This window comes from Grampus griseus (assembly GCF_964374135.1).
Source record: "Grampus griseus genome assembly, chromosome: 7".
Classification (NCBI taxonomy): domain Eukaryota; kingdom Metazoa; phylum Chordata; class Mammalia; order Artiodactyla; family Delphinidae; genus Grampus; species Grampus griseus.
This window is the reverse complement of record NC_139001.1, coordinates 69,296,127-69,872,842: the sequence shown is the minus strand read 5'-3', so window position 1 is coordinate 69,872,842 and position 576,716 is coordinate 69,296,127. Positions and strand designations below refer to the sequence as shown.

The window sequence follows — 576,716 nt, the reverse complement described above, 5'->3', positions numbered from 1 at the left end:
CCATAATGTTTTTGATTGCTGTTGCTTTGTATTTGTATAGTATAGTTTAAAATCAGGAAGCATGATACCTTCAGCTTTATTGTTCTTTCTCAAGATTGCTTTGACAATTCGGGGTCTTTTGTGTTCCCATACAAATTTTAGAATTATTTGTTTTAGTTCTCTGAAAAAATGCCTTTGGTATTTTGATAGGGATTGCATTGAATCTGTAGATTACTTTGTGTTGTATGATCATTTCTTCTAATCCATGAGCATGGTATATCTTTCCACTTATTTCTGTTGTCTTCAGTTGCTTTCATCAATGTCTTATTATTTTCAGAGTACAATTCTTTTACCTCTTTGGTTAGATTTATTCCTAGGTATTTTATTCTTTTTGATGTAATTGTAAATGAGATAGTTTCTTAATTTCTCTTTCTCAGAGTTTGTTATTAGTGTATAAAAATGCAACAGATTTCTAAATATTAATTTTGTATCCTGCAACTTCACTGAATTCATTTGTTAGAACTAATAGTTTTTTGGTGGAGACTTTAGGGTTTCTGTATATAGTACCATGTCATCTGCGTATGGTGACAGTTTTATTTCTTCCTTTCCAGCTTGGGTTCATATCTTTTTTTTCTTCCTTTGATTGCTGTGGCTAGGACTTCCAATACTGTATTGACTAAAAGTGGTGAAACTGGGCATCCTTATCTTGCTCCGGATCTTAGAGGAAGTTCTTTCAGCTTTTCACCATTGAGTATGATGTTGGTTGTGGGTTTGTCATATATAGCCTTTATTATATTAAGGTATACTCCCTCTGTATCCACTTTGTTGAGGGTTTTTATCATAAATAGATGTTGAATTTTGTAATTTTGTCAAAAGCTTTTCTGCATCTATTGAGATGATCATATGATTTTTATTCTTTGGTTTATTAATGTGGTGTATCACATTGATTGATTTGTGGATATTGAACCATCTTTGCATTCATGGGTAAATCCCTCTTGATCATGGTGTATGATCCTTTTAATGTATTGTTGAATTTGGTTTGCTAATGTTTTGTTGAGTATGTTTACATCTATGTCTATCAGTGATATCAGCCTGTGATTTTTCTTTTTTGGTGGTGTCTTCATCTGGTTCTGGAATCAGGGTGATGTTGGCCTAGTAAAATGAGTTTGGAAGTTTCCTTCTTCTTCAGTTTTTTGGACTAGTTCGAGAAGGTTAGGTATTAACTCTTCTAGAATTGTTTTGTAGAATTCTCCTGTGATGTGCTCTGGTCTTGGGCTTTTGTTTTCTGGGAGTGTTTTTTTATTACTTATTCAGTTTCATCACTGGTAATAGGTCCTTCAGATTGTCTGTTTCTTACTGATACAGTTTGGGATGTTATATGTTGCAGGGGATTTATCCACTTCTTGTAGGTTGTTCATTTTATTGGCATATAATTGTTTGTAGTAATCTCTTACGACCCTTTGTATTTCTGTGGGCTATGTGCACCCTTCTGTTGTGGTGGGGCTCACTACTGTGGGCATGCTGGTAGGCAAGGCTGGCCCTTGGCCCAGTTGGCAGTGGGGTCCTGCCTCATGTGGTGACTATAGGCCCTCTGGAGGGTGGGATAAGTTTCCTGTGTGGTGGGCTGCATGACCCAGGTTGACACAGGGCTGCTGCTGGCCCGCTGGTAGATGGGGCAGGGTCCCTGAATTCTCTCTGCATGGCCCAGGCAGGTCAGGAGAGCTTGGGGCTGGTGCCAGTCCACTGGTGGGTGGGTAAGCCCCCCATACTAACATGGGACTTGTCAGCACCCATGTTAGTGTCATTGCAGTAGAACAAGCTCCCCAAAATAGCTGCCACCAGCATCTCCATCCTTAGGGGATGTCCCAGTTGGCTCCTGCCTCCTCTAGGAGGCTCTCCAAGATCAGCAAGTAGGTCTGATCCAGGCACATTTCAAATTATTGCCTCTGCACTGGGACTCGGGAACTTGGAGCATGTGAAATTTTGTGCACACCTTTTAACTCTTGAATCTCTGTTTCCTGTAGCCCCCTGGCTCTCCTGAGTGTAAGCTCCTCTGGTTTTTGAAGCCAGACATTCTGGAGCGTCATCTTCTCGGTGAAGGACTTCTGGGCAGGGGAGCCTGATGTTGGGCTTGGACCTCTTGCTCCTTGGGGTGGACCTCTACTATTGTGATATTCCTCCTGCTTGTGGGTCACCAACCTGGGGCTGTGGGTCCTGACTATACTGTCCCCTCCTACCTATCTCATTGTCGTTCCTTCTTTATGGCTTTAGTTGTAGAAAATCTTTTCTGCTAGTCTTCAGGTTGTTCTCATAGATAGTTAGTTGCTCGGTAGGTAGTTTTAATTTTGGTGTGTCTGTGGGAAGAGGTGAGTTCATGGTCTTCCTACTCTGCCATCTTAATTAGATCCATTATTGATCAATTTTAAATTTATGCTGGCAAACAGTGTGATGTATGGATACATTTTTTCCAGGTGATCAGCTTCTCCCAAGACTGTTGAATAGTCCATCTTGTCCCTTCTAGCTTTAGATGCCACATTTGAAATATACTAAGTTATTACATTAACTAATATTATACTAAAAATTAGTATATTTAGTAAAATATACTAAATTATTCTATTTTTATGGATTTATGTCTGGAATTTTCATTCTATTTCATTGATTTTTTGTCTTTTTATACACTGTCTTTTAAAAATTATTGAGGTATTTTATTTGGGTAATGCTAATAGCTATATTGAATAAAACTCAATTAAAGTGGTTTAACACAGTAGAAGTCTGTATCTCACTTTTGTAACAGTTCAGTAAAGTTAGCTCTGGTCAGTGTTTGGTTTCCTCTATTCAGAGCTTATATTTCCCAAGTATTCAATTTCCAAGTGCATATATATACGTTTTTTTCGAAGTATTCAGTTTAAATCATTTGCATTTTTATATGATTGCATTGGCTAGCACATTCAGTCCATGTTAAAGAACAGTGGTGATAGTAGCTTACTTCTTCATGTCTATAATGTCAATACTTTTAATGTTTCCTATAAAACATGATTAGGGATTTGGGGCCACAATAGAAATATTTTATCATATTCAGGAAATATCTATCTATTTATATCTTGTCCAGTTTTTTTCTTTAATCAAAAAATAGAGTTTTTAAATCCTCTTCAGCACCTTGGAGATAAATTTTTTTTGTTAGGAGAACTACTAATAAAATTTATATATTAATAGTTTTGAACTATTATTGCATTTATGAAATGAATCCCACTTGGTCATTTCCAATCATCCCTGCACTTCTGGAGCAAATCTTACTAAGTTTTTTTTTTTTTTTGCGGTACGCGGGCCTTTCACCACTGTGGCCTCTCCCGCTGCGGAGCACAGGCCCCGGACGCGCAGGCCCAGCGGCCACGGCCCACGGGCCCAGCCGCTCCGCGGCATGTGGGATCCTCCCGGACTGGGGCACAAACCCGCGCCCCCTGCATCTGCAGGTGGACTCTCAACCACTGCGCCACCAGGGAAGCCCAAATCTTACTAAGTTTTATGTATTCATCTTTCAGTGTGCTGTTAGATTATGTTTAGCAACATTTTACTTAAGATTTTTGCATAAATTTTTAAAAATGATATTGTTTTGTGGTTTTCTTTCTTTGTGAAATCTTTGTCAGGCTTGATATTACTGTTATTGTTTCCTACAAATATATGGAAATGCAGCTGGGCAGTTTAAGTAGCATTGGGAACATCTTTCTTTAAAATTTTTATAAACTTCTTGGAAACTATTGTTCTTTTGTGGGAGTTTGGATGGGTGGCTTGCTCTTTAGTAGTTTCCCCAATTGCTTCTATGGAAGTTGGTCTGCTAAGATTTTCTATATTTTTAGGTTCAGTTTCGGTACATTATATTTGAATACATAGTGTTACCATTATAGTTCTCTAAAAATTTTCCTATTTTAGTTTTTTTCCTTTGACCTAACAGTTATTGTGCAGAGAGTTAAAAAATTTCCAGGTGGAAGAGTCTCTTTATTTTCTGATTTTGTTAATTTCCAATGGTATTACATAGTGATCAGACTGTTGCCTGTTTTATTTCTGTTTTCTGGAATTTATAGATAGAATGTAAAAGCATTTATGACAATCCAGATATCATATATAAAGCCAGATATTAGCTATATTTTCTCTCTAAACTACAGCAGCTTGAGATCTTTTTTTTGCTCCTTATCGAAACTCCTGAAGTGAATAGTATATGCTTCCTTAACTGTCATTCACTCACGAACCACTACAGTCTGGCTTCCAGCTTTAATCACACTCTTGTTATGATTACTAGTAATTCTTACTTATTATTTTCAGTTAATGTCTTACATGGCCTCTTTGTAGCTTTTGACAATGCTGACTACTGTGTCTTGTCTTGGTTTTCTTGATAGTTTAGTATCCTGATTTTCTTCTCACCACTCTACTTCTGAATTTTCTTTGTGATTTCTCTTCTGTTTTTTCTGCTCCTCAGGAATAAAAATTATATATATTTAATTATCTTCTTTTTGTAATCTTCTTGGGAGAGCTTACCTATCCCTATGGCTTTAATTTCCATCTTAAAATAGCTCAAGGCCTTTGATCTTCACAAATTTATAAAAAATCTACAGCTTTAGCATAGCATACAAAATTTTAAATATCTGGCCTTTTCATTGCTTTTGGAAAAATTATATATGCTCACTGTAAATAATTTTAAAACTATGTAAAGTATAAAAATTAAAGTAAAAAGTAGCCTAAATTCCACTATTCAGAAATTATCATCACTAACATTAGGCAAATATTATTCCAGATAGCTTTCTTTGTGTAGAACTTTGTGCGGATATCTTTCTTTCTAAATGCAAAACTGTATATATACACACACACACACACACACACACACACACACACACACATATATACACATATGTGTATATATAGGCAGAATTGTGGATATAAAGAAATAATGTAGGTTGGTAGATATAAAAAATTGTTTAATAAAAGTGGATCATTTTGTAGATTCTATTTTAAAAAAACTATTAGATTGGGCTTCCCTGGTGGCACAATGGTTGAGAGTCCGCCTGCAGATGCAGGGGACACAGGTTTGTGCCCCGGTCCGGGAAGATCCCACATGCCGTGGAGCGGCTGGGCCCGTGAGCCATGGCCGCTGAGCCTGCGCGTCCAGGGCCTGTGCTCCGCAACGGGAGAGGCCACAACAGTGAGAGGCCCACGTACCGCAAAAAAAAAAAAAAAAAAAGTATTGTGAAAATCTAAGAAGTTGGAGAATTTTGTTTCATTAAATGAATGTTTTAATTTTAGAAAGAGTTGATTGACACTCTGCTATGAAAAGTGAGAATAATAGGTTTCTTTTACATCCTTGTGGCTTACCACCCTCCAACTTTTATATTATTATTGCTACATTGTCTATGTTTATAATATGCACAATCTATTAACTATAACTCCTGCAGTTATTCTGTTTTTCTTTATTAGTTCTATATATAAATGAATTCACTGTTTACCACCAGCCTTGTTTATTTTTTAATTTTTTATTTGGTTAATCTCTTAGGTCGCTGATTAGCAAGATAGAGTTACGGCTTTTGTAATCTCTGTTCTTTAACATTTGAAGATGTCTGACTGTTATCTTTGTATTTGAATGACATCTTGACTCTTGTATTGGTCAAAGTTCATAATTGCTGGCAATGGAATCCACTTTAGTGAGTTTAAGTAGGAAAGAATTATTAAGCTCACAAAATTAGTGGGAGAGCAGAAATAGTAGATTCTAGGCTGAGTTTTGTTGCAGGTTGAGTTCTCTGGAAATAGGCAGAATTTGGAGAATAAAATGCTTATTAGGGGTTAACACCCATGAAGGTAAAGGGGAGGAAGTGGGATTGTGCACAGTAAGAAGTCCAACTGCTTATGGAGATCAAATAAAGCCTAATCTCATTGGAGATCTGTATCTACCACAATTCACCCTTAACACTATTCAGATTCACTTTCCCATATATGTTTGGGAAGTAGCTCCATTAGGATTCTGATGGTCCTTTCTTCCCGAGGAGAAACTTAGAAGAGGGAGGTTAGGAGGACAAGCTACAGTATCTGTCCCTGCAGTTGGTCTCTGTGCTGCGAATGATACTCATTGTTTCCTTCCTCCATTATCCAGCTTAGATTTCTCTAACCCTCACTAGCTACTCTGTTGGCCTCGAGGGCGCATTTAGTGTCATGAGCCAGGCCTTGATGGGTCTGAGACCCTGATCACCATGCCCTTCTTAGGTCAAGGTTGCTGTTACCTGTCTATTTATAGTGACAGTCTGGCAAGGGAGTACTAAGAGATTCCCAAGAGCATTGTCTGTGCTCCACTGGTGTTCCTCGCTGCCACAGTATGTAACAGTAGTCCTACCTCCTTCTGATGACCAGGATCATTACCCCTTCCAAGATGGATGAATTTTCTTCTTGCCTACTGGAATAAGGATTCCCAAAGATGCCCAGGTTGCAACCACAGCTTATAATACAGTAGGATTCTTGCTATATCTCATGGTGAAAGTGTGCCTACTTTGAGGATAAGGACCTCTAGTTCTTCATATTCCAAAGCTGAAGTGATGGGAAACACAAAGTCCTCCAGTGGGCCATTAGTAGTCATGGTAAATAGAGCCGTGCTTGCTTCTGCCTTTTAGTTTCCAGGCCATATACTTTTTCTTTTTGGGACAGTGTTCTGTATAATGGTCTTTGATCTAGTAAGTGTTGTGCCTGAAGCGTGACACTCCGTTCTTGAAAAGTACTGTGTCTGATGTTCTAGCTGTGGCTTCACCAGGCCATTTCAGTGCTCTATCAGGCTGGTCACTCTTGGATAGTATGCCACGTGATATGACTATGGGGTCCCATGATCATAGGCACATTCCCTGCACCGCTTTGCTGAAAATTGGGTCCCATGGTATGCTATCATATTACCTGGGATCCTGTGCCAGTGGATCAAACATGCCATAGGCCCTTAGTTAGTATGCTGGACAAGGCCCTGCATGCAGGAAAGGCAAAGCTATACCTGGAATATGTATCTATTTCAGTGAATATGAGCTACTGGCCCCCTTCAAGGTTGGAAAGGGCCCAATGTAGTTCACTTGCTTTGAAGAGGCTGGTTGCTCTCCTAGAGGAATGTTGTTGCAACAGGGACTTGGCATTGTTCTTTGTTGTTGGCAGGTTGGATATTTAGTGGTTGCACTAGCTATGTGGCATTAATGTGACCTTTGTGCCAGATCTGGGGTGGTTGGTAACCAAGACTTGATGACATCAACTGACAAAGTCATTTTGTATACTTGGTTGTTTTGTGCCTCTTCTGTGGTAGATGCTATCTGATGATTATTAACATGTGATACAAAGATCTTCATATTTTGTACCCACTCCCATATATCCATCCATATCTCTGTTCCTCAGACCTCCTTATTGTTGAAATTCCAATCTTTTTACTTTTAGGCACCTGACCAGCCAGCTAGTCCATTCACCCATGCTCATAAATTTGAATATATTTCAACTTTGGGCTTCTTTTTCCACACAAAGTAGATAAACAGTTGCACTGCCTAAATCTCTGCTGATGGTGAGGATTTTTCCACACTGCTTTCTTTGTAGGCAGCCCTTGAGTGGTGCTGTAGCACAGCTGCCATCTATATTTGCATATTGAGCTGTTCCATCCATAAACTAAGAGGCTTTTCCCTCTTCCTTTAACTGTTTTTACGGGATCTCCCTTATGGGCACAAACTCATACCTGTGAGCTGAGGGAGGGGCGCTGATACAAGAGTAGTAAATGCCACGGGGGTCTGGACTACTTGTTCATGCATCCTCCTTGTGCCCTCTGGTTCCGCTCGTGCTTTATTCTAAAAGTATCACCTCCATCTTATGATGGATTGTTGCTGGACTCACCTGCAACAGTCTTAGGTCTGATTGGACTCAGCGCAGGATGGCACATTTAGCCACGTAATCATTTGGTGTTCCCTAAACGGGCGTTTCATCCCTACCTGGGCCAAGTAGTACACAGGTGTTGATTTTCAAAGACATATAATTCTTTAAGGCAGTTGGTAAGGACTTCCTCCAGTATTCCAAGGGACTTCAAATTTCTCCCACTTGAGACTACCACAAATGCCATATGGCATCTTTTCCTACCACTGATACTTACAACACCATGGGATGTGTTGGATTGTATGCACCAAACAGCAGAGCTGCTTGAACTGCAGCCCTTTCTTGCTCTGGGCCCCACTCAAAACTGTCATGAAGCATATGGGTAGAAGCAGTACTCCTAAAGTGTGGAATATGTTAGCTCCAGAACCTGAAGAGACCCACCAACTGTTGTGATTTCTTCTTCCTGGTGGAAGGTGTAAAATACACCAATTTGTCTTTTACTTTGGCCCTCCCCCTAACTGCTGGACTCCTAAAAATATACTGATGTTGCAGACTCCTAAATCTTCCTTAGGTTAACCTCCTGCTTTGGAGCGTATGTATTTTAGCAAGGCTTCCAGCATCCTAGCCACCTCTTGCTCATTTGTCCCAGTCAGTATAATGTCATGGATGTAATGGAACAATGTGATAGTCTTTGGGATATTAAAATGGTCCAGATCTCTTTGTACTATATTATGATAGACAGCATGAGTTAACATAGCCTTAGTACAAAACTATAAACGTATGGTGTCATTTAGTTCATGTGAATGCGAACTATTTCTCATTGGGTTAGAAAAGAACACATTCAACTTATCAGTGGCTTATACCATGTGTCTCAGGCTGAATAATCTCTAGCAAAGACACCACATCTGGCACAGAGGCTGTAATTGGGGCAGTTCATTGGTTGAGTCTGTAATAGTTTACAGTCATCATCTAGGATCCATTCATTTCCCCCAGGGGCTAGACTGGCGAATTAAATGAGATATGATGGGCCCGACATTCTTTTACATCCCTAAAGTATTATACCTTTGGGGTGTGATATGGTTTTTCAGTTTTACTATCTTCGCTATGAGGGTGAGGAGCAGTTTCAGAGACTTCCACTTGGTTTTCCTCTCTATACTAGTTGCAACACCAAGAACCACTGCAGGGCTTTGGTCAGCTGCTAAATATGTTAATTCTGTTTCTTTTTTTCTTTTCTTTTTTTTTTTTTTGCGGTACGCGGGCCTCTCACTGCTGTGGCCTCTCCTGTTGCGGAGCACAGACTCCAGACGCCCAGGCTCAGCGGCCATGGCTCACGGGCGCAGCCTCTCCGCGGCATGCGGCATGTGGGATCTTCCCGGACCGGGGCACGAACCCGTGTCCCCTGCATCGGCAGGCGGACTCTCAACCACTGCGCCACCGGGGAAGCACTGTATTTTTAAATTTATTTATTTTTGGCTGCATTGGGTCTTCGTTGCTGCCCATGCTCTTTCTCTAGTTATGGCGAGCGGGGGCTACTTTTCGTTGCGGTGCGTGGGCTTCTCATCGCGGTGGCTTCTTTTGTGGCAGAGCACGGGCTCTAGGTGCACTGACTTCAGTAGTTGTGGCGCGTGGGCTTAGTTGCTCCGTGGCATGTGGGATCCTCCTGGACTGGGGATCGAACCCATGTCCCCTGAATTGGCAGGCGGATTCTCAACCACTGCGCCACCAGGGAAGTCCCATTAATTCTAATTATACATTTAGACACCAGGAGAAGGACCAGTGCATGGGGTTATGCCTATCCACCTAGTGGATCCACTGGGAGTTGGACCTTGTCCAGGACTGATTTTATCGCCATATGCTCCTACTCTAATAGAGGAGACGTGATGATGTTTTAGACCTTCGAGTATTAGTGTCAGTTCAGACTCTGTACCCAACAGTCCTCAAAATCTCTGAGTATGCCCCCTTTCTCAATGTAAAGTTTCCAGAGTAAGTACCCATAGGACCCTTTGCAGAAGGATAGGGGACATCATTACCATGAATAAATTGCCATGGTGTTATAGGTTCTTTCATTCTGTGGATTTGGCCACCTCTTCAGTTATTGAAAACCTGGCTTAGATCCTGAAACTGGGTTAGGGCTTGTTAATTCTTTTGTGCATAACCACTCTCCTTAATTGATTCTCTTGTATTTTTTGGGGGGCTGTGCTGTGTGGCATGCGAGATCTTAGCTCCCTGACCAGGAATTGAACCCGGGCCCTTGCAGTGGAAGCACAGAGTCTTAACCACTGGACCACCAGGGAATTCCCTAATTTAGTCTCTTGGTACAAGCTGAATAGTACCCCTGTAGGATGCCCATCTAATCTTCCCCTAGTGACTCCATGTTCTGTTAACCATCTCTTTAACTCTGCACATCAAGACCCCCTTGGCTGCCATTCCTGCCTTGCTGGTCGTAACGATAATTATGACGCCCTGGCTTTTGGCAGTAAAATGCTCACCTGGCTTCTATATTTTGGGTCCTGTTATCCCCATTGTTATTTGTGAACCAGCTTCTCCTACTGTCATCCCAGGCCTATAGAGAAGAACCATCACTAAATTATGTTAGTGATGCTGTTCCCCTCACCCGAATATTCCCTGTGGCCTTGGTAAATTAAATAGTCTTCCAGTGGAACCTAATAAATTGGTGGGTCTTCCAGTTGCACATCTTTCAGTCTTCCTATTTCCCAGAGCTTTTGAATCCGATCCTTCTCTGTCTGTCACAGCCATTCTGGCATTTCAACCTCAGTGTGAGTCATTACTTTTTCCATGTTTCTAGGAGCCACCCTAGTGACAATTTGACGTTATCTCCTAGGGTTCTTACCAGGATGTTAAATTCTTCATCTCAAATAAGGGTGCGGGAAGTGGGGAGATATTGGTCAAAGTGTACAAACTTCTAACTATAAGATGAATAAGTTCTGGGGATCTATTGATAATAAACAACATGATGACTATAATTAAGAGTACTCTACTATGTACTTGAAAAACGTTAAGAGAGTAGACCTTAAATGTTATCACCACAAAAAAGAAATGGTAATTATGTGAGGGGATAGTGGTTTTAACTAACCTTAGTGTGGTAATCATTTTGCAATATATATGCAAATATATATGTATCAAATTATCACGTTGTACACCTTTAACTTACATATGTTATATGTCAATAATATGTTAATAAAACTGAAAAAACTTCTTAATCTTGGGAGAGTGCTTCTCTGAGTAAACTCTTCTTGTCCAACTTTATGTTCTGGTGCTCTAAATTAACCACCTTTACAACCTAGTCCCACATGTACTTGCCAGGTTTTTGTTGTTATATACTGGTTAGACTTTGCAGCTTCCTTTAAGTTTAGCTCTTTTCTCTCTTATAAGGACCAGCACCTCCTTGGCTGGGTTCTGATGCCATTTAATCCTAATTACAGGTCTAGTAGATAAAAGGGGGCCTGGGGCTAGGTCCTGAGGAAAGCACATGTTTTGCAGGGCAGAGGCCTCTGAATTATTTTCTAGCACCTGGAGCTGGGACGGGTGGGATGGATGGAGATGATGGGTGGGATGTGGGTGGAGGTTAGAGGTTGGGGATATTAACTCTTAGTGGGGAGGAGGTCATTTGTAAATACTCAGTAGGTTAAGAGGAGTCTAGGGGCTTCCCTGGTGGCGCAGTGGTTGGGAGTCCGCCTGCCGGTGCAGGGTGCGCGGGTTCGTGCCCCGGTCCGGGGGGATCCCGCGTGCCGCGGAGCGGCTGGGCCCGTGAGCCGTGGCCGCTGGGCCTGCGCGTCCGGAGCCTGTGCTCCGCAGCGGGGGAGGCCACGGCAGTGAGAGGCCCGCGTACTGCAAAAAAAAAAAAAAAAAAAAAAAAAAGAGGAGTCTAGGGATCTTTGGGAATATCCACCAAGATGCCCACATTCCATCTGTCCCAGTCGTAGGTTTTCCCAGCCAGGTTTCTGACCTTTACACACATCTGCTTTGGTTGCACGTATAATTATGAAATTACTCTGACAACTAAATCCTGGGTTTGGTGCTTGCTTTCTCTGCTCTCCCCTTGTGGGAGATGAGAATTTTCTGTATACAGTTGAAGAGGTTATCTGGCTTTCACACTTGGCTTTCAGTGGACCGTTACCTTTTTTGCCTATTATCTATTGTAGAGCATCAGTAGGGTTTAGAACTACTAATCTAACTCCATTACCCTAATATTGCTATTTCCTACATGCTACTGCATTCCCTTCTACCAGTACTTCCTCCTAATTTGCCACCAGGAAAGTTTTAACAACTGGATTGCCACTTGGTGCTATCTGCATTCCACCTACCCATCGTCAATGATGGGTCCTCATTGCCAGGCAGTGAAGTGCTCTTGCTCCAAAGTCCATCTTATTGCCCCCCTTTTTTTTTTTTTTTTTTGCGGTACGCGGGCCTCTCATTGTTGTGGCCTCTCCTGCTGCAGAGCACAGGCTCCAGACGCGCAGGCTCAGCGGCCATGGCTCACGGGCCCAGCCGCTCTGCGGGATCTTCCCGGACCGGGGCACGAACCCGTGTCCTCTGCATCGGCAGGCGGACCCCCAACCACTGCGCCAGCAGGGAAGCCCTTATTGCCCATTTTTTGAGACTACTCCTAGCACCAACTTTTGCAGGTTGGGCTTTCTGCAAGTTGGCATTGAGATTGAATTTGGGGTGCAAGATGTTTGTTAGCTATCAGTTCCTATTAAGGGCAAGGAGAGCAGGCAGTATTGAGCAGAGCAAGAAGTTGAACTGTGAAGTAGGCCTGACAAAACCTTGGCCAACGCAGTGGGGAAGTCTAGAGTTGTCCTAGGTCAAAATTGCTGGGCCTTTAAATACCTGCCTGGCTCAGTCACTGCATGTGGGCCACTCTAGAAAACATGATTTCTTAAGAGGTAGTTCTCTGCAGCTAAGGCAGAGCTTGCTGGAGCTGATAGCCGGAGGTGGTCTGCTGGCCATTCTCCTTGTTGCTGGGTCCTTCCTACCAGGGGGATCTGGGTGATGCATTTTGTGTTTTTCGTAAGCTTCTAGGAATAGGATTGCCAGATTTAGCAAAGAAAAATATAGGATGCCCAGTTAAACTGAATTTCAGATTAACAACTAATACTTTTTTATTCTTTTATTTATTTATTTAAAAAAATTGTTTTAAGTTTATTTTTTGGCTGCATTGGGTCTTCGTTTCTGCACATGGGCTTCTCATTGTGATGGCTTCTCTTGTTGCCGAGCCCGGGCTCTAGGCGTGCGGGCTTCAGTAGTTGCGGCACACAGGCTCAGTAGTTGTGGCTCTCAGGCTCTAGAGCGCAGGCTCAGTAGTTGTAGCACACAGGCTTAGTTGCTCCAGGGCATGTGGGATCTTCCCGGACCAGGGCTCGAACCCATGTCCCCTACTTTGGCAGGCGGATTCTTAACCACTGCGCCACCAGGGAAGTTCCTACTTTTGTTAGTTTTGAATATTTCTAATACTTTTTAAAAGTATAAGTCTGTCCCATATATTGCTTTGTAGGCACTGAATAAATAGTAGCCATTATCATTGTAACCCGACTTTTTCCAAGGGTAAAGTTAGGACTAATGTTTAAAATTTCATTGGCTTTTGTCCCCACCTTCTTATGAAGGATCTGGGTACCCTCAAACTTTCCAGATAATCTTTCATATGTATTCTTAAAATAGAAACCTATTTCTTGCCAGATCCCTCTGTCTCATGTAAGACATTGCTGCTGTCCATTCAGGTCTCCTCTCCTGGTATACCACAGAGCTGCATGGTAGTTTGTGGTGAAATGGTGGATAATCCCTCCATTCCCTTAGTGATATATTCTATTAGAAGACTATCAAAGACTGCCACCTGTGTTCCAGTGTCTTATAGTGAAGTGAAACAGTTTTTTTTCAAATTTTGCTTAGAGGCCACTGCTCACTGCTCATACTTTTGAAGGGTAAGTTTGGAAACCTGTATTGAGACTTACCCTTTTCCTTTGAACACTAAGTTTTTCTTAGTTCTTTGTGCCTCTCTATTTCTTCCTCCAGGCTGTGTTTTTCCCCCCCAGCGTGGTCCTCATGGCTTCATAATAGGCTTCTGGGTAGTGGGGACTAGAATGAGGTGATTTATGCCAGCTAGAACTTTAGCCAGGATTCAGATATGTTCCAGCATGCCCTATGACCTGGATTGGAGGGGCACCAGAAGTCATTTTGTGCTAAAAATCTTTTCCTGAAGAAAGGAGGGTTTTGAATTTGTGCAAAGCAAGCATGTGAATGGAATAGTGCATTGTCTGTCTCAGGTATTGGTTCCATGTCCTGGCTCAGTGGACTCATAGCAAGTTCTGGGGAGAGAAAGGCCGCATATGGTAACTGAAGAAGCTTTCATGAGACTCTCTAAGTTTATGGGTACAAGTAGCATTATTTGGGCTCAAGTGCCAAAATATGGCACAGAGTGGGAGCAAGGCTATTCTCTGACAGCTTAAAAATTGGTATAGAATCATTGGATAATAGCACCTTTGACAGACACAGCAGTCATTTCATGGTGGGTACCAGCAATATAGCAAAACCTGGAAACCCTTAAAGTAGATTTAAGGCAGTGAATATGTTGAGTGGAATGGGAGAGAAAGAATGACATGCACTCTAAGGTAAATGTATTTGAAAAACTGATTCATATTCACATTTGAAGCACTCTTTGTTGGAGAGTGCATTACAGATTTAATGTTGTCGTATTAGGTGATTATTAGGAGCTAATGTATTTGTGATGAGAATAACAAACGTGGACAGCAAAATTACCTTGTAGTATTATTGGAAGGAAAGCATTTAGATCATAGGTAAAATGCTGATAATAATTTAAAAGAACATGGAAATGGAGGTTTAAAAAATTTTTTAAAGTCATAGAAAATACATGTTCAGACTCCCTGGGGCCTTAGACCCATTTTGAGAGACAGTATTATGCTCATTTCCGTAGCCTTGGTCTAGCATAATATCCGAATCATAGTAAATGCTCTGTAGATATGAAGGAACAAATCCCTTTATGGTTCTCTTGATTAACATTGACTGTTAACTTTCTTGGCAGACTACTTATTTTTTGTCAGCTTCATTTGGACTGTGAGGGCTTTCCAATGTTTCTTTTCTCCACTATTTAGAAGTAGTAGGTTTTTATCCCCCTAAACTGAAGTACTTTAGAGAATTGTTCCCCTTTTCTGCCTTTTCCACCTTCTTTTACAATCTGGTTTAAATTGTTACCACTTGGGACTAAAAGAAGAGTCAAGAACCAGGTTATGTCTCATAACTCCTAGCCCAGTGGTCTTTGCACTCGGCTGTGCTACAAATCAGTTCTGTGGAATTAGATCTGTCCCATCACCTCAAATATAAGTATCTGTGGATAGGAATATTATGCAAATTAATTATGCTTATATAATTAATATTATATAATAATTATATACATGTAACATATTGTCCTGAGCATGTGGAGTTGGTACTTGCCCACTTTGTGTCAATAGGACATATCTATGAATGAATTGCTTTGCAAATACTGTGTCTTACTATTTGGTAATCTATATACCTTGGTCACCTTTTCTGATGTTGATGAAATGGTGGGCCTTTTATCCAACACTGAGATATAGTCTGTGACCCTAAAGCAGAATTTGTTTTTTTTTTTTTTTCAGCTAATTGGTTATTATAGCAGTTGAACCCACATCCTTGTCTTAATTAGCATAATGTTTCTCAGTTATGTTTTAAGTGGCTTAGATATTTGATCCTAAAATATCATTGCAGGAGAAGATAAAAATGTGGAGATACGAAAAAGTCTGTGAACATGAGGCTATTAAAATGTTATATATGTGTTCAATATGTCTAAGACTTAAAGCAAAACACAGCAATCGTTTATTTGGAGGAGTAGAGGTGCAGAGTTTATCAATGTCATCCCACTGATGGCATGAGAAGAAAGGTCTTAGGCAGTCAGCTGGCTGGAATTAAGGGCCACATCGGCACGATGAGAAAATTTGCTGAAAACAATGACGTGTGAGATGAAATGATCATTTCCTTTCTGACAATTATGAAGTTAGGATAGATAGTGTGGGAAGTGTAAGGGTTACAAAGAGGATTAGGTGTAAGAATAATAAGGCAGAGTGGGAGGACAGCTTTTAGTGCAGATGGTAATATAATATATTGTGGCTATATTGTAGGGCACATTAAAACTGGCTAAAGAGATGATTATAAAGCTGGTAGAAATGAACATTTTTCAAATAATCTTTATAAAGAATGGGTATTACCCTTTTATCAAAATTAGGAATTGTTGACTCATTTATGAAATAAAACACACTTGACCATATTAAAAAAATGAGTGGATGTAATAGAGATTTATAGGTGCCTAAGTGAAGTGTTTGTACCTGTTTTGAGTAGATCTGTATAAGTAGTAGAGGACTAAGCATTGTACTCTCTTTTATTTATTTATTTATTTTATTGGAGTATAGTTGCTTTACACTGCTGTGTCAGTTTCTGCTGTACAGCAAAGTGAATCATCCACATGTATACATATATCCCCTCTTTTTAGATTCCCTTCCCATTTAGGTCAATACAGAGCACGAAGTAGAGTTCCCTGTGCTATATAGTAGGTTCCCCTTAGTTATCTATTTTATACATAGTAGTGTATATATGTAAATCCCAGTCCCCCAATTCATCCCATCCCCCTTTCCCCCTTGGTATCCGTATGTTTGTTCTCTACGTCTGTGTCTCTATTTCTGCTTTGCAAATAAGATAATCTATACCATTTTTCTAGGTTCCACATACATGTGTTAATATATGATATTTGTTTTTCTCTTTCTGACTTACTTCACTTTGTATGACAGTCTCTAGGTCCATCTTTGTCTCTGCAAATGACACAATTTCATTCCTTTTTATGGCTGAGTAATATTCCATGGTATATATATACCATTCCATTGTATATATATATATATATATATATATATATATATATATATATATATACACATTCCATATATACATTCCATATATATATATTCCATTTTATATATATATATATTTCTTTTGTTTTACATCTTTATTGGAGTATAATTGCTTTACAATGTTGTTAGTTTCTGCTGTACTACAAAGTGAATCAGCTATATGTATGCATATACCCCCATATCCCCTCCCTCTTGAGCCTCCCTCCCACCCTCCCTATCCCACCCTTCTAGGTCATCAAAAAGCATTGAGTTGATCTCCCTGTGCTATTCAGCAGCTTCCCACTAGCCATCTGTTTTACATTTGGTAATGTATATATGTCACTGCTACCCTCTCACTTCATCCCAGCTTCCCCTTCCCCCTCTGTGTCCTCAAGTCTGTTCTCTATGTCTGCGTCTTTATTCCTGCCCTGCCACTAGGTTCATCAGTACCAGTTTTTTAGATTCCATATATATGCATTAGCATATGGTATTTATTTTTGTCTTTCTGACTTACTTCACTCTGTATGACAGACTCTAGGTCCATCCACCTCACTACAAATAACTCAATTTCATTCCTTTTACTGACTGAGTAATATTCCATCGTATGTATGTGCCACATCCTCTTTATCCATTCATCTGTCAGTGGACATTTAGGTTGCTTCCATGTCCTGGCTATTGTAAATAGAGCTGCAGTGAACATTGAAGTACATGACTCTCTTTGAATTATAGTTTTCTCAAGGTGTATGCCCAGTAGTGGGATTGCTGGGTCATATGGTAATTCTATTTTTAGTTTTTTAAGGAACCTCCATAGTGTTCTCCATAGTGGCTGTATCAATTTACATTCCCACCAGTAATGCAAGAGGGTTCCCTTTTCTCCACACCCTCTCCAGCATTTATTGTTTGTAGATTTTTTTGTACTCCTCTCTTTTGGTAAGCATTTCTTGGGATAGCTTGGCCTAAAAAAAAGTAAACAGATTGTTGAGCAAGTTGGATAGAGTGCAGAAGAAAATGCAATTTTCTTGATTAAATTGGCAGTGACACCATAGCACAGGGATTTATATATTTGAAAATTTCTCCCGTAAATTTAATAATTTCGTAATATACCTGTACTGCCTACAAACAAGTACTCCACATTAAGAAGTCTGAGTGATCCACACTAATTGCTGCTGTTACAACATGCTTCAGCAATGTATTTATTCCCAGAAACATCTAATAATAAAATGTTAGGAGGGATAGCTTTCTGCTGAAATTAAAGACCACTCTCCTATGGAGAGCATATTTGTACCCGAGAGGACTGCCTGGTTCCTTAACAAAATAGGCACTCAGTCATGCTTATTGAACAAATGTGTGAATGAATGAGAATTGCACACAATGGGTAATCCTGTAAAAAGGCTGGCAAGAGTCATGCAAGTGAAGTCATTTAAGGGATTTTAGGAAGGCCATTCTGCTCCAGTTCATTATCCCCATGATTATTATCATATTATCTAAAACTGCATATTTGAGGTTCTTGCTGTTGGGTTAAGGCACTGCTTTATATAGGATTCCTTATTTAAATGAAAAAAAGTCAGAAAAAGATAATAAATTATCTATAACACATCACAGCACACAGATTTATACGTTAGAAAATTTACACCATAAAAACTGAAGGGAAGTAATGAGGGTGAGGTTAGGGGTTTGGTCAGAGGGAGGGAGAGATAGCTTAAGTTTTTTTTGGTGGGGAGAAGAAAGGAATTTCCTAGGAGGTCTGGCCCTGTTTGTTACCTTAGGTAGGTGGCATGAAAATTTGTTGCCCTTAATGGGAAGAGAAGGAGTGAAAGAAACTAATTAAAGAGAAAGATCTAATTTGTTATTCTTATATTAGAGAGGAATCCATGTTTTTATACAAACTGAAGGGAATGGCCACAGGAGATTTCTTGAATAAGGCTTCATGTTTTATACCATGTAACTTGATACTCTGGCCATAAGAGACTGGTACCAGGGAATGATGCTATTGCCAAGACACCCACCTGGCTGTCTATTGGGTGACCTGACTGGAATAGACACTCACTGTTGAGTGGTAATTAGACCAGGTGAGGAGCATCTCCCTCAGGAGTTTTGAATTCTTGACAAACAGAAACAGAGTCAGTAGAGGGAAAGGTGGACAGACATTGAATCATAAGAAGTAGTTAGTTCATTAAACAAATATTGAATATTCACTATGTACCAGACACCGCTCTAAAGTGCAGAAGATGCAATAGTGAACAAAAGTTTACCTTCATGGGCTTACCTTCTAGTTGGGAAGACTGGCAATGAATAAAGAATAATTATAGAATAATTTTTGGGGTAGTGATAAGTCCAGAAAGAAAAATGAATCAGAGAAGGGAACAGAGTCCTTTTTTTAGGGTGGTCGAGGAAGGCCTCTCTTAGGAGGCACAGTTGGCCCTCCATATGCATGGACTCCCTAGCCTTGGAGTCAACCAACCGCTGCTGGAACATATTCAGAAAAAAATCCCAGAAAGTTCCAAAAGTAAAACCTGAATTTGCTGCATGCTCAGCAACTACTTACATGGCATTTACATTGTATTAGGTATTATAAGTAATCTAGAGATGATTTAATGTATAAGGGAGGATGTGTATAGATTATATGCAAATACTACACTATTTTATTTAAGGGATTTTAGCACCTGGGTTTTTTGGTATCTGAGGGGGTTCTGGAACCAATCTCTTGAGGATACCAAGGTATGACTGTAGTTGAATAGAGAGAAATATAGATGACATGAAGGTGAGTGCCATGAGAGCATCTGGGGTAAGAGCATTTATAGGCAGACAAAATAGCATGCGGAAAAGCTTTGAGGCAGGAGTATGTTTGTAATGTTTGAGGAACAGCTAGAAGGCCAATGTTATTGGAGCAGTGGGAGATAGATAATGAGTTTGGTAGCTAATGAGATTGGGACATATCCAGGAATCAAATTATATAAAGCCTTACAAACCAAGGCGAAGCACTTTTGTTTTATATTAAATGTGATGGGAAGCCGTAAGGCAGTTTTGAACAGGAAAATGACATGATACGATACCCACTTTAAGAAGAACCTGGGCTGTTGTAGGGGAGAACTGACTGGGGGAGAAAGTGGAAATAGGCTGATGGGTTAGGAGGGGATTGCAGTAGGCTAGGAGAGAGATTATGGTGGCTTGAAATAGAGTATTAACTGTGGAGGTCACGAGAAGTTGTTGTATTAAGGCTGTGTTTTGAATCTAGAGCAGTCAGGATTTGCTAATGGTTTTGTCATAGTGTGTGAGAAAGAGGAGACTGAAGGATGGCTTCAAAGATGGCAGAGTAACTGTAAGACAGGCAATACATACTTGAGATGGAGATCATTAGATGAGTACGTTATCAGGGCCGCTAGTTGGTTACTAGAGCTGCTTTGGGGGCTTTAAAACTGCTGTTGTATCCTGAACAACAAGGAGCTATTTTTGCACTTCTCCATATTGTCTCGTTGTATAGCAGCTGAATCAGTTTCCTGAGTTTTCTTTCTTCCCCCATGATTTTTGCAGTAAATCTGTATCATCTTGGTACATCTATATTCCATGCAACATGAAAGACCCTAATATAGTTTTGCTGAGCACTCCCCAGGTTCACATAAATATTGTTGATGTTTAATAATGCTTAATACAATATCTTGACAGCATTATCAAGCATTATTTTATTATTATTATTATTTTTGTGGTACGCGGGCCTCTCACCGTCGTAGCCTCTCCCGTTGCGGAGCACAGGCTCCGGACGCGCAGGCTCAGCGGCCATGGCTCACGGGCCCAGCCACTCTGTGGCATGTGGGATCTTCCCGGACTGGGGCACGAACCCGTGTCCCCTGCATCGGCAGGTGGACTCTCAACCACTGCGCCACCAGGGAAGCCCTATTATTATTTTTTAATATTTATTTGTTTATTTGACTGCACCAGGTCTTAGTTGCGGCACACAGGATCTTCAATGTCGTGTGCAGGACCTTCGTTGCGGCATGCGGGATCTTTAGTTGCGGCATGTGGGATCTAGTTCCTTGACCAGGGATCGAATCTGGGCCCCCTGCATTGGGAGCACGGAGTCTTAGCCACTGGATCACCAGGGAAGTCCCTCAAGCATTAAGCTTTAATTGTAGAAAACTTTGGTTTATTCCTAATGTTTCTTAATAATGGTTTTACAAAGCAAAATTTAAACTGTTTGAAATTTTAAAAAATAACCTGAAGAAAGGGATGCCGTGACCTTTTCCAAAATTATTTAGTTATTTGAATAGTAGTATATTCAATATCCTCACAACAGAGTAACCTCCTTGAGAACTGGAACTATATTTGTTCTCTACTATATTATTTAATGCTTTGCCTAGTGCCTGACAAATAGAAGTACAACAAGTCTTATCTTGAGGAATGAATGAATTGGTGTATGCCTATATTTCATCTGTACTGTTTAATTTATATAGGGAGCCTATCATTTTTTTCCTGGGGTATTCTGACAAGTTTAGTGGTTTGGCACAAAACTTCTTTACGCTCAATGTAGTAACTGATTTAAAAAGGCTGTATAACTACAGAGGGTAGATTTCAACTTGTAGGAGTTGAGCCAGAAACTTACTTATTTGGGTTTAAAATGTAGATGTCATTTGTTTACTTGAACTCCCCCCACCCCAGTTTTGTGTGTTACATAAAAATAAGCATAACTAGAACAAGGAGAGGTTATTTTTGTTAACATCTGTGTACAAATTATTAGCACTGCTAATTCAAGAGCTTAATCATTGGCATGATACCTGTATCACCACCAGATGCAAGCTTTCTGAATCTAACAGTAAATAAATGACTTTGAATAATTTTAAAAGGAAACAAAAATGTAAACATTTTTTTCCCAAAGCTAGCTCATTGGTTCAAAGCTAGCCCATTTATAAATGAATATTTTTAAAATGTGCCATTTTTTTTCTAAATTACAGTTTTCCTTTCATATAAAACAAAAATAGATATCCATGAACAGTAGTTGTTATGAAAACAGAATTTTAGTGGATGTACCAACATAATTAGAAAAAAATACAGAAAGATTTTCAAACAAATTCAATCCTCAAGACAAGAAACTAACTTTTGTGAAAAATGGAAACCTACCACCAGCCACATCTGTCAATGAAATGTTTTGTAGACAGGCTTGGGATAAAGTAGGCTGTGAAGATTCAAATTGAACTTGTAAAGGTATAGTGAGTTAAGAATATAAAAAGTGCTATGTGGAGTTGGCCCACAATTTTTCTTGCTCACTATTTATTAGTAGAACCAAGGGGTAGGTTATAGGAAGGAAGGCTTTCTTTTCCTTATATCAGTCTCAAAAGGTTAGATTTAAAACATTGCAAATTTTCTTAAGTCATTATGACTCAATCATATTGCACTTTAAATAATTTTGAAGTTATTTACATGGTCTGTACTTCCTTGGGAGTAATAAATTTCATGTTGCTGCCTCTTACTGTTGTAATATTCTTTTTTTTAAAAAAAACCAGTTATTCATTGTTGCCATGAAAGAAAATGTCTACCCCATCTTATACTTTGCCTCCTCTGTCTTGGCAGTAAGGTTATACTTTGTATTGACCTTGAAATCTTTTTTTTAAAAAAAGATTTATTTATTTATTTATTTTTATTTATTTTTGGCTGTGCCGGGTCTTAGTTGCGGCACACGGCCTCTTCGCTGAGGCATATGGGATATTTCTTTGCAGCGTGCGGGCTTCTCTCTAGTTGTGGCATGCAGGTTTTCTCTTCTCTGGTTGTGGCGTGTGGGCTCCAGGGCGCATGGGCTCTGTAGTTGTGGCGCTCGGGCTCCAGAGCGTGTGGGCTGTGTAGTTTGCGGCAGGTGGGCTCTAGTTGAGATGTGCAAGCTCAGTAGTTGTGGCGCGCAGGCTTAGTTGCCCCACGGCATGTGGGATCTTAGTTCCCTGACCAGGGATTGAACCTGCATTTCCTGCATTGTAAGGCGGATTCTTTACCACTGGACCGCCAGGGAAGTCCCCTTGAAATCTTATATAAATGGATTACCAATTTTCTTATTTCTAGAAATATTACCATAAGCAAAGTTGGTGTTACTGACTTATTATCACTTGAACGTGGTCATGTGAACATTTTTTCTCTACATATATTTTATTATGACAAAATAGATATGAAATTCAGCATTTTAATCAATTTAGTATCCAATTAAGTTATATTTAGTGCATTTACAATGATGTACACATATCATAACTCTCTAGCTTCAGAATATTTTCATCACCCCGAAAGCAAACCACATACCCATTAAACAGTCACTCCCCATTGCTCTCTTCTCACAGACTCTGGCAACCACTAATCTGCTGTCTGCCCCTATGGATTTGCCTGTTCTGGATATTTCATAGAAATGGAACCATGCAATATGTGGCCTTTTGTGTTTGGCTTCTTTCAATACTTCTTACATTTAGCTATTTGTTTTCTATGTGTCATATATTTTGTTTCTCAGTTCCTCCATTACTAGCTTCTTTTGTGTTTAATTGATTTTTTCTGGTATACCATTTTGATTCCTTTCTCACTTTTTTTTTCTATATTTTTTAGTCATTTTCTTAGTGGTTGCCATGGGGATTCAAATTTATAACAATCTAGTTTGAATTATTACCAATTTATTTTTGATAGTACACAAAAACTATACTATTATACAGCTCCATCCCCCTTCATGTTTGCATTGTCCTGTGCCTATACATTATGTCTGTTAACATAGATTTATAATTATTGTTTTATGCATTTCTGTTTTAAATTATATTGGAAACAAAAGCAATTATATGCATAAAAATTATATTTTATGCATTTCTCTTTTAAATTATATTACAAACCAAAAATACAATACCACTAGTTTTTATGTTTACCTATGTAGGTACTTTTGCCAGTGTTCTTATTTCTTCATATGAAGAAATAAAAGTAACTGTTTAGTGTTCTTTCATTTGTGCCTGAGAGAACTCCCTTTTAACATTTCTGGGGCTGATCTAGTAGCAGTGGACTCCCTCAGTTCTTCTTTATCTGGAAATGCTTTAATTTCTCCTTTATTTTTGAAGGAGAGTTTTGCCAGATATAGAATTGTGGTTAACAGTATTTTTTTTTCCTTTCACCACTTTAAATAGCTCATCCCACTGCCTCCTGGCCTCCATGGTTTTTGATGAAGAAATTGGCTGTTATTCTTACTGAGCCTTCCTTACTTATGGCAAGTTGCTTCAGTCTTGATGCTTTCAAGATATTTTCTCTGATTTGTCATTTGACAGTTTGATGATAATGTGTCTTAGTATGATCTCTTTGAGTTTATGTTACTTGGAGTTTATTGAACTTCTTGGAAGTGTACATTCATGTCTTTCATCAAATTTGTGAAGTTTTCAGCCAATATTTCTTAAAATATTCTTTCTTTCTCTATTCTCCTTCTGACATTCCCATTTTGTGTATGTTGGTATGCTTGATGGTATCCCATTAGTCTTTTAGGCTCTGTTCTTTTTCTTCATTCCTTTTACTTTCTTCTTTTCAGGGTGTAATTTCAATTGTTCCATCTTCAAGCTCACTGATTCTTCCTTCTGCCTGCTCAAATCTGCTGTCGAACTTCTCTTGAGTTCAACCAGAGGAGCTATTGTACTTTTCAGTACAATACTGTATGTATTGTTTAACTATTGTACTTTTACAGCTCTAGAATTTCTATTTGATTCCTTTTTATACTTTTTATCCCTTTTTTGATATTCACTGCAGAATCATAAATTATTCTCCTGATTTCTTTTAGTTTCTTTGTCCTGTTTCCTTTAGCTGTTCAATATATGTAAAACACTAACTCAGAGTTATTGTCTAGTAAGTCTGGTATCTATGTTGCCTCAGGGATGGTTTCTTTCAATTTCATTTTTTCCTGTGAGTGGGCCATACTTTCCTGTTTATTTGTATGCTTTTAATCCTGAACATTTGAATGTTGTGATATGGTGACTCTGGAAATAAAAGTCTCCTTCCTCCCTTGGGATTGCTGTTGTTGCTTTTTGAAGGCTACAGCCAACTCTTTAACGACTTTTCCAAACCATTTTTGCAAAACAAAGTATCATGCAAGCTCTTGTCATGCACAATCTTGAAGTCTCTGTTTCATTATCTCCATGGTCAGCCAATGATCTGGCAAAGACTTCCTTCAAAGCTTGGATCCAATAAGAAAAGAAATAAAAATATGTTCTGACCTTAGATTCTTTTGACAGACGCTTCTTGGGAAGCTGAGTTAGGTCAATGGGGTTGAAATAATAGCCAGCTTCTGTGCTAGTCCCCTGGGAGGATACTACCAGGCAGATAAAAACACTTACCACAATTTTTGGAGGACAGGATCCCTATTGCCCCCCTTGGCAACATCCAGCTGCATCAAGAATATGGGCTATATGGGTTATATGGTGGAGGGATAGGTGGTAGGAGCTGCTATGCAAAACACTGAAATTCACAAAAATTTATCAGCCTCTTTCTTCATCAAGCACTCCCCTGAACACTACAAGTGTACCTAGACTCTGGAGTTTCCCAATAATTGATTTTGACAGCTTTTACCAGCTCAGTAGTTGACTCCATGGAGGGATTGATTCTTGGAGCTTACTACTTTGCCATCTTCTGTTACATCACCCTGGGCCATGTTTTAAAATTCATCATGCTAATTTTCTCTTACTTGGTGCATTTGGATCATTTACACTTAATGTAATTATTGATATGATCTGTTATTTTATTGATTGTTCTTTCTGTTTTTCATGATTTTGTTTCACTTTTCTTGCTTTTATGTTTGTTACTTGAATTATTTAGAATTTCATTTTAACTTATCTTTAGAATTTTAAAATGTGTTTCTCTGTATATATTTTTAAATGGTCATTCTAAGCACTATGTATACATGACTTACTGCAGTCTTACTAGTGTCAACATTTACTTCCATTTAGGTCCCTTTATACTCTCCCTTTATAACATAATTGTTTTAAATATTTTCCTTCATATACATTGAGAACTACATCAAACAATATTATAATTTTTGCTTTAACTGTCTAACATAATTTAGAAAACCCAAGAGGAGAAGGATAGTCTATTATGTCTACCCATATTTTTGCTCTTTCTGCCATTCTTTCTTAATTTCCTATGTTCAAAGTTTCCTTCTTTTATCATTTCCTTTCTGTTTGAAGAGTTTCTGTTAGCCATTCCTTTTGAGTAGGTCTTCTGGTGACAAATTCTCTTTCTTTCATCTGAGAATGTCTTGATTTTCCCTTCATTTCTGAAGGATATTATAACTGAGTATAGGATCTTGGGTTGACAGATTTTCTATAAAACTAAAACTGCTCTAAAAAGCCTATTTAAAAAAGGACACAGGAGATTGTTATTAAACCAAAGAACTACTTCGAAAATTGTTAACTGGAGAGCAATGCTTAAGTATTTATTCTGTCTTTCCTGTAGGAACTATATTTCTGGGTAACCAAATTAAAAGGGAAAGCTCTATTTTAAAAAATAATATCACAGTTAAAAGAGAAAGTTCTATTTTTTCAAAATAATGACATAAGTTTAGAAAAAAAGCTAGAATTAGAAAATTACCATTTCACAATCCCTAATGAAATTATTGTTTCAGACAATGAGTATTGGTGTTAAAACTGTTAGATGAATGGTTGAAAATGAGCTGGACACTTGAATGGTGCTAAAGTAATATCAAAGAGATTCCCTTTTGAAAACAAGGACAATATACAATGGAGGAGTAGCATTGTCACCACCCTAATGAAGTGCTAATCTGGGAAATCAGTTATATATCTCCAGTTGTGATGCAATATGAACCACAGAGTCTCACTTGTAATGTATTTTAGCCACAAATGTTTAATTTGAATCCAGACAAATCTTTAGATCTAATTTCCAGTTGTTTTTTTTTTTGCGGTATGCAGGCCTCTCACTGCTGTGGCCTCTCCCGTTGTGGAGCACAGGCTCCGCACACGCAGGCTCAGTGGCCATGGCTCACGGGCCCAGCCGCTCCGCGGCATGTGGGATCCTCCCGGACCAGGGCATGAACCCGTGTCCCCTGCGTCGGCAGGCGGACTCTCAACCACTGCACCACCAGGGAAGCCCCCAGTTGATTTTTTTTCAGGAAATTCAGAGGATAGATAATAAACTAAATAATATCACAAGGAAGCAATCAGATAAATCTAGAAGATGAGACATTATGTGGGATAGATGTCCCAATTACTTCAACCAGTTGCTGTCATGAAAAGTGAAATGTTTAAAGTTTCAAGTTAGTGGCTGATGCAGTATGAGGTCCTGGGTTGGATCCTGTTTTGGATAAAGCAGCTGTAAGACATTTTGAGAGCAAGTTGAGCGGGTGGTTCATGAACTGAATATTAGATGATACTAAGGGATTTCTATTATGTTTGTGAAAAATGTTATCTTGGATATATAGAAAAGTCTAATTATATTAAGATAGTGTGGCACAGAGATAAATTGACTGATAGAATAGATTAGAGAATACAGAAACTGACTGAGGCATATGTGGAAGCTTGATATAATACCAGTAAGATATTTCGTATCATTAGGAAAAAGTGGTCTATTCAATTACTGGTCCTGAAACAACTGATTAATCAAACCAAAAAAAAAAAAAAAAAAGAAATTGGATCTCTGCCTCATATCATATTTAAAAATCAGTTGACATAAAAGACAAATGTGAAAGGCAAATGTGCATAAAAGACAAATATTAAAGGCATATTAAATTTCTAAAATAAAATATAAGACAATGTCCTTATGGCTTTGGTACAGGGAATAATGTTTTTAAATGTAACTGAAAAATGGTAACCATATATACAATAAAATATTAATAAGTTTGATTGTAATAAAATTAAGGACATTAAAAAAAGTGAAAAGACAAACTGTATCCTGGGAAAAGATATATAGAAGACATAAAATTGGCATAGCGTTAGTATCAAGAGCATGCAAATAATTTTTATAATTCAATAAGAAAAGATAAAATATTTGAAAAAATAGATGGTGAACATTTTAGAGGATATATGAATGGCAAGTAAACCTACGGAAAAGCTGCTGAATCTCATTAGATTATGTCATTGTAATATATATCACAACAATATATCACTGATTACAATGAGATTGTATTTTATACCAGTTAGTTTGGTAAGATTAAGCTTGGCAATTCAAAATGTTGGCAGTATGTGGAGTAATAAGAACTTTTATATACAGCTGGTGAGGGTGTGAATCATTTCACTCCTTTTGGAAAAAGCTTTTAAATTCAAAATTGAACGCATGCATATCCTACAACCCACCTATTCCATCTAGGTATAGGTTTTACATAAACTGTTGCACCAGTATACCAGCATACATGAACAGAAATATTTATGTAACATTGTAATAGCACAAAAATGAAAATGAGCCAATTGTTATTTGACATACGAATGGATTAAGAAACTGTCATAGTTACACAGCACAAATGAATGTAGTACAACTTCACATAATAATATGGACGGATCTTAGAAACCTGATGTTGAATGAAGAAATCAAGCCATAGAAGACTATATGCAGTCTGATGCCATTAAAAAATAATTCTTTAAAAAGGCAAAACTAAATAATACATGGTTTAGGGATCCATGTACACGTGGGTACAACTTGTCCCCGATGCAGGGGACACGGGTTCGTGCCCCGGTCCGGGAAGATCCCACATGCCGCGGAGCGGCTGGGCCCGTGAGCCATGGCCACTGAGCCTGCGCGTCCGGAGCCTGTGCTCCGCAACGGGAGAGGCCACAACAGTGAGAGGCCCGCGTACCGCAAAAAAAAAAAAAAAAAAAGATACTTTAGACATTATGGTGGCTGTCAATTTCTAATTGTGTCAGGGTACTGAAGAATATTAGATTAGCAAACAAAACAAAACAAGGGATGAAGAGATCGTGTGTGTGTGTGTGTGTGTGTGTGTGTGTGTGTGTGTATGCACATCTGCTTGTGTGCTGGTTCTAAGCAAAACTGTAAAGTAGGCACAATTAGTGTTACATGATTCTCCCCCATTCCTCCATCAGTTTTTAGAATTTGTTTACAATTTGTATTAGATTCTAGTTTATTCTTCCCGGGTTTCTTTGGCAAGTTAGGCAAATGCATGCACACACACACACACATTCTTGTGTCTCCTCCTTTCTTATGAAAAGGGTAGCATGTTTTGTGTCTTGCTTTTTTCACATAACATATCCTGGACCTTACACCATGGTAGTACAGCAAGCTCTTCTTCCTTCCTTTTTTGTGGCTGGATGCTATCAATCCATTTTATGGATGTACTATAGTTTAGTTAACCTGTCACTTCTAAAGGGTATTTGAATTGTTTTCAATTGTTTGGTATGACAAATAATACTGATTGGATAACCTTCTGCTGTGTTGTTTTGTATTTCTTGAACTTTATCTTCAGGGAAGATTGCCAGAAGTGGAACTGCTGGGTTAAAGGGTAAACAAATCTGTAATATTTTTTATATTACCAACTTCTCAATAGAGATCACATCATTTTGTATTCCAGCCATAAAATGTTTGAGAGTGCCTGTTTCTCTATAGCCTTGGCAACAGGGTGTATTGTCAGAGTTTTGGATTTTTGCCAATATGATAGGTTAAAAAATGGACCTTGGTGTGGTTTTTTATATTTTTCTTATGGGGTGGTAGAGTATATTTTAATTTGCTTAAGGGTTATTAGCAATTTTTCCTGTTTTTCTGTTAGATTTTGGTCATTTTCTTTGTTCTGGGCTGTCTTTGTAGATATCTATATGCACACATACATATGTATATATTTTTGCCATGCAAATTTATTTTGTATTTATAAAGTCAAACTTGTCAATCTTTTATTTTATTTTATGGTTTCTGAATTTTAAATCATAGTTAGAAAGGCTTTCCCATTCCCAGGTTATAAAGGTATCCAACCATAATTTCTTCTAGTACTTATATGCTTTCAATTTTTATATTTAGACTTCTGAGCCATTTGGAGTTTATTCTGTACTGATCCAATTTTATCTTCTTCCAAATGGTTATCCAATTGTCCCAGCATCATTTATTAAAAAGTCCCTTTCCCCAATCATTTGAGATGTCACTTTAATGATATACTATAATTTGCTATGTACATGGTTCTATTTCTAGACTTTGTAGTAATCTGTTCTATTGGTCTATTTATGTGTCAGTAAATTATAGAGGCTTTGTGGTGTTTTTAAGATCTGATGAGGCTAGCTATTCCCACCCGTATTACTTTTCTCTACGTGTAAACTTTAGAATCAACATATCTAGATCCAAGAATTTCGTGGGGTTTTTTTTGAGATTGTGTTAAATTAAACTTTAGGAGAATTGATAATCCCAAGAACATGATATATCTTTCTGTTGCTCACATTTATTTTTATATATTTAATGAGAGTTTCATAGCCTTCTACATGTAGGTTTGCACATTTGTTTTTCAGTGTAGGGGTTTTCTATTATCTTCTAATTGGTTTTAATTTGTATATGAAAGCTTTTGATTTATGGGTTAATTTTCTACCCTGGTATCTTACAGAATTAACTTGTAGTTTTCCCATTGATTTTCTTGAGTTTTCCAGTTATATCACCATGTTATCTGAAAATAATTTTCTTCTTTCTTTCTAATTCTTGTTTCTTTATTTTTTATTTGATTGAGTTGGATAAAATTTCCAATACAGTTTATATAGTAGCAGAGAAGTTTTTCAACTTCTTCAAGGCTCCTTCTGTGCCCCACCAGACCTGGACAGCCTCTTTGCACCAGGTCTTTCTCATCCATCTTCATGTCCATCCCAATCAAAATATGCTTTCTTTTGGCACACTTACTTGAGTGCCCTGCTTTCCCTTCTGATTTGCAACTTTGTAAATGAGGAAAATTCCCTTGTATTCAGTTTTAGTACTTCATCAGGCACCTTAAACCCAATTCCTATTTTTTTTTTTTAGTAGAAGTGGACAAATAAATAGTCCTTTTCAGTATGAAAAAATTTCCTATGTTTTAATACCGCTGTTAAAATATCACTGTTCCTACCATACCGTAAGATAATATATGTTTTCTATGGGCAGTTAAGATACAATTAATAAAGTATGATTACTATCTCTTATGGTTCTTGGCTAAACTTTAATCTCTCTCTTCTGTTTTGTTCCAAGCATTATGCCAGCTGGCTAAGTGGCTTTAATCTCTAAAGTAGCCACACTGTATCATTGGTGTGAACTTCTTTAGTCTATAGAAGGTTGAATAGGATGCAGAACTATGGGACAAATCTTAGGAAGGTTGAACAAAAATGAGATGAGTCTTACTATTGGGAATAGTAAGATAATTTAAGATCAAATATAATTTTCTCTTTTAAATGTTTAAACTCAAATGTGAGTAGCATAACATGTTTTTACTCTTCATTAATTTTTCTGAAAAAAGCATATTTTACTCTGAAATTTTATCACAATACACTATATACCAAATACATGTTTGACTCAATATGACACTTTCGATATATGAAAAGAATATGAAATATCAATCCCAAACAACCTGAAGTCTATACCAGAGATGGCAAATAAGTCTCATTTCATGTCAATTTTAATTGACTGGCTTAGAAGATTATGTTAAGAATGGTTCTGAAGTTACATTTGGGTTCTGTGGAAAGAGTGTTGTGATGTCTGCCAAGGGCAAGGATGGAGAAATAGTGGCATATATGCATATTTCAAATATGCATATTTGAAATATCTCATCTATGCTTCAAAACTCCGAGCATACACGTGGGCACTTATGAACTATATTTTAGAAAATAGCTTTTAAATCTATGTTTAAAAATAAATTTATTGTCTGTAAAGAAATCTCATGTGTATTTTAATGTGTCCAAGTCTGAATTTCTAAAGGCCATCTTTTTCTATGGTTTAGACATGAAAATCACTGAACAGTTATGAAATACCTTGTAGATGTTCCAGTAGATCATTCATATGGATGGTAGTGTAGTTGATCTCTGCCATGTGGGAACGATGGCAAACTATTAATCAAACCCTTCACAAGTTGTCATTCATTACCTTGGGATCGAGCCCTCAGCTCAGCAGACATAGAACCTTAATTTTGTCATTAAATCCAATCCATATGTCATCCATGACTCATAGTAACCAAACTCATAGAGTATATTTGTTAATTTGTCCTGAGAACTTTACTGGAACATGTACTAAAAAACCCTAGTCAGGCTGATTAGCTCAAGATGCTTGTAGTCAAGTTACTTGGGAAGCCAAATCTTAACCCAAATATCATATTATTGATTTATAATAAGATATATAACTGCCATTAGAACTAGAATGAATACTCAAATCTACATACCTACATGGGAATTAAAGTCATAATGTTCTTTTCTGAGCACTAATTAGAACAAAGGGAGTTTGACATATTTTATTGGTCTTTTCAGTGAGTTTTGTTTGGCCCAAACAGATTCTCCCATGTACAAGTGCTTGCAAGAGCATTGCCGAAGTGTAGCTTTCTGAGACTTCCTTATCTGTGTACTTGATTGGCCAATTCCCCTTTTGACTGACATATTTAATAAAGCATGGTAATATAATTGCTCACATAGCAGCCAAGTCTTTTAGGCCTGGCTTCCATTTGCTTTTTAAGGTAACTTTGCATCTCTACTCTTGCCTATTAGGCATTCAGAGTTTTACACCCACAGGACAATCTTATTTCTCTAATTTCCATGTTCTTGTGGGAAGCCTCACTATCTCATAAGTACTTAGAATACATCTTACTAAAGAATTGTATTTAGGCTTATTTTTAGTGAGTAATCTGAGAATTATTTCATTATCTCAGTTGTTTAAAATAGATACTATAGAGTGAGGAAGAGGAAAGATGGCTAAAGGTTATGAGTTGTATGCCACACAAAGAAAGTTTTTAGTGAATGTTAGTATTCAGTAAAATATTTCAGAAGTGCACTGCTTTTCGCACATTTTTTGCTGCATGCTCTAGCTTTAGCCCTCAGACCTCCCATGCAGATAGCGCATACGTTCGATGGGGCTGGGCTGTTAAAGTTAGTATCTAATAATGTGTGCTATTAGTCTGTGGTAATGGCCTTACAGAAGCTGAGGTGGGCTCAGGTTGTTATTCAGACAGTACTGTAATGCTTACTTAAAAATGTATTTCTGTTTCTTTCCCTCATTTTATTTGAGATTGTGTTTCTAAAGATTTTTATTCCTATAAACCTCCACACTTCTCAAATTCTATTCTACTCAACCCTGGAAAACAAAAGCTGACCCCATTACCACAGTTTCATAGTAAATGTATACTATTAAGCTTTACAGCAATAATTAGTCTTCTGTAGCAATTTCTAGTTGAGGAGCTCTAAACACTTCATAAACATAGCTTTCTCATCTTTCATTTAGTTGGAATTGGGGTTGAAAGAGAGAGAGGATGGCAAGTTATAACTTTATAATAATTCTGTGGTCCCTATGTGGAATTATAATTGGTTATGGTGACAACTTTTCCAAAAGGAAAACAATTCTTTTGTTTGAAATTATTACCATTGGGGTGAATTCATAGCTATGGCTTGGGGACTTACTGCTTCTTCTCTAGAGAACGGGGCAAATTTACAAATAATTTTTATTTTGACTAGGAAAGATTTTATGGTATGTAGTAAGATAAAACATTACAAAACAAAATAAAGAAATGTTATTTTAAAATTAATTATTTCTTAGTTTTGGGGTGGAAGGTGACTAAAGGAAGACTTTAAGAAGATTGTATTGCACTTGAATCAGGTTTGCTATGCACCTGAACATCCTTGGCAATGTTTCAAGGGGGAGATGAGAAAAAGAGACCCCAGCATTATTCTTTGTGATTTGAAGTTAGGGAAATCTTTTGGGGATGGGTAAGGAGTGTCTGACTAGGGCAGGTTAGAGAAGGAAATGGGACTGGTGGACAGAGTGAGACAGAAATGGGAGTGTGAGTAGATAGTGGAGGTGATGGTAGTAGTTCTGAATCTTTGAGGCAGTGGATTCTGCAACTGATTGCAACTCTTTGGGGACTAGTTTTAATAATGAAAAGAGATTGCGTATGTGTGAATCCAGAGCTGGGCCCTAAAAATGGAAGTATTTGGCATTTGAGCTTATTAAGAAATGACTCTCCCTTGGTCGAGCATACTTAGGGGGGCACCATTCTAATATCCAGAAAGAAGACTCAGGCTCCAATTCTGTGTTTCAACTCCTTTCCTTCAGGGATAGATCTTCAACTTCAGGAAACATTTTCTGAGTTTGGACAGCATTTTGCTTCCTTGAAATCTGTGTTTCTCAGTTCAGAGACTTCTTACAGCCATTTTCTTACAAAAAGATATTGAGTTGTCCTTTTCCTCTTGACTAGTACTCAAAATTGAGCACAAGGAGGCATCACATACCTAAAATAGCATGAAACAATTAGGGGCTAGACCCTTAACTTGCTCAGGGCTTATTAAGAGGTAAACAGGTTCTACTACTTCTAATCATCATCTCAGCACCAACCTTATCACTCTCCTCCCTCCCCTTCCTAGCTATGTAAGCAGAAGGCCAGAAGACTAGGGTGAGAGAAGGGACAAATGCTGCAGCTGAGTTATTAGCCTAGAGAGAGAGGGCTGTGGTTTTTCTTTTCTTTTTTTTTTTTTTCACTGAGGGGAAGAAGAGGGGGTATTCAACCCACCTAAGCCAAGTGAGGGGGGTTTCCTTGTAAAGACTTTTAAGTGCTGATTTGATGTCTGCTTATGCTGTAGACTTGCTGATCTGTCCAGTGGCTATTAGAACAGGAGTGTAGAAATTGAAGAGAGTGCAGGGTGGAGTGAGGGGCAGTGTGGGGCAGCCTGTACTCCGATATTAGGCCAATAATGGATGTGTGAGTTTGTGAAGAGTCAAATGGGAAGGTAGCTGGGCTTCAGCCATCTTGACAGAAGCCTACTCAAGAGAGACTGCCACCAGACAAGTATATCCTGGCAGAAGGAAGTTGTGAAATACAGCAGTCTCCAGGGGTGCAAACTGAAGGGGCACTGGAAGAGGACAAGCTGGAGAGAGATTTTCTACCTCATGGAACCATGTTTGCCTAATGAAAGAGCGAGCATTTGGATGCCTACCACACAGAGCTCGTCAATACCCAACTCTGGCCAAGAAAAGGTAACAATGGGGATCAGATAAGAAAGAGCCACTTATCTCCAGCTCTTTCCTTCTTGCCACAAAAGGCCATGAGAAAGGGCCCCAGAAATGGGGCTGGTAACAGATCAGACCATTTTCTTTCTCTAAGTCTTTAAAGCCTGGATAGCACTCCAGGGGAGAGGATGAAGTAAGCTCCAAGTTGGAATTTTCATACCACATTGGGCTATTTTATACCTGAAAAATGATCCAGAAATTTCTGTAATTGTTCTGAGATGTCAGTAAGGGGTAAGAAAGGGAGAATTATATTAGTATATCTGAAGATAGTGATTGGAGAAATAGAAAACCCTTCAATATCTATATCGTATCTGGGTCAGACTGCTCTGCATTCTGGAGCTGCTTAGTCCTACGTATTCCATACAAGCCACTGTTTCATAAAAAACAAAACCCCTCTTGATTCGCACCTGTGAGTCGTCACCAGAACCTGTCCCATCTTCACCTGTAGCACTATGTGAAAGTGGTTGAGGGAGGGGATGAAAGGAACTGTAATCTAGTAGGTCCTGTTCAACTTAACTGGGAGCCCGCTTCCTTGACTAGAACAATGGAGCTGAGATTCTAGAAGAATTTGGTGTTGCCCTAGCACCGTAGTTGTCAATAGGAGCAAGAGCGCTTGCTTTAGGGTCTGGCTTCAGTCCCTACCTGCCAAGGCCAATTTTTACCTAGAAGTAATATTCTTCTGTCACAGCCAGTGTGCCCAGATGGGATGGGCTCCCTAGACTCTTTTCCTAAAGGAACTGGGAACCTCTTGGTATCCAAAGAGGAAGAGTTTCTACAGCAGTGGGGGGTTGACTGCTTTCTCAGCTTTCTTGTTATTAGTGGCTTAGGCAAAGAAGCATTGCCCTCTGAGGATGTTTATTGCACTCCAAATTGTTATGTGATATTCTTTGTTTGTATCATAAGTTTTTCATTTTTTCCATGTCATTTACATAGTCTCCACAGTTATTAAACTACTACATAATACACTCATTCCTCGGTATCTGCGGGGGATTGGTTCTAGGCCCTCTCCCCACCCCATACCAAAATCTACAGATGCTCAAGTCCCTTATATAAAATAGTGTACTATTTACCTATAACCTGTGCACATCCTTCCGTATACTTTAAATCATCTCTAGATTACTTATAATATTTAATACAATGTAATTGCTATGTGAATAGTTGTAAATACAATATAAATGCCATGTAAATAGTTTCCTGCACACCAGCAAATTCAAGTTTTACTTTCTGTCACGTTCTGGATTTGTTTCCCCTAATATTGTATTTGTGAACCCTTGTTGGTTGAATCTGAGGATGTGGAACCCGCAAATACAGGGGGCTGACCGTATTCTGTGAAGAATATTTGTCACACTTTCCGCAATTTTGGACATTGAGCTATTTTTTTTTCCTAATAGAAATGTTGCTTTGTGTGTGAACCTATTATTTTCCTTTTGTGGATTTTTTGTTTCTTTATTTTAATTTAAATTTTTTTGTGAATTGTTTCTTCAACAGAAGAATTTATTGGGTATAGATGTTTAGACAGTTTTAAGAATCTTGAAGTATATCTGGATACATATTCTTGAAAAATATTTCAAAATTGTCATTTGCCACCTCCAAACTTTCCACATCCCTGTCTGATTAATCTTCCGAATACATGTTTTTTTTCATATCATTCTTGTGTTCAAAACTTTTAATGGTTCCCATTGTCTCTTAGTTTGTATGAGTTAAAACTTTTGACTCCACGATTTTCATTCCAGTCTGTCTGGTTCCAAAAGTTCTTTTAATCCTTGTCACCTACTACATTTATATGCGAAATCCTTACGCTCTCCTAACTGCTCTGCTCACCGTTGCCAAAATACACTTCTTCAACATCTTTGCTCACATCATTCCATCTACATGAATATGCCCTCTCTCCGCTTTTAGTTCTAAGGATAGTCTATCCATATATTAATGTGCACTTTTAAAGAACATACTATTTTTATAAAGTTGTACTTGCCCATTCCTACCCTGTACAAAGTTACTTTTCTCAGTTCTGAACTTTTTTTCCCCTCTCTTCCACCCCCGAACTTTTAAAGTATTTTTGTGTTAATTTTTTACCATCATTTATTTTTCTGCCTTGTATTGTAAGTATAAAAGATTGCCTAGCATGAAATGCTCAAGACTGAACAAACAAAACAAAAACCAAACCAAACGCATAAGCCCCCCCCCCTCAACATACGCATCTAGATGGGACTAGTAGAAACTAGAAAAACTGTTATTTCAAAATGGAAGCAGTCTGCCCTGCAAGAACAGATATTTGGGTAACTCTGAGCATAGACATTTGAAGGATTCTTTAAGTGCAGTGAAACCCAGCAACAACATATGTTTCTATCCTATCATGGCGCAATGGCATACCAGAAAAATATCCAATAACATTGCTATTTTGAGGTAACAGGACTTTTGCATACGATGAGTGTATAGCTGAACGTCTAGTTCTTTTAAACTTTGTGTATGTATCTGTTGAATTATGTAGAAAATACCTGCAAGAGGTAGAGCATTATGCTGCCATCTACAATTTATGCATGTCTAGGAAATGAGGTCTACAACTTGTGAGCATTGGGGAAATTCTAACGTTAACTTAAATCTTTGTTTGCAGGGTAGGGGGAAGTGTGCCTTACCTCTTCCCTCAAATGCCCAAGTCTGAATGGAACCTCTTTGGCATTGGCTTTTCATACAGTATCAGCTCAGCTTGAAACAATGAAAGTAGCGTATCTGATCACAAGCAGTTGATCCCCAGACATGTTTATTGATGGCACTATCAAGGAAAACAGCATACTGACATATAATACAAAGAAACTTGGCAGACTTTATAGTGGCAATTCAGTTTTGGCATTTATATTGGTAAAAACAGATTACAAGGCTTAGTGAAGCTCAAACCTTATTTAAGCTTGCAAAATGTCTGATTTGATCAGTTGGCATTCCACTGAGAGCAACACCTCTATCTCTAGGAATTCCTCTTCTGCAGTTTATACTGGTGTAGTGCCTGTACTTTGCTTTGAGTGTGTTATATAATCTAATCTTTTTTCTTTTCCCCTGATTGACCCCATTCAAAAAAGGAGTCACCATGCCCCTGTCAGTGCAGTTCTAAAATTTTTAACTGAACAGTGACACTTAGTGGCTAGAAATATTCATTACAGTGCTCTTCTGTAGGAATCTCCATTAACACGTCCCATGGTAATAAAATAAATGTTACCAAAATTTAGTCTTCTTGGCAAAGTAATATATAGTATTTGAAGTGTTGTTGGTTTTGCAGCAGCTGTCATTCCATACCAATCCATTTAGTTAAAAAGCAAACAGGTGGCTCACACATATTGTTTGTACTACATAAATTTTAAAATTTTCCTTAGTCCTACAGAAATAAATGGGGGCATTTTTGCTGTTGATTTCAATTTACCAGGAGAATAAATAATGCGGTGAAGATATTATTAATTAAGAGCACTGTTGAAATTGATTTCTTTCTTCTAAGCAGATATCTGTTGACCTGAAATATGAACAAGTGTCTTAAGCTAGACAAGTAATTTACACTTTACCCGTGAGACTGAAAAAAAAAAAAGCAGACAAAAAATTACTCTGTCCTTAATTAACCCCTCTGTTTTGGTACCACGGCATGTAACAAGTTAAATTATAGTGAGGTTTTTAAATGTTCACTCCAAGATCAAGAGGAGTTTATTCCTTTAAGGTCTAGGTTAAGTTTTCTCTCAATTTTTATTGTATTTATGGATTTATTTTCGACCTTTAAGGAAGGTTTTGGGACAATAATTAGTGTTTTATTTTCCTGTAAAATGAAAGAATGCTTTCTTGCCTGAGGTTAATGTGTTTTTAAGTCTCTTGAGATGCTGTGATTGGAAAGCAATTTAGAATATTGTCTTCTGCCAGTTTCACATACAACAGAGAGATGAGTGGAAAATATTTGATTAGTAGGTGTGACAATATATGGCAAGACAGTCATGGAAGTAAATGTAAACCATGTTGTTTGACTTATGTATTGGATTTAAAATAAATAAATAAATTTATTTATTTATTTTTGGTTGCGTTGGGTCTTTGTTGCTGCGCATGGGCTTTCTCTAGTAGAGGTGAGCGGGGGCAACTCTTCGTTGTGCTGTGCGGGCTTCTCACTGCGGTGGCTTCTCTCGTTGCGGAGCACGGGTTCTAGGCACGCGGGCTCAGTAGTTGTGGCGCATGGGCTTAGTTGCTCCGCGGCATGTGGAATCTTCCTGGACCAGGGCTCAAACCTGTGTCTACTGCATTGGCAGGCGGATTCTTCACCACTGAGCCACCAGGGAAGCCCTATGTGTTGGATTTTTTTTTTTTTTTTTTTTTGGCGGTACGCGGGCCACTGACTGTTGTGGCCTCTCCCATTGCGGAGCACAGGCTCCGGATGCGCAGGCTCAGCGGCCATGGCTCACGGGCCTAGACGCTCCGCAGCATGTGGGATCTTCTGGGACCGGGGCATGAACCCGTGTCCCCTGCATCGGCAAGCGGACTCTCAACCACTGCGCCACCAGGGAAGCCCTGTATTGGATTTTTAAGTACCAAAATAAATACCATGAAAATAAATTTTTTGAGAGAACTGATTTAGGGAGTGAGAGGAGAGAGGTGATACAGTAGTCTTTTACAAGAGTAGTGAAAAGTCTTTTTAAAGTAAACTTACTTTACAAAGCAGGTAAATTAGAATGTGATTATGAGGTTTATAGAAGCATTTACCAAAGCCTTAAAGTAAGCCATGTGTCATCCAAAACAATTATTTTATTTAGATACTTTCTCAATTGAGTAAGTTGAGTAAACAATTAACTTAACTCTCTACTCTCTGGCTCTTTTGAACTCTTATTCCTCCTCGTTGTACCCTCTCTCCCTACCCACCAAGAGGTGGTGCTCCTCTTAGGGCTCTCAGGGCATTATGGATGTGCTCTTAACCCTTAACATACTGTATTGCAATTGCCTGTAATCGTCTGTTTTTCATAGTTGGCAAACTCTTTGAGACTTGGGATTGTGTGTCTTATTCACTGTCTCTAGCATCTTGCATAGTGCCTGGCATGTAATAAGTACTGATTATTTAATGTTTGCAGGTGCCAGAATGTTGGAATACAGTTAGAGGGCAGAGGCAAAGTGAAATTTCTTCCTGGTTTCTAAGGGGGTAGGGGAACCCGTTGCTTGTGGGGTTCTCTTTTGTGCTTTTCCAGAAGGGATGATGAGTTTCTAGGCTGTTGATGTTTCTTTTTGCTGTTGACAGTTTAGAGGTAATGGTTTGGGGTTCTATATAAAAGTGGCCATTCTGTTTCAGAGAGTGAGCAGTAGGAGTTCAGTTTCAGGTGGTGTACAGCAGATTCTTTATATAACTCTCCAAACAGACCTACTATCAAAGAGACTGTCTTCACTCTTGGGAAGTGTAAATCAAAGTACTGTGATGGAAAGAATATTGTATCGCTGAATGGGATCTTAGACCTAGTTCCACTATTAACTCTGTATTTAACCTTGAACGTATCATTTAATCTCTTTGATCCTCAATTTCTTCTTTTACAAAATGAAAGAGTTGGATTAGATGACCTCTAAGGATCCTTCTTATCTTTAATACTAAGCTTGCATTGCTCATGAGGATGTAAAACAAAGATGTTGAGTTTGATTTTAATTACCTAGAAGGTCAAGATAGGGCTGTCCACTAGATGAAGTATAGGCCGATAGGAATTGCCCAGTCTTTCATTCATTCTTTGATTTAATACAGATATTCAATATGTATTTTGTCGACTGAGATAATTCTATTTCTTCTGGTTTTTTAAGCAAAAATAATGTGTTTTATTTAAAAAAAACTTTAAATTTTGGTGTAATTGCAGATTTACATACCGTTGTAAGAAGGAATATAGAGAACTCCTGTGTACCCTTTACCCAGTGTTAACATTTTGCAAAACTATAGTTCAAGTACAGTATCACAATCAGGACACTGACATTAATATAGTTAAGATACAGAACATTTCCATCACAACAAGGGTCCCTCACATTGCCCTTTTATACCCACACCCAATTCCCTTCTGACCTCATTGCTAAACCCTGATAACCCTAATATTTTTTCCATTTCTATAGTTTTGCCTTTTCAAGAATGTTATGTAAATGGAATCATACAGCATGCAACTTCTTGAGATTGACTTTTTTCTTGTATTACAGTTCTCTGGAGATTCATCTAGGTTGTTGCATATGTCAATAATTCATTCCTTTTTATTGCTCAGTAGCATTTCTGGCATGGATGTACACAGTTTGCTTAACAATTCACCCATGGAAAGACATCTGGATTGTTCCCAGTTTTTGGCTATTATGAGTAAAGCTGCTATAAGCATTTGTATTCAGACTTTTGTGTGACCATAACTTTGAGATAAATGCCCAGGAGCGCAATTTCTGTGTCATTTGGTAGTTGCATGTTTAGTTTTTAAAAGAAACTACCAAATTGTTTTTGAATAGCTGTACCATTTACTTTTCTGCCAGCGATATATGAGTGATTCAGTTTCTCTATGTCCTCACCAGTGTATGGTTTTGTCACTATTTTTATTTTAGCCAGTGTGATAGGTGTGATATCTCATTGTGGTTTTAATTTGCATTTCACTAATGACTAATGGTGTTAAACATCTTTTCATGTGCTGATTTGCCATTGGTGTATCCTCTTTGATGAAATGTCTCTTCATGCTTTTTGCCCATTTTCTAATTGATTTTTTTTTTTTTTTTTTTTTTTTTTTTTTTTTTTTTGCGGTACGCGGGCCTCTTATTGTTGTGGCCTCTCCCGTTGCGGAGCACAGGCTCCGGACGTGCAGGCTCAGCGGCCATGGCTCATGGGCCCAGCCGCTCCCCAGCATGTGGGATCTTCCCGGACCAGGGCACGAACCCATGTCCCCTGCATCGGCAGGCGGACTCTCAACCATTGCGCCACCAGGGAAGCCCTCTAATTGATTTTTTTTAACTGTTCAGTTTTAAGGGGTTCTTTATATATTCTAGATACTAGTCTTTTGTTGGATATGTCATTTGCAAATATTTTCTCCCAGTCTATAACTTGTCTTTTTATCCTCTTAGCAAAATCTTTCACAGAGCAAAGTTAAAAATTCTGAAGAAGTCCAGCTTATCAATTTTTCCTTTTATGGATTGTGCTGTATGTGTAAAATCATAGAACTCTGCCTAGTCCTAGATCCTGAAGATTTTCTCCTATTTTTAAAAACTTACTGTTTTAAGTTTTATATTTAAGTCTATGATCCATTTTGAGCTACTTTTTGTATAAAGGGTGAGACTTAGATTGAAGTTTATCTTATTGCCTATGGATGTCCAATTGCTCCATTGCACCATTTGTTGAAAAGTTTATCTTTCCTTCACTGAATTGCTTTTGTACCTTTATTAAAAATCAGTTAGGCATAATTTGTATGGGTCTATTTCTGTGTTCTCTGTTTTTATTCCATTGATCTATGTGTCTGTCCCTCCACCAATATCACACAGTCTTGATTACTATAGCTATATAAGTCCTGAAATCAAGTAGAGTGATTCTTCCCATTCTGTTCTTCTTTTTCAAGATTGTTTTACTATTCTAGTTTTTTGGGCTTCGCATATAAATTTTAGAATAAACTGTATGTATCTAAAAGATCTTGCTGAGATTTTGATAGGAATCACATTAAACCTATATATCAATTTGGAGATAATTTACACCTTTAATATTATTGAGTCTACCAATCCGTGATCATGGTCTATCTGTCTGTCTTATCTATCTATGTATCTATCTATCTACCTATTTTTTCTTTGGTTTCTTTTATCATCTGTATAATTTTCAGCATGTAAATTATGGACATATCTTGTTAGAATTATATTTAAGTTTTTCATTTTGAGCAATAATAAATGGTTCTGTGTTTTAAGTATCAGTGTTTATATGTTTTTTGCTCCCATATAGAAGTACAACTGATTTTGGTATGTTAATCTTGTATCCTGTGACCTTGCTAAAATCATTTATTAGTTCTAGGAGGTTGTGTGTATGTGTATAGATTCCTTGGCATTTTCTATGTAGATAATTATGCCATCTGCCAAAAGGAACAATTTTATTTCTTCTTTTTCAATCTTTTTGTCTTCTGTTTTTCTTTCTTGTCTTATTGCGATGGCTAGAGCTTCTAGCTCTATGCTGAATCAAGAGTGGTCAAAGCAGACATTTTTGTTCTGTTCTCAATTTTAAGGGGAAAGTCACCATTAAGTATAATGCTACTAAGGTGTAGGTTTTTTGTAGATGCCTTTTTACCAAGTTGAGGGAGTGGGAGTTCCCTCTATTCTTGTTTTTCAGATAGTTTTTTTTTTTTTAAATCATGAATGGATGTTGAACTTTGTCAAATGTTTCTGCATAGATTGATATGATCATGTGATTTTTCTTCTTTAGTTTTTAATATGGTGGATTACAGTGATTGGTTCAAATATTGAACTAGCCTTGAATCCCTGGAAGAAACTTCAGTTTGTCATGGTGCATAATTCTTTGTAACATATTGCTGAATTCTATTTTCTAATATTTTGATAAGGATTTTTACATCTAATTCATGGGGAATATTTATCTGTAGTTTATCTTTTCTTTCTGTATGGAAGGTATCAGTGTAATACTAACTTCATAAAACAAATTGGGAAATACTTCCTTTTTTATTTCTAGAAGAGATTGTATAGAATTGTTGTTAATTTTTCCTCAAATATTTGTTAGAATTATCTAGTGAAACCATCTGGGCCTGGAGATTTCTTTTTTTAAATTAAGAATTCAATTTCTTTTATAGTTATAGGGATATTTAAATTATAGGGATATTCAAATTATATTCAAATATTATTAAAATATTGTTAATATTGGATGATTGTGGTAGTTTGTGGTTTTTTGGGAATTGGTTCACTTCATCTAGGTTGTCAAATTTATGTATATAGAGTTATTCATAGTATTCCTTTATCTGTTTGGTGTCTGCAGGGTCTGTAGTGATATTTCCTCTTTCATTCTTGGTATTGGTAATTTATTTTTTCCTTGTTAGTCTTGCCTGAGGTTTGTAATTACACTGATCTTTTTAAAGAACCAGCTCTTTTTTTTCATTGATTTTCTGTTTTGTTTTTCTGTTTAATCATTGATTTCTGCTCTTATCTTTATTATTCCTTCTTTCTGCTTGCTTTGGGTTTATTTTGCTCTTGCCCTGTTTTCTAATATTTACATTTAGTGCTATAAGTTTCTATTTTAGCACTGCTTTAACTTTGTCCAACAAATATTGATATGTTGTATTTTTATTTTCATTCATTTCCATGTATTTTTAAAATTTCCCTTGAGGCTTACTCTTTGACTCATGGATTATTTAGAAGTGTGTGTCTAGTTTCCCATTTTTTGGCGATTTTCTTGTTATCTTTCTGTTTTTGATTTCCAGTTTGATTCCGTCGTGGTCAAAGAACACATTCCCCATGATTTCAGTTCTTTTAGATTTGTTGAGGTTTGTTTTACAGCTTAGGACATGGCCTTTCTTTGTATATGTTCCTTGGACATTTGAAAAGAATGTGCATTCTGCTCTAATTGTGTGGAGTGTTCTATAAATGTTGATTCAATTCTATTGATTGATAGTGGTATTGAGTTCTTCTTTCTTCTATACCCTTGCTGATATTCTGTCTATTTCTTTTATAAAATGTTCAGTGGGAGTGTTAAAGTCTCTAACTATAATAGTGTATTTGTCTATTTCTCCTTTCAGCTCTATTGTTTGGTGCATACACATTTAGGATTACTATGTCTTCTTGGGGGATTGAATCTTTTATTATGTCTTTCTATCTTTTATAATGTGTCTCTCTGTTTTTGGTCATTTTCTTTGCTCTGAAGTCTATTACTTTACCTGATATTAATATAGCCACTGCTGCTTAACTATGATTAACACTTGAATATTATATCTTTTCCCATCTTTTTACTTTAAATAGGCCTATATTGTTCTATTTGGAGTGAATTTCTTGAAGACAGATTACAGTTGGGTCATGTTTTTAAATGCACTGTGCAATTTTCTGTCTTTTAATTGGTGTATTTAGGCCATTTACATTTGATATGATTAGTGATTGGTTAGTACTTGAATCTGTCCTTTATTTTTTGTTTTATGTCTGTTTGCTCTGTTTTTTATTTCTCTGTTTTCTTTGTCCTGCTTTCCAGTGGATTACTTGAACGTTTTTCAGAATTCTGTTTTGGTTTATTTATAGTGTTTTAAGTATATCTCTCTTTATAGTTTTTTTTTTTTTGAATGGTTGCTCTAGGTATTGCTATATATATATATATATATATATATATATATATATCCCATCACAATTTATTAGTGTCATCATTCTACATATGCGTGAAGTACAGAAGCCTTACCTCCATTTATGTCCCTTCACAATCCTCTCTTTATAATGTAATTGTCATAAATACTTTCTCTACATACATTTAGAACCACATCAGACAGCACTGTAATTTTTGCTTCAACTGTTTAACATAATTTAGAAATCTCAGAATGAGAAGGAAAGCCTATTGTATGTACCAGGTTTTTTTGCTTATTGTGTTTTTCATTTCTGATGTTCCAAGTTTCTTTCTCTTATCATTTGTTTTCTCTTTATGGAACTTCCTTTAGCTACTCTTTTGGGATAGGTTTACTAGTGAAAAATTCTCTTAGTTTCTCTTCATCTAAGAATGTCTTCATTTCCTCTTAATTCCTGAAGGGTAATTCCACTGGATATAGGGTCCCTTGTTGACAGTGCTTTTCCTTCAACACTTGAAAAGTATTGTGCCACTTCCTTCTGGTCTCCAAGGATTCTGATGAGAAATTCACTGTCATTCAAATAGTTTCCTCACTATAGGTAAGGTTTCATGGCTGCTTCCAAGACTTTTCTTTGTCTTTGGTTTGCAGAATTTTAGTTATCGTATGTGTTGGTAGATTTCTTTGGGTTTGTTTTGTTTGGTAATCACTCAGCTTTGTGAATCTGTAGGTTTATATCTCTTGCTAAACTTAGGAAGTTTTCAGCAATTATTTATTCAAGTACTTTTTCATCCCTGTCCTCTTTATCCTCTCCTTCCAGGATTCCAATAACACAAATGTTAGATCTTTTATCATAATCCCACAGGTCCCTGAAGCACTGTTTTTTTTTTTAGTCTATTTTCTCTATGTTGTTCAAATTGAGTAATTTCTATTGTTTTCTCTTCCAGTTCACAGTTTCTTTCCTCTGTCTCCTCCATTCTGCTGTTGAGCCCATCCACTGAACATTTTTTCTTTTCTTTTCTTTTCTTTTTTAACATCTTTATTGGAGTATAATTGCTTTACAATGGTGTGTTAGTTTCTGCTTTACAACAAAGTGAATCAGTTATACATATACATATATCCCCATATCTCTTCCCTCTTGCATCGCCCTCCCTCCCACCCTCCCTATCCCACACCTCTAGGTGGCGACAAAGCATCGAGCTGATCTCCTTGTGCTATGTGGCTGCTTCCCACTAGCTATCTATTTTTCATTCGGTAGTGTATATTTGTCCATGCCACTCTCGCACTTTGTCCCAGCTTACCCTTGCCCCTCCCCGTGTCCTCGAGTCCATTCTCTAGTAGGTCTGCATCTTTATTCCCCTCTTGCCCCAAGGTTCTTCATGACTTTTTTTTTTTTTTAGATTCCATATATATGTGTTAGCATATGGTATTTGTTTTTCTCCTTCTGACTTACTTCACTCTGTATGACAGACTCTAGGTCCATCCACCTCACTCCAAATAACTCAATTTCGTTTCTTTTTATGGCTGAGTAATATTCCATTGTATATATGTGCCACATCTTTTTATCCATTCGTCTGTGATGGAGACTTAGGTTGCTTCTCTGTCCTGGCTATTGTAAATGGACCTACAATGAACACTGTGGTACGTGAATCTTTTTGAATTATGGTTTTCTCAGGGTATATGCCCAGTAGTGGGATTTCTGGGTCGTATGGTAGTTCTATTTTTAGGTTTTTAAGGAACCCCCATACTACTCTCCATAGTGGCTGTATCAATTTACATACCTACTAACAGTGCAAGAGTGTTCCCTTTTCTCCACACCCTCTCCAGCATTTATTGTTTGTAGATTTTTTGATGATGGCCATTCTGACTGGTGTGAGATGCTATCTCATTGTAGTTTTGATTTGCATTTCTCTAATGATTAGTGATATTGAGTATTCTTTAATGTGTGTGTTGGCAATCTGTATATCTTCTTTGGAGAAATGTCTATTTAGGTCTTCTGCCCATTTTTGGACTGGATTGTTTGTATTTTTGATATTTAGCTGCAAGAGCTGCTTGTAAATTTTGGAGATTAATCCTTTGTCAGTTGCTTCATTTGCAAATATTTTCTCTCATTCAGAGGGTTGTCTTTTTGTCTTGTTTATGGTTTCCTTTGCTGTGCAAAAGCTTTTAAGTTTCATTAGGTTCCATTTGTTTATTTTTGTTTTTATTTCCATTTCTCTAGGAGGGGGGTCTAAAAGGATCTTGCTGTGATTTGTGTCATGGAGTGTTCTGCCTACGTTTTCCTCTGAGAGTTTTATAGTGTCTGGCCTTACCTTTACGTCTTTAATCCATTTTGAGTTTATTTTTGTGTACGGTGTTAGGGAGTGTTCTAATTTCATTCTTTTACATGTAGCTGTCCAGTTTCCCCAGCACCACTTATTGAAGAGGCTGTCTTTTCTCCATTGTATATTCTTGCCTCCTTTATCAAAGATAAGGTGACCATATGTGTGTGGGTTTGTCTCTGGGCTTTCTATCCTGTTCCATTGATCTATATTTCTGTTTTGTGCCAGTACCATACTGTCCTGATTACTGTAGCTTGGTAGTATAGTCTGAAGTCAGGGAGCCTGGTTCTTCCAGCTCTGTTTTTTGTTCTCAAGATTGCTTTGGCTATTGGGGTCTTTTGTTTCCATACAAACTGTGAAATTGTTTGTTCTAGTTCTGTGAAAAATGCCATTGGTAGTTTGAGAGGGATTGCATCGAATCTGTAGGTTGCTTTGGGTAGTACAGTCATTTTCACAATGTTGATTCTTCCAATCCAAGGACATGGCATATCTCTCCATCTGTTTGTATCATCTTTAATTTCTTTCATCAGTGTCTTATAATTTTCTGCATACAGGTCTTTTGTCTCCTTAGGTAGGTTTATTCCTAGATATTTTATTCTTTTTGTGGCAGTGGTAAATGGGAGTGTTTTCTTAATTTCACTTTCAGATTTTTCATCATTAGTGTAGAGAAATGCAAGAGATTTCTGTGCGTTAATCTTGTATCCTGCTACTTTACCAAATTCATTGATTAGCTCTAGTAGTTTTCTGGGAGCATCTTTAGGTTTCTCTATGTATAGTATAATGTCATCTGCAAACAGTGACAGCTTTACTTCTTTTTCAATTTGGATTACTTTTATTTCTTTTTCTTCTCTGATTGCTGTGGCTAAAACTTCCCAAACTATGTTGAATAATAGTGGTGAGAGTGGGCAACCTTGTTCCTGATCTTAGAGGAAATGGTTTCAGTTTTTCACCATTGAGGACGATGTTGGCTGTGGGTTTGTCATATATGGCCTTTATTATGTTGAGGTAAGTTCCCTCTATTTCTATTTTCTGGAGGGTTTTTATCATAAATGGGTGTTAAATTTTGCCGAAAGCTTTCTCTGAATATATTGAGATGATCATGTGGTTTTTCTCCTTCAATTTGTTAATATGGTGTATTACATTGATTGATTTGTGTATATTGAAGAATCCTTGCATTCCTGGGATAAACCCCATTTGATCATGGTATACGATCCTTTTAATGTGCTGTTGGATTCTGTTTGCTAGTATTTGGTTGAGGATTTTTGCATCTATGTTCATCAGTGATATTGGCCTGTAGTTTTCTTTCTTTGTGACATCTTTGTCTGGTCTTGGGATCAGGGTGATGGTGGCCATGTAGAATGAGTTTGGGTGTGTTCCTCCCTCTGCTATATTTTGGAAGAGTTTGAGAAGTATAGGTGTTAGCTCTTCCCTAAATGTTTGATAGAATTCGCCTGTGAAGCCATCTGGTCCTGGGCTTTTGTTTGTTGGAAGATTTTTAACCACAGTTTCAATTTCATTACTTGTGATTGGTCTGTTCATATTTTCTATTTCTTCCTGGTTCAGTCTCAGAAGGTTGTGCATTTCTAAGAATTTGTCCATTTCTTCCAGGTTGTCCATTTTATTGGCATAGAGTTGCTTCCAGTAATCTCTCATGATCCTTCGTATTTCTGCAGTGTCAGTTGTTACTTCTCCTTTTTCATTTCTAATTCTATTGATTTGAGTCTTCTCCCTTTTTTTCTTGATGAGTCTGGCTAATGGTTTATCAATTTTGTTTATCTTCTCAAAGAACCAGCTTTTAGTTTTATTGATCATTGCTATCATTTCCTTCATTTCTTTTTCATTTATTTCTGATCTGATCTTTATGATTTCTTTCCTTCTGCTAACTTTGGGTTGTTTTTGTTCCTCTTTCTCTAATTGCTTTAGGTGTAAGGTTAGGTTGTTTATTTGAGATGTTTCTTCTTTCTTAAGGTAGGATTGTATTGCTATAAACTTCCCTCTTAGAACTGCTTTTGCTGTATCCCATAGGTTTTGGGCCATTGTGTTTTCATTGTCATTTGTTTCTAGGTATTTTTTGATTTCCTCTTTGATTTCTTCAGTGATCTCTTGGTTGTCAAGTAGTGTATTGTTTAGCCTCCATGTATTTGTATTTCTTACAGATTTTTTCCTGTAATTGATATATAGTCTCATATCGTTGTGGTTGGAAAAGATACTTGATACGATTTCAGTTTTCTTAAGTTTACCAAGGCTTGATTTGTGACCCAAGATATGATCTATCCTGGAGAGTGTTCCGTGAGCACTTGAGAAGAAAGTTTATTCTTTTGTTTTTGGATGGAATGTCCTATAAATATCAATTAAGTCCATCTTGTTTAATGTATCATTTAAACCTTGTGTTTCCTTTTTAATTTTCATTTTGGATGATCTGTCCATTGGTGAAAGTGGGTTGTTAAAGTTCCCTACTATGATTGTGTTACTGTCGATTTCCCCTTTTATGGCTGTTCGCATTTGCCTTATGTATAGGTGCTCCTATATTGGGTGCATAAATATTTACAATTGTTATATCTTCTGCTTGGATCAATCTCTTGATCATTATTTAGTGTCCTTCTTTTGTCTCTTGAAATAGTCTTTGTTTTTTTTGTTTTTTTAAAATTTTTGAATTGAAATATCATTGACATACAACAATGAGTTGCAGGTATACAACATAATGATTCAATATTTGTATATACTGTTGTGAAATGATTACCATAATAAGTCTAGTTAACATCCATTGCCATACATATTTACAGAAAAACTTTTTTCCTCATGATGAGGACTTTTAAGATCTACTCAGCAATTTTCAAATTTGCCATACAGTATTATTAACTATAGTCACCATGCTGTACATTACATCCCCATGACTTATTTATTTTAGAACTGGAAGTTTGCACCTTTTGATCCCCTTCACCCATTTCACCTACTCCCCACCCACTACCTCTGGCAACCACCAATCTGTTCCCTGTATCTATGAGCTTAGGTTTCTGTTTGTTAGTTTGTTTGTTGAAAACTAATAAATCCTTTCTTTCTTTTTTTTTAACATCTTTATTTTATAAATTTATTTATTTTTGGCTGCGTTGGGTGTTCGTTGCTGCATGTGGGCTTTCTCTAGTTGCAGCGAGCAGGGGCTACTCATCATTGCAGTGCTTGGGCTTCTCATTGCAGTGGCCTCTCCCATCGTGGAGCACGAGTTCCAGGCATTCAGGCTTCAGCAGTTGTGGCTCATGAGCTCTAGAGCACAGGCTCAGTAGCCATGGCACACGGACCCAGTTGCTATGTGGCATGTGGGATCCTCCTGGACCAGGGCTCGAACCCGTGTCCCCTGCATTGGCAGGCGGATTCCCAACCACTGCACCACCAGGGAAGTCCCTAGTCTTTGTTTTAAAGTCTATTTTGTCTGAAATGAGAATTGCTTCTCCGGCTTTCTTTTGATTTCCATTTGCATGGAATGTCTATTTCCTTCCCCTCACTTTCAGTCTGTATGTGTCCCTAGGTTTGAAGTGGGTCTCTTTTAGACAGCATATATACGGGTCTTGCTTTTGTATCCATTCAGCCAGTCTATGTCTTTTGGTAGGAGAGTTTAATCCATTTACATTTAAGGTAATTATCGATATGTATGTTCCTATAACTATTTTCTTAATTGTTTTGGGTTTGTTATTGTAGGTCTTTTCCTTCTCTTGTGTTTCCTGCCTAGAGAATTTCCTTTAGCATTTGTTGTAAAGCTGGTTGTGTGGTGCTGAATTCTCTTAGCTTTTGCTTGTCTGTAAAAGTTTTAATTTCTCCATCAAATCTGAATGAGATCCTTGCTGGGTAGAGTAATCTTGGTTGTAGGTTTTTCCCCTTCATCACTTTAAATATGTCCTGTCACTCCCTTCTGGCTTGCAGAGTTTCTGCTGAAAGATCAGCTGTTAACCTTATGGGGATTCCCTTGTATGGTATTTGTTGTTTTTCCTTTGCTACTTTTAATATTTTTTCTTTGTATTTAATTTTTGATAGTTTGATTAATATGTGTCTTGGCATGTTTCTCCTTGGATTTATCCTGTATGGGACTCTCTGTGCTTCCTGGACTTGATTAACTATTTCCTTTCCCATACTAGGGAAGTTTTCAACTATAATCTCTTCAAATATTTTCTCAGTCCCTTTCTGGGACCCCTATAATTCGAATGTTGGTGCGTTTAATGTTGTCCCAGAGGTCTCTGAGACTGTCCTCAATTCTTTTCATTCTTTTTCTTTATTCTGCTCTGCAGTAGTTATTTCCTCTATTTTATCTTCTAGGTCACTTATCTGTTCTTCTGTCTCAGTTATTCTGCTATTGATCTCTTCTAGAGAATTTTAAATTTCATTTATTGTGGTGTTCATCACTGTTTGTTTGCTCTTTAGTTCTTGTAGGTCCTTGTTAAACGTTTCTTGTATTTTCTCCTTCTGTTTCCAATCATATTTACTCTCACTTCTCTGAATTCTTTTTCAGGTAGACTGCCTATTTCCTCTTCATTTGTTTGGTCTGGTGGGTTTTTACCTTGCTCCTTCATCTGCTGTGTGTTTCTCTGTCTTCTCATTTTGCTTAACTTACTGTATTTGGGGTCTCCTTTTCACAGGCTGCAGGTTCGTAGTTCACATTGTTTTTGGTGTCTCCCCAGTCCTCTCCCTGGGATCTGACCTCCAAAGCCCGAGCCTCATCTCCCAGCCCCCACCCATCCTGGCGGGTGAGCAGACAAGCCTCTTGGGCTGATGAGTGCTGGTGGGCACTGATCCTCTGTGTGGGAATCTCTCTGCTTTGCCCTCTGTACCCCTGTTGCTGTGCTCTCCTCCATGGCTCCAAAGCTTCCCCCCCCGACCCCGTCTCCGCCAGTGAGGGGCTTCCTAGTGTGTGCAAACTTTTCCTCCTTCACAGCTGCCTCCCAGAGGTGCAGGTCCCATCCCTATTTTTTGTCTCTGTTTATTCTTTTTTCTTTTGCCCTACCCAGGTACGTGGGGAGTTTCTTGCCTTTTGGGAGGTCTGAGGTCTTCTGCCAGTGTTCAGTAGGTGTTCTGTAGGAGTTGTTCCACGTGTAGATGTATTTCTGATGTATTTGTGGGTAGGAAGGTGATCTCCACGTCTTACTCCTCTGCCATCTTGAAAGTCTCTGTCAGTGTTTTTGTTTTTTTCATCTATATACCCAGGAATGGAATTGCTGGGTCATATGGTAGTTCTATTTTTAGATTTTTGAGAAACCTCCGTACTCTTTTCCATAGTGGCTGCACCAATTTACATTCCCACCAACAGTGTACAAGGGTTCCCTTTTCTCCACATCCTTGTTAACATTTGTTATTCGTAGACTTTTTGATGATAGCCATTCTGACAGGTGTGAGGTTATCTCATTGTGGTTTTGATTTGCATTTCTCTGATGATTAGCAATGTTGAGCATCTTTTCACGTACCTGTTGGCCATCTGCATGTTCTCTTTGGAGAAATGACTATATAGGTCTTCTGCCCATTTTTTAATCTTTTTTTTTTTTGATGTTGGGTTGCATGAGCTGCTTATGTATTTTCATATCCAGGATTGTTAGTTGTACCTAGTGGTAGGAATATGGAAAAGTACCTCTACTCCATCTTCCTGGAATAATATGTCTTTTAATTCCTCAAAATAGAGATATTTTATTTGCTGCTGAGGTTAGGAGTTGTTGTGAACAAGAGTGGAATAGTTGTGGGGAAAGGAAGAGAATTTCACTGTGGTTTATTTATACTGTTTTTGAATGTGTGAGTAGAGTAAAGGCAAACAGATTCTGCCACTCCTAAAAAAAAGTATGAGTACTAATTGAATATTGGTTCATTCATTCACCACTCAGCAAACATTTATAAATCAACACTGTATGCCTAGCAGTGTGATTGACGCTAGGAATACAAAGAAAGTAAGTATATTTTTGCCTATTAGGGGCTCAAAATCTAGTCTATTGGAGCCTGACATCCAAATAAGCAAATAAATACAACATCTTATGGTAAGTAAACTGAGTCCTGAAGGATGAGTTGAAGTTGTTTAGGTGAACTGGAAGAAGATGATCTAGGCAGAAGAAATGGCTTGCTTAAAAGCACAAAAGCAAAAAATTTTGTGGGTTTAGGAGAATGGCAAGCATCAATGTGAAAAGAATAAGGAGGTCATATAAGTGAGTGGTAGGATATTGGGCTAAAAATACAGGTTGGGTTAGATTGTATGTCATGCTAAGGAAGTTTTACACTGTTTACAGGCAGTCGAGAGTAATCTTTAAGTTATTTGAGTGAGCATTTTAAAATAATGATTTTTGTTATGTTTATATATATATTCACGTGTATCCTTTAATATCCTTTTACATGTGTGGATGTAAGGCTTGCCATTCTGACTTCCTCTTTCTTTTTCCTTATACTTTCCCCTATACGATCATCTGTGGCTAGAAATAGGGGAGAGAAATGTTCACTTAAACACCTAGAGTGATTTGTGTAAATGTAACAGATGCAGAGGTGCAGTTTAGGATGAAGCCATTGTTTCAAACCTGTTCTCACAGACAGTTTCATTTCCACTAGTTTTGAGTGTGACTGTATGTGTCTAAATACAGTAGCACCACTAAGGGATGTTGGATGTTTTGGGGAGGTGATTAAATGTTCTAAAATTGATTTTGGTGATGCTTGCACAACTCATTGACTATGCTAAAACCACTGAATGGTATCCATTAAAGTGGTGACTTGTATGACATGTGGATTATATCTCAATTAAACTGTTACCCCAAAAAGCTCCCCCCTAAATAAATATATTAGCACCCAGTATTAATCTTAATAATCACCTCACAATCCCTTTACCCCCTCAGTCATTTCAGTCTACTTATCAACAGTGATTTTTCATAGAATCAAGTAGAACTGTACACTGATGGGGGCATATTAATTTTAGGGAATGAAAAATCCATATCTTCTCCAAGAAATGGAAATGTATGATTTAGCTCATTTTGAAATAGATAAAATATTCCTTACCATGCAGAGTGTTACATTAACTTTTCATTGTTTTCTTCTTAATCATTTACATTTATGGTCACTATTGCTTCTTGTCTTCATGTTTATTCTATTGGTATCCATAAACGTTTCCCCCTCTTCTGTAATAGCATATATTCAAACCTTATGGTATCCCTAATGTATTGGTATATTTTCAAAAATCCCATATACAATAACACTTTATTTTTATGCTGTCTAAATCTTTTATTTAAAGACATCTGGTATGCTTGGCTCAGCGGACAAAATATGACAGTGCTGAAAAGTAGTATTAGCAATTCTTATGACTTCTTACATATTTTAGGATGTTTATGGAAGAAATTACATACTGTAGTGGATAGAGTAGCAGACTAAGAAAAATTTATCACTGATATGCAATTGCTTACTTGTTTGTGACCTAGGGAAGATCACTAGCCTTTTCTACGATTCTGGTTTTTAATCACAATTTTATAGTTATGAAAGAGACAAAAATTGCCCAAAATATCTGTGTAATAAGAGTACTAAGATTTTAAACATAGTTCTTTTTTTAATTTAGTATATTATATTGCTACTATTAATGTTCCTGAAGTGGCTCACCTGAATTCAGTTTCTTGTAATGATTAAAAACATGCTCTTTATATGGCCAATGGAAATTTTTGGCTTGAACTTCTAGATGAAGTATAAATGAAAATATAATATTCACCTGTACTTTTACTTGTTATAGAAATTCTTTAGATATTAAAATATTTTAGATATTAAAACTGAATTATTATTAAACTAAATTTGAAATATTGTTATAAAATTTCAATTATGTTTTGCTGCTTCCAGTTTTAATCCAGAGATATTAACTGGCTAAATACCATCTCTGTAATGAAACCATGACAATAAAGCTATTTATTAGATATGTATAAGAACCAGATCATAGTTTGTGGTATTTCAGCTTGTGTGTACTGTCCTCTGCTGGATGGAAAATGTTATCCTAGTTCAAATGAGCAGCACCTTGCTTCCTTACTAGTGATTTATTTTGCTTAAACTTTGAAAGTCTTTGTGTTACATTTACTAAGGGTAGGGTAAAGAAAGTTTCACAAGCCAGATTCCCTCAAATATGAGTGATTCTGGGAAGTTCTTTGGTTGTGGAATAATTTTGTTATAACATTTTCACAATCATCTGGGTTAAAATTGGTTAAAACGAGGAACTCAAGTTACTGTGGTATGCCTATATTTACATATATCTATGTACCTTTTACTGAATCAAGATTCAGCCAAACCAGGGAACTCAGCACGTCATTGGCAGTTTTTTGTATGGTGACTGGCATTGTGATTTTTGTGCATTTCTTTTTAAGATTGAAGTTACTTATTGTGCATGCTTGATAGAGGTGCATGAGAAGAAGAATGCTGGATTTTGATCTGATTCACTACACACATGCCAGATATATTTTGCTTTCCTGAAAAAGTTGTACTATCTTTACTCCTTCTCTAAATCTGTTGCCTTTCTAAGCATGATACCAAAGGCAAATCCTGAGGAGAAGAGTGATAGATTTTACTACAAAATTTTAAACTTCTGTCTGCCAAAATCCACTATAAATGAGATAAAAAACTGACAACTGGGAACAATGGGTGCAATACGTATGGTGAACAAAGGGTTAAAATCCTTCTTTTAGAGAGTTTTTTTTTTTGTTTGTTTGTTTGTTTTTATGCGGTACGTGGTCCTCTCACTGTTGTGGCCTCTCCCGTTGGGAGCACAGGCTCTGGACGCGCAGGCTCAGCGGCCATGGCTCACGGGCCCAGCCGCTCTGCGGCATGTGGGAACCTTCCCAGACCGGGACAGGAACCCGTGTTCCCTGCATCAGCAGGCGGACTCTCAACCACTGCGCCACCAGGGAAGCCCCTAGAGAGTTCTTAAAATGTAAAAGAGCATGTAGTACATTCTAGGCCATCATTTCATCTGGAGAGCTAGGTACTGTTATTATCTTTACGTTATAGATGAAGAAATTGAGGCTTGGAGATGTCTTCCTGTTAGTGATAGATTAAGGCTTCAAAACCTAGGTGGTGGGCTTCTCTGGTGGCGCAGAGGTTGAGAGTCCACCTGCCGATGTAGGGGACACGGGTTCGTGCCCCGGTCTGGGAAGATTCCACATGCCGCGGAGCGGCTGGGCCCGTGAGCCATGGCCGCTGTGCCTGCGCGTACGGAGCCTGTGCTCCGCAACGGGAGAGGCCACAGCAGTGAGAGGCCCGCGTACCGCAAAAAAAACACACACAACCCCCCCCCCCCCAAAAACCTAGATGGTCATAGCCCAGAGCCTATGCTGTTAACCATTATACTACATGCCCTCCATTTCTATAGATGCCCAGAGACATGAACGAGCAATTCACAAAGAAAGACATCCAATAGCCAGTAAACATATAAAATTTATTTACTTTTTAAACAAATCAAATAAGTGAAAATGAAAATAAGATATTTTTGCATATCAATCTAACAGGTTTTAAAAATGATTATGTTCATTATTGGCAAGATATAGAAAAACCACACAATTGATAAATCCTTTCATTGGGAAAATTATTAAAAAAAAATCCCTTAAAATTCTGTTTGGTTTTAACATTACAGTTCAATTTTTAGTTCTTTGAGAAAATAATTGTGTATGTATGAGATTTAGTTTCAAGGATGTGAACCCAATATTTGTTTATAATATCTACAGACTGGAGTCAGCCAAAATGTCCAATAGTATGGGATTGGTTAAAAAAATCAGTGTGAATTTATAAAATGGAATACCAGTAGTTGTTTAAAATGATATTTTAAAAGATTATTTAATTTTATATACACACACACACACACACACACACATACTTTGTATTAAGAGGAAAACCAGGTCATTAAATCGTTAAGAGTCCATTTAGAACATGTAAATTTTTGCATTGATAAGACGCTGGAAAGGTTTAGACCAAAACATTAGTAGTGATTATCTCCAGTTAGTGGGACTATGAGTCGGTATTTTTAAATTTTCTAAATTTTCCATAATTTTAAATTTTTAAGAAGAAAAGAGTTACTGTGAAATTTCCTTTAAATTACTTCTTGTTGTGTGTAAGATTTTTAACAGCATAGTCACAGATTTGCAAAATGGAAATTTTGATCTCTCTATTCTTTAATTTCTAATGAACAATACATGTGAATCATTATTTTGGTCTTAAAATGGATAGTTATCAGTAATGTTATTCCCAAGTAAACTTGAATGATGTTATTTTATTCATAATTTCCATGGAAATTTTTCTTTTTCTCATTTGCTGGCCAAATTTTTATTTTTTTATTTTCTTTAATCACTCCACATTCATATTTGCCTTTCTATTCCCTATTTCTTCCAATGTATTTTCTACTTTTTAAAAATACCTCTCTTGTTTTTATGTTAATTCTTTTGTAACACACTATTCTAGTGTTCATTCTTCAAATCCTTCTTATTCCCACGCAGTGAAGATTTTGCAAAATTGGTGTGGAATTTGTTGTGATAAATAGAAGATGCCTACTTGCTTATTTTATCTTATATTATTAAACATAATTAAGATTATGGAACCTAATCCTCAATAATTGGTGTTTTAATTTCAGCATTTGTTTATAAACTCGCATCAGTGTTTTTATTTTCTGTTAATGTGTGATTTATTTATTTATTTGAATGTTTGGATTTTTTTCTCCCCTGAGCAAATGATCTCTCTCCCCTCTGTTTTCAGTAAGTCAATTCCTGAATTATATTTGGAGTCATGGCACAATACTAGATGATTCAAACAGAGAAAGAAAGAAAAGATCTCTGGCACTTCATTTTCCATTTTCCCCTGATCACAGTCCTAAAGGTATGTAGTATGTGCTCATTTGCATTTTGCTCATATGTGTCAGGCAGAGTAAAGCAGGCAGGGTTTAGAGACCTTGATACGATGTCTTTAAATCGAAAGGAATTATTTTGAGGCTGCTGTGACAAATTCGGTGGTTTTGATTTGCTGCAATTCTATAATTTGAACACTGAGTGGCACTAAAGCCTAGGTCACAGATAAAATATTGTCGATTTAAACTAAGATTCAGGGGTCTACTGATGGGTATGGCTTTGGGAAAGTGCAAAAAAGATCAGTAAAAGGTACTTTGAGCTTAAAAAAAAAAAAGATAAGAAAGTTAGTTTGATAATCAGTTACTTTTGGGAACTCGAAGTTTACCCAACTCTATTGTTTGCAGATATTTGAAAACAAGAAGTAAACTTCTGTTAAAATGACCAAAGATGATTAACCTCACTGCAACCTATTCTTGAATATTTTCCCTTTTTCTTTGCAGAAGGGAAGCAAATCTATACTTACAAGAAAGTTTGCAGATAGAGTGCTCCCATATGTATGTTGTTAAGCTCCTATGCACCCATAGGTTGCAATACCCACAGTAAACATTACTTCTGAACTCAAGCATCTTTAGAGACTATTTAGTTGTACCTCTACATGTGTGTTCATACATTTGACTGAATTTGGGAAATGTCAGTGTCATTCCAGTTTGAAAAAATTAGAATTTAGTTATTTTGGAGGGGGAAGAAAATTATACTTATGTTTTATTGCTTCTCTAAACATTAAATTATTCATTGTTTTCTGCTAATATTCCATTGGTATAAATACTCCTCCCAGAAAAAAGTCATATTCTTAGCTCTTGAATTTTTTTCTAGCATGTATTGGATTTTTAGCTATATCTCTTTTCATTATTTTAAAATTATTTTAAAAATTACTTTCTCTAGAATTGCAACACATGTACATTATAGTGTATTTAGGGTTAATATTTTACTACTTAATCTAAAACATAAGAATTATGCGTAATAGTCCATTTACCTGCATCTTATCATTATAGCTGTACTTGTTATTTATCTTTTATAGAAATTAAGAGGAAAGAGTAATCTTTATATTTAGTCAGATATTTACTATTTCTAATATTCTTAATGCTTTTACGAATATCGAAGAACCTTTTACAAAGAACCAGCTTTTGGTTTCATTGATTTTCTCTGCTGTTTTTCTATTCTCTATTTCATTTATCTCTGCTATAATCCTTATTGTTTCCTTCCTTCTGCTAGGGTTTTGTTTGTATTTTTAATTTCTAGTTCTTTCAGTTGTAAAGCTAGGCTGTTGATTTGAGATCTTTCTTGGTTAATCTAAGCATTTATACTATAAATGTCTTTCTTAGCACCATTTTCACTGCTTCCTGTAAGTTTTGGTATGTTGTGTTTTCATTTTCACTTGTCTCTAAGTATTTTAAAATTTTCCTTGTGAGTTTTTCCTTGATCCACAGGTATTTTAAAAGTATATTGTTTAATTTCCACGACTTTATGAATTTTTCAGTTTATTTTATTGATTTCCAGTTCCATCCCGTGTGGTAACAATAGATACTTTGTATGATATCTGTCTTTTTAAATCCATTGAGACTTAATTTGTGACCTAATATATGGTCTATCCTGGAAAATGTCCCAGAACAGTTGATAAGAATGTGTATGCTGTTTGGGGGTGGAGTTTTCTGTATATGTCAGATTTATGTGATTTATTGTGTTGTCTAAATCCTGTATTTCCTTACTTATCTTTTATTTGGTTGTTCTGTCCATTATTGTGAGTGGGGTATTGAAGGCTCCAGCTATTGTAGAACTGTCTATTTCTCCCTTCAATTTCATCCGTTTTCGCTATATATATATATATGTGTATATATATATATATATATATATTCTGTCATTAGGTACGTACATTTTTATAATTGTTATATCTCCTTGCTGTATTGAACCTTTTATTAATACATAGTATCCTTCTTTGTCTCTTGTAATCTTTTTCAATTTAATGTCAATTTTGTCTGATATTATTATAGCCATTCCTGTTCTCTTTTGGTTACTATTTGCATGAAATATCTTTTTCCGTCTTTTCACTTTCAACCTGTTTGTTCTTTGGATCTCAAATGAGTCTCTTGTAAATAGCATATAGTTCGATCATTTTTTTTTTATTGGAGTAAAATTGCTTTACAATGTTGTATTAGTTTCTGCTGTACAATGAAGTGAATCAGCTACATGTATACATATATCCCCTCCCTCTTGGACCTTCCTCCCACCCCACCATGCCACCCATCTAGGTCACAGAGCACTGAGCTGAGCTCCCTGTGCTATACAGCAGGTTCCCACTAGCTATCCATTTTACACATGTCAGTGTATCTACGTCAAACCCAATCTCCCAATTCGTCCCACCCTCCCCTTCCCACCCTGTGTCCACATGTCCGTTCTCTACGTCTTTATCTCTATTCCTGCCCTACAAATAGGTTCATCTGTACGATTTTTCTAGATTCCACATATATGTGTTAATATATGATTATTTGTTTTTCTTGTTCTGGCTTACTTCACTCTGTATGACAGACTCTAGGTTCATCCACATCTCTACAAATGACCCAATTTCATTTCTTTTTATGGCTGAGTAATATTCCATTGTATATATGTACCATATCTTCTTTATCCTTTCACCTATTGTTAGACATTTAGGTTGTTTCCATGTCCTGGCTATTGTAAACACATTGGGGTACATGTGTCTTTTTTTGTTCACACACACACACACACACACACACACACACACACACACACACACACACACTGTATTTTATTTTTACAAGAGATAAATAGACCAACACCAAGCATTGTAAAATGGATGACCACAACAAAAGCAACAATGATTGCAATTACCAAACATGAAACACACTCATACTATGTCATAATATTGATATTCACTCCAATAATCCTCCACTGTAACAGCTCCTTTACTTTGCAGTGAAAATTGATTTGTATATTTTTTGCCTCTGAGTCCTTGTGGGATTTTTTATTTTTATTCAAACAGAAAGTCACAAAAATTATAATCATCCTCATCAGTTCACTCAGTCCCATGTAGTTAATTTTTTTTCATCCTGATCGTTTGTTAGCACTTTTATGAGTTCATCAGTTTTCCATTAGAGTTCTGAAAATGCTTATTCATTCAGTTCAGTGGTATAGTCAGTTACCAGAAACCTGTACTTGTCAGAGTCTTTTCCATGAATTCCTTGAAGATGAAACCCTTTTATAGGAACATTTTTGCAAAAGCATCAGAGTACACCCAGAACTGTCTGTAAATGACAAAAGACATAAAAATGACCACGGTTAAAGATTTGATGAAAGTTCATAGTAATGCAATTGACAAGGAAATTTAGTTATTTCTGAGATATACATTTTAAAGTAATAACTAGAATTATGACTTATAGCATTATACCAGGACATATAAGATTTTTAGAAATTTCATGTAATGTCTGAAACATTTATATTAACATATTTCCATACAAATAACCCAAAGAAAGTTTAGTATTAGTTGTTTTTTGTTTGTTTGTTTGTTTTTTTATACTGCAGATTCTTATTAGTCATCAATTTTATACACATCAGTGTATACATATCAATCCCAATTGCCCAATTCAGCATTTGGGGGTACATGTGTCTTTTTGAATTATGTGTTTTTATCCATTTTGCCAATCTCCATCTTTTGATTAGGGAGTTAATTCATTTACATTTAAAGTAATTACAGAAGGAGGCGGAATTCAGAGTAAAATGTGATTAAAAGTTCAGGTAGGCTTTCTTAGTCCCCATGGGAAACTTTTGAGTGTATTGGGGCAGAGGTGAGGTACTGGTTATATGAAATGGGAACTTGAGTCATTTTATTTGGATATTAAGGGAAAGGAAGCTGGAGCCTTTAGGGACATCCAAATTACAAATAAAGGAATGAGTTACCTATTGGGGTAAGTGTGGGAAAACTTCTAGAATGGTAGCATGTTCATGGAGGGTTGTGGAGAAAACATCTAGAATGACTCAGAGTAATGGTAAATTCTAGCTGATTTTGAGTATTAAATCTATAGGTTCAAGCTGGAGACTATAAATGAAAGGAAGGGATTCTTTGCTTTTAGAAGTTTTTTCAGATATTATCTGCTTAGGGAGTTTTTGCAGGGAGGTCAGAGTATAACCTGTTGGAACTTGATGGCTACCTTAATGTGATGAAAAATTATTCTTTTTTTCAGGCAAGTGTTAAACATTTATTTTTTTTTCTCCATATGGTATTTTATATATTGGCTTGGCCAAAAAGGTCGTTCGGGTTTTTCTGTAAGATGTTACAAAAACCCGAATGGACGTTTTGGCCAACCCAATATTTACGTCTTCAAATGTATGAGTCTTTTCTTTATGGCTTTTGTGCTTTGTGTTTTAGCTAGAAATTATAAAGAAATTTACTCCTCATGTTTTTCTCTCCTACATTCATATATGGCTTAATTATTATTATTTCTAATGTTTAAATCTTTATCAGGAATATTTATTGGTATAAGAAGTGAAATAAGATTTCAGCTTTATTTTATTTTAATAAAAAAAATGGCTAGCCAGGAGTGATGTCATTAACATGATGAAATAAGGGTTTTCTTTTGTATTTCCCTCAAAAAACACCAGTTCAGATGATCACCCATGGACAGGAGAGCCTTTGTAGAGGTCCAGGAGTCCAATGGAGAAATTCCAGCACACTGTTGGAGCAAAAAAATCTGAGGGCTTCCCTGGTGGTGCAGTGGTTGGGAGTCTGCCTGCTAGTGCAGGGGACGCAGGTTCGAGCCCTGGTCTGGGGGGATCCCATGTTCTGCGGAGCAGCTGGGCCTGTGAGCCACAGCTGCTGAGCCTGTGCATCTGGAGGCTGCGCTCTGCAACAAGAGAGGCCGCGATAGTGAGAGGCCCGCGCACCGCGATGAAGAGTGGCCCCCGCTTGCCACAACTAGAGAAAGCCCTCGCACAGAAACGAAGACCCAACACAGCAAAAATAAATAAATAAATTAATAAACTCCTACCCACAACATCTTCTTTAGAAAAAAAAAAATCTGACATTGGATGCATTGAAGAGGGTTAGAGGAACAGTTTCACTTTACCCATGTCACCTCTTCCCTAAAATGGCATAGCTCCGTGATAAAAGAGATCTTCTCAGTCCATGACTTCTCCCATGGGGGAAAGTAGAACATATGAGTGCATGCTTGCTTTCCTCAGCTGTTCAGAATGCTGCCAAAGAGACTGTCTTCTTTCTCACTCCATCTAGAATGCTCTGAGGTGTGCTATGTTACTAGGAGGCAGGAAAGCTAGGAGACCAGCAGACAGTGCTCTTGAAGGGTATCAAAGACATGCTGATCCTACTGTGTCATGGACTCCATCAGGAAGCTCACCCGTGACACTGGGGATCCTTGCTTGTGCATCCCCCCAACTTGCCCACGAGCACACCCAACATTCTGCACACCTCATCCATGCACCACCTCCCCAGCCATGGCTGGCTCCATGAAAGCGAGCCTTTGTAGATGGCTAGTGAGAATGAGCAGAAAGTCAGACTGACTCTACAGGATTGGAAAAAATCACACTAACCTTGAGCATTCAGCACTGCCCTAGGGAAAGCAAAAGAGAGGCTGTCAGCACCTGTTCTGGCTTTGCAGGATTGAGAGGTGGCATACAATCTTAAGAATTCCCCCACAAGAGGGAACAAGAAGTGTAGAGAAGGTGTATCCATAGGAAAAGTTTGAGAAAGCCTCGGAATTCCTAACAGAGTTGACAGAAGGTATTTCTCTTCTGAAGCCAGTCAGTAAAGACTGAAGGAATTGGTTCCTTCTTCAAATTTGAAGACAGCAATGCAAGACTTCAAGGAACATCAAGAATCAAGGAAACATGACACCACCAAAGAAACACAATAATTTTCCATTAGCTGACCCCAAAGAAATAGAGATCTGTGATTTTCCCAATAAAGAATTTAAAATACTTGTTTTAAGGAAGCTCAGTGAGTAACAAGACAACACAGAAAGACAATTTAATAAAACCAGGAAAACAATACGTAACAACATGAAGTTTAACATAGAGATAGAAATCATAAAAAAGAATTGAACAGGAACTTTGGAGCTGAAGAATGCAATGAATGAAATGAAAAAATACAAGAGTGAGCAACAACAGGCTGGATCAAGCAGAAGAAAGAATCTGTAAAATAGAAGACAGGTCATTTGAAATTATCCAGTCAGAGAAGAACAAAGGAAAAAGAATGAAAGAGTAAAGAAAACCTGAACATGATCTGTGGGATTCCATTAAAGGAAACAGTCTATGCATTATTGGAGTCCCAGAAGAGAGAGGGAGAAAGGCATAGAGAGCTTATTTGAAGGAATAATGGATTGGAGCATCAAAAATCTGGGGAGGGATTTGGACATCCACATTCATGAAGTTATTAGGTTCCACTAGAATTTTGACCCAAAACAATCTTATCCAAGACACAGTATAATAAAACTGTCTAAAATCAAAGACAGAGAATTTTAAAAGCATCAAGAGAAAAGATATTCCTCACGTACAAGGGAATCCCCATAAGACTATCAGTGGATTTCTCAGCAGAAACTTTGCAGGCCAGAAGAGAGTGCAATTATATATTCAAAGTGCTGAAAGAAAACAATTGCCACCCAAGAATACACTACTTGGCAAAGTTGTTATTCAAAATGAAGGAGACATAAAGACTTTACCAAACAAACAAAAGCTGAGGGGGTTTATCACCACTAGACCTTCCTTAATGAAGTACTGAAAGTTCTTTAAGCTGAAATGAAGGGCAATAGGAGCAAAAGGTGACTGTGCACAAGCCAGTGTTTCTTCTAACCTTAATATACTGTATACTCAAGAATCTCAGGTCTTATCCTATAATTTGCATTTTAAGAATTTGGTTTCTAATAAGCTCCCAGGTAATAACAACGCTAATGATCCATGTATAATATTTTGAGTTTCAAGAACTAATTCAGTGCACATTAAAATCACCTGGGGAGCTTTTTAAACTCCTATTGTGCAAGTCACAGCCTTACCATTTAAATCAGAATACAGAGGAGTGAGAACCAGGCATAAGTATTTTTTAAGGACCTAGGTGATTCCAAAGTACAGTAAAGTTTGGGAACTACTTGAAGTATGCTAAAATATGCTCTCTCCCACTCCCTTCTTATGAATACAAGGCAGCTTGTTTAGGCCATCTTCATTGTAATATAAAATGGAGATCCACCTGATTGTTGGGGATAGGCGAGTAGAAGATATCTGTATGTATTTGTATATCTATCTACATAAAATCAATCAGTCAATCTATCTATCTATCTATCTATCTACCTACCTACCTACCTACCTACCTATCTACCTATCTATACGACATATAATAGAGCTGGGGAGAGAACCAAAGTAGAAACTGAAGAAGATGACTCTAAATCACCCCAAGGTTTTGGTAGGAGGCACTTAACCCAGAAATGAAAGACCTTGAAATGTTTCATCTCCAAAGGGAAAAAGCTTCCTTAACTCATCTTTGCTTACTCTCTATCCAAATGTATAACCTCAGTTAAACCTGATGAAAATATTTATAACACATACTGACAAAAAAATAGTATCCAAAGGATATAACAAACACCTAAAAGATGAAAACCCCAATTTTTAAAACACGAGTAAAAGACACAAACAGGAATTTCTCCAAAGATGGAATACAAATAGCCTATAAATATAGAAAGGCTGCTCAAACTTGTTAGTAATCAAGTAAATGCAAATAAAAATTACAAGATACAATTTCACATCCACAAGACTGGCAAGAAAAAATTGAATGGAATTCATCAAGTGTTGACAAAGATACGGAACAACAAGACTTTCATCCTTTACTGTTGGCCCTGGAAAATGATATGATCACTTTGGAAAACAATTTAGCTTTACCTACTAAAATTGAACTTCTTACTACCTAAAAATTCCGCATTCTATTGTAGGAATATACTTTAGAAAGGCTTTTGCACAAACGTACCAGAAAAAAATGTATAAAAATGTTTATGGCAGCAAAGTTCATAATAGCAAAAACTGGATATAACTTTTATATCTATTAACAGAATACACAAATAAATAGTAATAATAATAAATAGCGGGCTTCCCTGGTGGCGCAGTGGTTGAGAGCCCGCCTGCCGATGCAAGGGACACGAGTTCGTGCCCTGGTACGGGAAGATCCCACATGCTGCGGAGCGGCTAGGCCCGTGAGCCAAGGCCGCTGAGCCTGTGCGTCCAGAGCCTGCGCTCCGCAACGGGAGAGGCCACAACAGTGAGAGGCCCGCGTACCGCAAAAAACAAAAACAAAAAAAACCCTAAGAAGTTATTATTATTTTCCCAGCAATACTGTAAGGGCTTTCAACATATTATAAAATTTAATTCTTAACAGTTAAATGAGATCGGTACAATTATTATCCCCATTTTAAAATGAGGAAATAGAAGTTTAGAGAGAATTACAGATTTGCCCAAGGCAGTAACTGGTTGAGTCAGCGTTTAAGTCCAAGATTTAGCTCTTAACCATGCCAGTGGAATTGGGGTATAGTAGCTTGTGCTTAAAGTGTGATCCCTGGACTAACATCATTAGAATCACCTGGGTACGTGATAGAAAGGGTGAGGCCCAACAGTTTATAGCTAAACAAACCTTCCAGGTGATTCCAATGCACACAAAAGTTTGAGAACCACTGAACATACAGGAATTGACTAAATAAAAGAGATGGTCATTTCAAATAGGAGAGGGAGTAGTCACTAAATGATAATGAGTTAACTGGCACATTTTCTTTCCTGAAACTTTTTTTAAACTTTTAACTTTTTCCAGCTTTAGTAAGATAGAATTGACATATAACATTGTGTAAGTTTAAGGTGTATAAGTGATGATTTGATACACAATATACTGCAAAATGATTACCACCTTAAGGTTAGGTAACACTTCCATCACCTCACATAATTATCTTTTGTTGTAATAAGAACATTTAAGATTTATTCTCAGCAGCTGTCAAGTATATAATACAGTATTTTTTTTATTAAAAATTTTTTTTAACATCTATATTGGAATATAATTGCTTTACAGTGGTGTGTTAGTTTCTGCTGTATAACAAAGTGAATCAGCTATAGATATACATACATCCCCATATCGCCTCCCTCTTGCATCTCCCTCCCACCCTCCCTATCCCACCCCTGTAGGTGTACACAAAGCACTAAGCTGATCTCCCTGTGCTATGCGGCTGCTTCCCACTAGCTATCTATTTTACGTTTGGTAGTGTATATATGTCCATGCCACTCTCTCACTTCGTCCCAGCTTACCCTTCCCCCTCCCCGTGTCCTCAAGTCCATTTTCTATGTCTGCGTCTTTATTCCTGTCCTGCCCCTAGGTTCTTCAGAACTTTTTTTTTTTCAGATTCCATATATATGTGTTAACATACGGTATTTGTTTTTCTCATTTTGACTTACTTTACTCTGTATGACAGTCTCTAGGTCCATCCAATTCACTCCAAATAACTCAATTTCATTTCTTTTTATGGCTGAATAATATTCCATTGTATATATGTACCACATCTTCTTTACCCATTCATCTGTTGATGGACACTTAGGTTGCTTCCATGTCCTGGCTATTGTAAATAGAGCTGCAACGAACGTTGTGGTACACGACTCTTTTTGAATTATGGTTTTCTCAGGGTATATGCCCAGTAGTGGGATTGCTGGGTCGTATGGTAGTTCTATTTTTAGATTTTTGAGGAACCTCCATACTGTTCTCCATAGTGGCTGTATCAATTTACATTCCCACCAACAGGGCAAGAGGGTTCCTTTTTCTCCCCACCCTCTCCAGGATTTATTGTTTGTAGATTTTTTGATGATGGCCATTCTGACTAGTGTGAGGTGATACCTCATTGTAGTTTTGATTTGCATTTCTCTAATGATTAGTCATGTTGAGCATCCTTTGATGTGTTTGTTGGCAATCTGTATATCTTCTTTAGAGAATGTCTATTTAGGTCTTCTGCCCATTTTTGGGTTGGGTTTTTTTTGATATTGAGCTGCATGAGCTGCTTGTATATTTTGGAGATTAACCCTTTGTCAGTTGTTTTGTTTGCAAAAATTTTCTCCCATTCTGAGTGTTGTCTTTTCTTCTTCTTTATGGTTTCCTTTGCTGTGCAAAAGCTTTTAAGTTTCTTTATGTCCCATTTATTTATTTTTGTTTCTATTTCCATTTCTGTAGGAGGTGGGTCAAAGAGTATCTTGCTGTGATTTATATCATGGAGTGTTCTGCCTATGTTTTCTTCTAAGAGGTTTATAGTGTCTGGCCTTACATTTAGGTCTTTAATCCATTTTGAGTTTATTTTTCTGTATGGTGTTAGGGAGTGTTCTAATTTCATTCTTTTACATGTAGCTGTCCAGTTTTCCCAGCACCACTTATTGAAGAGGCTGTCTTTTCTCCATTGTATATTCTTGCCTCCTTTTTCAAAGATAAAGTAACCATATGTGTGTGGCCTTATTTCTGGGCTTTCTCTCCTGTTCCATTGATCTATATTTCTGTTTTTGTGCCAGTACCATACTGTCTTGATTATTGTAGCTTTGTAGTATAGTCTGAAGTCAGGGAGCCCGATTCCTCTAGCTCTGTTTTTCTTTCTCAAGATTGCTTTGGCAATCTTTGGGGTCTTTTGTGTTTCCATACAAATTGTGAAATTTTTTGTTCTAGTTCTGTGAAAAATGCCATTGGTAGTTTGACAGGGATTGCATCGAATCTGTAGGTTGCTTTGGGTAGTATAGTCATTTTCACAATGTTGATTCTTCCAATCCAAGAACATGGTATATCTCTCCATCTGTTTGTATCATCTTTAATTTCTTTCATCAGTGTCTTATAATTTTCTGCATACAGGTCTTTTGTCTCCTTAAGTAGTTTTATTCTTAGGTAGTTTATTCTTTTTCTTGCAATGGTAAATGGGAGTGTTTCCTTAATTTCTCTTTCAGGTTTTTCATCATTAGTGTAGAGAAATGCAAGAGATTTCTGTGCGTTAATCTTGTATCCTGCTACTTTACCAAATTCATTGATTAGCTCTAGTAGTTTTCTGGTAGCATCTTTAGGATTCTCTATGTATAGTATCATGTCATCTGCAAACAGTGACAACTTTACTTCTTCTTTTCTGATTTTGATTCCTTTTATTTCTTTTTCTTCTCTGATTGCTGTGGCTAAAACTTCCAAAACTATGCTGAGTAATAGTGGTGAGAGTGGGCAACCTTGTCTTGTTCCTGGTCTTAGAGGAAATGGTTTCAGTTTTTCACCATTGAGAATGATGTTGGATGTGGGTTTGTCATATATAGCCTTTATTACATTGAGGTAAGTTCCCTCTATGACTACTTTCTGGAGTGTTTTTTTTTTTTATCAGAAATGGGTGTTGAATTTTGTTGAAGGATTTTTTGCATCTACTGAGATGATCATATGGTTTTTCTTCTTCAATTTGTTAATATGCTTTATCACACTGATTTTTTTGATTTGTGTATATTGAAGAGTCCTTGCACTCCTGGGATAAAACCCACTTGATCATGGTGTTTGATCCTTTTAATGTGCTGTTGGATTCCTTTTTTTTTTTGTAACATCTTTATTGGAGTATAATTGCTTTACAATGGTGTGTTAGTTTCTGCTTTGTAACAAAGTAAATCAGCTGTATATATACAGATATCCCCATATCTCCTCCCTCTTGCGTCTCCCTCCCACCTTCCTTATCCCACCCCTGTAGGTGGTCACAAAGCACTGAGCTGATCTCCTTGTGCTATGTGGTTGCTTTCCACTAGCTATCTATTTAAAATTTGGTAGTGTATATATGTCCATGCCACTCTCTCACTTTGTCCCAGCTTACCCTTCCCTTCCCAGTGTCATCAAGTCCATTCTCTATGTCTGCATCTTTATTCCTGTCCTACCCCTGGGTTATTCAAAACCTTTTTTTTTGTTTTTCTTTTAGATTCCGTATATATGTGTTAGCATACAGTATTTGTTTTTCTCTTTCTGACTTAATTGACTCTGTATGACAGACTCTACGTCCATCCACCTCACTACAAATAACTCAATTTCGTTTCTTTTTATGGCTGAATAATATTCCACTGTATATATGTGCCACATCTTCTTTATCCATTCATTTGCCGATGGACACTTAGGTTGCCACCATGTCTTGGCTAATGTAAATAGAGCTGCAGTGAACACTGTGGTACACGACTCTTTTTGAATTATGGTTTTCTCAGGGTATATGCCCAGTAGTGGGATTGCTGGGTCGTATGGTAGTTATATTTTTAGATTTTTGAGGAACCTCCATACTGTTCTCCATAGTGGCTGTATTAACTTACATTCCCACCAGCAGTGCTAGAGGGTTCCCCTTTCTCCACATCCTCTCTAGTATTTATTGTTTGTAGATTTTTTGGTGATGGCCAGTCTGACTGGTTGAGGTGATACCTCATTGTAGTTTTGATTTGCATTTCCCTCATGGTTAGAGATGTTGAGCATCCTTCCATGTGTTTGTTGGCAATTTGTATATCTTCTGTGGAAAAATGTCTATTTAGGTCTTCTGACCATTTTTTGGATTGGATTGTTTGTATTTTTGATATTGAGCTGCATGAGCTGCTTGTATATTTTGGAGATTAATCCTTTGTCAGTTGCTTCATTTGCAAATATTTTCTCCCATTCTGAGGGTTGTCTTTTCATCTTCTTTATGGTTTCCTTTTCTGTGCAATGGCTTTTAAGTTTCATTTGGTCCCATTTGTTTATTTTTGTTTTTATTTCCATTACTCTAGGAGGTGGAACAAAAAAGATCTTGCTGTGATTTTGTCAAAGAGTGTTCTTCCTATGTTTTCCTCTAAGAGTTTGATAGTGTCTGGTCTTACATTTAGGTCTCTAATCCATTTTGACTTTATTTTTGTGTATGGTGTTAGGGAGTGTTCTAATTTCATTCTTTTACATGTAGCTGTCCAGTTTTCCCAGCACTACTTATTGAAGAGAATGTCTTTTCTCCATTGTGTATCCTTGCCTCCTTTGACATAAATTAGTTGACCATAAGTGCGTGGGTTTATTTCTGGGCTTTCTATCTTGTTCCATTGATCTATGTTTCTGTTTTTGTGCCAGTAGCATATTGTCTTGATTACTGTAGCTTTATAGTATAGTCTGAAGTCAGGGAGTCTGATTCCTCCAGCTACTTTTTTTTCCCTCAAGACTGCTTTGCCTATTCGGGGTCTTTTCTGTCTCCATACAGATTTTAAGATTTTTCGTTCTAGTTCGATAAAAAATGCCATTAGTAATTTGATAGGGACTGCATTGAATCTGTAGATTGTTTTGGGTAGTATAGTCATTTTCACAATACTGATTCTTCCAATCCAAGAACATGGTATATCTCTCCATCTGTTGGTATCATCTTTAATTTCTTTCATCAGTGTCTTATAGTTTTCTGCATACAGGTCTTATGTCGCCCTAGGTAGGTTTATTCCTAGGTATTTTATTCTTTTTGTTGTAATGGTAAATTTGAGTGTTTCCTTAATTTCTCTTTCAGATTTTTCATCATTAGTGTATAGGAATACAAGAGATTTCTGTGCATTAATTTTGTATCCTGCAACTTTACCAAATTCATTGATTAGCTCTAGTAGTTTTCTGGTGGAATCTTTAGGATTCTCTCTGTATAGTATCATGTCATCTGCAAACAGTGACAGTTTTACTTCTTCTTTTCTGATTTGTATTCCTTTTATTTCTTTTTCTTCTCTGATTGCCATGGCTAGGACTTCGAAAACTATGTTGAATAATAGTGGCAAGAGTGGACATCCTTTTCTTGTTCCTGATCTTAGAGGAAATGCTTTCAGTTTTTCACCATTGAGAATGATGTTTGCTGTGGGTTTGTTGTATATGGCCTCTATTATGTTGAGGTAGGTTCCCTCTGTGCCACTTTCTGGAGAATTTTTATCATAAAAGGGTGTTAAATTTTGTCAAAAGCTTTTTCTGCATCTATTGAGATGATCATATGGTTTTTATTCTTCAATTTGTTAATATGGTCTTTCACATTGATTGATTTGCATATATTGAAGAATCCTTGCATCCCTGGGATAAATCCCACTTGATCATGGTGTATGATCCTTTTAATGTGTGGTTGGATTCTGTTTGCTAGTATTTCGTTGAGGATTTTTGCATCTATGTTCATCAGTGATATTGGCCTGTAATTTTCTTTTCTTGTAGTTTCTTTGTCTGGTTTTGGTATCAGGGTGATGGTGGCCTCATAGAATGGATTTGGGAGTGTTCCTTCCTCTGCAATTTTTTTGAAGAGTTTGAGAAGGGTGGGTGTTAGCTCTTCTCTAAATGTTTGATAGAATTCACTTATGAGGCCATCTGGTTCTAGACTTCTGTTTGTTGGAAGATTTTTTTTTTTTTTTTTTTTTTTTTTTTTGTGGTACGTGGGCCTCTCACTGCTGTGGCCTCTCCCATTGCGGAGCACAGGCTCCGGACGCGCAGGCTCAGCAGCCATGGCTCATGGGCCTAGCCGCTCCACAGCATGTGGGATCTTCCCGGACCGGGGCACGAACCCGTGTCCCCCGCATCGGCAGGCGGACTCTCAACCACTGCGCTACCAGCGAAGCCCTGTTGGAAGATTGTTAATCACAAGTTTCAATTTCATTACTTGTGATTGGCCTGTTCATATTTTCTATTTCTTCCTGGTTCAGTTTTGGAAGGTTATACCTTTCTAAGAATTTGTCCATTTCTTCCAGGTTGTCCATTTTATTGGCATAGACTTGCTTTTAGTAGTCTTTTAGTATTCTTTGTATTTCGGCGGTGTCTGTTGTAACTTCTCCTTTTTCATTTCTAATTTTATTGATTTGAGTCCTCTCCCTCTTTTTCTTGATGAGTGTGGTTAATGGTTTACCAATTTTGTTTATCTTCTCAAAGAACCAGCTTTTAGTTTTATTGATCTTTGCTATTGTTTTCTTTGTTTCTATGTCATTTATTTCTGCTCTGCTCTTTATGATTTCTTTCCTTTTGCTAACTTTGGGTTTTGTTTGTTCTTCTTTCTCTAGGTCCTTTCGGTGTAAGGTTAGATTGTTTATTTGAGATTTTTCTTGTTTCTTGAGGTAGGCTTGTATAGCTGTAAACGTCCCTCTTAGAACTGCTTTTGCTGCATTGTATAGGTTTTGGATCGTCGTGTTTTCATTGTCATTTGTCTCTAGTAATTTTTTGATTTCCTCTTTGATTTCTTCAGTGATCTCTTGGTTATTTAGTAATGTATTGTTTAGCCTCCATGTGTTTGTGTTTTTTATGTTTTTTCCCTGTAATTCATTTGTTATCTCATAGCATTGTGGTCAGAAAAGATGCTTGATATAATTTCAATTTTCTTATATTTACTGAGGCTTGATTTGTGACCCAAGATGTGATCTATCCTGGAGAATGTTCCATGTGCACTTGAGAAGAAAGTGTAATATGCTGTTTCTGGATGGAATGTCCTATAAATATCGATTAAATCTATGTGGTCTATTGTGTCATTTAAAGCTTCTGTTTCCTTATTTATTTTCATTTTGGATGATCTGTCCATTGGTGTAAGTGAGGTGTTAAAGTCCCCTACTATTATTGTGTTACTGTCAATTTTCTCTTTTATAGCTGCTAGCATTTGCCTTATATATTGAGGTGCTCCTATATTGGGTGCATAAATATTTACAATTGTTATATCTTCTTCCTGGATTGCTCCCTTGATCATTATATAGTGTCCTTATTTGTCTCTTGTAGCATTCTTTATTTTAAAGTCTATTTTATCTGATATGAGTATTGCTACTCCAGCTTTCTTTTGATTTCCATTTGCATGGAATATCTTTTTCCATCCCCTCACTTTCAGTCTGAATGTGTCCCTAGGTCTGAAGTGGGTCTCTTGTAGACAGCATATGTATGGGTCTTGTTTTTGTATCCATTCAGCAAGGCTGTGTCTTTTGTTTGGAGCATTTAATCCATTCACGTTTAAGGTAATTATCGATATGTATGTTCCTATGACCATTTTCTTAATTGTTTTGGGTTTGTTTTTGTAGGTCCTTTTCTTCTCTTTGTTTCCCACTTGGAGAAGTTCCTTTAGCATTTGTTGTAGAGCTGGTTTGGTGGTGCTGAATTCTCTTAGCTTTTGATTGTCTGTAAAGGTTTTAATTTCTCCATCAAATCTGAATGAGATCCTTGCTGGGTAGAGTAATCTTGGTTGTAGGTTTTTCCCTTTCATTACTTTAAATATGTCCTGTCACTCCCTTCTGGCTCAATGAGTTTCTGCTGAAAGATCAGCTATTAACCTTATGGGGATTCCCTTGTATGTTAATTTTTCCTTTTCCCTTCTGCTTTTAATATTTTTTCTTTGTATTTAATTTTTCATAGTTGGATTAATACGTGTTTTGGCGTGTTTCTTTTTGGATATATCATGTATGGGACACTCTGCGCTTCCTGGGCTTGATTGACTATTTCCTTACCCATATTATGGAAGTTTTAAACTATAATCTCTTAAAATATTTTCTTAGTTCCTTTTTTTTCTCTTCTTCTTCTGGGACCCCTATAATTCAAATGTTAGTGTGTTTAATGTTGTCCCAGAGGTCTCTGAGATTGTCCTCAATTCTTTTTATTGTTTTTTCTTTATTCTGCTCTGCAGTAGTTATTTCCACTACTTTATCTTCCAGGTCATTTATCCATTCTTCTGCCTCAGTTATTCTGCTATTGATTCCTTCTAGAGAATTTTTATTGTCATTTATTTTGTTGTTCATCTGTGTTTGCTGTTTAGTTCTTCTAGGTCCTTGTTAAATGTTTGTTGTCAATTTTCTCCATTCTATTTCCACAATTTTGGATCATCTTTACTATGATTATTCTGAATTATTTTTCCGGTAGACTGCCTATTTCCTCTTCATTTGTTTGGACTGGTGGGTTTTTACTTTGCTCCTTCATCTGCTATGTATTTCTCTGTCTTCTCATATTGCTTAACTTACTGTGTTTGGGGTCTCCGTTTCATAGGCTTCAGTTTCATAGTTCCCGTTCTTTTGGTGTCTGCTCCCAGTGGGAGAGGTTGGTTCAGTGGGTTGTGTAGGCTTCCTGGTGTAGAGGACTGGTACCTGTGTTCTGGTGGATGAGGCTGGATCTTGTCTTTCTGGTGGGCAGGACCACGTCTGGTGATGTGTTTTGGGGTGTCTGTGAACTTAATATCATTTTAGGCAGCGTCTCTGCTAATGTTTGGGTTTTTGTTCCTGTGTGGCTAGTTGTTTGGCATAGGGTGTCCAGCACTGTATCTTGCTGGTCATTGAGTGGAGCTGGGTCTTAGCATTGAGATGGAGATCTGTGCTCCATCTCCATTATGAGATGGAGCGCATAGTATCAAAGTGTTTTCGCCATTTGATATTACATGGGGCTGGAAGGTCTCTGGCGGACCAATGTCCTGAACTCTGCTCTCCTACCTCTGAGGCTCAGGCCTGACACCCGGCCAGAGAACCAAGACTCTTTCAGCCACACGGGTTGTCTCCTCCTGTCAATTCTGCGATCTCTGTCTTAAATTTTATCCACTTAACACCTTTATCTTGGTCTGCACAACCTGAAGGAGTGTGTTGCCCAGTGGCGCACCTCAGCGTGGGCTAGCGCACCACACAGGACAGGCCGGGCAGGGGCTGGGGCCCAGGTGGGGGAGGAGGAACTTGGAGGCCAAGGGCAGTGGTCATTTGCCCAGCACTGAGGTGTCTCCAGGGCTACCTTGGTGCCCTCCTCAGACCTGCTTTGGCTCCTGGTGGCCAGACGGCCCTGGCACCTCACGTCCTCACAGGCTCGCCAAGCCAAGAAAGCAGGCTACAGTATTGTTAGTTATAGTCGCTATGCTGTATATTAGCTCCTCAGAACTTATTAATATTATAACTAGAGGTTTATACACTTTGACCATTATCTCCCCTTTTTTCCCACCCCCAAGGTGACAGTCACTGTCTACCCTCTGTTTCTGTGGGTTAGGGTTTTTTAAATTCCACATATAAGTGAGTATTGGTCTTAATCTGTCTGATTTTTTAGATTCCACATATAAGTGAGTACCCTCTGTTTCTGTGGGTTAGGGTTTTTTAGATTCCACATATAAGTGAGTATTGGTCTTAATCTGTCTGGTTTTTTAGATTCCACATATAAGTGAGTATTGGTCTTAATCTGTCTGATTTATTACACTTAGCATAATGCCCTCAAGGTCCAGCCATGTTATCACGAATGGCAACATTTCCTTCTTTTTATGGCTGAATAATATTCCATTATATATATACCCCACATTTTCTATATCCACTCATTCAGAAAATAGATAGGTCGTTTTCATGTCTTGGCTGTTGTGAATAATGCTGCAATGAACATGGAGCTGCAAATATCTTTTTAAGAGAGCGATTTGTTTTCCTTCAGATATATACCCAGAAGTGGGATGCTGGATCACATGGTAATACTATTTCTAATTATTGAGAAACCTCCATGCTGGTTTTGCCCCCCATAGTGGCAGCAAAGTGTTCCCGTCTGCTTTCTGAAAGAGTTTATGTTGTAGTCACATTAACTCTTTTTAAAATGTTTCCTGGAATTCATAGTGAAGCTATCTGCATCTGGGCTTTTCTTTGTAGGAAGATTTAAAATTACTAATTTAATCTGTTTTACTTGTTATATATCTATTCAGATTTTCTATTTCTTCTTGTTTCAATTTTAATCGTTTATGTCTTTCTTAAAATATGTCCATTTAGTATGTTATTAATATGTTGGCATAGTATTCCAACATAATATTCATAATATTCCCTTATAATTCTTTAGATGTCTGTACAGATAGTAGTGAGGTCTGTGTCTCTCTAACTAAAATGATTACTTATTCCTATGCCTTCTTGAAGTATGGAATATAGTTATAATAATTGTTTTGTCTTTGTCTACTATTTCTGCTTATCTGTTTTATTTCTGGGTCAGTTTTTCATGATTGATTTTTTTTTTACATCTTTATTGGAGTATAATTGCTTTACAATGGTGTGTTAGTTTCTGCTTTATAACAAAGTGAATCAGTTACAAATATACATATGTTCCCATATCTCTTCCCTCTTGCATCTCCCTCCCTCCCACCCTCCCTATCTCACCCCTCCAGGTGGTCACAAAGCACCGAGCTGATCTCCCTGTGCTGTGCAGCTGCTTCCCACTAGCTATCTGCCTTACGTTTGGTAGTGTATATATGTCCATGCCTCTCTCTCACTTTGTCACAGCTTACCCTTCCCCCTCCCCGTATCCTCAAGTCCGTCCTCTAGTAGGTCTGTGTCTTTATTCCTGTCTTACCCCTACGTTCTTCATGACATTTTTTTTCTTAAATTCCATATATATGTGTTAGCATATGGTATTTGTCTTCCTCTTTCTGACTTCACTCTGTATGACAGACTCTAGGTCTATCCACCTCATTACAAATAGCTCAGTTTCGTTTCTTTTTATGGCTGAGTAATATTCCATTGTATACATGTGCCACATCTTCTTTATCCATTCATCCGATGATGGACACTTAGGTTGTTTCCATCTGCTGGCTATTGTAAATAGAGCTGCAATGAACATTTTGGTACATGACTCTTTTTGAGTTATGGTTTTCTCAGGGTATATGCCCAGTAGTGGGATTGCTGGGTCACATGGTAGTTCTATTTGTAGTTTTTTAAGGAACCTCCATACTATTCTCCATAGTGGCTGTACCAATTCACATTCCCACCAGCAGTGCAAGAGGGTTCCCTTTTCTCCACATCCTCTCCAGCATTTATTGTTTCTAGAGTTTTTGATAATGCCCATTCTGACTGGTGTGAGATGATATCTCATTGTAGTTTTGATTTGCATTTCCCTAATGATTATTCATGCTTGATTTTTAAATCTTCACTATGGGTTGTAGTTTTCTGCTTTATTGCATGCCTTATAATTTTTTATTAGCTGCTAAACATTGTGAATTTTAACTTGTTGAGTACTGGATATTTTTTAATTCCTATAAATATTCTTGAGCTTTCTTTTTTTTTTTTTTTTTTTCCTGCGGTACGCGGGCCTCTCACTGTTGTGGCCTCTCCCGTTGCGGAGCACAGGCTCCGGACGCGCAGGCTCAGTGGCCATGGCTCACGGGCCCAGCCGCTCCGCGGCATGTGGGATCTTCCCAGACCGGGGCACGAACCCGTGTCCCCTGCATCGGCGGGCGGACTCTAAACCACTGCGCCACCAGGGAAGCCCTTGAGCTTTCTTTTTTTTTAGGACACAAGTTACTTGGAAACAGTTTGATCCCTCCAAATCTTGTTTTTAAGGAACAAAGCAGCCTTTAAACTAGGGCTAATCTTGCCCCACACCGAGGCGATGCATTTCTGAGCACTCTATCCAATGCCCTGTGAATTATGAGGGTTTCCACTCTTAACTGATGGGAAAATGTAGAATTCCTGGCTATGTTTGACTTCTGAGGATTATTTCTCTACTCCTTTCAGGTGTCCACTCCCCCTTGCCTCAGGTAGTTTCTTTACACATCTTCATCTTTTTTTACACACTTAATCATTATCCAGCTAAAGACTGGAGGGGTCCCTCTACATATCTCCTTCTCTGTGCATCTCTTTCGTCTTTGGGCTGCCTTGCCAACTCTAACTATCTCGCCCCACCTAAGGTAGTCTGTACTCCTAACTTCATCTGTTCAACTTAAGGAGACCAGCAAGCTATGCCTGGAGTCCCCCTTTCTGCACTACAGTCATTCTCTAAACAGTAAGCTGGGACATTTAGGGAGTCCACTTTGTTTCCCTCTCTCAGGGGTCACTGTCCTGCATTGCCTTATGTCAAATGTACAAAAACTGTGGTTTCACATATTTTGTTCAGGTTTTATGCAGGAGGGTAAATCTAATCACTGTTCCATAATGACTAAAAGTGGAAGTGGAGCTTATATTTTAGGGGAAATAGATAGTTAATAAATTAACAAAAAGATGACTAATGTAAATTAAGATTTGGGTTCTTTAGAAAGAGTGTTCAGGGAAAACCTCTTTGAAGATGGACTTTTAGCCTGAAATCTGAATGATGAGGAGAATGCCATTCAAAGATCTGGGGGAAGAGAATTCTGGCATAGGGTAAAAATCTGGCTAGTGCAAATGCCCTGAACCTAGAACAGATGATTTGAATCAACCCTATCTTTTTAACCTCATCATTTGCAATTGCCCTATTATGTATGACCTTATTATTCAGCCAATCTGAGTTCTTTTCAATCCCTTATTTAAACTGCTGCTTTTCTTTCTCCACTCATGCCATCCCCTCAACTTAAAATGCCTTATTCTTTATTTCCACCTCTGGAAATCTTATTCCCTTGCTAACTAAGACTAGTTGCCATCTCCTTCATGGGTCTTCCTTGGTAACCTCGGTCAGAAATGATATTTTTTCCTCTGAATTCCTAATGTATGTATTTTTTTGTACCCAGGTTTCTAAACCTTAAATAGGTACCGATTTTGGTACTTACTATAGTCTGATTTTTGTTGGTATTTTGTTTTCTACTTTAGTGCCTAGAACACCTCCTGGCATAGAGTAGAAAATTAATAAATGTCTATTGGACAAATGGTTATATTATACTTATTTGTGAATATGTCTCTCTGAAATGGATGTTTTGATATAGCCAATCTGAAGTAGCCATTCTGATATTTGTAAATTGTAAAAATACTTAAAAAAATTTTTTTTGGCTGTGCCGTGTGGCTTGCAGGATCCTAGTTCCCCAACCAGGGATCGAACCCATGCCCCCTGCAGTGGAAACTCAGAGTCCTAACCACTGAACTGCTAGGGAATTCCCTAAAAATACTTTATAGAATTTGTGTAATGTATTCAACAAGACTGGCTTTTATCCATGCATGAACCTTACCCTGTGGCTTGTTTCCATCCCATTCCTGACCCCTAACCAATCCTTTTCCTCTTTACTAAATGCTGCTTAAGTAAGTTTTGATCGGCTCAAAGATGGGATACAAATGTCTGTTGCACATATTCCTTGGTTGTTATAAAATTTTATATACACTAAGGTATCATTTAATATTTATTTCATTCTTCTTTAAAAGTTTCTCAAGAATGATTAATATGCTTTTTTTATTTCCCAGAGTGTTTAGTACTTTGCTACTCAAAAATGGGGTTTGCAGACCAGCAGCATTGGCATCACCTGGGAGCTTGTGGGAAGTGCAGAATCTAGGGCCCCACTTCAGACCTACTGAATTAGAATTTTCATTTTAACAAGATTCCCCAGGTGATTCATATGCACAGAGCACTGGTATTGTGTTTTATTTTACACAGTTGTCACACCAAATAAGTATTTGTCGAGTGAAGATAAAGCTTCCGGATCAAGTATGAGTTGTACCACAAGTCCTTTATTAACAAGTTATGTTGAATAGAAACTTTATGAGTTATGTAAGATTAGCCCATTTGCTAGTTCTGCAAACTCCTAACCCATTCATTGTCGACTCTTTTGAATATATTTTATAAATATACCAGTAAATGTCAAAATGCCCATAACATAGTAATTTCGGCACAGGGTAGTGGTTAGTGAAGGGACACTGGTTTTAGAATTGTAAGAGACAGAAATACAGTTTAAACTAACTTTGGAAAAAAAAAGGGTTATTGGCTTTGGTAATCAAACCACAAGAAGTGCTAGACCATACATAGATTTGAGGGATAATTATTATTTGTCACTCATTACATCTCTCCTTGGTTATTTTCTGTGATTTTTGACTCATTCTCCTGCAGATATTTTTCTTACGGTGAGAGATATGGTCTCCATCAGCTCTAGAGCCTCAAATTTTCTCCACTAGAGAGACATGGAAACTAGATGTGTCCCATATATCAAGTTTAAGAACCCAGGGGAGAGATACTGATGCTGATTGGTTCACATTGGGTCAGATGCTCATCTCTGGACCAAAAAACTCTAGCCAAAAGGTTAAATAGGACATTTTCCAGAAGATAGGAAAACTAATAAATTCCCAGTATAAGATCCAAAATATGACTATAAGCTTCCATTCCACAGATAGGGTGGTTAATTTTTTTTCTACTAGTTTCCTTTACCCAGTTAATGTCTGGGACTACCAAAGGAATTTTTATTTTTGCTAATATGTCTTGGTGGTTCTTTCTGCCCTCTACTAGTTGTTCACACTCTGAACTATTGTTATTCTAAAGATGTGCTGATAAATAAAGGTGGTCTTGAAGTTCTCCAAGCTATTTTTCCCCATATCAGTTTGTTCCCATGTGGCATCATGTGGCAGGTCAAGCTCAATCCACACCATAGAGAAATCTATAGAAATCCTGGATTTCAGAAAAGCTCCATTTCATGTCCAGTCTCAGGCCTGCCCCAGGATGACTGACAGAAAGAATCATCTGTTTCTTTTAGGGAAATTCTCTACCTTCTGGTGTGGTGTAGTCTCTATTACTCAGACAAAAAATAAAAATATTGAATAGTATTGAATAGTGGGAGACATTAATATGTATGTAGAAAATCTTTCTCTTGTTCTAGAAGGGCACATCGGTTTAAAGACTAATCCAATTTATATTGTTTAAATGATACACCTCTGAGTCTTCAACACCAGCATTCATATTTATGGTTACTTCACAGATTTCTTCATGATTATTCTCTTGAAATAAAGGTAGTCTTACTTTTAAGAACAGTAACTTTTGGAAGCCCCTAGTGCTTCTAAAACAGAGTCAAATTAATGTTTTTCTTTACCAGTGAGGTTAGTAATAATGTTTGGTTTGGATAATCAATATAGACAGCATATGTGTAGTATTTAAAGTGTTCTATATATGTGGTACAAGTAGAGTTAGGTGTGGTGGTTTTTATTGTAGAAGTATTAGTTGAGGCTCTTCCTGTGATGTATTGTCTAATGTTTCATAGGACTAAGGTGCTATTTGTTCATTTATTCACTTAAATAATTATTGCATGCTTTCATTCATTCACTTATTCACTAAAAATATTTGTTGAATTCATATTAGGCATTCAGCACAATGACCCTGGGAAAACAACAGGGAAAAAGACAGATTTATTCCATACTATCATGGAACAGATTCTAGTGGAATATTTTGAATGAAGCCCCAAATCAGTATCTTTTTTCACTCTTGGAAAATAAAACAAAACCCAAAAAACTTCATGCCCTTATGAAGAGAGTCGCATTGTTGTTATCCCTGATGTCCTGACCTGACTCTGGAAATTATATTTAGTTTACCATAATGATTCATTCATTCATTCAGCTGAATGGAATTCTTTGCTTCCTGTCTCCAGCAGATCTATGTCTACCAGACCACAGGAATTAAAATTTCATGGTGAGAGAACTGATACCATGATACAGTTTAAAAATATTTGTGTACTTCTTATGTAACCAGAGATTTTAATAAAAGAAATGATTCTTATTGCTGATCAAACTACTAAACTCTTTTCCTAGTGAATGTTCCACCTGCCTTTCTGATGAAAAAGATCTGTTGCTTATTTTACGCATGTTCTTGCAGTTAATTTGTTTGAGGAATTATTGTTATACTGTTGAAATTTGACTTGAATGAGTCCAATTACTTCAGTATTTTACTAACTTGCTGCTTATAGGGAAGGAGGCAAAACCAACAAAAACAAACTTCACAAATGAGATATGGTGAAATAATTTGAAAAGACAAGATTAGGTATTTATTTTCACTTTACCAGTCTAGTCTGCAAGGTAAACAATAACTGATTTCTTTTTTTCAGCCTACTTCTCCCTGCAGCTTCTGCTCTAATTCTCTGCTTTCTTTCCCAGTCTCCGGGAGTATAATTGCCTATGCTTCAATTTCTTTCCTGCTACAGTTTCTTAAATCGCCTCCCACCACTCTACGAACTGCTCTTGTGAAGGTCTTCAGTAACCTCCTTGTTAAATACCAGTGGGATTCTCATTTTTCATCTGTCTTGAGTAGTAATGGAAATGCTGTCCTTCCAGTTGCTCAGGCTAAAAACCTTGGCATCATCCTCAACTTCTCTTTTTCTCTTACATCCCACATTCCATCCTTCAGCAAATTCTGTTGGCTCTACATTCACAACACATCCAGAATTCCACCACTTCTCATCTAGTTCAGCCATTATCATCTCTTGCTTGGCTTATTACAATAGCTTCTTACAATAGCTTATTACAATAGCTTCTTACCGGTTCCTACACTTCCTCCTTTGCTTACCTGTCTATTCTTTGCACTTGTTCTCTTTGTCTGGAAAACTGATTCACCCAAATACCTTCATGGTCCACTACCTCACTTCCTTCAGGTCTTTATTCACATGTCACCTTCTTCATGAGGTCTTCTCTGGCTACCTAATTAACATTGGAAATCCAGATATGCCTTATTCTCCTTTCCTGCTTTCTATTTCTTCATCGCACTTATCATCATCTCACATACTGTATGTTTACTCATATACCTGTTTACTCTTTGTCTTCTCAATCCCTTTACACCAATCAGTATTTCTGAATTTTTTATTTGCCTGCTATATCCCCAGTTCCTAGGACAGCGATTATTCAGTATCTGGCACATAAAAGTACTCAAATAATTATTTGTTGAAAAGGAATAAATTTTGTTATAACTAGGATAATTTTCCATTAGGTCAGAAAGAGTCTGAATCAGTTTTTTTTTTTTTTCTATACACATAGTTTTTACAGACAGGGAGAATAGTTTGCTTTTGTGTTCAACTGTAATTATAAAATAAGAACTATACATTAAAACACCGTGTTAATCTCACAAGTACTCTTTGCTTTGTGTGATTTTAATTTACTTGGATTTGAATAGCACAAGTTTCATTTTTAGATCTTTTTATTAATGTGAGAATTGTTTTGGAATGGCACAGTGCAGATCAAGCTCCTTATCTTACAAATGTTTCAGCAGGCATCAAAGTAGAGTTAGAGCAGTGACATCTTGGGGTATGATAACTACTCACTTGTTAACCTAGCTGCTCGTCAGTCTTTTCTCATCATCTTCATTTCTCATTTGTTGAATATTGCATCATCATTATGATTCTTTTGAGGACAAGCATCCCTGTCTTTGTGATTGCCCTTGCCTCAGGCCTGAAAAGCATCATTGTGTTTCCTGAGGAAGCTCTGGCATCCTCTTATTCTCTGTAAAGTGGAAAGGAAATATTAATAAGAGAAGAACATTTTGACAATTTAAATAAATGAGAACCTTAAAGCTCAACAGTAGACGGTTAGATTATCATGTAGGAGGACTCTGACAGAGATTGTGGCAAGCAGTGCCACCAGACAGAAGCCATGGGACATGGTCTTTTTCAAAACCCATTTTGGGTCAGGTTTTCCTGGGACTAATACTGCTCATGGGTCCTAATAGCTCCTAAACAGGAGTCATGATTATACATGAACATAGAAATCATCAATAACTTTTCCATTATGTGTGGGTGGTATTTGGGTGTCAGTGAAGAAACATTTTAGTTTATATGTAGACCCCTATAGGGTCTTTTAGGGTATTACAGTTTTCTAGGGGAACTGAAATAGACAAAACATCAACACAGATTTATACAAATAAAAACAGTTTCAAGAATGTATTGAATATAAGGATACTTCAAAAGAGTTGGGAAATGGTTTGATGTATTGGAAAAAAGGTTTCTAGAGTTATAAACTGGGACTCAGTAATAGTTGAAGCACATATAGGGTAATAAGTGGATCAGTGAAAAGTCTGGAAGACTTTGAAATATTGATATTTCTTTAGAGAGCTATTGATTGTGTTCTTCTAACTCTACATAACCTTTTAAAGAAACACAATCCTTAATCAGACTTTCGCCTGGTCCCAAGCCTATATTGCCAACTCTTTTCTGATTTATCTGCCTTCAGACATCCTCCCACCACTTCAAATTCAATGGAATTATTTTAATAGCCACCATTTTTTGAGGAATTACTTACTGCTATTCTAAGTGCTTTATATGTGTTAGCTGATTTAAACCTTGGAACAATTCAAATTTTGAGTTGGTTCTTTTATTATCTTAGTTTTATGGATGGGGAAACTGAGACTTTAGGGAATTTAAGAAATTTTCCCAAGGCCACACATATTAAATGACACTTCTGAGTACAAAGTTACGTTCTTAACCACTGTTATTATTTTCAAAATAAAATTCTTTAGGTGTTCTCTCAGTCTGCTTCTTTTTACTGTTTTCCATATATTGTTGAATGTTGCCACTATCCATCAAGCCAGAGTCCTACACATATTTATCTTCTTCATTCTCTGCCTCAGAATAATTAGTAAGTCAATGTATTTTTTCTCTTATATATCTCTTGGAACTGTTTCCTTTTATCCATCATTACTGCAGCTATCATAATTCAGGCTCTTATCATCTCTTATCAGCTAAGATAACTAGGCTCTCTGCCACCAGTCTTGCCCCAGCATCTTCCATGTTACAGATTTTTTTAACTGTTTGTCTTGTCATATCATTTTTCTGCCTAAGATCCTTTTCTGCCTAAGATCCTTAAAGAGCTTCCTATCATCTGTAGGATAAAGTCCAATCTTTTGAGAATGGCAACAAAGACCTTTTATAATCTGGTCCGTGTCTTCACTTTCTTCCTTCTTTCCTGCTACTTCCTTCATACGTCCACGTTTTAGCCATACAGAACTTCCTTGAGTTCTGGAACACCATGGTATTCCTCTTGTCTGGAATACTTTTACTCTCTTCTCCCCTAGAACCCATTCCATAATTTATTACATAAGTTATCACATGGAATGTTATGTGAACGTTTATCTTTCCCACTTCCAAGTACACTGTTAGCTTTCTGAGGGTTTGCTTTATGCCTTATTTTTCTTTATATTCTTTATATCTTTATACAGTTTTATTTATTTAGCACATAATGTAATTTATAATTTTTTATAGCATATAATGTACCTACTGATTTATAAACCATGAATCAATGAATAAATGAATGGACGAATACATAAATGAACATTAGTCGGTTTTTATTTGGTTTTGCCAATGAGGGAATACTCTTCAAAGACTGAGTAGTTGAGGGAAGTAGGAGAGACAGCTATCTGATTGGACTGGTTAACAGTGAGGTATGGAGTTGGAAGAGTTTCCTTTTAGATGTTCTTTGGAAATTTATGAGTATATGGCATATTTAGAAACCCAGACATTTTTAGTGATAGCATTCAGAATGGTTTGGATACTTAGGCTTGGAGTGTTGACTGACTTGCTTAAAGCTTTTTCAACCAATTAGTTGCTGGGCTTGAATTTGAGTCAGAGTCCTCAATATTACCTATTTTAGTATTACGCTGGTGCAGAATACAACACATTTAGTCCAGCCTCTTATTTAACTAATAAAGAAATTAAAGGAAGTACCAGGGTGAGTAATCTGTCCATGGTTCCATAACTGCTAAGGGACAGAGATTTACAATTCCATGCCTTGCCCATTGTAAGACGCAGTATAACGTAGTGGTCAAGAAGCACAGGGAAGCCAACCCGCCTGGACTTAAATCCCAGCCCTGCCATTTACTAGCTTTGTGATTTGGGAAAATTCAGTATCCTTATCTGTAAAATGGGGAAGGTATCCACGTCATAGGGCTAATGTGAAGGTTAAATAAGTTAATACGGGAAAGCCCTCAGTGAGTATCTGCGACATAGTAATAAGACCTATGAAGATATTACCCATCATTTTTTGATCCAAAAAGTGCAGTAATAATGCTTTCTCCTCCACTGTGTTCCCACTGAGTCTACATTGTAAGATCTGTCATGCTGTATTGCAATTATTCTCATGTCTGTACCCCCTCTAGACCGTGAGATGTTTAAGGATAGAGATCTTGCTCTAGTCAAGTCTCTAGCACTCGAGGCATTTAATAAATATATTTTTAAAAAAACGAATGAACTTTTTTATCCTTAGAAAATAGAAACTGGATAAATATTTCCCTGTCTTTAACACTAAAACAGAATTTATTGGAAATTTGTGAGTTATCAGGTCTGTAGAAGAGAGAGCATGGAGAAAGCATGCTATTTGTTACTTGGCCAGAGAAAGACTTAAACCACCTGGCTTAGGGCATTGCCACTGCAGGAATTCTCACCCTGACACAGTAGCTATTGCCCCAGTTATTTTCTGTCAGACATAGAATCACATGCTACCTACTCAGTCTTTTCTGAATGAACTTAAAGAACCCTAAATGTGAAGCAGAATTTGCATGTATCGTTGGTGACACAAATACTTCATTTTTGGCTTGATCAGGTTTACTCTTAAAATTTTCTGTCTATAGTACCAATTTTGAGTTTGGATCTGGTGCTCTTATTCTTTTTTGTGGTAATTAGAATTGGGGCAAACATTTCATTTGGCAACCTGGACAAATTAGAGGTGGGTTATAGCATGATGCAAAAAGAAAATGCTTTGGAGGCAGATAGCCTGGGTTAGAATTCTGACTCTGCTGCTTAATAGCTGTGTAAATTTCAGTGTTATTTAACTTCACTTTGCTGCAGCATTCTCATATGTAAATAGAGGTTAAATGCACATATCTCAGAGTTGATATGAGGAGTAAATTAAATAATTATATAAAATACTTGGCATAGTATCTGATACGTAGTAAACACTAAATAAATGGTAGGTTTTTGTTAAATATAGATATTTAAGCCATTAAATATTATTAAATATTAAAAATCAATAACATAAAAATGTTAAGATGTTTTTCTTTTAGGAAAGATAAGGACTATAGTTAGAATAACATAAAGTATGGGAATCAATTTTGAAATAGGTGATGCACAGATCACCTGTACCAGTCTCTTGTTAAAAATACAGATTCCGTGTCCTCAACCCAATTTACTGGGCCAGAATCTTTGGAGATGGGACCTAGGAATCAAATATTTTCAGAAGCACCCAAAGTTATTCTGATGTAAATTGCCCATGGATAAGCTTTAAGAAATACTTACCTATAAGATATGTTCTTTCTTGAGAATTGTTAACTGAGTTAAATATTTCATTCTTATATGAAGTTGTTTCTACTGAGTTTATTTAGTCTCTAACATTGATGATGTAGTAAATGGAAAACTTCTTAATTTGTGAGCATCTGAGGTTATAGCATCTGTATTTTCTAGATAGAATTTCAAGGTCATGTGAATTGTATTCATTCTTCTATTAACTCTATTATCAATTTTATTTGAAAAAAACATGCTTCTGATCATAGTTTAATGTCCAATTTAAAATAATATTTTCAATAAATCAAGTCGAGTATTTGGTTTCTTTGCCTGTGTTAATTATTTGATCTTGGTTTAGAGACTATCAACTTTAAACACCAAAACAAAAGCAAAAATAAAAACAAACCTAGAAACAAACTCCAACCTTCCCTTTCTCCTGAATCCTGCATTGAGCAAGTTACAACTTTATTTGTATGGCATGTGAACATAGTAATGCTTCCTATGCTTTTGTATATGCTGCTATGTCTACTAGTAATGGTATCCTAACTTTTTTTTTTTTAAATGTGGCAAACCCTTTCATATGCTTCACAATTTATCTCAGAGATAATCTCCTTTGGGAAGTCTTCCCTAATTTCCCCTACCTCTGCTTATCTGGATTAGGTGCCCTTTCTATTTCTTTCATATATCTGTCACACTGTCACTGGAAATGTCTGAATGTTTGTCTCCCTTCCAGACTGTGAGCTCCTTGTGTCAGGGACTTTGGATTTCCAGTTCCTAGCACAATATTGGCCCATAGTAGGTACTTAGTAAATGTCTATTAAATGAATAAATCAATTTTTAATATATTTCTCTTGATTTATGAGGTGATTGTGTTCCTGAGAAGTGGCATTAAATTTAAATGCTTAAAGTTAATTTTCTTAACACAAATAAAAGCAGAATTTTCAGTTGTTCAATTTTGCCTTGTTTTATTAATATTGAAGTAAGATAATCTTTCTTTATCTTAGTCAAGTTTTTTTCCCCTACATTTACTTAACTGCCTTATATATTTTTAATTTAGTCACTGGCATTTAATGTCTCAGGAATGAATGATGCAATAGAAAAGTCAATATTAAGTTTCAGAAGCCTAAACCCAGGTGGACACAATTTCCAAATAACAGCATTGTTAGAAAAGATAAAGAGCTAGGCTGTCCATAGCAGAAGATTCTCTGGAGTGGAGGAGGGGAGGAATTGGAGAGGAACAAGAGCTTTAGTTGCCAGTGTATATCAATGAGAGAGAGCCATGTAGTCTTTCTCCAATAGTTTAGCCTTTGTTTGGGGTTGGAGGAGAGAGAGAAAATGACAGATAATTCAGATAGGTTTGTAGTATTTGAAAGTAGAACTGTGTCCCATTCCCAAGTAGAGGCTTTGAAAGTTTCTCTAATTCCAGATGCAACATGGGAGAATAGGATAGATATATTTTTATACTAATAAAGGATCAAATTTAAAGGTTATTTGGATATTATGTTTTTCCTGATAAGGACTTCTGTTCCTTATGTATAATAGATAATTCCATTGTTTTAAATGTGATGGAAATAAAAAATAAACAGAGCTGGAGGAATCATGCTCCCTGACTTCAGACTATACTACAAATCTACAGTAATCAAAACAGTATGGTACTGGCACAAAACAGACACATAGCTCAATGGAACAGGATAGAGAGCCTGGAAATAAACCCATACACTTATGGTAATTAATGTATGACAAAGGAGACAAGAATATACAATGGAGAAAAGACAGTATCTTCAATAAGTGGTGCTGGGAAAATGGGATAGCTATGCATAAAAGAATAAAATTAGAACATTTTCTAATACCATATACAAAAATAAACTCAAAATGAATTAACGACCTAAATATAAGACTGGATACCATAAAAATTCCCAGAGGAGAACATAGGTAGAACACTCTTTGACATAAATTGCAGCAATATTTTTTTGGATCTGTTTCCTAAAGTAAAGGAAATAAAAGCAAAAAGAAACAAATGGGACCTAATTAAACTTAAAAGCGTTTGCACAGCAAAGGAAACCATTGACAAAACAAAAAGACAACCTACTGAATGGGAGAAAGTATTTGCAAATGATATGACTGACAAGGGATTAATATCCAACATGTATGAACGGCTCATACAACTCAACATCAATAAAACAGACAACCCAATTAAAAAATGGTCAGAAGAACTGAATAGACATTTCTTCAAAGATAACGTGCCGATGGCCAACAGGCACATGAAAAGATACTCAGTATCACTAATCATCAGGGAAATGCAAATCAAAATCACAATGAGATTTCACCTCACACCTGTTGGAATGGCTATCATCAAAAAGAACACAAATAACAAATGTTGGCAAGGATGTGGAGAAAAGGAAAACCTTGTACACTGTTGGTGAGAATGTAAGTTGGTGTAGCCACTGTGGAAAATGGTACAGAGGTTTTTCAAAAAACTAAAAATAAGACTACCATATGACCTAGCAATTCCACTCCTGGGTATATATCCGAAAAAAACAAAAACACTAATTTGAAAAGATATATGCACCCCAATGTTCATAGCAGCTTTATTTACAATAGCCAAGATATGGAAGCACCCTAAGTGTCCATCAACAGATGAGTGAATAAAGAAGACGTGGTCTGCACACACCCACACACAATGGAATACTACTCAGCCATGAAAAAGAATGAAATTCTGCCATTTACAACAACATAGATGGACTTGGAGGGTATTATGCTAAGTGAAACAAATCAGACAGAGAAGGACAAATACTGTATGATATCACTTATATGTGGAATCTAAAAAATACAACAAATAGTGAATATAACAAAAAAGAAGCAGACTCACAGATATAGAGAACGAACTAGTGGTTACCAGTTGGGAGGGGTGAAGGGCAACATAGGGGTCAGGGAGTGGGAGGTACAAACTATGGGGTGTAATATAGGCTCAAGGATGTGTTGTACAACACGGGGAATATAGCCAATATTTTTTAATAACTGTAAATAGAAAGTAACCTTTAAAAATTGTATATAATTAAAAAAAATTAAAAACATTAAAAAAAAAGTATTTACCAGTTAGGAAAAAAAAAGTAATTGCCATCCCACCCCCTAATTTTAAAAAGGAATCTATAAATAAAACATGCTGAAATGTTAACAGTGATTCTCTCTGGGCGGTAGGATTATGAATGTCTGTCGTTTTTATCTTTATACTACTCTGAATTTTGAAAAACTTCCGGAATGGAAGGGCTTGTGATTTCACGTTGGTTTGCTTGGTTAAACAGTATTCATCCTTTAGTTTATGTCTTATCTTCCCCCTTAATCCTCAGTTGGGCAGTGTATCCCTAGTTGATACTACTTTAATATTCTGGACATCTCATTCTCCTATCACTATAGTACTTTGAAATAATCATGTTTCCTTTTCTAGAGAGGCAGGGATAATATTTATCTTTTCACCAACATATATTACAAAATAGATGTTTCATAAATCTTTTTGTTGAAATGACTAATAAAAATTCAATTCAACAAAAATGATTTTATGTATTGCCCAAATTACAGTTTCAGATAAGGGTTTCTCTCCATTAGGAAAAAAAACCTGTTTCCAAGTGAGTAGTATGGAAAGATATGAATTGTGGAACTCTGAAAATTATAGTAAAATTAGGATACAAGTTCACGTTCTTAGTTAATGTAAGACCATGTATATAATGTATCTGAAAATCATGTATAAGATATATCTGAATACTGTCTTCACTAATAGTCTGGTTGCTTGTGATGAAGCTGAGAAATTGCTGTGAGAAAGAGTTTTGATAGTTTTTCTTCCCTTTTTCCTGTATGGCATTTGTCATCTTTTTTTTTTTTTTTTTTTTTTTTGACAGTGTAAACTCAGTAATAAACACTGAGATATTTTTCTTGTTTTTCATAATTTGAAAATGTATAGTAAAATTCATATGTGAGACACTGTGAATAATGATTACTTTAGTGTAATTCTGCATAACTTGGTATAGAAAAAGGACAAGTTAAGGATTATTTAGCTACAAGTTTATCTCTGTAATAAGTGTGATAGTGATTATTTTCAACTTAGGAATAGAAATGATACATTCAAGACCATTTAACAGAGACAGTGATAATTAGGCTTAAAGGCTGATAATTGGAGAGGTAATAAGTTGAGGCATGCATATACTTCTTGTTTACATAACAAGTAAAGGAAAATTAGATTTTTTTCCACAAAAAGAAGTTCCCTAAGAATTTAAAATCTCTTCAGTAAGGGTGAGAAAAATGCTATTAGAAGTTAATCGTTTTGTCTTCTGGTCTGCCTCTGTTTTTTGCACATATAAAAATTTGTCAAATGATATTTTATTTCTTCTTTTCTAAACTATGACCTCTTTAAGTACAGGATTCTTGTTTTTTCCTGCATTGTTGCTAGCACATGATATGTACTCAAATGTTTATTGAATTGAGTTAAATTGGATTAAGATGCTACCCTCTAGTACTCAATTTAGAGAGTAGACCTTGCATCGGTTCCCCTGTATGGCTAAATTGGGGCAAAGAATGAAAATCAAGTCTTTGTACCAATCTTTGGGACTGGAAAAACCAGTCATGAACTAAGAGAAGTGGGACTTGGAGGATCTCTTAAATCTGGACATTCGCCTGTCATTGGAATGAGCTTCCTAATTATTTCATATATTCCTTTTCTGATAGTTGATAGCTAGAATCATGACTATTGGTTGGTGGCCAAGAACATCTGTAAAAAGGAGTAATATTTGACACCTTTAAACTCTAGTATTATACATGAATTTCCTTATTGTATGGCAGATTTGGGAGTGGGAATTCTTACCCTTTTCCTAATTGGTCAAATGTCATTATTTTAAAGCTGTCAAGAAAGAGCATTTTTGTTATTTCTTGAGTTGGTTAAATTCAACTAAATACTTTTGGATTGATAAATTGGCCAGATCTACATAATGTGCTTTAAGTTATTCAGAATATTTGTATAGGTTCCAAAAGATAGAAGTACAAAGGGATAAACATAAGTAAAAGATATAAATAGTGCTATGATATTTTACATATGTGAAAAACAGTAAGCTTTCAAAATATTAATCTTAAGCTAGTAATATTATCACCAACATAGTATTAATGTTCAGAATATATTTCTGATCTTGTTGCCTACCTAAAGTTCAGCTCTTTTATACAAAAAGGGTTGAAGCAAAGGACTTTGAGATCTAAGCCAGAAACCCAATACTACCAGAACTGAAAAGTATTTTCTTGAAATACTAGTGTTGGCAGTAATCTTTAGAATCCAGTGTCTTCTTCCAATACAACTACTATTAGATGGCTTCTTCTCTAAGATAAACATTGCATTAATGTGCATATCTTAACCCCCAGGCTTAAAATAGCAAAAGGAAGTAGGCACTGAAAGGACATTGGATGCATGCTGACTTGCATACTTGGGAGATTAATAAAAACTGAGGTCAGCAAGAGTCCCAGGATGCAGGACAGATCAAGGAAGGAAGCCCACCATGGTGGTTGTGTTCCTTTCTTACTGGCCACAACATGAGCAGCTGGAGAGGAAGGTGGCCCTTGTGTTTAGTGTTTTCTGTAATTCCTCTCTGTATGGTTGGCTTCTGGCCGATCACTACTTTTATTTCATTCCTCAGAGAGGAAAATTCCACTTTAATATTGCTGGGTATAATAGGAAATAGCATCAGTAGCACAGTGCCACACACATAGTAGGACTGATTGAATGAAAATCAGACTATTGTCTCATTCCAGTAGAATGTCTGGAACGTTCAGTTCCTTGGACAAATTCAGCCTTGCAATATTTAATTTGGTGTTTGAAGTTGTGGCTGTCAAATTCTTCTAATAAAATCTCATTGGAATTCTAAATAAGAACAGGCTAAATAGGAATGCATTTTTAATCACCTAGGATCCAAGGAAACTTGACTATAGTGGATAGAGCTCTGGACTTGGAGAAATATGAAAGTTACATGGGAGTATTTTTCAAAAAGTATATTCCCAGCTACTTCTTCTTCTAGCTTCCACTAAGGACATATCAGCATCTCCAAGGCAGAATTTATGTAGTTGAAAAAAAGCTGATCATGCAATTTGGATTTCCTCTTCCCTACCTTCTGTTCCCTTCACCTCTTGAGTTTGAAAATCAGTGGAGAAGTTGATCCACAAAAGCCTATCTGTTAAATTCTATGGTTTTGCTAGTAAAAATTCTACTACCTAGTGATGATTTTATTCTTCGAAGTTATCAATACTCCTTTACTGGAACTTGTTGGATGTATTCTCTCAGGTTATGGACCTTAATTTTAAAGCCTGGAGTTGTAAGATAGAGGTAGTGGATTAAATGAGGATCAGTTTCTCTTTCTCTATTTTTGCTAGGTTAGCATTCAACATCTTGGATCAGAGACCTTTAGAGACACAGGCTTTCTTGATCTTTAGAAGTAGAACATCTGCTATTGAAACTCTGGGTAAGTCTTATTATACTGGTAAAAATAGTAGCTCTAGCTTATATTAAGCACTCAAGAAATGGTTGTTTCAACAAAGTGCCTATATGGTTTAATAATATACATTGTAGGAAAATACTGATTAAAAGTAACTTAAAATACTATCTTATTTTTTATTTTGACTTTTGGAAGAAAGAATCAGACTTTTTTCTAGTTATATTTAAATTCTTTTTGAACAAATATAAACTGGGTGACTTAGGATTTCCTAATGAGATAGAAATAATCTTTCTAAATAGAAGTTATTTTTATTCTAATCAGTTGTATGAGATTATCTATTATGGTCATTTGAGTGAGAAGGGAGCTTTTATTCATCCGTTCATGGTAGAAAGTCAAGTTCAGCCCCAAATTAGTAAATTCCTAATCAGACATCTTGTTATTTAAGTCCTTGGTATCATCTCAATGTGCTCTGCACAAAGTTGTAACTCAAATATATTAATCATTAGGCTTCAAGAATAAAATATTTTCTTATTATAAAATAATAGAAGTTTATATTATAAGGAATTGTTTTGAGAAGGAAAACAGGTATAAGTTGTCTATAATTCCACCTGTCATGAGCATTATGGAAAATTTTTGTGTGTTGCTGAAGATAATTTAATATTCACTCCTGTTGATGAAGGGTTTTAAAATCTGGTGAAATTTTTCTTATTTAAAATAAGCTATCTTAATAATTTTGTCATCATCTTCTAACCCCTGTCCATTTGTAACCTCCATACTCTTGGTCTGGGGTCCAGTGATATATGGCTTCATTACCTTAGCAAATATGTATAGTCACTCAAAAATCATTATCAACTACTTTTCCTACAAAAGAGCTTCTTGACCTGACTTTTTCTCTTAGAGAATCCCCCACCTCTCTTTTGCTGAGATTTGTAAAGCAAAAGGGTATGTCCTTGGGACACTTTTGTTCAGATTCATTCTTTTCAAAGTTCTTTAGTATCTTTGCATTCCTATACACTAATGATGAAAAATATGAAAGAGAAATTAAGGAAACACTCCCATTTACCATCGCAACAAAAAGACTAAAATACCTAGGAAGAAACCTACCTACACAGACAAAAGACCTGTATGCAGAAAACTATAAGACACTGATGAAACAAATTAAAGATGATACAAACAGATGGAGAGATATACCATGTTCCTGGATTGGAAGAATCAATATTGTGAAAATGACTCTACTACTCAAAGCAATCTACAGATTCAATGCAATCCCTATCAAACTACCAATGGCATTTTTTCACAGAACTAGAACAAAAAAATTCACAATTTATATGGAAACACAAAAGACCCCGAATAGCCAAAGCAATCTTGAGAACAAAAAACAGAGCTGGAGGAATCGGGCTCCCTGACTTCAGACTATACTACAAAGTTACAGTAATCAAGACAGTATGGTACTGGCACAAAAACAGAAATATAGATCAATGGAACAGGATAGAAAGCCCAGAGATAAACCCACACACCTATGGTCACCTTATCTTTGATAAAGGAGGCAAGAATATACAATGGAAAAAAGTGGTACTGGGAAAACTGGACAGCTACATGTAAAAGAATGAAATTAGCACACTTCCTAACACCATACACAAAAATAAACTCAAAATGGATTAAAGACCTAAATGTAAGGCTAGACACTATCAAACTGTTAGAGGAAAACATAGGCAGAACACTCTCTGACATAAATCACAGCAAGATCCTTTTTGCCCCACCTCCTAGGGAAATGGAAATAAAAACAAAAATAAACAAATGGGACCAAATGAAACTTAAAAGCCATTGCACAGAAAAGGAAACCATAAAGAAGACAAAAAGACAACCCTCAGAATGGGAGAAAATATTTGCAAATGAAGCAACTGACAAAGGATTAATCTCCAAAATATACAAGCAGCTCATGAAGCTCAATGTCAAAAAAACAAACAACCCAAACCAAAAATGGGCAGAAGACCTAAACAGACATTTCTCCAAAGGAGATATACAGATTGCCAACAAACACATGAAAGGATGCTCAACATCACTAATCATTAGAGAAATGCAAGTCAAAACTACAATGAGGTATTACCTCACACCAGTCAGACTGGCCATCACCAAAAAATCTACAAACAATAAATACTAGAGAGGATGTGGAGAAAGGGGAACCCTCTAGCACTGCTGGTGGGAATGTAAATTGATTTAGCCACTATGGAGAACAATATGGAGGGTCCTTAAAAATCTACAAATAGAACTACCATATGACCCAGCAATCCCACTACTGGGCATATACCCTGAGAAAACCATAATTCAAAAAGAGTCATGTACCAAAATGTTCATTGCAGCTCTATTTACAATATCCAGGACATGGAAGCAACCTAAGTGTCCATCGACAGATGAATGGGTAAAGAACATGTGGCATATATGTACAATGGAATATTACTCAGCCATAAAAAGAAACGAAATTGAGTTATTTATAGTGAAGTGGATGGACCTAGAGACTGTCATACAGAGTGAAGTAAGTCAGAAAGAGAAAAACTAATATCGTATGCTAACGCATACATATGGAATCTAAAAAAAAAAAAGGTTCTGATGAACCTGGTGGCAGGACAGGAATAAAAATGCAGATGTAGAGAATGGACTTGAGGACACGGGGAGGGGGAAGGGTAAGCTGGGACGAAGTGAGAGAGTGGCATGGACATATACACACTACCAAATGTAAAACAGATAGCTAGTGGGAAGCAGCCGCATAGCACAGGGAGATCAGCTTGGTGCTTTGTGACCACCTAGAGGGGTGGGATAGGGAGGGTGGGAGGGAGACGCAAGAGGGAGGAGATATGTATACATATAGCTGATTCACTTTGTTATACAGCAGCAACTAACACACCATTGTAAAGCAATTATACTCCAATAAAGAAGTTAAAAAAAAATTCTGTAGTATCTTGATCGTTGCTACTCTCAAAATACTTTTCTTTCCCTGTTATTTTTGCTGCGAAATTGTAGAAAAATATATTTTATTTGTAACAGTGTGTGACTTATCTAAGTTTCTCACAATTAAAATATTGAAAGTATCTGTGTGCCGAATTCTTATTGTCAACAATGACCTAAATGCTGATTTTTTTTTTGTTAGTGCATAGTTCAGTCTCACTAAGACATATCAATTTTGATGTCATCTCATGTGTCTTTAAACACCCCAGGTACTCAGAGCAGTATACCTAGTAAGCCTATTGACGTCATCTTGTTTGAATTTTGTCTCCTATGGGTTTCTGGGAATAAAGTGAATTGTCTCAAAGTGTCAAAATCTGGCTGAGCTGGTTGGAGTCCACGTTGGACTAGTCTATATAAGAGGTTAGCATCTTATGAGAGATTCTTAGTGTCCATCAGACTTGCAGCATTGCAGACTGTACTTTATACAAGTAGCCAGGTGTGGGCAGTGATACCGGGCTTGGGAAATCTCTCTTACCGGCCCAGGGATCCAAAGCGTTCAGTGCAAAACCTGGCCAGCCGCCCGAGTGAGTAGGAGCCATGTGACTCTGGTGAGCTGGAGTGTGCAATTGCCTCCTGCTTCAGAGCTACCTGATCCGAATACTAAGCAGAGCGAGTGCCGGGCTGAGTGTAAGGTACTGAAGACACTGCAGAGAAAGGTGCTTATTCCAGAGGCATTACAAAGCATGGAGATTAAAGACCAGGGAGCCCAAATGGAGCCGCTGCTGCCTACGGTAAGAGACAACCTGCTGTCACGTAGATTAACAGCGTTTGCAGCGAAACCTGTCAGGCAAGTGGTCTGCTAGCCAGGTTCAGCGAGTGTACTTTTGGGGTGGTGGATAGCTTCCACGACATACGGACAGGGGTCTCCTCCCATCTCGGGTGACTGAAATGCATAACGCAAAGCACATGATTTTTTTCCCCCTTCTCAATATGGATGCACTACCATGATGAAATGTCTCATGTTTGCTGCTGTTTGAAGAGAGGGCTAGGTTTAGCAGCAGGGACAGCTGTGTGTCTCTTTCCCTGTCTGTTACTGCCTGTCTCTCTGTTGGGCTATGCAGTCAAGCCCCTGCAAAGAAGCCCCCTTTTTATCATGTTTCTTCTGTGGTAAATTTCCTCCCCATGCCTCATCCCCCTGACAGTGAGGTAAGGGAATCTGCTGCTGTTGCAGCTCTAGAGATTTAGTCTCTGCAGAAACCAGGGGAAAGGAGAACTGAAGGACCATTTGTGTGTGTGTGTGTGTGTGTGTGTGTGTCTGTGTGTGCTGTCAGTTTCTCTCAAAGGGAAATGTTGTCATGGCTCACATACAAAGAAGGTATGTATTTTGGGGGGCAGGCACACAATTCAGTTTTGAATATCTGAAATGTTCCTGAACTGTCATTTAGAAATAGCCTGTTTATCTCTGGGTCATAAGCTGCCTCCCTAGATCTAGGGTGAGTTCTTGGGCGAGTAGTTGATTTGCCTCTCCTCTCCACAATCTCTGACTGGCTCACAGACTTTGTAGTTCTTCAGACACATCCTTTCTCAGCCTAGAGCAGCTGATGTTGCTGTATTCATGGAAAAAAAGAAAACAACAACAACAACATTTTCTTGATGCAAAAGAGATGCCACACGCTAGCTTCCAGCCATCTATCAGCGCTGTCACAGCTCAGGACAGCAGAAATCTCCTCCCTGCACCAAACCAGGCCAAGGGGCTGTTCTCAGCTCTCTGTTACTCAGGTTGGTGACCCACCTTGCAGACTAGAGACTGGCGGCAAGGTGTCCGTTTCTGAGTCCATTGCTAGGCTTTGAACACATCTTTCAATCAAATCATTCCCCAGGGGGTGTGAGCAAATTCTGGGCCACAGTATTTTTAGGGCCTTACCTCTCCTGCCGGGCTCAAAATCTGTAAAAGATTCCAGTTCGCGTCCCGGAATTGGCTGTGGCTACTGAGCATGCCCAGTTCTCCTCAGGACGCCAGTCTTGGGCAGGGAGGGAAGCAGGGAGATGAGAATAATGCAGGAGTCACCACCAAGAATGGAGCCTAAATAAAAGGCAGGGGCAGTGTCAGAGAGGGGGAAAAAAGGAAAGCATGCCACTTAGCTTGCCTGCTTAAAAGTAGAGACATTTCTTTACAGATCAAAGTGGAGTTATTTTACAAAAATGAGACTAAAAGATTTGTCTGTATTCCCAAACTTGAATAGAAACATAAATTAGGATTCTGTGGGTACTCAGAATAAAGAGTGTCAAGAATGTCAGAGTATTATTGTACCCTAGATGAGAGAGAGGAACTACATACACAGGAATTGGGGAATGGAGATTTAAGAAAGATTAAGATATAAGAAAAAACTCATTTTTATGGGGAAGGGGTTTGGAAGTTGTCCTAGAAAAGCAGGCTGAAGTCAGTTTGATGTGGCATATGAATTGCCCCTTGTGGGGAATATTTAAAGGGTTTAGGACCAAATGAGGATTAACTGGAAAGATTTAGAAGATGATGACATTATTGGGCTAGATGGGCAATCAGTTTGTGGCTTAAAAGAGTAGAGAAAATACAGGTTTGGCTGGAAAAGAAGGTCTGCAGTAAGTTGGATGGACATTTTCGAAGAGTCAAAAGTGTGCAATTCATGTGGACAATGGCCAGCACAAAATAATTACATAGTTTAATGGCAAGAGAGAATCATGTTAGCAGTTCATTATAAGGAAAATAAACCTGAGAGGCTAGAAAGGTTGTTGAATTAGTGGCTTATTTTTATACTTGTATAGTATTTTCAACTCCCTCAATTGCTTTTATGGCCTTTTTTTTCCCCCTCAAAAAAATCATGTTGAGTAAAGCAGATTTTATTGTCTTAATTTTAAGTATAAGGAATGGAGGCACAGGGAGTTTGAATAACATGTCTAAGTGATGAAGCCAGAACTACAATATAGGTCTTCTAAAACTAGTTCAGAAAAAAAAGCAGTATTTTTTTAACATTGCATTATTAACCAGGCCTATCATAATCAGATCCTCGGCTGGAGTTTCTATGCTTGGAAGAGAAAGGAAGAAATAGTTTAGGGGTCTTTTTTAGAAAATTAATCAGATGACTTTGCAAGTATTAATGTGAAAGGCGCTATGGCATAATATTTTAAAACAAAGTCTTGTAGGTTCCAGCACTGCTGTTTACATGCTGTATAGTCTTGGGTGGGTGATTAAGCCTTAGTTTCTTCAGCTGAAAAATGGGAAGGAGATGGTACTTATCTCTTGTGTTTTGTGATGAGTAAATAAAATAATCTATGGGAAGTAGCTGGTATTTAGTAAGTTCTCAATAAAGTTAGCTGCTATTTTAATTGTTGATGGAAATACAGGCATTGAGATAAATTCTAAGTTTCAGGCTTTTATGAAAGATGGCTTATCAGTACTATTTGCTAAGAAGGAAAAGTGGGGAAATGGAACACTGGAAAACACTGTACAGTGGAGGTGGAAGGTGGGATTAATTATAGCTATGGAAACTTTGTAGTATGGTTGGAAAGCCATTTAGAAAGGCATTAAAAACCAAGATTAGATATGGGGCAGAAGCAGTCAGAGGTAGGTAAATAGAGGAGTAAGAGAGAAATAAAAATTATAAGAATGGATAAGTATGCCAAGTGAGTGAATGTATTAATCCTGACCTAAGTAGTAGGGTGGAATAGATTCCTTTTAAGCCTCCAATGTTTACCTTAATTTAGTATACCTAAGGTACATCTTAAGAGTTTGTGTGAAGGAGGCGCTGACATGTTCCTTTTTCTCTCAGTCCTTTTTAGGGAGCTTTGGAGATTATTTTCTTTTGCTGGACAAGGCCTCATTGCATCTGTAGGCCCTAATCACTCTAAGGGTTAGGACATTCAATTCTTCTAGGCTCAGAGTACAGCCTGGTAGCACCTAACTGTTCTGTCTGAAGCAATGGAACAAGCAAGGTTCAGAAGATTCGTTCACTTATTAAATGCCTGCTGTTGGCCAAACATGTTCTTGGTGATGGGATTACAGCAATGAATAAGACAGAGAAAAGCCCTGTCCACATGGACCTCACAATCTAGCTAATCTAGAGATAGGGGTCCATTTAACTCTTTGAGAGACTGCTATTTTCTCTTCAGATATTTAATCATTGTTATAAGCTCTTTGAGATGGGTATATATGGAGACTATATGTAATAGTAATGATGGTGACATCCTTACATCCTTTAGAACTCAAATATATTTAATTAAAAAAATTTTTGGCAAAAAAAAAAAAAAAGAACTCAAATAGTCAGAGAGCATGGCCAGAAAAATAATCACACCTCCAATGTGTCATTTCTTTCTAACCTTGGAATGAGTTGTTTCAGAAGTCTAAACTGGGTATAGATAGACTACAGTGCATTGCAAGGTGCTTCAAGTGAACGGAGACATGTGGGGGCCGCTCTCAACCCTCTTCTCTATGTAGAGAGGCTGCCACTCTTCCCTTCTCATATCTCATAGGATACATGACACTTGATCATTTGGCTTTCTGTGAAGATACTACTTTCAATCTGTATAGTAAATAGTAGTTAAGTTTTATTTATTGTTAGATAAATGTAAATTAAAGTTCTAATATATTCTTCCACTTGAAACAGTTTTCTCAGATACTCCTTGGGGGTGTGTTGCTCTTATTTAGGAAAAGGGAATAGCTAGTATATAATGCATCTATTTTGTACAATCATACATGTTTTGGTCAGAGAAGGACTGTAGCAATCAATTGGAGACTAGATTTTAGACTGACTTCTTAATTTACAGATGATGAAACTGAACATCAAAGAGATAAGGACATGTATTTAAGGGCAGGCACTTATACTAGTTAATGGAAAAGCTTGGTCTAGAGTCCCCATCTTGATTCCCAGTTCATCATTCTTTCCACTGTCCTATTCTAGCATAGAGTAAACAGATGAGTACTGAATTAAAATAATGATGGTAATTAGTCTTTGTGAAGTAGTAATAGGTATTGTCTCAGGCTTGTGCTAAGCACAAATATCTCTAGTCTTTATGATAATCCTGAAAGGTTGCTAATATTATCTAGCCTTGACAGATGAGAAACTGATGCTCAGAGGACTGAATAAGTTACCCAGGTTCACATAGCTAATAAATACTGAGCTAGGATTTAAAAATATTGCACCTAACTAAAAAGTGGCTCGATTCTTTTAAATTAAAGCCAATTAGAAAATAAATAGGAATCACATTATAAAGTGGGCTTTCATATCTACCTCTTCAAAAATGAAAGTACTGTGAAACAAGGTGCTATAAAATGTAAGGCATTGTAGGCCACATATTGCATGATTCCATTTATTGAAATGTCCATAATAGGCAAATTCTTGGAGACTAAAGTAGATTAATGGTTGCCGGGGCTTGGGGTGTAGTGGAGAATTAAGAATGACTGCTAACAGCTATGGGGTTTCTTTTTGGAGTGATGGAAATGCTCTGGAAGTAGATAGTGGTGATGGTCGCACAACATTGTGAAAGTACTAAACACCACTGAATTGTACACTGCAAAATGATCAATTTTATGTAAGAAAAAGTAAGTTATTATTTAGCCATTAGCACTAACGGAGAAAGTTGAGGATCTAAACAATGCTTGTATCATTCATATTTATATAAATCAAGGAAAGGGCAAATAAAATACTCATAAAAGTTAAAAATAACTTCACACACACACACAAACACACACCGAGATAGTCTCTTCCACAGAATTTATTCTCTTTGTGATAATAATGCTGAGGTTGGCCAGGGTTTCAGCAAACTATCTGTAGACCCAGAGGTCTTTTGAAAATGTATCTTCAAATCTGAGTTAATAGAGTGTATGGCACATGTTATGTGTAAGAGAGGAAGAGAACTATTTAACTTGGGTCAAGTTGTTATTTCTTCTCTGAATCACCTTTATAAGTTTCTCTTGATACTCTTTAAACTTTAACATAAGGAAAATTAAGCAACTAAGTTTCTAAGAAGCATTAAAGCTTATTTTGTGTTACTAACATTTTTTAAAGTCATTGTTGGTCTAGCCTCATAAAATATTATGTTACTGTATGGTATAGTAAGTCTAACTACAAAGAAAACATCAATGATTAACATTTTTTTAAACCTTTTAAAAAAATTTATTTGTTTTTTATTTTTTGACTGTATTGGGTCTTCCTTGCTGCACGGCAGCTTTCTCTAGTTGCGGCGAGCGGGGGCGACTCTTCTTTGTGGTGCATGGGCTTCTCATTGTGGTGGCTTCTCTTGTTGCGGAGCACAGGCTCTAGGCACGCGAGCTTTAATAATTGCAGCACACGGGCTCAGTAGTTGTGGCTCACAGGCTTAGTTGCTCCAGGCATATGGGATCTTCCCAGACCAGGGAGCGAACCAGTGTCCCCTGCATTGGCAGGCAGATTCTTAACCACTACACCACCAGGGAAGTCCCAAAATTGTGCCATTTTACAATTAGCTGTATAAGGGTTTTGGTTTTGCACATTTTTTCCAACACTTGGTATTTTCTGGTTTTGTTTTGTTTTGTTTTGTTTTTAGTAAATCCATTCTGAGTGTGAAGTATGCTGCTGTGATTTCGATTTGCATTTTCATAGTGACTAATTGTCTTAGTCCATTGGGGTTACTGTTACAAAACACCATAGACTTGGGTGGTTTACTAACAACAGAAATTTATTTGGCACAATTCTGGAGACTGGGAAGTCCAAGACCAAGAATTGGCAGATTTGATACCTGGTGAGAGCCCTTCCTGGTTCATAGATAGCCATCTTTTAGCATGTTCTCACTGTGGAGGTGGGAAGAGAGCTGTCTGGGCCTCTTTCATAAGGGTACTAATCCCAAAGGCCTTATCTTCTAATACCATCACATTGGAGATTAGGTTTCAACATCTGAATTTTTTGGGAACACAAATACCCAGTCTATAGCACTAACTTTTTATGTGCTTATTAGCCATTTGTATCTCTTCTTTGATGAAATGTCTATTAAATCTTTTGCCCATTTAAAAAATTGGTTATCATCTTCTTGACTTGTAAGAGTTTTTTTTAAAAAATATATTTTGGATAAAGGATTCTTGTCAGAAATATGATTTGCAAATGTGTTCTCACTGTCTGGCCTTGTCTTTTAACTTTCTTAATGGTGACCTTTGAAACACAAAAGTTTTATTAATTTTGATGATGTGCAATTTATTAATTTTTTCTTTTACTGATTGTGCTTTTGGTGTTGAATTTAAGAACTCTGCCTAGACCAAGGTCACAAAAGTTTCTTGTATTTTTTTTCTAGAAGTTTTATAGTTTCAGCTCCTACATGTAGATGAATGATCCATTCTGAGTTAATTTTTGTGTATGGTGTGAGATAAGAGTTAAGTCCTCTTTATTGTTTTTGCTTTTTTAAAAAAAATATATAGATATCCAATTGTCCTAGCACCATTTGCTGAAAAGACCACCTTTCTCCGTTGAATTGTCTTGGCAGCTTTGTTGAAATTAAATCGACTATAAAGTTATTTTTTTGGATGCTGAATTCTGTCTGTTCATCTATGTGAATATGCTTACCCTAATACCACACTGTCTGATTATTGAAGCTTTATAGTAAAATTTGAAATCAGGTAGTATAAATCCTTCAACTTTGTTCTTCTTTTTCAAAGTTGTTTTGGCTATTCTAGGTCCTACATTTCCATATAAATTTTAGGGCCCACTTGTTGATTGCTATGAAAAGCCTACAAGGGTCTTAATAGCAACTGATGGCTTTGAATTTATAGATCAATTTGGGGAGAATTACCTTCTTGACAATATTGGGTCTTCCAAACGTATATGTGAACTGTCTCTCCATATATTTAGATCTTTAATTTCTTGTAGTAGTGTTTTCTAGTTTTATTTGTTTTAGTGAGGGCTTCTATGTACTGTATCAAGGATGACACAAAAATTCCTGAGGTGCCATTTGTATAGAAGTTTCTATATTAAGCTTAGGCCCAATTCCAACTCGTTCAGAACTCCAGAGGTTTTCTCAGATGGCAAAAATGGAGTTTAATCTACAGACTCGGTGGGATAGAGTGAGAATGTATAATAGCCAAGGACTCTGTATAGTTTTGATTTAGTGATAAAGTTCTTATATTATCAGTATCATCAAGAATTGCTCATTCATCATGAAAATTATGCTCTAAGGATCTAATAAGCAAGTTTTTAAAGAATTTTCCCATTCCATATTGAATGTGTTAGGTTGCCTGGGTTCCTCCAACGTTTATTTGTACCTCTGCTTCTTCTTGCTTATCCTGCAAAACCAAAATTATTCAGAGAAGGCTATTGCTTCCTAATGACTATTTTCTTCTTTTTGACAGTGAGGGTTTGATATCAGAGATGATGACCTAGTCAAATTCCAGAAAGCAAGTGCCATAAAAAGTAGTTAGATATATAACAACTACTGTAAAACACAGCTCTGCTTACGAAGCACATTTAATTATCATGAGATTCATGCTGCTTCTTTCATAAATACAGTGGGGATTTTCTGTTGATATTTAAGCTGCTCTGGTAATAAGCCTCTTCAAACTCTTTTTGATTTTCTCAGACACAAGAATATAGTTTAAAAATGAAAAAGAAATGCAGACAGCAAGACACAGACCTAATATATAATATGATTTGTGATTTGATTACATACTATCCACTTTATGTTTCATTAACATATAACTTCATAGTATAAAGCCTGTAAAAAAAATCTGATTTTTATGTAATTTTACAGAGCATCTCTAGTAGATGCAAAATTTTGGTATTTTTTTCCCCCCAAACCTTAAAACCTTAAACTCAAAGACCACTTGCATCAGAATCAACAGGAGAACTCATTAAAAACCCAAGTTCTGGGTCTTACTCAAGCTTATAGGCTTAGAATATCAAAGGGGTGGTGCCAATAAACAAACAATTTAAAGAACTCTCTAGGTGATTCTTTTTTTTCTTTTTTTTTTTTTTTTTGCGGTACGCGGGCCTCTCACTGTTGTGGCCTCTCCCGCTGCGGAGCACAGGCTCCGGACACGCAGGCTCAGCGGCCATGGCTCATAGGCCCAGCCGCTCCGCGGCATGCGGGATCTTCCCGGACCGGCGCACAAAGCTGTGTCCCCTGCATCGGCAGGTGGACTCTCAACCACTGTGCCACCAGGGAAGCCCCTAGGTGATTCTTATGATCATGAAAGTTTGAGAATCTTTACCTTAAAAAAATAACAAAATAAAAAATTATGTCTTTGAATTATTTTACTTGTGGGAATGCTAGGAGACCAAATTTTGCAATAAAATAAAGTGACCTTTTTTAAAATAAATCGTAATGGATTAGAAAATTAAGTTCTTACTGCCTGTTTTACTCATTTAGCATTTATTACATATTACATATCACTTTGCAATTTATATATGTATACAAAACTATTTTTACTTATATTTAAATACACACATATATAACTTGTTTCCTCAATTAGAGTGCTAGATTCTTAAAAGTAGAGTCTACTTCAGACAATTTTGTGCTGCTCTCACAGAGTCAAGGGCATGGAAAGTCCTTTTTATACATATCATGGGTTATTAGGCAGCAACACTAGTAGACACCAGTTGTCAAGAACTGAAACTCTGAAGTCATACAGTTCTAACTGTTCTAATTAGTGGGTATGCCAACTTTGGCAAGTTGCCTAGCGGTTCAAAGCCTCACTTTTCTTATCTATAAAATAGGGATGATAACAATAATAGCATCTACCTCATGGGTTTGTGAGAATCAGTGAATTCTGTACATATTACCTACATAATTATGAACCCATGCATTTATATATATGTTATACTTTTAGGAGTAATGACAAAAATAATAGCAATTATTGTTATTATTGGCTTAATATTTTTCCTTTTGATTGAAAATAATTACATCAAAGATTTTTATACCTAATATGCATAATTCATTCGATCATTGACTCAATAATGCTTATTCAATAACTTTATTCATCTGACAGTAATAAGATGAATAATAATATAATCTGGTAAGTATATTTTTCCTAATTATAAAATTAATACTTATTTTTTAGGGTAGCTTAGAAAGCATAGAAAAATAAATATAAAAGAAAACATTCATTTTGCTATTTTTTAGCTCTTTATTTTGAGATAATTTTGTACCTAAAGAATAATTGCAAAAACAGTACGAAGAGTTCCTGTATACCTTTTGTCCACCTTGCCATGTTAATATCTTACATAACTATAGTTAGTAATTAAATCCAGGAAATTAACATTGATACAATTCTATTAACTAAACCAAATATCTTTTAGGGTATCACTGGTTTTTCCACTAATGTCCTTTTTCTGTTTCAGGATCCCATTTTGTGTTCAGATATCATGTCTCTTTAATCATCTCCAATTTGTGAGTTACTCAATGTTCCCTTATCTTTCATAACTTTGACACTCTTGAGGTGTACAGTCAGTTTTTTTGTAGATTATCTCTCAATTTGTGCTTGTCTGAAGTTCTCCTAATTAGATTGAGGTTATGCATTTTTTTTTGTCAAGAATATGACCAAAATGAAATGAACCCTTCTCAGTGCATCATATCAGGGGATAGATGATATCTTATTTCCGGGGGTATTAACCTTGATTACAGTTGGATTTTCCACTGTAAAGTTAAAAAGTTTCCCTTCGTAATGATATCTTAGGGGAGATACTTTGAGACTATGCAAATATCTTGTTTCTCTTCAAACTTTTGCCTACTAATTTTAGCATTCATCAGTGAATATTTCCTGCTTATTACCTATTTATTACTGTGGTATTTGCTTAATAGTGACTTGTTATTTCTCTCATTCTTTTTGCATTTAGAAATTAGAATTTTTTCCTATAGGGAAGAGCTGTCACTTCTCCATTTATTTATTTATTCAATTGCTTATTTCATATGAACTCAAAGATATTTATTTTATTTTATGGGCCATAACACAATACTCTCAGAATTCACTTTGTTGCTCAAATGGTTTCATCTTTGGGCATTAGGAACTCCTTTCAACTGGCTCTCATCATTTCAATATGCTCCCATTCTTTATTTGAGCACTTTCTTAGTATCTGGGGCCATAATATTTTCCAGGGTCATCTTGTATTTACCCTGCCTCAGCCCTGGAATCAGCTATTTCTTTAAGGAGCTACTAGGCTAAGTTTTGAGGCTATTTATAAATATTGCTAAATTTTTTTTCCAGAAAGATTGTATAACCAGTTTTCACTTTCACTTGAAGTTTCACTAGCGTTTTAAAAACGGTGACAATTCGCCTGGTAAACATTTTACCAACACTTTCTTCTGTGTTCCATTTCTAACTTTGTTTACCATTAGGTAGTGTTTTTCTGTGAAGTAGGTTTCTTTTAAAAATCACAGTTCAGAAGAAACATTGAACTATTTGAAAAATTCCTCAGTTTAGTTCACCTTGCTTAAGGTATTACTGAAATGCTGCATAAGACAATTACTAACATCTCTTTTATACGTGGTTCCCTTGTACAGGGAAGGTATGAGCCTCAAGCCCGTTATTACAGATCAGTACTAGATACCATTTTGGCCATGAGAATTTTCAGTCTTCTTTGAATGAATGAAATGGTTCGTCTACTTCCTCAAAAGCCACAGACATTATTTAAAAAAATTTTTTTTTAAAGAATGAAGTTAAGATCAGTCCAGGGACTTCCCCGGCGGTCCAGTGGTTAAGACTCTGCCTTCCAATGCAGGAGGCGTGGGTTCAATCCCTGGTTGGGGAACTAAGATCCCACATGCCATGGGGTGCGGCCAGAAACATAAAAAAAAAAAAAAAGATCAGTCCAATTAATAAGGTGTCACAGTGTCTTATCCTTTTCCTCGGCCTTACTATTAGTCTATGATAGACTAGATATACACACTCAGATTTTATTAGTTGTATTAAGATGATTCTTATGTACAGTACTTTCAATTTTTTCAGTCCTTAAGATGAGACTATCATTCTTATTTGAGCCATTTAGAACCTTTCATGTCATCAAAACCGTGTTGAAGAAGTACTTGAAGATCCTGATAGATGGCAAACTTGACAGAAGTAAAATTTCTAGACCTTCCTATATATTGTTACTTAAATAAAACATGATTTGGACCCTGTGCATAATTCTCTGATTTAATAATTCTTTTTATCTTTATGTGGTTTGAAAAAAAATTAGTTTTTAAAAACTGGGATTAGGATTAATCTATTTTAAATCAAGTAATTTAGTGACAGATATACAACAGTCATTGTTTTATATTTGTCTTGACATTGTGAGTAAGAAAGTACTTTCTATTTAGGTCTTTCTTTAACATAAATTTCCATTATAAATGGTTATCATAAAAGCTAAATAATAACAATTCCTGAATATCAGTTCTCTTAGCCTGATATTAGAAGCTGTTTAGATACCAGTGCCAGTCTAATAAAAGAAGTTGGAATCTCCAGTACAGACCATTTCTGTAATGTAAGGTAACAAAATATTTTTCCAAATCTTTATAAGGACAAAAATGCAGAAATGGTGAACTTAGTATTGACTTTGTCCATTCAAAAATCAGTGATGCTTTCTCGTAATTCAGGGAATTCTAACCATAGTATATTCACTTAAAACATATTGAGTCAGCCTTGAACCCAGCTTTAAAAAGATCAGCCTTTCACAAACTTGATTTTAGTAGCTTATAATTTCACTTGTTCCCTTTTATGATTTAAAAATGTTATTTCACTTGCTTTCACATCCTAAACTTCACTATCTCTCTTAGCTATATAATTCAGTACTCCTAGTCTTTCTCATCTAAACAGATTTCTCCCATTTTTGTAGATGGTTGCATGGTCTGGCATAGGACAAAATGGGCTTATGCCTTTGATTCCCTAGAATAGTGATATATCTTGATTCAAAGTATCTAGTTAGCTCAATAGTTCTCTTGATTTCAAATAGACCAAATATTTTCGAATGAATTCTACTACCTAATTTAATGGTTGCATTGAAGCTTTTGACATTAGAATCAGTTTTTCTTGGAAAAATATACTTTCCTGATGTTTTTCTTGGTTCAGAAGATATCTTGAAGAGGGAATTGAAAGCTTTCAAAAGTTTATTGAATCTCAGATTCTTCCATAAAATAATAATTTGATGATGATGTTTCAATAATTTATAGATGCATGTTTATATTTATCTTAAAAGTACCTGCATAGGGCTTCCCTGGTGGCGCAGTGGTTGAGAGTTCGCCTGCCGATGCAGGGGACACGGGTTCGTGCCCCGGTCCGGGAAGATCCCACATGCCGCGGAGCGGCTGGGCCCGTGAGCCATGGCCGATGAGCCTGTGCGTCCGGAGCACAACGGGAGAGGCCACAACAGTGAGAGGCCCGCGTACAGCAAAAAAAAAAAAGAAAAAAGAAAAAAAAAAAGTACCTGCATATATAGAAAGCAAGAAGCAAGAGCACTTGACAAAATGTAATTGAACTTTAATACAAGCGTTAATATATAAATAGTTCATATTGTTTAATCTGAAATTTCAATCAATTAATTTAAATTAATTACATTTATAGTAGCCCTTATATTGGGTAAGAATGGAGGGGGTAAAGAAGTAGCTTTACTGTCTTTTAAGAAATGCAGCAAGGATTCTACTTCCTCAGGGAGGTATCATGAAATGTTCCAATCATGGGCTTAAGAAATATTTTGCACTGCTTTGATCATGATGTCTTTGTGCAGGTGATCTATGATAAAGGGAGAATAAGATCAGACAAATAAATAAGGCTCAAAGATAATTAAAATGATCTTTTTAAGTCAATAGTTTCAGTGTTCTGTGTTCTTTTATGAGATGGTCAGTCAGGTGCGGCCACAAGAAGAAACAGAGTAGAGGCTGAGGAAAATAAAATTTTCCATCCTTATCCAGTATTTTTCAAAGAAAAACAAACACACAAACTGAAAAAAACAAAGACAAAAACAACACTTGTTAAAACATTTTGAGGACTTTCTGGACTACAATTTGGAATGACCATAAGGTTAGATTAAAATTAAGTATGGATGGATCTTAATCCATCTAACGCTTCACAATAAGTGATTAGGCATGAGAGAGTAGAGACCATTTGATTTTCAGAGGTAATAATTTAATAATCAGGAGCAATCGAGGAGGACATTATGCTAAGTGAAATAAACCAGACGCAGAAAGACAAATACTGCATGATCTCACTTATATGTGGAATCTGAAATAGTCACATAGAAGCAGAGGATAGGAGAGTGATTACCAGGGTTTGGGGAGAAAGGGAAATGGGGAGGTGTTGGTCAAAGGGTACAGAATTTCAGTTATGGAGAATAAATACTTTCTGGAGATCTACTGTAAAAAAAAAGTGAACAGAATATATAAACATAATAAGGTGGGAGCACTTTTATACAAATTTTGTCAATATTGAACAAAAGATATGATGATTGAAACTATATGTCAATTGATCAAGTACTGATAAATATATCAAGCCAAATTATGTATGTGTCTGGAACAATATGATTACAAGTGACACAACAAAATAATGAGATAAAGAAAGATTATTAAATAAATGATGCTAGGACACTTCACTATTTTGGAAATTAAGTTCAGATTCTTATTTTTACTTACTTCTGACTAAATTCCAGATTAAACATTGTAGAAATAGGTGTGTTGATCTGTGTATCTCTTTGGGCTATCAAGCTGTTTAAACATTAAAGAAACAGAAGATATATACATATCTATATCGTGTCTGTCTATTGAAGCAATTGAGAATTGGAAGGGACTTTTATCTCTAAAAATAGAGTTTTGTTCTATGTTTTATGGTCAGTCAGTTGTGAAAGAGATATAGGAGAGGCTTAGGAAAACCATGTATATTATACTCACAGGCCGTAGAGAGGGACTTGCTGCATGTTATCCAGGGTCAAGGGGAAGCACCAGGTTTTAGTCAAGTGGCAGAAGACAAGAGCAAGGAAAAAGTTGAGGCCAGAGCCTTTATTGGGGTTTCTGCAGGAAAGGCAAGTCAGGGTAAGCAGTTTAGAACTGTCCAGTTTGAATACTTCTGGCAGGCTTTGGCTATAGGGGTGGTCTCTAGTTGTCTGGTTACCTGTCCCTAGGATGATATAGGACAAGAGAAATATTGGCTTGGCTGTGTGAGTTAGATAAGGAGGAAGTTGAGGGTATAGACTTGGGATTGGTTGGTTGCATACGAAAGTCATGTTTCATATGTTCTTAAGTTCTTAATTTTCTTTAGAATTTAGCTAGCCCTGGAAGGAGCAGTCTTTCCCTGGGTCTGTAAGGTACAAACAATACAGAAACTAAAGTTACCATAATTGGTTCTGTGATGAATGGATGTCAAATAGATAAATGCAGAATCTAAGAAAACACAGAACAAATGGATATCCTGTATTAATCTATAAATTCTCTTTAAAAATAAAATTAAAAAAGTACCTGTCAGGCCAGGTGTGACCAACCCACTTTATCTACTGATACATCCATTTGTGGGAAGGATTTTGGGAATTCCCCCAATAAGTTTTTCTCTCTTGGTTTTATATGCTCCAATGAAACTATGGACTTTGATGGAAATTTTAGTAAAAATTGCAGATATATCAGTAATATTTTTTTATATTACATAATCTCGTGATATTTGCCCATAGCTAATGTACGTGTGTGTATATGTATGTATGCATACGTATATATAACATCAACAAAGAGAAATATATAGGAAAGACAACGTATAATTCTCATTAGCCTCACACTGATTTTTCTCCCTACCCTTTCACAAGTGGATTAGTGATTATTTAATGTTGATCTGACTTTCTAATTACATATTCCTTTCTGATAAGCCATTACAGTGGTTTTATATTACGTGAGTAAAGATACAGGAGTTCACCTTTGATTATTTTGGATAAAGCCTGCATAAGAAAACACATTGTATTGTTTGGACTTTGATATATTTTCAAGAAGCTAAGATTTTTTTACAAAATGTAATACTCCCAAAGAATTTAGTGTTGGCTGAACATTCAAAATGAAAACCAAGTAAAGGAATTTTACGTAAGTCTGAGGGCCAGTTAAAATAAAGATCAATGAACATTTGTCAAATGCTGAGAATGTGTTTGGAAACTTTTTGAATCTTGTTCATTTTTGTTCACCTGAATTATATACAAAAATCCATTTAATATTAATAAGCATTTACCTATGGATGAGGGAAAGAGACTAAGGAAAAGATTCATTACAGACAACTCTGCTGCACGTGACTGTTCTATGAATTAAATCAAGCTTTTAAAAAAGTTTGACAGAAGCTTACATTACCACTGAATGTAATAGTTAACTAACTACATACAAAATTTAGTAATTGCCCAAAGTTTTCTTTGACAGTTTTAGCTTCTAGTGCTAGTGACAGGTTTTTTTTTTGAAAGTCCGTGGTATTCTGTGATCTATTTATAATGAAGCTAAACAGATAAATTGATTAAATTTCCATAAGAAACAGGTTCAGAATCAGGGTGGCAATGCATAAAAGTAAAATATGGTTATGGCTCATAATTAAAATGACTCTCTGTTTAGACCCCTTGGCTTAAGCCCATTGAAGACTAGCTACACTTATTTTTGATAGTCTTCAATTTGAGCAGTTAAAATTTGTTTAAAAAATTCCTTTAAACCAAATTGACTCTTAGGATGCAAAAATTTCTCTACAACTCGTTTTTGCTAGCTTAAATTTGGCATCACAAATATATGGGAACTATTTTGATGCCATGAAGCAAAAAACATCAGACTAAATTAATAATTTTCATAATGTAATTCCAGATAGTGTGGAAGTCTTTATAGCTACACATTAGAGCTCAGATTCATTCTTGTACAGACCACTAACTGATTTGGAATTTCTATGTGGGAATCAAAAGAGATTGAGGACATGTTTCCAGATGTCTAAATAAGTAAATATATATTTTGTAATCAGCACTGCTGATAATGCTCTAAAATTTTAACCAGGATTTCTCCCTTGTAAATTAAATTAGTTGTGTCAAAATTGGACATAACCTATGCCACAGACATTTTTATCCTTGATATATTGACAAAAGCTTATGGAAAGCCTAGCTACCATGATATAAAAACATTTCACATTTGTTGAAATCCTTCCTTTTGTCTAGTTTTTATATGTATTATTTCTGGAATTTTCATTATCTTTGGTAAGCAGAATTTTATGACAGCATAATTTCTAACTTTTTCCTCATTTATTCATAATTCTAAAATAGGTACTATTCTTATAGGGTTGCATATCTTTTATGCTCAAAAATTTTAGAACAGACTTTTAAAAATTCATTCTTTTTCTGTAACAATTATACAGAATCTTATTAGTTGAAGACTATTAACAAAATCTACTGTGGTTGTTCTCTCATTTGGAGAAATCAAATTACCCTGATTTAACTGGTTCCTTAAATGTCCTTGTAACCAAGTAGTAAGCAATATTTACATGACTATCATGTTTAATAGTGTTGTAATTCTTCAAACAATTGAACAAAATAATTTCAGGTATTTTAACATCTGTCAGGGCGATTGTCAAGGAACATACTTATTTTCATGTCCAAATTAGAGGTGATTAAACCATGAAGAATTTGAAATATTAATTGATAATCAAGAAGATATGTCCAAATCAACATACAAGTCTTATTTTTATGTACATGATTGTAAAGTAAATTTTTGATGTTGTGTTTGATCAATATTTTAGAGCATTTAACACAAAGTAATTTGTATTTTTCAACTAGTATAGACATCCACCAAAATTTGAAATTAATTTCAAAACCAACTTAGAGTAAATGTATAAATTATTTTGTCTAAGAAAAATCCTCTTGGAATATATCTAAGCACAACATAACTATGGGAGTGATTAGTTATATAATATGTTCCTATTAGAGAAAAAAGGAAACCTACGTTGATTGAGCTAAAATGAAAGTATTAGTATGACATTATTGAAATTTATAATAATTCTCTTGAAAACTTGTTCTTTTTCTAGATTCAGTTTCTTTAAAATTAGAATATAGGTAATTTCTCTTTCTGGATTTTATACATTACAAAACTTCTTTCCATTATCCAGGTGGCATATAGAGCAAACAGTTTGGGTTAGAGAGGTAGGTCTAGTGTCATGGGCCAGTTCTTCACTAAGAGCACTTGTGGCAGAGGGATGATACCAATCCAATCAAAGAGCATGATGACGGGTTTTTAAAAGCTCTCCAAAAGTTCTTGTGCTAGTATAGCATCTATGCATTTTTCAAAATATTATTGTATCTATAATCTCATTTCTCTCTCCTCCCCACAATCTCTATGAGGTTAGTAGAGCAGGTAGCATTATTTTCCAGAAAATATAATCAAATTCAATCTCAGGTGGGCATTTGACCATCATGCAATAAGTTAGTGGCAAAAGCAGGACTAGAATTCAGATGGCTTAAATCTTAACTTGGTCAATTTTCTGTTACTCTGTGAAATGGCAGAATTCCCTTATAATTTCCTCAGGTGAAGCTGCAAGTTTATTTTCCAAAACAGTTTTCTTCTGTAGTACCTCACTCACTAATTCACTAATTCATTCAGATATTTATTGAAGACATATGGTGTGTACCATTGAATGGTAAGGACTTGGCTCAGCTGATTTCAGTTTTCCATTAAGCTTGGTACTTCCTTGGTAAGAACTTTGAAGGGATGATTGTGATATTTATTGGAGTACTGTTATTGCTGAGACTCTAATAATTGATAAGTAGGACTAAAATGTTCTTAAAAACAAGAAATTCCTAAAGCTTCAAAAATTAATGTAATTTCCTTTAAAAAATATAGAGGCTAAGATTTCAGTTGATCACCACCCTGAATGCTTGTCCCCCTCCATTCTTCACAGAATTAACCTCTGTTTTCAGTTTGGTGAGTATGCTTCCAGACATGGCATGTACCCATAGATAATATATGACATTGTGAGTGTTTCTAAAAATGGCATCATACTCTTGCTTTGTAAACTGCTTTTTTAAAATTTAAGCAGTATGTTTTGGAAATCTATACATGTTAGATAATTGATCTACTACATTGTTTATCTGTTGCATATTTCATAGTCTAGGTAACCATATCCTATTATGGGCATACAGGTTGTTTTCAATTTATCTTCCCTTTATAAACAATGCCACAGTAAAATCTTTATATATGTACTCTAGAGTACATGTACTCTAGAGTAGATATGGAGATGCCTGATAGCATTAAAATTTTTAACAGATGCTGAGAAAATTACCCTCCAAATTGGCTGATCCAATTCTTAGGTAGACTTTGAAATTTTTTTGTTAACCCATGCCTTCTCCCAAATGCGATATTGTATAAAAAGTTGTTTTTTGCTAAGCTAATGGATGAAAAACAATTTGTGATAAAGTAAAATATTTTCATTTCCTTAGAATATTTTTATCCAGCCTATGAGATTTTTTGTTAACCCTCACCTTCTTTCAAACATGATATTATAAAAAAATTATTTTGCCAATCTAATGGATAAAAAACAATACCTGATTATTTAAAAAATATTTCCTTTGAATATATTCTCAAGTTTATTGTCCATTTCTTCTTCTATGAATTACCTATTCATATTGTTTGTCCACTTAAAAAAAGACTATCTTCTGTCACTGTTTGCAGATGACATGATACTATACATAGAGAATCCTAAAGATGCTACCAGAAAACTACTAGAGCTAATCAATGAATTTGGTAAAGCAGCAGGATACAAAATTAATGCACAGAAATCTCTTCCATTACTATACACTAATGATGAAAAATCTGAAAGAGAAATTAAGGAAACAATTCCATTTACCATTGCAACAAAAAGAATGAAATACCTAGGAAGAAACCGACCTAAGGAGACAAAAGATCTGTATGCAGAAAACTATAAGACACTGATGAAACAAATTAAAGGTGATACAAATAGATGGAGAGATATACCATGTTCTTGGATGGAAGAATCAACATTGTGAAAATGACTATACTACTCAAAGCAATCTACAGATTCAATGCAATCCCTATCAAACTACCAGTAGCATTTTTCACAGAACTAGAACAAAAAATTTCACAATTTATATGGAAACACAAAAGACCCTGAATAGCCAAAGCAACCTTGAGAAAGAGAAACGGAGCTGGAGGAATTGGGCTCCCTGACTTCAGACTATACTACAAAGCTACAATAATCAAGACAGTATGGTACGGGCACAAAAACAGAAATATAGATCAATGGAATAGGATAGAAAGCCCAGAGGTAAACCCACGCACATATGGTCACTTTATCTTTGATAAAGGAGGCAAGAATATACAGTGGAGAAAAGACAGCCCCTTCAATAAGTGGTGTTGGGAAAACTGGACAGCTACATGTAAAAGAATGAAATTAGCACACTTCCTAACACCGTACACAAAAATAAACTCAAAATGGATTAAAGACCTAAATGTAAGGCCAGACTGTCAAACTCTTAGAGGAAAACATGGGCAGAACACTCTATGACATAAATCACAACAAGATCCTTTTTGACCTACCTCCCAGGGAAATGGAAATAAAAACAAAAATAAACAAATAGGCGGGCTTCCCTGGTGGCGCAGTGGTTGAGAGTCCGCCTGCCGATCCAGGGGACACAGGTTCGTGCCCTGGTCTGGGAAGATCCCACATGCCGTGGAGCGGCTGTGCCCGTGAGCCATGGCCACTGAGCCTGCGCGTCCGGGGCCTGTGCTCCACAATGGGAGAGGCCACAACAGTGAGAGGCCCGCGTACCACAAAAATAAATAAATAAATAAATAAATAAATAAATAAACAAATAGGACCTAATGAAACTTAAAAGCTTTTGCACAGCAAAGGAAACCATAAACAAGACCAAAAGACAACCCTCAGAATGGGAGAAAATATATGCAAATGAAGCAACTGACAAAGGATTAATCTCCAAAATTTACAAGCAGCTCAGTATCAAAAAAACAAACAACCCAATCCAAAAAAGGGCAGAAGACCTAAATAGACATTTCTCCAAAGAAGATATACAGATTGCCAACAAACACATGAAAGGACGCTCAACATGACTAATCATTAGAGAAATGCAAATCAAAACTACAATGAGGGGCTTCCTTGGTAGCGCAGTGGTTGAGAATCCTCCTGCCGATGCAGGGGACACAGGTTCGTGCCCTGGTCTGGGAAGATCCCACATGCCGCGGAGCGGCTAGGCCCGTGAGTCATGGCCGCTGAGCCTGCAGCATCCAGAGCCTGTGCTCCGCAACGGGAGAGGCCACAACAGTGAGAGGCCCGTGTACCGAAAAAAAAGCAAAAAAACTACAGTAAGGTATCACCTCACACCAATCAGAATGTCCATCATCAAATAATCTACAAACAATAAATGCTGGAGAGGGTGTGGAGAAAAGGGAACCCTCTTGCACTGTTGGTGGGAATGTAAATTGATATAGCCACTATGGAGAATGGTATGAAGGTTCCTTAAAAAACTAGAAATAGAACTACCATACGACCCAGAAATCCCATTACTGGGCATATACCGTGAGAAAACCATAATTCAAAAAGAGTCATGTACCAAAATGTTCATTGCAGCTCTATTTACAATAGCCAGGACATGGAAGCAACCTAAGTGTCCATCGACAGATGAATGGATACACAACATGTGGCCCATATATACAATGGAATATCACTCAGCCATAAAAAGAAACGAAATTGAGTTATTTATGGTGAGGTGGATGGACCTAGAGTCTGTCATACAGAGTGAAGTAAGTCAGAAAGAGAAAAACAAATACCATATGCTAACACATATATATGGAATCAAAAAAAAAAAAAGTCATGAGGTACCTAGGGGCAGGACAGGAATAAAGACGCATACCTACTAGAGAATGGACTTGAGGACACGGGGAGGGGAGAGGGTAAGCTGGGACAAAGTGAGAGAGTGGCATGGACATATATACACTACTAAATGTAAAACCGATAGTTAGTGGGAAGCAGCTGCGTAGCGCAAGGAGATCAACTCGGTGCTTTGTGACCACCTAGAGGGGTGGGATAGGGAGGGTCAGAGGTGGGGGGAGACACAAGAGGGAAGAGACATGGGGATATATGTATATGTATAGCTGATTCACTTTGTTATAAAGCAGAAACTAACACACCATTGTAAAGCAATTATACTCCAATAAAGATGTTAAGAAAAAAACCCTATTTTTTTAATGTAGATTTTTATAGAATTCTTATGGAGTCTAATATTTGTCTGTTAATTACATTATACATTTTATTTTTCAGGTTTTGCCTGTTTATTTGTGGTATTCTTTCCATAGAAGTGTTTCATTGTGAGGTAGTCAAATTGATTAATCTTTTCATGTGTCAACTTTTTCTTTTTGTATTTTACTGAAGTTCATAAGTATATTTTCCTCTATATATATTATTTAAAATTAGTTTTTGATCTTTAACTTAAGTAGACTTTATTGGTAGTGATTCAAAACCTAATGAATTTTAAAAAGTAGCCATTTTATTTTGGAATAAATTGAGATTTATAGGAAAGATGCAGAGATGCGGGGTCCCCATATACCCTTTACCCAGTTTCCTCTAATATTAACATCATAAGTGGTACATTTGTCAAAACTAATAAATTAACATCGGCATATTCATTTCAACTATACTTCAAACTCTATTCAAGTTTCACCATTTTATCCACTTATGCTCTTTTTCTGTTCTGGGATCTCATCCAGGATACCACATTGCATTTACTATTCATGTCTCCTTAGTCTCTTCTGTCTGTGATAGTTTCTCTCTTTCCTCATTTTTCATGACCTTGATAGTTTTGAAGAAAATTAAACACGTATTTTCTAGAATGCCCTTCAGTTTGCTTTGTCTGATGTTTTTCTTGTAATTAGACTGGGGTTATGTGGTTTTGGGAACGTTACCACAGAAGTGAAGTGCTTTTCTCATTACATCATACAGGTGGTACATGATACCAACTTGAGTTATCACTGCTGATGTTAACCTTGATCACTTGATTAAAGTAATGTCTGCCAGGTTTTCTTCATTGTAAAGTTACTGCCTTATTCTTTCCATACTCTATTCTTTGGAAGCAAGTCATTAAGTCCAGTCCACATTCAAGGAGAGAGGAAGTTCTACCCTCTGGAAGGGAGTAAGTATTTACATACATTACTTGAAATTCTTCTGTAAGAAAGATTTATCCTTCTCTCCCATTTATCTACTTATCCAATCATTTATTTATATCAATATGGACTCACGCATAGTTATTTTATTCATTGGATTATAATCCAATACTATGTTATTTATTTTTTTGTGCAAATTGTTCCAGCTTTGGCTATTGGGAATTTTCAGTTTGGCACCTAATAACTATTTTTTATTGTTCTTTTGAGGGATCATGTTGAATTAAAGGGAAAAGACATATACATGGCATGGATTAAAAAAACTCAAAAGTAATAACATAAACAAATATACTTATTTTTCCAACATATTGACCTTTTGCTTTGAAAATACCTAGGACTTAAAGTGATATAGGGCATTTCATTTCTCATGGTTCTTTTGTATTTTGATGCCTCTTTATACAGTTGTTTCAACTTATTACTGTCTAATTATATTTTAGTGGCAGAGTATTAAATAGTGAATGACTTGTCCACTATATATAAAGGTGGGTAAATTAAATTTAAAATATTGGGTTTCCCTGGTGGCGCGGTGGTTGAGAGTCCGCCTGGCGATGCAGGGGACACGGTTTCGTGCCCTGGTCCAGGAAGATCCCACATGCCGCGGAGCGTCTAGGCCCATGAGCCACGGCCGCTGAGCCTGCGCGTCCGGAGCCTGTGCTCTGCAATGGGAAAGGCCACAGCAGTGAGAAGCCCGCATAATGTAAAAAAAAAAAAAAAAAATTTAAAATATTCACAAACAAGAAATATAGGAAACAATTTTGCCTATCAATTGCAAAATGTTGTTTTTAAATAAGTGAAGTGTAGAATATATTAAAACAAAACTGACCACTACTCAACAATTACTTATTAAGAATTTTTTGAAAATGTCTTATCTTTGAAACTGCCTTCTAATAATAATTATAAAATAAGAGTATAACACATAAAATTAAATAACATATTTTTACACAAAAGTGGTGACTTTACTGTTTGGTGCATGAGTCACCTGTCATTCAAAAATTCCTAACCTGATGCTAATATTCAAGCCAATAGAACTTAGACCTGAGAATTAGAACATGCTTTTGTAAGAATTTTTTTTTTTTTTTAATTACCTGAATTGTATATTTTTTATTTATTTATTTTTGGCTGTGTTGGGTCTTTGTTTCTGTGCGAGGGCTTTCTCTAGTTGTGGCAAGCGGGGGCCACTCTTCATCGCGGTGCGCAGGCCTCTCACTATCGCAGCCTCTCTTGTTGCGGAGCACAGGCTTCAGACGCGCAGGCTCAGTAGTTGTGGCTCACGGGCCTAGTTGCTCCGTGGCATGTGGGATCCTCCCAGACCAGGGCTCGAACCCGTGTCCCCTGCATTAGCAGGCAGATTCTCAACCACTGAGCCACCTGGGAAGCCCTGTAAGAATTTTTTAAAAATATAATTTGCTTTATAAATATATTGTGAAATGCATACGTATTCTTAGTTAATATGGGTGTCTATTTAGTTTCATATGATGAAAACCAAAACTCATTTAAAATAAAAATTGAGAATGGTATGGGCTTAAAAATTGGTAACCTGAACATGAAAAATACATATAGTGTGATCAAATTTACAAAGATTTATAATATTCTGGATTCTAAGATATAACATTTCACATGATATTCAAGAAGTATTTGATGATTTCTCTTTCTACTTCAAACAGTAAATCTATCATTATTAAATGTTATCTAATAAGTGTTGCAAGCTATAGTAATAAAAACAACAATAAATTTGAAGCATATAGAGTTAATGATGTTACCCTCTGAATACTTTTTGTTATTAATTAATCTATATGGTCACTGGGTGGGAAGATAAAGGACTCTGTTTTAGCTTACTCTGAACCTCAGTTTATCTATCTGAAAAATAGAGATCTAATAACAACTATTTTGCATGGGTTTTGTAGGTATTAATGAGCTAATGTATTAGAAACATCTGGCATTAAGCCTGGCACATAAAAATAGATCCACAAATGTTAATTCCTTCCTTTTCTGCTATACCATACAAAATTTATAAAAATAAAATATTTTATAGTCTGTTGATCCAGATGTTTTTGAGAGTTAAGCTATTAGTTGAGTAAAGTTATTTATAATATATTGCTTATATTTGATCTATTTAGATCACTATGGATACTTACAATGAATCAATAAAAACAAAAATTTTATAGACGTTATTATTTTTTTTTTACAATGGGGCAGATGTTCATAATTGGCTGGGAACATGTTTTATCAAGAAATTATAACAACCACTTTTTGTTAAATAAGATATTGCCAACTAAAGAATGTCACTCACCATCCAGCTCTACAAGGATTAGGTCATTAGCCACTGCAGGAGCTGACCTTTAACACGCCCTGAAAGGAGTTTAGGGTGGAGATCAGGGATGAGGCACTCTGTGCTCTGGGAAAAGCTGGCAGAACAGGCATTTAGATTGTTAGATATTTTCGGGAGAAAATTTTATGAACCCAATTTCTTATGTCTTATCATAACTAGAAAAACTCAGTAATGGAGATATCTGCTCCTCATGACTAGCAGCAACCTTCTACTGAGATGTGTGCTTGACTGCACGTATTCCCTTCACCAAAATCATATATGCACTGACCTCCCCCACTGCCTCTTTGGAGCAGTTCCTCAGAGAAACAGCCTAAATGAAAGGCTGTCTCCCAGGCTATAGTCCTCAGTAAGCCCCAAATAAAACTGAACTCATAGCTCTCATGTTGTGTGTTTTATTTTTTTCCTCAGTTGACAATATGAAGATAGGCATTTATGGTAGATTTGATAAATTTATTAAAGCGCTTTCTGTTATTAGGAGATTATTACCATGGAAAGCAAATAAGATATTTGCATGAAATTAAAGAGCAAGCTTAAAAAACTAAAATAGGAAATTATAATAGACATGGGACCAAGATGCAATCCTCTGGGCAATGACAGTAGATGACAGAGTATTTTACTTGTTAATAACATTCCTTTTTTTTTTTTTCTATTTATGGTGAGCTCATGCCATAATTATATTTTTTCTTTCCCTGCAAGCAATGTGTGGCTTTTAGATGTTAACTGACTTGTTAGTTTAGGAGATGGTCACTGTCCTCAACATATGTTTACATTTCTTTTAGGTTATCTGATTTGTTGACATATAATTATTTATAGTAGTGTCTTATGATCCTATGTATTTATGTAGTATCAGTTGTAATGTCTGTTGTTTTATTTCTGATTTTTTTTGAGTCTTCTCTTTTTTTCTTAGTCTATCTAAAGTTTTGTCAATTTGTTTATCTTTTCAAAAAGCCAGCTGTTAGTATTGTTGATCTTTTCTGTTGTTTTTCAGTTTTCAACATATGTTTACAGATTCCTTTACCATCTCTGCAACTAAGAATTTACAGTTCTTAGCTGTTTGCTCTTTTTTTCTTATTCAAAGTCAACTGGGCTTCTTAAATCTGTGACTTGATGCTTTTCATTAGCTTTGGGAAATTCTTAGCACTTATATTTTTGAATATTGCCTCTCTTATTTTTATCTCTTGTCCTCCTGGAATTTCAGTTCAATTTAAGTTAGACCATCTCCATATCTTTGATATCTCTTACTCTTTCTCTTGTATTTTCTATAGATTGCCTCTTTCTTCTTCTTTTTTTTCTAGATATTTTCTTCTGACCTATCTCTCAGTCATTGAGGTCTTAGTTTCATTTATGATAGGTTTTAGTTCTATATTTAGTTCTTTCTAGTTGATTCTTTCATAAAAATGCAACGCTCCTTTTTATAGTTTTAGTTCCTTGCTGAAAAGGATTTTTTTAAACTTTATTTAAAGGATTTTACAGTTATCAGTGGGAGGGTTGGTTTGAATTACCTAGTCTACTGTTACCCCAAGTGCAAGTCCCTCTGTAAGGTCTGTATACATTGAAATTGAAAATATATCTGTAGGTCGTTCTTTGCAGGAAAATATGGACATAGAATTACAATTTTATTCTATATTGAAAATTAAAAACAAGTACCCATGACTGTTTTTTGCTACTTGTTTGCCAGTCCTACTTGAGATCTATTCTTACTCAGAATGTCTGAGTAGATGACTACATGTAAATTTAAAGCTTTACAGGAATCTATATTTCTGATAAATAATTAACTTTTAAGGCAAAGCATTAGTGAGTATGTAGATGGCCATGCTGTTTTGACAGAAATAAAATTTATAACACATGTTCAAAAGTTTGGGTTAGATTTGAAATCTCTTTTGCTCTGAAACTTTTAAAAGATGAAATAATGTTGTGTCAGAGAATAGCATTACAGTAATTAGATTATGTCTAGTAAGTAGATTTAAATGGTTAGTTCTTGTCTAATGTGTAAAATTTGATTTTACATCTTCCATTTGACTGAAATCATCCATGTACATTGTAAATAAAATGTCAGTTATGATAAAGTGCTATGAAAAGATGTACTTAGTTGTGTATTTAAGTTTTTAAATTAAAAAACTTATTATTTACTTTATAATTTTTGTAGGTATAGGAACAATAAGTAAGAGTGAAGGAAATATTTCCTTAGTTGATGTTTGAGAGAATCCTATTCATTAGCTTTTAGAGGGAAAGTATCTTTAAATATAACTTCATCATTTAATGCCAAGCATTGTGCTCCTTTTTTCCCTCTCCTGGGTCACATGGTTAGCATATATTTGGATTTCAGTGGGATTTTGTGTTGAGTGCAACACTTATCTTCATTAGCAGAAGTGATTCTATGCATGATTATATATGGCAGAGGCAAGCTAGTGAGCAGTATTTTGGGTAGGAAGGGGTTTCAGTATTGCTTCAGTTGCCTTGCTCATAGTACTTCTGTACATTATATACTTACAATGGAGACCAATAAGTAGGGAACCAAGTAGAGCATACAAAGAAAAGATTAGCAAATGATTATAATTTGATAAAATCTTAGTTGGTAGATACTTAGGCATCAAAAAAACATCATTTCAATTTGAAACATCCTAAAACCCATTTAGCTTTTAATAAGAAAACATTTGCCTCTTTTGCTTTCTTTTTCTTTCTCCTTTTTGTTTAGAAAAAATATTCAGTTAAAAAAATTTCAATCCTATATTACAGATAATATACTTTCTAGAGATCTGAGGAGGACTTCTAGAACTAGGCAGTATAACAGAGCAATCTAAATCTCTATAGGGAAAAAGGAGAAGATAATGGTTTAGGAGGTTTGAAGGAGGAGTTAGAGGGAAATATGTAGCAAATAGGAAGAAGAAGTGTTTAAAGACAGGTGTGGATAGTACAGGAATTAACAACAGCATATGAAAGGATAAGGAGAGTGGAGGAACTATGGCAGTCAGGTTTGTGTGTCATTTTTGCAGAATAAAGAATAACAAAGGCAAAGGAATATGCCAGTAGATCCTTTAGTTGACACTGTATCTGTGAATCTACTTTTTCAGGATTATAAAAAAAAGAAAGGACAGCATAGACTGTGAATAGAGAGCATTTAGTGACTATGGAAGTAACTAGATGCTTGATTGTAGAAAATAGGGCTTCATCGCTGTTAGAGGACAGCTACAATCGGAGCTGCACGTTTTATTTTCCTTTTCTGCCCTTGGTTTCTCTCTGAAGTATTGTGGAAAAGATTATTGTGAAAAAGGTAGGAGGCCAGGCATCAGAAGGCCAAGATCTAGTCCTTCTTCTCTAATTGAGTGACAAGTCAACCTCTGAATGGTAGTTTCTATAGCTATAAAGTGGAAATAATAATAACAATTATACTACTCTCTTACGGTGTTTTAGTATAAGGAAGCATTATGTTAGGGAAGTGTAAATCCTGACACTCCCTTCTCCCCTTTGGCCTAGTTATTTAATCTCTCTGATTAGAAATATTCTTATTTATGCAATAAAGATACAATAACTCCACCTTACAGGATTGTGAGAATTAAATATGGCATTATTTGTGAAGAATCTAGTGGGGTACCTGGCACACAGTAGGTGATGAATGTGAGCCCCTTCCTTTCCATAGTGACATTAGAAATTTGCTCCATGACCTTTGGTCAATTTGTGTGGTTCTGTTTCTTTACTCATTATTTATACCTACCTCATTTACACTATGATGTATTTTGTTTTTATGTTCCTTGTAGCTTATATGCCATGTACTATATATAGTTATCTGTATATTTCTGACTCTGCCAATAAATGCTAAGCTGCTGAAGGATGGGAACCCATCTTGTTCACTTTATATTCTTCATCATACATAAATCATAGGCAATTTGTCAATAAATGTTCTATATTGGAAGGGTCACTATTAGGTTCCGAATGAAGCTTCTGTGCTCGATAGTGTCTTCACTTTGACTCTGAAGAATGGTTAACACTATAATACATAAGGATGATTATTTAGAAATTCAACCATTTATTTATTTATCTACTTTTGGATTTTGTCCTCATGCACATACATGTAAGCAGTTGTCTTCAGTTAACACTTGAGTAGCTGCTGGGCATCTGTGTAATGTTACTACTTCAAGACTGTCACCTTGGGACTTCCCTGGTGGCACAGTGGTTAAGAATCCACCTACAATGCAGGGGACATGGGTTCGAGCCCTGGCCTGGGAAGATCCCACATGCTGCGGAGCAACTAAGCCCATGTGCCAAAACTACTGAGCCTGTGCTCTAGAGCCTGTGAGCTACAACTACTGAAGCCTGAGCGCAATAAGCCACTGCAATGAGAAGCCCACGCACTGCAAAGAGTAGCCCCCGCTCGCCACAACTAGAGAAAGCCCGCTCACAGCAATGAAGACCCAACGCAGCCAAAAATAAATAAATACATTTATTAAAAAAAAAAAAAAGACTGTCATCTCTAGATCCTCTTAGAGGCTTCATTTGATTAGGTCAGGCCTTCCCAGAAAAACCTCCTTTTTGATTAACTTACTATTAATTAGGGACCTTAATTATATGTACAAAATCCCTTCACCTTTGCCACATAACGTAACACAATTATGGGAGTTACATGCCTTCATTTTTGCCATATTCTTAGGGTTAGAAGCAATTATAGGTCCTGCCAACACTCAAGGGTAGGGGATTACACAAAGATGTAAATACCAGGGGGTGCGGATCATGAGGGCCATCTTAGAATTCTGCTTACCGCAGTGTTATATAAATTTGTGTCTCTGGTTGTAAATAATGCTAATAAACAAACAATAACTTCTATGACTTGAGAAGTTCTACTTTGTGAATCAAGTAAACTTTTGCATTAGTATTGTTTGGTTGCTTAGACTGAATCTATTACCTTTTAGATACCTTGGCCCAGAAGCAAAATAAAAATCAATTTAAAGAAAAATCCAGATGAATAAAAACATTTAGAATAAAACATGGTAGTGTTTGCCTTGCTGTTTAATAGGTTCATGCCTTTTTAGTTTATTTGATAGAGAGCAGGAGATAAGAGCTTGTGAAAAATTCCTGGTTTTGCATCTCTTGAAACTTAAATCTGATGATCATTTTAATGGATAGTAATTTTGACTGAAGTCAATCAGCAAAGTATAAGTGGAACTGGAATTGTGTATAGTGTGGCAAACTTTACTTATATTTTATTGATGATCATAACCACCAAGAAAAGGTATTTGGCACTTATAAAATGTTTTTACTATGTGTTTAAGAAAATAATTTTACGTACCTTTTAAAAATGAGTATTCAAAAATGGAATTGCTAGGGAAAACATATGCTGACAGAAAAACTTGTACAAGAATAATTATAGGAACATTATTCATAATAGGCAAAAAGAGTGAAAACCCAAATGCCCGTCAATATAGTATATCCATATAATGAAATATTATGTGTCAATAAAGAGGAATAAAGTAATAATACATGTTACATGAACAAACTTTGAAAACATTGTGCTAATTGAAAGAAATCAGTCACGAAAACACCACATATTGTATGATTCCATTTATATGAAATGTCCAGATTAGGCAATCCATAGAGACAGAAAGTAGATTAGTGGTTGCCTAGGGTTGGTGAGGGGAAGAGGGTTGGCAGGGGAAGAAAAGTGACTGATAATGGGCACAGCGTTTCTTTTTGAGGTGCTGAAAAGGTTTTGAAATCAATTGTGATGTTGATTGCCCAACTCTGTGAACATACTAAAGACTATTGGATTGTACACCTTAAGTGTGTGGATTGTATTGTGTGTGAATTATGTCTCAATAAAACTCTAAAGAACGTGGAATTGCATGGCATTCTAGCATTTTGATGGCAACCAAATTATTTAATGCTATCTTTACCTCTCCTGACTTTGTTCTGAGCCTTTTATTATGTGGCAAGTTCAATCTGCTAAGACATGAGTATACAAAATGGAAAAATGTAATTCTGTATTAACAGATTTTCAGTAAGAAGCAGTGGACGTATGTGAGAGCATTATTGTTGTCCAGGACTTTTACCATATTTTCTCAAAATCAGTATACAATCCACTTAGATGAAAATAAAGGACAACATTACATTGTATATTCATTAAATACTTCAGTACCTATGTCTACTAAATTTAGATATAAGCTCTGATTATATGAATAAGATTTCAGGAACACCCCAGATCACATGTTGTCAATTTAAAATTGTAGTCTTAACAGTTTTTAATTTATATTGTATAGTTTTCTTTTCTCACTGCTGCTCAGTAGGATACTTTAGTTTGTTTCTCTACTAGTGTAATCATAGAAAGTCCAACAAGAATAATGTTTAATGACAATATAGGTGAAACAGAATGGGTGGAAGTCTTTCTTCTGATTATATTCAGAGTAGAAGTCTTCAAGACAGTCTGGATACTTAGCTTCTGTTTGTAAATGCTTTATGAAAATTTCTTAGAGATATTCTTAGAATGCCTCTGAAATGTACTGCTTTGCCTCTTAGCATTGTTTGTTTATGGATCTCTGAAGAATTCAATAATATTTTTAGGCTTTCTATTTCCTGGTTTCACTCCCATTTTGCAGATTGAATTATTCAAACTGCATAGTTAAAATGACTTGTCCAAAATTGCGTAGGTAGTAGAAGTGTTGAAACATAAGCTTTCAGAAACAAATTATGTGTTTTCACTATAAATGCATATTTTAGTACGTTAGGATACTTTACTTCAGGCAACAGAATTTCATTTCAACTTGTAATATTCTTAAGCTAAACCCAAGACTTCATATCGGTTACTTTTAAAAAGTAAAAATAGTAGTCTTAAGAAGACTTTATGGAGACATTCTACTCGTTAATAATGATTTTTAAAGTGAATAATATCTTGACTCTATGGAGTCTTTAATTTCTTCCCAATGCTATGACCTAATATGGTGTGATAAGTGGTGTGTACATTCTTGATATCATAGACAAGTGCTAAAGAGACCCTAAGAGATCATCTAGGCTCTTTCCTTATCTCTTGGTAGGTTATGTCAATTGTTTTAGAGACTGGTTTTTCTATAGTAAAAAACGTTGCTGACGTGTTCATTTTTAAAACCGTATCTGAAATAACCAAACCTCTTTATTCATTGTTTTGAGGAGGCAAATAATGGCCCTCTAGCCTCTTTAAAATTATAATTTATTATAATTAGTTTGTAGTTAAAAGGAGATGCAATTTAAAAAAAAATTATCTGCCAATAATCCCTGTGACTAGAAATTATTCTATCCTATCGAAATAGTTAGGCTGTATTAAAAACATAATACAACAATAATAGTAGTAATAAAAACCAACTATTTTCCACTTGTTCCAAATTTCCTTGTTGTTTCCCTGCATTGTGCTCCTCAGATATCTTGACCCATGGTTAATCAGATTTCCATATGATTTGTTACTCAGGTGAAGATCTGTACAGTTAATATTGAAACCAGTACATTTCAGCCTTGGCCACAGTGGGACCTTTCAAAGCCATAATGCATTTAAAAGATTTAGCTCTAGGCCTTAGTACGCCCATATTCCGGTTTCTTTTTTTTTTTAATTGAAGTATAGTTGATTTACAATAGTGTGTTAGTTTCAGATATACAGCAAAGTGATTCAGTTATATATATATATATTATTTTCAGATTCTTTTCCATTATAGGTTATTATATGATAGTGAATATAGTTCCCTTGCTATATAGTAAATCCTTGTTGTTTATCTATTTTATATAGAGTAGTATGTATCTGTTAATCCCATATTTCTAATTTATCTCCCCCCCCACACGCCTTTCTCCTTTGGTAACCATAAGTTTGTTTTCTGTCTGTGAGACTGTTTCTGTTTTGTAAATAAATTCATCTGTATTATTTTTTAGATTCCATATATAAGTAATATTATATAATACTTGTCTTTCCCTGTCTGACTTCACTTGTATGATATTCTCTAGGTCCATCCATGTTGTTGCAAATGGTATTATTTCATTCTTTTTTATGGCTGAGTAATATTACATTGTGTATACATACCACATCTTTAAAAAAAATTTTATTGGAGTATAGTTGATTTACAATGTTGTGTTAGTTTCAGGTGTACAGCAAAGTGATTCAGTTATACATATACATATATCTATTCTTTTTCAGATTCTTTTCCCATATAGGTTATTACAGAATATTGAGCTCCCTGTGCTATACAGTATGTCCTTGTTGATTATCTATTTTATATATAATACTGTGTATATGTTAATCCCAAACTCCTAATTTATCCCTCCCCCCTACATTTCCCCTTTGGTAACCTTAAATTTTTTTTCTATGTCTGTGAGTCTGTTTCTGTTTTGTAAGTAAGTTCATTTGTATCATTGTTTTAGATTCCACATATAATTGATGTCATATGGTATTTGTCTTTCTCTTTCTGACTTCACTTAGTATGATAATCTCTAGGTCCATCCATGTTGCTGCAAATGGCATTATTTCATTCTTTTTATGCCTGAGTAGTATTCCATTATATACGTGTACCACATCTTCTTTATCCATTTATCTGTCAGTGGTCATTTAGGTTGCTTCTATGTCTTGGCTATTGTAAATAGTTGTGCAATGCACATTGGGGTGCGTGTATCTTTTTGAATTATAGTTTTCTCTGGATATATGCCCAGGAGTGGGATTGCAGGATCATATGGTAGCTATATTTTAAATTTCTTAAGGAACCTCTGTATGTTTCCCATAGTGACTGCAGCAGCTTACATTCCCACCATCAGTGGAGGGTTTGCCCATTTTTTAATTGGGTTGTTTGGTTTTTTGATATTGAGTTATATGAGCTGTTTGTATATTTTGGAAATTAGCCCCTTGTCAGTTGCATCATTTGCAAATATTTTCTCCCAGCCCATAGATTGTCTTTTCATTTTGTTTATGGTTTCCTTCGCTGTGCAAAAGTTTTAAGTTTGATAATTCCCCATTTGTTTATTTTTGCTTTATTTCTATTGCCTTGGGAGACTGGTCTAAGGGAATATTGCTATGATTTATTTTAGAGAGTGGTTTGCCTATGTTTTCTTCTAGGAGTTTTATGGTGGCATGTCTTATATTTAGGTCTTTAAACCATTTTGAGTTTATTTTTGTATATGGTATGAAGGTGTGAGGGAGTGTTCTAATTTATTGATTTTATGTAGCTGTCCAACTTTTCTAACACTGCCTGCTGAAGAGACTGTCTTTTCTCCACTGTATATTCTTGCCTCCTTTGTTGAAGATTAATGGACCATAGTTGTGTGCGTTTTTCTGGGCTGTCTATTCTGTTCCGTTGATCCTTATGTCTGTTTTTATGCTAATGCCATGCTCTTTTGATTACTGTAGCTTTGTAGTATTGTCTGAAGTCTGGGAGGGTTATGCCTCCAGCTTTGTTCTTTTTCCTCAGGACTGCTTTGGCAATTCTTGGTCTTTTGTGGTTCCACGTAAGTTTTAGGATTATTTGTTCTATATTCTGGTGTCTCTACTCAGGAACTGAACCAGTTGAATATATGCTCAGTAACAGTTACTTATTGGTCCCTAAACTGACAAACTACTGTTACCTGTGTATGTTCTAAATAAAACTTCTTGAAAGTGTCTATTGTGTCTTGAAGTGGATATTTATAAAAAAGTAACTTGTTGATGAGGATGATTGTTATTTTTAGGTTGACAACGCATTTTTCTTTAACTTCCAATCAAGAAGAAAGATAGGTGTGAACCTGGTAGTTTTGGTAGAGTGTGTTTCTTCCTCTGCTCAGCTACCTGGCCTTGTTGGGGTTCCTGTAGCTAATCTGATAATTTGCTGTTGCAAATTAGATGAGGACTACAATATCATGCTACTGCTCACAGTACCTCATTTGCCTTTTAGGAATCTCTCTATAAGTCAGTTTAACTATTTATAGCTCATTTCATTTCTGAAGGCACTAAAAAAATGTTTTACAATACTGGAGCTAAGTTTTACAGAGGAAAACACCCACATAGTAAACCAATTTAAGAGAAATAGGAGTATTCCCCCCTTCACAAAAGAACCCCCAGAAAACTGAAGTGAAGAATGAGAAGTTTATCTTTGCTTATTTTGTGCTTATAGTCACTCATCTTTTTCTTTGGTGACTTGGTGTTAGAGTTCCATTTTCTCTACACAATTATTTTAGTCACTATTTCCCACCATTTTTGTCCTTTCTGAGTCCTTGATTTACCTTTTAGAGACTGTATGTTAAGTTGTGATATGATATTGTAATTATTGCCTCCCATTAGAATGTAATATTATCTAGTACTTCCTTGTAACATATTTGAATCTAGACTTAATCCTTAGGAAATGGAGAAAGAAGATATAAAGTGGAGGAAAATGTAAATTATAAAACTATTTAGTTAAAGAAGGTGGAGACCAGGGAACTGTGGGGAGAGGGTGGTAATATAGAAGGAGAAACAGAAAACTCTCTTTGAATATATGATTGCATTATCTCTGTTGCAAGGTATTACAAAGTTGGGGCAGTAATAAAAATTTGTTTTATCTGTACATTATTTTTGTTTCAGGTTGTTTCCAGTGATGTTGATAAAACAAATTATTTCTATTTAAAATTATTTTTCAAATTATTTCTATTCTATAATATGAATTTTCTTGATAGCTGTTGGTTTAGTAAGAGACCTTGATTTATGTAGAAATGTGGAGTTGTGTATTTCACAACTGAATGAGTTTTCTGTTAATAGATATTTATAACTTTTTTCAACCTACGAAGAAAATCTCTGAAGCCAAGGAACATGATCTTGGGGAGCATTTTGCAGTTAGATTTGCTTAATTGCACTAGTGAAATGTTAGGCTTCAATTAGGAAATATTTTTAATTGTTGCTGTTGATTGTTGGACTAGGAAAACTGAAAGCAAGAAGCTCTGGGATTCTAACTCTGACTCTTCCTTTTTGATCTTATATGTAATACTATTTTCTTAATAAAATATCAGAGTTCTGGCTGCATCTATGACTGTCTTAATCCATTTGGGCTGCTGTAACAAAAGTACCATAGACTGGGCATTTATAAACACGAATTTATTTCTCACAGTTCTGTAGGCCAGGAAGTCTAGGATCAAAGCGTTGGCACATTCAGTGTCTGGTGAGAGCCCATTTCACAGTTCACAGAGAGCTGCTTTTTGCTGTGTCCTCACTTGGGGAGGAGGGCGAAGAGCTCTCTAGAGTATCGTTTACAAAAGCACTGAATCCCATTCATGAGTGTTTTGCCTTCATGACCTAATAGCCTCCAAAAAGGCCACATCCAAATACCCTGCCATTGAAGATTAGGTTTTAACATATGAATTTTGAGGGAACACAAACATTCAGTCTATCGCAATGACCATGTTACAAAAGTTGATATGAAGCAATGAACAGAATAGTTGAAATTTTTGTGCAGTGTTATTGAAATAATACTTAAAAGTTACCTGGGCTAGCAAATAATCAGAACAGCATTTGTGTTTAAACCTTGGTAAATTGTAGAATGTTGATAAATTGGGTATTTGATATCTAATGAATGAACCAATAGGAAAGCATTTTTAGAATTGTAATCAGAGATAATGCCCCACACAGGAGCTATTATAGATTCCATTACAGTGGCTTTGTGTAAACAAACTCTCTCTAGTACATTTAGAAGGTAGTATATCCATTGCTAGACCAAATTAAATTACTTAGATATGCAGTTCATCTTTGAATACAGCCTTTTCCAACAATATTGCTCTTTTAACAATGAACTATGTAGAACATTAAGGATTTAAAAAGAATAAAAATATAAATGGGAAACATGGACATCTTATTGTCTAAATTTAGCAGGGATTTTATTCCCCTTTGCTCTTTCTACTTTTTAGAGGAGTGAGTTAATATGACATCAGAAAATTATATAGTACCATACTTGCTTTTATGGGCAAAGTTAGGTGCTTTAGCTAACCTGCTTTTCATATTCATGTGGTTTTATATATACATATGGTTTTCTTAGTGGACAATTTTTTGTGTGAGAATTTGAAATTTTGAGAAATTGTCTAAGAAGAAGTGGCAACACCAAAAAGTTCTATTTAATATCTTGACATTTATTTCACTTAAATGAATATACTACAATTAAAGTTTGAAATATATTCCTAGAAAAGTCTTGTATGACATTTCATATGCAGATTATTTCAGAAACTGAAGAGTGTATTTCTGTAAACAGAATTGCAGGAGTGTAACTGAAATATCCTACAAAACACAAGATTAATCTAAAAATATTAGTAGCTTTTGATAAATGCTACTGTGGTAATTCCTTAGAATGAGGACATTTTCCCCTTAGGATTAGTGGTAAATGAAATGATCATGCACCTTAACTTTTCCAGTGAAGTTATTTTATTTTATCTTCTTTTACTTTTCAGGGTCCTATGTCTGAGAGGCTGTGTGGTATAATGATGACAAAGGTAGAAGATTAATATTTTAGCCTGGCCTATGGCATGGATAGAGTCATTTTTTATTGAAATATAGTTGATTCACAATATTACATTAGTTTCAGGTGTACTGCATAGTGATTTGACATTTACATACATTATTTAATGATCACCATGATGAGTCTAGTAAGCATATATCCACATACAAATATTATTGACCATATTCTTTATGCTTGTATATTACATCCCTGTGGCTTAGTTATTTTATATCTGAAAGCTGGTACCTCTTAATCCCCTTTGCCTATTTTTCCCAACCTTCCACCTACCTCCCCTCTGGCAACCACCCGTTTTTTTCTCTGTATCTATGAGTCTTGTTTTCATTTTGTTTTGTTTACTTGTTTGTTTTGCCTTTAGATAGACTCATATTTTGAATGGAGCCAGGTGTTGTGTTCTGTTATCACTAGCTAGGTATGACACATATGTTCTAATCTTAGTTGAATCGTTTTGTTTTATGTAGTTAAATTCTGTATGTAAGGTGGCAATGATTTTCACAGAAAGAAGAAATAGATGAAACAAGATAGGTTATGTCCTGTGAAAAAGTGAATATTGGTTTCACCATTCATGTTGGGCTCTGGGGATTTCAATTAAAGGCTAAATATATAGTAGTAGACACTTTGGACCACTTATTTCTCAAACAGGGCCAAATCCAAAGGTCTTTAACAGATGGAAAGAAACATTAATTTTTATTTTCATGAATAAACTTCATTTTAGTGTAAAAAATAAGGATTATGCACAAACCTTCACATATAACACTGAGCCAAGAACATTGGTTTTGTAACTTAAATGGTCATATTTGAGGTAGCTAGGTAAAAAGTAGAAAGAGCCCAGAGGCCATCTTTTCATACAGTTTATGTGTTGGTGTGTCATGAGCGTCCAAATATTTTCTCTTTCTTTGTTCAAATTCAGGTCTTTCTTTGGAGAACTTTTAATATAGCCTTCAAAATGCTATCATTTAATAGGAAATTATTTTATTGAAGTGACACTATTTGTGATTTTTTTTGTCCTTACCTATAAATAAACACACAGTCTCTCAGATATTTTAAATTTCAGTGTAAGAAAAGAAATCCAAAGTAATAAAACAAGGACAGGCATTATATCCTTGTGTTATTGGCAGATCTGAATTGAGGTAAAAAGCTGTGTTAGTCAAATAATAATTGCTAACAATGAAATATTTTTGAGAATATCAAAATTAACATGTAGTTTTGTCATGACAAATATTGTACCAAAGAAAATTTTAGAAGCTTTGAAATGATACTCTCTTTGTCAGAGTGCCAGTTCCTTTGGTATGTGTTTCCTTTTGTCACCTGGGGCAATTTTTCCAACACGTAACACATGTGATGTTTTTTCTGCATTTGGAATAATCAGCTTTTCCCTGTGCTCATTAAGGGGGAAAAAACTGCAGCCAAGGTATTAACACAAAGCAAGGTATTAACAGTGCCCAATCTCTACCAAATACCAAGTTCCTTTGTCTACTACCTAATTAACATACTTTAATGAGTTCACCAAGTTTAATGAATACTTCGTGTAAAACTCAGCTCTTTCTACCTCCTAGATTAATCTGACACCTGATGTAACAGATCTGGCTAGATATTATGAATAATTCATGAGCTAGTATTTCTCAAATAACAAATAATAAAGAATACAAAACATTTAATATGGAAGGAGTTCTTAAAGATTTGCTATATACTTACTTGAATATAATTCTTTTCAGCATCTATTGAAATGCATGTTCTAGTTAATAATAGATTGAAAGAAACAGTGTAATTTATGTAAATATATGTCTGTTCATGCTAATGATTTTTAAAATTCAATGAACCATTTAATAGTAAAACTGCTTATAAGTTATAGTCTGTAAATAGAGTTGGTTACTTTGACACTATTGGGTTGGTTTGCAAAGTCTTTTTTAGTTTTGTGATGTGAATAATATATGTTTCTTTCATTAAGAAAATAGACTTTTTGAACTGTTGAAGTTGGAAAGAGTATTCATAATAATTTTTATTGATTTGTATTGACATATAGTTTGTGGATTCATTTATATGTGCAGCATTTCATTTACCGTTACACTTGGGGGTATAATAGGCCTGAGAATTTTAAGAACCCTGTCTTAAGGTAATATCTGGATGCTAGGATCTATTTTCGTCCCATTTTCTTCAACCTACTGAAAAAAAGAGAGGTGGAAAAATATGGATAAGTTGTCTAATTTTATGATTTTTTGAAAATGTTAAGAATATTAGCAAGTATTACTGTGTTCCAGGTTCTGTTCTAGGAGCTGGTGAAACAGTGATGAAAATTAGCATCTCTGCCCTCAAGGAGTTTAGACTCTAATGCAGAAGACAAGTTAACAAATAATTGCAATACCCAATATGTATATTATGTACATACACTTAGCCATTTATGATTCAGCAACAAAAAGAAATGTCTAATTTGACATTGCACAAAATGGAACAGGAAGACATTGTGACATCCCTTACTATTTCAGCATATGTTCAGTATAATCTATAACCGTAAGGTAATATGGATTTTTTAACATATCAAAATATAACTATTACAATGACTTGATGTCAGTTACTTTAAGAAAAAAATACATTCAAGTAATATTGCCGTCATTCAAACTATTTTTGCTCTTCTTCTTTTTGACTTGTGTTCAGAGCCTATGGCAAACTGTTTTGACTGTAGTAGCAGATTGTCATACTTTGAGGGTAGATTTGGTTTTCCAAAAGAACCAGAAATTATCCAGAACAAAATATGTCAAATACAGTAGTTAAATAACAGTGCAAAATTATTTTTGTTGTTTAAAAATAATTATAAAATAACAGATACAACAGTCAAACAAAAGTGTGACTATGAGATAATGAGTTTAATTTTCTTCTATACTTGTAAACTGACTCTAAAGGCAGTTTCAAAAGAGATATTATTAAAATATGCTGCACTGGAGCAGCAATGCTGGTACATGTTGCTTCGGTAACAGGAACTTTGTAGTTGCAGTATGTATACATTAGTTGACTAATAAATGATTCTGATTACAAACTTATAAATATTCTACTAGTTAGAGTAAGGAATATCAGATTTTCACGAGTCCCCTTCTAGTCTATGTACTTAGAGTTTTGTATTTAAGAGGAGAGCAGCAGGGGTTGAGGAGGAGGGGGAAAAACTTGAATATGCCACTAAGGAATGGGTGAAGGAATCAAGAAAATTTGGCCTAGATGGGGGAGAAATCAGAGAAGATATGATAACTGTTTGAAATTGTCTGAAAGGCTTTCATGTAGAAGAATTAGATTTATTCAGTGTGGGCTAGAGAACACAACTAGAGTCAGGGAGTGCTTGTTACAGAGAAACAGTTTATCTTCACTGGAAGAGGCACCTTCAGAAGGAGTGAGTTCCTCATCAGTAGAAGTATTCAAGTAGAGAACACATGTTCAAATAATTATTTTGTTGGGGGGAATTGAAATATTAGATGGTAGTGTTCTGTCAACCCTGTGATTCTATCTATGACAGCTGAAGATTTTCTTTTCCAAAATAGCTTTTACTGGTGTAGGGAATCAATCCACAACTTTCTTTACATGCATTTCAATTCTCATATCTTGGAATATATTCAGGTTATAAGATAGTCTTTTGGAATGCATTACTTGATTTTGTTTTTCTTTTATCCCCAGAGAATATGGATATGTATAATTTCCCCCTTTTTAGAGGAGTCTTTTATAGATTTCTAAGATTAATTTATCCTTATTCCTGGTTCTCTATCTTAAGTTTGTGCACAGAGAAATAAGACTGCATTTTCACCTTTCAATTTGTTTCACTTTGAATATTCCTCAAGATGCCATATTTCATTAAATAAAGCATTGTGTCATGCTATCAAGTTCCAGTTTTTCATGGTTTATGCTAAGAATTTTGTGTAGAAGTTCTTTCCCCCCTTTTGAGTGAATCAGTTTGTATCTGCTTCATGTTGAAGCTTGCTTTCTGTCAGTATTTGTGATAGAGTCTGAATAGAATTTGAAATACTAGATACAAGCTATATGACTATAAAACAGTTTCTATTATAGCAGATGAAACAATTTGTTTTCAGCCCACTAGGCTGACTATCTTATTTTTTTGTGGAGAAACAAGCTAAATTCAATGTCTTTGCTAGCAAATTGGGATTATGGGACTGGGTAGGATTTGTGGCTTTTGTAGACAAACATTTCCTATTTAGAAACACTGAAAGATGTATCTGAGTGAAAAGGCACTTGGTCTGTTTCACTTATTTGAGATTATATATTTTGAAAAATACAGATTAGTGTTTTTTGGATTGCTCCTTTTCACGTCTAAGCAGATTAATTTGACAGTTAAATGTGGCATGGTTACTTTTGGTGCAATTAATTTGGTACACAGCTCTTGTTATATGCAATGCTAATGTGAATAACACACTTGGATTTAGAGCTCATTTTATAATGATGGGTACCTTTTATAGTATTAAATTTGTAATAAGAATATCATGTGATATATAAATATAAGGCACAGTTGCTATTTTAAAATGTGATTAACCCTCACTATTCCTCCAGAGTAGGCAGAGGAAAGTATGTTACTCTTATTTGTACTTTAAGGATGAGGCAACACATGCTCATTGTTGCTGTCACTCTGTAAAATAGTAGTGTGGTGAGTCATAATTTAGATTACCCACGCAGGTCTTCAACTGGGTGACTCAGTGAAACTGACTAGACTCATTCTGAAGGTGTGGTTTGATATACTCTCCAAAGGCTGAGGAAAATGACCTCCTTTTCAGGGTTATAAGTGCAGGGCCTGGAGTCAAAAGATCTGAGTTAAAATTCTGGGTGTACTGCTTACAGTCTGTATGCGTCTTGCTGTTGCTCTGATCCTCAGTTCTTGTATCCGTAAATTTGTTATAATAATTGTACCTACTTCTTGGGTTGTGGTGAGGATTAAAAGAATTATTACATATACAGTGTTTATAACTGTGCCTGGTACAGAGTGATAAATAACATTATTATTGTTTCAGACTCTAGGGTCTTTCACAGTATCTCTTTTTCTGAGAAACCACCTTTCAAGTTGCTGTTTTCCAGTCTTCCCTCCCTCCCTACCTTTCCTCCTTCTTTCCATAAGCATTTATTGAGTATTTTCTATGCTCTAGGCATTGGATATGAAGGGAAGAAAATTTCCTTTCCCTTGTTTGTTAGGTTGAACAATTTGCTGGTCTAGAAGTCCTCTTGTTTTGAGTTGTTCAGCCATTCCAGAATGAATGAGGCAGGGGTATTGGAATCTTTGATACCCTCAGTTCTTCCTGTCTTTCAAGTTTTGAGCACTTTCTGCTCTTGGCTAGGTTTTATCTTACATCCACCTAATTTACTCCCCTATTAACTTTGCTTTCAGATAATAATCAAGGTCACAAAATTAACTCTATCTGCAAGCATTTCTACAGTCTGGTCCAACCTAATTTCTCTTTCTTAGTTTTGCAAAAATTATCTGTTTATTTCTCTTGAGGTCTCCACACCTCTGCTGACATAGTTCATTTTACTTGAATATAGCATTTCCTGTAGTCAGAAAATTACATTATCAAGATCCCAGATCAAACCTCACTCTTCCATAAAGCCTTCTCAGATCGCTTTCAGTGTAATTTGTCTTCCTTCCATAAGAGCCTGTTGCTGAGTATCCTTTGGATGCGGGAATCATTTTAATAGTTCTTTGTATGCTTCCTCCCAGCATTTGATACTGAACAGGTACAATAATAATAAATCTTCAGTAAATATCAGTTGATTTCATTTGTTGACACAGGGACAGTTTCTTTGTATTACATATCTTAGTGTTAAGTATAATGTAAATTTAAAAATTGTTTGAAAATAATTGAACTATGTTAAATTTTTTCATAGCAATTCAGAGTTTAGGGAATTTTTAGCTTTTAGGTTATAACCATAATGATAGGTACGGGGCAGGTATGTAGATAGATTAGTATGATCTTTGATCTCAAGGTACTTGCAACTCAGAAAGGGGGAAAAAGCATTCAATCAAGGCAGAAGGAAACAAATTCTTAAGAAGTGGTATTGTGTTTTGCTGGTGTGGGGAAAGGACTATTTAATTTTGATTAGGAGAATGTTTTATCAAGAAAGTTGAACTGAGCTTTGACTCCTGAAAGGAATTTGTTGGAGAATGGGGGTGTGGGCAAACTGTCATGATAGGAAGGTAGGGTACTTGGTGGGATGTGCTGAGAGGTGAGTCTGTTGATGTAGTTGGGAATCAGTTCATTAAGGTCTTGATGGCTTTTTAGAAGTGAAATAGCATGGGCCAAACTGTTTAAGCACGACAGCCCTGGCGGACTCTCTAGAGTTAAATGAGATTTGAATGATTTGAAAAGGGAATTTCAACTTTATTGTAAGAATTTTTCTGCTTTATGCATTTTTAGAAACTTGAGAAGTATCCGAAGAGTGTCTTTCAAAATTTAATGTTGTAAAAAAGCCCGATGTTTCTAATGAGAAATGAAGTAACAAATATCCAACCCCCTTTTTGTTTCAAATTAGAGACTGCAGTCTTTCTGATTAACTGAGTTTTTCCTTTGCCTTATTGATTTTCTGCAACATCTTTTACTTGAGGGGTGTTAGAAATGTGTTAGAAATATGAAAACATTTTATGCTTTTTGTGTATAGATTTTTGTTCTTTCAAGATAAACAAGCAGTTCACAATTTAGAAAAATGAATTGTGGCATTAACAATTGAGGTTATCAGGCATTAACCTCAGGATACAAATTATTGATCTAATTCTCAGTCACTATTAAATCTCAATGCTAAATTATACCAAAGTGCATATCTAATTTTACCCTTCTTTAAGTATAAAGAATGATATAAAGGGATTTCTGACTTTTTTCACTTAATTGTAGTTATTTTGGTTACTTTAAAATTTTGTGTTCAGAGGTACAAGGTAAAAGAAAAACATCTTGGAATGGTGCAGCTCCAGAAATGAGGACAGTTATTTTAGGTCATCAAAAAAAGGGCAAACCACTCTGGAGTTTTCTGAGTCTCAGACCAATGCTTATATCGTCTGGGTATGTCCATGTAGTGTTATCTCATTGGGAAACTGCCTTGGGAAGGGAGCTGAGGAATGAATTGTACACTAACTGATACACTAAACTATCCAGCTAACACTCTTGAAGCAATGGAATAACTAAGAATGGAATTAGCAACATGGAATTAGCCACAGCATTCTTGGATGGATGTTGAAAGCGTCTGAGTATCTGGACTCTTTCCATAACTCACTGTGTGACCCTGAGATTTCAGTTTCCTGACTTTAAAATAAAGCACACCATGCATTGCCTTGATTTCAGTTGGTAATGGATTTATCTTGAGTGTCAGTTTCATCAGGTAAAGGTATTCTTTGAAATGTTTGATAGAAATAACCTAGTGAAATAATCATCACTGTTTCTAATGTTGGTAGTTACTTTAAAAAAGAGAAATTAATATTAATTCTGAATAAACTGCTGGAGTTGGGGGGGGGAGGAGAAGAAGAACTATTTTTTCAAAATTATCTAAAAGATGCAACCTGGTAAGATTTTTCCTAAGAGCAATGAGTATGATTTACTTTGACAAATAGTTTACACAAATAACACAACCTTTGCTTCTATATTTCATTAAAATGACACATAAAAGTTTTTAAAAAGTTGCCTTGAAACATGAGAATCTTGGGTATAAAGTATTTAGATAGTAATGCACTTTTTGTTAATGAAGATTAGTTCATTGTTCCAGACATATTTGAAAAAATAGAATCTATATTTAAAAGTAGATACATTTCAGCAAGATGTTCACACTTATTATCAGCTGAAATGGTTAAAAAACATTAAATGGATAAATATTTATTAAATGTTTCCTAAGAAGGCAGTGGGGTGTACTGAAATGATGTGGAATGTGGCATTAAGCAGGTTTGAATCTGAAATCCGGATCTAATATTCTTGTGTGTGAGACTAGGAAAATATCTTGACCTCTCCGAACCTTAGTGCTCTTTAAAAAAAAATTTTTTTTTATTTGAAGGATGGTTGATTTACAATGTTGTATTAATTTCTGCTGTACAGCAAAGTGATTCAGTTATACACATATATACATTCTTTTTTATATTCTTTTCCATTATGATTTGTCACAGGATATTGAATATAGTTCCCTGTGCTATACAGTAGGACCTTATTGTTTATCCATTCTATATATACTAGTTTGCATCTACTAACCCCAAACTCCCACTCCATCCCTCCCCCACCTCCTCCCTCTTGGCAACCACAACTCTGTTCTCTATGTCTGTGAGTCTGTTTCTGTTTCGTAGATAAGTTCATTTGCGTCATATTTTAGATTTGACATATAAGTGATAGCATATGGTATTTGTCTTTCTCTTTGTGACTTAGTTCACTTAGTATGATAATCTCTAGGCCCATCCATGCCACTGTAAATGGCCTTATTTCATTCTTTTTTATGGCTGAGTAGTATTCGTTTATATATATATATGTACCACATCTTCTTTATCCATTCATCTGTCGATGGGCATTTAGGTTGCTTCCATGTCTTGGCTATTGTAAACAGTGCTGCAATGAACATTGGGGTGCATGTATCTTTTCAAATTATGGTTCTCTCTGGATATATGCACAGGAGTGGGATTGCTGGATCATATAGCAACTCTGTTTTTAGTTTTTTGAGGAACCTCCATACTGTTCTCCATAGTGGCTACACCAACTTACATTGCTACCAACAGTGTAGGAGAGTTCCCTTTTCTCCACACCCTTCCAACATTTATTATTTGTAGACTTTTCATGATGGCCATTTTGACTGGTGTGATGTGGTATCTCATTGTAGTTTTGATTTGCATTTCTCTAATAATTAGCAATGTTGAGCATCTTTTCAGGTGCCCATTGGCCATCTTATGTCTCTTTTGGAGAAATGTCTATCTAGGTCTTCTGCCCATTTTTCCATTGGGTTAGTTTTTTTGTTGTTGAGTTGTTTGTATATTTTGGAAATTAAGCCCTTGTTGGTCACATCATTTGCAAATATTTCCTCCCATTCCATAGGTTGTCTTTTTGTTTTGTTTATGGTTTCTTTTGCTGTGCAGAAGCTTTTAAGTTTGATTAGGTCCCATTTGTTTATTTTTGCTTTTATTTCTTTTGCCTTGGGAGACTGACTTAAGAAAACGTTGGTACAATTTATGTCAGAGAATGTTTTGCCTATGTTCTCTTCCAGAAGTTTAATGGTGTCATGTTTTATGTTTAAGTCTTTAGGCCATTTTGAGCTTATTTTTGTGTATGGTTCTAACTTCATTGATTCACATGCAGCTGTCCAAGTTTCCCAACACCACTTACTGAAGAGAATTTTTCCCATTGTATATTCTTGCCTCCTTTGTTGAAGATTAATGGACCATAGGTGTGTGGGTTTATTTCTGGGCTCTCTTTTCTGTTCCATTGCTCCTTACAGTCTGTCTCTATGCCAATACCATGCTGTTTTGATTACTGTAGCTTTGTAGTACTGTCTGAAGTCTGGAAAGGTTATGCCTCCTGCTTTTGAACCTTAGTATTGTTAACTGTAAAATGGGATAAAAATTCTTCACAAAATTGTAAGAATTATGAATAGCACATTTAAAGTGCCTAGTACCTGGTAGGTACTAAATGAGTGATGTATTATAGCAGATATTTAATAGATGTTAACTACTATAAATATTTCTTCTACAAATATGTAAATAGTTTTGTTGAGCATGTACTTGACACAAGCTACTGTATTATGTCCTGGGGATATAGCAGTGAACAAGACAAAAATGCCTCCTGCTATTAAAGAGTCTACATTCTAGTGAGACAGACAGACATAAAGAGCTGGGTTTTTTTTGTTAAGTTAACTCAAACATTAAAAAAAAATATATTAGAAACCAGACACCTTCAAGCATAACATTTCTCAAAGTGGGCAAGCATCTAGTGCTTGTTTTTCCTTCCAAGTTATAGCAGCTTAATGGGACTTTTAATAAAAAGTTCTTACACAGCAGACCTATCCCATTTCAATAATCTTAAGAAAATAAAATCCATTTCAAGATTAGAATTGTGAAGTTGCAATCGAACCAGCTTACTGTAGCTGTAATTAACTTTGTGTGACAGTGGCCTGTAAGGCCAGAGCCTGTATTATGTGATGAGGGATAACTCCCACTTGGCCACTGACTTAATTGTGCCCTTGAGGCCTTCTTGAAACCTCATGAGTTTCCTCTCATTCTATTTTTGTATTTGATTGCCCTTAACATATGCTAAAGATGACCTTCATCATGGTGAATATCTTTCTGACAGAGGGAGGATAGACCTGAGGCCTACTCACACAGTGTCTGCCCAGCTTAGAGGGCTCTGAATGTCAGCACAAACAGGGCACCCAAGGGTTCAGAGGACCCATGTCTTGCTCTGGTAGCTTTTTTCAAATAATAATTTTTCTAAAAATCAAAAACTCAGCTTCATTGCAGTTTTTTTATTTTGGAAGATAGTTATAGGATTTAAAAGGTTAAGATGTAAAAGTAAAGAAACTATAATATATGCCATACTTGTTAGCTATGTAACTTTAGGCAAGGCTCTTAAGCTCTTTGACTTTCCCTTTTCCTCATCTATAAAATAAAATGACTTGCCTAAATCTTTTCTAAGTGCTTTCCTAACTCCCAAAGAATTCTATACTTTTATAATTCCATGGACTCTTTTTTTCTTATATTTTACATTTCTACATTTTGTCTATTTAAAATAAAATAGTTATTTTTTGCTCCAATTCACATTTACCAAAAAATCATGAAAAATGTGTAAAGCATAAGCTCTTTATTTAAAAATTTAATTTCAAAATAAACACCATGTATCTTGGCTTTGCTCTTCTATGGCTATTTTTAAAATTCTTCTGTCACAAGTATTTGAATCCCTCAATGAAATAATGTATCTTTTCTTTTGGGTTTTTATTCAAAATTAGAATTCTGTTTTTGAATTTAAGCAGGCTGGGAAAACACCCTCTATGCTAAACCTCTAGACTAGAACCTGAGGGCCAGAGAACATGGATTCGTTTCAAGGGTTCCATGAATCACTTGAAGTTGTAGGCACAACACTTTGTGGAAGTGCCTTATAAGTGTATGTGAGCAGAAAGCTGTCACCAGATTATCAAAAGAGCCCATAATTCCCCCAAATTTAAGAACTACTTACTGCTTCTACTGCTCTACTCTACTGCTTTGCAGGTAGACCAGCAAAAAGGCGTTATTTTGAGAGAGGGAGGCCTTTTTACTCATCTTCACCAATCTCATTTTCTATCTTGTCTCTCTTTCTCTGTGTATTTTAAAATGTTAACTTTAGACAGATTCATCTTTCCTTATAAACTGACTTCCTTTAGGCCCAACTGAATTTCTTTGAGGACGCAGTCTGGATGATTAGCTTAGATAATGAATCTGAGGGAGTTAGGAAGTGAGTGAATATGAGGTGGGAATACAGCATTGCATTCAAGCTCTGGATACCTCCATAGAGGTGGAGAAAGTGCTTTACCTACTTAAAAACTAGCTCATTTTTGCTTTTTATAGAGAGGAAGTACCATACACATGAAGCCAGATGCTCATCAGTTCCCCTCAGATGTGACCATTTGTATTTATTAATGCCAAAATAAGGGATTCTACAGATATTTAAAATTTTTATTGAATTATAATTTACACAGGATAAAATGCCTAAATCTTAGGCAAGTGAATGTTTGCATATACATACACCTGTGTAACCACCACTCTGATGAAGAGACGCAACTTTTTCAACACCTGAGAATGATCCCTCATGCCCCTTTTCAGTCAGTTCCCTCTTACTCAGAGGTAACCATTATTCCAATGTCTATCACCATAGATTAATTTTTCCTGTTCTTTAGCTTCACATGCATTGAAATCATACAGTATGAACTCTTTAGTGTCTGACTTCTTTTGATTATCATTATGTCTGTGAGCTTCATCCATGAACTTGCATGAAGTAATATTTCACTCTTTTTTTAGTGTAGCATTCCATTACATGAATATATACATATATCAATTTATTTTTTACCCATTTTACTATTGATGGATATTGGATTACTTCAATTTTTAGCTATTTTGAATAAAATGGATATAAACATTCTTACATATTTCTTTTTTATAGGCACATGAACTTCTTTCTCCTGGGTATGTAACTATGGGTAAAATTGCTGGGTATGCATACAAAGTGATTTCACATTTCTACTGGTTACATATGAGAGTTCTAGTTGCTCCACATACTTGCTAGTTCTTGGTATTGTCAGTCTTATGTTTTAGCCATTCTGGAGACTGTTCAGTGACATAGTTCATGCCCAGGGAGGAATTTAAGACTTCTGTATCTTTTATTTTGTTTTTTAGTTCAACAAATACATATTTATTTCAAGCTTATTGTGTTCACAGTGCTCAAATGTATTTAGTCCAAGCTCATAGTCTAAAGTCACATTTTGCTTAATGGAGCATATAATAATTTATTCATTAAATATTTAGTAATACTTGTTAAGCACTTAGTACTGTGCTTAGTGCTGAGAAGGATACAAAAAGTAAAAGTAGAAGCCTAGTGCTTGCCCTTAATCACTGTACCGTCTGTGTAGGGAGATAAAAACAATGCATATAAAATGGGAAATCCAAAATGAAATGATGGCATGTAAGTGCTAAGTTGTGTGCGATAGACTGTAAGTAGTATGGGAAGAAGGAATTGACATTGGTGTTCTTTCGGTAACCTCTATAAGCTCACTTCTTTCTCAATTGCCCATATTGAATCAATCACTAAATGCTATCAATTCTGTTTTCTAAATATCTGAAATCTCTTTGCTTCTTTTACTGCAACTTCAGGTCTACATTTTTGATTTGTTTGTTTGTGTGAGTGGTCTCTCTGCCTTCATTTTGAACCCCCTTTTATCCGTATACCCATCAGAATGTTCTTCCTAAAAGCTAGGTCTCATCACTTGAAGTCACTCTTAACTTAACATTCTTCAATTGTTTCCTGTTGTTTTTTGGGCAAAATCAAAACTCTTTACTGTGTTACCTAAGACTTTATCATACTGTAGCCCTGGCCAGTATTTCTAGCCTCATATCTTGCCACCTCTTACAGATATACATATAATTTTCCGTATACCCTGAATTTCTTCCATTTTTCTGAATCTACTATGATATTTCATGCTTTTGCATGTGGTATTTTCCTTTGTGTTTCTCTTCCTTAAAAACTTGGATGAAGGTTTACTTCTTCTAGGAAGCCATTTTTGATTGACCATTTATATCTGGTTTAAATGCTCCTTCTCTGTGCTCCATGTATTCAGAACTCTGTGTGTTCTGCTCGCAGAGTATTGTAATTGTTGGTTCATTTATTCAGTTTCTCTACTAGACTGTGACCTTCTTGAGGGCAAGGCTGCTGTCATTCATACTTAATAGGCAGTCAGTAAATATGTAGATTGGCTGGAATTTTAGCCACTTACTATATAGGATTTTTATAGATGAACAGGATGGGATAAAATATTTTTGAGAGGTGGAACATATAGGAAAGATGGAGGTGGGAATTAACATTGTGTGTATGGGAAATAGGAGAAATAAGTGGAGAGATGTATGGAAGAGTAGCCTCTACTGGACTAGAATGGATAGTTTATGTTGAGGAATAGAGGAATAGAGACTGAAAAGGTGGGATGAAGTCAGATTATGGAGGCCCTTGAGAGTCTGATAAAGAGGTTTATGCTTGATATGGATAGCAAGAGGAAGTCATTATAGGTTTTTGAATGGGGAATAATGTGATGAAAACAAGTTTTAAGGAATATTATTTTAATAGAAATCTGCAGAATGAACTTTAGAGGAGAGATTAGAGCCAGTGAGATCAAATATAAGGTTTTCAAGGTAAGTTAGGTGAGACGATGAGAATTTAGGTAACAGTAATGGCCCTGTGGATACAGAGGAAGAGATAGATACAAGTAACATTTTAAAGGAGATATTGATATGACTTAGCAATAGACTGGGACATAACTTCATTTCTCTTTAACTCTTTTCAGTTTAGTAAGAGGTCGGGAGTATTGGATTACCCTGTTTTACTTGAATATCAAATTGCAGCACTTTCCCTGCTTCATCTGTGTGAAGTTGATGCCACTTACTTCAGATCCTCATTATCGTTTACTATCCACCCAAATCCATTTATGACACTCATAGAGAACATAATGGACTCACAATCTAAAAGTTAAAGACTTAATCATCGAATGGCATGAATCCACCTAGAATCAGAGGCTCACAGAATTCTGAAACCAGAAAGGACTGTACAGTTAATATTCATTTTGGAGGTGAGAATCTGAGGCCAGAAATATTACCTGACTTATCTGGTGTAACACAGCTAGTTACTTCTAAATAGTCCAATAAGCTTTTAATTATATCATAATGTATTTTCTAACCCTTAAATTCTTTGTTCCAAAACATGATTAGCTCTTTCTTAGATCAAAAATGTAATCGCTTTACTCCTTTATTCATGTACTAACTGAACAAGCTCCTCACCTTTACCAGGATCCCTGTCTTCAGGAACTACTTTACTCCGTTAAACACCTTCTTACTACATATGACTGCTTGTTTGGTCTCTAGGACATTTATAGCTATTTTAATACACTCCTTACTAATATACTAAGCTTTCCTCACATTTTTAATCTTTTGATATCACTGTGGATATTTCTTTCTCTTCTCAACTTTCGTGTTTCTGCTCCTAGAATGCAAAACTAGTTTAGGAAACAAAGAAAAAGACTCATGCAATTATGCTGAGATGAACCACTACAATTTCAGGCTGTTGCTTCTTAATATTGTCGTACCTATCCCTATCTCTACTATGAGCTGATGTTTCTATTTTTCTCTACTTTTTATTAAAGTATAATATACATATAGAAAAATGTGCTTTTGCTTTAGACTTTTGAGAAAATAAAGGCCTTCAGGAGCAATCAGACTTGTCCTCTTTTCTTCTTGACCTTAACATGATGCTTTGTCCTTACTTTGTCCATTTTCCTAAAGTGTGTTTGTAAAAAGCGAGTCCCACCAAATACTTTGTGGAATTCAGAATTCCATGTCAAATATATTTTGAAAATACCCATTTTATATCTCTTTCTTGAATTCAACAGACTCAATAGCAAAGTCTCTAAAAAATCTAATAGTAAAGACAGTGTCATAATTTCATCTAATCCAGTGTTTTTCACTGGATTTATTTTTGTTCTAACATTCGTTAATATCCTTCAGTACTAACGTACCATAAAAGGAGTGAATATAGATGATGTTTTTAGACTTCTATACTTGTAAGAACGGTAAGAGGAAACTTGAATGGGAGGACAGATGAATTCAGTTTTCAGTTTTTAAGACTGATAAACATATATGTGGAAATTTACAGGACTTAAGTTCAGTGAGATGCTGTTTTGTTTATCTAATTCTATATGACAAACCACCCCCAAATTTAAAAATCAATCATTTTATTTGCTCATGATCCTGCAGTCTGGACTGGGCTCATATTGATGAGCTGTTCTTGAGGCTTCTCATCTAGAGTTGGCTAGGAGCTGGGCTCAGCTAAGAGTCTGGGTGGCTGGGATTTTTCTCCTGTCCCCATGTAGTCTTAGGACCTCTCCTAATGGTGTCTTCTATAGGGTAGACAGACTTTTTACATGGCAGTTTATGGTTCCCAACAATGCAAAAGTGGAAGCTGCCAGGCTTCCTGAAGGCATTGGCTCAGAATTGGCACAACGTAATTTATTCTGCATTTTATTGTTTAAAGCAAGTCACAGGCCTAGCTCAGCTTCAAGGTGAGGATTACGGAAGGATGTAGATACAGAGTGGCATGGCTGGGGGCCACCACACAACAGATTACCACAGATGCCAGGTAGCAAATAGAATAGAAAGTAGGTCCATTTGAGAAAAAGGTTTTAAAATTTCCCATCTAGTGTTTCTCACACTAGAACATTGAGGCAACGATTGTATTTGGTTTACTATTGTATTCCTAGCTGTTTGCACAGTGTGAAGTACTTATAAGGAATTCAATAAAATTTTGTTTAATAAATGAATATGTATGAGGAGAAGAGCAGAGGGTTAAGTACTGAAAATATAGAAATGATTCACAGAGTGGGATATATAGGAAGCAGAGAATCCGCCAAAGGGACAGTTTCAAGGGAAAGAATGGTGGATGATAGTGTTCACTGTAGAAGTCAAGGAGAATTAAGGTAGAGAAAAGCCTATAAGCTTTTATTAGCATTCCTTGAAGCAGCAAGTATCATTCCTATTCTGTCTTCCTTTGTCGGTTGGTTGAAATGTTTTTAGAGACTTCTCAAATTTTTAAATCTCTAGTTTAACTAAATTTCATGCTTTTAGGCACTTTAAAGTGTAATGACCCCAGTGAATTTGTATTAAGATAATTAGACTGAAAGAGGAATAATGCTTGATAAGTAACCAAAACATTTTTTTAAATGTTATCATTTTGTAAAATCTTTTTTTTTTTTTTTTTTTGCTTTACGTGGGCCTCTCACTGTTGTGGCCTCTCCCGCTGCGGAGCACAGGCTCCGGACGCGCAGGCTCAGCGGCCATGGCTCACGGGCCCAGCCGCTCCGCGGCATGTGGGATCTTCCCGGACCGGGGCACGAACCCGTGTCCCCTGCATCGGCAGGCGGACTCTCAACCACTGCGCCACCAGGGAAGCCCTAAAATCTTTAATAATATGTAGGAAACATAAAAACTCGTAAGATTAGAAAAAGCAATAAACTCTAGAGTTACAATCAGAAGTAGAAATCACATTTAATTTTATTTTGTGGTAAAGTATATATAAGACAAAATTTACCATTTTAACCCTTTTGAATGTACAATTCAGTGGCATTAAGTACATTCACATTGCTGTGCAACCATTATCACTATCCATCTCCAGAACTTTTCTATCACCTCATTCTGAAATTCTGTAGCCATTAAATATGAACTCCCCATTTTTCCCTCTCCCCCTCACAATTCCTGGTAATCATTATTCTACTTTCTTTCTCTATAAATTTGACTACTCTAGATTCCTCATATAAGTGGAATCATACAACATTTTCCCCTTTGTATTTGACTTATTTGACTTAGCATAATGTTTTCAAGGTTCACCTATGTTGAAACATGTATCAGAATTTCATTCCTTTATAAGGCTGAATAATATTCCATTGCATGTATATATTACAGTTTGTTTATCCATTTGCTTGTCAGTAGACATTTGGATTGTTTCCACCTTTTGGTTATTGCGACTGTTTTTTTCTTTTTCTGCATGAGAATAGTAATTTTGCGTTTTTCTTTCCTTGAAGTCTATTTGAATTATCCATATTCCCTTTTTTAGTTCTGCTCACTCAGGAAATTTTCTGGAAAAGTACCCTGGAGAGAACAGTGAAAGACATATTCCAGCTGTAGATAGAAAACAGGGCCATACTTCTCTCATGGTTGGAGAAGGGCTTTAACAAGAAGATGATGATTATGTGTGGCGATAGGGTTTTTATAAAAAGAAAGGAAAATAATTTTGCCACTTAGGTAGCTGTGTGATCTTGGATAACGTATTTGATCTGTCTGAGCCTTGGTTTCTTCAACTGTAAAATATGGGAATAATATTCATCTCACAGGTTTGTTGCAGGAATTAAATGAAAGTACGTGGCTCATAAGAGATTAGTAAATTGAATGAAGTTTCCGCATGGAATTTTTGTTGTTGTTCTGGCATCATGAATGGTGGATTTCACAAACATAAGCCAAATACCTGGGATGATATCACTTAAAATGTGGATTTGTTGCATAATCATTCAGGGGCTGGAGAAAGTGTAGTGAGAAATGGGTAATCATCTTCCAGAGATGCTGATACTGAGGTCCAAAAAGAGACCAGTTAAGGACTCACATGGTATACATGTTAAGATGCTGTGGGAAGAGAAGATAAGCAACAGGTTTGCATATGGGCCCCATCCCATAGAGAAGCATAAGGGCAGACAGCCTAATTGCAGCTATTGACCTACAATTGAGTAGCTTATCACCTGGGATACTTAATTTTGCTAGACCCAGGGTGGTTACCAGCAGGGATTTATTTATTCAGTTATGGTTAATGATTCTTCCAAGCAACAGTAGGTAGGTCAGCTAAAAACTAATAATAGCTACCACTTATTGAGTGTTTACTATGTTCTGGACCTTATGTTAAGTGCATTACCTGTGTCATCTCATATAATCCTCACAACATTCTGTGACGTATCTACCATCGCCAATTCCATTTTATAGATGAAGAATCTGAGGTTTACAGAGATTAACTAATTTGTCCAAGATTGTATACTAATAAGTGGGAAAGTTGGAATTTGAGCTCAAGCATTTTGTCTTAACTGAGCTTTTAACTACTGCACAAAAATGAATTTTCCCCTTTCTTTTTATATCCTGATAACTATCAACCAAAGTTATTTGACTTAATACCAATTACATTTACACAGAATTTATCTAGAAGATTCTCAATTACTAAGTTATAAAAGAAATAGGAAAGTTAAAATGAGAAAACAATCAGTACTTTACTTAATGTTAATTTTTAACTTCCTACATTTCTACAAAGAGAGGCACTATACATCAAAATGATTCAAGGGCAAAGATGTTGCAGTTAAGCCTGGAGAGGATGTTATGAAGTCACTAAATATGGTCTTTTTCAAGTAATACTTTTATTATTAAGAAGTTTCCTTCTCTGGAAATTGTACCAGAGCAAAGGCCTAATCTTTCATTACATTCACCTGATAAGTATTTATTAAACATCTACCGGAAATTATGTACTTTCCATAAAGCCTTTAAATATAAAGGTTTAGGTTTGCAATGTTAAGAAAGGAGTCTTGGGCTTCCCTGGTGGTGCAGTGGTTGAGAGTCCGCCTGCCGATGCAGGGGACACGGGTTCATGCCCCGGTCCGGGAGGGTCTCACCATGCCGCGGAGCCGCTGAGCCGCTGAGCCGTTGAGCCTGCGCACCCAGAGCCTGTGCTCCGCAACGGGAGAGGCTACAACAATGAGAGACCCACGTACCGCAAAAAAAAAAAAGAAAGGAGTCTTGCCTTCATGGAAGTGGTAGTCTGGTGGTGGGAATGGACTAACAAGTACTATAATGAAGTATTGATATAAGCTCCTGGGGGCAGAGAAGTTAGCCCTCAACAAGGAGGTGGAGAAAAGAAAGCTAGAGGAGAGACAATCAAGTGGAAGCTGAGTTGCCTAAAAGTTCAAGGGGAAATTATTAAAAAGAAAAAATAAAACTAAAAACCAAGTGACAAAGTTGGAAAAAGATTTCCAGCATATGTGATACAAAATATGTGATATTTTTAGTATATAAACCACTTTTATAAACAATTTAAAAATCAAACCCCTTAGACAGTGTTTTGAGAGAGGAAGTTAACAAAGCACATTGTCAGTGTCCTTGTGGAAGAATAAAGAGAACAAGAAATTCTCAAAAGAATTACAAATGACCTAAATAGTAATAGGAATGGCAGAATTGAGATCTATTTTTTCAAATATCAACTTATTAAAAATAAAAAGATTGATAATAGCCAGTGTTGATGAGGCAAGGATAAGGGAAAGGGTACTACCATTCTCTTACAGACACAGATTAAATAGTTTCATGCTTCTTAGAGGATCCTTGGGCACCATGTATTGGGAGCATTAATTTCTTCTGTCAGAGAAATTTTACTTCCAGTAATTCCTTTAAAGGAAATAAATAATCAGAATTCTGAGCAAAATTGTGTGTAGGAGCTATATTGCAACATCGTTTACACCAGCAAAATAATTGGAAATCATGTTGGTTAATTGATTAGGTTTGTCTTTGTGACAGATTGATATCCTGCCATTAGCATTGGGTTGTAGACTTTTAAAGAAAATAACAAAAAACATGCATAATGAATTCCTAAGTTAAAAAAGGTATATATATATATATATATGTATATTTTGATTCTTTGTGTGAATTTAAATATTGGAGGGACATACATCAAAATGTTTGCAGTGGCTCTCTCAATGTGTTAAAACTGCAGGTAGGTTTTTCTTCTTTGTGCTCTTTTTTTCCCCCATGTTTTCTGTAATAAACAAGTATATTTTAGTAATTAAGAAAAAATAAATGGACATAATTTAAAAACAATATCTTGGATTTGTAAATTAGAATGATCATATAAGTCAATTTAGTTAGTGTCAGTTCAGTTATGTAATTAAGTAAATTATAATTTAAAAGTTTAATATAGCCTCTCCTAATTTCACTGATTTTTCTCTCTAATCTATACTTTTTCCAAAGAAAATGTCTTGTAGACATTCGTTAAGCAATGTCTTCATGTTAAGAGACACAGTAAGCTATGTTCATCTTTCTCCCAAAGCAGTAGTTCTTTATTGCTCATAAAAATAACAGTATAATTATATTTCGTTCAGTTATCAAAGTAAAAGTTCTTAATTATAGTAAGAAAATCACTTATAAACGAAGTTTCAAAAAATTTTGTTTTTAAAGTAAGCACTAAATAGTGTTACCAAGGAAAAGCTCTCCATTCTCTATCTTACCTAAAAATAGGAGAGAAGAGAGCTCCCCTGGTGGCGCAGTGGTTGAGAGTCCGCCTGCCGATGCAGGGGACGCAGGTTCGTGCCCCGGTCCGGGAGGATCCCACATGCCGCGGAGCGGCTGGGCCCGTGAGCCATGGTCGCTGAGCCTGCACGTCTGGAGCCTGTTGCTCCGCAACGGGAGAGGCCACAACAGTGAGAGAACCGCGTACCGCAAAAAAAAAAAAAAAAAAAAAAATTAAATAAAAAAATTAAAAAAAATAAAAATAGTAGAGTCATCTGCTTTAGAAAGCTTAGGTGTAATCTTTACTGAGGGAGAATCATTTGACTTAATGACCTCTTGCTATTGCGTATAATTTTGTAATTTTATAGTCTTTAAGAAAGAATATTTTCTTCTTTTTTGTATATAGAATAATGAAAAGTATATCCTAGAATAATGATTATAAAGTTACTGAACCAAATAGAGTCTCTATATCTCTTGTGTAAAGTCTGAAATGCATTAGTACTCACTGAGGTTGGGTAGTTAAGACCACAATTGTTACATTATTTCACTCATTATTTCTACAAATTTATTAGGTAAAAACTTTTACAATCAAAGCTATAGTTTGAAAATTGTGCTTTGGAACTATTTCTTTCATGTTAAGGAATAATTTTTTTTTTTATTAAAGGGTAGGAACTGACACCTTTTTTGGCACTTTTATGTTCTTTAGTCTTCCACTCACAGCTAAATAATAACTTGTATTCACAATGTTGTTAATGTAATTTAGTGGTTGGCTTCATTATTCAAGAAGGAATAAAGGGAAAATTATGAAAGTAAGTAGAGTGCTACCAGAGATTATTGATTTTCTAGTAATTAATATTTAGAATCATAGTCTTTTAAGAGCAAGATCTTTACAGATGTTATAATAAATTTTTTATTAATGCTTCTGGGCTCCAAAGCTTTCTGCTAGTTAAATCAACACTTTGGTGGGCAAGTCAACTATGCAGTAAGTACAGCAGGCTCTTGGCAAAATTGTGAAGTAAAGCAAACACCTCTTTGGACCTTTCACCTCTTCTTTTGGAGCATTTCTATTCAGATTCTTTAGATTCTTTTTGGCTTGCTCTGCCCTGCGTACTCCCATATTCTCAGACTACTGAAAACGTCCTCATTCTCCGAAGAAAGTAGTGGATTCATGACATATACTAATCTTCAAAATGAATTAAAAGTTCCATCTCAGTAACATAATTTCTTTTTTTTTAAAGTGTGCAAGTCATTGGTTTTTAGTATATTCTCAGAGTTGTAATACTATCACCACAATCAAATTTAGAACATCTTTATCACCTGAAAAAGAAACTCGCCTTGGTAGTCACTTCCCATTTCCCCCAAACCCACCTACTTTTTGTCTACTCTGTTTGCCTGTTGTGGACATTTCACATAGATGGAATCATGCAATATATGGCCCTTTGTGTCTGGTTTCTCTCAGTGTGTTTTCAAGGTTCATCCATGTTGTAGCATGTGTCAGTATTTCACTTTTTATTGCTAAATAATATTCCATTACATGGATATACACCATATTTTATTTACCCATTCATTAGTTGGTAAAAAATTGAGTTGTTGCCATTTTTTGGCTATTATGACTGATGCTATGAATATTGGTTTATGAGTTTTTCTATAGATCTATGTTTTCATTTCCTTTGGGAGTAGAACTGCTTGGCCATATGGTAGCTCTGTGTCTAACCTTTTGAGAAAATGCCAGACTGTTTTCCAAAGTGACTGCACCATTTTACATTACCACCAGCAGTGTATGAGGGTTCCAATTTCTCCACATCTTTGCCAATATTTGTTATTATCTATCTTTTACCTGTAGCCATTCTAGTGGGTGTGAAGTGGTATCTCATTGTGGTTTTGATTTGCATTTCCCTGTTGACTAATGATGTCGAGCAACTTTTCAGGTCTAAGTAACATAATTTCTTAATCCAGTAAAATATGGAATGACAGCTGATGCTGAGAATTTCAGATACTGCTGGCATTTTTCCTGTGTCTTAAATCCCAGTGTGTGAGCCTGCCCAATCCATCTTGGTCTGTTCCCAAATCAACTCATACAGAACCTTGCTTCTTTGTGTCCTTTCATACTATGGCAGGTGCTATTTGTATACTAAAAGGTCTGGAGTCAGCACCATAGAATGTATTTTCTTATGCTGGAATTTGAAAGAGATGATGATCACATTAATGTAGATGTTAATTTTATTTCTGTGTGAATATACACTATATATACATGTGTGTATAGAGAGAGACTATATAAAATATCTTTTACGTTGTACTTTATTACCTGCAATCAGATATTATACAATGAGATAATAATATAAACTTGCATGGTACATTGAGAAAATAAAAAGTACATTTATGCATATTTAGCCCAATAGTTTATTGCCTTAAAAAAAGAAAGTTTAGAATTTAATTTAAACAATTAGAGACTATGTTTGTACAGATATATAATTAATCTTGTCATCAAGAAAAAATATTACCATGCACTTATTATACACTCAATTCTGTGACTTTAAATAATCATAAAATATGTTTCCTGCCCTAAGGAGGTTTATAATCTCATTGAGGAGATAGCCTTTTCTTCTTTGGTTCAGCAAACATTTATTGAATGTTTATATATATAATTAAAAATCCTTCCTCTGAGGAGTTTACAGGCTAAGGAGATAAAACATGCACATGAATTTTATGAAACAAGTCTTTGAATGGTAAACTGGCATAATAGACATTCAAATAAAATGTTATGGATTTGGGAGGCCACATGCATAAAAAGGAAGATGTCAATGTAAAGTAACATAGTCTAAATGCTAAATGAGTGAGGTTCATAACACAGAGTTTTAGAGGAAAGAGTAGTCACCTAGGTACAGGTAGTTGAAGAAAATTTCACTTATGAGGTAAGACTTAAATTCTCCTTAAAAAAACAAAAAATCCTAAGTAGAGCCTGTGGGGAGAACAGTCCAGAAGGACTTACAAACATGTGGTTCCATTCACTGGAATCCAATCCTTTGCCTTTTCATAAGTTAGCATTTTTCCAAGGCTTTAAAAAATTTTATGTTGGTATGTAGAAATATAAAATTATATTATTATGCAAATAAAAATAAATAAGAATAATGAAATATTGTGGTACATTTTCCTGTGGGCTGAAATTTTAAATGTTGAATATATGTGACCCATTTCATTGTGGGAAAATATTCCTTGTCTGCATTATGGTAGAATTTTGTTCCAGCTTGTTGCACCCAAATTATTTGAATACAAGGTAGTGAGTGCCTTATGAGAATTAAACCTTAGAGCCAACACATCATGCATAAAGATATGAAACATTGCTTTAAAGGGACCAAATGACTCCCAAACCTAAAAAAGCTTATTAAAAGCAATTTAAGTATTAACATTACTAAAAACTATTCAATCAGAAGGAAGAATAGTCAGCAGCTAGTAGAACATGGACAAAAGAAGGTCACTGTGGCAAATTCTGATAGTACCCATGAAGTCAGGGTAGGGAACTGAGTCCTTGACCTATCTTACACCACGAAAGACCTATCTAGATATAGATGGGATGTGTTTAAACAATCAAACAATCAATCTAAGTCATCCAGATTTGATGCTACTCACTAAAATACCTTTTAATTACAATTTGACTTTCCATGGTGATGTACTGGAGAGAGTACCTCTGCAGTCATATACTCTAAACTAATAAATCTTGGTAAACAAACAACATTGTATTTCTTAGAGTGCAAGTTTAAGAGAATTTCTCAAAACTTGACACAGTTGATAACATAATGCTAATCTTTGAGGACTATTAAGAGACTGCTGGCTTTTCTGGATGACAGCCCCCCTTTTTTTCATTACTCATTTTACTTACATCCTCCATGTATCTAGGACATGTGTGACTTTGAAACACATCATTTATTAAATATGTCCTGGTATCATGGCGTCTTAGTGTAAATAAACAAATAAAAATTGTGGGATTGGGGTAACAAGTAGTTTGAGTTTAGAGATTAACCATGAAAAACCTTTGAAGGGTTCAGACCCCTCGACTGCCAGAAAACTTGTATGTACAACTCATATGTTTGCACTATTCTTATCTGTGCACAGTTTTTTCCCACCCAAATATACCTCAAATTGCCTAAGGTCAGAGACCATATTTTACCTCTTATAGACTTCATAGTGTTAAAGCATCATACCATAAAATGAATGAAATCCAGAAACTACAGCAGGTTGTTAAAAAAATAGAGCCTTCTATTTTTATGTGTACTTTTTTTTATAGAAAGGAATTTATAATAGAAGGAAAAGAAAAAAGCCATGGTAAGTACAAATGCTTTAACGAAAAAATATTGAGGCATAACACATTATTTTGTTTGTGGCTGTGGCCAGAATAATTCAGATTTTTGTTTGATTTATGTTCGGTGAGAGAAGTATGTTTGATAGGAGTTTGCTAGTTCACCTAATTAATTTAAAATAGAGTTAAAAATGTTCTTAACCCAATTTAAAACTTGAGAGGTAACCATCAGTCAACATAAAACAAATTTGCAGAATTTCTCTTCAGAAGGAATATCAACATTTCCTTCTGCAAGTATTTTATGCTTCTAATACAGGTAATTATTTTAGTTTAAAACTACTGCTGGAGGTAGATAATATTGAGATAGATTATTTTAAAAATCTTTGTATGTCAACATTGAATAAATGTTTCTATCTCTGTGTCCTGTAGTCAAAATCATTGCAGCCTTTAGATTAGATTTCAATAATCCATTGAATTCTCCATGTATCTTTACACAAAAAGGATTGAATGTGAAACTGTAACTAAGTAAAAATATTTGTGAATATGAATATGATGTAGCAATTACTTTTTGTTCTTAAAATAATAGTAAGATAGCTTGAGTTCAATAAAATGGAGACTGAATAAATATTATAACTTTCGAATACAGAGAAATTAAGAATCCTAGGGTCAATTGAGAAGTGATTGTTTTTCTTACTTTTTTCTGTCCTGTAAAACAGACTGAAATTGATTTTTAGCACATTTATTATCAACATACATTTTGAATATTATTTACAAAATGACTTTTGTTGCTGATGTTTCATTTATACATCTTCGTTTGCTCTTATATACCCAATAGTGGTTGTTCTTGGAGGAAAAGAGATAAGAATAGTGTTGGTGATTCTTAGATTTCATTTTCTTGATGTCTTGTATCTAGTTTCATTTTCATCCTTTAGGAGGTGTGATTTTGGAGACAAGTCTTCCTTGGCCATCCCCTCAATCTAAAATCCCAGTAATGATAACTGTTAGCAATTTAATGTGCTTCCTTGAAGACTTTTACCTACACATTTATAACTGTATTTCACAAAACATTTGTTTACATTTAGAGCTTTTCCAAGCTTTTTTTGCTATTATAAATATTGATATTTTGGATATTAACTCATCAGTCATATCATTTGCAAATATTTTTTCCCATTCAGTAGGTTGTCTTTTTGTTTTGTTGATGGTTTCCTTTGCTGTGCAAAAGCTTTTAAGTTTAATTAGGTCCCATTTGTTTATTTTTGCTTTTATTTCCTTTGCTTTGGGAGACAGATCCAAAAAAATATTGCTACAATTTGTGTAAAAGAGTGTTCTGCCTGTGTTTTCTTCTAGGAGTTTTATGGTTTCTGATCTTACATTTAATCCATTTTGAGTTTATTTTTGTATATGGTGTTAGAGAATGGTCTAGCTTCATTCTTCTACAAGTAGCTGTCCAGTTTTCCCAGCACCACTTATTGAAGAGACTGTCTTTTCTCCAGTGTATAGTCTTGCCTCCTTTGTCATAGCTTAATTGACCATAAGTTTATTTCAAGTCTCTCTATTCTGTTCCATTGATCTATGTGTCTGTTTTTGTGTCAGTACCATGCTGTTTTGATTACTGTAGCTTTGTAGTATGGTCTGAAGCCAGAGACTGTGATTCCTCCAGCTCTGTTCATCTTTCTCAAGATTGTTTTGGCTATTTGTGGTCTTTTGTGTTTCCATACAAATTTTAAGATTATTTGTTCTAATTCTGTGAAAACTGGCATTGATATTTTGATAGGGATTGCATTGAATCTGTAGATTGCCTTGGGTAGTCTGGCCATTTTAACAATATTAATTCTTCCAATCCAAGAACATGGCATATCTTTCCGTCTGTTTGTGTCTTCTTCCATTTCTTTCATCAGTGTCTTATAGTTTTCCAAGTACAGGTCTTTTACCTCCTTAGGTATCTTATTCTTTTTGATGTGCTGGTAAATGGGATTTTTTCCTTAGTTTCTCTTTCTGATAGTTCATTTTTAGTGTATTGAAATGCAACAGACTTCTGTATATTCATTTTGTATCCTGCAACCTTACGGAATTCATTGATGAACTATAGATCTTCTTAATAGATGAATTCCTGCATTCTACAACTATAACACTAAAGAGAATAAGAATTCAACAGAACAAACATTTTGTGACAGCAAATATATTTGCCACCTGACATTAATCATACTTGCCTTATTTGAGTCATCTTTGAAACTGCTCTTCTATTTGCCACCTGACATTAATCATACTTGCCTTATTTGAGTCATCTTTGAAACTGCTCTTCTATTTGCCATAAGAGTACTGGTTTTGAAACAACTGTCCCAGAACAGAAAGGTATATTTTAAGTAGCCTGAAAAGTGACAATTGGATTTCATTTTTTCACTAATCCCATAAATATTTTCAAGTACATATTAAGTTCAGGGAACTATATTAAGTGCAATATGAAAATGATCATACATAGATTTTTGTCTTAAGGAACTTAATAATTGAGAATGAGAGATAACATAAGACCATATTATAACTCTAAAAGAAAGCACAGCTATTTCAGAGAAGCCAGAAAGGGTAACTGAGGATTAAAGAGCTGTGAGAGAGCAAGGTAAGATTAAAGTCTTGTGGTCAGGGAAGGATTCATGGAAATGTGTTATGTTAACCTTCGATGAATAGATAGGATCTAGACCTGTGGAGATGAGGGAGAAAAGCATGCATTCTAACAACAACAGGTGTTAAGCATTTATTACGTTCTGGTAGGCACTGTGTGAATTAAGCACTTTATATTTTTAAACCATCTAATCCTCCAGGAACACTATGTAGATAGGTACTGTTACTATCTCTACTAATAGGGAAACTGAGGCCCATAGATATTTTATAACTTGTAAAATGGTCTGCAGTAATAAATGGCAGCACCAAGATCTGAACCACGATCAACATGTACTAGGGTGAGCAAAACTAGAGGTCTAAAGTACAGAATAATTATTGGGAATGGTGAGCTATTGAGTTTAGGTGCAGTATCAGACAACTCAAGGAGGGTACTGTTAATAACATTGGAAAGGTATGTCAAGTCAGTCCATGGAGGTCATCAAGTGCTAGACTAGAATATTTGTAGAGAGTTTCTGACTAGGTAGTGACACAGTAGTTTCCGATAAGTTGAAAATAATAAAGAAAAAATGGTTGCTGGATTTGGTGTCTAGCTGATCGTTAATATATCAACCACATTTATTCAGTGGTTACATTATGCCAGGATTGTGAGGCAAATGATGCCAAAGTTGAGAATAATGAGGGCAGAGATGGCCATTGCATATGGCAAGGAGAAAGAACTGGTCATCTTCCCTTATGTACTTTCCCCCTGTCTTTAGCTTATCAACTTTTTTTTTTTTTTTTTTTTTTTTCGGTACGCGGGCCTCTCACTGTTGTGGCCTCTCCCGTTGCGGAGCACAGGCTCTGGACGCGGAGGCTCAGCGGCCATGGCTCACGGGCCCAGCCGCTCCGCGACATGTGGGATCTTCCCGGACCGGGGCACGAACCCGTGTCCCCTGCATCGGCAGGCGGACTCTCAACCACTGTGCCATCAGGGAAGCCCTAGCTTATCAACTTTTAAAATGATCTGTTGATTCTTCTCTTCACTGAACCAATAAACAATAATAATTATTATTATTATTTATTGAGCTTATATATTAGTAGACTGTGCTGATTGCCCTGTGTATAGTCTCTTATTTAACCTTCAGGAAAATTTTATGAGATAGATAACATTTATTAAGTGTATTTTACAGATGAAGAAACTGAGGTTAGGACCTTAAGCAACTTGCATATGGTCACTAACTGGTGAATCTAAGATTTAATCAATGTTTGTCTGACTCTAAAACCACTATAGTATAAAGGTTGTGTTATATGCCTGAATTTTTTTTTTAACATATTCTGCTTAACTAGATCTGAAGGGTCTACATTGCCATCCTCAGATCTTTAAAACTCTACTCAATCATTTATATACTGCTGGTTGTTTCATAATCTTATTTTACACAGTTGTTTTTTCTTTTTCATTTTTTCGTACTATAACAAGCCTATAACTATAACTATATCTTTCCTGGAATGACAATAGCAAATATTTATTCAGTGATTCCTCTGTGCCAGGCACTGCTTTAACTTGCTTCATATGTATTAATTATATTTAATCCTTACAACAACCCTAGTAGGATTATCATCATTTTACCTATAAGGAAGATCCCAAGGTTATAGAACTAGGATCTGAACTCCACAGCTTGCCTCCATAGCCTGTGCTTTTAGCTATAAACCTGTAGGTCCTTTTGACAAATAAAGTCTGTTTTGAGGTATTTTTTTCAGTCTTTTTATTTTGCTGTAAATAAATAAATCGTATTTATTTTTAATCTGTGACCCAGTCTACATTAGAATCAAAAAGGACAAACATGTTTTCAATTTTTCATAATCATCCCTTTAAATACAGTTTTAGTACTCTCAAAATTGCATTTTAATTATAGCTAAATCTATCAGAAAATTCCACACAAAAGATCATTATTTTATTGATATTTTTAATGGCAAAAGCTTTTAAAGATCAAACACACTGTACGTTTTTAATTGTTTTTCCACCATTTACTTGGCACTGGAATGAATGGTGCTTGGAGAAAATAAACTTACACACACACAATTTTTTTTACACGTGGTATTTTGGGAGGCTTAGTGGCCCTCCTGAGTGGTTCCTTGGTTGAAGTTATATCTGCTATTTGAAAGATTTCCTAAGAATAAAAACTCTGTCTTTCTGTTTGTATGTTTGTGTGTTTCATATTTTGTATGAGTAAAATAGCATCGTGCTGAGTGATGGATTTCCCCTCTGTAGATTGATTTATTCCACACATGTCGCAGAGAAAAAAAAAGACTAAGTTCACATTTATAATTACGTTTGTTTTAAATTAGTCTTTGCCACCGTTTATTAACTTCTATTCAAAAGGTTGTTGTTTTGTTTTACAGTCCTAGGTATATTCCCTAAGGAACAGTGTTTTATCCTTATCCATAAGCATAGAAAGAGGAAAGTTTATTTTTTCTAGGTTTTTGTTGTTGTTGTTAGAAAACTTATAAAGATAACCATTTAGTTTAATTAGTTTAATTTAAGCCTTTGTCTTAATGTATTCTTAGTTTTCCTTTATTTTCATATTAACTTATTGAGACTACTATCGTACATAAAGTCTGTGTGATAATACCTGGTTCTGGCAAGACAGTGAGAAAAGAGGGCTTTTCTTTTGGAGAATGTAAATGGATATAGCTTTTCTGTAGGGTAATTTGGCAACTCTTATGTAAAAGCTCAAAAATGTGCATACTTTTTGATCCAGTAAGTCTATTTATTGGAGTTTATCCTAAGGAAATAGACAGTGTATGTAAGGCTACATGCACAAATATATCATTACACTATTATTTATAATATTGAAAAATGGAAAAAACTGAAATCTCTAAGAGTAGGGGATTGGATAAATAAAGTGTGGTACCTCTATTTGATAGAGTACCATTAAACATTATTATAGAAAAGTTAATGGCTCAGGGAAATGTTCATAATATAATATTAGGTAGAGATGGATAGTTTAAGATAGTTTTTAATTGTTTATTAACCAAGAACTGGAAGCAAAATATCAATAATATCTGTACTAATTCTCAGTGCTTCCCATTGTCCTGCTGTTCGTAAAAATCAATTTCGATTATACCACAATGACGAGTTAAGACAAATAGTAACACAAAGTCATTCCACATAAATTCTTTCATTTTTTTAATTAACATTGAAACTGGTGTGAGAGCTAATTTGCCAGAAATAGTATATACCAGTGTGAGCCCAATATAAGTAGTGTTAAAACAAACACATGCCTAAATAGTTAATGACATAAAATCATTTTTTTAAGTATAGATAGCCTAATAGAAGTAGATTTGAATATTTTCATTAAATTGGAGTAGAAATATGGGTAAAACGTTAGAAAGACTAAAATTTGAGACGTAATTTTTAGTGGAAAGAAACACATGGGAACAGGAGTATGTGTTCAATTATTAAAACAGTACTCAGAAACTATTTCCTATTTTATAGAAAACCATGAACTCTGCAGGTATACATTTGTAAGATAAGTTATATTGGGGGCCATCTTTTTAAATTCATATTTTGTCTGCTTTTTTCCATGTATATTTTACATAGCTGAGGTTGTACTACATAAATATATTGGTATTTTTGATTTTCATTTAATATTCTATTACAATACACATTTTTCTTTGTCATTAACATCTTTCATTCAATGTTTACAAATGCATTCCATTTTTGTTGTCTCATAATTTAATTAACCTTTCTCTTATTATTTCCATTTTTTCCCTTCTAATAATGTAGCACCAAACATCTTTGTGCATAAACCTCAATCTGCCTTATTTCCTTTGTACAGATTCTCCAAACTGGAAATACTAGAAAGGCTTGAATATTTTTAAGAATCTTAATACATTTTGCCAAATTACTTTCAAAGGTGAACTGCTTTACACTTTTTAAAGCAGTATTATATAAAACAGAGTAGATTACTTAGGTTTTCAGAGGTATTCTCTGAAATAAGTTGTTCTTTGGGGAAGGGGGTGGGATCCGAGCCACAGGAGCAGCCGCAGCATGCTGCCCATCCGTGCCTTGGGCGCCTGCAGAGTCGCGTGCGTTTGCTTCGTGCTAATGAGCATGATGTAGAGGATGCTGCCCTGCCACTGGTGGTCCTTGCCCACCATGGCCCTCCAAGCCTGTAGCCTGGCTCTGTCTGAAATAAGTTTTTTAATTATATAAGTTTCATTGGTATAGCATTATAATTTGGCATCTGTATACACTACAAAGTGATCACCACCACAAGTCTGGTTACCATCCATCACCATACACCCCCTTCATCTGTTTTGCCCACTCCACCAACCCTTTTCACCCTGGTAACCACTAATCTGTTCTATAGATCTATGAGTTTGATTTTTTGTTTTATTTTGTTTGTTTGTTTTGTCTTTCACATATGAGTGAAATCATACAATATTTGTCTTTCTGTGTCTTATTTCACTTAGCATAATACCCTCTAGGTTCATCCATGTTGTTGCAAATGATAGGATTTCATCATTTTTCATGGCTGAGTAGTATTCCATTGTGTATATATACCACATATTCTTTATTCATTCATCCATTGATGGACACTTAGGTTGCTTCCATATCTTGGCTATTGTAAATAATGTTGCAATGAGCAGAGGGGTGCATATATCTTTTCAAATTAGTATTTTCATGTTTTTCACTTAAATACCCAGAAGTGGAATAGCTGGGTCAAGTGATAGTTCTAGTCTTGATTTTTTTGAGAAATCTCCATACTGTTTTACGTAGTGGCTGCAGCAATTTACAGTTCCACCAATAGTGTAAGACGGTTTCCATTTCTCCACATCCTCTCCAACATTTTTCACTTCTTGTCTTTTTGGTAATAGCCGTTCTAACAGGTGTGAGGTGATATCTCATTGTGGTTTGGTTTGCATTTCGCTAATAATGATGTGATACTGAAAATCTTTTCAGTGCTTGTTGGTCATCTGTATGTCTTCTTTGGAAAAATGTCTATTCAGCTACTCAGCCCATTTTCAAATCAGCTTGCTTGTTTTCTTTTGTTGTTGATGAGTTGTATGAGGAGTTCTTTATATATTTCAGATATTAACTTATCAGATATATGATTTGCAAATATCTTCTCTCATTCAGTAGGTTGCTTTTCATTTTGTTGATGGTTTCCTTCACTGTGTAGAAGATTTTTAGTTTGATATAGTCCCATTTGTTTATGTTTGCTTTTGTTTCCCTTGCCTTTGGAGTCAAATCCACAAAAACATTGCTAAGACTTATGTCCATAAGATTACAGCCTACGTTTTCCTCTAGGAATTTTATGGTTTCAGTTCTTACATTCAAGTCTTTAACTCATTTTGAGTTAATTTTTGTGTATGGTGTCAGATAGTGGTCTAACTTCATTCTTTTGCTTGTGGCTGGCCAGTTTTACCAGCACCATTTGTTGAGGAGACTATAGTTTCTACATTGTATGTCCTTTGCTTTTTATCATAAATTAATTGTACATATATGTGTGAGATTTCTATTCTGTTCCGTTGATCTCTGTGTCTATTTCTGTGCCATTACCCATACTGTTTTTTGGGGTTTTTTAAAACATCTTTATTGGAGTATAATTGCTTTACAATTGTGTTAGTTTCTGCTTTATAACGAAGTGAATCAGCTATACATATACATATATCCCCATATCTCTTCCCTCTTGCATCTACCTCCCTCTCACCCTCCCTATCCCACCTCTCTAGGTGGTCACAAAGCACCGAGATGATCTCCCTGTGCTATATGGCTGCTTTCCACTAGCTATCTATTTAAAATTTGGTAGTGTATATATGTCCATGCCACTCTCTCACTTTGTCCCAGCCTACCCTTCCCTCTCCCTGTGTCCTCAAGTCCATTCTCTAGTAGGTCTGCATCTTTATTCCCGCCCTGCCCCTATGTTCTTCATGACTATTTTTTTTCTTTTTAGATTCCATATATATGTGTTAGCATATGGTATTTGTTTTTCTCCTTCTGACTTACTTCACTCTTATGACAGACTCTAGTGTCCATCTACCTCACTACAAATAACTCAATTTCATTTCTTTTTATGGTTTGATTTGGTTTACTAGTATTTTGTTAAGGTTTTTTGCATCTGTGTTCATCAAGGATATTGGACTGTAGTTTTCCTTTTTTGTTGTGTTATTATCTGGTTTTGGTATCAGGGTAATTCTGGTTTCACAAAATGTGTTTATAAAGTTTCCTTCCTCTTCAGTTTTTTGGAAGAGCTTGGGAAGTAGAAGTATTAAATCTTTGAATGTTTTGTGGGATTCTCCAGTGAAGCCCTCTGGTCCTGGACTTGTGTTGTTGGGGAGATTTTTGATTACCATTTAAGTTTCCTTATTAGTAATTTGTCTATTCATATATTTGTTTCTTCATGATTCAGTCTTGGAAGATTGTATGTTTCTAGGAATTTATTAATTTCTTCTAGGGTATCCAACTTATTGGTGTATAATTGTTCATAAAAGTTTCTTATGATCCTTTGTATTTCTGTAGTATCAGTTATAAGTTCTCTTCTGACTTTATTTATGAAAGTCCTCTACTTTTTTCTCAGTTAGCTAAAGATTTGTTAATTTTGTTTATCTTTTCAAAGACACAGCTCTTAGTTTCATTGATTTTTTAAAAAAAATTTAACTATAGTTGATTTACAATATGGTGTTAGTTTCAGATATACAGCTTCAGATTCTTTTCCCTTTGATCTTTTCTATTCTTTTGTCTCCATTTCATTTATTTACCCTCTGATCTTTGTGTGAGTGTATGTGTCCTTTTTAAAATTATTTATTTATTTATTTAAATTTTTATTTTTATATAATTTTTAAAGGTTACGTTCCACTTACAGTTATTACCAAATATTGGCTGTATGCTCCATGTTGTACAATACATCCTTAAGCCTATCTTACACCCAATAGTTTATACCTCCACTCCACTACTCTATTGTCCCTCCCACTGGTCATAACTACTTTGTTCTCTATATCTGTGAGTCAGCTTCTTTTTTGTTAAAATTTATATGGAAACACAAAAGAACCTGAATAGCTGAAACAATCTTGAGAAAGAAGAACAGAGCTGGAGGAATCATGATCCCTGACTTCAGACTATACTACAAAACTATAGTAATCAAAACAGTATGGTACTGGCACAAACCAGACACAGATGAATGAAACAGGATAGAGAGCCCAGAAATAAACCCACACACTTATGGTCAGTTAATCTACAACAAAAGAGGCAGGAATATAGAATGGAGAAAAGACAGTCTCTTCAATAAGTGTTGTTAGGAAAACTGGACAGATACATGTAAAGAAGGAAATTAGAACATTCTCTAACACCATATACAAAAATCAACTTAAAATGGATTAAATACCAAAATCTAAGACCAGATATTATAAAACTCATGGAGGAAAACACAGGCAGAACACAACATAAATCACAGCAATATTTTTTTGGATCCGCCTTCTACAGTAAAGGGAATTAAAGCAAAAATAAACAAATGGGACCTAATTAAACTTAAAAACTTTTCACAACAGAGGAAACCATAGACAAAATGAAAAGACAACCTACTGAATGGGAGAATATATTTATGAATGATATGACTGATAATGGGTTTAATATCCAACATGTATAAACAGCTCATACAGCTCAACATCAAAGAAACAAACAACCTAATTAGATAATGGGCAGAAGAACTGAATAGATATTTTTCCAAAGAGGAAATGCAGATGGCCAAAAGTCACATGAAAAGATGCTCAACATTGCTAATTATCAGGGAAATGCAAATCAAAACCACGAGATTTCACCTCATGCCTGTTAGAATGGCTATCACCAAAAAGAACACAGATAACAAATGTTGGTGAGGTTGTGGAGAAAGGGAACTCTCCTAAATTGTTGGTTGGATGTAAATTGGTGCAGACACTGTGGAAAACAATATGGAGGTTTCTCAAAAACTAAAAATAGAACTAACATATTGACCCAGCAATTCCACTCCTGGGTAGATATACAAAACAAAAACAAAAAAAACCCACTAATTGGAAAAGATACATGTACCCCAACGTTCATAGCAGCATTATATATTTTTTATTTATTTTATTTTTACATCTTTATTGGAGTATAATTCTTTTACAATGATGTGTCAGTTTCTGCTTTATAACAAAGTGAATCAGTTATACATATACATATGTTCCCATATCTCTTCCCTTTTGTGTCTACCTCCCTCCCACCCTCCCTATCCCACACGTCTAGGTGGTCACAAAGCACCAAACTGATCTCCCTGTGCTATGCAGCTGCTTCCCACTAGCTATCTATTTTACGTTTGGTAGTGTATATATGTCCATGCCACTCTCTCACTTTGTCACAGCTTATGCTTGCCCCTCCCCATATCCTCAAGTCCATTCTCTAGTAGGTCTGTGTCTTTATTCCTGTCTTACCCCTAGGTTCTTCATGACATTTTTTTTTCTTAAATTCCATATATATGTGTTAGTACACAGTATATACTTCACTCTGTATGACAGACTCTAGGTCCATCCACCTCATTACAAATAGCTCAATTTCGTTTCTTTTTATGGCTGAGTAATATCCCATTGTATATATGTGCCACATCTTCTTTATCCATTCATCTGATGATGGACACTTAGGTTGTTTCCATCTCCTGGCTATTGTAAATAGAGCTGCAATGAACATTTTAGTACATGACTCTTTTTGAATTATGGTTTTCTCAGGGTATATGCCCAGTAGTGGGATTGCTGGGTCATATGGTAGTTCTATTTGTAGTTTTTTAAGGAACCTCCTTACTGTTCTCCATAGTGGCTGTACCAATTCACATTCCCACCAGCAGTGCAAGAGTATTCCCTTTTCTCCACACCCTCTCCAGCATTTATTGTTTCTAGGTTTTTTGATGATGGCCATTCTGACTGGTGTGAGGTGATATCTCATTGTAGTTTTGATTTGCATTTCTCTAATGATTAATGATGTTGAGCATTCTTTCATGTGTTTGTTGGGAGTCTGTATAACTTTTTTGGAGAAATGTCTATTTAGGTCTTCTGCCCATTTTTGGTTTGGGTTGTTTGTTTTTTTGTTATTGAGTTGCATGAGCTGCTTATAAATTTTGCAGATTAATCCTTTGTCAGTTGCTTCATTTGCAAATATTTTCTCCCACTCTGAGGGTTGTCTTTTCGTCTTGTTTATGGTTTCCTTTGCTGTGCAAAAGCTTTGAAGTTTCATTAGGTCCCATGTGTTTAGTTTTGTTTTTATTTCCATTTCTCTAGGAGGTGGGGCAAAAAGGATCTTGCTGTGATTTATGTCATAGAGTGTTCTGCCTATGTTTTCCTCTAACAGTTTGATACCTTCTGGCCTTACATTTAGGTCTTTAATCCATTTTGAGCTTATTTTTGTGTATGGTGTTAGGGAGTGTTCTAATCTCATACTTTTACATGTAGCTGTCCAGTTTTCCCAGCACCACTTATTGAAGAGGCTGTTCTTTCTCCACTGTACATTCCTGCCTCCTTTATCAAAGATAAGATGACCATATGTGCGTGGGTTTATCTCTGGGCTTTCTATCCTGTTCCATTGATCTATCTTTCTGTTTTTGTGCCAATACCATACTGTCTTGATTATTGTAGCTTTTTTGTATAGTCTGAAGCCAGGGAGCCTGATTCCTCCAACTCCGTTTTTCATTCTCAAGATTGCTTTGGCTATTCGGGGTCTCTTGTGTTTCCATACAAATTGTGAAATTTTTTCTTCTAGCTCTGTGAAAAATGCCAGTAGTAGTGATAGGGATTACATTGAATCTGTAGATTGCTTTGGGTAGTAGAGTCATTTTCACAATGTTGATTCTTCCAATCCAAGAACATGGTATATCTCTCCATCTATTTGTATCATCTTTAATTTCTTTCATTAGTGTCTTATAATTTTCTGCATACATCTCTTTTGTCACCTTAGGTAGGTTTATTCCTAGGTATTTTATTCTTTTTGTTGCAATGGTAAATGGGAGTGTTTTCTTGATTTCACTTTCAGATTTTTCATCATTAGTGTATAGGAATGCCAGAGATTTCTGTGCATTAATTTTGTATTCTGCTACTTTACCAAATTCACTGATTAGCTCTAGTAGTTTTCTGATAGCATCTTTAGGATTGTCTATCTATAGTATCATGTCATGTGCAAACAGTGACAGCCTTACTTCTTCTTTTCCGATTTGGATTCCTTTTATTTCCTTTTCTTCTCTGATTGCTGTGGCTAAAACTTCAAAAACTATGTTGAATAAGAGTGGTGAGAGTGGGGAACCTTGTCTTGTTCCTGATCTTAGTGGAAGTGCTTTCAGTTTTTCACCATTGAGGATGATGTTGGCTGTGGGTTTGTCATATATAGCCTTTATTATGTTGAGGTAAGTTCCCTTTATGCCTACTTTCTGCAGGGTTTTATCATAAATGGGTGTTGAATTTTGTCGAAACTTTCTCTGCATCTATTGAGATGATCATATGGTTTTTCTCCTTCAGTTTGTTAATATGGTGTATCACGTTGATTGATTTGCCTATATTGAAGAATCCTTGCATTCCTGGAATAAACCCCACTTGATCACGGTGTATGATCCTTTTAATGTGCTGTTGGATTCCGTTTCCTAGTATTTTGTTGAGGATTCTTACATCTATGTTCATCAGTGATATTGGCCTGTAGTTTGCTTTCTTTGTGACATCCTTGTCTGGTTTTGGTATCAAGGTGCTGGTGGCCTCGTAGAATGAGTTTGGGAGTGTTCCTCCCTCTGCTATATTTTGGAAGAGTTTGAGAAGGATAGGTGTTAGCTCTTCTCTAAAAGTTTGATAGAATTCGCCAGTGAAGCCATCTGGTCCTGGGCTTCTGTTTGTTGGAAGATTTTTTTTTTTTTCTTTGCGGTTCGCGGGCCTCTCACTTTTGTGGCCTCTCCCGTTGCAGAGCACAGGCTCCGGATGCACAGGCTCAGCGGCCATGGCTCACAGGCCTAGCCACTCCACGGCATGTGGGATCTTCCCGGACCAGGGCATGAACCCGTGTACCCTGCATCGACAGGCGGACTCTCAACCACTGCATCACCAGGGAAGCCCTTGTTGGAAGATTTTTAATCACAGTTTCAATTTCAGTGCTTGTGATTGGTCTGTTCATATTTTCTATTTCTTCATGATTCAGTCTTGGCAGGTTATGCATTTCTAAGAATTTGTCCATTTCTTCCAGATTGTCCATTTTATTGGCATAGAGCAGGCTTGTAGTAATCTCTCATGATTTTTGTATTTCTGCAGTGTCAGTTGTTACTTCTCCTTTTTCATTTCTAATTCTATTGATTTGAGTCTTTTTTTCTTGATGAGTCTGGCTAATGGTTTATCAATTTTGTTTATCTCCTCAAAGAACCAGCTTTTAGTTTTATTGATCTTTGCTATCATTTCCTTCATTTCTTTTTCATTTATTTCTGATCTGATCTTTATGATTTCTTTCCTTCTGCTAACTTTGGGGGTTTTTTGTTCTTCTTTCTCTAATTGCTTTAGGTGCAAGGTTAGGTTGTTTATTCGAGATGTATCCTGTTTCTTAAGGTAGGATTGTATTGCTATAAACTTCCCTCTTAGAACTGCTTTTGCTGCATCCCATAGGTTTTGGGTCATCATGTCTCTGTTATCATTTGTTTCTAGGTATTTTTTGATCTCCTCTTTGATTTCTTCAGTGATCACTTCGTTATTAAGTAGTGTATTGTTTAGCCTCCATGTGTTTGTATTTTTTACAGATTTTTTCCTGTAATTGATTTCTAGTCTCATAGCGTTGTGGTCAGAAAAGATACTTGATACAATTTCAATTTTCTTAAATTTACCAAGGCTTGATTTGTGACCCAAGATATGATCTATCCTGGAGAATGTTCCATGAGCACTTGAGAAAAATGTGTATTCTTTTGTTTTTGATGGAATGTCCTATAAATATCAATTAAGTCCATCTTGTTTAATGTATCATTTAAAGCTTGTGTTTCCTTATTTATTTTCATTTTGTTATTTTTATTTTTATTTATTTTTTATTTATTATTATTTTTTAACATCTTTATTGGGGTATAATTGCTTTACAATGGTGTGTTAGTTTCTGCTTTATAACAAAGTGAATCAGTTATACATATACACATGTTCCCATATCTCTTCCCTCTTGCATCTCCGTCCCTCCCACCCTCCCTATCCCACCCCTCCAGGCGCTCACAAAGCACCGAGCTGATATCCCTGTGCTATGCGGCTGCTTCCTACTAGCTGTCTACCTTACGTTTGTTAGTGTATATATGTCCATGCCTCTCTCTCGCTTTGTCACAGCTCACCCTTCCCCCTCCCCATATCCTCAAGTCCGTTCTCCAGTAGGTCTGTGTCTTTATTCCTGTCTTACCCCTAGGTTCTTCATGACATTTTTTTTTCTTAAGTTCCATATATATATGTGTTAGCATACGGTATTTGTCTTTCTCTTTCTGACTTACTTCACTCTGTATGACAGACTCTAGGTCTATCCACCTCATTACAATAGCTCAATTTCGTTTCTTTTTATGGCTGAGTAATATTCCATTGTATATATGTGCCACATCTTCTTTATTTATTTTGATTTTGGCTGATCTGTCCATTGGTGAAAGTGGGGTGTTAAAGTCCCCTACTATGAATGTGTTACTGTCGATTTCCCCTTTTATTGCTGTTAGTATTTGCCTTATGTATTGAGTTGCTCCTATGTTGGGTGCATAAATATTTACAATTGTTATATCTTCTTCTTGGATCGATCCCTTTATCATTATGTAGTGTCCTTCTTTGTCTCTTCTAATAGTCTTTATTTTAAAGTCTATTTTGTCTGATATGAGAATTGCTACTTCAGCTTTCTTTTGGTTTCCATTTGCATGGAATATCTTTTTCCATCCCCTTACTTTCAGTCTGTATGTGTCTCTAGGTCTGAAGTGGGTCTCTTGTAGACAGCATATATATGGGTCTTGATTTTGTATCCATTCAGCCAATCTGTGTCTTTTGGTGGGAGCATTTAGTCCATTTACATTTAAGGTAATTATCAATATGTATGTTCCTATTCCCATTTTCTTAATTGTTTGGGTTCGTTATTGTAGGTGTTTTCCTTCTTTTGTGTTTCTTGCCTAGAGAAGTTCCTTTAGTAGTTGTTGTAAAGCTGGTTTGGTGGTGCTGAACTCTTTCAGCTTTTGCTTGTCGGTAAGGTTTTAATTTCTCCATCAAATCTGAATGAGATCCTTGCTGGGTAGAGTAATCTTGGTTGCAGGTTTTTCTCCTTCATCACTTTAAATATGTCCTGCCAGTCCCTTCTGGCTTGCAGAGTTTCTGCTAAAAGATCAGCTGTTAACCTTATGGGGATTCCTTTGTGTGTTATTTGTTGTTTTTCCCTTGCTGCTTTTAATATGTTTTCTTTGTATTTAATTTTTGACAGTTTGATTAATATGCGTCTTGGCATATTTCTCTTTGGATTTATCCTGTATGGGACTCTCTGTGCTTCCTGGACTTGATTAACTATTTCCTTTCCCATATTAGGGAAGTTTTCAACTATAATCTCTTCAAACATCTTGTCAGTCCCTTTCTTTTTCTCTTCTTCTTCTGGAACCCCTATAATTCGAATGTTGGTGCGTTAATGTTGTCCCAGAGGTCTCTGAGACTGTCCTCAGTTCTTTTCATTCTTTTTTCTTTATTCTGCTCTGCAGTAGTTATTTCCACTATTTTATCTTCCAGGTCACTTATCCGTTCTTCTGCCTCAGTTATTCTGCTATTGATCCCATCTAGAGTATTTTTAATTTCATTTATTGTGTTTTTCATCATTGCTTGTTTCATCTTTAGTTCTTCTAGGTCCTTGTTAAATGTTTCTTGCATTTTGTCTATTCTATTTCCAAGATTTTGGATCATCTTTACTATCATTATTCTGAATTCTTTTTCAGGTAGACTGCCTATTTCCTCTTCATTTGTTAGGTCTGGTGGGTTTTTATCTTGCTCCTTCATCTGCTGTGTGTTTTTCTGTCTTCTCATTTTACTTATCTTACTGTGTTTGGGGGCTCCTTTCTGCAGGCCGCAGGTTCATAGTTCCCGTTGTGTAGGCTTTCTGGTGGAGGGGACTAGTGCCTGTGTTCTGGTGGATGAGGCTGAATCTTGTCTTTCTGGTGGGCAGGTCCACGTTTGGTGGTGTGTTTTGGGGTGTCTGTGGACTTATTATGATTTTAGGCAGCCTCTCTGCTAATGGGTGGGGTTGTGCTCCTGTCTTGCTAGTTGTTTGGCATAGGGTGTCCAGCATTGTAGCTTGCTGGTCGTTGAGTGAAGCTGGGTGTTGGTGTTGAGATGGAGATCTCTGGGAGATTTTCACCATTTGATATTATGTGGAGCTGGGAGGTCTCTTGTGGACCAGTGTCCTGAAGTTGGCTCTCCCACCTCAGAGGCACAACACTGACTCCTGGCTGCAGCACTAAGAGCCTTTCATCCACACGGCTCAGAATAAAAGGGAGAAAAAGAAGAAAGAAAGAAAAGAAAGAAAGAAAGAAAGAAAGAAAGAAAGGAAGGAAGGAAGGAAGGAAGGAAGGAAGGAAGGAAGGAAGGAAGGAGCGAGGGAGGGAGGGATGGAGGGAGGGAGGGAGGGAGGGAAGAAGGAAGGAAAGAAAGAAAGGAAGAAGATAAAATAAAATAAAGATAAAATAAAATAATTAAAATAAAAAATAATTATTAAGAAAAAAATTTTTTTAAAAGAAAAAAAAAAAATGGACGGATAGAACCCTAGGACAAATGGTGGAAGCAAAGCTACACAGACAAAATCTCACACAGAAGCATACACATACACACTCACAAAAAGAGGAAAAGGGGGAAAAAATCATAAATCTTGCTCTCAAAGTCCACCTCCTTAATCGGGATGATTCGTTGTCTATTCATGTATTCCACAGATGCAGGGTACATCAAGTTGATCGTGGAACTTTAATCCACTGCATCTGAGGCTGCTGGGAGGGATTTCCCTTTCTCTTCTTTGTTCTCACAGCTCCCGGGTTTCAGCTTTGGATTTGACTCCGCCTCTGCGTGTAGGTCGCCGGAGGGCGTCTGTTCTTCGCTCATACAGGACGGGATTAAAGGAGCAGCTGCTTCGGGGACTCTGGCTCACTCAGGCCACGGGGAGGGAGGAGTACAGAGTGCAGGGCTAGCCTGCGGTGGCAGAGGCTGGCGTGACGCTGCACCAGCCTGAGGCGCGCTGTGCGTTCTCCCGGGGAAGTTGTCCCTGGATCCCGGGACCCTGGCAGTGGCGGGCTGCACAGGATCCCCGGAAGGGGGGTGTGGATAGTGACCTGTGCTCGCACACAGGCTTCTTGGTGGCGGCAGCAGCAGCCTTGGCGTCTCATGCCTGTCTCTGGGGTCTGCGCTTTTAGCCGTGGCTTGCGCCTGTCTCTGGAGCTCCTTTAAGCAGCGCTCTTAATCCCTCTCCTCGCTCACCAGGAAACAAAGAGGCAAGAAAAAGTCTCTTGCCTCTTCGGCACATCCAGACTTTTCCCCGGACTCCCTCCCAGCTAGCCGTGGTGCACTAAACCCCTGCAGGCTGTGTTCACACCGCCAACCCCAGTCCTCTCCCTGTGCTCCGACGGAAGCCCGAGCCTCAGCTCCCAGCCCCGCCCTCCCCGGCGGGTGAGCAGACAAGCCTCTCGGGCTGGTTAGTGCTGGTTGGCACCGATCCTCTGTGCGGGAATCTCCCTGCTTTGCCCTCCGCATGCCTGTTGCTGTGCTCTCCTCCGCGGCTCCGAAGCTTTCCACCTCCGCCACCCACAGTCTCCGTCTGCGAAGGGGCTTCCTAGTGTGTGGAAACCTTTCCTCCTTCACAATTCCCTCCTACTGGTGCAGGTCCTGGCCCTATTCTTTTGTCTCTGTTTATTCTTTTGCCCTAACCCAGGTACCTGGGAACTTTCTTGCCTTTTGGGAGGTCTGAGGTCTTCTGCCTGCATTCAGTAGGTGTTCTGTAGGAGTTGTTCCACGTGTAGATGTATTTCTGGTGTATCTGTGGGGAGGAAGGTGATCTCCGCATCTTACTCTTCCGCCATCTTCCCCAATCTCCACATTATTTATAATAGGCAAGACATGGAAGCAACGTAAGTGTCCATCAGCAGATGAATGGATAAAGAAGATGTATATATGCACAATGGAATACTGCTCAGCCATGAAAAAGAATGAAATTTTGCCATTTGTAGCACCATGGATAGACTTGGAAGGCATTATGCTAAGTGAAACAAGTCAGACAGAGAAGGACAAATACTGTGTGATATCACTTATATGTGGAAACTAAAATATACAACAAACTAGTGAATATAACAAAAATAGAAGCAGACCTCTCCTCTTAGCTTTATTATTTCCTCCTTTCTACTAATTTTGGGCTTCATTTGTTGTTTTTCTATTTCCCTTAGATGTACTTAGATTGTTTATTGGGGATTTTTCTTGTTTTTTTGAGGAAAGCCTATATTGCTATGAACTTCCCTCTTAGAACCACTTTTGCTGCATCCCATAGATTTTGGTATGTCATATTTCTGTTTTCATTTGTCTGTAGGTATTTTTTGATTTCTCCTTTGATTTCTTTGATGACCCAGTGATTGTTCAGTGGGATGTAATCTAATCTCTGTGTAATTTAATCTCCATGTTTTTGTGGGTTTTCCCGTTTTTTTCTTTATGATTGATTTCTAGTTTCATACCATTGTGGTCAGAGAAGATGCTTGATATGATTTCAGTCTTCTTGAATTTATTGAGACTTATTTTGTGACCTAATATGTGATCTATCCTGGAGAATAATTCATGTGCACTTGAGAAGAATGTGCTTTGTGCTGCTTTTGGATAGAAAGTCTATTAAGTCTGTTTGGTCTAATGTGTTATTTAAGTCCAATATTTCCTTATTGATTTTCTACCCAGATGACCTATCTATTGATGTAAGTAAGATGTTAGAATTCCCTATTATTATTGTATTGCTTTAAATTTCTCCCTTAAAGTCTGCTAATATTTGCTTTATATATCTTGGTGCTCCTCCATTGGGTGCATATATACTTATAAGTGTTATATCTTCTTGCTGGATTGACCCTTTATCATTATGTAATGCTTTTCTTGTCTTTTATTTTTCTGTTTTAAAGTGTATTTTGTCTGATATGAGGATAGCTACTTCAGCTTTCTTTTCATTTCCATTTGCATGAAATATCTTTTTCCATTCCTTCACTTTCAGTCTCTGTCCTTTCTTCTGAAGTGAGTCTCTTGTAGGCAGTATATAGGTGAATTTTGTTTTTTTATCTATTCAGCCACTCTATGTGGTGAAGTTTGATTGATGAATTTAATCTATTTACACTTAAAGTAATTATTAATAGGTATGTACTTATTGCCATTTTGTTATTTGCTTTCTGGCTGTTTTGTAGTTCCTCTCTGTTTCCTACTTCTCTTTTTCTTGTCCCTTGTGTTTTGGTCGTTTTCTTTAGTGCTATGTTTAGATTCCTTTTACAATTTCTTTTGTGTATTTACTATAGGCTTTTCTTTGGTTACTGGGAGGTTCACATATAACATCTTATGTAAATAGTGACCTCTTTTAAGTTGGTAGTAACTTAAATTTGAACACATTCCAAAGCTTTATCTTTTTACTTACTCCTCCACTCAATATTTTATACATTTTTTTTTTTTTTTTTTTTTTTGCGGTACATGGGCCTCTCACTGTTGTGGCCTCTCCCATTGCAGAGCACAGGCTCCAGACGCGCAGGCTCAGCGGCCATGGCTCACGGGCCCAGCCGCTCTGTGGCACGTAGGATCTTCCTGGACCGGGGCATGAACCTGTGTCCCCTGCATCAGCAGGCAGACTCTCAACCACTGTGCCACCAGGAAGCCCAATATTTTATACTCTTGATGACACATTTTACATCTTTTTTTAATGCATCCTTTGACTAATTATTGTAATTTTAGTTAATTTTAATACTTTTGCCTTTTAACCTTCATACTTGCTTTATACTTGACTCATCCACCACCTTTATTATATATTTACTTTTTCCAGTGGGATTTTTACTTTTATATGTTCTCTTATTATTAATTAATGTAATGCCATTTCTTTTCAGCTTAAAGAAGTCTTTTTCACCATTTCTTATAGAGCTGGTTTAGTGCTGATGAACTCCTTTAGCTTTTGGTTATCGGGAAAATTCTTGGTGTCTCCTTCAATTCTGAATGATAACCTTGCTGGTAGAAATTCTTGTTTGGAAATTCTTTGTTGTGCAGGTGCTGTGGCTACTTCTGCAGCAAGGCTTGCGGGCAAGGCTTGTCTCCAGACTGGCTATGGGGCCTGGCCATGTGATATAAGTTATCTTTAAATAAATATGAAAAAAGAATGCTTTATGATAAAAACTTTAATAAACAACTTTTGATTCTTATGGATATTTTTCAGAAATATTTACTATGTTTTTCAATCTAACAAACACATGAAACTGTTAAAATGAAAGTTATTTAATTACTGAAGAAAAAATATATTATTACAAAGACAATTAAAAGACATAGTGATTTATTAATTTTCCATTAAAAAAATTTTTTGGAGTATAGTTGATTTACAATATTGTGTTAGTTTCAGGTGTACAGAAAAGTGAATCAGTGATACATATATCCATCCTTTTGTAGATTCCTTTGCCATATAGGCCATTACAGGGTACTGAGTAGAGTTTCCTGTGCTATACAGTAGGTCCTTATTAGTTATATATATTTTATACACAGTAGTGTGTATATGTCAATCCCAATATCCCAATTTATCTCTTCCCCACCCCCCACCTTACCCCCTGGTAACCATAAGTTTGTTTTCTACATCTGTAACTCTATTTCTGTTTTGTAGATAAGTTCATTTGTACCCTTTTTAAATTCATTTATTTATTTTTTTTATTGGAGTATAGTTGCTTTACAATGTTGTGTTAGTTTCTGCTGTGCAGCAAAGTGAATCAGTTATATGTATACATATATCCACTCTTTTTTAGGTTTCTTTCCCAATTAGGTCACCACAAAGCACTGAGTAGAGTTCTCTGTGAGTACCCTTTTTTTAGATTCCACTTGTAGGTGATATCATATAATTGTCTTTCTCTGTCTGACTTACTTCACTCAGTGACATAGTGATTTATATTGGGGAAAACCTTGAAACTAGGAGACAAGAATTTTGAATTCTGGCCTTGGCTCTGCTACTAGCTGGTCTTAGATAAATCATTTAACTTCTCTAAATTTCAGTTACCTCATCTGTAAAATGAGGACATTGGATTGCATAGTCCCTGAGACATGAAAAGTAAGAGCTAAGTATGTGATAATTATTATAAAGCTCTTACTGTTTTTAAGATGCTGATCCTTTATTATTCAGGATGGTCTGATGTTCAGCAAATAATTGAATAGACAAAGTTTTTAAATTTATTTGACCCTTTTAGTTATTTCCTCATTCAAACCAAGGGGTTCTTTTGCTGTATTCTGGTTGTTCTTCATTGCTTTTAATCAGACCTTTGTTAGATAGACTTGTTAGGGAAAATGTAGAGGCATTGTGCCTTCCTCTTATGAGAGTACCTTAATAACATTGCTATGTGTAAGCATACTGTATGAATAAATATTTATTTTCATAGAGCAATAGTTTTCTAAAAAATAGGTGTCTATTAGTTTTAACTGGTTAGCCCAGGTTAAATTACTATTAATTGTTATATATATATATATATATATATATATATATATATATTTTTTATTTGCGGTACGCGGGCCTCTCACTGTTGTGGCCTCTCCCGTCATGGAGCACAGGCTCCGGACGCTCAGGCTCAGCGGCCATGGCTCACAGGCCTAGCCACTCTGCGGCAGGTGGGATCTTCCCGGACCGGGGCACGAACCTGTGTCCCCTGCATCGGCAGGCAGACTCTCAACCACTGCACCACCAGGGAAGCCCTAATTGTTATATTTAACATATGTTAATCCATTACTTGATTAATGAATTATAAATGAATTTTTTTTTGGTTTAAGTTGATTTTATCAACTAAATGGTAGAGAGATTAAGAGCTTCTTTGTATTCTGGTTTTCATTTTCATATTCTTATTGCAAAGATCAATTAAATGTGTTGGCAAGAAAACACTGAAGAAAACTAGATTGTATATATTAATTAATAATGTCCGGTAACTGATGTAAACAAAGTTTATATCAATGTTATGACACAATATATGAAAGAAAAGTACAATTTTTAGTTTATTTCTCATTTATTCATTTATAATAACTTTGCTCAAAGTTAAGCACATTATAAGAGGACAAAGAATGAATGTCAGATGGGTCTTCCTTCTCACAATTTTCTGGCTATTTTATAAAAACTAAACATATACACGTGAAATGGATTAATGACAATGCAACGGAGCATGTGATGAAAGTATATTGATTCATCAAAATGAAATCTATAATAATTTAGGAGGTTATGAATAAACATTGACCCTGACATTTCTCTTTACCTCATTTCTTACATTTAGTCCCCAAATCCCATTCCTTCTAACTAAAAAGTATATCTGGTGTCTATCCATTTCCCTTCATTCCTACTGCCACCACTTTTGTTCAGGCCATCATTATCTCCTACCCCAAATTATATAACTTGTCTCTCTCCAGTTTTATTTTACTTCATTGATTCTCTACCATAGCCAGAATAATCTTAAACTACAAGAATGATTGTGTTGATAGATTACCATTCCCCTGAAGATTAAGTCCATACTCTTAAAATGGCTTCTGAAGAGTCCTGTGATTAGACCTTGGCTTACCCTTTTAGCCTTGTCTCTTCCCTGTGTCCTACTTAAACTTTATGGTCGAACCATGCTGTATTTAGCATTAGTTGAATATGATCTCCTCAGGATCTTCTCAGTTTTAACAGTACTTCCTTAGGAAGATCTTTTCTGATCCCTAGATTAGGGTCAGATGCCCTGCTATCACTCTTATATCACCTCTTAATTTTCTGTCATAGCAAAACATACTTGTTTAATTATCTGCTTTTGTGATGGCATATCTTATGTTGTCACAGATTTTCTAGCACAGTATCTGACACATAGAAGATGTTTAATATTTTCTACATGAAGAAATAAATATAGAAAGGGAGATAGATGTTAAGATAGCTCTTAAAGAATGAGTACCTATTTTGTTTACAAAAAGAGAGTAAATATTGCATATATAAATCATATTTGCCTACATATGATTTTCCATTCAGGTCTGTCATTGTATACATACAGCCAAAATACCAAACCCTTTGAACATGTGCAGTTAGAGGCAATAATTTCTCTAAGAGCGTAATGTGGATCAGGCTACTAAAGAAGACTAATTTCTTTCTACAAATAAAAATTGGATATATTTAAGGTATAATAATTTTCCCTAGATTTATTGAGATATAATTGACATATAACATTGTGTAAGTTTAAGGTGTACAACATGTTAATTTGATACACTTATATATTGCAAAATAATTACCACCATCGTGTAACTTTTAAGTATATAATACAATATTATTAACTATAATCACTATCCTGTTTAGATCTCTAGAACTTACTCATCTTATAACTGGAAGTTTGTACTTTTGACCAACATCTCCCTTATGCCCCTACCCCTCAGCCTCTTAAAGAAGCCCAATTTTTAAGACCCATTTTGACTAGTCTCCATGATAATACAAATTATGCTCATATGCTCATCAAATGTTGTGAGTGGAAATTTATACTGGTTTGTAATTAGTCTACACTTACCTGAAACATTTTCTGTATAGCACTTTAGCTATCATTAAATTTCATTTAGTTTATATCACAGGTATATAAATAAAGCATTCATAGGTATATAAAGAAAATATCCATTAATTCAGGCTATACATAATGTGAAGAGTGTTTTAGGGTAATATATTGTACTTGGTGTCCCAATTTTGCATTCAATTAAATATATTATACTTTTTGTTTTATTTCTAAAACATAATCTTTTATCACATGGTAAAGAGAAAGTATTTACATTTATAATTTTAGAGGATATTGGTTTTCTATTATCAGATTATTAATCTTTAAATTCCTTGCTTCTACTCTTTTGTGGAAAAGAAAGCATTACAAGAACCCTGATGAACACAAATAAGATGCAATGAAAAATCACAATAAAAATGCCAATAATGTAGGTTTAATTCCTAGATTTAGATTTAACCATGCAGTTTTGGAATTTGATAATAGCATGTTGTCTTTTACATATTAAACTCTGTAGGAGATATTATACCTTTTATAATAGTGTAAAAGCTATTTTGATTTGAAGCATGTTGTTCTGAAGAATATGAAATATAAATGAAGTTCATGAGAATTAAAAAAGTGAATATGCATTTACCTATTTATCTATCTACTGTTATACACAATTATCAAAGATTGCCAGAATAAAAACTCATCATTTTTAGGGACTTCCAATTTTGATGGGTTGGATGAGTGACGATACACATGGTTTGGAGGGAAGAGTCCTTTTTCAGAGTATAATTTTGCTTGTTAAATCATTAAAGCTTAGTTATATATGGAGAAAACTGCCTAATAATTATGAACTAACATTTTAACATGGCATTTGCAACAGATACATTAGACAATTAAATAGAATGTTGCTTATTTTTAAAGGAATGACAAAAAAAATCAAACTTCCCTTGACATGTGAAATCTTTATATTATCAGAAGTGGGAAATCTGAAAGACGTGGTTCATTCTCTGTTTGGATGATGCAGAATTGCTCTAAGCAGTAAGCTTACTGTTTTCAGACAGCATTAGCAGCTTCAGCAAATACAACTGTGTCATCCTCCCTTAATACGCAGTGTTTGTAACTGCAAAGGGGAGATGATAAATAGCATATGAGATCTGATATCTTCATGATGACTTAAACAGATACTGATGGGCAGATCTGCTGTTTGATGTTTTCTTCACTAGCCTTGAAGATGCTGAGACATAGAGATGGCTGTGATTATCTTTTGTAAGACAGGAAATGCAATCTTTAGGGGTCTCTGGAAATAGAAAGGTTATGCAGTCTGGAACCTGTGAGCCTTTTCAATCTCTAAGTCATCAGGTATGACGTCATGAATTATGATTATACCATTAGATTGTAGAGTTATTGCTTTTTCTAGCTCTTAGTCATTTACAACATATTAATCAATGTAATTGTTTATTATTAGATTTTCCTTAGGATATTTGAACAAGTAATATTTATAGTACTAGACACCAATTAAACATTATGAATTTTAGAAATGTGTGTGTGTTTAAGTTTGTGTTTACCGTAGCTTTTTATGGGGAAGTGGGAGGTAAGGAAATAGATTCTTTGTATGTGATTAAGGGCAAGGTTTTGGGCTCTACAGATTTTTCCAGATTAAACCTGAATACAGTCAAATTGCATCTTTTATTTCAAATGATGAAAATAGCATAAATTGTTCAAACTTATAAGGATACACCATAGCCAGCTGCTTGTATATAGTGACATATTAAAATTTTTTATCTGGGATTACTTAAGCATAGAAATAGATGTTGCTACCATTGTACTGTGCAACCACACAGCAACCCAAGTGTGATGAGCAGAATCATGTTTATCAGCAACTGAGCTGTTTTCCTGAAATTTGTATTTCAGTATCTAAACTGTTTTAGAAGGCATTACTTTTAATCATTTCTCAGATCTATTGAAATAATTATGCTCTTTATCCTCTTAATGTAGAGATCTTCTAAGGTATTGCTTATAGATTAAAGTAGATGATAAATCTGTTTTTTGTTTTGGTTTGTTTTTTTACACAGAAATCTGGTGACATATAAGCCTGTTTAATGTTTTTGACCCAGAGATATTCTACATTTGTTTACTTTCATTTTCACAATGAAAAGACTTGACTACATTAAACATGTTAACTACAAAGAGTAAAAAATCATCACAGCAAAGAATTTGGATTTATATATCTATTTTATGCTGAAACTCTGCTATTTATTTTAAACCATTTTTCCCTATCACGTTTAGTTTTGTTTGTTATAGCATGTCCTCAGAATTACATGCTTGGGTAAGAAACTGCACCTCTGTTTGACATTCAGATTTTGAAGGAAATTTATTGTATTTTTTTATGTTATAATATTTCTGCCTCAGTATTAGGGGACTTGGCAGATTCTTGACAAGGCATTCCATATTAAACGAGCAAAAAGAGAGAAAATGTTGCAGCATTTCTCAGCAGAAAGATAGTTTTGTCTTCGTGATTCCATAGCTTGATTAGAAGTTAATGGCTCATCAGGGTAAAGTGATGTATTAAATATGAATATATTTATCAAAAGACTGAAGTGGAAGTCTGAAACAGTGATTTGATTCAGTTAAGGGGTCAGTTTCTCCTTTTTAATTAAAAGCACACTAAAAATTATACCTACTGATATTGGCTATAATTTATATGTTATTCAGGCTACTTAGTCAGCTTAGATTCTTATTAGCAGGGAAGACTGCCATATTCTTAAGCTTGATTAATTTTGGAATGATTTGAATATACCTTTTAGTTGCTACAAAACCTGTTTAATCTGTTAGAATTTATTTCCAGTATTTGCATGTATTAGTCACTATGAGTACATTCTGTTTCTTGGCATTGCTTTGGGATTCCTCTAGGTATTGGTTTCACAACATTCTGCTAGATTTTTCACTGTATTTGTGACCTTTCAAGAGAACCAAACCATAAAAATTCTTAGTTACCTTCTTCAGTGGCACTTAAATGAGGATATCTCAATAATTCTGTAAGGTGAAAAAAATTACCGTCTTAGAGTTATTTCTTTTACAAAGTGGAGAAAAATTTCTCCCTGTTGCTATGTCAAAATATATAACATTAAAAAGTTAAGATTGATTAAAGTGTCACAGACATTTAATGTAATGTCAACCTTTTTCCTGTACAGCAAGGTGATCTTGACCTTTTGAATGGTGAAATTGATTGTACATCTGCTCAGTAACAATTGGTCATCTTCTTTTTGCAATGGTTGCCTCTATCTGTACCATTTTATACATGCGTTTCATTATATATTGTAAAGGTTTCTGAAGGTAAGCTGTCTGTAAACAACTATTTGAGTAATTTGAGTAATTGTGAAATATGATCATTTGCACAATACTGTATTTGGTGTGAGGAGAATACAGAAAAGAAAGAGTTGTTTCCTGCTTTCAAGATTATGAGAAAATGTACATAATGAGCTATGTTCACAGTTTGAATTGACTTTTCAAAAGTGGTATGCTACAGTCAGTTTTAATTTAATTTATAAATTGGTGAATCTTAGGATGAGTTACGTATAATTCTTTTTTTCCTCATGTAAATCTCTTGATATTAGAGAAATAAAAGATTGGGTCGAACTGTATAATCAAGCATTTTGTAATTTTGATAACTGCATTAACTTCTTTTATAACACATTAAATTATTTTTATTAGGGCATTATAAACTGTGAATAAATAAAATAACATTGTAAGTTTTATAAGCCATAGTTTTCAATTTGAGAGTGAAGGGAGATCTAACCCATTGGCAGGAGGCAGAAGCAGGGACCCCAAGAATCAGCTCAAAACAGGGATGTGACCAATCTAGTATAATTCCAGGCTAGGCGTAGGTCATTATGTATTATGGAAGGGCGTTTTGATTTAGTAGGGAGTAAACTTTGGAAATAAGGAGTAACGAGCTTGGAGTGTTTAATGCTAGGTTGGTCATTTATGGAGTACTTTGAATAAACTGGGGAGGATAGGATTCACCTTAGGCTCTGAGGAAGAAGACTGGGAGGAGCTAGTAGGGAAGTAGACTTTAACCAGCTGGCTGTTAGACATCCAAGCGCTACTCTCTTCTCTTTCGTATCAGTGTGCTGGCTGAAAGTAGCAGGGAGGTGGGTAGAGCAGATGCAGAAACCTTGTTTCCCTAGAATCCTAGACTGGCGCATGCTGCTCAGTAGTGCCTGTTTTCTTGGATTAGAGCAATAGAAAATTGATTTACAAATTCTTCTGGTTTGTATAGTATGGTAGTTAAGCATCCAGACTTCCGTGTTCACTAGGTTCAAATCTTAGCTACACCGCTTACCAGCTGTATGATCATGGGCAAGTTATTGAACCTTTCTGGGTGTCAGTTTCCTCAGATGTGATATAGGGATAGTAATGGTGCCTACCTCAAAGAGTTGTGAAGATCAAGCAAGTTAATGTATATAAAGTACCTCTAAGAGTAAGCACATTACTGCCACCATTATTTATTGGCAGACATTACAATGTACACTCTTAGAGCTAGGATGGGCTATTGGTAATGGTCGTCATGAATCTAATTTTGATCTCTCTTCTTCACTCTTCTTATCAAGTAAGAAATTCAGTCAAAAACACGTGGTACACTGAAATAAAGATGGTTATAAAAATGCAAACAAGAAAAACATGCTACATCTGACTAAATTCTAACATTGACTGACTATAAGAATTGTGACTTGATGAAAAATTTTGTTTAAAGTTTTTTGCACCTGCTTACTAGCCTGATTTAAACTTCTGTTAAGATCCTATGTGTATAGATCCTTTGCTTCCCTATATTTTACCAACTACTTCATTAGAGGAAAATTACTGGGTCTTTGGGAAAACTTAACGGCAATGTCAGGTCTTCTTTAGTAACGGTTGGAGATTAAAATTAAGGAGTAAAATCAAGGTTTAAATAAAATAATAAACAAGTTATATAGCTTAGGTTTAATGATCTGAGTTATTTTTTAAATCATAAAAAATGTCTTTGACAGAAACTTCACTGAAAATTATACTCAGCTTGTTTTAGTAATTTTAAAAATTATTATTTATTTATTTATTTATGGCTGTGTTGGGTCTTCATTGCTGCACGCGGGCTTTTTCTAGTTGCCGTGAGCAGGGGCTACTCTTCGTTGCACTGCGCGGGCTTCTCATTGCGGTGGCTTCTCTTGTTGCGGAGCACGGGCTCTAGAGCGCAGGCTCAGTAGTTGTGGCACACGGGCTTAGTTGCTCCGTGGCATGTGGGATCTTCCTGGACCAGGGCTCAAATCCGTGTCCCCTGCATTGGCAGGCGGATTCGTAACCACTGTGCCACCGGGAAAGTCCCTAGTAATTTTATTTGTTAATGAAAATTTTTATTCTAGATGAAAGACTAAAATGAAATATGCTATAAATACAATGCTATATATGAATAAGACAATTCAAGTTCCTATTTAATAGAGTATACTGTTTTGAAGTGCTGGTGTTATTTAATGTAAAAACATCAATTTGCTTAAAAATTGCCAAGCTCCTAAGTACGTGTGTAATTTGATATTTGGATGAAATCTAAATCTTAAATAATCTTAAGTGTTACATTTTGTGACGTTTTTGCATTTTAGTTCTCTTCTCTTGAGCAATTTTCTCAATGTGCGGCTATTTCCCCAAATTGGCACACAGTCAATCAAATCTCAGCACAATGCAATTTGTTAAAACAAACAAAAACCCAAACATACAAAACCCTACAGTGTTCCAGTAAGCACAGTACTGGGCAAGGATATAAAGACCAATGGGTCCCTGCCTTCAGGAATTCATAGGTAGAGAATTGTAAGCACTAAATACAAGTAACTATAACGGAATGTGGAAAGCAGTGAGTGCCACAGAGATTCAAAAGAGATATGAATGAAGCATAAATTATTCTGCTCTGAGTTCAGTGGGCAGAATATTTCAAGCTGAGCAGGGAGAGAAGAAGAGAAGCTAGATGGGGAGTTGGGGAAGTATGGTAAGGTAGCATCTGAGTTAGACCTTGAAGAGTGGCCAAGATAGGGAAAAGGTCATTTTGGGCAGAGGAAACAACATGAGTAAAAGTTGGGAGACAGAAAGCAAATAATATGTTTGAGTAGTACAGAATAGTTCATTTTGGCTTATAACCTGTTGGGGTAATTCAAACTATCACAGGAAAGATTTGTTGGGACCAGATAATGCAGAATCTTGAGTGTTAGATTATGATTACTAAACTGAGAACATTTCTGTGCTGAACTACTTATTCTTGGGGGAAAATAAAATAAAAAACAAAAGAACAGTACCTATATTTTGCAGTCATTTTCAGAGCTCTAACTCTCTTGAGACTTTGAAAATGAAAATTAAATTCCTGAGTAGATTTAGTAGTTAGTAGACAAGGTAGGGGGTAGAAGCAAAATGAAGGATTTTAATAAAATTCTCTATAAAAGTTGCACGTGAGAGCATTTCTCAGTCTATCCACAACCACTCAAAAGTCCTACATTTCAGATCCTAAGAGACCTCCTGCTTGTCCCTGATGTAAACTCTATTTTATTGGTAGGTAATCAGATTTAGCTTTGGCTTTATTTTTGACATTTCCTAGACCAAGGACAATCCAGAGGGATCATTTTAATACAATGAATATGCATGTCACTATGGTGAATATTTGGATAATAAGGACTTTGTCTTAGGAAAAATTGGAAGGAGAAATTGCTATTTATAACCATGGAAGTTAAAGGGCTATTTAAGCTTTGCTCTTTGTTAATATAGCAATGATAAAGTAAACTGTCATTGCTAATACCTTTAATATCACCTTTAAATCTTCTACTCCACACACCAGAATTTAGTCAGTATTGTGTGAGGTTAGTAAAAAAGCTCGGTAACATCCAAGAGCAGATTTCCTTTAGGTGTGACATCTGGGATGTGACTTTTGTTATCAGGAGGATGATATTTGTGCATGGAAATTGTGAAAAAATTGGAATTGAATCCTCTCATTTAGTACATCATCCATATAAAGTATGTCAGAAATAAACTAACGGAATTCCACAAGTGTGAGTAAAACTGAAACCAGACAGAATTGCTCTTCTGGCCCTTTATTTAGAGCAATAGCAGATCCATATAATTGAGAGTACTGTTTCTTTCTGTAGAAGTCTGCATTATTTGAAAAACCCATTTTTCTAGAAGTTCTTGTGAAGTTGTTTTTATTAATCCTGTGACTTCACATTGCCTGGGAAATAACCATGCATATGGTAGGGGCCCAATAAGTTTTCAACACTTACTTTAAAATCATAGATCCATTTCTGGGAGAAACTTTGGAGAACATTGGGCTTTGGGTTGCTTTAAAACTTTTAAACACTTTTTACCTTAGAAAACAGATAAAAGACATTTACTGAAATGATCCTTTCCTTATCCCAATCCTATTTTAAAAATGATAATACAGGAATATAAGTAAGTTAAAAAGGTAATTGAATATTCTTTTATCAAACTTCTCTTTATAAAAGGCAACAGAACCTAGTTTCAATGAAGTACATTGCAAAATGTGCTGCATATAAATGGATACCATCTATTTCTAGCCATTCCTTTCTTTCAAATTTTATTCAAACTCATAATAATTTACTGAGTCTATTGTGTAGTATGGAGGGAGGCAGTAGAGCACAGTAGTTAAGAGCTCAAGTTAATAGAGCTGGATTTGCTTCCTTAGACCCCATATCCTCCACTTACAGACAGTATTTATTTCAGTAATATTACCTCACCTCTCTTTCTCAATATAGTCATCTGTAAAATGAGGGTACTAATATGCTAATCTCTAGGCTTGTAATGAAAATCAATTGAATTAATGAATTAATGTAAGTAAATTGCTTCAAACAGTGACTATCTTAACAAATATTAGTTATTATAATTACTCCCCACTGGACTAGGTAAATTTGTACTACATATGTAGTACATATGTATGTATACATACACACACATTATACTTTAATCATATACAGTATGCTAAAAAGAAACTAAACAACTTGCCTAAGATCAAAATTGCCAGCAAAGGATAGGATGATATGGGGTTTAAACCAGGAGGTCTAGCTGTACAGCTCTTTGCTCTTAACCACTGTGTTATACTGCTTAAGGTTATATACATTCAAATTAGATACTAGATAGCCTTGTATAAGTTAGTATATTCTAAATACCAGATTGAGATGAGAGACATCAAGATAAACTGAACGTGCTGTGGAAGACTTCATGTAAGAGGCGTGTTGACTTTCATCTGACACATTCTTTTTGATTTCTCTTCCACTACAAATAACATGTATAAAGTCTTTAGCACAGTTTCTACCATAGGTAATAAATAATAGTTGTTGTTATTATTGTCACAATCTTTCTGATAATTGCTTCTAAATCTCCCCTAATTGGTGCAATGTGCTGTTTGAAAACCATAAATCTAATCTATGCTCATGACTTAAATTACCCATCAGTGATTCTTAATTGTAATTATGCATCAGAATCAAATTTTTAAAAACATTGATACCCCAGGCTTATTTCAGAAGTACTAAAAAAAGCCTATGGATTTTTAGCCCAGGCTTCTATATTTACAAAAAGCTTTCCAAGTGAATCTGATGGGCTGCCAAAATTGAGAAATGCTGCTTTACATGGTGGTGAATTGCAAATCTACATCTTAACCTCTATCTAGTGTTCCAGGCTGCATCTCTGCTCATTTGTCTCATCAATATCTCAAACTTGGTATGCCCCAAGCAAAACATTATTTTATCTTCAAAACCTCTTTGTCTTTCCTAGCATGATGGCCTAGTAATAATTTTCAACTTTTTAATCCAACCATAGGTCCAATTACTCACTAAGTTATGCAGACTCTTTCTTCCAAGTAGTCCACAATTTACCTTTTCTTTCCATTCCCCATTGTCTTGATCTCAATGTAAGTTCACGTTCATTTCTCACCTGGACTACTGTAGTCATTTCTTAATTGGTATTTCTTTTTTCTTCCCATTGCTCATCTCCAAAGCAACCTATTCACTCCTCAGCTACCAGAGTATTCTTTCTAAAATGGAAATCAAGAACAGGCATTTGCCTACTTAAACTCATGCTAAGGCTCCCCATTACCTTCATGATAATTTTCAGAGTTCAGATAATTGAGAACATACAATATTTATCTTTCCCTGTGTGACTTATTTCACTTAGCATAATGTCCTCAAGGTCCATCCATGTTGTTGCAAATGGCAGGATTTCCTTCTTTCTCATGGCTAAATAATATTCCACTACATTTATTTTATTCATTCATCTATTGAAGTACACTTAGGTTGTTTCCATATTTTGGATATCGTCAATAATATGGCAATGAACATGGGAGTGCAGACATCTCTTTGAGATAGTTATTTTATTTCCTTCAAATACTTACCCAGAAGCGGTACTGCTAGATCATATGGTAGCTCTATTTTTAATTTTTTGAGGAATGAGGAAGTGACATTTAAACTTAGCCATTTTTAGTTAAACTTAGTCTAAATTCTACTAGTTAGAGAGAGACAGCCTCTCTCAAATCTTTTAAAATGCTGTTCTCTTTGCCTATAATGCCTTTGGTCCCTCATTTCTCTTGTTTTTGCCTGGCTGACTCTCTCTTATATCTCAAGATTTATTTAGATTAAGCATTACCTCCTTTTGAAACATCCCCTCATCTCTTCAGAGTGAATTAGGTGTTTTTTCTATATCTTCTTCTGGATCCTAGTATTTACCCGAAATGAAGCACAATACATGCTGTACTGAAGTCATTGATTTTCCTATCTTGACTGTGAACTGCTTAAAGGCAAAGTTAGTGTCTTTTACTTTTTTCAAGCCAGCACTAATATTGTTCCTGGCACACTGTAACTACTTAACAAATTTTTGTTGAATATCAAAATGGGTAATGAGTATGAAATGTTCATGGAAACATATGGCCTAGGTCACTTTGGACACCATTAGGAATTCATAGTAGCTGAGGTGTATAAGCAGGATTGGACCAGACTTTGAAGTGTTTAAAAGTTAAATTAAGGAATTTTAGATTTTATACTTAACTAATATAATATCGTTGCAGTGTAGCATATTGATTAAGAGTATTGACCTGCCGGGACCTCCCTGGTGACACAGTGATTAAGAATCGCTTGCCAGTGCAGGGAACACGGGTTCGATCCCTGGTCCGGGAAGATCCCACATGCCGCAGAGCAACTAAGCCCGTGAGCCACAACTACTGAGCCCGTGCTCTAGAGCCCGCAAGCCACCACTACTGAGCTTGTGTGCCACAACTACTGAAGCCCGTGCACCTAGAGCCCGTGCTCGGCAACAAGAGAAGCCACGACAATGAGAAGCCCACGCACCACAAAGAAGAGCAGCCCCCGCTCGCCCCAACTAGAGAAAGCCCCCGTGCAGCAATGAAGACCCAGTGCAGCCAAATATAAATAAATAAATAAATACTAAAAATAAAAAAGAGTATTGACCTGCCTTCAAACCCTGCCTCTGCCTCTTAGTAGCTAAGGGTTCCTGGGAAAGTTTCTTAGCCTCTTTAAGTCTCAGAATATTCAACCGTTTTGAAGATTTTTAATGAGTAACAGTATGTAAAATTCTTACACTGTACCTGGCAGGTTGTAAGGCTTACAATATTACTTATTATTATTATTGCAATTGTATGCAACATTGAGAAAAATCAGACAGCTAAGGGACTAACAGTTTCAGAATGTAGAGTTAAAATTATCCAATGATTGACCATTTAGCTGGCAATCAGAAGACTAGAATTTTAGTTCTAGCTCTATCTCTGCTATTGGCTTACTGTAAAGCTTGAATGTATCTCAGTTTCCTCATACAAAAAAGTATGTTAATGCTTTTAATGTATGTTAATGCAAAAGTAATAGTGTTAATGCTTTCCTCACCAGGATGTTGTAATCATTTGAGATGTCTAAAGAAAATAAACTGTTAAATTATAAAGAGTGGGAATCTATATTCTTTGAAGTCGTTGATATCATCATGCTTTTGTACAAGCTATGCCATCATTTGCCTGGAATGCTCTTCTTATTCACCTTGATAATCCTGTTTTTCCTTTAAGACCCAGTTTAAGCATCAGTTACTGGGATTAGGTGGTCATTTATATATCCCTTAGAATGCTAAGCCTACTTCTGGTATAACATTTACCATGTATAGCATTTGAAAAAACACCTACTTGTATGTCTTCTCCCATAGAACGTAAAATTCTAGAAGGCAAGTGTGTCTTATAATTTGGTATTCCCGCTGCTAGTACAGATTCTGGCACATGTTAAATTATTAGTAAATATTAACTCAAAGAATGGATTATGTTATATAAATTTAAGAATACTGAATTATGTTTTAAAGCAGCAAAAACGTTTCTGAAGCTCATTCAAAGGTTGTTTGCTGTGAACTGGAGATTAGAAAATGTGGTAATAGTTACAATGAACTATAATAATAGCAGAATAAATATTAACAGTAGAATAATAGCAAGAAGAAAATATTACCCTGGTAGATATTTTCTGAAAATATAGCAAAGATGAAGGAAAATCAGGAGACTTTAGGTATAACTACCAGGTAGAATACACCCAGCTACATTTCCTTTCTCCCAAAATCCTATTAAAGAGACAATTAATGGTATTTCTAACCTTTTCTCTATACCAAAACTAAATTAGGGTGGGGAAAATGGGAGAGGAAAAAAAACAGTGACAAAATTTTGTGAGCAAAAAAGCAGAAGGAAAATGTCAAGTGACTTGGCTAACTGAGAAAACAGAATTGTAAACTAGCATTGGCAAAAGCTGAGAACCAACACAATTTATACTGAAGCATCCTGAAAGGCACCAGATACCTCTCGAAGAGAGAATCAAGCTACTAAAGTAAAAAGTATTGAATTAAAATTCAGTCACATTTCCGGATCATCTTTCTCCTTTACTTCGGTCAACTAGACAAATATCCCACCTCTACTCTAGCAGTAGACTGGAGAGGGGAAACGTCCGGAGCCTGTGCTCCGCAACGGGAGAGGCCACAACGGTGAGAGGCCCGCGTACCGAGAAAAAAAAAAAAAGAGGCCAATGTTTTTTTGGATTTGATATCAAAAACAAAGGTAACAAAAGCAAACATAAAGAAGTGGAACTACATCAAATTAAAAGGCTGCTTCATAGCAAAGGAAACCATCAACAAAATGAAGAGGCAACCTACTGAATGGGAGAAAATACTTGCATATCATATATCTGATAAGGGGTTAATATCTAAAATATGTAAAGAACTCATACAACTCAATAGCAAAAAGACAATCCTATTAAAAAATGGGCAGAGCACCTGAATAGACATTTTTTCCAAAGAAAATATGTGGACAGCCAACAGGTACATAAAAAGATGCTCATTAATTATCAGGGAAATGCAAATGAAAACCACAATGAGACATCACCTCACACCTGTTAGAATGGCTGTTATCAAAAAGCCAAGAAATGACAAGTGTTTGAGAGGGTGTGGAGAAAAGGGAACCCCTATGCGCTGTTGGTGGGAATGTAAATTGGGGCAGCCACTATTGAGACTCCTCAAAAAGAGAACTACCAAATGATCCAGCAATTACACTTCTGGGTATTTATCCAAAGAAAACAAAAGCACTAACTCAAAAAGAATAGATAAATAGATAGATAGATAAATAGATAAATATATATAGATATAAAAAGAATAGACAAATAGATAAATAGATAAATATATAGAGATCTATCTATCTATCTATCTATCTATCTATCTATATATATCTCCATCCTAATGTTCATTGCAGTGTTATTTACAATAGCCAAGATATGGAAACAATCTAAGTGTTCATTGACAGATGAACAGATAAAGAAAATGTGGTGTATGTATTGTATAGGCAGTGGAATATTATTCAACCATAAAAAAGAATGAAATGAACTCTTGCCATTTGCAACAACATGGGTGGAACTTGATGGCATTATGCTAAGTGAAATAAGTCAGACAGAAAGACAAATACCATATGATTCAATAATTAATGAATTTTACATATATAATTATTTTTATTTACAATCCCTATTTTGCATATGAGGCACAAAGAACTTGCACAAAGTCACATGGCTAAGTAAGTAGTAAGTACCATAACTGGATATGAACCCTGGAGGTCTGGTTTTAGAGATTTCCTTAGGCACCACTCTGCTTCCTCTTATCTTAGTGCCTATTGATAGCATGAATTTAATAAATGAGAGCTGTTTATAGTATAAGACTAGCTATAAATTAGTTTTGGCTGTTTCTTTTAGATACTAAGTAGAGGAGGAGATGAATCAAATATATATTTTTTTAAATTGTGATACAACTTTTACATAGTATTTTCAAACTTGCAAAATAATACACCATGTTTTCATGGATATTTACATATGTGGTAAAAGTGTAAAAACATACATGGAGATAATGTGCATACTGGCTATTTTTTATGCATCTTTATTGGAGTATAATTGCTTTATAATGTTGTGTTCATTTCTGCTGTACAACAAAATGAATCAGCTATATGCATACATATATCCCCACATCCCCTCCCTCTTGAGCCTCCCTCCCACCCTCCCCTCCCTATCCCACCCCTCTATGGCATCACAAACACCAGGCTGATCTCCCTGTGCTATGCAGCAGCTTCCCACTATCTATTTTACATTTGGTAGTGTATATATGTCAATGCTACTCTCTCACTACATCTCAGCCTCCACTTCCTGCCCTGTGTCCTCAAGTCTGTTCTCAACATTGTCATCTTTATTCCTGCCCTACCACTAGGTTCATCAGTACCATTTTTCTAGATTCCATATATATGCGTTAGCATACGGTATTTGTTTTCCTCTTTCTGAATTACTTCACTCTGTATGACAGACTCAAGGTTCATCCACCTCACTACAAATAATTTCGTTCCCTTTTATGGCTGAGTAATATTCCATTGTATACATGTGCCACATCTTCTTTATCCATTCATCTGTCGATGGACATTTAGTTTGTTTCCATGTTCTGGCTATTGAAAATAGTGCTGCAATGAATATTGTGGTAAATGTATTTTTTTGAATTATGGTTTTCTCAGGGTATATGCCTGAGTAGTGGTATTGCTAGGTCATATGGTAGTTCTATTTTTAGTTTTTTAAGGAACCTCCATACTGTTCTCCATAGTGGCTGTATCAATTTACATTCCCATCAACAGTGCAAGAGGGTTCCCTTTTTTTCACACCCTCTCCAGCATTTATTGTTTCTAGATTTTTATTATTATTTTTTTTTTGTGGTACGCTGACCTCTCACTGTTGTGGTCTCTCCCGTTGCGGAGCACAGGCTCTGGACGCACAGGCTCAACGGCCATGGCTCACGGGCCTAGCCGCTCCACGGCATGTGGGATCTTCCCAGACCGGAGCACGAACCCGTGTCCCCTGCATCGGCAGGCGGACTCTCAACCACTGCGCCACCAGGGAAGCCCTGTTTCTAGATTTTTTTGATGATGGCCATTCTGACCAGTGTGAGGTGATACCTCAGTGTGGTTTTGATTTGTATTTCTCTGATGATTAACATTGTTGAGCATCTTTTCATGTGTTTGTTGGCCATCTGTATGCCTTCTTTGGAGAAATGTCTATTTAGGTCTTCCACACGTTTTTGGATTGGGTTGTTTGATTTTTTGATAGTGAACTGCATGAGCTGCTTGTATATTTTGGAGATTAATCCTTTGTCAGTTGCTTCATTTGCAAATATTTTCTCCCATTCTGGGTGTTGTGTTTTCATCTTGTTTATGGTTTCCTTTGCTGGGCAAAAGCCTTTAAGTTTCATTAGGTCCCATTTATTTAGTTTTGTTTTTATTTCCATTACTTTAGCAGGTGGGTTAAAAAGGATCTTGCTGTGATTTATGTCATAGAGTGTTCTGCCAATGTTTTCCTCTAAGAGTTTTATAGTGTCTGGCCTTACATTTAGGTCTTTAACCCATATTGAGTTTATTTTTGTTTTGTATGGTGTTAGGAAGTGTTCTTTAATCCATACTGAGTTTATTTTTGTTTGTATGGTGTTAGGAAGTGTTCTAATTTCATTCTTTTACATGTAGCTGTCCAGTTTTCTCAGCACCACTTATTGAAGAAGCTGTCTTTTCTCCACTGTATATTGTTGCCTCCTTTATCAAAGATAAGGTGATCATATGTGCATGGGTTTATTTCTGGGCTTTCTATCCTGTTCCATTGATCTATATTTCTGTTTTTGTGCCCGTACCATACTGTCTTGATTATTGTAGCTTTGTAGTATAGTCCGAAGTCAGGGAGCCTGATACCTCCAGCTCCATTTTTCTTTCTCAAGATTGCTTTGGCTATTTGGAGTCTTTTTTGTTTCCATACAGATTGTAAAATTTTTTGTCCTAGTTCTGTGGAAAATGCCATTGGTAATTTGATAGGGATTGCATTGAATCTGTAGATTGCTTTGGGGAGCATCATCATTTTCACAGTGTTGATTCTTCCAATCAAAGAACATGGTATATCTCTCCATCTGTTTGTATAATCTTTAATTTCTTTCATCAGTGTCTTATAGTTTTCTGCATACAGGTCTTTTGCCTCCTTAGGCAGGTTTATTCCTGGGTATTTTTTCTTTTTGTTGCAATGGTAAATGGGAGTGTTTCCTTAATTTCTCTTTCTGATCTTTTGTTGTTAGTGTATAGGAAAGCAAGAGATTTCTGTGCATTCTTTTTATATCCTGCTACTTTACCAAATTCATTGATTAGCTCTAGTAGTTTTCTGGTGACATCTTTAGGATTTTCTACATATAGTAAGTACCATGTTATCTGCGAACAGTGATAGTTTTACTTCTTCTTTTCCGATGTGGATTCTTTTTATTTCTTTTTTCTTTGCTGATTGCCGTGGTGAAAACTTCGAAAACTATGTTGAGTAATAGTGGTGAGAATGGGCAACCTTGTCTTGTTCCTGATCTTAGAGGAAATGCTTTCAGTGTTTTACCATTCAGCATGATGTTGGCTGTGCGTTTGTCATATATGGCCTTTATTATATTGAGGTAGGTTCCCTCCATGCCCACTTTCTGGAGAGTTTTTTTCATAAATACGTGTTAAGTTTTGTCAAAAACTTTTTCTGTGTCTATTGAGATTATCATATGGTTTTTATCCTTCAATTTGTTAATATGGTGTATCACATTGATGGATTTGCATATATTGAAGAATCCTTGCACTCCTGGGGTAAACCCCACTTGATCATGGTGTATGGTCCTTTTAATATACTGTTGGATTCATTTGCTAGTATTTTGTTCAGGACTTTTGCATCTATGTTCATCAGTGATGTTGGCCTGTAATTTTCTTTTTTGTGACATCTTTGTCTGGTTTTGGTATCAGGGTGATGGTGGCCACATAGAATGAGTTTGGGAGTGTTCCTCCCTCTGCTATATTTTGGAAGAGTTTGAGAAGGATAGGTGTTAGTTCTTCTCTAAATTCCTGTTAAAATTCGCCTGTGAAGCCATCTGGCCCTGCACTTTTGTTTGTTGGAAGATTTTTAAATCAGAGCTTCAATTTCAGTGCTTCTGATTGGTCTGTTCATATTTTCTGTTTCTTCCTGGTTCGTCTTGGAAGGTTGTACTTTTCTAAGAATTTGTCCATTTCTTCCAGGTTGTCCATTTTATTGTCATATAGTTGCTTGTAGTAGTCTCTCATGATCCTTTGTATTTCTTTGGTATCAGTTGTTGCTTCTCCTTTTTCTTTTCTAATTCTGTTGATTTGAGTCTTCTCCCTTTTTTCCTGATGTGTCTGGCCAATGGTTTATCAATTTTGTTTATCTTCTAAAAGAACCAACTTTTAGTTTTTTTGATATTTGCTATTTTTTCCTTCATTTCATTTTCATTTATTTCTCATCTGACCTTTAGGATTTCTTTCCTTCTGCTAACTTTGGGGTGTTTTTTGTTGCTGTTCTTCTTTCTCTAATTGTTTTAGGTGTAAGGTTATGCTGTTTATTTGAGATTTTTCTTATTTCCTGAGGTAGGATTGTATTGCTATAAACTTCCCTCTTTGAACTGCTTTTGCTGCATCCCTTAGGTTTGGGTCTACGTGTTTTCATTGTCATTTGTTTCTAGGTATTTTTTGATTTCCTCTTTGATTTTTTTTAGTGATCTCTTGGTTATTTAGTAGTGTGTTGGTTAGCCTTCATGTGTTTCTAGTTTTTACATTTTTTTTTTTTCTGTAATTGATATCTAGTCTCATAGCATTGTGGTCAGAAAAGATGCTTGATACAATTTCAGTTTACCTAGGCATAGTTTGTGACCCAAGATGTGATCTATCCTGGAGAATGTTCCTCAAGAATGTGCACTTGAGAAGAAAGTGTATTCTGTTGTTTTTGGATGGAACGTCCTATAAATATCAATTAAGTCCATCTGGTCTACTGTGTCATTTAACGCTTGTGTTTCCTTACTTATTTTCTGTTTGGATGTTCTGTCCATTGGTGTAAGTGGGGTGTTAAAGTCTCCTAATATTATTGTGTTACTGTCAATTTCCCCTTTTATTCCTGTTAGCATTTGCCTTAGGTATAGTGGTGCTCGTATGTTGGGTGCATAAATATTTACAAGTGTTATATATTCTTCTTGGATTGATCCTTTGATCATTATGTAGTGTCTTTCCTTGTCTCTTATAAGAGTCTTTAATTTAAAGTCTATTTTGTCTGATATGAGTATTGCTACTCCAGCTTTCTTTTGATTTCCGTTTGCATGGAGCATCTTTTTCCATCCCCTCACTTTCAGTCTGTATGTGTCCCTAGGTCTGAAGTGGGTCTCTTGTAGATAGCATATATAGGGGTCTTGTTTTTGTATCCATTCAGCCAGTTTGTGTCCTTTGTTTGGAGCATTTAATCCATTCACATTCAAGGTAATTATCAATATGTATGTTCCTGTTACCATTTTTTTAACTGCCTTGGGTTTGTTTTTATAGGTCATTTGTTTGTCTTGTGTTTCCTGCCTAGAGAAGTTCCTTTAGCATTTGTTGTAGAGCTGGTTTCGTGGTGCTGAATTCTCTTAACTTTTGTCTGTCTGTAAAGCTGTTGATTTTTCTGTTGAATCTGAATGAGATCCTTGCTGGGTAGAGTAATCTTTGTTGTAAATTTTTCCCTTTCATCATTTTAAATATATCCTTCCACTCCCTTCTGGCCTGCAGAGTTTCTGCTGAAAAACCAGCTGATAAATTTATGGGCATTCCCTTGTATATTATCTGTTGCTTTTCCCTTGCTGCTTTTAATACTTTTTCTTTGTATTTAATTTTTGATAGTTTGATTAATATGTGTTTCAGTGTGTTTCTCCTTGGGTTTATCCTGTATGGGACTCTCTGCACTTCCTGGACTTGATTGACTATTTCCTTTCCCATGTTATTGAAGTTTTCAACTATAATCTCGTCAAATATTTTCTCAGACCCTTTCTCTTTCTCTTCATCTTCTGGGACCCCTATAATTCAAATGTTGGTGTGTTTAATGTTGTCCCAGAGGTCTCTGAGACTGTCTTCAATTCTTTTCTGTCTTTTTTCTTTTTTCTGCTCATTGGCAGTTATTTCCACCATTCTATCTCCCAGGTCATTTGTTCGTTCTTCTGCCTCAGTTATTCTGCTATTGTTTCCTTCTAGAGTATTTTTAATTTCAGTTATTGTGTTGTTCATCACTATTTGTTTGTTCTTTAGTTCTTCTAGGCCCTTGTTAATTGCTTCTTGTATTTTCTCCGTTCTATTTCTGAGATTTGGATCATCTTTACTATCATTACTCTGAATTCTTTTTCAGGTAGACTGCCTATTTTCTCTTCATCTGTTTGGTCTAGTGGGTTTTTACCTTGCTCCTTCATCTGCTGCTTATTTCTCAGTTTTCTCACTTTGTTTAATTACTGTGTTTGGGGTCTCCTTTCTGCAGGCTGCAGGGTCATAGTTCCTCTACTTCTGTTGTCTGTCCCGAGTGGGTGAGGTTGGTGCAGTGGCTTGTGTAGGCTTCCTGCTGGAGTTGACAGATGCCTGTGTGCTGGCAGGTGGATTTGGATCTATGAGCAGGAATGCATCTGGTGGTGTATTTTAGGGTGTCTGTGAGCTTAGTATGACTTTAGGCAGCCTGTCTGCTAATGGATGGCATTGTGTTCCTGTCTTACTAATTGTTTGGCATGAGACGTCCAGCACTGGAGCTTGCTGGCTGCTGGATGGAGCTGGGTCTTAGTGTTGAGACGAAGACCTCTGGGAGAGCACTCACCAATTAATTTTCCACAGGGCCAGGAGTTCTTTGGTGGCCTGATGTCCTGGACTTGGCTCTCCCACCTTGGAGGCTCAGGCCCAACCCCTGGGCAGAGCTCCAATACCCTGCAAGCCACATGGCACGGAAGAAAAGGAAGCAGAAAAAACAAAACAAAAAACAAAAATCCCAAACAAACGAACAGACAAAACCCCAAGACAAATGACAAAAGCAAAAATAAACAGACAAAATCACACAAAGAAAGATACACAGACACACTCAAAAAAAGAAAAGAAAAAAAAGAGAGAGAGAGAACAAAGAAGAGAGCAACCATACCAATAAACAAACCCCAAAATGAAAACAAACACTAAACTAACAAAAACATAAAACCAGAAATAAATCAAATGCAGAATCACATATATTTCTAATAATTGGCATTTGGTTCTTCTAAGGAGTGGAAAAAATTCTCACATCTCAATTATACACAAATTTAATTCAGGTAATAGATAGCTTTTTGTTTTGTGAAGGAAATAAATAATTGAGGAAATTTCAGAAGTTATCCATCGAAAGTTTTATATATATTTTTACAACTTTTCTTTTTTCCTCATTTCCCATTTCAAATCTAATTCCATCTTTTCCATGTTTAAGATTTTTAATTTTCTTTCTCTATGTCCCTTGAATTTTGACATAATTAGAAATTTAAGAGCACAGATTTTTTGGGGGTTTGGTTTTGTCCTTTTTTAGATTTAAAGGGGAAAGTAAATAAAGTGGCCCTTCTCCTTTCCCTCTCCACATTTTTGACATGTGTATAATTAGGAAAATTGCTTTGCGGAGAGTTACTATTAAATGTAATAGAAGTTAATTTTTTTAGTAAATTGCATGACTACTCAGATTTCTATCACTTTACTAATGATATAAAATATATCACTAATAAACAATCACTGAGGCTAAAGAAAAAATTATAGAACTGCTTAGACTTGCTTACTTTACTTTTTACATTATTTAAACACTATACTTTTTGTAGCTTAAGCATATACCTGAAGTATCTATTTTCACTGCTTGTTATCATTGAAGTTCATCTTCTAATGTTTTATTACTTACTCCTCAACAATTTTAGTTATGTAAAAATATCTTGAAATTCCCTTGTTTATTTAATCCATAATGCTTTACAAATATCATTTTATTATTCCTACTGTCTGACTTGATTTGTTTGATTTACTTATATTAGAAAACTCCTTTCTTTCTTAAGTTTGCAAATTATTGAATATTCAAGTCCAATTCACCTATAAATCATTAAACTACAGATACTTTGGGCTTATTTCAGTTTAAATAACTCATATAATTGACTATTGTGTATGTAGGCCAACTCAGAACTGTCCTAATTTGTGATGGGAAGGTTAAATACTTGTGCAGTACTCTAATTTTGTAGATTCTTACAAAGTTGAAAAGAACAAGCATTTATACACAATGGAAAGGTTAGAAATTGACAATTTTACTTAAAAATGTATCTGTATACTTTTATCCCCTTCCTATAATTGATACTTATGTCTCCTACAAGTCCATAGTATCTCAGTAAAAATATCAGGAATGGAAAAGTGTATTAATATATGGAAGGATTATAAATGTTATTATAATTCATTTTTATAATGTAAGCTGAAGTACAGATAGGTACTTAATACAGACAAAAATGACTCTTACACTGAAGTAGAAAACAATTGAATATAAAAAAATTCAAGTATTGTACAACTGGAAAGGATCTTAGATATCATGAAGTAATGTTTAAATTCATCTTATGTTTATTTTATTTTTATTTTGTTATGTCCTTCAGTTTCTTAGCTAAGGATTCCTTCTTGCATCTCACACATTGTTTCTGGGATCACTCTATTTCTTTCTGAAATATATACTTAGAAGTTCCTTTAGAAATGATGCCTTAGTGATAAATTATCTCAGTTTCTGTTTGTCTGAAGTGCCTTTCTTGAATGATAGCTTAGCTTACCTCTAGATTAACAATTATTTTTTCTTAGTATCCTGAAGATATTATTTTACTGTCTTCTGGCTTCTATTTTTGTCATTCCTTTGTAGGTGTAATCTCTTTCTTTTTCCTTGCTGCTTTAAAAATGTGTCATTCTGCATTTTCATGTGATATGTCTATGTGTGAATTGTCTTTTTTTTGTGTGGTACACGGGCCTCTCACTGTTGTGGCCTCTCCCACTGTGGAACACAGGCTCTGGACGCGCAGGCTCAGCAGCCATGGCTCACGGGCCTAGCTGCTCCACGGCATGTGGGATCTTTCCAGACCAGGGCACGAACCCGTGTCCCCTGCATTGGTAGGCGGACTCTCAACCACTGCGTCACCAGAGAAGCCCCTGAACTGTCTTTTAATTATACTGTTTGTGATTACTGCATCTGAGGATTCATGTCTTCTATCAATTCTGGAAAAATTTTCACCTATTATTTTCAAGCAGTGCTTCTCCCTCATTTTCTCTATTCTCATCTTCTAGAACTCCAATTACATACATGTTAGACTTTATTATATTATCCTTCATTTAAAAATTATCTATTTTTTCACATTGTTATTCTGTGATATATTCTGTATAATTTTTCAGATATTTTCCCCAGTTCCTTAATTCTTGTCTCTCCAGCCCACTGTTTTACTTGTTCATGGAGTTTTAAATTTTAAGAATATTATCTATATAATTATTATTTCTCCACTTTCTAGAAATTCTAGTTTTTGCACATCAGGATTTTTTATCCTGTCCCAGGTTTTAGGAGACGTTTTCTTTCTAGGCATTTGCATTGTAATGAGAACCAAATTAGTAGTCCTGCTCTGGTCCTACTAATGTCTTTTTCCGTTATTCAGATAAATAGGTTTTTTTCTTGATATTTATGCCCAAACTACCACTTTGTCCCCTTGTCTGCCTTGCAAAGATACATTGGTCTTTTAAAAATCAACTGAAGTGTCTCTTTTAATGGAGTTTTTACTGACTTTCTTGGAGAAAAATAATAATCTTTATGATTGAGTTTCACCTGTGTGAATTTCTTTCATGATACCATTGTGCATTGTACCTAACATGAAGCCTATAAACCCTTTGAGGGAAGGAGCTAGGTCTTATTGATTTTTGTGGCTCTGATAGTACAAATAATAATATAAATAACAATGTTATAATTAACATTTATTGAGAACTTAATACATGCTTGGCAAACTCAAGAACTTTACATATGTTAATAAATCACTCGAGATGCAGAGAGATTACATAAAATGGTGAAGTCACACAGCTAGGAATTAATTGAAACAGGACTTAAATCCAGGAGGTATGTGGCCCCACATACGAACCCTCAGTGTTTATCCAATACTGCCTTTATGTTGACCTCCTAAAGGGAGCATCAGCAGCAGAGGGACAGGTTATACCACCAAAACTTGTACTTGAGCTCCAAACAAGATCATGGGGATGTGGCAGATGCTTAGGGAAGGACACAGCAGGACAAATAAGGAAGGCCTACAAAGACAGGTGGAGCCTCGTAGGGCATTTTACATGCAAGCAATATGAACAGAGTAGAGACAGCATGAAGCAGCAGTAGGAAATTTAGCAGCAGTTAGCATCATTTTTCTGGGTACAGAATTGGGTTTATCTGCAGAAATGAGGCTGTAAGAGGACTCAACGACAAGGCAGGAGTCAAGTCCAGAATTCAAAACAAACAAATCTGGAGGATCAGGTGGGCAAACAAGGCAGGAACTCAGTTATGAAGGTATCACTGCCCATTAAAATATTTTTGGCTAATTGAAATTGTTCTTAACTTCTCAAACACTTTTTATCCTTAAACCATCAGATGTTAGGTCCCCTAGAAGGCCTGACAGGAGAGACAATATTCTTTGGATCACAGTGGCAGTAATAAGTACAGTACTATATGTTGTGATGAAATTAATCCTGAGCCAGAAATAGCTTAGCATTGGAAGATTTTCACCACCACTGAGCTTTTCAGCATTTCAACATTTCAGTATTTCAACCTGACTTTGGAGTACTTCATTTCAACAGATTAACCCACCTGACATAAATGTGTAGCCCCAACAGGTCTTTAATGTTTGTATGGGTGGAGTTTTCCAAGTAAATGATAGGAGAAAAATCTTAAAATGTTTACATGATGATTTAGTTTATGCCTTCTTATCCTTAGTCCTATGACAGAGGGTTTTACTCTCCAATTCTTATTCTCAGTTCTATTTTTTCTTGTATGTGTAAAGATGAAATAACACATTTACTTTGCATAAGCAAATGAAACCTAATTGCCATCTCCCCAATTAGACACTTTAGAAGTGGACTCGCTTCTTTTTTATTTAAGAAAACACTGGAAAGGAGAAAGAGTGATTTATTGGACTACTTTAAATATGTTTCATATGAGTTAATTAATACAGTGTATAAAATAGATGGATTGAACTTGTATTACCATGGAATGGTATAGTCTATATTTTAAAGTAGATGCAAGATTTTCAATACCTAATTTCAAAATAATATGCTAGTAAAAATATATGGGTTCATTTATTTTATTAAACTATAATATACTAAGTGACACTCAAAGTTAGGTCTGACATACGCTTAGATTTCAGTTCAGCTAGTATGTATTGAACTCCTATGAAATGTTAATCTCTGAGCTGATGCTTTCACATCTATTGCCCTATGTAATACAGCATAATGCAATTACGAGTTAAACAGCTGACCTTTTTATATTTGTAAAATACTTTAGCTTACATGGAAAAATGAAAAAAAATAGGAGGCCTCCAGAATAAATATGGATGCATATGATGAATATTAACATTGAATCCAAGTGTTAATGTTTAATTTTCTTATTTTCATTATTTAAAATAAAAAGTAATGAGGAGATGGGTACAATGAGTTAAAATTCTGCATGTCTTTAATGAAACAGTAGCAACACATTATTAAAGCAAAGTATGAAAATAATGTGGTATGTGAGATGTTACCAGTTATTAACAGCATGTTTTAACATTACTGAAGTGAGTAAAATCAACCTTAATTTTCTGTGAAGTATTTTAACATTAATGAGAATTGACAAGTATGGAGCCCTTGGAAATAAACACTTAAGAAATGAACTCTCAGGTCATGTTTATAAAATACATGTGTCTAAATGTTTCTACTACTTCTTAAATCAATACTGGAAAATGTTTCATTAATGTTAAACAAGATATTAATCCATAGGTTGAGAGAGACCCTGTAAACTGAATAAAAGGTAATTTCTACATGGATCCTCATGGGTAGAAATATATACATATATCTCTTCAGTTACAGGGAACATTCTTCACAAGAGTTTAATACTTATATTTGATTAGTTACTCTTTTTCACTCCCTTATCACACATCAAGAAGTTTACTCTATACTCTACTTTTCATTTCTTTCAGAAATTAAGCATTCTTTTTTTAAAAAATAAATTTATTTTATTCATTTATTTTTGGCTGCGTTGGGACTTCATTGCTGTGTGCGGGCTTTCTCTATTTGTGGTGAGCAGGGGCTACTCATCGTTGCGGTGCACGGGATTCTCGTTGTGGTGGCTTTTCTTGTTGTGGAGCACGGCCTCTAGGCGTGTGGGCTTCAGTAGTTGTGGCATGCAGGCTCAGAAGTTGTGGCTCATGGGCTCTAGAGCACAGGCTCAGTAGTTGTGATGCACGGGCTTAGTTGCTCACGGCATGTGGGATCTTCCTGGACCAGGGCTCGATCCCGTGACCCCTGCATTGACAGGTGGATTGGTAAACTCTGCGCCACCAGGGAAGCCCAGAAATTAAGCATTTTTGAGTTATTTATGCTATTGAGAACTCTTTGATGATTCAGAGTCTCTTCCCCACCATTTTGTCCTCTACTCTTTATTCAACAGTATCTTTTTTTGTTAATCATAACATTTTTGAATTGTATTTTATTCTTACAGATTGTATAGAGACTATATTTGTAAAAATACAGAGGAGGCTGTATTTATTTATTTAGGTGTTTTTTCTTTACGGAATTATACTTGATTTACAAAGTTATATTAGTTTCAGGTGTACACAATGGTGATTCAACATTTTTATAGATAATATTCCTTTTAAAGTTATAACAAAATAATGGCTACATTTCCCTGTGTTGTATAGTATATCCTTGTTTCTTATCTATTTTACTGAGTGAACATGCTAAGTGTGTTTTTTTTTAATTTTTAAACATCTTTATTGGCCTATAATTGCTTTACAATAGTATGCTACTTTCTGCTTTATTTTTCTTTTATTTTTTACATCTTTATTGGAGTATAATTGCTTTACAATGGTGTGTTAGTTTCTGCTTTATAACAAAGTGAATCAGTTATACATATACATATGTTCCCATATCTCTTCCCTCTTGTGTCTCCCTCCCTCCCACCGTCCCTATCCCACCCCTCTAGGTGGTCACAAAGCACCTAGCTGATCTTGTGCTATGCAGCTTCTTCCCACTAGCTATCTATTTTACGTTTGGTAGTGTATATATGTCCATGCCACTCTCTTGCTTTCTCACAGCTTACCCTTCCCCCTCCCCATATCCTCAAGTCCATTCTCTAGTAGGTCTGTGTCTTTATTCCTGTCTTACCCCTAGGTTCTTCATGACATTTTTTCTTAAATTCCATATATATGTGTTAGCATACAGTATTTGTCTTTCTCTTTCTGACTTACTTCACTCTGTATGACAGACTCTAGGTCCATCCACCTCATTACAAATAGCTCAACTTCGTTTCTTTTTATGGCTGAGTAATATTCCACTGTATATATGTGCCACATCTTCTTTATCCATTCATCTGATGATGGACACTTAGGTTGTTTCCACCTCTGGGCTATTGTAAATAGAGCTGCAATGAACATTTTAGTACATGACTCTTTGAATTATGGTTTTCTCAGGGTATACGCCCAGTAGTGGGATTGCTGGGTCATATAGAGTTCTATTTGTAGTTTTTTAAGGATCCTCCATATTGTTCTCCATAGTGGCTGTACCAATTCACATTCCCACCAGCAGTGCAAGAGTGTTCCCTTTTCTCCACTCCCTCTCCAGCATTTGTTGTTTCTAGATTTTTTTTTTTTTTTTTTTTTTTTTTTTGCTGTATTTGGGCCTCTCACCGTTGTGGCCTCTCCCGTTGCGGAGCACAAGCTCCGGACGCGCAGGCTCAGCGGCCATGGCTCACGGGCCCAGCCGCTCCGCGGCATGTGGGATCTTCCCGGACCGGGGCACGAACCCATGTCCCCTGCATCGGCAGGCGGACTCTCAACCACTGCGCCACCAGGGAAGCCCCTAGATATTTTGATGATGACCATTCTGACTGGTGTGAGATGATATCTCAATGTAGTTTTGATTTGCATTTCTCTAATGATTAATGATGTTGAGCATTCTTTCATGTGTTTGTTGGCAATCTGTATATCTTCTTTGGAGAAATGTCTATTTAGGTCTTCTGCGCATTTTTGGATTGGGTTGTTTGTTTTTCTGTTATTGAGGTGCATGAGCTGGTTTTAAATTTTGGAGATTAATCCTTTGTCAGTTGCTTCATTTGCAAATATTTTCTCCCACTCTGAGGGTTGTCTTTTGGTATTGTTTGTGGTTTCCTTTGCTGTGCAAAAGCTTTGAAGTTTCATTAGGTCCCATTTGTTTATTTTTGTTTCTATTTCCATTTCTATAGGGGGTGGGTCAAAAAGGATCTTGCTGTGATTTATGTCATAGAGTCTTCTGCCTATGTTTTCCTCTCAGAGTTTGATAGTTTCAGGTCTTATATTTAGGTCTTTAATCCATTTTGAGCTTATTTTTGTGTATGGTGTTAGGGAGTGATCTAATCACATACTTTTACATGTAGCTGTCCAGTTTTCCCAGCACCACTATTGAAGACGCTGCCCATTTTCCACTGTACATTCCTGCCTCCTTTATGAAAGATAAGATGACCATATGTGCATGGGTTTATATCTGGGCTTTCTATCCTGTTCCATTGATCTATCTTTCTGTTTTTGTGCCAGTACCATACTGTCTTGATTACTGTAGCTTTATAGTATAGTCTGAAGTCAGGGAGCCTGATTCCTCCAGCTCCATTTTTCGTTCTCAAGATTGCTTTGGCTACTCGGGGTCTTTTGTGTTTCCATACAAACTGTGAAATTTTTTGTTCTAGTTCTGTGAAAAATGCCAGTGGTAGTTTGATAGGGATTGCATTGAATCTGTAGATTGCTTTGGGTAGTAGAGTCATTTTCACAATGTTGATTCTTCCAATCTAAGAGCATGGTATATCTCTCCATCTATTTGTATTATCCTTAATTTCTTTCATCAGTGTCTTATAATTTTTTGCATACAGGTCTTTTGTCTCCTTAGGTAGGTTTATTCCTAGATATTTTATTCTTTTTGTTGCAGTGGTAAATGGGAGTGTTTTCTTGATATCACTTTCAGATTTTTCATCATTAGTGTATAGGAATGCCAGAGATTTCTGTGCATTAATTTTGTATCTTGCTACTTTACCAAATTCATTGATTAGCTCTAGTAGTTTTCTGGTAGCATCTTTAGGATTCTCTATGTATAGTATCATGTCATCTGCAGTGACAGCCTTACTTCTTCTTTTCCAATTTGGATTTCTTTTATTTCCTTTTCTTCTCTGATTGCTGTGGCTAAAACTTCCAAGACTATGTTGAAAAAGAGTGGTGAGAGTGGGGAACCTTGTCTTGTTCCTGATCTTAGTGGAAATGCTTTCAGTTTTTCACCATTGAGGATGATGTTGGCTGTGGGTTTGTCATATATGGCCTTTATTATGTTGAGGAAAGTTCCCTCTATGCCTACTTTCTGCAGGGTTTTTATCATAAATGGGTGTTGAATTTTGTTGAAAGCCTTCTCTGCTTCTATTGAAATTATCATATGGTTTTTCTCCTTCAATTTGTTAATATGGTGTATCACATTAATTGATTTGTGTATATTGAAGATCCTTGCATTCCTGGAATAAACCCCACTTGATCATGGTGTATGATCCTTTTAATGTGCTGTTGGATTCTGTTTGCTAGTATTTTGTTGAGGATTTTTGCATCTATGTTCATCAGTGATATTGGCCTGTAGTTTTCTTTCTTTGTGACATCCTAGTCTGGTTTTGGTATCAGGGTGATGGTGGCCTCGTAGAACGAGTTTGGGAGTGTTCCTCCCCCTGCTATATTTTGGAAGAGTTTGAGAAGGATAGGTGTTAGCTCTTCTCTAAATGTTTGATAGAATTCGCCTGTGAAGCCATCTGGTCCTGGGCTTTTGTTTGTTGGAAGATTTTTAATCACAGTCTCAATTTCATTGCCTGTGATTGGTCTGTTTATATTTTCTATTTCTTCCTGATTTAGTCTCAGAAGGTTGTGCTTTTCTTATACTTTATCCATTTCTTCCAGGTTGTCCATTTTATTGGCATAGAGTTGCTTGTAGTAGTCTCTATGATCCTTTGTATTTCTGCAGTGTCAGTTGTTACTTCTCCTTTTTCATTTCTATTTCTATTGATTTGAGTCCTCTCTTTTTTTCTTGATGAGTCTGGCTAATGGTTGATCAGTTTGTTTGTCTTCTCAAAGAACCAGCTTTTAGTTTTATTGATTGTTGCTATCATTTCCTTCATTTCTTTTTCATTTATTTATGATCTGATCATTATGATTTCTTTCCTTCTGCTAACTTTGTGGGGGTTTTTTGTTCTTTCTCTAATTGCTTTAGGTGTAAGGTTATGTTGTTTATTTGAGATGTTTCTTGTTTCTTGAGGTAGGATTTTATTGCTATAAACTTCCCTCTTAAACTGCTCTTGCTGCATCCCATAGGTTTTGGGTCATTGTGTTTTCACTGTCATTTGTTTCTAGGTATTTTTTGATTTACTCTTTGATCTTCAGTGATCTCTTGGTTATTTAGTAGTGTGTTGTTTAGCCTCCATGTGTTTGTATTTTTTACAGATTTTTTCCTGTAATTTATATCTAGTCTCATACCATTGTGATCAGAAAAGATACTTGATATGATTTCAATTTTCTTAAATTTACCAAGGCTTGATTTGTGACCTAATATATGGTCTATCCTGGAGAATGTTCCATGAGCACTTGAGAGGAAAGTGTATTCTGTTGTTTTTGGTTGGAATGTCCCACAAGTATCAATTAGGTCTATCTTGTTTAATGTATTATTTAAAGCTTGTGTTTCCTTATTTATTTTCATTTTGGATGATCTTTCCATTGCTGAAAGTGGGGTGTTAAAGTCCCCTACTATGTATGTGTTACTGTCGATTCCCCCTTTTATGGCTGTTAGCATTTGCTTGTTGTATCGTGGTGCTCCTATGTTGTGTGCATAAATATTTACAATTGTTATATCTCTTTCTTGGATTGATCTCGTGATATTATGTAGTGTTCTTCTTTGTCTATTGTAATAACCTTTATTTTAAAGCCTATTTTGTTTGATATGAGAATTGCTAGTCCAGCTTTCTTTTGATTTCCATTTGCATGGAATATCTTTTTCCATTCCCTCACTTTCAGTCTGTATGTGTCCCTAGATCTGAATCGGGTCTCTTGTAGACAGCATATATACGGGTCTTATCTTTGTATCCATTCAGCCAGTGTGTGTCTTTTGGTTAGAGCATTTAATCCATTTACATTTAAGGTGGTTTCGGATATGTATGTTCCTTAACATTTTTTTAAATTGTTTTAGTTTTGTTATTGTACCTCTTTTCCTTCTCTTGTGTTTCCTGCCTAGAGAAGTTCCTTTAACATTTGTTGTAAAGCTTGTTTGGTGGTGCTGAATTCTCTTAGCTTTTGCTTGTCTATTAAGGTTTTAATTTCTCTGTCGAATCCAAATGAGATCCTTGCTAGGTACAGTAATCTTGGTTGTAGGTTTTTCCCTTTCATCACTCTAAATATGTCTTGCCACTACCTTCTGGCCTGCAGCATTTCTGCTGAAAGATCAGCTGTTAACCTTATGGTGTTTTCCTTGTATATTGTTTGTTGTTTTTCCCTTGCTGCTTTTAATATTTTTTCTTTGTATTTAATTTTGGTAGTTTAATTAATATGTGTCTTGGCTTGTTTCTCCTTGTATTTATCCTGTATGGGTCTCTCTGTGCTTCCTGGACTTGATTGACTATTTCCTTTCCCATATTAGGGAAATTTTCAACTATAATCTCTTCAAATATTTTTTCAGTTCTTTTTTTTCTCTTCTTCTGGGACCCCTATAATTCGAATATTGGTGCATTTAATGTTGTCCCAGTGGTCTCTGAGACAGTCCTCAATTCTCTTCATTGTTTTTTTTTTATTCAGCTCTGAGGTAGTTTTTTCACTATTTTATCTTTCAGGTCACTTATCCGTTCTTCTGCCTCAGTTATTCTGCTATTGATCCTTCTAGAGAATTTTTAATTTCATTTATTGTGTTGTTTATCATTGTTTGATCTTTAATTCTTCTAGGTCCTTGTTAAACGTTCCTTGTATTTTCTCCATTCTATTTCCAAGATTTTGCATCATCTTTACTCTCTTTACTCTGAATTGTTTTTCAGGTAGTCTGCCTATTTCCTCTTCATTTGTTTGGTCTGGTGGGTTTTTACCTTGCTCCTTCATCTGCTGTGTGTGTTTCTCTGTCTTCTTATTTTGGTTAACTTAGTGAATTGGAGTCTCCTTTTTACAGGCTGCAGGTTCGTAGTTCCCATTGGTTTTGATGTCTGCCCCCAGTGGCTAATTATGGTTCAGTTGGTTGTGTAGGCTTCTTGGTGGAGGGGACTGGTGCCTGTGTTCTGGTGGATGAGGCTGGATCATATCTTTCTGGTGAGCAGGACCACGTCCGGTGGTATGTTTTGGGGTTTCTGTGACCTTATTATGATTTTAGGCATCCTGTCTGGTAATGTGTGGGGTTGTGTTCCTGTCTTGCTATTTGTTTGGCACAAGGTGTCTAGCACTGTAGCTTGCTGGTCATTGAGTGAAGCTGGGTCTTAGCTTTGAGATGGAGATATCTGGGAGAGCTTTCACTGTTTGATATTACGTGGAGCGGCGAGGTCTCTGGTGAACCAATGTCCTGAACTTGGCTCTCCCACCTCAGAGGCACAGGCCTGACACCCGGCCAGAGCATGAAGACCCCATCAAGCCACACAGCTCAGAAGGAAAGGAAGGGAAGGAAGGAAGGAAGGAAAAATAGAAAGGAAAGTTATTAAAATAAAAAATAAAAAAAAATATTAAAAATACAAAAATTATAAAGTATTAAAAAAAAAGAAAGAAATAAGAGAACAACCAAACCAGAAATGAAATCCACCAATAATAACAAGTGCTAAAAACTATAGTAAACAAACAAAAAAACGGACAGACAGAACCCTAGGAGAAATGGTAAAAGCAAAGCTATACAGACAAAATCACACAAAGAAGCATACACATACACACTCACAAAAAGAGAAAAGGAAAAAATGTATATATCTTTTGGGAAGTCTGAGGTCTTCTGCCAGCATTCGGTAGGTGTTCTCTAGGAGTTGTTCCACATGTAGATGTGTTTATGATGTATTTATGGGGAGGAAGGTGATCTCCACATCTTATTCCTCCACCATCTTGAATGTCTCCCACTTATCTATTTTATACATAGTATTTTGTATCTTCTTAATTCCATACCCCTATCTTGCCCCTCCCCCTTCCCTCTCCCCACTGGTACCCACTAGTCTGTTTTCTATATCTGTGAGTCTGTTTCTGTTTTGTTTTATGCATTCATTTGTTTTATTTTTTTAGATTTCACATATAAGTGAAAACACAGTATTTGTCTTTCTCTGTCTGATTTATTTCACTAAGCATAATACTCTCTAGGTCCATGCACATCATTGCAAATGGCAGAATTTCATTTTTTTTTATGGCTGAGTAATATTTCTTTATATATATTATATATTATATATGTATATACCTATATATATATACATACCACATGTTTTTTATCTATTCATCTGTTGATGGACACTTGGGTTGCTTCCATATCTTGGCTATTGCAAATAATGCTGCTAAAGCAATCTTGAGAAAAAAGAATAAAGCTTCAGGTATCATTCTCTCTGACTTCAGACTATACTACAAAGCTACAGAAAACAAAACAGCATGGTAGTGGCACAAAAATAAACACATAGATCAATGGATCAGAATAGAGAACCCAGAAATAAATCCATGTGACTATGGTCAATTAGTCTATGACAAAGGTGGCAAAAAGCAATTGGAGAAAAGACAGTCTCTTCAATAAGTGGTGCTGGGAAAACTGGACAGCTACATGTAAAAGAATGAGATTAGAACATTTTTTCACACCATATACAAAAATAAACTCAAAATAGATTAAAGACCTAAATATAAGACTTGAAACCATAAAACTCCTAAAAGAGAACATAGGCAGAATGCTCTTTCACATAAATGGTAGTAATATTTTCGGAGGGTCTGTCTCCTAAAGGCAAAAGATAAAAACAAAATAAATAATTGTACATAATTAAACATTCAACAGTATTTTTTGATAGATATTTCTTAGTCAAAGTTATGTATGTAGGTTACCACTTTGATTATATGTTCATCTCTATGAAACTTGATATCATGGTTTTTAGTCATTGAAATAAATGTGACATGTAAATCAGGGTCATAGCAAGAAAGAGATGGTCACTCAAGAAGGGTGATAAAAAGAATTTAATGAAAGGACTGATTGGGATTGACATATACACACTACTATATACAAAATAGGTAACTAATAAGGACCTACTGTATAGCACAGAGAACTCTACTCAATAACCTGTAATGGCCTACATAGGAAAAGAATTTTAAAAGAGTGGATGTATGTATATGTATAACTGATTCACTTTGCTGTACAGCAGAAACTAACATAACGTTGTAAATCAGCTATACTCCAACAAAATTTTTTTTAAAAAAGTAGGCAGGATAAAGGGTAATCAGCGAAGGTTAGTGAAATCCCAGAAACCTGCAACAGTCAGAAACTGTCACTATTTCTAGGCCTAAAGGAGCAAGGTGGGGGAGCAGTTAATGCAAACCAGCAAGATGTATAGCTGTAGAAGAGTCACGTGACAAGCGCTTTGATGTTTGATAGAAGACCACAGCCATTGCCAAACTATGGCCCCAAATGGGCCATGTTTCTCTCCTCCCAACTCTGTAGTCTTCTGTCATTATCTCTCATTGGCTGAACTCAATAGGAAGCTAAAAGGCAAGGGGCCCTAGTGATGCAGTCTGTAAAGACACAGCGCATGGTGAATAAGAGTGGAAAGTGGATCTGTAAGGGTTAGTGGAGAGTATACAGCACACAATACTATTCTAATATCTAATACCTAAAAAAAAAGGCAGAAAATGTGGTTACTTTTTAAAAATGATATGATAAATAGTTCTAAGGAAGAAAGAATTCTGAATTGAAAATGAACTGCTTTTCCTCTATTCATTTTTAAATGAGATGAGAATTAAAAGGATATGAAAAAGTTTGAATTTTCCTGCTCACAAGGTTACTGTTAGATTTTGGTTTGTAAAACTAGAAAATTTTATTTCATTGGTGGCTGTGCTCAAGAGCTATGGTAAATCAGAAAAAGGTGATTTTTACATATTCATAGAGCTAATGGTATTTACAAACAAGTCTAGAAGAAATTTCTGTGTGAATTAGTTACTGTTAGTCTGTCCCAGGGCCATAGTCTATACCAATGTTTTTCAAATTGCATGTCACAAGCCATTTTTCGGTCCTGAAATAAATTTAATGGGTAGTGACTAGGACTTCTAAATGAAATAGTATACCCTGGAACAGAAAATATCAGAGTGCATTTTTTATACTAAGAGTAAATACTGGTTTGTGAATTTTTTGTTTTGATTACATATATATGAATATGTGACTGTGTTGGGATATATATTTCTCAATATGGGCAATGCTTTAAATTTGGAGGGAACATGGCCCATATTGAGAAATATATAGCCCAACACAATACTATTTACTGGACTCAATCATCTTATAAACGTTTACCCAACAGTGTAGTAAGGGTGAATTGTATTGAAAGGCAATGTAATATATTTTTGTTCTCTCCCTACACAGTGCTAAAATTTGTTCCTAGGTGAGTAAATACATATGGAAATTAAGGTGCATTAATATATTTGATGTTCACCAATTCTAAAGATAGTAACAGTTCAAAATGAAGTGAAAATATCTTATTGCTCTATTACTGCATAGACTGGCACCCAGTGCCATAAGTCCCTCTGCATTCCTATCATCACACCTCATATTTACTTGCTCTTGGTAATAAGGGGGAAGGGAAATATTCTGCTAAAACGTCTTGAATAATATTGAAGTGATCTTTTGAGCTATAGCCAAAGTAGAGGAATTTCAGTATATGTATTAACATTAATCTGTATCTTGGGAATTTTCAGCTGAAAATATGGAACATCCAGAGAGTATTTAAAGAGGATAATATGAAACTACAAAATGAGTCACTTACATTGAGTTATATTCATATTCTAGCTTCTAGTTCTTTTTCTTTTAAAGAAAAATTAAAATTAGGTCACTTCTGCTTGTAACCTGCATAGTAATTAAATAATCAGCTATTTCCTATTTAGATTCCATTTCTACTTCTGCTGCAAAATTTCATTTTCTCTCAGTATCTCAACATTAGCGATTCAACAGAATTATCTTTTGTACGTGGACAGTATACATGCTTTATATAAATAAGGGGAAGAAACATTTTGTATAAGCTGAAAATTATTTCAGGTCCTTGAAATCAAAATCAAGTATTTATTGTATAGGGGGAAACATCTTCATGTATTCTATATAGGCTTTCCATTTTGCAGTTGTTTTCAGAGACTGCCATTTTGAGTTATATTGGAATAATGTTCCTTCTGACCTTTGAACAAGGATGCATGACTTAGTTTTTGGCATTCTTCCTAACAACACCCCAGAGGGCAGAGTTGTATTCTAGTGTGACATATATTTGAAAATGTCTTGCACAGAGGGTAAATTTGATCTGTAAATGTATCAAGAACAGATTCAAAATAGGCTGAAACTTGCATTTATCTGGTTCAGGAAAATTATAAAAGTCTCAACTTTAGTCTTTCTATTGCTATTATTGGTTAAACCAACAGATTTTCTTAAACTTTGCCAAACAGAAGAGCAATGGGTTCTGAAATCTATCTTCATTTTAATTTTTCTCTCATTTTCTCTCATTTATAGGATAAGTTTATCTAACTCTGATTTCAAAGACTTTACGCTGACTTGTGTCAGTACAAGTTGTCAGAAAGACAACAGGACTATAGGCTATAAAACATGTCCTTCTGCTGCATATTGTGCTGCATTTGAAGCATATGAGAGCTGATCGTTTTAGGCTGAAATATGTCTATACTCCTGCAGTTGAAAGTACTGATTTGTCAAACATGGAGGACAAATCTTTATTAAGATTATGTTCAGGAATTAAAAAGCTTTCAGAGAAGAAGCAAAAACCTTTTACTTTTCTAATAGTAATAAACTAGAATAGGCTTAGAAATAGATCTTGAAAGGTTTCACTCAACTTTAGTCTACCTTTTCATTTCTCCTTTTGTACTCGATATTCACTTTTAAGGCAATTTTTACCTGGGTGTTCACAGATAAAAGTTGTAAATAATTTGTGTTTCACTTCATTCAGTATTTCATATTTTGTCCATTCCTGCATGGTCAAAATGGATTATGCTCACACCTCCCCCATTATTTTATTGAGTACCAAATCACTGAGTATACTATTTTGAGTTATGTGTACAGTGTTCAGAAGACAAAGCCTATGCCCAGCCCTTCTAAATAGGTAAAAAAATCTATAGAAACTGAATGAAGGTTTAATGCACATGATTGTAATTTACAGTTTAGTTTGAATAAAATGCATTATACTGAAACAAAGTCACTAGAGTTTTAGTTTACCTAGTAATTGATACCAATTGCTTTCAAGAGATTAGCTCCCCCCAACCCCATTTATAATGGCAGTGGAATTATTTCTCCCTGACATAGCACTAATGATTTTCATATTTTCCTTGTATAGTTCAAAATGTCATCGTGTTAACAAGAATTCTTTATCAGAGATAAAAATACATGTTACTGGGCTTCCCTGGTGGCGCAGTGGTTGAGAATCTGCCTGCCAATGCAGGGGACACGGGTTCGAGCCTTGTTCTGGGAAGATCCCATATGCCGCGTGAGCCACAATTACTGAGCCTGCGCGTCTGGAGCCTGTGCTCTGCAACAAGAGAGGCCGCGATAGTGAGAGGCCTGCGCACCGCGATGAAGAGTGGCCCCCACTTGCCGCAGCTAGAGAAAGCCCTCACACAGAAATGAAGAGCCAACACAGCCATAAATAAATAAATAAATAAAAATTTTAAAAAAATACATGTTACTAAATTGACAGGATAACTGTTTGTTTTCTAGTTTTCATCTCACTAATAAATGATGCCAACTGGAATGTTTGACTGCCTTCAATTTCATGGAAAATCAAACGACATTCCTTCTCTGAATGTGTGGTCAAATTAATCTTAGTCTTTTGTAAACTAACATTTGATAATCAAATAGAATATTCAGGTACAAGTAGGTTTATGTTACTGAATTAAACCCCTAAATTATTAGAGCACATTAAAGTTTATTTGCTGAAATTAAGAGAATCTATGTACTATCATTTAGTCTTCTTTCTCTCTGCTCTACAGAGAAATGATGAAGAGGCAGTTGTGGATAGAGGTGGAACTCGTTCTATTCTCAAAACACACTTTGAGAAAGAAGATTTAGAAGGTAAGACTATTTTGGTGGGGGGATACCTATTGGTGTTTCAAAGAGAAATGTGAAATTTGTTGCAATGTGGAGAACTGCAAAAGTTGATATCAGAGTAATAATGGTGGTGGTGGTGGGATGGATATGACTGTTTTGGTGTACCCTGGAGTGCCAATAGTCAGTCCTGCAAACAATGAGAAGCATTAATTCATTCAACAGATGTTTGTTGAACCTCTCCTATATTCCTGTACTGTGTTGTGTGCCAGTCTTTCAATAATCCTTCCTTCCAGGAATTACAATTAATTGGGGAATGAAAAGAAAAAAATTATGTCAGACCAACATATTGGGTGTTATGTGACAGGGGAGGACAGGAGGGGCATCTAATTCACCCTGTGTTGTCAGAGTAGGCTGTCACTGGAAGGGAGTTAAGGACAATTGGTATTCTAGTTTTACTGAGATATATATGAGAGAGGGCTGGAGGCATCATTTGTGTGTATTCTCTTCAGTAGGAAGAAGGTCAGGTAATTCAACAGGGAGGTAGTATGGTCTAGCAGCTGGTAAAATATAGAGGCTCTGAAACCAGACTGTACTAGATTCAAATATCACTTCTGTCCCTTATTTGTTATGGAAGCTTTAGCTAATTAGTTAACTTCTATGCACCTGTTTTCTCTGTTGTTAAAATAAGGATAACAGTGGAATATATTTCCTAAATTTTTATGAGAAATAAGGGAAAAATAGAATAGTACCTGGCCTAAGAGTTACATAAGAATTGACAATTATTATTCCACTGCAATTTAATGTATACACGCCATTAGTTCATCTTAATTTTTTAACAAGAAATTATTACTAGTGAGATACAAGGTATGTGGTGTTTTTCATCTTTTTGTTGAAAAGTGAAACCCAAATCATCTTAAGTAAAACTAATCAGAGATAGCTCCTAATAATCTACAGCAGCTGAAAAGTAAGTGTTCATTCCCCTTAAGAATTATAGCCACTTAAATTATGGTTAAATTCATTATTATTGAGTCTTATATGTAGTTACAACAATTAAATAACAGAAGAGTTAACATACTATTTAGAGACAACTTTGAACAACTATACCCACTCTGTGTTTGACATTTTGCTTGATGCACAGAAAGCACCCAAGGTCTGGAAAGGTTATACTTACTGGGCAGGCATAGTAATTTGCATGCTATCCATATTCATTACACAAATTGAAGGAAGTAGAAACTTGAAAAATCTAACCCAGTAATGTCTAATATAAAGCAAATTTTTCTTTAGATTTGAAAAGCAGCATAGTTACTGTCCTACTTATGTCATACCATGACTTAAGCTATGCTTATATTCACTAAACTCACACAAGAAAACCTAATAAATCAAGAATTTAGTGTAAAAATATACTCAATTCCAGAGAAACATCATCTTGGGTTTAAAGATTGTGATGATAATCCACACACAGATAATTAACAGTTAACAGTAATTTATAAATAATTACAGTAAAATACTAAATGGTCCCTTTGAATGGAAAATACATAATACAAAAATAAGATTTAATAAAGTTACTTTAATTGTTGTATCAACATGTATTACATACGTTTCTTTTTACTGGGAATACACGTAACAGTGTACAATGCTTCTTAAAAGAGATTTCTTGTTGGCAAAACACAGTTGGATAAATCAGATTTTGTTCTGTTTGCTGATGTCTATAGTGGGTATTTTAATCCCAGAAGTGAATACTGTGACTTAGTCACTGGTGATTGAAATTAACATCATAGAATGCAAAGGCAACATTTTAGAATTTTGAAAGAAAATAAGAAAAACCTTATTTATGTTGACTTTCTTAATATTTGTTCTGCTCCCATATCATATTAAGTAGATAAACATTCCAGTATTTGAGGATGCTGTGGAGGATTCTGTTGTGATGCATACAAAGAATTAATAGATCTGTTAGTGGTTCCCAGATTGATTACCCTGAATCAGAAAATAATGCAGGGGCAATGAGATGGATGTCATGGTTCAGGAAAAAATCAACTGGTAGCATATAATATAATATAACGTAAGTGGGAGAGCACCAGAGAGAAAGGTGGCATTACTGAGGATAAGGGTGGTGGTAGCTTCTCCTTCTGTGTAATTAAAGAAAAAGACAAGGGCACCACTGTTTTTTTTTTTTCTTTCATAATTTCCAAAACTTGAAAGCAACCAAGATGTACTTTAATGGATAAATAAACTATGTAGTATGCCAATGCAATGGAATATTATTCAGTGATAAAAAGATTTGAACTATTGACGTTTCTCTAAGGAAGATATACAAATGGACAGCAGGGTCATGAAAAGATATTCAACATCACTAACTATTAAGGAAATGCAAATCAAATCTGTAATGAGATATCACCTCGAACCCATTAGGATGGTTACTATTTAAAAAAAAAAAAACAGAAAATAACCAGCGTTGGTGAAGACATGAAGAAATTGGAACCCTTGTGCACTACTGGTGAGAAAGTAAAATAGTGCAACTGCTATGGAAAGCAGTGTGGAAGTTCCTCAAGAAATAAAATTACCATAGGGCACCACTTTTTAAGAGCTTCTTTAGTAACATAGATAAAATATACCAATAGATATTTATTTTAAATGAGCTAGAATTTGGAATTGCTACCCCAGACATTACCTTCAGCTGAAGGGAGCTACCTCTCCTGTGGCATCTGAATTCAATAAGTTATCAGAGAAGGAGTATAAAGGCCCAGAGTCTTGCCTCAATTTGGTACAATTCTGAAAGGCTCTCTCAGCTTCAGAGCCTCCTGTGGAGTCAACTGAGGCCATTATTGCAAATATACCATAATTCAACTTCTACCAAATGCTGCAGCCCACATTTCCTCACAGGTGTTACTGCTGATAGCTCTCTTCAACAAACTCCCTGAACACAAATTTCTGTCTCAGTGTCTGTTTCCTGAGGAATCTGAACCACTCATTGATCATTTTCCTGTTCCCTGAACCATACCGATAGACCTACTTGGTAATTGATAGGACCATCACATTGGTTTTTTAGCCTGTGGGATTAAGAACTATTGTAGTGGGTGAGAAGGCTCTGAAAGTACTTGCCTTGGCAATGATAGTAAATGAAAATCAGTATTGCATATGACAGGAAATAGCAGAGATTAGTGCCATCTTTATAGATCTAAAGTATGTCCCAGTCTGGCCACTACAGAAACTTGTCAAAGTCTAGACAATGGTGGTGGACTACTGCAGACTCGGCCAAGTGGTAGCATCAATTGCAGCTACTGTTTCAGATGTAGAATCTTTTTAGAGCAGGTTAACATGACCACAGATACATGGTATGCAGCTGTTGATGTGGCAAATGCATTTTTTTTTTCTATTACTACCAAGAAGGTGTACCAGAAGTAAACATTCTCTTGGGAAGTACAACAATATACATTTATGGTCTTGCTCCACGGCTGTGTTAACTCTCCTACCCTGTATAATAATAGACTCCAAAGGGATTTGGACTGGGTGGGTGTTCTGCAGAGCATCATTTTGGTTCACTGTGTTGACCAAATGAACATGAAGTGGCAAGTATGCAGAGGCCTTGATAAGACAGATGTATTCCAGAGTCAACTTCTCAGTGAATCTGACTAAAGGATAACATTATAGAGTGTGCAACACTGTACTGAGCCTGAAACTCCAGGGTGGATGGATGGATAGGTGGGGTCAGTTTCCACATGGGCCTAATAAAAATAACCCAGTGCATCTTCAGTTCTTTTTTTTTTTAATTGAGCAGAATTCCCTGTGCTATACAGTAGGTCCTTGTTGATTATCCATTTTAAATATAGCAGTGTGTACATGTCAATCCCAAACTCCCTTATCACTTATATGGAGGGAATCTAAAAAAATGATACAAATGAACTTATTTACCAAACAGAAACAGACTCACAGACTTAGGGAACGAATTTATGGTTACCAGGGCAAAGGGTGGGGGTCAGGGATAGTTAGGGAGTTCAGTTATTCTTAAACACCTCCATTCTCTCTTCATTGTTCAGCCGTGTTCAGCTTTTCTCAGAATGGATGCCTGAACTTTTAAAAAATTTAATGAATATTTTATTTTTTCAGATATGACGATTGTTATATTTTCTGCAGGCATAAGAGCAAATTAATAAGTTGCTAAAAATAGTTTGTCATTAATTAAATGATAACAAAGAGAAGAAAATTAAATAGCTGAAGATGATATGTTATTATTTAGCCGTTTTGACTGAATGGATCGATTTCCAGTCAAAGCAATTCTGCCCAACAACTGGATTGCTTTTTTAAAAAAATTAAAAAAAATTCTTTTGTGGTAAAAAATTCATAACATAAAATTTATCAACACAGCCAATTCTAAGTGTACAGTTCAATAGTATTAAATATATTTACAATGTTGTATAAGCAGTGTCAGAACTTTTTCATCTTGGAAAACTGAAACTCTTCAACAACATCTCTCCATTTCCTTCTCCCCCTGGCAAACACCATTCTACCTTCTGTGTCTATGAATTTGACTATGCTAGGTACCTCACAGAAGTGAAATCATGCAGTGTTTGTCTTTTTGTGACTGATTTATTTCACTTAGCATAATGTCATGAAGGTGTATCCATGCTGTAGTATTAGAAATTACTTTCCTTTTTAAGGCTGAATGATATCCATTGTATGTATATACTATATTTTGTTTATCCATTCATCTATCGATGGACACGATTGCTTTCATCTTTTGGCTATTGTGAAATAGTGCTGTGCTGTTTAGCTAGTGCTGTTATGAGCATGAGTGTGCAAATATTGCTTCAAGACCCTGCTTTCAATTCTTTTGAGTATATACCCATAAGTGGGATTGCTGGATCATAGGGTCATTCTATTTTTAATTTTTAGAGAAACTGCCATACTGTTTTTCATAGAAGATGCACAATTTTACATTCCTACCAACACCGTGCAAGGGTTCCAATTTCTTCACATCCTCACTAACACTTGCAGTTTTCCAGGTTTTCTTGATAGTAGCCATCCTAATGGGTGTCAGGTTTTGATTTGCATTTTCCTAATAATTAGTGATATTGAACATTTTCTCATATGCATGTTGGCCATTTGTGTATCATCTTTGGAGAAATGTCTATTCAAGTCCTTTGTGCATTGTTTAACTGGATTTTTTAATGTGTTGTTCAGTTGTAGGAATTCTTTATGTATTCTAGATATTAACTCCTTATCAGGTATATATGATTTGCAAATATTTTCTCCCATTCTGTAGGTTGCCTTTTTGATCTGTTGACTGCGTTCTTTGATATGCAGAAAATTTTAATTTTTTGATATAGTCCAATTTGTCTAGTATTACTTTTGTTGCCTAAGCTTTTGGTGTTATTTCCAGGAAATCCTCGCCAAATCCAATGTCATAAAGCCTTTCCCTATGTTTCCTTCTAATTTATAGTTTTGGGTCTTACATTTAGGTCTTTGACCCATTTTGAGTTAATTTCTGTATATGGTGTAGAATGCCTGCAATTTTATCCTTCATATTCCTTTGTTGTCTAACTTTACACTTGTTATAGCTTGCATTACTCCTTACAGGTTAAATTTCCCCCCAAATCACTGATATATAAAGAACTTCTTTAGTGAGAGAGAGACTGTTTGTTTTCCATGCTTTTAGCACATATTTCTAAAATAATACCTGCTATTTTTCTACAGTCTGAGGACATGGAAGATGCAATCAAACCTCAAGAATATTATTAAAACTTTTGTGTTCAAAACCTTTTTGTTGCTCCATACCAAATTGGTGCCTTCTCATCTTCTCCACAAAGAATAGAATGTCCGTTCTGCCCATCCATTAGCGTTACCTGATCCCTCCTGGCAGAATAATTATCTTCCTCCTCCAGATCTCTCTTTCTGAATTTACATCATTTCTTATATTATTATTATGTATATATTTCTTATCATTCTTATTTGATTATAAGTTTGTTGAGGGACAAATCTTTGTCTTATACGTATTTGCATTCTACCATGGTATCGGTCCAGCAGTTTTTCTTAAACTAGATAGGTACTAAAAAAATATGTTGCATTGAATCTCATTTATATATAATTCAATAATATATCACTAATCATGTAAGAAGTTAAGTTTATATACTGTAATTAGGTGCATAATTAACACTCATCAAATATTGAATTAGCTTTCAAATATTTAACATATAAATATAGGAGTTTCTGTACTAAGATAAATAAATCTAGTTACATTTTAATCTGATATTCAGGAATTCATAAATTTAAAACTTTAATGGAAAAGTTAAACTAATATTTAAATCTTGGCTATGAATTAAATTAAAAAGACATTTTCTTTATTCTGTATTGCTTTTAGCAGAGTGTAAAATACTTTTAAGTCAGGAATTTAATAGAGAAAATTATACCTCTGTCTTGATATTTTTGCTCATTTTATTTGAGATAAAAAATTTTGGTTTACTAGTTCATTTCTTTTGGGGACCACTTAATATATCGTGGACCTAAAGTCCAGAGATACTGTAAGTAAAATACCTAGCACAAAGCTATCATATAACATAATTTTATTAATGATAATACCCTCCCACTTTCTTCATTTCACCCAATGCATTCCTGAGCTCTTAAGTTTACTAAAATGCTTTTCTGATCATAATCATTGTAATGTCAAAAGTGTTTTTCACTAAAAAACAGAAGATAGTAAGTGCTGATCCTATAATTATGATGCACTATTTTGAAACCAAAGTAGAAAATAATTTGAAAAAATAAAGAAAAAGCCAAAAATTAGGCTTAGATCTTTTTCTTTCTGATCTTTTATCTCCAAAAATTGCCATTAGAAGGAAAAAGTGAATTCTGCTGAGAGAAACAAAAGTTGGCTTCACAGAGACAGAGATGGGCTTAGAAGGATGAATGAGAGTTCTGAAGGCAAAGAAGGAAGGATCCGTTATATTCTGGGAATGGCAAATATGGTGTAGCTAACACGTTGGGATTGTGTGCATGCGGGTAAAGAGTGACTAGAGATGAAGTTTAAACATTTGCATGAGGTAGGTCAAATAATGGAGAATGAATTAATTTTTGAAGTTACTCAGTGAGGTAAGTACTATTATCATCTCCATCTTACAGATAAGGAAACTAAAGCACAAAAGATTGACTTGCCTAGGCCATTACTAGCAAGTGTAAGAGCAGGAATTCAAACCCACAAGGGTCTGGGCTTTTAACAACTATGTTATAGAAGTAAACATAATGTGGAGCCTTGTTTTTTAGGTGACTGAATGGGGCAAGATGTTTATTAACTGGAAGACTGGGGCATATTTACTCACTTAATCATGACTATTTTTAAAAAGTTGAGACTATCCTATGAAGCAATAATGAATTAGATAATTAGTACCCCTATTACAATAGTTTTCCAAATAATTTTGCAAAAATTTGAGATATTTTGCAGTTAGTAAATTCCCATTAGACGATTCATTTCCACAAAAGGAAAAGCCTGTCCCACTGGAGACTAGTTTTAATAATAACCTCATGTTCTCTTATTTTAAATTCTTGTCTCTGCTGCACCATAGAATGAATAATCTTATTGTTTCCATGTTCCAAATGTCTTTTATTTGAAAAAGAAAAGAACTGTTTTTCCTGCTATTATGGGTTTTTAACTTTTGTGCAATTTACTATTGTTGATACAGGCTCAATGTCACTTGATACGGCAATTCTAAGTGGTATTTGGTCCATTGGTAATAATTAGTGAAGTTAATTAATTACATAGGATCCATTTAAAATTGTACATTCTGCCTGCCAAACACTTTGGATATATTTGAGGATGGGAATTAGGCAGATAGACTAATACTGAAGATTCCAGAAAAAAATAGCCAGTAGTAAATTTTATTCCCTAATTGACTATCTTTGACACCTATGCACATTTCATAATGAATTGTTCTATTTTTCTCCAGGGTATCCTAAAAATAAGAACCAAATAAGAGAATGTTTTTTAACAGTCTGTAATAATGGAATTACTTTTATTCCTAATTAACTCTCAGGTGAGCTATAGATCATGTTCCATGTTTCTTCATATTAATTGTTTCACATGATTTTTGTATGTAACCCACATCAATTTATTTTGATATATAAATTTATTCATGATATTTTGTCTATTTAAAGTGAGTGGTAACTTGCTAGTTATTTACAGTCTGCTTTTAGAGTGTATTGTAAATTTGAAAGATCTAAAGTATTCTAAATTTGGTTTATTAGACCATTTGCAAGTAGTTATAGACATGTGTTTGAATGAGTATAGTAACAAATATTCTAATGTGTATATGTGGCTAAGAAATCCTGCAATGTATGGTTTCTTAATTTAGGGGTCCTCATTATGTATTTTCCATCCCTAGTTTAGGATGTCTGTTTTTAGGCAGATGATTTTAGAATAAGAGCCCATATTCTTAATCTCCCTCATCGTTCCTTATAAATCTGGCTCTATTTACTACTACTCTCTACCTATCAAAGGCACAGTACAGTATTTGAGGTATTTGCTATGTAATGTGACCTAAGACATATCCTTTGTGAATAAGGAGAACTGTATATTTGTGTGTGTATATGTAACATTTTCAATCAATTGCTATTTTAGAGATATATTAGAGGAAAAGAAATTCCTTTTCATTACATTAAATATAATCCTATAAATATTAAAAGAGGGTATTTTACAGCAAAGAATTTATTCCTTTAATCCTTCTATATTTTTCTTCGAAAATATTTAATACTTTGAAGACAAACCACAAATGGCCAAAGCTTCTTAATATGTACTCTGTAGGTTTATATTAACAGTATACTTCTGTTTTGAGTTTTCCAGACGTCTGAGACTTAAGTGCGTTGATTATTTAGTTAGACAGTTTAATAGTATGGGAATCATACTATGAAGGTGACATTGTGAAGGAGATCAACTTAGTCTACTTGTTGATTAAATTCTTAAATCTCTATTTCAGCTGCTAATCTTTCCCCTAGAGCTATCCTACTTTAAAGCTCCTTGGCTACATGTGATCATAGCCTCCACAGGTTATCTCCTCACAATAGAAGCAGGGGTGGGCTACCAGTCAATTAGGGCTTCTCTTGTGAAGTCATCATCATTCACCAATATTAATTAAGTGCTAATGGTATATAAGCACTGAACAAAATTTGTTTTATATTCTTTATTCTCCAAAGTGGTTTACATACTGGTGCTGTCAATAGGGCACTTGAGTTCTAGACCTCCTTGGGAAAAAATAACAGTGGCCACCCGGCACATAAATGTTTACATTTAAATATCAATTGAGATAAATACTGATAATACTGAACAAGTTTTAAATAGTAGTTGAAAGAGGTGATATTCTTGATTTTCTGGATTACACACACCTATAATTTTATCAGTACTAGCATCACTGGAACCTTAATAGAATTAAGTCGATTTGGTGTACCGGTATTCTGAGGTTACTTTTTGGAATGCTGTCTTTTATACTTTCTCCTGGTGACATCGTTCACTACCCCATTCTATCCTCCCTCTTTTCTGGCTGCCTAGTCATCCCTACTGCTCTTAGTTTGTCAGAACTGCTGAAAGCACAATGAAAAAATCTACTTCTTTTTCCTTTCTTTCTCTATCATTTCTACCCCTAATGAGAGCTTCAGGTGGGAAGATAATATAGAAAACCAAAATGATTGAAATAATGATTAAAAGAAAGTAAAATTTTAATTTTCTGCTGGTAGATTAAGCTTTCGTCTTGTCTCTGCAGAAGGAACATTATGAATATCCTTTTCTTATTGAAGTATAGTTGGTTTACAGTATTAGTTTCAGGTGTATAAAACATATTGACTCAATATTTTTATAGATTATACTCCATTTAATGTTACAAAATAGTGGCTATATTTCCCTGGGCTGTACAATGTATCCTTGCTGTTTATCTATTTTATACATAGTGCTTGTATCTCTTAATCCTGTACCCCTATCTTGCCCCTCCCCTCTTCCCTCTCCCTGCTGGTAACCACTAGTTTGTCCTCTATACCTGTGAGTCTGTTTCTGTTTTTTTATATATATTCATTTGTTTTATTTTTTAGATTCCACACATAAGTGATAACATAGTGTTTGTCTTTCTCTCACTTATTTCATTAAGCAAAATGCTCTCTAGTTTCATCCATCCATGTTGCTACAGATGGCAGAGCTTCATTCTTTTTTATGGCTGAGTAATATTTCATTATATATATTATACATTATATATATGTATATACATATATATATATATATACACGCACCATGTGTTCTTTATCCATTCATCTGTTGACAGACATTTAGATTGCTTCCATATCTTGACTATGAATATTCTTTTTTGACTACTTTCAAAGCTGCTTCTAAATTACCTTTGGAGCATCTGTGCAAAAAGTATTACAGGCTTATTAGAAAAAGGATTTCTAATATCTAGCTAAATTATTTACAATTGTACCTATTTTTTCCTTTGTATAACTCAATTTTTTTCATGTAATGATAAATTGCTGTTTTGTAATTAGATGACAATATGGCAGGAAAGCATTTTATGATATCACAGTGATTAATACAAAAGAATAGTGTCTGCAACACCAATGCACTTAACAGTACTGATCATGAAAATGAAAGTCATGTTTACTAAGTTGAAATACTATTTCTCTCATGCTATCTCACTTTAATATTCTCTTAAGGTTTATTAATATGCATTCTATTTAAAAAGTGCTCTTAATTGCCAAGTATAGTGATCCCCTGTTGTCAGCCCTTTTGAAGTCTCAGTTGCTTTTAAAACTTTTGACTATACCTTTGTTTTTAGATCTTCCTTCTCTTCTCTCATACCCCTCCCTTGGCTTCTCTTCTCAGGTAGTCTTCCTTGGTATTTTTTTCTATTTTATCCACTGGCCCCTCTTACTCTGCCTGACATTTCTATGTTTTTTTCCCAAAATTAAAATTGTTTTATTGTTTAAAACTATTTTAAAACAAAAAATTATTTTGAGTTAGAAAAATCCAAGAAATATAAAAAAGTATAAAATATAAAGAAGGCAAACAAAACAACCCCCAAAACCTACTGTTTAGAAGAAATACAATTAATATTTCTGAACAGAATTACAGAATTAATATTATAGAAGAATATAATTTAATTATATATCATAAACAGATGTAATTATAACTAAATTACATATAAGTAAAATTATGGTACAATTTGTAATCTTTTCAACTACTCTCTTTTCATTAAAAAAATCAACATCATTCCATGTTAATATTGATATTGTCCATTTTAATTATGCTTAGTATTTCATTGCATGATTGTACCGTGCTTTATTTAACCAATTCCTTATCAATGGACATTTTATTTCTCATTTATCTCTTTTAAACAAAGCTGCTATGAATTATTGTATATGTCTTCTTGTGCACTTTACTGATATAATTCTCAGGAGGATTGCTGGGTCAAAAAGTTATACAGTTAAAAATTTTGATCTATGTTTTATACTCCCATTGACATAATATGAGAAGTTCCATCTATTTCTTCAAACCTTTGACAATTCTCATTTATCTTTTAACTGTTGGTTTCTCTCTATATCTATCCTTGATTTTTTTTTCCTCTTATTCTTCATTCTCTCTCTGAATGATTCACTTCCTGGAATGTTATTTCCACCTGTGAGTGTTGTAGGAGTCCATATGGGTGTATCCAAAATGTTCCATATGTGTCTTGTGGACTTTCACACAATGAATAAACCTAAGGTAGACACACTGAAGAAGATGAATATGACTAAAGTAGAGGTCATCCTATACAAATATTAGTTGAGGAAAATGCTAAGGGAATATGTTGAAAGAACATGACTGCTAACTTAAGAGTATATGAAAGATGGTTATATGGAAGATGAAATATACCATCATTTTATGTTACACAGAAATAGGAGAGTTTTGTATGAGGAAAATAAACTAAGATGTTAAAATTTCCCTATTGGGTATGACTACTTAGAAATGTTTAGTTTTAGAAATATTGGGATAACTTCTTCAACTACTGTTTATTTCACATGTGAAAATGAGAGGTCTGAATCAAGTGCTCTCTGAAGAATTTTCCATCTCTAAATTCTGTGATCTTTAAGTGAACTTCCAGAGTATGCTTTAAAATTTAAATTTCTTGTTAACTTTGCTTAATATTTAAATACCTTTAAGTTTTTCAGTTCTCTGACAAGAAAAGTTCATTAGTTTTGAATTTGAAAAGGACTGCTCGCTCTGTATAAATGGTTTAAAAAATGTCCTATTAATGATTCATGCCTCTTGAAAAGCACAGAAACTTATTCTTTACCTTTCATGAGGAAGAAAGAAATTTGAAGTAGAGTAGGTGTGGCAAAAAATATCACCAGATATAAATTTCTTAATGGAAAGTGTATGTCTGGCTTTATCATCTTGAGATATAAAGTTAGGCCATATTTGGTTAACATTGACAATATAATAACGCAGAGGAACCACCTGCCTGGATATTCTGAAAGTATGACATTTGTCCTGGGGTTCTCCTTCCAAGGTTCCATAGGGTTACTTAGACTAAATGGTTTAATCAGTCCTTAATATCTCTAACCTCTTGCCACCCTCAGTGAGAATTAACGGGACTTCAGATTCCTTCATTCATTCATTCCTCCAACTCTATTTAATGCGTATTATTAAGTGTCAGACACTACTCCAGGTACTAGTAATACTGCAGTGAAAAAAAAAGAGACAAAAATATGGACCTTACAAACTAGATATGCCCCTCATGGTTGATTTCAACAAGTGTTTAATCCTGGAGAGCTTAGCCTATTAGTCTCAGTATCTTCTACCAGCAATTAGAAGTCTGGTGGCATCCACGGAGTTGGGATGATGCAAGTTGCACTGGAGTTTGTGACTACCCACTATCATTTGGTGCAAGGCCCTGTCCATTAAAGCTGTTGATCCTTCCTGGTTTATCTGTACATGTTTATCCAGTCAGCTACACAACCTCCTCCTCCACATACATACATACCAAAACCTGCCTTGAGCCTTAAGCGTTATACTTCAAGGTTTTTATTTCCCTTATTGTAAGGGCACGCATGCATCTCCTTTCCCCATTCAGAGTAAGCTCCTTAGTACCAAAGTGACTTTGTCAAAAAGGCCTTTAGCATAAGTCACAAAATGGGCCATTAAAATCAGACACACACACAGACACACGCAGTAATCTAGTGGCTGCTGTTGAGTTTGGAAAAGGGTCCAGACCCTCCTCCCATCAATGATGTTTCTTCTTAATGGGGAGTGGAAGTGGGGGGCTGTTATCCATTCCTGCTTGTCTTCATTTAGGGCACTATACTCCTTCAGAAATGATTTAATGGTTTTAAATCTCAAAGCAAAGTGATTTGGGTTCAGCTTCCCTTTTTCCTAAGAGGCTCTTAGGATTCTATGTAAATGAGAGGATGAAAATGGATGCCCCTTAATTTCACTTTTCAACATCATCTTAGCTCTGTGGTTTTGCATTGCCCCAAATAATTATTTTATCCTCTTTACTCAGAAGTGGGTACTTACTAAATATCCATGTAATTACAGAACTGCACAAGTGGATCTTTCTAGAAAGTGAAGTCAGCCTTATTAAGGTAAATTGATCAGATTACTTATGGGTATATAAAATTGTCAACAACTTAAAAAACTAGGAAGTTCCATCTTTATGTACCCACCAGGTACCAGGCAGTGGTGTTCTGATAACCCTCCTTCCCTCTCTCCTCCCTGCTGCCTCCATAGTCTTAATTTGTAGCATTTGCCAATTTTCATGGCTGCTTTCACATTGCTGAAGTGTTTTCATTGTACACAGAGTTAGGAAGAGATGTGCACGACTAACTCTGGCGAACTGGTGTAAGCCAGTTCCAGCACACCACTGCTGTCAGGTAAAGTCATTGTCTTCATCTAAAATTTCCTGTAAAATGTAAAAAAAAAAAGAAACGTTGTTTCTATAGCAGTATAAATGCATGTTTATTCATGAGCAATGAATAAAGCATTTAATGAATAAAGCATTCATTAAACAATGGATGTTTAAGGAAATAAAAATTCTGTTTACTTCCCGATAAAAACAAGGTACATATATCTCTGGACGCTCTGTGTGCTTGTGCCTCCCTTCACAAGGCATGCTATCTATTTTTCACTTGCCAGTACAAATCCTATCTTCCTCAAAGTTCTCTCTCCTTCTCTGAGCCAGTTTTTGAATTTTCCAGCCTACTCCAGCATAAAATGAGTAAAAAAGAGTTTGGATTTGTTGTCATTCTTTTATTTATTCAACACTTATTGAGCTTTTAATATGCCAGGTACTGGGAATGTGAACATGATTAGACAGACCATATTACTGCCTATAGAGCCTATCATAGGCATTATTACCTGATTATACAATTAGCTATTTAATCAAAATTTTGAAAAATTTTATAAGGAAATGTGAGGTGCTAAGAGAATGTATAATGGCAATTGTATGTGATAAAATTAGATAGATTTGATACATTTGATTACATGGTGGCACGAAAGTCCCGAGAAGCAGTAGAGGGAAGAACCAGGGCACAAGCTCTCTCTAAGTCTTTGTATCACATGTGCTAATGTCCCAAAGATCAAGCCGGGGTTCAAGGATTAGAAGAATAGATTCTACCATTTGATGGGAGAAGCTGCTAAAATATTGTGGCCGTTAAAAAAATCTGCAACACTATTTATTATTTGTAAACATCTATGCAGAAATGCCAAGTATTTTCCATCTTTGCTTTCAGATGTTTTGTTTCATTCCTCCAGTTTCACAGTTGAATTCCATCAACTGTCTTCATGGAAATCTGTTTTTCTCCTCAACAAGTCTTCAGCTTTTCCAAGCAACCCTTCTGTCCTTAATTACCACAGTTCCCAGAATGAGCCACTTTCTATATGTGTCTTTCAGATTAATACAAGGCAAAACTAAATCTGGAAAATTTTACAGTTTTAAAATTTTGCTTATTTTCTACGTATTTCCCTGAAGCAAAGTGGCAGGGCTGTTCAGAAATCATAATTTAATTAAAATGAGGTTGAGGAGATGGGGGGTACCATGTTGTCTTTTACATTCATTTTTTAAAAGTATCCCAGAACATATGTTGATGTCTTTTCTCCCTCTTGTAAAAACAGCAAGACATAAATGTTTTAAAATAATAGTGAAATGGCAAGCTTTTGTGATTATAAAAATACATGCTCTATCTCACCTTATTTTTCCCCTGCTCTAACATGCACCTCAGATTATCACCCAAAATTGTTCTTCTGTTTTTGTGCACATTATCTTCTTTTTCTAGATTTCCTACTCCTCTGCTAATCCAAAACCTATTTTGTTTAAGACTCAAGTCCTTCTCCCTGAAACCTTCCTTAATGGCCCAGGTTATCTTTGATTTCACTCTATTTATGAACTCCTACAGCGTTTAATGCCTGATACAACACAAGAACATTAGCTTTAATGCAGATTGTTATTGTTTTCTGCTTCTCATTTGTATCATTTCGTGCTGTTTTCTTTGTTGAACTTGATTTTTGAGCAACTAAATGGCTATCTTAAGTGCAGGGATCATATCCTATAAGCATTTCTTATTATCCTGTTTCTTGACTAATTTGTATTAGCCTCCCTTTGAGCACTGTAAACATCCAACATCGAGCTGTCTTACAGCCTATAAAAATGGGGAATTCTCCTGTCTTTTCTTTTTTTTCTTAGAAGATATATATTATTAGGATTCATTTAATCAAGAAATGTTGAGGCTTATTGTGCTCTAAGATGAAAAATAACACTGCTATTGCAAGATACACAGTAATTTAGTTACTATGTTTTGCTCAATATAGTGTTATAAACTTATAAGAAATAGTATTTTTTAAAATATGCCACAGTATCTTCTAAACTAGTAAATCTCAGAACTATGGTTCCTTTGATGAACAACTTTAGTACTTTTAAGACTTTTATTTTCCGTATAGAATAGTCACAGTCATGTGGCCCTTTGTTTTGTAATAATTAAAAATACGGCCCTAGGGTCAGGTGACTATGACCGCATTGGTGTGGCTTTTTTATTCTTTCAGCAAAATAACACAAGAAACAACAGTGCAGTAAGTAGCCTAATAGTATCTCTTGGCAATGCACACATACGCTCACTTACACCCTCTAGGTCTCTTTTCTTTCTCTCCATTGCTGTCCCTCAGCAGAGAATTTCTCTAGGACTTAGAGTTCTTTGATATGTTATGATAAATGATGCCTTGTTGTGTTTTCTGACTCTGTTAGAGTCTCCATGGAATTAAAGATCACATGCTTATTTGGCTTAATGTACTTGACCTTTTCCCATGATTGACATGTCTAAATAAAGGCTGTAGCAACTCAGTAATTATGCACCAGCTGTGTATATTCATTTCACAGAAAAAACACACAGTTCTCTTCAAGAGTAGATAGCTTGACCCCTTCCCTGCCAGCTAAATAAAGGAGAGTAATTACTATTATTATTAACCATAGTAAGATTCCTTTCCATCCCCAAATGCATCTCTTTCCTCACTGCATTTTGTAAACAGTATACTATGACCACAGCTACATAAAGTGTTGTTTCAGTACTGGTATTTCTTATACAATAAAAATATTTACAATAATTCTGGACCTGCTCGACAAGATAGTTCCACACAATTTGTGTCAAAAAATCCAGGATTTGTTAGCAAGATTTGTGTTCAGAAAGCAGTGTTACCTTTAATGAACCTTTGTTTTTCTAATGGGGAAATTGTATTTTCCCTCAACTGACATACAGGTAAATTCTGAATAAATTCTAGGGTTCCGTGCTTATTTCAAAAAAAATCTTTTCTCTTAACAGCACATTGTTCCATTCTCACTTATTCAAAATATGTTCATATCTAAATTATCTGTATTTTTATTAATTTGGGTTTTTAAAAATATGATATAAAGTTAATTCTTGTTGACCACTTTGACTAATTTAAGAAATGCTCATTTGAAAAGATTCCTTCTTTAAACTAAATTTTTGGTCTTTATTTACTATAAAATCAAAATTGTTCCCTATATAATCTTGAAAAATAATTCCAGTTAGGTTTAATAATTGTCAATTCATTTCAGAACCATGACATTTATCATTGTTTCTTGAATTCTTTATGTTCTTAAGTGACGTCTATTAAATTTTGGATATAATAGTGTAGGTAAATTTTATAACCTTAACCTGGAAATGTTATTTGTATACTGTGTTCCACAGGATCTAAGGTGATTCTCTAATTCCTTAGGCCAGGGTTATTATAGTTGGGCTTAGAAAAGTTGGCAATGTATAGAAAAGCAGGAAGACAATGAAATAGGACAGGAAATTTTATTTTGCCTTCATTCTTCTTCAAGCCTCTGAAGGGGAGCAGCTTGAAGGGGGAAGGGAACTAACACAAGTGCAAGTGTCTATCATGTGACAGGCGCCATGTTCAGTATTTTATACCAGTTATATTATCTCATATAATCTTTGTAGAAAATCTCCTAAACATATTGATAAATTTTTAATACATATATTTATTTAATTTGTCCTAAAAGCAAGGATGAGGTTTCTGGATCAAAGGAGAACTGTTATTATTTCTTACAACAATAACCACATGCCCCATTTGTCCCCTTCAGGGTGATGTGATGAGAACTAGGAGGTTATATGCACAGGAAGGGAGCCCCAAAATTATGAATCTGGGAATTTATATAGAAACTGCTATATAGCTGTCTCCTTTCCACCTTGAGAGGCAGGGCAATCTTTCCTCCCTTATGTAAACAAATAGCAGGGAAGACAAGGGGAAGGTCCCCAGTTAAACCCTTTGGAATACAAACCGGTAGCTCTGGGGCCTTATTATCTTTTGAAATGTGAACGTATAAATCTGGGGGATAGGTATCTATCTCTTTGATGGTCTCTATCTATTCAGTCAACCTTTAACTTCCAAAGCTTGTCCTTTAACCCAGGTTCCAGTTTTCTTTGCTTTATAAGTCTCTACCCGTACAGAAACATGAAAATATTTTCTTTGTAGTTTCATAGCCCTAAACTGTGGCAATTTCAGTATTGTTGCTATGAAATTTGTGGCCATTAGCTTTGTTTCCATTCTTAAGTCTCTTAGTGTATTTAGTAGCATAATGCATCATTACGTCTATTGTCTATGTATTTTACTTAAAGTATCATCTCTGTGTGAAGATTTACATGCACAATAAAATTTTATTAAGCACCAAGAACTATCAAGCACTGTTCTAGATACTTGGGATACATCAATGAACAAGTTAAAAATCGCTGCTGTTCTGAAATTTTAAAACTTTTGGGAGAAGCTAGAAATTAAACACTAAGCATAATAAGTAAAAAACTTACTATGGTAAGTTCCTGGGTGGCAGTGGGAATGCCAAGGAAGCCAGTATGGCTAGAGTGAAGTGGAGTGATGGGGAGACCAGAAGGAGAGTGGATGGAAGAGATGACAGGAATGAGACATGCAGATCGCAGAGGACCTCATAGAGCATTAGGGAAACCTTGGCCTTTTCTTTGAGTGAAATAGGGTAACATTAGAAGGTTTAGCTGAGGAATGACATAATCTGACTTGTCTTTTCAGAGGGCCACACTGGCTGCTGTGTTTAGGACAGATTGTAGGGGCTAATGTAGACTCAAGAAGACCTGTCTGGAGGCTAATGCAGTAATTCAGGTTGGGTGTCATATGGCCCTGACCAGAGCAGTGAAGTGAAATAATAAGCAGACAAATTTTGGATATATTTTGAAAGTTGTTCCAACAGAGTTTCTGATGGATTGGTTGTAGGCTTAAGAGAAAAAGAGAAGTCTAAAGTGATTCCAAGGTTTTTGTTCTGAGTAACTAGAAAAATGTTTTATCATCAATTGAGGTGGACAAGATTGGGAGGGAGCAATTTATTGGAGGGGGTTGGGCTGGGTAAGATTAGGAGTTTAGTCCTGAACTTGTTGATGTTGAGATGTCTTTTAGACATGCAGTGGAGGTGTCAGGTAAGCAGATGGGTATGCGAGTTCGGAGTTTGGGAAAGAGGTTTGAGCTGGAGATAGAAAATTGGGAGCTGCCCACACGTAAGTCATATTAGGGACAGATTTAGACTTTGTGGGGCCTGAAGCTTATGCCATTTTGGGGGTTCTCTAAGAGAAAGAATTCAAAATTTGAATTCAAATTATGTACAAAGGTGAATATTTATTTATTTATTTGCGGTACGCGGGCCTCTCACTGCTGCGGCCTCTCCCGCTGTGGAGCACAGGCTCCGGATGCGCAGGCCCAGCGGCCATGGCTCACGGGCCTAGCCGCTCCGCGGCATGCGGGATCCTCCCGGACCGGGGCACGAACCCGCGTCCCCTGCATCGGCAGGCAGACTCTCAACCACTGCGCCACCAGGGAAGCCCAGAATATTTATTTTTAATGAGAAAAATCAAAACAAATACTTATTTGGAAACTGATAAATAGCACAAAATCATAACATTTGGAGAAATAGCATAATATTTTAAATAACTTCCTGACATACCTCTGTAACATAACTTCCTGACATACCTCTGTAATATTTTCCCCCTACATTATTGACCTTTAATGTCAAGGATTTTAAAATATTATTTTCTGTTGAGAATATGAAAAATTAATTCTGTCTTTATCATGATTAATTAAATTTTTAAATTAATTATAGTCTAGAAAGGTTTTTTTCATCTTTACAACTTATTTACAATTTCATGAAAATTTTCAGAGTTGTCTTAAAATTTAAAACTTCTATCAAGCTTCTTGCATATATTACCTGAAGATTTGGAAGAATTTTCCAAAGACTAACTCTGGCCCTATGCAATTGAAACTTTGCTTCTTTTCCACTGTCCACATATTTCCAATACTAGGCAAATTGTGATTCCTTTGCATATTGTCACACCACTTCAGCCCTGAACATTTGTGGCACAATGTCAGGTGACTTTATCACAGTGGGTACTAGACCACTGGAAACTATTTCTACTTTAGGATAGTCAGGATAGCTAACAATAATTTACTCATATATGGAAGTGATTGTGAATCACATAAATATGTTCCTTTAAACCCAACCTAAATATATCTCCAACTCTGTTTCCTCTTAGTTTCCCAAAAATGTTCACAGACACACAAGTGCCCCCACCACCACGAAGGTATCTTATATTTACAAATTTTCCTGAAATATATGACCATGAAAACACAGTTTTTTTAAAAATTAAAAGACTTTACTTTTTAGAGCAGTTTTAGATTTGGGGAGATTGCACAGGAAGTACAGAGTTCCCATATGCTCCTTTTCTCCCCTGCACGTAGTTTCCCTATTATACACATTTTGCATTAGTGTAGTACATTTGTTACCATTGATGAAACAATATTAATAGATTATTATTACTAAACTCCATAGTTGACATTTGGATTTACTCTTTTTTTGTATTTCTATGGGTTTTGACAAATGTATAATATTTCATATCTACCATTACAGTATCATACAGCGTAGTGTCACTTCTCTTAAAATGCCCTGTGCTCCACCTATTCATCCCTAACCCCACTCCTTGAACCCTTAGAATCTCTGATATTTTAAATTGTCTCTATAGTTCTACCCTTTCCAGAATGTCATATACTGGTTAACCTCTTAGAGTATGTAGCTTTTTCATTGACTTCTTTCACTTATCAATATGCATTTAAGGTTCCTCCATATCTTTTTTCATTGTTTATTAATACTCCATTGTATGGATGTACCACAGTTTGTTTATTCATTCACCTATTAAAGGACATCTTGGTTGTTTCCCATTTTTTGACAATTATGAATAAAGCTTCTACAAACATTTATGTGCAGGTTTTTGTGTGGGCGTTAGTTTTCAACTCACTGGGACAAATGCCTAGTGAGGAAATTAGTATTTAGATTAGGATCTAGACACAGATCTTACACCTTTCACAAAAATTACTGAAAGGTAATCATTTACCTAAAGGTAAAACAAAATTATGCAACTTCTAGAAGATAACATAGGAGAAAATCTAGATGACCTTGAGTTTGGTGATGACTTTTTATATACAGCATTATACAGCACAATCCATGAAAGAAAAATTGATAAATTGAACTTCTTTAAAATTAAAACTTCTGCTCTGTGAAAGACACTGTTATAGGATTGAAAAGATAAGCCACAGACTGGGAGAATACTCTTGCAAAATATACCTAATGAAGGGCTGTTATCCAAAATACACAAAGAACTCTTAAAATTCAACAATAAGAAAACAAATAATCCAATTACAAAAATAGGAAAAGATCTGAACAGACATTGCAGCAAAGAAGATATACAGGTGGTAAATAAGCAAATGAAAAGATGCTCAACATCATGTGTCATTAGGAAATTGCAAATTAAAACAATGAGATACCATTACACATCTATTAGAATGGCTAAAATCCAAAACATTGACATCACCAAATGTTGACAAGGATGTGGTACAACAGAAACTCTCATTCTTTGCTCCCAGAACGCAAAATGATACAGCCACTTTGGAAGATAGTCTGATAGTTTCTAACAAAGGTAAGCATAAGCTTACCATATAATCCAGCAATTATACTCATAGTATTTACCCAAATGGGTCTTTACTTTTTAACCAGCTCTGCAAGATTCTGCCTCAGGAAATTCCTTCAGGCTAGTCTTCCTTGCATTTAATGTTCTCAAGACATGAGTTCAGCTGTGTTGTCTTGGTATCCTCTTCCTATCTGAATATATTTGGATATAGTTTCAGATTGTTTATTTTTACCTTGACTTGGCAACTTCTTAGGATGTTACTTCTGGCAATTGCCCATCAGATTCACATTCCACAAACAAAGGCAATATTCACTATTCCCAAGCAGACCCTCTGGACTTGCCAGCCTGGTGCATGGTGCTCCTTACCTTTGTCTGTCCAGGAATGGTTATCTTAATTAGTAATTGTTAGAAACCTCTGCAATCTTTAAAGTTTAGCTCTAGGAAATAGTCACTGTCTAAACTTCCTCAATTTTTATCCATTTCCCTATCCACTGAAACTGATCTCAAGAAAGTTACAGATAAATATTAATTTGTAACTGTAATGGCAAATTTTTAGTATTAATCTTGTTTGACTCCTTTATAGCATATAAACTGCTAACTGAACCCGTCTTAAAACTCTTTTCCTTTGGTTTCTTTAAAATTTTTTTAAATTGTGAAATGAAGCATACATCCAGAAAAGTGCAGAAAGCTTATGTACAAAGTTTAATAAACATTTTTAAAGCAAAAACTTGTATTATGAAACAGAACACTTTTAGCACCCCAGAAGCTCCTCATGTGCCTCTCCCCAGTCACAACGCCTATTCTTCTTTATGCCAGAAATAACAAATATTCTGACTTTTGTATTGAGTGTGCATGCTGTGCATGCATCCTTGAACAATGTATTTTAGTTATTCTATTTTTAAATCTTAAAAAAGGAATTATATATTTTTTGCTCAATATTATGTTTGTGAATATATATATATATATATATATATATATATATATATATGTATCACATCTCTAGCCATTCATCTGTTGATGGACATGTAGGTTGCTTCCATATCTTGGCAATTGTAAATAATGCTGGTGATTTTTCTTTCAAGTTTTTCTGTATATATTTTAGATTGTCCAAGTTCTTTTAAAATAATGATGTTGGAAATTTGCAATTTTGTTGAGTATATAGATTAATGCATGTCTGTTTGGGGGGATGGGTTCACATCTTCTCGCTGATTCTAATACGTATGTCTAGAGGACACCCAGAGCAATATATCACACTGTGAATGCCACTTTTTACATAAGTTGGAAAGGCTGAAACCTGCTGATTTGTAAGAATAAAATAATGCCTTATTCATATTTGTATCCCTGATACCTAGCACAGTACCACTCAATAAGTTGTTCATTTCAGTAAACATTTGTTAGGCATCTGCTGTATGCCAGGCACTGTGCAAGGTGCTAAAGATACAAAATGACTAACACATGGGCCTTCCCTAAGGAAGATTCATAAGAAAACTACTTGTAAGCAAACAGCTACAATCAAGGGTTATTGTGCTTTGGTGTATATGATTAAGCACTAGAGGATCCTAAGCAGGAAGATGGTCAACTGTATTTAGACTGAGGAGGTATGCAAAATTTCATAGATCTCATAATCCTTGAGCTGAGACTTGGGAGGTGAGTTAGGTATGCATCAGATAATCAGGAAAGTCAAAGATATTTCATATAGTTGGAAGAATAAGAGCAGCATTAAGTAAAAGAGAGACTTGAGAACACCTGGCAATTCAGGAATGAAAGGGCACACACTGGCTTATAGTATGTGTGGCAGAGTGGATTTAGAAGCCTGCCTGGAGAAATAGGCAGATGTCAGGTATTGTTTGGCTTTATAGAGTAAAAAACTTTATCCTATAGGCAACAGAAAACAATGAATGAGTTTAAAGCAGGGAAGTAATGTAGGCAGATTTGCATTTTGGAAAAAAAAAGCCATCAATATTCAGGATGGATTAAGTGGGACAAGAATGGAATTAGAAAAGATAATGCTAGGGAGAATGTTCTAATAGTCCTGGTGAGACATGAGGGTCCAAATTAAGACAGCAGCACTAGGGATATTGAAGAGAGCATGGATTCAAGAGATGTAAAAGAGGACCTAGTGACAAATTGGATGTGCTTTGAGATGACTGGATAGATGATGCATTTACTGAGATAGATGATAGTTACTTGGGGGACAAAGAAAAGGATGAGTTCCATGGACATGTTGACTTTGACATGCCTGTGGGAAGGATGTTTAGGTAAATATGTCTAATAGGTGGATGGATGGATATATAAGTCTGCAGTCTAAGAAAAAGATCTGGTGTCAAGTCCTAGGGATCCCAATCTTGAATGAATAAATAGAAGAAAAGCCAGAAAAGGAAACCAATATGAGAAGAAAAAAAAAAAAGGAGGAGGAGGAAGACGAAGAGAAATTTAAATCGTAGAGAAAAGAATGGTCAATGGTATCAAGTGCCACAGAAAGGAACAATAGAGCTGAAAAAAACTCCTATGGGATTTGGCATTACTAGGACCTTGGTGAAATCTGTTTTATTAGAGATAGTGATTGTTTCACAGAGTTAACCGTGAAGGGAAGGGAACTGGTGAGATAACTAGTTAGTTGAGTGTAGGGAGAATATAGAACAAAAAAAAATGTTAATGAAAGAAGTATAATTATAAACTATGGGGAATAGACACAGAGAGATTATTATGATAGCTAATAAATTAATGGTGGTTATAAAATATAGTATAACCAAATAATTAGTATTGTAGGTGTTTATGATAGACCTGTGTACCAAAGTACAATGCCAAGCCCCAAATGTATCACATTATAAATACTCAAAAACTATTTCCTGAATTGAATTGGATTGGGTTTCCATTAACATGTAAATAATCATCTTCTGTGCCTTAGAATAATTTAGAGTTTAATTTGTGTATTTACTTCTGATGAAGGTCATCGGACACTATTTATTGGAGTTCATGTGCCCCTGGGAGGAAGAAAAAGCCATCGACGTCACAGGCATCGTGGTCATAAACACAGAAAGAGAGACAGAGAGAGAGATTCGGGACTAGAGGATGGCAGGGAGTCACCTTCCTTTGGTAAGAATGTCTCTTTGTTTTAATTAAATTTATGATTGTAATATTATACTTGTTTGTACAATCCATAATTAGCAGTAATACTCATAAAGTTGTTTATACCTTTATAAAAGATTTGGGCAGATACCTCACTCATAAAGTTGTTTATAACTTTATAAAAGATTTGGGCAGATTGGGGAGAAGCGGGAGAAAGAATGTTTAATCTTTATTTTTCTCTGGTGCATCTGCTTTGTGAAGGTGAGGACTGGCTTAGTTTTGTGATGGAGGAAATACACTTAAGTAGTAGAACTTAGTTGTCTTAACTCATGATAATTTGTACAAATAATAGTCATTGCTCTAAGTAGTTTGAAAATCCAAGGGGAAATGCCTTTATTAAGTTCCCAGTTACACTATTGTAGATGCTCTCCGAATTTCACTCTTAGGATGTGAACTTTCTACTGTTTTGAATATTCTTCCTTTAAAAGTATACAATTGACCCTTGAACAACACAGGTTTGAGCTGGAACGGTCTACTTATACATGAATTTTTTCAGTAGCAAATACTACAGCACTACATTATCTGTGGTTGGTTGAATTCATGGATGGTGGAACCGGATACAACTGACTATAAATTATACGTGGATTTTCAACTGTGAAGAGGGTCAGTGCCCCTAATCCCCCATTGTTCAAGGGTCAACTATATATAGAATATCAAAGTATAGTGATATGGAAGTTGTTAACAATTCCTGAGTGCCGTGAGAGCCTATGTACATGACATAATTAAGAACCTGACTTCCAGTTTCCTGACCTTCCCACGTCCTATGACCTCCTTCACTGCACCTTGTTCACTTACTCATTCATTTTGCTCTCTGACCACAGCTTCACTCCTTACTTGCTTGTTCAACTACTTGACCTCTCTACTTTTTTTTCTATCCATGTTATCTTTATTTCCTGATCCTATTCTGATTTCATACCCTGTAATTTTAGTAGTACTTTTGCTAATATTCTAAATACCTTAATTTCCCTGTTTTAGTTTTATTCATACCTTTACCCCCATTTTTAAAAACCAGATTTATGTTAGGTTCTTCCATGTCCCTACTTTCTCCCTGCCTTCCCAAGTAGGCATGCTCTGCAGGACATAGTCATTCAACAGGGCAGATTGTAACCATTTAAGTTCATTACTCAAGTAGGAATTCCCTGGCGGTCCAGTGGTTAGGACTTGGCACTTTCACTCCCGGGGCCGGGTTCGATCCCTGGTCAGAGAATTAATATCCCTCAAGCCTCATGTTGTGGCCAAGAAAGAAAAAAAAAAACCCAAAAAGTAAATAAATTAATTCATTACTCAAGTGGACCTTCAACACCTCCTCCCAATTCTACTGAATGTTTTCAATTTTTGAAATAAGTATTTTTCAATCTTCTTCACCATTCTCCAACACCCCCCTTTTCACAGTCACCTAGCAGATGCTTTCTACTTCAAAAGGAAAATATGTCACCAGAAAGAATTCACTCAACTTCCCTCCTGTGAAACATGCAAACATAAACATATGCCTACATCTGCAACTGTTTTTTCCTCATAATGCAATAAGGAAGTTTTCTTTTCAATTATGTTTATCTCCTATTCCCTCCCACCTTGAAATTTATACAATTTATAATCTAGTTTACTTCTTCTTCTCAACTGGATTATTCTCATCATCTATCCTTCCAACTGCCTCAAACACACATTTCCCCATACAGTTGTATTCAGATATAAGGTAAGTTAGCATATGAAGTTTGGGGGAACAATTTTACTTTTAAAACTCTATAGACATTGCTTTATTTAATATCTGGTTTTGCTAAGTATTGAAGAGAAATTTGTAGTCTCTCTGTTTTTTCATTTTTTAAGTTTATGTCTTTTAAGCTTGAATGCTTATAGACAATTTTTTATGTCCCTTTATTTAAGAAAACTTGCTAATGGTGAGTATGTTAAAAAGCATTTCCAATCTGCATACACTGATATTTTTCCACTGAGAGAATATTTTCCTGTCTTATCTGATTCTGTTCCACTTACTTTGGTCTCTTCTTTGTGAATTATATCTGCATGTTGGATTTATGATATCTGCTTGTTGTCCTTTTTTTGGTAGCTTAAAGTTAGTCTCTCATTATTCATTTGATTATCTGCAGTATCGATTCTGCATTTTACTACTTCTATTAGGGGTTTTGATTTTGCTGTTGCATCTTTAGTTTTAAGTTTCTTTCTTATCTCATCTGATTTTCTTTACATTTCCTCCTGTCCTTTCCTAATTAGTGTTTGTTTTTCCTGCTTGATAGAGTCTGTGTTTTTAGTCTATTGATGATCCCCAGTAGTTCTGGACATTTTCTTTTGATTCTGAAGTAGATAATTTTCAGAGGTATCATCTTCTTTTGGGCCATAAAGATTATTTTGACTTTCCTTTGATTTATAGTATTTTTACAGGCTGCCAGTTTTTTTCTTTTTACTCACCAAGTAAAAGAAAATACTTCTTTTTACTTTCCAAGGCAAAATATATCCATACTATATGTGTCCAGCTATATCCTAAGGCGGCTTAGAGAGGCACTGCCATTAGTGTGTTCTTCGTCTCCATCACTGTGTATAATTATGGGCATCAAACTTCCCCAAATACCATGTACTTCTGCCAGAGGTAGAATGATTGATGGGAGTGTGTAAAGAAAAGTACTCTGGGTATCCTGCACCAGCATGATAGAAGGATGATCATCTCTGAGTCAGTGGGCAGAAGAGGAGGTGTGAAAGTGTCCCCCACATTTTCAGTGTTTTTTGTTTCATGAAGTAGAGTCTGGGAATATAACAAAGAGACAACTGGGTAGATTTCTCTTACTCCAGCTTCATCTGTTTATAGTTAGGGGAGATTCCCTCTTAGACTCTGGGAATGGAATATCTGTTGGAATAAGCTTTAATGGTTACTTTGAGTTTCTTAAATACTTCTAATATTTGAGAAAATAAGTGGCATTCACATGAACTTAGAAATATTTAGTAAACAAACAAAAATAAGCTGTTCCTTCTGCCTCTGTCATGTTATTCTTTTTTTCCATAGGTGGATACATTATGTCAGTTTTTCTAGAACAGTGGTCCTCAACCTTGGCTACGCCTGGGAGATTTAAAAACATTTTGGTGGCCAAATCCCATACCAGTCAGAATCTCTGTGGGTGGGACCCAAGCATAAGTACTTTTAAAAAATACCCCAGGGCTTCCCTGGTGGGGCAGTGATTGAGAATCTGCCTGCTAATGCAGGGGACACGGGTTCGAGCCCTGGTCTGGGAGGATCCCACATGCCGCAGAGCAACTATGCCCGTGAGCCACAACTACTGAGCCTGCACATCTGGAGCCTGTGCTCCGCAACAAGAGAGGCCATGACACTGAGAAGCCCGCACAGCGCAATGAAGAGTGACCCCCGCTTGCCACAACTAGAGAAAGCCCTCACACAGAAATGAAGACCCAACACAGCAAAAATAAATAAAATAAATTAATAAACTCCTACCCACAACATCTTCTTAAAAAAAAAAAATACCCCAGGTGATTCAAATGTGCAACCAAGGTTGAGATCCAGTGTTCTAGAAACTTTGCTATTCAAAGTGTGGACCATCACAATGCTATGAGACTAGGTATCAATTACAGGAAAAAAACTGTAAAAAATACAAACACATAGAGTCTAAACAATATGCTACTAAATAGCCAAGAGATCACTGAAGAAATCACAGAGGAAATCAAAAAAACCTAGAAACAAATGACAATGAAAACACGACGACCCAAAACCTATGGGGTGCAGCAAAAGCAGTTTAAGAGGGAAGTTTATAGCAATACAATCCTACCTCAAGAAACAAGAAACAGCTCAAATAAACAACCTTACTGTACACCTAAAGCAATTAGAGAAAGAACAACAAAAAACTCTAGAATTAGCAGAAGGAAAGAAATCATAAAGATCAGATCAGAAATAAATGAAAAAGATATGAAGGAAACAATAGCAAAGATCAATAAAACTAAAAGCTGGGTCTTTGAGAAGATAAACAAAATCGATAAACCATTAGCCAGACTCATCAAGAAAAAAAGGGAGAAGACTCAAATCAACAGAATTAGAAATGAAAAAGGAGAAGTAACAACTGACACTGCCGAAATACAAAAGATCATGAGAGATTACTACAGGCAACTCTATGCCAATAAAATGGACAACCTGGAAGAAATGGACAAATTCTTAGAAATGCACAACTGCCAAGACTGAATCAGGAAGAAATAGAAAATATGAACAGACCAATCACAAGCACTGAAATTGAAACTGTGATTAAAAATCTTCCAACAAACAAAAGCCCAGGACCAGACGGCTTCACAGGCGAATTCTATCAAATATTTACAGAAGAACTAAAACCTATCCTTCACAAACTCTTCCAAAATATAGCAGAGGAAAGAACACTCCCAAACTCATTCTATGAGGCTACCATCACCCTGATACCAAAACCAGACAAAGATGTAACAAAAAAAAGAAAACTACAGGCCAATATCTCTGATGAACATAGATGCAAAAATCCACAACCAAATACTAGCAAAGAGAATCCAACAACACATTAAAAGGATCATACACCATGATCAAGTGGGGTTTATTCCAGGAATGCAAGGATTTTTCAGTATACGCAAATCAATCAGTGTGATACACCATATTAAGAAATTGAAGGATAAAAACCATATGATAATCTCAATAGATGCAGAAAAAGCTTTCGACAAAATTCAACACCCATTTATGGTAAAAACTCTCCAGGCATAGAGGGAACCTACCTCAACATAATAAAGGCCATATATGACAAACCCATAGACAACATTGTTCTCTATGGCGAAAAACTGAAACCATTTCCTCTAAGATCAGGAACAAGACAACGTTGCCCACTCTCACCACGATTATTCAACATAGTTTTGGAAGTTTTAGCCACAGCAATCAGAGAAGAAAAAGAAACAAAAGGAATCCAAATCAGAAAAGAAGAAGTAAAGCTGTCACTGTTTGCAGATGACATGATACTCTACATAGGGAATCCTAAAGATGCCACCAGAAAACTACTAGAGCTAATCAACGAATTTGGTAAAGTAGCAGGATACAAAATTGATGCACAGAAATCTCTTGCATTCTTATACACTAATGACAAAAACTCTGAAAGAGAAATTAAGGAAACATTTCCCATTTACCACTACAACAAAAATAATAAAATACCTAGGAATAAACCTACCTAAGGAGGCAAAAGACCTGTATGCAGAAAACTGTGAGACACTGATGAAAGAAATTAAAGGTGATACAAACAGATGGATAGATATACCATGTTCTTGGATTAGAAGAATGAACATTGTGAAAATGACGATACTACCCAAAGCAATCTACAGATTCAATACAATCCCTATCAAACTACCAATGGCATTTTTCACAGAACTAGAACAAAAATTTCACAATTTGTTTGGAAACACAAAAGACCCTGAATAGCCAAAGCAATCTTGAGAAAGAAAAACGGAGCAGGAGGAATCAGGCTCCCTGACTTCAGACTATACTATAAAGCTACAGTAATCAAGACAGTATGTTGATTTTGTGCCAGTAGGCACAAAACAGAAATATAGATCAATGGAACAGGATATAAAGCCCAGAGATAAACCCATGCACATGTGGTCACCTTATCTTTGATAAAGGAGGCAAGAATATACAATGGAGAAAAGACAGCCTCTTCAATAAGTGGTGCTGGGAAAACTGGACAGCTACATGTAAAAGAATGAAATTAGAACACTCCCTAACACCATACAGAAAAATAAACTCAAAATGGATTAAAGACCTAAATGTAAGGCCAGACACTATAAACCTCGTAGAGGAAAACATAGGCTGAACACTCTATGACATAAATCACAGCAAGATCCTTTTTGACCCACTTCTGAGAGAAATGGAAATTAAAACAAAAATAACAAATGGAACCTAATGAAACTTAAAAGCTTTTGCACAGCAAAGGAAACCATAAACAAGACGAAAAGACAACCCTCAGAATGGGAGAAAATATTTGCAAACGAAGCAACTGACAAAGGATTAATCTCCAAAATATACAAGCAGCTCATGCAGCTCAATATCAAAAAAAACAAACAACCCAATCCCAAAATGGGCAGAAGACCTAAATAGACATTTCTCCAAAGAAGATATACAGATTGCCAACAAACACATAAAAGGATGCTCAACATCACTAATCATTAGAGAAATGCAAATCAAAACTGCAATGAGGTATCATCTCACACTAGTCAGAATGGCCTTCATCAAAAAATCTACAAACAATAAATGCTAGTGAGGGTGTGGAGAAAAGGGAACCCTCTTGCACTGTTGGTGGGAATGTGAATTGATACAGCCACTATGGAGAACAGTATGGAGCTTCCTTAAAAAACTAAAACTAGAACTACCATATGACTCAGCAATCCCACTACTCAGCATATACCCTGTGAAAACCATAATTCAAAAAGAGTCATGTACCACAATGTTCATTGCAGCTCTATTTACAGTAGCCAGGACATGGAAGCAACCTAAGTGTCCATCTACAGATGAATGGATAAAGAAGATGTGCCACATATATACAATGGAATATTACTAAGTCATTAAAAGCAACAAAATTGAGTTATTTGTAGTGAGGTGGATGGACCTAGAGTCTGTCATACAGAGTGAAGTGAAAGAGAAAAACAAATACTGTATGCTAACACATATATATGGATTCTAAAAAAAAAAAAGTGGTTCTGAGGAACCTAGGGGCAGGACAGGAATAAAAATGCAGAAGTAGAGAATGGTCTTGAGGGCACGGGGAGGGGTTAGGGTAAGCTGGGATGAAGTGAGAGAATAGCATTGACATATATACACTACTAAATGTAAAATAGATAGCTAGTGGGAAGCAGCCACATAGCACAGGGAGATCAGCTCGGTGCTTTGTGACCACCTAGAGAGGTGGGATAGGGAGCGTGGGAGGGAGACGCAAGAGGGAGGGGATATGGGGATATGTGTATACATATAGCTGATTCACTTTGCTATACAGCAGAAACTAACACAACATTGTAAAACAATGATACTCCAATAAAGATGTTTAAAAAAATGAAAGACACTGGAGCAGGAATAGCACAAATACCTATTATGGTTGGACTCAAGTAGCAGAAGTGGGACAACTGGCTGGACTAAAACAAAAGGGAGTGGTAAGGATATGATGAATGATGGTGCAAACTATGTAATGGCATTCATGGTCAAAAACATTTATACTACTGCTCTTTATAAAGAAAATAGGTCAGAGTCAGCTGAAAGGCTGGGACTCAATAACAAGGGATTAAGTAGAAGAAAAGAGAATTTTAAAATGTTCTTATCGAATAAAGAATGTTAAATTTTAAAAAGAAAAGAAGTGTGGTCCATGAGCCAGCAATATTAGCATCACATTTGAGCTTGTTAGAAATGCAGAATCTTAGGCCCCATCCCAGACCTCTTGAATCTGAATCTGTGTATTAGCAATAACTTTTGGTAACTTACATGCACATTAAAATTGGACAAACTCTAGAATATTGCTTGTCACATCTTGTTGTATGTTAGACTCATCTGAGGAGCTTTTAAAAAATATTGATGCTCAAAGACTTTTATTTAATTAATCTTGGGTATTTTCCTAGGTCATGGTATTTTTAAAAAGTATCCCAGGTGATTTAATATCCAGCTAGGATCAAGAGCCATTGATCTATCTTAAGAAAGTCCTGCCTCTTTATTTGGGAAACTTGGCAATAAGCCAGGTAGCCCAGATTCTGCCACTGATGTGTCAGCCACTATTTTTGGATGCCACCTTTTCCTTCCTCCACCAACCATCTGAGTATCTTTATTGCCATTTAGACCTAAGATCTGTTTTATCAGGGACAAAGGTTTGGCACCCTAGTAGTCGCTAAGCAGTAGAACCTCCTATATTTCACTTTTTAAAGTTTCTTCAGGACTAATAATCTGCCTATGTTCCTATTCCACAGTCAGTTTAAGTGCCTTGATAATCAAGTACTCAGTTACATGCTGAGACTGAAACCATGTTATGGACACCATCCCACTTGATTTGGACTTTGATACTCAGCATAGTGTGAATATATGAGATTACTATGCTGAAGCCTTCGAAGAAAATTTCTGACAACTTAAGAAATACTTATTGTACTTGGAAAGATTTCAAAGAAAATCTTTGGAAGACATTCCTACAGGTGCTTTAAAATTATAAAAAATTCAACTTCAAAGAGGTATGAGATAGAAGAGAATGTAAGGAAGCATCAGGCTCCTCTGCTGGGATCCTGGAGCTTTTATATTGTAAATTGGAGTATGGGATTATGAAGACACGGAATAATTTGGACCCATATTTCTGGAGCAAGGATCAATTTAACAAAAAGATTTTAGTGTAAATATTTGAATTTTGGCACTCAAAAATGTCATTCCAATATATGAGAAACATCCACAGAATCCCACTTTATTATATGACCCAATCATGTAAGGCAGTGTTGTTAGGAACCTGGTTGTATCAGTGCTGCATCCAGGGAAAACTGAACAGGCCTTACTGTAGCCAAAGAGATTATGCTCATGTCACAGGCCTGCAATGGCTGGGTCTAGTCCACCAGATCTCATGGTTGGAATGTGATTTCTAGGTGAGTCCAAAGATAGACCCAGCTTTTTTTTTTTTTTTTTTTTTTTTTTTGCGGTACGCGGGCCTCTCACTGCTGTGGCCTCTCCCACTGTGGAGCACAGGCTCCGGACGCGCAGGCTCAGCGGCCATGGCTCACGGACCCAGCCACTCCACGCATGCGGGACCCTCCTGGACCGGGGCATGAGCCTGCGGCCCCCGCATCGGCAGGCGGACTCTCAATCATTGCGCCACCAGGGAAGCCCAGACCCAGCTTTTTGACTGTGTCGTTATGGTGGTGGTGATACTTTGATTATACAAAACTTTTGATGCCTGCAAATAAGTTCAATCTACTTTTGTTACTGTGCTTAACAAAATTGTTTGTATAAGATTGTGATGATTAATTTTTCTTCCTACTGTAATCAATTCCCTGACAACAGAATACTGCTAAAACTTTGCATCTTGTTATTTTTAATATTGTCTTTCATTCACTTTATATAATTTTAAATTATATTTTCAACCAGGAACATGGTTGAGTTGTTTAAAAATAAGTTTGAAGCATTAGCTTGAAGTCAGTGAAAATATAAAAGATAATGAGAGAAATTCAGAACACTTTAATGTTAATTTGCTCCTCAGCCTCCCAACAAAGAATGTAACAGGAGAGATGACAACAGTATATAAATTATAATTAATCTATAAGCACTAGAAATAAATCTTAAAGACATCTACTTTACTAAATGCTTATTTAAAATATGGTACTCAAAGGTACTGTATAAATTAGCACAACCCTTGAATTAGACCTGGGATTTTTCCATTCTTAGATGATAAATTGTGTACACATTTTAGGAAGAATGAAGCAAATACAGAAAACATAACTTCAAATCTGTTTATTGATGGCAATAGCTTCCTGTTCCTATTTAACTCCCAATTGGCTGATATATAAGAATATCAATGAGTTTTTTAAAAAATTATTTTATGTAATGTATAACACAAGTATTTATGAATGTTAAAACATAGAAACATAAATGTACAACTCAATGATTTATGACAAAGAAACATCTGTGTAAATATTGTCTTGGCTAGCACTCCAGAAACCCCCTTTGTCCTCCCTCCCAGTCACTACTCTCTCCCTTCTCCCCAAAAGGATCTCTAGTCTGTCTTCTTACATTGGGTGTTTTGCCTGTTTTTGAACTTTTTATAAACAAAGTCATGCAGGAGGTATTTGTGTCTCTGTTGTTCAACATTGTGTTGTTAGTGGGATTCACCAATGTTTTTAGCTGTAGCTTTGGTTTATTCATTTTCGTTATTGTACAGTGCTCATTTGTTTGTATAAACCATGCATTCTACTATTAATGAAAATTTAGGTTATTTAATTTTTGGAGATACTATGAAGAACAGTGCTGTGAACATTTTTGTATATGTCTCTTGGTGCACATATGCATTTCTCATACCTAGGAATGAAATTATTTGTTGCTGAGTCATAAGATATGTGTATTTCAACTTTAGTAGGTAATGCCAAACAGTTTCCAAAATAGGGTACGTATTAACACTTTCACCAGCAAAGTGTGAGAGCATATGTTGTTTTACATTCTAACTACCACTTGACAATTTCATTCTGTTAACATTAACCATCTAATGAGGGGCATAATGGTATGTCATTATCTTAATTTGCATTTCTTGATTACCAGTGAGGTTGTGTAACTTTGCATGTGCTTTTTTGGCCATTTGGATAGCCTCTTCTATGATGTGCCTATTCAGGTCTTATGCTTGTTTGTTTTTTTTTTAATTGGATCATTTATTCTTTTTGATTTGTAGAAGTTCTTTATATATTATGGACATGTCTTTTGTTGGTTTTTCATGTTTCAATTATCTCACATTTGTGGCTTATCTTTTTTTTTTTTTTTTTTTTTGCGGTACGCGGGCCTCTCACTGTTATGGGCTCCAGACGTGCAGGCTCAGCAGCCATGGCTCACGGGTAGCTGCTCCGCGGCATGTGGGATCTTCCCGGACCGGGGCACGAACCCGCGTCCCCTGCATCGGCAGGCGGACTCCCAACCACTGCGCCACCAGGGAAGCCCTGTGGCTTATCTTTTCACTCTTTTAATGGTGTCTTTTGATGTATCTACAAATTCCAGAAGAGGTACTAAGAGGCTGAGACCCTTATTCCCTAGTACAGCTTTCTCCATGCTGTAATTTATTTCCATTATATATTTTACTAAATACAGAAACAGAACCTTATCTTAATCTATCATAGTCTTAGCTACAGTTTGTATTACAATGATCTATGTTTTCAGTGGCTATCTTAAAAGTAAGTAAAATACCTATCAAAATAGGAGAAATATTTATGCTTAGAAAAATTCTTTCTGATTGTGATATTACTATAATTTACATGATTTATGTCATACAATTTTAAGTTGCATAGATATTTAAAAAGTCATTGAATAACACATTTTGAATATTTGCTGTATTGAAACATAATCTGAGCCTCTCTTTAAGACATTAAAAGTATGTTGATGGGATGATCATAAAAAGACTTTGTGAGCATAACCTAATACCTATAAAATCATTTCTACTCTAAAGAATGAAAAGCCAGATACATGGAGTCATATGTTGTTTAAAAACCAAATACAATACCTCTTGTCCATGAATAGATTATCCTACGTTAATAAATTATTATTTCCTATGCTGTTATCATTGTGTCTTCGAGAAGTCTTTTAAACATATGATGCCCTACCTCAGACTTTCAAATCCTCTTTATTCGTAACTATGAGGGTCTTATTTCCTCATGTTTATTTAATGACTATGTTGTGATGAGTGATCCTCATGCTTTATTAGGGGAAATACTAATAAGTCTTAAATGCAAGCTTCCTGCACATAGTACTTGAGTTTGGGGGGTTGGATGCATGGTAAGTGTTATAGATACCCAGATTACTGATACAGAGTAAACTGAAATAAGTCATTGAAAACAGTGATGAGAGAAATTGTTTCAAAAGAATGAGAAACACGGGCTTCCCTGGTGGTGCAGTGGTTGAGAGTCCGCCTGCCGATGCAGGGGACGCGGGTTCGTGCCCTGATCCGGGAGGATCCCACGTGCCGCGGAGCGCTGGGCTGCTGGGCCTGCGCGTCCGGAGCCTGTGCTCCGCAACGGGAGAGGCCACAACAGTGAGAGGCCCGCGTACTGCAAAAAAAAAAAAAAAAAAAAAGAATGAGAAACAATACCAATGTTGAGGCATGGCTACTCTGGGATTGGTTTCTGAGAAGTGAGTGAGTTGTTAGAATAGGCTGTCATGAAACACAAAACTTCTATGTCTGGTCACACTGGGTAGGTCTAATAGAAAAATTTAATTGATTTCTTAGTGTAACTCTAAAATTACAACTTATGCTCTTTTTTACGGCTGTTTGAAGCACTGACTTTATTTATTTTTTATTTTTTTTTGGTCCAGAAGAACCAGCCACAGAGGTAACAGGCTGTCAAGAAGCATTTCTTTTGACTCTGATGTGATTTGGTTTAGTATATATTACTATAATCCAGATAGTATACTTTTAGGAAAAATATAATACTAGCTTCTTATTTCAGATAAATTAAATCATAAATGTATATGCTGCACTGTGATTTCCTTAAGCACATTTGATATTTATGGAAATCCATCAGTCTCATTTCAAAATCAACATTCATGTTACATCTAGGAAATTGGCATATTCTTTTGAAGAGGTTGTTAAGCAGGAGACTTGGCTATTGACTCAATTCTTATTCGTTTTGCTATAAAATTTAGTTTGACAAATTTCTTAAAATATTTGGCAATAAACCATATCTCATATATTAACATTCTTAAAAGGAAATGCTTTACTAATGCCTGCAGCAAATATGCTATATAAAAGTAGTTTCTTTTTCCTTTCTTATAATTTCTTGAATATATGTAATCATATATAAGATATAGTGCTGCACATTGGTGGGAACAATTAAACAATTTAAAAACTGGGATGCCCTGTATTTTAAGACTTTATTTTTTGGCCCAGAGATAAACCCACGCACATGTGGCCACCTTATCTTTGATAAAGGAGGCAAGAATATACAATGGAGAAAAGACAGCCTCTTCAATAAGTGGTGCTGGGAAAACTGGACAGCTACATGTAAAATAATGAAATTAGAACACTCCCTAACACTGTACACAAAAATAAACTCAGAGTGGATTAAAGACCTAAATGTAAGGCCAGACACTATAAACCTTGTAGAGGAAAACATAGGCAGAACCTTCTATGACATAAATCACAGCAAGAGCCTTTTCCACCCACCTCTTAGAGAAATGGAAATAAAAGCAAAAATAAACAAATGGGACCTAATGAAACTTAAAAGCTTTTACACAGCAAAAGAAATCATAAACAAGATGAAAAGACAGCCCTCAGAATGGGAGAAAATATTTGCAACTGAAACAACTGACAAAGGATTAATCTCCAAAATATACAAGCAGTTTATGCAGCTCAATTCTAAAAAACAAACAACCCAATCCCAAAATGGGCAGAAGACCTAAATAGACATTTCTCCAAAGAAGATATACAGATTGCCAACAAACACATGAAAGGATGCTCAACAATAGTACTCATTAGAGAAATGCAAACCCAAACTACAATGAGGTATTACCTCACACTGGTCAGAATGGCCATCATCAAAAAATTTGCAAACAAGAAATGCTGGTGTTTGAGGGAACCCTCTTGCACTGTTGGTAGGAATGCAAATTGATACAGCCATTATGGAGAACCGTATGGAGGTTCCTTAAAAAACTAAAAATAGAACTACCATATGACCCAGCAATGCCACTACTGGGCATATACCCTGAGAAACCATAATTCAAAAAGAGTCATGTACCACAATGTTCATTGCAACTCTGTTTACAATAGGCAGGCCACGGAAGCAACCTAAGTGTCCATTGACAGATGAATGGATAAAGAAGATGTGGCACATATATACAATGGAGTATCACTCAGCCATAAAAAGAAATCAAACTGAGTTATTTGTAGTGAGGTGGATGGACCTAGAGACTGTCATACAGAGTGAAGTTAAGTCAGAAGGAGAGAAACAAATACTGTATGCTAGCGCATATATATGGAATCTAAGAAAAATGGTTCTGAAGAACCTAGGGTCAGGACAGGAATAAAGATGCAGACGTAGAGAATGGACTTGAGGACACGGGGAGGTGGAAGGGTAAGCTGGGACAAAGTGAGAGAGTGGCATGGACATACATACACTACCAAATGTAAAATAGCTAGCTAGTGGGAAGCAGCTGCATAGCACAGGGAGATCAGCTCTGTGCTTTGTGACCACCTAGAGGGGTGGGATAGGGAGGGTGGGAGAGAGACGCAAGAGGAAGGGGATATGGGGATATATGTATACGTATAGCTGATTCACTTTGTTATACAGCAGAAACTAACACACCATTGTAAAGCAATTATACTCCAATAAAGATGTTAAAAAAAAAGCCTTTATTTTTTAGAGCAGTTTTAGGTTTACATGAAAATCGACAGGAAGGTACAGAGGTTTCCCATATACTCCTTGGCTCCACACAGGTACAGCCACCCCCATTATTAACGTCACTCAGAATGGTACATTCTTTTACCAAGGATGAACTTACATGGACACATCATAATCATGCACAAAACCATAGTTTACCTTAGGGCTCACTCTTGGTGTTGTATGTTCTGTGGGTTTGGACAAATGTATAATGACATATATCTGTCATTCTAATATCATACAGAGTATTTAAAATCCTTTGTTCTCAGCCTATTCATTCCACTACCACCCCCAGCAACCACTGATCTTTTTACTCTCTCCGTAGTTCTCCAGAATTTCATATAGTTGAAATCATACAGTATGTAGCCTTTTTAGATCAGCTCCTTTCACTTACTAATATACATTTAAGATTTCTCCATGTCTTTTCATGGCTTACTGTCTCTTTTTAGCATTGAATAATATTTTATTGTCTGTGTGAATCATAATAGATTTGTCCATTCACCTACTGAAGGACATTTTGGCTTCTTCCTAGTTTTGGCAACTATGAATAAAGCTGCTATAAACATCTGTGTGCAGGGTCTTTTGGTGGGCATAAGTTTCAACTCCTTTTGGTAAATACCAAGGAGTGCAATGCTCTACCATATAGTAAAAGTATGTTTAGTTTTGTAAGAGACTGCTAAGCTGTCTTCCAAAGGAGTTATACCATTTTGCGTTCCCAACAGCAGTGAAAGAGCGTTCCTGTTGTTTCACATCCTTGCCAGCATTTGGTGTGGTTAGTGTTCTGGATTTGGGACATTTTAATAGGTGCATAATGGTATCTCATTGTTTTAATCTGCATTTCCCTGGTAATATATGATGTGGAGCATCTTTTCATATGCTTATTTGTCATCTGTATATCTTCTTTGGTGAGTTGCCTGTTAAAATCTTTGGCCCATTTTTTGATCAGGTTGTTAGTTTTGAGTTTGAAGGACTCATTTATGAATATGAAAGAACTATGATCATTTCTAGGATTCTTGTAACTTTTATATTGACTGAACACTACTTGTGGGATTTAATTATAAAGTAACTCTATTCTGGCTTGTACCATCCCTTTGTAGTTACTCAGTGGATCTAATTGTTATTCTGCTCCTGAATGAAAACTCTGATGGGTTCTCCAGCCTTTCTAGTCACTCGTAGGTAACTTGAAGTCCTCTAATAAGTAATTAAAATATTTAGTCTCATGTAATAGTGAAAACTTTGAACTTGCTTTAACTGTAAGGCCTTTTGCCTCCCTCTCTTGCCCAGGTGTGCTCCAGTTGAGAACAGAGAATGTAGTTGTTTTTTTCCCCTCCTACCTTGAACTTCTTCTCCTTCTTCCAGATGCTCCATCATCTTTCTAACTCTAGTTTCTGATCCATTCAGATCTGGAGCATAGGAAATGAAAAGAACTAAGTGGAATCGGGCAGGAAAGCTGTTACTTAGCTGGTAGTCTTACAAGCTGATGTCATACTCTCTAGGCTTAGCAAGAATTTAAATTGACTCATTTTCTTTTACCTGCACTCTTTTCTGCCTTATTACTTATCCCCCAGATATTCGGCTATAGTGATAGATTCCCCCTGCTAAAGTCTTGTAATTGCTCCATGGCAGCCTCTTGGACAGCATCTAAGATGACCCCACATTCCACATTCTCTCTATCTTGCATATTCTCTCTCTCTCTCTGTCTCTCTGCTTCTCTCCGACTCTCTCTGTCTCATAGGTGCAGCTCAGATATGATTCACAGAAAACATGCACACACTCATTACCCTGGTGAATTCTGGAGTGCATGTTATTCACAGCAGCAATCTCAGCCATCAGCAGCTAGGCAGACTTTGTTTCTCAGGGAGGAATCATACCCCAGTCCACTGCGGGGAGACATGTTAAATTCATGATGCCCTAGAGCACTACTCAGTTGTCTTGAGGGAGAGGCGGACAGACTACTCCCCTCCTTTTGTAAGGGATTAAGGAAACTTGGGACTCACATTACAGCTTTCTTTGAAGAAATTCTTTCCAGAATGTGTCTGCTATTTTCAACTTATGATCTCTTTATAGCCTTAGCATGGGTAAAGAGTTAGAGTTAAATAACTAGGTTTTTAGGAACATAGTTTGTAAGTTCTGCATGTAGTCTCACGTCCCCTTTGGAGAGGAATGCCTGTTGGTTCTTAATGCTTCAGCTGAAATGTTCTTTTTATCAGTCCATAACAAAATAGACTAATTGGCATTAATAATAAATATATTATTTCAATTATAAAATGAATTAAAATATAGGAATCCAAACGAATAGATTATGTAGGACATTCAAATAACATGAGCAAAATTTTAAAGTTCAAATGAAGATGGAAAATAATACTGACCTGCAAAGAGCCTGGAGACATCAACTTGGAACATTAAACTTGTCATCATTTCATGATTTCAGAAGATAATCTAAATATTGATTTATCTGAAATATAACAAGGATAAAGAAGAAAAGCACCTATAATTCAGAAATGCAAAATGGTAAACATCTAATGAATCTGCTTTCTTGATCTAAATGTCATTGTGTATGAAGCCTGTGGTTTTCATGACAGTAAGATCATATATGTAAAAGGGAATTTTCCAATTCACTTCTGTCATTATACTTGTTCTGTTGTTATAAGAAGTATATTTCTCAGCATATTTTTGACCATTCTCCAGAAAGGGCCTGAAAAATAGAGAACTTTTGGACAGGGTCTACAGAAAGGAGAGTATTTTCACTGATTATTAGGAAAAACGTATTTAAGACCCTGGTTAATTAATATGTGAGTAATTAAAGCAGTAGGAGTAACATAGCTAACAATGAAAAGATGAAAGTTTGCAAAGGAACTTGCTTATTTCCAGTTATGATTCTATTAGTGGCTTTCCTCAGATAACTTTGTAAGTTTGATTTTAACTAACCATTTGTTGAAAACATGGTCTGTATTCCAAAAGAAATATTGATAGTTTGTTTTTTTTCTGATTGTAAAAGTAATATATGGTCTTTGACATTCCAGTGCTATTGAACATTAAGCTGTCCAAATCCTGTTACACCTAGTTCTCCTCATTGATTCTACAGCATCTGACATTATTGACTTCTTAATCTTCTTGAAATCCTTTTCTACCTTGACCACTGTTGTACTACTCTCTCATCAGATGTAAGCTTTATATGGGCAGAGGGTTTTTTTCTGTTTATATCTGTCTAATTCACCTGACCAATGGAAGGTGCTCATTATATATTTGTTTAATGTATAAATTCTTTTACATATCTACCTAATCCTCTTTTGACTTTTTTTTTTTTTTTTTTTTTTGCAATACGCGGGCCTCTCACTGTTGTGGCCTCTCCCGTTGCGGAGCACAGGCTCCGGACGCGCAGGCTCAGCGGCCATGGCTCACGGGCCCAGCCGCTCCGCGGCATGTGGGATCTTCCCGGACCGGGGCACGAACCCGTGTCCCCTGCATCGTCAGGCGGACTCTCAACCACTGCGCCACCAGGGAAGCCCCTCTTCTGATTTTTTTAACTCTTCCTTATCCTAAATCTTAAACCTTATTATTCCCCTGATGCTGAGTCTTCTCTATTCTTTCATTTTTGAGTCCTCACCCATTGTAATCAAATGACTTCTCTAGTTAAATGCAACCCATGTCTTTACCTCTGACCCTGTCGTCTTTTCCAGAATCAAATATCCACCTTTCCTGTGACCATCTTTATATGTTTGAACCATAATCACCCGAAACTCAGCATATCTAAAAGATGCCTCTTGTGCTCAGCCTACAATACTGGCTCCTCATTCTGACAAGCCTTTTTTTCCCCGAGTTTTATTGAAAAATAATTGACATACCTCACTGTATAAGTTTAAGGTGTATGGCATGATGGTTTGCTTTACATATGTTGTGAAATGACTGCCATGATAGGTTCAGTTAACATTCATCATCTCATATAGATACAATAAAAAGAAAAGAAAAAAATGTCTCCTTGAGATGAGTACTCTTAGGATCTACTCACAACTTTCCTATATATCATACAGCAGTGTTAACTATAGTCATTATGTTGTACATTACATCCCTAGTACTTACTTATCTTATAACTAGAAGTTTATACCTTTTGACCATTTTCCTCCAGTTCCCTGCCCCCCTCCCCCACCAAAGCTGGTAAGCACAAATCTGATCCCTTTTTCCATGAGTTCGGTGTTTTTGTTTTGTTTTATTGTTTTGTTTCATCTTGTCTTTTTTTTTTTTTTAGATTCCACATGTAAGTGAGGTCATATAGTATTTACCTTTCGCTGTCTTATTTCACTTAGTGCCTTCAAGGCTTACCCATGTTACAACCCTCTTTTAATTAACGGCACTGTTATTTTCTCATTCTCTGCGCTTTAATTCTAAACCTCTCTATTTGACAGGCCTATATTTTCATTGTAACCATCCCCACTACCACTAGCATCAGCATCAGTCATCATTAATAATATTTATATAATGCTTTATAATTTGAAAAGTATTTTTGCATGCATAATTTCTTCTTTAGGAACTAGATCCTAATTCCTTCTAAGAGACTAATTCTGGCAGCTGGAAATATTTTCTATTTAAAGTATTTAATTTGTTATTGAACAGTAAATTTTAAATGACAATTGAGGTAAGTATAGCAAGGAGAAGTATAGAGTGCTATGAGTTAAGATAACAGGTGCCTGACTTAATTATTGCATACGAGTGTGCTTATATGTGTGTTTGTGTTTTATGAGGCTGATTAGGTAGGCTTGCTGAAGCATATTACAGTGAAGTAGATGCTGAAAGATATATGGGAGATCTAGAGGAAACAGTATGTGCGATGGTCCTGAAGTGGGAAGGAGCATAGTATTTTTAAAAATCTGAAAGAAGGCTAAGGTACTCAGAATGGAATTGCAAGGGTAAGAGTGGCAGAAGGTAAGGCTAATAACATAGGAAGAGGCTAGGGCCCCATCACAAACATATATTGTTTGTGAAACCTGAAGGCTGTAATTATATATTGAACAGAAAGTATGACACTATATTACGTTTTATGTAATATGTATATTTTTCACTTTTGACTTCTGAAATCCTCAGTCGTGACTTAATTATAACCTAACCCTTTAAGTTACTGATTAATTGGTTTATTTTCACAAAGTATTTAATATTATAGATTTCAATAATCACTGTTGCTTGTTACTGATTTACTCATTCTTTTGTGTTTTAAAAAATCTTTGAAAATACCAAATGTTTTATTGGAATAACATTGAATTTATAAGATGGTTTTCCACTATTGGGCTTTCCCATTAATATAAACTTACTCATTTATTTAGGTCTACTTTTACATCATTCAATAAAGTTTTATAATTTTCATCACAAATGTATTGATTGAATAACACATTTACCAGGTAACCCAGCAATCCTACTCCTAGGTATTTGCCCTAGAGAATAAAAACTTATGTTCACACAAAAACCTGTACAAGAATACTTATAGCACTTCTGTTCATAATTGAAAAAATTGTAAACTAAATACCCTTCAGTAAATGAATGGATAAGAAAACTATGGTACATTCCTGCAATGGACTATTACTCAGCAATAAAAAGAAGGAATTACTGATACATTCAGTGACACAGATAAATCTCAAAGGCATTATGATAAGTGAATAACAACAGTCTCAAAAAACTATACATTGTATGTTTCCATTTATATGGCATTGTGGAAAAGGCAAAACTATAGCAGTAGGGACCAGATTAGTGGTTGCCAGGGGTTAGGAGAGGGATAAGGTTGTGACTACAAAGAAACATCACAAGGGAGTTCTTTGGTGAATTATATTCAGCACAGTTTTAGTATAAGTGAATTTTATCATAGTCTACTCTTATGAATATTACCATAAAATGTAGCATATGTGATGAAAGAAAATGTGTGTGTGTATAAGAGAGATGTAGAAATAGTTTCCATGATGTTATATGTAATCCAAAATAATCATCACATTTGATTTTATCTTTGATAATATAGATACATTACATATTTACATTTTACATATTTATGATCCCGCATTATACTAGACTTAATATAATGCCAAATTTAGTCTTAATTTCCCAAGTCTACTCTGGCTGCCTGCTGCAGTGTGGGGGGCAGGGGAGATGTGAGTTTGGAGTGGTGTTGAAGGCGGTGACCGGGACATTTCAAGCTGCAAGTCATGATAATGCATGTTCATGTCTCTGATTTCCATAGACACCCCATCACAGCGGGTACAGTTTATTCTTGGAACTGAGGATGATGATGAGGAACACATTCCTCATGACCTTTTTACGGAACTGGATGAGATTTGCTGGCGTGAAGGTGAGGATGCTGAATGGCGAGAAACAGCCAGGTGAGGATTTTTTTGTTGAAGGATGAAGGTATACTAAAGAATTTTCATGCTATTAGAAAGAGAGATATCTAATGCCACAATTTTGCAAACATCCATCAGTGCTACTGGTTTCTGAAATTGCTTATCTGGCCTGGGCATATCCTATAATGGGATATGGGTCAGGATGAAACCTGAAGGCTGTAATTATAGTAAACAGTGATGCAGAGCCAGCAGCAGCCACAGTCTTAAACAGTAGCATAATTTGCGTGTCATCAGGAAAACAGTAGATATCTAACAGTAATTTATTTCTATCTTTTCAACTGCTAGGTTGTGCCCCAGCTGGTGATATTATATGGGACTTTTTAAAAGAAAGGGCAAACATTATAAGAGACTTTAGTTGGTGTCCTGAATTTATTTACTATTTGTTGAGGGTAAAAATATTTTGTAATGTGTTTCTAGGATATATATACATTTAAACATAGTGGTTTTTAAAAATAATTTTTAAGAAATTACTTTTTCTGTCATTTGTAATTAATATTTCCATATTGCCATGTAATTGATGAATTGCTGTCATCCTTTCTTGCTTATTTACTCATTTATTTAACAAACATTTATGGTCTATTGTGTGCCAGGTGCAATGAATGTAGAACAACAACAACAAAAGTCTTAGGGAGTTCCCTGGCAGTCCAGTGGTTAGGACTGTGCTTTCACTGTCGAGAGCCCGAGTTCAGTCCCTGGTTGAGGAACTAAGATCCCACAAGCCACACCAAAAACTAGAAAAAAAAGAAAAAGAAAAAAACACCTTAGATCTTGCTTTTAACAACCTCACCTCTAATGCGGGATTTAGATAAGTAAACAAAGTTGTAAGTACTGTATAATGAATGCTGTGATACAGGTGTGCACTAGGAACTGTGGGCACGCCTAGGGTTGTCTTTTACCTACTGCTTCCGAAATTTTAATGTGAATACATATCACCAGGGATCTTGTTGAAATGTAGATTCAGTAGACCTTAGGAATAGAGTCTCAGGTCTAGCATTTAATCATTGCCTTAACTCTAGCCAGAGGTAGTGTGGAATTAAATGTTCAATCATGATAATATTATAAATAATACTGGCTTGGTTAATTCTTGTTTGATATAATTTAAGTGGTCTTTGTAGCTCTCTTTTATTTAAAATATACTAAAAGTAAATAGAAGAAGATAAAAATGGCTTTCACGTAGTTCATCTCTGTTAACATTAAAAAAATTAACTGCTGATATTTAAAATTCAAAAATCATAGAAAGGTAAAAAAGCAAGAACATTGCTCTACTCTTGTTCATAGTACTTCTCCTCAAAGGTAAACACTATTAATTGCTTCTTGTACATCTTTTCATAAAAATTTTAATGCCTAGATCTGCATGTAAATGTATGCCCTTTTTATATTTACATAAGAGGTATTATATACTGCATTCATGCCTTGCTTTTTTCATTTAATATATTTGTATCATTTTCCATATTATCAATACAGATTACTCAGTCTTTTTAATCTCTTTAATGACTGCATCACATTTAGTTATGGATGAACTTTCATTTATTTAGCCAGTCTTGATAGGGATTTAGATTGCTTTGTGGGGTTTTTTGCTGTAAACATTGCTGCAATAATCATTTACACATATATTTTGGGATTATTTTGTAGGTATTCATGTAGGATGAATTTTTAGCAGTGGAATTTATGTGTCAAAGAGAGCAAACTTTTTTTTACTTTTATAGATTTTGCAAAATTGCCTTCATAAAATGTTTTGGTAATTTATACTTCCCTCAACAATGTACGAGAATGCTTATTTCCCCCAAACCTTTGCCACACAAAATCATCAAACTTGTAAAAATTTCGGCTAATTTTGTAGATGCAAAATAAATCTCAGTGCTGTAATTTGTATTTCTCTAATTATTAGTGAGATTGAACATTTTTTCATATGTTTTTAATTTTTTCCTGAGAACTAACTGTTCATTTCCTTTACCTGTTTTATTTCAAGTCATTCATTTTTTTACTTGTGTTTTTTAATGCCTTAAACTGGTGGTATGTTATTCTGTGTGAATTACCTTTTTTAATGAAAAAACTACATAAATTAAATTCTTTCTGATGCTATTATAATATTTTAAATATAGAACTAAATTTGAAACAACTTTTATATGACCTGGCAAATTTTGAGATTAAGAACCATCTACCTAATTTTTTTCTTCCAACTGCATCAAAAACCAAGTATTATTTTCAAGGATATAATATGTGTGCTCATCTTCTTTGATGACAGAAAAACAATATATGATAATATTCTCCACCAATTAGTGTTATACGTTTTGCTCTTTCATGATTAAAGAGTTGTTGATAAGGAATTTGAAGTGCAAACCTCCCTGTTTAAGGCTAGAGGCATCTGTCCTCAGCTGGTTCTAAGAAACAGGTGTTCCTGGCTGACTTGAAGGAAGGAGATCTGGTGGTTATGATGACTATACAGCTCTGGTTAGAATCTCTTTAATCAATTGCTGAGAAGTACTTTTTGGAAGCATTTCTTTTATATTTCTTTCTTCACTCTCATCCCTCAGAATAGAGCTGAGAAGTAAGATTGGAATATGCATTTTGACAGGAGTAACTCCCTTATTATGAAAATGACCTTATTATGAAAACTCCCTTATTATGAAAATGACCTTCCAGATCAAATGGTGATCTATTCCTTTTAAGCAGTAACTTCCTTGTAACTTTCCCACTCTCATCAAGCTAGGAGATAGCAGAGCAATGCTAGAATCTAACTCTTTTCTTGTCACAATTGAGCAGGTAGAATTTTATCATGCTCTAATGGATTAACCTGAACAACATGTTTATCCTAAGCCATCAAAATATGTTGCTGTTTATTTATAAAGAATGAGAGAGATGACCCAGTTACTTATTAATATTCTCTAATGTTGTTAGATAGGACCTGTGTTCTTAGCCCTGCTTCTGGAACCTTATGCACGGTGCAGGTATTTGAGGCTTGGGAGACATCTGATGAACAATCAAAATAGTAACAGACATTGAAGAGGAGAGTAGATGAATTTTGGCTGAGACACAACACGTCAGGGAAGAACAGAACGTGTTTACTGAGGACTTAGAAATGGAGTAGGGGGCTTCCCTGGTGGCGCCGTGGTTGAGAGTCCGTCTGCCGATGCAGGGGACGCGGGTTCGTGCCCCGGTCCGGGAAGATCCCACATGACGCGGAGGGGCTGGGCCCGTGAGCCATGACCGCTGAGCCTGCGCGTCCGGAGCCTGCGCTCCGCAACGGGAGAGGCCACAACAGTGAGAGGCCCGCGTACCGAGAAAAAAAAAAAAAAAAAGAAATGGAGTAGGTTTTAAAGTGGTGGAAGTAATTTTGTTCTTGATGCCCTAGTTCATCTAACAAAACTAAGTTTAGTTAATTCATGACTCCATCTGATTTTTCAAATACAATTTAATTCTAATAAATCATAACCATTTGAAGTACTTCTTTCTTTTGATTAGTATTCCAGGGGGATTAATAATTTTCTACCCTAATAGTAGAAATAAAAAGGATATTTTATCAGCACATTGCACCTGCCACATATCACATCTTGAATAATTCATGCCCACTGTTGTTGCCAAGTAAAACTTAAGCAAAGTTTTAGGTTTTGAAGCTAAATTTTTGAATAATAATTATTTAATAAATGTTTGTGAAAAACAGCTGTTCCCTTTTAAAAAACCCTAGAGGAAGCCATATGACAGAGCTAATGAAATCAACACAATTACAATGTCCTGCTTATAAATAACACATAGTGTTATTAATAGAAAAATACCCAAAGATACCACAGCTGTGCAGTTGTGGAGACAACATGCTTGACTCACTGTGGTTGCCCTTTAAAAATGCTTCCCACAAATGAGCTCAGCAGAGGCAAAGAAAGGGATAGCAGTTAGGCCTCTGATACATACTTGGTAATGTGGAAAAAGATTTTTACATCAAAACAATTTTATTGATGATGTGAAGGTATTTGATATTTAAAATTGGTAAAGGGTCAAGTCATCAGGATTTTTCAGTGCAATGTGAGGTGTGAAAATAATATGAATTAAGAACAGCTAATGTCAATAAACTCTAAGTGTGGATACATTTTAATACCCCTTTCCTCTTGAAATAGGTACTTTATGATTACATATGTTAATCTCTAGCCCCCACTCTAACCATGTTCCCCCTTCACCCTCCATATCCTTAACTCTACCCAAAAAGGATGTTTTCTCTTGAGAATTCATGACTTCCCCCAAGACTATCATTTTGGATGATATGGTAACTCCTTTACTCCCTTTTTGGGTAGAATCAGAGAATAAAAATTATTAGAAAAGTTAAACTAAATTAGTGAGAATAAAATAAACAGAAAGAGTTAAATTCTATAGAAATCATCTATCTCTAATTTGCAGAAGAATTTTATTTTGTAGATTTCTAATATGAGTATTGTAGAGGAGATTATCATCAACTTAATCCTCAAAGAATTCAGGAAACACCTATTTTATGTTGTTGCTGCTTAGTAGAAAGAGATTCCAATGTGTTAATTATGGATGAAAACAGACACAGACATACTGAGGGAAATGAAAATAATCTCAACAGAGTTTAAATCCACCCCTCCCCCATAGAAAATGTCATGCAGTTGGCCTACAATTTCTTTTTTTTTCATTGTCCGTCACATCTCATTCATGCCTGTGAGACTCTTGGTTGCTTTGGTTTGCTATTCAAACAAATGTCAGCTGAGTTTATTTGAAAACTGGAATAAATTGCAGCACTTTAGGTCATTAACTGCGACCAGGCATTTTGTAACTGACAGTATATTCAGTGACTACAAATCTTAAAACAGGATTTGGTGTGTTCTTAGACCTGCTAATTTCTATCTTTGGAGTATGAAATGGAATGAAAAACAGAAAAGAGAGATATACTTATGTATCTTTAAAATATATTCATTTAAATATCTTTTAAAGCTTTTGGCATCATTCTGGAGTTGGCATAAAACACTGAATCTTGAAATGTTTAGTAACTTGATATTTGTAACTTGTGGGTTCCTTTTTATGGAAAGTATCTTATGTTTCCTCCTGTAATACTCATAAAACCTATGCTTATATCAAACCATCCATGCATATAACTTATATTTGGCCATCCAAACTGCTTGGAACTCACAAGAGTCTCCATTCTTGGTCTAAAAGATCAAGCCCCCAGTTTGAAAGAAATTATTCTAAAGGAAGGAGTTTTTGTTTTTAAAATGTCTTCTCAGATAGACAAGTAGTTCAATGGAACAGAATAGAGAACTAAGAAAAACTAACCCAAGTGCAGCTAACTGATTTTTGACAAAGGTGAAGGAAGAATTGTCTTTTCAACAAATGGTACTGGAACAATTAGAGAGCTACATAGAGGTAAAAAATATTAACTTCAATCTAAACTTCACAGTGTATACAAAAATTAATTCAAAATTAATCATAAATCTAAAACATAAAGCTGTACAACTGTTAGAGAAAACATAAGAGAAAATCTTCAGGACCTAGGGCTAGAAGATGAGTTTTTAGGCATGATACCAAAAGCACAATCTTTTGAATAAAAGAAGAAAAGAAAATATTCTTAAATTGGACTTCACCAGAATTAAAAACTTTTTGCTGTGAAAAATCCTGTTAGAGGATGAAGACAAACTACAGACAGGGAGAAAATATTCGGAAAGCATATATTTGACAAAAATATTATATCTAGAATATGTAAAGAACTCTAAATGTTCAACAGTATGAAAACAAATCAATTGGAAAAATGGGCCAAAAAAAGGCCTTTCAAAGAAGAGATACACATGGCATATAAACACATAAAATGGTGTTCAACATCATTAGTCATTAGGGAAATGTAAATTAAAACCCCTATGAGATACAACTGCACACCTAATAGAATAACTAAAGTAAAAAAAAAAGTCATAATAGCAAATGCTGGTGAAGATATAGAGACACTGGATCTCTCAGCTATTGCTGGTGTGAATGTAAAATGGTAGGACTGCTCTAGAAAACAGTTTGATAGTTTCTTATAAAACTAAGCATGCATTAGTAAATATGACTCAGCAATCACAGTCTTGGGCATTTATCCTAGAGAAATGAAAACTTATGTTCACACAAAACCTCTACATGAATGTTCATAGCAGCTTCATTTGTAATCGCAAAAACCTATAAACAACTCATATATCCTTCAATGGGTGAATGGTTAAATAAACTTTGGTACATCCATACAGTGGAATACTTTTCAACAATAGAAAGGAACAAACTATTGATATATACAACAACTTGGATGGATCTCAAGGACATTGTGTTTTAGTGAGAAAATGTCTATCTCAAAAAGTTGCAAACTATATGATTCCACTTACATAACATCCTCAAAATGACAAAACTATAGTGATGAAGAACAGATTAATGATTACCTGGGGAAAGAAACAGGGTGAAGATTGGGAATATAAAGGAAGCTCATTTGTGGTGATGGAACAGTTTTGTATCTTGATTATGGTGGTGGTTTTTACACACACACAAACACACGTACACCGCCCCCCCATATCTTCTCAAGATTCTTAATCTAAATATTCCCTTTCAAAGGAACCAAGATAAAATGATGTAGATGCTTCTTTACTTATTTAATTATTTTCACTGTTATCTGTAATTAAAATTTAACTATAAATTCCCTTAGAAGAAGGGGTTGGATCATTTTGCGTAGATCAAGAAGCCCATGGATATTTAAAAATGAATTTATTATTAGCGTTATTACAACTTACAAACAATATTATTGTATGGGTCAGACTATAGATTTATACTTAAGTAATTAAGAAACAATATGGTTTTTTAGTAATGTATCAACACTCTTTTCAGGATTTCTTGAGTGAAAATTTTAAATACAACATTTTAGTAGCAATTCTGTATAGAAAGATGACAGAAAGTACCAGAGCTCCAGAAAAGAGAAATCTATAGTCCCCCAAACAAAATTACACCCTTTTATGACCCTAATTCTTCTTTACCACACAACAGACTGGAAACTAGATTTCAAATCTAACAAGGTTCTTCAGTCAAAATAACACCAGCATAAGTGATGCTGTAAAGACTCCCTTCTTTTATTCTTTTTGTCTGAAAAAACACGTCATATGTGAGTAGTATATAAGGTGACAGAAGATTTAATAAAAGTTGTATCCACTCTCTTGGTACACCTTCTGTGGATAACATAAGATGAGAGGGAGAGAACACAGAACATTTTTCAACTTGAGATTTGTTCCAGACAAGAAGGAAAATTAAATGTTAAATCTGTTGTTTTCACTATAGGCTTTAGCATAAGATATCTTAGCTAAAAAAGTCCATAAATCCAACTGAAGTAATTGTATTATGGTAAAAAATGGGCACAGACTCTGGAGAAAAACAAGAACAGTTGGAGTTGATCTGGTTGAACAAGGTTAGTGACTAGGTGATCCTGGACAAGTTTTGAATGTGTTGAATTTGTCTCATCATTTTACAGATGAGAAAACTGTGGCCCAGAGAAGTTGAAAGACTTTCCCCGGGTCACACAGCAATTTAGATATAGAGTAGGGCCCCAAACCTAGATTTCTTTTTATTCCCAACTAGTCCAATACACTTTCCACAGTACTATCCCATTTCAAAATGTCTGTCAAGAGGTTGATCCTTGGAGATATTGACATTCACAATGTTACCATGTCCTTACTTTTATACCTGGCAAGAAATACTAGATTATTATATTTATCAAAAGTATATTCACTCTCACCATTAATTCTAATTAGGAACTTGATGCTGGTATGAATTGCTAAAATTTGTATCAGGATAGGCTAAATTATCCTAGAAAAATATGCTGTCATTTCAAAAGCTTAAAGTCACAAAGGTTTATTTATGGTTCATGATACATGTCCATCATGAATCAGTAGAGGCTCTGCACCACTGCACTAGTCGTTACTCAGGGACTCTGGATGATAGAACTGCCTACATCTTGAACATAGCTGGTGGCCACAGAGGGGAAAAAGAGCTCCAGAGGGTCTCATCCTAGCAATGAAAAACTCCAGTCTGGAAGTGGCACAGATAATTTCTGCTCACAATTCTTTGTCAACAGTGGCCTCACCCAGTTAAAAGAAAGCCAGGTAGTGATATCCTACTCTTTACTAAGAAGAGAGGGAGAACTAGTTATAGTTGGTGAGCAGTATTAATGACCATCCCATGATCTGTGATGCATTATGGCCCTGTAAAGGGCTGAAAATCATTAAGATTCACTAATATGAAAAAATTCCCAACTGTGTAGACAAAAATACTCTATAAAATTGTCACCATTTGAAGAGATACTGTCAGTGATTTGTGCTTAAATGTAAGTTTTTTCAACCTTCAAACATTCTCTAAACTTATGATAGGCATAAACATATGCCTGTACATTTTTGGCAGGCATAACTGTTCTTCCCTACTAGTTTCCTTTTTACTTCCTGACGTTTTCGTCCTTGAACTCTGAGGACAGATCCATAGCTGTCTTTATCGTTCTTGGAACTCTACATACTAATCTTTCTGACTAGCCCTTTTGCTTAGTTTTTTTAGCTGGCCGATACACTGGTTCTTAACTATACAAGATGTCCTCTGTTGGAGTTGGAGTTGGATCATTTGATTACACAAAACAGCAATAAAATATCATATAGATAGGAAATTTGAGTGATATTGCATGGAGAGAGGAAGTTAGCGCAAAAGTGACAAGGAGAGAAAATATGAGGAAAATGGTGGGGGATGGAGAGAGGAGAGGCATTTAGGCTAGGCTTCATTAGAAATGGTGGAATTAATATGGTTATCTACTAAGATTAAAAAGCAAGTCCCTAAAAGAATAAGAGATTTAGTGCTAGTGCCAGAGCAGTAAAATCATCGATTTCTCTTTATCCCTTCCATTTATCTTAGTTAGAAACAATCTCAGATATTACTACTCATTTCACTCCAAGAAGGCAGTGGTCTCCCATTGGGCACCGTGTTATCAAGGTTCTTCTGTTCTCTGGCCCTGGCAGGAACACTCAGGGAATGGGGGCTGAGCTCAGTTCTCATAGATTTAGTCCCTAGGAAGTGACTACGATCACTAGATTTCATTCAAACAGGCCTAATAAGTATTTTTCCTACAGAATAGTCCCCAAATTATACTAGCTTCCCTAAAAATCAAAGGGCAAAATTGTCAAGAGATTCAAATATTGTTTTAAGACCTCCCACTAAAAGAAAAATGAGTACTCTTTCATTTTCTTTTGCATTTTTTAACCACCGTTATCTTTCCACGTAGTGTACTCTCTTTATCAGTTCTACAACAGATTCCCTGTGACCACTGACTAAACATTTATATTGATATATTTTTTCAGTGCTAGAAAGATTAATTAAAAAAACTGAGTTTTTGTTTGTTTTAAACATATCTTTCAATGACAGAAAGAATGTTTGTTAAATGGAATTAAAATGAAATAAACCAGATGACTTGGGCTGGCTTTTACATACTTCTGAAATCCTTGAAACCAAGAAGTAATGTGAATAGCTTTATACTTCTACCTTTTATTGTTGGGATAAAGGTTCATTCATCTACAATGTAATATTCAATGTGCTGATAATAATATTTATTTGTAACTTGGGAAAAATTCAAAATTAGGTAATTTAATGCCTGAAGGGAGATCTCTTAAAGTGAATGCAATGCATGTTCTATGGAAATATTTTTGCCGTAAATATCAGTGTCTTTATGGTAGTAAAATCATTTGTTTTATACTTATGGCTAAAATTCACCCCCCTTTCTTTTTTTTCATCTTGGAATGGCCTTCTTTTAATGTGCTTTGTTTTAAGAATAATTTTATAGCAGGGTAGTAGTGAAATAAGAACGTGTTACAAATTTTAAAAAATTCTAATATTTATTTGTATAGGTGGTTGAAGTTTGAAGAAGATGTGGAAGATGGAGGGGAAAGGTGGAGCAAGCCTTATGTGGCTACTCTATCACTGCACAGCTTGTTTGAGTTGAGAAGTTGTATTCTGAATGGAACTGTGTTGCTGGACATGCATGCCAACACTTTAGAAGAAATTGCAGGTACATCCTTTTTTCTCCTTAGTCTATTTCACACTTATGGGTACAGCTGATTTTTTTAATTCCCTTTTTCTTATAATTCTATACACGTGTGACCTTTGGGAAATTAATTCTCGTGATCAGTGTATGAGGCCTCAAAAATAACTTTGTTTTATCACCTCATTTAAGATAAAAGAAGTTGAATCTCAAAGAAATATGGTCTAACATGCCAGTGGCAAGTCTAGAACAAGAATCTATATACCTTGGTTTCCATTTAGCATATATTGTTTTTCACCATCATATGTAATTAGACTGTCACCATTAGAAAATTGAAGGAAAAATCCATGAAGCTAGAGATTGATTTTTTTCAATATTCAAATACATGAAATAGCCAAATGAAAAAGTTTCAGTAATTAGGAAAAATGTTAGCTTAGAATAGAACAGAAAGGTATGGCCATTTATTTTAAACTGAATTAACAATCTTGAATTCCAGAGGAGGCCAAGTGATGCAGTTTAGATTGGTTTATAATTGAAACTATGGCTTGTGTCTGGGATGAATGATTTGTACTAGAAGCCTATTATGGCTATATCACACAGGCAGTTATATTTAGGAAGCATCTTACTGTTACTCTGCAAATAAAAGCAAAGAACGCCTATATCTTTTCAGCTGGAAGACAAACATTTTAGTAAAAACAAAATAATACAAAAAAACCACGGAAATGAGTTTTGAAAGGGTATAAATGAAATGGTTAATGGAGATTTTTAAAAATAAAAACAAAGCTAGGACTCAGGCAGTTTTAAAAATTCCTAGCTCAGAAAAACGTAAAAGCAGTTCCATGTGGAATTTATTTGTGGAGTAGAAAGACTTCAGAGAGACTTCAGTGTCTTGATTATATTGTAGAGATGGGAAAAAAACCCAAAACACTGTGTGTTTTTGGATCACATAAACGAGAAAATATTGTATTAGAAAAATAATGTATCTAATTTAATCTTCAGAATAACCTCATAAAGTAAGTGCATTCCCATATTTCAATAAGAAAATAGAAATTCTGACACTTTCATGGTTCCAGTTCCATTTAAGGGCCTCTGACTTTAAGCTCCATGTTCCTTCTATTACACTACAACTACTGTCTGAAGAAAGAGATGGCTTGAAATGGTTGTTGTTAATTCCTTTAAAATTATTTATTTGGCTGTTGGTGCTGACAGGCATACATACATTGCAATATGTGTGAAAAAAGAAGTAAGCATGGAGAGATATTTTGGCTCACAATATTAAGCACAAACAAAAATACACACACACAAAAAAACAGGAAAGATGAGCTTTCCTCCCCTCAGTTTCATACAACACTTATAAAGAGATTACCCTTTAAAATACAGAATGAGAGCCTAAACGACGATATAAAGTTAAATACAGTATACTTTTTGGAAGAACACAGGATACAGTAACAGGTCACACTAAATCAAGACTTAAAGAAATGACTAACATGGAAATTAGCAAACTTCCTGAGAACGCTGGTATAGTAGCCTTCCAATTCAATTTCCTAGCTTTACATTATGGAGTATTGCTGATACCCAATAAAAATTTTTATGTTTTAATTATGAATGAAATGGCTGGGTTCTTCCTAGTACTTTGCAGTTTAGGAAGCTCTTTTTAGTAATTCTACAACTATCTTTTTGATACTCAAAACAAACTTGGGGCTTAGTATTATTATTGTTATCCTTCATAAATAAAGTGACTCAGAAGGTTAAAGGTCTTGCCCAAAATAAGGAGTTTATTTCTGCTACTTATGCCAGTGATGGCACTACCTTTGAAAATGGATTAATTCAAATGAGTTTTGGATTGGCTGTATGTAATGAAGCTGTCAAATTCCTCAACCAGGCAAAATTAGCCTCAGAAAATTCTCTTCATAGTTTTACCAGGCTTTAAGTTTCTTAAAACATGTAATTTCTAATGCTTTCTTTAGGAATTTATTTCTACCAGGAAATATTCTCCTGTTATAATTTGACTAAAACTCTGTTGTTTATCACCTTAGCTTGGTTTTGTTGTCTAAACTTATGCTTCCTTTCCCTAAACCTGCCCTCTTCCCCAAGCTCAACTCTGTAGAATATGTAAAGGTTGTTAGCTCTGTTGAATCTAGCTTTTTAAAGCAAATTACATTTTCTAAGTCTATTCTTACAAATGAAAGTAGTTCAGTGGAAGTCTCAATATCCCAAATAGGTTTTTAGTATTCTTTCTTCTCCTCTAATTAGTCTGTATTTTTCTGCCTCCAAAGTAGACCAGCTTTTTTAATGTCCCATTTTCAGTGTACAACAGTGTAAACTGCCATTCAGAAAAGGTCAGTAGTTTAGAGTTAACACCACGTAGAAAAATAGGATTACAAGTACCTGAGTTGATCGTTGTTTCCTTAGGTTCCTTTTCAATCATTAATGAGAAGAGATTCTCTCTCTTTGAGTAATTTTAATTTGGTGTATTTAATCCAAAGGTATTTATTTCTGCCCTCAGTAAAATCTCATTAATAAATTTTCTCTGATAGCTTGTAATTATTTTTATTGTTTACTTATTGATATTTTTACTTTGTGACAATTTAGCTGTATTACGAAGTTTGTAGTAAATGTTTTACATTTTGAAGACTTCTAACTTTGTATTTTCACATCCATTACTATATTTTATTATCACAGAAACCTTATGAGGTAGGGAAGAGACTATTTCCTACATTTTATAAACAGATAAATAGAAAGTGATACATTACAGGTAACACTTGCAGAGATGGGAATAATTTCTTTTGATTAATCTATAATCATAAATTTTGTTTTTTTCTATTTCATGATAATTTGGGACCATAGTGATTAACTTTAAGATTTGGAACTTTTTCTTCACCTCTTATTTATCATACTTTTCTATATGTTAGGCAGTTGCTAATGTATTAGTCGCTAGTTTCTGTTTTGCAAAAGCTAGATATAATAGTTTATCTTTAAGGGCTCTAAGCCCTCGTCCTTTGCAAATGCACAGGCTCTGCAGCTTAATGTTTTCTAGACATTTCCTAGTAGAGGAATATGACCCAGATATTGTTTTAGAATGGTCAAGGATTTTTATATCAATGTTCTGATATGTTTTTAATAGACTCTTAAATAATTCTTTAAAGAGATTTTTGTAGACTTAGCAGGAGAAAATCCCATTTGTATCTGGCAGGTCTGTCAAGAATTTCTGGTGTAATTAAAGTAGGATTTTCTTTTGGATAAAGTTAATTTAAAAGTGTCTATTTCCCAATGCTTTAAGGAACTCAGAATAAATATAAACTTCTTCCTTCAAAATATTACTTAACTTTTCAAATCCAAAATTCTCCAGATATATTTTCTTATCCTGATTTATTCTGATATGTATATGTATAATTGTATTAAAAATGCTTCTCAATTATATTCATATAAATTATAGGAAATTTTACGGTTTATGTTAATCTCTTTTAAATTCAGCACCGTAAAGATTAATAATGGAAATATTACCTCTGTAGTGTGTCTACTTTAACCTATTGCTGTCAATGAGGGTAAGATATTAAAACCAAACCAAAGTTAGTACCATGGACAGATTAACAATCATAGTTCTCAACTCATTAAAACAACTCTTGCTGTTTAAAATCTTTCATCAAAGGAAAAATCCACAGTTTGCTCCACCGAATATAATCTGCAGATTTGGGAGTATGTTAATAGCCATATATATATATTTTAATGCCTATGCTATTACCATCCTTGGTCTGGAAAGTAAGTTTTCTTATGGTAATTTACATTTTTATTACATACACTCCTGTTAGTACTGTCAACCAAACTGTAAAATTTAGAACCCTCTATTGCCCACTTCTCCCCCAGCATCTTGGAAGACAATGGATTTTTAAGACAAAGCAATTATACGATCATCTTTAAAGAAGCGGAGATTTATATAGAGTCTGTAAAATCTCATGGTCTCTAGAGGCTTTCGTTCAATAGTCAAATGGATTGATCATGACAAAATAATTGCCTGATTAAGATGAAAAGTATTTTTTCACTTTCTGAGGTTTTTCTACACAAATACTGCTAGTTTTTCTGGAGCCTGTTTAGTGCTAGAAGACTGTGACCAATTTATCCCTTTTCTTCTTGCTTCTTCTCTTATCATCCAGATCCTGGCATTGAGCTTTGGCAGGCTGGACTGTATTATTTAGGCATCATAGCCTGCTGAGATTGTTGGTCTTGACTCTGGGCCTAAAGCCATTATGGCCCATTATCCTTTCTTACTTTTCAAGGTTAATACTAATATATATTATAGTGGTGAAGAGCACAGTGTAAGTGATTAGTGAATCACACTCGCTTTGATACTTAAATTTCACCTTAGCATAAGTTATATTCTTAAGCAAGTTGATTAACTCTTCCAGTTCATTAAGACATTGCTTGGTCATGTTATACCTTAGAGGAGTTTGCTATGTATTTCCGCGACTAATGAGCAGATGAGTGTTCTTTTCTATTTATCTTATGTAACTGTTTTATACAAAGACGTTATCTCTGAAAAACTTTGAAGCTAGTGACTTATTTTTCGTAGTGCTTAGGCCTGGAAAGATTGTGCTTTGATAAGAATGAAAAACTATAACCATGTGCATGTTTTATTACATGATTAATTTTTATTCTGATTAGAATATTGAACTGGGGATACATATCATGGTTTACAGAGGAAACTGCTGCATGATGGTATCCTTTTGGTGTCTGAATAATCTACTCTACAACTCCTATCATGAAGTATATAATGCATATTTTATATACATTTTTCCATCTTAGCAAGGTTGCAGTGTAAAGTCATGTATGTTGACAATTTATCATTTCCTTTATTTCAAACTAATCCAAGGGTTTTATAACTACTGATCTCAAAAAAACTGAGATATAAGTTTAAATATTCTACACTATCATACATTTTCAGAACTGGAAGAGACTTTGGAGGTAATTATAGTGGGCATTATGGCTGACTCCCAGACATTCATTCTACCTCTTTCCATTGTAAACAGCCAAGTGATAGAACAAAGTTGGCAAATTATGCTCTATATGCAAATATGGCCACTGCCTGATTTTGTTAGGCATGTGAGCTAAGAATGGTTATTATATTTTATATGACTGAAAAATAATAAAAAGAAAATCAATATTTTGCAACATGAAAATTATATGAAATTCTAATTTTAGTGTCCATAAAAAAGTTTTATTGAAACACAATTATGGTAATTTGTGTACGTGTTGTCTATGGCTACTTTCATGCTATAAAAATGGAGTTGAGTAGTTGTGACAGAGATTGTATGGCCTGCAAAGCCTAAAATATTTATTATCTGGCCCATTACAGAAAAGGTTTGTCTACCTCTGGTTTAGGGAAATGACTCCACAGTGGAGGGCAGTTCTTGATTAGTCTAAGCCAACTGGGGAGCCCATCTTCTTTGTCAGTGATTGGCTCAGCATAGACAGGACTATGTCAGTTGAGCTTAGAATTGTTCCTGGGTAGGGGAAAAAGGACTTTTCTTTCAAGAAAAAGTCACAAAAAGGCAAAGAATCTCTGATATGAACAAAGATGTGTATCTCCTTGTTGCTGCTGGCAGCCACCTTGTGACCTTAAGGAAAATAGCCTGACGTTAAAGCTCACACCTCGAGGAGGGGGAAGCTGACAAAATCACAGAGAAATGGAGTTAAATCCAACCTAACTTTGATTTTTCTGTTATGTAAGCCAGTGAAATTTATTGTTTTAGATAGTTTGATTTGGGTTTTCTGTTATTGATAAATCCAACTTTGCCTCTGCTGGATACACTATTATAAAATACAGATAAATGATTTAAAACCAGCAAAAAATTTAAACCATGAGCCCATAACCTACTTAAAGGAAATCGCAAAGAAAATCTTGTACTGGGAAATATTTACTGAGGGCCTCAATATTCCAATCAGTGCATTAGGTGCCTTATGTCCTGGCAACAATGCTGTTATGAGATAGCTATTACCTCTGTCTTAGAAATAAGGACACTGCGACTATTCAACTTTACAAGGTCACACAGCTGGAATGTGGGACAGTGATCCAAGTCTGTTTCCCCAGTCGTTTCCTTTTCACACTGAAGGAAAACATTAGTTGGAAAGGAGGATTCTGCTAATTTTCAAATCTTCAGTGTACTCAGTGGGGCAGCGGGAGACAATGCATTGTAATCTGTTTTGCATAAGGAGTTAGCACCTCAGAAAATCAAGTAGAGTTAATATTTGATCATATGAACGCAGATTAATTACACTGAGGTTTATTGAGGTGATCTTTGTATTACCAAGAACTCATCTACTCATTTTCTAGGCATTTCTGACACATATGGTAAATATCAATCTGCTTAGTTATAGCCTTCTGAAATCTCACCTTTTATTCTTTGTTTTATGGGTATAGAAGGTTTTCTAAAATATAAACACATTATCAAGGAAGGTTTGAGAGGACTGACTTTATATTAATGTGAAAGAATTGTTTACTCTCCAAATGCAACCAGCTGGGTAGTTGCCTAAGCCTCCTTGCATCAGATTTTAACCGATGGACTTAAGGAAGAAACATGGAAATTATTCTCTACTAGAAAAAGGGAGGAAAACCATATTAAAATATATGTATGAGGCTTTTTAATTTTAAACATGCTAATCATATTTATATTACTCCTGATACTATTCCCTCTCGTCAGTGTGAATAATGGAGAACATAAAGCACTTTGTTCTCGATACAACTATTCCTGTTTGAAAAATAAAACTCCATAAGATCATTACATATTTAAAAATGAATGGTTTATTTCCCAAATCTTTCTTGTGTAGCATTTCTACAAAGAAAGACAAACTTCTGTTTCTAAGACCATACTTAGAGATTTTTTAAAGGAATTCATTCCTATTTTAAGAGGAATAATATTATCTAGGGTATGCATATTTGGACTCAGTGGTTCACTACTGGAACATTACAGGAAAGCTGTGCTCATTTTCTTTCTACCTTCACTCTTCAGATATGGTCCTTGATCAACAAGTGAGCTCAGGTCAGCTCAATGATGATGTACGCCACAGGGTCCACGAGGCACTGATGAAACAGCATCACCACCAGAATCAGAAAAAACTCACCAATAGGATTCCCATTGTTCGTTCCTTTGCTGATATTGGCAAGAAACAATCAGAACCAAATTCCATGGATAAAAATGGTAAATATTTCTTTATTATATTCTTATCGTTTATTATAGTTGTCTGAAATATCAAAGTCCTTTAAAATATGTCTTACTTGAAAATGATCTATTGAAATTCAGATTGTTGTGGTAGAATTGTTTCTTTTCATATTCATGTATTGATTTATTATCAGGCATCAAACTGTAGAAATTTTATTAACAAAGATTTAAAGTTTCCTGAAAGGCTCATGAAAGAATGCAAGGAAAATTTTATCTAATAAGAAGTTATACACTCAAATGTAGTAAACATAAACTGAATGTCAATTGCATCACAAATAAGGCTCTAGTCTTTGTCTCATAGCTTGAGAATGTAATGCAATGCTTTGACGTAAGGTCTTTTAGTTAAAATGAATAATGATCAGCATTTAGTGATTGTGGAAAAAAAGATATTGGCTTCATGTTGCTCATGGTCAACAAATCCCTTTCTAGATTACAGTTGAAAAGAGCAGCTAGTGCATTACTTGTGTCTCTACATATATTAAGCCTGATTTCTAGTTCATGGGCTCATCGCTCTTTGCAGTACTACATCATCAATAAGAGCCTCCGCACTTACCATCTTGGCTCACCAACATAGATGAGCCATTATCATTTGATAGTAAACAACCATTGATAGGAATTGATAGAAAACAACCATTGTTTTCTAGCAGTCATTCATGACTTACTCCTTGGCAATCATGAAGCAAAAACAGTGTTTCTAATTGTTTTATCCTTTCTTCTGTATTTTGTTCTCTCTTTGCATCCATTTGACCCTTCATCTTTTACATTAAGGAAGTTGCTTAGAAATCTCTTATCACTCATCCTTTCCATCAGTCTTGTGAAGGAAAATGAAGTTATCATGAGGATGACATGAATTGGTTACACTTCCGCTAGCTATAAAAGTTCCCAGTTTTAAAAGATACAAATTAATGAAAAGTAATTTCAAATGTTTTACTAGAAAGACTCCGATTTCCACAAATAGACTAAGCATGTGTATTGACAGCATGGACTTTATGTAATTTCACTCCTATTTTCAAAAGCTTCAGAGATGCTTTATATACAAATGCATGAAAATGAGGTTTTTTTCAGATTCTGCTTTATATGGGAATTTTTACCAGTTTTCATACTACTGAATCAAATATGCACACGTAGAATAAATACTTTAATAAATAAATAAAGATGGTTAGATGTACTGTTGTCTCAGAACACAGAACTAGTTCTAAATAATTTTTGAAATACTCATTTGATTTTTTAAAAAACCCTTCAATGACTGAATGTGTAAATCATTGTTATATTGAAGACTCTGTAGTTGTGCATATATTAAGTTCAATAAAAGTGTTATGAGTGCTTTATGGTATATACCAACTTGTATTTGTAGATCCCACTGGATATTTTGAGGATTTATAACTTGCTTTGAATTACATCATGTATTTAAAATATATTCATATTCTAAATCACAATTTGCTTTAAAATATGTTATATATGAAAATGATAAAAGGAAGCTTTTATATTCTGAAACTTATTATAAATATAGTACTTTTATTATGCTTACAATACTAGCATATATTTGATATGATGATATTAAGAAAACAGATTAAGATATTTATGAATTTTGACTATGGACTTATGTCTATGTGATTCTAAAGACCTTATTAAAATATTCTCATTAACTAAATCTCTATGAATGCAAGCACATTTTATAAAAATAAACTTCTGCCTTTATTTCATTTACCTTTACTGGAAATCAGACCATAAAATATATGTCTATGAGAATGTTATGTGTTTATTCAAAGATGCAAGGATTTTGGGTTGTGAACTAGCTGTATATCTCAAACTTCACTGGGGATAACATTTACTATCAAATGGTTTTATTGCATTATGTTTTTGGAGGGAAGAGGGTACTGAATTCACTGGATGAATTGTTTTTTTTAATGTCATGTAGACCTGGACACACTGCTTGTTACAGCTCTAAACTTTCATTAAACATAAGAAGAGGTGACAGAATTATAGCTTTAAATCGTAAAGTCCACATATAGATACATATACATACAGAGTTGTTTTTTTTTAAATTTATTTATTTAATTTATTTTTGGCCGCACTGGGTCTTCGTTGCTGCACGCGGGCTTTCTCTAGTTGCCATGAGTGGGGGCTACTCTTCCTTGCGGTGCATGTGCTTCTCATTGCGGTGGCTTCTCTTGTTGCAGAGCATGGGCTCTAGGCACGCGGGCCTCAGTAGTCATGGCACGAGGGCTCAGTAGTTGTGGCTTGCGGGCTCTAGAGCGCAGGCTCAGTAGTTGTGGTGCAGGGGCTTAGCTGCTCTGCGGCATGTGGGATCTTCCCGGACCAGGGCTTGAACCCATGTCCCCTGCATTGGCAGACAGATTCTTAACCACTGCGCTACCAGGGAAGTCCCCAGAGTTTTTCTGAGAGCCTACTTTTTGTCCTATTCAGGCAATTGCTTAGTTTTTCTGAAAACTAGAATATGAGTAGTTCTGAAATGATTCTGTCACCATCTGTACAATCAGCCTTTATCTGAACACATACAGATCCTTTTGAGGCATACATTAAGGTAATAAAAACTTGGAAACATTTCTAATAAGATTCATATATCCAATTAAGTATTGTTGTAGAAGTGGTTTCCTAAGCCTAGGCTTATAACACCTCCTTGTGACTCTGTTTTGCTTCCTCAAACACTTTGCATAATTATGTGTGTTAAGAATTCTGAAAATGTGAATAGACTTCACCAATTCAGAAATAAATCTCCTACCCAGAAGTGAAAAGAAGTGTGAAAGACCTTTATTACTAAGGTTCTCAATCTACTCATGAACTCTAACAACTGATAAACTCTAGATAAACAAACAAATCAAAATTCATAGCTGTAAATATAGATTTGACATTCTGCTTCAAAAAATGCAGTAGAGATTTAATCTTTTTGTGCAGTAGTACAGAGAGATACAGAAGGATTTCAATACATCCAAAATGGTAAAAATAATATTCCCATTATTAAAAAAAGAAACTTCAGTAGAGTATATCAGGCAAAAACTGACCTGTTTTAAAAATTAAGATTATAGATTAGGAATTAAATAGAGTGAGTATCTTCTAGAGACTTGAAAACAGAAAACATTTTCCTTGCCAAGCATAGGGATGGAAATAAACCCCCTCTTGTTTAATATACCTTTTACTTTAGAAATGAAACAATTGAAATTCCCTCAGAAAACAAACTGATGCTTATATACAGAACTCTAAAAGAGTCATATAGAATAAAGTTTCTACTTCCTTAGTTGACCTGTTCCTTGAACATGCTACCTTGGTAGTAGTCCCAAGGGTTAAGCATTCAGATATTTCAATCTGAAGACCAAATGGGGTTCTTTCCCATTTTATAGATTAGATTTACAAGATAGTGATTTTCTTGCTTCTCTCCTCCATCTGCACTATTTTGTTCATTACATTTTTAGTGCTTTGTGATAATTCGTCAATCGCTCCTCCAAATACGCTAGCTTAACTACTTTGTATAATTTTTTTCTTGGTGTACTGCACGTTCTCTTAAGGGCTAAGATGCCGGATGTGATGGATTCACCAGGCATTTTTAATGCCACCATGCTGTGTTTAACTTTCACGTTTCATTAAGCATCAAAACTGTGAGAATTAAGTGTCTGATTCTGATGTTTCAATAAAAAGTGATAGCTACATTTGGCAAAGGAACAGCAAAAAAATAATAGAAAAATCATATCTTCTTTAACATTAGAACTCTGAAAAGGATGTTGTGGAAACTACTTAAATATATCAAGAATATTTGACTAATTTCTTGAAACTAGAAGGACTTTCTAAAATAAAAGTAAGACTTTTGTTTTTAGTGATCTAGAAAGCAAGGTATACCAGTATTTGTATTCATCATTTAGGTCATATATTCAATTGTATTTGAGACTTTGGCTTACAAATCTACTCTAAAATATTATTATACTTTTGATAACCTTTACATTAAAAAAATAACTTAAGACTCAGTTTCCTTAGGTGTAGGGTGTCTTCATTCCACTGTTTCCTTTAGTAATAATTCTAACTCTATTTCTTTTCCTTCACATATCTTTTCTCTCACCTATTCTGAGTACTTTCCAGTTGTCCCTTTTATTTAGGATCTTAAAAGGAGTTACAGAGCAGAAGGTGTCTGACTTACTTTCAAAACTACAGGTTACTGGAGAACATTTAGATTTGGAAGGATGGGATGACTTGACTCTTTAGGCCTGCATAGATTTTAGCCCTTAAAGTAATGTACACTTCTGTATTATGAATGATTTTTATTTATGGCTTTTGAAAATCAGTTTTATGGCTTTATAATTGTGTCTTTTTACAAATGCGGTACTTTTTTATTTTCAGATGTACAATGTTTTATGTGTGTTTAGATATTTATATGCTATCTTATTTTTTAAATACTGTGGTCTCATAAATAAGATATCAAGAGTTTAAAAAAGTATTCCTTATAATGTTTTATCTTGAAGAAAATAAAGGTCAAATAATAATTCTTAGAATTACTTGAAAGAAAACATTTAAAAACTCATGTAGATGATAGAATTAAACATTATATAATAAAGGTGTTTTCCATTGTTCCAAAAAAAAATCAGGATGACATTGTTGACACAGCTGGTGGGTCTGTTGAGAGACTGTATTGTTGCTACTGAGTTTTGGAATCTCAAGACTAAGTCTTAACAGCAAAAATATTTCTAGTATGATGTGTTTAAATTGGTTATTTCTTATCTTACATTAATTATTTTCAGGCATACCAGTTTTTCTCCAACTTTAATTGTGTGCATACTTTCATGTTTTTGAAGTATAGCTGATCTAATCGACATTTTCTAAATATTTAGCCTTTCTTTCTTCTTGTTTTCTATTCCCATGAATAAATGTATTGTTACACATGTATGTAACTTTGTCATTCATTTTTATATTTCTTTATTTTGCTCTGTCTTGTGTCTGTCTCTAACAGGCTCATCTCATCTCTGTACCTCCCTCATCTCCTACCCTTTGGGTACTCTAAATGCGTTGAAGGTTTCTGAGGTAGTGTAAACCAGCTTGGTCTCTAGGTTAATAGTAATGTACCTTCATGTCTTCATCCCAGTTTCCTTCTATTACACATGATTTTCAGTGGATTAAGCAGTAGCAAATACTGATATGCTTCAGTGGTATCTTATTCTCCTATTGATTTGAATTTGGCTAAATAGAAATTTAAAAGCTGCTGTTTTATAATACTTATATATGTAATTTATTTAAAGAGGAAGAAAACTGTAAGTAAGGACTTGAATTAATGTAATTTTAATACATTTTTTGAGAACATATTTATGGTTGTCTTTCAATACTGAGATGCTTTAATGATACTGACACTACTTAAAGTAGAAAACAGTAATTCTGACATAGTCTCATGCTCTCCCCACAACTTTATGATGAGGGAAATGACTCTGCCAGTTTTGCAGTGGACTTGGTGAAAAATTTTTTGTGTAACAAGCAGAAAAGCAGAGCTTCCATTTTCTAGTTAGAGGTTGCTTGAATTACTCTCAGTTTTCTTCTGTGCTTGCCCAAATCTTTTATGATTTGCCTTGGAAAAGTACATGGCCTATAATAACTTTATATCTAACTTATATATGATCCCTACATGGAGGTCCAGAGGAAAAAATGAATTCATGACTCAAAGGAAAATTAACTCAAGCAGTTGCTGATATGAATACTATATAATATGCACTTTAATTGATAAGATGTATAACAAATATTGGAATTTTGGATTTAAGATGGTGAACTCTTTGAGTTTAAAAGGTTGGAAAAATTAAAATATATGGTAAATATATAAGGATGATGTTAGGTTTCTCAAATGTTTACATTCATATAGTCATGAACATATCTCAATTAATAATAATAGTGTCCAATTTTCATTCATTTTTGAATAATTTACCCTGAATATAATAAAGTTTTAAGTTAATAAATGTCTCTTTTTGGATAATCATCTCAATTTCTCAAAGTTATTTAGATATTAACAGATGTGATTAAAAATTGTGATGACATTTACTTATAGAATATATTAGTACGGACAGTGATGAGTGGGCATAGTGAAGGCAATATAAAGAAATAGGCAAAAATATGTATGTTCAAAAGCATTGTGGCATATTGATGAGAAAAATTATCATAAAAAATAGCATTCATAAAACTTCCACACATATATGGGAATTCTAAATCCTAACTTTATACTATTTTGTCTTGGAGGGGGGAAAATCCTAGCAAATTCTTTGTTGTCCCTTTAGGACACATATTCACTTTCTGGCTGAATGTAAAGTCCTGTACCTGAAAATTGTCTTCTGTGAACTAGTATTGTTTTAGGTATCAATGAGAAAATAAGAGATGCCCTTTCAAAACCTAAATTTACTGATTCTTCTTATGTAATAGTATTTGAGTTAATGAAAGTCATTTTGAAATCTAAGCCCATCACCTTCTTCTGAAAGGCAGTGATAACTGGACTAAACTAAAGAAATCTAAGTGTTTAGACAGAAAAAGATTATAGTTGATAACAGAATTATAAAAATTATTTAATTTATGAAATTTCCAGTAGTTAGACTATAATTCATGTGCAGGCTTTAGATGGATAGGTAGGTAGGTAGGTAGGTATATAGGTAGGTAGGTAGATGAAGCAAATAAAATTTTAAGCTTTATTTAAAGGCTTCAAGTTATTCAAAATAACCCAAACCAAACCTCTCAGTTTAATTTTTAAATAATAATACCTATGCATTTTTCAGGTTTTCAGTTACTGCCTTGAAAGTATACACATTTAATGTGTTGTTTCATTTTAACAAATTAACATACACATTGAGAAATAAGATTTGGAGTACTTTTTAAACTTTGATGAGATTAAGTGTATTTACTAATATTTAGCTATTATCTCTGAAATAAAAGAGATATCAAACTTGTGGTTTATATTCCTATGTCACAGGCTGGTAGTTTTTACGCTTTTTTCCTGCAGTAGCATACATTCTATGCACATACCTAGAATCTAGAACTAGCAGGGAAATTTCTGTCATCTCATATGTCTCCTGCTAGTTAAATACTCTCCACTAGGTCATTATCCGTATCACTTAAAATAGTCATAGAAAATATTTTTCAAATCCCTTCCTGATTATCAACTTTATGAGGTAATATTTTGTAAAATTTTCAGAACAAGAATAGCATTGAACAATAAATCTCAAATATATTAATACTTACAAGAGGAAATACAAGTGCCAATGTTTTAAACATATCTCATGAGCTGAAGGTAATTTTGAAATATTCTGCTTTTAAAGTATATATGTGAAAACATAGGCTATCCAATTTCTTCAAATCTTAAGTTACAGCATATTTTCTATCCAATGAAATCTCTTCAAAGTTGATGAGTTTGTACTGGGTTGACTATTTTTGTATGTTTGCTGATTGAGTTCGATAATTGTTCTTCCATGTAGTTTTATATCACATGAAATAAGTTATTATAAGAAAGCAGATATATGTTTATTTAATTTAGCCATGCCTTGAATTTCACTGTTCAATTTTACAGAACATTCAGTAAATTTAGGTTTAAATATATCTAATGTTCTAACTCATGAAAATATGGAGAAATGATGTGAAACTGGTGATTGAAGACATCTGTTAGTAGCACAAATGCATTATGTAAAAGGTTTTTTTAAAACTACAGTTATTATTTTGAGAATGATATTAAATGGCTGCTAATGAACAGTTCACAGTCAAAGCTGCACGCTGCAGTTAGAAATGGGAGAATGAAAATAAGTGGTGCATCTTAAGTCTGTCACTTCTCTAAAGTTAATATATTTTTTTGGAATTCACTGTAATCAGAATTTGTGTTGCAATTATACTCCAATAAAGATGTTAAAAAATTATAACTTTTATATACTTATAAAATTATACTTTATATTGATAGGTGTGTCACTTTAGAAATTGTTTAGGATTGTATTACTCTCAGATTTTTATGTTCTAAATCTATGTCATTTATAGAAGTGTTGTATCATGTAGGGTCAATGATCAATTCTACTGAACTGAACTCCCTCTCATAGTCTAGGGTAAGACACTTCCCCTATAGGTCACAAAAGAGCAGAATATCCTTAAAAAAAAAAAAAAGAATTTGTGTACATGGTTTAAGGTGAATTTGCCTTTAAAATCATTTGAAAAATCTTCACCAAATGTATTGCTTTACTTTGTTTAGTGAAAACAATGAAATATTTAAATTTTAGAAGAATCTTAAGCCCATTACTGTCTGGCAATATAACAATTTTAAACCATAAAAAAATTGTACCTATTAATAAATGACCCCTGCCTGAGAAGCTTAATAGTTCAAAAAGCCAAATTATAGTAATATTTGAAAGTAAATTATCAGTGTTTTAAGTCACGCTTAAATTCTAGTTAACAAAGAATAAGTGGATTTCAAGAGAATTTAAGGAATTTAAAGAAGAGGTATTTGTATATACACTAGCAGTTTAGAGAAATTCAGTAATTGGAGAAGATGAAACTAAAGGTAAACTTGGAATAAAGTTGGGATTTAGGCAGGTAGAGGGAAGAGCTAGGCAGAGAGAAGAGTAAATATTCCCATCTAAGACAAATGAGAATAAGAGCAGTATTTTTGAGTCACTGAGTTATGGGTATAAAATATGGTCAAGGCTTCAAAGCTGGGTTGTCATTACTTGTATCACAGTAAAAGTAACAAGTGAGGTTGGAGAGAGGTTAGGGAAAAGAGAGATACATGTGAAATTAAGCAAGCATCGTTAACTGTTATAATTTAATTGCTAAATATGGACAGATTTCATATAAGTTGTGATTGAAAAGACTGTTTCATATTTAGTGAATAATGGAATGTAATTACCCTTGGTTAGCTGTTGTCACATTCTCAGCTGTACTGTCTACTTAACTAATATCATAATCTTTCTTATAATGGGGAAAAGACTACAAAATAATTAAGTTGCTTGTTAGTGTTAATGGAAAACAAATACAATTCCAATTTATTGATCTCTTGTCATGCAGACCAATATCAGTATGCTTACACAATTGAATAGTGAGAAGCATAATATCATATTCACAGTATTCATAGTATATGAGGTAAAGGTATTTCTAACTAAACCTCTCATATAGAAATCTCTAAAAGTTGTTGCCAAAGAATTTTTTCTCTTTGGTTTGTTTTTTCAGATGCAGTAGAAGCTATAAATATGCTATGTACTTTTCACATAAATATTCGCCCTTTAAAAAACAACATTACATTTGGGCTTCCCTGGTGGCGCAGTGGTTGAGAGTCCGCCTGCCGATGCAGGGGACACGAGTTCGTGCCCCGGTCTGGGAAGATCCTACGTGCCGCGGAGCGGCTGGGCCCGTGAGCCATGGCTGCTGAGCCTGCGCGTCCGGAGCCTGTGCTCCGCAATGGGAGAGTCCACAACAGTGAGAGGCCTGCGTACCGCAAAAACAAACAAACAAAAAGAAAACAACATTACATTTAAAATTCTTCAGTCTGAGCTTAAATCATAAGAGTTGTCTATCTTGTCATATATACACATATGCATATACATATATATCCCAATAGTTCTGGATAAAATTTAGAAATCACTGATGTTTCAAACCCATGATTAGATTAAAATCTTTTTGTAGCTGTTCTTTCTTCATAAAGAATAACTATTTAGTTATAGAGTCTTAATCTGAGAATTAGTTTACATTTTCTTGACTGAATTCTCCCATTTCTATCTGCAACTGATAAATAAGAATATTTGTATTTATATATATCTATTTATATTGACCCTTCATGCTTACTTCATTAAGAAACCTATGTTGGTTTAGTTTAATTCATATTTCACGCAATATGTCTAGAATTATGTAAGTAATTGTTTGTGTTCTGTAATAACAATCTCTTTTAGCAGGTCAGGTTGTTTCTCCTCAGTCGGCTCCAGCCTGTGTTGAGAATAAGAATGATGTGAGCAGGGAAAACAGCACTGTTGACTTTAGCAAGGTAAGCTTTTCTCCCTCTCATTTAAGGAAGCGTCTGAGTTATTACTAGAAATTATCAACCATTTTAAGAGGTGTTGACACAATTTTTTTTGCATGCACATTTGTTTTGTTTATTATCCAAAGCTTGATATTGTTACAGATAATGTTAGCATTTAAGTTCACATGTAATGTTCTGCCTATTCACAAAACCAAACGTGTAAGTTTTATGCATAATCTTCAGGTTTCAGCCACTTGGTGTGATGCATCTCTTCCAGTAAAAAAGATAACTGGACTTCACAGAGAATTTAACAGAAATTTATTGTTTAAAATTTTGCTAGTTTTTTTTTTTCAAAATAATTTTTCCTCTATTTGTGGAAAAGCAAATCATGTAACTTAAGGCTTCACTGTCGTGATTCAGAGAAAGGCATTAGTATTAAGAAACACTAGAATATAGTAAGACTGAGCAGAGTTTTGAATAAAAACATAATAAAGACTGACTGTTGAGGGATCCATCTAATTGGAGACAATTCAGATGAAATCATTTATTTGAATGTATTCTAAGAAAATAACGCATGTGGAAATAATGTGCTTTTCTCAGCAAATTCCTGACATCCTATATGTGCTATTGCAGGCAGTGGCAAGCTAACACTCGATCAGGAAAGAAGAGTTTTAATATTGACCAAAAATAGAGTCAACACCTTTCTTTATCTGAGTGGCTGAAACAGTAATCACTCCCAGTAATTTGTTTTTCACAAGGTCCTTAGCACTCCCAAGGATTGTAACAGTGGGAGGAGGTGGGAATGGGAGGCAGTGTATAGGAAGTTGCCTGCATCAAGCTTCTGAAAAGGTTAATAGCGATCAGCTCCTTGCTGCTGTTTCAGAATCCCTCTGCCAGTGCCAAAACGGTCTAGGTCCAGTCCTGTGCATGCTCTCCCTCTGGTGCCTGGTGGAGTCTCTGTGGGAGCATGGTGTACCAGCTTAAGTCTGTTAATTATGCGTGCAGGGGCTGGGAGGCCAACAAAAGGGGCATGCTAGTCCATGTGGGATGAAACAAAGGCATGAAAAAGGACCTCCACACCAGCAAGAGAGAGAGGTGAGGGCACACTCGGGCTCTGTGTCTACAGTGGTTCAAAGCTCATCTCACTGTATGGAGGCATGTGATTCAAATATTAAGCCAGTTCAAATGTATTCCATTTCCTTTCCAAAAAATATCTTTTTAAAGCATTACATCTTCATTCATCTGCAAGTTGGAATAAAATTGTCGCAAACTGCCATACATTTATTTTCTGATGTTCTTCATTTGAAATAGGATCTTAAAAGCAATGACATAAGAAGTTTCTTACTTATTTGTGCAGACATTAACAGTATAACAAGAGCACAGTGAACATTCTCAAAAACAGTGATAATAAATCCCATCCTTTCAAATAATTAGCTTTTACCTTTTTTTAAAGGATATAACCCTTTGACACTGAATTTTATATCTCAATATGATTTTGCTTTTAGTTGTCTGACCTAGTTTTGCAGCCTTCAAAAATGCTTCAGTACATTTGAAAGAAAATGAATATAGCCAATTGGAGACAGTAGTCTTATTTTCAGCGCTCCTAGAACAATTTGAACTATAGAAGAGTGAAAAATAGGGCTTCTTTTCTTTAATCCTTTTCTTCCTTATTGCATTTCAAATCACTGGACTGCTCCAGTTTTTAATGAGAAAGTTAAATTTCTACAGCCCTCTACTCAGTGCCAACCATCTATATTTCTTAGTCTCCTGTCCATAGCATGGCACATTGCAAAGAACATGCTTTTGAGAAGGAGCATGGGATCCTAACTCTAGCATTTATAAGCTATCTAATCTTGGAGGAGTTCTCTGACTCCATCTTTCTCATTTGTAAAATAAGAATAATATCTATTTATAATTTTGGGGGGAAGATTAAGTGAGAGAATATAGAGAGAGAGCCTGGCAGAGTGTTGGGCTTATAGCAGGTGTTCAATAAAATGTGGCTACTATTATTATTGTTGTTGTTGTTGATATCAGTGGGAACAGCAGTGTCAGAAGTAAACACTAGACCAGAATTTAATATGTTTTGGCCCCCACTGGATCTCCAGTGCCTTGAACAGTGTTTGGGATGTACATGTTGAGTGAATCCTATGAGGTTCAATATAATTTAAGCCTTCAACTCTGGACTTTTTGGGGTTTTTTTTGAAAAACAAAGTAATACTTCTTACCTTATAACCTGGAAGGACAGAGTAGTAGGACTTGAAAAGAGCTAATGTAATGCATCATTATGGAAACAAATTTTAGTGCCAGATTTTGCAGGTACATGAGTTAAGGTTTTTGAGCCTAATGATTTCAGTTTGGTAGTAAATTTATCAAAGCGAATCTATCAGTTAGTCTACAGATTACTTTGTTTATTTAAATATTTTAAGTTTTACTATGTAGATTCCAAACCCCAGTAGAATTTTGAGATGTTAAGGGAAAAAAGTCCTTTTTCATTTCATGTGACTTGATCCTATGTTCTGTCTACATTCAAACTATATATTTTTAACCCTTCCAGTGGTTAGGCCCATCAAACTTATTCGTTTAAGGAGTGTTTGAAAACATGATCTGAACTGTCAGGTTTTTTGATTCCTATAATGCTTTTGAAAAGCAGATGTGTTATGTTTTTAAACTGACAGGTAGAAGATGGCTATTTTATTATTTCCCAAATGTTGACAATTCCTTTTATTTCAAATGACTTAAAGAAACTTCCACATTATTTTCTGTGTAGAAAGAACTCTCTTCTGCATCAATCTTTAGTATGTGAAATGTGAAGAGGTGCATTATTAAATCCTAGCGTTGTAGGAAACCTTAGAAATCTCATTTAGAAAGTGAGAAAGCTGAATCCCAGATTAAGAGAGCTGCTCAAGATCACTGGTTGGTTAGTGTCACAAGACCATTTCTCCCCAAGGAATTTCTATTACTTTTCTTGTACTTTCTATAATGAGCTTAAGACTTAAGCTTTCTCCCTAAAGACCCATCTGTATTTCTTTCACATCTCACTGTGTAGCTTGTCCAGACACTTGCAGTTCCACCATGATCTTCTGTCTAAACTTGTTCCCTAGAGATATAATTGTTTCTCATCCACAACTTAAGTATCAAATAACCAGAATAAAGCATCTTTTCCTTCTAGCATAAAGGTCTGGAGACCCCAGAAGCATGAGTATAAATCCAGATCCATAAGAGTATAGCTTGATTCTTCAAGATTCTGTTCAGAGGACCAGAAAAATTTCCTTATGTTTATTCCATATTTGAGTCCACCTGAAGACTGTCTTAAGACTGTAGATCAACCTAATTCCTCAGAGCTGTTTTTGATATTTGTAGTTTTATAAAAGGTTAAACTGTGGTCCTTAAATGTGATCTTTTGTTATATTAAAAGTTAGGTTGCCAAATAAGGTTCTTTATGAATCGTATGTTAACACAAATACAAATATACAGGGCTATCCCAGGAATAATATAATATATAATTGTATAATATAATAATATAATTAGATAATATGTTATATAATCTATTACCCCCAAATATATGACTACTCCAAGAATAATATAATGTAATGAGTATAATATAATGACTACTCTAGATATATATTATTTAACTATAATTTATTACATTTTAAATCAAGGTAAATTTGCTAATCCTGAAATTAAATTCAGTATATTTAATGCATTTTTTCAGTAACAGATATCAATCAATGATATATTAGGTATTGTATAATGCAAAAAATAATATGTAAGGACCATGTATTTTCTTTTATAAAATTAAGCTATTTTAGCATACTGGTACTCCTTGATTTAATTAAATTGAATCTTAAAGCAGTCATGTGTATAATTGCCACCTGCCTGAGGTACAGACGCTAATAGTTAAGGCTATGGCATTTGTCAAGAAATAAATGAATTCACAGAAAGTTTTCCAGGTTGAACTGAAACTTCTCATTAGAGTTATGACAAGTGTTACCAATATGACTCACACTGATTATCAATTATATATTTTCTTAATAAGCTATTTTCTCATTTTAAATTTTGTTCCAGTGTATTAACATTGTATAATTGTTATTTCTATTGGGGGGGAAAACTTAATAGTTTACTTTTTTAGGCTCTGAGAGACTTATCTCCGTAAGTCTTTATTATGTTTTTCTCACAGGGCTAATAGTGTATAGGTATTACGAGCTTACAAATTTGTATTTGGAAGCAAATTTTTAGGTTAAAAACTTTGGAATTTATAATCTTTTTCTTTAAATAGAACATTGCTTCTATTTGATATTTTTAGTGAAGTACTGTGGATTATTTTTATATTTAATCCTTTTGATAAAATGTATACTTCATATAATGGGTTTCATGTTTTGTGGCTCCCTTATCTTACAGAAAATTAAGTAGTTATAAACCTTCTAAATAGCTGTGCTGTGGTCTTGATTTCAGAAAACAACAAATTTAATGTAGTCACTAAAGTCTGGCTATGGACATCCTAAGGTATTCCTCCTAAAAGTTTTAATTTTTCTTTCATTTTAAACTGCTGGGAAAAAATATTCTCAAATCATTAAATTTGCAGAAGAAATATCTGACCGAAAAAAAGGTCTTGTTGGCCTCATGGTATTTACCAGAGCTCTTCTCTCTCTCCCTCTCTCCTCTTCTTCCTCCTGTTAATTTTCCTCTCCCTTCCCCTCCACTTCCTCCTCGTCCCCTCAGCCCCCTCTCTCTCCTTCTTTCTCCTTCTCCTTCGTTTCCTTCTCTCTGTCTCTGTCTCTCCTCTTCCCACTTTGATCTTTGGTCCCCATTTCATTAATATAAGCATAAAAACAATTATTACAGCAGTTAAACTATTATTCTCCCTGCAAACAGGTTTCCATTAAAAGCAACTCAAATGAATTAGAAACAAGAAATAGGCCTTGTAAAATTGACTTTAAAATCACTGCTTGGTTTTCACTGAGGCTCTCTGTATGAAAATTGATATTGATGCTTAAGAATATTTTACATTCATTTTCAGACTTCACCCTTTACTCCAAGCATTTCTTTTTTGTTAATGATACTTTTGTTTTGTGTGCATTCATTTCAGTCACAGACATTTCATATCAGAAATTCAACAATGGCTCTTCAGCAGCTCCAAATGTTAATATTTTTATTCTTGTTTCCTTTGCTCTGCCATATCTAAATTCTCTGATGAGAAATTAAAATTGAAGATTGATCAAGCCAAGTAGAGAATGTGAAGGATATAGAACAATGAAGATAAAGTTGAAGACTAAAGTCATAATTTATACTATAAGGAGAATCATGATTATATTTCTTTTGAAATAGGCATATTTTGAATATTAATTCATTGAAATGTATTGTGTACAAAATTAAGATAATGTACTATGCAAATATTTAAATCTATTGACAAATGCTAGTTAAATTAAGATTAAAGTATATTCATTTAATTGAACACATACTCCTTTCTCCCTGAAAATTTCAAAATTACTGATGCTGAAAAAGAATCTTTTCAAAATATTGAATAGAGAAACTAGAGTATTCAACGTATTAATGACAAATTAGAAAAATACAAGGTAAAAGAAAAAAGTTTTTTTTTTTAAGGGCAAGTAAGATGTTTAACTATTTTTAAATTTATTTAAACTATATTTATATAAGCAATATTTATTTAAACTATATTTATTGATGGGTTACCGTGTGTGAAATACTGTGCTAGGATATGATTTAACAAATTTTTCCAATTTTGATTTACCTTTTTTTACTTTGTGATGATCTCAGGTTGATCTGCATTTTATGAAGAAGATTCCTCCAGGTGCTGAAGCTTCAAACATCTTAGTTGGGGAATTGGAGTTTTTGGATCGAACTGTAGTTGCGTTTGTCAGGTTGTCTCCAGCTGTACTGCTTCAAGGACTGGCTGAAGTCCCAATCCCAACCAGGTACAAAGTATAAGAGCATCTTTTGCACTTTTCTTAAGCCATTTATTTGTGGGAAAAAAGGTGTAAATATAGTTTCCTCTGAGAGTTTTTTCTAGAAACTAAAGTGTAATCGACAAAACTATTGTTTCTTCTTGTTTGTGGAGGAGGGCAAAAAGTGCTTTAAAAATTATTCAGTCCTTTTCTCCTTCCTCTCAAATTTCTATGTTTTCTTTTAGGCATGCTCCTCATCTCTGACTACCCTGGTCTATATCACCATATAAATCCTTTCTTACAATTTTGGTGAAAAGTGATAAAGTATTAGGCTTTTCTCAAAGATTGCATTAGACTGTGGGATCCTGTATATGAGTGTGATCGTACTTAAAAAGATCAAAGTTTTCAAGGCCTGCCTTATGCTTGACTGAGTAGGCCCTCAGAGTACATGTAAGTGCCGTCATTAGGATACTACCTGCTATATCTAATGTACTATAAGATTCAATCTTAGGCACAGTATACTTCACATACATAGAGTCTTAAGAATCATTGGTAGTAGCATCATGGTACTGTGGTTGAATCTGAATCAAAAGTACAAATTTAATTTGATTACCTGAACTTGTTTTTCATTCAGCTGTACATAAAAACTAACAACTTTACCACAATACAAACTGAATTTTGTTGTTTATTCTTTATCTCTATGTTATAGAGATAAGACTGTCCATGGGCAAATTGAAAAAAGAATATTGTCTACAGAACATTAGGTTCCTAGCAATTCCTCCAGGGGACCTTGTTTTCTTTCCTTCTCCCTCCATCAAATGCGCTTCCTGTATATAGACAGCCTTTTACTCTGATCCTGTTCCTATAGCAAAACATATCTATGTAGGGCCCCATTTCCTACGTGACTGCTGCCCTTTGTTTGATGCTATAATTATTTCAGATGCTGTTAATATGCCTCCTCGTCCAAACACTGAATGCCTTAGCCAAGTTAAATTGATGAAAAGTTCAGTGCTGTGGCAACTGGGTTTGTAGAATGTTTCTTCTGTGGACCTTTGGCCTTAAAACATAGCAGTTTACATCACTCTGTGTTTTGATTGTGGTTAAGATATTCCAAAAATATGGAATAGTTTAGTCAGGAGAGGCCTCATTTTATTAGAGCTCAGCTGACTGGAAGGGGATTCAGTGTTTGAGTGCCTCTTCCTGAATCTGTGGAAGAACAGATTTGAGGCAGGTAGCTAGTTACCAATTCAGGTTATAGAGAGAAGTGTCTGTTCATCCTGTTGGAGGGCTACTGAGACTTCTGATACATACCAACTTTTATTAAAAAAGGGGAAGGATGAACTGGGCGCATTAAGGTGGCCTCTGACTGTATGATCAAGGCTGCATTTTTCTATTTACACCCTGTAATCTATTCAGAGTTTCTGGGAATTTGGGATTCAGATTTAAGATGTGAAACTTACTAACCATAGAGGTATTACTTTAGTAGATTAAAATTCTTTTTCATCTTCCAAGCAGTGCATTCTTGTTCTACCACTTAGGAAGGTATCCGATGAACTCTGAGTAAATGATGGATATTTATGACAATGATAGCTCTTGTGTTTCAAAGGAAAGAAAAGGAAAATTCCCAGGGGTAGAGAAAAGCCGTAATGGGGTTATATACCCTCACTTTGAAAACTGTAAAGGTTTAGGTGACCTCATTTCATACTGACATAGCAAAATGTGTCTACAGAACAATGGAGGAAAAATTAGGGGCACAGTAGAGTCACTGTATGAGGAGAGATTTAAAAGACTAGACCAGTTTGGAAAGGTGAAAAATAGAAGAAGATTAGTTAGACAAATAAAATAAAGAAAGCCATTCAAGGTTCCTAATTATCCTTTCTTAGGAGGACAAAAGGGCACACCGTGTATATAACAGTAGCACCTAGTAAAAATGTCAGAAAATAATTTTAGGACTTTATAAATAGCCCATGGAATAGAAACCTGAAAAGTAGCAGGATGTACATAGGTTAGGAAGTTTCTTGAAAGTACTATACTTGATAAAGCATCTGCCACCACACTAAATTATTCCTGTTTTAAATGTATAGTAGACATTTCTGTATAGCAGAAGTTGACTTGGATTCAGTAACATCTGACACAAAAAGTTAATGTCACATCCTCTAAGACTGTGTAATATATGCATCATGTAAAAACATGTACAATCTCTAAAGTTTATAACTAAATGAAAGGTAGAATTGTAGTACCTATTTTAGCACACTTTAAAAAGCCATTAGTCTTCACGTTTAAGAGCAAGAACCATTTAACAAATGAATACTGTAGAGTTATATTACAGAATATAGGTCATCTTAAAATTCTCACAATTTCCCTGTAGCATTGACCTTTTCAGAGATAAGACAATTACTGGTCCTCCAAAGTTAAAACACATGTTGATTTCTTCAAAAGCTCCAGTTGTGATGATGTATTTGCTAGACTTTCAACCTAATTGAGATGGAATGTCACAGTTCAGCTGCTACTTTTATTCCTGCAGCATTGGAATTAATAGTTTTTTTTTTTATCCTAACTGATCTTTGATTCCCGGCAATCATTTTTTCTATTTAATGTAAATTTACGTACACCTACTGGTTTTTTGACCCTATGTTCTTTCATTGTTTATACTACTGTATTACCTTTTCCCCCTTCTAACTAATTCTACAATTTACATATCAGTGAGTTCTCTTTCTTACAATTCAGAAAGGTTTAATCAGATTTTACTTTTCTCAACTTTCTCCTCTAAGGATTATAGAATCCTAAAAATTCACACTAACAACTGTGTGGGCACGATAGGTAACTAAATGAAGGAAACAGAGCAAAGTAGCCACGATTCCAATTGCTCAAGGATCTCAAGCATGAGTCATTTTGAAACATCATAAAATATTTGAAAACCTGTAATAATAACCTGTGGAAAAATATGGAACTATTTTACATCGAAATCCCTATCTTCAGTAATTCCTTTGAGATGAGTGATTCTGTACTACTAAAATTATTTTTTATTTCTACCTTGAAACATTTGTGTTTTTTTCTTCTTAATTACAGATTTTTGTTCATTCTTCTGGGACCCCTGGGAAAGGGGCAACAGTACCATGAGATTGGCAGATCAATTGCAACCCTAATGACAGATGAGGTATTTATTCAAGTTCATTGGGAACATTTCCCTTTACTAGGTACACCTAACTTTTGGAGTTCTGTATTCATGACAGTTTTCTGTGAATCAGATTTCTCTGTATTGAATTCCCCTTCTTTTAAATGCTTGTACTATAAAATTTCCTTTGGAAAAATTTGTTGAAAAGGGGTAATAAATTCACACACATGAACATTTTAAAACCTCATACTCTGAAGAAAATTTGTTATTTAGTGACATTTAGAATGTATTTATTAATATTTCCCTTGTAGCATATGTGTTGCCAAAGTGATCACCATTGTAAATATCACTGCAGGTCTTGTTTGGGGCAAAATACTTTTAAGGTCTCAAAAAAAACCAAATACAATGTCAGTTTATCTGAATAGTATACATGACACCAAAAGCCATGCAACGTCTATCAACTCTCTTTATAATTGCCTAAATGTAGATGTTTTTAACCTGGGAGTCTTTTAACCATTAGAGGAGCTGAAGATTTCAAGAGGCCTGTGATCGCTGATACAGCCCACAAATTTTTCTATGTACAAAAATTTGTGTGTAGTTTTCTTGGACTGGAAAAAGCTTTCATCAGCTTCTCAAAGAGATATATGTCTCAGAAATGTAAGATTATAAAAATAAACATAAAAAGTAGTATCATATAACTGGTTTCTTGGATTCTACAACATGTTATGAAAATCTGTTTTTATTATTTTATTGTTTTTATTGTAAAAGAAGAGCATATGCAAAAATCACAGACGGGACATAAATTCAAAAGTCAGTAGTAAATAACAAAGAGATTATACATTTCTAGAATATCATCCAAATAATTTAATAATGTATTTATTGAAATACATGGCTTCTGATACTTGAAATCTTTGAAAAGAGCTAATTAGTATTACATAAACTTTTCCTAGTTTTATGAAATCTGAGAATTTGAACTTGTGTTTGGGGTTCAATATTAATTCTTCTATTATATCTGTTCAAATTATGTTTACTGTTTTATATGAATTAGTTATTGATATTTACACATAGGAAACCAAAAGCTAGAAGAAAAACATTTTTTTCATCTGTTTCAGAAAGAACCAACTTAATGAGTGTATCAGTTTCCTATGCATAAAAAATTACCACAAACTGGGTAATTAAAACAAAAGTAATTTATTTTTTCATACTTTGGGAGGCCAGAAGTCTGAAGTCAAAATGTCAGCAGGGCTACATTCTCTCTGGAGCCTCTAGGGGAAAGTCTTTCCCTGTCTCTCCAGCTTCTGGTGGCTCCTGTCATGCCATGGCTTGTAGCAGCAAAATTCCAGTCTCTGCCTTTGTCTTCACATGGCCTTCTCCCCTGTGTTTCTGTGTGTCTTCTCCTTTTCTGTCTCTTTATGTTTCTTATAAGGACACATGTCATTAGATGTAGGGCCCACCCTAATCCAGGATGATCTCATCTTGAGATCCTTAATTACATCTGCGAAGACCCTTATTCCAAATAAGATCACTTTCTGAAGTTCAGGTGGACACATATTTTGAGAAGACACTACTTAGCCTACTATAAAGAGTAACATATTCTGTTGAGGAAATCTGGGAGAAGACAGGAGAGTGACAAAAGGGCTTCATGAGTTCCACAAACCTGTTCTAGTAGAACTCTCTATGAGAAGGCACTGACAGTATCTTTACTTTTAGTGTTTCCATATTGATTAATATTTTGCAATTTTTACAGTATTGAAAAATAAATGACACTGTGTCATAATTTAACTACTGTCACTTTCATGCACATATGTTTCATGGTATATTATGTTTCCACATCTAAGACATTAAGATATTACATTGAGATATCTCTGGGGCATGGGACATCTTATGTGGTGAGAGGAGCATATTGTGCATAAATACTCAAGTTATCTCTCTTCCTAACACTTCCTTTCCCCAATTAGGAGTCAAGATTTTCTGGAAAGAAAAGAGTCAATTCCAAAGTTATTGACTAATCAAGTAGACATAGAACAACAGAGAAACATGCATGGTTTTAAAATTTTAGATTTAGAATGAGAGCAGAGAAAGGACTTCCATCTATTTCCTTGGTAAATGAGAACTACCTAATTTGAGAACAAGCATCAGCTCTTGAATGAAGGTTCAAACATGAATCCTTTAGACTTGAAAGTTTAGAGCTTAGCTTTGGGGCAATTTGTTTAACTCTCTGTGAGCAGTGGGATAGAGAAGCAGAAACTCAGCCAGAAAGTTACTCCAAAAATGAGAGCTGTTAATTATAATAGGACATTTAAATTAAATTATGATAGTGCATTCATTGAATATTAAAAAAAATGTTTAAATACTCTTAAAAGAGAAAAAAAGTTTTTATTGTTCAAAGCCCAGGTGGAGAAATTGTTCTGCTTATATAACTGCTTTGAAATACATTGAACAATTATACTCATTAAGAATAAAATTCAATATGTTGATTCTGGGCTTCCCTGGTGGCACAGTGGTTGAGAGTCCGCCTGCTGATGCAGGGGACATGGGTTCGTGCCCCGGTCTGGGAAGATCCCACATGCCGTGGAGCGGCTGGACCCGTGAGCCATGGCCGCTGAGCCTGCGCGTCCAGAGCCTGTGCTCTGCAACGGGAGAGGCCACAACAGTGAGAGGCCCAAGTACCGCAAAAAAAAAAAAAAAAAAAAAAAAGTTGATTCTTACAGTTTACTTTAGTTAAGAAAATGGTGAATTGTATTGCCCTATTAAGCTGTAAATTCCATGAGAGCAGTTACCATTTAATATTCATTTTTGTTCCCTGATTTTGTCAGGTGCTCAAATAAATATTTGTTGACTAAGCTCTGTTTGTTCTTTTCCTGTCTGTACCAGGAACTTCTTGTAGGTAGACTGTCTTTTCCTTTTGTATCTTCAAACTTAAGGTAGTGTCTGGCCCTCAGTCAGGGTTCAGTAAATTTTTGTTTAAACGAATTAATGACTGAATGTTCTAGTCATCCTAGCAACACCTTATCTTGAGTCAGTGTAATCTATTTTCTTCCTTCCTGTTGAGCATTACTAGAAAGAAATCATATGATTTTGTTTATTGGTGCTACTACCAATTTATTAATCCTTTTATATAGTCTTAAAAATTATTAAGCATTCCAAAGAGCTTTTGTTTATATAGATAAGTATGCTGATATTTATCATAAGAGAACTGAAAACTGAGAATTTTAAAATGTATATTTGTGAACTTATTTTAAAATAATAGTAAAGTCATTGTATATTAACATAAATAACATAGTTTTATAAAAACAAAGGCCAAAGCAAAATCAAGGGATTATTTTTCTTTTTCTTGTTTTGGATTTTTGCACCAACAATTTTTTCTATCACCTAGCTCTTAAGTCAACACTGACTTGTTCTGTTCAATTAGCAAACATGCCCAACATATAGTAGCTACTTAAGAAATACATATGAAATAAAAGTCCAGGTTTTTCCCATCCTTAAAATTTCTTACTCCTTAACATAGCATGTACCACTGAAATGTTGAATGAATCTGAATCTCAACAGTTTTGAAAGACTGATCTCTACTTGGTCCTGAATATCATAACTTCATTTATCTCAGTGTGTTACAGTATGATTTTTGTCACCACCACTCTACTGAAACTGCTTTCTGTAAGGTCACCATTTACGAAATATACTATCCTGTGTTCAGTACTTATGTCACTTGATCTCTTACTGGCATCTGACATTATTGAACACCTCTTTTTTTTTTTTTCTCTCTTGAAGAACAGCAAAAATTATGTGCTTTGTTTTGACACTAAATCTTTGAGGTTTGTGTTATTGCTTACCCTGAGGTAATAAATATACCCTTCTATATTCTGTCCAATGAGTTTAATACTTTAACTCTCATATTTAAGTTTTTAATACCTAGAATTGCTTTTTGTGTGGGATGTGGGTAAAGATCCAATTTCACTTTTATATAATTACTTGGCTTATAATCATTTATTGATTAGTCCATCATTTATTCAATGGTTAGCATTAGTTTATGCCACGGTATTAATGTTGTTAAAATTTCTAATATGTTCTATAAATTTTTATCTCTATTTTAAAGCAAGGGCTTTTTTCAGGAAGTTTGATTTACACATATTTAAACAATGTTTGCCAAACTTGAATCATCCATTCTAGTTTAATGAGCTTCCGTCTATCCTCCTTTCCCTTCTCTCTCTTTTTTTTTTTTTTTACGGTACGCAGGCCTCTCACTGTTGTGGCCTCTCCCATTGCGGAGCACAGGCTCCGGACGCGCAGGCTCAGCAGCCATGGCTCACGGGCCCAGCTGCTCCGCGGCATGTGGGATCTTCCCGGACCGGGGCATGAACCCGTGTCCCCTGCATCGGCAGGCGGACTCTCAACCACTGCGCCACCAGGGAAGCCCCTCCTTTCCCTTCTCTTACTCTTGCCACCAGAAATTTCAACATTCACCTAGCATTCTAAGAAAAAATAAGTGTGTGCAATCATAGAATAAACTAAGCTATAATATTTTACACTAAAAACTTCTTTAGTTAGAGCTTCTTATTCAAATTGTTATAATCACATGTGAGATAACTGGGAGATGAAAACAAAGAACACATTAAGATTTTATAATTGTTTTTTATCTATAAATGATTATTTTCCTTCTTTAGGTATTTCATGATGTTGCTTACAAAGCTAAAGATCGTAACGACTTGGTATCAGGAATTGATGAATTTCTGGATCAGGTTACTGTTCTCCCTCCTGGAGAATGGGATCCAAGCATTCGAATAGAGCCTCCCAAAAATGTTCCTTCCCAGGTATGTATATACGAAAATACTCTTAAGACTACCATCATTTTGTTGTGTTTTTAATATATGTACTAAAATAGTATAACCAATCCAAAGATTCAAATGCTTTAAATGATAACTTCTGTGATACTGTGATTTATAATATGAAACATGTATCTGGTCTTTGTCCCTATTTCTGGCAGAGAGCTCCTGAAATGCTTGGAATTTTCTAAGTGATGAAAGCAACAAAGATGTCTTTTGTTATGTTAATGAGGTTACTCCCTGGAAGTTACCTCCAGGGAGGTGAGAGGGGCTAGAGTTTGAGTTCAATCACCAATGGCCATTGGTTTAATCGATCATGTCTGTGTAATGAATCCTCCACAAAACCCCAAAGGGACAGTGTTCAGGGGGCTTCGGGGTTGGTGAACACATAGAGATTGGGAAGATTGGTGTGCCTGGAGAGGGTATGGAAGTTCCTTGACCTTTCCCCATGCCTTGTCCTATGCATCTCTTCCATCTGGCTGTTCCTGAGTTATATCCTTTTATAATAAAACTGGTGATCAAGTAAATAAAATGTTTCTCTGACTTCTATGAGCCACTCTAGCAAATTAGTTGAACCTGAGAAGGGATTCATGGGAACCCTCAGATTTATAGCCAGTTGATCAGAAGCACCAGCAACAACCTGAAATGGGGTCTGATTGGTGGGCAGTCTTGCAGGACTGAGCCCTCTACCTGTGGAATCTGACGCTATCTCTGGGTAAATAGTGTCAGAAATGAGTTAAATTTCCCACCACATTTGAATTGGTACCAGAACCTAATAAATCTCTAAAAAGGCAGGGATATGAAGTTGTAAGATCTTCCTTCTTCCTATTCAACACAGATTTGGTGTATTGATGATATTCTACTAAATGACAGTCTCATATGCCTAGAAAGATTTTAGACCCACCTTAACACATACTATACTGGAGGAAAATTGAAATTTTAATAAAAATAGAAAATATGCTTGAGAAAAAGCTCATTACCGTCTTTCCATATTCTGATACATCACTTTGAAATTGGCAAGTGTTAGGAAAATTCAAAGGCATGGTTTAGTCATATTGCATGGAAAACTCCCTGTTTCTGCTAATCACATTTATGATTTGAAGAATTTTTTTAAATAATTCTTTTGTTTCTATTACTTTTGTGTGGGCATATGGTGTGAAAATTGTAAAAATTCTCCCTATAAAAATCGAATGTGCATTTTACTTGTTATACAATGCAGAAAGATAGAAATAAAGACCATTGCTGTTGTTTGGGGTGAGATTCTTATTGCAGGCATGTCTTTGTTGAGAGTGGTGGCCAAATGTCTTAAGCCCACTCATATTGCCATCTCTATTCCTGTTGAATCTGCCTCCTCCAACTCTCTCTGCTGTCATCTACCCAAGCCTTGCCTTTGGCTCTTGTCCCTGTGGAGTTCAGCTGCCTTAGTAGTTGACTGTGCTGCCTTAGTTGAAGCAACAGATGGCCTAATTGACCCAGCTCTAGACATAGAAGCTTTTCTGGTTAGCCAGAGGTGGGTAAATGAGCAGGTGTACTACTTAACCATTTCAGATGATCTACTACTAAAATAAAGTAAGTTGCTTAAAGAGTAATTTTAACGGTTTAAATGGTCTTATTTTTGTACTTGCATACACCTTTGCACTTACAGTATTAGCAAAGGCAGTATAATGCTTCTTGAAGTAATAAGAAAGAATCTCTTTAATTGATGTTATTTGGAAAAATTTAGTGAAAATACTAATATGTTGAATATGAGACCTTAAAATTCACTTGTTAACACCAATTTGCTTTTCAAACATTAAAACTAAAGTCAAGCATTTTTTAAAAAATTTATTTTATTTTTGGCTGCGTTGGGTCTTCATTGCTGCGTGCGGGCTTTCTCTAGTTGCGGCAAGCAGGGGCTACTCTTCGTTGCGGTGCGCTGGCTTCTCATTGCGGTGGCTTCTCTTGTTGCAGAGCATGGGCTCTAGACACGTGGACTTCAGTAGTTGTGGCACATGGGCTCAGTAGTTGTGGCTCACAGGCTCAGTAGTTGTGGCGCATGGGCTTAGTCGCTCCGCGGCATGTGGGATCTTCCTGGACCAGGGCTTGAACCCCTGTCCCCTGCATTGGCAGGCAGATTCTTTACCACTGCACCACTACAGAAGCCCTAAAGTCAAGCATTTTTGAAGCACCTTCCCTTTGAGAAATGATGTTTCTGAGGCAAGTGGAGGCATGGGAGCTTTGTATTTTCAAAATTAATTTTATGAGACTTTAAAACCAGGATTAATTGTTGGATTCTGGGTATTGAGAGGCAGTAGTAGAAAGAACATTGAATTAAGAATCAAGGCACCTGGGTTCTGCTATTATCTATTTGTATGATCTTAAACAGATGCCATAACCCTTCTGTACTGGTGTTCTATATCAGTGTGTCCAACAGAACTTTCTGCAATGATAGAAATGTTCTATATCTATGCTATCTAATAAGCCAAGCCACTCCTGAGCACTAGAAATTTGGCTACTGCAACTGAGGAACTGAATTTTTAATTTTAATTAACTTAAATTTAAATAGCCATGTGTAGTTAGTTACTATAATGCTAGACAACACAATTTTATATAATGAGTTTGAATTAGATACACTCTGTGTTTCTTTACATTAGTATTTTTTAAATGTATGTTGGAATTGAATAATAGATACTATGAAACTATGGTTTCTTTGATTAAAATGAATTGAAATAAATTAAGCACTCTGACTTCTATTCATTCAAATAATATTTTCCTCCATGGGATAACCTCCATGGTTTTTATTCTTCCAGAATGTGCAAATCACAGTATTTTTAAATACTTTTTACTTGCAGTTAAAAGAAGAATAAACAGTCACCTCAAGGGATACCCTTGAAAATACTGTTAGAACATTGTGTCAGTCATTATAATCACTCCCTTGTGTATACCCTCAACTTCCTTGCTTTTCTCTCATGCCATTTACTTGCTTGTCAAAACCACAACACTGTGTGAGTTCATTTCTTTGGTCTATACCTCCATTGATGCAGCTGAGAGTGGCTGAAGGAAAACATACAACTACATTGACTAATCTCATATAATTCATGACCACATACCTCAGGTAGGCCCTTTGTATCACAAGTTCATTATACTCTACTTCCCAAGTTCAATCCATTCTCTACATTATTATCTCACACCTGTTTTCTCTCCTCAAACCTTCAGCACATGCTTTCTGACTTTCAGATGTTGACTTGCTTCCTACTTCCCTAAGAAAATTAAAATAATCAAAAGAGAACTTCTGTAGGTTCCCCAAACCATATTTGTCTACTGCCAGCACCTACATTCTCTGCCTTCCCATATATTACTATTGATGAATTATCCAAAGTCAGCCTTCTATCTGTGCAGTAGATCCCATCTCTTCACACCTACTCAAAAACATTACTCCCCAATCCTCCTCTTTCTCCCCTATATCATCAGGTCTTTTCTTCTGTATTATATCATTTTTATTAGCAAACAACATTGTTAATTTGTAAATCTTAAAAAAAGAATTCTCAATGCCACTATCACTGCCAGCTACTCTTCCATTTCTTTGTTCCCTTCTATAACCCAATGCAACAGAAAAGTTCTCTGTACTATCTGCCTCCAATTCCTCTCCTCCAATTCTCTCATTTTTTAATTGAAATATAGTTGAAGTACAATATTACGTTAGTTTCAGGCATACATCCCCACACCTCCTCCCCTCTGGCAACCACCCATTGTTCTCTGTGTCTATGCCTGTTTTTGTTTTGTTTGTTTGTTTGCTTTGTTTTCTAGATTCCACATATCAATGGGATTGTATGAGTATTTGTCTTTGTGTGACTTATTTCACTTACCATAATATCCTCTAGGTCCGTGCATGTTGTTGCAAATGGCAAGATTTCATTCTTTTTTATCCTTCAATTCTCTCTTGAACCTACCTCCATAGGGCATTTGCCCCCATCACTTTACTAAAATTTACTTACATGAAGGTCGCCAAAGACCTTCACAATGCTAAATTCCAAGGTCAATTTTCAGTCTATATTTTATTTAGCCTATCAATCAGCAGCCTTTGACAGAATTGATGACTCCCTTTTCCTTGATATATTTTCTTTTCTTTGACTCCTGAAACCCCACACTCTTGGTTTTCTTTATACCTCACTGGTGACTCCTCAGTTTCATTTGCTGGTTGCCCCTCTTCTCTCTGATTTCTTTATATTGAAGTGATGCAGGGCTCAGTCCTTAGTGGTCTTCTCTCCTCTACACTCATTCTCTTGGTAATATCATCCAATCTTATAGCTTTAAATCCTCTCCCAAATTTATTTTTCACCTTGCACTTGCAAGTTACTTATCCAAATGCCTATCTTGTGTCTCTACTTGGGTGTCTTTTAGATATCTAAAATTCAACATGCCAAAGTTGGAACTGAATTATAGATTGCATTATTTCTGTACCTATATACATCTTTGCATTTATATTATAAAAGGCAATATAATGTTTCCTGAAGAATATAAGAAACTCTGATCTTTTCTCAAAATCTGTTCCATCTGTACCTTCCCATCTCAATAAGTGTTAACTCCATACTTACAATTGACCAAAACAGAAACTTTTATTCTTCTCTCTTATACCTGACTTCAATTCTGCCAGGAAATACTCTTGGCATTGCCTTCAATATTTATCCAGAATTATACGATTTCTCGCTGTTGCCACTGCCACCCCCCTAGTTCAAGCTACCACCATCTTTCTCCTGGATTACTGAAATAGCCTCCTAACCAGTCTCCTTGTTTCTACCCTTGGCCCCTAGAATCTGTTCTCAACACAGCAGCCAGAGTGTTAGGTCATGCTACTCCTTTCCTTAAAATCCTGCAAAAGCACCTCATTTCATTGAGAATAAAAGCCAAATACTTACCATGTTCTACTAAACCTATAGAGTCTGGCTTCCCTTCACCTCTCAGTCGTCTCCTGTCTCTTTCTTGCTCACTCCTCTCCTTGGCCTCCCGCCTCCTTGTTCTTCAAACCCTGCAGCCACACTCCTGCCTTAAGTCCATCCCACTGGCTGTTCTTTGCCTGGCTGTTCCTCAGTTATTCTATGGCTAATTCTCTTGACTCCCTCAAGTTTTTCTCAAATGACACTCCATTTGTAATTCCCAGTTCCTCCTCCCTATACCTCACACCCCCGCCTTAGTCTGCTCTAAATTTTTACTTTTCCATAGTTTTTATTTCTTTATTTTTTCTTTATTATATATTCTGCATTTGAAAAAAACCATTTGATATCATATCTCTCTCTAGAATCTGGCATGTACATAATGCTACATGAATATGGACATCTCAAGGATCTTATTAAATCCACCAAACCTCTCTCAATCCCCAAAAGGAAGAAGCAGATCTGTTCAACGTTTCTTTCTAATAATTCACGTTGGCGATATCAGAAGAAACTTGGAAACAAATTTTATTTATTTATTTACTTATTTATTAAAAGAAATTTTTTAAGACATCTTTTTAAAAAATTTATTTATGTTTTATTTATTTTTGGCTGCGTTGGGTCTTTGTTGCTGCACTCAGGCTTTCTCTTGTTGCGGCGAGTGGGGGCTACTCTTCGTTGCAGTGCACAGGCTTCACATTGCGGTGGCTTCTCTTGTTGCGGAGCACGGGCTCTAGGCACGCGTGCTTCAGTAGTTGTGGTTCGCGGGCTCTAGAGCGCAGGCTCAATAGTTGTGGCTCACGGGCTTAGTTGCTCCGCGGCATATGGGATCTTCCAGGACCAGAGCTCGAAACTGTGTCCCCTGCATTGGCAGGCGGATTCTTAACCACTGCACCACCAGGGAAGCCCTATTTTTAATTTTTATTGAAATATAGTTGATTTCAAACTTGTGTTAGTTTCAGATGTATAACAAAGTGATTCAGTTATTTATATACACACACACACACACACACACACACACACATATATATATATATATTCTTTTTTAGATTCTTTTCCATTATAGGTTATTACAAGATATTGAGTATAGTTCCCTGTGCTATACAGTGGGTCCTTGTTGGTTATCCATTTTATATATAGTAGTGTATATATTTTAATCTCAAACTCTCCCTGGTTTTTAATCTTTTTAACACACTATAGAATTAATTTACTTACATTTTTACTTGTTTACTGTTTGCCTTCCCCATTAGAACATAAGCTCCACAGGCCTGATTTGTCCCCAGGTATACAGTGGTGCAGCCTAGAACCTGACACAAATTGCCTCCCAATAAGTGTTTGTTGACTGAATTAATAAATTGTTTAATTTGCCTAGTCAAATATCTACTCACCTATTGATTTTACTTAAAATGTCTGGGGACTTCCCTAGCAGTACAGTTGTTAGGACTCGGCACATTCACTGCCATGCCCGGGTTCGATCCCTGGTCGGTGAACTAAGATCCTTCAGGCTGCGCGACTTGGCCAAAAAAAAAAAAAAAAAAGTCTGAGAAACAAACAAACAAAAATTTCCTATATTTTCCTCGGAATATTCATTGGTACTATACATACACAATTCTTTTTTCAAAAACCTTTTTGCCTTACTAGAAGATGACCACTCCTTGAGAAATTGTTACTTTAGAATGACAAATATCTTTCATGGCTTATCACTTGCCTTATCAGTGTATAGCTCTTCCCACTGTAAAACAATGAATTAATTTATGCAGTCAGAGATAATTCCCCAGAAGAACAAATATCACTTGCCTTCCGAGGCTTGCTAAGAAATCTCTCCCTAGGTGATTATTGGGTATTGAGAGTACTGAGGGCCACTATCACAGCCCTTTACTGTTGTATGATAGTTAATTTACCTGTAAAGGCCATTCCTTCACCAGTTGACGGACATACTCTCTTTTATCTTTGAACTTCAATTCATTGTATCTATTTATATACCCAGGAAATTGCAAAATATTAAGCAATGAACTTTCCTATATTTTGTGCGTTTCAAAATGTATTTTTTGTCATGTTTTAAATCTGTACCATTTTATCTAAATGTCCCATTGTAATAAGATCATTTGATAATTCACACTTGTTCACGTTTACACTAAACACAAAGAACATGTTTACATGTTTACACTATTTTGGAATGGCAGTCAAGTAAAAAGTTTAATTTCACCATTAAAAATTTTTTTATTGTCCTTTAAAGCACTTTTGGGCTTCCCTGGTGGCGCAGTGGTTGAGAGTCCGCCTGCCGATGCAGGGGACACGGGTTCGTGCTCCAGTCCGGGAATATCCCACATGCCGCGGAGCGGCTGGGCCCGTGAGCCATGGCCGCTGAGCCTGCGCGTCCGGAGCCTGTGCTCCGCAACGGGAGAGGCCACAACAGTGAGAGGCCCGTGTACCGCAAAAAAAAAAAAAAAATTTATTGTCCTTTTAAGCACTTTTGAACACATTGGGGTGCTCCAAGATCACCAGTAGGTAGGATTTTCTGATTTTTTTTTTTTTTTTTTTTGCACGGTAGAGGGCCTCTCACTGCTGCAGCCTCCCCCGTTGCGGAGCACAGGCTCCAGACGCGCAGGCTGAGCGGCCATGGCTCACGAGCCCAGCCGCTCCGTGGCATGTGGGATCTTCCCAGACCGGGGCACGAATCCGTGTCCCCTGCATCAGCAGGCGGACTCTCAACCACTGCGCCACCAGGGAAGCCCGATTTTCTGATTTTTTAAACTCTCTGTCACTGACAAAAGTGGGCGGAATAGACCTATGGGGAAACAGCACTTACATAACCTCAGTTAATTTGTCATTGGCTCAATTAGAAGCTTCCTTTTGCAATAGTCTTTTGGATCGCTTTGTGTTGGAAAGAAGCTTGGGTAGGAGGATCTGAGCCAGGATCAGAGAGGGAAATATATTTTAAAAATAGCTAATGATAACAGTTAATGCTTATTGAACAGTTGAACTAGGCCAGGGATATAACACCACTAACACCTCTTCACCTCGACCTATCTTAAACCTGGTCTCGCTCTGTCCCCATTTCTTACTTTATTTTCTTTGTATCTCTATCTCTACCTGACATTGTAAGTTTATTGTTTGTCTCCACTAACATAATGCTTTTTCTTGCTCACCTTTACATCTATAGGATCCCATAAAAATGAATGGCACACACTAGGCACTCAATAATTAGTTGAAAGAATGAATTAATGTTCATCACCTTATTTCATTCTCTCAACCGCACTGATAGGTACTGTTATTATCACCAGTAAAAGGAGGAGGGAACTTAGGCTTTAGGTGGCTAGATAACTTTCTAGAGGTCATATAACAAACAAGTAACAGAGCCTGGGTTCTTAGCCACTCTGCATATTATTGCCTCAAGGGAAAAAAAATTGTTTTTGTTATTTACAACTAGCACCTGAAATTCAAAAACAAAAACAAAACAAAAAAACTTCCCGCAGGAGAAGAGGAAGATTCCTGCTGTACCAAATGGAACAGCAGCTCATGGGGAAGCCGAGCCCCACGGAGGACATAGTGGACCTGAACTCCAGCGAACTGGAAGGTTAGTGAAAAGCCCTTGTATGGGACTTCAAAGACCGAATGATATATACCTTTTTTGTGTGTCGGGAATTGCTGTTTTGAGAACTAATTTGTTTTTATACTTTGGATACCTACTCTTTGGGGGATGAATATGCCAATTAATTTGATTTCTCTGTAGTTACTAATGATTGTCATTATTATTAAACCAGAACAGTGAATACACCATTCCATTTTAATATACCTAGTCTTTCATATTGCTATGCATTAAAACACATTCACAGATTCTTAGAATGAATAAGAAAACTGTCAGTTGCCCTTTCCAAAAGAGCCTGTTGAAAACTTCAAGCTCAGGATGGAAATGAAAATAAATACCAAGAACTCAGTCTTATAGACCCTGTCTCATTACATGCAAGTAGGATGTATATAATAGTATTTTTTATTTTTACAGTAGTAATTTGAAAGAGTTATATGATTTATTTTTCTAATCACACATCTTTGAAGAGATGAAATCTTCAATTTATTTCTTAAAATGATTCTTTGTGGTGTTTTGACAGCTTGTCTCTCTCCAAGAAATGTGTGAGCAGAAAATCACAACCTTTGGGTGGGTCTCTCTTCAGGGAATGTGTGCACACAGCCTCCATTATAATTGAAGGCAATTGCAGAGGCTTTGCAGGATTGGTGCTCCTCTCCCCTCAGGGCCATTTCCTGTACTGCTTTCACTGTGTCCTCTAAGATGACTTTCCAGTTCCTGACAACTCTGTGCATTTTAATTCTCCTGCGTTCTTTCCCTTTATCTATGTTTTGTCTCTGAGGAGATGTCTTCCTCAGGCTCCCGTACCTAATTTGAGATGGTTCAAACAATTTTTTCCTTTTCCCTGTACTAGAAACATTGTTACTCCTTCCGTTTACTTTCATATTTTCAAATGCTGTCTTTTTATTTCTGTTGTTTTTTTTTTTTCTCTCTCTCTCAGGTGTAACATGCCACATAGCTTAGATTTTTTTCAAAGTTCACTTTTCCTTACTGCTTCCTAAATCCTCCCAGGTCACCAATATCCGGTATCTTCGCTTCTCCAGAGTTCTTCCCCAGATTCTGTTGCTGACATGACTTGAAGTATCCATTACTCATCTGCTCTCCTGGAGTTGCTGGTGCACATCTGGGCTGCTCTTGCACTGTTCTCTGCAATGACCTCCCACTTCCGGATTTAGATTTATGCTGCTAAAAGCACGTTTATGACACAGTAATATAACAGCTATTTAGACTAATGTATACCCTAATAAGTAATTAATTAGAAAAGAGTGGTCTAATAGAAAGTACTATCAAACCTATAAATATTAACTACTAAGTAATAGTTCATAACCACCTCAAATTCTTTTGGGGATTAGGTGGGGTATAAATCATAACTGAATGAATAAATAGACTCGTAGATTAAATCTGTTCTGAATTGTGACTTTGGCAAGTTAACAAATCATTCAGAAATGATCCCCCAAATAAAAATTATGTATGTGTTTTACTAAACACAGGTAAAGGAACCTAACCTAAGATGATCTTTGCGTGTGTGAATTTCACAGGTTCTTTGCAAACTTCTCTGAATTTTAAATGTCCTTTTTTTTCAATTGAAATTTCATTCTTCTCAACCTCTCCTACTCCACATCCCTCTGATGGAAACAATCACTAGAAAAACATAATGATTCTATCACTCACATAACAGTAAGATAGTTACTAATATGTTACTATTGTGCCTATATTAGGGCAATTAAAAATAATAGAATTTATTCTGAAGAGGTACATCTTTCAAGGCAAATCAGAATTTATTTCTCAAGAGAACAATCATTTTTGAGGTGATTCTTAGATTGCCAGATTATATTCCTATTTAGAAAATAAATAACAAGACTTTAATATTTTTCCATAAACCAAGTATATTTAGCATACTGGCAGTATGTTGAACATAATAGGTTTTTTTTAACCTCCATGTAGGAACTTAATCACAGCCTTATTCATTTTAATATGACATCTTTATCCCAAAGAACACAAAGAGCTTTTGGTAGTCAAATGTTAAATCTGCATATTGTTATTAAATGTTCAAAGAATGAGAATAGCTGTTTAATGCTCTCATTCCTAACAGATTAAAAAGTTCCAGTCCTCAGATTTTAGGCAATATTTCACAATTTAATGCTTCTCTCTTCCCCACCCCCCCAAAAAAAATCATCCTTCAAATGCTTTAATGTGGTTTTTGGATATATTTAGAACATATGCATTTTTCCCAAATAAGGTCATTATTGTCTTGTGAATGATAGATGTTTGAATATGTTTAGACAATAGTGGATCAAAAGTACATTTATCTAGGTTGCTTATTGTAAGGTCCCTGTCTTAGTTTCCTAAAAATGAAAACAACTCTGGAACTTACGTCTCTCTACTAAGTATTGTCATCCATAAGGTCATTCAAGTGCCTGTCTGGAGTATTATTTGGCAAGGGTTTTTTTTCACAAAGAGAGTGGGTAACTGGAGCCATGGTTATATGCCACTTTTTCTCTCTAAGTTGATGTTCACTATTGGACTGTACAAAAATCACTTTACCTTCCCTCCTTCACTCTCTGCTACACTAAATGGAATGTAAACAATTAGAAAATACTGCCAATGATTGAGGATGGTAGGCCTGATTTTAGGAATAGGTTGTTGTAAAATGGCACAGAGATTAGAGTAATCCTTAACTCTCATTATTTGAATTTTGATTGATGAACAGCTGTGAACCTTGTTTGAGAGAACCTAGGATTTTTTTGGCTGTTGACACAATATTTGGTTAGGGATTGAAGTGACATAGTGGTACAAAGCCATTCCTGTAGATCATCATAGTAAAACCTAGCATGTTAATATGGGTCTCATCTCTGCTGATGGAAAACCTGTACTGTGACCTGGCAACAAAGCAAATGAGCATTTTGATTTATGTGATTTTTATATTTGTATGTCACTATTGTGTTTTCCCCCCTGTCTTAGGATTTTTGGGGGACTTATTTTAGATATCAAAAGAAAAGCTCCATACTTCTGGAGTGACTTCAGAGATGCTTTCAGCTTGCAGTGCTTAGCATCTTTTCTGTTTCTCTACTGCGCGTGTATGTCTCCCGTCATCACATTTGGAGGACTGCTAGGAGAAGCGACTGAAGGGCGAATAGTATGTATCATGCTTTTCTCTGAACTTTGAAACTTAATCAGCTTTTACGATTCATAGTTAGATGAGTCTGCATTTAATTTTGGTTTCCTTTATGAGGAGAGATTTGATGTATGGTCTGGCAGACAAAGTTCATACGAATTTCCTAGATGACTAATGGAACTGGTAATCAGGGAGTGGAATATCTCAGAACAACTAATTCTTATCTTACACAAGGTTCTGATCTCATCCCTGGCCCCCCAGTCCTAGGCTAGCTTTAGCCTCTGGTTCTTGCCTCATAAGAGGTCCATTTTCCTATTTATATAGGCCATGCTTCTGCCAGACATTTATTATGAATACATGTAAACTTTTAGTAAGCAAAAGAAAAGTGAGATAAGGAAGGGGGAGAGGACATATCCCTGTCCACTACCATTCACAGTCTGCTGACCGCCTGCCGCCTTTTTTTTATCCTCCTACCCCACCTCCTGCCCAAGGTTGCTAGGCCCTTCATAGCAAAGGGAAAAAAGACCCATGTATTTTACATATTTTCTCCCCGGTTATAATCGCAGCCTGCACAGCTTAGATAATGGAATCATTTATATCTCTACACAGAGTGCAATCGAATCTCTCTTTGGAGCGTCCATGACTGGGATAGCCTATTCTCTCTTTGGTGGACAGCCTCTTACCATATTAGGCAGTACAGGACCAGTTTTGGTGTTTGAAAAGATTTTGTTTAAATTTTGCAAGTAAGTGTTATATACTTTTGGCCCTCAGCCCCTTTCTATTTCTCTACTGTATTTAATCTTCTTCCAACATCACATTTGGAGATCTGCTGGGAGAGGTAGAAGTTGCTGATTTGATTCAGTTTGCCATTTTTGTCTCTCCATGGAAATAAAGGAACAGTAAAATATTGATGTATATTGTTATGTATTATTTATAAAACATTATATTCAGCTCTAAGCACTGAGAAACCTCTTTGAGTTTTGTACCCTTAGGTGTTCCCTTTAGACAAAGTCTTGAGTTTAGATACTCATGGGATGTGAAGCTTATTTACTTTCACTTCCTGAATTAGACTTACTTCCATCTACTTAAAATGGTGGCAAGCTGTTAAATGACCTTCTTTCCACTGTTCTTTTCCCCCTCCTAGAGAATATGGGCTGTCATACCTATCTTTAAGAGCTAGTATTGGACTTTGGACTGCAACCCTGTGTATCATACTTGTGGCCACTGATGCCAGCTCCCTTGTCTGCTATATCACCCGGTTTACTGAAGAAGCTTTTGCTTCTCTTATTTGCATCATTTTCATTTATGAGGCCCTGGAGAAGTTGTTTGAACTCAGTGAAGCATATCCAATCAACATGCATAATGATTTGGAACTGCTGACACAATATTCGTAAGTACCATTTCCCCTGTTGGCTGTGGGGCTTTTCTTTCTACCAATATTGCTATTGTTATAAGAAATACGAGGAACTTACTCAGCAGATAGAGTTCCTTAAATTGATTCGTGACCTAAATCCCGGTCTCTCAGAGTTGAACAGGATTTTAAGAGTCATCTAATCAGCTGCTCATCTGAATACTTGAGTTTTCATTATAACATCTTTGCCAAGAATAACTTTTTGAAGTTTTATTTGTCAAGCATTCCCTATTAAGTAGATAATGAACCAAGATCAATTTTACTATACAGAGATTTTTTTTTCAAAATATTTTTGATTTTGGTCTTCCTTTAGGACCTTTTCCATGTAATGTAATCCAAAGAACACAGTAGTGAAAGATAAGATTTCAGGTTTAAAGCAGTGAGATAAAAGAGACTCATTGGGGCTAAATTGCATAGTTTGATGTTTGAAAATATGATAAAGTCTTAAACAAAATATCACTGAATTGAAATGTATTTTTGCTTTTGGAACCTATGACATTTATGATAAAAGTACTCACATATTGCCTGTTGAGGGTGATATTACAGTTTAGGATTAAAGATGGGATTGTACCTATTACACGTTCTAGTTTTGTATGTCAGCAGCTTGGGATTTCTCTAAGGCTGTATTTGCAGAGTATATGTGAACATTATGTTACTCTTCTTTGATTTAATTTTAGGATTTTTTTGTTGTAATTATATATGCATTTTAAACAGTGCATATTTGAAACAACATGTTCTTTACCAGGCATCAACCTGGCATTATAACCTCTGCATTAACTACCAATGCTCTTCTTATAAACTGCTCAGATAGGCCCTCAAAATCTTCCTTTGAAGATTTATCATCTTTATTTAATATTAGAAGTTGAAGTTGTTGAAATTAGGCCAAAACAGTGCAATATTATAGTCTTGTTAAGAATGATGTAATGATATAGAGTTGAAAATAAGATGACTTTTAGTACTTTGAATTTTTCTCGGTAATTAGAGATATGTTTAACAGTGCATCCCTGTTTTAGAACAAAAAAAAATCAGAGTGGGATATAAAATAACTTCCCCAATAAAAGTAAATGGTGAGGGTGTTGTGAACAGGATTCAAGTGCAGATGAAGGAGGTGTCAGGGACACTCAGAAAGCAGGCAGATGCGAAGAACAATTTGATCAGAATGAGATGTAACATTGATACATGCCTTTTCATTTATCTTTAGTTGAAAAGAGAGCAGTGTCACCTAATTTGGGTATCTTTGCGAGGATATGCAATTACCTCTGCTTGAATTTTCAAACCTACTACACGCCAGGCACTGTGCTTGGTGCTAGGGAAATCATGAACAATATTCTGTTCTCAGTGAGCTTCCAGTTTAGTAGAAAATGTAGACAAACAGACAACACAATGGAATAAGTGCTGTGTTAAAGGATTGGTCCAGAATACTATGGTACTACATCAGAAGAGCACCTAACCCAGATTTCAGGTTCAGAGAAGACTTCCTGGAGGAAGTGACATAGAAGACCAAAAAATCAGTAGGAATTAGCTGCTGAGGAATAGAGATGGAGAGTGGTTTAGATGGAGGGAATGGCACAGACTTGGATGTAAGGAATTTATTAATGCTTTGAAATATTTGTCCAAAGTTATATAGCTAGTGGTGAAACAAGAAATTAGACTCAGGCTTTATGACCCTGATGTAATTCTCAGTAACTGAAGTTACTGCTGTAATTTTAAAATTTCTTTAAAGTACTGTTTCTCAACCACTGATACATGTACAATCAGAGAAAAGCAGACAAAGCTTAAATAGGCAGGAGGGTTTTATAATCAAGTATTCATCATAAAGTATTCTTCCAAAAACTCCACTGGATTTTTATGTCCTTAAAACCCATTATAAATGAAAAAGATGGTGAATAATAAATGCATGTAGGTATAATAAATAACTATAGAAAGTGGTGAATGATTGCTCTAGCAACTATCTAGCAATTTCAGTCTCTAAACATCAGTTAAAATAAATTCACTAAGGGGATTCCCTGGTGGTGCAGTGGTTGAGAGTCTGCCTGCCAATGCAGGGAACACGGGTTCGTGCCCCGTGTCCGGGAGGATCCCACATGCCGCGGAGCGGCTGGGACCGTGAGCCGTGGCCGCTGAGCCGGCGCGTCCGGAGCCTGTGCTCTGCAACGGGAGAGGCCACAGCGGGGAGAGGCCCGCGTACCGCAAAAAAAAAAAAAAAAAAAAAGTTCACTAAAGTTTTAATTTTTAAAATTAAAGTTCTAATTCCAAGGAATATAACAACTTTTCTTTTCATATAACAATTTTTCTTTTCAAAGTCCTTTTATGGTCACTTTATATTTAATGAAATCCTATGGAGCAGATAAGTTCTATTTTATAGAACAAGTTAATGATTTATAACTTACCAATAATCAAATAAAGCATAATGAAGAGTAGAACCCACTTTTCTTAATGTTATGTTTTCTTTATTAGAGGGTGTGACTTTGTTCTGCCACTAAACTTTATCTCACCTTTTGGGCACATTGCCATGAATTCTTTATCAGATTAGTGTAATGTCAGTGTTGGCACTTTGTATGTGATAATTTGACTCAGAGTATCTGCCACTTCTGTTGGGAAATTTTAAGCAAATTATTCTCGTTCATGTAAACTATTGCTACATTCGTTATTCATTCATTCATTTCTACTTTGCTAGGTATTTTAAGTGTCACCACTACATACTTTATAGTATTAGTCATGCTAAATAAATGCTTAGAGACATTGCTGTTAATTTGTTTTGGAGAAAGAAGCACTTCCCTTTAACTATGGAAATTAATATCCTAATTGTTCTGAACACTATTCATCCTAGATATTTGTAGAACTAGTAAAATTCAGTTAGCTTAGCATATTTTTCTATTTATAAATGCAATTCTTGATAATATAAGGTGTTCAGCTTATGCACTTTACATTTATTATTTAACAAATAGGAAAAGATTGAGAAAAGAATATATACAACTCTGGGGAAAGAAGTTTACTTCATAAAACCATTAGTTAGAGCTCTCAGTTGCAGGCAAAATAGTTTTTATATACCATCAAAAAAAACCCTGTTTTTATAAATAAGTACTGTGCAAATATTATGTGAAGGGTAAGAAAATATGTTCTCATAAGTGAATGCTCATTGCTGGTCTCAGTGAAGTCTGTGTCCAGCTTCCACTCATTCCTCTGTGTAGCTCATCTCTTCTTTACGTGGGTACCTGGGGTCTTTTCGATATATCAAAACTTGCTCTAAAGATGATTAGTAGGAAGCTAATTTTATTTCTTCCAGAATTTTCATTTTGATATCTAAAAGAAGGAAGGCAGAATTTTTTTCAATTATAAAAGCAGGTTTTTAGGGAATAAGAGAGATGGTCCTACTCATTCTGAAATCATATCCCTGGGTGTTGTGGGCTGAATTGTGTTCTTTCAAAATTTCCCACATGCCAGATTTCTGAGCAAATCGAATGGCTCTCTATATAGAATTTGAAAACTTTTTAGCACCCTCTCTACCTCTGTAATCTCTTGTCTAAATTATGACAATTGCCTTCCAAATGGTGTCCCTGATTCTACTACCCTTCCCTTCCACAGACTGTTTTCTATGAAGCAACCGGAATTATTCTCTTAAAACCCATCAGATCATGTCACGCTGCTTCTCAAAGCCCACTGATGACTTCCCATTACCTTCAAAGATGTTGTATGAGCTGTTCCTCACTGCCTGTCTTACTTTGTCTTCTACTTCCTCCTCTGCTGCACCCACGCTAATCTCCTTGCCCTTCAGCCTTCATACTTGCTGTTCTTTTTGCCTAGAATGCCCTTCTCCAGATATCTATGTGGCTTGTTCCTTCACTATCTTCAAAATCACCTGCTTGAGGACTTTCCATCTAAAATTTCAACTCTCTTCTCTCTCTTCCTTTTTTTATTCTAAAATATTATATAATTTATTTATCTTTTTAAAAGTAAGATTTATTGAAGTATTATTTACATACAATAAAATATGCCTCTTTTAAGTGTACCCTCAAATGAGTTTCAACAAATGAATAACACTATAATTGGAATATACAATATTTCCCAAAGTATTTCCTCATGGCCCTTCACAGTCTCTCTCTCACCCCAACCCCCCACCCCTGACAATCACTGATGTGATTTCTGTCTCTAAAGTTTTGCCTTTTTTAGAATGTCACATAAATGGAATCATAGAGTGTATAGCCTTTGGTGTCTGGCTTCTTTCACTTATCATATGCTTTTGAGATTTACTCATTTTGTTGCATGCATCAATTTATTCCTTTTTATTGTTGGTCAGTGTTCCACTGTATGGATGTACCACAAATTGTCTATCCAACCACAAGTTGATAGATGTTTGGGTTGTTGCTACTTTGGAGCTATATTGCTTCACATGCAGGTCTTTACTTGGCCTACGTTTTCATTTTCTCTTGGGTAAATACCTAGAAACAGGATTGCTGGGTTATATGAAAAATCTATATTTTAACTTTATAGGAAAATTGCAACATGGTTGTACCATTTTGCACTCCCACCATCAATGAATGAGTGTTCCTATCGCTCTGCATCCTCATCAGCACATGGTATTTTGCTTATGTAGAGTGATACCTCTATTAGTCTAATTTATTGTGTGTTCCCCTCCTAGAGTGAGTTCATGAGGAAAAGGGATTTAGTCTGTTTTGATCACTGCTTTCCCAGTGTTCAGTTTCTGGCACAAAATAGATAGATGTTCAATGAAAATTTGTTGAAAAAAATAAATGAATGTTGAATGAATATCACCTCTATTTAGAATTTGTACTAAGGCTCAGAAGGGATTATGGCTTACCCAAGTAGAAGAACTTGAGCTAAAACCCAACACATCTAACATTTAGTCAAACACTTTTGACAGTGTACCACATTACAGGCCACTGGTTTGACCAAATTAATTTCTAGTATTAATATTTAGAATATGAGGGAACTTGGATAAATTTTATTTAAGTCTCTTAGATATTATCTTCAAACAGTTTAAATTTTATCACAGGAAATTAAAAATATAAAAATAGAGGGATTTAAAACATAAATATTTGAATAATATTAACATATGCAGTAAAATGGATTCTTATTTTAGAGCATAAAAGTGCTTATTTTGATTATAATGATTCCCTGTAAATAGGTATTTGACAAGAAGAGAAAAAAATCTTGGCTAGAGATGAATTTTGTTGTATCACATTGAAGCCCACTTCACCTTATTTTTAAGAAACTTGGTAATAATTTGGATTAAAAGATAAGAATCTATACCAATATCCTAGTTAGTTGCTTTGGGTAACTCCCTAAGAGCAGCCTTCTAGAGACAACATCTTAACCCTCAAAAATACACAGGAAGTACATGTGAAATATGTAGAGAATAAGAGCTCTGGGAGGGTACGTACCAAACTTATAATACTTTGGGGACAGAAGAAAAAACTGAAAAAAAAAGGCTTGTTCTCTTTGTATATTTTGGAGTGTTCAACTGGCATTGTGTAGATACATTATTTTGTAATTTCTTTCTAAGAATAAGTTTTATGAGAAACAGACCCACGGATACAGAGAACAAACTAGTGGTTACCAGTGGGGAAAGGGAAGGCGGAGGTAGCAATATAGGAGAAAAGGGTAAAAGGGGTTATTATAGGATTATATGAAATCATATGTGTGAAAACTTTTGAAAACTGTAAAGCACTGTAGAATTTAAACAATCTTTCATTCAATTAAAAAAAAGTTTTATTATGGGAAATTAAAGTCTTTTGACAAGCCATAGAATGAGGTAATTAGGGCCAGGTGGTGCTCATCAAATCAGTTCCTGTGTAAACAAATTTATTTTCCATTTCAGGAAAATAGCAACTTACAAAACTCAAAGGAAGAATAGAGCAAAATGTTTAAGGTATAATAAGTAGATTTGCCATTCTGTTCTTAAATTCTCTTATTAGGCTCATTCTTTCAACATCTATTGCTTTTCTCTGAATTGTGTTAACATTGATAGTGTGAAAATGAATATGGTCTCCACTCTAAAGGAGCTCAGTGATTAACAAGAAGAGACTAGAGATGTGCTTTGTACATAGTGGCTGCACACAGAGAATTTGTTGAATCAATAAATGAGGAGGGAGCTAGAGGCAATGCATAGTCAAATCATTGCAACCTGGCATGGTAAGTATTTATACTAGACATATGTTTAATGGTCCAGGAGAAGAAGTAAAAAACTACCTTAATTTATCACTCCATCTCTGTTGTACCTGTAACTTGAGTTTCTTATATATGGCGTATGTTTTTCTCTCTCTTCATTATCTCTGCATGAGCAGGTCATAATTAGATTTGAGGGCACCAAGGTAGATAGATGAAATCCTGGGACCAGTTGGCAGAGAGTCTTAAAAATTGTAATGAGTTTTATTGTAAAAGATCATTGGGGGTAATGACAAAGCTCTGGGAATAATTATGTGATAATAGATTAGAAGGTGATCATAGGAAGTGGAGCAAAGAGCAATAACCTTGGTATGGAATGTTTAAGTCCTGATTATTGACTGAGACAATGGTAATGAGAAGAAAATAAACAAACTGGGGAAAAAAACAAAGAAGAGCAAAAATTGGCAAGGCTTTATTCATTCATTCAACAAGTAATTATGGAATGCCTTATAATTTATATGAGCAATAACAAAAATTTGCATACATGGCTTTATTTAAGCCTCACAATAATCTATGGTATAAGTATTACCCCTCAGGTGATCAATCTGAGGTTCCAATAAGTTAATTAATTTGCTCAATATCCCAGAACCAGTGAATGGTAAATGAGAGTCAAACTCAGGTATACTTTTTTTTATTAAAATGTAGTTGTTTTACAATATTATATTAGTTTCAGGTGTGCAGCATAGTGATGCAATATTCTTATAGATTATACTCTGCTTAAAGTCATTATAAAATAATGGCTATATTCTCTGGTGCTGTACAACATATACTTGTTGCTTTTTGTTTTCATTTTTGAATTTTATTTTATTTACTTCTTTATACAGCAAGTTCTTATTAGTCATCAATTTTATACACATCAGTGTATATATGTCAATCCCAATCGCCCGATTCATCACATCACCACCTCCACCCCCTGCGGCTTTCCCCCCTTGGTGTCCATACGTTTGTTCTCTACTTCTGTGTCTCAATTTCTGCCCTGCAAACCGGTTCATCTGTGACATTTTTCTAGGTTCCACATATATGCATTAATATACGATATTTGTTTTTCTCGTTCTGACTTACTTCACCCTGTATGACAGTCTCTAGATCCATTCACGTCTCAACAAATGACCCAATTTCGTTCCTTTTTATGGCTGAGTAATATTCCATTGTATATATGTGCCACATCTTCTTTATCCATTCATCTGTCGATAGGCATTTAGGTTGCTTCCATGACCTAGCTATTGTAAATAGTGCTGCAATGAACATGGGTGCACGTGTCTTTTTGAATTATGGTTTTCTCTGGGTATATGCCCAGTAGTGGGATTGCTGGATCACATGGTAATTCTATTTTTAGTTTTTTAAGGAACCTCCATACTGTTCTCCAGAGTGGCTATATCAATTTACATTCCCACCAACAGTGCAAGAGGGTTCCTTTCCTCCACACCCTCTCCAGCATTTGTTGTTTGTAGATTGTCTGATGATGCCCATTCTAACTGGTGTGACGTGATACCTCATTGTAGTTTTGATTTGCATTTCTCTAATAATTAGTGATGTTGAGCAGCTTTTCATGTGCTTCTTGGCCATCTGTATGTCTTCTTTGGAGAAATGTCTATTTAGGTCTTCTGCCCATTTTTGGATTGGGTTGTTTGTTTTTTTAATATTGAGCTGCATGAGCTGTTTATATATTTTGGAGACTAATCCTTTGTCCGTTGATTCATTTGCAAATATTTTCTCCCATTCTGAGGGTTGTCTTTTTGTCTTGTTTATGGTTTCCTTTGCTGTGCAAAAGCTTTTAAGTTTCATTAGGTCCCATTTGTTTGTTTTTGTTTTTATTTCCATTACTCTAGGAGGTGGATCAAAAAAGATCTTGCTGTGATTTATGTCAAAGAGTGTTCTTCCTGTGTTTTCTTATAAGAATTTTATAGTGTCCGGTCTTACATTTAGGTCTCTAATCCATTTTGAGTTTCTTTTTATGTATGGTGTTAGGGAGTGTTCTAATTTCATTCTTTTACATGTAGCTGTCCAGTTTTCCCAGCACCACTTATTGAAGGGACTGTCGTTTCTCCATTATGTATCCTTGCCTTCTTTGTCATAGATTAGTTGACCATTAGGTTCATGGGTTTACCTCTGGGCTTTCTATCTTGTTCCATTGATCTTTGTTTCTGTTTTTGTGCAAGTACCATATTGTCTTGATTACTGTAGCTTGATAGTATAGTCTGAAGTCAGGGAGTCTGATTCCTCCAGCTCCAATTTTTTTCCCTCAAGGCTGCTTTGGCTATTTGGGGTCTTTTGTTTCTCCATACAAATTTTAAGATTTTTTGTTCTAGTTCCATAAGAAATGCCATTGGTAATTTCATAGGGTTTGCATTGAATCTATAGATTGCTTTGGGTAGTATAGTCATTTTCATAATATTGATTCTTCCAATCCAAGAACATGGTATATCTCTCCATCTGTTGGTATCATCTTTAATTTCTTTCATCAGTGTCTTATAGTTTCTGCATACAGGTCTTTTGTCTCCCTAGGTAAGTTTCTTCCTAGGTATTTTATTCTTTTTGTTGCAATGGTAAATGGGAGTGTTTCCTTAATTTCTCTTTCAGATATTTCATCATTAGTGTATAGGAATGCAAGAGATTTCTGTGCATTAATTTTGTATCCTGCAACTTTACCAAATTCATTGATTAGCTCTAGTAGTTTTCTGGTGGCATCTTTAGGATTCTCTATGTATAGTATCATGTCATCTGCAAACAGTGACAGTTTTACTTCTTCTTTTCCAATTTCTTTCTTTTTATTTCTTTTCTTCTCTGATTGCCATGGCTAGGACTTCCAAAACTATGTTGAAAAATAGTGGTAAGAGTGGACATCCTTGTCTTCTTCCTGATCTTAGAAGAAATGCTTTCAGTTTTTCACCATTGAGAATGATGTTTGCTGTGGGTTTGTTGTATATGGCCTTTATTATGTTCAGGTAGCTTCCCTCTATGCCCACTATTTGGAGAGTTTTTATCATAAATCGGTGTTGAATTTTGTCAAAAGCTTTTTCTGCATCTATTGAGATGATCAAATGGTTTTTATTCTTCAATTTGTTAATATGGTGTATCACATTGTTGATTTGTGTATACTGAAGAATCCTTGCATCCCTGGGATAAATCCCACTTGATCATGGCTTATGATCCTTTTAATGTGTTGTTGGATTCTGTTTCCTAGTATTTTGTTGAGGATTTTTGCATCTATGTTCATCAGTGATACTGGTCTGTAATTTTCTTTTTTTGTAGCATCCTTGTCTGGTTTTGGTGTCAGGGTGACTATGGCTTCACAGAATGAGTTTGGGAGTGCTCCTTCCTCCGCAATTTTTTGGAAGAGTTTGAGAAGGATAGGTGTTAGCTCTTCTCTAAATGTTTGATAGAATTCACCTGTGAAGCCATCTGGTCTTGGACTTTTGCTTGTTGGAAGATTTTTTTTTTTTTTTGCGGTACGCGGGCCTCTCACTGTTGTGGCCTCTCCCGTTGCGAAGCACAGGCTCCGGACGCGCAGGCTTAGTGGCCATGGCTCATGGGCCCAGCCACTCCACGTCATGTGGGATTTTCCCGGACTGGGGCACAAACCTGCGTCCCCTGCATCGGCAGGCGGACTCTCAACCACTGCACCACCAGGGAAGCCCTTGTTGGAAGATTTTTAACCACAGTTTCAATTTCATTACTTGTGATTGGTCTGTTCATATTTTCTATTTCTTCCTGGTTCAGTCTTGGAAGGTTTTACCTTTCTAAGGATCTGTCCATTTCTTCCAGGTTGTCCATTTTGTTGCCATAGAGTTGCTTGTAGTAGTCTCTTAGGATGCTTTGTATTTCTGCAATGTCTGTTGTAACTTCTCCTTTATCATTTCTAATTTTATTGGTTTGAGTCCTCTCCCTTTTTTTCTTGATGAGTCTGGCTTATGGTTCATCAATTTTGTTTATCGTCTCAAAGAACCAGCTTTTAGTTTTATTAATCTTTGCTATTGTTTTCTTTGTTTCTATTTCATTTATTTCTGCTCTGACCTTTATGATTTCTTTCCTTCTGCTAACTTTGGGTTTTGTTTGTTCTTCTTTCTCTAGTTCCTTTAGGTGTAAGGTTAGATTGTTTACTTAAGATTTTTCTTGTTTCTTGAGGTAGGATTTTATAGCTATAAACTTCCCTCTTAGAACTGCTTTTGCTGCATCCCATAGGCTTTGGATCGTCATGTTTTCATTGTCATTTGTCTCTAGGTATTTTTTGATTTCCTCTTTGATTTCTTCAGTGATCTCTTGGTTATTTAGTAACATATTGTTTAGCCTCCATGTGTTTGTGTTTTTTACATTTTTATTTCCCTGTAATTAATTTCTAATCTCATAGTGTTGTGCTCAGAAAAGATACTTGTATGATTTCAATTTTCTTGAATTTACTGAGCCTTGATTTGTGACCCAAGATGTGATCTATCCTGGAGAATGTTCCATGCGCACTTGAGAAGAAAGTGTAATCTCCTGTTTTTGGATGGAATGTCCTATAAATATCAATTAAAGCTCTCTGGTCTATTGTGTCATTTAAAGCTTCTGTTTCCTTATTTATATTCATTTTGGATGATCTGTCCATTGGTGTAAATGAGGTGTTAAAGTCCCCCACTATTATTGTGTTACTGTCGATTTCCTCTTTTATAGCTGTTAGCAGTTGCCTTATGTATTGAGGTGCTCCTATGTTGGGTGCATACATATTTATAATTTTTGTATCTTCTTCTTGGATTGATCCCCTGATCATTATGTAGTGTCCTTCCTTGTCTCTTGCAACATTCTTTATTTTAAAGTCTATTTTATCTGATATGAGTATTGCTATTCCAGCTTTCTTTCGATTTCCATTTGCATGGAATATCTTTTTCCATCCCCTCACTTTCAGTCTGAATGTGTCCCTAGGTCTGAAGTGGGTCTCTTGTAGACAGCATATATATGGATCTTGTTTTTGTATCCATTCAGCAAGCCTGTGTCTTTTTGTGGGAGCATTTAATCCATTTACATTTAAGGTAATTATCGATATGTATGTTTCTATGACCATTTTCCTAATTGTTTTGGGTTTGTTTTTGTAGGTCCTTTTCTTCTCTTGTGTTTCCCACTTAGAGAAGTTCCTTTAGCATTTGTTGTAGAGCTGGTTTGGTGGTGCTGAATTCTCTGAACTTTTGCTTGTCTGTAAAGCTTTTGATTTCTCCATCAAATTTGCATGAGATTCTTGCCAGGTAGAGTAATCTTGGTTGTAGGTTCTTCCCTTTCATCACTTTAAGTATATCATGCCACTCCCTTCTGGCTTGTAGAGTTTCTGCTGAGAAATCAGCTGTTAACCTTATGGGAATTCCCTCGTATGTTATTTGTCACTTTTCCCTTGCTGCTTTCAATACTTTTTCTTTGTCTTTAATTTTTGCCAATTTGATTGTTATGTGTCTTGATGTGTTTCTCCTTGGGTTTATCCTGTATGGGACTCGCTGTACTTCCTGGACTTGGGTGGCTACTTCATTTCCCATGTTAGGGAAGTTTTCGACTATAATCTCTTCAAATATTTTCTCGGGTCCTTTCTCTCTCTCCTCTTCTGGGACCCTATAATGCGAATGTTGCTGCATTTAATGTTGTCCCAGAAGTCTCTTAAGCTGTCTTCATTTCTTTTCATTCTTTTTTCTTTATTCTGCTCCGCAGCAGTGAATTCCACCATTCTGTCTTCGAGGTCACTTATCCTTCTTCTGCCTCAGTTATTATGCTATTGATTCCTTCTAGTGTAGTTTTCATTTCAGTTATTGTATTGTTCATCTCTGTTGTTTGTTCTTTAATTCTTCTAGGTCTTTGTTAAACATTTCTTGTATCTTCTCGATCTTTGCCTCCATTTTTCTTCTGAGGTCCTGGATCATCTTCACTATCATTATTCTGAATTCTTTTTCTGGAAGGTTCCCTATCTCCACTTCATTTAGTTGTTTTTCTGGAGTTTTATCTTGTTCCTTCATCTGGTACATAGCCCTCTGCCTTTTCATCTTTTCTATCTTTCTGTGAATGTGGTTTTTGTTCCACAGGCTGCAGGATTGTAGTCTTGCTTCTGCTGTCTGCCCTCTTGTGCCCTTGTTGCTTACTTATTTTTACATAGTAGTTTGTATTTCTTAATCCCCTATGCCTGTCTTTCCCCTCCCCACTTCACTCTCCCCACTGGTTAACCACTAGTTTGTTCTCTATATCTGGGAGTCTGTTTCTGTTTTGTTATATTCATTCATTTGTTTTATTTTTTAGATTCCACATATAAATGAAAACAGAGTATTTGTTTTTCTGTGTCTGACTTATTTCATTAAGCATAATACCCTTTAGGTCCATCCATGCTGCTGCAAATGGCAGAATTTCATTCTTTTTTATGGTTAAGTGATATTCCATTTTATATATATATATATATATATATATATATATATATAAAATGGAATATCACTTAGCCAATTATATATATGGCTAAGTATATATATCTCACTTTCTTTATCCATTCCTCTGTTGATGAACACTTAGGTTGCCAATATCTTGGCTACTGTAAATAATGCTACTATAGATATTGGGTTTGTGTATATTTTCAAATTAGTGTTTTTTTTCAGATATATACCCAGGAGTGTAACTGCTGGATCATATGGTAGTTCTATTTTTAGATTTTTGAGGAACTCCATACTGTCTTCCACAGTGGTTGTACCAATTTACATTCCCACCAACAGTGCAGGAGGGTTCCCTTTTTTCCACACCCATGCTAACATTTGTTATTTGTAGGCTTTTTGATGAGAGCCGTTTTGACAGGTGTGGGTGATATCTCATTAAGATTTTGATTTGTATTTCTCTGGTAATTAGTGATGTTAAACATCTTTTCGTGTGCCTGTTGGCCATCTGTATATCTTCTTTAGAAAAATGTCTATTCAAGTTTTCTGCCCTTTTTTAATCAGGTTGTGTGTGTGTGTGTGTGTGCACGTGTGTGCATTTTTTTTTTTTTTTTTTTTTTTTTGCGGTATGCAGGCCTCTCACTGTTGTGGCCTCTCCCGTTGCAGAGCACAGGCTCCGGACACGCAGGTTCAGTGGCCATAGTGCATAGGCCCAGCCACTCCACGGCATGTGGGATCTTCCCGGACCGGGGCATGAACCCGTGTCCCCTGCATCAGCAGGCAGACTCTCAACCACTGCACCACCAGGGAAGCCCCTGTGTGCGTGTTTTTTGATATTGAGTTGTAAATATAAACAGTTGAACTGTTTATATATTTTGGATATTAACCCTTTATCAGTCATATCATTTGCAAATATCTTCTCTCATTCAGTGGGTTGTTTTTTCGTTTTGTAGGTTCATTTGGTTTTAAAGCCCATGAACTTTTTTTCTATGATAAAAAAATAAAAATGATAGTAAAACCTCAATTTTATTATAACTCCTTAAAGGCAGTAACTGTCATATGTTTCTATGTATTCCCCATAGCACCTAGCATAATACTCTGTACAAAATAATTTTAACCGGTTAAATCATTGAATGAACAAAGAAGACTACATGCTATGTTCCAGATACTTGGGTGTAAAAGTAGCACCATAGATGGGTCTCTGCCCCAATGGAGCATATTATCTATTGAAAGACTTAGACATTAAATATTACACAAATAATTACTTAATTATACTTGACATAAATGTTATAAAGGTACAGAATGCCATGAGAGTGAGAAATACTTCCAAAGTTATTTGTATTTGGAGGCCAAGGAGAGCCTATAGCTATTTGAATGGAGATAAAATTCTGATGAGAAAAAGTTTAAGAAAAATTTCATGGAGAAAGTATTTATGTTTTTAGTTTTAGCTAGTAGTGGTGGTGTTTTGCAAAGTTATTTTGCACGTTTTTGAAAAGCTATTTTCTTCATAATATATTATAGCTATAAGTTTAAATAATTTATTAGAGAGAAAAGTATTAAGTACTTACAGAAGCTCTCCTAAGAATAAAATCTGAAACATGGAAATAGATGTATTCATAGAGACTGTATTATTTAAATAGTCATCTTAATAGAAACAAATTAAAGGTTTAGTAATAGAAGAATGAGTAAACTATGCCACATCCATTAAAAATGATGCTTATGAAGAGTAATGAGCAAACAGAAAATACTTACATTATAGTTCTATATAAAAGAGATTAGAAATGCTCATATGCTCATAAAAATGTTGAAAATATACATAAGAATTACTGAAAGATATATACCAAAAATTACAGTTATTGGTGGAAAGATTCTGAGAGATTTCTTTTTCATTTTTTATTTTATAAATATTCTGTAGTGTGGTTTTTTTATTTTTGAAATTCAAAATACTTTATGAAAAAGAAAAATGAATAGGCATAAAAACATGTTTGGCTTCTATAGATACATCATAACTCTCTGATTTTATGCCTAATGTTAATACCTAACTTGCTACACAGCACTCTTAAGGTGATTTAATCAATAAAGAGACTTAAAAAAAAAAAAGAATCACAAATCATTACTGTTCAGCGCTCACAGAAAGGTACTAATAATAACTACAAAGGCAAAAGCAGAGCATCTGCAAACTAGGGACTAAAATTAGTAAAATGTTGAAGGGAGTTCTACCAAATTATGTTTTCTAGAAGGCAGCCATAGGCTCTTCTTGTGTAGAGAAGACTGATCACCTCCATTAGCCTTGAAACAAAAGCAAAGACTTCTGGATGCAGGCATTTAATTATAATGTTTATCTAATCATTCTGTAGCCATTTATATAATTAAGATGGCTTAGAGCATACTTTTCTTTGGGGAGTAAAGGGTAGTAGAGGTTGTGTTTGGTGAAGAGTATATTTTAAGCCAAACAATCCAACACTAATTATGGCATTTTATACTGGTGTTTCAAAAAATATAGAAAAAGTGCAGATACTGCCCATTCTTTTGCCTTTGGATTGTTGAACTTTCCAATCTATGAGCTGGTGGTAGCCACAATTGTAATAACCACCACAACAATGATGATACCTAACACCTAATTAATATTTACTTATGCTAGACCCTGTTCTAGGTGATTTTACCTATATTAACTCATTTTTACCCTCATAATAACCCTATGAGGTTGATTGCTGTCACTATCCCAACTTTAAAAATACTAAAATATAGAGACACTAAGTAACTTGTCTAAGGTCACTCAGTTAAGTGCTTGGATTTGACTGATACAGGAACTCTGGCTGGAGAGTCCAAAGTCCAATGTCATAGGCACCAGGCTATTTTATGCACCTAAAGATTTTCTTTTTTGCATTAATATTTCCATCTTATGGCCAGAGTCACTAAACATTATTTTGGAGATGTAAGTAACAGAAGAGCTTATTCCAAAAGCTTATTGCTTTCTCTAGTTTTTTTTTTTTTTTTCTTTTCTTTTTTGTAGTTTTAGATGAAAAATATTTGGACTAAGTTCATCAGTATAGGTAAAAAAGAGGAAAGTGGGATTTTTCTCATTTTATCTTGACTTATTTATTTAGAATATCTGCTTTTGTCATTTTAAGGACATAAAATCTCAGCCAAAGCCCTCTTTGATCTACCAAGGGTTGGTACAGAGATCTTTTTCAAACTTCCTGTACAAGTGTGCAGCCTCTGAGGACTATCTGCTGAGATTTCAAATATTAGAGGTGTGGCTTCAGGAAAGAATGGTGATTTGGTTGGCTATACATGATACCTATGACGTATAAACCTTTTAGGTAAAAAACATATTTTTCCTCCTTGGAATTGATTTATGGAAGAGGAATATTATTAACCAGAGATAGGCCTGACAAGGAGGCATAGACAACTAATGTCCACTTACAGACCTAACTCTCCAAAAAAAAATGTCTCCCCTATGAGCTTGACATTTTTATCCCAAACTTCTTAATACTTTTGGAAAGTCACTGTTGAAATGTAAATACACTCCCAGGAATGGAGTAACACATTACGCCATTGTCCTCACTAATACAGTGCCAGCACATAGGAAAACAGAGACCATAGCCCTGAGAGAATGGTGCACACAGCAAGCAAAGTGAATGGAGAAGTGATACTAGCCCGGTGACCAGGTTTACATGAGGCTATGAGAAAATAGGAATCTGGAAGTTGGGCAAGGGTAGTGGTGTAGTTGTCATGATGTGAAGGCAGGGTTGCAGGATGTTTTGGGAGGAATATCTTAAAGGAGAGGGGTCCTGAAAGGGGAAGCTGAGAAGACCGTACATTAATGGTGTATTACTTAATTTATTCTGGAGCCATCTCCCTCTTCTGGCTATGCTAATGGAAATGGCACCGTTATATCTAGATGAAGCATATTATAGAGAAAAAAGCAGAAGTTTCAGGGTCAAGAAGACCTGGATTCAAATCTAATCACTATGACCTTGGATGAGTTATCAAACACTTAGTTTCCTCCATCTATAAAATGTAGAAATCAAACTACTAAACTAGAAAACAAAGTGCCTTCTGCCATGCATATGGTAGCTGTATGCATATCATATCTATATGCATAAATATACAGTAGCTAAAGAAAGCATATATATATATGTATACACACACACATACATTTATACGTAGATGTATTCATGCATCTACTATAGTGTTATCTTTCTCCCTTGTTGTGTTACTTCTGCAAGAAACTTGTCATATAGTCTCTATTTTACATTTTAGTTTCCTTTTATCATATGTAAATTTACTTTCACCTAATTTTCAGAATATTCAAATAATTTTCTATTAAACTATGGTGTTGGACCTTTTTTTTCTGAGGTAAATTAGCAAAATGACCAACTTGAAGAATTTTTTTAAAAATTTATTTATTTTTGGCTGTGTTGGGTCTTTGTTGCTGTGCATGGGCTTTCTCTAATTGCGGAGAGCAGGGGCTACTCTTTGTTGTGGTGCACGGGCTTCTCATTGCAGTGGCTTCTCTTGTTGCGGAGCATGGGCTCTAGGCACGCGAGCTTCAGTAGTTGCAGTACTGTAGGCTCAGTAGTTGTGGTGCCTGGGCTTAGTTGCTCAGCTGCATGTGGGATCTTCCCAGACCAGGGCTCAAACCCATGTCCCCTGCATTAGCAGGCGGATTCTCAACCACTGCGCCACCAGGGAAGCCCTAACTTGGAGAATTTTAATCATTATCTACCTGAAAAGTATTGGTGCTTGATACAGCAGATTCAGGCAATATATTACTAATCTACTTTAACAAGAAAGAGACTATTGCTTCTAATGAATGATATTAACTGTTTTCTTTTCGGCAGCATTACTGCCGAATAGCTAACTATGCTATCTATGGCAATAGCTAACTATGCTATCATTATTTGAATTCATGATAAGGCTGGGTAATGAGTTGAGGCAGTTATTCTGTATGATCAGATGATTTAAGCCTGAGCAGAACATAAATGTATATACCTATGCAAATATCTAAAATAATTATTCTGATCTCTGTAGCAGTTTAAATACTTGTTATGATTCTAAAAAGGGGACTTTAGGGAGCATATGCCAGTTTCAAAAAACAGGCACATGTTCACACGGCTGTAACTTAGGGATCCCTGACCAATGAATTGGACACCATCTTTCAGCAGGACCTTGAAGTTTTAGCTGGCAGATCTCGGAGCAGCTTTCCAAGCCGTTTGCTGCTTCCTCACTCCCACATGCTTAGTTAGCTGGGATTCCCTGCTGGGAAGCGAAGGCAGGTAGCATTTTGACCCTCCCCTCACCACCTTCAGTATACTTTATTCTCAGAACCATGCCCAGAGATTTAAAAGCATCGGGAATATTAAAAATATCTCTTCCTCACAAGGTTGGAGGCCTTGGACCTTACCTTGAAAAGATTTATTTTTACATTCTTTCAAATTATGACAACTTATGTAGAAAAATATGGCAGATACCTGTTCTTTTTTACAAAAATTTTTTTTGCAATATTTGTTACATAACAAGAGTGTAAGAATAAAGTGGTTGATATGTATTTGTTTTCTGATTATAATTTGGAACACAGGTATAAATGTCTTGGTTTATGGATTAAATGTGTACCCTGTCATCTCCTAACCTACTAGATCTTTTTTGGAATAATAAAATGCATAACACTGGGGCCAGTATCCACAGCTCTAGAATATTCTTAGCCATCTGGTTCTGTTACAGAGTAAAGTTAGACTGGAAATAAGACAATGTTAGTAAAGGAAGCTTCCTTTGCCCACCCCACCTTCCATGGGCTCCATTTTTTGGTGTGCACAACATAGTGATTTAATGATATATATGTATATTGTGAAATGATCATCACAATAAGTTTAATAATAACATCCATCACCACACATAGTTAATATTTTTCTTGTGATGAGAACTTTTAAGATCTACTCTCTTAGCAACTTTCAAATATACAATTAAGTGTTGTTAACAATAGTCGCCATGTGGTCCATTACATCCCCAGAACTTATTTATCTTATAACTAGAAGTCTGTACCTTTTGTTCACCTTCACCCATTTCACCTTTATTCTTGATGAATATTTGACTAGTTATAGAATTCTGGATTGCCAAATGTTTTCTTTTAGCCTGTTAATAACCTCATTCCATTGGTTTAAATTTTAGCTCAGGAGAAGTCATTGTCAATCCTACTGTTGCTCTTTAAAAACAAGGTCTTTTTCCCTAGATGTTGTTAAGATTTTCTCTTTATCTTTGTCTTTCTTCAGTTTCAGTATATTTGGGCATATACTTTTTTTTCTCTTCTAGTTTAATTGAGATATCACTGACATATAGCACTGTCTAAGTTTAAGGTATACAGCATGGTGGTTTGACTTATATACATAATGAAATGATTACCACAATGACTTAGTGAACATTCATCATCCTGTATAGATACCAAATTAAAGAAATAGAACAAAAGTTTTTTTCCTTGTGATGAGAACTCTTAGGATTTACTCTCTTAATTTCATATATGATATACAACAGTGTTAATTATATTTATCATGTTGTACATTAAATCTGTGGTACTTATTTATCTTACAGCTGGAATTTTGTACCTTTTGACTGCCTTCATCATCCCCACCCCCTGCCACTGGTAACCACAAATCTGATCTCTTTTTCATGAGTTTGTTTGTATGTTTTGAAGTATAATTGACCTACAATGCTATATTAGTTCCTGGTACAAAACATAGTGATTCAATATTTCTATACATTTCAAAATGATCACCATGATAATCTAGTTACCATCTGTCTTCATACAAAGATATTATGTAATTATTGACTATATTCCCCACACTGTACATTTCATACCTGTGACTCATTTATTTTGTAACTGAATGTTTGTACCTCTTAATCTCCCTCACCTATTTCTCTCCTCCACTCACTCCTCTCCCTTCTTGGCAACAGCCTGTGTGTTCTCTGTATCTATGACTCTGTTTCTGTTTTGTTATGTTTGTTCATTTGTTTTATTTTTTAGATTCCACACATAAATGAAATCATACAGTATTTGTCTTTCTCTGTCTAACCTATTTCACTTAGCGTAATACCCTCTGGGTCCATTCATATTGTCACAAATGGCAAGATTTCATTGTTTTGTATGGTTAATATTCCATTGTGTGTGTGTGGTGTGTGTGTGTGTGTGTGTGTGTGTGTATGTATATATATATATATATATATATATATATATATATATATATATACATACACACACACACATTATCCATTCATCTATTAATCACCACTTAGGTTGCTTCCATATCTATTCACCTATTAATTGCCACTTAGGTTGCTTCCGTATCTTGGCTATTGTAAATAATACTGCAATGAATACAGGGGTGCATTTTTTCCAAATTAGTGTTTTCATTTTCTTTGAATACATACCCAGAAGTAGAATTGCTGGATCATATTGTAGTTCGATTTTTTTTTCCATCTCATTACTTTAATCATTTTGTCAAAATAATCTGAACATGCATAAATACTTGACTTGTTATAAGAATGTATAGCATAAAAGTCCCTGAGGCATATCCAAGAACGACTTGAAATGTATTCAGTGCAATTATTCATAATACTAATTGCCAAGGACTTGGCTCCCTTCCTAGATATTTAAGATATGTGACTAAAAAAAGATATATAATATATATTATATAATATTCATAATTATACATTATATATAAATATATGTATGTTTATTAATGCTAAATCAGAGTCTCCCTCTCAAATGCCTGATTTTTCTGCCAGTTTACTGATGCTGTGTATGAAGTCATTTCCAGACTGTAAGGAATGTACTTACCGAGGTAAATTAGTTCTTTAAGCCCTAGGGTGCCAGTTAGTAGAATGATGGCAGTGGAACTAGAAGGTCCCAAGAGAAGATGTTGTCCAACCCCCTCATTTTGCAGTTCAAGTGACAGAGGCTCAAAAGGTTTGCGACTTGCACAAGCACGGCTGGTTCTGCCACTATTACTGTAACCTTAGGCAAGTCCTTAACTGGGTCTAGACTTCTGCTCCCTCCTCTGTAAAATGGATTGGTGATTGTCACAGCTAACACCTTCCAGGTGCTTCCTGTGTGCCTGACACTGTCCTGAGTACTTTAAGTGTCTTTTCTAATTCTCCCAACACCTCCATAAATTATATATGATTACCTTCAATTAGAGATGAGAATATCAAAGCATAGACATCTTAAATAATTTGCCCGAGATAAGACAATTAGGAAATGTTACAAAGCTGGTCTAGTAACCCAGGAATAACTGCCTCCAAAATTCTCAAATTCCAATCCTTAAATCCCTTCTAAGAAAACCCCGTCAGATAGGTTCTCAAATTCCTTATATCTCTAAAAGTCTAGAGCAGAGTTAACAAACTATGGCTCATGGGCCAAATCCAGGCACCACCTTTGCTTACAGAAATAGTTCTATTTCTAACTTTTTGAGGAATCTCTCTATTGTTTTCCATAGTGGCTGTATTTACATTCCTGTCAATAGAGCATGTGGATTTCCTTTTCTCCACATTCTCACCAATGCTTGTTATTTGTTGTGTTTTTGATAATAGCCGTTCTGACAGATGTGAGGTGATATCTCACTGTGGTTTTAGTTTGCATTACTCTGGTGATGTTGAGCATCTTTTCATGTGCCTGCTGGCCATCTGTACATCTTCTTTGAAAAAAATATCTATTCATGTGCTCTGCCTATTTTTTAGTTGGGTTGTTTGTTTATTTGATGTTGAGTTGTATGAGTTCCTTGTATATTTTGGATATTAACCCTTTATTGGATATATCATTTTCAAATATCTTTTCCCATTCAGTAGGTGGCCTTTTCATTTTGTTGATAGTTCCTTTGCTGTGCAAAAGTTTTCTTAGCTTGATGTAGTCCCATTTGTTTATTTTTGTTTTTGTTTCCCTTGCCTGAGGAGACAGATCCAAAAAATTTGCTAAGATCAATATCTAAGAGTGTAATACCTAAGTTTTCATCTAGAATTTTTATGGTTTCAGGTCTTACATATAAGTCTTTAATCCATTTTGAGTTATTTTTTTTTTGAGTTTATTTTTTATATGGTGTCAGAAACCAGCTCAGTTTGATTCCTTTGTATGTAGCTGTCCAGTTTTCCCAATACCGTTATTGAAGAGGCTGTCTTTTCCCCATTGCATATTCTTGCCTCCTTTGTAATAGATTAATATAAATGTGGGTTAATTTCTGGGCTCTCTACTCTGTTCCATTGATCTATGTTTCTGTTTTTGTGCCAGTACCATACCATTTTGATTATTGTAGCTTTGTAGTACAGTTTGAAATCAGGAAGTGTGATAGCTCTAGTTTTGTTGTTCTTTCTTAAGACTGTTTTAGCTATTCAGGGTCTTTTGGGTTTCCATACAAATTTTACAATTATTTGTTCTAGTTCTGTGGGAAATTCCATTGGTATTTTGATAACGATTGCATTAAATCTGTAGATTGCCTTGGGTAGTATGGTCATTTTAAGAGTATTACTTTTTCCAGTCCCTAAACCTGGTACATATTTTCATCTTTTTTGTGTTGTCTTAAATTTCTTTATTCAGTGTCTTATAGTTTTCTGAGCATAGGTCTTTTACCTCCTCAGTTTGATTTATTCCCAGGTATTTTATTTTTTGATGCAATTGTAAATGAGATTACTTTCTTAATTTCTCTTTCTGATAGTTCTCATTGTTAGTTTATAGAAATACAACAGATTTCTGTATATTAATTTTGTATCCTGCAACTTTCTAAATTCATTGATGAGTTCTAGTAGTTTCTTCGTGGTGTCTTTAGAATGTTCTGTGTATAGTATCATGTCATCTGCAAACAGTTACAGTTTAATTTGCTCCTTTCCAATTTGAATTCCTTTTATGTTTTTTCCTGTCTGGTTGCTCTGGCTAGAACTTCTAATACTATGTTGAATGAAAGTGACAAGAGTGGGCAATCTTTTTTTTTTAATTTTGTTGAAGTATAAATGTTGCTTTACAATGTTGTGTTAGTTTCAACTGCACAGCAAAGTGAATCAGCTATACGGATACATATATCCCCTCTTTTTGGATTTCCTTCCCATTTAGGTCACCACAGAGCATTGAGTAGAGTTCCCTGTGCTATACAGTAGGTTCTCATTAGTTATCTATTTTATAGTTTACATAGTATCAATAGTCTATATATGTCAGTCCCAGTCTCCCAATTCATCCCATCCCCTCCCTTCCTCCTTGGTATCCATACATTTGTTCTCTACGTCTACGTCTCTATTTCTGCTTTGTAAATAAGATCGTCTATACCATTTTTTTCAGATTCCACATATATGTGTTAATATACGATATTTGTTTTTCTCTTTCTGACTTACTTCAAGGAGTGGGCATTCTTGTTTTATTCCTGATCTTAGAGGAAATGCTTTTAACTTTTCATCATTGGATATGATGTTAGCTGTGGGCTTGTCACATAGTCTTTATTTTGTTAGGGTGTGTTCCCTATGGGCTGCATTTTAAAAGGAGTACAGACCAAAAATTCTATGCCTACTAGAGACTTTCCATGGTACCAGCCTGCTACTGAGCTTTACTTTCTTATTTTTAAATGGGGAGAAAAATACCTGTCCTAGCAGTCATAAGAATGATTTGTAAATTTAATGCGATTATATCAAAGTATTTTATAACTCATAACATAAACTTATATACTGTATTGAGCATCTACTAAATTCTAGGAATAGTACTGGAAACTTTGCATATTTTATGGTGCCTCTTTTAAGGCTCAACATGATCCTGCACAATTGTTATAATTACATTTGATGTATAATGAGTTAATAGAAGCTCAAAGAGGTTGTGTGATTTTTCAGAGGTCAAATAGGCCTAAAGGGGCAGAGTCAAGTTTCAGCTCAATATTACTTCCAAATAGAGACTTTACTTTTCCTTGTACTCAGAACTAAAGCAACAGCATTATTTAATGTCCTTAAGAATGGTAGGTGGCATTAAGAAAGGAGGAAAAATCACTGAATAATCTACCCCTTAAGCAAAGCTGGCAAAGAAAACATCCTGATAAAATCAATGCCTATATTTTAGAGCAGACCACCTGAAAACCCCTGGGCTTCAGACATTTTGAAAATAGTTTTTATGTATTTGACTGTAAAGTAAAAAGGGAAAATATAGATGTTTTAGATGCAAAAGGAATATGGTATGCCATCCTAACCAGATTCAAGCTTATATTTTTCATTAGTTTTATTCTGCTCATATTATCAAATCACAAATGATGAAACAGGAAAAACATAAGGGCTTCATTTACTTTTGGATAACAGATGGGAAACAACAGAAAATTCTTTTCAGAAATGCAGAAAAATAATTTTCTTCATAATAGGTAATATGCCTTCTTTAGGCATTAAGATACATTTCTGTTTATAATCTTAAGACAGCTATATTTTTACTCTTTATAAAAATCAAATCTCCCAATAATAAACAGGGTATTTCTGTACCCTAATCTTTAAATGCCATCATTAAAAATGTAGGTATGCACCCCAGTTTCTAACCTCTCAGAACGTTTTGCACAATAGGTTTTAGTCATGGGAATGAATAATTGCTCAGGAAAGCAGCACCACTTCATGCAATATGATTTGGTAGTCACCATTCTTGTTTTCCAATAAAAGGGAAATTTCATGAATAGAAACATTGGGCTCCTTGAGATTTCACCAATGAAGAGATTGTTTCTGAGTAGCTTCTGAGCAAATATCTCTTAACAGGTTGGTCGCAGATCTGGGGTCTTCATTCCTTATAATAGCACTGCCAGACACAATCATGTTAGCCACTGTGTTTGCACAGTTATGGAGAGTGTCATGGTCTACACTTCACCATTAACCTCTCTGCCAAAAGACAGAAATTGGACCCTTGACTGATGAAACTTTGGCATCATATCTTGCATAAATTTCTGCCCTCCAAACCCAGGTTCAACTGGTGTAACCAAGGCCATATCTATCTGATTAGCCCATGGTGCCAAATACTCAACTGTCATTCCTAGTTTGATGGCAAGTCCAACCTTTGTCTCATTCTCCCAAATGTCTTTAATTAAGGCCCCTGGGTTCTCATATATATGGATTGACCCCTACTGCAGCCATTGGCTTTACCAACTGTTCCAGCCTAGAAACCATCCTGTGCATTTCAAAGAAAGGATCCCGGGCTTCCCTGGTGGCGCAGTGGTTGAGAGTCCCCCTGCCGATGCAGGGAACACGGGTTCGTGCCCCAGTCCGGGAAGATCCCACATGCCGCGGAGCGGCTGGGCCCGTGAGCCATGGCCGCTGAGCCTGCGCGTCCGGAGCCTGTGCTCCGCAGCGGGAGAGGCCACAACAGTGAGAGGCCCGCGTACCGCAGAAAAAAAAAAAAGAAAGGATCCCGTCATAGCTGCTTTTGGAGACTCTACCATAGGGTGACCAAAAGTGACACTGTGAACCAAATACCCATCTGTTGTATCCAGATGCACATATTTGCCCCAGAGACCAGTGTCTAGAAGTACTCAGCCCCTGAATTGGCCAGGTTGCTGTTGAAGATGGATGGGCCAATCTTACAGCTGGACACCATGGTACTGGTTTCCAAGAGCCAAGTTACATGAGTCCTCCAGCAAGATGAAGGGTTTATCCTGATTTCTTCTTCTTCTTTTTAAAAATGTGTTAGTACTTTAATCTTTGAGCAGTGACTAAATTTTCATTTGAAATAATTATTAATTTTCCCAAGTGTAAATCAGAGTAAAGGCATGAGTTATAGCTTTAAAGAATTCATTTTACAATAAGTTAGGTCTTAAGTTCACTTGCCTTTATTCAGATGAGTCAGAAATAGCAGTTTTTGTTGCTTAAGTGGAGTAAGTTAACAGAAGAGCTGGCTAATTTAGTGATTTTGCTAAAATATGCAGATAAATAACTTCAAATATCCATTGATGTGCCCTTTGTTAGTAATATAAATGGGATCAAATGGCTAATAAATGTTTTTGTTCCCAACTTTCTTTCAAATAAAATTCTGTTATTTCAAATAAAATTCTTCCTTTTAAATAATATTCTGTTATATGTATGCATATATATATTTATGTTAGATGTATGCTTAATGTATACATCTACTATCATGCTAGTTTTCTCTTATTATATTACTCCTGTGAGAAATTTGGCATATTTTCTTTGTTTTGCATTTTAGTTTCCTTTTGTCATCAATACATTTACCAAATTTTCAGAATATAAAAAACTTTTCTCAAATGTTTTCCCTTCAAGCTCCTGTGGTGTTAGGCCTTTTTTATTTTATTTTATTTTATTTTTTGAGGTAAAGTAACAGAAAAATTCATTTGGAGGAATTTCCCATCATGGGAATACACTGCCCCTTACTAGTGAACTGCCTTACAGAAAGACGTTGGCAAGTTCATATATATATGAACAGAACAGTAGCAAGACATTTGTAGGCCTGCAAGCCTTGCTTTTTCACCTAATAGTTTTTCATCTAATCCTGGCACAACTGTAAAATTGGAGCCAGAGATTTGGGACAAGATATTGTAGACACAATGGATCGTTCTTGGAGACTACTGTAGATGTTATCTCTAAGCCTCCATTTAGGGGAGGGTTCAAGATCAGTGTGGATACTTTAAGTCTTACTTTTTTTTTTTTAAACAAATAGTCATCTTACTTCAGACTACAGACATGCTGCCTGGAGCTCTATTGTTAACTTTTTGTCCCTAGACAAGTGTCTGGGTATCTTCGTTAAGTGTGGAAAGGTTATTCATATTAGAATTTGTCCTTGGATCCCAACCTGAAACTCAGAAATCATGTCTTGGAGTGACATGCATGATAACGTAGATTAGGCATCTGTGGTAGCTCACCTGATCTGCCACCTACACTTCCCTTGGTGAATGACAGATCGAGGACCTTTCCTACCACAATTCTCTACTATGTCCACTAACTCTTCTTGCAAGACCTCTCAGTGACCTGAGTACTTTCCTTTAATGTCATTCCTTGAGACCTGGAGCTACAATTGATCTAGATATGCCTAGATCTGATATTTTCAATTAACAAAATGAACTGTAAATGAGGGCTGTGTAACCAACATTAGTTACAGAAACCAAAACAACAATGGGATAAAAAAAAAAATCTTTCAAAAAATTCTTCAAAGGCTTCCTAGGGTTCTCATTTTAACATTCAAAATACTAGGACCCTCAATGCTCAGTCCGCACAGTCTGGGCCTTGCCTATCTCACAGTCCCATCCCCATCTCTTCCCCCCACTCCCCTTCTGTTTCAGCTATGCTAACCTTCCTGTGCATGTCTCCCTGACTCAGGCCTTTCTACCTGCTTTTTGCTCTCTCTAGCCCACCACCCGCACCACCGTGCCCACATCATCATTTCTTACTAAATTTCGTTCATCTTTTAGATCTCAGCTTAAACCTTGTTTTCTTTAGGCACCCAGACTCAAGGTGTGGCTCCCCTTTTATTTACATTAGTGACCTAGACTTCTTTATGGTACATTTCACAAATGTATTTATATAATTATGTAATTGACTGTGTAGTATTTCTCTTCTGCGTTTAAAGAAAGCCACTAGGATCATGTCTCTTATTTAATACTACACTTAGCCTGGTGTCTTGCGTGACACTCGTTAACTTTTTATTGAATTAATTAAGCATCGTGAATAATGCCTTATGACTAAGCTTTCAGTGAATCCTTTTTTCTGTTATCACACATATAGAACAAAACATACTGTATCCTCGGTTCCCCTGAAAGCACAGCCTAAGTCAGAGGCTTCCTTGAAGGTAATTGATCTTAAGGAGCAGGAGTAAAGAACAGTGAGGGACTGATTGCTATGGACTGAATTGTGTCCCTTCGAAATTCATATTTTAAAGCCCTAACTTCCATTTTGACTGTATTTGGAGATAGTGTCTCAGGAGGTAATCAAGGTTAAATGAGGTCATAAGAGTAGGGCCCAAATCTGATCAATTGTGTCCTTGTAAGGAGGGGAGGAGCTCTCTCATCTCTCTCTGCCATGTAAGGACACAGGGAGAGGGTGGCCATCTGCAAGCCAGAAGAGGGTCTTCAGAAGAACTCAACCATGCTGGCACCCTGGTCTGGGACTTGCAGCCTCCAGATCTGTGAGAAAATAAATTTCTATTGTTTAAACCACCCAGTCTATGGCATTTTATTATGGCAGCCTGAATAGACTAAGACAGTGATATAGGGAAGGAGATAAAGCCAGTAAGAAACCGTGTTACCTAGTTGGTCAAAAGTATAGGTGACTGATGCTTGATTTGATAGGATCTCTAAGAAGGCTTATGAAATGCAACTCACAAATGTTTGCCCTGGGGATGAAAAGGGGAAGCATATATCCAGCAACCTCTATCACCCATTGTTAAGGATGGCAGCAGTATAAGAGCAGGAAGAAAGATACATGATGCAGCCTGAAGAAAGGCTTCAAGGGGTTGCACCTGAAAGTGAACAGTTGAAGTCTCTGAAGTACTGATCACTGCAGCAGAGGCTAGAAGAAGAGGTATGGCTGATAGGATTTGAAGTGGTACACAAATTATCTGATACATAGACCACCACAAAAGTATCCTGTATTCAATATCCACAAGTAATTAAATTTGTATCATAATTTTTAAGCAATTCATGTTTTTAGTATTTCTACGATGCTTATTCTACATGGAAAAAGAAATGAGGCAGTTTTTACAAACTGAAGTGGAAAAAATTATGGCTATCTCAGAATCTAGACAAGATGGGTACATTAAGTTAATGACCAAAAAGCAAGTTTAACATGTTTCTTTATCACAGAAGCAGTAAGTTTTGAATTACAGTGAAAATGACATTGAGGAATAACCTGTTTTAAAAGCTACCAGGGACAGATACTGCTAAAGATGATCACTTTTTGAACATTAGATGATGACATACGTTGAAAACGATCCAAATAACTTGAGCATATAATTCTAATCAAGCAGGGTATGATATGTTTCAGAGAAATACTGGAATGGCTTCCCCATGATTGGAAACTTTTGAATTTTTTAAAGAGAGAAAATTAAAAGACAAAACTAGATACAGGAGGGACTTCAAGATAATTTTGACACATCGAAATAAGAAAGTAAATTTAGAGCTGCCACAAGGGGAACCAATTATTTTTTCAAATACATTTTATTGTTATCAAAATAATCCATAAACATCCTGAAAAATGCAAATAGTAAAGAAAGATTATAATTAAAGCACCAGCTCACTGAAAGTGCTTTTATCCTAGATTTGTTTTTATTTTTGGTAGTACCTAAATATCTCTAAATAATATGCTTATGTTACTATTTGTTGGTTTACCAATATTAAATGTGACTGATTTACTTTTGTTCTTATGAATATAGATTTAGCTCACTTTCTACTCCCACCTCCAACCTTTCTTCTTGCTGTCTCTCCTTCCAAAATAATTATATCATATCCTAAGTCTCATCATTCCAGTAACCTTTGTACATAAATAAACAAATAACCACAAGTAACGCATATAAGCCTCTATTTCTTGTTCCACGAGTTGTAGATAATTCTCTTTACTTTCTACTTTGTGTTGACCTAAAACAAATAGACTGCCAGTTATTTCTCTAGCAAAAATGGGTTTATTCAAGGTCAGTAAAGAATTGCAATTTGGGATCTGCAACCATGGCAAGCCACGTGCAAGCCCCCTGCAAAAATGAGAGAACTCTTTTATAGAGGGGAAAAGGAAATTGGGAGGGCCATAGTAACCAAATAGTCCATCGTTTTCTATTGGCTGAGTTGTGACAATCTCATTGGATGAGTTCTTGCCAGGAAAGGAGAAGTCTTTCTTCTCCCTATTGGGCTCTGCTATTGTCATAGGGCATGAGAACTTCCCCTCCTGACTCTATTTAGTTGAAGTTTCTGTTTATCATTTTTTTACATTTTCCCCTTTTCATCAAGATCTTTCTCTGAAAGCACTGCTGGTCAAGAGTCAGGTTTTCTGGTTTCAGTGGCTTTTTGGAAGGCTTTTGATCCTCCTTTCAAGGAAGGACCTTACCTGAGTATAGTGTCCCACGTTGGAAGGAAAGTGCACAAATTTGAAACCTACTGAGGTCACATTTGAGTAACAAGGAGATGTAGGAGGAAGAACTCTCAGACACTTTTTATCTAAAGTCCATGTTATCAAGATCACAGACACTGGAGATCATCTGAAGCACATGTCATCATCAAAGGTTTGGTGACAGACATCCAATAGGCCTGGTTTAGATATCTGGGAAAAGGTGTCTCATCAGATGTCATCTGCTTCAATTCTGGGAAATCTTTACTTTGAGGTCAACAGATAATGTGCAAGTCCAATTAGGATTTGGTGCTTTCTTTAGGTGTGTCACGTGAACTCGAGTCTATTCCCTGGAGTTTGGTGGCACAAGGGTCAGTTAGCAACACCTGATAGGTGTTCAACCTTTCCAGCAAGGTTGAAGAGAGTCCTTCTGAATGTGTCTTTTCCAATAGACAAAATCTTCAGATTGCAAGGTGTGATGCTCAAGGTCTTTGTCTCTTGAGAGTGCACTCTGAAAAGATTGCTCTACGAAAATACTTTTTTATTTTTAATAGAAGTAATTAGGCCTTTGCAGTATTGGAATATCTCTCCTTTTATCAGCTGTAGGTCAAAAGAGTTAGGAGCCACATGCATTGGGCATCCAGTGACTATCTCAAAGAGTGAGAGTTTATGAATTCCCAAAGAGGTGGATCTGAGATTTTAAAAGACCAACAGCAATGCTTTTGGCCAAGGTATTTTGAGAGATTCTACAAGTTTTGCCAACTGAGTCTTAATAATGCCATTCATGCATTCAGCTAAACCAGAGGATTGAGGGTGATAAGAACAGTGAAAGTGTTGTAAAGGCAGCCAAACAGCACAGACTTGTTGAAGTACCTGACTAGTGAAATGGGATGGCTATGAAGTTCAAGAGTTCTCTTACTGGGCATAATCTTTTCCAAAAGAACTTTAGTCACAGAGAGGCAGTAGCTCGTCTGCAAGGGAAAGCTTCAGTTCAGTGTGAAAGTATGCAGACTATGACTAAAACATACTTATATCCATTGAGACAGAGGAAATTGTGTGACGCCATTTGCCAGACCTCGAATGGTCCATTAGGCAGTTTCAAATGTCCAGGAGCAGTAAAAGCAGGCTTCCCTGGGTTGTATTTCAGACAAGCAGGACAAGTAAAGTAGGCACTTTTTGTGGCTTTGTTAGTGTTTCCCTACCAATATTGATTCACGAAAGCTATCATTTTGTCAGTAGACCAAAGATTTAATGCATGTACAGTGGTGAGGAGTGGGAATTTTAGAGTCTCCAGTAGGGCTAGGTTGTTATTTGGTCCAAACCAGAACTTTCTCTTTTTATCAAACCAACAATTCTTGAATTTCTAATCTTGTTTTTCCTTTTCTGAGGTCAATTGTTGGGCTTCTCTAGCCAGTTTTTCTAAGTTATCATTTGGAGAAATATCCCTTTGGACCGTGAAAAGGGTTGGCTGCTGTTGGTTCCTTTAAGGGCAGCATTCCTTGTGAAAATGTAAGCAAGGTAATTTTCCTTAGCTTTCAGAGAGTCAAGTCTAGAATGACCCAGAATATTGATAATAGCTAAAGTGTCAGATAAAAGTAATGCATCCAATAATTCCTGAACATAGGGGCCATTTTAAACTTTATTTCCACTGGAAGTAAGGAAGCCATATTGTTCCATAATATTAAAAAATCATGAGCTACTCTGAAAGCATATCTACCATGTGTATAAATATTGGCAGTTTTGCTCTTGGTTAAAGTACAAGCCTATGTAAGAGTGTATAATTCAGCCTTTTGGACTAAAGTAGCCAGAGGAAAAGATACTCCCTCAACACTATCAAAGGCAGTTGCAGCAGCATAGCCAGCACAATATTTGCCATTTTTACCTTTAAAATAAGAACCATCAGTGAACCATGAGAGGTCAGCATTACCAAAATGAATTTCCTGCAGATCATCACGAGGAGTCGGGAGGTGATTCACCAGCATTAAGCAGTTTTGAAAGACTTCATCAAAGAAAGAGGAGAAAAGAGTAGCAGGGTTAAGCTTATTAGAACATAAAAGAGGAGGAGTTAACAGAAGGACTTCATAGGAGATGAGGTAGCCAACTGAGAAATGTTGAGTGGATTGAGATGTCAGGAGGACTTCTACTGGATGAGGTACAAAAACTGTTAAAGGGGATCCCACAACATTTTTCTCAGTGGCCTTAACCAAAAGAGTGGTGTTAGTAATGGCTCTAAGGCAAGGGGGGGTTGTCCTCTTGCCACAGGATCCAGTTACTAGCTAAAGTACCCAAGGGGTCAATGGTGGTCCCATTGACCTGTTTTTAGATGAGAACCCTAAAGTCATTCCCTTCCCTTTCACATACACAAAGGAAAAGGGAATCTGAGCATAGGGATGCCCAAGGGCAGGTGGGTTTATCAAACTCTCCTTTAAGTACTAGAATATTGTATCATCTTATTCTTCCCATAAAATTGGGTCAGGGTTGTTATTTATCAAAAAATACAGAGGTTTGGCCATAAGAGAGAAATTGGAATCCAATTTCAGCAGTAACAAGCTAGCCGGAGAAAACCTTGCAGTTGGTGCTTAGTTTTGGGTTTTGGGAAATTTAGGACACCATGAAGCCTATCTAAATTTAAGTGTAACCCTTGTTCTGATATCAGATGCCCCAAATATCAAACCTGGGCTTGGGAAAACTGCAATTTTCCTTGGCAACCTAATGTCCCTTTAAGGCTAAAAGCTTTAGCAAATGGATACTGTCTTCCTGTGAGGAGGCTTGAGACAGAGAGCAAAGAAGCAAGTTATCCATATATTACAACAAAGCAGAACCCCCAGGGAACTTTATGTCAACCAGATCAGCCTTCAGAATTTGTGAGAAATAAAAAGGACTCTCAGTAAAACCCTGAGGCATTACTGTCCAGGTGAATTGTTTTTCTTCCCAAGTAAAGGCAAAGAAGTATTGGCTAGCTTCAACTGGAATACCAAAGAATGTACCACATAAATCAATTAGAGTAAAGAATTTATTTCCAATGGGAATGGATGTTAGCATCATATGAGGGTTAGAAATGGCAGGTTGTCAAGGGATAACAATATTGTTTATTGCTTTGACATCCTAGACAAACCTCCACCCTTTTTTTTGCGGAGCACAGGCTCCGGACGCACAGGCTCAGCAGCCATGGCTCACGGGCCCAGCCGCTCCGTGGCATGTGGGATCTTCCCGGACTGAGGCACGAACCCGTGTCCCCTGCATCGGCAGGCGGACTCTCAACCACTGCGCCACCAGGGAAGCCCAAACCTCCACCCATTTTACCAAAGGGAGTTATTGTTGTAATTTTGTGTAAAACTTGTCTTTCCCCTTGCCTCAACTCTTTTTTCTTTTGTGAATAAATTAAGCTTGGTTCTTACTTAAGGAATAAACTCTCAACCCCCACCCCCCAAAATAGGAGTATCATAGGACCTAATACAAGGGATAATGCAGCCTTGAGCCTTGTAAGCTTTTATTATGGGCTTTATAACTTGAAGGACTTCTTTACTTATAGGCTATTGATTAATTCCAGGAAGAAGTTTTGAAGGATGTGTTTGAATCTTGATGAAAGTTGTGCTGTGAATTTTGCCAATATTAGCTGGAGGTTTTCTCCATGAGGAGGGTGGTAGCTGATTCAACAGAGAAAAATGATCAGTGTTTCCTGAATTCAACTCTAGTACCATCAGAGACAAAGCAAATAAAAGATGCCAAAGGGTCATTTAATCCACCTGGTTGGCTGCTTTAATGACTACTGTGAAGTCCTAGAATTATTTACTCCTTTCGGGAGAAAGAAATTCTGGCATGATACTTCTCTAAGAAGTCTCAGCCTAACAAATGCTTAGAGGTAGAAGAACTAAGGAGAAAAGGGTGTGTATCCCTCAAAGGGCCTAAACAAAAGGGAATAGGTTTAGAGACAGGAACCTCTTGAGGTTCATTAGAGATCCGCACTATTTGGACTGTTTTAGTACATCGAGGCAGGGGCCACTTTGTTGTAGTGGGGCTGAGCACCAAGAGTGTGGCTCTGTTGTCAGTTAGGACTGGAAGAATTTCATCCTCAATCTGGAGAAATGTTTCTCTAAGCCAGTTAAGAAGAAGATTGCGAAGAGCCCCTGTAGTTCTTTGGAGCCATGGCATTGAGAATTGAGAGGACATTGGTTAGAGGGCTGAAGGTACATTTGTACCGATCTCCTTTCTGATGTTCTGGCTCTTTGTAATAATAGCAGAAACTAGGAGGGTTTTGGTTTCATTTAGGGGGCTTACTTTGCTGGAGTTGAAGATTAAGAATTTTAGTGGTCTCCCTTTTAGGTGACTCCTCTAGAGTGTGAGAGAGCTGGTTTGCCAGATTAACTAAATCTAGAGTGAACACAATTTCCCATTGCATCCTATTTAGTGGGCTGATCCAGGTTCAACCCACTAAAAAACATAGAGTTAAAAGCTACCTTGGTGAAACAACATCTGAAGGAAGACCAGAATTTTCTTAAAAAATAATCTGAAGTCGATTGTAATAGTAATGAACAGATTCATCAGAATTTTGTGTATAAGTCTGAATTTTGTTCTAATCAATAGGCTTTGGAAAAGCCCTAGAAATTGCCCTATGAAGACACCTAGCAATTTCCTGAGCCTGATCATATAATAAGTTAGTAGGTGGGTCTCTGGTTGTAATTCTAGAGATCTTTTAAGATTTTCCGAATTAGCATTTTTCATCCAATGCTGAACCTGGCCTTCACTGACAAGTATATGAACTAGCTGATATGTCAGAGAAACCCAGTTGATAAATTTGACTGACTATATTAAATCCCTCAGCAAATCTGTGAGAATCTTCATTTACTCCGGGAAAATCTTTGACTATGGCTGGCAGTTCACCTTTAATCCAGGGAGTATAAGAAATTAAGGGTTTAGCCTCTGGATCCTCGAAAGGCTTAATTTTAAGGGACAAGTTCAGAGGGAAAGGGAGTGGCGAGTTTCAGAGAAAAAGGGAACTTCAGTGAGAGAATTAGTATGGTGGAACTGAGGGTATAGAGGAGCTGTATATGGCATAGAAGGAAAGGAGGAAGGTAGCACCAGAGGCAAAGCCTGAGATAAAGAAGCCAAAGAAGAAGAGCATGAGGCTTAGGAAGCCATTTTATCTTTCTTTCTTTGTTTGCCTCAGTAAAACTTAAAGTCCTATTTTGCAGAGAGGCGGTTTTAGGCTCTTGATAACATTTGGAACCCTCAAATTACCAATTGAAATATGCATTCCATTCAGTTTTGGAAATTTTAGAGCTATGGTTGTCCAATTCAGCTTTAAGAAAAGTTAAGTTTGGAGATATAAAAAGTTCCTCATAATCACCATTGATACTGTAAATTGCCTTTGATTGGGTCAATCCATTTAGTTAGAAATGTGCCTGAGGAAGAATCGTGGTTTTCAAACAAAAATTGGCCAGGGTCCCTGTAAGAGGGGGACCCTCAAAATATTTAGATAACTGGGATCCCATTTCTCGGAGGGTTTCTCTAGAGTAAGAGAATAATTTTCAAGAAGCTCAAATAGCTGTAATAGCTTAAACAGCCCAAATAACCTGCAGGCCTAATACCAGCCAGTTCTAAAGGAACAGTCTAGTCCCAGAGGAGCCAGGCCCAAAGCTGCTCAGCACAGTTCCAATAGAACAGCCCCTATTCGAAATGGAATTGGGCCAAAGGCTGAACTGGCACAGTTCCAATGAAACATCCCCCTGTTCCTGAAGAAATGGGCCAAAAGCTAGCCAGTTCCAGGAGGAACAGCTCCTGTTCCAAAAGGAATGGGCCGAAGGCTAGCCAGTTCCAGCTGGAACAGTCTGATTTCAAAATCATACCAAAGTGCCAAATGAATACTCACATACAGAGCAAGGCCTTAACCAGAAAGGAAGAAACCTTAAAATAGATCCTGAATAAAACCTGGAGAGCTTCAAAATGCAAAGTGGATGGAAGCTCAAATCCAGGAGAAAGACTAACCCTCAAAATCCAGGGTTGATGAAAAAAGCAGTGAGCAACAAGGGCTCAATGTTGGTACCACACCTGTTTGCTCACCAGCCTCAGAGTTGTTGGGGGTTTTCTGGGGATCCTCATAAGGGCCATCAAATTGTTGACCTAAAACAAATAGACTGCCAGTTATTTCTCTAGCAAAACAAAACAAAACAAGGGGGGTTATTATTCAGGATCTGCAAAGAATTTCAATTTGGGATCAGCAAGCATAACAACGTGCAAGCCCCCTGCAAAAATGGAGAGAAGAACTCTTCTAGAGGCGGAAAAGGAGTTGGGAGGGCCATAGTAAGCAAACAGTCCATGGCTTTTCATTGGCTGAATTGTGACAGCCTCTCCCAGGATGAGCTCTTGACAGGAAAGAGGAGGAAGTCTTTCTTCTTCCTACTGAGCTCTGCTATTGTCTTGGGGCATGTGGCTCCCCCATCTGGTCTCCCAACTCTATTTACATGAGGTTTCCGTTTATTAATTTTTTATACTTTAAGAAGAGATAAATAATTCTACCTTTCCTTTCAATTCTCTGTTCTTCCTTCTATCTCCCTACCCCTGATTCTATTGTAGTGGTTGTTAACATATCTTTTATTCTCTAACCATAGTTAAGTGTTAAACAATTTGCCTAAAGGTTGATTCTAAAAAACTTTTTTAAAACCACATTTTAAAAACCTTTACATAGTTATAGCTATTTAAATATTTCTCACTCTAGAGTCAAGTAGTGTGCATAGGTTACATTTTTTTCTCTATGGCTCTAGTATCATGACTCCTATGGCATTCAGAAAACAACATTCTTCCAGAATGGTAGCATAAGGAACTCTAAGGACCCTCTCACTGGTGAAACAACTTTACTGGTGAAAATCATTCTAGAAAGCAATAATAGAAAGTCTCTGGAAATTGTTTTAAGAGCAGATAGCACTTATATGTGGAATCTAAAAAAAAATGGTACAATGAACATATTTACAAAACAGAAACAGACTCACAGACTTCGAAAACATACTTATGGGAACTTCCCTGGTGGTGCAGTGCTTAAGACTCTGTGCTCCCAGTGCAGGGGGACTGGGTTTGATCCCTGGTCCAGGAACTAGATCCCACATGCATGCCGCACCTAGGAGTTCGCATGCAGCAACTAAGGAGCTGGTGATCCACAACTAAGGAGCCCATGTGCTGCAACTAAGAAGTCAGCGAGCCGCAACTAAGGAATCCGCGAGCTGCAACTAAGGAGCCCACCTGCCACAACTAAGACCCAATGCAACAAATTAATTAATTAATTAATTAATTAAAAATCTCCCTGACCTACCTCACACCTGAAGTTCCTTTAATAGGAAACTACATTTTAAAAAAAAGAAGAACAAAGAAAAGAAAGAAAACAAACTTATGGTTACCAAAGGGAAAGGTGGGGAGGAGGGATAAATTAGCAGTTTGGAATTAACATATACACACTACTGTATATAAAATAATCAACAAGGACCTATTGTATAGCACAGGGAACTCTACTCAATCCAGTATTCTGTAATAACCTATATGGGAAAAGAATCTGAAAAAGAAGGGATATATATATATATATATATATATATATATATATATATATATAAAAAACTAAATCACTTTGCTGTACACCTGAAACTAACACAACATTGTAAATCAACTATACTCCCGTATAAAATAAAAATTAAACTAAATTAAAAAAATAATGGAAGTTCTGGTGAAAAGCAATTAAGAGGAGGTAGGTAGCTTTATGAGAGACACAGGCTAAACAATAGGCCAGCTACTATACCAGAGAGAACCAGGAAAAGAGACAACTAAGGAGAGTCCTCTTGGGGCCAGAAGAACCTCAAACAATGACCTCAACTGCAAAGGAGCTAGAGTTTAATTGCATCATACCACCAGAGCATTTTATGCCCCAGGTTTCTGTCAAAAACAATAGCACAATCAGCGAGCAATTAATGGAGCCTAATAACTGAATGTATGTGGTAAGCTGTACAGCAACCACTAAGAAAATAACTAAAAATATATATAGTGAAGAATAAAACCCCAACAGTGTTCTTAACATCATGGTAAAATGAATTTTCTTTTTCAACATTTCATGAGCTGCTCAAAATCGTTATATATTTCAGTTTTCTTCCTCTTTGGAACATGTCTTTCTTGTAAAGCCTTTTATTTTTCCTGGAATTGCTGACTGCCTTCTTTTGCTCTGGGCTTCTGTGCTTGAACGTCCTCTAGCTTCCCCAAGAATTCAATAATTCTATCCTGTTAACTCTTTATTAAAAGTTTAAGTGTAGAGTACAGCAGATGTTGCACAGCAGATCTCCAGAACTTTTTCATAGTGCATAACTAAAACTCTTTACCCATTGAACAGCAACTCCCCATTTCTCTCTTCCCGTCCCTGGAAACTACAATTCTACTTTCTGTTTCTATAAGTTTTACTATTTTAGATACCTCATATAAGTGGAATCATGCAGTATTTGTCCTTCTAGTTCACTTTGCACAATATCCTTAATGTTCGTCCATGTTGTAGCATATGACAGAATTTCCTTCTTTTTTTTAAATGACTGCATAATATTCCATTGTATGCATGTATTATACTTTTTAAAATCCATTCATCTGTTGATGGACATTTAGATTGTTTCCACTTCTTGGCTCATTGTGAACAATACTGAAATGAACGTGGGAATGCAATATCTCTTCAAGATCCAGTTCTCTTTGGATCCAGAAATGGGATTGCTGGGTCATGTAGTAGCTCTATTTTATTTTTTGGTGGAACCTATAGAGTGTTTTCCATAGTGGCTGCATCATTTTACATTTCTAACAACCGTGCACAAGGGTTCCAGTTTCTCCACATTCTCACCAATGCTTCTTATTTTCTGTTGTTTTGTTTTGTTTCATTCATATTGGTCATCCTAACAGGTGTGAGATGATACTTCATTGTAGTTTCAATTTGCATTTCCCTGATGATTAGTGATGTCAAAAATCTTTTCATATACTTATTGACCATTTGTAGATCTTCTTCGGAGAAATGTCTATTTAGGTCATTTGTCCATTTTTAATTTATTTATATTTTTTATTTTTCTTTGTCCATTTTTAAATTGAGTGATTTGTTTTGTTGCTATTGAGTTGTAGCAACTCCTTATATATTTTGGATATTAATGCCTTATCAGATACAGTTTGCATGTATTTCCTCCCATTCCACAGGTTGCCTTTTCATTCTGCTTATTGTTTCCTTGGCTATGTAGAAGCTTTTTAGTTTAATGTAGTCCCACTGTCTATTTTTGCATTTATTACCTGTGTTTTGGTGTCATATCCAAGAAATCATTGCTAAGACCAATGTAATAAAGCTTTCCCCATTTTCTTCTAGAAATTTTACAAATTTAGGTCTAATGTTTAAGTCTTTTATTTATTTTGAATTGATTTCTGTGAATGGTGTCAGATAAGGGTTCAATTTTATTCTTTTGCTTGTGGATATCTGATTTTCCCAGCATGATTTGTTGAAGAGACTTCAGCATTTCCCCATTGTGCAGCTTTGCCATTCTTGTTGAAGGTCTTTTGACTGCATAGGTGAGAGTTTATTTCTGGGCTCTCTATTCTGTTCTATTGGTCTATATATCTGTCTTTGTTCTAGTACCATACTGTTTTTATTACTCTAGCTTTGTAATATATTTTGAAATTAGGAAGTGTGAGGCTTCCAACTTCATTCTTTTTTTCTCAAGATTGTTTTGACTATTCAGGATCCTTCATGGTTCCATATGAATTTTAGGATTATTTTTTCTATTTCTATAAAAAATGTCATTGGAATTTTGGTAGCGATTGCACTGAATTTGTAGATCACTTCAAGTAATATGGGTGTTTTTAACAATATTAAGTCTTCCAATTCATGAACACATTTATATCTTTCCATTCATTTGTGTCCTCTAATTTCTTTCAGCAATGTTTTATAGTTTTAAGTGTAAAAGTCTTTCACATCTTTGGTTAAGTTTATTTCTAAGTATTTTATTCTTATTGATGCTATTCTAAATGGGGTTGTTTCCTTAATTTCTTTTTTAGATTGCACATTGTTGTTTATAGAAGCTCAACTGAGTTTTTTAATGTTGATTTTTTTTTTTTTTTGCGGTACACGGGCCTCTCACTGTTGTGGCCTCTCCCATTGCAGAGCACAGGCTCCGGACACACAGGCTCAGCGGCCATGGCTCACGGGCCCAGACACTCCACGGCACATGGGATCTTCCTGGACCGGGGCATGAACCTGTGTCCCCTGCATTAGCAGGCGGACTCTCAACCGCTGTGCCACCAGGGAAGCCCCTTTAATGTTGATTTTTATCCTGCAACTTTGTTGAATTCATTTATTACTTCTAACAATTTTTTTATATATGGAATTTTTAGAGTTTTCTTTGTATTAGATTATGTTATCTGTAAGCAGAGATAATTTTACTTCTTCCTTTCCAATTTGGATGCTGTTTTTTCTTACCTGATTTCTGTAGTAGGACTTCCAGTAATATTTTGAATTGAAATGGCAGGAGTGAGAATCCTTGTCTTGTTCTTTATCTTAGAGGAAAAGCTTCTGGTTTTTCCCCAGTGATTCTGATGTTAGCTGTGGGCTTGTCATATATGACTTTTACTATGTTGAGATAATTCCCTTCTATTCCTAGTGTGATGAGTGTTTTTATCATGAAAGGGTGTTGAATTTGTCAAATGCTTTTTGTGCATCTATTGAGTTGATCATGTGATTGTATCCTTTGTTCCATTAATGTCATGTATCACAATGATTGATATTTGTTTGTTGAACCATTCCTGTGTTCCACGGATAAATCCTACTTGGTTATGATGTATGATCCTTTCAATGTATTGTTGAATTTAGTTTGTAATTATTTTGTTGAGGATTTTTGAATCTATATTCATTAAGAATATTGTTTTTTAGTTTTCTTTTGATGTCTTTTTCTGGTTTTGGTATCAGGGTAATTCTGGCTTCATAAAATGAGTTTGGAAGTGTTCCCTCCTCTTCAGTTTTTTGGAAGAGTTTTAGAAGGATTGGCATCAGTTCTTTAAATGTGTGGTAGAATTCGCCAGTGAAACCATCTGGTCATGGGCTTTTCTTTGTTGGGAAGTTTTTGATTACTGATTCAAACTCCTTACTAGCTATAGGTCTGTTCAGAATTTCTATTTCTTCATGATTCATTCTTGATAAATTGCATGTTTCTAGGAATTTATCCATTTCTTCCAGGCTATGCAATTTGTTGGCTTGGAATTACTCATAGTAATCTCTTATAATCCTTTTAATCTCTGTGACATTAGTTGTAACATCTCCTCTTTCATTTATAATTTTGAGTCTTTATTTTTTTCTTAGTTTAGCTAAAAGTTTGTCAATTTGTTCATTTTTTTAAAAAACCAACTCAGTTTTATTGATCTCTACTGTTGTTTTTCTAGTCTCTATTTCACTTATTTATGCTCTGATGATTATTATTTCCTTCCTTCTGCTAACTTTGGCCTTTGTTTTTCTTCTAGTTCTTTGTGCTTTAAAGTTAGGTTGTTTATTTGAGAATTTTCATCTTTTTAATGTAGGCAGTTATTGCTATAAACTTCCCTCTTAGTACTGCTTTTGCTGCATCCTATAAGTTTTAGTATGTTGTTTTTGTTTTCATTTGTCTTAAGATATTTTCTAATGTCTCTTTTGATATCTTCTTTGGTCCATTGGTTGTTCAAGGATATGTTGCTTAATTTCCATGCATTTGTGAATTTTTTTGTTTTCCTTCTGTTATTGATTTCTAGTTTCATTGCACTGTGGTTGGAAAGTATACTTAGTATGATTTCAGTCTTCTTACATCTGTTGAGACTAGTTTTGTGACCTAACATATGATCTCTTGTGGAGAGTGTTTTGTGTGTGTTTGAGAACTCTGTGTATTCTGCTGCTGGGGGGTGAAATGTTCTGTATATGCTATTAGGTTCATTTGGTCTATACTGTTGTTCAAGTCCTCTGTTTCCTTATTCATCTTCTATTTGGATCTATCCATTATTTAAAGTGAGGTATTGAAATATCCTAATATAATTGTGTTACTATCTATCTTTCTCTTCACTTCTGTCAATGTTTCCTTCATATATTTGGGTGCTCTGCTGTTAGGTGCGTATATCTTTTTAATTGTTGTATCTTCCTGGTTAATTGACTCTTTTAGCCTTATATAATGTCCTTCCTTGTCTCTTTTGACAGTTTTTGACTTAAAGTCTATTTGTCTGATATGATTATGACCCACCCGGACACCTGCTCTCTTTTGGTTACCATTTGCATATAATATTGTTTTTTATACTTTAACTTTCACTCTATGTGTGTTCCTAAATCAAAAGTCTCTTCCAGACAGCATATAGTTAGATCTTTTTTTTATCCATTTAGTCATTCTATGTCTTTTGATTGGGGAGTAAAATCCACTTACATTTAAGTACTTATTTATAGAGAAGAACTTACTATTGCCATTTTATTAGTTGTTTTCTGTCTTGTAACATTTTTGTCACCTGCCCCCTTTCCTCTCTTTTTTACTTCCTTTGTGTTTTGTTGATTTTTTTTTTTTTAGTAGTGATATGATTTGATTCCTTTCTTATTTTCTTTTGTGGATGTTCTACACAAAAAGGTATTTTCTTTTTGGTTACCATAGGGCTTACATAAAACATCTTATATTTACAACAATCTATTTTAAGTTGATAAAATTAACTTCAATTGCATACAAATACTCTTCACTTTTACTCCCCCCTTGTTACACTTTTTATGTTATTGATGTCAAAAATTACATCCTTTCATATTGTGTATCCATTAACATATTTTTATAGTAATAGTGTCTAAAAATACTTTTGTCCTTCAACTTCTATACCAGAATTAAAAGTGATTTATGTACCACCATTACAGTATTTTGTATTTGTCTATATACTTACCTTTATTAGCAAGCTTTATACTTTCATATGTTTTTGTGTTGCTGTTCAGCGTCCTTTTGTTTGAACTTGAAGAATTCCCTTTAGCATTTCTTATAAGGCAGATACAGTGGTGATGAACTCCTTCAGCTTTATTTTTGAAACCTGGGAAGGTTTTATTTCTCCTTCATTTTTGAAGTCCCCCATTTTTTACCAGATATAGTATTCTTGGTTGGAAGTTTTCCCTTTTAGCGCTTTGAATATGTCATACCACTGCCTTCTGGTCTGTAGAGTTCAGACTGAAAAATCCACTGGTAGTATTATGGAACTTCTCTTGCACATGGTGGTTAGCTTTTCTCTTTCTGCTGTTGAAATTTTCTCTCTATTTGACTTTTAACAGTTTGATTATAATGTGTCTTAGTATGGATTTTTTTGGATTCACAATGGTTGGAATTCATTGGGTTTCTTAAATATGGATGTCATTTCCTTCCCCATTTTGGGGAAGTTTTGGGGCACTATTTCTTTAAATAAGTTTTCTGTCCCTTATTCTCTTTCTTCTTCTTCTGGGGCTCCCATGATGCATATATTGATTTGCTTATGATATCCCATGTGTTCCTCAGGCTTTCTTCACTCTTTTTCGTTCTTTTTTCATTTTGTTCTTCTGACTGAATAATTTCAAGTGACCCGTCCTCAAGTTCACTGATTCTTTCTTCTGCTTAATTGAGTCTGATGTTGAACTCCTCTACTGAATTTTTTAGTTCAATTATTGTATTCTTTAGCTCCAAAATTTCTATTTTGTTCTTTTTAAATATTTTCTATCTTTTTGTTGATATTTTCATTTTGTTTATGCATCATTTTCTTGATCTCATAGAGTATCATTATAATGGTTATTTTAATTCTGTCAGGTAATTTTTATACCTCTATTTCTTTAAGATAAGTTTCTGATTTATTTTATTCCTTTGTATGGACCATGTTGCCCTGTTTCTTCATGTGTCCCATAACTTTGTTTTAGGATTGGCACATTTGAAATAATAGCCACCTTTCATAGCCTTTAGGAACTTGCTCTTTGTGCAGAAGACTCTTATTAATCAGCTTGACTAGAGATTCTGGGGGCCTCTCTAACCCTTTCTTGGAGGGAAGGGGATGCAAATTCTCTGAGCCTCGTGTGTGCAATTTCTCAATTAGTATTGCTGGTTTCTTTTTCCAGGGGCTCATAATCTTTTGCTCCCTCTGAGAACAAGGGATAGCAGAGAATCTTGCTACTGTAAAACCATAGAACTTACAGTAGCAAGAGTCTCTGCTATCTCTTGTTCTCAGAGGCCTCCAGATATCTACCATATGATGAGTCCCCATCAGCATCCCAGGTTAGGTGAGACAGTTGCCATTTTCTGACATTTTATGACAAGACAGATACCAGTCCCTCAGTAGCCCTCTGAAGAGCTGGAATGTCAGATGCAGCCTCTATTTTCTCTTCACCCCCAGTGTAAAAAGTGTAAGCCAGGGTATTCTCTACCACTGCTGAGCTGTGCCAGCTTAGAGGAGGGGCTGATGCAGTTAAAGTGAAATTGCTCTTCTTACCCATTTGAATGTGGCTGTTCACAGCTTTGCACTCAGGTACTGCAACATCTTAACTGGATTCTGGAATTCTCGTTACAGTATTTTGGTCCATATATTGTTGTTAAATTGAAGTTTTTATGGGGGAAGGAGCACTGGGACTTTCCATTCAGCCATCTTGTGATTTCACTTCTTCCCTTGTTCACTCTTGGGCTCTACCATACATTTGTCATTCTGAGAGTTCTTTCACTGCTTTCTTAGGTTGGAAAACACTCTTTCCTTTATCCCAACATCTTCTCTTAGTTCAGACCCTTTTTGGGATTCTACTTGGCAGGCCAGGTCCTTCCTTTACTGCAGTTGGAAGGATATATATATATCCCATATAAATTTATAAATTTTATATGTATATATAAATATGTATATATATTCATGTTTCTATGTAAATATTTCTATTTTTTTAAGTTAGTCATTAGGAGCAGACTGCCTAGGTTTAAATTCTGGCTCTGATGTTTCTAGCTGTGTAACCTTGGCCACATCACTCGTGCCTTGATATTTTCATGTGATTAATACTACCTATTTTAAGGATTAAACATAAAAGTACTATTATTGTTAGTATTACTCTTCTGTTCTGCTTTTACAAACATCCTGCTTTCATATGCTTTTCATATTCCATTTGTTTACATCTCTCTTTTGTTGATATTTCTCCTCATGTTTCTTTTTATATTATTTCTTTGGTTAATGAATTCTAGGTAATGAGAAAATAAACATGTGTGTTCAGTCCTCTTTCTTAAGCTAGAAGCCAAACCTGATTTTTAATTTTAGAAAATATTCAGTGATTTAATGGTTTTCGTGTTATTTTTAATAATTTAAGATATTTTTAAATGAAATTATTCTCTCTCTCTTCATATATTATCTTTACCATATTTGCCTAGTGATCTAATGACCTAGAGTCAAAATTAAACAGGAATTTTCTTTCTTTTGATAGATTCTCAGTGATAGTAGCAAAACTGTTTTAATGCTGGTCAGAATTTAATTCTCTTTAAAGCACTGGAAGCAAAATAAAGAGTATCAGCATGTTAGAGTGTTTTTTTTGTATTACATTAATTGAAAGTTAACAGTTTTATTACATCTTATGAAAAACTGAAAAATGAACCAGAAAATAATGATGAGAACCATGATGATGATGGCAGCTACAATTTCAAAACTGCATAAATGTATACCAGGCACTTAATATATATCATGTTACTTATTCTTCATAATAGCTCTACAAGGTAAGCATTTCAGTCTGCATTTTATTTATGAGGAAACCAAGATTTAGAGTGCTTAAATAATTTGCCCCTGGCCACACAGCCAGTAAAGGACAAAGGCCTTTCTGACACATAATCCTGTGTTCTGGGATTATGTACAACTAATCTGGGACTTGAGAACCTATAGATTTGAATAAATTGCATTAATGAATGACTATTACTGCATCTCAGGGGACTGTTTCCTTTTTGCTATGTTTCCTCCCTCTGATACCATGGTGGTCACTGTAGCTGCTCATAGTAGCTAATACTTCCATGTCTCATTCCCTTAAAGTCCTCATCAACAACTTTCTCATTGTAATCCTCTGTTTTTTTAGAGGCCCAGCCCCATGTGAGCCCAGGTGGAGAATACTCTAACATCTCTTAGTGAGAGCAGGAACATACCTGTCTGTATTGCCCAAGTCAAGGAGAGTTTCTTGTAATAATAGACACTCAGTACACTTTGAAAAATGAATGAATGGTGGTAAAAAAAAAAGAACAGACTAAAATTCCTGATGTAAAAGACAGAAGAGAGGGCTTCCCTGGTGTCGCAGTGGTTAAGAGTCTGCCTGCCGATGCAGGGGACATGGGTTCGTGCCCTGGTCTGGGAAAATCCCACATGCCGTGGAGTGGCTGGGCCCGTGAGCCATGGCCACTGAGTCTGCGCGTCCGGAGCCTGTGCTCTGCAACGGGAGAGGCCACAACAGTGAGAGGCCCGTGTACCGAAAAAAAAAAATAAATAAAGAAGAGATACTGTTGCTTAGGCAGAGAAATTTATCAAGTAGAGACTGTAATATATTTGCCTACAGAAATAATGGCAGTTGGGTTCTACAGTTCAATTAATATCACTAAAACAGCAATCCAACTAATATACAAGTTATGTAGTATATATGTGGCTTAATCTGAGAGCCCAACCACTATTTTTATAAAATGCTTCTATAAGAAAATGCTCTCTGAAGAGCAAATAATAGACTTATGAATGAATTTTTCAAACAATTTGTAAATTGAAGTTAACATCTAAGACAATTAACTTATTGATAATCTTTGCTTTTGTCTTCTCATTTACTTACAAAGTTATAAAGAACATGAGATCAAAAGCTGTTTTTTATTACATAACAGTACCACTTTGCCCAGCTTTTGCCCAGCTTTTTCCTATTCTCTCTGCTCTTACCCCACCCAGCGTTCATCATGTTACTTTATATGTAGTAGCTACTCAAAAATCTTTTGCATACTGATTGTTTGATTTTTAATAGAACTATCACTCATCACAAAGAAAATATATCCTGAGATACCTAGGGTTCTTGCTTCAACCTACCTTTAATTTTAAATTACATTGCAAAATTCTAAATGATCTCTAAAATATGAATTATAAACTCCAATTTTAATTGATATAGTTATACAGTATTAATAAAAATAAGTAATTATAATAATACATTTGAATATTTATAATTTTTTCCCACTTGACTTATAATTTAGAGGCAAAGGGTTGTTGTAAGGTCTAGAAAGCATCTTGGTTTAAAAGGCCTCAAAAGCCCTGTGTTCTAACCTACACTTTAAAAAATTTCCTCTGATGGGGACAGAGAGGGAATGACCTCTCATTCCAGGAAACATTAGAAGTGATCTAATGTCCTAACAATATATCTATCCTCTGTCTGAAAATAGTGTGTTTTGGAGTTTAGGATGACCTACCTACTTATCTCTCAGATGGAGGAAGGCTGTGACTGGGGAAGAAGGACCCATCACAAATTTGTTTTAAGTATGGTGACAAAAAGATACTTCACAAAAGACACTGTTTTGCCTTTGCAGGTGTAACTGTGTGGAACCACATAATCCTAGCAATGATACTTTGAAGGAATGGAGGGAATCCAATATTTCTGCCTCTGACATAATTTGGGAGAACCTAACTGTGTCGGTAAGTGAAACATTGAAAAATAAGTCATGGACTTCCCTGGTGGCACAGTGGTTAAGAATCCGCCTGCCAATGCAGGGGACATGGGTTTGAGCACTGGTCCGGGAAGATCCCACATTCCACGGAACAACTAAGCCCATGTGCTACAACTATTGAGCCTGCGCTCTAGAGCTCACAAGCCACAACTACTGAGCCCGTGCGCATAGAGTCCATGCTCTACAACAAGAGAAGCCACTGCAATGAAAAGCCCGCACACCACAACCCACTCGCCGCAACTAGAGAAAGCCCGCATGCAGCAACAAAGACCCAACACAGCCATAAATTAATTAATTAATTTTTAGAAAAGAAAAATAGGTCATACCTTGAATCTTATTACTATAAGGGCTTTTATTGACTTTTTGAATGAATTATTGCCACTAAGTTAAGTGTTTTAAACAAATACTATTATAAAAGTGATGGTTTTGATTTCATTCATTTCAAGTATGCATAAGTTTACTGGGGTTTTCTTTCATTATTAAGTTTTTCCAGTAGTTATTAGGCCTGAGTTACTCTGAAAGCACACATATATGGCATAATGTGACTAGATTAACTGAAAGCACATTAAATAAGAGTAGTGTTGACCTAAATGAAACCGTATGGCAGAACTAAGTCAGCCTTCTGTGTAAAGAACCCAGAATGCTTTTACTTTACTCTGTAATACTGCTCCAGCTGTTCAGAATATGTTAAGGGGGAGGGGATGTTTGTTAATATTTTAGTGTAAATATTGAACTTTTTGGAAAAACAAAAGTCACTTTTCTTAATAAAATTCTGGCACCTCCCTCAGGAAGATTTTCTTACTTCCATTTTCTCTTTATCCTCCATTCAAGAAATAGAATGGCAACATATTTTTCACCTATCAAAGTTAAATCTTATACCTTTAAAAATATTTTTGGCTTTCCTCTTTTTTTGTGGTATCTTTTTCCCCCCTCATAGCTGAATTTCTCAGTTCTTCTTAATCTCTTGCAATATTTGTGCACCTCCTTTTCCATCTACATTTGCATCCTTTACTTCTGGTCAATCAAATCTCATAATTGGAAAAATCGAAAGTGTTCTGGTTTTAATAAGTATTAAAATCTGAGTCATTCTAGTTTCTTCTCTATTCTTCCCAGTTACAAACATTACAATCCAAAGCTTCTGCCACTTTATCTACCCATATAAGCTCAAATCCCATTATAACCATGGGCATAAAACTATATAAATTCTAGTTCATTTTATGAAAAACATATCATTTAGTAAGTGAGCCAGTTAGTGACACACAGAAATCTTTTTTGTTGTACAAATGTTATAAAACTCTAAACATGATTCTTGTAAGACCACTTGACCTATTGCCTATTTTATCAATTTTCCTCATTAAATATTTTCTTTCAGAATCAAAATCAAATTACTTACCTTCTGTTTAAAATTCTATCTTGACCTATATTTTACTACTTTTCCTCTTATGCTAGTCATTTGCTCTAAAATAAGCCTTCACTTACTTTTGTTGTTTTCTTCTGTTATGGTTAACATTTATTCTGTCCTATTTTTCTTAGAAAAAATAACATTACCAAACTGTTTCCTTTCAGAGAGCCATTTAAATCGATCAGTAAAAGAAATGATGAGCTGAACAAGAAAGAATGCTACAGTTATTCAGAATTTAGACATGGGATTGTGGTTGGTCCATTCAGCAGTGCATCTTCTATTTATATTTCCCTTTTGTAAACTATAAAGATATTATGTCTTGAGTCCCTTGCTTTTGTCCCTCATCTTGGTGTCCCCTACAATACAGTAACCCAATAATCTCATCTCTAAATTATTTAACATGATAATTTACTCTGTGTTTTATAGTCTTGAATAATTTAATATTAAATAATAATATTCATTCCATGTAGTAGCAAACCCTGAATCATAACTTTCAAAGAGACTCTTAGCACAATTGATCTAGCTAGCCATGAGTTAATTTTAAATATTAGAAGTTTTAGGTTCAAGCAGAGTACAGTGAAAAATATTTTGCAATCAAAGCAAATCTAGCACTGTGGTTTTTTTCTTGAAGTTCTGTACTAGGAGTTAACATTCTGGCAGAAATTTTCATATTATTTTTCATTAGTTAAAAGCAGTTTTTGCAATAGGTAATTGCTAATCTTGACCAGAAATAGCATTTATCACCAAAGGGAATGCTACGTAATGAAAAAGTCTTACAATTTTTAAGTCAATGAGGGCCATAAAATTGTTTTGTCTTAATTGTTATTCTGGGATTTCTTTCCTCAGCATAACCATTAGTATCATCAAAAACATTGTATTAATAAAGCACTGTGCTAATGGATATTATAACTAGTTTTGTAAAAATAGTCATGTAATATCTACTTTGTATATTATTCATGTGATGATTTTTAATTGAATTGTTACATATCTCATTAATTGTAATTTATACCTTGCTAACTCAGCAAGGGCAAAGAACTTCAGCTTTCTTTGATTCTCCCAAACAGCTGTATGCATAATAAGTGTTCAATAAATATTTAATGATCGTTTTGAAAAATAGTCTCAAATCACAAATTTACTATTTAATGTAAATATCTTGTTTTGGTTGATTTTGTTTTCCAGCTTTATTGAGGTATAATTGACAAATAAAAATTTTGTATATTTAAGGTATACAATATGATGTTTCGGTATATGTATATGATGTGAATGATTACCGTAATCAAGCTAATTAACATATCCATCACCTCAAATAGTTACCTTTTTTTTTTTTTTTTTGGTGAAAACAATTAAGATCTACTCTCTCAGCAAATTTCAATTATTTAATGCAATATTATTAACCATAGTCACCATGTTATACATTAGATCTTCATAATTTATCCTGCATAACTGAAAGTTTGTACCCTTCGGCCAATATTTCCCCATGTTTCCCCTGTCCCCAGCCATTAGTAACCATCATTCTACTCTCTGCTTCTGAGTTTGACATTTTTAGATTCCACATGTAAGTTAAATCATATAGTGTTTGTCTTTCTGTGTCTGGCTTATATCAGTCAGCATAATGTCCTCCAGATTCATCCATGTTGTTGCAATGGCAGGATTTCCTTCCTTTTTAAGGGAATGATATTCTGTTATATATTTATACTACATTTTCTTAATCCATTCATCCATTGACAGACATCTAGGTTATTTCCATATCTTGGCTATTGTGAATAATGCCTAATTCAAGTGTTTTATAGCAAGCTAGAACACTTAGGTTTCTATGTTTATATATATTTTTAGCAGTATCTCAAAATCTGTCATTATAAAGGAATTCCTAGGCGAGGTTTAAAATATTCACAAGCAATTAACTAGCAATTGGTTAAGAATCGTTTTAGTGCCAGAATTACATATTTAGCTTATATATAACTAAGGGGCAGGACACTAATGCCAACTTTAATTTCTTATTTTATCAAACTTAATTTTTACCAACTTATAACACTGCTGAAACTTAGAACGTGTTGAAGAATAATTAGTAGAAATGAGTTTGTCAACAAGCAGTTTTTCATTTTTGTAAGTGAAACCATATGTGAGACTCAAAATAAGAGAACAGGATTTGGATTTAGTTTTCTCTTCCAAATCTCAGTACTTGTTTTGTGTGTGTGTGTGTGTGTGTGTGTGTGTGTGTGTGTGTGTGTGTGTGTGTGTGTGTGTGTGTGTGTGTGTGTGTGTGTGTGTGTTAAAGGTACAGTTAGTATAAACCAGAAAATAAATGTAGAATTTAGTAGTTCACAATTTTTCCTTTTTAAATAGCATATTGTCCCCCTAAAAGGAAGAAAAAATAAATACACTTTTCGAATTTGCTTTGAATTAAAGTAACTAGGCAAGCTATTGGCAATGTATTATAGATTATAAGACAGTTAAATGATCCTTTAAATGGTTTCTATGTTCCTAAGATTTGAGAACAAGACCCAGTCAAGTCCAAGACTTGGAGGACTTTTATATCTGCACAAAAGACTGATCACAAATATTTAGATAATGTGTTTACAACAGAGCTTCTAGCTCCTCTTTGTATTTATCCATTCTTCTTAACCATTACTTTGCTTAGTAATTGCTATACTAGTATCTCTGGACAAGGGGCAAGAGATGGGACTAAAAAATTCAAGGATTCATTTTTGCTACTTTATCTATTTTAACAGAGTTTTGAGAGAAGGAAAATTAAAGCTATAATTAAGGCCTGGGGGATTTTTCTTTGGTTTTTCAATTAGCCAAGTCATTGTGCTCTATATTAAAATAGATAATTGGAATTCAACTTTAGCTAGCAAAGAATGTAGCATTTGCAGTTAGATTAGAAAAGGGAATGGAATTGTGTTAGATAATTATAAAGTATACAAACAATATTTCTCAAGAATCCTAGCCTTAGGGGTAGCTGCCCCAAGTAGATTTTACTAGTTTGTTTTTGGATAACCATGTAACAATCTGTGATTTAGTCTAGAATCTTTTGAAGGTATTTGTTTTCTGCTATACAAGGACTCCAGGGCCTGAAACTTTGTTCATTGGACAGTCTCTGTTGGTGATCAGTCCGTCAGTCCATATTTTTCTCTAAGATCTTTAAGTATATGGCACAATTCAGTTTCTGTTCAGGTCCAGATATCTCAAGTACTAACAAGGTCACTGGATCACTTAAACCATTCTTTTCTCTGTTTTGAAATAAAAAATTAAAATTTAGTGTTCTAATCTTTAAATTAAAATAGTAAAAAGCAAAACGTTTTTAAAAAGTTTTAATTTCAAAATATTAATGTTTAAAATGCTCAGTTTTTTTCCTCCAAGAAAGGAAATTTTTTTGACTTTGCTGCCACCTCATGGCTAAGGCAGCAATTAGAAATGATCCTTCAGAGGCTTATAAAATATATACCAGGAAAAAAAAAAAGACCATGAAGAAGTCATAGTAAATATGAACTTTGCATTGCTTCTATACTTTTTTCTCTTTTGTTCTATAATTTAAATTTGAGCCCCATCTTTGACTTTCAGTTTCACTCCAGTAATAATGTATCATAGTTTTTTGTTGCTTTTCTCACCGTTCTTGGGAGCTTTTGGACTAGATAATTCTACAAAATCATTGTTCTTCTTTAATAATATTCCCACCAAAGGAATATCATGTTTGTATCACAACTCTGCTGCCACCCAGCAGCGGTGAGCCCATAGCCAATTACTTAACTTCTCTACACCTCAGTTTCCTCAGACATGAAATAGAAATAATAACAACTACCTATTTTATAGGGTTGATGTGAAAATTCATTAAGATGGTGATTGATAAATCAGTTAGTTTCATAGATTTAAACTTAATTTGAAAAGGCAAGAATTTTAGAAGTGGTTCATATTGCTCACTACCTATGCAACTAGGAGCCATAACTGAAAACTTCAGCAACTCAACTGCAAGCGATCTTAAGATGTTAGTTTTCTGAAAGAAACGTGTCCACCTTTTTTGCTTAATAGCTCCATTTGTTTTCCTTCCTCTGGCAGGAATGCAAATCATTACATGGAGAGTATGTTGGACGAGCTTGTGGCCACGAGCACCCATATGTTCCAGATGTTCTATTTTGGTCAGTGATCCTGTTCTTTTCCACAGTTACTCTGTCAGCCACACTGAAGCAGTTCAAGACTAGCCGCTATTTTCCAACCAAGGTACCTAGACTACAATTTTTCTGATCAAAACGTGAACCAACATAAAGCATGTTATGGAGTCATGTGTGTTTTAGGACAAAAGAAAGAGCTATTGCTGTCGTTAAAGGAGCCACGAAAAGGTTTTTGTGTGATTGAGCTGCCAGTTTAGGAGTGGGCATGGTGAGGGAGGTAAGAGAAAGCATTTTGTGATACAGTGCTAGGAGTACACATTCCCTCCAGGCTTATCTCCTAACTTCAAATCCCAGAGATAAACTCCCACTTTCCCACTTTCATTTTTGGAACTCAAAAGCACACACTGCATTACTGATTGTCACTTTCTTGCCCAGTGAACAGTGGGAACTATTCCAGCCTGACAGACACCTCATAGGAGCCACTGTTACATTCTGTAATTGGGAAAGCCCCTGCAAGACTCATTGGAACACTATCCTCTTTTTCATTTTTAAAGTGTCAGTCCCTCCGCCTAACCCACCACGTTTGCATCTGCATATTTGGAAAGGAAAGTAAACAGAGAAACAGCTTAGTTCAATATTTAACACTGCAAAGTAACACCTATAAGGTCTGACTCAGCCAAAAAAGAAGGAAGGAAGGAAGGGAGGGAGGGAGGGAAGGAGGAAGGAAGGAAGGAGAAAAGAAAAAGAAAGAAGAAACAAGAAAACAAGCTTTTTAGGGATGAGCTAAAAATTGTGATGAAAATTCTACTCTGGGAAAATGTTTTAAGAACTGCTGTTTGAGAGAAACTTCTGTTTTTCTTACCTCTTCCTTCCGTAACGTGGAAGATTCATTTCTTTCCCCCCAAAGCTTAATTTGATTAATATAGAATTATCTTTTTTGTATCAAACTCCTGCATTTTGTATGTGTTTGTGTGTGCGTCATAAAGGCAGCCTAATAAAAGGCAGATCTTGTTGATTATTGTTTAAGAATTTTTCTCAATGAAGGCTTTATAAAAGAGAAATGGCTTTAAAAACTGGCTTACACAGAATAACTTTTAAATTTGCTTACTCTGTTGTGCAAATTACCTGCTGCCATACTTGTAGCTCAGATAAACTAACTAACTTCAATAAAAATAGATAATTTTATTTTATGGTATTTCAGGTTTATGATATTAAAATGTTACCTACGTGAGAAAGAGTACTAAAATATAGCGAAATTCTAGCCATGCAAACTTATTCTGTGAAATAAATATTCACATACTGGAATTCATAATAAACTTAGATTTTTATCAGCACTGCTGATGTAGTGATATTGTATCATGCAAGATTCCCATAATAAACTTAGATTTTAAATGAAAACAGCACAATCACCATTGTAGCTATTCCATAATGCCTCATTTTGAAAATGTTGAGTGTGTATTCATCCTAATGACAGAGATACATAAATATAAATATGACAAGAGTTAGTAGTAATATTATAGTATGCGTAAAATATAATATTATGATATTATGTCATAAAGTGTTTATAAAGTGTGATTCTAGATTATGTTCCTGAGTATTCTTCACTATTTATAGTTCCTTCAAGTGACAAGTGTTTTCATTATGTTTAGGTGCGATCCATAGTGAGCGACTTTGCTGTCTTTCTTACGATTCTGTGTATGGTTTTAATTGACTATGCCATTGGGATCCCATCTCCAAAACTACAAGTACCAAGTGTTTTCAAGGTGAAGTTATCATAGGATTTACTATCATCTCTCCATCTCTGTAGGTCTAATTTTTATTCAGATGATGGCTATAACCCTAGTTCTTGGGATTTTCATGAAAATATAAAGAATATAGATTAATATAACAGTAAATAAAATGCCCACAGCATGACTAAAATTTTGGCCTAATATTAAAAAAATAGAAATCACAGAAATGGAAACCTAGAGGCAGCTTGAAAAAAATTTCTGTCAATTATTCCAGTGGGAATATCTATATTCTTAAAAGATAAGGAAGCATTTTGAAAGTAAGGGTGACGCACAGTGGATAGGCCTTGAAAACAGATAAAATTAGGTCTGGAATAGAGTTCAGACCATGTTACTAACTATGCAACCTTGGGCCAGTTACTTTACCTCTCTGAACCTGTTTTCTCACCTATCAAAAAGAGCGAGGGGGCTTCCCTGGTGGCGCAGTGGTTGAGGGTCCTCCTGCCGATGGAGGGGACGCGGGTTCGTGCCCCAGTCCAGGAGGATCCCACGTGCCGCGGAGCAGCTGGGCCCCTGGGCCATGGCCGCTGGGCCTGCGCGTCCGGAGCCTGTGCTCCGCGGCGGGAGAGGCCACAGCAGTGAGAGGCCCGCGTACTGCAAAAAAAAAAAAAAAAAAAAAATAGCTAGGGACTTCCTCAAAGAATCGTCAAAATGATTTCCTTTGGGTCTCATCTCAGGCACCAGCCATGTTTGAACCTTTCCCTGAGCCCATGATGTGACCAAACGTCTTTTTGACATTATTACATAGTGACCTGGATACACGTCTAAAATAAGAGTTATACACAGTGGGTCAATGTGATATTTGTAAATGTAAATAAATTTGCCAATCATAAATGATAAATATTAATATGATTTTATTTAATATAGGTATTGATTGAGAACACAAATTTGTGAGTCAGTTTGTCAGAGCTGAAATCCTATCTCCACCACTTACTAGCTTTGGGACCTTGAAAAATTTACTGAACCTCTCTATGTCTCAGTTTCCTTATCTGTATCTTCTTTAGACTGTTGTGAAGAAAAAATGAGTTAAAATATTTAAAGCACTTAGAATAGTGTCTGGTACCTTATAAATGCTTTGTGAATATTATTATTATTAAATATATAATTCACTTGGCATATCAGTTTATAACTAGGGTTTTCCTGGTATTATCTGTAAGACAATTTGATTAGGTATTCATTAATCCAGTTAATAACTGTGCATTCTTTAATTTTTCACAGCCCACAAGAGATGATCGTGGCTGGTTTATTACACCTTTAGGCCCAAATCCATGGTGGACAGTAATAGCTGCTGTTATTCCAGCTTTACTTTGTACTATTCTAATTTTTATGGACCAACAGATTACAGCCGTCATCATCAACAGAAAAGAGCATAAGCTAAAGGTATATTTTAACCTCCATTTTAATGTAAATCATTGTGATTCAACGGATGTCAATTATACTTTATACTGATGTTTATTATATTTTGTATTCTATAGTCATTTGCATAGTGAAATATTAAAATATTTTCAGATTCATAATTTTATTTTCTATATTCATGGTACTTTGTCTGACGATAAGTTTAACATTAATTTATTAATTATTAATTAATTAATTTAATTATAGCACTTGGCTGAGCTCTGAACTCTGGAACCCTACCTCCAGGACTTAAAATTTAAAAACATTGGCAAAGTTCTAGCTTTCTTTACCATGTTTAACACACTGTAATGAAATAATCTATTTTGGTGAAGTGTAGCTTTACCAATTTGTCTTACGTCTGGGGTTCTTCTATTTCTCTATTTGACCTTAAGTATATCTATTAGATTGCATTCATTTTGGAACAAATTACATCTTCAAATAATTCTCGTTTTCTTTAGTCGTTCCTCCATCTATAATGTCTATGACATTAAAACCAGTCATAAATGTTATAGTTTGTGACATCTTTGTTGAATTTTAGTGCAGATTCTAATGACTTTCTTTTACAAAAAGAATAAATATGAATGTATCTTATTTATTATATTCTGACCCTGCCATTTGGCAACTGTGAAAAATTAGCTGTTCACTGGTGTGCAGTTTGTCTGAGATGTGTAATGTGAGCACTATCATTTATAGGAATATGTTAAATAAAATCAAAAAAATCATTGAATGGTTAAAAGTACTCTGAATCAAACCTTACAAAAACAGAACAGGCACAATCTTGTTTTTTCTGGTATCATGGGATAATTGCCAGCTATCTTCACATACTCTTTAAACTCTAGGAAAAGTTTCATTGTCAGAGCAACAGAAATCATACTTTATAGAATTTTTAAGTATGTTTGTTAGAAAGATTTAAAAATCAGATTGCTTGAAGTATTTGATGGGAAGTAGTAATGACATAAGTATAAGAAAGCACAGTTATTTGTAATAAATCTTACTGAAAAGGAATTTTGTCTATTATATTGGGGAGAGTGTGTGTCTCTCTTAAAATAAAGAGTATTCTTTATTCTCTTTGTAGAAAGTAACTTAAGCGTGCTCGAAAACCTTTTTTAAAATGAGTTCATATTCACTTCTTGTTTTGGTCAAAAAATTTTTTGATTATTAAAGATGTATTCTACCAAAATATCACATGAAGTCTTAGGAACTAGACCAGTGATGTGCTGGTACATGTTTAACAACCAGTCCTCTGTGTATAAAAAGAAATACCCTGATTTATAATGTTTGCCGATTTTCATGATGTCAATACTCCCATCGTGGCCCATTTCAAGCTAAAAGAGTGACATCAAAAAATTGGCAGGAAAATATTTGAAAATTAAACAATTGGTTCTTATAAGTCTGTATGAGCTGGCCCCAAAATACTGCTGAACTACATTATTCAATATTAGAAACTTTAAATCATTTACAGCTCTCAAAACAAGAAATTCAGATTTCCAAATTAGTAGTCAACTTATTTAATATCAATCATTCAAAAATATTATTTGCTTTTAAAATATCAGCCTTCTGCAAAAGCAAATACCACCACAACTTAATTATTAAAGTTATGTAGTTGATTAAGTAGATCTGTAAAACCGGTGTTAAGAACTTAATGTTGAATGCTGTTAGTCTGCTACTCTCTAAGGAGTAGGAAAACATTTTTCCTAGACACCAGTTTATTTTTTTAAACTGAAAACATCTCTATTTTTCCCATTTCTGTTTTAATTATACACCAAAATTTGTATTTTCATACTACATATGTTGCTTGTTGTTTTTATATAAGAGCATTATAATGGCAATTATCCGATGCCAACAATATAAATATAAATCTGCATTATCATTTTTAATGGCAGTATATATATTTCCTTGTATGGCACATGTTTTAAAATGAACTAAAAGACTCCTGTTTTAGAAAGAAAGTAAGCTATGTAGTCATTGTTTCCCTTTCAAAGGAAGTTGGGTTTTTTTTGGCTTTTATAATTAGACAGAAATATCACTGAGTTAACTGAGAAATTTTCCTTGTAAAATTTTTTTCTAAATATTAGTGGAATCATTAAAACAGAATGTGGAAGTAAATGAAGAATTGCCCAAGGTGATGTTACCTTTTTGGCTGTCCTGTATGCTTGCTGTTTCCAGATCTCTCCACCTTATAAATCACATATTGCTTGCTCCTTGTTCTTCATGAACCCATGGTAGGCCCTTGACATTCACAGACTTTCCAAAGCTCCACATCAACAAATATACTATATTTACCTCCCCTTTACATATCGTATAGAATAGCTAAAATATAATAAAGCATTCTTTAAGTGGTCCTTTCAAGTATCTGCATTTATAAAATTAAATGTAGAACTAAAGCATTTAATATTTTTGTCACTGAGACAAACTTGAGACTATATTATTAAACTATATTACATTATTTGTACATTACTTTTTATTGTACAAATGACTATGTAATCAAAAGATTCATATTTTACCCCTTAATAGCCTGGATTTAGTAAACAGCAAATCTGGCTTAATCATAAATTTGCTACATTGCCGCAAGCAGAAGAGTTAGACTTTTCTTGGCCACTGTGAGTCTGAACACCCCATTCTCCTCCTTGGATATGGATATTTGCAAAGTAAGTTCCTTCCAGTGAAGACATATTTTATCTACACCGAACACTTTTTTTTTTTTTTTTGGCCTTTAACCCTTGTCTTCTCTAAGCTTCACTACAGTGTGGTCTGCTGCTACTGATTTTCCTGTTAATAACAGCAAAAAATCACTTTCTCAGAATGTTCTTTACTCAGAGTAATGGTTTGTTCCATAGCCGCTCTCCCGCCTGTTGCTTCCCTGAAGTGTTTGCACAGTCTCTGGCTTTAACTTGAACCACATTGTCACAAAAAGACACATGTTTCTTGAATATATCCCCAGACCACAAGTTAACCACATTTTCAGCTTTTACTTATTTTTTTTTTCTCCCTTGAAAACCCATTTTTGCCTTGGTTGGAGCATTCCCTGAGATAGTTTAATGAATGATGATTTCTAGCTTCTGTATCAAGCACCTGGTAGAGGCCACATCATGTATCTAAGTCTACATCACATATCCGAGTCACCTAGAAATTCATCATTTCATTCTTTATCTCTCTCAAACTTATATTTTAGATCTTTCCACTTTTTCTTCACTTCCATTACCAAATCCAGTAGTTGGTTTTCTTTTAGAGGATTTTTTCCTGCCAGTAAAAATCTCTTTATCGTTTTATGAGTGTTACTGTATACGTAATAAAGCTGTGTTGAGATGAGGAGTCTAGCCCCAACTCACAGGCTAAGTGACTAACTCCTCCCTCAGAACGAAGAATTTCAAGATTAGCAAAACTCTAACTCACTGCACCTCATGATCCTTTGGGTCATTCAAACGTATCAGAAGTTGCAAATGTAAACACTTGAGAATGCAGATTTCATCTATATTGTATATAGACGTCAATTCATACTCTCTCTAGCATTTCTCATTTGTTTGTTTCTTCCCTAGAGAAGTGGAATAAGCATTGGTTAACTGAATCCCTTTGAAAAGGATTAAAAATACCCACTTTTTTAAAAAAAAGTACATTCTCTAAAAGTGGATAGTTAGATATTATCTTTCAGAAAAGAAAGTTTCTGTTAAGATACAACCGTGGGCTTTTCTACATGTTTCTGTAGACAGTTCAGCCTTCTTTTGACATCATTTTTAATAAACAGCAATACAATTCCAGATCACTTGAGTAAATGGATGCATTTGCAACATTCATTTGGCACTACATTCTCTTGATGATTATGGCATTTGATATGTTCTTTTTTGCCCTCTTTGTCAGCCTGGTTCTTCATGTCAATCTATAGTCTTTTATGTGGTTAACTTGACAGATGCAGGAAGTTGCTGCCAAGCTTTGAGACGAATTTTTTCAGCAGTGGCATCTGGGTATCAGATGGTCCTCTTGGCTGGCCTCTTGTCTTGCTGCATGTTGGTTTTAGTGGGGTCTGGTGCAGCATCACCTGTTGCTATGCTCCCTTTTCCTCCCATATGTCCATTTCCCGTGATTCATGGATGAATGTGAGAATAGAAGCTCTGGTTCTGTCTTTATTTCAGAAAAAAAATCTACAGAAATATGTTAGAAGGTGCACAGTTCTCTCTCTGACAAAGGGATACTTCCCTTTGGCTGGCATGCCTATCAGCTAATAATATGGTTACAAAGACCATGTTTTTAAAGACATTTTAAATGAAAGGCAAGAAGAAGGATAATGACTAATTAGTGGAAGTGCCAGAACTGCTTTATTTCCTTTGATTCACATTAAATTAAGATGCTCCCATTGTTGTATAACATAATCGGGGGAAATTGTATTTTTGTTTTTATTATCTACTTGGACTTTACAAAGCTTGCTTTCTAAGTTTAAAAAGGAAATTATTCCCTCGGAAAGCATTATTTTGTCTGCTTCCTGCAATCTAGAATCCCACTGTTTACATTTGTATCATATTTTTAAAACACTAAGACAAGAGCTGTAGGAAATCACTCTCATGAAGGCCTTCCTCATATTATTAAGCCATAGGGAGCATGGACCCTGGGAGAGTCCAGGGTGTGCTAAACGCACAAGCCTGACTCTCAAGGCCCCGTGTCCTTTGCCCTCCTCTAATGTTTACCTCTCAGCTACTAGCACCTCTTCCATTCTCTCTTAGCAGTACCACAACTTTGCAAAACTGCCCAGGGGGCACCATTCACATTGTATTGCCTCAGCGATGGAGGCTTAAGGGTCAGGTCCTTTGCTGTTCTATATTCTTCACACTCCAGAGGTCCCAGGACAAGACACTCCTCTAACTGGTTAAGATGTGGTCCTTTAATGGGACTAAAATTTGAGTTCTACGCAACTACATTTTCCAAAATGTTCTGCAAAAGGGCCAGGGGACCAGAGTATGGCCCTAGTGAAGCTGGTTACACCTTTTTGGTCATGCTGACACCAGGGTGTTTCTCTTCCCACCCTCCATCTCTTAATAATGAAAACCTCTCCTGAGTTACTAGCAAAAAAAGGTTTCTAGAGTCATATTCACAAGGGAAATTGAGGTTAGGCATTTGGGTGAACTGGAGCATTGCCCCAGCTCAGCTGACCCAAGGAGGGGTGCCACGGAATTGGTGACAATGCAGGAGGAAAAGGTCCTTATGTGGCATCTCTCATTTTCTCCTCGCTGTCATCTCCTACACTTTTATAATTTGTCAGGGATAAGCAGAAAGGGAAGGAAGTACAACCGATTTTAAGGGTGTTTTTCTTAATAAAACAACAAAATAAAATAGCAGAAAGAAAACACTGCCATGACAAATACATGTCAGATACTCGGTATGTTTCACCCTCCAGGCTCTAATAGCTTTCAGATTAGCTGGAAACTGCTTGCAGCTTGGTAAAACTGCCTGTAAGAAAAGCCAAAATTATTCCTCTAGAATAATTGGTAAATTTTGCTCGTGTTCATAATACTAATTTTAGCAGCTATATTTATTTTAAAATTATACCTGTTTGATTCTAAAAACTGTTTCAATAATGCATATTTCCTTTTAAAAAAGTCAATCTGTAACTTTATGATTGCTTATTGTACGTCAATGATTGCACTAAAAACTGAGATATACTGAGAAATTGTATGACAAGTTTACCTGCCCTTAAGAAACATTTATATATTTTTATTGAGGATCCTTGAAACAAGTGAGTACAAAAGAAAAATGTATTGTTCAACTGCTAGAATATAATAGCCCCTAACATTTACTGGGTACTTACTAAAATATCAGACATTGTTCTAAATGATGTGCAAAATCATTTGCAAATTATTTAATTCTCACAACAACCCAGCAAGATGTCTCCTGTTATCATCACCATTTTTCAGACAGGGAAACAGAGGCACAAGAAGTTAAATGATTTGCCCAAGATCATTGGTTGAGCCAGCATTTGATTCCAGGCCACCTGTCTCCAGAACTTATACCCTTAAGCATTTTATTACAGCACCTCTCATGAAGTAGTCATTAAGAGTTGGAACGTAAAGTACCATTTGCTGCCTCTGAGGCTTTACACTGTCAATTTCCTACAGGGGATGGAGGAAGAGGGTAACTCGGTTCTTCTCCATTCTTCAGTTTGTCTCCTCAGAGAACTCTTAGCTAATCACCCTCCGCTAGGGAGCAGTCTCCAGATCCCCACACCTCCACATGTCCCTTGCACCCATTTTTCCTCATTTACATTTCCTGCCTGGTTCAAGAAATCCTCTGGAGGCCAGTGATAGCACAGGAGGATCATAGAGGAGATAGAAAACACAAAAACTATCACTTTAAGGAGAGGCCAAATTTTTCCAGTGCTGAAACTGAAACAGATGAGAACAAGATGCAGTAGTAATATATTAAGATAAAAATGAGTATATATGGAAGTTTAGGTTCTATGATATTATTTTTCCCAGTAAAAGTCAACCATTGAGACAAAACAGGGCAATTGGAAACTGAGGGTTTAAGAAGAGTTTTTCTTTAGGAGATATTAACAGAAAGGCTTCTTGGGTATTGTCAGGAAGTGGTTTCTAGTCACAACCAAGCCATTCTTAGCTCTGCTGTGGACACAGCCCATACTTTGTTTTCTCAGCCTGATGCCTGGTATATAATTGATGCTCAATATTTTTCGTATGAATTAATGATGAAAGACTAGACATATGAATTGCAAATTAACCTGCCCATTTAAGGAACCAAAGTGAAGTGACTGTATTTGATAATGACTTTACCTATTCAACAGAAGTAGAATGGAAACTAATGTACCATTAAGCCAGAATTACATTAAACCTATTAAAATATGTAGAAGCCACTATAATCATAATTGCAGTAGGAACACCTGCAACTTTTCTTTAAGTAGATTATATATTTTGAGACTGTTATCTTTTTAATTTATTTTGCATTTTAGAATCAGTTATACAAGATTCAAGATAGTATCTCTTTTCTATTCTTTACTATTCCATGGTGGTGGTGTCATTGGTCTCTATGCCAAATTCAGGTAGTATGAGAATCCTCTTTTCTTTCTCTTAACAGAAAGGTTGTGGGTACCATCTGGATCTATTAATGGTGGCTGTCATGCTTGGTGTGTGCTCCATCATGGGCCTGCCGTGGTTTGTGGCTGCCACTGTCCTCTCCATCACTCATGTCAACAGCCTAAAACTGGAATCAGAATGTTCAGCTCCAGGAGAACAACCCAAATTTCTTGGCATTCGGGAGCAAAGGGTTACTGGGCTTATGATTTTTATTCTTATGGGTTCATCAGTCTTTATGACCAGTATTCTGAAGGTAATGAAATCTGCCTTTATGAATTTGAGAGAAGGAAGAATATATTTATTATTGTTTAAGAAATTTCATTTGAATCTAAGCCATCAATTTGTAAATATTGTACGGCATGTGACGAAAGTGATGAATTTTTACCATGTTTATATAGCTTCTTAACAAGGGAAATTATGTGCTATATTTTAGAATCCTTAAATACATAAAAAAATTAAATCTGGCAGAGTAAAATTTGTGGAAATTATTATTGTAATTTTGAAATGAAAATCAGGTTATGGGAAAGAGTCACTCATCTCTGACTGACTTGTGACCTGAGTTTACTGTAGGCCTACACAAAATAAAGTTTCTATTTTCTTGTCAGTGGACAGATATATTTGCAATTAATATTACTTAATATAAGGTGGAGGTACAGAGATAAGCAATGCCATGGTCACGGCCACATATGCAGTTTTGTATTTTAAATGTTTCATAAAACTACTACATGAACATCATTATTATACATACTTATTTTTTATGTTTCAAGTAGTTGAATCCTGAACTTTCTGAATGTATTTGGGTTTATTAAACCCCATCATAATTTTACTAACAGCTATTTTTCTGTGTATAAAATTAATCTCAATTTATGAAATAAAGTATGTCTCACTTCTATCCTTAAATATAAAATAAAATAAAATAAAATAGTTGAATCCATTTTAAAGAGCATTAAAGAGTAATTGTTTTGTCATATAATTTTGACAGGTACTTCAAAGGTGTGTTCATTGTATTTTAAATTATAACTCATTTTAGTTGTCCATACTTCGAAAATTCTAATTGAATTATTTAATAATTTATACAAGTTTACCTTTATTTAATAATTTACACAATTTGCAAGAACTAATTTCTATGTTATATAAGTAATTATAGAGAAAAAAATGATGCTGAGGTATTCCAATAAAAAGAGAAAAATTGAACAATCCACATGTTTACAAGTATCTGGTAAAGTGTAGGAACAATGTCTAGATGTTAGCTCCATCCTTCACCTTTAATCTAAATATCTTACCATTGTGAAACAAAATTCAAATTTCCCTAAAGCAGCATAATAATAATAGTTAATATTTATTGTTTATTACGTATCATATGTGTTTTTATTGGTTTTGACCTATTAAATACTTATAACAGACCTATTATTATCCCTTTTTAGATATTGGGAAACTAAGGCACAGAGAGCTTAGGTAACTTACCTAAGGTAATGCAGCTAAAAAGTGCTTAGAGATGGGATTTTAACCCATGTCTTCTGGCTCTGCCCTATACTGCTTCTAAAATATTTATTTATTTTTCTGTGTTTTTCTTTGGAAGTGCAGAATATATTGACCACATTATATTTGAAAATAACTTGTGCCTTTTTTCTAATTGTTCTTTTACAGTTTATTCCTATGCCAGTGCTATATGGAGTGTTCCTTTATATGGGTGCTTCATCGCTAAAAGGGATTCAGGTAAATTACAGTAATACAAGCACATCTGTGATGACTTATCTTAAGGTCTGTTGATGTTAAGTCATGTGGTAGCTAAAAAAATGCCATTATCTGAGGAGCAGCTTTCAGACTACAATTAAATTTCTTCAAACTGGTTCATAATCTGAGGATACTTTTGTTTACTATGAGTATATTAAAACTGTAAAAGGTTTAGACTTTATAATCCTTTTAGAAAAAGATAGCAGTACATTTAAAAATATATCCAAATACTTTAGATCTTTGATACTGTGATCATGTATGTGGACACCTATCTATGAAAACAGAAAAAAAATTTTGCACAAAGATGTTCCTTGTAACACATATTATCAAAATATTGGAAACAACCCAATTATTCAACAGCAGTAAAATAATTAAGCTATCTAAGGAACATTAGTTTAAAATTGATAAATATGATGACTATAAAAATAACACAGTAAAGATGCTTATGACAAAGTGAAATGCAAAGTGAAAAAGTGGAAAAATGAGTTGTAGCTATGATAGGTTTATAAAACTGTGAGTGTGGGTGGATTAAGAAGGAAGGTAGAGAAATAAAGACAATTTATTAAGGTAATGAGCTCCTGGGTGATATTTTTTCCTTTTATGTTTGTTTTCCTGTTGTTATTACAATTGTCTTTATAGAATTATTTTGTAAATTAATAAGGAAAACCTTATTAATTGTTTAAGTATTGGTTAAATAAATATAGTTTTTGTATTAATTTCCCATTGCTACATTACAAATTGCTATAAAACTTAGTGGCTTAAAACAGTAAACATTTATTATCTCACGGTTTCTGTGGGTCATGAATTTGGGAACTTACTAGCTGGGTGATTCTGGCTCAAGATGTCTCACGTGGTTGCTATCAAGATGTGGACAAGAGCTGCAGTCATTTGAAGGCTTGAATAGGACTAGAAGGTGTATGTCCAAGATGGCTTATCATATAGCTGAGGGCAAGAGACATTAGTTCCTCTCTGGCTATTGGTAGGAGGCCTCTCCATCAGACACTTAAATGTCCTCACACTAGAGAAGCTAACTTCCATCCCAGTGAACAATACAAGAGAGAGAATGAGGGCAAAGTCACTGTGCCTATTGACAATCTCCAAAGTTACGCACGGTCACTTCCACTTTTTTTCTATTTGTTAGAAGCAAGTCATTGTGTCCAGTTCGCACGCACAGGGAGGGAAATTAGAGTCCATCTCTTGAAGAGAATAATACCAAAGAATCTGTGGACACATTTCAAAAGTACCACAAGATTATTCTAAATTTTTACGGAGGCTGTTGACAAATTATTCCTGCTTATGTTACTGTAGTGGGTTGAATAGTGCCTCTTTCCACCATTCATATCCACCTGGAATCTCACAATGTGACCTTATTTGGAAATAGAGTCTTTGCAGATGTAATTAGTTATGGATTTCAAAATGAGCTCACCCTGGATTTAGGGTGAACCCTAAATCCAATGACTGGGGTCCTTATAAGAAGAGGAGAGGAGAGGACACAAAGAGACATAGGGAAGAAAGCCACATAAAGGTGGAGGCAGAGATTGGAATTTTGCCACTACAAGCCAAGGTACATCAGGAACCAACAGAAGCTGGAAGAGGCAAGGAAATTTTCTTCCCTACTGCCTTCAGAGGGAGCATGGCCCACCAACACTCTGATTTTGGAATTCTGGCCTCCACACTGTGAGAAAATAAATTTCTATTGTTTAAGCCACCAAGTTGTAATTTGTCACAGCAGCACTAGGGAACTAACACAGGTTTCGACTTAAATTTGCCTTTGAATCATCTTGTTTTATAACAACATTATTGTTCCAAAACACTTAAATTTTCTTGAAAAAGAGACTACTTTTGAGGATTATTTATTGTAACGTATAGTTTGTTTTTGTTGGCTAAAAGTCAATATAAAGTACCACGTTTTCTTTGACAAGCCAGACTCACTGCCATTCAGAGACCTACAGAGGAACAGTCATCTGAATAAGTGCTATGAATTTGTCAAATTAACACTTTTTAAGTGGAGCACAGGGTGCTGGATGGTGAACTGCGGTTCAACAACAGACCACAAGAGAAACTGAAATAGAGAAGTTTATCACTCACAGGTCTACACAGGAAGTACCTGGCCTTGAGGGGCCGCATGGGGAGGTCCAGACAAAGTGAAGACAGAGAGAGGGAGACAGGACTTGGGACACATGCTTTTATTAGGGTCAGTGGGTGGAGTGCTTTGGGGTTGCTGGGCTAAGGCCGAATTGGACTCTTCAAATCGAAAGAGCAGGGTTTTGGTAAGCTTTGTGGGAGTCTTATCTAAGGGGTGTATAAGGAGAAGGCAGTGGGGGGCAGGGGTGGTTGCTGATCACAAGGGCCGTTGGAGAAGCTACGTCAGGAACTTATATCTATTTGCGACTCTACAGGCAGCTAAGACGTACACTTGCATGAGGGGTTAGGGTAGTTTAAGGTCACCTCAGGCTGCTTGATCAAACAAAATGGATGATAAGGCAGCAACACTATGGAATAGCTTAGCTAAACTCTCAACACTGAGGGACAGGCAGCACAGGAACTCTTTTCCTGAATAAACAACTAACCAGCTTCTGCCTTTGGGAGAAGGAAAACCACTTTAGCCTTAGGATACTACTGAATGTCAGAACCGAGGCAAAACTTTAATATGAAGTTACTGTAAGATCACTGAACACCCAAAGTACATAGCATGACTCTGTTCAGCCTGCCACTGGGTAAAATTAACTTGGGAGAAGGAGATGGTTGAGAAGTGTTATGCATTTAATTTTACTCAAACTACATTTAATTTGCTCAGCTGTAACTTCATGTATGAAAAATATATTTTAAAAGAACTGGTTTGGTAAGGCAGATAGGGAAGAGTATTGAAAAGGTTTTGTTTATTTGTTTTGCTGGGTTTTTTTAGGTGTTTTTTGCCTTTGGCAGAGGTTCCATGAGTACTAATTTCAACCGTAAGTGAAAAGTATTTATTCTTATGCCTCGGGCTCACATCAATACAGCAGCAGAAGTTTAAGAAACAAAGTAAAATCATTTTAATAGGCTGCAACAGGTTTTTCCCCCTAATTCCACTCACATGATTTTATACCCGTGAGGTTTGGAACTAAACAAGAATGTCAAATTTTGGAATTATTTGGGGTGTGAATCTTTCAAATGAAAATTGAGGAAAACATTATCAAAGGCCCATGAGAAAAGTACAATGAGTTCTAAATAGCACCAATGAAACAGCAAATAGGGTTTCACACTGAGAAACAGAGTTAGTGAAAATTTAAGTGAGCCCCAAACTCAGGGAGTTGAAATTCCTATTTGGTATTTTGTGGTTCACTGGATGGGGAAACGGGATACTGATATTAGGACAAGATCAAAGGCAAATGCAAAACTCAGAATACGTTTAGCATGATTATCATTACTTGAGTAATAATAATTAAAAATGTGCCGAATATCAACCGTTCAGGAAGCATGTCAATTTGTTACCCTGTTTGTTGGAGGGCTCTATGTGTTACCTGTTCAGTAATATTAAGAAACTTATCTAGGCTTCTCACTGTGCAACATGGCAGAAAAAACAGATTCGTGTTCTCATGAATGCTGTTTCTGTACTCTGATATATAACCACATTTATATTCACTCCAGCACTTCAGGAATCCAAAGTAAAGCAAATGTGCCATTTAAGCAATAACAAGTGAAGCACTCACACACTGAAGTACATTTATGCAATAAAATAACTTCACAAATGGAGAAATGGTGGCTGGGAAAAATTAGTTCTATAGAAATTGAAACATTCGGTTATAACCCCAAGGATTTTACTTTATTTCTTCCCTATTGCCACCTCCACCGCGCAGAGTTTTATTTATTTAATGACATGTAATTTTAAGACATATTTAGGTGGTAGAAATAAAAAGACCCAGTGAAATATTTGTGAACAATATAGAAATGGATAAACCAGAAACAAATTCAGCACTTAGTACTCTGCATAGAAGGTTTTCAACAAATTTTTTGGAATGTATAAATGAATATGAATGAATAAATGAACAGTGGATGGGCTAAACTATGTATGATTCTGGTTTAGAAGCCTGAGGGAAGGTCATGCTGCACACAAAAGGAAAGATGGGTTTATGTTGAATTTGGGATATTAGGAGGCTTTGGTAAAACATGATTTTTTTTTTAACATCTTTATTGGACAAACATGATGTTTTGCCACTAACACTTACTTGACTTCATGGGCATTTGTTCCTTGGCATATTAGAGTAATTTTGGAATATTTGATGAGAATTGCTTACAATTTTCTTATATAAAGTAGCTAAGGACTAAATCTGATATTACTCTTAAAATGCATAGGAGATATTCCTGTAGAAATGGTATGATATAGAACTGACTGATTGAAACTGTCATTTTCTGAATCATCGCTTCTTGTTGGAAATATTGAAAACTGCAAAATTTGGCCTGAGAAAATTAAACAAAATGATCCACATAAAATAAAGCTAACATGTGGTACAGTTTGTTGATAAGTAAAATGTGATTGAAGATCAAATTTGATCAAGAAATTAAACGGAGTTAAAATTTGCTCTGAAAAATACTTTATTAACAATAATTCATCTAGGTTAAATCTTTATGGCCAAGATGTTTGTATTTTTACAACACCACCGAAACAGCACCGAAACCTTGTTGGGGATCAAAGTGGCAAGGCCAAAACAGCAGAGTCAAACTAAGGAGGTCAGGACATCCTACTCAGCAGCTGGTTGTGGGTTGAGAGCTCAAGACAGACAGAGCTGAAGTAGAGTTGAGGTCTGAAAGTCTTTAGCAAGTACGTGAAAATTGAAACAATGGGAACGGATGAGCTATTCAGGAAAGAAGAGTCCAGGAAACCCTAGTGCTTAAGGGGCAGGTAAAAGAAGAAATTGTGATGTGATGATGAAGAGGATGATGATAATGTTTTCTTTCAAGGCTATACTCTCTGAGGGAGCAACATTTAGCATTGGCTTTAATGTTATTAAACTCTTTTAAATTATAACATGTGTCCATATTCAAGAAAATGTGGGATATTATAAAACTGAAACTGTATTATTTCAGAGTGTATGCTTAACAATAGTATTGTCCTGATGTCAACTTAAGTGTGATCTACCATATATTGGACCATAGTATACATTTACTTATCCTACTTCTATTGCTGTCTGTAAAAAGCAATTTAGTCTGTTTATCTTCTAGTTCTTCGATAGAATAAAGCTCTTCTGGATGCCTGCAAAACATCAACCAGATTTTATATATCTAAGGCATGTACCACTTCGAAAAGTCCATCTCTTCACAGTTATTCAGATGAGTTGCCTTGGCCTTTTGTGGATAATAAAAGTTTCAAGAGCTGCTATTGTCTTTCCCATGATGGTATGAAACTTCTAACTCAACTCTTTTTCTCCTCCTCTGATTTTCTGCTCTCTTTGAAAATCCATGAACAAACTGGATCAATAGAATAATTTTGAACAATTTTTGGAAATCTTGGTATAAACTTTAGCCACTAAAACTAGTAACTAAGATTGGGTTTCAGATTATATATGAATTTCAGTGATTCATACTAGCTTCATCTCTATCATTCTGAATATTAGCAGTAGTTTGAATTAATTGAAGTTGGGTGGAAGACGTAAACTTTCAAAATTTAACTTTACAGATATACTAGCAAATTTGAAAATGTAAGGGGATTTTTGAAATTAAATTTTTTTAACATCTTTATTGGAGTATATAAAATCAAATTTTATTAACTATTTTAAACCAGTTTCAAATACTTCAAAAATAAAATGAACTTGAATTACTATAAGTAATTTAAAATATCATCAGCATAGGTAATAATGATTTAATGTTCATTTAAAATAATGTAAACTATTAACTATGTGTATTTAAGGAAACAGTCAAATATATAGTTTTTTTCATTGCTTCTTTAAATGACTTGTATAATGGGTAAAATGATAGCCATTATTCTGGAGATGTGGTAAGAAAAGGAAGTGAAGGAAGCAAAAGTACACTCAATATCTTTTATACGCACATATCTTCAGATTTCACTTTAATGTCAGCCCTAATTGAAGTTGACTTGTTTGTACCAAAAAACAAACAAATCTAAACCTTCCATTTATATTTTTTCCCTGTTTTAAACTGCTTTATTATTTACTTCAGGTGTTAGCTCTGGTATTTGTAAGAAAGTTGATGGACTTGCTGTTTACCAAACGGGAACTCAGCTGGTTGGATGATTTAATGCCTGAGAGTAAGAAAAAGAAACTAGAAGATGCTGAAAAAGAAGTAAGTCAGAGCAAAATCAGTATCTTATAAAGAAAAGAAAAAGGAACACTTGCACAGTAATAGCTCTTTGCAAAGCTAAATTTTTGTGTTTAGCTTTAGATAGTGACTACTAACAAACACAGGTGGACTATTTTGGAAGATTGATGTTTAAAATCATCAAGCTGGAACTTGAACAGAGAGAGGACAAATCTTACATGAGTAAACCAAACCCTAATGAAATATGCAAATACTTTGTCCTTCACTATCCTGATAACTGCAAAGTTTATTTTTCTGATTCCTCCCTTCAGGATTTCAGAAACTTATTGATGCTTAAATTTTTCCAAATTATAGTCATGCAATGATTGCTTTTTGGTTGAATATGTGAGAAGAAAAAAAAAAGACATTATTACTGTTGGTATTTTCCTAGGGAGCAAAGTTTTAATAAAAAGATTCTAATTCTAATTAAAAGATTAAATTAGTTATTCTTGAAATAGATGAAATACTTAAGAGGAAAACACGTTGATCTGATTTGCTTTCAAAGTGCTTTGAGTAAATGTTGTTAGAGAAACTTTGGGTATTTAATTACTTTCACAGACTGCTGATTTGTCCTATTCTGTTTCATATGTTAAAACAATTGGTTTTAAGTTTTATGACTTATTTAAATTAGTGTATAAGCCTGGGTCTATTTTGAAGGCTAGTAATCATAATATTTTTAAAGTATGTAAAAACTAAAAAGAGTAAAAATGAAAAAAATGACAAGTTCATCATTTAGCAGAATGATCGGGTCCATAGATTGTAAAATATAAGAATAAAATTTTCATGTAACTGGAAATAAATATGAAAGAAAATACTTGGTGAGACTTACGCATTATTCTTTCCATTTTTTCTTCTCCTATACAGCAGTCAGTAAATGTATTCAGTTTCCTACCTGTGGTGTATTTTCTCAAACCATAGGTATATTCCTCTTTCCTTTGGGGAATTTGTTTGCAAACATTTCAATGGTCTTAGGTTTTACTTAGCCATTAGATGAGTCCAGATTAGGCCACAGAGTCTAATGGATTACAGATAAGTCTACATAATATGTGACTGTCTGGCATTTCTTCACTTTTCCATGTTGTCCTATTACCGACAACGGATTCCACATTTAAAGATTGATCGTAATGGTGTATCTTAATTCTATATGACTATTTCAATTTTCCCAAATGTTGTAGAAGTCATACTTAGTATCATACTTCTAGCAATACTTATATAATGTTAAAAATGTCATTATAAAATTATCATGTTTCTTTATTTTTGTAAGTTTGATATATTCTTAAGTATGAGAATTTTTTAAAAATAGTGCTTTAACTATTTTTCCAAGTTGATATATTCTCATTTAAGTATGAGAGTTTTTTTTTAATAGTGCTTTAACTAAGATATTTGGATAATTTCTGTTTGTTTTTAGGGCTTTAGTAAAGGTATGCTCTCATCCTCAGGTACTGTTCAAGAAGAATATGACAGAATTTGGTGTAAGATAAATGTAAATAAATAAACACAAGAATATAGAAACACTAAAGCCTTAAAGTATCCATGCTTGACATAATTAAAATTTATTCAGGTTGAAAACAATTTCTAAGAAGGTTTAAATTCCAAGGAAGACAACTTTGAATACAAAACTCATTGACCACAAGCTTCCGCATAGTCTTTCTGATAATGAGAATGTTAAGTATTCTGATGCAGTAACTTACAAATGTAATTTTGCTTTATTTTCCTGCTTTGACTTCCTGTCAAATATCTCGACTAATTCTGTAGGAATAAGCTAGCAACACCCCCAGGCATACAATCATTCCTTTTACAGCATTCTCCTTAGGCCATATCCATACCGTGGAACATTCTTGCCCTTCTAAAACTTTGTAAAAAGAAAAATAATATGTATATATAATATATTATGCTTAATATTCTTCCCTTTTTTCATTCAAAGAAAATTTCAGATTCTTCCTTTATATGTCTGTGAAATAGGAGAGAACAAATTTGACAGTAATCATAAATGTATTAGAATCTGCCGTTTCCATTGCCCAGAACCATTCACATAGCTACATATGTATGGTACTTATATGTATGTGTGCCATATGTCCATTTTGGAATTTATTAACTTCAGATAGGCAGAGATGCTATGTAATGAGCTTCTAACCTTTTTATATTATGAACCCATTGTACGCCAATGGGGTGTTGACTGTTTTCTGATTGTTATAAAGATTTTAGAAGTAATTAAATATTACCAAAATTCCTAGAACTCAAGTTTTCTAAAAGGATTCAAAAAGAGATTAAAGATTTATTGAGGCAAAGTTACAGCTGTATCCTTCGGTTCGGCGTATGAGAAAAAGTAAGGGAAAATGCCTTGTAATACATTAATCAGGCAGGTTTACAGACCTTTAAATTCTCAAATAGATTAATATGATGATACTTTAATGTGATCCTCAGTACATGGAAAGAAACAAGTAAACAAATAATACAGTCAAGAAATAATCCATAATTGAACATTAAAATATAGTCTGACCAGTGCAAAGAAAGAAAATTCTCCATCTGAGAAGTGTAGAGAGAAAAGTTAAATTAAAGATATTAACTTTCTAACTTGGAATTAGTATTAAAAGAATATGATCAGTATAGAGAGTTGGAAGATTTAAGAAGGATTACACTAAAACTTGGATTCTGGTTGAATTTCTACTTGGTCACCCAGATCTCGGTATTCCATTTGCTTGAGGCTATGGTCTCCACCGAAGGATGTGATCTTCTTACTTGGCATCTTATACCAAGGCTCAGTCTTCCAAGAGATTGTATATTAACATGGTAAATGAACAAGTTCTTCAAAAAGTGTTGCATTTCTGCAATTACTCAAATTAATTGCATAACTTTGATTGTGATCTGGAAAGATGGTAAAGAGCAGAAATGTCTCAGCTCCCTGAGACTTGAATTTAAAATAGTCTCACCTCTTGTCCTTTTGATGATAGTTACAAGCTTGTACCTTTATCATCCAAGGTTTTACTATCAGTAGCCCACTTCTGGTCTTATGGCACTGAGAAAACATTAGTTTGACCTTAAAATTCAATAATGAGTTAAGCAGAATAAATAGCTACACAGGCCAGTCCAAGGTCGCAGAGCTTCTGTTCCAAATTTTCATGTACTTCATGCATATGCATATGCATATGCTTCAGTTTTTAGAAAGAAAGGATTATAATCAGGATAGAAATGAATATTGGAACCCTGACATTTTGCACATTGCTCTGTGTAAAGGGAAGACTGCAGAATCAAATTCTGGATGTCCAAATGTGCTCAGAGTACCAACACGCTTTCCTTCCTACTTCAGTATTCTCTAGGACATTGTACACATTTGACAAAAGAGCTGCTGTTAAAGCAGTAAGCCCCAGCAGAATGTTTGCTCCTCGGTGAGGGAGAAGGAGGTTAACGTTAGATAAATCCTGGAAATTCAACTCTGTGCAGTGATCATGATATTGACACCTCTTGGTTTGTGGGAGGTTCACTCTAACATATATGCTGTAGGGAAAAAAAGGAGGGGGGGCGAGTGGGACTTGTGATCTGTATGAAGCAGTCTCATGAGCAAGGCCAAGAAGATGGAAAAGCAATCTAAAAACAAGTGCCATTAAACAAATTAGAGAATGTGTCTTACTGCTCAGAAAGATCAGAATTGGTTGTGGATTTGGGAAGCATGGCCTAATGATTGCACAGGCAAATGTTATTTCTAATTGAATCTTAGAGCAAGGCAAGCATATTCTTCTTCCTCAAGCAGTGGTTTTCAAAGTGTAGTCCCATGACCTCTGCTGTATCAGCCAACACCTGTCAACTTGTTACAATCTGAATTCTAAACCTACTGAGTTAAAACTCTGGAGATAGGGCCAGATTCTGTGTTAACAAGACCTCCAGATGATTCTGAGCTGTGCTAAAATTTAAGGCAAGACCTCTCCTAAACCCACAGACTTTACCTCACCAGAATATAGTCTTCTAAATCCAAGAATTATTGTATTTTATAATAATTTAGATAAGTCAATTAGAGAAACTGAATCAAATATTCTGATGAAAAAACATGTTGCATCCATGAATTCTGTATAGACTACTTCTCCTCCGTATTTTTTCTTTTCAGTTTTCATTGTTAAAGTGAGTTGTCGTATGTATTGGCTCTTCTACATATTGGAAATTTTAAGGAATACCGCTTATAAATATAACATTTTATGGTTTACACATTATTATAAGTGTGTATGTATGTGTGTGTGTGTGTGTGTGTGTGTGTGTGTGTGTGTGTGTGTGATGCTTGTAGCATTATCTATTCTATTAGTAATTGGAGAAGGAAATGATCAAACACTTCTTAGGTTCTGTAGGCCCTGTTGTCTTCTTGGGTAAAAATAAAGGGGTTAAACTTGATTTCTGAAGTCCCTTCCGTTTTTTAAGATCTATGAATTCTAAAACTGCTGAATGTTATCTCTCTCTAATACGATAGACATCTTTATGAACATTGGCTCTGTGCTGCTGTTGTTTGTACTTTGAGCTATTTGAGGGCTCCTACACAGATACAGACTTTACATGAGAAATGGATACAGTAACAGATGTTACCTATTTCATTAGGTAGAGCATTTGTTAGGTATCATAATATATGAATTGTATCTTTTACACTGTCACAAACTATAATTCAGATTCATGATGTAATTTTATATATAAGATCGTATTCATCAAAACACACCACGATTTAACCCTGATTTTATTTTCCTTTTCTACTCAGCACAGGCCTTTGGCCCCAACCAGGCTAGTTGTTCATTGTCGTGCAAACATGTCCTATTTATTCCTACCTTTTATCCTTGACCCATATTGTATCTTCCCACCTAAATTTCTTCCTTTCTATTACCAAACTGATCAGATAAGACTGGCCCAGATACCACTGCCTCTGGTCCTATCCTTCTCATCCTCTGAGAGTAGAGTTTATGGCTTTCTTTTCATTGTTGTATACCCAGTACCTAGCAGATTACCTGTCTTGAAGATCATGCTTAATACGTATTTGCTGAATGGATTCATGAATAGCTCCTGGATTATTCTTTTTATTCACTGTGTGCCTAGCACATAATACATGCTCAGTAAATATTTGAGTGCTATTGAATAGATTTTTTTTTAAGCCTCTATTTTTCTGCCTTTTACTGGATATAGCATTAACTGTCCTTCACTTACGTAGTATCCGAACAATGCTTTGGCCCTCTCAATTAAAAGATGGTGTTCAAATCAGAATATGGACATTCCTCTAGTCAAATTGGCAAAACCCCTCAGGTGCTCTTGGGAAAATTTTGATCATCATCCTTTGTAAAATCTCCATGTTGTAGAGCTCAGCATATTTTTTGATGGACACTGTGTAAATGAAATGCTGAATGGAACTCATTTTAGGATACTTCAGACTTATAAAGTGAAGGATACCCAGTAAGCTTTTTTGCTTTCTCTCTCTTTTCCTGTATGATTGAGATAAACTAGGTTGTGATTGTCATGACGGCTGGTGCCTGGTTTGACTGCTCCTCCCCAGAAAGTCTCAATTTTTGGCTTCCTCACAGTGCTGCCTAGGATGCAGCCGGCCCTCTATCCCCGAGCTCTGGGGCCCACCCAGCTTCCTTCTGGCACTGAAGGCAGCGGCTGCTCTGCCACCCTTCTCTTCAGATAAGCATGGCTTGGAAATGCTATCTTTAGAGGTGATGAGTTTTTGTTTGGATAGAATTATGACTAGTATAAAGCCCACACATGCTAACAAGCCACAGAGTGCAAAATAATTATTGAAAGCAATTTGAGAGAAAAGTGGAAAATCATCTGAGGAAAAAACCAAAATTGTTCCCAAAGCTTTGGTCCAATTTTTTGCTGTTAGATTGAATCTCGAGCCTTAGTTTTCTGCTGCCAGGTAACCTAAGCACTGATGGCTTTTTTAGAATTTTACTCTTTATTAAACCTTTTCTACCTGACTTCTTGACATTTTATTCCAAGTTGGTCAGAAAAGATACTACATACCAAGCTTACCTTTCAGTGGACAACCAAGGAAAGAATTACATTTTGTTTGTATTTGGTTTTACTTAAATAGTGTTTGGGGTTGCTGAATATTTTCTCTTTATGTTCCTCCATGTGCATTAAGATAACCTTTTCTTCCTGAAAGTATACATACGTTCTGCCCATGGCCTCAATGATGTGCATATAAATTAATATGGCACATGTATTATTTCCATATAGAGAGACTAACCCATTTGCAAGGCATGCATCATTTTAGACTACAGATTAGCTCTGCTCTAATGCTTAATTTCAAACCAATGATACTGTCTACTCACCATGAATTAGTACTAATGGTATCTCCAAATAACATGGGGAATAGGCATAATACATAAGAAATAATGTACATCTGAGAGGTCTTAAAAGAAAAATTTTCCTTGAAAAGTAACAGGGAAAGAGAATAGAATGAATTCCTGTAATGCAAAGGGGTAACAGACACATGCCCATAACACCGCAGAGTATAAATATAACACTGTGTTTGGGCGGGGGGGTGTAGTTTATAAGCAGAGAAGTGGCAGATCTCATACAGTCCCCTGGCCTCTCCATTATTCACAGCATAGGCTGAGCATAGCTTTTCTGTATGCAGCATGGCTAAGGTCCCAGCAGAGGGGAGCCTGCCTTAGTCACAGGTTGGATGTGTAGGGAGAGCACTTCAAGAGTAAAAACGAGACCTGCCCACACATTACGTTATATATTCATAGGTTAGCTGAAGAGACTGTAGAAAACACTGTTTCTTTAAGTAACAAGAAATATGGCAATGGTTCTTTAGACTAGGCAGCATGCAAGTTGAGGACCCTAGGAACAGTCTTGCATGGCAGGAATAATGACATCAGCCAAAGGTCATGTGTTTCTGGAACCTGCTTTAGACCAGCCAAGCTACTGCTAAGCTACTGAAAGAGGGAAAGCAATGAGGCTCCAGGGCCTTCCCTGTTTTCCGTCTTCAGTTCCCATTTGGTCAGGAAAGTCACCTAGCTCTTCATCTCTACACAACTTAAAATTCCAGTTCTGGAACTAGAGCCAATAATTCTAACATTTTTAAATGGCCCCAAATAGTTCTCTAAACCTGAACATTCCTAATTGACCCACTTGAAAATAAATGCATTAAATAGGAGCTATAATCTGGAGATAACTCTGTTTATTTTTTGGTACATGGAAAAAGGTTAACTATAACATTATTGAAAACTAAACCAGGACATTTCAGTGCTACATAAGATTATCTTCATCCCAAAGCTATACTCTTAAAACATTATATATGAAGAAATGAATGTATGAAGCATTACCATCCTTTGGGGGAGGGTGGAATATGGTCATTGTAAGAAGAAATCTGAGGCCTAAAACAAAAGCTTACGACGAGTCTAAGTGGAAAGCACTCCTGTGTTTTGGTCCATAGAGAAAGATACCTTCTACTGTCTATTTCCAAGTCTCAAAGTACTGTCTTCGGACCAGCATAATCAGCATCACCTGGAAACTTGTTAGATGTGTTACTTGGGCCCTGCTCCAAACCGACAGACTCAGACTCTGGAGGTGCGGCCCAGTAATCTGTATTTTTAATAACCCCTCCAGGTGATTCTGATATAAACTAAAGTTTGAAAACCACTGCCCTAAATACATCTCTCATTCCTTTCTAACAGAGCATTCTGGGAATGTAATTTCAACAATGAAAACGATTACATTACCCATATGTTTGTCCTTGTAAAATTTAGATTATTTAAAAAAAAAAATCTTCTTGGAAAATAACCATGTTTTACATTGAGTGACATAAGGGAGGTTATTGTTAGCATTTAAATTACTTTGTGGTGTAAGACTCATTAATTACTTATGTTCTCGGTAGCTGATGCTTTATTGAAAAGACCTGTGCTAGCATTAATACATGCAAACAAAGTGGAAGGTTCTGAGGTTAATGAGATAGTGAACCATTAATCTCTGTTTCTTCTTTAATGTAAAGTGGAGACTCATCAGGTTCACTTTGTATATTTTACACTTATCTTTCCAGGAAGAACAAAGTATGCTGGCTATGGAAGATGAGGGCACAGTACAACTCCCATTGGAGGGGCACTATAGGTAAGATATAAATGTAAGAACACACCAATATGAGTACTGGAATGTGTTGTTATACACTCTACTGAAGAATTTCGTATGTGTGGATTACTATAGAGGCTTGTTGAGGTTATGTTAGAGTAGAAAGAACTGAAACTAGGTGTTAGATTACCCTGTCCCAGTACTAAGTTCTGCCACTAGATGCTGACTATAGCCAAGTTGCTTAAAATGAAGCGAGGCAGGGAGCTGTTGTCTGAAGTCTTCTCCTATTTTATAATGAATACGAAAGCTCTCTTTCATCTTCTGTGAAAGTAGTACCTGAAGACAGGTCAAGATTTAATTCTGGGATAAATGAGCTAGGTATTTATTGAATTCATCACATGTAAATGAACTCGGGGAAAAACAGCGTTGACCCCTTCAAAAAGACACTTCCAAAGAGATAAGCCATTTCCTGAATTGAAGGATTCAGGGATACCAGCCGTTTTAGGAAATATTTATGTCACTCTCCATAAAGAAGATTGTGCTAATCTTCTTTATGCACAAAGAGCAAAAAGAGAAAAAAAGCAGACTCCTCTAAGTTATAATAAAACTTTTGAAAGTATTGGGCAAAAAATTATGTATATGATCTCAAAGTGCTTAAGGATAATATAGGGCCATACCAGTAAAAGAGCATAGAAGACGTTTGTCTGAGGAGATTTTTCATAGAGTTAAAAAATAGGAGTGGATCTTCAGGGTCTGACTGTAAGACCATATTCCCTAGATTAAAAAAATATAATTATCATCTACCACTTAAGAGTGAGCACAAGTCTAGAAGGCATTTTTCCTTTCTTTCTCTCTCTCTTTCTTGTTTTTTTTTTTTTACAATATTTAAATTTTAAAATCCTGTTGATTGTTTAGTTGAATCAGCGTATTCCCAACTGTATTCTATGGAAATCTACCTAGTCCCTTGTGGTACCCCTCTTAAAAGGATTTTGTGGTTTAATTAGTCTGAAAAATGTTCCATACCACATTTTAATTTAGAGATTCATAATGCACATTGGCACATTAAAGACTCTAGTACTGGCATTAAAAAAAAAAGTTTAACTTTGTTGTATCCAGCATTTTCTAAACTCTTTTGCTCGCAAGAGTCTTTTTCACATAATATCATGAAAAACTTATATTCTACATGACGCTCTTTTGGAAACTAGTTGATTTCATGCTTTGAGTTACCAAGGGCTGGATGAATTAGAGGTATTAAAGAACACATGTCCAGATTGGGCAAGGAAGGCGCCTGTGAGACCTGTTTTGCTTCAGACTCTCAGTGTTCCTCTTAAAAATTGAATTTGTTGCCCTCTTGTGAATGTCCACAATGAGCGGCATGTGAGGTCAGCTTAGAATTTCTCTAGAACATGACTTTTTCCACAGCAGAGAATCTTTTTTTACGTGTGGTAAGAAGAGCGCTGATTTCTCACCCAATGAAACTTTCTTTGACTCGGCCTGTGTTTTATCTCTGTTGATATTTGGTTGCCTTTCTAGCCCTGGGAATGTTTTAGAGAGTTCTAAATGGCACCTATAATTGGTGCAGTTTTAAAATGTAAAAACTGCACGCAGCATAGTACAGGCCCTGATATTACAGACTCCCCCAGTCATTTGGAAAAACCTCTGTCAAGTACACAGGCTGCCTTCATTTATTCAATGAATATTTATTGAGTGGATACCAAGTGCCAGGCTCTGTCTAGGTCGTGGGGGAACAGCAGTGGACCAATGGGCAAGAATCCTTGTTCTCATGAAGCTGACATTCAAGTAGAGTAGAGGTGGGGGGAGACAGGAAATAAACAAATGAACAAGTCATGTAATACAGTATTTCAAATGGTGAAAAGTGCAACAAAATCTTAAAGCAAAAAAGAGGGATGAGGTTGCTATGAGACGATGGAAACAGAAATTTTAAATGGAGCAGTCAGCAAAGGCCTATCTGAGCAGGTGACATTTGAACTAAGGAAGGAAAGGGTTATACCACATAAAGGAATGTTATAGGCAGAGGGAAGAGCAAGTACAAGGCCCTGAGGGAGCAGAAAGCCTGTAGTGTCCCAGGACAGTCAGGAGGCCATTGCATTGTGGCTGGAGAGGAAGGAGCCAGGGGTGTAATAGCAGAAGGTGAAGTTAGAGGGTAAGGGTAGGGACAGGGCCTTACAGCCCATCCACTGGGCTTTTACTTTGAGTGGGTGGGAGCCACTGTCGAGTCTGAGCAGAGGGGTGAAGAGTTCTGCTGGGCTATGAATGTAGAGGCAAGAGGCCCAGCAATGAACATGCAGAACCTAAACTCTGTCATTTGAAATGGATTAGGAAAACTGTACCCCAAACCAGTTTCTATATAACTAGAATCTTTCATTTAGATTTTTATTCTTCATAATTTTTGGAGAGAGAACTATTTAATACTTAATTTTTAATTATCAAAAATACTGTACAGAGGCATAAGACTGTCCTATATTTAGTGTCTATCGCTAGATAACTGCAGTTTCTTATTTAATGTTTATTGTTTCATTTTGGGTAAACTCCTATCTAGAGATGATCCATCTGTGATCAATATTTCTGATGAAATGTCAAAGACTGCCTTGTGGAGGAACCTTCTGATTACTGCCGATAACTCAAAAGATAAGGAGTCAAGCTTTCCTTCTAAAAGGTTTGAATTCTAAAATAATGTGAATTTATAATGATCCCAGTCATTTAATGACATGAATCCGTTAAAAGAATAGCATTGGTTTCCATTGAACTTAGATCTAAAATCTTTCAGAAAATTCTTTTAAAAAGTGGATAGAAATCGCAATTATCACATTTGTTGGTATGTTTTCAACATCTCCCTTTCAAATTAAAAGCTCACTCCAAAACTATGACAGTGGGGAGAAATGGTGCTATAAATGAGTCCCAATGCAGGACATTTTTGGACATTCATTTTAGCATACTCTTTTGCAGTAGGATTTTAGTGTATTCCCTCATCACCCACTTCTCAGGACCCCCTTAGATGTCTGACCATGTTTTTCATTCTCCTGTTGTCCTTTGTAAAACCCATATGGCACATGCAATGGTAATTTTGTATTTAGATTATTTCCAGTCCCTTATTCCAACCCCCTGAAAAACCTTCCCTAACCTTTTTACCCCAAAATTTTCAGTTCCAGAAAGTTTTATCCACTTTTTCTTCTCTGTATGCAAACATTACAAACAACTCCTGCAGTTGTGGATGATAGTTTTAAATGCATGAGGTGGGAAGAGTGTGTCCTTAAATATCAAGAGTCATCGCAGGATTTCCAACTGCATTTTCCAGAATTTATAAATAAGAGTTCAAACCATCCAGTCTTCTTAGATGTTGATCTGAAGAAAATCTCTGTATTATGCCGATATTTCTTCTTATTAAAGAGTGATTGAGGGATTTGGGACGGTGTTTAATTATTAATTTCCTTTATTTTCATGACCTTAAATTAACTTTTTCTACTTAATTTTTATATTACATTTTTGTCATAAGCTCCCCTTCCTAATCACTCTAGAAGCTGATTCCCCAAAGGTAAGACCCTTTCCCTCAAACCTATTCCTTGGTTGCATTTCCTTTTGTTAAATGGTGTCTTCTAGAAACCTGGTCAGCCTATGTTCTTTGTGTGAGTTTTGGGGAGGCAAAAGGCGTGGAGAGTCTTGGGTTTAGATCCAGTGTCACATTGAGTGTTTACAGTGTTCCTATAACCACTCAGCTCTTTAAGAGGGTTTGAAACTTGAGTAAACATTTTTCCCCACATGACTTATACAAATGCATCATATATAAATCAACAAACCTCTTAGAACTGTATTTAATAATAACATCAAATTTCTATATTTGATAAAGAAAATTTATCCCTTGAATTAAGAAATTGCAAAGCTGGGAACTTCCATTTACGCACCAGCATGCTTCCAAAACTGCAAGCTTTATCTTCATGAGAACTATCTGGAAACATGGGTTAGAAAAAGAGGCGATATTAGACGAGGTTATCTCTTATTGATGGATTTTGTCACCCCAAAATGGCATGCTGCTTCAGTGTCATATCTATCTTAAACAGCATAAACAACACCAGCAGTGGATGTGCAGAGAGTCTAGGAGTCTTCACCCCATAAAGCTGGGGGATTACTTCATGTTCTCTCTCTCTTTCTCTCCTTCTCCCTCTTCTCCCCCTCTCCCTCTCTTTCTCTCCTTCGAATACCTCCACCACTTGCTCCAAAAGGAGGTTAATGTAAGTTACTCAACAGGCTCTCTCAAAGACTTTTGGTTGATATTTTCTGTCTTTTAACAAGGCTTTAAAATCTTCATGTATTTCTTTGCTTGGCTCAAGCAGAAGTAATATTTTATTCTAAAACGTGCTTTATCTTCTTTTCCCAAAGATCCCTGCCACAGTCTGATAGAGTCATCCTCACAGTAGCTCTGATTTGCTAGACGTCTTGGAAGAAAATCAGTCATGAGAAGGGCAGTTTCTCAAACCTATTGAAATATATGCTTGTGGACCCTTTCTCATTAAAAATATGGCATGTCTCTGATTTTTAAAAATGTGAACTCTAGGTTTACGAGCTCAAAATAAAATGCCAGCCATGGGAATATGTGTAGAATTTGAGACAATCAGACTTAGAGATTGCTTTTCTTCCTGTACTCTACAGATCCATAGTGAAAACTCTTTCTCTATTTTTCTTTGGTTCAAGCAACAGTTTTATGTCATGATATTTTAGGTACTCCTTAAAGTAAATAAGTCAAGTGATGCTTTTCACCAGAAAAACTCAATTGTTTAAAATATGTGTCAGATTACTTCTCACAGTAGACTAATTCTAGTGAACAATGTAGTGTGCCTAAAAGCAGATGCAATTTTAAATAGATCACCCTTTATATTTTCATATAACCACCTTTTTCTTATTCTTTGAACCTATGTTCCCACTAACATGAGATTCAAAACTATTGTGGAATGAAAGTTTACCCAGTTTTCTTTACTTTTAGGTGTGATAAAATCTAGCTTTCCACGTGAAAAATATCTCTCTGTTAGTCTTTCTTCTTCATAACAGAGGAAACTGGCAGAAAGAATGTGGTTTCCAGAAATCCTAAAACCACCAATACTAACAACAGCAATACTCTCCCCAAGCCACCGCTTTCTCTTGGTATCTGTTGAAGGCATTGAAGTGTGATGACCAGGAACTGTAAAAATGCTATACCTGCTAGCGTGTCCATTGGCAAAAAACGCCCTAAAGACCAGGTTCTCAGGGTCTCTCTCTCGAGACCTCAGCTGGTTTCCCAGCAGTCTCTGACACCCCACCCCTAGATGTTTTCATCCTATCCCCCACTATAGGCCCTAATGCCTATCAGAGAAGCCTAGATACCTTTTCTGAGTGGAATTTGGAATAGCAGTTATATTTTCTCCATTATTTCATTCGCTTTATGTTGTCCAAAAAAATTTACCCAGCTTAGGGCTTCCCTGGTGGCGCAGTGGTTGGGGATCCGCCTGCCGATGCAGGGGACACGGGTTCGTGCCCAGGTCCGGGAGGATCCCACATGCCACGGAGTGTCTGGGCCCGTGAGCCATGGCCTCTGAGCCTGTGTGTCCGGAGCCTGTGCTCCACAACGGGAGAGGCCACAGCAGTGAGAGGCCTGCGTACCGCAAAGAAAAAAATAAAAAATTTACCCAGCTTAACTGAAAGAAGGATCTAAGAACTGACTACAGGCTTTACCACATCTGCAGGATGTCTAATTTGATCCTAGTTCAACAGCACTATACATGCATGGGACAAGCTCCTCCACAGCTTATTTAAATGAATTGACAGAAATAGGTCACATTAAAAACCACATCGCATCAGAATAGGTGAGCAACTGCTGTGATACGCTGACACCCAAGACCAGCATTTCTTGGGCAGGTACCTGGCAGCACTTGGCTTTGCCTTGGTGGCAGAGGCTAGGGTCTAGGGACACTGCCCCTGCTCTCCTGTCCCCACACCCCCGCCCCCTCCCATGCTGGATGCTTCTTTGCTCTAATTTCCTAGGCCTCAGCCCTCTCATGACTGCTTGGTAAATGTTGTGTATATCAACTACTATGGTGTCATTGACAAATAACAGTTTCATAGAGTGCCTGGCAGCATGAAGGTAGTGGGTCACATTTTGCCCTCTCTTGAAATATTACTTCCTTATGTTTTGTCTCATCCATCTTGTGTCCCTTGGTCCTTACAACGTACCTGGTGTATAATAGATATGCAATAGATATGCAATATCTATATGTATAATAGATATATGCAATAGATATGCAATATTTGTTTATTGTAGTAGCATGTAATAGATATGATATACATTTAAGAAATATATATTGATATAATATATTGATTACAATGGAAGTTTAGAATTGATTGACATCCTGAAAATGAATGTAACAGGGAATAAAGAGAGTAATAGCCATGCACTGAGAAGATTCAAGTCAGTAATTTTTTTCATAGACGTCTTGAGCTGGTTATAAAATTTCTGCTTCACTGCTGCAATCTGATCTGATACCAGAACCACTGGTTTTAAAGAGGGGGGGAAAAAAGCCCAATCATTTAATTGGTTATTGTTTTGGAACTAAACAACCAGTATGACCAAAGTAGGACATCAGGAGGAAGCATGTCTGTGAATGATACTGACTTTCTGAATCGCTTTTTTTTTTCTCTGCCTGGTGGCTAATAGTGTCACTGGGAATTTGCTCACTTATGGAAAGGTTATGGAGCACTGTGCACACAGGAAGTGTGCATGTGTAGAGACCAGTATGTCTCCGTCCCCACAGTCTCCTACAGATAGAATGTGCTTTTCTATCTTTCAAAAGTTAGAGCTCATTGGAATTGAGACTACCAGCCTCAGAAATCTGACATTCAAGCTACAAGAAAATTTAGAGGCCATTTAGTCCAAAACTAATGTACAGATGAGGAAACCAAGCCCCAGAGAAATTAAACAACTAGTCCAGGGTCACACAGCTCCTTCTTAGCTTCCTGAAGCTGAATGTCATCTTCCGACTCCAAGCCCAGGGCTTCCTCCACCTGCCGCTGCTGCCTTTTCTCATTGGCTTTGTTTGGCAGAAGACACGGGGAGCCAGGTAGCACCCAGGGAAAAAATTTGGAAAGTAGCGTAGCAGACACTTGTCATCTGAAAGGAACTTAAAGTAGAAGAAAGTGAGTCATGCAGATAGAGGAGTTAAAAATACAGTTAAGCCTCTCAACACATCATGTGCACACTGTCATCTCTTCTCATGGAAGGAGAACAGAAAAGAGGAAAAGTCGCTTTGCTCTGACCTGTAAGTACTGTGTGCTGAGACGTGTGGCAGGCACAAACCCGGGTGCCGTCGACACCCGCTCACACCAGCTCTCAGTGCTGGCGGCGCGCCAGAGATGGCAGAAGCTGCGGCGCTTCTTACCTGATGGCGCCGGGTGGTGGTGACAACTGAGAAGGGCTGTTTCTAGCTTGAATCGGAGGAAAAACAATTTAAAAAACACACTCTTAGAATGTGTCTAAGTTATTGACCACTACGAAAGCTGCACAGGAGGTCCTGTAGGAAAAAGGGGGCTTTAACTGTCCCTTTCCTATTTGGAGAAGAGTTACATAAAACCAAGGGTTTCCCCACCATCAACTATTTCATAGTTATATTAAGAGCCAAAGTTAACAGTAAAAAGGTGTGGGTTCTTGCAGCTCAGGGCCCCAGCGGCCGGGTGTGGGTCGCCCTCGAGTCGGCAGCAGCAGGGGCCCGGGAGGGGCCTCAGCGTTCGTCTTGACCCGCCAGACGTGGCCGGGAGGGAGCAGAGCTGCCCCTCGGGAGCATGCATGTACTCTTGGTGTGAGCTTCACGCGTGTCAGCGCATTATTTGAATTTCGCGTGAAAATTGTCAACTTGAGAGTAGGAAAAGTGAACATCGGAAAAATTTTTTTAAAAAAATGATAGAGTCACATTACCAGTTTGCCCATTGATAAAGTTAATTGGAGAACAGTTAAAACAGAAGCCACTTGGGAATGAGTTTATTCTGGAAGGAGTGGGGTGAAACATGCTTCCTCTGATGGACAGGAGGAGGGTTTGTCTGTGAAGAGACGGCACAGGTGTTTGGAGGGCAGTGTGCGGGGTGACCGGGTTCTCCCGACCAGCAGAGGCGTGTCTGTCCTCTGGACGACAACGCAGTTCTCACCAAAGATCAGAATCCAGTCTGTGCGCAAAGGATGCGCCACTTGCAGCCGGGCCCGGAAATACCTACTGCGACATCCATCTTGTTTATGTCATTCATAGTGTCAGTGCTATCTTAAGACAGGGGCATGAATGGCATTTTCAACAATCATCAGTGATTCATTTGCACAAATGAGGACCATGATATTAATCTTGCATGCTTTGGGTACAGTTTTTAAAATGTCTGGTTTTTGTTTTTTAGTTTCTGTTTCTTGAATTTCCCTTTTTCTGCAGTTCTTGGTTTCTGTCTCACTGAGTGCAGAGGATTTTAATTGCTGCTATCTATCTATGCTTTGCAGCATGAAAGAGCAATGCCTAAGGGCCCTTGTGGTGCTTTGGGGTTGATGGGTTTTGTGTCTGAACCAGCAGACCTCCCAGTAGCCATGCTGGATTGAAATAATGCATTTCTCCTTTTTCCCCTGTAGCATTGAAAGCCGAAATGAGAAGAAAGCTGACTCAGGGAAAGGTGTTGACAGGGAGACTTGTCTATGACTTGATCTTCAATTTATTTTTTACATATATATGAGAGGAGTGCCACAATTATTCAGAAAACTGCTTTGATCATGTATTATAAATTCTGTCTTTCATCCCAAATCCACCTTCATACTGTAAGTAGTGCAATACTCGTTTCATTTCTGTGTTTAAACTTCTGAACGGTGAGACACCCTTGTGAGCATATACAATAGCTAATGCAAGAATCTCTGTTCCTTGCTGTATTTTAGACATTTGTAAACACTAGATTCTCATTGTCAGTTTTATGAGAGCAATAGCTTTCTTAAAGAGATAAGTCATATTACCTAGTTTGTATTTTCCTACTTAGAGACCTGAAGATACCTGATAATTTCATTTAGAAGAATTTTGAAAGGTAGTCTTACTTCTTTTTATTTTTTATAGCTTAGCATTAGTGACTTATTTCAAAAGACCCAAATCGAAAAGTTAGTTTGAAAGCATTTTTAATAATTGTATTTATGCATTTCCTTGATTTAATATGATACATTTAATACTTAAGAATTTGTATGTAACTAAAACTTAAAGTCATTTTGAAAAATATATATGGAAACCTATTCACAACTTGTTTAAACGAATCAGATACTAATGCAAAGAGTCAAGTAGTATTTGCTTAATATTCAGGTTGTGATTACATGATCAAATACTAGGCTTGTATGAAATGCTTTAGAAAAACTTCGTAGGTTTTGTGAGATTTTCAATATAAACCTTTACCAGAAATATGCTGTTAAATTTACCTCCCATTGACAACAAGTGTTTTCCAAATAAACCTATCATATACATACTTGTGGAATGCCACATGGTGAGTTATTGTACATGAAATTCCACTCCTGTACAGTTATTCCACTGCTAAAGGTCATGAACTGCTTAATGCTGCTTCTGAATCATGTTCTAATGTTAGACTGATAGGTCTCCAATTGTCATTTTTTCTTCTGCAGAGCTCTTTTCCACATTTTAATTAAATGCATGCTGTAGAAAAATAATCTTTTAAATGAAAATTTCAGATTCTGTTTGAGAAGCTTCTGTAGATATTTCAGTCTATATGAAATAATCCATCTTTACTAAGTTTATACAAGAAGAAGGAAAGTTAAGAATTTTTGAGCATTACTAAAAATACAGTATTTTATTTCACTTCAAGTGAATGTGAATTAATAAAGATGAAATCTCATAGTGCTCTTGTTTCCTAAGAATTACCAATGATTGTCAGCCTTATAATCGTCAGTGTCCAGTTTTACAATAATTCAGAGCCCTGTGGCTTTTCCAAACTATGAATTAATATTCTGAGTATAAGTGTACATGAAAAGTGAAAAAAAAACCCAAAACAAATCCTCTTGTGATTAAGCTTATGAAGGAAATAAACAACAAAGCCTCTACTGGGTTCAACATTTTGATGCCTTCTGTAAAATTCCCCCTCACAATCTTTCAAGGAGCCATTTCGTTTATGGAACATAAGCCTAAAAAATATAAGAAGAGTTTGTAGTTAATGAAGTCTGTGTTTATAAATGCCAAGGAAAAATACAGAAACTTTACATGCCAAATGCATTGCCTTTGTGTATTTTATAATACAGATACTACATGTAACCATTCCCATTGTTTTATGACTTAGACTAGCTGTACATGCCAGTCAGTCCCAAAAGCAGCCTCCTAGTGTTTTAATATATTAATAATTGTTCTGTTTAATATGATCATAGTGAATTAAAACCTTCACATGATCACCTATTTGAATAAGCACTCATATCCAATGAAATTCTGTATTTCTGAGTATTTTTATAGGCATTTTGTTCTTGTGCGAATTTTAATGCTATCCCTATGTTAATCTTAATATTTTGAAATCATATAAAATATAAGAAAAATGTAGTGTTATATATTTCCTCCTAATTTCAGATTCCTGGTCAAAATTACTGAATATCTTGAATGTAATTTATTGCAAAGTTTAAGTAATGTGTAAATGTGACTAGGATATTGTGTTTTTCACAACTAAGAAATGTTATGTGGAAATAAATATTTATCCTAACTAATTTCCTTGCAAATTTTAAATTGTGATGCAAAGTGTTTTGTCTTTTTTTCCTTATCAATGTAGAACATTTTGATTGAACGTAATATTAAAATTTAGACACACCCTGATGCTAAGCAAACTTGGTGATGTAGACGTTTCAAGAGTATTCAAACAATTTGAACTTTATGAACAAACTATGATGAGAGCTATATTAGGACGTACCTCTTCAGTTTCCCAGAGAGCAGTGACTTAGATACAGATGACATTGTACCCATGACTAGTAAAAGCTTCTAAGATCCTTAGTAGGATTTCCCATTATTAGAACTCCTTAGGCTTCGGTTTTCTAAAATTTGTCTCCTCCCTGTTTGTTACAGTAGATCAGACGGGACCAGTATTCTTTTGTAGCCATCTAGCAATATGTTATGGAGGTAACTGCATTCAGAACTGTAATGTACTGGTTAGTATTCTCCTCTTGACTCATGAGTTTACTTTGTAATTGCTATCACTTAACAGCCTTCAATATTGGGAAGTTTCTCCTAAATATAATTTGAGTATCTCCTTGGTGTAGTTTAGCCTTATAGAAACTCTCCACTGATGATTCACTAGCAACTTGTATTTCAATACAACCCCTAAATCTTTTAGGATTTTTCTTGGCTTTTAAAAGTGTGGCTCATTATTTTTTTAACCTACACTGATCTACCTCTGTTTCTATTGAAATTTAGCCTCTTTGCTTCTAGGTATGGGACTATTTTACTATAATTACAATATTGCTCTCCAAATTTTCCAATATATCTCTCTTGTATATTCATACAATGAAATGAGATTACAACCAGTTGAACATTTTATGAGAGTAATTTGGGTAATATGATGATTCTCTAACTATCTACTTTGAAAGTCTGCTTGTAATCAGTCCCTTCGGAGAAGCCCAATATTCAAGGCTTACTCGTAATACTTTTAGAGAGCTCTTTCGGTGTTTTCCTTAGAAAACTGTAGCTCACGAACACAGCTGTCACTTCATTACAGTTTCTATTGGTGTAATGGCCACTACTTTTTGTGCTGGAACTTTGAAAATAGGACTGTGAGCCTCGCTTCTAAGGGCAGGGTAGACACATACCTGTAACATAATGTGATGTGTACTGAGTTGATTGTATCATGAAAGTGAGTAACTCAAGGATGGAATTTTGAGCAGGGCTAAGTTTGAAGAAAATGTTATATAAGAGGTAGCGTATGAATTAGGATGGATATGGGGAAGGAAACCTACTCCAAGAACTGCAAAGATCTCAAACATGTCAGTATTGAAAAAATAAAATAGAAAGTAAATATATGTGGTATAACAGGAGCCTGACGTATGTGATGTATGACATATTTGAAATCCAGCAGACAGCCCAATATGGTGGAGTGTTAGGAGTGTGGTCGGGACCTGTATGAAAAGGTAGGAATACAAGTTGGAGACATTATAAATGATGTTAAATTTTATGTTAGGGTATTTCAACTTTATCCATTAAGAGTTTTGAGTAATGGAGAGGCATGCATTTTGGGAAACATTAGTCTGGCAGCATGGTAGAAAACATAGTGGGGGAAAAGTGAAATTATTTCCTTAGGGATCCTGTACTCAGGATGACTCTCAGAGACTCAAACCAAGCTCTCATTGAGTGGTCTATAAACTTTTATTATGATTGAAACAAAACAGGCTCAAGCATATTCTGTAGGTACTTAATAAGTAACTACAGGCACAAGAACTTTATGATAAATCCTTTCACATAGAGCATTCTTTTATATAATGTTTTGGGTTGTATTTTTCAAAAATGTTCAGAAAAACATGGTATCAGCAGTAATCCTGAGATGATTAAAGAAATCTAAGTGTAATACAAAATTCAGCCAATGGCTGGCTCATATAAGTCCAGAAACCACCCTCCCCCGCTCACCTTTTCATCCCACTTATCTCATCCGTACAATAGACTTAGCTTTAGAGCTAGGTACTTTTACCTTCAAGCGTGTGTAGAGTCATAGATTTCTTCCATTTGTTTATAAGCTCCTTAAAGGTAAGGATAGTGTTTTATCCCTTCTTTGTAACTCTCCGGAGCCTAGTTCTTTCTGTGCTTTGCTGTTTATTCAGCCAGCAAAGGCTGTAGACAGAATCGTAAGTAAAATATATCGAAGATGTGGCCTCTCAGTTTATCAAGAATCATTAAGGATCCAGAAAGGATTCTCACTGACATGGCAACATCGGAACAAAAGCAAAAGCTTACTGAGCACCTTCATATGCCCAAAACCTGTGGACACAAGACGCCTAAGGGGAGAACTGGTGTAACCCATGGAATCATCAAACCAGGCATGGTGTATAAACCTCCACAGCAATGCAACAGGTATGGGAGGTAGGTATTTTGGTATCTCTTTCAAATTAAGTAACTGGGGTTCAAAGAGGCTAAGCAATGTTCTTTAAAATGTTCCTCACTGTGAGTGTCAATGCTGAGATTCTAACCCATGTCCGCCTAGCCTCGGCTGGAGTGCACTGACTGTCCAGCAGGAGGCAAGATGTGGCCGCCTTCCTCCTTGACCAGGCAGTCATTCTGGCTCATGCAAGCAGAATTGAGTTGAGTAATATTTCTTCTCAGTATGTTACATTTTCTTTGTCACTCATCCTTCTGTGATTAACACTAGAAACCAAACCTACTCAATGAAATAGTATTTTTGTTCACAAGTCACAAATATCATGACTTTGGATAGGAGAAACTAATTGGAACAATGAGAGTTTTCGTTGTTTGATGGGTCACACTTTTCACCATACATGTGTTTTAAATACACTGACAAACTTGGGGTGACTGCTCAGATGAAAGATTATTTAGAATAAGAATTTTGACTGAGTTTGCTGGAGTTCAATTCCAGAAAAGACACCCTTCTCAATTTGGCAGTAAGAAAATTATCTTTCTTTTTATTAATTCAAAGCCTTGAGTTTAAATGTTAATATTGTCACAGAAAGGTGACATTCAGAGAGATGATACATTTCTACTGAGCATGACATTGGTCTTATTAATCCCATGCTCTGAGCTTTTCTTAATGGTAGTGACATTATGCTTTATTACCCACATTCATCTCTCATTCTCAACCATCCGTGTCCCTCAGACATCCTGAATACACACTCCAGATCTTTCCGCATGTATGTAATACTGTTCTTGGACACTGCTGTCACAAAGTTGGAAGAACAAAATTCTCTTACTTTACTCTGAAAAAAACCTTCTTCTGTTTTGGTGTTGTTTTTCATTTAGAGCTTATTGAATCTTAAATATTGTACAAATCTAATAGTTTTATAAATTGGAATTCTCACATCAACTTAGAGCAAAAGCAACAAATGCCAAGTGGTGAAACTACTAGCCTCAGTGACCACCTGTGAATAGAAAACACTCAGAATGACATACAGCCTGATGTGATCATTGATCTTCATGGTGGTGGCCTTGAGTCATCACGATGCATTGAATTATGGTCTATGCCGGTTATTTAAGAAAGCATGGAGATATGTAATCATTTCTGGCAAGATTTCCAATTTTAAAAAGTTCAAAAATAATTTATAAAGTGATTTTCTAAAAATCTTGATCAAAACTTTAAAAAGAAACACTGTATCCATAGAAGGGATGTGACAATTTCTCCTTTCCTTTGGCGCCTGTGTTCCTGGGCACCGGTGCACTCTAACAGGTTGTTTACGAAAGGATCTTAGCATCCAGGTGCCTGGTGAAGCTGAGACAGTCAAAGGCAGGCAAGTCTGCACATCTTACTGGTATGACTAGTTCCTGTGTGTTTCAAACCTACCCTCAGACTAAGTCTATCTCAAATTTGTCAATTTAACTTCCTTCCTCAATAAACTAATTTAAAACTCTTACTGGAGAGTAAAACTTGTCCTATGAGGGTCAGATGAAATTTACTTTAACTTCAGTCACATCATCACCATTTGCAACCCTCATTATGTGAAAAATACGTGCTGGGATTTTTTAATTACCTCTGGGCTCCAGAGACAACATTCTGAAACTAAAGAAACAATAAATTCATACAGTTTTGACATTGTACAATAGTTGTACAGTATCAGATATTATATAATCCTCTTAATATCTGTATAGTATCTGATATTGTACATCTCCTGTTGTAAAATTGTCTTATTAATATCTGAACAATACCTGATATTGCACAGTGTCTGGTTTCAATTAAGATAAAAGGAGAATTTTTACTTAATTTGCTTTATGATTACTAATTCAATCCAGGATGTGAACATATGACCTATGATTACTCTTTCTGGATATAGAACTCCGCAAAGATTGGTCCAGGTACTCACAATGATTGCACTCTATTATTAGAATTATGACAAGAGCCCTATAGGGTTTGAAGGTTGGCTTATGGTTCCAATGAATGAATGCTATTTGAGACTTAATTAAGACTTATGGTTCCAATGAATGAATGATATTTTGAGACTCAATTACTCAATGCCATGCGCTGAAAATACAGTTGAAACAATTTCACAATCTTCTGTTCATTCCTGTGCATGACTCACCAGTCTCATGTTGAATTGATAGATTTTTTTCCAAGTCTTCCATTTTTAGATTTTTATGCTGTAACGCATTGTGTCTGGGACAACTTTTTCCAGCTATGTTTGAAACTATGTTTGAGTTCCTAAAATCAATTTTTAAAAATAAGGCCATTTTGCAAATAATTGAACAAAAATATTATGTGTCCTCAGTTATCTCAGCATCTTAAATGCATGGTTTCATTAATATAGTTATGTCAACCAAAAATAATTAAACACTTAAGTTGTTGACTTTTTTTTTTTTTTAACTTCTACTGAGCCATCTGGGCTACCAAGATGATACTGTCGAGATTATCTGATATTATGAGCCTCATCGTAGTTCCCCGGAATAAAATGATATCGTATGTATTATATAAATAACCCAAACTATTTTGAGTTGATTTTTCAAAAGCTTATATATATGTATGATAACAGTAATTGTATATGTATTAGATAAAATCGCTATGAATTGCTTAATTTAACACATTTCTATGTATCTATTTCTTACAAAAACTGAACCCTCTCCATGTTTACGAGGCAGTTTGGGATAACAAGCAAAATAAACAAGAGCCTTTCTGAGTAAGCGTGTCCATATGCCAATGCAGTTTAGGTCTGATTCAAGACACAGAACTCATTACCTCTGAAAAAATGAAGGCACATTTATTACTGACCAGGAGAAATTCCACCGTATGTAGAATGGGAATCATATCACACACATTTGTAGCTAATTTTCAATTTTTAAAAACAAGTCCAAGGAAGTTAAAATATTCTTTTAATTAGATGCTCAAAGAAATGAAATAAGAAAAACTGATGCAAAGACTCCTTCAAGTTAGGATTTGCAATACAAATATTTTCATCTCTTAACAGGGCAAGCTGATGTGTTCACATCTCCGTTCCAAGCTGCCTCTCTCACTAGGAAACATCAGTATTTTTAAAGCACATTTACAATGCTTTCCCATCACCCTTGCTGTGTTTTTGTAGCACCTATAGCCATAACTGGCACCTGGGGGCCCTGCATTGTTGGCAGTTTCTCTCTCATTTCTTTGGAGTCTATTCAACTGCTGTGGTTTTATTCAGAAGTCAGTGCTTTTGCATATATGATTTCCTGAGACTGTTTGAATAGTCTTTCTCAGAAAACTGTGCCAGTCTGGCTGTGAACAGCTCTTCGAGGAGCTGATAGCAGCCTGGTTGGGTCAGCAGGCTTGGACTGGGGTTCACAGCCTCGCCCTGCCAGCTTCTCTCCCTACCCCCTCTTTTCTTACCCCTGCCTCAGTGATATCACGGCCCACATCCTGCCATTCCTTCCAAGAAGAGAACAAGTCTAGTCCAGTTAGAAAAAAAGGCTGCCCAGGGAACCTCTGCAAAGCTCCCATAAAAACAATTCTTATTTGTTGTTTCACTAACTGAGATGGAAGTGATTTTAAATAATAAACAAAACCAGACTGAATAATTCAAACTTCCATAAGGTTGCAAAGACAGAAGTCCCTACCTCGGGTTATAGATATGAAATTTGGGAACAAAGGTAACCTTACATTTCTTGATTTGAGGGTACTTTTTTAACATCGTCATCTTGATGGTGCAGTTTTGAGATAATGAGAGCAAAAGTGGCTTTTCAGAAGCTTTAGATGGCATGCTGTTCCAAGGTGCTAAGGTAGCGAGAAGCATTGCTTTAGGAAGTGGCTCATGTGGGTGTAGATGTGTTGGTGTGCTGTGCTGCTGGCGATCCCATGGTCTTCATCTGTATACCACTGGAGAGACAAGAAGAAAGGTCAGAATTAGGAAGTCAGTTGTCTTTTTTTTTTTTTTTTTTTAAACCCAAGTGAGTTCTCATTAGCATACATGGAACAACACAGGATGTTTTAATTCTTCAATCAGTTTATAAACTGAAATGTGATCAAAGAGGGTTTCTCATTTCCTCCCAGAGCTTTTCCAGGGCATGTAGATCTGTCCTGCAGGAGTCTCTGATCGTCCTTTGCAGGTGCTGCGACAACTCACTGTGAATTTGGCTTCACTGCACAGTGCTTTAAGGATATGTACAGTTAAAATATCCAAGTCCGTTTTCAAATTTGACTCAAAGGACACTTAGAAACACATCATGCATAGGAGGGAATGTTTATCCTGTAAAGCCCACTTTAATTAAGTGTTATCAACTGTTAAATTTCTCCTACACTTCAGTAAGATAAACTATTAAAATAAATGAGTTTTTAGAAAGCAATTTTTCCTAATATATATCAATAAGGCACTAGAAAAAATCTATTTCAGTATTCCATATATATTTTTAGCATAACATATGAAGTCAAAAGTCAAATGTATTATTTGCAAACACTTTTTCACTGGAATTTCACTGGAATCTCTTATCTGCATGTCTGACATTTATGTAGGATGAGTTGATGACCTGAGGCAAAAATTTATCAACTCATCCCACCACGTGAAACAAGTGGGAAGTCACTGCCAGGCAAACATATATTATGGAGACATAAATTAACTTTCAAAAAGGGCTTAATGTATCACGTCTTTTCTTTGAACAGTGGAAGGATACACCCCAACCTCATAAGAATCTAACCCCCAAAATATATGCCAGGTTTTGTGGTTATCAAATGACTGTCCCAGTTTTACACAGTAGGCGCTGTTTGAACTGAGCACGGAGCAAAATGTGTACGTTAAAAGAGAGTGAGGGAGAGCAGGCTTTTTAAGCTAATACAGACAAGAAAGGACTTAACACAAAAATATCTAGTGCAACACACACACATATATAATCTTTGTTTCTTCTTACTCTGAAAAGGTCTAGTGCATAAAATGAATTTGACTTAATACCTAGAAACATCCTCTGAATAGGCAACAACAGCTCTAGCCATTTCCGACTTTATAAAACCAGCCTAATTGTTTATAACCTGTGGTGTTCAACAGAAGATAACACGGAAGTTGCAAAAACTGAAGCGCACTGATTACTGATACCCCACTGTTGTTAGAAGGGCTAGTAACACATACTATAGATGGATTTGCATATTTGACCTGAGCTATTATCGTGCTGGTTTCACTTTAGAATTACTCTGCCACACGTTCACTGGCTAAGTGATTACTTTTTAATCAAAATAGGGAGAGACGGGACAATCACAGGACTAGGGTTTTGACCCTCTCAGGATATGCAATATTGTGCTTCTCAACCCCCAACTGTATGATATTGAACATGACTCTCTTTATGACTCAAGGATATTACTTCTTCAACTTCTCATTGGAAAAATGACTCCTTTTGCTTCCGTCCCCCGTCTCCTGGAACCTCTGTGAGAAGTAGTTCCAAGAGGGGAACCAGACCCCACCAGGAAGTTCCCTCCCCTTGCAGGAAGTTTTGCTATACCATTGACTGGAAATCCACTCCAGCATCCACCAGGGCTTTGGAGATCTGAGCTGACTGCTGAAAGTGAACGTTATCTGCAGGGAGAGAAAGGAAACATAAAGTAACTAAAAGCCCGCTCCACTTTTCTGGTAGGAAGGGTGGGAAAGGCACAAGAAGAAAGGGACTGTTTGAAGTTCTAGGATTCAGCATCCCATTTAGGCCAAGACAAGTGAGTTGTGGAAAAGCAACACTGTTTTATTGAAGTAAATGTAACAGTCTTGCCCCTCATGCTTTTGTTTTGTCAGTAGTGAAATTGCAAACCTGTCTGTGATACTAAAAAGTCTAATTAACTGAAACTCACCATCTGCTGTTCCATGAATAAGGAGGTACTCAACTTGTTTAAAATTTTCAGCTCTGCTCATGACTGTTGAATTCTGGAATTGGGAAAAAGAATGTCATTATTCAAAAAAAGATCTGCCATAAACTGATTTTTCACTTCAGTTTACAAAATAAAATGTTTTCAGCTGGGGCCCCCTTTGATACAAAATATAGCAAACCGATATTCAAGCAAATGCTGTCTCCATGCATGGCAGAATGTACAGCATGCCCTGTCCCTGTGAGACAGGACCGGAAAGGGAGGATGCCACATCTTCCCTGTACATGCAGAAGAGGGCATCTGCGCCCCCCCACCAGGCTGCATGCGAAACCCCTTGAGTCCCAGATCCCAGATTGGCTGTGTCCTATGCATTAGCACAGGGCAGAGTCTCATATTAGCAATGTATGTTCCATGGGCTTATGCTGTAGTTCAGCCAAAAAGTGTATTGCCATGGCAACCATGTGTCACATGGTGCCGTACATGCTACATTTCAAAGAGCCTGTACATAGCATTTGCAACTAAACATACTCTGCAATATGTCATATGAACTTTGGTCTACATTGCTAGGCTCTGAATGAGAAGCAAGTATTACCTTGTTTGGAACAGATGTTTAAAACCTAGGCAAATGTAACATACGGGAGGGGAAAGGGGTGAAAAAGATCAAGTATGGCCTTAGAAAATCAGTGGGTGGTTGTCTGCCTCATTCTGCATTGGGGAAAGTGCTGCTTTTGGATTAAGCCAGGGAATTAGAAAAAACTGGGAGGTCAGCTTTTTGAAGGCTGTTTCATGACCTTGGACAGGTAGGACTTCCAGAATGAAGGTGGAGTCCTTGGTGGAAAAGCTTTGAAAGTATAGAACTAGTCATCTGGTCTTAATTTGGAGATGTTTGCAGAGTTGGGATGAAGGTAAGAATGTCATAGACATTGTAGCAACTTTGGGAAGGGGTGAGCGGGACTCTGCTTCTGTTGTTGGGCAGAGGAAGGGCCGGTAGCCTCCCTATGGGTTTAAAATCAGCCGGCTTATCCTGCAGCATCTTGGTGAATCAAAGTCAACTTTATGAGAGGCAAGGTTTGTGTTTTACAGATATCTTTGTAGCTAACATCAGCTTAATATTTTGATGGGAACCCTGAAGGTCTGGCTGGAAGGGGATGGGGCTAAGGTCTGAACGTTTGTACTCTAGCCCCAGCTTCAACATCAGAGAGCTGTGCACCTAGAGACATGCTGCTGAGTGTTGTTTTCTTGGAAATGGGAGGAAGATTAACTCTTGCTCTCACTGAAATAGAAATCAAGAGACATGGCTTTTTTTAAGGTTAAATTATGGTGATGTGAGGATGGTGTGACACAGTGTTTCTGGAAAAAAGACATTCTGTCTACAACTTTAGGACAAAGTCACCCAACATATTTGTGTTGACTGAGGCGATCAAGGTGATCTTCTCCTGGAAAGCTTAGAGCAAAGGCCCTCCCACCCTTGTGCAGGCTGGGTCCCACTTGTCCTGACCATATGGCATTTCTGACCCAAATTGAGAATTTACCCACGAACTTTCAGAATAAACGCCCAGGACTCATTAAAAGTCGTACTTCTGTTTTACTTTAAGAAACGTGTTATCCGGTGAGATGTCCCAGATGAATCCATCCCTCCATCCCAACATTATACTCCGTTCATTCTTCCATCCATTCATTCATTCTTTCAAGTCGATCAATATTTATTTGTCATATACCCAACTAAACAATAAGATCCATGAGAAGAGGAATTTATATTGTTCATTACTCTATCCTGAGCATTTAACAGAGAGCTAAATATCAATTAAAGGAATAAACCAAAGAAATGTAGGCAATTATATTGTACTCTTCACTACATTCGGTCCTAGTTTTGCAGAGGCAAGTGGGAACAGCTAGGGGAGGTGGAATAAAATATTCTCATTCTGAAATTTACCAAGATATGTTTTGCCCACTTTCAATCCACACACCATGCCATCAGTAATGAGAGCCGATACTTATTGTGTACTCCGTGCCGGTCACTCTGCTAAGCATCTTAAAGGACTTATAAAAGCACTGTTCTATTTAATCCTCATGACATTCCTGCAAGATAGGTCTATAGCAACCCCACTTCTACACAGAGACAATAAAGTACACCAGGTTACATCAGGAAGAAGTCGGAGCTCTGATGGCAGAACCTCTTTTACCTCCTATGCTGTACTGAGTCTCCACTAAACTTCCAAGCTGCTCACGATGTGATCTTCCAGGAAAGATACAGGGAGAAAGAAATTGTTACTGAACTGTTCTGGGATTTGCAGTACACAAACACACTGGGTGTTCTTTGCCCCCTGCGTTCTCATGCCTTCTTAGAGTGAATTCATTGGAAGAGAGCTGGCTCGCACAGACCTTCGAGACTTGTGAGGCGTTTTGGACTGTGTGGTTGATGTAGAGCCTAATGAAGCAACAGAACCCTGAGCGATGTCCTGCCCTGGAGAGAGGAAAGGGTCAAAATCAATCTCCCAAAAGGCCAGTGCAGGATTCAAAGCTGGCGACAGCAGAGGCTGGGGCTGAGCCACCAACGGTGAACGTTGCCAGTCTGAGCCCCAGACCCGGCGCCCTCATCCGGGTCCTCCTGCACCATCCTTTCTGCGGCTACACGGCTGTCTCCTCCACCTTGTTTCTCCCCACAAGAAACCCAGCTCTTCGCGTGCCAAAGATAGTCAACTTTAGCACCTAGACGTGGCCCAAATATCCAGCTGTGTCACCTCCCCTCCCCTCCAGAAGCCTCTCGGGCCTTCCTTGCGTGGCAGAGTGCACAGCCAAAGCTGCTCCACGACCTCCCTGAGCCATGAGACTGAAAAATGTCGCTGAAACATAGAGTAATAGTTAGGAGACATATAAATACGCAGGACAGTTAGCAAGGAATGTGATAACTACTGGAGTTTGGACCAAAACAGTTTCTGGCTGCCTTTTTTTTCTTAAATGGAGTGAATACAGGCTGAAAGAAGACAATTTTTATAAACAAGTAAAACCCTGAGCCTAAGATAAATGTTGTGATGTACACACTGTAGCTGTGATGAACTAGACATGGTGAGAAATGCAACATACTGAGAAAAAGACGAAAACTGTGATAAAAGTGTCATGATGCAAATTGTTTTACATTAACAATATTACACTACAAAGAAAGAAAGACAAATACTTTAATGCAGCAAGGGAAAAATAAAACAAAAGCTTCCCCTGCAACCACAAGATAAGTGTGTCATTTCCAATGCACACGTCCCCCTGCTCGCTGGGAGTTGCGTCAAGAGGGACCTCGCAGTGCACGGGAGCCAGGCAGCCTCAGGCACACACCCATTTCAGGGCTCGCAGGCTCCTGAGAACATTTTGCCCTCCTAGAAAGATGCAGCTGTGTCACCTTGCCTCTGGAACCACCGATCATTCCCTACTAGACTGAACATCCTGGCTTCTCAATCGAGAGAGACTCTTGACAGTCCGGCACACTTTAACCCATGAAAGACAGCCAAAGTCAGTGAAAGAAATGCATGCACTACGTTAAGGGAGAATTAATGACCAGAAATAATTCAATTGTGCTATTTCAACCCACCAAAACAGGATAATCCCCATTTGCCTATCGATGGAAACAGAAATAAAAAAGGAAATGGATGACTAAGTTAGAAGCCGAATAGTCTGTCACCAGCTCCTAAAAAGGAAGTTTAGAGTGATAAATGGGCAAGGATGCAATGGTGGTGCAGTTGGCACTCTCCCGAGGCTAGAAACTTCCGGAGAGCCCCGCTGCCAGCAACAGCCTGGCAAAGTGAAGTGGGAAGGATGGGTCCAGTGGCAGCGCTGATCCACGGCATCTCTGCGAGGAGCTTTTCCTTCAAGCCCCAAGAAGAACCATCTGTAGCTGCTCATTGGATCGTGCTGGTTCTTCAGTTACCTTCCAGCAAATAAATCTTTGTATTTTTGAAATAAAAGAGAGAGCTGATAAGAGTGGGGAAGTACTGTGAGAAACAGAAGGTCTGACAATTTCTAAGCTACCCCTTGCGCCATCCAGGAACCATACGGACAATTTGCTTCCTGAGAATAATGGTGGCAGCCTCCATGTTTTTGTAAGCTTATTTCATGGCAGGCATAGGTGTCTCGTTTAATCCTTTCAATAATCCCATGAGGTAGCTCTGATTCTCCCCATTACTCAGATGAGGAAACAGAGGTTCAGAGAGGTTTAGTAACCTCTCCAGCTAATAGGTGGTGGAAACAGAATTTTAGCACAGGTCAAACTCAAAAGTCCGTGCCTCTTAACATCATATTCTAGTGTCCCTTCACTTCGCAGCCAAACAACGCATTGTCATTTCCAAGCTCTGGTAGAGAAAGCAAACAGCCACAGGTGTAATGGACACCCTATTACTTCAGTGAGACAGTACCCCGAGTGTACGGACTCACTCTGTGCATTCTTCCACTTGTGACCGAGGCCTCGTAAATAATATTAAGTGAGGCTGTTTGGGGAAGCACCATTAATGCCACAACAGAGGCCACAGAAAATGTTTAAGGAAAAATTAATTCAACCCACCCCATCAGATGTTTTACTTGTCCGTATCCATCAAACAACTGTACAGGTGAGATGCCAAGGGAAGAGCTCCCATCCGCCTACAGGGGGCCCTACCTCAGGCCTCACCCAGCAACACTGGCTTCTTTAAAGATCACACAGCAGTCAACATTTTATCAGCACTCAACAAACAAGTTAAGGTTTGGCTTAAATCTGAAGGTCTCTCTCCCTTTGGCATATTCTAGGATAATAGAACAAATGTCAAATCAGTACAAGATGGCATATTTACAAAATTGCACCCTGTTTTGCATAACCTAACGATGCAGCAGTTCTTAAGGATTGAACATTTCAAATCTGCTAGCAGAAGACTGCCAAATCTATGACTGTTTCATACACTTGCCAAAAGCCTATCAAATTCTGAGCAAAATGCAAAATAAATCTCCTCTACAAGTTAAATCAGTCCCTTCTGTGTGTTCCAGGCTGCCCTCTTCTCCTGGCAACGAGGCTCAGGACTTGGGCCCTGTTTCTCTTGCCCTTGATCTGACGCTGCTCTCTGGAAGTCCATTCCCTCCCTGGTCTCCCATCCTGCCTTATTAGCCACCATGTGGCCTGCTCCTCCCACATCCCTGCTCTGTGTCATCCCTCGGTTCACCCAACCTGCTTCACAGACCCCCAGAAAACCAGCTCTGCTTGCTGCCACTCGTGTGTCTACTGTGCTCCCCTGCCTTGTCGGTCCCTCTGGCAGCCTGTGGAGAGCACCTACGCTATTCCGCTGCATCTCCCAGAAGACTTCCTTAACTGGCTCCAGATAAGTGCCCTCTCCCTTTCCTACCCCTCAGTAGCTACATCTTATATAACTTTTTGTGCCTCCGTTTCTGGGTCAATAAAATGGAGATAATTAGAGCACTTATCTCAGAGAATCTGAGGGAGAACTGAACCTAATAACCCATGGAAAGAGCTTAGAACAGCGTCTGGCCATAGAAGCAACCACTTACTAAGTGAATTAAAAAAATGAATGAAATAAATGAAACCAGATCCCCCCCCTGGTTGAGAGGAGTGGGGGGAGGTGAAACCCTAACTTCTCAGCCACTTCCCTTCCCTCCCTACATGCTCAGAAGGCACAGAATTCCTGGGGCTCCAGAGTCACAATTTGGAACTACTAATCTTTTCCATACATACTGGGCACTTTGTCATGTTCAAGTTCATGCTTTATTACTACTCTCTTTTGTTTTTTTTTTTTAATTAATTTATTATTATTAATTTTTTGGCTGTGTTCGGTCTTCGTTTCTGTGCGAGGGCTTTCTCTAGTTGCGGCAAGTGGGGGCCACTCTTCATCGCGGTGTGCGGGCCTCTCACTGTTGTGGCCTCTCTTGCGGAGCACAGGCTCCGGACGCGCAGGGTCAGTAGTTGTGGCTCACGGGCCCAGTTGCTCCGCGGCATGTGGGATCTTCCCAGAGCAGGGCTTGAACCCATGTCCCCTGCATTGGCAGGCAGATTCTCAACCACTGCGCCACCAGGGAAACCCTATTACTACTCTTTTATTTCTCTTCAAAAATTTTGCCTGTATGTTTTGTCTCACCAACAAGGTAATCAACTTCTGAACAACTAAAACACCAGGCACCTTGAATGGGTGAATGAAAGCCTACCAGGTGTTAATATTTTTTTTTACAGGTTTGACTAAAAGACCTGTGATTGACCATAGAGAGACCATTCATCAATGTTAGTCAGGAACCCACTCCTCAAGGTGGGACCACGGTTGCTATCTGCTTATCGCTATTGGGGGTGAGGGTTGTCTCATTGTCCATCTGATTCTTTTGCTCAAATCTGTTGCCATTTCTGTCGGCTGTGGACTGAGACTTGGACTGAGACTCATGGCAGTGAGTCTGCTTATACTGCTATTAGCTACACTGTCATCCCTCCACTCTGCCTGCCTACTTAGAGCTTCTGGGACCAGCTTCTCGGAGTTTCAGGGAGATGAACAGCTTCCTTCCTCTTTGAGTCCCTGGTATCCTTTAAACGTGCTCCTGCCCTGCCACTCGGCAGTGGGTAGGTGACTATCTACAAAAAGGGTCGTATGGAGTCACTGTTTGTGTCATTGCATTGTGTCCAAGCCTTAGTCCCAGGGTCTCCTAACTTATATGGCAGCTTTGTGAGAATAAGAAAAGGCACTCCCTCCGGTTGGATGCGGCCCCAGAGGTGCACGCCTTAGAGAACGAAGCATAGACAAGCTTCCAGCAGTGCACAAGCTGAACAACTATACATGACATCCCTGCCTGTCCCATTTGCATATATAAATGGTTCCTTCAACTTCCTTTCCTAAATAGTAAGTAGGACCTTTATTTCACAAAATGTGCTTCTCTTGGTGTGCTTGTCTAAATTCTTTCAAATCTGGGTCATCAATGACTTAAAAATGAATCCTCTCCTCATTTGAATTTTATTAAAAATTACGTTCTCTTCCAAAGGCTGTAATTCTGGCTACTGATAATGATTCTATAGCTGAAAAGGTGTACAACGATCACAGGACCTTGCTTATTACACACTTCGATCATTCCCATTCTGGATGTGCTGAAGAAAGTCAATAGTCTAGACTACCTGGGACTCATTTTCAAACTATTTCCTCCTGACCTACGGAAATGCACAGAGCAGCGAAAGCCAGTAAGGAATTGTCTCCTTTGTCTTTTCCAAGAGGGCAGAAGGAGAGAGGGAGAGAAGGAGAGAGAAAGGGAGGAAATAAAAACAACCTGGGAAAGAGAAGTAAAAGAAGACAGGGGTCCAGAGGGGCAGCTGGGGCCTTGGAGGAAAATAGAATCTTTGAATGTGTTCCTGCCAGAGACAAAAGCACAGGCTCATTTAAAAAACAAAGGAAGGCAGCTTTCTTCTAAAGCCTGCTGTGCACCAAATATAGGTACTTAGATTCAGTTCTCCACTTTCTGAGGATGCAACTTACAGGGCAGAAACAATACAGTGAACGCATTTGCCTTACTTTCTCCTACCCACCTTAACTGTCGCCCACCCAAATAATTCCTCTGAGTAACACATTGGGAACCTTTAGCTCTCTGGTACTGGCAGTTTTAATGTGTCCATTGCCAGCAATGAATTTTGTGCCAAGAAAACCCGACTTCTGGCGTGGAAGGATTAAACAGTCCTCGGGTGCCATCTGTGCAGTGAAGTGAGACAGTGACTTTGTGCTCCCAGCGTTCGTGTATTGCCATCGGTAGGAGGAAGAGACTTCTATTTACATGACTACCTCAGGCAGAGACCATCTAAGGGGAGAGATGAAAATGGCCACCGCAGTGGTGGGTAGAGCTGGAGAAGAGGGGGATGGGTGTGGGAAGGAAAAGCCTATGGGAAAATCTGGAGAAAGATACAGGTTGACATGGCAGAGTAAAACGAATTATCCTCTAGGGGGAGGGCTGGTTTCAGAGGAAACACCCTGTTGGCTGATGTCCTTGAAGTGCAGTAGGGTAGGTGCTACGGACTTCCTTGGATGTCAAGGTTTAGACTTGACCTGTACTTCTAGGTTCAAAGGCTTTCAAAATGGGATTTTTAAAATGAACTTTTGACTCATGATCCACCAGGTTCTGGAGTCAGGATGAGGGTCCCGGGCAGTACACCTCTGATGTTTTGGGGAGTTTTTAGTAGTTTAGGATATTTGAGAACACCCTTTAGCCATGCCCCAAATATGGCTCCCCACAGGAGGGATCCTGGTCGGGTCACTGGCAAGAAAATTCCAGCCGTAAAATGAGAGAAATGATGGAGACATATAATTTTTATAACAATGTTTCCCTTCAAAAAGTTTTAAAATTAACTCAAAAAAGGTTTTAAGGTTTCTATTTCATACTGGGTGATCCAAAGAATACAATGTTGAGCAAAGCCTTGAATGACTAATAATACTGCAGAGGAGAAAAAGGAGTACAAACTAACAATGGGTCCAAGATGGATAAATTGAGGATTAAAGATATACAAGGAGGGGCTTCCCTGGTGGCGCAGTGGTTGAGGGTCCGCCTGCCGATGCAGGGGACACGGGTTCGTGCCCCGGTCCGGGAGGATCCCACATGCCACGGAGCGGCTGGGGCCGTGAGCCATGGCCGCTGAGCCTGCGCGTCCGGAGCCTGTGCTCCGCAACGGGAGAGGCCACAACGGTGAGAGGCCCGCGTACCGCAAAAAAAAAAAAAGATATACAAGGAAAATGTCATGGGAGTCAAGAGAGAATGCTAGTCCTCTGGACGAGCAGGACAAGTTTCCTAGTGGATGAAGACAGAGGGGGAATGACATTCCAGGTCGAGGAATAGAGGACAAAGGCACAAAAGGGAAAGGCCCAGAAATATTCAGTGAACATTCCAGGTAGACTGGGCCATTCTAAGAAAGGTGTTGAACACCTGGTTAAAGAATGAGGGCTGGACTAGTTGAGTGCACAGGAAAAGTCCATGAAAGTGTTACGGGTGAGTCTTAACCTCACACCTCTGTGTGGTACAGGCTGGAGTGTAGAAAGATAAGCTAAGGGGGGACCCATGGGGTTACTGTTGTAGAAGGAGGTAGTCATGTGACAGCAGCAATGTGGTTATGGAGCAGGGAAAGGATGTCTAAAGCAGCTTATTGGATGTGGAGGAGAAAGAATGGGAAAAACTGAGTCCAAAGTATCATGTGGGACACTCAGCAGAAATAAGGACAACCTGATTACGGGACTGCTTTGTAGTGGAAGATGATTGGTACGTCACACTTTACAGGTTGTTACTTTTCTATCTTGACTGGAAAACAGAGATGAAAACACACACACACCCAGGCACAAACACACGCATACACCTCCCCGCCCCTCCCCCACAAGCCTTGCTAAATAAAACTGAAAGGAAGAGGTAAAACTAAACTGTCTGTACATATCTTGCAAAATTAGACATTTTATTTGCATTTTCTTGTGCTTTGATCAAATGGCTTCAGAACCAATCATAATGATGACATCTTACAAAAATGTACAAATATGGCTCAGAGCGATGTATGAATAGGAGGCCCAGGCATTGAGAGCTATGGCGCAGATGAGGAGAAATTGTGGTCTTAAATTGTATGGGTTATTGTTTTTTTTTATCCTGGGAGGAGTTTTGAATATCCTCCGGAGAATGTAAACATCAGATGATTGACCTTGTCATCTGTAAGTTTCAGGGTTTTCAATTTACATGACAGAATCAGGAAAGTTGTTTTTTTTTCTGGTTGGGGGGCAATGTGTTGGAAGGATCCCTAGTACTTTGGCTGACACTTCCAGCTGCAGCAGGCTGCCACCAAAGAGAGGACCCTGGCTTTGCGGTGGCACCCACACTAGCACACGGGGGCCGCCAATGATGGCTACACCCAGACCATATTTCAGATGCTGTAGCCCATCTGCACAGCAACCTGCCCACTGACTCTTTCATCAGGCAACCAGCCCGTGGATGCTATTCAGTAATTTGGGTTCAAGGGCTTTTCAGAGTATTACCCTCCTGTACCTACACCTCACCTGCTTTACTCAAATCTTGTGTGAAAAAAAACTGTACATATTTGGCTATGAATAAGAAAATTATAGGCTTGTACATACAACTTAATTATGATAATACCATGAGAAATTTTAATATGTAGTTAAAGGTTTAGAGAGTCTTCTGGGCTCTAAAAGAATACGTTGAATTTGACATGTTTTCTGAACTGAAATTTTTATAATTAAAGTAATTATCTGGTGTTGCTTTGTATTTCCAAATGAACGCATATTGTGACCTATATAGCGTACGATAAAGGCTGTAATTATGCAGAATATAGTACGGGAAGCTATTGGAGTATCTCTAAACCACCTGTATTATTTCTTTTTAACAAGAATTTCATTGGAAATAAAAAAATATATATTTTCTGGAATAGATCCACTTAAAAATGTTCTTATACCACTTATAAATAGGTTATAAAATGGATCTAGTTCAGCATCTCTTACCCTGTAATGGTCAAGATTGTCTTCTGGAATTGGAAGACCCATGTAACGTTCTGTGTACACTGAGTCTGTGATGGAGAAAAGAAAAAAACTTAATTCATACAATAAAAACTTTTTTCCCTTTTTTGGGGGTTACTTTATATGCTTTCATATTCTTTACTTGTGCAAAGGTCTATAGTGTTACCCTCAGAATATCTCCTCCAGATCATCTCTACTTGGCTTTTTAAAGCAGCCAGACTCCTGCCTTTCCATACTCAGCCCTATAGTCCATTCCCTTTAGCCCTTCCTGTGAGGGCAGAGGGAGACCAAACCAGGTGATCTAAAACCCAATCAACAACCCGCCTGCAGAAAAGTCAAATGGGAAGTGCTAAGTGATGAGGACTCTACATTATCTTCTGACCCTCTCAAAGATCTTGATTAGCAAGTCAGGTAATGTCTCAATTGTCTTGAATTTCTTGGTCCTGACATCAGTCAGTATATGCTCTACTTTAGGATACTCTCTTTCCTACTGGAAACTCCTCATAATTTTCAATTACTAGTTGCTTACTTAAATCATATATTGTTTCTGGTTGGGGGGGGGACACAGATCAAAAGGAAAGAAATCAGTTATCATTTATTTGCTGTAAAACCCTATAACGTCTCAGCTACTCCATCATAATGCAAGTTAAACATCTGTTTTCTCTCATTTTGTGGAGAGGCCTCAATTCTGATGTTATAACTATTGAGTATTGAGAAACAGACTACATTAGTTTCTGTGCTGAAGTGACATAAGCTGTTTTAATCTATAGATATGGCAGAAAAACATATGCATTGTTGGTTTGGTTATTTAAACATATTTTTGACCTAATTTAAAAAAATTAAATCATGTATCAAATGTATGTGTGTGTGTGTATATATGTGTGTGTGTGTGTGTGTGTGTGTGTGTGTGTGTATGTATTTCCTAAAATATCAGTGAGAAAATTTACTGTGGCTGAATTCCAATATAACTTTAAAAATCTGAAATAACTGTTTTTGAAACATGACCAGGTTACAGTAAATAAATAAGTATAATATGTTTCCATTGTGCTACATAGGTTAATGGCTTGAATTTCACTATAATTGTACCGGTATTTCAATATTGATTTAATTAATTATTTAGAAAAATATATCATCAAAATAACAAGCTTAAACAACATCCTAACCCTTTGTGAATGACTGGAATTGGAGATTAAAAACTACATTGATAACTAATGTTAGTTGTTCCATGTGTATTGCTCATGCTTTTCCTATGGAAATCAAAATATTTTCCTCCAAAATGAGTAACAGCAATATTTTATCATTTTGATTAAAGTGAATACAGACTACAAGCAACTTTACGTATCTAGAGGACACTAATATATAAAATATAGTATCTTAAAGTACACTTTTAAAGTATAAGATTTTCCTAAAATGCTCATCTTTTAACATTTAAATATAAATAACTTAGGTTATACATTTAATGGAGGGGGGTGGGGGAATAGCTTTTCAGGGCAAAATAAAAATTTCCCCAAACAGCTACAATTCTTCTTGTCCTAGAACATAATACCCCTTTCTTATTATGCTAACCAGGTTTACATGTGTAAGAAGGTCTCAAATTTTAAAAATACTATTTAAAAAATGCTTAGTGTTGTGGTTGTAAACTTTTAGAAGTACGTCTTGCAATACCACTTATGTACTCCTTCAATTTGATTTTTGAGTAATATTGTTCAAATTTGCACATATATAAGAATTCTAGAAAGTTCCCAAGTGTTAGGTTGGTCCATATATGTTTAATAACGTTCTCTTCTTACCATTATGTAGTTCCAGACTCACAAAGGTTGTTTCTATTTTATTGACCACCAGAGGTCTCCAAAAACAAGCCTTCCAATAGAACAATTAATATTAAGCAGGAAAGAATTACCTGAAAGCAAATCTATTGTGTGAGGATCAATCCTAACTATGTTCTCCAGTTTTTTTTGGAACTAAAAGACGGTGTTGTCTCTTTTATACACTGGCTTCTCTTGACTTGGAGAGGCTTTAAAGAAGAGTTTTCCACAGGACTGGTACTGCGATATATTAGGACATTAAATATTTAATGAGCATATTCATTATGAATGATTCTATCCTTATACTGAATAAAGGACTTGGGATGGGGTAGGAAAAGATACAGGAAAATAATTCACCTCCTCACCACCTCTGGCTCTTCCCCCCTACCTAGTGTTTCACTGCTTACCTGCTCTCACTTGGGAATTATACCTTACATGTGTATGATAGAACAATACTTTCTCAGCAGTGAACAGGATATTCTAGAGTGGCTTTCACCTACTCAGAGACAGTGCAAACAAAACCCCCAGGAATTCCCCTGCCCTAGTCTCTTCTTTCCACCCAAAGTCCTACTTATATTTGACTTTTACCTGAAGGGAAAGAGATACATACTTCTCTTATTGTTCTAATATGCGAAGCTTCAAACTCAAGTTAGAATAAAAAGAAGGAAGGGTTTATCTCAAGAACTGTAGCATTGGGGATGTTTTAAAATGTGGAAAACTGAATTTGTTGATAAGACATTTAGAAAACAAAACTGGTTGGTAACTAAACGTGTAGATAGCATTTACTACCGTCTAACATTTCACAATGGCAGAATAAGTGAGACTATTTCATTACAGGTATCCATAAAGTACTTCTAAGATGAATCCGTTTATTTACTGTAGAAACACTGAAACTCAAAAAGGAATGGTTTTGTCATTGGAATGTGAAGGTTCACACTCAGTAACTCTGTACCTGTGAGTGATCACTTACCATAGTACTCCCACTTTGACACGGGCGCCACGGCTATTCCACACTTGAACACGCCACTTCCTGCTCCCAGGACCATTGAGGTTACATACCCTCCATATGACTAAGAAATGGAAACAGTTATTTTTATGGAGGTAAAGGAATTAAGGACATATGGTAAGCAAGTCGCAGTTTCCACATTTCTCACATCTTTATATACTGTGCCTCTTTTGAGATAGAAAGCATGGTAGAGAAGGTTTAAATTGGCCTTAGTTGGGTAGTACCTAAAGACTACACTTTCAGAGCCCTGGTCCCTCTTCTTGGTAGGTGTAAGGGGGAAAGTATTGAAAATTTGCTGGGTAGTACTAATTGAAGACAAAAAACGAACCAAAACCAAAACCAAAATAAAACCTCCCAAAACCAAAAAAGCAATAAACACTAAATCTTTACTGACTTGGACTCATGAGAAAAAGTCTCCCTCCTTCCCTCTCTCCTTCTATCCTTCTTTTCCTTTATCCCTCTTTCTCTCCTTTATTCTTTTTCTCCCTTCCTCACCTCCCTATCCCATTGTAATAAACAAAAGCGTAAGCCTGGGGGGACTCATCGCCCAGAAATCTAAGACATTGGACCTTCTTAGATTGAAATGATTGACATGATTTTCACCTCCAAATATGTACAAACAAAAGTAAATGATCCTGCTCTGGGTTATATTCACTAAGGAAGGTGTACAGATTCATCAGCCAAACTACTCACCCAGCCCCAAATTGCAATCCGTTTGTCATCCACAAATCCCATTTTTGAAAATTGTCTAAAATACATGGAACAAGTCCACGAATTAGTATCACACTGTGTATAGAAAACTAAGATAACTGCACAAATGTGAGAAACCCTGCCATTCGTTCTCTATTTCATTCTATCAGAAACAAAGATTCATTGCTGCCAGCAATCAAATAAACACCTGAGATCGATGTCTATCATTTTTAACTTGAGCCAGATGAACAAGGTTTACTTGTGTTGGAGTCCATAAAAAATGTGTGTGTGTGTGTGTGTGTGTGTGTGTGTGTGTGTGTTTCACAGAAAACAAATCCTGGCTGTTTTTTTCACAGCTTTATATAAAAATTTGCAGCCCAGATGCACTTTTCTTTACATAATTGAATTTCAATCTCTCCAGATGTTTTACAGTTTGAGAGAGGCCGTCCCTGCAATGGAGAAGTATAGAGGTGTGTAGAACATCTGGGTAGGGCTTAGAAATGTCTCTGGGCCCCCTACCTGAGAACTTAAACATCATTCTCTAAATACATCCCTTCTTATGATGGGTGTTGATTAGTTAGCTCAGCACTATTAAATAAGAAGCAATTTTTCCTTGATGGATGAAGAAGTCTTTTTGTCATTAAATTGTGTTCAGGATTGGAATCCAGGTAAAGAAAGGAGAAAAAGGTTCTTTGCGTCTATTTCTTAATCTTAGCCTTACATCAAAAGGTAATTTGTTTACTTTAAAAAACAATCTAGCAAATGGGGCCCTTAACTTTGCAGTGTCAAGGGAGGAAGGGGACCCTTGCATTGACTTAGAGGTGACTTTAAAAAGCTTTGTTTTCAATTGATGATATATGTCTTAGACTGCCTTGAGTTAAGCAATATTAGAAAAAATTCAATGTAAATAGTTTTCAACTCATTATCCTCTCCACGCAAACCTTTTAAACTTAGAACGCATATGTACAGAAATGTGCACCAATTCATGCCTGTACAAGCTGGTAAACTTTACAGAGTGAGCATACCTTGAACCAAAATACAGGGCATTACTATCACCCAGAAGCCTCTGTGTCATTTCTCTCTTTGAAAAAAGAAAAAAAGAAATGTCTTCCTTTTATTGGATTCCATAAAAATTTCACCTGAATTTGTACCAATATAAATTGGGTCGTGCAGGATATACACTCTTGTTCCTGGCTTCTTTCACTCAACAGTCTGCGAGATTCATCTGTGTTGTTGTGTATAGTTCCTTTTAGTTGCTGAAAAGCAGCTACTCATTACTTTTTAAATGGAGTTGTAGATTGTGGATAACACAATTCTATCATTTTAGACTTGAGAAGACCTGGAAATCATGCCCTCTCTCACAGAGGACCAATCTGAATAAATAAAAATGTGTTTGTAAAATATCAAAGCCTCACTCCTGAACCAATTTATCCTCTCTCTTATCTAACCTTTTTTTTTTTTTACTTTCAAGGATAATAGCTAATCATTAACTTTGATGTAACAGACTTAGGGATACTTAATACATTGTCATCTTCTCTCCTCTTTGGTTGTTCCTCTTTTTAAAGGCATTTTCCTCCGTCCATTTAATCATTCACAATTTTTCTCCATTTCCTAGCTTATGGTTTCACAACATTATTTAAAATCGCTAACTGACTTTGCTTTCCAGACATCTATGCAGTTGGTTATAGAAACTCAAAGACTACATTTCCCATTTACCAGTTGAATGCAATTGAATGTAAGTTGGAGGGAGACCTAGTTTCAAATCCTGACCAGTCTTGGCAAATTACCTAACTTAAGAGCCTCCATTTCTTTACCTGAAGTGTAAGGTATGAACAACCACCTCTCAGGGTTCCTGTGCAGCTTCAATGAGAATGCAGGTAAAACACTGCATGTTACATGTGCATTCCAGGGTAACCATCATTCATGACTAAAACCCTTCTTAAGCCATATCACATCTATTTATAGTCTCATAACTGATGTCATTCATCCTTAACAAAGCCCTTATAATTGTGAGTGACAATGGTCGTGTTCCACAATTTTCCCAAATTTTCCTGAGTGAGGGAGTAACCCTCACTCAGCAGAATGTAGGAGTCACTCCTAGGACTTCATAGCTGTCACCCTCCTCCAAGGTAAATGTACACCAAACTCCTCTACTTATCCTTGACTACAGGGTTGGCTTGCTTGTTTAGTTAGATGTTTACTCAGGGGTACACATATCCCTCGGTTTGTCCATGTGTTTGATGAATTCTGAGTCCCAATTCCTAGAAGGTGGTCGCACATAGGTCAACTCTCTTTCTAAGTCTAAACATAATCTCTTCACTAAAAATCCAGCCCAAGAATGAAAGATTCATCCCAGGACACTTTAAATTCTTTACACTTCACAACTTTAAAATATAAATGGAGGGAGAAAGAAATCAAATGACGTTTGAATTCATCTCCTAGTCACTCACCTGGTTGCTTCAATTTGATCTTCAACTTCAAATGTTCCCAGTCTTCTGTTGACTGCGTGCATGATCTTATCTCCTTGGTAACCACTTCCTCTGCCATCAAAGCTAGCTACTATAATGTTTTCTGTGCTTGCAAGGTAAGTAGCCCAGTTGAGTCTGAAGACAGCATCTGCTTTTTGACTACAGGGGCCTGCATATCTGTGAAAAATCCCAAATTGTTAGCCTTTGTGGTTTTCCTGAATCAAATGAGGAGTGCTTGCATTTCTATCCCCTGTGTACAGGAAGTGTACGTCTTCCTGTTCATGAGCCTGAAATCGTGCCAGCCACCAGGGGTGTCCTCAATGGGTCCTCTAAAACTTGGCAACATGACTATAATGGCTGTGTGTTTCCTCCAAAGAGGCCCATCAGTTTTATCTTCGAAAACTGTTATCAAACACAGACTTCACAGGCCAACGGTTTCTAAGTCGTATATATCTTGGAGATCAAAGAAGTAAATATTCTAATAATTGGGATAGGGGAGTTGTGTTATGAGAAAACAATGAGGATGACAATAAATACAGCTTTGAATATATCTTTCTGACTGAGCTTACAAACATTCCTAGACTACAAGTTTCCTTGGTTGGAACTTCCTTAAGGACTTTGACTGCTGTGGGATATGCGCCGCATGTGCCTCAGTGCCCAGGACAGTGCTGCTCACTAAGGCTCCACAAGGCACTGCGAATGGGCCAAAGTATGAATGAACACCATTCCTTAAAACTTCAGAGGAGAAACAAAGAGACTATATTGGAAGATGGGTATACTGTTTGGCATTCTATTCATTAACAAGTTTAACGCCCTCGTAGCTGCATTCTTCATATAGGCTATAACTTATCCATACACAGCTGTGTGTACAATCTCCATCAAGCCGTCTCATTTTCATTTGTTAATCAAGAGACACTCCCTACAGCTCATTGGATCTCATGTAAATACGTCTTTTTTGCACCATCTACAGGACTCCTGGACCCAGATCTTCTCCAATAAGTCTTCCCTCCCCAGACTGTCTCTCCTATACATCTGCTCACTCTTCCCTCCACAGGACTGGACAAGTCCTGCTTGGACCACTTTGCTAACATTTTCCTCCCTTTCCTTAGGGATGGCAGTCAAAAGAACTTTAGTTTTAAACAAAATATTATAAGACTTTAATTTTACACTAGATTTTGCAACATTCTATCTTTAAAAAGAAGAAGGCATTCATGAATTTCTTGGGCAAGTAAACATTTTTTAACGTGAAATGCCTTGGTCCTTTCAATGGTCTTATATTTGGTAGAGTAATAGCTTCCCTTAATATTAACTATGTATCAAGTTACCTAACCCTGTAAGATTAAACAACATCATTTTTAAAAATAGAAAACAAAGATTTAGACATATATGAAAATGAAGAGGAAAGTCACTGAAAAGAATGGGCACCAAATTTACCATATTTTTTTAACTTTCCTAATGAAGGGGAGATCTAGTCATTACTTACTGGGGAGTCCAAGAATATAAAAATATCACTTTTTTGTTTTTTAACAAACGCTTGTGTCAAAATGTCACTCTTTTTTAAAGGTAAAGGATCCTTGTTGTTTAGTATTGGGGCTAAAGCCCAAAGCAAGTGAGTGCTACTGTAGTCAATATTTGACTAAATTAGGTGTAATGAGAATCAAATAGCATATCTGGAAGTTTAAAATACCTCTTTCTCTTTCTTTGAGCTTTTATGTTTACATGGAACTGTAAACACAGCGGAACAAGGCCGTGTCTGATGCTAGTATCTGTATCCCTTCTTTTTTTTTTTTTTTTTTTTTGCTAGTAGCAACAGGAAGGTATCTCTGAGTTTTCAGTTTTCCTTTCTGTATAATGGGCCCAACAGAACTTACCACATCGGCTTGCTGTGTGGACAAAATAAGGCAAATTACCTGGCATGCAGCAGGCACCCAGAACTTTTATTGGTTTGTTTCATTTTGAATAAAGGAAATGAGGCAAGTTGGGACAGGAAGAGTGGCATTGTGGCATTCTGTGTGAGGTCAGGGCAATTTTGGAAATATTGAAGTAAAATATGTTCCTAGTAATTATCAAAAATATTTTACAAAGATGCCATATTTAGACGTCACATGAGCTCTTATTTACTGCTCAAAGACTTGTGATTTCAGAACTTTCTCTAGGACTTGGAGAAGTTTGAATTATAATGAATACTTCCCTGTATCACATCTTCTCTTCACCAAAAAAGGGAATGGAAAATACCAGGCATATTTCAGGGACTAAAGAAAGAGAAACCTGACATTGGAATGAATTAAGGGCTACCAATGGGAGATGTTTGGGCAAATTTGGAGATAAGGAAACTGTGAAGACGTTAATACCCATCTATTGCTTGTTAAAATGTCCATGAGGTAAGGAAGAACATGGGGACTTGAGAATCTCTTTGGAATTCCGTTGGAGTTCAGGGGGGAAAAAAAAATCAAAACAAACTCCATATGCCATTATGATAGAAGAAGAGTGTCTACCTTCTCCATTAGAAAGGTGGTAGAAAACACAGGTTTGGATCTGCAATTGCAGAATGGAAGAAGAAATATTAAAACTGCTCTACAATGATTCAGGAAGAGAGAAAGGATGCATTTGGCTCTATTTTTCAGTAAGCTGCACCGGGCAAAAGATGTACAATGGTTAACTTCTAAATTATTCCCTTATCTTGAATACTTACACATCTATTAGCAGAGGATATTTCTTGGATTTATCAAAATGAGGAGGCAAGATCATCTGATACCAGAATTCTAAACAAACAGAAAGGTTAATTAGTGAATTAAGAACACTTATTAGCACATGATTTTGGTTCCTTATCTTTGTCAGTGATAAATAACATGTAGAGTTTAGCAGTTTGTTAAATTAGAATAGAAAAAGAAAATGAACCGATTTGATCCAGCATGTTTTTCAGATATAAACATATTCTCTTTCAGGTTAAAATACTAGTTTAAGGTTAAAACAATAAAGTTGTTTCTAATGGATCTATTAAATACATTGGTGCCTTGTAAAATAAAAGGGCATCTTAGAATTGCTGATGTTTCGTTTTTATGATTCTGTTCTTTGGCATCTGATCTACTCATCTAGTTTGTTTATGGCTTATGTTTTAAGTTTTCCTCCAAAATGTTTTCCTCTTCTTGAATTTCTTTGAAGATGTTTAGGATTTTTAGTTGGCCTTAACTCTATCTTAAAATTCTGATTTAATAACATTTTTGTAATTCTTATTGCCATCCCAGACCGTAAAGCTGAGTTCCCATTTTCAGCTCTGTGTTTCACAGAATGAAATCGGGTTTATGTGGGGCAAACTGTTCTGTACGATCTTGTGCAGGTCTGTTTAATTCTCTGTGCTTGATTTAACATCAGTTTAATAAAATTTGTTCCTAACTAATAAATCCGTTACCTTTGCTCCCAAATTCAGGCTAATTAGTTAGACTAATCTTTTTTTTTTTAAAGAGAGCGAGGGAGAGAGAAAGAGAAAGAGTTGTTTCATATTTTAATAAGATTATTTCCACCTTCAGTAGATTTAATCTGTATGGAAAAAAATCCTTATCTCTAGAGCTGTTCTTCCTTATGTTTATCTTTCTTTTGTTTTTTGTTTATTATAATTATTTTAGTTGAGGAAAAATTAAAAGTTTAAGAGTAAAATCTTTATATAGATAGATTTTTCTTCAATTTGTATTTTGCTGGTTATTTTATGCCTTCTGACTAAATGTGCTTATGAGAACAAAAGTTTTAATCTTTATTATATTTGAGTAGAATGTCAAACTATCAGTTGATAATGATGTTTTTAATAAATATGCCAGGGTCAGCACTTGATCTCCCCTTTGTTTGAATCAGCACTGGTTGATTGGAAATGTTTTACTTCCTGTCTTTTGGAAGATGCACCGTCTCTCCTTTGGCGGGGGGTGTCACATCCTAATATTTAATAGGTCACATCTTAAGATTCAACACCTTCTGTACCAGGCGGTCCAGATAGCTCTCCAGGACTGTCTCCAGAACTCTAAGCCCTTGCCACCTAAGCCAGATTCAAGGTCCAGCAGCACTGGCATCACATAGGAGCTTATTACAAACTTAGAATCCTGGGCCTACCCTGACTTGCTGGCTCCAAATATGCATGTTAATAAGGTCCCAGGTGATCCACAAGCACCTGCAGTTTCAGTAGCACTGCTCTAAGCTCTTCTTCAAAAGTACCCTCTACTCTCCGTGCTTTTCCTGCCATTTAAAATTGGATGACCTGAGTTTCTTCCATTATGATCCTATATTTTAAAAAGAATCTAAAATAAATCAATCTTGATGGATTCCCCCTCCCCTATGAGCTGTGAGCCCTTAATAGAAAAGACAAGCAAACAAATAAAAACAACAACAACAAAATTACAAGATTTCCTACTCAAAGAAACCCCTTGTTCTTAGTCGTCCCTGAACATAATCCATGATCAGGCCACTAGGCCAGGGCCTATCACGGGGAGGAGGTTAGCGAAAATTCAAGACTTCTGTCCTGAGACTGAAGTTTCAACATTTTATAGCCAACCCTATTTTTTTTTATACAAGTTATTTTAAATCTGTTTGGGTTAAAGGTAAAATATATTAGGATATCATTAAGTTAAAAACACAATTAATACTTAATAGTAGAATAGAGTTACTAATGGGATGAGACTGAACTAGCAATAATGCATTTTCTCCAAATATTTTCCTCTTAGAATAATATGTTACATAGAATGGTACTGTATTTTTTAATTAAAAGAAAAGTAAGACTAGTGGTTCTTGTGACAGAGCATTTCATGGAAAAATAACCTTACATTAGATTTACGTATAAAATAAAATACATATTGTCAGATAAACTTATATTTAGTTATATTTTTACTGGTGTTTCCATGAAAAGTTATGTTCCAACAGAAATTTAACTTACTTGTTTTGTGCAAATAAATGAAGTCCAGTTTTTTTGAGGGCATCTGGACATCCTGCAGCATTTTATCCAAAGCTGAATTGTCTTCCAGGACTCTCAGTTCTAAACAAATAATTGAGACAGCAGTCATTTGCTACAACATGAAGAATATGGATTGTGCAAAGCAATAACAAACAAGTGGGCGATTCACTGATGGGACTACACGTACTTCAGGTTATAAGTCTTGTTTTCAAGTCATTGTTAAGACACTCTAAAGCCAAAGAAAATCCCATTGTGCTAAGTACATGTTGCTTCTATTCACACACGCTTTCCTGAAAAGCAAACGAGGGTGAAATAAGAGAAAGTACCTTTATCATTGCTGCTGCTATGCAGAGTATAGAGGGGCAGACCAGGGCCTGTTAACATAATCGGGGAAAAGTATATTTTAGAGTTTTGTTTTTTTTTAAAGAAGATAACATACTTTTCAAAAATAGCGTTTGTTACCATTTAACTTTGATATAATTTTGACACCATTTAGCTTTGATAGAATGAATATCACAGTGGATAAGAAGCTTACTAAGTGTTAGCTGATTTTCCTTTTCCTTAAAATGAACGCAATTTGAGTGTAAGAAGTATTACCGGAGAGGCACAGGGCTCTGGAGAATGAAACAGAAAATGCACCTCTGACCCTGCTGGGCGCCTTGCGCACATTACTATGCCTGAGTCCAATTTCCTCATCTGTGGACTAAGCCATCCAGACCCAACGACAGCCGCTATCCTTCCCAACTCTTAACACCGAGGTCCAGCGAGTACCACAACCTCTCTCAGGCCCCGCCCCCTTAGGGTGGAGCTCCAGAGCCAGGTTCCCCGGCCCCCAAAGGGCAGATTTCCCCCCTGCTGCTGCCCCCACTGCGGAGTCCTGGACCAGGCGGCACATCTGCACTGTGCCTGACTTGGATAAGCAATTCCTTCCTGGCATGAGAAAAGTGTTTTTTCGCACACACTCAGATCGTCACTATTTATCCCAACTGTGGTAGTTGCAGAGTGGAAGGTAATGTATAGAAAAAGCTATCTCGTGAGCTATTTAATTTTGATACATTTGGATCATGATATTAATTTTTACATTTGATCAGAACCACAGTGGAGGCATTATAGGGACCTGGGTTTGAATCCCTGGCTTTCCTGCTTTGTGACGTAAGACAGCATATTTATGCTTCAATCTCCTCACATGTAAAATGAGGATAATAATATCTGCATTATAGAGTTTTCTTTCTGAAGGATCAACAAGATCATGAGTACAAAACTTGAGCACAGTGCCTAGTATATATAAAACAGGTGCCCAAGAAATGGTGACTGGAAACAGCCATAGTAAAGAACTACAAAGAAAATATATTAAAGAAAATGTGCCAGTAAAAAAAAAAGGTTCAGATAAATGGGTTGAAGACCTCTTTTTGGCGATTCACAGTTCTTTTTCAGAATATCCAGACTTTTTCTCTCATTTTGAGAAGTAATCTATCTTAGTGTTAATAGCAGAGGCCTGTGTTTGAATCCCATTGGGCCTCTTATTAGCTGCATGACCTGTGAAATCACATTGTCTCTCCTTGTCCAGATTTCTTCACTTATATTAAAGAAAACAATAATAACAATAGCAACAGAAGATGAAGCTGTGAGCAGGTTGAGTCACAGGCACCACCTACATACATTTTTCTCATTTCAAGGGGCAAGTGCGTAAAATTATAATTTGGGTTAAAAAATGCACAACATGTATGTGTATAAGGATGAAGTGCCTCTGTCATACATAAGCTCTGGGATGTGCTTTCAGTCTAAAGCAAGGCTCTTGGTTAGAAGAGGAAGGAGAGATGGTTAGCTCACCACTTATACGTGAATGAAGGGAATAGGACTTATATGATATCAAGAACTCAAATTCAATAGGAGAGAACTGAGCAGGGCAGAAACTGGGCACTGAAGGGAAGCCTTCAGGGATGGAGACACTGAGCCAGGAGGGTGGTAAGAAGGTTGTCCAGAGAGGGTAGGGCATGCAGGGAGCTACTCAAGAGGAATTTTGGGGGTACCCCCTGCTCTCCCTCCCTGTCCTTCGTTCATACTTACCAGAACATCTCAGCTGATAGTACTTCGCCTCTTTACTAAATAATACAGAGTAGTACTGACACCTTTCTGGATTCAGCTCACAACTAAGGCACGTCACTTTTGTGGGGTAATTAAGTTGGATTCTGTAAAACCAATGGTGGAAGTTAAGTACTTGATGAAAGGAAAAATGAAAGAAGGAATCGAATAATGCCATATTCTAGTTTCAAAGATATCAGAATGCCAAAGCAATACTCAGAAACTTTTAAAATGTGAAAAAAATGCATGGATTAATTCATAATAACCTCAAACTTCCCGTTGTCTGGAAATATCACAAAGCATCTAATAAAGTCATGCTCTTTTGTTGACATGTGGGTTGGTTTATCGAGGAATAAAAGCATTCGATAGTAGTTCCAATTTAATATATTAGGACTAGGCAAAAAATAAAATAAAAACACAAGAGCCAGAAATTGTTCATTAGCTAAAAGGTCAAGTCAACAACTCGATAAAACTCTTACTTATAAAGATTTCTTCCACCTGGCATTCCTTTATGTTCATTACTAATGTAGTATCTGGGAAGAAAACAAATGAAATATATTAATTCTGTTTTTAAGCAAAAGTCAAGTACACTCCATTTAACTCAACACCAAGCACTAGCGTTCACACAAGTGCATGTGCATTAGTGCTTGCTCTTCCTTTATCATTCTTCCCTGCCCCCTCATCCTCAGAAACCATTTGTCCCCCATCATCTCTAAATAGGGGATTCTTTTTTAACAGACTAAAATATCTGAATATGGGGATTACTCCCTTAATTAGAGTGACAAGGAAAAACTCAAAGAAAGTCTTCTTTCAGAATAATATGACTGGACAACAAGTCTAAAGTTGACACCCCATTTATTTACACTGTTTTCCATATTTTCTGTTTCACAACACAAACCACTCGGTGGCAGGAGCCCCATCCTCCTAAGAGTGGCAGAGCCACTTCGAAACAGGACCTTCAAAAACTGCTTTGAGCAATGGCAAAACTCCTCCGTGGTGAAACCAATAAAGAATTATAAAAAGTGCCTAAGATTCTAATGAAAAACAACACTCCCTATCCCATCAATTCATGCGTGGTAGCTGACAGCCTCTGAAAAGCTTTCCATTCGCCAAAGAGTAGGGCCGAGACATGGACAAATACAATAGCCTCTCCAAGCCTTCCAAAAATCCAGTATCAGTTGAAATTTAACAAAATGCCCCTGAACGCTAGTTCCGTGTTCCAAGACGTTTAAGAAAAAGAGGCTCCAGCTCTTCTAATGCAAAGCAGGTAAGAGCAAGAGGTAGAGCTGCTTGGTGGCATGGTATCAAGTCTGCTGAGCATATGTGAAAATCATTAAGGCTTCCGTATGTTAAAAAGAAAAAAGTCCTGAACACATTCCAAATAGACTACTCTTTATTTGTAGAAGATTTTTCCTTATTTCTGGGCAACGAATGGCATGATTATGACAAATATATTGATATACTACTGATTATTAGAATACTTACAGGTAATCACTGGTAAGAGCTTCTATCCCAATGACCTCCCAGGCTCCTTTTGTAATAAATGTGCAATTCTGATGGGATTTTTAAAAAAAAGAGGTTTATTAGACTCTGTCTCTGATCAAAGTTAAGGAGAGGATTAAATCATTTACATCAGGAATTGGGATAATCTCGGTTCTTTTCCCCATCCTACCTTACTGCAGAGACCACTGGGGTATGTGAATTAGTCTGATTATTGGTACCTAGTGATCGACTTTACCAAATGATTTCCACTTCAAGTTAGTTTCAAAAAAAGGAGATCAACCCGAAATAAATTATTTAAAAATACTCACTCTCTTATCTGTTTGGAAGTGACAAATGTGTTTGTAGCCCTCTTCGTTGCTGATGATTTTGTAGAAGCTATTCCCGTCAGAGGTAAAATGAGGTTCTGCAGGCCTAAACTAGAGAATAATAGGAAACACGAAACGTGTTAAAGCACATTAGCCTCATCTCAGTACAACTTTAGCTTCAGAAAGTCCTCCCAACACCTATGCTCAAAACCCGTATTTCAGTTACTTGCCGATTGCAATCAGAGGGTCTCAATAGAAAATTCTCCTCCTAGAAAATGCAGACAAAAGATCTAACTCCTAGGGAATTTTTGATGGGGAGTAAATGAAAGAATAAACATGAAGAGGCTTACACAGGACACTCAACACATAGCAGTGGTTACTGTTACCCTTAGGCATCTTCTGTCTATGGAGGATAACGCTATGGTGTCTTGATATGTGTGAGAAAATTAGCATTAGCCTTTCAGTTCTAAGAAGTCAATTTCCTCGATGTCACAATGTGCTTTCTTGAAACAGACTAATATTATTTTTGACTGTTTCTAGTTGGAGGTGGTTTGTAATTTGAGGGATTTCCCCCTCCCCCCTGTTTCTTATACATAATTTTTTTGAAAGTCAGACTTAGAAACTCTTTAATCATTTCTGGACTAGATACCATAAGGAATGTCTGTCGTATATTTCATACGGAAACATTCATATAGTTATCATCTCTATTATAAGCCTTTCCATTTTGCTAAATAGGATCAACAATTTACCCAAAAAAAATAGTTGTATGGAAATATAGAACAAAATTTCCATTTTTTACAGTTCGATAAAAGATAGTTCTCAGAACATAATGTCGTTTAAGCAGAAGAGGATCTATCCCAGCCTGAAAGGAATATATCTCTTTACGACTTCGATTTCCTTACTACATTCGAGAGCAGGTAGGAGATGGTCTTTTAAAACTGTTGGTTCACTTCACTCTCGCTGTTTCCTCGCTCATCAGCTCCCATTTTGGGAAGAAAAATGCTTCCCTCTTCTATTTAGTGATTCAAAACGAATGCATTTATGGAGCAAGCCGAGGCGTGCAGTACACTTGGTGTTCTCATTACAGAGCTCGGAAACACATTCCCCTCTCTAGACCTGTGTTCACAGCCTTATCTTTTTAATACATTTCCCTGTTTCCCCTGGATGGAGTTGTGCCTAGTAGAAATGTGTGAAAAGTGGCATCTGTCTGGTTAAATACAGAGAGGAAAAAACATATTTTTTTCAAAGAGTCGTGAGGAAGTGTAGCATGTCTCTTGCCATGGAGGAAACCACTTTTCATGTTGGCAAACCTCTCCCCTCTGCCCAATCAATGCCTGAACAAAAAGGACGTGTGAATGCTAGGGGGCTCCGAGCCCAGCTGGAAGGGGTCGCATTTCTGGACCAGGGGGCTGCACCTCTGTGTTCTGGGAGACGAGAAATCCTTACGTTTTTTTATGTCACTTTGTTTCCCTCTTAAAGGGGCTTAATAGAACTGGTCATACAAATTAGGGGCGATTCATTCTTCCTCTTTCACACGAGGTGCCATGATGGCTGCAGTGCCTTCGTCGGTTTGCTTCACCCCACGGGCTTGTAGCAACGTGGCTGGTATAAGTCTGCACGAGGTGTAGCGTGAGGCATGGGAAGTCACGGAGGGTCACGTGCTTCCTTGGAGAAAGTTCTGCATCCAGGGTATAGTAAAGTGTGAACCCACGTGTGTATGATTCCTCCAGAGAGAGGTGCATAGCGGGTGTGGTGTGAGTGCCACTGCGTCCCTGCCGGGGGAAGTCCTGTCCCCTGCGTTTGTGCAGAGGCTGAGGGCGGAAACCATGTTTTCTGCCGCCGAAGCGCCTAACTTCGAACGTGAGGTCAACGAAGACAACTGGTATCTTGGCTGCCTTTCAGCAACGGTTGCTTTTTAACTTTCCAGGAGCTAGAATTTGCCTAGGATATGTCTTTTGTTTTATCTGCTCTTCTCTTGAATTTTCACTTGTCCTTTTACTTTTTCCAACCAAGCATGTTGTATATTCTCTATAAAAAGACATCTCTACCGGGGACATTAAAATATTATGTTATAAAAGGTCAACTGCTGTCTCTATTAATAGCAAATAACATAGAGGCCTCGTTTGGTATATCTGCATATTAAATAGCTCTGAGTGTCTGATCCATACGACAGAGAACCCCATAACTCTTACAACTTACTCTTCCAACCCAGCCAGTGGTACTTATTTCAGTGTGCTGCTGTTCCTAGGGAGGGAAAAATACAGAGAGAAATGAGATACGAATTCTACGCTTTAGCTGCAGTTTGTGGCAATATAAGCAAGATTGTACTTGTAATAAAATAAAGGAAAGCTATCTCCATTCACATACTTGTATGTATGATAGTACCTTTTACATAGCTACATTAGAACATTTGCCTCTCTTGCCTAGAGCTCTGTCCTGGATGTGTACCTCATAAGCCGTCCTGCAGGCTCCTCCACATTTTCAATTCAGCAAGTACAGAAGTATCTTTCCCTTATCCCCACCAGCTTGTTCTTACTCCTTCGTTCTTCTCTGGGTTAGTGGCACCATTCACCCAAGCCAGAGACCTGGGAATCACTCCAGACCCCTGCTCTTCTCACACTAACCCCCTCAGCCCCTGTCTTTTAGTCCTTTGACTTCTCTTGTTCTTCTCCACCATTATTGCCTTAGTTTGTGTCCTGTCGGGTTTCCCAGGTCCATGGCCCTGACCTCCTGGTTGGAGGCGCTGCTGCTTTGCTCTCCTTCCAGTCTGCCCTCCACCCTGCTCAACCCACAGCTGACCTCATCAGGCAACAGATAGTTCTATCTCATTATACTTCTTTCCTACTTAAAACCTTGAAATAGCTCTGAGTGTCTTACAAGGTAAGGTCAAACTCCTCAGAATGGTGCCTGAGCCGTAGCATATATCTCAAACCTCAGCTCTCATCATCGTGCCTCCGCCTCAACCCCTAGTCCTGTGTACCCCCAGACCCTGCAGGCTCCAAGCTCTTCACCCCAGATGCCTTTGCACAGCCTCTGCTCATAGGGTCCACTTGCCTTCATGCTGCCCCGAATATGACAACTTACCCCAGGCTGCTCTAGTCTCCTCCATGTCATCTCCCATCCCCTTCTGCCTCCCCCCAGGCAGGTTGATTATCTTCTTTCGCCCTACATTTCCTTGGTACCTTGCTTATACACTTTTAGAGCACATTATGGTGCTATTGAGATGATTTAATTGGCAGGAAGCAAAGAGCGCGGTGTTTTACTTTGGATTCTGGCTGTCACTGTGAGCTAAGCAAGCTCCTTGACCCTACTGAGCCTACCTCCACAGTGTCTGGCTATTGTGAGTGTTCAAGAAATGGTAACTATTATTATTGATTTTCATAACAGTCTTCCCTACTAGAAAATAAACATTTTAGGGACAGGCATGCTGCCTAATTTTTTTTTTTCTCCATCCAGAGCTATGCACAGAACTTGGAACAAAATAGGTATTCGATGATTGCTATATAAGTAATGAATGAGTGCATCAAGATACAGGGGCAGGCGGCGGAGGGAAGGATTTCTGAGGCAAGAATCTGCCGTGTGCCCAACCAGGGTGGAGCAGGGAGAAGAGGCGTGTGGCCACAGAGCTCATTACCAGAAAAGGGCTTGTAGAGCTGTCCTTGACATATGCCAGCAAGCCTCCCCCAGGCTCTACCCCTCCTGAGGCTGTTGGTCCCAATGGGGCTTTAATTTTGATCCACGACCTATACCTTGAGGTCTCTGGGCTGGAAACGCCCCCAGCACTTCAAGGTTGGATTAACACTTGCTTTTGCCTTAATGTTGCCACCCTCTCAGCCTGGAAGTTATCTATTTACTTTCTAAAGCTGTTTACTGCTGAAAGATAGTCACAGTGTGGTAATAGATTTGTGGCCTCTAGATATTTATTTTGCTACTCAGCGAGTCACTCCCCATTTCCTGAAACACGCTTCCTTGACCTTGCAGCCCCTGGCTTTCTCGGACTTTGTGAATTTTGACATCAAATTCTATTTTCTGGCTTTCTAATCACCACCACCCTTTTCCCAAGTGATAGTCTCCATAACTAAAACAGTATGACTAGTGAGAGCAGATGAACTAGACGTACCACCGGGTAATATCAAGTTATCTAAAAGTCACTCAAGATTTACTCACTGCCTCAGGGTCAGACACAGAGAAAGAATAGAAATTCAAGCTGTATTTCCTGATAACACTCTCCCTGTTTTCCTACAGCCCTCAGATCACATGTAGCTTTGGAAACAGAACATCCTGATTCAACTTTACCACTGAGGAAATCCATCCTCTGGTGGACTCATTGTAGTCACAGATATCCATCACTGAATAGTTCTGAATCCTCCGGATCCACTGCAAAGAAATCCTTTCTTCGGTTACCCATGTCACATCACACAAGTAGTAATCCCTGAAAGAAGGGAGGGAAGGAAGGATGGAGGGATGGAGGGAGGGGAGGCAAGGAGGAAAGGGAGGGAGGGGAGAAGGAGAATAACTATTTCCAGACCTTGGTACAAATAGACATTCTGCTCAATGAAATCAATCTTAATAGGAATACAATTTTAAATAGTTGTTGAAGCCATTTAACACCATAGTATTTTACCCTTTCTTAAAGCTTAAAGTGTAATTTAATTTTGAATGGAAATGCAAATATATCTGACAGGAAGAACAACAGCTAACATCCCACAGAGGTGTAACATACATGCCTCACGCCTCACACCATGCCTCACCATGGCTTTGCAAGTCCACAACTGGCCTTTGGTGGTGCCAGGGTGTCAAGGGTGATATTTTCCCATCTCTTTTCTGCTGTCTAGAGGGACCATGACAGGGAATCCAGGGACACTGGTTGAGATTTTATTCCTTTCTGGTAATTTGATACGTTTCTCTAAAACATTCTTCCTACTAGGGAGAAACTACAGTTGACCCTTTTCTCAACTTCATTTTCAAAGGGGAAAAAATGGACTCACATCTCTGCAAAGTTTGAAAACCAAATAATTATATCCTACAAATCTTTTCTCAAGTGTCAAAATATAAATCGTGTGAAGAAATTAAGGAAACTTTTGGTATTTTAACATAAATTTATATAAATAGAGATATCTCGAGCAGTACAGCCTCCTCCAACAAAAACCTTTAACAGTGTTTGGAACTGCATTTTGAGAGATGAGTGAGATGCATGGAATTCCTAATTTACCTTTCTGCTAGCCTCCCTAAATATTTGCTCTGGATAATTTATTTTATTTTATTTGCTCCCCACACCCTAGTGCGATTTTTGTATGACTCTTCTTAAATCATTCCTGTCCAGTGTATGATCAAAACCTTGCTCCCTTTGGTCAGAAGAATTCCAAAGGAAATTTTTCGTTCCACCCCTTCCCATCTGACCCTATCCGTTCATCCTAACATGCTCCTTCGCTCTTTCATTCACGGGCTGTGCCCACCCCTCCTCTTGTCAACGCTCTCCTTCTTGACTGCAAACTCTCTGAGGCTGGGCCACAGCTGTCTGGTTCACAGGGTATCTCCAGGGTCTAGCAGACTACCTGGCACAAAGCAGGTGCTCACGAAAATTCTGTGGAATGTAGCACTGAACAGAAGGGGAAGTCCTGTCCCATCCTCGGGACCTAAGTAGCTCTGTCCTTCCTCAGAATTCACAGATCCCTTCCTGTCCCCACTCCCTTCACAGACACTAAACCAAACAATAAATATTTGTTGAGCGCTTAGGATGGATCAGGTGCTGGATAAAGCACTTTAAGCCCCTCACCACTTCTCTATCTCCCTTTGCGGGGCAGGACAGTTACTGTGTTAATACGCCCAGGGGTACCCGGGCCTCCAGGCTGTCTCCGCTACAGGTGGCAGGCACTGAAAGAAGACCAAAACCCCTCACCGAGCAGCAAAGCACCACCGTCACACAAACAGGGACTCCTCTCCATTTCAGTCCTTTCTCTTGCTTATTAAGAACTGTACACTGTCCAGTCTGCACGACTGGTGTCCCCTGAACACCCTATGAGGTTTTCCACATGCCTCCCTTTGTCAACCTGCCCTTCGGTCTGAAATGACTGTCATGCTTTAACATCTTCAGGATTTACTCAAATATCCCCCGCCTGTGAGGCTTTCTTGAAGACCCCCTCCTTTTACACCGCTATCACGGGTCCCATGGTGCTTTTCACGAACCACCAGGCTGCGGAGTCTGAGAGGATGAATGCTGCTTCACCGGCCCAGGAGCAAGGGCGCCTCATCTAGTCTAACTGTCCGATACTGAGTCCAAGGCAGAGGCGTTAAGTGAGAAAATGGAAAGGCAAACCAGTCATCCCGGGGGGTAGGGGATAAATACTTGCAAAGGGAATGGAAGAATGAAACGCAAGATAGAAAACAAAAGGTTTTGAAATGAACTCTCTAGACCTGGGGTCAGAACAATTTTTCAGAAGAGGGCCAGCCAGTAAATAGTTCCAGCTTTGCGGGCTACATGCTCTCTGTCGCAGCTACTCGACTGCCTTGGCAGCACCAAAGCAGCCAGAGACAGTGCGTAACGTACAAGTGTGCCTGCGTGCCAACGAGATGCTGAGATTTGAAGTTCATGTAAATTTCACCTGTCATGCAGTATTATTCTTCTGATGATTTTTCTTCCCAACCATTCACAAAGGTCAAAACCGTTCTTACCTGGGGGACCATCTAAAAACAGGTGGGGGCAGGATTTGGCCGGCAGGCCCAGGGGTGCTAAGCCCTGTTCTATACCAGTAGTTCTTATTGTTTTATGTACCTGTCTCTAGGGGGAAAAGGGTAGCATGGAGTCTGCGGCCAGCGTCGGCAGGATGCCCTCTTCCCTGGGTGGTTCATTGAATTAATCAGTCCACCGTATGCAGTTGCTCTTAGTAGTGGTTTTCTTTCCAGGTAGTAATAGGTACCTTATTTTAAGTATTTTTAATATACCCAAAGAAACATTTACACAAATTAGGGGAATTAATATCACACAACAGGCCTTTATTACATGCCTACTCTTTGCAAGGCAGCAGCCAGTTTACAAAGGGATACCCTGTGTCATATGACTCTCAAGCACAAGTCTCTCCCAGCGCATTCAAATATGATTTGCTTTATAAAATTCAGTTATTCCGTCTATATGCACTCTCGAGGAATAACTAGATTTCATAGAGTGAGGAGCTTTATCCTGAAAAGAATTAAGAGGGTGAAGCTAACCAGCAATGTTTACCAGAGGGATGGGTGGAGGTTCTACAGAGGGAACGGCTGGGAGGAGGAACTCTGAAGCCAACTGCTTATTTTGAATCCTGATTCCAACCCTGTCCAGCGTGTGACCTTGAACGAGTCACCTAACCTCTCTACACTTCTGTTTACTTGTCTGCAAAACACGAACTCTAACATTCTTCCCGCATAAGGTGATCATGAGCTTTATGTCAGCACTTAGATGAGTTCCTGGCCCAGAGTAGACTCCACATGGTGTGAACTCTCCTTATGTAGAGAAATTACTTCATTGCTTTAGTATTAAAATCAATCGTATTCCTCTTGGACTAATCCTGTTCCAGAAGTTAGAAGAGCTTGTTGAATCACTGTGTCTAACCTGGGAAAGGCAGTCAGTGGCTCAAGGGAAGGCCAGGCTGCCTCGTACGGTCCCTGGTTCCTCTTCCACCCCTCCCCCAACCACTCTAACCAGTCTATTCAGTATGTGCCTCTCTGTTTTTACAGAATAAAATTGGCATGTTGTGGAAAGTATCCTGCTTGTTGGATTTTTCTGGTCTTAAGTGGGGACTTAAAACTTCCAGTAAAAACTACAATTAAGCCCTTGGTTTCCTTATATCTTTTTCATGACTCACTGACATCCTGACCTGGTGTGATCGCAGCTCCAGGCTGGGTTATGCCCTCTCATTCTGTCTCCCCTCAATTCCAAATCGTAAAGAGAAACTGATTGAAGAGGAGCGTGTTTATATAAGAATTCAAAATTTAGAGCCCGCTCCACTGGTGAGCCGCCTTTATGGAGCCCTCACAGGGTGCAGAGTACACCTCGGGCTGTGGAGAGTGACAAAGGTAGTGGAGGATACAGGTTCATGAATCTTTGATCTAGAAATGGGCAGGGAAGATGCCAGATGCATGTGAGTTTCCTGGCAGGCTTCCCAAATTCCATCGCTCATGTTTTCAAATGGGGAAATGTTACTTTTATATGGCTGATTGCTGAACCTAAAGCATAATTCTTGGCTCTTAGTAGATAAAGTTATTTAGTACCAGGAGACCCACTAATCATGTTAAAGGGTTTTCTTCCCACCTCACCTGCCCTTTTCCACTAGGCCACTTTAGAAAAGAAGAAGGCTATTTGGAGTCCACTTTCCTAAAACAACCCTTGGAAAACGTGTGCATGTGTGGGGAGAGCCTCATCTTCCTGTAGAATTTCAGCTGCTGGGTGCTCTGTGATGAAAGGATGAGGCCTAAGGAGAAAATTAGTGATGGGTGCGCAGGCAGAGGAGGGCCTGGCTCCAGGAGCGAGTGAATTACTACGGGACAGAGCAGAAGGTGCTGGGCAGCTGAAGAGGCATAACTTGCCCGCATTAACTTGGCCCTGCTGATCTCTGCATGAGGCTAGAAAACGAAGCACCACCGTGTACGAGAACATTTTTCTCCAGAGGGGCCCTCAGGCCTGGTTTTAGCAAAGCTGCAGCTGTACTGGTGCTAACAGAGACCAGAGCTGGGTTTGCAGTTTCATACACAGCACATTCCTGTAGCATTTCCAGAAATGCTTCTTTGGTGAAATACGTTCCCCAGAAAATACCCACAGTGAGTAAGGCAACCCTCACCATGAGTGTGGCGTAAAGAACTGCAAAGAACAAAGACTTAAGGATTCATTCATATAGGGGGAAAAATAAGTCCTTAAACTGCTTAAGTTTCCTGAGCTCCGAAATTCACAACTGTGCCTTGGAAAGTGATTTCTAAGTGGGAAAGATGCCATCTCTTCATCTGTGAAATGGCCGTGAAAATGACACCATAGGCAGCATGTGGGTAATAAATGAGACAACGTGAGCAGAGCACCAGGCACAGTCCCCAACATAGGAAGCACCCAATACACTTTAATTCGACTATTCTATTACTCTGGCCCAGCAAGTGTGGGCCTCTGTCCTACTCCCAAGCTCCCATGCTAAGTTGCTGTGTGATCTTAAGCAAATGGGTCTACTTCTCTGAGCCTCAGATCTCTCATCTGTGTCTCACAGAGGTGTTCTCAGTGTGCTCCGGAACCCCGGTAGGTTCTGTCGATTGTGAGACGCCTGGGGGAAGGAGAAGGCACAGGGGCTGGGCCTAGAACCTGAGCAGCCATCTGTCATTGGCTTACTGGCACCCCACCTTTGTTGTATCTCACTTGCACAAAGGTTTCTCGCTCCTTAAAAACATTTGTAAGGTCCAAAGCCCCTTCCAGATCTAAAATCTTTCAGCGTGGGAGCTCACGGCTCATCCTCCCTTCGGACAGATGTTGGGCGTATACCAAGAGGGCACGCAGGGCTTGCTTCTCTTCCCTGGGCAGCCCCGAGCTTGTGCACACTCGGTGATCCTTCCACTGCAGTCCTCCCCCCATCCCCCCGCCCCACCGTGCCCTGTCCAATTCACTCATCCTCCAGGATGTTTTCTTTGATCCCCGGGGTCACGGAAAACCCATCTCCCCCTCCTCAGAATGCCTCCAGCCTTTTTTTTATGCCTCTGTCATAGGCGCTTTGGGAGTCATTTATTGACGTGTTTTATATCCCCCACCCCATCATAAGTGCCAGAAGGGAGACTCAGCCCTACAGGACATCTATGGGTGTAAATAGCGGGTGCTTAATCAATGTTGATGGAAGAGATGGCTGGACGGGACCAAAGAGCAGATTTTAGAACCTAAAGAAATACTTTTTAGTTGACTGATAATTAATTTTCCCTAGGAATAAACAGGTTAATATAGATACTTCTGAGAAAGTAAATGAATTAATAACCACAGAGCAAAGCCTCCAGCATGCCTGATGTAGTAAATGCAACCCTGAGAAGGAAAATGCTTCCATATGGCTCTGATGATAACTTCAGGCATCTGAGGGCACCAGCTGAATTCACACAGAGGGAGAGAGAGGCACCTCGAAGAAGAGTGCTTACGAGCTCCTTTCAAGTCAGAAAGATTTGAATACAGCCCCCTACCGGGTCATTTTCTTAACCTCTAGGCCTCATTTTCTTATCTGTAAAAGAGCCATGTAATAATAGTTGCTGGAAAGAGTTACTTAAAGGCTAATAAGATAAAGCACGTGATGCCCTGTGTCTGGCACACAGAGAGTGCTCAGTAGAGGCTAGTCATTATTTAGAAGCAATGATAAAACCAACACAAGTAATGGAAAAGAAGAGAGAGCAACCTGATGGCCAAAAGTTTCATGCAGTTTGGTGTTTACAGGAAGATAAAGGAGGGGCTGAGAGTTTCAAACCACCAAGGATCATGCAAGCAAATGACGTCTGGAGGTACATCGGTGTCGCGGGGGTGCCTAAAATTAGTCCACGGTTTCCCTGAATTACTCTAGGTCTTACCAGGCCCCACAAAGCCCCGTGTGATCTGACCTTCCTCCCATCACTCCCCTCTCCACTCAGATGCTCCAGACGCTGTGGCCTCCTCGCAGGGCCTCCACTGCACCAAGCACGCTCCCTCTGCAGGGGCTTTGCACCCGCTCTTCCTCTGCCTGGATACTGCTCCCCCAGCTCTCCATGTGGCTAGATCTTCCCCTCTTCCTTCACATCACTGCTCACAGGCCTCTTATTAGAGAGACCTTCCCTGGCCTCCCCCCAACCATCAGCATCACGGCTGCCCTCCTTTGATCGTCTTCACAACATCTCACGTAACTTTATTTGTTTACCTGGTGGTTGTCTGCCTCCCCTACTTGAGTGGAGGCTCCAGGACACCAGAGGCTCTGGCTGCTCTATTCATTCTGCAACCTCACCCCTGGAACCATGCCCGGCATGAAGGCATGAAGTTGGAACTCAGCAAAGAGTGTGTATGGTCAGGCCCCCCAAGATGGCTGTTCGCTTGCTCTCTGTACATCCCCTGCTCCCCTGAGTAACCTTCCTACAAACTTGCCCCAGGCTCCAGCCAGTGACTATTCTTAACAAAGGGGAGGTGAGGGGCGTGCCTCTCCGCTGGTTTCCTTGGTAAATAATGAGCCAACCTGATGTAATCCTCCCTGTAACTGGCAATCTCCTCTTCCCCCTGGGAGCGAAGCCTGCTGCCTTGTCCTGCCCACCGTCCACAGCAGCACGCTGTGCGGTGTCGCTCCAGGACCTTGCTTCAGATGTGTAAGCTCCCGCACCCATTAAACCACTGATGTCTTTGTTGCTGACTCCGGGTTCTTTCTTTGGTCTTAAAGCTGGGCAAGTGCAGCGCAACAGAGTGGTTGAATGGAAGAATGAATGACGGGCAGGGCCAGGTGACACCATGAGATACTGCCATTGATTCTGCCATTCATTTTGAAAGTGTTCTCCCTGGGAGCTGTGGAACTGTTTACAACACAAGCATTTGGGTCAAGAGTCTTACCCTATTAACACAGAAGCAGGAGGAATGATTTGTTGGGAAGTTGCATTGATGTCTGGGCTGAGAGTGTTGGTATTTACAACAAAGAAATTTACAGTTGGGTTCACAGCTCCTGCCTAGGAAAAAAACAATCACAGAATTGGTATTGACAAAAGATATATACATAACAACATCACACAAGTTTAGAGCTGTACAAAAATGTCTGCATTATGGCCATAAACTTATAAACAATCAGACACTTTCAAACAATTTAATACAGATAAAATGAACATAAGGGAGAGTCATGAAATGCAACCTTCTCATGTTCAGGCAGAAATATATATATGACTCCCGTTTAAGTAATGAATGCTCATAATTTATGCACTTTGAGCAAAAAAGGATAAACTTGTTAAAATCAATTCTTTTAATTTGTAAATATACCCTCACTCCCGAAGACAAGAAGACTGATGGCTGACCACTAGGAAGAATACCCTGCGTTCAGGCAAAGACACAATCCCCCAGGAAAATTAGTTTACCTGAGCCGAGAGCCAAAATGCTAATTAGGAAGCCTTCACTTCCACTCCAAATTCAGGTTCAGTACTTTGGAGTTTTACAATCAATATTATGACAGAAATCTATAAAATCGTTTTATATATACACATAGATTTTCAATTGACAAATTAGTTAGAAATAATATGATATTTTTAGTGAGAACACTCTATGGTATTTCTTTGCCAGTTGCACTCTTCAAAAAATAACATTCCACTGAAAATACATCTCCATATTTAGTCTCTGATTTTTTTTCTTTTAACTTCCTCTGTCTCCCTAAAATGGCAGCTCTTCATAAAGCAAATTGAGGGAGTCGGTAAAAATAAAAATCCCTTCTCCCAAATTGCTTACAGCAAAAACACTTTGCTGTTAGATTTTCCTATAGATGATACTGTGGCCATTGTTATTATGACACTAGTGAAGTGAAGAGTCCTGGTTCCCTCCTAAACCTCCCTCTTCCTTGGCTTATACTGCTTAATAAGGCTCTTCAGTGTTCATAAACATGCATCCCAGAGGGGGAAACAGTCTTGAAAACCAAGACATGACACTATTATTCCAAATGTAGGACGGGTGAAATTTACATTAGTGCCAAATCTATAATAGAACTACTAAAACTCGTCATGTATCAGTTAGTAATACAAACTGGTATATAACCCCGCTCTTCAACATTATCTAGGGCACAATCCAACGTCTACAAATGAGAGGAGCTTGTCATTCAATCACAGCCTCTCTTTTCCTCCTTTCAAACATTTTCATTCCCCCTACTTCTTTCAAAAGCATTTTCCCCATCTTTTTCGGCTTGTCATTCTTCAAAGTTTTTGGAGAAATTACAAAACCTTAAATCACACTCCTTCCTGGGATAATAAAAATACTTTAAAATTGCCACATGCTGTTGACTTCAGCAAGAGTAATCACACAAGCTGTTGAAGAGAGACTGACAATATTTTCATTAGCAGGAAAGGATTAAATGAAACCATTCTCTTCCCATCAAATCACGGAACCACTATGTAAACGGAGCACAGACCTTTGGATAAGGAATCTGCATGGTCTTTGGGTACTGCAGTGACTCATCAGAGTAGAAGGAGTATTCAATCAGTGGGACTTCTGTATCGTTAAATTGGGCATATGCTAAAAAAGTGCCGTTTGGAGACCACCACAGAGCGGAGTAAGTACTGAAGACTTCCTCTGAAAAAAGACAGAAATTGTTCTGTTACAAGAAGTAGCTGATAAATTGGCTTTGGCATTCAAAATATTGTTCTCATTAGCTTTAGTAATTACAGTAGAGTTCAACTAATGAACCACTTTGCATTTGCTGGGCTTCCAAAATCAGAGTAATACAAATGAATAAAAATAAAATCCTCAAGGATAGAGCTGGATTGTAAAAATAAGTAACCCGTTGGACCATTTTTGAATATCTTAGCACACAATATTTAATATAAACTCTACATTTTTTTCCTTATCTTATAATCCTCTAAATTTATGCCACAAAACATACTAAAAGTAAATTTCACACAAGGGGCTGATTCTCCTTTCTAATTTTTCAAACAGTCACCATGCCAGCATATGCTCCCCAAGTGGGCTCAGTTTGTACTGAGCCCGCAGGGTACTGGTGGGTGGTGTGTGGCTCCAGGCTATCAAACCAATATGGTGCCCAGAGTTTACTACTCTTGGCACAAAAGCCTTGAGAATGATGGATTTTGAATGGAAGGGAGCTCCATGAGACCCCTACCAAGAAACATCTCCTTTGCCTAGTCTAGAAACTGAAGACTCCCTTGGATTAACATCCTCCTCTGGTCGATCAGCTGATGGGTGAGGGAAGACGGTAAGATGGAAGCAAAAGGAAAGGAAAGGTTTTTCTTTCTTGAACAGTGTTGCACTTGTTCCCAATTTCTGGCAAAGGTAGCTCCTTCCTATGTTTATTATGGAGTCTATTCACGGGACTTCCCATCTCTGCCTCTTAAAATGCCAAAACCTCTTTCACCAACTGGGAATAGAGGAGTCAAGTAGACTTGATGGAGCCTCCTAATCCCTTACACAGAGTTAATCCACACATTTCATGTTGTGCTGCGAGAGGAAAGGTAAAAGCAAAAGCATAAAAACGTGAATATTAGAGTTAGGAAATCATTTATCCCAATCACTTTTCTGATTCTTATGGCTTCTTGACAAGTTTCTTCCAAATGCTTGCTTTCACTTATGACAATGGTGATGGTAGTAGGAGTAACAGTAATAAAAATAACAACAATAATAAAATATAATAATTATAATGATGAGCAGCTGCGATTTAATGCCTGCTGACCATACACTGATAAGTAACTGACATCTATTATCTCGGTTAATCCTCACAGTAACTCCTTGTGCAGATGAGCAAAGGGGCAGGCAGGCTTAAAGAGAGTAAGCAATTCACTCAGGAGCACATGACCAATAGTTGCTAAAATCAAGAATGAATCCAGATTTGTCTGGTTGGAGTCCATCTCCTACTGTTCCTTCCTGCCTATTTCAGCACTTCTAGTAACAGAAAACCTTCTACTGGATCAGGCAGCCTGCTCCCCCTTTGACTGCTTTATACGTATGTCACTGAGTTACATTTATGCAGCAATTTAGAATTTACAAAACACTTATCTAATTGAACCCTGGGTGAGTCTATTCATAGGCTATTTTACAGAGAGGACAACTAAGGTTTAGAGAGATAGAGTGAATTGACAGAGACAAGAAGGCAGGCCTTGTGATTCTAAGCCAAGGAGGTTTCTCACTAAGAACTTCTTCATATACTGAGTTCATGTCTCATTCCTTATAGCTTCTACCCATTGGTTCTAATCTAAGATCAAGATGCAATTACATAAAATGAATACAATGACAGCAAGGTAATGCTTTGTAAAATCACTTTTAAGTACAGGTGGCAGGTAGGAGTCTATGTTTTGGATTAGTAGTTATTTAGAATACTGAACACTTTATCTATCTATCTATTTACTTATTTATTTTTCTTTTCCATTATGGTTTATCACAGGAGATTGAATATAATTCCCTGTGCTATACAGTAAGACCTTGTTGTTTATCCATTCTATTTATAATAGTTTGTATCTGCTAACCCTAAACTCCCAATCCATCCCTCAACCTTGGTGACCACAATCCATCCCCCAACCTTGGTGACCACAAGTCTGTTCTCTATGTCTGTGAGTCTGTTTATGTTTCATAGCTAAGTTCATTTGTGTCATATTTTAGATTTCACATATAAGTGATAGCATATGGTATCTGTCTTTCTCTTTCTGCCTTACTAGAATACCGACCACATATTTCCATATCAATGATGTGTCAAAACCATTATTATAAAACTACACTGGTCAAACTCAAAGTCCTAAGAATGAAGGGATCATGGGTAAGGATAAAGAACAAAGAAAGAAGGAAAAGATATCCAGTCCTTCCTGAAGTTGGCTATGAACACGATGGGTGTCTATGGCACTCCCACCACCATCCTGTGATAACTCCCATCCTGCCAGTCACTCTGAATTTCCTTAGGTACCCCTGGGACCTAGTTTCCTCCCCCTAATAGGATACTTAATTCACTCCATGACAGTTTTTGTTGGCTTCTTTGTCTCTCTCTGGGCTGAATTCCCTGAGAGCAACAGTTGGGTAGCATTTGTCTCTGTGTCTCCAGCACCTGGCACAGCACCTTGTAGGTGGTTGGCACTCAATGTGAATTGCACTGAATTAATCACAACCCCCACCCCCACCCCTGCCACTGTCAACACTACTGCCTCAGGGGGGTAAGGAATGCTCCATCTCCCTAAATTATTTCCTTCTCTATCCCCTCTCATCTCACCAAAATTCGCATTTTCAGCTCTGGGTTAGGTAAACTACATTCATACTCAAAAGTGACTGTAACGTAATTAACTTCATCCTAGGAGATAAAGTATTATCCTTTTTTTTTGGAAAAAGAAAACACTTATTAACTAAAGTAAAATAATAATCAATTAGAAAATCATAAAATAAAGTGAAAAGAGAAAACTTGAGAGAGAAAGCTATTTGGGGACCCAGGGTGGGGTGGCAGCCCAAGTCCCAGAATATAGGCTCCTCTGTGAGTGTCCCTCCTCAGTGTGGCATGTGGCCCTGTTTAGACCTTGCAGCTTTGTTTGTCCATTTACTTATGAACCTACAGATTCTCAAAATGTACTTTCTTTTGATCCCAACAGGTCTTCATGGCTACAGTGGAGAGGGTAGCTCCAATAGGAAGGTGACCCCATATATGGAGAAGCAGGTGTGCCCTTTTCTAAGTATGGAGCACTTGTAAATGTACAAAACCAATTGTAGGAATTTCCCTGTAGGGACTAAAGTCCCGTTTTTAGAGACAGGCCCACATTGGAACTGTGAAGCCATTCTTCTGCTTGTGAATGGCTTAGTCATGAACAGGCAAAATGAGATCCCTCCAGCTATTATCTACCTTAGAAAGAACCTTAGTGCCGGAGTGTTTTATCTTAGAGCTGCCCAGCTGTTCCAAGGAAGGGTCAGTCACAGCTTTGGGAAGAGGCTTTATCTAGCTCACGTTGGGGATCCTGGAGGTTGTGCTGTGCTGTCCAACAAGCGTTAAAGATGTTTTTCAATATCTAAGTGACAAGTGATAGTAAATTTCATTGTAAGTTTTCATCAAACACTTGTTTCTGGGCCATGGGAATTTATCTTTCTTTTAAAGTGTTTCCTGTTCTTGTAATGTTATCCACTTAACTGAACTCGATTTGAACTAGTAAGAACCGAAATTGTCATGAAGAAAAACCTTTTTTTAATAAGTATGAAGAAGAAATAACAGGATAAAATAAGGATGAGTCTTTAATAAGCATGAGACAATCTTATGAAGGGTTTGGAATAGCCTCAAAATGCTTTTTACCTTGGCAACTACAGACATGAATAATGTTTTCCTAATATTTTCTAAAACTCTTTATCCTTAAAGAGAGAATCATTCTTTTTAACTTTTTCAGTTCTGTTTTTTGAACCCAGTTTTTCCTAAGTCTTTCTAATTATTTTTTTCTTCTTTAGAAACAGGAAATGCTAATTTGTTCAAGTTCCAATGAACACAAATCCTCTATAAAAAAAAAGGCATTTTCTTACCCTTGACTCCCTAATCTCCAGACAATAGTTTGTCATCTTTTGGAATGTTCTGGGAGTATTTCGTTTTCTTTAGTAACTTCTGGGTTAGGTAGGCCCGGTTCAAGAAACATCTGATATCAATCTGGAGGCTTTTATGCCCCAGTAAAGCAGAAAAGCTACCTACACAGAAAGGCCCTTTTGTAGCAGTAGAGCAAAGACAATAGGAGCATTGACGAGACAGTGAGGATGTAGCAGCAGTAGCCACTGTGAAGAGATTCTTGGTCTATGAGATACCTAGTGTTATGAGTGCTAAAGGAGATTTGATGACATTTTTAAAATGCAACTTATTTTGAATGCCATTGAATTTCCCCCCATTTTAACTGTTTTTGAAAACGTACAGATTTTCTGATTTGAAAAAGCTTTAACGTCTCTACCTTCATAAACCCAGTCAGTTATTCCATTATAGATTACATCTTCTTTCCCAGTCCATGTGACCCTCTGACTTGGCAAATTTGGTTCATTTTTGACATAAATATCATTTTTCCAAACGTACGCCTAGAAAGATTGGAAAAAAAATATTGATACATAATATATTTTATTCTGGATTTTAAAAAACTTACCAATTATTTTATCCTCAAAAAATATTGGTATGCAAGTGTAATGATTACCTAAGCGTATTCCATTGATCAGGAGGAAGAGTCATTTACTCCCTCCTCTCACGTTCTTAAACTGTAAGTATAGATACAGAAGCCCAAGAAGCAGCTCACAACCACGCTATTTGGATACCAAAGTGTATGCAAAGCCTGGGAAGACTGACCACTTCTATAGCATGATGTGTGCTATGCATTTCTCTCCAGGGAAGGTGAGTAGATGTAGGGCAGCTGCACGCCCAGAGGGTGAAGTCAACTACAGATAAACAGTCTGTCTTCCTGTTTAGATTCTTCTGGACTTCTGACATTCTCCTAAGACTATAGCACATGAAGGTATATCTATAGTGACAACATAGAGAAAGTCACAGAACTATCAGAAAGCAGGAATGCCTCAACAAAACAAAACAAAACCCAAAGTGCAACAGAATTAGAATTCAAGACTTTAATGAACATTTTCCCAGTAAATAAACAATTCCCTAACAGTAGTTCAGAAACTTTCAGGAATTGTATTTACTCTGTTAGACTAATAAAATATTATTTTAGGCAATAAAACTCTGTTTGATAGTGATGTACTGGCTTCCTAAGTATCTGCTCTGTATCATGGGTAGCAGCTTCTGCATATGAGAGATTTGAGCCATTATTTTTCTGACAAGGGGAGAGACTCACTAACCAATTTATGACCCACTGGTGACCATGTGACCCACTGTGTGTTGTTTGGGATTCTCTCTTCTGTAATTAGCTGCCTGGAAAAAGATAAAGAGAAACATTTCCAAGTGAATAAATCACAGTGGAATTTCTTTTCTTTTTAAATTATTATTATACTAGAAAAGCATAACAGATTTTGGGAGGAAGTCGCTGACCTTTTATTTAAGTCATAAATGTCATACGAAGCTGTGTAGGAATGCCTCCATTGCTGCAAAAGAAAACAAACATTTCAGGTTTCTGTGATTCTTGGTAGTTTGACCACTTGCTATAGGAGCCCAGCTGAGAGATAAAGCCGTATAACATTGTATAATTCTCAAACTTTATATCTTATAATTCCCTATCTAGATTCTTAAAATTTTGGAATTAGAAAATATCTCAGAAATCATCTAGTACAAACTCCTCTGGATTTTACCTATAACTTTTCTCTGGCCTCATCTCTGCAAAGGAGACTTCCCAGGACCACAGTGGGCTGAGGTGCCGTTTCCTGTGACAAACATTATTCTCAGCACTTACCACAGTAATGTTAAGTTCAGCTGTTTAAGAAAATGCAAATTTTCCCTTTTCAACCACCTTATTGGCAAAATATCTTAAAGAACTCTAATTCTATTGCTGGTAGTGATGGGGAGAGATGTTTACTTTCCTACACTGATCATGAAAATATAAAGTGTTACAGATTTTTTGAAAGCCACCTGGCAATATGTTTTAAAATTGAAATACATATACCATCAATATTTTAAATAACCATCTCAAGAATCTAAAACATGAAAAGCAACCAAATCCAAAGAAATTAGAAGAAAAGAAGTAATAAAGGTCAAAGCAGTAATCAAATAGAAAAAAATACAATAGAGAAAAATCCAACAAAGCTAAAAACTGGTTCTTTGAAAAGACTAATAAAATTACTAACACAGAGTAAGAAAAAGAGTATGAATGAATAATATCAGAAATGAAAAATGGGATACCACAATGGGCTCTACAGACATTAAAAGATTATAAGACCTTATTTTAAATGTTTTTTACCTGTAAATTTTAAAAGTTAGAAAAAAGGACAAATTCCTTTAAAAGCAAGTTATCAAAAGTGAGACGAAAGAGTGAATTCTGAATAGTTTTACATCTAATATAAAACTGAATCCATAAAAAACCTCTGTACAAAGAAAACCCCCAGCTCAAATAATTTTACCAGCAAACTCCTTGTCATTTATCCAAATGAGCTGAAAACTTATACCCACACGAAAAACCTACACACAAATGTTTACAGCAGCTTTATTCATGTTTGCCAAAACTTGGACATAACCAAGATGTCCTTCAACAGGTGAATGTATAAACAAACCACGGTCCAGGCAGACTATGGAATATTATTCAGTGATAAAAAGAAATGACCTACCAAGCCATGAAAAGAAATAGAGGAAACTTAAATGCATATTGCCAAGTGAGAGAAGCCAATCTGAAAAGGCAACATACTGTATGATTCCAACCACATGACATTCCAGAAAAGACAAAATTACAGACACAGTAAAGATCAGTGGTTGCTAGGGGTTCGGGTGAAAGGAGGGACGAACAGGTGGAGCACAGGGGATTTTTAGGAAAAGTGAAAATATTCTGCATGACACTATAATGACAGATAAAAGTCATTATACACTCTACATTTGTCAAAACCCATAAAATGTACAACACAGAGAGTGAACCCTAATGTAAACTATGAACTTTAGTTAATAATAATGCGTCAATATTGGCTCATCAATTGTAACAAATGTACTACACTAATGCAAAATGTTAATAATAGGGAAAATAACAGGGGTCGAGGTGAGGCAGGGGGGGTGGTGAGGAAGTATATGGGAACCCCCTGTACTTTCCACTCATTTTCTGTAAACCTAAAGCTGCTCTAAAAAATAAAGTCTATTAATTCAAAAATAAATGAGCTAGAGCCATAGCAGATGACTTGGAAGAAGTTCCACATGGTACCACTGAGTGAGAAATGCAATTTACAGAAAAGTATGGAAAATAGGATTCTATTTTTATAAAATAAACAATAACTAAAAAGAATCTCTATCTTCCTAGAATTATATGAATAAAGAAACAAATATAAAATATGGATATGGGTATACAATAGATTCTCAACATGGGATACCTGGGGAAAAGGCAGAGGGGTGAGGAGTAGGGAGTCAAGAAAAAATGGTAAAAAAATAAGACTGAAGATTTTTTAAATATATGATCATAGATTTGCATTTATGAAATATTATGTTTATATGTGGATACATACATAAATTAAAGATTTTTTTTTCAAAATTACTTGTCTGTATGTCTGTTTTCCCTACCATACTCCTAGAGATAAGAAATTGTGTCTTATTCATCTTTAAATACCTGGAGTCTGGTCTAGTACAAGCCACATAGTATATATTCAAGAAACAGACCAAACTAAAATAATCAAAGTTTACCTATGAGGCTGAAATAGATGAAATAGGTAGCCCAAGACCCCCAGCTGTATTAGCAGAGCTAAGACCTGTCAGGTCCCTAATCTTGAAAACTATTTCCCACTTATCATTCATCACCCTCCTGTCCTCTCATGTCAACAAATATTTATTGTCTCCTCTTCTTTGCAAGTCATACATTCTTTTTTGAATCCTGAATTATTCTGACACACTCCATGCTTGTTTCTGGAAAACCTCTGAGTATAATACTCACTAGAGCCAAAAGTTGTGGTACAGGCTAAAAATATTAAGAGATTTAAGAAGTTTTGAGATCATTTCAGGGTGACAGATCTATCATGGGTTGTAAAGGGAAATCCAAGATGTTTGTATATTCACTTAATCTTCCGAAACAGACTCATCAGTCTATTTAGGCTATAAACATTGGCACCTATCCTCTTGATTAGGCATTACTGGATAAGACAGGCTCCCTCTTTTTGAGGAGCTCATAGTTGAATGGGGGATATGGAGACATAAACTACAAGAAAAGAATCACAGAGCATGCAATGGAGGTGGGTGGGGAAAGGCAGGAATCATAAATTAGGAATTGGGGAGGGAGAGAGGCTTATGGAAAAGGTGACTCTTGGACTGAGTCTCAGTGGCAGAGGACTGCCACACAGAGAAGGAAAAAAAGCATCATAGCAGAAAGAGGTTCAAGCACGAACATAGGAAAGATCATGTTTAAGAGCACAAACTTTGGAGTCTTCTAACCTGGATTCAAGTCTTGCTCTAGACTGAATATTTGTATTCCCCCCTTACCCTCAATTCATATGTTGAAATCCTAGCCCCCAACGTGATGGTATTCTGGAGATGGGATCCCTGGGGAGTGACTAAGTCACGAGGGGGAAAGCTCTCATGAATGGGATTAGTTTCCTTATAAAAGAGACTCCAGAGAAATCCCTTGACCCTTCTACCATGTGAGGACACACGGAGAAGACGGTCAACTATGATCCAGGAAGTGAGACCTTGACAGATACTGAATCTGCTGCCACCTTGATCTTGGACTTCTCAGCCTCCAGAACTCTGAGAAATAAATTTCTGTTGTTAAGCCACCCAGTCTATGATGTTTATAGCAACCCAAATGGACGAAGGCAAGTCTCCAATATGTAATATCAGGCAAGTTTCTTTCTAGACTTCAATTTTCTCTTTAGGAAGATGAGGATAGTGACAGAAACAATCTCAGGGGCACGAGAATGAACGTGAAGTATTTAGCAGGACTCCTGGACATTGTCAACAAGTCACAGACGATGCAACTATTATCATCGGTACAGCATTAAGCGATGAGGCGAGATGCTATGAGAACATCCATACTAGCCTGTATGGTCCTTACTTATTTATGTTTTCTTTTTTTTTAATTAATTAATTTTTAAAAACTTATTTGGTTTTGTTCACTGACTCACTTACCTTTTTTTGTAGCTACACCTTAAAATTAAGAATTGATCTTTCTGAATGCACTAGCTCAGTCATGGAGAAACCATGCAGTAGGATCTAAAGAGCACTGGCAGTAGACCTCCAGGGAAATTGAATAAAAGTAGACTTTTCTTTGTTCTTGATGTGTGTCTTGAGAGTTGATTAGTCAACACATTTACGCTGTATAGAAAATTCTGCTGGATACTCCGGGAAGTAAAATAGAATATAGAGTTCTCTATTTCAGTAATCTTTTGATTTAATGCTCGGCAATAAAACGTATGAAGAAAGTAAGCTAATGTGATAGAGAGTGAATGTTGGGGGGGACAGAGTAGCATCAACAAAGCCTGGACCTGAATTACTAAAAAGGGAGAGCATATGATGAGCAGGGGAAGAAGGTGCCAGGATGAAGCAATAGCAAGTGCTTTGGCCCTTAGATGGGAATGAAAGTGATGCTTGAGAAATATGAAGAGCTTTGCACTTAAAGGTTCTTAACTTTGGATCACTGAATCACTTGGGAGTCCTTAAAACTACCCACGCCTGGACCCCATCCATAGCTATGCTGAGTTAGTTGGTGTGCAGCAGGCTGTAGGCATCTGTATTTTATTATTTATTTATATTTTTTTGCGGTACGCGGGCCTGTCACTGTTGCGGCCTCTCCCGTTGTGGAACACAAGCTCCGGACGCGCAGGCTCAGCGGCCATGGCTCACGGGCCCAGCCGCTCCGCGGCATGTAGAATCTTCCCGGACCGGGGCACGAACCCGTGTCCCCTGCATCGGCAGGAGGACTCTCAACGGCTGCGCCACCAGGGAAGCCCCTAGGCATCTGTATTTTAAAAAAAACTTCCCCAGGTGATTGATCCTAAGGAGCAGGCAGGGGTGGGAAGCACTGGCCAAGCTTGGTGAGTGCAGAGAGGGAGGTGCGAGGTGGGTTCAGAAAGGCAGAGTGGCAGGATGAAGGGGACAGAATGAAAACAGCAGAAGCAGTTAAACGCACATGAAAACTCCCGTGATACAACAGATACAAATTACCAATGATGGTTGTCCAGCTAAGGTCTACCAGTGAAATACATCCGTTAGTACACACCATATGGCACTTGTTGAACTTGGCTAAATAGCAAATTGAGCTGGTATTTACCTTGCTGTTTCTACCTTAACCTCATAGTCTTTATATGTTTGTCTTTAACTTGGGAAATTGTTAATCTGTGGTTCTCAACCCTGGCTGCTCATTAAAATACTCTACGTATTAAAAAAAAAAAAGAAAGAAAACTGATGACAGCTTCACCCCAGAGACTTCAATTTATTGATCTGGGGATTGGACCTGGACACTAGGAATTTTTAAAAGCTCCTTAAATGATTTTAATCCGTAGACAGCAATAAGAACCACTGAATTAAACAAACACTAATTCATTAACTGGGAACAGATGTGTTAAAGTTGGTTTAGGCTTCTGATTCCTTCCTGGTGGATTGGTTTAGCAGAATATAGTCAGCAAGGCTTCATGTCCAGGAAATGGAGCCCAGCACAATGAATCAGGGCAAATATTACGAGCGGGAGTTACCATCCCAAAATGGGAAACGGAGTACGGGCTGGTCGGCATGGCCTGAATACAGGAGCGCTGGTGTGTGGGATAAGGTCACTCAGTATTTACTATTTATTCTAGAGAAAAAAGGCAGAGGTAGGGATCCCCAGCTTTGTATTTTGTTTTCAAGCAGAATCTCTCTACAGGTTTTTAATCTTTCCGGTATGTCTCAAAACTGCCTATACACAACAACCGTTGTCAAATCCATGAATAATCAAAAAGCTGCAGTGAAAGTCACTGGCGATCGGCAGCCACCCTAAACATGAGAAGGATGTGTGATTAGGCTGTAACCTTTCCCCAATGTGTGAGAATTTGATGTTGGGCTGGGCAACTGGAGGAAGCTGAGCGCTCCCTGCAGGGCACTGGTGACCGGTTCTGAGGCTGCCCCTTTGGAACGGTTTCTATATGGTGGGACCTGGGGGCTGGGAGGTGGACCGTGCAGAGTCTCTTCTAGAGGATGAGAAGTTTAACTGTTTTTAAAGCAAATGCTTGAGAGTTTTAATATATGTCGAACTGAGACAAAGGAAATAAAGGGTTCTATTACTGGATGTACAAGTCAGACATGTACACATACTTTTAAATTATAAGTTCTATTTTATTAACTTATGTTTTTAGTATCTATGTATAATATTACTTTAGCTTTTTAGTATTTGAAAACCCTGAAAATGAATTTCTTTTAAAACATTCATTAGACTTATCTTTTATGAATGAGAATGACCATTTCTCCTTCTGATACCGAATTAATGAGTTTTTAGCGCCTACTCTTTTACTTAGGTATCAATCCTAAATAGTCACAGACTTGAAATCAGTTATAAAATAACATACTCATAGGATTCTTTAAATGTCACAGTAAAAAAGCATTTCTTTTACCTTCACATAGTTGTGTTCGAAGAGAACATATTGTCTATCAGGAGATACTGAATAATCATTCATAGAAAATCCAAATTCATCCTGTCAATCAAGTAGAAAAAAGAACAATTGAATGATTCCATTTAACTGCTGTTATTGAGTACTTACTGTGTAGAGGGTACGGTTCTAGACTTGTGGCTGGTAGCTTGAGAGGTTCCGGTCTAGAAGAGGGGGCACACTCCCTCACACAAATGACCATGAGGCAAGGTGGGTGGTGATCAGGGTTAGAGAATCAGGGAGGGAAGGATTTATTTTAATGAAGGAGAGATGGCTATGTGGGTGGGGATCAGGAACAGAGAGAGAACTTCCTCAGGAGGGGAAACAGCAGGAGTAAAAACCCAGATGCAGAAAGGGCATGCGTATTTAGAGACTGCCTAAAGGTTAGTTGTAACCTGAATACAGTATAGGGTGTGTCAGACAAAGAGAAGACATAAAATTAGAAAAATAGCCAAGGCCTAGATATAAGAAATAGACCTATGAACTACTTTTTTTTTTTTTTGGCGGTACGCGGGCCTCTCACTATTGTGGCGTCTCCCGTTGCAAAGCACAGGCTCCGGACGTGCAGGCTCAGCGGCCATGGCTCACGGGCCCAGCCGCTCCGCGGCATGTGGGATCCTCCCGGACCGGGGCACGAACCCGCGTCCCCTGCATCGGCAGGCAGACTCTCAACCACTGCGCCACCAGGGAAGCCCTGAACTACTTTTTGCACATGGATGTGATGGAATCTTATCTGGCTTTTACAAAGATGCTCTGGTGACCCAGTGGCTGAGATGAGATGAGAGGGGAGGGGTTACAGTAGCCCTGGACTTGGGCAATGCCGTGGTCTGATTCACAGAATGGAGAGAGGGACACTCGTTAGAATACTGTCACAAGATTAATCAAGGCTTCGAACCAGGACTATACCGTGGAAATGGAAATCCGAGAGACACTTGACGTTGCAAGGGAGGACTAATAGGTTTTGTTGAGTAGCTAAATAAGGGGAATGCCCGAGGAATCAAGGATTCTGAGGTTTCTAGCTTAAGTGACTTTGAAGAGGGCGCTATTTACCAAGATTGGGAACTCAGGAAGTGGACTAGTATGCCTTCCGTTTGCTAGGAGAGGGAAGGGGAAATAACTAGTTTAGCTTGGGACACTGAGTTTAAAATGACTGCAGGCCATCCATGTGCCAGAACCGGCAAGCTGTTGGAAACAGAGGTCTAGATCTTGGGAGGAGGTTAGTATTACAGGCATGTATTTGAGAAGCACCTGTGCTGTGGAAGTGCATGGAATTCGCTGAAGGAGAGCATGCAAAGTGAGGAGGGAGGGTAGCAGTGAAGACACGGCCCTGCGGAGCACTTACACGTAAGAGTATGAGCAGAGGAGGAGGAATCGTCAAAGGAGACTAAAAAGTAGCCAAGGCAGGGAGCATTCCAAGAAGAAGAGAAAGATCCACTGTGCCATATGCTGCAGAGAGAGTCCAACAGGATGAGAAACGATAGTACTCATGATTTGAAAGGTTATGAAAAAGAAAATCCCCAGAATTCCCTTAAAGCATGAATTAATTATGTGATTAAACATACAAGTGTACTGTTCTCCAAGAACATGGAGCTGTTTCCATATTCAGCATTGAATAGCAAGATATTATTTTCTTGTTTGTAGAGATATTCATGATCTAAAGAGAGAAAACGGCCAGATCAGTATTTCAAGTTGCTTTTAAACATCTTCATAAGCTAAAAAACCATGCAATAAAAATTTAAGACAAATTCACACAAGTACTAAAAAGGCATTTCTAAGTTGGAAAAACATGAACTGATGAATATTACACTAGTATGCCTTCATTTTTCCATCATTATTGTAAAGGGTTCAATTTACATTTAACTTTTTATAGTACATATCAAAGAAATACTCAAGTTTCTTTCTGTCTTATCCCCCTTTCCACACTTAAGTAGAAAAAAATACTTCCCATACGGTTAAAAAAAAATAAGAATATTTTCTCAGTGCCATAAAAGTGCCCCACAACCTAACCAGAATGAAAATAACCATAAAAATCAGCCCCCTCTCCGCCAAAAATCCTTACCTGAAATCCATCGCAAGGTGTAGAACTTCACTCTGAAAGTATTTTTTAAATAATCGGTTAGAGTGTAGGTTCTGCGACTATCAGCTGTAGCATCACCTGCTGGTTGGAAAAAAGAGCCAAATGTTCAGTAAGACGGGATAACCTGTTTCGCATATAAAAAAAAAAAAAGGATATCTACAATATACACTAGTCACAAAATACAGAAATACACTGACAAAATGCAAAACACATTTTGAAAGAGTTCGGACTGAGAAAAAGGGTAAAAATGCATTTAGCTGTTAAAGTGTTTGCGAGAGTGTGTTTTTCACGGTGCTACATTAGTGAGCTTCATTTCGAAGGTCTAGATCAACAATGTCCAAGGGAAATATAGTGTGAGTACACTTTCTAGTAGCCATATTTAAAAATTTTTAAGGTGAAATTAATTCTAATTGCATATTTTATTTAGCCAGTATATCAAATATTTTATCATTTCAGTGTGTAATTGGTCTTTATATGCTATTAATAGATCTTTCACATTATTTCTTTTCATACTGTCTTTAAAACCTGATATGTAATTGATGATTACAGTGTATCTCAATTTGAATGGGCACCGTCCCAGTCAATGCAATCATGCAGTGGATGGCACGAGGCTAGGTTATCCTTTCGTGAGGGCCTGAGGTCCACTTCTAAGCCCTCTTGCTCTGCAAAGACCTTTAAGATATACTGATCACCCAGTTCAGAGATCTTCGTTTCTATCATCATTTTTCCTTGAATTTGATTAAAGTTTACGTGAAACCTTTCCCTTGGATTCTGTGACAGCCTCAGTCCTTCTCCTAACTCTCTGACCATTATTTTTCCATCTCCTACTTTGACTCTATTTTTCTCCACTGACCTGTAAGGCAGAAATGCTTTGATATTAGTCTTCAGCTTTCTCCTCCTCTCTCTCTACAGTTTTCCTTCCAGGGAACTCCAGAGAATGTGAGTTCCAGGGCTTCAGGTATACTTACCATTTAGATGAATGACAATATCTGCTCTCACCACCTTAGCCTACCGCACCCACGCTTACATTTCCAGTGCTTCTTAGTTGACTTGCCCCACTCTAACCCTATACACACCCTGTCTAAAATAATTGTCTTCCTTCCAAAACTAGATTTCCACAGGAAATTTGTGTGGTTTTATATTCTGTTACTGAAGACGCCAATTCAAAGGCTGAAGATCATTTTGATGTCTCCCTCTTTTTTACCATCCCCTACAACCAATCAACCCTATTGACTCTTCCTACGAAATCTCTTCTCCAGATATCCCTGCCATCAGGTTCTCCCAATCCAGTTCCTGCCCTGCACCGTCACCAGAATGATCTTTCTAAAATGCCACTATCATTCTGGTGATCTCTTCCTCAAAAGCTTCCAATGAGTCCCCACTGTCTACAGGGAGATTCAGACTGCTTAGCCTGGCAGTTGCAGCCCCACAGTCTGATGTGAGACCTTTCCAGGCTTATTTTCACTCTATCCCTGCAAGAACCTTCTAACCTAGTCACACTGATCTGCCTACTGAACCCAGCAGATCTTCTTAGGCTTGTCTGACTCTACTCCTTGTCCTAAGCCACTTCCTGGCATGTCCTCAACGGCTTCCCCATCTGTCACAAGCCTCCCTCCTCCATTTCCCACCTCTGTCATGAAGACCTCAATTCGGCCTCTGACTTTTGCCCCCATGCTACTCATTGGGCTCCTGTCACTTACTAACTTGTGTTGATAACTATTTTTCTATTCGGCCTCTGACTTTTGCCCCCATGCTACTCATTGGGCTCCTGTCACTTACTAACTAACTTGTGTTGATAACTATTTTTCCATGCCTGCCTGTGTAATCTACTCAGCTGGGCCATGTATTCTTTTGAAGACAGGGCTTTGGGTTTTTGTTCATTGGTTTGGGGTTTTTGTTTTTGTTTTTCATCAACCTTAGCATCTAGCACAGTTGTATGGCATAAAAGACACACACAAAAAAAGTTTTTGTTGATTGGAGTAGGGCATCATCCTATAAGCACAGTCAAGCCAGTGTGATTCCTCTTCCTCAATCCCAGAGCCTCCACTGATGACAAATACCTTAAAGTCTTTTTCCAAACTCTCTACATTTTCCACGTACGTGTAAACATACACTCACAAAATCAGCCACTACCATAACATTCCTATAACTGCAGCTCTTTTCAGGGATTTCAAAGCCAGCAGTATCTTCTCGTGTTAATTTTTTACAGCCTGTGGAGAAGTAGATCTCGTACAGGAAATGCTCTTTCAAAAAGTGTTCTTGGGTTTCCCTGGTGGCGCAGTGGTTGAGAGTCCGCCTGCCGATGCAGGGGACGTGGGTTCATGCCCTGGTCCGGGAGGATCCCACATGCCGCGGAGCGGCTGGGCCCGTGAGCCATGGCCGCTGAGCCTGCGCGTCCGGAGCCTGTGCTCCACAACGGGAGAGGCCACAACAGCGGGAGGCCCGCGCACCGCAAAAAGAAAAAAAAAAAAAAAAAAAAAAGTGTTCTTAAGGTTTTATTTCTTTGGATTTGATCTGATAACATAGTTTTGTTTCTGCCTATAAAACCTTCAGCTTCGATAGATAAAGTTGCTACCCTTTATTTTATTATTTTATTGATTTTGTTTAAGCCTAGTTTGTTAAGTAAAATATTCTTTTAAAAACTTTTGTTTTTCAATTCAATCCTGCATTTCTCCCCTGAAAGTTAATAAGATATTTGTGTTTGTTAGCAAAAATATAGCAAGTGAGTAAAGCCAGTCCTTGAGTTTAACCTTTAAATAAGAAGTAAAGCCTTGTGCTACAGAAAATAATATTTGAAACTCATGTTGGACTACAAAATTACAAATCTGGATTTGTTCATTAAACACCCTCAGTTGTTTGTATTCATCCAATCATCCTATTATATAAAAATAGTTATAAAGTGAGTATCATTGTTGAGGATAAATACCCTGCTATCAAGAGCTATTAGTCTAAAATGAACATAAAACACATCCCCAAATTAGTACAAATCAAGGTATCAGTGGTAAGAAACATTCACAATCCTAATATTATCTGCTGATGTAGATGTTTAGATAGATCTGTAAATAGAAATAGATCAATTTATACACACACGCATATATTACAACCAACTGAATGTCTGTGTCCCCTCAAAATTCACATGTTGAAATCGTAACCGCCATATGATGGTATTAGGAGGGGGAGCCCTTGGTAGGTAATTCGATCATGAGTACTAATCCTCATGAGTGGGTTTAGTTCCCTTTAGAAAGTGACTCCAGAAAGCTCTCTCCCCACTTCTGCTATGTGAGGACACAGGAAACGGGTCCTCACCAGACACTAAACACCGAATCTGCTGGCATCTTGATCTTGGACTTCTAGCTTCCAGAACCGTGAGAAATAAATGTTTGTTGTTTAAGTCACCCAATCTCTGCTATCTTTATAACAGCAGTCCACACATACTAAGACATACATATCTATAACAAGACAGACATATCAACATAAAGTGTCTATCACTGACTCTTGATTTTGTGAGAATGAACTGCATACCTCCAATATAGATCAGATACAGTGCTATCTCACATGAGGGTATTTGCCCAGGTTTTAAAGGACAACACACTTCAATCTGGAATAATAAAATAACGGAGACAAAAATCCCCTGTGAGGTCACCTGCTGCCCTGCATGCCGCTCTTCCTTGCTGGGCACTTACCTCTCCTGCCTCTTCGCCTCAGATGTCACTGGGCTCATCCTCTCATCAGGCCTCAGCCTTTCTAAACCCATCATCTCTGCCAGATTCAGACTCCCTTCTGCTCATAATGGGCTCAGCGTGATTTCGATCCATCTGCTGATGTTCAGATATCCATACTGATGCCAGGCCGTGTTCTTGCTATGGCCCAGGACATGGGTGCAAGGCCCGGGCCACCCTTGGCTTGTGTTACCCTCTCTCAGCTCCTTTACAACGACCTTCAAGCCGGGTTCCCTATCCTGGCTCCCCAGACCCCAAACACCACTGCAAAACTGGAACAAGCAGAGCAATAAATGTCCCTTGTTTTTTGCCTTGTCATTTGAAAAGCAGCGCAAACTGGAAGATGCTTTCGAAACATCTAGATAAGCGAGTTCTGTGAGACGTGAGTGCCAAGTCCAGGTTTTGACCTTTAGCAAGTTCATAGTTTACTGCCAAGTTACAACCTATTCTGTCAAACACCAGAGGACACGCCCACATTTCCCTTTCCTTGTCTGATTGCTCCCTGACAGGGCACCCGTGCAACAACAGATGAAGGCCTTGGGCTGCTAGTGTGGTCTTCCTGGTGGGCCTGGGACATATCGTTTATTTGACTTACCAGTTTAAAGCATTATGCTAGCCAAGCAGAGCAGCTAATCATGTTACCCATCAGTTTCCACAGAAACTCCTAGATTCATGTCTCCTTGAATTTAAAAATCAAAAAACGGTTAACAGCTTTATACTTTACTGTTTTGCTGAGACCAACTATTAGGTTGAACCATATGAAAATGCCATTTTTATCAATCAAAAATGGCAGAATAACAGCTTTTAAAATGGTTCAACTTAACAATAATTTCTCATCAAAGTGTATGGTATCTTAATGAGCCCTGGTTGTAGGATCAAACTCTTTTCTGAATAAAAGGAATTCCAGAATTCTAAGTAAGAGAGTGGTGTCGTTCCACAGAATAGTCTTGCTTTAACCGATGGTTATTTTATGATTACAGGATATTTTGAATTTTTTTATATTCATTAATAATAACCTTTTTTGGTCTGTATGAAACTGTGATATAAAATATTTCTACCTCAGAGAGAGAAACTGTTTGGGGAAATAAATGGTTAATGAAATGCAACTAAAAGGAGAAGTGCTGTTTATAGCTCATAAACTCATAAAGTTGTTAAACATGGGGAATAGATATCTGGTTATAGAGTTCTTGTGTTCCATATGCTAATCAGTTAATATTTTATATTGATGCTAAGGAAATAAAATGAGTGTTACTTTACAATTTGCTCTAGCAAAATAGCAGCCTTGACATTGGGACAGAGGAAGAGAAATCAAGAAGGCAGAAGAAGAAATTGACTGGAAAGCTGCTCACATCCTTTATTCTCCAGCAGCACACGCGGGCTGCTACCCATCACCAATGATTCAACAAATACCAATAAGGGGTTGGGTCCCTGGTGGCTTTGAAATCAGAGAGCCTGAATTTGAACCCAGGCCTAATTCTTGCACGGGAGCCTTAGGAAAGTTACTGAATCTTTCAAAACCTCAACTTTGTAATCTATAAAATGATAATAATAGCACTATCTAGCCCCTAGGGATCTGCCATGATGAAATGATATAATGTATGCAAAGTTCTTAGCTCAGGATTTAAAATTTAGGAAGCCCTCCAGATAGGTCAAACTATTTATTATTATTTTGTTCCAAGCACGTGCTAGGCAATCAGGATACAAAGATGAAAGAGTCTCTCCCTTGGAGTACCTAGCAGTGCTGCTGAGATGAGGAATTTCACTGCAATAAAATAATAGCTAATTAACTTTCACTGTGTTCAAATCCCAAACGATCCTAACAGGAAAGCATAAGAGCATCACGTTGAGAAAGCATCTAGGATAAGTACAATTGAATCATTTGCTAAGTACTGACGAGCATCACTTCCTCCTTCGACAAGTTTAATACCATCCACAGCGTTCACATGGAGGGAACATGTTGGACTTGAGAGGAATTAGAGGAGTTGTGAAAAGTGATACTTCTCTGATTACTATACACAGGAGACATTAAAATATAATCACTATCACCAGATTTCCCTTCTCAATAAGAGAAACATCCCAGGGACATCAAGTGCATCTGATAAATGCATTGCCATTGAGCTGGAGCCCTTGAACCTGGGGCTGTGTGCTCTAAGCATTTACTCAAAGATCAGAGTGTCAGATGACCAAACTTTTGTTGGGGATGTAATCGCTATATTTTCAAAGGTCTACTCTGAAAGGCCAACCAACTGGTACCATGCACATTTTCCGGAATAGCAAACATTTGGAAAAAAGGAAACAACGAGGGGTTGTCCGTGTCGTGACTCCACCCTCCTTCTCCTCTTTTCCCTCCACTCCATCTGCTCTGGCCTCCCCGCTCTTCCTCAGACACACTGGGCCCACTTCTGCCTCAGAGACTTTGAATTTGCTACACCCTCTGCCTGGAATATTCTTCCCCTCCGATGTGCCCAAAGCTTGTTCCCTACCTCCTTTAGGTCTTTATTTAAATGTCACCTTCCTTTCCTGGACTAACATTTACAACCCCATGGTCAAGAAATTCTCTTTGTATCGCCCTTCCTGGCTTGACATTTTTTTTCCTCAGCAGTGATGCCATCTAACGTACTCTAGTTTTTACCTGTTTATCATCTGCCTCTCTTGACTGTCTGTGAGCTCCAGGAGGATTGTGTTTTGTTACGTTTTGTTTGCTAGTTATCTCAGCACGGCCTAGATGGTGCCTGGCTGTAGAAGGCATAAATATTTGTCAAATGAAAAGATAAAAGCCAGACAACATAAACAGGAGAGCACAAACACGGGAACACAGCTCTAGATGTGAGCGTCGTGAACTCCAAGAGACTGGTAAGTAGGAAAGCAGTGCACTGGGCCAGCTGGGTCTAAATAGAGTGAGGACAGGAGCCTCAGGCTCCAGACTTCCACTCGCTGTCACCAGGCATGCTCACTTCTCTACGCCTGTGACCGTAATTTACCTGTTGTCTATCAGCTCAAACACACACATCTATCCTTTGCTCAGTAGTGCTGGGAAGGGGGTCTACAGCTGTGTTTCCCAGACCCCTTCCTCTGTAGGCTTCCTGTTAGGTCCTGCCGATAGGGAAACACAGAGGAGTGTAGTCAGTAGGACAGGAGGAGGGACTCCCTTTATCTTGCTGGTCCTGTCAGCAGGTGCCCCGAGGGAGCACCTGTCCCAGCCTCCTGCTTTTCTTTTTATACCTGAACCTGTTGCATCCTGCCTCTCAGTTGCATGCCTCACACACCTTGGAGCTTAGAGCCCAGAACTTCTATGTCCCTCTTCTCCTTTTTCCCAAGCCCTAGAGATAGCTTATTCCTACAGCTCCTGTCTCTCACTTACCTCATAATTTTTTCTTTTGCTCTTTAATTTGTGTAACCAATTTTTATATCAAATTTCTCTGCTGAAACATCTAGTGTGATTTCAGTGTTCATCACGTCTCTGTGAGGATTTACACAACTTACCTGTAAAATAAGAAGGTCTCTTTCGGCCGTAAGATAACAATATCTAGACCTGGGGTTGGCAAACTTTTTCTTATAGGGCCAGATGGTAAATATTTTAGCTTTGCAACTCCTAAAGTCGGCCATTGTAGCCTGAAAACAGCCACAGACAACATCTAAATGAATAGAAAAGGCTGTATTCCGAATAAAACTTAATTTACAAAATTAAGCAGCCAGCCCTGACTGTAGCTTGACAACCCCATCTAGACATTCCTCAGAATGGTCAGCAACACGAAAACAAAAAGCTCCCAAGACCAGTGTGAAAGACAGATGCTGAGACTGAAATTCTAACTGCCTTGAAACAATATGAATATCAACATAAGATTCCAATATATATGGCAGAGAAGTGAAAGTGGGCAGAATATTCATGTCTCAAACTTCAGGTCAAGATGAAGATGTCTACGGCCACTGGTGAAGAAATGCAAGGCCAAAGGGACTGCCTGAACTAAATCCAGTTCACCCTGCCCTCACCCCAGTGAAGAGCCAGGAGGTTCAGCGCATATAGGAAGCCAGCACTAAACAGGGCATCAGGATGGCTTTATTCCTTTTTGAAATGGAAATTGCCCTATTTTTTTTTTTTTTTTCCGGTACACGGGCCTCTCACTGTTGTGGCCTCTCCCGTTGCGGAGCACAGGCTCCTGACGCGCAGGCTCAGCGGCCATGGCTCACGGGCCCAGCCGCTCCACGGCATGTGGGATCTTCCCGGACCGCGGCACGAACCCACGTCCCCTGCATCGGCAGGCGGACTCTCAACCACTGCGCCACCAGGGAAGCCCTGCTCTATTTTTTTATTCTGATTATAGTTACTCCCTCACCCCTTGTTAGGACTCTTCTGGGAATAATCAGGACTGGATAACAGTGGCCATAATTACTATTGACAAGGCTTTTACACCCCACTATGTCCACTGACATTAAGCCAGTGTAATCCAAGGGGATGAGAAACAGCTGAAAGGTGGAAACGTCTTAACTGTATAAATAAATGACCCACAGGCCCGTGAAACAAGCAACTATTTTAGCAAAGGGCTAGTTTTTAGCAGTAGTAGTTGTAGTGAGACATCACTGGGAGGTCACAGTGCAAGCTAGAAATGATTAGTTTGGAGAGAAAACTGATTAGAGAACATCAGCATTTGGGGAAGCTGAAAGCTCTAATACCAAGTCACTGAAGAACTTTCCAGAAAGATTTACAGGCATTATCAACAAGGCTACTCTCTGTGACAACTGTTTGTCTGCCAGGAGGTGAGGAAAATGATCACTGGAAAACAAAACTGCCATAGAAATTGCCCTTTCCAGCATTCACCCAGCAGAACTTTCAGGAGTGTGAAACAAGTATTATTATAATGCCTGTCTCTGGGACTGTTAACAAAATGTTTTTTAATTAAAAATATATAAAAAGTAGTCATGACAGATACTTATAGAGACCTTCCAATGTGCTGGGCTATTCTAGGCATTGTACACTTATTAACTTATTTTCATCCCAATTTTACAGGTAAGGAAACTGAGATGCAGATAGTAACCAGACTCAAGTCTCATGACTAGTAAGCCCTAGGCCATAGGGTTCTGAAGCCTGCGGTTATAACCACTGCTCTGAACAACCTAAGTATGCAGCAGAGTGAGGTACATGGTAAATGCTTGTTGGCAGTTTTTGTGAGTTAGCATAGATGGATTAGACTTTCTGGAAGTGTCTGGATTCAATCTTGGCAAATAATCTAAACAGGCAGCTTGGTAGTATCATTTGGACCTGGGACAGTTGGTAGGTTACATTAGAACATAATTTGTTCTAGTGTTCCGAAATCAGAGGGGCATCAATTCTTTCTGAAAACCCTAGAATTTTCTCTCTGGAGTGTTATTAAGGATGGCAACTCTGTGACACTTTCTGAGAAAGAAGGTTGTACTCCCCTCCTCCTCTCTTCCATGGTACAACTGGTAACTCTCATCATCTTTTCCCTACACTCATAAAAAGTAGCCATGCAAGCTTTATAATAGGTTTCTTTTCTCCCCCCACACCTTTTTTTTTTTCATGTTTCCTAGATCTTAAACATAAAATCTTGAATAACTCAGGCCCTGCAGTACACATTTTCAAAAGAGTGGGAACTTGTCCGATGAAAAGATTCAGCGATTCCTCCTTTAGAGCCACCACAGGGGCTTGTTTGTTACTCAGCTTTCCACTCCTGTCTGTCCCTTCCTCCACTCTCTAACCCTTCCCTCAGCACTCGGTGGCAGAAGCGGACCTGCCCCGGGCCTCAGATCCTGGCCCTCTTGATTTCTTAGGGGCTCTGTTTCATCTCTTCTCCCTCCATCTCCATCTCTTCTCAGTATCTTCATTTCGTCCATAAGCATGCACAGCGTGTACCCATATCAAATAAATACTTACTGACCCTGTGGGCTCCGGCAGCCATCTTCCCATTTCTCTTCTTGTATTTATCAGCCTACTTCTCAAATAAACAATCCGCATCTGTGGCCTTCAGTTTTTCATGGTCCCTCCTCATGCCTCTGGAACTACCCCTCACTCCGTACACTACACTTTGCTACAACAACATCTTCTTCAATGCTTATTTTCTATACCATATAGTTTGCCAATTAATCAAGTAATCTTCTATCATTAGGTAAATATTTAATCTGAATAGTCATGTCTCCACTGGTCTGTAAGTAAGCTGAAAGGATGAATTTATTTTATCAAACAGCTGCTGGCACTATACTCTACAAATAGGTATGCGTGATCTAGTAGTGGATGACTTGACCCCATAGTTAGGAATATAAGAATTTTAATCAGAATTAAAGTAACATTAAAAAATGTTCATCAAAAATATGTTTTTACATGAGCTCTAAGATAATTTCTTTAATTCACCAAATGTTTGTCAAGCTGTACTGGGTTGAATAGTTTCCCCACCCCCCAAAATTCATGTCCACTGGGAACCCCAGAAAGTGACCTTATTTGGAAATAGGGGTTTTGTAGATGTAATTAGTTAAGATGAGGTCGTACGGGATTAGGGAGTGTCCTTATAAGAAGGTCATGCAAAGATATGCTTTTGCTGACTTGGAAAATGAAGAGGACCATGTGGAGACAGAAGGGGAAGAAGGCTATGTGACAATGAAAGGAGAAATTGGAGTCATAAAGCTACAAGTCAAGGTGGTTGCCAGTAACCACCAGAAGCTGGAGGAAGCAAAGAAGCATTCTTCCCTGGAGCCTTCAGAGGGAGCGTGGCCCTGACGACACCTTGATTTTGGACTTCTGGGCTTCATAACTGTGGAAGAATAAATTTTTGTTGTTTTAAGCCACTCAGTGTATGGTATTTGTTACGACAGCTCTAGGAAAGCACCCACTCTGTTCTTCAATGTTCTGAGCACTAGAGGTATGAGTGAACAAAACAAAAAATTCTTGCCCTCATGAAGCTTACATTCTAATGGGGGGGAGACATAGGAGCAAACAGTAAATAAATAATGCCTTTGTTAGGATGTTAAGTGTCACGGTTAAGTGCTAGAGAAACTCTGCTTTTTAAGGGCTCATGTGATTAGATCAGGGTCACCCAGGTCATCTTCCTTTCTTAAAGCTGATTATGCCATCATATAATGTCACCTAACCACCAGGATAAAATCCATTATATCCACAATCTCAGAGATTAGGTAGAGATTAGCACACGGGGCAGGGAGGAAATCTGGGGAATCAGTTTAGAATTCTGTCTATCACAGTTATCTTGCCAGCTGTATTGAGAATACACTGCAGGGAGTAAGAAGAGAAATAGGGAGATTTTTGCAATAATGCAGGTGAAAGGTGATGGCGTCTTGGACTAGGGTGGTAGTAGTGGAGGTGCTGAGATACGGCCAAATTGATAGGATTTGCTGACCGATTGGATGTTGAGTGTGAACAAGGGAGAGGAGTTGAGAACTGCATGCATTTTGGCCTCAGTAACTGAAAAACAAATGAATTGCTATTTGCTGAGACCAGATGTATTAAGGGAGGAATAAGTTTGAGGGGATTAAAAAGTTTTGGGAGATGTTACTTTGAGATGCTAATAGCATCAAAATGGAGATGTCCACTTAATAGTTGCACGTATGCATATAGAGTTCAGGAAAGAGGTCTGGTCTGGAGATATAAATTTGGGTGTTGTTGTCAGGTTATAGATGGTGTTTAAGGCCATGGGAGTAGATGAGATCACCTGGGGGAAAGAAGGAAGAGGTTCTAGGATGAAGCCTTGGAGTCCAAGGTCAGAAGTCAGACATGACACGGGAAGGGGGAAGGGTAAGCTGGGACGAAGTAAGAGAGTGGCATGGACATATATACACTACCAAATGTAAAATAGATAGCTAGTGGGAAGCAACTGCATAGCACAGGGAGATCAGGTCAGTGCTTTGTGACCCCCTAGAGGGGTGGGAGGGAGATGCAAGAGGGAGGAGATATGGGGATATATGTATATGTATAGCTGATTCACTTTGTTATAAAGCAGAAACTAACACACCATTGTAAAGCAACTATACTCCAATAAAGATGTTAAAAATAGAAGTCAGACAGGAGGAGGAGCCCCTACAGAGAATGGGAGGGAGCATGTGGAGGTGCAGAAGGAAAAATCTAGGAGAGAGTGGAAACACAGAGGAGGGGAGAAGAAGCATGATCAACTGACAGGGAATGGGAGACTCAGAGGGAGAACTGAGCCCTGGACTCAGCAACACAGAGGTTAGGGACTTTGACGCGAGCAGAGCCAAACATTTTAGTGACGGGTGAGGATAAACCTCATGCCAGTGAGTTTAAGAGGGAGCGGGAGAGGAACAGCAGACAAAGAAAATAGAAAACTCTTCCAGGAGTTTTTTGGTAAAGGGAGCAGGGCAAGGGACTGGGAGGTGGGCAGGGATGTGGGGTACAGAGAGGATCTTCCTCTCTCCCTCCTTCCCTCCCTCCCTCCTTCCCTCCCTCCCTTTCTTTCAGGATGTGAGAGATTTACAGCTTATTTATATAGAGAGGGGGAAATGACAGTGCAGTGGGCAGAGGAAATAGCTGCAGCCACATCTCTTAGTAAGTGAAAGAGGATGAGGTCAGTGTACAAAGAAGGGTTTGGCCTTGGGCAGGTGCTGAGAGGGGGCTGGTGGGAATTGAGGACCTTCTCTCCTAATAGCCTTAGTTTTCTCCTTAAAATAGAAAGCAAGGTTGGCTGTAAGCTGAGAATGACCGTGGGGAGGTGCTGGAGGTCTGGGGAGAGGAGACACATGAGTACGCGAGGGAGCAGCGGGGGAGCACGGGGTAGGGGTCGGGGCGTGGGGATCACCAGCTAGTACGAAGGGGCTGCTTGATTTTTGTGGAGTTCAGGATTTTCTTTTCAGTCCAGTCAAACCATTTTAATCTTAATGAAATGATTACCATGTAGATTATTTCAAATGCTACTTTCCTGGGTCAATTTTTACAGGTCTAACTTTTACCATGTATTTTTAAACTTCTTTAAGTTGACTGTTTTGTTTTATGTTAACTGTTTCTGCCACATTTTCCCATTATGAATTGGATAAAATACAACAGTTTATATGAGAAAATTGAGAGTAGTTTCCCTCAGATGTTTCTGACCCCCTCCATTTTCTCAGATTTGTATCTTAAATGTTGCAAACTCAATTCTTCCCTATTCTCAATCATTTTGGATAACAACAGAAAGCAAGTGCTGGGCTCAAAATGCCTTCAGGACCAAAAAGGCAGCGTCAAAACACCCTGCTTTACAATAAACTCGTTTGGGTAGGAAGGAAAGTGAGAAGAGAGAGAGAGAGTTATATGATTGGATTCTTTGGAGATCAGAGCTGGCTTGACATCTATTTTCTTTTGTTAGTAAATTAAATTTTTCCAATGTAATGAAAAATGAGCAATCATAAACTATCTGATACACTTGCATAGACCTCCCATCTCTTCCTTTTAGAATCTCCAGTTCAACTTAGGTAATTCCCTTTCCCCTTCCAAGGGCTGAGGAAGGAGCTCCCTCCTGGTCCCAGAAAGGTGAGTCTTGGTTAATCTAGTCCAAGCTTGGTAATCCTTTCCCCTTGCCAGAGATGGGTTTAGAATAGACAAATGACCCAGATCTGGCCAAGGAGACACGAGGGAAAGTCTGCCTTGGGCCAGGGAACTTGTGGAAGTAGTTTTCCTCCCTGATAGAACAGACTATGAATGAGGAACAGCATCCTCCCTGCCTTGTGAAATGGCTGTGTGACAAATGAGGCATTGCAGCAGCAGTCATGCTCGACCTGAGAGGACAAGCTTGAGAACGAAAGTAACAGTGTGAGACCAGCAGAGCTGAAAGACGCAGACTCTGGGCGCTGGAGGAAGCTGTGGGACCACTGCGTTAACAAACTCTAGAACTGCCCTACCTCTGCACTTCCAATTACGGATGTTAACAATAAGAGTCTATAGTTTAAACAACTTTGGGCCAGGTATTCTGTTACGTGCAGCCAAAAGTATTCTCTCTGACATAAACTGCATACAGAATCGGGGGTCGGGGCTGTAAACTGTTGAGGGCTAAACATGTAGGTGAACTGCATGCCTGGGAGCCAGTCTGATGGCTCCGAGATCGGAAAGGTTGTATTCAGGCCCATTAATTATTAACCCTTTAAGCTTGGTTGGTTTCCATATATGAACTTCCCTGGGCAGCATTTATCATGTTCTCTTTAGAGCTTCCACAGCACTTTGATCATTTACTAGAAGGACACTTAGCTCTTTTTATTATAGTTCATGTTTATGTTTCCTTTAAGATTAAGAATTATTTGAGGGCAAGGGCCATGTGTATTATTTTTATATTTCCAGGGACCAACAAAGTGCCTAACGTAGAAAATGTTCAATAAATATTTGCTGAATTAGAGAATTACCTTCTGCTGACATGCTGGGTGCATGATGTAGAAGGCCCTCCCCGAGACCTGCCTTGGAAAGAGGAAGTGTATCCAGTAGGGTGAGGGAACTGGAGGGACCACTGCAGATTAGCTCTTCTGGGAAGGATAGAGCCATGAGGGCAAGAAAAAGGTCTCCACTTGGGCTAGCCAGCCAACTGTTCAAGGAGTCATCCTTATCTCTGCTCCTTCCCGTGCTAACACCCTGTCCAAGCTGGCATCATCTCTCACCTGGATAATCCACTTCCCACCCTCCACCATTATCTATACCAGAGTCAGAGGCATTTTAAAAGAGAAACAAGATCATGCCACACTCATGCTTGAAACAGAGAAACTCCTTCTTGTGTCCCTCCATCCTCTTGACCACACTTTATTTTTGTCCTAGCCTGTATCACTGTCTGAAAGTACTCAGACAGTACTCAGCTTGCCTACTATCTGCCCGCCCCAGGACTGTAAAGGCCCATGGGAGCAGGCTCTTTGCCTCTACTGTTTAGAGCCTCATCCCTTGTACCTGCAACAACAGCTGCCATGCAGTAAGCATTCAGTACACACAGGAAAGTTCACAAATATCGCCTCTGGCCTTAGCCCTTCAAAGGCTTTAAATCTCATACAACAAGAGTTTCCTGCCTGGAATAAAAGAATAAAGGAAAATAATAGGGAAATGGGAGCCATCCATGATATTCATGGACCTGAGCAGGTCTGGCTTTAAAACAACTGAGGAAAATAAGAAGATGGGGTCCCAGCCCCACAGAGACGGTGTTAAGGATGCAGGGGCCACCCAGCCAGTTTGGCGGGACCCACAGTTAAGTCAGGGAAGAGGTGGGTGGTGTTACCCACTTAATATTCACCCCCCTTGCCCTTCTTTCTCTGTTGCACATCCTAAGCCACCTTGGCCCTCAGGTTGCTGGGAACAAAGTCCCTGCTGGCTTTGGCTCTGCCTTAAATTACCTTGGCTTCCTGGGCCTTAGATGCTGAAACACGTGACCTAAGCTCATGGGTCTACTTGCTTCCCCAGTGGACCAAATAATGAAGAAATGTGCTCATTAATGTGGACAGTTAACGAAAGCAAATGGTTTATCATTAAGTTTGAAGAAATCTCCTAGGAAGTTATAATTTTGAAGTACCATACAAAACTGCAAAACTAAAACAGCTAACACAGAAGTGCTAATTTTGTGGTTTCAGTTTGCTCTCTGAGAGACACGCCCTTTTGGGGAAGTCATAATGGACCTGTGAAGACTAAAGGTGAAAATATTTACAAGATAATTGATTTACAATAATGCAAGGGTTAGCATCAAGCCATAAAGCAGTGATTAATCTTTTTTTTAATAGGTTCCTTTTTTTTTTTATAAGATGTTGGGGGTAGGAGTTTATTAATTAATTTATTTATTTTTGCTGTGTTGGGTCTTCGTTTCTGCGAGAGGGCTTTCTCTAGTTGTGGCAAGCGGGGGCCACTCTTCATCGCGGTGCGCGGGCCTCTCACTATCGCGGCCTCTCTTGTTGAGGAGCACAGGCTCCAGACACGCAGGCTCAGTAGTTGTGGCTCACAGGCCTAGTGGCTCCGCGGCATGTGGGATCCTTCCAGACCAGGGCTCAAACCCGTGTTCCCTGCATTAGCAGGCAGATTCTCAACCACTGCGCCACCAGGGAAGCCTGATTAATCTTTAAGTTACAAAAGTTTCCACCAAAACATTTCTCTAAAACAGTTATTCATGGAAACCAGCAGACTCAGGGAAGGCTAGAAGTTACAAGATTTGAATTCCCAAGTTCTAGTACTTCCTCACAAAGCACTAAACTTTTATACCTCAGTTTCTTAAGGGTAACAAGTCAGGAAATTAATACCTCCTCTGACGTGGATTGTTTTGTGAGGATCAGATGAAATAACACAGTATACACTGGAAACAAAACAAGTGTAATCCAGTGCAAGTACTCAATCTGCATCTGCTACTGCCACTGAAAACACTTAATAAGACCAGTCAAAAGAGTGGGATGTCAGTCCTGGGCTGGAAGTTGTTGCTCCTCTACAGCTCTGTGTAGGAATAGAGGCATCAGCAGGCACTTTTTCCCAGAACACTGGCACCCAGGGATTAGCAGTCATGAAATTAAATATAGGCATATAAATAGGAAGTTGTAACATTTATGCTAATATGGCCACATTAACTTTATACCTGATCACAAAGTACCAGCTCTAGAGGCACGGTGCCTTAGCGTGAAACGCCAACTCTGTGAAACTTTGAGCAAGTTCCTTAACTTTGGTAGCCAGCCTCCAAGATGGCCCCAATGATCTCCACCCCAATATTCATGCCCTTGTGTAACGCCCTCTCACTTTGTATCAGGGTTGCTTTGTGTGACCAATAGAATACGGCAGAAGTGATAGCACATCACCTCTGAGGCTAGGTCAAAAAAGCTCTGAGGCTCCCTACTCAGTTGCTGTCTTACATCCTTCATTCTAAGGGAAGACAGCTGCCCTGGCACTCTTTGGAAAAACCCATCCTTTACGGGGGACTGAGGCCTCTGGCTAACAGCCACATGAGAGAGCTTGGAAGGAGATCCCCCAGCCCTAGTCAAGCCTTCAGATGATATCTTGACTGAAGCAGCATGAGGGACCTTCAGCCAGAAACAGCCAGCTAAGCCTCTGACAGATTCCTGACCCATAGAGACTGTGAGATAACACATATTTGTTGTTTTAAGTCTGAGAACAATTCATTATGCAGTAATAAATAACTAAAGCACCCTCTCAAGGTTTCTGTAAATCTTCTGTAAAAGTGGAGACAATAACCTCTCTCAAAGGGTTGCTATAAGGATCAAAGGAGAAGTGTATTGAAAGCCCTCAGCCCAATACCTGGCACAGAATGAATCCGTGTTGGTTATTATTACATCTTTGTGCCTTCTCTTCCTCAAGGAAGGGGGTCCTGCAGGTACTTACAGTTACATTCCTTAGGCTCAGCACTTTGTTAAGTCTTAAAATTTCAAGTACACTGATCCAGCTCTAGCCAGTCTCCTGATGTCATTTTTCTCTAAGCATCAGTTGGGCAAAGAGTCTTCCCTTTTTCTCTCTGATCGCTTTTAAGATGAGAGGCAAGATGCCTAAGATAGAGAAATTTAAGGATATGCTATAGCTGGGGCACCAAAAGCCAAAATAGCTGGCCTGAAAAAGACCAACCCACTGACCTCAGGAGCACTCGGCAAAGCTTGATAACTGAGCGAGCTGGAGTCAACTCGAGCTTTTACAGGGCTCTCTGTTTAGAACCTGGCCTCTGAAATATACAAAGCTTTCATTCAGGCTCATTTCTGTGCTTTTAAACCTGGAATAGATCCTGGACTTCCTCAGGCAAACTTCATAGATGTTATCTTTTCTTTCTCTGATTATTCCTGTCTCCTTCACATTTGGGTTTTCTTTTATTACTGGTGGATGGCTAAGCAGTCAAATTTCCTATGTGCTGAAAGAAGGTATTGAGGAAATTTACTGCTACAGCAGTGGAAAGAACACAAGAAGAACAGATATGTCTCTGTCCCATAACAAAACCCAATAAGAAAACTCTCTTGACAAATGACAAAACTCAATAATGAAACTATTTGACAGTTATTTTAAAAACTCAGCCTAGGGCTTCCCTGGTGGCGCAGTGGTTGAGAGTCTGCCTGCCGATACAGGGGACACGGGTTCGTGCCCCGGCCTGGGAAGATCCCACATGCCGCGGAGCGGCTGGGCCCGTGAGCCATGGCCGCTCAGCCTGCGCGTCCGGAGCCTGTGCTCTGCAACGGGAGAGGCCACAGCGGTGAGAGGCCCGCGAACCACAAAAAACAAACAAACAAACAAAAAACTCAGCCTATAATATGATGTAAAGAGGGAATTAAAGGGATCACAAATGCTGACTGAGAGGGTTTTATTGCCTCTAGGCCAAGAAGATTTCTACAATTCCAATGTGAGTAAATTATTTTTATACATTTTATTGCTGATTCTCTGAGAAACTGAATGTCCAAATACGCAATATCCTTCTCTACTAGGATACTTGAGGGATTTAAAACAAAATACGATCCTTTATCATATATACAGAAGGAGATGAACTTTTAATTTTGCTTTGTGAAATGCATAATTCCTGACCTCGAGGAGTTTTTATTCTAAAACAATTCATTAACAGTATTACGCTTACACCTCCATCTCTCTCTGTCTCGGTCTCTCTCTCTCTACTCTGGGTGTGTCCAGAGTCCTGCTAAAGTCAGCTTTTCATACGGAAACACTTAACCTTTAAACCAACCTCTCAGGGGATGAGCCTGGCTTTGCTCATTTCTTCCTCTTTTTTTCTTAGCTCTTTATTTCTTTGCTTTCCACACAATCTAAGACTTTGTTTTGTTGTTCTATCAAAATCTTTCTTCCTTTCCTCCTTCTTTCTTTCTCTTCCCCCCCCCCCTTTCCTTTCCTTTCCATTTATATTTCCTCTCTCCCACCTCCCTTCCTCTCTTCCTTTCTGGTTTTGTTTGACTTGAAAACCTAGGTCGACAATATGAAGGACACTTCTTGGGTGATGACTCTGGATCCTTTGTAAAAAGACTGTCCCTCATGGTGGCACAGCCCAGGAATGGTATTGCTGATTTAGCAAAAATACTGCATTCCTGAGCTTTTATCTTTGTTCCTTATGATAAGGCTGGAGTTGAAGCAAGATAATTTCCCTTTTCTCCTCAAATATACATACATTCCTATTAAGAAATGCGAGAAGAGAAATAACTTATTGTGTAAGTGTAAATAAAACACACAGTGAAACCACATCTCCACCCAGTATTCCAAGAGTGGTTCTTAGCCACCCTACCCCCTTACTCCCTATGTTTCCAATTACGGAAGTCTAATCATTCACATTTCTGAGTAGCTCTATAGCTTCCAAATGCTGCTCTGTGCCATCAGTCTCCTGGGATACTTCCCTTCCTTCCTCTCCAGCCTTGCCCCATGTCAGCCCACCTTCCCACTGTCATGCCCCACAGTTCAGGCATGCTAGAGTTATCCGTCATCCTGCTGCTCACACTTCTCTCTTGCTAGGAGTCCTCTTATGTTCCCAGATAGAGGATGTGATCTTGTGTCTCTATGATGACTCACAATTCATTCACGTTTTCTGGAAAAACTTATCTCCAGGGACTGATACTAACTTTTCAGGCCTCCCCACACACAAAAAAAATCTCTTGTGAGAAGTCTTCCCACACTTTCCCAGAAGTGATCCTTTTAACCCCTGAGAAAGTTTGCTTAAGCCTCCCTAAATTTTCTCACTGAATCATAATAATAGTTAGACCTAGACATGTGAACCTCTCTGGAAGTCCCTGTCAAGAGAATGTCCTTGGAATCTTTGTTCAAATTTCATTTGGAGAAGAGGCTAAGTATGGTTTAAGGGAAATGGTAAGATAACCCCTCCCAAGTCTGTATGCCCCACCCAGCCAAACTAAATCCCTGTCATTAACTTAACCAAACCCCATGGAAGGCAGATAGATGACCCAGGCCCCTAACCAATTACATTGCCATCTTCAGTGGCTTATTTATCCAAGTTTAGTGTTCCTTTCAACTTTCCGAAGGGAAGTTCTGATAATTACACTTTTACCCTTTCTTCCAAGGATGCCTCAGCAATATATTAGAGATGAATGGATTATCCAGGTTACTTTGATTTGTTTGCGTATCTGTTTCCCACTAGATTATAAACTTCCTGAGGTCGGGGCTCTCTTTATTTATAAAATTTAATCTTTGGATTTGCAGCAACTAGCACAGTTCCTGGAACATAATGTAGGTCATGTGAATATTTACTGATTGTATGGGTGACCCGTCCTTTTTCCACAGGAAGGCTTTGTGTGTGTGATTGTTTAAATATACAAAGTACCACTTTATGAAAGCAGTTATATTTTAACAATTCACAACAAAGAGTCAAAAGAGTGGACAGATGCCTGCCATTTAATAGTCTAAACTGGCGGTAACCATGGCTGTCTTAAGTAACTGAAAATCATTATCAATAGGTCAACACACTCAGTTATTTAACCTCTGGCACCTTTGCCCTGGCCCTGAAATTGCCGGCCAAACATGGTTTTTGATGGTTCTACAAACTAATTCTGAATGGTCACCTGAAATCTAGATAAGGCCCCTCAGTATATAAGCACTGTCTACACACTTCCTGGTTGACTAGACCATCAGAGAACACACCTCAGTTGGTTGACTAGAATGTGAATACTTACATGAAAGTTACTATTTAAAAGGAAAGTAGGGCCAGTGGAGACCCAAACTAGTTATTCTCACTTGTTTGCATCCAATGGTGTGTATTTCATTATATGAATGTTTTATATTAAGAGCTAGGACTAAACCGGAACAGTGAGGCAAGCTAAAAGGAACCAAGGTGGATTTAAATGAAAGAATCCACCAAACATCATTGATCCCACCTCCTCTAAATATTACCATGGATACCAGCTTTATGATTTAACTCTGAAATACTTACTTCTATAAGTGGTCAAATAGTTATTTTCCGGCATCCCAACTCTCCAACTGATGGATTTCCATCATCCCTGAAGGAAAACCCCCTGGGCTCCCCAAGCACTATCTTTTCTCAAAACTATTTGGGGACTTGCTTTCTTATTTTTTTCCCTCCCCTTATGACATCCTTACTGCTGTTTGGGATTTTTGAACACTGCCTTTTTTCCTTTGAAAATCACAACCACGAAAGTTGTTTTTGTTTTTTTTTTTAATTTACATTCAAAAGGTACTAAATTCAAATTTAACATAAAGAAATCTTAAAACTTCTCTTTATTTTCAGGAAGTATGTATTTGCCATACACAAGACGTGGCAGGTGCAAGGCTCTCGTAGCCTAAACACTGGAGACCAACGAAGCGAATCTAGCGGCGACCACGCCAGCAAAGCCTCAGCGACGACCTGGCACACCGATCCCACCCAGTCCCCAGCAAAATCCCTAGGTCTCCTTGGTGTGGTAAAATAGAACCTGATCCCGGTCTCCAACTGTCTTATCTTTTTCAAATGTTTTAAACTTACTGCCTTTGTTCAGCAGAACCACAGGCACGGTGATGACGGTGACGAGCGCAGCGATCCCCAGCAGTCCCAGGAGCACCTTCCACGGTGTCTGCAAGCCGGGCAGATCACGTCCAGTTAGAGCCAGCCGCTTGGCCCCGGTCTGGGTAAGAGGGTCGGGACCTGGGCTGCACCCGAGGCAGCGGGGTTTGCCGACGGGCGCGCACTGGGAGAGAGGCACCGCGGGATGGGAGGGTTTGGAGCGCGCGAGTCGGAGCTTGCAAGAGCTGTCTCCCTTGAACTTTTGGCCTCTGGACACTTTAATTGTTTGCTTCTCTAGGCCTACAACTCAGAAGCCAAGTGAGGGTTCAGGCGTGCGATTTGCGGGTGGCCCTCCAGGTTCTCCAAGGCTCGGTGCCTGGGTTCTAGCAGAAAGCCCGCGGGCCCGAGAGCCAGGCGAGAGCCCTGGGGCGTCCCTTCACCTGTCAGAGCGTGGCCCTGAAGCTTCCGCCTAACGAGAGCCCCTGGTTTCGACCCGGAAGCTTTGGGGGCAATCTGGGGAGAGTTTGGTGAAAAGGCACCTACAACTCGCCCCTGGGGCTGTTGGGACGGGTGGGTGGGGGGAGGCCAGCTACTCACTCACCTTCATGGTCGGCGTCTCCTCAGAGCTAAGCTTTCGGAGCGGGAGCGCAGGCAGAAGTCAGGCGAGCCTCCCGGACGCGCGTGCGGCTCCGCAGCTCCGGGCGCGCAGTCACTCGGCGCTCCCAAGTTTGAACCCCGAGTTAAACATTAGTGAGCGCCGGTCCGGCTGGGTATAAAGGGCCGCGGGCAGGCTGCGAGCGAAGGCGCGCCGGGCCCCGGCAGTGGCGTCCCGGCCGGGGGACGCCCGAGAGGCACCTCCCTACGGGCGCGCCGGGCACGGGATGTCTGCTGGGCGCGCAGGAGGGGTGTGACCGCCCGAGCAGCGTCTAGCCAGCGCCTGGCATCCGATGCCGAGCCCTGAGGCTGCAGACCTGCTGCCGCCCGGCGGGAGACCATGGTCGGCCTTAACTGAAAGGGACCTCTGCTCTCAGTTCCCGCAACCTCGCGTGAGCAGGCAAGGGGACCTAGCCCAGAGAGGGCACGGGGTTCTGCAAACACACAGCTCACTGCTGGCAGCTGAAGCTAAAACCCAGGCCTCAGTCCTTTGCCAGTGAATGATATGCTGGGGAGTTCTGGGGTGTTTAAAGCTTCTGGAAGGCCAAGAGAGAGAAAAAGTGATTGATCACTTGTGGGTGGCACTTAGAGGCTGTGTCTGGATTCCTTCTCCGCAGGGGATTTCTGGCTTGTCTTGCAGGCTTACCTTCCCATCAAGATGCCAAAAATAATAACACTAACACTTATGTGGAACTTAACTTTTTCCCAGGAGCTGCTCTAAGCATTTATGTGTTTATTTTACAGGGAGGAAGCCTAGGCACAGGAGGTTAAGTCACTTGGCCAAGTCCAGGCAGCTAGGAAGTCGTGGAGCCTGAATTCAGAGTCCATGTTCTTAACCACTACTCCACAGGGCCTTTCATCTTTCAGTCCTGCAAAGAGGATTTTTGGGAAAAGGGAAAAGGTCAGGTGTGGCTTCTTCCTCCCTTCCTCCAGGATGCCCTGTAGGTTCCTTCACTCCTTCCTTTTTTTCTTCATTCACTCATCCCCACACCCTCCTATTTATTTCACCCATTCCACAAATATCTGAGTGGATACAAAGTGTCAGAGTCTCATCTAGATGCTGGTGATAGAGAAGGGGGACCAAGATAGATGATATTTGTGCACTTGGCACTTTCAGTCTGAAAACCACAGGTGAACCTTTGCAGTTAGGTTCTTCCTCTATGCTTACTTCCTCTCTTGTGGATTAAGTACTCCCTAAAAGGCCTCTTCTGCTTGCTCACTCAGCTGCAAAACCTCTCTGTCCAAAGTTAGAGGTAAAAGGTTAAAAGTGCAAAGTCCTATGGAACATTAACACATGATTATGAATAAATTCCAGTTTCCATCCTTTATATCCAACCCAGACATTGCTTCTGAGCTCAGGGATCTTTTCCCCTCTGGCTACTAGTTGCTTATGACACACACCCTCATTCACACCGAGCTCCAGAGGCTGGAACTGAGCTCTTTCTCCTTTCCATCAGCCTCACCCCTTCTCTGATCATCTCTGTCTTCATTATATGGGGATATATGTATATGTATAGCTGATTCACTTTGTTATAAAACAGAAACTAGCACACCATTGTAAAGCAATTATACTCCAATAAAGATGTTAAAAAAATAATAGAATAAAAATAAAAACACAGCTCAAAAAAAAAAAAAAAGTGACCCCATTCACCAGTTACAAAAACTAAAGGCTTGAGTCATCTCAGTTTCTCTTCTCCACTCTCCTGCTACATTCACGTGACCATCAATTCCTCTCTTCTGCCTTCACAAGTATTTCTCAAATCCATTTCCTCCTCCCTCTTACAGTTGCTGGGGAGGTGAGTCAATAGTGTTATTGTAGCATGTGAGCTGGGAAGAGAGGCTGTCCGACAAGGACAACAGGGAATGGTGCCATTGGGGGCTCAATGTTGGTCTCTGCTTTCACCAGTTTCTATACTCAGCAAAATGCAGGAGGCAAGTCAGTACAGTTGAGTGCATGCTTGACCTCCATACCTACACCGTTGACACTATACTTTCCGCAAGCCCCCAGGAAGCTGGGGGAAGATGGCTGGCATCCATGGGGGCAGATCATCTTGTTCTCTGGAAAGTATTCCACAAAACACAACTGCCAACTTCAAGAGATTCTTTCCTAAATCCAACCCCCACCGCCCCCGACCTCTTTGTCACTAGTCTTTCAATCTTGTTTTCTTCAAGTCCCTAAGGTACCAGCTGGCCAACACATTAGCCGCCACCTATGAGTCAGTGTAAATCCTATATTAGGCCATCTCTTGTTTCATGAAAAATGGAAAACAGATGTACTACTCCAAGTTCTGTCTGTCAGGATGATTTCTCTTTCTACTAGATTTCGGAGCATGCCTGAGAGGGGCCGTAAGGTAGCAGCCATCACTTTTGACAGGTGCCAGCTTACTTTGCATAAGGCTGCCTCTTCCCTCCTCTGTTGCCTGGCTGTGGCGAACTCTTATGTAGCTATATGTGTGTGTTGAGGGAGAGACACCGAACAATGGGAGAAGCACCATGGAGTCTAAGTTCACTACTCATGGGATTTTTTTTTTTAACTTTTTATTTTATATTGAAGTGTAGTTGGCTAACAACATGTATCTATTCTTTTTCAAATTCCTTTCCCATTTAGGTTGTCACAGAATATTGAGCAGAGTTCCCTGCGCTATACAGTAGGGCCTTGTTGGTTATCCAATTTTTTTTTTTTTTTTGGTATGCGAGCCTTTCACTGTTGTGGCCTCTCCCGTTGCAGAGCACAGGCTCCGGACGCGCAGGCTCAGCGGCCATGGCTCACGGGCCCAGCCGCTCCGCGGCATGTGGGATCTTCCCAGACCGGGGCACGAACCCGTGTCCCCTGTATCGGCAGGCGGACTCTCAACCACTGCGCCACCAGGGAAGCCCCCATTTATTCTTTTATCTTTCTCTTCCATCCTTCTCTCTCTAGTGCCTAGTAAAATGCCTGGAACACATCAGTAGTCAATAAGTGTTGGTGGAATAAATGCAAAAATTAAATCAAATGAAGAAAAAGTAACATAAGATCTTTTCCTTCTTGCCTGCTGGAACTGGAGGCGAGGGGAAAACGGGATCTTGCTGCGTGTGGAAAGAAAGGAGAGAGGGAGGATGGTAGGGCTGGGGGGTTGGGACGAAGCTGAACAGATCTTACTCTTTGCCCTCAGCTCTGCAGGATAAGTAAAGGAAGTACAAAGGTATTTATTCTTTTGCTCAGCGCCCTCCTTGCTCTCCACCTAATCAGGGAAATCTGCCCACCTGTGTGGAAATGACTTTTTTAGCACGTCCTTTGGAGTCCAGATCAAAAGTCACTTCTTTCAGATTACCTTCAAAAATAGCCCCGTCTGTTTCCATTCCATTTTCTGCTTTCCCTACCAACCAGTGTTTGCAAGATTATTCTGCTTGTGTTATTTACAACAAAATTAATTTCTACCACATGATACAGAGATGATAGACAGATAATTCTATGGATTTAGACGTATGGAAAGAAGAAATTTCAGACCCAAGAAATAGCTACACGAAGTCTGACAAAGCTGGAGATCTTTAGGGAAAATCTATTAGCTTAGTTTCACCAGGAAATAGGGTTGGTCTTGGACATATCCTTCAGTCTTAAATTCAGTATTCAGTATGTACTAGGGAGCCACTTAAAATTTTTTCCAGAGAAAGGAACACAATCAGACTGAACTTTAGATATGAGAAGCAGGCAATAGCATAGGCTGGATAGCTGAGAAATGAAAGAACTAGAAATAGGATGAGAATCATAAACTTTATGTTGCAAAATTAATTGGGCAGGTGCTTCTCTGTGTGGAGCTTGTCATAAAAGAATTTAAATCATGTTGATTTGTATGTGTTTACATACAGATCTCTAAAAACTGTTTTCCAGCTGTAGTTTGGGGTGTTTTCCTTGCCCCAGTGATCAGTAATACCAAATAAGGGGTTCTTCTTACACTCAATACCCAATAAAGTTCTCTTGCTACCTGTTAGAACAGACATTAGCCAAAGAGAGAGGAGACTTTTGTGCTCTTTGATTAGCGTCCTTTGGCTAGTCTGTGGGTTTTTAAAAATGTCAATGATTTACTTGATTTACATATATTAGCTCCTGACTTAAGAAATAATTGTACGACTCTATGAGAAAATGTGTTTAAGATCCTTGGAGCTAGATTCTCACAAAATGGCTGTGGCTATGATGACATCTCCTTTTTAGTGTTTTCCAAGCTGTAAATGTGAGGTGATGTGATGGTGGTGGTGTATGTGTATGAGGTTGGAGTAGTGGAGTAGTGGAGAGGCTGTACAGTGGTTACTCTAATTTAAGGAAAGAAGCAGCAAGGACCAGTAGAACAAGGCTAGGGACCTCTAACTAAACTGAGAGATCTAATTTGCCATGGGGGGGGGGACAACCTATTCTCTTTTGAATGGTAGACCACAGAATCAGAAAGTTATATGTGGAAGGGCCTTCAGATTCGTTGGATGCTGTTTTATTAAGAACAATAATAAGGGGGAAAAAAGGTTCATGCTTGGCATTGGACTAGAGTGAAAAATAAGGCTGTCATTTTTTAAAATTGTGGTAAAATATACATACTATAAAATTTACCACCTTGGGACTGCCCTGGTGGCGCAGTGGTTAAGAATACGCCTGCCAATGCAGGGGACACGGGTTCGAGCCCTGGTCCGGGAAGATCTCACATGTCTCGGAGCAACTAAGCCCGTGCACAACAACTACTGAGCCTGCGCTCTGGAACCTGCAAACCACAACTACTGAGCCCGTGTGCCACAACTACTGAAGCCCGCGCGCCTAGAGCCTGCACTCGGCAACAAGAGAGGCCACCAAAATGAGAAGCGCGTGCACCGCAATAGACCCCGCTCGCCACAACTAGAGAAAGCCTGCATGCAGCAAAGAAGATCCAACGCAGCCAAAAGTAAATAAATAAATTTATTTTAAAAAATTAACATCTTAACCATTTTAAAATATACAGTCATTTCTTTTTTATCTAGAATAGTCCAAAGTTTGTAATGTAATTTTAGCAGATTAAACATACAGCTTAAAATTATTTATGTAGGATTCTCCTTTTTCTTGACGAGATGGTGGAATAAAACTTGACTACTCTCATAGTATATTTTTTAGATTAGCATCTGTTTACTGGGGCTTGATTTTCTCTTCTTAAAGGCAATATAGGATGGAAAAGAAGGACTACATGGGAATTGGATCTTTTTAGTGATACTACATGGGAGTCTTTGCTATGGGTGTACACAGAGACCTTTATTCTGGTGATATTCCTCGTGCTTTAAGAGAAGGGACAGTAGTTGTAGTATTTCAAACAGAAACTAAAACAACTAGGGAGAACTTTGAAAAGCCAGAAATTACAAGCTAAATGCAGTCCAAGAGGGATGGTCCAATGCTATTTAACTCCCTGGCTGAAAAGCACAGTTTTAGGTAGAAGTATTTCCCTAGGCTCTACAGCTTGTTTCTCAAATGCTTTATTTCCTTATTCTCTACGTTCCCCCACCCTCACTTCTATTTAGATATTTTTTTCCTAACCAACACCCACATTCAACTTGAATACCACAGATATACTGTACATCTGTTTATGTATTATATGTTCTATATAAATCTGTGCTTTATACATCAGAAAAATATTTTTTTTTGCCCCAAGAACCACTCTCTAGGAGGAGATATTGCCCTCATTGAGAGTGCAGTCTCTATAGTTGCACTGGTTCCAACATGAAGGTGGCAATTACTCAGCAGAATATAACTACTCTTTTCTTTTACTTTATTTTTCTGAATTTTATTTTTTTTTATATAGAAGATTCTTATTAGTCATAGATTTTATATGCATCAGTGTATACATGTCAATCCCAATCTCCCAATTCATCCCACCACCACCACCACCACCACCACCACCACCCGCCACTTTCCCCCCTTGGTGTCCGTACGTTTGTTCTCTGCATCTGTGTCTCAATTTCTGCCCTGCAAACCAGTTCATCTGTACCATTTTTCTAGGTTCCACATATATGCGTTAATATATGATATTTATTTTTCTCTTTCTGACTTACTTCACTCTGTATGACAGTCTCTAGATCCAACCACATCTCTACAAATGACCCAATTTCATTCCTTTTTATGGCTGAGTAATATTCCACTGTATATATGTACCACATCTTCCTTATCCATTCATCTCTCAATGGGCATTTAGGTTGCTTGCATGTCCTGGCTATTGTAAATAGTGCTGCAATGAACATTGATGTATGTGTCTTTTTGAATTATGGTTTTCTCTGGGTATATGACCAGTAGTGGGATTGCTGGGTCATATGGTAATTCTATTTTTAGTTTTTAAAGGAACCTCCATACTGTTCTCCAGAGTGGCTGTAGCAATTTACATTCCCACCAACAGTGCAAGAGGGTTCCCTTTTCTCCACACCCTCTCCAGCATTTGTTGTTTGTAGATTTTCTGATGATGCCCATTCTAACTGGTGTGAGGTGATACCTCATTGTAGTTTTGATTTGCATTTCTCTAATAATTTGTGATGTTGAGCAGCTTTCATGTGCTTCTTGGCCATCTGTATATATTCTTTGGAAAAATGTCTTTTTAGATCTTTTGCCCAGTTTTTGATTAGGTTGTTGTTTTCTTAATATTGAGCTGCATGAGCTGTTCATATATTTTGGAGATTAATCCTTTGTCCATTGATTCATTTGTAAATATTTTCTCCCATTCTGAGGGTTGTCTTTTGGTCTTGTTTATGGTTTCCTTTGCTGTGCAAAATCTTTTAAGTTTCATTAGGTCCCATTTGTTTATTTTTGGTTTTTTTCCCATTATTCTAGGAGGTGGATCAAAAAAGATCTTGCTGTGATTTATGTCAAAGAGTGTTCTTCCTATCTTTTCCTCTAAGTTTTATAGTGTCTGGTCTTAAATTTAGGTCTCTAATCCATTTTCAGTTTATTTTTGTATATGGTGTTAAGGAGCATTCTACTTTCATTCATTTACATGTAGCTGTCCAGTTCTCCCAGCACCACTTATTGAAGAGACTGTCCTTTCTCCATTGTATATCTTTGCCTCCTTGGTCACAGATTAGTTGACCATAGTTGCGTGGGTTTATCTCTGGGCTTTCTATCCTGTTCCATTGATGTATATTTCTGTTTCTTTGTCAGTACCATATTGTCTTGATTACTGTTGCTTTGCAGTATAGTCTGAAGTCAGGGAGTCTGATTGCTCCAGCTCCGTTTTGTTCCCTCAAGACTGCTTTTGCTATTCGGGGTCCTTTGTGTCTCCATACAAATTTTAATATTGTTTGTTCTAGTTCTGTAAAAAATGCCATTGGTAATTTGTTAGGGATTGCATTGAATCTGTGGATTGCTTTCGGTAGTATAGTCATTTTCACAATATTGATTCTTCCAATCCAAGAACGTGGTATATCTCTCCATCTGTTTTATCTTTAATTTCTTTCATCAGTGTCTTATAGTTTTCTGCATACAGTTCTTTTGTCTCCCTAGCTAGGTTTATTCCTAGGTATTTTATTCTTTTTGTTGCAATGGTAAATGAGAGTTTCCTTAATTTCTCTTTCAGATTTTTCATCATTAGTGTATAGGAATGCAAGAGATTTCTGTGCATTAATTTTGTATCCTGCAACTTTGCTAAATTCATTGATTATCTCTAGTAGTTTTCTGGTGGCATCTTTAGGACTCTCTATGTATAATATCATGTCATCTGCAAACAGTGACAGTTTTACTGCTTCCTTTCCAATTTGTATTCCTTTTATTTCTTTTTCTTCTCTGGTTGCCTTGGCTAGGACATCCAAAGTTATGTTGAATAATAGTGGTGAGAGTGGACATCCTTGTCTTGTTCCTGATCTTAGAGGAAATGCTTTCCATTTTTCACCATTGAGAATGATGTTTGCTGTAGGTTTGTTGTATATGCCCTTTATGATGTTACGTTAGGTTCCCTCTATGCCCACTTTCTGGAGAGTTTTTATCATAAATGGGTGTTGAATTTTGTCAAAACTTTTTCTGCATCTCCTGAGATGATCTTATGGTTTTTCTTCTTCAATTTTTTAATATGGTGTATCGCATTGATTGATTTGCCTATATTGAAGAATGGTTGCTTTCCTGGGATAAATCCCACTTGATGATGGTGTATGATACTTTTAATGTGTTGTTGGATTCAGATTCCTGTTGAGGATTTTTGTATCTATATTCATGAGTGATATTGGTCTGTAATTTTCTTTTTCTGTAGTATCTCTGTCTGGTTTTGGTATCAGGATGATGGTGGTCTCATAGCATGAGTTTGGGAGTGTTCCTTCCTCTACAATTTTTTGGAAGAATTTGAGAAGGATGGGTGTTAGCTCTTCTCTAAATGTTTGATAGAATTCACCTTTGAAGCCATCTGGTCCTGGACTTTTGCTTGTTGGAAGAAATTTAATCACAGTTTCAATTTCATTACTTGTGATTGGTCTGTGCATATTTTCTATTTCTTCCTGGTTCAGTCTTGGAAGGGTATAGCTTTCTAAGAATTTGTCCATTTCTTCCAGGTTGTCCATTTTGTTGGCATAGATTTGCTTGTAGTAGTCTCTTAGGATGCTTTGTATTTATGCGGTGTCTGTTGTAACTTCTCCTTTTTCATTTCTAATTTTATTGATTTGAGTCCTCTCCCTCTTTTTCTTGATGAGTCTGGCTAATGGTTTATCAATTTGTTTATCTTCTCAAAGAACCAACTTTTAGTTTTATTGATATTTGCTATCGTTTTCTTTGTTTCTATGTCATTTATTTCTGCTCTGATCTTTATGATTTCTTTCCTTCTACTAACTTTGGGTTTTGTTTGTTCTTCTTTCTCTGGTTCTTTTAGGTATAAGGTTATATTGTTTATTTGAGATGTTTGTTGTTTCTTAAGGTAGGATTTTATTGCTATAAAATTCCATCTTAGAACTGCTTTTGCTGCATCCCATAGGTTTTGGATCATCGTGTTTTCATTGTCATTTGTCTCTAGGTATTTTTTTATTTCCTCTATGATTTCTTCAGTGATCTCTTGGTTATTTAGTAACGTATTTTTTAGCTTCCATGTGTTTGTGTTTTTACGTTTTTTTCTCTGCAATTGACTTCTAATCTCATAATGCTGTCGTCAGAAAAGATGCTTGATATGATTTCAATTTTCTTAAATTTACTGAGGCTTGATTTGTGACCCAGGATGTGATCTACCCTGGAGAATGTTCTGTGCTAACTTGAGAATAAAGTGTAATCTGCTGTTTTGGATAGAATGTCCTATAAATATCAATTAAATCTCTCTGGTCTATTGTGTCATTGAAAACTTGTGTTTCCTTATTAATGTTCTGTTTGGATGATCTGTCCATTGGTGTAAGTGAGGTGTTAAAGTCCCCCAGTATTACTGTGTTACTGTTGATACCTCTTTTATAGCTGTTAGCAGTTGCCTTATGTATTGAGGTGCTCCTATGTTGGGTGCATACATATTTATAGTTGTTATATCCACTTCTTGGATTGATCCCTCGATCATTATGTAGTGTCCTTCCTTGTCTTTTGTAACATTTTTTATTTTAAAGTCTATTTTATCTGATATGAGTATTGCCACTCCAGCTTTCTTTTGATTTCCATTTGCATGGAATATCCTTTTCCAACCCCTCACTTTCAGTATATATGTGTCCCTAGATCTGAAGTGGGTCTGTTGTTGACAGCATATATGTGGGTCTTGTTTTTGTATCCATTCAGTAAGCCTGTGTGTTTCGGTTGGAGCATTTAATCCATTCACGTTTAAGGTAATTATCGATATGTATGTTCCCATTACCATTTTCTTAATTGTTTTGGGTTTGTTTTTGTAGGTCCTTTTCTTCTCTTGTGTTTCCCATTTAGAGAAGTTCCTTCAGCATGTGTTGTAGAGCTGGTTTGTTGGTGTTGAATTATCTTAGCTTTTGCTTGTCTGTAAAGCTTTTGATTTCTCCATCGAATCTGAATGAGATCCTTGCTGGGTAGAGTAATCTTAGTTGTAGTTTCTTCCCTTTCATCACTTTAAGTATATCATGCCACTCCCTTCTGACTTGTAGAGTTTCTGCTGAGAAATCAAAATCAGCTGTTAACCTTATGGAATTTCCGTTGTATGTTATTTGTCATTTTTCCCTTGCTGCTTTCAATAATTTTTCTTTGTCTTTAATTTTTGCCAATTTGATTACTGTGTGTCTTGGCATGTTTCTCCTTGGGCTTATGCTGCCTGGGACTCTCTGTGCTTCCTGGACTTCGGTGGCTATTTCCTTTCCCATGTTAGGGGAGTTTTCGACTATAATCTCTTCAAATATTTTCTGGGTTGTTTTCTCTCCCTCTTCTCCTTCTGGGACCCATAAAATGTGTATATTGTTGCGTTTAATGTTGTCCCATAAGTCTCTTAGGCTGTCTTCATTTCTTTTCATTCTTTTTTCTTTGTTCTGTTCCACAGCAGTGAATTCCAGTCTGTCTTCCAGGCCACTTATCCATTCTTCTGCCTCAGTTATTCTGCTGATTCCTTCTAGTGTATTTTTCATTTCAGTTATTGTATTGTTCATCTCTGTTTGTTTGTTCTTTAATTCTTTTAAGTCTTTGTTAAATATTTCTTGCATGTTCTCGATCTTTGCCTCCTTCTTTTTCCGAGGTCCTGGATCATCTTCACTATCATTATTCTGAAATCTTTTTCTGGAAGGTTGCCTATCTCTACTCATTTAGTTGTTTTTCTGGGGTTTTATCTTGTTTCTTCATCTGGTACATAGCCCTTTGCCTTTTCATCTTGTCTATCTTTCTGTGAATGTGGTTTTTTTGCCACAGGCTGCAGGATTGTAGTTTTTCTTGCTTCTGAAAGAAGGTATTTTCAATTCAATGCATATGGAACTTGTGCTAGTGATGGAGGGTCACTTGCAGAGGTGGGGGACAGCTGTGGCTCACTGCAGGGACAAGGGCACTGGCAGCAGAAGTTCTGGGAAGTACTCCTTGGTGTGAACCCTCCCAGAGTCTGCCATTAGCCCCACCAAAGGGCCTGTAGTCCATAACTACTCTTTTAGAGCACTGGTTCCAGCATAGGATAGAAATACTGAGTTCACTCTGGGAAAGCTAACCTCTGTAATCTTAATGCTGAGAGACTGAACATGCAAAGAGACCATGGCCAGACAGTTGGATTCTCACTCACAACCTCCACAACAATCTGCCCAAAGTGGTCAGGACTTGGTCAATGATTGCCAGCTTTGCTATTTTTGCCCTTTCTTCCAACACAGAACCACTCAGAAAAAGATGAATATGCTCCGTAATTCAATCTTATAAGATGCTTCACTTCTAGTTAGCCTGCCTGCTGTTTTCCCATACCAATCATCTCCAATTTGAGCATACTGGAAGCCCCACTTCTTTTCACTGTAAAGCATTTCCACTCCCCTGCCAGCCTTTGAGTCCAAATGTCAAGCTATGGTGGCTGACTCCCTTGCTATATTAAGCTCTGAAACAATAGCCTTTGCTTGTTCTCATTTGGATAATCTTTGTTTATTTCCATAATATGGAATGAAGATTGCAGCCATGGAAGACCTTACATGCTTAAAAAGACACCATAGATAATAACCACTTCTCCATTCCAGTGTTTGAGTAGCATGAATGGCTCATCCATTGGTTTCTGTTTTCTTCAACCACCCCAAAAGCTGTTATAACATTCTTTATCTTGTCCTTTATCAGCACACTATTTAAATAATTCAAGTTTTTTTTTTTGGCCATTTGGCTACAGCAGTGATAACATTCAAAGATGTCTGGAACTGCAGGCAGGTGCCAAAAGAATTAGATAAGTCACTCAATAGGAGTCTTATACATACAAAGACTCTATTACTTAGTTTCTTGAATAGTTATGTGTTAACTTGGATTTTGAAAAAATCCAAGACTCAGTGTTCAAGTGACTATTTCCTGAAGATTTTATTACAAATGTTTTCTCTTTAGAGTTAAGACTTTCTGTCACATCCACCAGTATATTAGCATTAATATGTTGCCAGATAAACTAAAAAAGATTTCAGCAGTAACAGAAAGATGAACTGTGAATGTTTAGAAGATTGATTTGAAATCAGGTCATGTGGTTCTGAATAACAATGCAAAGACCACCCAAAGTCTTTTAGATAGAAACTAGGTGATGGCCATGAATATTGAGAAGAAAACTTTATCAAAGTCTCCTCAATGGGTAACTTATGAGTCTGGCTTCTACTAATGGAAGACCAAAAAATTTCAATATGCCAATTCTGTTATGTAAAATACAATATATATTTTAGATTTTTATTTCATTACTTATTTACTTAGTTTTTTCATATTTTTGTTGACTTCTAATTTAATTTCGTTATGATCAGAAAACAGTTTTTAAGACTTATTTTATGGCCAAGCTTGTGGTCTATTTTAGTGAATATATAATAGGAACTTCAAAGAAATTGGGTATTTTCTAGTTAGCCAATATATTGTTCTAAAAATGTCACCTAAATCAAAGATTTGCTAAACTTGTTCAGATCTTTTAGACTTATTTTTTGTAATTTTATTTCATTAATTGGATGCTAAACTATTCTATTACAGATTTTTAAAAAATTATTTTGAGTGTAACTAATTATTTACATTTAGCTTTAATTCAATCAAGGTTCATACTTCTTGAGATGCTACTTTGCCAGGCAGTGTACTGAGAACATCACAGTCAGGTCCAATGGGGGATCACAGTGTTTACAAACAAGTTGATCATTGCAAATCCATCCAAGCTTGCTACCAAAACTAAGACCAAATGTCAGAGATGATTAAGCTTTACTGGCCCTCAAAAAGCATTCTGGCGGGGAGGCGGGGGAGATTAGACCTCCCAGGGGCCACGTGAATGCGCTGGGCTATGGAGCTGATGTTTGGAGTTTGGTAGTCAGTCCTCTTGGCTCCTTCCTGTAAGTACCCTTCTTTCTGTTTCCCTCCCAGGTCTTGCTGTCTCTTCTTTTCCACTGTCTGTCTCTTCTGTGTCACGGTATCCCCTTCAGGAATATCTCTTTCAAACCAGTCCCCAGAGGTGAAGTCCCCACCTCCCCACCTCTTTCTCGTCTCTCAAATTCCACCTATTCTGTAAACAGCTTTGACCGGAGGTTGACAGGATAGCTATATGCATTTTATCAGGACTTTTGAGGCCAGAAGCCTTTACTTGATTCTTAAAAGTTTTGCCAAATACACCTGGTGCATATCTTTGTCATTCCTCTTACCATGGATGAAATAAAAATTCACATTCTAAGGCAAGTTAAGGAAAATTTAAGCATAATAATTTTCTCAGTCCTTTGGTCACTTCTTTCCCCTCTACTGTGCACTGTACACCTGCATATGCATCAACCACAGTTCCCCATCCCCAGAAAATACCTGCTCAACCATAAAGAGCAACAATTTTCTAACATCAGTAAGATAACTCCCTAGGAGATAACCTTCTTAATCTTGTAAGGGACCATGATGACCCATGACCCACTACTCACTTGGTACTTGCATATCTGGATTGTGCAAACTATCGACATTTAATGTATAGCCCTCTATCTCAAAAAGCAATACAACTGTGCTTTGACCTCTAATGGGAGGAACAGTTCTCGGAGCTTTCTGAGAGGCTGTTCCTGGTTTATAACCCTCAATTTAGCTCGAGTAAAATTCTCTATTTCTTTCTTAGATCAACTAACTAATGTTTTTTCATCGACACCATATTACATTGAAATGATCTCTTGACTTTCTGTCTCTCTTACGCTGCTTTGACTGTGGCAGACATGTGTTATTAATATTTGTATTTCCAGAAACTACAACAGTGTTGGACTTGGGTGAACTCAGCAAAGTACCAAAGCTATAAACACAGAAACACCAGCTTCTTCCAGCCAATCAACATACGACCTGGAAGGCAGCGTGGAGAAGAGAAATGAGCAAATATTTTAAAGTCTGACAAGCCTGAGTCTGTCATCCAATTACTATATGCCCTGGGTCTTTTTTTCTTTAAAGCTACTTCAGAGAGTTGTGGAGATTTAATGAGATAATAACTGAGTAATCTTGGCTACTCCCTGAAGCTTTCAGATTTGTCTACATGCTGGTGTATCTCTTCAGTTGGGATCTCTATGCTGGATTCTGAGCCACCTGGAAGTCATCGCCTGGATGAGTCAGAGGCCTATCAAATGTAATTTAGCCAAGAGTAAGTTAATTATTAATTATTGCTGGCGCTACCCCAGCTCATCCCTGACCCCCTCCACAAAGTTCCATCCTTTCCCTCATGCCCCATTTCAGTGAGAGGTATCGACACCATATTACCCAAGTCAGAAACCTAGGGGTCCTCCTTGATGTCTACTCACTCCTTACCCCACACAGCGACCTCTTTAGCATCTGTTTTATTTGTCCACATCCCTCTAAGCTCACTCTACCTTTTTTAGGCTTTCCTCTCTTCTGGTTCAGACCACCCTACCAGCATCCTCTGAACAGCCTCTTGTAATTTCACTCCAGTGCAGCCTCTATTACTTTCTTGTTTCAAATTAGTGGCTTCTCCTGCTGCAGGATAAAGTACAAATTCCTTATTGTGAGCTGGTCTCTGCTTCACCTTCCTTCTTACCTCACCTTCCCAAACTCCCACCTTCACCAAGAGACTTGCATTTCTAAGCATTGCCCTTCTCTCCTTTGCTTCCAGATCTTCAAACACAATACTCCCTCTGCCTAGTATTCCATTCCCCGTGTTTTTCATCTGGCTAAATTCCAATCAACCTTCCAGACTCCAGTGTCATTTCTTCTAAGAAGCCTTGTCTACCACCTGTCCAAGTGAGTTGCTTTGCCTCTGTGCTCCTAGAGAGGCTTGTGTCTCACTTCTTTTTAACAAAACACTTGTCACTCTATAATGTAATTATCTAATGTAATAATAGCTAAGATTTATGGACCCTATGTTATGTGCTGGATGTTCTTTTAAGTACTTTACTTGTATTAGCTCATTTAATCTCATGATAATCCTATGCAGTAAGTGCTGTTATCATCCTCACTTTGCAGATGAGGACATGGAAGCACAGAGAAGTAAATATTTCTCTCAGTATCACACAGCCAGCATTTGAACCCAAGAGGTCTGACTCCAGAGTCCCTATGATTATCCACTCTGGATTTTTGTATCCAATAATCTCTGAGGATTTTGTCTATGTTGTTTACTGAGGTAATTCCAGGGCTAAGAATAAAGTCTGGCATGTAATATCTGCTCACAAAGTGTTTACAGACTCACTGAATAAGTAAATACTAATTCATTTGTGTCTCTTCCTTCTGAAGGGCCGGGGACTAGGTTTCATTCTGTGTATTCCCAACAGCTAGCCTGGTACCTCGTACATAAGAAAATCAGTAAGCTTGTCTCTGTGCATAGGTTCACTGCCACTCAGAGTTCCAAGATTCCACTTCTTTGTGCTTTTTTGAGACCTTGCATCCACGCTGCCACGCCATAGCACACTTTGCTGCATGTCAATTTTCAGTGTGTAGAAAAAAATCTGGTCAGCTGCTGCTTGACAGCTGGAAAAACAGAGCTACACTGGAGCCAAACAATTTTGTATCTAAGGGAAGCAGGCGGGGAGAACCTCCTACCTTGTGTGGGTATGTGGGTGGAGGGCTGAATCACTGAGTTCTTTGAATTCCTTGGAAAAAGATAACTCAAAAGAATATTACACGACATGGAGAAATAAGAAAGAATAAGCAGAAACATAAAAAGGATTTAAATGTTGAAAAATATGATCTGCAAGCTAAAAATAGTTGCAATCAAATTTGGAGAGAAGAAAGCTGACGTCAGCATTCCAGTGCCCTGAGGGGCCATGCATGACTGAGAGCTCCAATTTGAAAGCTGCTGAGCAGATGTTCCCAGACCTTGCGGAGGAGAGGACTGTGCAACAGGCCTAGACTGACCTTGAGAGGCTGAGACAGGGGGGAAGGAACAACTTTGCCAGGGGAACGACAGCCTGAGCTTCTGCAAAACGTTATAAAAGAATATCCTCGAGTTCTTTGTGACCCTACCCAGAAGGAAGGGAGGTGACAAGTAATGATGGTATTTCCTGGGTAGTAGGTGTATTTTGCACTTTTCCCCCTAAATGAGCACTTTAAGATTCCAATTGATTTTTTACATGCATTGCAGAATTTCTCTAGAAACTTTGAAAACTTTGGGTGGAATAGGGGTGGGGAGCAGGTCAGACTTTCATGGTCATGCCACCAAAAACCCCCAACAATTTTCATGTCTTATCTCCGGCTCATTTGGTAGTTATTATATGAGAGACAAGTTGGGTTAGTGAGAGAATGGGCAAGGGCTTACTCAGGATATGCCTTTGTCTTTTTTTTTTTTTAATTTCTTTTGTTTTGGCCTTACCACGTGGCATGTGGGATCTTAGTTTCCGGACCAGCGATGGAATCCGCACCCCCTACATTGGGAGCGCAGAGTCTTAACCACAGGACCACCAGGGAAGCCCCTCTTTGTCTTTTTTTGAGCAACACTTTGCAAGCTGTATTGTAAGGATGATTAAAGAGGTATCGAAAATGAGTAACACACTTATGAAAGGGCAAGTGGTAGGCTCCACAAATGGGAGTGTGTTTATCATTAGTATTGTTTTTGACTAGCATTATTTTCTTAATTTTCCAGCTAAGGTTTCTGAGGTATTGCCTCACCATGAGGAAAATTGAGTAAGGTAGATCAGAGGAGCTTATGATTAGAATGAAGACACTGAATTGGTTTCCCAGGTGGGCTCACTGGCTAAAAGGGGATTGTGAGAAGTGTGTTTTTCAAGTTTGTTCCACAGCCAGTGTTTGGGCTCTTGAGAAGGGAGGTACCATAAGTGTATTGTAATAATTAATGCCCTAAGGGAGGAAGGGAATTGTATGAGAAGATGTATTCTCTAATTCTTTTGAGTACAGTTCATCTTTTCTGCCCAAGAAGAATGGACACACTTTATGGGCAGGGACAATGTCTTCTAATTTGTATTTATAACCTTTCTTTTTCTTTCTCAGAGATTTGAGGAACTAAGAAGGGACTTACTGATAAGCCAAATCCAGAAATTCAAGTTACTTGTGTTGCTAAACATGTGTAGAATTTCATATAAATGTAATTCATAAAATTATATTTGACAAGAATTTGATATAATTGTCAAGAGTTTCTTTCTGTCCAATAATTTTGTGCAACACCTGGTATACCACGCATGGTGGCAAAATATAACAACCCTCAGCCCTGCAGAGACCTCTACCCTGCAGATGGAATCTCCTTCCTGGATCTCAGAGTTTCAAGGATGCAGTGTGCCTGCCGCTCTACCCCTGAGGTCCTGCTATCCTCTTCAGACCTTATAGCTGCTTTGAGAGAGGTGTGGCCAAGACATTCTCACTTTTGAAGGGAGTGAAATAAATCAACCTGGAAAAAACAGGTTCTCTGATTAAAGTCCATGTTTTCCCAAGAAGAGCCTCTGTTTCTCCCTGCACTACTCTGTTGAAGGCATTGCTGGTGGACAACTTTCAGTACCTTTCTCCTCTCTTTTGTTTTGAAAGGCGCTGTAAGAGATCACTAGTAAGAGATCGTTTATGTTTAGCAATTGCCCTTTGAAGTTTCAGTCAAACACAGAATTTACTATAAAACAAATTAGTCTTTATTATTTTAGTGAAAATCATAAACTTAACTCAAACATACACAGAATCGGATTTCTGGATCTCTCATCCACCCAGTTTTCCCTGTGGGTAGTTGACTCTTATGGATGAGTGAACTACTTTTAGCAAGTGGTTAATGAGCTACGTGCTGTATAGATATGACTTTCTTTGAGCATTCACTTAATGATTGGGTGACTATTGCTAATTCCTCCGATAATGAAAAGGGGTTAGAAAACAGGTATGGAAAGATTAGATTTGAACCATATGATATTGCTGATCCTTGACCATTTTTGACCCACGTTATTTTGATTTTACATAATATAACTTAATATGTCCAGGGCTTATTCACAAAACAATACATTCTATACTATGTCCAATGTAAAACTGACATTCTAATAGTAATAGAGTACACTTCAAAAAAATTCAAAAGTTCAAAAATTGTTCTAAATACAGCTGCAAAATAGGAACATGATACCATATTCCATATGATAATAAACCAGTAGCGGATGAAAGAAGATACAATTATGTCATTTTATACCCAGTAATTAAAAATGAGCCTTATAATTATGAAAAATATATTAGTTTACTATAAACCCTTAAGTCAATAACATTTCGTGAAAAAACTCTTTATTGTGTTCTTTGAGTCAGAGGTTAATTGTGTTGAGGACGTTTGGGAAATCTTCCTTTATCTCACTAAAGACTATGTGTTTTTTTCAAAATGCTTCAGTTTTTTTAACTACTCTGTACTGAATACAATGTGCTAACACGTAACATTAATCAAATATGATTGATAATTTTGATGAATTATAATAATGGGAATTTCAAGAAATAGATGAAACATTTTGGGGTTGAAAAGTTCTGACTAATGTTCAAAAGTAAATCCCCTCCTTTATATTTTGGTCCCAGTACAATGAGAATTCGCAACTCTGAATTATGCAAAAGAGCTAATGCTCTTCTTCTGTTTGTGTGCATCGAATAGACAGTCTTAACCAAGGAGATAATGAGTATCTGACGGCATGGTGCAGTGTAAACAGAAGGAGGAAAAACTAACAGGCTCACTAATCGTGGAGTAAATCTTTTTATATGGAAAGCAAGAAAATGTTTCAAAATCATAGAAAGACTGCATCTTGACTAGAGAGGGAAGAATTGCTCCTTTCCTAATATAGGAAGTTAGATTAAGGCCTCTAGGCCCTTCAGAGATAAACACCTTAAAATTCTTGAGTCTTTCATTATTAGAGATATTCCCTTTGGATGCTGCAGTTTAAGGTTTTTAAAGGAAGAGTTACACTTTAGAGCTCCTGAGAAGTCTCCACTTTCATCCATGGGGAGTGTTCTTTTATAATTGTGTCCTATGGAGTTCCATGTGAGGGGAGTTGACCAGATTAATTGTTTTAGTTCTTTCCTCTCAATATTCCTGAGAAATTTAACAAACCTTCATGGACAGTCCACGAGGTCCTCTCCCTACCTCCCCACGAGTCCTCAGACTCCAGCCTTCTCACTTTCCAGTACCCAGAACCACTTCAGAGTGCAGGCCACCACCACTTCTCCTGGCAGCCCCCCATCCCCCTCCTCTCCACCAGCTGTCTAAACTCAGCTCAGGGAGATTGTCCTCAAATGCAAGACTGGTCCTTTCGCTTCCCAACCTTTGAACATTGCCTATAAACTCCTTTGTAACACCACTTCCCTTCCCCTTCATTCCTGCCACCTTCTCAGTGTGGCCCTGTTTTTCATTCCAGGCCTTTGGTCTTCCAGTACCCATTTCCGGGCACTCTCTCTGCAGCAGCATCTTCCATTTCCTGCACCTGGGTAATCCCTGCTTGTTTGTGAAGTCTCTGCTTAGATGCTGCTTCCTCTAAGTTGCCTTCCCAGAGCCCCCAAATGTGAATCCCCCTCGCATGTCTGCTCCCCTCTCCCTGTAGCAGTGACCACACTATATCACCATTGCCTTTCTGCTTTTCTGAACCCTCTATAGTCTGCAAGATCCTTAAGGGCAGGACTCCTTGTCTGTCTTGTTCACCATTGTATTCCCAGGGCCTAGCACAGTACCTGGCTTAGAGTAGACACTGAATGTATGCTTATTGAATAAATGAAGGAAGCAGACAGACTGACAGATCCACATGGTGCTTTGTGCAGAGCTCCTGTCTTTGAAGAGCTTGTAGTCTGTAGTATTTCTGTACATTGAAAGACTATGTGGAATAACAAAAAGAACACACTTTTAATGAGATCTGGATTTATATCTCAGCATTACAATTTACCAGCTCTGTGAATTTGGATAACTTACCCAACCTTCTTGAGACTTAACACATGAATCAGTATAGTGATAAAAGATGTCTACTTCATGGGGTTCTTGTAAGTAATAAAATAGGAGACATTAAACATGTACCATAATTGGTACTGGATAATGTTGGCTTCCCTCTTCTCCCAACACACAGCTGTTCTTCCATTTAACATAAATCTCTGCTCACCTTTCCAGTGGACTCAAGATGCTCCTCCCTCACGTGTATGAGCACAAGCTCACACGATTAAAACAATCATATTGAGAAGAGGGTAAGAGAGTTTATATTTATTACAAAACATTCATAAGTATAACACATTAAGAGAATATGTATATATCGAGGATTTATAAACTTTTTAAAGCACTGTGTGTCAGATATCCTATCCTACTGTATAGGATAAGTAAATTTAAAATTAGATTTTAATGGGCAGAGCTCAGTTTTGGTGTGAACCTCAAATTTTAGCCTGCTATTCAATTTTACAGTGCATTATTTTAAATATTGTTTGTAACTGAATAAACTCCTAAAATTTTAAATTTTGAATGTAAATTTTAAAAGACAATAGAATTGTATTTTTATACTTGGTAATAGTGACATAAATTTTAGATCAAAATTCTTCTCTAAATAATAGTATTTATTCATTTTACTTGACTGTGTAATGATTTAAGAGATATGCAGAGATTTTTGAACTCCTTCACTGTTATTATTTTTTCAGTGAAAGCATATAACCTAAACTAGTTCACAACAGAATATGCTGAGATAACCTTATTTCCACAAAATTTACAACCCAAGGGCTAGTTTTATATGTTTTCTTTGCCGGCTGGATTGTGGCTAATCATGGCCAAGTGTTTTGATGCTGTTGGTTTGGCTCTTAAATGAAACTGGATCCTGACAGCAAAGTTCAAGAATTATTGTCAGCTTCTCTGCATAACTTAGAAGCATCTTCAAAGGCATATGTACTATTGCCCTGGCAGACATATATACACGAGTACGGTATAACACCTCCATCCTCCATGCTTGGCAAGTTAACGTGGATGTTCATTTTTATAGCCGCTAACTTATTAGCTGTGGATTACGTTGTCACTCTGTGTGTTACATTTCCAAGCATAAGAAGTGTGAGTGAGTTCTAAGACATGTGAAATGAAGGATCAACTCGCAAAAGCTGGTCTTGAAGGCATCAGAGAGTAGGGATAAAGACTTCATCATGCGGTTCATAGAGCTTGCCAATTCCTTGATTGACAGCTCTCTGTATGGCAAGTCTTGAGGGATTGGGTATTTAAATCTTAATTACAAAAAAGTGTTACAGAATACTAAAAACCAGTCAAGGAAACTGGAAGGCTTGTAATGTAGCATTCTTCTATTAATCTCTTATACAGAATAAATTTGATTGACAAGATCATACAAATAGTGTAAAGGAACTTAGGAAATCAGTACAAAACTGAAGGGAAATTTTTAAACCATGTGCCATAAATGCGTCCTGTTTTATAAATTAAAATTGCTCCACAATCATATACACAAAAATAAAGCAGATTAAAATGGGCTTTATTATAAGATACAATCCTAACTGGCTTAAAGAACTAAAATCTCACTAACAAGATTCAAACAAACAAAAATACAATACACATAGCTGCTTTACTTAGGAAAAAAAAAATCACAAGAGCTTATTTTAGGAAAAAAAAAATGGATTCCAAAAGATGGAAATAAAACAACAACTGTAGAGAAAAAAATTTTAAATAAAAATTGAAGTATATTCAAGAACACCAGTAATGCTCTTAGCGTTCTCATCTATGTCATTCCCTTATTAATTCATCAATTCAATAAATACTTATTAAGAGATTACTGCGGTCCAAATCTTTTGGCAAGCGAAGAGAATATGGAGATATTAATGGCAGGGTCAGAGTCCAGTGGGAAAGCGCTCATGAAAACAGGTCATAGCAATGGAATGTCATTCAAGTATAAATAAAAAACCTGGATATCTTCTGTTCCCTCACCCCCATATTCCTTCTCTGCTTTGCATTTTTCCCTGGAGAGGCTGATCTGAATGGACTATATCAATGGGTTTCTTTGCCCTTTGGCTTCTGGTTAAGCTCAGCCAGTGGGGACCCCAGCAGCAGATCAGAGGAAGGGATAAGCATGAGGTGAGGTTTTGAATCCCGCTGCTACTTCCACATGGGGTTTCCTGCATCTGTGGGCCGGTCACAGCTCCTTTCAGGAAATGTCCTCAAATTATTCTTTTTACTGTGCCATCTGTTTCCCGCCAGGCCCTACTGATACACTGTGGGAACACAGAGGAGAGAATTCTTTGGGGAATCCAGATAGACTTCACAGAAGAAATGGCATTTAAGATGGGTCTTTGAGGAAGAGGAGGAGTTCCTGAAGAGATGGGGGAGAACTTCAAGGTGGCTAGAACATGGGGCAAACGGATAAAGGGAAGAAAGAAATCAAGATACTTTTGGGATGGATTGTGAAGGACCTCGCGTTTCCTATAGAGGTGTTTGGACTTAACCCAAAGGCAACAGGTGACAGGTTATTTTGGTGGGTTGCTAAGTAGAAGGCAGTGTTTCTCAAATCTGATTATTACAGGCATCCTTTTAATAGAAATAGTTTGTGAGGACTTTTTCAGGATTGACTTACCTATTTTTATTATGATATGTACCCTATTATCAGCTTTAACTATATAGAAATTCCTTTTGCTTATAATTTTTATACAACTAAAGAACAAAAATTGATTTATATAAGAAATAAAAACAAAACCATATGAATTCTAAAATTCAAATTATCATTAATTTAATGTGAAGGATTATGGTTTGCTAAAATTAATTCAGGAAAAAATGAATTTCTTTCATCATAAGAGAGTTCAACATGCCTATAATAACTCACGTTTTAAGATAATTCAATTCTTCCACTTCTTTCTGTTGCTCAAACTATTGTGCATATTTCATCTGTACCAAATGCTGTGAAGTCATTTGACTTTCATTTGATATAAGTTTCCCTCAAAACTTAGCTGTGTAAACAGCCATTTTATTATGCTGATAGATTCTGTGAGTCAGGAATTCAGACTGGGCTGGGAATGGCTTCTCTTTTTTCCAGGATATCTGGAGCTCAGCTGAAAAGACCCAAGGGCTGGAGAAAACTCGACATCTTCACTTGGCTATGCTAACTCATAGCGTGGCCTCAGCTGAGTGGTTGACTGGAGTTTCAACACATGACTTTCCAGGCAGCCTTGGCTTCCGCATAGCACGGAACCCTCAGGGCAGTCAGCTTTCTTACATGGCAGCTCAGAGCTCCCAAGTGTCCCACATCACAAAGTAGAGATTGCCTCACATTTTCTGACCTAGCTTCAGAAGTCATACAAGGTCATTTCCACTGTATTCTATTGTACAGTGAGGTCACAAGTCTACCCAGAATCAGGGGGAGGAAGCATAGACTTCGTGTCTTAATGGGAGGAATGTCAAAGAAGTTTCAGCCACATTTGAAAACTACCACAGGCTATGAGAATAACACAAAAACAAACATGGGACACTAAAAAAGTATCTTTTGTTATATATACGGTGATCATCTGGATAATCCAGGATATGCTTATTCATAGAATAATAACCAAGTTTTTTTCCTTAGGCTCTAAAATTAGCAGTTAAGTTCCAAATCTGAGGACAAATGGGTGGTGTCTCTCATTTTGGAGGGCTTACTGTTAGGCATTAGATACACCACTTAAGACTAAGGAAATGGCCAAAAGCCGTTGTTTTCTCCTTTCTCATGGAAAACAGAGTGCCATGAGGTCCCCATGGAGAAACATATAGCACTTGTTACTCTGCCACCAAATTGAACACTGAGCACGGCCAAGGTGGCACTCTGTTTTCTGGACATCTACCTGTCTACTTCACCAGCCAGTTGCAAACTATCCATCCTGGACAAAGTGCCAATATTGAGCGCCATTCACATTTTCATAGCAAATATTAATATCAGATTTGTTAAAGGAAAAAAATGCCTTTTAGATGATTTGTAATTTCAGCTGTTAGAAATATTTGATTAGTTGCAAATAAATGATTTTAAATTTCTTATATACTTAGGAGATTTAAGCTTTTGTTGAATCCCAAGAATGTGAAGAGATAATCATTTCAAAATCTTATTCCGGGCTGGGGAAGAATGAGGAAGAATAGGGCGTGACTGCTGATGAGTATGGGGTTTCTTTGCGGGCTGATGAAAATGTCTTAAAATTAGATTATGGTTGCACAATTCATCAGTATTTTAAAAGCCATTGAGTTGCACAATTTAAGCGGTTAAATTATAAGGCATGTGAATTATATCTCAATAAAGATGTTATCCAGGCATAACTAATCTATGAGGTTAGAAGTCAGGATGACAGGAGGAGGTACAGCGCAGGCTCTGATGTTGGATTTCTATTTGACTGCTGGCAGCATGGATGTTACACTTTATGAAAATCTATCAGGCACTTACAATTTGTGTGCTCTTCCGTATGTATGTTATACTTCAATAAATTTTACTTTCAAAAAATCACACAAAAGAGTCAAAATGGTATTATGTGGCAAGAGGCTGTGGGGTAGACCATTGAGAAGAGGAGATGAAAGCTGTGGACATTCTAGTAAATACTAATAAATGTATAACAAATGTCTCTCCAAAAGAAAAGAAGAATAAAAAAAAACAGAACTGGTTGGTAGTTTTTGCCAATTTCTATATCGTGAATTCTCCCACCATGGCTGATCTCAAGCTACCATTTGGTTCTGGGAATAAGACATCTGATCCAACTCAACTTATTCCAATCCCTTTATCCAGTTGTCTGCTGGAGCCAGCTCATACTGGCCAATTGTTAAATTTTCAGAAATTTTGTGAGCTGGTTGTTAATCCATTGCTCGACCCATGGCCTGAAACCTGTAGGACACAAGAGGACCTTTGGTCCTCACCTTTCCCTGATTATCTCTTGTTCTCTGGGAAGCATGGGTGAGTGGGGGAATAGGAGTTATGGAAAGGGATGACTGGGTCCTATTTGAGGATGCTGTTGTGGTTCTCTCTTGACTACACTGGTTACTTATCCACTCCCTCAATATGGCAGGAATCCAGTTGATGCGTCTTTAGGGGGACAAAGTGAAGTTCACTTCAGGTCACATGGGTCAAGCAGTATGAGCTAGGAGTGTGAGGAAGGGAGCTCTATGAGAATAGGGTTTTAGCTGGATTAAAATGGACTGAACTGGAAATTATCTGAAAGTAACTGGAAAGGAGGGTTTATCCTAGTACAAATGAATGTGGTAATTGGAGAAATAAACTGTTTCTGGTATAAACTCCTATCAAGTGCAAACAATTTGATAAATCAATTATGCTCATTATGAAATAATTTGAAGTTTATCATTGAAATAAAAACCAAAAAATTAATCTTCTATAGATCTCACAGAAAGATACTCTATGAATAGACTGAAATGGGGAGATGAGTTAGGAAATTATTAAATGTCAGAATTCAAAGTTGAAGATCTGATCTAAGGATGCAGTAGATTGATGGAAGAGGGTAGATGGATGGATGGAACTTGGATGCCAGATTCAAGAGGCAAAGTTACATGATTGGGTGACCAGTTTTTTATGGTGGGTAAGAGACAAAAGGTGTCAAGATTGATTCTTATTTTCCATCTTGGAAGGCTAAATATAGTTTCATGGTTTTTTTGTTTTTGTTTTTGTGTTTTACGGTACGCGGGCCTCTCACTGTTGTGGCTTCTCCCGTTGCGGAGCACAGGTTCCGGACGCTCAGGCTCAGCGGCCATGACTCACGGGCCCAGCCGCTCCGCGGCATGTGGGATCTTCCCAGACCGGGACACGAACCCATTTCCCTTGCATCGGCAGGCGGACTCTCAACCACTGCGCCACCAGGGAAGCCCCAGTTTCATGGTTTTGAAACTAAGAGTTTTAAAAATTGGCATGAATTCCTATACACTAAGGATGAAAAATCTGAAAGTGAAATCAAGAAAACACTCCCATTTACCATTGCAACAAAAAGAATAAAATACCTAGGAATAAACCTACCTAAGGAGACAAAAGACCTGTATGCAGAAAATTATAAGACACTGATGAAAGAAATTAAAAATGATACAAATAGATGGAGAGATATACCATGTTCTTGGATTGGAAGAATCAACATTGTGAAAATGACTCTACTACCCAAAGCAATCTACAGATTCAATGCAATCCCTATCAAACTACCACTGGCATTTTTCACAGAACTAGAACAAAAAATCTCACAATTTGTATGGAAACACAAAAGACCCCGAATAGCCAAAGCAATTTTGAGAACGAAAAATGGAGCTGGAGGAATCAGGCTTCCTGACTTCAGACTATACTACAAAGCTACAGTAATCAAGACAGTATGGTACTGGCACAAAAACAGAAATATAGATCAATGGAACAGGATAGAAAGCCCAGAGATAAACCCACGCACATATGGTCACCTTATCTTCGACAAAGGAGGCAGAAATGTACAGTGGAGAAAGGACAGCCTATTCAATAAGTGGTGCTGGGAAAACTGGACAGCTACATGTAAAAGTATGAGATTAGATCACTCCCTAACACCATACACAAAAATAAGCTCAAAATGGATTAAAGACCTAAATGTAAGGCCAGAAACTGTCAAACTCTTAGAGGAAAACATAGGCAGAACACTCTATGACATAAATCACAGCAAGATCCTTTTTGACCCACCTCCTAGAGAAATGGATATAAAAATAAGCAAATGGGACCTAATGAAACTTAAAATCTTTTGCACAGCAAAGGAAACCATAAAGAAGACCAAAAGACAACCCTCAGAATGGGAGAAAATATTTGCAAATGAAGCAACTGACAAAGGATTAATCTCCAAAATTTATAAGCAGCTCATGCAGCTTAATAACAAAAGAACAAACAACCCAATCCAAAAATGGGCAGAAGACCTAAATAGACATTTCTCCAAAGAAGATATACAGAGTGCCAACAAACACATGAAAGAATGCTCAACATCACTAATCATTAGAGAAATGCAAATCAAAACTACAATGAGATATCATCTCACACCAGTCAGAATGGCCATCATCAAAAAATCTAGAAACAATAAATGCTGGAGAGGGTGTGGAGAAAAGGGAACCCTCTTACACTGTTGGTGGGAATGTAAATTGATACAGCCACTGTGGAGAACAGTATGGAGGTTCCTTAAAAAGCTACAAATAGAACTACCATATGACCCAGCAATCCCACTACTGGGCATATACCCTGAGAAAACCATAATTCAAAAAGAGTCATGTACCAAAATGTTCATTGCAGCTCTATTTACAATAGCCCAGAGATGGAAACAACCTAAGTGTCCATCATCGGATGAATGGATAAAGAAGATGTGGCACATATATACAATGGAGTATTACTCAGCCATAAAAAGAGACGAAATTGAGCTATTTGTAATGAGGTGGATAGACCTAGAGTCTGTCATACAGAGTGAAGTAAGTCAGAAAGAGAGAGACAAATACCGTATGCTAACACATATATATGGAATTTAAGAAAAAAAAAAATGTCATGAAAAACCTAGGGGTGAAACAGGAATAAAGACACAGACTTACTAGAGAATGGACTTGAGGCTATGGGGAGGGGGAAGGGTAAACGGTGACAAAGCAATGAAGAGGCATGGACATGTATACACTACCAAACGTAAGGTAGATAGCTAGTGGGAAGCAGCCGCATAGCACAGGGAGATCAGCTCGGTGCTGTGTGACCGCCTGGAGGGGTGGGATAGGGAGGGTGGGAGGGAGGGTGACGCAAGCGGGAAGAGATATGGGAACATATGTATATATATAACTGATTCATTTTGTTGTGAAGCTGAAACTAACATACCATTGTAAAGCAATTATGCTCCAATAAAGATGTTTAAAAAAATTAAAAATAAATAAATAAATAAAATAAAAATAAAAATTGGCATGAATTTAGAAGACATTATTTTACATGTATGCTGAAGTTGGAAGAGTCCTCTCTGAATAATAAACTAAGATAAAGATGATGAATATGTCTCATAGTGTTACCATTTATTAAGATTCATGCTAATAACCTTGTTTTGCTTGTTTTAGAGCTTTATATAAATGGTATCATATTCAGTTTGGTGCTCTGGGACTTAATTATTCTACTCATTATGTTTCTAAGATTTCTCCACGTTCAGTTGTGTGCTGCTGTAGTTCATTCAATCCCACAGACGAGTATTCTATGGAGTGAATATTTCATAATTCAGTTATCTACTCTTTGTTTGATGGGTATTTGTGTTATTTTCAGTTCTGTGTTGTAATTATGTGTGCTACGATACGCATTCTCCTGGCACACATATCAGGGATACAATGAGAAAGAGGACAGGATAGTCAAAATGTTTCAATTCTTAAGTTGTGGTGAAATTTTATTAACATGATTTATCATTTACATATATATGTATATTGTTTTGCATCAAATATTACATTTTAAAAGAATAAAATAGGACTATGGAGAAAATAAGTGGAAAGAAGGAATAGGGAATATTGTTTTAGAGAGGAAAGGGCTGCAATTTTAAGTGGGGAGGCCAGAGAAGGCTCATTGGAAGGGGCCATCTGGACAAGACTGGAGGGAGGTGAGAAAGAGGCCAAGAGGAGACCTGGGGAAAGAGTGTTAAAATACAGACATTATGTCAAAAAGTGAAAAAGAAGACTAACAGCTAGTAAAAGGAATCTTTGGGGAGGAGTGAGGGGCATAGTATCAGTTATAATGGCTGTTTCCATCTTTCCTTTTGAGTTTCTCCCCAGTTGTCCAGTTGGAACAGCTGCTGCCAACAGGATTTTACAGCATCTAGAAACAGATCTGTTCCCTCGCTTCACCACAGTGAGAAAAATCCCCTTTCCTCTTAGTGTTTGAGAAACACACACACACACACACACACACACACACACACACACACACACACACACACACACACACACACACACGGCTTTACTGGACCCTTAAACATAAAAACGGATCCAGTTACAAAGCACAGTTAATTTGTCCTGGCCTCGGTATCACTTCTGTACTGCACGTCAAACCTGTTTGGCAAACTGTACAAGTTCCTCTTTTGAATCGTCTCCTGTTCTAATTTCTATTCCTCCTCCTTTTCCTTCAGGCTTCACCCTCTTCAGGGCTAGGGCAAATAACTAAATTGTGGGCCCACTGCTTAGATAAACAGGTGCTTAGTGAGTTTACAGAGACCTTTCTGAAGAAGGTATCTTTGACCACAAAAACATCAGAAATGTATCTTGGCTTTTCCTCCACATCTCCCCACATCACCTGCCTTGGTAAAGATATTTTTTCCAACCAGTTAACTCTTAAAAGATTGATACTTTAGGGTTTTCAATAAGCCTTACAGGAGATGAGATTTTAAAATAAACTTTAAAGGGGTTACTAAAATCATAATGGCTCCAAGAAAAAAAAGAAAGAAAAGCCAAAGGGTAAGTAATTTTCCATAAAACTGTAAGTGATACAGTTTTGTTTCCTTATAGATGTTAAAAATGTCCTCATTATTCTCTTATAGCAACAGTGCTTCTGTTGATAATAAGATAAGGTAAAACGCATGCAGCTCAAAGTCATAATAAGGAGCTCATGCATTTGTTGTTGGTGGAAAACTACTTTTGGCAAGAAACCACCTGCTATGGCAAATATAATCAGTGTATTAAGTGAATAAAATGTAAACTGTATGTAATGTTTCTCAGGCCACACCAGCCTTGGAGAGGATGACCAAGTTGTATCCCACCCAGTGGGATTTCTGAGACCCTCAAGCTCCTGTCTCCCAGCTCCCAAGCTGACTCTTATCTTTGCCATGAAATCTGGGGAACTCAGGATTTCCTCAGCAGCCATGGCAGCCACAGTTGATGTCCTGGTACAGTTCATGACAACAAAGGACTTTGAATATTACTTAAACTCAGCTGATAAAGCAGCAGTAGAGTTTAAGAGGATTGACTCCTATTTTGAAAGAAGTTCTACTGCGGGTAAAATGCTATCAGACAGGATTGCATGCGACTGAGAAATCGTTCGTAAAAGGAAGAGTCAATCAATGTGGCAATTTTCATTGTTGTTTTACCTTTAGAAATGGCCACAGTCACCCCACCCCTCATCAACTACCAGCCTGATCAGTCAGCGGCCATCAACATCGAGGCAAGACCCTCCACCAGCAAAAAGATGACTACTTGCTGAAGGCTCAGATGATGGTTAGCATTTTTTAGCAATAATGTATTTTTTAAATTAAGGCTTTACATTGTTTGTTTATACATAATGCTATTGCACACTTAATAGACTACAGTATAGGGTAAGCATAACTTATATGCGCTGGGAATCCAAAAAATGCACGTGTCTCACTTTATTGTGATATTCGCTTGACCGCAATGGTCTGGAACAAAACAAGCAGTATCTCCAAGGTCTGCCTGTAGACTGGGGAACTTCCAACTGTGGGAGAGGGAGGTTGAGATTGGGAGTGGAGACCTGCCTACAACTCCTTCGCTTTTGGGGGCCTGCTGGAATGCCCAGAGGTGCTAAACAAATGCTGCCTTAAATGGGATGGGTGATCTTTCAGCCCCGGGATTTTCACTCACTTACTTTGTGCATCAGTCACCTTAGTCTAAATTATGTGACAGCAAGAAATGACCCACAAATAAACATGGTGTTTGCTCAGGTTACATGTTCATTGTGCTCAGGTTACATGTTCATTGTGCTTTGGCTGTGGCTCAACTCCACACATTTGATCAATGATTCAGCAGCTACCTGGGACATGCAGGTCTATGGCAGTGAAAAGAGGGTAGAAGAATTGCTTTAAAGTTTGCATTAAGAATTGGCACCTCGGGGGTTTCCCTGGTGGCGCAGTGGTTGAGAATCTGCCTGCCAATGCAGGGGACACGGGTTCGAGCCCTGGTCTGGGAGGATCCCACATGCCGCGGAGCAACTAGGCCCGTGAACCACAACTACTGAGCCTGCGTGTCTGGAGCCTGTGCTCCGCAACAAGAGAGGCCGCGATAGTGAGAGGCCCGCGCACCGCGATGAAGAGTGGCCCCCGTTCGCCACAACTAGCAAAAGCCCTCGCACAGAAACGAAGACCCAACACAGCCAAAAATAAATTAATTAATAAACTCCTACCCCCAACATCTTAAAAAAAAAAAAAAAAGAATTGGCACCTGGCCCTCTACTCACATTTCATTGGCCCAAGCAGGTCACAGCATCAAGGCTGATGTCCAAGATGTGACAAGATCTAATCCTACCATGGTGTGGGGCAGCCAATACTGGAGAACAATGATACAGCTTGATATATTACATGAACTTGAGCAAGGCATTTTACCTCTCTGAGCCTCAACTTTGTCTCATGTATAGGGGATGACAATAGCATTTACCCCTCAGGGATTTTTTAGAAGGTAAAATGAAGTAATGCATTCAAATGCCATGTAAGTGTGAGAGCAAAAAGAATTTAATTGCTACCCCAAGATTGCTCTTTCTCAGATAGTATCATCTCAAAAAACTGTGCAATTTTTCCCTCTTTAATTTTTTATTCACTACAGAAAATAATCGTAAAAATATACATTTTTCTAAAAAGTTATCTGCACATGTAAAAAGGTGTCTTGTCAATATTGACATTTTTCCTTGTTTTACTTTCAAAACAGTTGTGTGATTTAGCAATTAATGTATGAGTCTTCCTACATCTTTTTCCCCCATTCCCTTCCTCCTATAGAAGAGGTTCAGCTGGGATTGCTTGTTGTCTTCTCTTCCTGTTGCCCACCAGGCATGTGGAATGTGGGTTGCAGAATTTGAGACAATTTCTCAAATGAGGACAGGCAGGTAGAGCCTCAGGGTCAGGAGGAAAGGAGAGGGTGGAATGATGAGAACCTTCCTTGTCATCAGAAAGGTAAGATGTTTTTCTCTTGGGAAAGGAAAGAAAAGCCTCTGGGGGCTGGGATTCTGGAGTCTACATGTAGGGAGGAGTTTTTCCTGGGGATTTTAGGAAAGGAAAATACAGAGATGTGGAACGTAAGGGATCGGAATTACTTAAGATTATGTTTGGCTGCAAGCAAAGAAAAAACTCTGAATAACAGTAGCTTACATAAAATAGAAGATTGTTCCTCGATCACTTTAAAAAGTCCAAATGTAGGTAGTTCTTCACCTTCATGGAAGTTCAAGGACTTGGGATCCTTTTCCTGTGCCATCAGCCTTAGTGTGCTCTTCCATGGTCTAAAATAGGTGTTTCATTTCCAGCCAAATCATCTGTATGATTGCCCGCATAAAGGAGGAGGGAACACAAAAGGCCTGCCGACATTGTTCAAGGAAATTTCCCAGGAGTTATACCCAACATTTGTACTTAGTCACATGGCCACACCTGGGAAACATTTGATTTTATTCTAGGTGTCCAGCCCAATCAGGAGTTCCACTTCTAATGAAGAAGAGGAAAATGCATAGTGGGAGGGAAGAGTAGCAGCCATCCCGTAGAGAAAGGAAAGAGAATTTTAAGGTGGTGTTGTGGATTGTGTATTTCAATATTTTTAACAGTCCTTGAGATATGAAGTGAAGAATATGAGTTATTTTGAAATAAAGTCTTAGTTTCTGTATTGTATGTCATTGTCTGCGACCTAGATTTGAGGTTGAACCACATGAGCTATGGCTCAGTGCTCACTTGGCCACGATAGTCACCACTAAGTTTGTGATTCTGGTTACCATGAATGGGCTCCTCCCACTGAAATGCCTTCTTGTTCCCATCTATATAACCATCTGAGACAGGAAAGGACTTTTACACCATCATTATTCCAATTTATTGGAATCCCCGATGGACGGTCTTGCTCTCTTGTTCTTACACACTGTGGAGTCATATGTATATATCATATTTACTCTTTCACTTTCTTTTATTCTTACATTCCTTTTTGCAAACATGGGACAAACTCTCTTGGAACTAGTTCAAACGGTATCACACAAGTATCATGGTCAAAGCATTTCTCTCCTAAGGACTTCAGAGTTCCAGGACAAAGCCAGGGACCTTTGGACTCTTTCCTTTGTCAAGATGTGGTTTCTGCCTCTAAGAGAATTTGGGAAATATCCTGTGGCTTTACTGCTCTTACATAAGACTGTGAACACTGAAGTCCTGGGAACTACACCCCTGGCCACCTTGTAGTCTTCATTTTCATTTTTTGCCAAGTACTACATTAGGATTTTTATGCTAATTTGCCATCCTCTATGGTGGTTTTGGAAAGCCCAAGTCCCAGAAATAAGTATACAGATTAACTGTTCACTTTCCTTTTCTCTCAGCATGTCAGTTATAAACGTATTATAATTTTTATTATTAAAACAATACAGGCTCATTGTAGAAAATTTGTAAAAGTATAAAGAAGGGAAAAAAAACCCACTCATAATCTAACCACCTTAACCATGTTCACTGGACTCTTCCTGTTTCTATGAGTTTATATGTGTACACGTGTGTGTGTGTGTTTTAAGCAAAATTGAAAATATTCTACAAACTTATGTTGCTTATGTGTTCTGTTTTCCAGTGAACTCGAGCACTTTCCATCCATAAATATTCTTTGAAGTTATGGTTTTTAATCGCTGCATAGAACTTAGTTGTATATACCATGAAAAATTCACTTCAGTAGGGATTTCAGTGAAGTTTTTTGTTGTTTACTTTTTAAAGGTGAAATGGCTTTGACACTAACATGGCAAAGCCAAAATTAGTAGTCAGAACTACAACTCTTATTTCAGAGTGTATTTATTTATTTTTAATATTTTTTGAAGTTTATTTATTTATTTATTTTTAATTTATTTTTGGCTGTGTTAGGTCTTCGTTGCTGTACGCAGGCTTTCTCTAGTTGCAGAGAGCAGGGGCTACTCTTCATTGTGGTGCACGGGCCTCTCATTGCAGTGGCTTCTCTTGTTGTGGAGCACAGGCTCTAGGCACATAGGCTTCAGTAGTTGTGGCTTGTGGGCTCTAGAGCACAGGCTCAGTAGTTGTGGCGCACGGGCTTAGTTGTTCTGAGGCATGTGGGATCTTCCTGGACCAGAACTCGAACTTGTGTCCCCTGCATTGGCAGGTGGATTCTTAACCACTGCACCACCAGAGAAGTCCTCGGAGTGTATTTAATGACTATAAGCTTCTGGAGGTTAGGGACCATGCTTGTTTACCTTAGCTGGTCTCTAAAGAGCGCCCCCAACAAACCATACCTTCCTGCCTTCAGCATCTTGGTAGTGAATCCAAGCTTGTCCTGTGTAGCCAATAAAATTCAGTGAAAGTGACTCTGTATAACTTCTGAGGCTAGGTCACAAGAAGCCTTGCAGTGTCTACCTTGGTCTTTTTGTGCTCTGGAGGAAATTTATGTCTGACTACATGGGGCTGCCTGGCTGTAAGGAAGCCCAACTTGGCTACATGCATAGGCCACATGGTGAGAAAGACAGAGATTTTGAGAGAGAAACAGACAGACAGACATACAGGTAGACAGACAGACTTGGCCAGTTCCAGCTGTTCCAGGCATCCAAGGTGTGAGCGAACAAATACCTTGTACTGGTCTGGTATGTCCAGACCAGTAAAGCCTTCATGTGACTTCAGCTCCAACCACCATCTGATTGAAACTATGTGAAAGACCTGCCTGACAACTGCCCAGCTGAGCCCAGTCAACCCACTGAACTATGAGACATCGTAATGAATTATAGTATTAAGGTGTTAAGTTTGGGGGTGGTTTGTTATACAGTAATAGATAATCAAAACGCTGTTATGTTAGCTACTATATCTTCAGCCCCTAGCAGGAGCTGGCATACTTGGTATACTCTAGATAATTGGAAAATACTTGCTAAGTAAGTAAATAAACTTACAAGATTACTTGCACACAAATTCACACACACACGTTTGTGTGTGCATAATTGCGAGATTTCCTTATAATTAGAATGCTAAAAAAATGAGTCCCTTTTTATTTTATTTTTTCAGCCCCATTTCTCACTGGACTGGCTCAGTGAAGATTGATTTGCTATTTGTAAAACAGAGTAAAGGCAAATGTCATAAATGGCTGATTGAAAATTTCCTTTCAGAATCACTTGTTTATGTGGTTTGGGAAACTTGTTTTTTAATAAGTACAATTTGGTTTTGCTTTGAAACTCCAAAATTAAAAAGAATTGAACATCCACATGGTGTGGAGACGGTGTCGTGTCTTTGCTCGTGTTTCTGTCACAGCTCAGGGAGGACGGGTGAGGTGGGACAGCAGAGGTCTCATGAAGCCTGTGCAACTATGGCAGGTGCTTAGACAGGGATATTGAACACGGGAAAAGGTGTGGTTTTTGGTGGTTTCTGGAACTTGAAGGAAGAAGGACAGAACTAGAATTGTTTTTAAATATTCTTTGCCCAACCCTACTCTTTACCCTCCTGTGGCCAAAGATGGGTTTTAGAAAAAGAGCCAAGAAAAGAAGGGTGGAGGAGGAGAGATGTAGAGAGATGAGAACAGGACGCTCTCTTGCAGCTTGTAGTTGCTCCAAGGAAGAAACCATTGCAGGCATCACACGACAAGCCAAGCACTGGTTCCTCTTTTCTCGCACTCCTCCCCTCCCCCATCACCAAAGTACAGGATCCACTCCTCGTGAGGATTGGCAGAATAAGGCAGGACATTAGCCTTCCCACGAGTTGTAGAAAAGAACCAGGACTCTGGATGAGGGACAGGAGTGTGTTTCTGCTGTGTCCTGAGCCAGGTGTCATAGGGACAAATTTGCAGGTGTGGCAATCAGGGTTTTGGTATTTCTGAAATGTGAAGAGGCAAACACAGAGCAAATACTCAACAAATCTTTTTTCCCTCTTGTTAGCGTTCAGAGTGTGGCACCCAAGAGCCTTGGCATGCAAGTAGTCAAACCCCACAATGTCCAAGGAGGTGATCTGCAAGTATGAAGTATTGAAAATAAGGAGCATCCTGTGCTATCGGATATCAAAGGCCCTCTGGATGTTTGAATGGGCCCTGTCATGTTGTAGAGGGCATCCCTTCCACCTTGAACTTGTGCTATCTCGCTCCAAACACTTAAAAACGTGCCAAGAATAAACCAACCTTAGAACTCCTACAACGTATTCCCAGGACTGCAAATTTTATCTGAAGGAAAATCTTAGTGGAAATTACCAGCACCCCCTTGAGACTTCTGTATGTGTTTCGACATGAAACACACTGAAAAAGTGAACCTACTGAGGTTGCTGCCAAGTTTCTAATTCACAAAGGGACGTGCTTTTCTCAAGATTCTCGTGGAGGCCTGGCTGCTTGCTGTGTACAATTGGAGATACCTCGAGAGGTTTCTTCTCACTTTAAATGTTTTCTAACCAACCTCATTCTGACGTTTGCTTTGATCAGATTATCTACTCTGCTCAGATTATCTACTTTAAACAGACAACTCTCTTCTCTCTTCTCCAGGGAAATGTGGGTGCTGAGTGGCTTTCTGTGGTATGTGCTACTTGGTCTCACCTGGGAGCAGAGACGATTTTGCCTTCTGCACCTCCAAAAAGCTTCTTTGATAAGGTGATTTCAGTTTCTTACTTAAATAGTGAACCATCCAGCTTATTATCACTTCTAGTTTGTTTTTAAATAAATATTTTTTTTATCACACCCACTAAATTCATCCAAAGAATGCCCAATTTCTCCTTAAGCAAATTAGAAAAGCTACCCAGAGTATTAGCTCCAGGAAGGCTGAGAATTGGGGTCAGATGCAATGATACCACACCTGTTCAGGGGTCTTGTACCTTAGTCCCACAAGGTCAGAATAGTCAGCTCTGAGGCAACCCGTGGAGTCTTATTGCATAAATGAGCCAGATCATGTCCGGCTAATTCTGAAAGATCAAACTCAGCAGGCTCATGGGTGAAACAGTGAACCAACTTAAACAAATTATTTACAATGAATGAAGTGCTAGGTCAAACCACAGGGCAGCTGCTGCTAATTGGGATATTCCATCATCCACAGGATATTTATTGATATTAAGCCAAATATTAGTGTTCCTTCAAGCGTAGCTTGAGAAGTGCTGAATTAGACAATGTGGATTGAAATGGTTTCACTGGATTATCTCTACTTCAGGATTCAGACATGTATGACCTCCTCCAGGGAGCCCTGCCTGACTCCACAACAGTTTGCCTCTATTGTACCACTCACTCTGGAATGCATTTTTCAAGTTCCCTGTCTGCTCCCCACGGGACTATGCGCTCTTCAAATGTATTAACCACAAGTTTGGCTTTGAGGAGTTAATGAATGAGTAAATGGATGGATGAGTGCAGTGTCCAATGGCTGTCATATTAGAATAGTGTTGTACACAACGAGTAGCTGTAGAACACAGAACTTTCCTCCAGTAACAGTGATAGTATCATCCATCTCACATGGTTGTAGAGGACACAAAAAATGAGATAAGCAATATGATTTTATTTAACAAGCTTATAACTGAGTTCCACTTGGAGCTAAACACTGGAAAAACATTCCAAGTCCTTAAGAAAATGATATTGTTTCCATTTATATCATAACAGAATTTGGTTGGCCACTGGCTCTAACTGTACATACACCACTAGGCAGGGCATGTTTTCACTGTTCTCAAAAATCCTGTTTTGGGATTTTCCAGCAAGGACTTCACATTTCCTCATAGTTTACTGCTACTTCTACTTTGTAGTGCTATAGCGATATGGATGGTCCCTTAGGGAATCTGAACTGTAAGCGTTTTGATACACAACTTTATGATCCTGCTTGGTTTAATTTGGACATGGTCCAGGAAAAAGAAAACAGAAAAAAAAAAAAACTTCACAGATTTGTTTTTTAATAGTGAAATATAATCCCTTAAGGATACAATGCCATTTAATTTTAATTCTTATTTTTATTATGCTTGGTGTGTTCCAAATAATCAGAGTGTACTTTGGGTGTGGAAAATAAGTTTGATAAAAATCTGAATTTATGTTTGCTTGGCAACTGGATACCAAAGAGAAATGTAAGAAATCTTTTCAAGATTGGAGACTATTTAGATTTTTTTAAAGTATGTGTTATGTAAGTTGATGTTTACATGGCTTTGAAATGGTACATGCATTAATATATGACTGACAGGAAAAGTCAGGGGATAAAAGGCATCTTCACTAAAGAATGGCTAAATTTGGGAATTATCAAGAGTAGAGCAGATAGATAATTCACTAAGTTGTTGCATGGAATAAACTTACTATAGTAAAAACCCCATCTACTTTGAGAACATTCCTATATTTTTCAAAATAAGTCATGACATCATTTTGTACAATGGATGAGTTTTTTTTCTGTGGTCATGGTTCCATAATTTGTAAAACCTAAAAAATATTTAACCTTCTAGTTGGAATCTTTGTTTCTGTAGTTCTTTTCTAGAGTGCAATAACATTAAATTGCTTTGGGTTGAGTGTTTTAAATTCCAAGAGATATGGCTCCCAAAGGCACTCAGATAAACAGGCAGAATGACAGAGACATAGTCCTCCGACAGCTATTTAAGTCAAATAATGGATTGTATGTGATTACAGACTGGATTGTGGTTTTTAACTAACGAAAAAGTTGGCTTTCAAAAACTTTGAGGTTGGGACTTCCCTGGTGGCACAGTGGTTAAGAATCTGCCTGCCAATGCAAGGGACACAGATTTGAACCCTGGTCCGGGAAGATCCCACATGCCGCAGAGCAACTAAGCCCATGCACAACAACTACTGAGCCTGAGTTCTAGAGCCCACATGCCACAACTACTGAGCCTCTGTGCTGCAACTACTGAAGCCTGCATGCCTAGAGCCCATGCTCCGCAACAAGAGAAGCCCCCGCTTCCCGCAACTAGAGAAAGCCCGCGAGCAGCAATGAAGACCCAACGCAGCCAAAAAATTAAAAACAAAAAACTTTGAGGTTTAGGTCTCAGACCCTCATTTTCATAGAAACTCTGATATAAATATAAATAAAAGCCCCTGGTATAAGTTCTGAAGCCACTCCATTGGGCCAGTTTAATATACATGGTTGCTGGAAGGGTAACCCCAAATCTGCAGTTGGGGAGTTTGTCTCATTGGTGAGTGTACCTGAAGGGCTGCCTGTGGAATCAGTGCTGGGTGGTGTCAGTGGTCCCCCTGTCCTGAGGCTGAAGCCCTGCGAAGGGAGCTACAGACCTTAATGTGGAGGATAATTAAGCTTTGATGCTGGCAAAGGTCCCAAAGACAGGGACAGTTTCAGGAAAAAGGGGAGGCTTGGGGTGTATCGCCACACTGTGGTGGTGGTTGAAGCTTTTTCAGCAACACATGGGAGGACTCTGGTGTCTGAGGAGACAGCTCGTGGGCAGATGCTTCAAGAGCATAGAGAGGGCAGGTGTGACTGGGCTGCGTGTCTTTTATAAATCGTGTCTATAAATCATGATGTTGTAGTTACCATGGCTGTGTAACAACCTCCAAGCATAGTGGTAGTGGCATTAAAAAGAACTTTAGTAATGTTAATGGATTCTTTGGACAAGGCACAGTGAAGGCAGCTTGTTTCTGTGAGGTCTGGGGTCTCATCCAGAAGACTGGAAGGCTGGGGGCCAGAATCATCCGAATGCTCCTTCACTCACATGTCTGGTGGTTGACTTGGTTATTGGCTGAGGCTCTTTCTAGGGCTGTCAGCTGGAAGAGCTACAAGTGACTCCTCCGTGTAGCCTGGGCCACCAGGTGGAGAGAAAGCCCAGGCTATTATTTTGCTTAAAATAAGTTTTATTTTATTATTTTACTAAAATTACTATTATTTTTTTTGTTTTGAATTTTATTTATTTTTTCATACAGCAGGCTCTTATTAGTTATCTATTTTATACATATTAGTGTATACATGTCAATCCCAATCTCCCAATTCAACACACCATCACCCCCCACCACCACTTTCCCCCCTTGGTGTCCATACATTTCTTGTCTGCATCTGTGTCTCAATTTCTACCCTGCAAACTGGTTCACCTCTACCATTTTTCTAGATTCCACATATATGTGTTAATATACGCTATTTGTTTTTCTCTTTCTGACTTACTTCACACTGTATGAAGGTCTCTAGATCCATCCACGTCTCTACAAATGACCCAATTTCGCTCCTTTTTATGGTTGAGTAATATTCCATTGTATATATGTACCACATCTTCATTATCCATTCATCTGTCGTTGGGCATTTAAGTTGCTTCCATGAACTGGCTATTGTGAATAGTGCTTCAATGAACATAAGTGCATGTGTCTTTTTGAATTATGGTTTTCTCTGGATATATGCCCAGTAGTGGGATTGCTGGGTCATATGGTAATTTTATTTTTAGTTTTTAAAGGAACCTCCATACTGTTCTCCAGAGTGGCTGTAGCAATTTACATTCCCACCAACAGTGCAAGAGGGTTCCCTTTTCTCCACACCCTCTCCAGCATTTGTTGTTTGTAGATTTTCTGATGGTGCCCATTCTAACTGGTGTGAGGTGATACCTCATTGTAGTTTTGATTTGCATTTCTCTAATGATCAGTGATGTTGAGCAGCTTTTCATGTGCTTGTTGGTCATCTGTATGTCTTCTCTGGAGAAATGTCTGTTTAGGTCTTCTGCCCATTTTTGGATTAGGTTTTTTGTTTTTTTAATATTGAGCTGCACGAGCTGTTCATATACTTTGGAGATTAATCCTTTGTCTGTTGATTTGTTTGTAAATATTTTCTCCTATTCTAAGGGTTGTTTTTTCATCTTGTTTGTAGTTTCCTTTGCTGTGCATTAGGTCCCATTTCATTAGGTCCCACTTGTTTACTTTTGGTTTTATTTCCATTACTCTAGGAGGTGGATCAAAAAAGATCTTGCTGTGATTTTTGTCAAGGAGTGTTCTTCCTATGTTTTCCTCTAAGAATTTTATAGAGTCTGGTCTTAAATTTAGGTCTCTAATCCATTTTGAGTTTATTCTTGTGTACGGTGTTAGGGAGTGCTCTAATTTCATTCTTTTACATGTAGCTGTCCAGTTTTCCCAGCACCACTTATTGAAGAGACTGTCTTTTCTCCAATATATATCCTTGCCTCCTTTGTCATAGATTAGTTGACCATAGGTGCATGGGTTTGTCTCTGGCCTTTCTATCCTGTTGCATTGATCTATATTTCTGTTTTTGTGCCAGTACCATATTGTCTTGATTACTGTTGCTTTGTAGTATAGTCTGAAGTCAGGGAGTCTGATTCCTCCAGCTCCGTTTTTTTTCCCTCAAGACTGCTTTGGCTATTTGGGTCTTTTGTGTCTCCATACAAATTTTAATATTTTTTGTTCTAGTTCTGTAAATAATGCCATTGGTAATTTGATAGGGATTGCATTGTATCTGTAGATTGCTTTCGGTAGTATAGTCATTTTCACAATATTGATTCTTCCAATCCAAGAACATGGTATATCTCTCCATCTGTTTGTCTTATCTTTAATTTCTTTCATCAGTGTCTTATAGTTTTCTGCATACAGGTCTTTTGTCTCCCTTGGTAGGTTTATTCCTAGGTATTTTATTCTTTTTGTTGCAATGGTAGATGGGGTGTTTCCTTAATTTCTCTTTCAGATTTTTCATTATTAGTGTATAGAGATGCAAGAGATTTCTGTGCATTAATTTTGTATCCTGCAACTTTGCCAAATTCATTGATTATCTCTAGTAGTTTTCTGGTGGCATCTTTAGGACTCTCTATGTATAGTATCATGTCATCTGCAAATAGTGACAGTTTTACTTCTTCCTTTCCAATTTGTATTCCTTTAATTTCTTTTTCTTCTCTGATTGCCGTGGCTAGGACTTCCAAAACTATGTTGAATAATAGTGGTAAGAGTGGACATCCTTGTCTTGTTCCTGATCTTAGAGGAAATGCTTTCCATTTTCCACCATTAAGAATGATGTTTTCTGTGGGTTTGTTGTATATGCCCTTTATGGTGTTGAGTCATGTTCCTTCTATGCCCACTTTCTGGAGAGTTTTTATCATAAATGGGTGTTGAATTTTGTCAAAAGCTTTTTCTGTATCTATTGAGATGATCATATGGTTTTTCTTCTTCAATTTGTTAATATGGTGTATCACATTGATTGATTTGCATATATTGAAGAATGGATGCATCCTTGGGATAAATCCCACTTGGTCATGGTGTATGATACCTTTAATGTGTTGTTGGATTATGTTTCCTAGTATTTTTTTTGAGGATTTTTGTATCTATATTCATGAGTGATATTGGTCTGTAATTTTCTTTTTCTGTAGTATCTCTGTCTGTTTTTGGTATCAGGGTGATGGTGGCCTCATAGCATGAGTTTGGGAGTGTTCCTTCCTCTACAATTTTTTGGAAGAGTTTGAGAAGAATGGGTGTTAGCTCTTCTCTAAATGTTTGATAGAATTCACCTGTGAAGCCATCTGGTCCTGGACTTTTGCTTGTTGGAAGATTTTTTTTTTTTTTTTTTTTTGAGGTACGCGGGCCTCTCATTGTTGTGGCCTCTCCCGTTGCAGAGCACAGGCTCTGGATGTGCAGGCTCAGTGGCCATGGCTCACAGGCCCAGCCGCTCTGCAGCATGTGGGATCTTCCCAGACAGGGGCACGAACCCGTGTCCCTTGCATCAGCAGGCGGACTCTCAACCACTGCACCACCAGGGAAGCCCTGTTGGAAGATTTTTAATCACAGTTTCAATTTCATCAATTTCATTACTTGTGATTGGTCTGTGCATATTTTCTATTTCTTCCTGTTTCAGTCTTAGAAGGTTATACATTTCTAAGAATTTGTCCATTTCTTCTAGGTTGTCCATTTTGTTGGCATAGAGTTGCTTGTAGTAGTCTCTTAGGATGCTTTGTATTTCTGAGGTGTCTGTTGTAACTTCTCTTTTTCATTCTAATTTTATTGATTTGATGAGTCTGGCTAAAGGTTTATCAATTTTCTTTATTTTCTCAAAGAACCAACTTTTAGTTTTATTGATCTTTGTTATTGTTTTCTTTGTTTCTATATCATTTATTTCTGCTCTGATCTTTATGATTTCTTTCCTTCTACTAACTTTGGGTTTTGTTTGTCCTTCTTTCTCTGGTTCTTTTAGGTATAAGGTTAGATTGTTTATTTGAGATGTTTGTTGTTTCTTGAGGTAGGATTGTATTGCTATAAACTTCCTTCTTAGAACTGCTTTTGCTGCATCCCATAGGTTTTGGATCGTCATGTTTTCATTGTTATTTGTCTTTAGGTTTTTTTGAGTTCCTCTTTGATTTCTTCAGTGGTCTCTAGATTAATTAGTAACGTATTGTTTTGCCTCCATGTGTTTGTGTTTTTTATATTTTTTTCTCTGTAATTGATTTCTAATCTCATAATGTTGTGGTCAGAAAAGATGCTTGATATGGTTTCGATTTTCTTAAATTTACTGAGGCTTGATTTATAACCCAAGATGTGATTTATCCTGGAGAATGTTCCATGCACACTTGAGAAGAAAGTGTAATCTGATGTTTTTGGATGGAATGTCCTATAAATATTGTTTAAATCTATCTGGTCTATTGTGTCATTGAAAGCTTGTGTTTCCTTATTCATGTTCTGTTTGGATGATCTGTCCATTGGTGTAAGTGAGGTGTTAAAGTCCCCCACTATTATTGTGTTACTGTCGATTTCCTCTGTTATAGCTGTTAGCAGTTGCCTTATGTATTGAGGTGCTCCTATGTTGGGTGCATACATATTTATAATTTTTGTATCATCTTCTTGGATTGATCCCTTGATCATTATGTAGTGTCCTTCCTTGTCTCTTGCAACATTCTTTATTTTAAAGTCTATTTTATGTGATATGAATATTGCCATGCCAGTTTTCTTTTGATTTCCATTTGCATGGAATATCTTTTTCCATCCCCTCACTTTCAGTCTGTATGTGTCCCTCGATCTGAAGTGGGTCTCTTGTGGACAGCCTATGGGTCTTGTTTTTGTATCCATTCAGCAAGCCTGTGTCCTTTGGTTGGAGCATTTCATCCATTCACGTTTAAGGTAATTATGGATATGTATGTTTCCATTACCATTTTCTTAATTGTTTTGAGTTTGTTTTTGTAGGTCCTTTTCTTCTCTTGTGTTTCCCACTTAGAGAAGTTCCTTCAGCATGTGTTGTAGAGCTGATTTTTTGGTGTTGAATTCTCTTAGCTTTTGGTTGTCTGTAAAGCTTTTGATTTCTCCATCAAATCTGATTGAGATCCTTGCTGTGTAGAGTAATCTTTGTTGTAGGTTCTTCCCTTTCATCACTTTAAATATGTCATGCCTATCCCTTCTGGCTTGTAGAGTTTCTGCTGAGAAATCAGCTGTGAACCTTTTGGGACTTCCCTTGTATGTTATTTGTCATTTTTCCCTTGCTGCTTTCAATACTTTTTCTTTGTCTTTAATTTTTGCCAATTTGATTATTATGTGTCTCGGCATGTTTCTCCCTGGGTTTATCCTGTATGAGACTCTCTGCGCTTCCTGGACTTCGGTGGCTATTTCCTTTCCCATGTTAAGGGAGTTTTCAACTATAATCTCTTCAATATTTTCTGGGTTGTTTTCTCTCCCTCTTCTCCTTCTGGGACCCATATAATGCGAATGTTGTTGTGTTTAATGTTGTCCCAGAGGTCTCTTAGGCTGTCTTCATTTCTTTTCATTCTTTTTTCTTTATTCTGTTCTGCAGCAGAGAATTCCACCATTCTGTCTTCCAGGTCACTTATCCATTCTTTGTCTCAGTTATTCTGCTACTGATTCCTTCTAGTGTATTTTTCATTTCAGTTATTGTATTGTTTACCTCTGTTTGTTCTTTAATTCTTCTCGGTCTTTGTTAAACATTTCTTGCATCTTCTCGATCAGGTTTTCTTTTTTTTTATTCCACCATGGAGTAAACAAGTAGGTGTCTCTCAGGCAGAATTATTTATGGGCTCACCCTACACTTCATAAAGTTTACGTGCAGACTCAACCACATGTGTGAGGAACATGTATCTTCTCGAGAAGTGCAAACTGGACACCACTTGAAGCCCCTTGGCCATCACCAAACCCTCTCAGAGGCCGTGGAAAGGAATTTGTTCCAACGGGACCAGGACACACTTGATTCTTTCCAGGGAAAGAGAGGGGAGGTGAAGAGAGCTGGTTTTGGAGATGACCACTGCAAATATTTGGATTCAGGCAGGATGGAGGGCTTATGTCTCAACATTTCAAAGGAGCCAAAGAATATTTTCTGTGGACCAGAGAAGTGAGTCACTTGAGTGGGTGAGTCAATGTGAGTTTATCACTGGCTCTGTCTAATAAGGTCCTAAAGGAGTGAAGGACCAGAAGCCATGTGTTGGAGTTGATACCAGATTAATGAAGGGCTACAGAGCACCCACGACTAGGGTGATCCACCATCCTTGTTTTTTTCCAGAACTGAGGGGTTTCCCAGGACATGGGCCTTTCAGTGCTGAAACAAGGACACTACCTAACAAACTGGAATGGTTGGTCACCCTACCCTTGACAACCCATAATAAGATGTATCTGCTCAACCGAGACAAAGGAATCCCAGGGGAGGCATCCAAGGAGAGACCCTACAGGAGACCTATGAAGGTGTCCATGAAAGAAAGACTCACTTATAAACATTTTAAATATTTAAACAAAGCCAGTTCATGAAGGACATTTCTTAGTCCTTTATCATTTCTCTCTCTTCTGGCTGTTGCTGTAAACCAGAAACTGGCTGGCAAGCTGTGGGGAGAGCACCAGGAGGGAGGAAAGAAAGCACAAGGTGGAGACATGGAGAATAAGCCACCCACAGAGAAGCAGCCCAAGCAAGGGAGCAGGAAAAGGTTTAGTGCTAAATCAGTTCTAGTTTCTGATTATGTAAGATATTCACATTACTGAATTTAACTCTGTTTGTTACTGAAGTGACTGCAGGATGTTCTTGTCCTGATATAGATGCCTGAGAATGTCTAGGAAAATCCTGGGGTGTGCCTGAGTATGACAGGCACTTCCCTTTCTGGGACAAGGGAAGGTCAACTCCACTCAACACATGTGTAGTGGGAGTGGATCATAAAAACAGAGGTGCTGTGATTTCATCATGGATCATGTTTGTTCAATATCTGTTACACTTGAAATTACATGACAAATTGAATGTCAAAGAAATAATTTGTCAATTCTCTGTTTGGCTGTTCTCCCTAACCCAATCTCCTAATGACTACAGATACCAGTGCAATTCCATTTCAACCAAAACTCTTCTCCCTTCTGCACTTACAGCAGTTCTACAGAGGAAAAACCAGGAGAACAAAGTATTCTAGAAGCCAGGTGAAAAAATCTGTAGGAAGGAAAGAGTGAACAATCCTATCAAATGCAGATAATCAAGGAAGATGAAGACTGAGAATGAATCATTGGATTTAGTAACATGTAAGTTACTGGTGAGCTTGATAAGAACAAATTTGGGGGAGTAATGTTTACAAAATCTCAATTAGAGTAGGTTCAACAGAGAACAGAAGGAGCTCAATTGGAGGCAGCAAGTATAGACAGCTCTTTCAATTTTGTTGTTGTTGTTGTTAAGGGAAGGAGAAGAATGGGAAATAGCTAGAGAGAGAAATAGGATGAAGAGAGTTTTTAATCAGTGAATATAGAAATAAAAGTTTGTAGGATGATTCCAGTAGAGAGGAAGAAATGGATGAGACAGGAGAGAGAGGAAGAATTGCTGGAGCAATGGCTTGAGTAAGTAGGTTAGAGGGGATGGATTCTAGCACATCATTGGAGGGGTTGGTCTTTAGGAACATGGAAGGCTCAACTGTACTGCAAGAAACAAAGTGAAGCACAAGCACCCATTCAGTTGTGTGGGTAGATGTGAAGGGGCTCTTCTGCTTGCTATAGTTTTCTTAGTTACATAGGAGGCAAAGTCACCATCTGAGAATGAGGGTGGAGGAGGTATTGGAGTTTGAGGAGAGAGAAGGTAAACATAGTCACTTAGGAGAGTAGAAGAGTAAGTGATCCAGGGAAATGCAATATAATTGCTGGATAGTTTAATCACCCACATAATATTGGTGATCATGAATCTAGATTGATGTCATCAGTGGATTTTTCTCTAGGCCTGTTCATCTGTGTGTGTGTGTGTGTAGGCACAGAGGAGTCAGAATGTGGAATTTAACCAGGATGGGGCTTTATCCTAGAGAGTGTGATGAAGCAAGAGCAAGGCAAAGATGTTGGGGACAGATTTACAGGGTGATTATAATAAGTGACCATGGAAGGGAAAGTGAGTGAGGATACAAGGAGAACCAGTAAAAGTTGTAGGATCAATGGATTGGAGGTGTTTGTGGAGTTGAGAGATTGTTGGAATTGGGATATAGGAAGTGAATTGGAGGAAAAAAGGGTAGTTATTGGCCAGAAAGTAAGCTGTTTAGAACTGAGATTGTGGAGGGTTTGCAGTTATTGACATAAGTTCAAGGCTACATCGCTGGGAATGAGTGGCCAGGGTGAAGGGGAGGACAAGATCATTGAAAGAAGGGAGGGCAAGGAATTGAGAGGACAGACATGGAAAGCATCACCTATTGCATATTGAACTCATTGAGAAGTATGGGAGGAGTAAAATTAGAAAGAGTGAATCTTAAACTATCTTCAAAGAATAACAAGGGGTAACCAAGTAATGGTGTGGGGCAGTGGTGGGGTAGGGCTTGGGTAGATGACTTCAAAGAACCCAGTCAACTCTAGAATGACACACAGGTCTAGCTTAAAATGTTCTCCTAGTTGTTCCATGTAGTCAAGTGGACAATGAGGGACCATGTTTTATGCTAGTATTCTTACTCTCATCATCATTTTTCCGTTTCAGCTGAGTACATGAGTATTATAACAGAGAGAGGAAAGAATTTGGAGTAATGATAATTCCGTTGCTTTAATACAGCTAATTAATGAATTTCAAAGTGTGGGCTGGAATTCCTCAAGAACTTTTTCAAGTCATAACTTTTCACTTAATGATACTAAGATGTCACTTGCCGTTTTCCCTTTTTGTCTCATGAATGTACAGTGGAGTTTTCCAGAGGCTATGTGATGTATGAGAGCACAACAGATTGAGTTCAGAAGCAGACATGAGAATCCAATTGTCTTCTATTAAGCTAGAAATTAAAGAAATTTCAAAAAATGTAAGACAACACCATTTTGGGGACTATTTTTTTTTTGTTTTGGAAAATTTAGGATTTTTTCTCCATAAAAATTGTTATTTATGTTAACCTGTAACGGGCTTTTTATTTTTTTCATTTTATTTATTTAAAAATTCACCAATTTATTAAACAGATTTACTGATTATCTACTGTATAATACATGTTGAACATCCTGAGATAATTTGTACAGCTCATTGGCTGATAGAGAAAACAGACACAGAAACAAATAAAGCTCAAAGTTATAATACTATGATAACTCTATGTGTATAACTACATTTCCCACTTTCTGTTTCTGCTTGCCAGAATGCTCCTCACCTCCATCTTCTCATAGCTGATTCTTTATCATTTGAGGTCTCAGAGAAAATATCCCCTCCTCAGGAAGAATTTTCCCCATTTTATCAGATAAATTATTTGAAGTATCCTACAGCCAGCCCTCTCCATAAACATATCTGAAGACACTAACCAATAGAATATGCCAAACGTGTGGGATATAGATGATTGTGTGATTCTTTTACATAAGACTGCAGTGCTCATTTTTCTGGAGGTGCTTGCTGTCTCCTTTGCTGGCTTTGAGGAAGCAAGTGGCCATGCTGGGGAACCCCATGTGGCAAGAAACTACAGGTGCCTCAAGGAGCTGAGGGTGGCCCTCAACCCACAGCCAGCAAGAAACTGTGTTCTGCCAACAACCTGAGTGAGTTCGGAAGCATATCCCTCCCCAGCAAAACCTCAGATGAGGCTGAAGTCTCAGACAGAATCTTTTGTTTTTTTGTTTTTCAGCTTTCTTGAGGTATAATTGACAAATAAAATTGTAAGTCTACAATGTGAATATTTGATATATGTAAACATTGTAAAAGGATTCCCTCATCAAATTAATTAGCACATCCATAACCTCACATATTTATCTTTTTTTGCTGAGAATATTTAAGTTCTACTCTCTTAGCAAATTTCAATTATACAATTACAGTGTCAACAACTAGAGTCGCCAAGTTATACATTAGATTCTCAGATCGTATTCATCTTATAACTGAAACTTTGTACCATTTTACCAACTTCTCCTTATTCTGCTCACACTCCAGCCCATGGCAACGATTTCTCTACTCTCTGTTTCTATGACTTTGTCCTTTTTTTTTTAATTCCACATATAAGTGATAACATGCAGTATTTGTCTTTCTGTGTCTTCGTTTATTTCATATAACATCTTCCAAGTTCATACATGTCACAAATGACAGGAATTCCTTCTGTATTAAGGCTGAATAATATACATATACGTATACACACACACACATATATATATATATATTTTTTTTTTTTTGCGGTACGCGGGCCTGTCACTGTTGTGGCCTCTCCCGTTGCGGAGCACAGGCTCCGGACGCGCAGGCTCAGCGGCCATGGCTCACGGGCCCAGCCGCTCTGCGGCATGTGGGATCTTCCCGGACGGGGGCACAAACCGTGTCCCCTGCATCAGCAGGCGGACTCTCAACCACTGCGCCATCAGGGAAGCCCTATATTTTTTTTTTTATAAATTTATTTATTTATTTATTTATGGCTGCCTTGGGTCTTTGTTGCTGTGTGTGGGCTTTCTCTAGTTGCAGAGACCAGGGGCTACTCTCTGCTGCGGTGTGGGAGCTTCTCACCGCAGTGGCTTCTCCTGTTGCGGAGCTCAGGCTCTAAGCACATGGGCTCAGTAGCTGTGGCTCACGGGCTCTAGAGCGCAGGCTCGGTTGTTGTGGTGCATGGGCTAGTTGCCCCATGGCATGTGGGAACTTCCTGGACCAGGGCTTGAACCCATGTCCCCTGCATTGGCAGGCGGATTCTTAACCACTGTGCCACCAGGGAAGTCCTATTTTTTTTTTCTTTATTGATTCATCCCTTGACAGACACTTAGGTTGTGTCCATATCTTGGCTATTGTGACTAATGCTTCAGTGAACTTGGGAGTACACATATCTCTTTGAGATATGATTTTGTTTACTTTGGATGTATAACCAGAAGTTCAATTTTCATATCATATGGTAGTTCTATTTTTAATTTTTTGAGGAAACTTCATAGTGTTTTCCATAGTAGTTTGTATTCCCACCAACAGTGTAAAAGTGTTCTCTTTTCTTTGTATCCTTGACAACATTTGTGATTTCTTTTCTTTTTAATAAAAGCCATCCTAACATATTTAAGGTGATAGATCACTGTGATCTTCATTTGCATTTCCCTGATGATTAGGGATGTTGAGCATCTCTTCATGTACCCTGTTGGCCATTTGTGTGTCTTCTTTGGAAAACTGTCTGTCCAGGTCTATTGCCCCTTTTTAAATTGGGTTATTTGATTTGTTGCTATTAAGTTGTATGAGTTCCAATATATTTTGGATATTAACCTCTTATTGGATATGTAGTTTTAAAATATTTTTATTTTGCTGATGGTTCCCCTTGCTGAGCAGAAGCTTTTAAGTTTGATGTAGCTCCACTTGTTTATTTTGGCTTTTAGTGTCAAACCCCCCAAATCATGGTCAAGACCAAAGTCAAGAAGCTTACCATCTATATTTTTTTCCAAGTGTTTTACTGTTTCAGGTCTTACATTCAAGTCTTCAATCTATTTTGAGTTAATTTTTTTGTATGGTGCAAGACAGGGGTCCAGTTTCACTCTTTTGCATGTGACAATGCAGTTTCTTCAACACCATTTATTTCAGAGACTGCCCTTTCTCCATTGTATGTATTTGGTTCCTTTGTCAAAAATTAATTGACCATATATGCATGGGTTTATTTCTGGGCTCTCTAGTCTGTTCCATTGATCTATGTGTCTGTTTTTATGCCAATACCATACTGTTTTGATTACTATAGCTTTGTAATATAGTTTAAAATCAGGTCGTGTGATGCCTCCAGTTTTATTCCTCTTTCTCAAGATTGCATAAACTAATTGAGGTCTTTTGTGGCTCCAAACAAATTTTAGGATTGCTTTTTCTATTTCTGTGAAACATGCTATTGTCATTTTTATAGGGATTGCATTGCATCTGTAGATCACTTTGAGAAGCATAGAAATTTTAACAGTATTAATTCTTCTAATCTATGAGCACAGAATATCTTTCAGTTTATCTGTGTTTTCTTCAATTTCTTTCATCAATAACTTAAAGTTTCAGTGCATAGATCTTTAACCTCATTTGTTAAATTTATTCTTAAGTATTTTATTCTTTTTCATGCTATAGTAAATGGGATTGTTTTCTTAATTCCTTTTTCTATGGCTTGTTGTTAGTGTATAGAAATGCAATTGATTTTGTATATTTATTTTCATATATTGCAATTTTACTAAATTTGTTTATTAGTTCTAAGAGTTTTTTGGTTGAGTCTTTAGGATTTTCTATATATAATATTATGTCTTCTGCAAATAGAGACAATTTTACTTCTTTCTTTCCAATTTGAATGACTTTTATTTCTTTTTCTTGCATAATTGCTCTGGCTAGGACTTCCAATATGATGTTGAATAAAAGTAGTGAGAGTGTGCATCCTCCAGGGATGATCACAAACATTTCTTAGATGTATATTAAATTAGAAGGCTGACTCTCAGGCAGCTGCTTTCAAAGTCAGCAGGTGGAGCCCTTTTACAGAAAGACTTGGAAATGGGCATTTTTCCTTGCTCCCTCTGTGCTGAGCCCTGGGGAGATAGCTGCAGTGAGTGCTGGCCTGTCCCTTAAGAACTGTTTCTTTGTTTGCTGTAGTCTTGAGGGTCTCAAGGATGCAAGCCTCATTGGCTTTCAGAGCTAGGTGTTTGGGGACCCATCTCTTGGGTGGGAGTCTTAAAAACTGGAGCACTAGATGTGGGGTTTAAATCATTCACTCCTTAGGGAGAATCTGGGAGTTGGGAGTGCCCTCAGGATTGTATACGCTGTACCTGGGGTGAGGTTTATGGCGAGAGTGTGCCTCAGCCTTTCCTACCCAATTCAATGTTGGTACATGTCATTCACTTGATGTGTAGGGTTTCTGGAGTTCTTTCAGAGGTAATTTCTCTGCGTGTAGCTATACTTTCTGCATGTCCATGGGAGGAGGGCAGTTCAGGAGCCTCCTATGTCATCATCTTGGTCGACCTCTTCCTTATTCTTTTATTTTAAATGAATTAAAATAAATATGTAGAAATTTCTGTTTTAATTTTGAATATGTTGAATATTAATAGATATAACCTAAATAAACAAAATCTCTTTGGCATAGTCAATCATTTTTAAAAGAGTAAAGGGGCCTTGACACTGGAAAGTTTGAGACTCACTAATTTTTAACACTTACTAGAAGATGAAGACCTGCTCCCAGGGAAAGGTTGAAAGGTTGGACCTGTGCAAAAGAAGTCGAGGTGGAGAAGCTTTCTGGAGACTGTGACCTACAACTTGAGACAATGTCTCCACAGGAATAGCAGGGAACATATGGAGAAAAAGTATCACAAAGTAACTTTTTGAGCTGTAGGAGGCTTCTTTGAATACTTCAAGAATATTTCTATGAAAAATTGGTTAATAAATAAATCTGTATGTATAGATATAAAGAAAATGATATATCTTTGCAATCTCCATGAAATCTATTTGTTTTAAAGATTTAAAAGTTTTTTTTTCTGATTATGAAAGCAATACACATTCACTGTAGAAAATACAGAAAATTCTGAAAAGTGTTAATAAAATAGGAATTAGTTGCAATTCTACCTCTTAGAATGAGTTAGCATATATTCTATTTACTTCTGTCTCTATTTTTAAATTGTTATATGTATAATTTCATATCTACTATATTTACTTAACCTTCTATTATGAGCATTTTCTCATTTGACAATCATTTGAAATCACTATATGTAGTGGAGCAAAATATTCCATTGAGATAATACAATAATTTATTTAGCCCATCTGCTACAGTTGTACATGAGGAGTTATTTTTCTCCTTTTATAAATTATATTTGAATGTGTCCCTCTCTATGTAATCATTTATTCTGTACACACACACACACACACACACTTGCATAGGCCAAGAACTCTGCATATGTTCTTATCTACATCACTGGTTCAAAAGCATTCGTTATACTTAATGGAATAAATATTGCAAAGATGTAATCTCCTCCAAAATTAACTTCTAAATTTACTGTCAAAATTATTGTTAACTCCAATAAAAGTGCCAGTAATTTTTTAAAGACAATGAAATGATTCCAAATTTCATGTGGATAAATTAATGGATTAAAAAGATTTGGAGGGCTTCCCTGGTGGCGCAGTGCTTGAGAGTCCACCTGCCGATGCAGGAGACATGGGTTTGTGCCCTGGTCTGGGAGGCTCCCACATGCCGCGGAGCAGCTGGGCCCGTGAGCCATGGCTGCTGAGTCTGTGCATCCGGAGCCTGTGCTCCACAACGGGAGAAGCCACAAGAGTGAGAGGCTTGCATACCGCAAAAAAAAAAAAAAAAAAAAAAAAAAAAGATTTTGAAATTGAAGACACAGTTGAGGAGTAATGATGGTGATAAAAGATATTAAAATGTATTGTAAAACTAAAGTAGTTAAAACAGCATGGTGTTGTAATAAGAATTGACAGGTAAAATAATAAAATTGCCTGGAAACGTGTAGCACATATAGAAATTTAGTATATGATTAGTATTACAAATAAGTAATGACACAATGAACATTCAATAAATGGTACCAAAAAACTATTAACTCTTTGAAAAACAATAGACAAAAACAAAAAGGAAATCCCATTTCTAAAAAGCTACTTTGAGATCAAATTAGAAGGAAAGATGTAGAATGCCATCTAGTGGTGAAATAGGTAACTGCATACATATTGCTTAACATAGCATCTATTGGCAGAAATTTAAAACAAATGCAGACTTGAGGGAGGTAAATTATTCATTAATAAAAAGGCTTATACCTCATACTTCACAAATTTAAAGAAAGTTTTCTCAAAACTGATAAGATGATTTTACTGTTTCGGAGAATATTATAAATGATAACCCATATAGTGATCCTAAGTTAACATGTAAGAAATTACAGTGGCAGACATTCACATAAACAAGCATGCCAACCTGTCATACTTTTTTTTAGTAACACGATGAAACAAAAGAACAATTTGAGTAAAAGTGTGCTGTTCGGAAATTCACATATGAGAGTTGAACCTGCCAGTAATTATAGTTTTGAATAAGAACACATTCCCAGAACCTGTTCTCCGGATTGTGGTGCTTGATGGAGGTCCAGAGCTTGCTCTGAGCTTGTGCCTCATGTGGCTGCATAGTTCCTGGAATTAACGGAGGCTTCATTTCCTCTCATTGACCCCAGATACAAGCTCCACATATGTCACAATGTCCATACTGGCTCTGCCTCCAGGTTTGCAATCAGTCCATCTAAGTTGTAGTAAGGAAACTCAGGGAAAATCTGCAAAGCAGCCCCTGCGGTTCTGGGAACAAGCCCTCCTTCCCCATCCAAGTGGCTGCAGCACAGCTGCCCTGTTGTGATGTACCTCTGCTCCCTGGCACGGCTCTTTGGTCAAGAGATGAGCTCCTAGATTCAAGATGAGCCTGGAAGTCCCCTCCATTGGCATTTAGGATTTAGACATGGAAGCACTGGACCAGTCTGAAAGCTTAAAATTCAGGAGCTTTTGGAGACCATTAATGAAACTGAAGGAACAGAAAAAGCAAGTGGAAGGGATGAAGCTCAAAGAACCAACAATAGGAGATAAATGAAGCGCCACTTTGCTCCCACTCCTGGCTCCGTAGCTCCCAACAAACATCTCTGCCCTTCGCTCAGCTTGGACGTTCAGTTCCTACTTGGATTCCTTATATTCCTAATATCCTTCAGAGAAACACTTCCTTTTGCTAAAACAAATGTCAGTATGTTTTTCTGTCCCTTGGATTTAAAACTGTACCATATGGGACATCCCTGGTGGTTCCTGTGGGTAAGACCCCGTGCTCCCAATGCAGGGGGCCCGGGTTCGCTCCCTGCTCGGGGAACTAGATGCCACAGGTGTGCTGCAACTAAGACCCAGCACAACCAAAAAAAAAAAAAAAAACACAGCAAGAACAAACACTGTACCATAATAATGCTTTCGAAAGGACACACCTGATCTATATCTTTCAAGGGTGGCTCATTACCATTGCATAAAAGTCCAAATCCTTTAGCATGGTTATGAGGCCTCTCATGATCCCTCAAGCCTCATCACTGACTTTCTCTTGTTCTCTCTTTCTTCCCATCCACCGTTCACCCTCCTCTGCTGCCCTCCAAGCTCCAGCCATACGCTAAGACTCTCGTCTCCCATACCACGGCATTCTATCCGCCTCTTGGCCAGGCTCTTCCCTCTCCATGAAATACTCTCCACCACCCTCTCCCCCAGCAGCTCCCATTTATCCTTCAGATCCCAGCTTAGGCATCATTCCCTCCTGAAACCCTCGTAGGTCCCCTCAAACTGGGTTGGTTACTCCTCCTAAGTTTGCATCATGTCCCTAACCCCATTATAGCTTTTATCCCTTTACAGCAAAATGTCCTATTTATTTGTCTCCCCCAGGTGACTCTAAGTTCCATGAGGGAAGGACAGAGTCGGCCTCACCGTTGCATCCTAATGCCTTGGACATAACCTGGAATACAGTCAGCACTCAAATATTTGTTCGATGAACAAATGAACATACATAGAGAACTGCATCTGTTACTTAAGTGCGAAACACTGAGGCCCAAGTGAGCCATGAATCTTTCCAGAGCACAGTGTCCAATTGGTCTAATTTCTGCTCTGATGAGGTTCTGTACATTTTTCATAACATTTTAAAGAGCTACCACTTCAGATTTCAAAACCAGACAAATACTTCTAACATATGCAACTTCCTCTTATGTTAAATGAAAGCTGAATGCACGTGAATCAATGTAAGGATTATCTGTAATTTTGTGGACATGGGTGGTCCAGACACCCACGAGGAGATAAATAAATGTTTGAGGTGGGTCCTTCAATGATTTTTACACACAATGCCAATTTGGCAAGCTTGACCGGGCCCTACCAGTATGAGGAACCATGATTTTGGTATGATGTTGGGGAATTTGTGGCTTCCATCTGCTGGTTATCTCACAAAATGTGGAGCTGAGAAAAATCACATACTGATTAAATCATAGAATCCCACACTTGGAAGGGACTTCATGAGATGATCTGGGCCCGCCTCCTGAAGGTCAATGCATAAATCATCTTGTGCAGATGGCTGTTTATACTATTTTTAAAGCTCTTTAAGGATGGAGATTACACAGCTTCCCTTGGTAGTCTGATCTTCATGGTCAAGAACTTCCTTTTTTAAAAGCCCAGCTTCTCACTGCGGTTTGGCCCATTTCCTCTTTTTCTCAGCTCTCTGTGAATATGGAGAGTACAAGATCAACCTTTCCTGCTAAGTATCTCGGGCTCACACTCCACACACCCACAATTAATTATTAAGATTTATGCTACCCCCCCAAGCCACACAGTTGCAATTCGTTTAGTTTTCAGAAGACTTACTTTTTTCCCTCTACAATGATTTTTGTAATTAAGATTTTTCTCCTTAGAGCCTATTCTATACCTCACTATATAAAACTGGTAATGGCATTTCTTCTCAAATCCAAATCAGCTGTAGATAAACAGCAAAGTTTTCTTCTTATCTTACCCCAGCATCGTATTTGCTGTTTAAATTACAGCATTTCCTTTTTGTTTCTGGCATAGATAAATCTCAAGCCTTTTACTGTCAAACTGCTGTTTTTTATATGTCATATCTGTATAATTTGTCTTGGGTTTTGTGGTAGGCTAACGAATGTCCCCGCAAAGATGTCCGAATACTGATCCCCAGAACCTGTGATTATGCTACCTTACATGGAAAAGGGGACTTTGCAGATGCTATTACATTAAAGATCTTGAAAGGCAGAGGTTATCCTGGATTATCCAGATGGACCCAATATAATCACAAGCGTGCTTATAAAAGGGAGATAGGAGGATAAGGCGACTAAAAAGATATGACGGGAGCACAGATTGGAGAGAGACACTTTGAAGACAGAGGAAGAGTCAGGAATGCAGAGGAATGCAGGCAGCCTTTAAGAAGTTGGAAGAAGCGAGGGAACAGAGTTTTCCCTAGAGCCCCTGGAAGGAGTGTGGCCCTGCCAATACCTTGATTTCAGCCTATTGAAACCCATTTTGGGCTTCTGAACTTCAGAAGGGTAAGATAATAAATTCATGTTGCAATGAGCAACTAAGCTTGAGGTAGTTTGTTACAGCAGCAATAAGAAACTAATACAGCTTTATTCATGAAAATATCTGTGCTTGTCTTGAACTTCATGGTTTTACTTAACAGACCACTTTTGGATTCAAAATGGTTATTTAGTATTATGTTCCCATCACCCAAAGCCACAACAAAACTAGTGGGTATTTACTAGACTATTGATAACCTTAACTTCTTATCAACTGTTTTAAAATAATTTATGTAATAGAAGATTCCATTTATTGAAAGGGTTCTATTTGCCAGGGACTACAGCGTGAGCTTGGAACGTGCTGTCTCACTTAATGAGGTAGGGATTATTATCCTCATTTCATTCACCGATAGAACTGACATTCAAGCCTCAGTATGCCTCATTTTAAAGCCCATCTTCTCTCAACTCCACCACGTTGACCTGCCACTGCCTTCTGCTCCATTTCTCTAGCTGGGGTATAAAATTGTTAAGAATGTGAAGCACCATGAAGTTTCAAGGAAGATGTGTTACTCTAAATGTAACTTTCTTGAAAAAAAAAAGAGAGAAAGCTAGTTCCCTAGAAATGTCATGCGTTTGTTCCAGACGTCAGATAGAAACTATTTCAAACATCAAATGAAATGATAATTATTGGAAAAGTGGGAGGGATCCCTCAAAAACATTAGGGGGGAAGGCAAGAACTCTCTCTGTCTTGGCAGGGACATGTGATTTCCCTGGGGAAATAGCATTTGTAAAGAGAAAAACTTCAGAACTAGTTTCAAGCAAAGTTATTGTTTAAACTCATATTCTGCCCTATGAAAGTCTCTGAACTCATGTTGTCCTTCAGTCGTTGTTTTTGGTTACCTACATAATTTGACATGTTAGGCTATGAAGGGTGGTATTTTATCTCTGTGCACTGTTCCTTCTCTTACTTCTCTCTGTTTGAAAGAGAAGAGAGTGCAATTTCATTTGAATAGCAACCTTCCCCAATTCTGCTTTCCATGTGGTCTGCCCAGGCTGGGAGGGAGGAGATACAAATTTCTTCTCAAGTCATCTCATCTTAACAAACCAACCAACAAATATTCAATCAACAAACAACCACTCCTTAGTTCTACTAACCATCCCTCTCTCTCCTCCTTTTTCCATCTGAACAACTGGTAAGTTTTCTCCATTCTATTTCTCCATTCTATTTCTCCATTTCTCTATTATGCAAAGATAGCATCAAATCCCACCCGTCTTCCAACCATACTGTTCCTATGTCCTTCTTATGTATAAACATTACAGCTGTTCCTATCCTTTTCCTTTCGGGCAAAACTCGAAAGACCACAGTGGTTTATACTTGGCTGCACCCCTCGTTTTCTTGTCTCTTCTTAATCCACTATAATTCTGTTGCTCCATTACTCTTTGGTGGGACAAGTTTCAGTGGGTTCTCACGGGGTAGGAGTGGGTGTAGAATTCAGCTGGATATCTTTTATATGTTCCAACTAAACCCACTGTTTTCTCTCCAGTTTCTAAAACCTGCCCCTCAGCCAGCATGTACTCTTTAGTGAAGGACACTACCTAGATGCCAAACCAGAAATCTAGAATGCAACTCTATTCTGTCTTCTTATATTCATGCCACCTCCTTAAGATTTTGCCTACATCTTCCTTCCTATTCACTATCAGTTCTTCAATTCAAGTCTTCATCATTTTTCAACTGAATTACTGAAATTCTCTTCAACCTGCTGCTTCCCTCTAATCTCTAAAGTTGTTTTATGAGATTCCAGTTCATTCCTGATAAAAGAAGAAAACAGAGGACATTGCTAATATGTAGGAAACATAGATATCTGTGTCAAAAGCCAAAGACATCCAGAGCAATAAGATGGCCAAAGGAAGAAAATAAGGAAAGAAATTGAAATTAGACAGAAGATGTGGGCTAAAATGTGAGGGTCACAGTGACTGCTTTAAAATACATGTGAGCTAGTGTGCTCTTAAACACGCCTGTGTCCCGGAATATTATGTCTAATTGGGCATGAGTAGATGAAATATAGTCTATGTATGCATATATTATGCAGTGAGAGTTGTTAAGGTGATGAGAGGAGCTCAGTTTATAGAAGTGTAATCAGAATCACCAGCCATGGCTACAAAATTATTGTTATTTATTTTTATCATTATTTTGTCTTTATGGGTATTTTATTGAGAAGTTAGAACACAATAGCCTTTCCTTCTCATTCTCTTTCCTTATCATCATTTCCTCTATAATTTATTGTGACACTTTTAAGACATTTAAGAAAATATGAAGGCTAATGAACACCAATATACTCACCACCAACCCTAAAATATAAACTTCCAAATTCCACAAAAATTGAAGTACTATGCTCAATCTCTGCTTCTTTCCCTTGACTCTTAACCAGAGGTAACCCACTCTTCTAAAATTAGTATTCTTTCATTCCCACATGTATTCACTTTTAATGCCCAAATTACAATGGCTCTCACTCACCTGATGTAGCATCTCAGCCACACCACCCAATCGCTGAAGATAAAAATTGAGGAGTAATCCTTCATTCATCACTTTTTCTCATCTTGTGGAATGATGCTCTGGGCTCGTACACTGGGGAGTAACAATAGTGCACATTTCTTCCCAAATCCATGTTCAGTGTGAGATTGGCCATAGTGGGGGTGCTCACACCATGAACACTGGCAATAACTACAAATCAAGTGTTTCCTCCTCATTCTCCTCCCACCCCCTAAGAATGGGTCATTAAACATTTACCAACATGTTACTGTTCATCTCAGAGGTGGCAATTTTGGGTGTGAAGGAGATGCCAGTGAGGGTGGAAGGAATAACAGGGGAACAGGGTCTCTCATGGATGCATCAGGAGGGAAGAAAGGCTGTAATCTAGGACACTGAGCAGGGAACACAGCAGCCAGAAGTCCCTGACCTTGGGATCTAAGCAGGCCAAGCTAGGGGTGTTTTGAGGAAGCACCTTATTATGGCTAGTACGGTTTCGAATACATTGTTTGGCTTGACATTGAGGTGAATGATGTTTAGTGCTGCCAGGCAGTTGGCAGGAGACTTACGGTTTTGCAAGTGTTTTGATAGACGCATGGTTCTCGGGGCAAGCAGTTAGTTATTTCAGAAAAATAGTATTCTACAGGGTCCTCTAAGCTGACCAACTGGAATCCTAATGTCTAGTGAGGTTGAGGTGTGTTGACTGAGGTGCTGTCATCTCCAATGGTGACCTCTTGGGCTGGGGTGACATCCTCTGAAGCGCTGGTGTCTTGGGGGTGGTGAAGGCCAACTTGGGGGAAGGTGACTTTTCTGGGTGGGACACATGAAGGAGTGGCTGACTGCTGTCAAGTTCTAAGTATAAATGCTAGAGGCCTATCTCAGGATGAAATTACAAGTACAGGATCGACTGCTAGTTGAGCAGATCTCAGTGAACTCTGTAGGATCCTCAGGGGCTCCTTGCAAAGGAGTGTGTGATGTCTATGATGGAGGTTTGTGCGGACTCCATCCATGATGCACGTAGCTTCTGGGCATATTGATGGGCTAATTATAGGAACGTTTTGTGGATGGCAGCTTTAAAATCCAGAGATCGCCCTGCTAAGACTATATAGTGGAACCATTAGGGCACAAACCTGCCAGCCAGATGGGTCTGATTTGATTACACTGGGAGGCCATTCTGCCTGGGATATAATTTGAAGCATGGTATAAGGTGGGAGCGGCTCATTTAAGTATGGCTTCCATTGGAGACATTTAATATAGAAGGAAGTGAGCTCTGAGTCAGAATCCACTCCTGGTGGCACGCTGGCCGAAGCCCTTCCAACAGGGCCTGTCACTCAGTCATCCTCCTGTGCAGTTGTTCACCTGGCTGGTATTCCCACACATCTCCTGGGACAGGATTAGGCCTGCGGGGTCCACTAGCAACTCTATCATCCAGGCTGTACACAATTAAGAGCAATAACCATAATAAAGGAGAGTATTTGCATTGGACTAGCTTGCTGGGGCCTCCTTCAGAGCAAGTAATCTGGATACTGATCAAAGGTAGAGTTGCTTTGGATCAGTAGGTTGTTTCCTCCTCCCCCAAGGTGCTGTGTGACCTGGATTCCAGGGTTCCTTTATGGATTTCACTTCCTAATGTGACTGGCATCCATTAGGCAGAGGGCCTGTGTTCTTCTCTCTGAGACCCACACAGTTATTCACTAGTGGCTTCTGGAGCTATAATTTCCATCTCTTGTAAACTTTTTGATGAATTTGGTTTAATTAACCAACTTTTATTACCTGAATAGTGAGGCAGAGCCAGTGGCCTGAACTTCATGTCTGGTACTGGGCCATCATCTGGGCCAATGATATCTGTATAATCATGATTTCTAAACAATTTTGTTCCCTTGGTTTCTCTGTTATAAGAGGGTCATATTGCACAATCCACCCTCAGTTGGGTTGCCAGTATGTGGAAGATGGCGAGATTATTGAAAAGTCAAAATGACAAGGGAAGCATTTATCTGTAAGCAGACTTGAATGACCTCCTCTCTGCTATGGAGGGAGTGAGAGTTCCCTGTAAGTACCAGCAGGGAAGTCTTTGGAGAAGACTGTCGGTGATGTGAGGGGTTTGGAGACTTGGAGTCCAGGAGTTAAGGAGTATGAGAGCTTGGGGTAAAAATTTTGTCTACTTGGGTGGTCATTTATTGTTTAAAAGCTTGAGGAACATGTCTTTGAGTAGGCCATTGTCCTTCTCTATAAGTCTGGTCACTTGGGGTCAGTAAGCTAGGTGGAAATTCCATAAGATTCCATGTTCTGGATGGATCTTAGCTAGATGTAGGGCATGATTGAACAGCTTGGGAAAGTGAAATGGTACCTTGATCTGACTCTACAATGTCTGGTGGGCCAAAGTGAATGAGTACCTGCTTAAGAAGGAGATTACACAGTGGGAAGCAGCATTTCAGGAGGAAACAGCCATTAGGAGTCTGTCCCCTAATATGTCCCCTAATACTATGTTGCTTGTCCAACATATGGACCAGGGAGTTACAGCGACTTTCGAGAAATATTATTTATGTCACACTTTCCTCAGGCAGTAAAGGGGAGTGATGAATCAAGAACAACCTTGTGACAATTTTGGAAGGACTATAACATCTACAAGGCCATAAAAAACCTTGACTTTGCTTGGAGTGAGGTTACGGCAGTCACCATGGGGTGAATGGGGTTTGGAAGAACCTTTGCCCGCAGCTTGTTCATGATTTTCTTGGATATAGGAAGGTGGATGACGAGTCCAAAGAGGTCTTCAGCAGCTTAGTGACCCTCAGCAAGAAGCTGGAGCTAGATCTGCAAGAGGACGACTTCACTGAAATCCTTACTGTGCAAGACGAGGAGCTTACTAATGAAGACCTGATGGAATTGGAGGCCCAGAGAAAGGACGAAGAGAGAAAAGAGGAAGAAGAAGTAATTGAAGAACTGAAGAGATTCATGATGCAGGAAATGGCGAATGGGATTTTGTTTATTTGATGAGGCACTGTTAGTTCTTGAGGCACAGGACCCAAATGTAGAACAGTACATGAAGGTTGCAGTAGTCGTTCAGAATGCAATCCAGTGCTACCGTGTCATCTATGATGAGAAAAAAAGAGCTACAACCCAGACATCACTGGATCATATTTTCAGGAAGGCAGATAGGATTGAATCCAGCAAGGAACCAGAACCTGTGCCATCAATGTTCAGGCCTGAGTGAAATTGCAGCTTGCCCTCCGTCTCCTATTGCTGACGATCCTTCAGCTCTACCATCTCCCACCTCCTCTCCCTCCTCCAGTCAGTAACTCTTCTTGCCTGTTCACTCGATGCCAGCCCCTCTATGCCAGCTACTGTACTGTACTGTAAGATTTAATATGTTTTCTTTATTTTTTGTTTGTTTATTTTTTATGTATTATTTGGGTGAAAAGCATTATAAACCTATTACAGAACAGTACTATATAGCCGATTGTGTTAGTTGGGTACCTAGGCTAGTTTTGTTAGACTATGAACAAATTGGAGTTACGAACACACTCTCGGAACAGAACTCATTCGTATGTAGGGGACTTACTGTATCCACAATGGTGGTTTCATACCTACTAGCTCCAGGAGAGGGCGGTGGCCGTCAAATAAAAATCATTTGCCGGGCTTCCCTGGTGGCGCAGTGGTTGAGAGTCCGCCTGCCGATGCAGGGGACACGGGTTCGTGCCCCGGTCCGGGAAGATCCCACATACCACGGAGTGGCTGGGCCCGTGAGCCATGGCCGCTGAGCCTGTGCGTCCGGAGCCTGTGCTCGGTAACGGGAGAGGCCACAACAGTGAGAGGCCCGCGTACCGCAAAAAAAAAAAAAAAAAAAAATCATTTGCCATAGCAGTAGGGTCTATTGCCCCAGGGAACACACCCCCACCTGGGAGCCTCCCAGAGTTTTGTTTGGGAGCAAAGGGGGCAATTATCTGCCACCATTTTGTCTAGAGCCAGAGTGAAGAAGATGCTGTGCCTATTTTCCCAGTCAGTCACTACCTGATGTCTTGATGTGATGTGGTCCCATTCTGCTAGTGGGTATGGCATCTCTGGAGGAATAGTTGTTTCCGGGGCTATGTCTGGTACTCTGGGGTGCGGCTCATGTGGGGCCTTGGAACAGGTGTGTAACTTGGATAAAGAGTCTGCAATGCTATTATAATGTGCTTTTGGTGTTTGTTTATGTGTGTGTGTGTGTGCGTGCGTGCGTGTGCAGAGATACATAAGTGACCACAATCGACATGTGTGAGCTGCCTATCTCCAGATGGAGGCATCCCCGAGAGGCTTTCCTTGAATCATAAAATTACCCTTTTGCCAGTGTCCAGGCCAGGCTGTGACAGGCCTCCCCAAGATGTGCTACTTTGGCATGTGGATTATTTTGAGCTAAAGACAGTGGAGACCCTATAGGCTCAAGAAAAACTACTGTCCCTCCCTTAACTACCTAGAAGAATTTAGATTGGAGATTTTCCCCAGTAAAACAGTTATTACCAAGAATCTCTCATGTATGTGGGGTTCCTGCATGTATGAAATGAAATTTGATTTTCTCCTGTTAATCTAATGTTAACTTAATTTTAGACCAGCCAGAAGAAACTAGAAGAGCAAAGGAAAATTTTTTTCTTCCCCAACAATTACGCTAATACTACTGGAAACAAACCTATCTTTATGAACTGAAACTCATTCTTCTTCTTTTTTAATGTGTATACAGTTCCCTATTTCATGGATGTATCTTGATTCATTCAACTAGTATCATATGGGTATTCAGGTTATTTCTAATTTTTTACAATGAATAATCAATATCCACAAACAATAACTTTGTACGTAAGTAGATTTTTATTTTTTTAAATTTTATTTATTTATTTATTTATTTTTGGCTGTGTTGGGTCTTTGTTGCTGTGCATGGGCTTTCTCTAGCTGCCATGAGCGGGGGCTACTCTTCGTTGCGATGCGCGGGCTTCTCATTGTTGTGGATTCTCTTATTGCGGAGCACGAGCTCTAGCCACACAGGTTTCAGTAGTTGTGGCAAGTGGGCTAGGTAGTTGTGGCTTGTGGGCTCTAGAGTGCAGGCTCAGTAGTTGTGGCACATGGGCTTAGTTGCTCCATGGCATGTGGGATCTTCCCCAGCCAGGGCATGAACCTATGTCCCTTGCATTGGCAGGCAGATTCTTAACCACTGTGCCACCAGGGAAGCCCTAGATTTTTATTTTTTAGTGTGTAACTTTAGGGTAAATTTCTAGAACTGGGGCTGTTGAGGAAAAGGGCAAACGTCTAAGTAGTTCTGGTATATTGTCAAATACTCCTCCAGAAGCGGTAATGACATTTTGTATGCTCATCTGCAGCGTTTGAAAGGTTCTGTATACCCACATCCTTGTCAACAGAGTGTATTGCCAAGCTTTTGAGTTAGAACTAATATCTTAATATAGTTTTATTCATATAGATTTTGCATATTTAAGTTTATTTATTAAGGCACAATTTATACACAGTGAACTGCATAGATCTCAAACGCACATTTTGCCAAGGTCTGATAAATATGCATTTCCATGTAACCCACATCTTAATCAAGAAATAGAACATTTCCGTCATTTTCATTTTCTAGGAAGCTCTCTGGTGTCCATTCTACTCAGAACTCCACACCTCCCTCCCCAGAGGCAGCCATTAAGCTATTCTACCACCATTGCTTAGTCTGTGCTGCTCTTAAGCTTCTTATAATAGAATCAAGTAGTATGTTCTATTTTGTCTTTGGTTACTTTTGTGTAACATATTATTTGTGAGATTAATTGTCTTGTTGCGTGTATCATCATAATAATTTGTCCTTTTTATTGCTGTGTAATATTTCATTGTATGAATATACCAGTTTTTCTGTCTATTCTTCTGTTGATGGACATTTGGGTTTCCAATATTTCAGCTATTAGGAAAGTTACTAGAACATCTTTGTTCAAATCATATACATACAAATACACATTTTTTTAATGGCTATGCAGTTTGTCCATTTTGTCGAAGTAACTTGATTCCTTCAACCAGTATCCTATGGATAGATGTATGGGTATTTAAGTTGTTTATAATAATGTTTCTTTTGGTAATATATATAGGGTACATATGTGTTTAACTTTATAACAAATTGCCAAACAGCTTTCCTGTGTACTCATCTCATTTTATACTATCATCCAGAATATATGAGACTTCCAGTACCATATCTTTGCCACCATTTTGGCTGTTGCCTTTTACAAATTTGATATAAATGTGTAATGCATTAATTCCATTTTATATGCAGCATGTGTGGAGATAATGATAATTTTTTTTCTTTTTAGATCTCTTAATATGGTACATTATATTGACAGATTTTCTAATATGGAACCCCCTTGATAATTTTGGAATAAATTACATTTAATCATAGTGTATTAATATTTTTAATATGCTATTGAATTCTATTTGCTGGGATTTTTAGGATTTGTGTGTGTGTGTGTGTGTGGTATGCAGGCCTCTCACTGCCGTGGCCTCTCCCCGTTGCAGAGCACAGACTCCGGACGCGCAGGATCAGCGGCCCTGGCTCACGGGCCCAGCCGCTCCGTGACATGTGGGATCTTCCCAGACCAGGACACGAACCCGTGTCCCCTGCATCGGCAGGCGGACTCTCAATCACCAGGGAAGCCCGATTTTTAGGATTTTAAAATCAACTTCATAAATGAAATTAGTTCACAATTTTCTGGGTTTTTTTCTTCTATCTTTATCAAACTTAAGTATCAATGTTACACTCACTTTATAAAAAGAATTAGAACATTGGTCTTCTCCTTTTCTCCCCTTAGCCTCTGAAATAAGTTAGGAAGTATCGTAATTACCAACTTCTTTGAAAGTTTGATAGAAGATCCATGCAAAACCATCTGGACCCGGTGACTTTTTAAAAAAATAAATTTATTTATTTTATTTATTTATTATTTTTGGCTGTGTTGGGTCTGTTGCTGCGTGTGGGCCTTCTCTAGTTGCAGCAATTGGGGGCTACTTTTCATTGCAGCGTGCAGGCTTCTCACTGCGGTGGCTTCTCTTGTTGAGAAGCATGGGCTCTAGTAGTTGCAGCTTCAGTAGTTGCAGCACGTGGCTTCAGTAGTTGTAGCTCATGGGCTCTAGAGTGCAGGCTCAGTAGTTGTGGTGCGTGAGCTTAGTTGCTCCGTGTCACGTGGGATCTTCCCAGACCAGGGATTGAACCCGTGTCCCCTGAACTGGCAGGTGGGTTCTTAACCATTGCACCACCAGGGAAGCCCCTAGACCTGGTGACTTTTTATGAGATGATTCTTTGATATTTTTGTCCATTTCTTCTATGGAAATTGGTTTATTTAAGCTTTTTTAATCTCTACTAATGTCAACTTTTAAAATTACATTTTCTTTCAAATTTCATCTCTCTCTTCTAGGTTTTCAAATACATTTTATTCTAATAAATCATAGACATTTTCAATAGTCTCATATTTGTTTTAATTTCATTCGCTTCAGTGGTTGTTTTCAAATTCATTTTATTTTATATATTGTTGTTTCTTCTTATTCTTTGTTTGTTCTGTAATATTTCTTTTATATATTGCTAGATTTGATTCATCAATGTCTTATATAGGATTTTTTTACCTATGTTCAGTCAGATTGTGTTCCTTTTCTGTAAAATCTTTGTCAGATTTTTGTATCAAGGTTATCCTGGTCTCATAAAATGAGGTGGGAAATGTTTTATATTTGCTCCTTATTTTGAAGAATTTATGTAATATTGGTGGTTTTTTTCCCTTAGATGTTTAGAAGAATTCACCTGTTAAGCCATCTGGGCCTGGAACTCTTTTCTGGAAAAGTTTTTAAAATAACAAATCCAATTTCCATAATAGACAGAGGACTATTAAGATTTTCCTATTATTTGTGTCTATTTAAGTAACATTTTAAAAAAGAATTTGTCCACTTTAACTAATTGTCAAATTTACCAGGCATAGAATTTTATGTACTATATACTTATTATCATGATATTGTCTGTAAGATCTTTAGAGATGTCCCCTTTTATTATAGGTATTGGTCATTTTTCCTCTTTTTGTCCTTGCCTAGTCTTGCTAGGGATTTATTAATTTTATTAATCTACCCAAAGCACTAACTTTTGCCTTTGTTAATTTTTAGTACCAATTTTTAACTATTTCATTATTTTCTTCTAGTTTTTTAAAATTTCCTTTCTTTTACTTTCTGAAATTTGCTGTCCTTTTCCCCCCAGCTTTTAGAGGTAAAAGCTTAGGCTATTGATTTCCAAACTTTCTTCTTTCCTAACAAATACATTTAAAGCTATGTTTTATTCTTAAATACAGCTTTAGTTGTATCTTTCATTGTATTTATCTTATTTTCATTATAGTACAGTTCAAAAGTATTTTTTGATTTCCTTTATGATGTCTTTGACTGATGGGTTATTTAGAAGTGATTGCCTAGTTTCAAGCAGTTGTGAATTTTTAAGCTATCTTTTGTTTTTGATTTTTAACTTGATTCCACTATGGTCTGAATGATTCCAATCTTCAAAATTTGTACAATTATTTGTATAATTAAGGTTTTCTTTGTGGCCAACAATGTGGTCAATTTTTGTGACTTTTCCATTCCATTTTGAAGAACATGTATCCTCTTTCATCAGAATTCATAGTTCAATTTAGATCTATAAGATCTACCTTATTGATTATGCTGTTTAGGTATCTGTATCCTAATATTTTTCTTCCCTGACTCTATCTTGAGTTAAGAGAGGAGAGTTTAGATTTCTTTTAACCAGTGTATTTCTGACTATTGCTTCTTGAATCTCATGTAGTTTCTGCTTTATGAAAGTGGTTGATGTGTTATTGAGTGCATAAATATTAACAGCTGTTATAGATCTTCATTAAGATTCAGAACACTCAGCATTTTAAAGTGTCCTTCTTTTCCTTAATATTTTTTTGCTGGAGTTTTAACTTTTGGTGCCAATAGTTCAACCCCTGCTTTCTTTTATATTTATATCTGCCTGGTTCATTCAACATGACTGCTTTATAGTCTTATCCTCATTATTTAATCTTAGTTCTATAATTAAAGATATAAAATGCTTGTATGAGTCTTATCTAAATGTTCTACAGTAATCTTTGTTGGATGTTTTACTTTTATCACATTGAATTCAGAGGGAGTCCAGGGTTTGGCAAACCTGCTTGGACTTAGGCCAATGAAACTTCAAACTACAAAGATGGCACTCAGTAAAATGTGGCTTGGGCATCTCAACCCCGACTGTGGCAAAGCACCACTTGATTCTAATTTCATACATATATTCATTCTCTTACCTTTCCTTACTAATATAATCCCGTTTTGTATGGGCTGCAACATATTCATCTGAAAGACAAAATTCCCTAGCCTTCCTTGTAGCCAGGATGAGGTCATGCGACACATTTCTGGCCAAAAAAAAAAAAAAAAAATCAAAATTCTTCTGGAGATTCCTGGGAATGTTTTGCTTTTTCAAAATTTGTGCATTCCGGGCTTCCCTGGTGGCGCAGTGGCTGAGAGTCCGCCTGCCAATGCAGGGGACGCGGGTTCGTGCCCCAGTCTCTGGGAAGATCCCACATGCCGCAGAGCGGCTGGGCCCGTGAGCCGTGGCCACTGAGCCTGCGCGTCCGGAGCCTGTGCTCCGCGACGGGAGAGGCCACAGCAGTGAGAGGCCCGCGTACCGCCAAAAAAGAAAAAAATAATAATTTGTGCATTCCCTTCCTGATTGTCAGTTCTCCTTTTAGACTTATTCTCATTTTCCTCCTCTTCTTCTTCCTCTTTATCCTCCTACCCATCCTTTTTTCCTCTGTATCTTCCCTAAAAAATGGACAGGAAACTGGGAGATGGCTCAGTCCTTTTTCAAATTTGAGGTGCCTGTGAGAGGAAAGCCATTTGCTAATGATGGCAAAGCAGAAGAATAAAGAGCAGGTGTTATTGCTGATATGCTTACTTTTGGACTTCCTGCTTCTGGACTTCTTGTTTTGTAAAAAATATATATCCTCCTATTTAGTTCAGTCTCTGTGACTGGGTTTGTATTACACACAGGTAAACATAATATGTAACTAATATATTCAACTTCATTTCTAGGCTTGCAGTCCCCATCCTTAGCTTTATTTCCCACTGTCGTCCCTTAGTTTGCTTTTTAAACCTAAGGGAAGATTAATCTCTGATTTTGACCTTTGGCATTATTTTGGACTTGACTCACATTTGCTGTTTTATGCTTCCCTTTTCCATTCACTCCAGCTAGGTGTCAGTTTCCTTAGCTGCCTACCTCCTCTCCTTTGTATCCCTGGTTCTGAAGGCTGCTGCTTAACTGGAGTGGGCATGGAGGTGCTCTCAAGCTTTTGACTTGGTGTCACAAGAACACATATCTGTTCAGTTTCTAAACCAAACGTCAATTCCAAATGGAGCCTGTTATGTCACCTGTGATACATTGGTATCAGAATAAAGGCAACAATTTGCATAAAAGAAACCATGGTGGACATCGTAGAACAACCTTTTTTTTTTTTTTAAATAAATTTATTTACTTATTTATTTTTGGCTGCATTGTGTATTTGTTGCAGCATGCAGGCTTTCTTTAGTTGTGGTAAGCGGGGGCTACTCTTCGTTGCAGTGAGCGGGCTTCTCATTGCGGTGGCTTCTCTTGTTGTGGAGCACGGGCTCTAGGCCTGCGAGCTTCAGTAGTTGCAGCATGTGGGCTCAGTAGTTGTGGCTCGTGGGCTCTAGAGCACAGGCTCAGTAGTTGTGGTGCACGGGTTTAGTTGCTCCGCGGCATGTGGGATCTTCCTGGATCAGGGATCCAATCCGTGTCCCCTGCACTGGCAGGCAGATTCTTAACCACTGCGTCAGCAGGGAAGTCCCATAGAATAGCCTTGAGCTTGTTAGCTCAGAACTGTGAAAAATACAGTACATTGAACTTATCAGTTGAATGCCTTAACAATCCACAAAGCCATCCCCTACCTAAAACATCAAGCAAATATACGAACAACAACCCTACTCGGAAAGAACTTGTGCAACCTCTGAGCCTTCCCCTTTCAGATGCTTTGGAGGAAAACATGTTAGTTTTGGTTCTGGAGAAGCTGAGTGACATAATCTTGATACATACAAAGGTAACTTCTGCCCTGAGTAGCTCCATAATAATGATCTTAAGATGTATACTTCAGGATCCTATTATTACTGAGAACTCATTGTAAGACAAATACAGAGTTATAAACAAAGACTTCTGAAAGATATGGTGGTGATTAGGCACTTTTAATCTAATTTTTTCTCACAAGGAATTTAGGCCCAGGCAGCTTAAATTACCTGCTCAGGCTCCCACAGCTGGCACTAAACCTACTTAGATAATGCTAATCTTAAATTTTCTATCCAGATCAGGAAAAGCTTGTCATTATGTAAATGGGTGAGAGGATTATTACAGATATTACTCCTTTTGGTCAAAGTATATAAGTAATTTATAAACTTTGGAAACTTATTAGTGGGTAATTGGGAAATTCTGGCTTACAGGCACTTTAGAGATAGAGAAAGAGGATCCAACTCAAATTGATGTCGGCATCATTTTGGCATAATACATTCCTCCTTTCTGTCCCCTTTTTAACAACCAAAAACCAGCATCCATTTATGAACAAAAGCATGTCTATAGAGTTGTGGGATCAAGCACCATATGTCAAGGGACCTGGAAGGAGTCTCTCCCAACTGTGCGTCTGGCAAAAGGAAGACAGACCTTTGTGCAGTCTGCGAACCAGCAGGAGCTGGTGAACCTGCCCCAACACCCCTTGGCGGCAGTTGAGGAAAACCTGGAGAGTGCTGACTTGGGCAGCCATCCAAGATAAGAGAGACTTCGTAGAGGTCTAGCCTTCCTAAGGGGCTATTCCAACACTCCATCAGAGCAAAAACAAAAACAAAAAACAAAACCAAATTTGGATGCTTTGGAGAGGGTGAGAGGAACCACCCAGCTCTGTCCCTCCCCCAAGGTGACACAGCGCAGGGCTGAACTAACTGGTGGCAACCTCTCTTGGGGGAGAAAAGGTGAGTGGTGAACGAGTGCCAGGCTACCCCAGCTGTATGGGAAGCTACTGGAGAAACCCATTTCTCTCCAGCTATACCCACAGTACTGAAGCGAGGACATCCATGACTGGATGATGAGAGGAGATGAGGAGAGAGGCAGATAAGAATATCAAAGGGCATTAGAGAGTCCTGCTGACTGCTTTCAGGACTCCACAGGAAGCCCACCTGAGAGAATCCCCCCCATCAGAACTGCAGGCATCCTCAATGCCCCAATTAGTAAATGCACACCTCGCCCCACTCTTCTGCTGGCTCCTTGTGTGGGCTCCCAAGTGTGGCAAATGGAGTGTGCTCAGAAAATCAGACCGAAGTCTGTGGGCAAGGAAGAAATCACAAACTTGAGCTGTGGCACTACTTTTTGGAAAAAAGAGATAGGTTTCCAGCAGTTCACCTGGTGAGTAGTAAGAACCAGAGAAGGCATAAAAGCTTAAGAATTCTGCCACAAAGGGGGGCAAGAAGTGTGGAGTTGGTGTATCCATAGAAGGTCAGAGAAACCCCAGATATAATAGGACAAAGGATCAATGTATCTAACCTGATGGGAACTAGTAAAGATTTGTGGGTGATTCTGCTGCTTCAAATGTGAAATCATCAATGCAGAACTCCAAAAACATGAAGAATCAAGGAAATTTGTCATCATCAAAATAAAACAATAATCTCCAATTACCAAACTCAAAGACATGGAATTTTGCAATTTACTCGATAAAGAATTCAAAATAGCTCAATGAGCTACAAGAAAACACAGTAAGACAATTTAACAAAATCAGGAAAACAATACATGAACAAAATGAGAAATTTAACAGAGATAGAAATCATAAAAAAGAACCAAACAGAAATTCTGGAGCTGAAGAATCTAATGAATGAAATGGAAAATGCAATAGAAAGCATCTATAGCAGAGTAGCTACCATAATTTGTTAACAAACACATAATATAAAAAGACATAGCTTGTGATATAAAAAATATAAAAGTCGGGGAGTAGAAGTGTAGAGTTTTCATATGTGATTGAAGTTAAGTGGCTATCATATTAAAATGAACTTTTTCCATAAGACGTTTTATGTAAGCTTCCTGGCAACCAGAAAACTAAAACCTAGAGTAGATTTACAAAAGATAAAGAAAAGGGAATCAGAGTGGGAAATCAAGAAAAGCAGTCAGAACAGAAAAAGAGACTGAGTCTTGCTTAATCCAGAATGACTACTCTGATCTTTGCTATTAAGGAAAATGGAGAACCAGGCAGCCGTGTGGCTTCTAAGGAGAGACTGAAGCTGTGGTCTAGGACTTCAGTCAAAGTCTTAGATGGGAGATCTTGGGTTTCAACATCACATGTTTGCAAAATGTTTGATTTTCCAACAGCCTTACCTAAAGCCACCAGAAAGTCTTTAGGAACTGTCAACAGAGCTACAAAAAAAGTCAGTAAAGACTAATAGATGCCTCAGAGACAAACTTCTCTGCCAAAAAGATGACCAAAAGCACTGTTAAAGAAAAAGCTCTGTTCCTGCCTCAAATGATACCTATCCAGAAATAGAGACACATTTTCCCTTCAATCCTCTAGATTTTGAGGGTTTTGACCTGCCTTAAAAGCACCAAATTGGACACCTCCCCTTGGATGGAGTGTCTCTCATGATTCTTAGTGAGGAGAGGAAACTTGAAAAGTTGTTATACCTTGGCCCCTCTTCACCTTTGAAGATTCCCTCTTCATCAGGGGGAATTTAATCTGTTGCAGTTTCTTTCAAGCAATTTGTCAACTCTGGATGTTGAATTGCCACCTGTTTGCTCTGACTTAGATATTTAAATTTCTTATCGCTTTATACTTTGTGTGTGCTTTTGTATTAATAAGCAATTTTTTTGTTTAACAAGAAGAAAATGGAAAATCACTAATTTAAAATGGTAAGCAGATACAGAGGAAAAAAGAAACAACGGAACTACAAAACACCTAAAAAGCAACTAATAAATGACATTAATAAGGCCTAACATATCAATAATTACTCTAAATGTAAATGGAATAAATTCACCAACCAAAAGTCACAGAGTGTATAAAGGGATAAAAAAACAAGACCTAACCATATGCTGCCTATAGGAGGCTCACTTCAGCTTTAAGGATATACATAGGCTCAAAATGAAAGGATGGAAAAAGATAATCCTTGCAATTGGAAACCAAAATAAAGTGGGGGTGGCTATACTTATAATAGACTTTAAGCCAATACAGTAACAAGAGAAAAAGAAGGTCATTATATAATAATTAAGGGGTCAATTTATCAAAAAGATATAACAATCATAAAAATATAGATACTTAACAATGGAGCAGCTGACTATATTAAGCAAATACTAACATATCTGAAGGGAGAAATAGAAAACAATATCATGATAGCAGGGGACTTCAATATCCTACTTTCAGCAATGGATAGATCATCTAGACAGAAAATCTAGAAGGAAATGTTAGACTTGAACTATATATTAGACTAAAAGGATCTAACAGATATTTATAGAACATTCCATCCAACAGCAGCAAAATACACATTCTTCTCAAGTGCACATAGAACCTTCTCAAGGATAGGTCATATGACAGGTAACAGAATAAGTCTTAGTAGATTTAAGAAGATTGAAATCATACCAACTATCTTTTCTGATAACAATGATATGAAACTAGAAATCAACAACAAGAGGAAAGCTGGAATGTTTATGAGCATGTGGAAACTAAACAACACACTCTTGAAGAAACAATGGTTATCAGGACCTAGCGGGTGGGGAAGTTGTTATTAAAGGTTACACCTTTGCAACTAGAAGATGAGTGAGTTCTGGAGATCTAATGGGCAGTATAGTGATTATAGTCAATAATACAGTATTACATACTTCAAAATTGCTAGGAGACTAGATCTTAAATGTTCTCACTACAGAAAAGAAATAATTGTGTGACCTGACAGAGGAGTTAGCTAAAGCTCTGGTGGTAATCATATGGCAATATATAAATTGACATGTTCACCATAAACAAACACAATGTTATGTCTTTATCATATCTCAATAATAAAAGAGAGAAAGAGAGTTGGCAATGCTGTCTGTATACAGCAAAGAAATGTCTCTGGCACAGCAATGAGCATCAGACTGGCCCAAGATACTGGACACTGCAGGACAGGGAGATAAGAGTACAGGGTATGATAGACAAATTTAAATGTCTGCAGGTGCCAGACAAGTAAGATGTATAAATAAAGTGGACTGGGGAAAGTGGCTACCTGTGTACATTATCTGGTTGTGAATGTATAACATGCACAGGTGTGTGTGTGTGTGTGTGTGTGTGTGTGTGTGTGTGTGTGTGTGTGTGTGTAGGGGGCACAATAGTGAGCTGAAAAGCATGTGACCATTCAGAAGAAGGCAGCTGGCTCTCAGCTTCAGAAAGATTTGTTTTGTGGGTCTAATATTTCCTGAGGACCTAATTTTTCAAGAAATCAACATTTTAATGTAAAATACCTTGATTTTTCAATGTTGGCCAAAAACGTTAAAGCACTGTGTAACAACTTAAAACGTGAAACCACGGCTGGGCATCGAATTGGCTTATGGGCTACCAGCTTAGGAAGCAGGGGTATTTGGAAGGAGTAGGAGCACAAAGAAGAGAGAAAACAGACCATGGTGAAGAAGCTTGAAATTTTTATTCAGTCTATCTTTTATATATTGAAAGCTGAGCATTTTTATGACAAAAGTTTTAAGAAGAAAGTTCACTTTCAGTTTCACAACTGTGGCTACCAGTCCTTCCCTTATCCCATTATTATAACGCAGATATGTTGTGATTGGAGTAATTTACATATACAAACTATATCATAGAACAACAATTTCATTGCTAAGTGTAAGCAGGTTAGGGTACTTCATCCAAAATAAGAAAAAAATAAGAGAATTCTGCATTTTTTTAATTTTAAAGCTGACATTTTAGCACTATTTTGACAATGGTTCATTTACTCATGATCTTTTGGTTACACAATATTAAAAGGAAATTTATTTATTGGCATGCAAAGCAATATGGCTTTAGAATACACTTCTTAAATTTACAGAACTTAAAATTTCAAACATCCCACATGGCTGGCAGGTGATATTGTGAAGATGAACTTGAGTAATGACACACTTACTTCCTGGAGATTTAAAAAAAAGAGAAAATGACTTAACATAGTATAATACACAGATGATATAGTTAACTTATCCAGGAAATATTTCAATGATTTATTTTGATCAAAGTTATTTATGTCTTTTCATCTTATATATCCCTTTGTCTTCTGGAGTTTTCAAATATTTACATTTGAAGATGGCTTACCCTAAAGTGTCCCTATCAAGATATATAAAATGTATGAATAATTATAAAAAAGGCAATTACAACCTACCAAGATAAGTGGTTACTTTTGGCATTTAAATTTTTACTGCTATGCTTATTACATTAAGTATTTAATACCATATATACTGGCATTTTACTTTGCGCTAAAATTTCAACATACACAGCAATTTGCAATGTGTTCCGAATGCCTTGTCCCTTATTGACACTCAGGAAATGTGTTTGGAATAAATGAGTGAATGGATAAAATTGTAATGACAGAAAACAAATATAATAATGTACTCTTGAATGATTATAATTTTGATTATGTATCAAGAGAGTAAAGACTCTCTCCCCACATAGGAACAACCTGTAGCAGTATGATAATATTTATGAAAGTGTTGATGGTTTTCAGAATAAACTAAAATAAATCACCTGTCAGTAATTTTTGTCTGAAGCAACCAGTTTATAAAGTCTCGAGTGGCAAGATTATCGAGAACTGTGTTCATCTCATCAGAGAAAGAGCCATCGGCGTGTCTGCGGCGGAGTTCTTCAACAATGGTGACTTCTTCTGGGAAACTGAGAAAAAGAGAGGTAAAATCAGTACTTGGTTAAACGTTTCAAATAAATGCTTATTGGTTGCCTATCACTGTAACACGTGTAAGCATCGCTGAGAAAACCATATGTTTCTATTTACAGAGGGCCTATCACGAAAAGCCTCATAGAAACTTGCATATCAGAAAGGGATTAGGTAGAATAGCGCAGAGCTGGGACCTGAAACTAAGGCCTTTTCCATATTCCAGCTGCTTCAAAGATTTTAGTGTATTGCCAACACAGAAGTTATTATTGAGACTATTAATTTGTTTATAATTCATAAAAATATATTCTAGCCTATAAAACTAGTGATTATCAAAACAGCCTTGCCAAGTGCAGTATTAAGGGATTAAACCTTAGTCTATATCAGATTTTCTCTTCGATTGATTTATTTAGCAGAATTTTTGGTATGCCTTTAAAACACTATAAAATAGCGTCAAGTGTAAGTGACTATTTTCCCACTGATTTTGTAAACTTGATTGTGTAACTATTTTCCCATTGATTTTGTAAATTTGATTGTTAATGTTTTAAAAATCAGCAACAATACTAGTTCCCTTTTGCCTCGAGAGCTCTTTAAAGTCTCACTAAAAATAAAAATAGAGTGGAACATGAATTTCCTGCTTCTCATAATTCAAATGTCAATCAAAATGGTCACAAGAAAACAGGATGGTTCAGGGGTCTGACTGGTTGTGGTAAGATCCAAGAAAGTACCTAAAGTTCTTGGGCGTATTTTCAGCTGTGATAATTTAATTGTTATCTTTATGACAGTCCCTAAAAAATGGGCACGTTGTTAAATATATGGGTGTTGCCACATATCTGTATTTTGAATGTCATTTCATTAAGCGTCTTAAGTTTAATTCCTTTCAGTCTTTATCACATTTTTACCTCAATACTTACTAACACATTACTTACTAACACATAAATTATGTAAATATTTAAAGTGAAACTAAGTTTTCTGCATTATTTCTTCTTTTCGTTTATCCCTAGTTTTCCTGGACAGTCCTAGTTTAAGCTTATTTTCCTGGTGTAGTTATCAAAAGCACTCTGTTTATTCTCAAAAGTGTCCTGGATTGGCAAATTAATACCCTAATTATAATACAACTATAATGGGGGATAAAAAGTAACCTGTTTGACTCTATTAATACTTGCTAACAGAGATAAAACAGATGAGACTTTTGTAAATTGTCTCCCACCAACAGGAGTTATTTCTTTACTCTGTCAGACTATACTAATGGCTTCTGTAAGGCAGATCCATATATAGATAACCGTATTCTAAGTTTTTCACATCAAGCAAAAAAAAAAAAAGAAAGAAAAGTTGAATAAGAATGTACAGACTTACTCTCGCCTTCCTCGGCCTTTCACCAGCCAAGCAATGAATTCCTTGGCGGCTTGGCCTTCCAGATAAGAACTTACATCACTGGTAAAGGTCCCTTCAGCATGTCTCTCAAATTCATCGTGACGTTTGGCAATGTTATTCCTGAAAGAAATGTGAAAGTTAAATTGAAGATCTGTCTCTTTAGAAATATGATTCTCACCTATAAGCAAGCAGTGGCAGCTTTGGTTTCGGGATTCTGTGTGGTTTTGAGAGATGAGGGTGGGTAGAGGACTTGTCTGGAAGCTACATTAATTATCTGGAGTGAAGGTTGATGGGGGGCTAATAAAAATTATGGGGAGCTAAGCTCCCTCACTCCACCTAGTGACCCATTTTCACCTGCCCTGCTTATCTGTGCCATTGACTATTAAAGCAGCATTTTCTTCCATCTCAATGTATGGGGGCTATCCACTGTGCTATGCTACCTGCAAACAAAGCAGCAGCTTGTCATTAGTACATATGGGGTCAGAGTTAGTTAACTGAATCAAGGGAAAGCAAAGGTGCATCTCAAAATGTCATCAAAAGACCACATGATATTGGATTAAAGGAAATGTGTGATGGGCTAGCAGTGAGGAAAGCTAAGAAGATGACCCCGTATCACCCTCAAATGTGTACTGTGCTCTGTGGAGGTGGTTGACCAGATAGACGGTCAGTTGCTCCATCATATATTAGCCCTGGAAGGTTTCATCTTAAACACAACAGAAACTGCCTGGGAGCTAGGATTGTTTTACATTAGTTTACCAAGTCATGGCATTCTCTTTCTAGAAATGAACATAGTTGTTTGCATTTTTTCAAATATGTGATTTCTCCCATTTCACCAGTGGCTTCATTTGTAATCCTTAACGAGGACTTCTCGCAGTGTCTTCTCTGACCATGACTACCATCTTTCCTGTACTCTCCAGTTTAAGGATTTTTGGTCAACAGCTCTTTTTTATTCTTCTTGCTGGCTCGTCTCACTCTGTCCCCCTTCTCCATTCTATCTGGACAAATTTATTCCCTTTTCCTGATTTTTAGATTCCTTCAGCTACTTTGTGTGTATAACTCCCTTCCCCTTGTGGGTCACCCTCCAAAGTAATTGTGAAATTCCACCATCCCTGTGAAACTCTTGCAGCTGATTTCGTCCAGTAGCCTGGATGCAGCAAAAAATAAACAAAAAAAAAACCCCGAAACTGTCAAAGGAAATCCAGCATTAAAATGTATGCCTTGCGATAGGCTTGTGTTCTTATATACCTTCTTCTCTCTTTATGCTGTGCAGCTAGACTGTAATTTTAAATGTTTATCTTGGATTGTATTCTACAAGAAAAAGACTGCATCTGTTTCCATTCCTTACCATGACTAACTTGGCTAGAGGATACTTTGTGATCATAGTCATGAGTTTGAATCCTACAAGGGAATGTTGAATTTGCTCTTATCTTTTGGTCAGGATTAGATTTCTAATCTTGCAGGTCCACAAAAGTCAGCTTTCAATTTTAAAGGAAAATGGGCATGAAGTGAACATTGCTAAGACCACAGTTGGGAAAATTTAAATTCTATGTCCCATTGGAGGGCGGGTAAGAGTTTTGGAGGGATGAGGGGTGGGACATTCAGAGGCACATTATGAAGGATAGCATCACCAACCTTGAAAATCATCAAAATTGAAAGAGCTTATGGGCACTATTTGATAGGCACAATAACTTAAGAAAGTCAGGAGGAATTTTAGACATATTTAAGTAATACATTTGTGTGCAAATTTCTGATCAGGTTCAGACTCTTACTTATTCCTCTTGGTGTTCATCAACCACTGCACAAAATCCTGGGCACGCCTGGAGTCCAGATACTTGCTGTAGTCACTGGTGAACGTGCCCTGCGAGTGGCGCTTGTCTTCACTCATCTGATCTGGGTCATTGAGCGGGTCGGTCTGGGGAGCTGGGAATGATCTGTGAAGAAGAGTGACTGGTGCGATTAAATCTCTCCTCAAGAGTAGCTTCACTTGAGAAGCAGCTTCTCTCCAAAATACAGAACCACATGAAGTTGGAAGGCAGGTTCCTTGAGTATTTCAGTTGGCAGTTCAGAAAAACCTTAATTTGCCATGGGAATCCCATGGTCTTACCAGAGTTGAATACACTCCGATTTGGAATTCTAGCAATTGATTTTACAACTGGCTTCTTTTTTCTGAAATAGGATTAAATAAATCTTTTTTTAACAATTTCATCTACTCGTAATTATGTTAATAATGCCAGAAGAGAGCAACGCCTTGAATATTTTAAAAGAGTGAAGAATACCAAACCGTTTTTCGGGGGGCAGCAGATTTATGTTCCGAATTCTGTTTCGCATATGTTAATATAAAAAAGTAGCTCCGTTACCTGCCTATGTGGTGGCTAATGGTGAAGGAAAGACAATTAAAAATTCGAAGAAAGGCAAGAAAAAGCCCACTTGCTAATTTGAAACTGTGTAGTGGATAATCCACATGCCAGTAATCAACAGTTGGTTGGCACGGCTATGTGGGGAAATATTCAATATGATTAAAACTCAAAAATAGAAATGAGATACTATTTTTACCTATCAAATTAGCAAGGATTAAATACCGAGGAGAATATTATGAGAGGAGTATTTCTATAATGCTGATGGGAGTGTGCATGTGTATGACTTTTCTGGAAAGCAAGTTGGCAAGATAAAACATTTAAACTCATTCAGATCCTTTGACATGATTATTTTACTAGAAATAAATACTAGAAATAAATCCTCAGAAAAACAGTGAGAAATGTAGGGAGAAATGTTATTTGCAGCATTCTTTGTGGGAAAATTTGAAGAACCCTTACGTATTCAATAGAGCAGGAGTAGCTAAATAAATATTGTATATTTATGAGGTGGAATAATATGTAACCATTAAATACCATACACTTAATAGATATTTGTAATGATATAAAAAAATAAGCTAACAATACAATGCTAAGAGACAGAACATGATACAAAGCTGTAACTGATCGCGATATATTTATATACAGTACATGCATATTTTTATAATGAGCACGTATGACTTTTACAATTAGTAAGAAACAGTGTTATGTTTTAGAAAAGAGTAAAAGAGGAAAAGTTGGTGTGAATAATTAAAATGACCTACTCTGCAGTGTGAGTAATGAATGAACGGGGAGTATTAGCTGAAGATTTCAAAGAGCTATAATTTCCCATGTAACATATTTTTCAACATTGCCCACCTCTTCGGTTATGAAACGACATACTCTGATCTGTACTCTAGAAAAGCCTTTATCACAATGATACTTTACACATTTGAAAATTGTGCAGAGTATTTACTCCAAATTACGGAGACCTATTTACTAATCACAGTTATCTCAGGCTGTATTCTAACCATAGTGCTATATTAGTTCAAGTCTAACGATTTAATACCTGGATTTCTCCTCTGTGTCCTGAAGGGAACGTTGCCAGCTGCCTTGGACCAGCATTACAAGCAATCCAGCCACAAAGTAAATGCTTTTCATTTTTGCTGCCTGTTGGAACACAGAGTCAAGGGAAAGATAGAGACCCTCAACCATATTTAAACCGGTCAGACTAAATTAGTTCAATTTTGACTAAGTAAATATTATAAATAGAACAAAAAGCTAGTCATCAATTTTATTCTGATTATATTTTGAGTAATTTCAAATATTAGATTACATTTTTCCTGCAGTTCTTTTTTATTTTTTTTGGGTGGCTAAAAAGAATACAAAAGATGTGTAGCACTCTGAAGCTTTTTCATTAGTGTAGGACACTTCTGTTAATGATTAGAAGGCTCATTTCCAGAATTGAAATTAAAAATGTCCACGATAAACATTGAAAATACCCACTGTAGATGATATGCTACATATGGTTAGCCTGAATGGCGCCTTATCCGTAATGCCACCCTCTTCACTATCAGTCTGGCTTTCAATTAATAGTCCTTCACTTCCAAGCATTTACATTATACTGCATTTCAACCATCTTAAAGCAGCCTCAGGCTACAACTTGGCATACCAGCTGTCGGTTCAGATGTATTATTCATTTATATTTTAAATAGTGTAACTTGGTCTAGACTTTGTAATTATAAAGCGGCCAACAGATTTGAGGTATTTTAGGGTGCTTTGACCTGTTCTAAATTAAAGGAAAAAAAATCATTTTAAAGACAAGCAATTTGCAACAAGAACTAATGCTTCTGGCAACTTGAACAATCACAACTAAGAAACTAAGAGATCACTGTCATAAAGAAAATTAATGCTTGCTTCTGAAGTCTTGGAAGTCCCCTGGTTGTTTTATAATTGGACTGAGTCCAGGACGTGTCATTCACTGCTAGTGACACCCTAGACCAGGTTGTAGAATACCTCGCATCACAAGCAGATGCCTCATGAAGCCATGGGATGCCAAGGACATCATGATGCAGTGTGGATGGGCGGGGTGGGACCAACATGAATGTGGCCAGAATGTCCCCACAGGACAAGCACCCCTATTTTCTGAATGAAAACCTCAAGTCCAGTGTTTGTCATGAACTTCCCTCTGCTACTTTCAACCGATCGTGTTTACTTTGAGAAGTGGGGATTTCAATCCAAGTTTGATCATGCTTATCCATAAAATATTTGAATGAGTATTTTTAGCAAATGGCATTTGGTTTGAAATAAGTATTTTATAAATATTATCATTTTAAACTATCAGTCTTTTCTTTAACATCTTAGCCACACTTACTATCGGTCTTTGGCACTAAAACATGGAGACTGTAATACCTGCGTGATATTTTCTTTCCTTTGAAATATTAACTCTTTTTAGATTAAGAGGTCAGTTAGACAAAGCCACACAATAGGCATTACATATTCATCCTTCTTCATTCATCAACATTCAATTACTAATATGGCATTTTGCTGTGCTTCAGTTTATCTGGTTGGCAAACTTTGGAAACCTTGCCAAATATATAGGCAGGGTCTTCTGATTATAATTTTTAATGATAAATTTATGCTTTCAGAAACTTAAAAATTAAAGCAAGCATCTCTCTTTAGGATTACTAAAGAGTCATTGTTGGAAAGTCAATTGAGAACTGTAATTCCTTCCACACAATGTCCCTAACGGTTTTACAGTATCTTCTATGACGTCCTCTGGAGGCAGATACGGAGCAGGTGGTTTTCTGCCCCTGAGAGAGCTGGTAGAAGAAACAACCATACAGAAGAGAATGTTCGAAGTCCTCTCCAGGCAGCAGAATGAGCTCTACTGAATGAAGTAACTGATTTTTAAAATTGTATTTATTCATTGTGTAAAAGTCAACAGAACTGTGAAAAATGTAAGAATAAGGTTGTTTGAATACCACGACTTGAGAAAGCAAATATTTGCCTTATTTTGGTATCAAAATCTTATTCAATAAGAGAAGACTTTCCAATTACTTCCCACCCCTGCTTTAGTCAGCCTACAGAAAGAATCTGCAGTTTTACAAGAACCTTACATTTCCACTCAAATTTAAAAGGAGATATGGTACCAATAGTATTTCCTGAATAGAAAGTCTTTTAGAAAGATTAATCTTTGACCTAGACAAGGTGACATACAGTATATCCCTAAATATATTGGTGCTTTAGGCCAAATGCTTTTAAAACTGGCTAGATCATTTCCTCTCACAGGTGTTAATTAGTATGTGTGGAAAAGAAACCATACCACGTAATCATTTACCCATTGAGGATCTTCATAAAAGTGTTCTTTATCCTTAAGAGCTTAAGTAGGTACTTTAGGACATCTGATTTTTTTTTCTAATGGTATTTACTATAATTTCATTTTGACATGTAAACATTTTAGATATTTTATTTATTACTATTGGTCCTCAATACATAGTAAGTAATTATTAATCTATGCGTTCACTCAGCTCCATCCACAGAATTCCCAGTAATCGATGATATTTGTTCTCTGCACAAAATATGCTATGTCTTATTTACAAAGAGCTGATTTCATGGACTTTGAGTTTTTGATAGCCTTATCAGCCTTATTTGAATATTTGAATGATGACGTTGATTCTGCGCTTTTGGAAAACCATACGTTTTCATTGGTAAGGAGCCATTGCTGTTATAACCTCTCTAATGGACACATTTCTGCTGAATTTAAAAGGCTCCTTCTGTTCACAATAGTATACACATTTATCAAATCCAAAGAAAGATATTTGTTTTTCAAAATGTTACCACTCATTTTTAAAATGCAGTTCTCATAACAGTTAAATCTTGTAGTAAGTGCATTGATTTGAATCTTTGCTTTTCTTTCTATTTTGTATCTTTGCACTTTGTTTCTCTTTCATTTTGTATCTTTGCATTGAATTATTTCTTCAACTCACTTTGCGGCTACAGTATGTTGAAGTTTAT

The 576,716-nt window shown here is 37.0% G+C and overlaps 3 protein-coding genes and 2 pseudogenes across 13 annotated transcripts; 2 read left to right on the top strand and 3 right to left on the bottom strand.

Annotated features, from left to right (window-relative positions):
• Nucleotides 1-98,300: 98,300 nt before the first annotated feature.
• On the top strand, nt 98,301-408,337 carry SLC4A10 (solute carrier family 4 member 10; the record flags this gene model as incomplete). Of its 9 annotated transcripts, none has more annotated exons than XM_082658200.1 (26): nt 98,301-98,348; nt 221,378-221,459; nt 245,874-246,020; nt 266,359-266,497; nt 276,400-276,560; nt 283,538-283,726; nt 293,638-293,726; nt 294,708-294,797; nt 299,478-299,635; nt 302,675-302,762; nt 307,382-307,528; nt 315,924-316,024; nt 318,995-319,169; nt 319,758-319,891; nt 320,293-320,538; nt 367,664-367,769; nt 373,257-373,418; nt 374,959-375,072; nt 376,315-376,476; nt 383,566-383,817; nt 385,212-385,280; nt 390,498-390,671; nt 391,452-391,574; nt 399,604-399,671; nt 402,190-402,306; nt 408,271-408,337. In XM_082658200.1, the coding sequence occupies 26 exons, from the start codon at nt 98,301-98,303 to the stop codon at nt 408,335-408,337; spliced, it is 3,408 nt and encodes a 1,135-aa protein (XP_082514326.1). The 9 variants fall into 9 exon arrangements, with proteins under 9 accessions (XP_082514326.1, XP_082514325.1, XP_082514321.1 ...); XM_082658199.1 differs by having other exon boundaries at nt 293,635-293,726; XM_082658195.1 differs by lacking the exon at nt 408,271-408,337 and adding an exon at nt 402,500-402,645 and having other exon boundaries at nt 293,635-293,726; nt 402,190-402,314.
• On the bottom strand, nt 344,805-345,272 carry LOC309824941 (ribulose-phosphate 3-epimerase-like; annotated as a pseudogene). Its single transcript has one exon. The product of its transcript is annotated as a ribulose-phosphate 3-epimerase-like (transcript).
• Nucleotides 408,338-415,542: 7,205 nt separating the features above from the next.
• Nucleotides 415,543-492,520, bottom strand: DPP4 (dipeptidyl peptidase 4; the record flags this gene model as incomplete). The annotated part of the gene is made up of 27 exons (XM_082658922.1): nt 415,543-416,645; nt 418,253-418,326; nt 418,593-418,665; nt 429,074-429,138; nt 431,864-431,963; nt 432,593-432,647; nt 435,040-435,234; nt 437,750-437,819; nt 439,973-440,071; nt 440,317-440,364; nt 442,058-442,179; nt 442,552-442,605; nt 443,558-443,625; nt 443,884-443,991; nt 446,080-446,124; nt 448,177-448,312; nt 455,423-455,535; nt 456,972-457,132; nt 461,458-461,578; nt 462,344-462,416; nt 462,534-462,586; nt 468,698-468,778; nt 470,296-470,387; nt 470,793-470,888; nt 491,896-492,213; nt 492,354-492,426; nt 492,515-492,520. The coding sequence occupies 27 exons, from the start codon at nt 492,518-492,520 to the stop codon at nt 416,544-416,546; spliced, it is 2,601 nt and encodes an 866-aa protein (XP_082515048.1). The 3' UTR covers nt 415,543-416,543.
• A 72,800-nt stretch (nt 492,521-565,320) lies between these two features.
• On the top strand, nt 565,321-565,922 carry LOC309824918 (securin-like; annotated as a pseudogene). Its single transcript has one exon. The product of its transcript is annotated as a securin-like (transcript).
• Nucleotides 565,923-568,849: 2,927 nt separating this feature from the next.
• On the bottom strand, nt 568,850-573,860 carry GCG (glucagon; the record flags this gene model as incomplete). The annotated part of the gene is made up of 4 exons (XM_082658226.1): nt 568,850-568,997; nt 570,352-570,489; nt 572,139-572,300; nt 573,769-573,860. The coding sequence occupies 4 exons, from the start codon at nt 573,858-573,860 to the stop codon at nt 568,850-568,852; spliced, it is 540 nt and encodes a 179-aa protein (XP_082514352.1).
• Nucleotides 573,861-576,716: the final 2,856 nt, after the last annotated feature.